This window comes from Rhinopithecus roxellana, chromosome 5, assembly GCF_007565055.1.
Source record: "Rhinopithecus roxellana isolate Shanxi Qingling chromosome 5, ASM756505v1, whole genome shotgun sequence".
NCBI lineage: Eukaryota > Metazoa > Chordata > Mammalia > Primates > Cercopithecidae > Rhinopithecus > Rhinopithecus roxellana.
The window spans coordinates 122,460,780-122,999,765 of record NC_044553.1 but is presented as its reverse complement, the minus strand read 5'-3'; the positions used below and the strand labels follow the sequence as shown (position 1 = coordinate 122,999,765).

At 43.7% G+C, this 538,986-nt stretch overlaps 1 protein-coding gene, 1 non-coding gene and 1 pseudogene across 2 annotated transcripts; 2 read left to right on the top strand and 1 right to left on the bottom strand.

The window, feature by feature from the left end:
- Positions 1 to 36,279: 36,279 nt before the first annotated feature.
- Positions 36,280 to 38,528, top strand: LOC104668892 (annotated as a pseudogene).
- A 51,204-nt stretch (positions 38,529 to 89,732) lies between these two features.
- Positions 89,733 to 463,405, bottom strand: OTUD7A (OTU deubiquitinase 7A). Its single transcript, XM_030931684.1, has 14 exons — positions 463,239 to 463,405; positions 285,851 to 285,973; positions 251,835 to 251,929; positions 249,979 to 250,133; positions 181,441 to 181,620; positions 169,943 to 170,161; positions 136,478 to 136,579; positions 133,591 to 133,718; positions 132,716 to 132,807; positions 111,993 to 112,120; positions 110,006 to 110,155; positions 95,494 to 95,608; positions 95,236 to 95,320; positions 89,733 to 92,774 (listed from the first exon to the last, which is right to left on the bottom strand). Exons 4-14 carry the CDS (start codon positions 250,127 to 250,129, stop codon positions 91,353 to 91,355), a joined length of 2,772 nt encoding a protein of 923 aa, XP_030787544.1. The 5' UTR covers positions 250,130 to 250,133; positions 251,835 to 251,929; positions 285,851 to 285,973; positions 463,239 to 463,405; the 3' UTR covers positions 89,733 to 91,352.
- Positions 463,406 to 521,084: 57,679 nt separating this feature from the next.
- LOC115898015 lies at positions 521,085 to 521,215 on the top strand. Its single transcript, XR_004057779.1, has one exon. It is a non-coding gene; the product is annotated as a small nucleolar RNA SNORA18 (small nucleolar RNA).
- The last annotated feature ends 17,771 nt before the right edge of the window (positions 521,216 to 538,986 follow it).

Genomic DNA, 538,986 nt, shown 5'->3' with positions numbered 1-538,986 from the left:
CTGGGACCATTAAAAATATGCTAAATCTACTCTGCCGATGCTCTAGAAATGGAAGAACAAAGCCTGGAGGACAGCACACCTATTTACAGCATGGCTTACTGAACATTTTGAAGCCCACTTTGAGACCTACTGCTCAGGAAAAAAGACTCCTTTCTGATGAAACTTGAATGAATGAGGAGTTGCTTCTTATGGATGAGAAAAAACAGTGGTTTCTTGAGATGGAATCTACTCCTTGTGAAGACGCTGTGAACATTGTTGAAATGACAACAAAGGATTTAGAATATTCCATAAACTTAGTTGATAAAGCAGTGTCAGGGTTTGAGAGGACTGACTGCAGTTTCAGAGGAAGTTTTACCATGGGTAAAATGCTATCTGCATTGCACACTATGGAGAAGTCCATCACTAAAAGACTAGTCAATTGGTGTGGCAAACTTCATTGTTGTCTTATTTGAAGAAATTGCCACAGCCACCCCCCCAACCCTCAGCAACCACCACCCTGATCAGTCTGCAACCATCAACATTGAATCAAGACCTTCCAGCAGGAAAAAGACCAAAACTTGCCAAAGGCTTAGATGATTGTTAGCATTTGTTAGCAAAAAAGTATTTTTAAATTAAGGTATGTACATTGCTTTTATAGACAGAATGCTGTTGCACACTTAATAGGCTACAGTATAGTTTAAACATAACTTTTATATGCACTGGGAAACCAGAAAATGTGTTTGACTCTCTTTATTGTGATATTAGCTTATTGCAGTGGTCTGGAACCAAACCCACAATATCTTGAGGTCTGCCTGTACTAGAACTGGGTGGTGGGAAAAGTGGGGCTTGTTTTTCCTTTCTCTGTATTCACTTTAGGTGTGAAATGTTTGACAATTTGACAATCTGTGACATGGTTCACAGATGTGGTTCCTGCCTGTTATCGGGGCTTGGCCAGGTTCAGGCAGGCCTGCAGGCTCTCCCCACAATGGGCAGATTGAAGTGTGCACAGATGTCTGTGACAGGGCTGTGACTAGCCTGTGATCAGGCTGTGGCCAGGCTGCTGTCTGGACCAGGCAGAGCTTTGTCCCATAATAGGGGTGCTGCCAGGGAGTCTGGCACCTGGAGCACAGCCACTGGCTTGGACACGAGCCATCCAACAGCGTGGAATAAAAATAGAACTGCTTCAGCTGGAGAGGAGACAGGCTGAGCTCCCTGCTGAGAGGCCTTTAAAACAAGAGCAGGTTTCACTGATCTGAGACTAGGTAAGGATGCTGCCTCAAGTCAGGAAGGAGTCGAAATCATCTGCCCTGGTACCTGGAAGTGTCTGAACATGATGGGGCTGGGTGGTTATTTTTCTTCTTAGCAGCTGGCACTGTCCTTTAGGAAAGCATTAGAAACTGTTTTGGGTTGTTTTCCCTTCATGTCTAGGTAAAGAATGCACGCTCTGTATACAGTTGCTGACAGTTGTAAAACTGAGAAAGAGCCAGTGAAAATGATTTAAAAAACGAAACAGTAAGGCTGGGCATGGTGGCTCATACCTGTAATCCCAGCACTTTGGGAGGCCGAGGCGGGCAGATCACCTGAGGTCAGGAGTTCGAGACCACCCTGACCAACGTGGAGAAACCCCCATCTCTACTGAAAATACAAAATTAGCCAGGTGTGGTAGTGCATGGCTGTAATCCCTCCCAGCTACTCAGGAGGCTGAGGCAGGAGAATCACTTGAACCCGGGAGGGGGAGGTTGTGGTGAGCCAACATTTCAGGCTGGGCGACAAGAGCAAAACTCTGTCTCAAAAAAAAAAAAGAAAAAAGAAAAAGGAACAGTAAAATATGTTTATTTTATGGAGTATTGAGTCATGATGTTCAAGGACTTTGGAAGTAATTTGACTGTTGGTTTTATTTTTAAAATTCAGGAATTCTAATCACACATATGAACAAGGTTAAAAAATACCAAAAAAAAAAAAAAAAAAAAAAACCCCACAAATGATAGAATGTCTCTTTACCCATCCCCCCCCCCCACACACCAGTTCTACCACCTTGGGACTAAACTTTATCGCTTCTGTTTTTAATTTGTTTTTGTCATTATTCCCTTCAGCTTCAATAAAATACTTGTCCTCCTACTTTGTGATTTATGAGTATTTGACAAAATATACTGGCTTCCTAATATGAAAGATGAATACCGTTGACCCTTCAACAACACGAGTTTGAACTGCGTGGGTCCACTTCCATGTAAATTTTCTCCTGCCTCTGCCACCCCTGAGACAGCAAGACCATCTTCTCCTCTTCCTCCTCCTCCTCAACCTACTCAGCATGAAGACAGTGAGAATGAACACCTTTATAATGATCCACTTCCATTTAATAAATACTAAATATATTTTCTCTTTCATATATGTTCTTAATAACATTTTCTTTTCTCTAGCTTACTGTATTGTAAGAATGCAGAATATAATATATCTCATATACAAAAGATGTGTTAATTAACTGTTTATGTGATCGGCAAGGCTTCTTCTGGTCAACAGGCTATCAGTAGTTAAATGTTTGATGAGTCAAAAGTTTTATGTGGATTATTGACTTCATGGGGGAGGGGATCAACGGTCCCAACCCCTGTGTTGTTCAAGCATCAACTATAATTACCTCCAGTCCCCTCTCCCCTCTGTACCTTCTCCCTCCTCCCCCTGTGTTTACATTAGAGGAGTGTTTTAACCTTCTGCAGGTTATCTCTGAAACTTTACATTAGCTCTTACTCCCCTGTGTTTACTACCATACCTTTGGTCTGTGTCTTGACTCCCCTTCATGGAAGGTGATAGTAGGATGGCCTGTGCTATCCACTCTCTCTAGGTCCCACAACACCATCCTCCTCAGCCTTTACTTCTGCAGCTTTGTCTGTAATAAAAGTTGAGCCCAGTGGATTCAAACTGCAACAGTGGGAGCCTCTGCACTCATGGGCAGGTGGGCATATCACTGTTACACGTTACTCACTGCACAGCTACCTGCTGGGCCAGGGGCACATTTCTTTCTCTATGGGCCTAAAGTCATCACCACCATCACCACCCTGTCCAACCACACAAGGAAGGTATTCTTAGCATCCAGAGCAAATGGGGCAAACTCATTTTGCCTTCCCTCAGGAACTGAAAATCCTATCCTATGTTAGTTTGCTTTATAGTTGAAGCTGAATTTTGTTATATACATTTTCCCTAGAGCTTTAAATTGCCTTTCTTCCTTATTAACACATAATATTAATAACAGAATAATAATGTGCCTCTGACATGGCCTCAGTTTTGCCACCTTTTTGTTCTCAAGACCTCCCCTTTCCTCTCCTACCCCATGGATCCCCACCCCAACTCCTTGTCCCTGGGTAGGAGCACAGTCCCGGACTCCCTTTACCACCCGCTGGTGGATCACTCAAGAGTCAATCCCAGGTCTTTCTCTTAGCTTTCCTTCTCACTTTGCTGGAATACATCCTCAAGTAACTATCCAAGAAAGGATGCATGGGAGGATGGGTTTCTGTTTTTTAGAGTCCTTGGAGGTCTAACAGTATCTTTTTTTCTACCCCATGCTTGATTCATAATTTGGCCTAGTGTAGAAAACAAGGTTCAAAATTACTTCCCAATCATCTTCTTACAACTATTGCTACTGATGGGGATCTGATGCACTGCAGTTCTCAGCCCTTGCAGTGAACATTTTATTTTTACCATCTTTGAAATCTATCAGCCAATCTTACTCCCTGTCGCTCGGCACTTTTGTTCAGATATTTCTAGAGGCAGGTTATTTTTTCCTTGATCCTGCATTCCATGGAGCACTCCATCTGCAGACCCATGTCTCCTTAGGTCTGTTCCTTAGGTCTGCAATGCTTTCCTCCAATCTTGTATTGTTAATTGCCCTCCCTCTACATTCTTTTCTTTTGGAATTCCTATTAGTTGAAGGTGGATTTACTGAATCAGGCTTCTGTGTCCCTTATCTCTGTGTTCAGTATTAGCTCTGTGTTTATTTTCCTTCTTTTCTTCTGGTCTGCTCCCTGAGCTGAAACAGGCTTGCTTATTCAAATCTCACTCATCCCCTAAGACCCAGACCACAGGTCATGTCCTGTGGGAGCCTTTCTGGCCATCCTGTCCCCAGGCATTGTTCATGGCATTCTTGGCCATGGCATTTTGTCCTGACCCTTACTAGGCTGTTGAGTCAGGAAAGGATGTACATTCTCAACTGCATGGGCCTTCTCTATGGGTTGGAGGGCTGTAGGGACTACGGGGCAGAGGGGAGGGATAATGTGGGGGACTATGGGTGAGTGTGGGAGGCTGTGTGGGGCTGAGGGGGCTGTGAGGGGCTCTGGGGGACTCTATAGGGCTGAGGGGGCTGTGTGGGCCTCTGGTGGGGGCTGTGTGGTGCTGTGGAGGGGCTGGGAATAGGACTGAGGAGGCTGTGGGGGTGGTGCTGGGTGTTGGGCTATGGGGGGCTGACTTTGGGGGCCTGGGTGTGGGGTCTGTGGGGGACTGTGGGGTCTGTGTGGGGCTGCAGGTCTGTGAGGGGACTCTGTGGGGGGGCTGTGTGGGCTGTGAGGGGGCTGGCAATAGGACTGAGGAGGCTGTGGGGGTGGGTGCAGGGTGTTGGGTTGTGGGGGGCTGAGGGGGGATGTGTGGGGCTGGGTGTGGAGCTCTGTAGGGCTGTGGGTGTAGGAGGTGTGGGGCTGTGGGGGGCTGAGTGTGGGGGCCTGGGTGTGGGGTCTGTGGGGGTCTGTGGGGTCTGTGTGGGGCTGCAGGCCTGTGAGGGGACTCTGTGAGGGGGCTGTATGGGGCTGTGTGGGCTGTGGGGGGCTGGGTGGGCTGTGGGGGGCTGGGTGTTACTGCGCTCCTCAGGCAGTCAGGAGTCCTAGCGGAGTCGGCGGAGTTGGGCTAGCGGAGGCGGACCTCGGCGGGAGGCGCTTCCCGGGCTTCCCAGGCTGTAGTAAGTTCCCGGAATTCGGGAACTGCCGGCCTGGGGGAGGATCTATGAGGGCCCCGGGGAGGCCGAGGATCCCTGCGCGGACTGCCGCGCCCGGAGGGCAGCCGGGACGGCTGGGCCGGGGGCGGGGGAGCCCTTGGCCGGGCGGGCGCTGAGCCGGGCCGGGCCATTCACTGCCTCCGAAGCGAGTGGCCAGACCCGGCAGCTGCCCCCTCGCCCCCGACGCCCGCCGCGCCGTCTCCACCCCGGCTCGGACCCCGGCCAGCCCCAGGCCCTCGCGGCCACCGCAGGACGTCGTCTCCACTTCGCAGCGCCCTCTGTCCACTGCGATGCCCCCGGCCCACCGCGAGCTCAGATGACACAAGGAGGAGGCTGTGGTCCGGGAGAGAACGACAAGAATCGTCACTGTGCTTTGCACTCTGTCATTCTAAGTTTCTTCTCCTCACGTGAGCACATGTAACGCGGACAGCGACCCTCAGTGAGACCCGGGGAGACGCCCCCTCCTTGGCCGCGGGCTCAGGCGCCGAGTCACAGGTCACGGGGACCGGGCGGGCTGAGCCTGGAGCCGCCCAGGCCATGCCACTCCTGACGTGGTCCCGCCCCGCTGTCCCCGCTGCACACCCGCGTCCTTTTCCCCGGGTACCCTGGGCTCCTCAGGTCCCTGACCGCGCATCCTGGGTCCTCCACGCGCGCGACTGTCCCGCCCCTGAAGGGCCTTCAGGGTGCTTCCTCCCTGACCCCTCAGGCCTGTCCTGGCGTCCGCCCTGTAAATAGCCCCGAGGAAGGAGCCCCAGTGACTTGGGTGACGTTTTGGAAATTCAGTGGAGTCTGCTGGCGGTGTTTTAACAATGGGGGCCCTGCACCGGCCCAAGACTCGGGTCAGCTCCAGGCTGGGCCAGGAGCCCCATCTGGGGTCCCAGACCCATTTCTGGTTGACCCCCACCCCGCCCCCGCCGCACACCCCCCGCCCCCGACGCTTCCGGGAGGTCTAGCGGGCTACAGTGGGCGGGTCGGGAACGGCTCTAGGTGCGCGGTCCGGCTCCGGCCAGGTCCGCTACGCCTGGAGAGCATGGAGGCAAGTTCGCCGGCTCCACCTGCAAAGCAGATCCCCTTCCCACGACTGCGCAGCACCGCTCGCTCCAGCCCCACCATACCCGCCTGGACGGAGACTGACCGCAGCCTGGGAGAGCCTGCAAGCCTGGAGGCGGGCGCGCGAGCCCTTTCCAAGGAGAACCCACAGCGGCTTCCCTTCTTGCTCCAGCGGCCTCTAGATCCTACCCCACCTGGCACCTAGGTCTCTCCCAGAACTCCGCTTGCCCCTACCTTCCCGCCAGCCCCCACCCTGCTGGGGCTACCGGGGCCTCCCAGCAGCGTGCAGCGTTCAGTAAGCAGCCACCGGGCCCGGCCTTCGGCCTTTGCACTTCCTGGTCCAGATACAGAGGTGAGGGAGGTGTGCTGCGCACTCCCTGTACGCCTCTGCTGCAGTGCTCCCCCTGAGAGGCCTTCCCTAAACCTGGTACTCTTTAGCAGCTAAAGAGTACCCTCCCCGTCACCCCCCGGCCCGTCGCCCCGTTCCCCGCAGACCTAGGATGCACCCACCCGCCAGGGGGTCTCAGAGCCAGGGCAGGGTGCCGGCCATCCAGCCCCCATCCCAGCACCCTGTCCCTGGGTCCTCCCACTACTCCTCTAGTACCCCCTACACGCCGCGCCGCGGGGCTCAACCCCGCTGTGCTCTGGGGTCGCAGCTGCTGCCGCTTCTGTGCTCCAAGACCAGAGAGCAAGCAAAGGCAGAGCTTTCCCAGCCAGGCATCGCTGCTTTGGCCTTGAAGGTGAGGGGAGTGGTGATGAGAGTTCCCACTGAGCTCATATTCATTATGACCCAGGCACCGTTCTGGGTGCTGGACCTGTATCCACTCGTCTCATTACTACCACAGCCCGGTTCACAGAGCAAACGGAGGCCTCTGTGGAGAGTCAAGGGCATGCTGCGTGGCTGGAGGGCACCGGGTCGGGCTCCCGTCTGCGAGGGTCGTGGGTGGGGGGACAGGCAGCCGCACCTGCCAAGTCTGGACTGCCTTTGCCTTTGCATCTCAGGGGCCTCCCACAGGGATCACCTGGACGGACAGGAAGCAACCTGCAGGCAAGGTTGTTCCTGGCGGCACAGACCAGGAGGCTAAGGTCTCCACGGAGAAGCGCTGTGCACCAAAGAGAGATGCTGACAGCGCTGGGGTACACTGCCAAGTTAAAGAAAATAAAAGGAAGGTGCCAAGCAGCACATGAAAGACAATACTACCCGAGTAAGAAAGGAGGGAGTATTTTGGCCGGGCGCGGTGGCTCATGCCTGTAATCCCAGCGCTTTGGGAGGCCGAGGCGGGCGGATCACAAGGTCAGGAGATGGAGACCATCCTGACTAACACGGTGAAACCCCGTCTCTACTAAAACAATGCAAAAACAAAAAATTAGCCAGGCGCGGTGGCGGGCGCCTGTAGTCCCAGCTACTCGGGAGGTTGAGGCAGGAGAATGGCTCCAGGGAGGCGGAGCTTGCAGTGAGCCAAGATCGCAAGCCAGTGCCCTCCAGCCTGGGCGATAGAGTGAGACTCCCTGTTGAGAAAAAAGAAAAAAGAAAGAAGAAAGGAAAAGAGGAGGGGAGGGGAGGGGAGGGGAGGGGAGGGGAGTATTTTAAAGAGTGTGGGTGTGTATTTTACATAGACTTTGCTTATTTTTTCAAAAACAAGTCCTGTGGATATGGGCAGAGAGGATGGAGGTGGAAGTGAGTCTTCTCTAGGCCATTTTTTCTATAACATTTTCGAGATATAATTCACATATAATATAATTCACCCTTTTACTGTATATAATCCATTGACTTTTAGTATATTCACAGAGATGTGCAACCATTACCACAGTCAATCATAGAATACTATCTCAAAACAAAACCCTGTGCCCTTTAGCTATCGCCCCGATATTCCCCCACTTTCTCTGGCCCTAGGAGCCACTCATCTACTTGCTGTCTCTGGATTTGCCTTTTCTGAATATCTCATATAAATGTAATCAAACCATATGTGGCTTTTTGTGTCTGTTTCGTTTCACTTAGCATAAATGTTTAAGTTTCATCCATGTTGTAGCATGTGTTAGTACTCTACTCCCTTTGCTTTGCTTTGCTTTGTTTTGCTTTGTTTTTTTTTTTGTTTTGTTTTGTTTTGTTTTTTCAGACGGAGTCTCTCTCTCTGTTGCCCAGGCTGGAGTGCAGCGGGGCAATCTCGGCTCACTGCAGCCTCCACCTACTGGATTCAAGAGATTCTCCTGTCTCAGCCTCCAGAGTAGCTGGGATTGCAGATGCCCACCACCACACCCGATTACTTTTTGTATTTTTAATAGAGACGGGGTTTCACCACATTGACCAGGCTGGTCTCAAACTCCTGACCTCAAGTGATTTGCACGCTTCTGCCTCCCAAAGTGCTGGGATTACAGGCGTGAGCCACTGTGCCCGGCCCCCACTCCCTATTATGGCTTAATAATACTCTGTTGTATGGGCATACTATTTTTTAAAGTCCATTCATCCACTGATGGATGTTTGGGTTATTTCTACTCCTTAGCTGCTATGAATGCTGCTGCTATGAACATGTGTGTACAAGTTTCTGTGTAGACATAAGTTTTCTTTTCTTTTTTCCTTATTTATTTATTTTTGGATATAAGTTTTCATTTCTCTCGGGTATACACCTAGGAGTGGGATTACCGGGTCATGTGGCAACATTATGTTTAGTTTTGAGGAACTGCCAGACTGTTTCCATCTGCACTGTTTTACATTCCCACTGGCAATCCATGAGAGGCCCAGCTTCTCCACATCCCCTGACACTTGTTACTGTCCACCTTTTTGTTCATAGCCATCCTCATGGATGTGAAGTGGTACCTGATTATGGTTTTGATTTGCATTTCCTGGATGGCAAGGGGGCACATTTCATCTACAGTTTTGACATTTAATTTCATTTAATAATATCACCTAAAAATTAATTTGTTAAAATAAAAATCGGGGAGGGGAACCCCCAAAGTATAAGGAATTGAGTTTCCCAAGTCATGCTGCTGCTTGGTGGTGGAGCTGAGGTTCTGGCCCAAGAAGTCTGCCTCACAGTCCCCGACCCTCCATCCTCTGCCTACTGGACATTCACCAGCTTTTCTGGTTGTTGTTCCCTCAGGGCCTGTGATACACATGCCCTGGGAGGGTTGGGTTTTGTTTTTTTTTCTTTCTTTCTTTTTTTTTGAGACGGAATTTCGCTCTTGTTTCCCAGGCTGGAGTGCAATGGCGTGATCTTGGCTTACTGCAACCTCTGCCTCCCAGGTTCAAGGGATTCTCCTGCCTCAGCCTCTCGAGTAGCTGGGATTATAGGCATGCGCCATCACGCCTGGCTAATTTTGTATTTTTAATAGAGATGGGGTTTCTCCGTGTTGGTCAGGCTGCTCTCAAACTCCTGACTGCAGGTGATCCGCCCACTTCGGCCTCCCAAAGTGCTGGGATTATAGGAGTGAGCCATCATGCCCAGCAGGGAGGGTTGGTTTAATCAAGACAGAGGATGGTGGGTCGGCCACCAGCTCTCCCAGGCCTCCTCCTTTTGTTGCCAGCCCACTTCTCCAGCCGAGGAGGACATCTGCTCTTTGTCACCATGGGCAGTGTCTAACACATTGGGGCTGGGCGCTTCCCACGCCTCTTTGCCTGGGCATGGATGGTCAGGCTGAGAATCCCTTCCCCCACAGTTCCCCAACACCCCTGAGAGGCCGGTGCCTGAGGAGATCCCCTTTTCGGGTCCGTAGTTCAACATCTGGAGTGACTGGAGGGAGGGATGCAGGGATGTCTGAACACACCGGGGGAGCAGGGCTTTTGTGGGGAGGCTGGCTTTGGAAGATGCCTGTGGCTGGTGGATGGGGCTTGTTCCTCACACAGATTCGTTTTGGGGATGTAGGGCGGGGCTGAGACACCCTGTCACCCTGTCCATGCTGCTGGACATCTAGCTGGAGCCACCAGACAGCACAATCTACTGGAGGCTGGTACAGCTTTGTCGGGGACAGATGACCAGGGCACGGGGGCCTACCATTACCAAGCAGCCACGGTCATGGTCAAGTGTCACCAGGTTACAGAGAGTCAGACAGGTGTCACTTAAATACCTGTTGGCTCTGCTAACAGACAGGAAGGCCTGGAAAAAAAAAATACACACACACACACACACACACACACACACACACACCAGAAGTAAAGGAAGCAGTAAATAGCCCAGTGGGACACAGAAGTGTGCAGCCACCAGAGTGGAGCTAGAAAATGTCAGTGAAAAGAGGTAGGAATTAGGTGATGTGTGACCAGTGTTCAGGGAACTTGTGTAGGAGGGCTCTTTCTCTCCTGCCATGTGAAAAAAATGGCAAAGCAGCCGTGACATAGGCTCAGCCTCTTGCCTGGCTGTGAGCAGGGCCACTCCAGATGTTAAACGCTCCACCAGCCAGGAACCTAACCCAACATTCCTTGGAAAGGTAACTCTGATAGCATCTTGATGACAACATTGTAGAATTGTTCATCCAGATGTTAAGGAGAATCAAACCCACAATTTTAACATTGTAAAACATGTGCACCTGGTCTTTTTCAGCATTTGTTATGTTTTGGATAATGTGGCCCGTTAGAGTCATAGGCCAACCTTGTAATAAGAATTTAAAGTTAAAATTGAGGAATTAATTTAGACTTGAGATTTTAACTTCTAAGTTCTTTTTTTTTCTTTTCTTTTCTTTTTGAGACAAGGTCTCACACTGTCATCCAATCCGGAGTGCAGTGGCATGATCATGGCTCACTGCATCCTTGACCTCCCAGGCTCAGGTGATCTTCCCACCTCAGCCTCCCATGCAGCTGGGACCATAGGTGCATGCTACCAGGCCTGGCTAATTTTTTGTAGAGACAGGGCTTTGCCATGTTGCCCAGGCTGGTCTCAGACTCCTGGCTTCAAGCAATCCACCTGCGTTGGCTTTTCAAAGTGCTAGGATTACAGGCATGAACACCATGCCTGGGCCCAAATCTGAGTTCATGTATAATACCACAACACTTCGAAAACGGGAATTATCATATTTTAATATACTTAATTGATTACATACTTGGGAAAGTTTTTTTTTCAATGTTATTGAGACTATTGAAAAAAGAAAATTAAAACTTAAATGTTCAAATGCAGTTTACTATATTTAAAGAGTCTCAAGTCAGACGTGGTGGCTCACCCCTATAATCCCAGCACTTTGGGAGGTTGAGACGGGCAAATCACCTGAGGTGGGGAGTTCGAGACCAGCCTGGGCAACATGGAGGAACCCCATCTCTACTGAAAATACAAAATTAGCTGGGCGTGGTGGTGCATGCCTGTAATCCCAGCTACTCGGGAGGCTGAGGCAGGAGAATTGCTTGAACCCGGAAGGCAGAGGTTGCAGTGAGCCAAGATCACTCCATTGCACTCCAGCCTGGGCAACAAGACTCTGTCTCAGAAAAAAAAGAGTCTTTTCTGACTCATGCGATCCCATGTGCCTGGACTTGTGGCCTGTGCTAGGAGGGTGGCAGAGGGAGAACACATTCAGGTGAGTGAGGGATCTGCCCTCAAGGGATGAAGGTCTCCTTTGTCAGGGAGACCACAGGGACTTGAGGTACTACCCCAAAGGAAAAGACACCACGCAAGAGATGCACAGAGCTGGCACTGGGTTGTAGAGAAAGGACCGCGGGCTTCAGGGGCAGGGGCACACCTGGGGTGGGGGACTGACACTGTCTGATGGCTGGCTTGGCTGGGCATGGGGACACAGGGAGGGCTGGCAAAGCAGTGGACCCAGTGAAGGACTCAGGGGCTCTGCTTGGGTCTTGCGGAGTAGGGCGGGGCAGCTCCTGCAGCTTTTTGCATACTGTGTAACTAGGCTTACATTTTCAGCCTGGTTGGTTGGATGGGGGACCAGTGGGGCCCTGAAAGGGCATCCCATCAGCACTGACATGTGAACTGAGATAGTGGAGGGAGGGTCAGGGTGCCCAAGCAGTGTATGGTGGCTTGTTGGAGTGCTGGTCTGGGCACCTTACTGTGCAAGTCACCCCCATGTCTGCGTGGCCTTCTCTGTTCCTAATGTCTCCAGCAGACAGGGGCTGCAGAGCGCCCTATTCTGTCCCTGCTCAGATACTTGGCTGTGCCTTTGAAGAAAGAAGACCAGACACTGAGATCGATCTGTAACCCCCAGCCTGGTTAAAAGGCAAAAGGCAAGTGTCCATAGGACCGGGACTTCCAGCCCGTGAGCTGAGTAGGGGGTCTGACCCGAAGCTGCCCACGCACCTGGGTGTGATCTTTGGTGAGGGCAACGTTCAGGCAGGTCAGGAGTTCCAGGAGTCAGCCTGGGTGTGCTTCAGAGATGAGGGGAACAGATGGGAGGCCCTGGAGGGAAGCCCTGGAGTGATTCCTAGTGGGAGATGCCCTCGGGACCCCAGAACTCCTGAGCTCCTGGTCTGAAGGCAGCAATGGTGGGGTCATGTGTGAGGGTGAGAGAGAGAGGCTGCAGGCCAGGAGCTTGTGCACTGCAGCCAGCATCAGGCTTCTCTGGAGGGCTCATTAAACAGTATCTGATTCAGTGAGTTTGTGGTGGGCCTGGGTACTCCAGCCGGTTCCCAGGTACTGCTGCCACTGCTGGGCCCCACGACACCCTGAGAATCACTGCTACAAAACCAAAGCTCATCTCTTCATTCTTTTTATTTCATGAAAAAGAGAAGGAACAAAAGGAGATGGGCAGGTCTAGTTAAGCCGGTTGGATCCAGTTTGGAAGTTGATGTGGCCCTTCCTTTCCTTAGTACCCCAGGTCTGGGATGGTGGTACCAGAGCTGCAGGGATGGGACCTTGGGAACAGAGTTTCTGAGTGACTCGGGGGGTAGCCCCCTAGGCAGAGGCCCCTTGTCTTTTCCTGCCTTTGGCCTGGCAGGACTTTCCTGGGGATGCAGTTAAGTCCCCATCCCTGCCCGCCAGGGTTCCCAGCCCATGAGGAACACACAAGCTCCAAGTGAGGTGCTGGGCCTTAGAGCCTGGGGGCTGTGAGGGTGACGTGGGATACTAAAGAAGATGGGGACCAGGCGACAGGGCATGGCAGGACTTCTGTGCAGAGCGATCAGGCTGAGCCAGGGGCTGTAGGGCCGGAGAAGAGGCTGGCGGGGCAAGAAGGGTCTCCTGTGAAAGCCTTGGGCTATGTTTTGGGGAGACAGGGTAACCCCCTAATGGGTTCATCTTGCCCACTGCCTGAACAGAGCTGGTTTCTCAAGACGGGAACTGCAATAGAGAATGAGTAATTCTCTCAGAGCCAGCTGTGCTGGAGACTGGCGTTTCATTATTACTCAAATTAGTCTCCTTAAGCACTGGGGAATTAAGAGTTTTTGTTTGTCTGTTTTGAGACAGAGTCTTGCTCTGTTGCCCAGGCTGGAGTGCAGTGGCACAATGTCGGCTCACTGCAAGCTCCGCCTCGTGGGTTCACGCCATTCTCCTGCTTCAGCCTCCCTAGTAGCTGGGACTACAGGCGCCTGCCACCACACCCGGCTAATTTTTCACATTTTTAGTAGAGACAGGGTTTCACCGTGTTAGCCAGGATGGTCTCAATCTCCTGACCTCGTGATCCACCCACCTCAGCCTCCCAAAGTGCTGGGATTACAGGCATGAGCCACCGTGCCTGGCCTAATTTTTGTATTTTTAGTAGAGACGGGGTTTCACCAAGTTGGCCAGGATGGTCTCGATCTCTTGACCTTGTGATCCGCCTGCCCCAGCCTCCCAAAGTGCTGGGATTACAGGCTTGAGCCACCGCACCCGGCCTAGAGTTTTTAAGGATAATTTGGTGGGTGGGGGGCAGCCAGTGAGTCGGGAGTGCTGGTTGGTCAGGGATGAAATCATAGGGAGTCGAAGCTGTCTTCTTGCACTGAGTCAGTTCCTGGGTTGGGGCCACAGGATCAGATGAACCAGTTTATTGACCTGGGTGGCGCCAGCTGATCCATGGAGTGCAGGGTCTGCAAAATATCTCAAGCACTTATCTTAGGGATCTTAGACTTTACAATAGTGATGTTATCCCCAGAAGCAACTTGGAGAAAGTCAGAATCTTGTAGCCTCCAGCTGCATGACTCCTAAACCATAATTTCTAATCTTTTGGCTAATTTGTTAGTCCTGCAAAGGCAGTCTAGTCCCTAGGCAAGAAGGAGGTCTGCTTTGGCAAAGGGATGTTATCGTCTTTGTTTTAAACTATACACTATAAACCAAGTTTCTCCCAAAGTTAGTTCAGTGCACGCCCAGGAATGAACAAGGACAGCTTGGAGGTTCAAAGCAAGATGGAGGCAGTTAGGTCAGATCTTCCACTGTCCGGGCTATCATTTTGCAGTGGCGGTTTCAACAGGGGGTCAGGGGCTGGTGCCTGTCCCTACCCTGCGCCCAGAGGACACTTTCCCTCCTCCAGTCCAGGTTTTTCCTTTGACTTTGCCACAGGAACATTTGCCAGGGGTCATTTTCCAGGGGGAAATAGGCAAAGAGGGGTTGGGGACAAGTCTGAGGCCCTGAGGCCAAGAGGGTATCCAGGTTCAGGGTAGGGTGGGGCAGGGCGGGGCAGGGCAGGGCAGGGGTGCATGTGGCAGGGCAGGCAGTCTTCCCCGCTCTCAGCTCAGGTCACGCCCAGCGCCAGCATAATTACCCGGAGCATAATTACCAGCCCAGAGAGCCGCTGACCCCGCCCACTGCCAGCCATTCTCAGGCCTGGGGCGGTGGCGCCCTCTCCTCAGTGACGCGCACTTGCAAAGGCTGCAGGCCAAGAGGCACAGACGCCTCGGAGCGGGAGGGGCCGTGGTCTGCCAACGTCGTCTGTCCTCAAGGGAGGAGCGCTGGGAAGTTCCTGGGCCTGTTTCCCCTTTAGGGTCAGGGCTGCCTCTTGGTTCCAGCTCTAGCAGCTGCTAGCAAGTCCTTTAACATCCCTGAGCCTCAGTTTGCCCATCTATAAAATGAAGATGGATTTGTTGAGGACTAAATGAGCTACTCTTTGTACAGTGTGAGGCTGATTTTTGTAACAATATTATTATTATGCTATTTTCAACCATGCCCAGTGGCCAGCAGCTCCTGGCATATCATAAATGTCAGAGGGACGAAATTTACAGATGAGGACGTGGAGGGCGTCAGAGTTAGGAGCTGGATGTGGGGTCTGCAGACTTCTCTGGTTTTGGGGGGTGATCCACTCTCCCTGGGAATTCTTCCGTCTTTCTCTCCCAGGCCTCAGCCTGAGGGCCTCTGGCAAGTGCCTCTGCAGGAAAACACCACCTTCCAGCTGCTCTCCAGGTTGACCCTGAGTTTATCTTGGGTTTTACGCAGTTTCAGCAGCCCAGGAGCTGGTAATTAACCTAATAAGGAGCCTGCTAGGCCTGCATCTGTGCTCAGGCTCCGATGGTTACCCAGTAGTTTACCTGATCTCTCTGATAAGGTCTTTGCCTGGACAGGTTCCCACCACAAAGCACACGATGCTCCTGCTCGGGCGGGGCCATAATTGGTGGTATTTTCAGAGATTCCCCAACCCCTTAGTTGAAAGGAGCCCAGGCCTCAGAGGCACAACCATGGCCATCATAGCAAGGAAACAGCCCAGGCGTTAGGGGACAGGGCAGCACTAGGACACAGCAGACCAGACAGGGCAGCACTGATGATTTTAGAAGGGGTGTGGGGGTGGCGGCAGAAGCTACAAACCAAAGCAGCCACTGGCATTCTGTGTGTAGTGGAAGGGAGCAGAGCGTGGTGGGCAATGAGGCAGCCGATTTGGCCCAGGGGCCAACCCCGCAGCCTGCACCCAGGCTCTGGCCAGCGCCTGTTTCAGGGGCATGCTTGGTGCTGCTGCCTGGCCCCCAGGGTGCCCCCAGAGCAAGAGCACACAGGCTTCTGGACCCCAGTGGAGAAGGAGCAACCCCTCCCATCCCAGGGCTCAAGCTTGGGGCTCCGAGGCCTACGTGGCCACCAGGCCCCTCCAAGCCACCTTTGTCCCCAGGCACAGTACCACATCAGGAGTGTCTGACTTTGGAGCAGGCCCCCAGACCCTGGAAAGATCAAGCAGGAGGCCAAGGGTGTTGGAGCCCAGAAGCAGGAAGAGTCAACCATGCACGGTGCCCTCCTCCCTCTCCCTCAGAGCAGCTACAGGACTCTGTGGGCGGGAAGAGCCTGCAGCCAGGCCAAGCAGCCCTGGGCAAGCCCTGCAGTCGCCTAGTGCTCGCCCACATAGCTCCCTTTGATCTGCCCCACTGGGCGGGGCTGTGTCATCTACTAGGTTTTCCCTGGAGCCTGTGCCCAGGGAAGCTCAGTGTCACCCTGCCCCAAGCATCCTGAGCGTCCCTGGCAGAGTGGGAGCCCCTCATCCTGCCTCAGTGAAGAGGATGGTGCTGGCTGCCCTAGAGGATGTCAGTACCACATGGAGAAGCAGAGCAGAGACCCCACTGGGCAAAGTTGAGCTCTCTCTGAAAACAAGGGGCCCCTTAGCCCCACAAATGTGGGGGCAACCCACATGGCAGGGAATTGCATCCCGGAGTTTTCTGCCTGAGGCTGAAGTACAATGGCGCAATCTTGGCTCACTGCAACCTCCACTTCCCAGGGTCAAGCAATTCGCCTGCCTCAGCCTCCTGAGTAGCTGGGATTACAGGTGCACACCACCACGCCCAGCTAATTTTTGTATTTTTAGTAGAGACAGGGTTTCATCATGTGGGGCAGGCTGGTCTCAAACTCCTGACCACAGGTGATCCACCTGCCTCAATCTCCCAAAGTGCTGGGATTACAGGTGTGAGCCACTGCGCCCAGCCTGAGATTTTGCAGTCAGCTGTGCCAAACCACCACACGCTGCCCTTGGTTTCCCAGAGCCATCCTGCCCACACAGGGGATAAGGCCATCCCGGGGGATTCCTTGACACCCACTGCTCCAGGTCCAGGCCTAGACCTGCCCCCTCTACTCCCAGATGAGGTCCAAGGGCGCTGAAACCTGCACTAACCTCCGCCGCGTGGCTGGGTGCGGGACAAGGGGTGTGGTCGTAGAGTCAGAGCTGGCTCACCTTTGGTGGATGTGCCAGGGTGAGGTCGCTGTGGGGCAGAGGGGCACCAGCCACTGGGAGGGAGGGTCTTCTGGCTTAGGGCTTTTTTGTGCATGTGCACACCTGTCTTGCCCAATCTGCCAGGGTGGGCCACAGGGTGGGGCTGAGCGCCTGACTCTGGGCTCCACAGCTTCTGCCACGCTGGGCTCACACCTTAGTGCCTTTTTCTTTCCTTGGCCCCTTTGCGAAGTGGCTCTTCGAAGCTTCTGCTGCCCCCTTTGAATTTGACTTCTGCTCTTCACCCGGGGGCTTCCCACTAGGGAGGGTGAGTCAAGCCCCCATGCTGCCGTCAGCACTGCTTGGACCCACAGAGGCCACAGCACATGGTCTCAGGCCAAGCCAGACTAGAACCTCCCCATGGGGTTCTTGACATCCTGCCAGGAGACGAGTCCTACTCCTGCTCCACCCCCACTCTGCTCTCCCTCCACCTGGCCTTCATCAGTGAGGAAAGGGTATTCTCATTTTCTGCAGGGAATCCACGGAGCGAGAGCAGTGAAACAGATGACAGGAAAGCCCCGCCTTCATGTTCACGCTTGTGTTTTAACTGGGGAGAGGCGAGAAACCATCCTCAGCATTGTGTCAGATGGCAACCACCAAACAGAAAACAGTGAAGGGCGGAAGGAGACCCCACAGGAGGGAGTGGTGTGCGGGTTCATTAGGTTGCTCAGGGAGGTCTCCGTGAGTGGATGACATTTCAATAAAAGCCTTAAAAAGTGAGTCAGCAAGCCTTGCCAAGTGTGCCACAGGCAGGGGGAACTGAAATCCCAGGTCCAGAGCTGAAGGTGGCCGGTCCCAGAGCTGGGATGGCGGCAAGGCAGGGGGCTGGAGCAGAGCAGGGAGGCAGAGCTGGGGGTGAGGTGCCCTGCAGGGAAATGGGAAGCCCTTGGGGTTTCTAGCAGAAGGGTGGCAGGCCCCAACTTGGTTTCGGGTTTTACCCAGATCACTCTGCTGTGTGGAGGGTGGGGGAGGATGGAGGAGGGCCGAGGGAGAGGGTGGAAGCCCAGAGACCAGGCAGAGGGCAGATGCAGGAGAGAAGGGACGATGCCTTGGACCAGAGTCGATTGTGCTGGGGGTGCAGGGTGACTGCCTGTGAAGGGCTGGCTGGCTGGATGCGATGGCTGTGACATGTGGGAGAGAGGGGCAAGATGAGCTCACCCCGAGATTTGGGTTTGAGCACCTGGAAGCGTCGCATCGCTATCATCTTTGGATGTCACCAGGTGACCTTCTGAGGCAGGCGCTGCAATGTGTCCTGTGGATAGATGAAGAAACAATTGTTTTTTGTTTTTTGTTTTTTTGAGATGGAGTTTTGCTTTTGTTGCCCAGGCTGGAGTGCAATGGTACAATCTTGGCTCACTGCAACCTCCGCCTCCCGAGTTAAAGTGATTCTCCTGCCTCAGCCTCCCAAGTAGCTGGGATTATAGGCATGCGCCACCACGCCCAGCTAACTTTATATTTTTAATAGAGACGGGGTTTCACCATGTTGCCCAGGCTGGTCTCAAACTCGTGACCTCAGGTGATCCGTCCACCTCAGCCTCCCAATGTACTGGTATTGCAGGTGTGAGCCACTGCACCCAGCCAAGACAAAGTCTTCTAGACTGCAAAGTTATGCCCTTTTCACGAAGTCCTTGCCCACCAGCCCAGGGTCCCTTGGGCCTGCTTTTTGTCCCCTGGGGGGTGTAACGTCCCGGCTGGCTTGAGTCAGGGCAAGGCATGGGTAGGGGCGGAGTGGGTAGTGGGCTGCCTGCTCTGAGGGGAGCAGGGGTCAAGGGTGTGCCTAAGGCTGCATCCTGCCCTCTGGGCGCAGGGCCTGTGCTTGGGATGACAGTCTGTGCTGTGGAGCAGGAACCAGCACTGAGTGGGGGCCACCTGGTGTGTGGGGCTGGGCTGGGCCTTTTGTGTGGGAATTTGATCCTCTTAATAACACTCAGCGGGAAAGACTATATCATGCCCATTTTACAAATGGGGAAACTGAGGTTCGGAGACGTGGGACTTGCCCAAGGCCACACTGATGCAGGGACCTGAACTCAGCAGTCCAGCTGCAAGGTCTCTCACTGTCTTCTGGCTGCATGGCCCACTTAGGCTTCCTCACAGCATGAGGGCTGAGTCTCCAAGGGCAGTCCTAAGAGAACCAGCAGACACTGACTCACCATTTGTGATCCAGCCTCAGAAGCCACATAGCATCACGTACCCAGAGTGGCATGCATGCCTGCCTAGAGTCAAGAGGAAGAAAGGAAAGCCCACCTCTCAGCAGAACTGCCAGAATCTCCACGTCAGAAGAGCACGTTCGGAGGCAGATCCTGCTGCCATCCACTTCGCAGAATGCAGAGCCTGCCCTAGGAGAACTGGGGTCTGGGTGAGCAGCACCAATGTCCACCCCAGTGGGAGAGACGCCGCATGTCCAGGACACAGCCTCTGAGCGAGGCTGTCCGGGGGCCCACAGAAGGGCTGTGGGGACCAGGCCTGGGAGCTGCAGATGTGGGTTCAGCTCCAGGCTCTGCTGCTCCCTTGCCTCTTGACCCTGGGTGGGGTCCGTGGCCTTCCCGGATGGAGATCCCTCTGGGAGGAGATGTGCCCCCGCCAGCCTCTGAAAGGAGGATGAGGTTTAGATGAGGACGGGAGGTTGGCAGGAGCTCTTGGTTGGGGACCCTGCCCCACAGGGGCACCTCTAGGGGCAGGAGATGAAAGCCGTGTGCTTGGGGCACCTCAGATACCGTGGAGATGAGGCTGGGCTGAGACTCAGTCAGAGGGTTCCCAAGTGGTCCCAGTGACAAAGACCCAGAGAGACAGTCCCAATCGGGAAATGTGGGACGGCTTAATGTGAAGAAGACACTCAGGAAGTCCACAGAGCCTGAATGTCCCCGCTGTGGCTCAGGGTCTCATGCTCAGGTCCCACCTGGCTGTTAGCGACACTGGGACCCAGGGCTGCCCTGCTGTCCCACCGCCAGGAGCGGAGGAGCTGTCTCCAGCAGCAGCTGCTGCACAGAGCCCCAGGTGGAGCCTGGGGAGGCAGGCTTAGTGTTCTCAGCTTATCACCAGACACTAAGTTCTGCGGCTCATTAGTCTAGACTTGTTTCCGTCAGAGAAGGTCCTCCTTCCCCTGGGATGTGTAGGCTATTCTGGCTCAGCCAACAGCAGTATATGGGCCTTATCAGAATACGAAATGCTAAAACGTGGGGAAAAGAATACTTTTAGAAGTGTTTGCCTTGGAGGGACAGGCAATGGGACTCGTGAACTGTTTTCTTCTTTCGTAAGCAGCCTCACTAGCATCCCTTGCAGCCGCAGAACTGACGCACAGGGCCAGGTCCCTTGGGGCCCAGCAGGAGAAATGGATGCCAGGAAGGGCATGCTGGCCCAGGCCTGGGGAACGCAAGCTGCTTCCCATTCTCTCTCTACGGCTTGATTGCCAATTCCAACTGTCAGTCTATCTTGATCCCCAAAATGTTTTGAGTATAGATATGTCTGCTGATGCCCCTCATTCTTTTAGTGTCTTTTCTACTGTGAAGCAGTTTTGGGGCAAGATCTTTTGCTCTGGTCTGGATAACTCTGGGCAACATAGTCCAAGTCAAAGGCTACAGTGAAACTGGGTGCCCGGCAAATAATCGATGAATCATGACTCCAGAATTCTTGTCTCTAGCTGGGGGAATAAAATCACAAATGAGATGTGCTGTCGGCTGGGGCTCCTTTAGAGGCCCCACCATACATGTTCCCATCTTTAATAATGAAAGCCTTGATTTTTAGCTCAGCATGTGGCTATCTAGACCAATTCTGGCTGATGGGGTGCGCAGTAGCGTCATGAACAACTTCTATCCCAGGAAGTAACCTGTAAATGAGTGGATGAGCCCTTCCTCCTTCTTTCTCTTCCTGCTGGCTGAAGTGTGGACATAACGGCAGGAGCTGCAGCAGTCACATTGGACCATGGGTCATCGTGGGAATGGAAGTCACACAAAGGTATTTAAAGCCACACAAGGATAATGAGCACTGGATAGATGGAGCCTGAGTCCCCATCACAGTGTAGCCCCTCTAACAGATCTGGACTTTCTGCCTCCCACATTGAGTAAACTGCTCTCTTGCTTAAGCCACTATTATGTTAGGATTGTTTTAACCCATAGTCAGAGATAGTCCTAACTGATTCACCACCCTCAGAGAGTTTACAGCCAATTATGTTTCTCATGAAAAAGGTTAGCCAGTGGTTATAAGTGATCCTAGACTGGAGCGCCAGCTGCGCTAAGGCTCTGTCCTTGTCAGGGAGAGGACTCCTGCTATACACTGGCATGTTACCACAGGTACAATGGTAACTAAGCGTGTTGACATAGGTACCCACAGAGCAGACTGAACACCTCGTTGGCTTCCCTCTCCCATCTGAACTCCCTGGACGTGGCCAAGTAGCATAACCCAAGCAGAGCTGAGAAGGAGAGTGGGGCACAGGCAAGTTACCAGTGGGCCCGTGGCTATCATGGACTTCCAGAAAATAAAAAACAGGCATGATGATGTTGATTTATAAACCAAAGCAGAGGGCACTGGAGCTCAGTAAGCGTGCAGGAGTGAGTGTATGTGGCAGGGAGGAGGGTAGAAAGGAGGACGCTTGGGTAGAAGGGTACCTCTACCAGCTGGAAATAAGAGGCGAAGCCAGCTGGACTTCTGGAGTGGGTGGGGACTTGGAGAACTTTTCTGTCTTACAAAAGGATTGTAAAATGCACCAATCAGCACTATGTAGCTAGGATTGTAAGACGCACCAATCAGCTCTCTGTGGCAAGCTAGGGGTTTCTAAAATGGACCAATCCATGCTCTGTAAAATGGACCAATCAGCACACTGTAAAATGGACCAATCAGTGCTCTGTAAAATGGACCAATCAGCACTCTGTAAAATGGGCCAATCAGCAGGACACGGGTGGGGACAAATACGAGAATAAAAGCTGGCCACCCCGCAGCAAGCAGCGGCAGTCCTCTCCAGTCCACATCCCTACTGTGGGAACTTTATTCTTTTGCTCTTCGCAATAAATCTTGCTGCTGCTGATTCTTTGGGTCCATGCCACCTTTAAGAGGTGTAACATTCACTGCAAAGGTCCGTGACTTCATTCTTGCGGTACGGGCAAACTCACGGGAAGGAACGAACTCCGGACACAGAAAGGCTGCAAGCTCAGGGTCCACGGTTTGGGAAGAGAGGAGGCTAGAGACTTCACTCAACGGTATGGATGGAGAGATTGTGCGTGGAACAGCGGGGGGAGCTCTTTGCTCTAATCACACGCTCCAACATGCCTCAAAGAGGCTGAGTACTGTTTTGTAGTAGGATAGAACCAATAATATGCTTATGCTATAGATGGAACCATGTCCCCCCAAAACTCATACATTGAGTTTCACGCCAGTGTGATGGTATTAGGGGAAGGAACCTTTGGGTGATGACCAGGTCATGAGAGCAGAGGCCTCATGAGTGGGGTTAGTACCCTTAGAAAACAAGAGCCTGCGTGGTGCTGTGCGCTTGTAATCCCAGCTACTCGGGAGGCTGAGGCAGGAGAATGGCGTGAACCCGGGAGGCAGAGGTTGCAGTGAGCTGAGATTGTGCCACTGCACTCCAGTCTGGGCGACAGAATGAGATTCCGTCTCAAAAAAAAAAAAGAAGAAAAAGAAAACAAGGTCCTGGAGAACCCCCTCTCCCCTTCTGCCAGGTGAGGCCACAGCAAGACGACTGCAGTCTAAGAACCAGGAGGAGGCCCTCGCCAGTCACCAAATCTGCCAGCGCCTTAATTTTAGACTTTCTAGTTTCTGGAAATGCGAGAAATGAATTTCTGCTGTTTATAACCAACCCTGGCTGTGTGATTCTGTTATAACAACCTGAACTGACGAAAACATATTGCTAGGAAATTGAAGTGAACTCAGGAGAAGGGTTAGTATCTGCTGCAGTAAAGCCTGGTTAGTTTGGTCTTTTTGTAGAGATGAGGAAGCTGGGTACCCTCTGGTGAGGGCTGCCAGGTATGACTCACCCGGCTAAGCAGAAGTCAAGCCAGCCTTCCCAGGAAGGGGAGCGGCCTGCTGAGTAAACAGACCCTGGAACCACAAAAGGAACCCTTGGCAGCTGTCTGTATGCATTAGTCTTATCTGTCATCTGTGTACATAACAGGCAACCAAGGAAAACAGTCACAAGGCAGAAGGACCAAGAGGAACAAAAGTAACAGTTGTCCCTGGAAGAAATAGATACTAAAGGCAATGAATAGAATAAAATAGTCGTAATTAACATCTCAGGTATGTTTGAGGAGATACTGCATCCACAAAACAAGAATGGAAAACTAGAGAAAGGACAAATCAGGGAATCAAAAAAGTTTAGAGACATTACAAATGTAATGATAAAAATTAAAAGCAAATCAGGAGGAGGATAGGAAAGTAAAGTTAAAGAAACTTCCCAGACTGTAGGGCAAGAAGACAAAAAGATGAAGAGTCTGACAGGGCAGGTAAGAGATGCATAGCATCAATCCAGGGTGTCAAAATGTGTCTGATAGGCCTGGCATGGTGGCTCACCCCTCTAATCTCAGCACTTTGGGAGGCAAACGCAGGGGGATCACCTGAGGTCAGGCGTTCGAGACCAGCCTGGCCAATATGGCAAAACCCCATCTCTACTAAAAATACAAAAATTAGCTAGGTGAGGCAGCGGGCACCTGTAATCCCAGCTACTGGGGAGGCTGAGGCAGGAGGATTGCTTGAACCCAGGAAGCAGAGGCTGCAGTGAGTCAAGATTGTGCCACTGCACTTCAGCCTGGATGACAGAGTGAGACCTCATCTGAAAAAAAAAAAAAAAAGTCTGCTAGGAGTTCAGAAAGAACGAACAGAAAAAAATAAGAATGGAGGGAAGCGTAGTGGTCTCTATTGCTGCTGTAAGCAATGACCACACATTTAATGGCTTGCAACAACATAAATTTATTATCTTAACAGCTATAATGGCCAGAAGTCCTAAAATCAAGGTGTCAGCAGGACTGCATTCCTTCTGGAGGCTCTAAGGGACAATTTGTTTCCTTGTCTTTCCTAGCTTCTAGAGGCTGCCTGCATTCTTTGGCTTGTGGACCCATCCATTTTCAAGGCCAGCAGTGTATCCTCTTTAGATCTCTCCCTCTGACTGTGACCCCTGCCTCCATCATTGCACCACCCTCTCCTCTGCTTCTGATGTCATATCATCTTCTCTGACTTTGGCCCTCTTGCCTCCCTCTTATGAAGACTCTTGTGATTACATTGGGCTCCCTGGATAATATAGAAAAATCTCCCCATTTCAAGATTTTAAATGACATCTGCAAAGTCCCTTTTTCCATGTAAGATAACATATTCGTAGGTTCCAGGGATTAGGATGTGACACCTTTGGTGCACCATTATTTTGTCTACAACAGGGGGAAATAAGTGTTGGGGGAATAATTTCCCAGAGCTAAAAAAGGAGGAACAGTTTTTAAATTAAAACTTTCTCAAGTTATTTGATAGGATGATTGAGAAAAGATAGCTGGGTGTGGTAGCTCACACCTGTAATCCCATTATTTTGAGAGGCCAAGGTGGGAGGATCGCTTGAACCCAGGAGTTCAAGACCAGCCTGGGCAACATAGGGAGACCTCTTCTCTATAAAAAAGAAGTGAAAGGAAGAGAAGGGATCAATACCTCAGTACTTTGCCATGAACTACTAGAAAGACAAGAGGAGGGGGTAGCACAGGTCACTGGCAGAGAAACGAGCTCAGCAGCATGATGTGCTAAGGAGAAATAGAAGGCTTCCTTCAAGGCTGGAGGGAAAACTATCTTGTCTCAAAAATGATACAGTAAGCCAAACTATTAATTATGAGAGCAAAAATAATGTTTTATGTATAAGAAAATATTTTAAAAGTCCCATGAACTCATTCTGGGGAAATACATACACTTGAGAAATACTCTGGTCATGAGAAAGTGAAAATCAAGAAAAAGAAAAATAAAGACTTCCCCAAACTACAGAACTAAAACCAATATTGCAGTGAAAAGCAGTTCCATACCAGGAACCCAAAGATTATTCAATAATAATAAGTTGAAGGAGAAAAAATCATTTGACTCTCTCTACAGAGGCCAATAAAGCCTTTGGAAACGTTGAATACCCATTTGTACTTATAGTCTTGAAAAAATGAATGGATACATCCTTATGATAAACTATGTATATGCCTCATGCTAAAATCACTGATTTATGTAATGAGGAAACACTAGAAATATTCCTACTAAGGTTAGGAACAAGGCAAACATTTTCTTAGCTCTATTATTACTTAATATATTAACCAATGCAATGAGGTAAGAGAAAAGAACTGGAGGCATCTGTGTTTGCAGATGACAAAATGGTGCATCTGGAAAACCCTAGAGAACAAAGTTGTAAAATAGTTGGTAAAACTGCCTGAAAAAATAAAGGAATTCTGCAAGACAGCACGTTATAAAATTAATAGAGCAATTAATAGATTTCATATGTTGCATATAATATATAAATTGCACATATGAAGTTAAAAGATGAATTGTTTCTCGCCAGGTAATCACGGGAAAGACCAAGGAGACTCTTGAGAAAGCTTCCTTCCTACTGGTGGTACAGGTCACTTCTCCCCTATCCCTCCCTTGTCCCTCACCATCCATGGGAAAAAACTTAAAATGTGGGGATGGGGACGGAGGAGTGCCAACAGTGTCATCCTTATGAGAAAGGGAAGTTAAAATTCTAGCAAAATAGTCCCCATTCTAAACACAAGGTAACATTAGAATTTGAAGTCTGTTATATAATGAGAATGACCATTGCAACATTAAATCTCAAGTCAAACTCAACTCCTGACTAGATTAATAGAACCCCCACATTAAAGACGTAGAAGGAAAGGTGTGCTCATTTCCAAGTATGAAAATTATTTACCTCTGTTACTACTGTTAAATGTTTGTTTTTAAACAAAAACTATGAGCCATATGAAAAAGCAAGATATGTTGGAACTGACAGGGATCTTAAAATTGTAATGATTTGTGTGTTAAAGACTCTAAAGGAAAAGCTGGTAACATACAAGATCAGGTGGATGATTCAGGAGAGAGGTGGAAACTATGAAAGAATCAACTGGTGATACTAGAAATGAAAAACACAGTGAGAGAGATGAAGAATGCCTTTGACTGGCTCATAGGTAGACTAGACACAGTGAAGATAAGAATCAACATGAACTTGAAGGTAAGTCAATAGAAAAACAAAGAGCAACAAACAGTTAAAAAATAAAAATAAAAAATAAAAAACCAGCCAAGCATGGTGGCTCACGCTTGTAATCCCAGCACTTTGGGAGCCCGAGGTGGTGGATCACCTGAGGTCAGGAGTTCCAGACCAGCATGGCCAACATGGCGAAATCCTGTCTCTACTAAAAATACAGAAATTTGCCGGGCGTGGTGGTGCATGCCTGTGATCTCAGCTACTCAGGAGGCTGAGGTGGGAGAATTTCTTGAACCCAGGAGGCGGAGTTCACAGTGAGTCGAAATTGTGCCATTACACTCCAGCCTGGGCAACAGAGCAGGACTCTATCTCAAAAAAAATCTAAAACAACAACAACAACAACAACAAAAAACCAGTTCATCTAAGAGCTGTGGGACAATACCAAATGATGCAATATACACGTTATACAAATCCCAAGAGAAGAAGAGAAAGAGAGTAGGGGGAAGAAATATTTGAGAAATGTTGGCTGGGAATTTTTCCAAAAATAATGACAGACACCAAGCCATAGATTCAAGAAACTTAGATAACACCAAGCAGGAAAAGAAAGAGAGAGAGAGAAAGGAGGAAGAAAAGGGAGGAAGAAGGAAGAGAGAAACCACACTTATGTATGTCATATTCAAGTCTCCAAAAACAAAGAAAAGACCCTGAAGACAGCCGGAGAAAAAGGACACATTACATACAGAGAAACAAAGATGAGAATTGCAGTGCACTTCACCTCAGAAGCAATGCAATCCAGATTACAATAAAGTGACATGTTTAAACTACTGAAAGACAAAACTGTCATCCCAGCATTCTATATTCAGCAAAATATCTTTAGAAAATGAAGAAGACATACTTTTTTTTTTTTTTTTTTTTTTTTTGAGGCGGAGTCTCGCTCTGTCGCCCAGGCTGGAGTGCAGTGGCCGGATCTCAGCTCACTGCAAGCTCCGCCTCCCGGGTTCACGCCATTCTCCTGCCTCAGCCTCCCGAGTAGCTGGGACTACAGGCGCCCGCCACCTCGCCCGGCTAGTTTTTGTATTTTTAGTAGAGACGGGGTTTCACCGTGTTAGCCAGGGTGGTCTCAATCTCCTGACCTCGTGATCCGCCCGTCTCGGCCTCCCAAAGGGCTGGGATTACAGGCTTGAGCCACCGCGCCCAGCCCGAAGAAGACATACTTTCTCAGATAAATAAAAACTGAGAAAATTTACTACTAGCAGCCTTGCAATATAAGAAATGTTAAAGGAATTTCTTCAGGCAGAAAAAAATACGATACCAGCAGAATCTTGAATTTACAGAAAAACATAAAGTATTCTGGAAATGAAGCAAATGTACATAAAATAAAGTCTATTTAAAATTTTCTAAATTTTAATTGTTCTAAAAGACAACGGTCTCAAGCAAACTATAAGATCAACGTATCATGTGTTTATAGCATATGGAAAAGTAAAATGTGTGACAATAGCAGAAAGGATGGAGGAAATAATTGGGAATATAATAATAAGCTCCTTACACTACATGTGAAATGGAATAATATTGGGAGATAGACTCTGATTAATAAAATATGTATATTATAAAACCTAGGAAAACCACCAAAAGTATAAAAAAGTTATAAATAATAAGGCAATAATGGGGATCAAAATTGAACAATAAAAAGTCTACAGCAACCCAAATGAGTGTATTAAAAAAAGGAAAGATAAAAAAGTACAGAGGGACCAAAAAGAAAACAGGTAGCAAGATGAAAGATTTTAATCAAAATAGATCAATCAATTTAAATTGAGAGGGACTAAATACATCAATTAAAAAACAGAGACCAAGTGGCAGAATAAAAATGCAATCCAAATTGCATGTTATCAACAAGAAACCTGCTTTAAATATAAAGATATAAATGAGTTAAATTAAAAAGATGGAAAAAGATATACCATGCAGACAGTAAACACCAACCAACACACACACACACACACACACACACACACACACCCCTATAATAACATCAAAGTAGAATTCAGAATGAGAAATATCATCAGAGATAAAGGAGGACATTATGTAATAATGAGTCAGTTTTCCAAAAAGACACAACAATCCTAAACATGTATGTGCCTAACAACAGAGTTCAAAATATATAAACTAAAAGTTAATCGAACTGAAGTGAAAAATGAACAAATACACAATTAGACTGTAGATCTCTGGCCATACTGACCAGTATCAGGAATAAAAAAGTGGACATCATTACAGACCCCTATAGACATTAAAAAGATAATGTGAAAATGCTTCAAACAAGCAGAGTAAAATGGATCACTTCCTTAAAAGATACGATCAAAACTCACTGAAGAAAAAAACCAGTCTTCTATCTATAAAGAAATTGATTTTATAGTTAAAAGCTTTCTATATAGAGAATGCCATGCCCAGATGTGTTTGGTGGTTAGTCCTAAAAACATTTAAGGCAGAAATAATACCAATTTTACACAATCTCTTTCAGAAAATAGAACTCATCTTATCAGTCCAGTATTCCAATGAGATGAAGAAAACTACAAGCTGTTATCCCTCACGATTATAGACACAACAATCATCAATATAAATTAACATATTGAATCCAGCAATACATAAATCTCTTCTGTTACAGTTGATGCTGCTATAAAGTCAACAATATATTACAATCTAGTGTGTTTATCCCATGAACGCAAGCCTCAATCAACATTTGAAATTCAATCAATGTAACTTACCATACCAACAAGAAAAAAATGTTTTTTTTTTTGAGACGGAGTCTCACTCTGTCGTTCAGGCTGGAGAGCAGTGGGGCGATCTCGGCTCACTGCAAGTTCCACCTCCCGGGTTCACGCCATTCTCCTGCCTCAGCCTCCCGAGTAGCTGGGACCACAGGCGCCGGCCACCACGCCCGGCTAAACTTTTTTTTGTATTTTTAGTAGAGACAGCATTTCACCGTGTTAGCCAGTATGGTCTCGATCTCCTGACCTTGTGATCCACCCGCCTCGGCCTTCCAAAGTGCTAGGATTACAGGCGTGAGCCACCGCGCCCAGCCCAAACAAAAGTTTTTTAAGAAAGAAAACTATATGATTATCTCAATATAAATATAAATAGTATAAATGGTACTTTACAGTATTCACAATCTATTTATGATGAAAAAACAAACTCTCAATCTATTTGGAATAAATAGGACATTTCTTAATATGAAAACAGGTAGGTACAAAAAAACCAAAGCTAGCATCATACTTGGTTGTGAAAGACTCACTATGTCTACCCAAGGATCAGACACAAGTCAAGGATGTCCTCTTTTACTACTCCTATTCAACATTGTGCTGGAAATCACAGCTAGCTGTTATGGTCTAAATGTTAGTGTCTCCCAGGAAGTTATATACTGAAACTGAATTCCCCAATGTAATTATGTTAAGAGGTGGGCCTTTGGGAGGGGATTAGGTCATGAAGCTTTCCCCTCTCCTCAGTGGGATTAGTGCCCTTATAAAAAAGGCTCAAGGGAGCTTATTTGCTTCTTTCACCATGTGAGAACACAGCTAGAAGCTGCTATGTTTGAAAAAAAGGGGCTTTTGCCAGACACTAAATCTGCTAGCATCTTGATCTTAGACTTTCTAATTACCAGAACTGTGAGAAATACATTTCTGTTGTTTGTAAGTTATCCAGTCTATGGTAATTTGTTACTGCAGCCTGAATGGGCTAAAACACTAGTGTAACATGGCAAGACAAGACATAAAAGATTGTAGTTTGTAAAGGAATACTTTGCCTCTAGTTACAGATGACATGACTGTACATGCAGAAAAGTCTAAAAAAAAAACTGTGAAAAAAAAACACTTCTAGAATTAATAAAGGAGTTTAGCTAAGATACAACGATACAAGTTTAATAAATAAAAATTAATTATATTTGCTACTAGTCATGCACAATTGCAATTAAAAATCTTAAAATCACCACTTTAAAAAGCAAAGAAGAAGAGGAACTTCTACATGTTTAGGTGTCACTCAAAGAAAAACTTGTCATGTTCCACAGCTCCAGCTCCAGCTTAAAAATTTTGCCTGATTGGAGAAGAAGGCCATAAAACAGATAGTTTCCAATCTCTTCTCATTGGAATTGACTTCTTGTGCAACAGAATGTGGAGAAGTTTAAACCCAAGGGCCTCTAGAGAACAGTGCAAGTTGTAGTGAAAGGCATCTGAAAGGAGATTCATTAATTTATGAAGAGAAAGCCTAAACCAGGCTGACTAGTTTTCAGGACAGAACTGAGGAACAAGACAGCTGGGAGGAGCACTTCTGAGTTCCTGGGGCAAAATATGAAGCTTAGACCTCAGAAACGGTTCCTTCAAAGGAATCACAATTTGATTGGATGTCTTTGTAGAGGCATCAATGCCCAAAGGCACTCTTGAAAACAAGAGAACAATCATTGAGCAATTAGTGGTTTCACATCTGGATGTGGCCAGAGACAGAAAGAGAGTCCTAACAATACCACAGTCAGCTCATTATTCAAGTTGAAGAACAGAGAGAAAATGAATGGGGAGGGGGGGAAAAAAGACAGTCTCAGAGATATGTGGGACACAATTAAACACAACAACATATACATAACAATGTACCAAAAGGAGAGGAAAGGAAGCAGAAAAAAATATTCAAAGAAATAGCAGCAGAAAACTTCTCAAATTTATTGAAAACAACAACCTACTCATTCACAAAGGTCAATCAACTCCAAACAGGATAAATTAGAAAACATTTACAAACAGAAACATCATGATGAAAACCAAAGACAAGAAAAAATCTTAAAGGCAGCAAGAGAAAAATGACTCATCACTTAAAGGAGAACCCCAAATACGTTAGCAGCTCACTTATAACAAAACACACGTCAGAAGGCAGTGAAATAACATATTTGAAGTGTTCAAAGAAAAAATCAAGGAAGAATCCTATATACATCACAGCTGTATTTGAAAAATGAAGGCAAAATAAAGAAATTCCTAGATTAAAAAACAAAACAAACAAAAACCCAGAGAATTTGTTGCGATTAGGCCTGCCTTCAAGAAATACTAAAAAAAATTCTTCAGGTTTAAAGCAAGTTACCTTAAATGGTAATTTAAATCCACAAAAACAAAGACTATCAGTGAAAGTTACTGTCCTTTAAAAAGACACTATAAATGCGTATTTTCTCTTTTGTCTCATACTTATTTTAAAGGCAATTATATAAAATAATATGTATATCATGCATTGTTGAGCCTATAACATATATGTGAAATATATTTGCCAATAACATCACAAAGGAGGTAAGTGGGAGTAAACATGTAATGGGCTAAGAAAATGATTATAACAATGTATCATTGAGTTTGTAAAATTAATAGATATAATGTATATAAAAATAATACCATAGAAATGGGGGAAATGGAACAGGGCTGTATAGGAATAGGGTTCTTAATCGATCACTGGAATTAAACTCGTTTAAATCTCAAGGTGATTATGATCAGTTAATTATATATGGTAGGCCCTAGAGCAACCACTAAAAAATGTAGTACAAATATAGTGGGAAAAAATCCTAATGAAATTAAAATGCTACATTAGAAAATATTTACTTAATGCAGAAAAAGCAGTAAAGCAGCAATGGAAGAACAGAAAAAACACAGGACATATGTAAGACAAAAGTAAAATAGACATAAATCTAACTAGATTGATAATATCAAATGCGAGTGGATTAAACAATTCTCAAAAGGCAAAAATTGTCATACTGAATTACAAAAAACATGCTTCTACTTACTATATGTTGTCTGCAAGAAAGACACTTTTAATTCAAAGGTACAAATAGATTGACAGTAAAAGGATGGAAAAAGATATGTCATGAAAACAGCAACCATAGGAAAGCTGGAGTGGCTACAGTAATAGACAAAATATACTTTAAAGCAAAATATGTTGCTGGACATCAATGGGAATACTTTATAACAGTAAAAGGATTAACCCATCAGGAAAATATACCAATTATAAATATATATTCAGCTAATAATAGAGCACCAATACACGGAAAAAACTGACAGAAATGAAGAAATAAATAGACATTTCAATATCCTTTCTTAATGATAGATAGAACGATTAGACAGAAGAGCAATAAAGAGGTAGAAGAAGACTTGAATGACACTATAAACCAACTACACCTAACAGACGACTATAGAACATGCTATGGTTTGGATATTTGGCCTCTCCAAATCTCATGTTGAAATTTGATCCGCAATATTGGAGGTAGGGACTCAATGGGAGTCATTTAGGTCATGGAGGCATATCCTTCATGAATGTCTTGGTGCTATCCTCACATTAATGAGTGAGTTCTCATTCTGTTAGTTCCCATGGAAGCTAGTTGTTTAAAATAATCTGGCACTTCCCTACCTCCCCTCTCTGTTGCTTCCATTCTCTTGCCATGTGATCTGTACACATTGGCTCCCCTTTACCTTCTGCCATGAGCTCATGAGTGAAAGCAGCCTATAGGCCTCACCAGAAGTAGATGTTGGTGCCATGCTTCTTGTAAAGTCTGCAGAACCATGAGCTAAATAAAACTCTTTTCTTTATAAATCATCCAGCCTCAAGTATATCTTTATAGCAACACAAATGAACTAAGACAGAACATTCCACTGAATTATGACAATATACATACTCTTCTCAAGTGTACATAGAACATTCTCCAGGGTAGACCATATGCTAAACCATAAAGCATACCTCAATAAATTTAAAAGAATTGAAATAATACAAAATATGTTCTCTGACCACAATGGAATGAAATTAGAAATTTATAGCAATTACCAAATAATTTGGTAAGCTCAGAGATATGTGGAAATTTTACAAAACATTCCTGAATAACCAATAGGACAAAGAAAAAATAAAAAGGGAAGTCAGAAAATAGATTTATGTGAGTCAAAATGAAGATACAATATCCCCAAAGTAATGGAATGCAAGTAAAACAGTACTTAGAGGGAAATTTATAGCTGTAAATACCTATGTTAAGAAAGAAAAAAGATCTTAAATCAATACTCTAACCTTTCACCCTAGGAAACTGGAAACTAAACCCAAAGCAAGCCAGAGGAAGAAAATAATAAAGATTAGAATAGATATCAATGAAATAGAGAATAAAAAACAAAAGATGGACAATAAAAATAATAGGAAAAATTGATAAAACCAAAGCTGGTTCTCTAAAAACATCTACAAAATTGATAAATATTTAATTTTCAGGTTGAAATGTTCAGTTTCTAGGTTGCACAAGAAAAAAAAGATGGCTCAAATTAGTAGCATCGAAGTGAAAGAGGAGACATTACTACTGACCTCACAGAAGTAAAAGGGATTTAAAAGAAAAACTATGAACAACTGTATGTATGCCCACAAATTAGGTAATGACAAATTAGATAAAACTGACAAATTTCTAGAAAGATACAAACCACAAACACTGATTACACAAGAAATAGACAATCTGAATATACCTATAAGAAGCAAAGTAATCAAAAACTACCCACTAAGAAAATCTTAGGCCCAGAATACTTCGTCACTGAATTCTACCAAGCATTTAAAGGAGAATTAATGCTAATATCTCACATTCAAAAAAAGGGGTGGGAACACTCTGCAACTCATTATGAAGCCATTATTATCCTTATACGAATACCAGAGAAGACATTTACAAGAAACCGACAGAGCAATACCTATTACGAATACAGATATTGAAAATTTTAAACAAAATAATAGCAAACCAAATTCAGCAATATACAAAAAGAATTATACACCATGACCAAGTGATCTTTACAGCAGAGATATAAGGTTGACTTAACATTTTAAAAATAATTAATGTAATACATCACATCAATAGATTAAAAACCAAAAATCACATCAACATCTCAAAAATCATTTGAAAAACTCCAACACCTTTTCTTGACAAAAACACTTACCAAACTAAAAACAAGGAAACTTCTTCAATTGGATAAAGGCATTTATACAACACCCATATCAAATGTCATACTTAATAGTGAAAGGAAATATGGACCAAAATACTCTCAAAGAATCAAGAAAAGAGAGAAAAATTAACATAGAACAAATGAGACAAATAGCACCTTTAAGATGGTAGCTTTAAATTGAAATATATGAGAAATTTCATTAACTTGTCTGTTGCATGTTTGCTTTGTTATTAACTGTTAATATGTTTCCTAAAGTTCGAATGTGTCCCTCAAAGTTCATATGTTGGAAACTTACTCCCCAATGTAAAGCATTGAGAGGTGGAACCTTTAAGAGGTGAGTAGGTCATGGAATACTCTGCCCTAATACATGGATTAATGGCAAGGTTGTGAGTAATTATCACGATTAGTTATCATGAAAGTGGGTTCCTTAAAAAAGGATGAGTTTGGTTTGCCCCCTTCTACCTCTCTCATCCATGTGATGCCTTCTACCCCATTATGAAGCGGCAAAAAGTCAATCACAAGTTGCTGGCCCTTTGATCTTGGACTTCTGAGCCTCCAGAACTGTGAGACATAAATTTCTTTTTAAGATAAATTATCTAGGCCGGGCACAGTGGCTCATGGCTGCAATCCCCAGCACTTTGGGAGGCCGAGGTGGGTGGATCACTTGAGGTCAGGAGTTCAAGAACAGCCTGGCCAACATGGTGAAACCCCATCTCTACTAAAAATACAAAAATTAGCCAAGTGTGGTGGTGCACACCTGTGATCCCAGCTTACTCAGGAGGCTGAGGCAGGAGAATTGCCTGAACCCGGGAGGCAGAGGCTGCAGTGAGCTGAGATCGTGCCACTGCACTTCAGCCTGGGTGACAGAGTGAGACTCTGTCTCAAATAAAATAAAACAAAACAAAATAAAATAAAATAAATAAATTACCTAGTCTCTGGCATTCTGTTTTTGTTGTTGTTGTTTGTTTGTTTGTTTGTTTTTTCTTTCTTTTTTTTAAGACAGAGTTTCACTCTCGTTGCCCAGGCTGGAGTGCAATGGCATGATCTCAGCTCACTGCAACCTCCATCTCCCAGGTTCAAGCAATTCTCCTACCTCAGCCTCCTGAGTAGCTGGGATTACAGGTGCACGCCACCACACTCTGCTAATTTTTGTATTTTTAGTAGAGACAGGGTTTCATCATATTGGTCAGGCTAGTCTCGAACTCCTGACCTCAGGTGATCTGCCTGCCTCAGCCTCCCAAAATGTTGGGATTACAGGATAAGTCACTGCGTCTGGCCTTCTGGTATTCTGTTATAGCGGCACAAAATCAACTAAGACAACGTTAAATGATCTGATTAAAATAAAAAGGTTGCTAAAGTGTATTAAAAACCTAACAAACTTTACCTTTTTTTAAAATGACAAAGTGCACATTCAACACACAAGCATACAGGGAGCTTGTGAATAAGAGAACTAAAAAAGATTTACTGTGCAAACACTAACCAAAACCCACCTCTCTATATAAAAAGGCAAAATAGAGCTTATGACAGAGCTTTGCTTCTAAGTAACTCAAGGTTTAAAGAAGAATTGCAATTAAAAATTTGCGCTTAATTACATCAAAGCTCTCCATATACTGTATATCAAATCTTGTTGGAAGCAGCTAAAGTTGTACTTTAGAGGATTTTTCCAGCCTTCAAACACATAAAGAAAGAACAAAGGCTGAAAGAACGATTATCTATTTGAAGAAATTAGGAAAACAAAATATCCATTTGAAGAAATCAGAGAAAAAGTATATTAAATTTAAAGAAAGTAGAATGAAAGACACAAGGATGACAAGAACAGAAATTAATGACATAGAAAACAAACATAAATAAAAGGAATCGACCAAAGCAAAAGTTGCGTCTTTGCAAAAATTAATGAGATGATATACCTTTGGTACCAGTGTTCAAGGACAAAAACAAAGAGTACACAAATAACACTATCAAAAATGAAAGAGGACCATCACTATCAATCCCACAAATAATAATATGAAAAGTAGAGGACATACTGAACAACTCAACACCCCAAAACTGTGAAAGATAGTTAACTGAAAAAATACTAATTACAGAAACATACATAGTAGAAATAGTACTAAATAAATTTAATCAATAAGCAAAATTTTTTTCTACAAAAAATTTTGTACAAAGCTACCATGGCTTTCCTAGCAGGATCTATGTATTAGTCCATTTTTGTGTTGCAATAAAGAAGTACTCGAGAATGAGTAATTTATAATGAAAAAATATTTTGGTTTGGTGTGGTGGCTCACATCTGTGATCCTAGCACTTTGGAAGGCCAAGGCTAGAAGATCCCTTGTGCCCAGGAGTCTGAGACCAGCCTGGGCAACATAGGGAGACCCTGTCTCTAAAAATACATACATATATATAAACATAAATAAGAAAAGAGATTTAATTGACTCACAGTTCTGCAGCTGTACGTGAAGCTTGGTGCTGGCATCTGCTTCTAGTGACGGCCTCAAGATGCATACAACCATGGTAGAAGGCAAATGGGGACCTGGTGTATTACATGGTACATCTCCCCAGAAAAGGCTTGAGAGGCCCCCAGAATCCCTAGCTGAGTGACTAGTGAAGATCTTTCCTTGTATGAAGCCAGGCCATAAAGACTGAAGCGGTGCCTATTTTTCAAAAGCACAAATCTCAGTAAAAAATAATAAGGCATATGAAGAAATAGGGAAAAATGGCCCAATCAAAGGAACAAAATAAATATCCAGGAACTGACCTTAAACAAAGAGATCAATTAACAACCTGAAAAATAATTCAAAATAATTGTCTTAAAGAACTTCAGTGTGATACAAGAGTACACAGACAGACAACTAAAAACAAATCCAGAAAACAATGCATTAACAAAGTGACAATATGATCAAAGAGACAAAAACTAAGGAAAAAAAAAATATCCAGAGCCGAAGACTGCAATAACCGAATTATAAAATTCACTAGAAGAATTCAATAGACAACTTGATCAAGCAGAACAAAGCATCAGTGAAGTTGAAGACAGATAATTTGAAATGATCAAGTCACAGGGACAGAAAGAATAAAGGATTAATAAAAGTGACGAAAGCATAAGGGACCTATGAAAAATCATCAAGCCTATCAACGTACATGTTATAGGAGTTAAAAAGAAGAATGAGAGCAAAGGGCAGAGAGCTTATTTGAAGAAATAATGGCCCAAACTTCCAAATCTAAGGAAGAAAATGGACATCCAAATTCTGGAAGCTCAAAGGATGCTGACTAAGAAGAACCCAGAGATGCTCACACTGAGACATATTGTAATCAAACTATCAAGGATATTTTGATGTATCAGAAGTCAAGGATAAAGCGTGAGTCTTGAAAACAGCAAGAGAAAAGCCACTTGTCATGTACAAGGGAGCTACTATAAGATTATCAGCTGAGGCCGGACGCGGTGGCTCAAGCCTGTAATCCCAGCACTTTGGGAGGCCGAGGCGGGTGGATCATGAGGTCAGGAGATCGAGACCATCCTGGCTAACACGGTGAAACCCCGTCTCTACTAAAAAAATACAAAAAACTAGCCGGGTGAGGTGGCGGGCGCCTGTAGTCCCAGCTACTCAGGAGGCTGAGGCAGGAGAATGGCGTAAACCCGGGAGGCGGAGTTGGCAGTGAGCTGAGATCTGGCCACTGCACTCCAGCCTGGGTGACAGAGCGAGACTCCTTCTCAAAAAAAAAAAAAAAAAAAAAAAAAAAGGATTATCAGCTGATTTCTCAGCAGAAACATAGGCTAGAAAGGAGTGAGATGTTATATTCAAAGTACTGGAAGAAAAAAACTTTTGTCAACCAAGAATATTATCACCAACAAAACTGTTTTTCAGAAATGAAGGAGAAGGCAGCCAAGTGGTCTCCCAAAACCACAACCCAGCTGCCACTAGCATTGTCACCACTCATAAAAGAACTGAGCTGAGTGGGGGTGCTGCCCAGAGTCCTGTGGGCAGAAGACTATAGCAGGAGCTGATGACCCTCATGATGTACTGGTGACAAAGGGATTTCTGCCTTCCTTGAATCAGACAAACTTTTCAAATGGGTAGGGACCATCCATGGAGCAGCTGGCACAGTATATGAAGACCTGAGGTATAAGCTCTTGCTAGAGTTCCCCAGTGGCTACCCTTATAATGAGCCCACATTGGAGTTCCTCACACCTTGCTACCACCCCAACATAGACACCCAGGGTAACATATGCCTGGATATTCAGAAGGACAAATGGTCTGTACTGTAGGGCATCAGGACCATTCTGGTCTCCATCCAGAGTCTGCTAGGAGAACCCAACATTGATAGCCCTTTGAACATGCATGCTGTTGAGTTCTGGAAAAAAGCTTCCCACATCTTTTACCTGCAAGAAACCTACTCAAAGTAGGTTACCAGCCAGGACCCCTGAGGCAGGCTGCCCAGACTGTCCTTTTTTTTTTTTTTTATGAAGTGGAGTCTTGCTCTGTTGCCCAGGCTGGAGTGCAGTGGTGAGATCTCAGCTCACTGCAACCTCCACCTCCCAAGTTCAAACGATTCTCATGCCTCAGCCTCCTGAGTAGCTGGGATTATAGGCGCCCGCCACCACACCCAGTTAATTTTGGTATTTTTAGTAGGGATGAGGTTTCACTATGTTGGTCAGGCTGGTCACAAACCCCTGACCTCAGGTGATCTGTCCGCCTTGGCCTCCCAAAGTGCTAGGATTACAGGCATGAGCCACCGCGCCTGGTCTCCCTGCCTCTCTTTGTGTCGTCTAAGTTTTCCTTCGATGGTCTGTCCTGTCTGTGATTTCTGTATAGGACTCTGTATCTTGAGCTGTGGTATTATTTTTGTTTTGTTTTTGTCTTTTAAATTAAGCCTTGGTTGAGCCATTGTGATGTATATTAAATAAATACATTTTGGTCATTAAAAAAAGAAGGTGAAATAAAGACCTTCCCAGAAAAATAAAAGCTGACGGTGTTTATCCACACTAAACCCACCTTACAAAAAGATGCTAAGTTCTTCAAGTTGAAACAAAAGGACACTTGACAGTAACACAAGGGCATAAAAAATATAAAGCGCTCAGTAAAGGGAGGCATATGGAAAAGTACAGAATCCTATAATATTCTAATGGTTGTACATAAATCACATTTAATCCTGGTATAAAACTTGAAAGATAAAAGTATAAATAGAACTATAACTATCAAACTATGTTAATGAACATAAAATACAAAAATAGGCACTTTGTGAAATAAATAACATAAAGTAGGGGGGTATAAAATTTTGTATGTAACTCATATTAAGTTTCTGTCAGTTTAAAATAAAAGGCTATAATGATAAGGTATTATACTTAATCCCCACGGTAGTCACAAAGGAAATATCTGTAGAAGATATACAGAAGAAAATGAGAAAGGAATCAAACACGTCACACAAAAAAATGAACAAAACCTAATGAAAGGCAGCAAGAAAGGAAAAGGGACAAAATAACTGCAAGGTATACAAAAAACAATCAAGAAAATGGCAAAGTAAGTCCTTTCCTGTCAGTAATTATTATATATGTAAATCAAAAGAAATAGAGGGCTGGGCATGGTGGCTCACACCTGTATTCCCAGCACTTTGGGAGGCCAAGGTGGGCGGATCACCTGAGGTCAGGGGTTCAAGACCAGCCTGGCCAACATGATGAAACGCCATCTCTACCAAAAATACAAAAAATTAGCAGGGCACGGTGGCGTGCATCTGTAATCCCAACTACTTGGGAGGCTGAGGCAGGAGGATCGCTTAAAGCTGGAAGGCAGAGGTTGCAGTGAGCTGAGACCACACCACTGCACTCCAGTCTGGGTGACAGAGCAAGACTCCATCTCAAAAACAAAAAAAAAAAAAAAAAAAAAAAAAAAAGAAAGAAAAAAGAAATAGAGAGTGGTTCAATAGATTTTTCAGAACCTCAAGACCCACTCACCTTAGATACAAAGACACATACAGGCTGCGTATTAGTCCATTCTCACACTGTTATGAAGAAATACCCAAGACTGGGTAATTTATAAAGGAAAGAGGTTTAATTGACTCATAATTCTTCATTACTGGAGAGACCTCAGGAAACTTACCATCACGGTGAAAGGTGAAAGAGAAGCAGGCACCTTCTTTCCAGGGTAGCGGGACGGAGTAAATGCAAGCAGGGGAAATGGTAGATACTTACAAAACCATCAGATCTCGTAAGACTCACTCACTACCATGAGAATATGGGGAAAACCGTCCCCATGATCCAGTTAATCTCCACCTGATCCTGCCCTTGACACGTGGGGATTATTAATATTCAAGGTGAGATCTGGAGAATCCTAAGGAATGGCCCAAATAATTTTGTAAAAGAAAAACAAAACTGAAAGTCTCACACTTCCCAATTTCAAAATATATCACTACTCTGACACTAATCAAAATAGTATGATACTGGCATAAAGACATATAGACTAATAGAACATAAGAGAGATCCCAGAAATAAATCCTCACATATGTGGTCAAATGATATTTGATGAGGGCAAGACCGTAACCAAAGCCTACTTTCTAGAATAGTACCAATGCTGGTGTGGAAGATCTGTGGGCCTTATCGATGAATATAAAGATTTCAGTGGCCGGGTGTGGTGGTTCACACCTGTAATCCTAGCACTTTGGGAGGCCGAGGTGGGCGGATCACCTGAGGTCAGGAGTTTGAGAGCAGCCTGGTCAGCGTGGTAAAACCCCATCTCTACTAAAAATACAAAAATTAGCCAGGCGTGTTAGTGCACGCCTGTAATCCCAGCTTACTCGGGAGGCTGAGGCAGGAGAATCGCTTGAATCCAGGAGGTGGAGGTTGCAGTGAGTTGAGATCGTGCCACTGCACTCCAGCCTGGCCAACAAGAGTGAAACTCCATCTCAAAAACAAAAAAAAACCCTAAATGCCTTTAACAGCACCCAAGTCACCTCTTGAATGCTTTCCTGCTTAGAAATTTCTTTCACAAGATACCCTAAATTATTTTTCTCAAGTTCAAAGTTCCACAAATCTCTAGGGCAGGAGCAAAATGCCTCCAGTCTCTTTGCTAAAACGTGACAAGAGTCACCTTTACTCTAGTTCCTAACAAGTTTCTCATCTTCATCTGAGACCACCTCAGCCTGGACTTTATTGTCCATATCATTATCAGAATTTTGGGCAAAGCCATTCAACAAGTCTCTGGGAAGTTCCACACTCTCCCACATTTTTCTCTCTTCTTCTGAGCCCTCCAAACTGTTCCAACCACTGCCTGTTACCCAGCTCCAAAGGAAAAGTGTAAAATTTTACAATTTGATTCTTAACCTATATCATCTACAAAAATTAACTTAAAAAAGATAATAGACCTGAATATAAGACCTGAAACTTTAAAACTCCTAGAAGAAAATACAGAGGGAAAGCCTCCTGACATTGGACTTTGCAATACTTTCCTGGATATGATACAAAAAACACAGGTCATAAAAGCAAAAATAGACAAATGGGACTATATCAAGCTTACAACCCTGTGCATCAAATAAAACAATCAAGAAAGTAAAACGCAACCTACAGAATGGAAGAAATATTTGCAAACCATTTGATTGGTAAGGACTTAATATCTAGAATATGTAAAGAACACTTATGGCTCAACAACAATAAAAACATATAACCTGATTTAAAAATGGACAAAGGACTTGAGCAGACACCTTGACTAGAGGTGACACATAAAATTGCCTCCCAGGTTCAAGCAATTCTCCTGCCTCAGCTTCCTGAGTAGCTGGAATTACAGGCACGTGCCACTATGCCTGGCTAACTTTTTTTATTTTTAGTAGAGATAGGTTTTTACCGTGTTAGCCAGGATGGTCTCTATCTCCTGACCTTGTGGTCTGCTGGCCTCGGCCTTCCAAAGTGCTGGGATTACAGGCGTGAGCCACCATGCCCGGCCTGGCCAAATCTTAAAAGCATAATCTTGAGAGAAAGAAGCCAGGTCTCGAACCATGCATACACTGCACGATTCAATTTCTATACCCTGCGAAGGCTTGTGGATGCGCCCTTACCATTTAGGGACACTTGCTTATGTGGTCAACTATAAGGCAACTGAAGGAAGGAAGTGCTGACTGGGAATGCCAGGTGGTGGAGATCTGGGGAAGGCCACTGGGATGGAGGAGGTGTGATCCAGATGGATGCAAGTGGTGGTTACACAGGTGTTTGCTTTACAATAACTTGCTAAGTTGAACGTTTGCATTTTAAACATTTTTCTGGATGTATGTTATATCTCACAGTAAGGAGGAAGACTAGAGAGAAAGGAGGAGAGAAATCAGAGCACTTATAAAAACCTTTCATGTCGTTTTGCTGAAAAAGGAAGGTTGCTGGAAGGGGAAGTGAAGTTGAGATTTTTTTTCCTGGTTTTTTTTTTTTTTTCTATTTAATGCCATCTTCCCCTGCCCCTCACGTCCTTGTCACCAAGCTCTTATCAGGAGCTCTTGCACTGGAAAGGGGGCTTCTTCCTGACCACCCCTCTCTGCTCCCTGTTTTCCTATCTAGACATGGCCTCTGCCCTCCACGGAAGGCTCCATACCAGCCAACTGGACCACACCTTCTCCTATACCTGGTCATTTTCTTTCTCTGTCTTTCTCCCTCCCTCTCTTCCTCCCTCCCTCTCTTCCTCCCTCCCTCTCTTCCTCCCTCCCTCTCTTCCTCCCTCCCTTCCTCTCTCCCTCCCTCCCTTCTTCCCTTCCTCCCTTCCTTCCTCCCTTCCTTTTCTTGCTTCCTCCCTTTTCTTACTTTCTTTCTTGTTCTCTTTCTCTTTCTTCCCCCCGCCCCTTTTTTTAATTGAAATAAGGTCTTACTCTGTTGCTCAGGCTGGAGTGCAGTGGTGTGATCACTGCTCATTGGAGCCTCAATCTCCTGGGCTCAAGATATCCTCCTGCCTCAGCTTCCTGAGTAGCTGGGACTATAGGCATGCACCACCACACCCAGCTAACTTTTAATTTTTTTCGTAGAGATGGGGTCTTGCTTTGTTGCCCAGGCTAGTCTTGAACTACTGGGCTCAAGTGATCCTCTCGCCTCAGCCTCCCAAAGTGCTGGTATTACAGGCATGAGCCACTGCACCTGACCTGGTCATTTCCATGGAAAGTTGGATATTGTGAATTTTGCCATGTTGGATGCTGGATATTTTTGTATTCTTATAAATAATCTTAGGCTGGGTGCAGTGGCTCATGCCTGTAATCCCAACACTTTGGGAGGCCAAGGCAAGCAGATCACTTGAGGCCAGGAGTTCAAGACCAGCCTGGTCAACATGGTGAAACCTCGTCTCTACTAAAATACAAAAATTAGCCGGCATGGTGCCACGTGCCTGTGATTCCAGCACCCACTGCACTCCAGCCTGGGTGACAGAGTGAGACTCCGCCTGAGAACAAAGCAGAAAAATAAACACTTAAATAACCTTAAGCTTTTTTTCTGAGATGTAGTGAAGCTACTGAGAAACCGTTTGATCTTGCTGGGTCTCGTTTTTATGATGTGTTAGGTGGGTGTGGAGCAGTGCTTAGTCCAGGGCTAAGTTTAGGCTACCCACTGAGTACTGAACCCAGTGGCCAGTGAATCAGGAATTGTGCGTTCTGGCTGGTGGGAGCCTCCTGGGAGCCCCAGCTGCTGTTCTTTACTTCCATATGGTGGCTTTTCCCTGGCCCCAGGCAGCTTCTTCACACACATGAGGTGAATAATGGAGGAGACTCTTTGAAGATGTCCAGGGGTCTGTTTTGCCAGCTCTCTCCTTTTAGGTCCTCTGTCCTGAAAACTTTAGCCACCTTGATCTCCCTGGACTGTCAGCGCCCTTTGCCTAGGGAGTCCACTCTCTTCCACCAGGGTCCCCCCTTCCCCAGGCCCTGTCTGCTCTGCAGCCTGTACATGCAATCAGGGCAGTGAGCCAGGGCCACCAAAGGACCCACCTGTTTCCCACCTCCCGTTCTACGGAAGGCTATGGGCTAGGATGCCCGTCCAGCCCGTGGGCTCAGACTAGAGCACCTTTGTGGGCCCCAGGGAATGTTGTCTCAAAGATACCCCCGCCCTGAGAGCCCAGCGCTGTGAGGTCTCCCTGATGCCTTGGTCTGGAAGCAGTGGTGCCCCTGTGTGGGCTGACGCTGACTGGCCACTCAGGCTCCGTGCAAGGGATGTCAGTCCCATGCCAGTCCCTGGCAGCTGAGGCCACAGCTGCCCCACAGCCGCTCTTGCCCCTCCTGCAAAAGGAGTAGTTTGTCCAGCTCAGGGTCTTAGCTGCCCTCACCATGTGAAGAATCTTCTGGCCCCAGACCACCAGGAGACACCACCGCTCACATTTCTTTTTTGAGCACCTGCCAGATGTAGGAAATCTTTTCTAGAACTAAGAGAAGATGGAGAGAGAACAGCCAAGTCCTACCCCAGAGAGATTCCCAGCTGGTGGAGGGTAAGAGGCCTGCCATTGTTGTCACTGGCGGTGTAATCTGGCCTGTAATCATTCACACAGCACAACACTGGTGCCAGGCTCATTGCTTTGCCTGCACACAGCTGGACATACAGCTGCCCACACAGTAAAATGCAGGGTCAGTGACAGCAGGGGACAGAGACTTGCCAGGAGAGCCAGGAAGGTGCACAGAGGAGGTGGCACTGAGCTGGCTCTGGGGATGGACAGCCCTTGTATGGAGGACGGGGAAGAAGGGCCGCGAACCAACAGCACCCCCCAACGGAGGTTCACATTGGGTACTTGCCCCCAGTTGAGCCAGAGATGGGATGTGGAAAGGCTTGGAAAGCAGGAGAGGCTGTGGATGGAGGTGGGAGAGGCTTGGAACTGGGTCTTTGCTATCTCAGGGGCGTGGAAGGGACTTTTGAGTTTGAGAATGACGTGTCTGGAGCTCCCTGGTTCCACAGGGCTGGACCTGCTGGGGCCTGAAGCGGGTTAAGATCAGAAATCAAAAACAGGTTTTGTTTGTGAGTCAGTAGCTGGAAACACACCGGGAAGCAGGCTTCTTGAGCTCCCCTCCTTCCTCAGCCCGATGGACTGGGCAGCGGCCCACACCCCCCTGCCCCGGCCGCAGCCCCCCACCAACGCTGGCCCACGGCAGCTTTGGCTTAACCGGCCTGACTCCAACCCCAAGGCCATGGAGCAGCCCGCTGGGCGCCTTCCTGCACGGGCGTCCACCCTTACTGCTGTGTCTAGACTGCAGACACAAGTGCTGGTGGGGGCCGGGGACCGGCCAAAACTGGGGCTGAAATCATGCTCAAAACCACAGTCAGGGCGGACTTGTCGGAAACTATTCCTTCCCTTGAGCCGTCGCAGCTCAGCCTCCTTGAATGACCCCAGCCGCTTCCTTCCTGTGTGTATCTTGCGCGCGCTAAGGGACGGGGCGGGCGCCACGCGTGTGTTTTTACTTCTTTGTCCATGTTTTGTCCTTTCAACGTGTTGTGGCCTGTGGGGGTGGGGCTGCTTCCGAGGGGCCTTTGTCACTGTAAGGGGCACTGGGGACAGCTCGGGCTTTCTCTGTAAGCTGAAAACCTTTGCTTGTGAGAATGACTAGGAGCAGCGTCTCTCTAGGGTCATGCTTAGGACCCTTCGCAGGTGGTGTGTTTAATCTCAAAATTAAAGCTCTCGATCTTTTACAAGTAAGAGACAAGGAAGGTGATCAGGGAGGCTGGAGAGCTTGTCAAGGTCATGGACCCATGGCTTTCTGCCCCCCAGGTCCAAGCTCTTTCCTGGACATCTGCAGGCAATGTCGACACGCCCTCCAGTGTCTGTGGCGGGCAAAGGATGTGTCTCCACCCCCAGACCTTCCGATCCCGCGCTAAAAGTGTCCCTCAGCCTGTTTCCTGAGAAGCCCGGGGACTTTTGGCTCGCTACTTTTTCTTTCTCTTGAAGTAAACAGAATAAAAGAGAGTTGCTCAGACGTCTTTGGCTGCGACCCACAGGAGATGATGCAAGCTCCACGACACCCCCACATGCATGTGTGTGCACAGGCGTGTACAGATATCTAAAACCGGCACCAGTTTCACAAAAACACTCACCCTTGTGCGAGACACATTCACCCTACACTCATCCGCCATCTCTACGGAAAATTAAAGTATACATTCATAGTTGCTGTATGCATGTGTGTACAGATGTATGTACATTTATTCATGTATGTGTGTAACTGATACCGTGTTCATGAAACACTCACCCTACATGTGATACACTCCTATTTTCTAGGAATCGGCGTCCACTGAGCTTATGTCCAAACCTTAGTGGATCATAGTCTAAGTTCGGCACACACTGAGCAGGGACGAGTCATGCCTGCGGGCCCCGGGAGTTCCTGGATTTAGGTCCTGATCACTCTGCTCCACCCAGTGAAGCAGGCACATGCACGCCGCCCATAAGGAAAAAGGGAAGGAAGGAAAGGAGGGCGGGAAAAAAGGAGGGAGGGAGGAGGAGGAGAAGGAGGGAGGGAGGAGGAGGAGAAGGAGGGAGAGAGGGAGGAGGAGAAGGGGGGGGAGGGAGGAGGAGAAGGGGGGAGGGAGGGAGGAGGAGAAGGGGGGAGGGAGGGAGTACCTCCACCATCATAGGCAGGACCTGTGACAGCTGAACAGGGCCAGGCAGCTAAGCACCACTCTGGGACTCTGGGGTTTCTTAGGGGATGACGTGTTTCTGGGGTCCAGGTAAAAGGAGCTCAGGGTGACGCCTCCAAGGACGCCTCCCCTCTGTGTCCTCGTATCCTCTAAATGCAGATGATGGTGAGAACCCACGCCCAGCCTACAGCTCGGCCCATCTCTGGGAGAGTGTGTTTACCACAGCACTTGGTGTGGCGGGAGGTGCGCAGCGTGGAAGTGCTTTGCATTCACGTGGGACTTCTGGCTCTCGGTTCCTCCCATCCCCAGGGCCCGGCATGAGTGGGGCGAGGGTGGGTGGGAGGGCGCAGGAGGTGGGAATGCCATGTACCTGCTCACTTCACCCCTCGCTCGCCCTGGTTGGGGTCCCAGACCAGGAAGCTCCCTTCACAGAGGTGTGGCCTGGGGCTACTGCACTGCCCAGCAGGTTGTGGGGCCCCTTTACTCCACGCTGTGTGACAATGTTACCTTCCTGGAAAGAACTCGACCAGCCCCCCTTTGCTAGACATTACCGCAGACAGTAGAGAGAACTAAATATCCAGCCAGCCCTCCTCCTGGAGCTCAGGCCACCAGGCTTCAGGGACTCGCTGCCATCCTCACAGGCTCAGAGTCAGCTAAGTAACCCCTGGGGGTGGGGTGTTCGAAGTGCAGGCTGCCCCCTAGATGTGTGGAACACCAGCCCTGACTGCCAGGATGATCTGAGGTGGACTGACCTTCCCCTGGGCACTTTCATGAAGTGTGGGCATGGGCATGACAAGTGGCCATTTATCATCCTTCCCTGCGAAGACTGGGCCAGGCTAGAGATGGACCTCAGCAGTTTCATACCCACCAAGGCCACTGGGAGCTTCCACGTAGTCACGGCCAGGAGCGGCTGCTGGCTGGGGAGAGGATCCTGGAATGCTAGTCATCGGAGGCCCGCACAGGTGACTGGGAACGTGGAGCAGCAGCAGGGTGGGGTGCCTCTTCTCTGCCATGTCTCATGGTGGGGTTTGCTCTGGTTCCCCTCACAGCCACTTATAGCTCCCCCAGTGACGATGCGGGACTGCCGTCCCAAGGTCTGCCTCAAGGCCTAAATATCTGTGGGGTGGCGTGCAGGGAGGGGTGCACCCCAGAAAGCAGTCCTCGGATCTCCCTTTCTACCTTAGCCTTTCTTCCCATTGGGGGGCTTCCTCCCATGAGTGTTGTCAGGTCTTAGCAAATAAAAACATAGGATACCCAGTTGCATCTGAATTTCAAATAAAGATTTGAATAAGAGTTTAGTACAAGCACATCCCAAATGTTGCATGGGTGTTCCGCATTTTTTCTGGCAACCGTACCTGCTAGACCTTGGGTTATGTGGTTGGGTCTTTGGACATGACATCTGCATGGGCTGGGGGCTGAGGCTGCTGGCCAGGGTGAGCCAGGGCAGGCCACCAGGCTGCAGAGCCTGCATGCAGAGAATGGATGTGAGGACAAGGGGCCGGAGGAACCAGGCCCTGCAGGTGCAGAAGAGAGAAGCTGCACAAGCTCCCAAAGACCTGAGAGGGCTCACGTGGGTGGGCCGTGGTCTCCTGTGGCCTGCTAGGAAATCCCCCTCCATCTGAGCTCACTTGAGAAGGTCTCTGTTTCCCAAACCCTGTCCCCCACTGCACCCAACCCTGCAGTGAGTCACGAGGAGCTCTCCCATCAGGGGCAGAGGAGGCTCACTCAGTGACCTCTGTGTCACCCCACATCAGAGGAGATGGGGTTCTCTAGTGGTCCTAGGAGCACCTCATATATGTCACATCCCCATCCCTGGGCTCAGAGGACATGAGCTTGAAGGGAAATGGGAAGACTGGGCATGAGAGGAAAGGGCCAGGATAGACACACCCCCAGTAGAAGGGCCTGTGTCTTCCTGCTCCCACACAGAGGCCGGGTAACTTGCTTTTTTTTACTAACATGTTGACCTTAGGGGAAACGGGGGCCTCACCAAAGGAGGGCTACTAGTGGGTCAACCTAGCTTAGGAGAATTCTGTGTTGGGCTTTGCAGCCAGAGAACGATTAGTAATTGAAATTTTTAATGTATAACTGAGGATATGGCTCAAGCTAGGTTAAACAGAAAGAGGACATGTATTGGCTGTGTAATGGGTTACAACTGTGCTTCAGGCACAGTTGGTTCTAGGAGCTCAAGTTGGATCTGTGTTCTCTCTCTCTTTCTGTCTCCACAATTCTATTCTGTTTCCCTGCTTTTTAGGCTTCATCCTCAGACCAGCTCTCCCAGCAGCAAGCTGATCATCAACTCCAAGGTCAGAGAAGCTAGAGCTTCCAGAGCAGAGAGCTCTAGAAAGTCCCCATGGTCTTTCTGACTCCTCCCCCTTGGGTCATGTGCCCAGCCCTTTGGCTGGAGAGGCACAGCTGGGGCCAACCCTGCGTCACATCTTCGCTCTTGTACAGGTAGGAGGTCCATGTACCCATGGGGAATGGGAGTGACCTCTGCAGTGACTCCCATGCTGAATTCTCTGCCTGCCTCCCGACTGTGTGTCTTCCTAAGTGGGGCCTCACTGGGCGCAGGGGTGGTTTGTCTGAGTGCGGCTTCAGCTAATCTTAAGTACTTCACAAGAGACCTCTTCTCCATAGCACTCTGCGAGCACCCATTGTTGTGACTTCTAACAGGCCAATCAGAAGGCCATGTAATTACAGATGGTTTCCAACTTATGATGGTTCCACTTATAATGTTTCTGATTTTATAATGGTGAGAAAGCAACATGTATTCAGTAGGAAGCGGTAACATACTCTGTCTCCATGCTGGACACCAGTCACGTGATCACGATGGTAAACAACCCTACAGGGGACGGTGCTGCCAGATCATTTGCCCAGCTGTAGGCTAAATGAGTGTTCTAAGCACGTGTAAGGTAGGCTGGGCTATGATGCTCAGTAGATTAGGTGTATTACACGCATTTTCGCCTTATGAGATCTTCAACCTACAATGGGTTTATTGGGATGTGACCTCATAGTAAGTCCAGGAGAACTTCTATACAGCCGACAGGTGACAGAGTGTAGCCCCAGGCAGCAAGCCAGCCTCCTGTCAAAGCAGGGTGTAGGTAGAACCAGTCCACAGGCTCCTGCCCCCTTTGCTGATGGAGACTTTCAGCACCGACCCCTGGCTCTCCTCTCCTTCCAGACCCCTGGGAGATGACACTCCTGAATCCCTCACAGGGAGTGGGATCATGTCTTGGGTGAAGGCTATGTCACCTCCATGGGGAGGCATTTACCTGCTAATCTGACTCTCCAGGTCCTCTCATTCTTCCCACCCACAGTGACCGTGGAGGAGGTCGTGGGTGGAGACTGAGCCACTGCCTGTCACCAGGGAGACTGCTCCCCTGAGAGTTGCCCAGATCTGAAGTGCACTTTATGTGAGGGGAACGTACCTTTGCTGTGCTCAGTCTTGAGGTTTGGTGCCGTTTGGCGCTGCAGCACATGTTGGCCTCTCCTGACACCTCAGCAGTCGCTGGGTAATCTGAGGCCCCACCAGCCCCAGGATATCTTGCCTGCTCCTTCTCTCAGTCTCTTGGGATCTGCAGCCTTCCTCCCTTCTCTATCAAATATTTCTGGGCTGGCTTATTGAAATACTAATATGAGCTAGTATCATTTTTTAAAATTTAAATTGACAAAATTATATATATGTATGGTATACAACATGATGTGTGATATACAGTACGTATACATTGTGGGTGTCTAAATCAAGCTAACATATCCATTACCTCACCTACATTTTTGGTGGTAAGAATACTTAAAATGTACTCTCGGCAATTTTCAAGTCTATAATACGTTGTTAGTAACTATAGTCACCATACTGTACAATAGACTTCCTGAATTTATTCCTCTTCTTTAACTTAAATTTTGTATTTTTTCTTTTTTTTTTCTTTTTTTTTTGAGACAGAGTCTCGCTCTGTCGCCCAGGCTGGAGTGCAATGGTGTGATCTCGGCTCATGGCAACCTCCACCTTCCAGGTTCAAGCGATTCTCCTGCCTCAGCCTCCCGAGTAGCTGGGATTACAGGCATGCGCCACCACGCCTGGCTAATTTTGTAGTTTTAGTAGAGACGGGGTTTCTCCATGTTGGTCAGGCTGGTCTCCAACTCCCGACCTCAGGTGATCTGCCTGCCTCGGCCTTCCAAAATATTGGGATTACAGGCATGAGTCACCACACCTGGCCGAAATTTCGTATCCTTTGACCAACATGTGGAACCCCTTCACCCTCTCCCCCTACCAGCTTAGTTCTTCATGGCTGATGTGGGTTAATCGTGTTATGCCATTGGTTAGCCTTATTTCCCACCAAACCTTCTTTTAGGCTTAACCTAACCCTTGAGCTTCCTCCGGGGTCCTCCCCTGGGCCTGCGCTGTCCTGCTCCCTGCGTGGGCCTTGCTCTTGGGTGCACAGGTGCACTACGGCCATCCTTCAAGGCAGGATCAAATTCCTGCTCGTGGACTTTCCCAGCGTCCAGACCCCGAGCCTGGGGCTCTGGCAGCAGGCTCCTCTCTTGCAGGTCTCTTGGGATCGTTTCACGCTTGCCGGCCTGGCTATGGACTCGGGGTTTCTGGAGGGCAGGTCCGGGATCCAGCCCTACCCCCACGCTTGTGGATTCTTATCCACACGCAGGTCCCGCGTTGGCGGAACTGTGGAAGCTTCGGGCCACCCACCCGAGTCACGCGGACTAAGATGCCCCGCCCCAATCTTTGGCTGGGGGTGGCAGGGTAGGGGGAAAGGCCCGAGTGCCGGGGGCCGCTGCGCAGTCGCCGCTCCTGCCGCCGATGTGGCCGCCGGGCGGGCAGCGGGAGAGGGTGGCCCGCGCTGACCCGCGGGCCCTTCGCTGTCCGGGCACTGCCCCAGCCGAGCCAGCGGAAAGCGCGAGTCAGAGTCGCGCGGCTTCGAGGTCAGAGTGACCCACGAGTGCGGGCGGCGCCTGCAGACCCACCCCGGAGACGCCTGGTGCCCGCGCCCAGGACCCTGTCCACGCGGCCTCCGCGCTGCGCCGCCTCCTGCAACACACCCGTCCTCAGCTGCTCCGGAACCTAGATTTAAATCGGGAAAGTGGCTGGATACCAGGTTGCAAAGAAAGTCTAATTAAAAAGGAGGCACACGAATGAAAGGAAAAGCAAGGGACATTAGTGTGGGAGAGTTGGCCCCAGAAAGCCCTTGATGTCTTTTTTTTTTTTTAAGACGGAGTCTTGCTCTGTCTCCCAGGCTGGAAGTGCAGTGGTGCGATCTCGGCTCACTGCAATCTCCACCTCCCGGGTTCAAGCAATTCTCCGCCTCAACCTCCCGCCACCATGCCCGGCTAATTTTTGTATTTTTAGTAGAGACAGAGTTTCACCATCTTGGCCAGGTCACTCCTGACCTCGTGTAACAGCCGCCTCCGCCTCCCAAAGTGTTGGGATTACAGGCTGAGCCACCGCGCCCCGTCCTTTATTTTTATTATTCTTTTGAGACAGGGTGTTGCTCTGGAGGAGTGAAGTGTCCTGATCTTGGCTCCCTGCAGCCTGGGAACTCCTGGGCTCAAGCGAGCCTCCTTCCTCAGTCTCCTGAGTAGTTGGGACCACAGGCGCGCACCACCACAACAGGTTTTTTGTTTGTTTGTTTTTGTAGAGAGGGGTCTCACTATGTTGTCCAGGCTGGCCTTGAACTCCTGGGCTCAAGCTATCCTCCTGCCTCACCTCCCAAAGTGCTGGGATTACAGGCGTGAGCCACGGCGCCCGGCCCCTCTTGATGATATGTTGACATGGCTACGGGGACTGGATAGCTAATTCACATGAATACCACCGGCTGAATATGTCCTTGCCAGTACTGGGAGACGGCCTGCTGCTGGCAGTGGTGAGGGTGATGATGGTAGCCACTGTTTCTATCTTGAGCAGCTAGTGTGTCCAGGGACTTTGCTGAGCGGTTTGCATACAGGGTCTCTATCCTGACCACGGCCCGGCGAGGATATATCCATTCTCACCCCAACAACCACCTTTTACATTGATGTATAACACGTATCAGTCTAAGGCACGATCTCTCGGCCTCTGACTTCACACTTGCTTTTCCTTAATTTCTTCCTTGATGTACTTTCCCAGTCAGTCACTACGGCTGTGTGCCAAACCACCTGGAAACTTAGTGGCTTGACAATGACAACATTTATTTTACTCCTGAATCTGCAGATTGGGTGGGGTTGGCTGGCGGAACGGTTTTGAAGACCCTGCTCTGAGGAGGTGTCTCTCTGTGACAAAAACCAATCTCTGCCCGGGCCGTGAGGCTTGGCCCTGGGGCATGGAGGAAGCTGACTGCCAGGACACAGAGAGCAACATCGTGTTTGATAATTCTGCACCCTAATGCTGGAGGGGGGCGCGGTTCAGGAGTCTGAGCGCGGTTCAGAAGCATCTATTCCTGAAAAGAATAAATGACCCCACCCCTCATGCAAAATTACAAAGCAGTTACATTAGGTAGGAAGAGGGCAGACTTGGGTACCAATTGATACCATAGGCTTCTTCTCTATGACGGTCTGATTTACTCTCATCCAGCAGATGGAGGGAGACAGGGAGTTCAGAGAGGCCCAGCTGAAGTCAGCAGCTGGGCTGGGATCCTAGTCTCCCCACCCGGTGCCTGCAGGGGGACCAGTCTCTTCTCAGAACAGCCCTTAGTGTTATTTATCAAGACTAGATATTTTTTTCTCATGTAATTCAGTTACAACTTTTGTTTTTGTCCTGACGTGTGTGTCTTTTAAAGCACATTCCTCGCATCTTACTTCTGTTTTTCTGACTTTATCTGTTTACTACTCATCACATGTCTCTTCATTTCTTCTTGCTTAGTAATAAAAACAGGCCGTGGCCACATCCCGTAAGTTTTGCTGGGCAATTTTCTCATCATTCCCGTCTTATGTAAATGCAGTTTTGTTTTTCTCGGTGAGCTGATGTTTCTTTAGGACAGTGATTTTATTTTTAAGTTTCAAGGGGTTAGATTTTAAAAATTGGGGTTTGATTTACATACAGGGCATTTAAAAAATTAAACTTAGTTATTGACTTGAAGATTTATTGCATTGAGGTTTTTAACCTCATTACATTTTCTGCTTTTTGGTATTTATTGAGGTTTCTCTGTGGCCCAATATTTCATCAATGTTTATAAATATTGCTTGAATTCTGGAAAGGAAAGTTTTCTGTTTTTGGTGGGTTTTTTGTTTGTTTGTTTTTTCTTTTGTTTTGTTTTGAGACAGAGTCTCGCTCTTTTGCCCAGGATGGAGTGCAGTGGCACAATCTTGGCTCACTGCAACCTCTGCCTCCCAGATTGAAGCAATTCTCGTCCCTTAGCCTCCCCAGTAGCTGGGATTACAGGCACCTGCCACCATGCCTGGCTAATTTTTGTATTTTTAGTAGAGACGGGGTTTTACCATGTTGGCAAGGCTGCTCTTGACCACCTGACCTCAAGTGATCTGCCCCCACTTGGCCTCCCAAAGTGCTGGGATTATGGGCCTGAGCCACCATGCCTGGCCAGTTCTCTGTTTTTATATAAAATTTAACATAGACATGACTCACATGTCATACCCTATAACCTCAAAGTCATATGCACACTTATGTTACACCAAGATTATGAAGGCCTGTTGAGTCTTCCACCCTCCATCCCATTGCCAAGGGCACGGTCCTCCACCGAGTATGGCCTATGTCCCTACAGCAGTGGAAAGATCAGAGTACAAACCCAGCTCGAAGCCAGACTTTCTCACCTAGACTAAGTAAGGCTTCCTTTGTTTCCTAATCTGGCCTCTAAGACTTCCCCCTCAACAGTTAGATGACCTCAGACTATGACCTCATGGTCTAGAAATTTACCAGATTGCTCAAGAAAATCTTAGTTTTGGGCCCTCAAACCGATCTCAATCCCAGGAGCTCAAATCGAGCCCAAAGGCCCCAAGAGAGAACCTTTGCCATGATGTTTCTTTAACCTCACCCACCCACCAGCCTGCCTCTGGGCCTCAAGACTGCTCCTCTTAAAAAAAGAAAGAGTTCACGTGACAACTGATGACTCTGAACAAACATTTGTGTGTGTGTGTGTGTGTGTGTGTAGGTGTGTGTCAGAGGGGGTCAGGGGGTGGGGGTTGACTTCATTAGCAGTGTCTACTCAATCAGTAATATTGATTACATTATTTAAGGCTTCATAAGCCTGTGGATTTTTAATATACTGCCTCCATCAAAAAGTGTGAGCGAGGCCAGGCGCAGTGGCTCACGCCTGTAATCCCAGCACTTTGGGAGGCCGAGGAGGGTGGATCACGAGGTCAGGAGATCAAGACCATCCTGGCTAAAACAGTGAAACGCCATCTCTACAAAATGCAAAAAATTAGCTGGGCGTGGTGGCGGGCACATGTAGTCCCAGCTACTTGGGAGGCTGAGGCAGGAGAATGGCCTGAACCTGGGAGGCGGAGCTTGCAGTGAGCCAAGATCGTGCCACTGCACTCCAGCCTGGGTGACAGAGTGACACTGTCTCAAAAAAAAAAAAAAAAAAGTGTGAGCTATACAGTAAAACGACCCTGTGCAATTGCATTTTTGTCAATTTCTCCTTGTATTTTTAAAGTTTTCATTTAATACATTTTAGTGGAATAATATTTCCCATGTAAGAAGGATTGTGGAAGTTGTCATTTCATGATTTAGAAAAATAAAATGACTTCCTTTGCCTTATTTTCATAGTTATTGTTTTAGATTCTATTTTCTGTGAATTTTTTCTTTAAAAATGTGACATCTGTTCTTTTCACTTACTTGTTTGCAATTGACCTAGCATATTTTCGTTCATTCCTTTGCTTTCATTAGCAAATCCATAGTGAGCATCTCCTATATGTATGCCACGTGGTGTCTCAGAACTGGGCTTTGCAGAGCGCCGTAGAGACGTGGCTCCTAACTTCGTGAATCACATTCCACGCTTCACTCTATTTTCATTGTGTCTCTTACAACCAGCATAGAGTTGGATATTGTTTTTGGAGTTTAGTTAACTGATTGTCTTCTTATAGAGGTATTTGAACTACCCACATTTGTCACTGTAACTAATACTTTTGGTATTGTTTTTGTTATGCTGTTTCATGTTTTCTGATTTTTTTTTTTTTTTGACAGGGTTTCACTCTGTCACCCAGGCTAGAGTGCAGTGGCACAATCTCAGTTCACTGCAACCTCCACCTCCCAGGGTCAAGTGATCCATCCACCTCAGACTCCCAAGTAGCTGGGACTACAGGCCTGCACAACCACACCCGACTAATTTTTGTATTTTTAGTAGCGACAGGGTTTCGCCATGTTGGCCAGGCTGGTCTCCAACCCCTGACATCAGGGGATCCACCCGCCTCGGCCTCCCAAAGTGCTGGAATTACAGGCCTGAGCCACCATGCCCAGTCGCTTTCTAATATTTATGCTTACTTGCTCTTTCCTTTGTTTTCTGTCTTTCATTGTCTGGATTTTGTCATCTTTGGTTGTTATATTATCCTGTGTTTTATAAGGCGTCTTCTCTGCTTCTTTTCTATTAGTAGAGTTCTTTTAGATTATTGCCTATATTAAAGATAATAAGTTTAGAAAAGGTTCCTCTTCACCTGGTCTGTTATCCACTCACTTCTTGGTTCTTAACAAAATAAACTGGCATTGACATCGAGACCACTGGCATGGGACTAGTGCTATGCTGTTATGTACTTTTGGCCTTCAGAATAATTCTAAGCATTTACATTCAGTTATGTGACCGGATTCACAGCACCCGTATAGATTGGTCTCTTCTTTCAAGTGATTTATCTGCTCACCATCCATCTTTGACATCATATCACTCTCATTTTTTGAACCCTTAAATAATTTCATATGTTATTCAGTTGGGGTTATGTTTTCAAGAATTGTTGGTGATATAATTTCTGAGCAAGCTTTTGCATATAGTCTTTTAGTTGTCTGTTTCACATGAGACACAATTTAGTTAACTATATAATTCTTGGGTCACAGGTACTCCTTTTTATAAATTTCTTAGAAAGAACTTGACCGCCTTCTGATATTTAGCATTGTGGAGAAGTCTGATTCCCACCTTAATTTTTTTTCTTTATAAAGAAACTGTTTTATTTTTGCTTTCTGCTTAGATGTTGGAAGGATGGAGAAGTGAGGATGTAAAACATTACAGCCACTCTGGAAAGCAGGATGGCAGGTTTTTTTTAAAAAAACAAAAGTAAGCGTGCTAGAGGTTTATCAATTCTATTGTTTTGATTAACCAGCATTTTACTTCATTGATTTTAATTTCACTGGTTTTTCAATATAACAACTGTTTTGATGTATAATTTGTATGCTGTATAGTTCACCCATTTAAAGTGTGCAGTTCAATAGTTTTAATAGATCCACTTAAACCATCACCATAATTTTAGAATATGTTCATCACCCCATAAAGGAACACCATATCAGGCTGGGCGAGGTGGCTCATGCCTATATTCCTAGTACTTTCGGAGGCAGAGGCAGGGGGATCCCTTGAGCCGAGGAGTTCGAGACCAACCTGGGCAACACAGGGAGACCCCAGCATTGCACCACTGCACTCCAGGTTGGGGGACAAAGCCAGACCTTGCCTCAAAAACAACCAAACAAAAATCTTACTTGAGTTCGAAATGCGTGTCAATCAGCAGTCATGCCCATTCTTCCCATCCCCCACAGCCCTGAGACAACGACCTATCTCTTTAGATTTGTCTATTCTCGAGTCCAAAGGCAGTCTGGAGACATTTCTTTCTTGTGTGTGCTCTCAATCTTTTCTCTTAAGGCCTTCAACTGATTGGATGAGGCCCACCTGCATCATGAAGGGTAATCTGCTTTACTCAAATGCCATCGATTTTAATGTTAAAAATACCTTCACAGCACATCTCCACTGATGTTGTGGCCAAGCAACTCGGCACTATAGCCTAGCCACATTGACACATAAAATCAGTCGTCATAGTTCACCCCTTGTCATCTTGGCATTCAGACACATTTCCTTTAAACTGTACTTCATCTCCAAACAGAGGCATTAAATAACAAGGTCATCCTTCCACCTCGCATGATACAACTATTCTGCCTACAACCAAAAATGCACTAACACTTACCCCAGAAAAAGAAAGTCCTTGAATGACATCTACTTTTCTTTGATATCCTATAACTTAAATACTAAGATTAATACATCTTATATGATAAGGCAATAAGAGAGGGAAGAAAACAAATACTTTTTCAAATACATGCACACAAACATATTTGTAACAAAATAAGGAAGAAGCACTTATAACAGTTACAGTTCTTGTTTCTGTCAGGTGGTCTTAGGTGGTATTTCCAGTTACCCTTGTCTTCTGTGCATTCTGTATTCCCTCTGCCTTCAGCGAGCCCTGATGAGGTGACCTGAACTTCATTACTGAAAGGTTTGGGCCATTAGTAGTTCTGACTGCATTTTGTTCTGTTTTTTTTTGTTTTTGTTTTTGTTTTTGTTTTTTTTTTTTTTTATGGACTTAATCACAGGGCATGGTAGTACTAAGAGATGCTCTAAAAGAGCTCTTCTATTCCACACGTGTTCTTCCTTATCTCATGTGTGCAGTAGCGGTCTGGTTTCCTGTGTATTCCAGATCAGTTTCCCCAGCCAGTACAGTAACTCTCTTCTTTGCCTGTTAGTTCATTTGCACAAGGAGCTCAAAGTGGCCGGGTAGCAGTCTTAACTTCCAGTTCAGTGGAATCAGTATTGTGTCTCTTGGTGGAAGCATTCCTTGCTTTGGAACTAAAACCTCTAGATGAGCAGAGCACAGCACAAAGTTGCAGAGATAGGAAGCAAACAATGTCCTAGTGGTCACTACAGGTAATAGTGAGTGGTGCCACTCCCATTTCCACCCTAGATTCCTACACTATTGAAGAAATCCTGACTATCAGAGAAACAGTACCCTATATTGGACACAGATTCAGAGAATACACAGCCTGCTGGAGAACCTTGCCGTAGCCCCACAAAGAGTTGCCACGTAGTTGGTGCTGTAACTGCATTTTCAAAAGGCCATTCCACCATTCTATGAAGCCAGCTGCTTCAGGATAGTCAAAAACATAGTAAGATCAGTAGATTCCATGAGGATGAGCCAGTGCCACACTTCATGTGCTGTGAAGGAAATTCCTTGATCAGTAATACTGTGTGGAATATCATGATGGTGGATAAGGCATTCTGGAAGTCCACAGATGGTAGTTTTGGAAGAAGCATTGTGTGCAGGGAAAGGAAATCAATATCTAGCAGGTCTGTTCCAGTAAGAACAAAACACTGTCCCTTTGGTGATGGAAACTGTCCAGTGTAATCAACCTACCACCATGTATTTGGCTGAACACTCTGGAAAATGGCACCATGTTGAGGGCTCAGTGTTGTTTCTGCTGAGGGTAGATTGGGCACATAGTAGATTGGGTATATTGTCTCTGTTGAGGGTAGATTGGACACATAGTGGGAGCAATTGCTGGGTCAACCTTGGTGAGTGGCAGTCTGTGTTGCTGAGCCCATGCACAGCTTCCATCCCTGTCACCATGGCCAGTTTTTGTTCAGGAGCCTATGGATGCCGAGACCAGCTCAGTCAGGGAGACTCTAACCCAGTGGCGCTAGAGGAATTAAAGACACACACACACAGAAACATAGAGGTGTGAAGTGGGAAATCAGGGGTCTCACAGCCTTCAGAGCTGACAGCCCTGAACAGAGATTTACCCACATATTTATTAACAGCAAACCAGTCATTAGCATTGTTTCTATAGGTATTAAATTAACTAAAAGTATCCCTTATGGGAAACAAAGGGATGGGCCTAATTAAATGAATAGGTTGAACTAGTCAACTGCAGCAGGAACATGCCCTTAAGACACAGATCGCTCCTGCTGTTGTTTGTGGCTTAAGAATGCCTTTAAGCAGTTTTCCACCCTGGGAGGGCCAGGTGTTCCTTGCCCTCATTCCCGTAAACCCACAACCTTTCAGTGTGGGTGTCATGGCCATCATGAACATGTCACAGTGCTGCAGAGATTTGGTTTTTGGCCAGTTTTGGGGCCAGTATATGGCCAGATTTTGGGGGGCTTGCTCCCAACATATGGATGATGACAAGCATGACTGGACAAAGAGGCTGACTGGTATCCACAAAATGGGTCATCCTATCCACTTCATTATTATTATTATTTTTGAGATAGAGTCTCACACTGTCGCCAAGGCTGGAGTGCAGTGGCACGATCTCCAGTCACTGCAACCTCTGCCTCCCAGGTTCAAGTGAGTCTCCTGCCTCAGCCTCCCGAGTAGCTGGGATTATAGACTCCCACCACCATGCCCGGGTAATTTTTTGTATTTTTAGTAGAGACAGGGTTTCACTATGTTGGCCAGGGTGGTCTTGAACTCCTGACCTCGTGATCCGCCTGCCTCGGCCTCCCAAAGTGCTGGGATTACAGGTGTGAGCCACTGTGCCTGGCTTCCACTTGATTATTAAGCTTCTCCTTTTCTGAGGTCATTCTTTAGTGAGCTGTCATACGAGACACAAATATCTTCACTTTTTGTGCCCATTCAGAGAGATCTATACACATACCTACCTTGACACATAATATCAGAGATCTACACACATGACCTCCTTATCACCAATTTTCCAGTTATATTCCCTCCAAGTCCTTGACCATCCATTCAGACCATTGGTCACAGTCCATAATTGGTATATAATCACATGTCTGGCCATTTCTACTTCTAAACAAAAAGAATGAGAGAGAGAAAGGCTTAAGGGGGAAGGGAAAGGAGAGGGGGAAGGGGAGGGAGAGGGGGAAGGGGAAGGAGAGGGGGAAGGGGAAGGAGAGGGGGAAGGGGAAGGAGAGGGGGAAGGGGAGAGGAAGAAGGAGCAGGAGGGTAGGAAGAAGGGAGAGAGAGATTTTAAGAAATTGGCTTGCATTATTTTGGGGACTGACAAGCTCGAAGTATGTAGGGCTGGCTGGCAGTCTGGAAATCTTAGCACGAGTCAGTGTTGTAGTCTTGAGTCCAAAAGCAATCTGGAGGCAGAATATATTTTTCTGGAGACCTCAGTCTTTTCCCTTAAGGCCTTCAACTGATTGGATGAGGTCCACCCACATGATGGCAGGTAATTTGATTTTACTCAAAGTCTGTTGATTACATTATTAATTTGAATTTAAAAAATAACTTCACAGCCACATCTGGACTGATGTTTGACCAAGCAACTGGACACTGTAGTCAAGTTAACCATCACAGTCATGGTGTCTAATCATTTTTGTAGTTGCTGGATTAGTTTTGCTAGTATTTTGTTGAAGATTTTTGCATTTATATTCATGGGAGATATTCGTCTGTAGTCAATTTAATGGATTTATACTCTTCTACTTCTTATTTCCTTCTTTCTTGCTTTTGGTTTAATTTTGCCCCTCCCCCAGTTTCTTGAGGTAGAAACTTAGATTACTTATTGGGAACCTTTTCTCTATTATTGAAAATGTGGTATTGAAATCTATAACTCTCATTGCTGAATTGTCTGTTTCTCCCTTCCTTTATCTCAGTTTATGCTTCCTCCATGTTGGTGTACCATTATTGGGTGCATAATTTTTAAATAATTGCTTTATCTTCCTGATAGATTAATCCCTTTATCACTTTTAAATGTCTCTCTTTATCTTGACAAACTTTTTTTGGTTTGAAAGTTTAGCTTGTCTGATGTCTGATGTTAGTATAGCCACTCCAACTTTCTTGTGATTGCTTTATGCATGGTACATCCTTTTTCTATCCACTTACTTTTATCCCACTATGTCTTTGGGTCTAGTGCATCTCCTGTAGAGAGTACATAGTTAGACCATGTTTTTTAAAATCCAGCCTGATAATCTTTGCCTTTTGATTGGATTATTTAATCCATCCACATTTAATGTTATAGTTTGATTTACAGCTGCTATTTTACTTTTTGTGTGTTATATGCTTTATGTCTTTTCAGTCCTTCATTCCCCTTTACATTAAATATTTTCTAATGTACCATTTTAATTTCATTAACGATTTTTTTTCACAATTCTTTTAGTTATTTCCTTAGTGGCTGTTCAAAGTCTTACTGCATACATCCTAAATTATTAGTATCAGTTTTATATTTATACTAGCTTAGTTCTCGCTTATATAGCTCTGTTCCTTTTATCCCACTTTTGGTGATATTACTATTATACATATTACATTATTGTTACAAACCCAAAGACTCTTTAATAATTATTATATTATATAATTTTATGTCTTTTAAAGAAGTTTAGAGAAGAAAGAAGAGTGGGTATATATTAATAGAATTATTAATAGAATTATTATTTTAGAATTATTAATAATTCTATTATATTAACCTTCTTCCTTATTTCTGGTTCTTCTCTTTTGTTCCTGTGGATTCAAGTTACCATCTGTAGTCATTTCTTTAGCCCAATACAGCTTCATTGCCACCTACTTCCTTTTTATTGTTATTGGCAAATACATTGCAATTCTATATGTTCTATGTCCAACTATACATTCTATATATATAACTTTATATAATTGCTTTTAAAATCAGTTGAGAGAAGAATGAAAAAAACATGCATTTTATATTGTCTTTTGCAATTATACAACGTGATGACATAATTACCTATACCAGCACTTTTTGGATTTTTTTAGGGTAGATTCTAATTAACCTCTGGGGTCACTTTGTTTTAGCCTGAGAAACTTCTTTCAGTATTTCTTGTAAGTGGGGAAGTGAGTCAGCTAGCAACAATATCTCAGTTTTTGTTTATTTGGGAGCTTATTTTACCTTTATTTATTTTTTATTTTATTTTTTGTAGAGATGGGGTCTTGCTAAGTTGTGCAGGCTGGTCTCAAACTCCTGGCCTCAAGCCATACTTCCACCTCTGCCTCCCAAGTGCTGGGATTACAGGCATGAGTCACCATGCTCAGCTCATCTTCATGTTTGAAAGATAGTTTTGCTGGATATAGGCTTTTTTTCTTTTTGAGCATTTTACTTTATTTTATTTTTTATTTTTTTGAGACACAGCCTCACTCTGTTACCCAGGCTGGAGTACAATGGCATGATCTCAGCTCACTGCAACCTCCGCCTCCTGGGTTCAAGCAATTCTCCTACCTCAGCCACCTGAGTAAACTGGGATTACAGGTGTGCACTACCACACTTGGCTAATTTTTGTATTTTTAGTAGAGATGGGGTTTTACCATGTTGGCCAGGCTGGTCTTGAACTCCTGACCTCAGGTGATCCACCTGCCTCGGCCTCCCAAAGTTCTGGGATTACAGGTGTGAGCCACCATGTCTGGCCTGTTTGAGCATTTTAAATATGTGATTCCAATGCTTTTTGGCCATCTTTTTTTTTTTTTTTTTTTCTGATGAGAATTCAGCTGTGAATCTTATGGGATTCTTTTGTAAGGGACAAGTTTTGTTTTGTTTTGTTTTTGTTTGGAGGTTTTAAAAATTGTCTACTTGTTTTTGGCTTTCAGCTTTTTTCTCCCCCCCCAGCACTTTTACTATTTGAGATATAGTACATTTTACTCTTTGTGGATCTCTGTGGTTATCCTACTGGGAGTTTGTTGAGCTTCCTGGATGTATATAGTTTTTCAATCAACTTAGAAATTTTACAGTCATTATTTATTTGAATATTTTTCCTTCTCTTCTCTCTCCTCTCCTGGTATTCTCATGATGTGTATGCTAGTGTGCTTGATGGTGTCTCGTATATCGCTGAAGCTCTGTTCATTTTTCATTTATTTTTCTCTCTGTTCTTTGGGTTGCATACTCTCTGTTGATCTATTTTCAAGTTAATGAATTCTTTCTTCTGCCAGTTTTAATCTTCTGCCAGTTTAATCCACTAAAGACGCTAGTGAATTTTATTTCCATTAGTGTACTTTCCAATTCCAGTATCTTCATTTTAAAAAAAATTTATCTCTCTTTGTTGCTATTTACTATTTGATGTGATATTGTCATCATACTTCTTGAGTCATGGTTTTCTTTAGTTCTTTGAACATATTATAATGGCCACTTTAAAGTCTTTGTTAAATCTGACACCTATTTAGCTGCTTTTGTCACAAAAAAGTAGCTATGGGAGATGATAGCTATGTTCATCTGCTTCACTATTGTAACCATTTTTCTGTGTATACATATATCATAATACTATGTTGTAAACCTCAAATATAGACAAATACAATTTATTCGTAAAAATCTGACATCAAGTTACTCTCACAGGAAGTTTTCTTGCTGTTTTTTCCTGAGGTACAGATGATGCTTTCCTATTTCTTAGCATGTTTCAATATTTTTTGCTGGAATATTTTAGATAATTGACGATATATTGTAGCAACTCTGGGTGCTCACCCCCATTTTCTCCAAAGGGCTTGCCATTGTTTATTTTTTAGTGAAGGGCTGGATTGTTTAAGTGAAACCTACTCCCCCTAGTGTTGGACATTTGATATTGCTGCTTCAGGCAGCCTTGGCTCCGCAGTCACAGTGATGGCAGTGGTTTTGGCAGTCCCTCTTTGACTGTCTCTTTCCCTGGCCACACCTAGCTGTAAACTCCAGTAATTGCTGGCTGATTGTGATGTTGTTGTCAACAATGCCCTTGAGATTCAATTGCTGTACAGATGGAGTCAATCAAATACAGGATCCTTTGAAGGAGTGGTTCTGGAGGTTGGTACCGTTGGCCCTCCATGTCATTGAGTTCCACAGCCATGCGTTTAACCAACCGCAGATAGAAAATACTGTTTTTTTTTTTTTTAGAAGAAGATGGTTGTGTCCATATTGAACTGTCTTTTTTCTTTGTCTTTATTCCCTATGCAATACAGTATAACAAATATTTACCTAGCATTTACATCGCATAAGTAATTTAATGATTCGAAGTATATGGGAGGATATGTGTATTTTATATGCAAATACTAGGCCATTTTATACAAGAGACTGGAGCACTCATGGATTTTGGTATCTTTGGGGAGTCCTGGAACCAATGCTTGTGGATATGAACTGAATTTGATATATGTTCTGACTCCAGATGAACTCAGGTTCTCTGGGAAAAATCTCCAAGCAATGGTTATTGAGCTGGGGGTGGGGACGAGGGTGCACTTCTCTCCAGGTGATATTCCCACCTTTAGAGCTAGGCACTTGATGGATGGCGGTGGGCAGTAGCTTTGGGTTTTTCCAGCTTGCCTCTTCTGGTGGGGCCTCACTATTCTCAGCAGCACGGTGCCCAAGGCAGAGCCTTCATGTCATGGGTGGTGGCTGGACATCAAGGAGCCCCCACCTCTTGTTGCCCTCACCTAGAACTTAATCTCAGGCAGCTGCAGGTAGGATAAGAAATGCTGACCTGCCTCTCCTGGGAAGATACTGTGGACCTCCAGCTGGGACTCCAGGTACAGGGGAATGTGGCTGCTTCTCCTACATGCAGAGAAATGCAGCTGCTTCCCACTCCTAATTCTGGAACAGTTTTTCCCCACCCACTGCACCTGTCTCCTCAGGCTAGAGGGTCTACAGGGCAATTGGACTCAGCACCACTTCTGGTCCTCTCAGCTGGTCCTGGAAGGGCAAAGCCTGATGGGAATCTCAGTCTTATTCAGATGCCTGAGTCTCCCCAGCCCTCCTCTGCTCCTCCTCCCTGTGGTGGTGCTGACTGTGGGTGGCCACTCGTCCTGTCTTCAGGGCATGCTGGCGCTGCTCCTCTGGTGTCCCCAGGGGAGTGTGGCCGAGGTCAGAGGCCCTGTGGCTGGTGTCTGGCCAGTTTTGGTGTGAACCCCTTGCTGGGCTCTGCCCACCTCGACTCCCCACGGCACAGCAACATCACTCAAACGGTGTTTGCACACATGTGACTCAGTGATTTCTTCTGTAGGATTTTATTTTGCAAATGTGCTCACGATTGAGTAAAGACAATGACAAATGTGTTCACTGAAGCAGTGTTTGTGACAAAAGTCAGGAAACACCTAATGCCCACCAAACAGGATGACGTAAGTAAAGTCTCATCCATTCACACAATGGCATGTGTCTTTCCAGAAAGCAGGATTCTGTGATCAAGATATTTAGACACGTGCCCAGCATGCTCCCACATGTACAAAGCCCTCACACGAATATCCTCACACATGCGCATATGCGCTTGGGTGTCTGGAGGGACACGTGGCACACTGCAGGCTGCGGCTCCTTGGGAATGGGTGTCCAGACCCCAGTTCTCTGCATCACTCTCTTTTAACTAAATCAGGATTTCATCCCTTTTAAGCCCGCTTTCACCATCCTTCTATTATATGTGTTTAAAACCCGTTCATGACTTTATAAAAACATCTCTTTGGGGAAAAGTGAGCCTGGGAAGGAAGTGTGGATTAGGAGTTCTGTTTTTTCCTTGAGATGATCTATTTTCTCCCAGCTATTTGCAAGTCATTTTCATGAGCCATTTGGGAATGTCCTTTTCATTTACTGTGGATTCCAGACAAAGCCAGAGTCTTGTACTGCACAGCACAGCCCGCAGCAGCCTTGGCCCAAGAAGCCGTCTGGGCTGGAGCTAAGAGTATGACTCAGCTGGGACCTAGTTTTCCCAACCTGCCCTGCCTGCCGCAGGGCACAGGCAGCTGTAGGTAGAGGCTGGGGTGCTCCAAGACAAAAGAGAGACCCCGATAGGGGGCCTTCTGGTTACACAGGGGGTCCGCCAGGATCTCTGCCTGCAGCTGTGAGACACCTAGACTGGCCATTTTCTGCCCCTTAGCTTTTGTGGGCAGAGATTCCAGGTACAACCATGGAGGAAGAAAACCAATGGTCACTTCATGCAAAGCTGTGTCCCACGAGGTGGCCTGGTGAACCATCTAGAGCAGTCCTAGCTTGCTTTAGGACCCTGCAGGCTGGGGTGAATGGGGTGGGGGATTTTCTAGGTTAGCGGGCCTCACGGCAGGTCTAGTCCCATTTTGTCAAATTCCCTCTGATGGCAGCACAGATGAGTGGTGTCACTGACTTTTAAGGGATGGACCTGAGTTGAAACATGACAAAACAAGCTCCAGCTAGACCCGGGGGAGCCCTGGGGGTCTCCCCCCACTGAGGCTGAAGGGAAGCAGAGATATGCTGCAGCCTCTGCCTTTCTTTCCTGGATTTCTCCTTTCTCCAGGGATCCTGTTTCCTTTGATTGGAAAATGCTATAGAGCCCAAGATCTGGGCGTTGGGTGTTCTCCTGGCCACTGGGGAGTTGCTGCTCTAGCCTCTCTTAGTGGACAGAGCTGGGCACATATGTATGTGTACTCACCCATTTGTATATCATGTTAGCCTATTTGCATTGCCATAAAGGAATACCTGAGGTTGGTAATTTATAAAGAAAAAAGGTTTATTTGGCTCACTGTTCTGCAGGCTGTGCATGAAGCATGGAGCCAGCATCTGTTTCTGGTGAGGACGTCAACAAGCTTTCAGTCATGGAAGGAAAAGTGGGAGCTGCTGTGTCACATGCCATAGAGGGAGCAAGAGAGAAGAGAGGGGTGTCGGGCTCTTTTCAACAACCACCTCTTGTGTGGACTAACAGCACGAACTCACTCGTCACCGTGAGGAGTCACCAAGCCATTCATGGGAGATCTGCCAACATCGGGGATCACAATTGGATCACATCCAAACCATATCATATCCTGTGCCTTTAGTGAATTTTTTCTGTCCCTCTGTTTGTCCACTGAACTAAGCCTGGATTCACGCTGATGTCTCAGACTCAACGCCAGCCCTACAGGACTCATTCTCGCCCCCACTGTTGATCCATAACCCCCCTTCCACGCTCCCCACAGTGAGACACTGGCTCTTACCACCCAGCATGCCTTCACCTGTTTGTTCAAGCCCAGTGTGCCTGTGTGGAAGCTTCGGAATCATTAGCCTGCTCTCACTTGAAAGGCACGTGCGAAGGAGAGTATCGTGCCCTTTGTCTGCAGGTGTTTCCAGTAAGAACACTGCTTTCGCAACTTACTTAGGCCAGCTCCTCCTCCCACCCCTCACGGAGGTCATGTTTGTACTTCAATGAGTGTCTTGTCACAGTCTGTGTTCCATCCTGGAATTCCCCAACCTACTGGTTGAGGTTTTGTAATTTGCATGCATTAAAAGTGAACTTTTTGTAGTGTGTACAGTTCTATGGGTTTTGACAAATACAGAGATACTTGTAGCTAGTACTCCAGATACTTGTAGCTAGTACTCCAGTAGCAGACAGAGTAGCTCCATCGCCCTCAAAATTGTCCTGTGCATCCCCTTTATAATAGTCAGCCACTTCCTCATCCTCCAAATCTCATAACCCCTGATGTGTTTTCTGTCCTTATAGTTCTGTCTTTTGCAGAATGTCATGTGAATGGAATCATATGACATATAGCCTTTGGGGTCTGGCTTCTTTCATTTATGCTATTTCATTTAAAAAAAAAAAGTTTCAATTTCACCAGAATTTTTAATCATGTGCTTTATCTTTTTGAAAGTAGTAGGTATAGCTAGTTAAAAATCTCCATATGATATCCTCACTACTTGGGGCTTGTGTGGGTCAATTTCTATTGCCTATTGTTTCTACTGGTTTTCATTTGCGTTGACTTGCTTTCTTGAATGCCTGGTTCTCTTTCATTTTGAGTTGGATATTATATATGCAAAACTGTTTATAAAAATACTTTGAAGCATAGGATAATGTTATTATTACTATTATTATTTTTACAGAGACTTGCTTCTGGCAGATTTCATAGCATAAACATTCTCTTTAATCCAGCTCAGGAACTGCGGTCTCCTGAGCCACACTGATGACTGAAGCCAGGCTGTAGCCCTCATGAGGGCTAATTTTCTTGTTTTCTCAGAGAAGGCAATCTTCTGGTATCCCCACGCAAAGGGTGACCCCCCACCCCAACTAGTGTTTCTTTATTGTTTTAAGATGGAGTCATGCTCTGTCGCCCAGGCTGGAGTGCAGTGGTGCGATCTCAGCTCACTGCAACCTCTGCCTCCTGGGTTCAAGTGATTCTCCTGTCTCAGCCTCCCGAATAGCTGGCACTACAGGCACCTGCCACCATGCCTGGCTAATTTTTGTATTTTTAGTAGAGATGGAGTTTCACCATGTTGGCCAGGCTGGTCTCGAACTCTTGACCTCAACTGATCTGCCTGTGTCGGCCTCCCAAAGTGCTGGAATTACAGGCATGAGCCACTGAGCCCGGCCCCAACTAGTGTTTTTATTCTTGGTGGGCCCTGAATTCTGCTTTTTGTCCCCTTAACCCTACAAAAGATCTTCATGTTTCTTTGTCACTCTTCCAGGATCAGCAGTCACCTCTAGACTTTAAATAGTCCTAAAGAAGGTCATTCTTTCTAACCTCATTCATCTCATATCTTTAGCAGATGTTTCTCAGATTTTGAGCAATTTTTTAAGTTGTTGGCTTGATTGATGGGTGGACAGATGAGGTAGATTGATTCAGGTGAGTTTATTCATCCCTCCTGGCAGTGGAGATCCCTGTTTCTCTCTCGGGCAAGCCCTTCCACCAGATCATTGACCCCTGAGCTCACTCTCCACTGTAGGCTTGGGATGTGGACTTGTTCTTCACTCTGGGGCACTGAGACCCATTTCTGAGAGAGATCCTTGAACTGAATCTGAGGAATGTTCTTGCAGTGTTGTGCCAGATCCTTATTGACTCCAGTAGGGATGGCACCATGTCCAAGAGCAGGAGCCAGCGAACCAGACCTAGGGTTTATTGGGGGACTTCTAGCAGGTGGCAGACTGGACAGGAAGATTGCTACCATTTGTAAAAAGCAGACAGTTTGTGTAGCATTTTCACTTAGCACCCTCCACCTAGCAACCTCTATTTAACCCAGAACAAAGGGCTCCTATCCCCTGTACAGTCTGTGTTCCAAGGGATGGGCCAGGCATTCGGATGTTCTTCGTGGATAAGGAGTGAATCTCCAAATTGGTTACTCCTGGATTCCTTAACTCAGAACTCTGCCAACACTCTTCTTAGACCATAGGACCATTCTCAGGGTAAGTGCCAGTGATGGCTGTCAGATGCCTCCTCCGTCATACACAGAGGTGACCCAGATACCCTGGTGCTCTGGGACTGTGCTGCTGGTGTTTGTGGTCAGCAGCCCAGAGCAGCTCCAAGGTGGGTCCTGGCATACCTGCTAACTCACCTCCTTCCTGACCTGCATGTGACCCCACTCAGGGCTTGTTTCTCTTTTTCCAGAAAGTTTATGAATTAATATATGAATGTCCAAATGGAAAAAAATAAATATTTCCACCATTTTATCATGTACATTTTGGAATGACATTATAGAATGCTGTTACAGAATGCCATCTCTGGAGTTCAAAGTCAGGGTGGTAATGATAGTCATTTCCTAAAGGCTTGGGAGGGAAGCACAGAAGAGGATTAGAAATCTTACCTTAGGCCAGGCGTGGTGGCTCAAGCCTGTAATCCCAGCACTTTGGGCGGCCGAGATGGGCGGATCACCAGGTCAGGAGATCAAGACCATCCTGGCTAACCCGATGAAACCCCGTCTCCACTAAAAAATACAAAAAACTAGCCGGGTGAGGTGGCGGGCGCCTGTAGTCCCAGCTACTCGGGAGGCTGAGGCAGGAGAATGGCGTGAACCCGGGAAGCGGCGCTTGCAGTGAGCTGAGATCCGGCCACTGCACTCTAGCCTGGGCGACAGAGCGAGACTCCATCTCAAAAAAAAAAAAAAAAAAAAGAAATCTTACCTTAAAGCCTTTGGATAGCGACATGAGCATAGCATTCCAGATCACAGCCAGGTTCTGCCCAGGGCCCTCTGTCCCCTCCTCCATCACTGACCTTTGCTGTTTGCCCTTCAGCCTGATGGTCCTTGCTTGGCACCCCTAAAGCAGTGGGTGCCTTGGCCACAAAGCACCTGCTGCACGGCGGACCAGAATAGTAACATACGTGGCAGGAATAACCACGAGCGTGGACAGAACAGGAAAGGGCCCTGGGTTTATTTCAGGAGCTTGGGGGAGGAATCATAAAACAGACTCAAATGAGCCCTCACCCCCCAGACCATCAAAACCACTTTTAAAGCATTTTCCTTCAGGGGACAGGGTTGGTTACTCTTATTCCATCTCTCTTGGGTAGAAATTCTCTTCATGGTGGCAGTGCTGAGACTCTTAGAAAAGGATTTTTAAAAACATGGTACAAAAAGGAATCTAACTAATGGATTATTATTATTATTATTATTATTTTGCCCAGGCTGGAGTGCGATGGCATGATGTTGGCTCACTGCAACCTCCGCCTCCCGGGTTCAAGTAATTCTCCTGCCTCAGCCCCCTGAGTCGCTGGGATTACAGGCATGTGCCACCATGCCCGGCTAATTCTGTAGTTTTAGTAGAGACTGGGTTTCTCCATGTTGGTCGGGCTGGTCTTGAACTCCTGGCCTCAGGTGATCCACCCGTCTTGGCCTTTCAAAGTGCTGGGATTACAGACATGAGCCACCGCGCCCGGCCTATGAAGTTGATTATTCTTAAAGAAGTTGGTTTTGAATATGATGTGTTTAGTAGCTGTGGTGTTATTTTATATATATATATATATATATATATGTTTTTGTCCACGGTTCCTGGCTTATAACTCCCATAGCTTGTGTTAGGGTCTTTTGTATAACGGTGGGTGTTTTAGGTCTCAGGAAACAGAATCTCACTGGTCTTCTCCCGATCTCCTTTTACCTGCCCCAAGACAGGACTCTACTCCTCCTGCACCTTTCTGATTGCGGGTCACCAGACCCTCCCCAGAGGGAGTCCTGCCCCCCTGGGGGATGGAATGCTGATGTCACGGAGTTGCCATCAAACCCCGAAAGGACTGGGTTTGGGAGCTTCCCGAGAGCTGAACACGTGGAGGTTCCTGGAGGGTGGCGCCCACGGAGGGCATGGAAGTTCCGTGCCCCTTCCCCCAATTTCATCCTACGCATCTCTTCATGTGTAGTCTTTGTAATATCCCTTATAATAAACTAGCAAACGTGTTCCTTACTGAGTTCTGTGAGCTGCTCCAATAAATTGACAGAACCCAAAGAGAGGGTTGTGGGAACTCTAACTTGAAGCGGGTCGGTCACAAGTTCCAGAGGTCTGGACTTGCGCCTGGCATCTGGGAGCTGGGCAGTCCTAAGTGCGGATCTGCCCGGGACGTGTGGGAATGCAGCTGGAGGACACTCAGCTGGTGTCTGCTGCCTGGTGTGTAGAAGAAACCTCCACGCCTTTGGTCACAGAAGCCTTCTTCTGTGATGATGGTTGTGGTGTGAGAGCAGAGGAAAAATACGATTGAGAGAGCTTTTCCAAAACAGTAGCATTGCTCATTTCTATTTTCCAGTAGGAAATGTGTGGGTTGGGCGTGTTCCTCCAACTGCTTGCTGGTGACAAAGGAGAATAAACTGCTGGGCTTTATTTGATAATAAACAAAGCATGAAGCCCAACCTTCCAATTTTATTACTGTTGGGTGTAGCACAAGTAGGTTATGGATTTCAGATTATGAATTACTGATCAAAAACTGCAGTAAAATCTAGAACTACAGAATTAACTCACTGGTTAAGATACTAGATTTGAAAGGAGAAATAAATCATTGGTTGACTACAGCCAGCTTACTTTTTTTCTCCTGGGTGAGAAGAATAAAACATGTAAAACCCTCATGTGGACATAGCACGTGACCAACCAGGAGTCTCTTCTTCCGTGGTGCTCACCATGCAGGTGTCTAGCTCTCACCTCACAGCTTAGGGCAAAGCATTTTCTGCAAACGTGGGAACTCTGATAGCAGCTGTTCCTTGGACTCGCAGGAAATATTATATGCCTCGCTGGTTCCTACCCCTGAACCAGCCTCTGAGGTGCTCCTGCTGGTCCTGGGAGGCCAACAGCAGACAGGCCTGGGCTCCCGCCTCTCCTCCTCCAGAACTCCTCCTTCTGTTCTGCTGCCGATGTGCTCAGGCAAGGGCTGCTGAGCTCATCAGAGCAGGGGACACTGTGGCTCAAACACCCTGATCTACCCCCAGAGAACTCCAATTCCAGTGACTGGGATGAGTTACGGAAACCTGGAAAGTCAAAAACAGAGCACAAATCTGGAACTGATGAGTGTTGGGACTTTGTCAAGACAGAGTCCGTGGGGGAAGGCGAGCTAGCACAGTGGGAGCCATCAGCGGTCTCATGCTGCTCAGCTCTAAGTGCAGGGAGGCAGGGACAGACTTGAGCGCAGGAGGGCCATGCTATCTCCTGCAGTGAAGCCTGGTGGGGACGAGGACTGCTCTGGTCACATTTCCTTCCCTTCACGGCCCCTGCACTGTTTGTGACAATAGGGTGGACACAAAGGGGCCAGGGAGGATGGTGCCTGCCTAGCTCTGATGACCTGAGGGCTGGCCAGCACCACCAGCTACTATGCATGGCCCCTCATCACTTCTGGCTTTCTGTCCCTCTGCAGGCTTGTCAAGGACAAGTGCAGATTTAGGGACTTGGCCAAGCTACCCTGCAGCCTGGCTCGGCTCCTTCCTCCCTGTGTGACCCTGGGCAGGTGATCTTATCCCCTCTGAGCCTTTGTCCACAAAGCTGCATTGGTGATCCTTCCCATCAAGGCTGTGAGAGTGGTCAGGCTGTGTCAGGACAGCCCTGGACTCACTGCAGGAGCTCCCAGACCCAGGGGAAAGTGGCCACTGCCCTGGCTCTTATTGTCCCTGTTCCTTCTTGTCACAGCAGCGCCTATGCTAACTTTCCTGCCTTCTGAACCATTAAGGGAGGACACTAGGCTGTGTTTTTCCTGGGCAAATCCACAACACTTAGTGAGCCCAGCACAAAGCAGTCCCCAAGCAGTTTGTGGAAGGAGTGCATGTCCTATCTGCTGGGCTGCTCTTTTGTCCCCTTCTCTGTCTGAGTAGATCAGGGCTGTGCAGCCCTCACCTCCCCTGAGAAGTCTTCCTTCCTGAGCAGTCCCGGCCTGGGGCAAAGCTGAGCCCTTGTGCTTTGTGGAGTTCCTCCCAGGGCACTCCCAGACACTCCCTGGGAATTGCATGGCAGGGAGTCACCTCTATTCCCTGGGCAAGGGGCATGCCCAGGCTCAGGCTGCTTGCCCAGCTCACCTGGGCACAGAGGAAGGTTTCTCTTCTGCAACGAAGGAAAGGGCGCTAATCACATCGACTGAGCCTTCAAGGGCACAGGGGCAAATCAAGATCCTGGCACCCAGGAACCAAACACCTGAGGGAAGAGAGGAGGCACAGGTGATGCTGACCAGGACAGAGGGCAGAATATGAGCTCAGCCTCCAAGAGGAAGGGAGCAGCGGGGAGGCATGAGATAGGGGAGGCTCCCGGGAGGAGGGACACATGGCGCAGGCCTGTGCAAACACGCCATGGGGCATGGCGGGATTCTGTGTTCCGTGCATGTACCTAACTCAGATGTGGAAAACCTCGTGTGCAAGGACCAGACAGCCACTTGGGCTGCTGTATGTATGGTTGTGGGGGCTACTGTATGGGCACCAGAAAAACGGACATGGTATGCTCCTGTCTCAGGTAACTGAATCCATTTGCTGGTGGAATGGAAAATGATGCAACCTGTTTGGATCACTGTTTGGCCATTTCTAATAAAGTTAAGTACAAACTTCTCATCCTGTGACCCAGCAATTTTACTCTATGTATTTTTTTTTCTTTTTTTTTTGAGACAGAGTCTCGCTGTGTAGCCCAAGCTGGACCTTTGCCTCTGGGGCTCAAGTAATTCTCGTGCCTCAGCTTTCCCCATAGCTGGGATTACAGGCATGGGCCACCATTGCTGGCTAATTTTTTTTTTTTGAGATGGAGTCTTGCTTTGTCACCCAGGCTGGAGTGCAGTGGCGCGATCTCGGCTCACTGCAAACTCCGCCTCCCGGGTTCAAGCAATTCTCTGCCTCAGACTCCTGAGTAGCTGGGATTACAGACGCCCACTGCTACACCCAGCTAATTTTTGTATTTTTAGTAGAGACAGGGTTTCACCATCTTGGCCAGGCTGGTCTTGAACTCCTGACCTCGTGATCCACCTGCCTTGGCCTCCCAAAGTGCTGGGATTACAGTTGTGAGCCACCATGCCTAACCCCGGCTATTTTTTTTGTATTTTAGTGGAGACGGGTTTCACCATGTTGTCCAGGGTGGTCTGGAACTCCTGAGCTCAGGCGATCCACCCGCCTCAGCCTCCCAAAAGTGTTGGGATTACAGGCATGAGCCACCGCACCTGACCCACTCTATGTATTTATCCAAAAGAACTGAAAGCCTGTGTCTAGCAAATGCTCACAAATGTTCATAGCAGCTTTATTCCCAAACTGGAAACAACCCAAATATCCATTAACAAGAAAACAAACGCACAAATGGTGGTGTGGCCATGCAATAGGAGACTATTCATCAATAAAGACATTACAAACTGCTAAAACCCACAACAATCGCAATGAATCTCAGAAACCTCAGGTTGAGCAAATGAAAACTGACTAGAAACAGCACATGCTGCAATTCCATTTGCATGAGGTTTAAGGACAGAATAAATCTAAAGTGAGCACACCTGTGCAATATCCGCTTCTGCGGGCAGGGGGCAGTGGGAAGGGCAGGAGGGTCTCACGGGTGGTGGGAATGTTCTGTATCTTTGCTGTAAGGATGACCTGGGGGTGTGTCTTTGCCAACATCAATCAGGCTAGACTTCGATATTTGTGTATTTTACTGTATATAAAATATACCTCAATAAAATTAATTTTACTGCAAAACACTGCAGATGTGAAGGTGAAATTTCTTACTTCAGTAACCATATTGTAGACTCACAGCAATGCATCAGGTTTTCAAGAAGAATTCCAGAGCCACCTGACAGGTATGGAACTCCCTGACTAAATGTGAGCCAGGTACCCAGGAGAAAAGACCCGGTCCCTGGAGAAGAGACCTGGCCATGTTACCCCAGATGCCTATTACCCATGAGCCTGTGGCTTTTCTCTAGGGTGATTGTGCCCTGGAGCAAAAAGTTGTTCTGACAAATGTCTCCTCCTGAATTACGGCAGGGGAAGGGAATGCCTTGATAATCTCATGATTACTTGGCACTGGCTCTGAGATGTCACCGATATTGGGGACTTCAAGAGACTACAATGGCCCAGCAGTCAAAGTGGGGACTTGTGGAGGTCAGATGATAAAAAGAGTTTGGTCCCAAGTGTGAATTTCCATTGGACAGTGTCTGTAGGCTCTCCGGGGGTTATGTCTCCCATTTCTGAATGTACAGTTGAAATAGTTTCACTTGGCAACCGGCAGAACCCCCACAGAGCCCCCACGTTGGCTCTTCTGCCATGGAGCCAATGCCATTTTGGTAGAAAGTGGAAAGAAAGGAAAAGTCTTGGAATTTTCCCTCCCTACCTCAATAGTAAATCAAAAGTAATGAACCCCATATCCTAGGGGAGTCGCAGAGATTAGCGCCGCTATCAAATACTCGAAAGATTTCAGGGTGGAAGTTCCTATTATGTCTCTGCTTCCCTGGCCTGCTTAACCTCTCCTGAAGACAGACGCATCTTGGGGAAAAACAGTGCGTCAGAGTGAAGGTAACCAGCTGGTGACTCCAATTGCAGCTGCTGTTCTGGATGAAGTTCCTTTTTTTTGAGACTGGGTCTCACTCTGTTGCCCAGGCTGGAGTGCAGTGGTGCAACCTGGGCTCAGTGCAACCTCTGCCTCCTGGGTTCAAGCGATTCTCCTGCCTCAGCCTTCGGAGTAGCTGGGATTACAGGCACATGCCACCATGCCCACCTAATTTTTGTATTTTTAGTAGAGATGGGGTTTCATCATGTTGGCCAGACTGGTCTCAAACTCCTGACCTCAGGTAACCCACCCACCTTGGCCTCCCAAAATGCTGGGATTACAGGTGTGAGTCACTGTGCCTTGCCTGAAGCTTCTTTATTGGGAGCCACAGTTGCAGCCCCGTGGCACTGAGAGTTGGCTCTTAATCTCTATGTCAATTTCCAGGAACACCAGAAACAGTCTGCTGGCATTTAGGGCGCCCACAGCACCCCTTCCCAGTCTGCCTCAGGGTTATGCCAGTTTTCCTGCCCTCTCTGCCATGATAGCATCCGCAGAGATGCCACAGAAAACCATAGTGGACCACACCACTGACACTATGCTGACTGGTCCTGATGGGACACAAGTGGCAAGTACATTAGGGTCCTTTGTTTTGGGATCTTCGTGGGTGTTCACGCCCGGAAACCTCCATGGCATCTTTGTCCGAGTTCTCGTCCTGCATCTGGGAAGAATGAGGTATGCAGACAAGTGAAGGGGGAAGAAGACGAAGACGAACTGTATTTAGTATTACAATAGCTCAGAGAAGACCCAGAGTGGGTAGCTCCTCTCTGCAGTTGGCCATCCCATCATCTCTCTGTCCTCTCCCCGTCCTCTGGCTGACTGTCCCCTGGCTGACTGTCCTCTGCCCTGTTCTGGCTGAGCCCAGGGCTGTTATGGACCTCAGAGGGGAGGAAGTGCATGTTGACTGGTCCACTGGTGGCCGTGGGTGGGCCGGAGGAGGCACCACGAGTCCCCACTCTGGTCCGTGGGACTGGCAGCCTGGCCCCAGCCTTCAGGCCCTCTTTGGTCTGAAAGTGGGGTCTTACAGGGACCCCACCTTCCGCCCAGGCCTTCCGTTGCCATTCATGGCCCCAGGGCTTGGCCCCAACCGGGCTTTGAGATTGGAGCAGGTGCCAGAGAGGAGAGCCAGTGGAAGCCAGGCAGTGGAAGCAGGCACCCCTGAGCCTGCAGGGACGGAAGATGGCGGTTGAGGGTACAGGCTGCAGAGATGCCCCCGTCCTGCACCTGGGAGGGCAGCAACCGCATCTGGAGAGCTCCCGCCCCACCAGCTTGGAAGGGGCGGGATTCCTGCCTGTCCCTAGCTCCTTCCTAATCTGTGGAGCGGGAGGCCCAGGTCTGCATCTGCCTGTCGGGCAGCTGCATCCAGGAAGGCAGCTCCTACCTGCTCCTGGCCCCCTCCAAGAGCACGGGGAGGCTTGGATCCACAGTTGCTGTTTGGATGGCTGTAGCCCCGCCCAGGAGGGCGGGGCCCCTGCCTTCTTCGCAGCACAGGAGGCCTGGGTCTGCAGCTGTGGGTTGGGCGGCTGCAGCGGCTTTCAGGGAGCTTCTGCCCCAACTCAGAAGCGCGGGGCTCCCACCAGCTCCATGGAGTGTGCAGCCCCAGCCGCCTCCCTTCTGCAGCCAGCGTGATGGCAGCAGTCACTGCCATCACCTTGGTAAGACACAGAAGTAGGAGATGAACCCCATAAATGCTCGGGGGCTCACCCACTTGGTGAAGTGGCTAAGGATCCTGTGGAGCATTTCAGGACACCCCAAGAAAGTGGAAGATAAGTGATCATACCCCAAAATGAGGCATGATGCTTGCTGAGACTTTTTGCATTTTGAAGGCATCCTATACATGATTTGGGGTGCTATCCCAATGCATTGTCCAGGGTGCCCTTAAGACTACCAGTTGCAGGTGGGGTCCCCTAGGCCTCGTCACCCAACAGATTCAGTGGTGCTCAAGTGTTTGTGGCCAATAGCAACATAGCAGAGAGCCCCAGGAGGTGAACTGTAGTATCGAACCCCATCTCCTGGAGCAAACCCACACCGCCTTCTGTATATAGATTTCGCTTTCTAAAAAGCAGCTCCTGGTGTACCACTGGGTCCTGGTAAGGACCGAACAGATGACCGAGGGCATCAGCTGACTCTGCAATACTAAGCTGGCCATCAAAGACTGGGTGTTACTCGACCCGCTCATCCATAAAGTTGGGCACATGCAGCTGTAATCTGTCATCAAGTGAAGATGGGGCATGAGAGGATGGGTTGGAGAAAATCCAGAAGGCACGGGTCAGTGCGTGAGCAGGTGGCTGAGACCCCCGTGACATGCACTCCTGCTTGTGTTGACTCCTCTCTCAATCTACGTCTGTGGCCCACATCAACTTCTGTGACTAGATGGCTGAGCCCTGCCTTCAGATGATTCTCTGGGATATGTGGGTACCAGCTGAGAGTGGGCCGTGGGGGCTCTGGAGTGTTTCTGGTAGATGGTGGGGAAGGGAAATTGTCCCAGTGGATGGAGCTTGAATAGAACAAATGGTTCTCGCTTTTCTGGACCGAAAGACAGTCAGAGGAATTAACCTACGCTAGCGATTTTCAGCAGTGGGTGCTCTCCAGCTCCAGGGATATTTGGCAATGTCTGGAGACATTTTCGATTGCCATAACTAGGTGGGGGTGCTACTGGCATCTAGTGAGTGGAGGTCAGTGTATTACTCATGGTTCTCCAGAGAAGCATAACCAATGGGATAGAGATATACTATGATGGGTTGGATTACGTGATTGTGGAGATCTCATGATCTGCACCTGCAAGCTGGAGGCCCAGGAAAGCCCCTGATGTAGCGCCAGTCTGAACCCAAAGCTCTGAGAACCAAGGAGGCCAATGGTGTAAGTCTGGTCTGAGTCTGAGGGCTAGAGAGCCAGCACAAGGGCAGGAGAAGATGGATGTTTCATTTCAAGCAGAGAGTGTGAACTCAACCTTCCTCTGCCTTTTTGTTCTATGTGGGCCCTTCACGATTTGGATGAGGCCCACCCACATTGCTGAGAGTCATTTTTACTCAGTCTATGGATTCAAATGCTAATCTCTTCTGTAAACACCCTCACACACACCCAGCAATAATGGCTTACCAGCTAGCTGGGCATCCCTTCACCCAGCCAAGCTGACACATAAAACTAACCATCACAGTCAGCCAGGGCTGCTGCTGCTGAACATCTAACAATGCACACAGGGCTGTCCCCTACAGAAAAGAATGATCTGGCCCCGAATTTCAATAGTGCTACTATTGAGAAACCATGATTTACACTGATTCATGGGCAGGTGAAAACAATTTGCTAGATGGTCAGGAACTTGGAAAGAACAGGATTCCAAGATTGGTGACAAGGAAGCATGGTAACAGATGGGAAGGTGGGGGAGGGTGTATGTGGCTGGATTGCTCAGAAGGTGTAAAGAGACTGGAGATATTTGGGTGGCATGTTTATGCTCACCAGGAGCTCCCTGTGCAGAGGAGGCTCTTCAGATTCAGGTGGATAAGAAAGCATGCTCTGTGATGCTAGCTGACCTTCCCACCAGCCATCCTGATGTTTATTGACCCTCTCACCAGCCATCCTGATGTTTACTCAATGCGCCCAGGACCATGAGTGCAGGGATGGAGGCTGTGAATGAGCACAATGACATGAATTTCCTCTTGCCAAGGCCAGCCTGGAGGCCACCACTGCTTTGCTGGAGTGATCTTCTGATAGCCTCCCCTATGGTGCATTCCTGGGAAGGGCCAGTCAGATTCCTGTTGGCCAGCTGGACCCCTTCATAAGGGAAAATAATTTTCCCTCACTAGAATAGGTGTGCCCTGGATTCGGATTTGCTTTCCCTGTCTGCAATGCTGCTGCCAAAAGCCACTATCATGGATGTAAAGAGTGCCTGATTCATTGCTGTGGTATTCTACACAGTGTTACTTCTGATGAAGAATTGCAATTTTACAGCAATGAGATCACGCAAAAGGACTTCACTTACTGCACATCCCACTGACCCAGAAGCAGCTGACTTGATAGCATCGTGGTCCTGCCTACTGAAAACTCAGTTAGGATGCCAGCAGGGAGACAGCTCCCTGAAAGGTCGGAGTTCTACCTTGCAGATGGAGTTTGGGATTTGAATCAGCAACTGCCATATGGTCTGCCATATGGTGGTCCCACGGCCGGAATACACGGTCGGGGAAACAAGAGGCGGGCGTATGAGGAGCTCTTGTCACTACGAAGCCTTGTAAGCAAGAATCTGTACCTGCCCCTGCCTCACACCTCGTAACCAAGAATCTAAACCTCCCCTGCTCCAGACCTTAGCGCTTTTCTGTTTTGTAGTTCTTACTTCCCCAGGGAGCTTCCCAACAGGTGGCACAGTGATTTTGCTGAACCCGGAGCTGAGACCTGGCCATTTTGGGCTTCTGAGCTAGCTGAATCAATGCAAAGAAGATCGTTACTCTACTGGCTGGGTGACTGAATGAGTTGTTACTACGTAATGGGGGCCAAGAAATGATGTCTGAAATTTAGGGGACTCTTTGAGGTGCCTTTAATTTTGTCCACATCAAAAAAATAAGTTAATGGTAAACAATGGCATTGAACAAAAGGACCTGTGAGGACTCAGAATCTATGGGAATGAAAGTTTGGATTGTGCATCAGGTAAAGAATCCCAACAAGCTGAGGTCTGCCTGACAGCAAAGCCAACATGGAATGGTTATGGAAGAAGGGAGTTTCAAATATCAACCATGATCTGTGGCCAGCTTCAGTTCCAGGGGGCCTGCAGCAGGGAGGCATATTTGCCTATCTTTCTTCTTGCTCAGTGTGCATGTATACACATATACATGTACGTGCATATGTGCATATATATGCATGTATGTAGGGGGGTCAAGACACACAGGGACTTGCTCGTTCCTTTTGCTCCAGTTTCTCTCAATGTTGTCTTAGCAACAGCTCTTCACTTGCTAGCTGCAGTTTGTTTCAATTTCATTTTCCCCCCCACATGAAAGAAGCCGCCAAATCACACCCCCTCCTGAGACACCAGCAACTCCTCCCTGGAGATCTGAGACTAGCACCGTGAGCCTCCTCCTCTGGCCTCCTGAGGCACAGGAACCAGCTGGGAAGAGCTCCCTTTTCAAAGGTCTGACCTCAATGCTGTGGAGCCCTGCCCTCTCTGCCTGTGGATTTTAACAATGCGCGCTCTTTGCTTTGCCCCTGACCCTGTGAGGGAGCTGCTTCTTGTACGTTCTCTCCGTGGGACCTGTATATCTCCTTTTTGTGTTTTTTAGGCTTCCAATACCTGCTTGACTAGTTTCCTATATTAAATTCTCTGTTAAAACAACTGAGGTGACTTCTGTTTTCCTAAATACACAGATTCTTTGATTTGGTGAGAAAACTTCAAGAGCCTTTTCTTGAGTCGCTCATTTTACTGAACAGAAACCTGGGGCTGGAGGGGTGAGATGCCTTCGTCAAGGTCAATTCTGGGGCCAGACTGTCTCCCAATCCAGGGCTCCTACCACCATCCTATATAGTCTTCTAAGCACTTTTCAAAGCTTCAAATGCAGGATTTTGCCTTTCATATGGGATTCTCTGCCTGTCCTGAACAAACTCAGAACAGTTTCCTATTTCCTCGTGTAGAAAAACATTAGAGCCAGAAACGGATGGTCCCATTGGCCTTTACAGGATTCCATGGGTATGTCGTGGCCATTGCACCAGCGAATCCCACAGCCCCACCAGGCATCTTTCCTGTCCTTCTCCCATCTGTGCTAACTCACCCCCAACCTGGAGCCAGATGGACTTGTGTGTCACCTTTCCCCAGACTGTGAGGTCCTCCTGGGCAGGCGCCTTGCCCATTCCTTAGGATGACAATGTACTCTGATGCTGGGAGCACAGACCCTCGTGTCAGACACACTTGAGCTGCAATCCTGGCTTTACGTCTTACCTCGCCAAACCTTACTTTTCTTGTCTACAACACAGAGATTTTGCTATCTCATAGGGTTGTTGCACGCATTGAATTCCACTATGCAGAGAATGTGCCACCCCCAACGATGCCTATTCAGTGCGTGAGGCCCTGTCATCACCACCTCTGTCACTGTCCCAGTGCATGGCACACAGTGGGTTGGGACTGAGTCCTGGGTGCATCACACCTGCTTTAGACAGGCCTGTGGCCTGGACCCCACCCACAGCCTCCTGAGGGGGCTTCTTTCTTTTACAGAGGCAGTGCCTCTCCTCCGTAGAAGAGCACTCACAGATAAAAATTCACACCAAAATCCTTCTCCTCCTCTATGCTCCCAGCTGCCATTCTCTTGCTTATGGTTGCAACCTCTGGTGAAGACATGTTAAGGACAACCCTATTCAGCTTCTGATATGGTTTGGCTGTGCCCCCATCCAAATCTCATCTTGAATTGTAGCTTCCATAATTCCCAGGCGCTGTGGGAGGGACATGGTGGGAGGGAACTGAATCATGGGGGTGGTTTTCCCCATACTGTTCTCGTGGTAGAAAGTCTCATAAGATCTGATGGTTTTATAAGGGGTTTCCCCTTTCACTTGGCTCTCATTCTCTCTCGCCTGCTGCCATGTAAGACATGCCTTTTGCCTTCTGCCATGATTGTGAGGCCTCCCCAAACACGTGGAACTGTGAGTCCATTAAACCTCTTTTTCTTTATAAATTACCCAGTCTCAGGTATGTCTTCATCAGGAGTGTGAAAACAGACTAAATACAGCTTTTATCCAGACAAAATGTGTCATGGTCATTTTAAAAGGGAGAGAAACTATTTTCCTCTTACATGAATGAAACTTGGCTGGGCGTGCTGGCTCGTGCCTGTAATCCCAGCATTCTGGGAGGCTGAGGCAGGTGGATCACTTGAGGTCAGGAGTTTGAGACCAGCCTGGCCAACATGGCAAAAACCTGTCTCCACTAAAAATACACACACACAAAAAAAGATTAGCTGGGGATGATGGTGCACACTTGTAATCCCAGCTACTAGGAGGCTGAGGCAGGAGAATCACTTGAACCTGGGAGGCAGAGGTTGCAGTGAGCCAAGATCATGCCACTGCCTGGGTGACGGAGAGCTAGACTCCATCTCAAAAATAAAATAAAATAAAATAAAATAAAATAAAATAAAATAAAATAAAATAAAATAAAAGAATGAAACTGTGACAACTGGGTTTACATCTCATCTGGGTGGGAAAACACTTAAACAAAACAATACTGGTATGGATGGATGCCTGATATAGTCCTCTTCCTCTTGGCAATAAAGCTTTTCTTAGATGGCATTTTACAAGAACACAGGAGTTAGTGGGCAAATAATTGGACCAAGCAATACTTTACAAACATGTTAATTTTATTGAGTAGGCATCAAAGCTTCTCTCTGTGTCAGGTAATGGAGAAGCCATGTCACACAGATTACAGAGCTATTTTTACTTGAAATAATCTTTCATAAAAGAAAGAAATTAAATACAATTCTTCTATAAAAAGTGCAGTAGTCATTACTGGAAGTTTTCCAAAATGAAAGCAAGATTTACTACATATTGCAAAAATTGGTTTAGTGCTTTAATACTTTACAAAGTAATATCCCAACCACAGAAGACAGCTCTTACAATGGGTTTCTTCTCCAAGAATGGACCGGATTGAAAAGGATATTTGCATTGAATTGGAATTAACACCTGCAGGTAAAAAGGGGTTCTGCACAACTGGGTCAAAGTAACGTGACTGATGACCTGTTTTTGCCTCAATATTTTCCTTTGTCCACAGTAATCAAAAAAAAAAAAAAAAAAAAAAGGGAGAAATAAAGCAACATATGTCATCCAAATATCAAAGAAACCAAAAAACAAAAAAGAAAGAGGAACATTCACTGACTTCATTAGGCCAAACGCATGTTTAATGGAACAAAGCAAACACAGGATGAGGATGGTCCCTTGTTATAATTTACTTCAACAATCCTTAGTTAAAACAAGGCCAAATTCTCAAAGGTGATGGTGAATGGAGTTCAAACTCCGTAGATGAGGCAGTAACGGGTCACTAAGGAGTTTAGTTCCTCTGTGGACCCAGCTGAACCTGCTTCTTGCTCCTAATAGCGCCTTTACTTGTAGGACTAAGAGCCCAGCCTTTCCCACCTGTGGGCCCGGAGAAGACAAGCTCCTACTGAATGGTGACTGGCTCTGTCAGAGGTGGGGCTTGCCTCTGCGTGTACGGGGGCTCGAGGCCACGGCTGATCTCCAAAGCATGCTCATGGTGAGTTTCCTAGTTTTGGTCCTAAATTAGTGGAGACAAGCTGCACCACTCCCCACTGCCAAGTCGTCATTCCATATCAGGTGTTTGGTTTCCATTCCTGCAAGTGGGAAGAATGTGTGCAAAGAGCTGGATAGCCCATAGGGCCTGGGAGACCTCCATGGACACCTGCCATGGAGAAAGTTTGCGTGGGCCAAGGGGGCAGGCTCTTGGGAAGCACACACTCCCTCCCTGAGTGCTGGCAGGAGCAGGCCTCCAGTCTGTTTGGGCAGCAATGAAAGGGACACTGTTTATTTGGCAATTCAAGCACAGGAACGCACATGGGCGGGCCCAGTCACTGCTGGCTGGCCAGCTGCAGAGGGGGCGTTACGATGGAGACCTTATGCCCCCTCCCATGAAGGACCTGAAAATATGGCATCAAGAGAAATGACAGCAAAACCACAGAAGCGGATTAAAGAGAAGGACAAAGCCTTTAACCAGGTCACAGTAGGACAAAAGTCCCATAAGAAGCTTGTAACAGTATTTTGCCAACAACTCTTAGAAGAAAATGCATTTGGCCAAAGGACCTAGAAGTAAACACCAAGGTTAGGTAGTTGTCAAAATCATCTGGCAGGGGCAGGAAGGTCACTGGAGGACCCGCACCTCCCCTGCTGTGGGTGAGGTCACCTGCGAGCACTGGGTCCTGGGCCCAAGGAGGTGTGTGTTGCTTGGCTCTGTGGTGTCAAGGCTCTGACCTTTCAGTGCACATCCACCAGTGGCCAATGGGAATACCCAGGGGCCTTGGCTCTCTGGTCCTGCTGCTTCCAAATTTGTCAGTGCAGCTGCCCAGCCCTTGCTGGTTAATGTTTGTGACAAGTTCCTCTTCCTCTGCAACCTGCTTTGGTCGCTGGAGGATGAGTCCTTCTAATGGTCAGATGGACTTTCCCTGGGCTGGGCCATGTGCTGCCACCCGTGTGGAACTGGGAAGGACTGGGAGACACCTGAAGACTGATGAACAAAGGATTCTCTGGAATGGTCCAGGTCTACAGTGACCTCATGGAGTGACGGGAACCCGCTACTGTGCATCTGACTACAAGAGCTACCCGTATAAAACTGTCTTCATCCCAGCTGGTTCCAAAATGCTCCCCTGCGAAAAGCGAGCCTCACATCTGTGAGGGTTAGCAGCAGGGCAGGTGTTCACAGACAGAAGCCACCACTGCTGCCCAGCGTTGCTCAATGCCATATCTAGTCATCTTGTACCCACAGGAGCCAGGTCACTGGGTCAACTAAAGTTCTCACAATAATAGAACCTGGATTTGATGAAAGCTGAAATTGACATTTTCTGGCCTCTTAATAGGTTTCGATTTACTGATTTCATTTCCTTTTTTCAACAAATCCTTATCTAGTGCCTAATATGTATCAGGCACCAGGCACCTAATATGTTGTAGGCACCAGGATACAGTGATGAGCAAGACACATGAAAGTTCCTGCCCACATGGAGCTTACAGTCTATGGGAGACGGGGAGGCGAGAATCAAATAAATGGATGGATGATTAACATCTGCAGCACTCAGATGGTAAGAAATGCACAAGAAGAAGATGCAGAGAGGTGGGTAGGGAGGGAGAGTGGGGTGTGTTGTTCTTTTAAATAAAGAAGTCAGGGAAGGCCTCGTTGAAAGGTGACATTGGAGCAAAGACTGGCAGGTAGTGAGGGGTGAACCATGTGGCTCTCTGGGGAAGAATGTTCCACGTAGAAGGAATGACATGTGCAAAGGCCCTGAGGCAGGAGGGTGCCTGTGACTAGAAATGGCAGGAAGGCCTACGTCCCAGGGCAGAGCAGCGGGTAGAAGTAGTACTGGGGTGGGAGAGGCCTTTGTAAGGACCTGGCTTTTCCTCTGCCATGGGAGGCTGTTTCTTCATTTAAAGTAGCACTCCAGTGTCTGTAGATAAATTCTAAAACAGCTGGTTTCAGTAATTTGTCCTCATTAAATTACTAAGTTGCTTTGGTCTTGAATAGATTTGGCCTATATTTACTCTTAAAACCAAATGGCACTCTTCACCTTACATTAAACTAACAAATGTGTATGTGTATACATATATATCCTTGAGATGCTCTTTGGGAGGAATAAAAAGATATAAGCGATGTGCATCATTCTGTATGTACGTAATTAGGATTAGTGAGGCCCCCTTTTTTGGCAAGATTAAAATAGCAAAAATGCAAATTTCAACAAACTATTTGGCAAAATAAATAGAAACAGTAGTATTACTAGCATGGTTGGAGATGGTGGCTTCAGTGCTGTTCTGCAATGACGTGTGTCTTCGGCTCAGCCTGGTGGGGCCAAGTTCTTCATACTGTGCAGACTGCACACACCTGTTGTTCCCAGGGGTCCCTGCAGGGCATCTCCCTAGCTCTTTTCTGCTGGGGGTGCAGTGGGAAGAAGAATAGATCTTTTGGAAAAGAAGGGACCTGCATAACTGCTAACAGGCGAATCTGCACAGTGCCCATAGCTGTCTTTCACGACAGAAGCTTGCAGAGTGGTCCAGCCTGGATGTGCAGCAGGGCCTCCTGGGTAAGCGTGGGGGGCTCTCCCCATGGCATGTGCTGGCCTCTCTATCATGAACTATCCAGGACCCACTCCTGAGTCAGTGAGGCAGCACTGGCAGAAATACACTCTGGGCCAATAGACCCAGAGCTGTGGAGAGGACACGGGCAGCAGGGTGGACTTGAATTACACAAGAACAAAGCTGAGCGCTGGTCACTGCCCCGGCCAGCCACACTAAAACTGGCCAGCTAGAGTTTCAAGTCAGGAGCAAATGTGAAGGTGGTGCCTCAGGTCTCCAAAGAGTCATCACTTTAAGGCGTTTTGGAAGGGGATACCTGCCCCTGACATGCCAGCTACCTCTGGGCCTTTCATATGGTGTGTCTGTCCTCAGCTGGCAGCAGAACCAGACTCAGCTAGAGCAGGGGCCGCCTCTGCAGCCCAATGAGGATGAAGCCAGAGCTGGTAAGGTCTGCTTGACCCCGCAGGGCTCGCTCAGCCATGGAAACACATTTCTTCTTGTTTATTAGAAGCACTGGAGAAAGACAAAGGACAGAACACTGGGGAAACTTAATTTGTCAAGTCCACACCAAGATGAGGAGAAAAAGAATCATGTCATAAAGAAAGGAGCCCCAAACATACAGCAGATGCCTTCAGCTTTTACTCCAAGTCTCTTAGTAAATAAAAGACTCACATGGAATGGAACTTACACACACGGATTTGGAAAAGTCTTTGTTTCTTTCTTGCACAAATTTCCCACCATTGATAAGTACAGCCCTTTTATCTTAACTAATGTGAAGTATATTTTGCTAGATTAAGTTTATTTTTGCAAAGTAGAATAGTCTGCAAAATAAGTTTGTGGATACTAAGTGGGGGGAGGTGGGGGTAGGCGATGGACCCATGACCCCTCCTCAGAGACAGGGCGGGTGCTGCATGGAGGATGTCCACACCCTGAGGTGTGCACCTGGGGGGCATGGAGAGTCCTGTTATCTTCAGCCACCCAATTCTTGACAGTAAGCTACGAGAATGAGGAAATTAAATCATTTGGAAAAACATTCAATTTGTAAAGAAATAGATTCAAATGCCACTGGGTGGTAATAGGTAAGAAAAGGTCCACAATAATTTAGTGAATACAAAGTACTCATTTAAGAGGAAAGGTGCAGTACCAAAATCCATGAACAGAAAAAAGGAAATCAAGCTTTCAATAAAAACAGACATTTATACATTCCTACTTTCAGAAGGTATTCGAACAAGCAGCAAAAAGCATTTACCCCCGGACCCCACACTGGAGCTCCTTCCCACCTCCAGTTACCCTTCCAAGGGACAACCCTGTGACAATAAAGGGTGCAAAATATTGCTCTGTGGCATGTTCTGAAAATAATATAAAAATAATTTTTATAGTATAGTTTAAACTTGGCTTGTAAAATTCCAACGTAACACAGCATAAAATCTACAAACAGAATACACTGAAAAACACCTTCCCTTAACAATATATTAAAAAAATCATTTACCCAGGTAACAAATGTGCAGGAAATGTGAATTTCTGAAATAACCTTCACAGGGGTTTAGAAGTACCTGGGATCCTCTGGAAACCTGCAGTCCCTTGGAGACACCTGTCCTTCCTGGAAAGGGAAGTGTGGCCAGATCAGGTGGGGAAGGCTGCTCTCAGGCAGGGTCAGCTATGGCAGCAGGGCCGTACACCCCAGGGGGACTCACCTTCTTCCCTTTCTCCCTGCTCCACAAAGGGCCCTCATGCCATGGAATGTGAGGGAAGCCCTTGGCCCACATGCAGTCAACACAGTTTTTAATAGTTCCTGGCCAGCCTGATGAAGTTGGTCTCTGGCCAGGGACTAGGTCTAAACGGCTCTTCTCAAGGAACATGCTGTCGGTGCATGGGGCCTGCACATTTAATATGACTATCGGGTCTCTCCCCCCCTTTTTTTTAAATACTGTTTAGAGGAAGGATGGATTCAGATCTCTCACAAAAGGAAATGGCTATTCCTAAGTCATGTGGACTGAGTGGTAATGTATCAGCCTGGAGCAGGTGTCTACAGACGTCTGGCGTCTCTTTACCATACTGAGAAGCTGGGGCGCAGGATGCAGCCAGTGGTTTTACCTCAGGCTCTTATTTAGGGCACATCTGTCATCAGATGGTGATGGGTGGAGGTAACTTTGAAATGCAAGGGTAGAATAGGTCCTGGTGTTTTGATAATTACGTACCCTGCCTGGTTTGGAAGGTTTTCCTGTATTACAATGGACTGTTTTTATTCTTTTTTTTTTTTTTTTAATTAAACAAACCAGGCAGATAGCATGAGAAAGAAGAGATCTGAATTTGCATAGCCAGTTTTAGAAACTTCTGGTTGGCTGTTTTTACATTAAGAAATGAGAAAAATAAAAAAGAATTGACTTTATGCCTCCTTGACATCTTGTGCACACGAGTTTGGTTTCTGAATGGACTATTGAGGCATTTTTAAGGTTGGGTGTCTCAATCTTTTAGGAGTGAGGGGCATGAGGAGTGGCTGGCATCCACACCTGAAGCAACACTTTCTGTGACCCCACAGCTTTGGATGCCAAAGCAGCCGCTCAGCGTGACACGAAGAATCAGTCCAGAAAGCTGCCACAGACCTTCTCCATGAGATTTTTAAAAAACCACTTTTGTTTTCTGAGTAATAAAAGAAACCCCAGTAATATCAGGGACATGGATGTTAGTACAGTAATTACGACACATTGAAAATATTGTTCAGCAGGAAAAGTAAAACTTTCAAAAAATTTCTTAAAGATCCTATTTAATAAATAATTTTTGATTTAAGGAACCACTTATGTAAAACTTGAACAAATTACTGAAAACTCCACCTGCTGTGGAATAATTAAAAACAAAAAGGCATTACTCACAGGAGATAATTGTTTTATTATAATTTTCCAAACAAGTAAAAAAAATCCCCTCCCACTTTTTTTTGTTTGTTTGTTTTTGCTGCTCTTTAGTTAGGGAAAAAAGCATCGTTTCTAGAGGAGAAGCTGGCTCCAGTGAAGAGATGGTCGACCTCCTGCTTTTTCTGAGGATACACTCACAGCAAAGCCAGGCGCTTTCTCCTTTCCTAGGATTATTAGAAGCTATTCTAAGGCTCTCACAGGTTTTATAGTATTCTTCTGTTAGTGAGGATTTTACCCATCTTATCCTCATTTCTTGGAAACAAGCTCGTTCCTTAGTGAGGCAGGTTTAGCTCCTCAGTGTCCCTGGCCAAGAATGGCGTTCTCCGGAGGTAATCTTGGAAGGAAGAGGCTGCATATTGCTGCTCAAAACAGGGTAGCTAAGGACACATTTTTTTTTTTTCCTCAAGAAATGTAGGAGGCACCAAAAAAGAGACCGCTCAGGGATCGGGCTGCTCCCTCATTGTGTCACGAGACGGAGGCAGGGTCGTCCTGCCCCATGGAGGGGCCACGATCACAGTGAGTTCCTTTACCTGGCTGAACCCAGACAGATGCAGGTGTTGGGGTGGGGTTCCTTCCCGGTTCCCCCAGCTCCTTCCCTTTGGAAAGAGCAGCAACCTAGTGGGGGCTTACACAGAGACCGAAGGGTCAATTCCTCGCTGTCTCCTGGGGCACCGATGGTCACTGCCCAGGGGCCCTCCAGCGACAGTCCACTGTGGAAGTGCCTTCAAAAGAGAAATGTGAGCAGGCTGTCCTATCTTCTCCTCTATGGGCAAATCCAAATTGTGAGATGGGAACCCTGCTTTTTGGACCCTAGGTGTCTTTGGAAAGCTCCTGTCACCTGAGCTGCCCGGCACTGGGAGCCATCGCTGTACCTAACCGCGCCCGTGAGACGGGTGGTCCAGTGCCTTCCCACGGCCGCCCGCGGCTTGGATGGCAGTGTGAATGGTGCTTGAGCCGGGGCTGGGGGAGGAGGTTTGGCTTATGAAATGGAGCTGTGTGTTTCTAAAGGGCCACAGTGACCACCAGGGCGTCAGCTGGCGGCCAGGTACCCGCCTTCTCCTAGGTCCCGGGATGAGAGGCAAGTGGAGCCCGCAGAGGAGCCTCCACCGCAGCCCCGGGTGCGCGTTCACTCTATGCCCTGGGTACTACCAACCGCGCACAGGGGACCGCTACCTGGAAGAGGTCATCGCTAGGTTAGGAGAAAAAAAAAAAAAAAGCAAAAAAAGCATGTAAAACACTCCCTTCTAAAAACAAAGGGCTGCGAATTTCTTTATTTCTTACTGAGGAACAAAAATACTCTTGCAATGGCTATTGAGTTTCCACAGGTACGAGGCAGATGCTAGGCTAGCACACCCACTTCCAACAGTATGACTTGTTTCCTATCCGTCTACTACCTGAGTGGCGTCAGTGTAGGTTCAGGCACCATTAGGAACGTTTGACCAAACACGTACACGGCACTGACAGAGGAGGCGCCGGCCTTCCGGTGGACCAGAGCATGTAAAAAAGACACCGACACAATGGAAAAGAAATCCTCGAAGGTAGAACCTCGCCGCCTGCGCTGCGCCGCGCCGCGCCGCTCAGGGCCGGGCCCCACGCGCCTCGCGCCGCCGCCGCAGCTCCTCGCGGTAGCAGTAGGAGCAGTAGTGCTCGGTCTCGGCGCGGCCGTAGAACGCGCAGTTCTCGCGCTGGCAGCGCCGCTGCGCCGGCCCCGGGCCGCCACGGCCGCACTCACCGTTCGAGCGCGCGGCTGGCGCGTCGGCGTCGGCGAACTCCAGGCCGTCGCGCGCGGCGCCGAAGCCGTTGGTGTAGGTCTGCGACTTGTGCTCTGCCGCCCCAGCCGCCCCCGCCGCGCCCGGTAAGGCCCCGGGCACCGCGCGCGCCAGCGACTCGACCGTGTTCACGGTGCGCAGGGCGGCGGCGCGCGCCGGGCTGTAGCTCTGCGACGACAGCGAGCGGTTCTGCTGCGGGTACGTGGCACACGGCCGCAGCGCCCCCACGGCCGGCGCGCACGCCTCGTCCCGCGCGCCCGACGCCTGGACGTGGATGACGCTCTGGCGCGCTGGCGCCGGGGGGCTGCGGCCGGGGATTGGTCCGCTGGCGACCGCACGCCGCGTGCCTCCCCCCGGGGAGGCCGTGCCGCCCGCCGCCGCCCGCGCCGCCCGCCCCGCCGCGGGCCCGGGGCTCGGCCTCTCCTTGAGCTTGAGCACCAGCTGCGTGGGCGGGCCCGGAGAGGCGCGCTCGGGGACCGGCGCGCCCTCTGTCTCGGGTCTGCGCGGTGGCCGCTTGGCGGTGGAGGCGGCGGCGGCGGCGGCGGCAGTGGCTGCGTCGCGGCGCCGCTGCTCCTGCTCGGCGCTGAAGCGCTCCTGCGCGCTGGTCAGGTAGTAGCCGATCATCTCCTCGTGGAACTGGTGCCGGTGGCTGGTGAGCAGGAGGCCGGCGAAGATGAACTTGCGCTCGCCCTGCATGGCGGCGCGCAGGATGTTGAGGCTCAGCTTCACGTCCGTGCTGTACTTCCAGGCGTCGCCCCGCGGCCCGCCGCCCTTCTCCGCCGGCGACGCGCCCGCCGCCTTGTCCGTGGGCGATGGCGTGGTTTTCTCCGAGGGCGACGTGCTTGCCGACGCACCCGACTCCTCCTTGCTGCCCTTGCGCGACTTGGCCTTCTTCTCCTTGCCCCGCTCTGCCGAGTCCCCGTTCTTGCCGTTGGCGGAGTTGGCGCGGCCCATCTTGCCGTGCACCAGGCCGCCGAGGCCTCCCATGTTTTTCTTCAGCTTGATGCCCAGCGTCTTGCTGAAGCTGCCCAGCTTGTTGGCCACGGAGTCGGCGCGCGTCTTGTCCTTCTCTTTGCGCTGCTTCTCCTTCTCCTTGTCCTTGCCGTTCTTGCCGTTATTGCTGTTGGAATTGCTGCACACCGAGTCGCGGTCCGAGTCCAGCGAGTCGGCCAGGGACTGCACGTCCTCCCCTGCCGAGGCCGTGGGAGACTCCGGTTGTGCCAGGGGCGCCTGTGTGGAGAGGGAGGGCCGGAGTGAAGGTGGTTAGAGAAGAGGGGTCCACAGCCTGGCCGAGGAAGACACACCTTGCCCCTGTCTTGCCAAGGCTGGGGCCCTCAAGCTTCACTGTCCCAGTCCCCACCGTCTCTCTGGTGACTGTGATACCCGGATGGGCGGTGCTGAAGGAAAGGAGCGGATAGGAGTGGGCTCTGATTCACTGCAGTAGTAAAAGGATGTAGGGACTTATCTGCGTGTGTCTTCTGGCCAGGGAAGCTGGGGTGTACTCATTCTTTCTGTCTGGGGAACTTCAGGTACTTGGTAACCTGGAACCCTGAGTGGGGGATTGGGGCATGGTGCAAATACCCCACTGGGCCTTGGTCCCCAGAGCCTCGTCACAGTTCAGAGAATGATCAGGTTTACTCTCTGGCCTTCCCCCACTAACAAGGCCCCCTGCTTGACCAGACACAGGTCCCAGGCCAGCCTCTGTGAAGATGGAGGCCTTCAGGTGGGGAGGACACTGGGCCTGCACAAAACTGTCTCCCCTCAAAAGATGTCTCACTTCCTGACGCCGGGCAGGGGACAGAAACCTTGCACTCAATCTCATTCATCGGATCTTGAATCAAACACCCCCTTGATTCAGGGATGCCAAATCGCTTCAGGGGTTCCTTTCTCACTCTGTTTGGCAAGGTGGAGTGCTAAATTGAGGAGGATTCTCAAATAGGCCTGTGCTCAGCAAAAAAGATGTTCCCATTCCCAGAAAATGACCCCTGGGTGGTTTGGGGTGGGGTGACGCTGGGAAGCACGGCTTGGATGAGACCCACTGAGGTGGTCAACCAGTCTGAGGAGGGCACGACCATATCTGGGGCGGGGGGAACCTGAGAAAAGAGGTGGGAGGGCAGAGAGACAGGAAGCACCTACTGCCTCTGCAGAGGGACCTCCCTGGGTGAGGAGAGAATTCTGACTGATTGTCACTGGACGAGAGGCAGGGCCCCGCATGCTGGCGGCTGGGTGCTGCAGGAACTGGTGCCCATACCTGAACAGGCTTCCTTGGCCTCCAGGGGATGAGCCTGGGAGAAGGCTCCTATTGCTCCCCTACTTAATTTTTGTCTCCCCAACCCCCAGGCCCCTCAAGCAAGTCCAAGAGTCGGTGACTGACCTGTGACCAGGTCACCCTGAAGCAAACATGGGCAGAACTGACCCACACCACCTCCCACTCTGAAATTCCTTTCCCTTTCCCACCTGGGATAGGAAGGTGTGAAGTGTCTCAGACCGGTGTGTGAGACACTAAAGGGTGGACACGGGCTGGGCCAGGAACGGAGGTGCGCCTGGTGCTAGCAGGAGCGCACTGAGACCGGGCTCAGGAGTCCCTGGCTGGAAGAACCCTTCCCACAGTTGTCAGCTGAGAGCCTTGCATCTGACATGAAGGCACCAAGGCCTAGCAATTGCAGGCAAAGCTATGCTCAGCCCGAGAGCCTCCTGATTCTAGATCCTGAGCCGCTGCCATCACTCCCCATGTGGGTGCTGAAGAACAGCCACAGCACCACCAGAGTGCTCCAGGCCTTTGAGGGGCAGCACTCAGACTGCCACTGACTGGCTGTCACTTATGCCATCAGTAAAATGGGGTATCAGTCCCCACCTCGTGGAGCCCTGGGAGATGAAGTACAGGCAAAGGCCGGAGTCTGAGAGCACTGATCAGTGCTGACCACCACCCGACTCCTTGACTTACACCTCTCCTTTACTAATTCTTTATGAGCCCCACTTCAAGCCTAAGTAATTGGCTGGAGAGGACCAATTATTTGCAGGCTGTTTTTTTTACAAATCCTTTTCCGTGGCAGCTCACTACTGAGATGTCAAAAAACATCAGTCAGATGCTTACAATGAATCCCTCAGCGTCTGCAAGCAGGGGCAGCCCCGACCCTCTGGAGGCAGGCAGCCTCACGGGGCACAGGCCCCTCTCCTCACCTTCCTGCCAACTCCACCCACCAGTGTGCTGCCTCCGGGAGGGGAGGAAGGGGGCGCTGAGGAATCGCGCTCTCAGTTCCCTGGCTTTCTTGAGGACCCACACAGTTTATAATTAATTCCGCTCTGCGGCAGCACATTGTGTTCTGATCTCAGTAGAGATAGTTTTGTGTTGTGACTTGCCTGTCGCTTGTTTTCTGAGTGGGCGTGTTTATTCCTTCTGCAGAAAATAGGGGGACAAAAATCCTTTTACAAGAGTGCATGCTTGCATGCACACATGCCTACACGTGGTGTACACACCCACTGGGTCCAACCCGAGCCACTTCAAACCCCAGCCAGGGTGGCTAGGTCACAGGGATGGGGGAGCTACTGGGCTGTGGGTATGGCTGGCGTGGGCGGCCAGGCAGGGGCAGGCAAGACTGTGGGAGCATTTGGGAGGATGCACCCTGGCCAGGCTGGAGCTGAGCAGCCTGGACCCTGCCGCCAGATCTGGTCCCGGCACAGCCAGGCTCACCCGTGTCTCGGAGGGGATCCGGATCCATGTCACATTCATGTAGCTGTGCAGAAGGTTCAGCTTGGCTTCTAGCGACAGGATAAGGCTGGCAAGAGAAGAATACCCTATTGAAATGGTCTGAGCTGGCCCTTGTAGCACCCAGCCCACCTGCATGCCAGCTGTCCCAGGAGGAGCAGGGGTGGTACAGCCCCTCCCCAGGATGCCCCAGCCATAGCCCTCCCTGTGGGCGCTGGGGGAAGGGACAGAGTAGGGTCTTACTGGGCCAGCCGGGCGTTATCGTTGTCATCTTTGCCCCACTCCCAGTCCTTGCCAGGGTCCACTGCAAAGTGCAGAGGCAGCAGCTTGTGCTCAGAATCCGTCAGGGGGATCACGGCTGGAACAGAAGAGACAGAGCCGTGCTGGGAGCCCCGGCAGTCCCCAGGGAGGATGGGAAGGAAATTCCCAAGCCAGGTGTTCAGGTGACAAGTGCACCGAGTGGAGATCTACACAGATCTGTACCAGCAGGAGCGTGAAGACCAAAACCACTATTGCTAATTTTTAAAATCCCATATTTATTGCAGACAGTGGAGAGCAGTTGGAAGCGTCACCTGGACCCTGGGTCTCTCTGGGTCTGTCCAATGGCAGATACTCCGTTGGGCATCAGAATGGTGGAAAAAAGCTATTGCTGCTTCTGCTATTTCTAGGAAGGATCTAGGCAGGTTAGGCACACTTTGGGAGGCTACCTTGCAGGTGGGTCTGGGGCCCAGCTCTCCTGTCTCATCCCAGAGAAAGGCTGAATGTACGAGCAAGGGTGTTGCTGACCTCTAGTGGTTTGTGATTTTGTGCCACAAGTCTGTGTCAGTGCCTGGGACCCGTGGACCCACCCGCCCCTGCCCGTAGGAAGCTCACCTGTGCTGGGGACAGATAAGCAGGTTAACAAACACCTCATAATGTCAGGTGGTGATGAGCCCTGGAAGGGTAAACAGCAGGCAGAAGGCAGTGATGGTGAAGCCTTTCTCGGGTGGGGTCAGGGGGTCCTTTTGAGGAGGTCACATGTCGGTGGAGACTGCAGTGACGAGCAACTGGCTGGTCATTTCTCAGAGGGACTGACTCATCACAAAAGCTCTGTGGTGAAACTCGCCCCCCGTGGGAAATCCTGGCTCACTCCAGATGGGCTAGGGTGGAGGGGGTGTCTACAGGTTTGGGATCTTCTAGGAGCTTCTGAGCTGCTGGGGGACCTGATGAGAGGAGTTCCTCATGACATGGCTGACTCCTCCCAAGGGCATTGTCAGGGACAAGGGCAGGAGGAAGCGGGAGATGATCTCCCCAAGTCTTTCCTTGGAGCAAGCAGCAGCCTCCTGTGGGCTCCAGTTAGCTCCCCTGCAGGCCCCACTCCTAGAAGTCACACCACAGCAGAGAAGCACAGCCCAAGGCCTTGGGTCAGCTGCTTTGCCTCTTTGCTGGGGCCCATGATTCACAGCAAGGCTGCCATGGCAAGAACAAAAAGGCAAGGAAACAGATCAAATCGAAGACTGAATACCAATAGTTGATTTGGTAAGAAATTGGAAAAACTAACTCAATGCTGCCCTCCAGTGTTGCTTAAGAGGAAAAGTGGGTACAAGTAATTCCCCTCTCCACCCCTGCACCTTTTCTTCCCCAGCCTCCCCAAGCTGTGAATAAGGGAAATGCAGCTTTGCTGACCAACGACCAGCTCCAGGCTTTCCTTTCTTTTCTTTTTTCTTATTTTTTGAGAGGGAGTCTTGCTCTGTCGCCCAGGCTGGAGTGCAGTGGCGCCATCTTGGGTCACTGCAAGCTCCGCCTCCTGAGTTCACACCATTCTCCTGCCTCAGCCTCACGAATAGCTGGGACTACAGGTGCCCGCCACCATGCCTGGCTAATTTTTTGTATTTTTAGTAGAGACGGGGTTTCACCGTGTTAGCCAGGATGGTCTCGATCTCCTGACCTTGTGATCCGCCCGCCTCGGTCTCCCAAAGTGTTGGGATTACAGCGTGAGCCACCGTGCCTGGCCCGGGCTTTTCATTAATCTGGCTTGGGATTGGAAAGTGCAGTGCTCTGATTTGAGAGGTCAAGGGCAGCCTGGCCTGGCTTTGCTGCAGCCTGCTGGGTTCTGCCTTGACATGGCCACCCTTCCCAGGTCTGAGCTGCAGAGTAGACACACCCAGGGAGGGCTGCAGGGCTGCCTCAGGGACAGGTCTCCCTTGGGTGGTGCCCAGCAGCCTGTCCTATAGTTCTATGAGTCACTGCACAAACAGAGAAGGGGTTAGCCTCGCTTCTTACTCATGGGGCAGGGGGTGTCACAGGCTCTCCCCATCCACAATGTTTCCCTGAATAGAGCAGTGCAGCTCCTGGGAGTTCCAAGCCCCCATGAACAGATGGGCCAAACCAAGTGTCCAGGAAAAGGACTCAGAAAGTGACATTTTAAATAAGCATCTCCTGTGGCTTTTAAAATCAAGCAAATTCAGGAAATACTGTTCTAGAACAAGAATAATCTGTTAGAAGCAGTTCCTGTGGGTGCAACTTGGACATTTTGGGTCTGGCTGTCCACCCGCTTCCCAGGGTAGAATTGCCATTGGAGAGCATCAGCCCAGCCACCACTCCATGTCTTAGCCACCCCGCCCCCAGGATTTAGGGGGAACAGGCACCTAGCGGCACCCGTGGTCTGTGGGCAGAAGCAATGTGGGAAGTGTTGGGTGATGTGCTCAGGCATAGGGGGGCCTCTCCCCACTTCCCTTCCATGGTGCCTGCAGAAGACAGCAGATCCCCACTCAAGAGCTGCCTGACAATTGAGAACACTCCTTTCAGACTTCCACTGTGTTAAGCCACTCTGATTTTGGTTTGTTTGTTTCAGATAAACCACCTGAGCTAAGACGGCACCCCAGTCACCCTCACCTCTCTATCATGGGGTTCCTGGGGACTCCTCCCCTCAGCAGCAGGGCTGGAATGGACTCCCTTCCATTCCAGCCACCCAGGGCTCCAGTGCACGGTGGGAATACCCCGGAAGGGGCTACTGCCTGTCCACCTAGAAGGGCCCTGCAGCCTTGCGGCCTAGATCTGGCTGGGGTGAAGGACCAGCTACTGAGACAGGCTCCAGGGACATGCCTGCTCACAACTGAAGACGCCGAGGGGCTTAAAGGCAGGCTTCTCTGCAGAGGGTCAACTGCGGCCTGTGGTGAGGGCTAGGGCTGCAGAGCCCAGGGACAGCTCAGGCCCGGAGGCCATGAAAACAGGTCCTCCTTGTGAGCAGCGGCTGCTCGGGATGCTTCTGCCTCTCACTGTACACCCTGACATTTCCCTATTGGAAACCTGGCTTTACCAGTGAGTAGCAGACGCACAGCGGCTTGCCCTCTGCTGGTAAATGTCTAGAACAGCAACTGCTTTTCAACATGAGCCTAGAAAGGCCAGAAAGCTGTTTTGCTTTTGTTTTTGAAAGGCCTCTTGAATGTCTTTTAGCCTGGAAACACATAGGCATCATCTCATACTAGCCTGAATATATTCTGAGTACGTATTTTCTAAAAAATCAAGATTTCTGGTTTTTGTCTCCGACGTGAGAAGCTGGAAGAGCATTGTTCCACCATGACAACGTGCCAGTCAAACTGCAAATTCACAACTTATCTTTAACCCAGCAGACAGCTGAAGTCACAGGGAAGCCGACTTATCCAATATCTAAGGAAAGACAGGTGCCTCCAAGGAGAGACAGACATGAGCTTAAGAAGGGCCAATTCAGCTGGACCGCAGTAAGAATAATTCAGCTAAAATGGTTAAATTGGTAAAGGAAGAGTATCAGCTAGTGAAATAATATGGAACTCTGGGGTTGAAGATATAAAGGGAATTCACATGCACTTGCAGGCTCCTCTCCACAGGACCTACCTGGTTCTCCCACAAAAGACTGGCAGGAATTCTAAGAGAGTGTCTCCATAGATATTTCTATTCCACCTCTACCAAGGAACAAAAGCTTAAACTGCAGAGTATAGGGCAACAAACACTGGGTGCACTAAGGGTCATGTTCTGTTACTCTAATTAAGCATCTGTCTTAGGCAGGCACTGTATCCCTGGATCTGGGGATGGGGGTGACTGACCCTCCTGGGCTATCATGACTAGACTGGTCCAAACCTAGACTCTAAAAACCTAGCAAAAGGAAAGGCATGCTTCTTTCCAGGAATAAAAGTGATTTACTGCAGTCTTTACTGTCCCACTCAAGATGCCTGGCTTTCAGCAACAACAACAAAAAAACCTATAGGGCGAAAGGAAAGATTAAAAAAACCCAACACATTGATAAAAGACAAATCAGTTGATAGAACAAGACTCAGATATGACACAGGTGTTGAAACTATCAGACAAGGAATTAAAAGTAACTGATTAATAAGTTAAGGACTAATAGAAAAGCTGGACACCAGGCAAGAGTTGATGGTTAATTTCAGCATAGAGAACAAATCTATAAGAAAGAATTAAATGAAAATTCTAGAAATGAAAACACAATAATAGAGTGAAGAATGATTTTGAGGGGCTGGTCAGTTGATTTGATATAGTTGAGCAGAGAGTCTGTAAACCTCAAGATAGGTTATAAGAAATTACACAAACTGAAACAGAAAAAAAGGAGGTGGGAAAGTGAACACAGCATCTAAGAGCTGTGTTCCAGTATCAGGCACCTTCGGTTCTGTGTAAATGAAATCCCAGAAGAGAGAAAGAACAAGGCAAAATAACGTTTTAAAGAAATAATGGCTGAGAATTTTTCAAAATTAATGAAAACCATCGACACAGATCTAAGAAACTAAGCGAATACCAAGCAGGAAAAATAACAACAACACAAATATGCCTATAATAGCATCTTAACACTTCTGAAACCCAAAGACAAAAAGAAAGTCTTGAAGGCAGCCTGAGAAAAAAGAGGATACATTATATAGAGAGAAACAAAGATAAAAATTACAGCAGACTTTTCATGGTAAAACAGGTAAGCCAGAAGATAATGGAGTGACATTTTTAAAGTACTGAAAGAAAAAAAAAAACAAAAAACTGTTAATATAGAATTCTATACCCAGCCAAAATATCTCTGAAACATGAAGAAGACAAAGAGTTTTTCAAACAAAAGTGAGCAAATTCATTGCATGCAGACCTGAACTACAGGAGATGTTAACGTGCAAGAAATATGGTACCACTAGAAACTTGTATTTACACAATTAAGAGTGATGGAAATGGAATAAATGGTTGTGAAAATTCATTTTTTCTTCTTTTTTATTGCTCTAAAGCAAAGAGCAGCAGTGCATTATGAATTTATAACAGATGTAAAAATAAAATGTCTGATAATAACAGAAAGAATGGGAGGGAGGGATAGGTAATACGCTGTTGTAATATCCTTACACAACATGTGAAGTAGAATAATATTACTTAAAATAGAATCTCATTAATTAGGCCAGGTGTGGTGGCTCACACCTGTAATCCCAGCACTTTGGGAGGCCAAGGTGGGTGGATCACTTGAGGTCAGGAGTTCGAGGCCAGCCTGGCCAACATGGTGAAACCCCATCTCTACTAAAAATACAAAAATTAGCTGGGCATGGTGCTGTGTGCCTGTAATCCAGCTACTCTAGAGGCAGAGGCAGGATAATTGCTTGAACCCAGGAGTTCGAGGCTGCAGTGAGGGGCTGCAAGATTGTGCCACTGCACTCTAGCCTGAGTGACAGAGTGAGACTCTGTCTCAAAAATAAAAATAAAAATAAAAATCTCATTAATTAAAGATGTTTATTGTAAACCTAGGGAAATCACTAACAATTAAAAATAGGGGTATAATAACAAGTCCATGGTGGAAATAAAATGGAACCATTAAAAAGCTCAATTAACCCAAGATAAGACAGAAAAGAGACAAAAGGAACAAAGAACCCACACGATACATAGAAAACAGGTAGCAAGATGGTGGATTTTAATCCAAACATACCATTAATACTATTAAATGAAAATGGTCAAAACATATCTTTTAAAAGATAAAATTGTCACACTGGATAAAAAAGCAAAACCCACGTATATGCTGTCTACAAGAATCTCATTGTAGGGGCCAGGCACTGTGGCTCATGCCCAGCACTTTGGGAGGCTGAGATGGGTGGATCACTTGATGTCAGGAGTTCGAGACCAGCCTGGCCAACATGATGAAACCCTGTCTCTACTAAAAATACGAAAATAGCTGGGCATGATAGTGTATGCCTGTAATCCTAGCTACTTGGGAGGCTGAGGCAGGAGAATTGCTTGAACCTGGGAGGTTGAGGTTGTAGAAAAAAGAAAAAAAAGAAAAATAATCCCATTGTAAATATAAAGACATATGTAGGTTAAAAGATATTCACTAATGGAAAGAGAGCTAGAGTAGCCATATTTATGTCAAAGTAGGCTCCAGAACATGTACTGTTACCAAAGACAAAGAAGAACATCACATAATGATAAAGGGGTCAATTTTCCAAGAAGACATAATCATCCTATGTGTATGAATGCTCCTAATAACATAGCTTCAAAGTACATGATGCAAATACTAACAAAAATGAGAGAAATATATTACAGCTGCAGACTTCACTACTTTTTGTTCAGTAACTGACAGAGCAAATAGGCAGAAACCAGTAAGGATATAGAAGAACTGAGCCGCACTCTCAGAGAATTTGAGGTAATTGACATTTCTAGAACACAATAAGAGCAGAGTATATATTATTTTCAAATACATATGGAATATTCACCAACACAGAACATATTCGTAGTCAGTCTGAGTGCATTGAAAAGAACAGAAATCATATTTGTGCTCATGTCATAACTGAAACTATAAGCCAGTAACAAATATTTGAACAATCCCCCAAAACTTGAAACTCAAACAACCTGTTTCTAAATAATCCATGAGCCAGAGGAAGTCTCATGGGAAATTAACAAATAGTTTGAACAGAATGAAAATGCAAATATAGCACATCAAAATTTGTATGATGTGGTTACAGCAGTACTTAGGGGAAAACTTACAGCATTAAAATGCTTATATTAGATGAGAAGACAAATCTCAAATTAGTAATCAAAATTTCTGCCTTAAGAAACTAGAAAAGGGGTAGCAAATTAAACTCAAAGCAAAGAGGGAGGGAGGAGGGAAATAATGATGGCCTGTACATGAGGCCAAGGCCAGTCCCTGAGGATGGGGCCCCTAGGCTGGGCATCAGGGCCAATGGTGGCAGACATACATTCTCTGGCCTAAAGTTTCTATGTAGATAAGATCTTTGGATTGGTCATTGGTCTATGGAATAAGCTTGCTATTGACTTAATATTTGTGTTCCTCCAAAATTCACTGTTAAAGCTTAGTCTCCGTGTAACAGTATTAGGAGTGTGATCTTTGGGAGCTGATTAAGGCACAAGGGTGGAGTCCTTGAGAATGGGATTAGTGCCCTTATAACAACAGGCATGAGAGCGCTCTTCTCTTTCTCTTGGCCATGTGAGGACACAGTAAAAAGCTGCTGTGTGTAGACCAGGAAGAGGACACCCTTACCAGACACTAAATCTGCTGGCTCCTGGATCTTGTATTCCAGCTTCCAGAACTATCAGAAATAAATTTCTATTGTTTATGAGCCAACCAGGCTGTGGTATTCTGTGGCAGCAGCCTGAATTGACTAAGACAAAACTGAAAAAAGTGCTGCTGAAAAAACTCTCAGACTGAGAGAGCGTTCAGCACCTAAGACAATTTCTGGGCTCCTGAGCTCATGCCAAAAGTGGGTGGGGAAGCTTTCAGCCCCAGAGGGTGCATTCTGTGCACACATCATATGTGGCCCTGTGGGACAATGACAACTGGGGTCTTCTCGGAGAGCAGAACCAGGGTGTCACCCTGGCCCACCAAAGCCTCACTCCCCACATTCAGGACAGTGAGTGCTGGCTGCTCCTGTCCTGTAGGGACAGGTGGCTGGTGCTGCTGCCTCCCAGCCCCTCAGAAGGGGTTTTGTTGGAGCGCATGTTCTCACTCCAGTACCATGCATGGAAGTGTGGAGGCCCTCAGGAGCCTGGAGTGGCCAGATGGAGAAACCTGCACATTAAACAGAGATGGCTGGGACCCTCATTTAGGAATCGGGTGGTGGTGGCTGGTATGCGCTTCCTGTGGGCATGGATGTCTTGGGGAGGTCTGGTGGGGGATCCAAGTGTCTGTTCCTACTTTGTAGCTCAGGAGGGGACAGGCAGGGCTCCTGGGGGGAGGCTGGCATCTGGGTGCACTCCTGCTTTCTCTTCTCTCCAGGCCTTCAGGCATGAGTGAAAAACTCTTGGCCAGTTCTTTCCGCGGAGTTAACTGTGGCTGGCATCCCTTTGGAACAGTGCTTTGGGCCCCTGAGCTAATGGTCATTGGGGTAGGGCATGAACCAATCAGCAGATGTATTGTGGATAAATACACCTAGTGCTTTTAATCAGTGTGACTCAGCTCTCTCGGCACGTGCCCCCTTTATAAGCTGAGGACAGAGCTCCATAGCCATGAAGTCCCTTCCACAGCTCCTGGCCACTTCATGGTGCTTTGTGATCCATAGGTCAACAATGTCAAAGATGACAGACTTGAGGAACAGAGGTCTCAGCTAAAAGTCTGGATGCCCCCAACCCCAGCTCCTCGACCTCTCACCCCTTAGCCAGGGGCCTTTTCAGAGAAGGGTTCTTCAGAGGTCTGTGCTCTGGGGCTGCTGAGAGGAGTGGCAAAGGAATATGGCCCAGTGAGACTTGTCATACACCACAAGGGTAGGCGTAGCTGTGCTTTTTACTCCCACTCTGACCCTGTCTTTCAGTGGCAACTGGCAAACTTAGAAAGTAGCCAAGAGAAGGGAGGTTAATAACAAAGGTAATTCAGTTTGGGGACACCTCTGGTTTCTAAAACGTTCTTGCTGGCCAGGCGCAGTGGCTCATGCCTGTAATCCCAGCACTTTGGGAGGCTGAGGTAGACAGATCACTTGAGCTCAGGAGTTTGAGACCAGCCTGGACAACATGGAGAAACACCATCTGTACCAAAAGTACAAAAAGTTAGCTGGGCTGGTGGCATACGCCTGTAGTTCCCACCTACTCGGGAGGCTGAGATGGGAGGATCTCTTGAGCCTGGGAGGTGGAGGCTGCAGTGAGCTGAGATCATGGCACTGTACTCTAGCCTGGGTATGAGATCCCATCTCAAAAAAAAAAAAAAAGAAGAAGTTTGAAAAAAAAGAAAAAACTTTCTTGCCACCATGAAGTATCTGATTCTTACTGTAATGTCTCGTAATAAGCATTACATATTTCCTCCATTATTTTATTCAGATAGGTACACAAATAGACCAATTTGATTGGTATTTGATAAATGATTCTTTTTTTTTTTTTGACATGGAGTCTTGCTTTGTCACCCAGGCTGGAGTGCAGTGGCACAATCTCTGCTCACTGCCAGCTCCGCCGCCCAGGTTCCTGCCATTCTCCTGCCTCAGCCTCCTGAGTAGCTGGGACTACAGGCGCCCGCCACCATGCCCAGCCAATTTTTTTGTATTTTTTAGTAAAGACGGGGTTTCACCATGTTAACCAGGATGGTCTTGATCTCCTGACCTTGTGATCCACCTGCTTCAGCCTCCCAAAGTGCTGGGATTACCGGCATGAGCCACCTCACCTGGCCAATAAATAATTCTTTAACACAATTATAAAATCAAGTTGAGCAGAATATGTAATAATATTTGTAACATGTAAAGATACATTTCTATTGAAAAAGAGATTAGATTTGTCTATTGTAAGAAAAAGCATGGTTCGTTGTCAAACATGTTGAAAACTGGAATGTTACATTCCACATGGCTTGGGGAACAGTAGAGCATAGGTGAGCGTTTGATTTAACCAGGAGCCACGCATCAGATACAGATGGAAGGCTGCTTCCATGGCCCGGTGGGTAGACGCACTCTGTTTGGCTCCCAAGATCCCTAGCAGGCACTTATAAACTTGCTGTGTTGTTTCTAAGCAGCAAGAGACAAATTGGTAAGCTGCTCTTTGGAAAAACATTTTTTTCTTTTTAAGTATCACATTTTGAATGTGTTGAGTCTCTGCTCCCAATAAAGGAATGGCCAACCTTGGTGTGATCATCTGTAAGCCTCGTTTCAGAGCTCTCTGCTCACACCAGCATCTCCCCCTCCATCTGTCACCAGTGGACTCCCTCAGGGCTGCCTGTGTGCTGCTCTCTAGGTTCCTTAAGTGGGACCCTGGGGGAAGGCACTGAGGACACACTGAGGGCTCCCTGACCTCTGTGTGGCCCCGGATATGCCTCAGAGGCTCATAGGCTGTTTGTATATATGAGGGAAAAACTATTTAAACAATTGACTTATATATTATTTTTTGGGGGGGGGGGATGAAGTCTCTGTCACCCAGGCTGGAGTGCAATGGTGCAATCTTGGCTCACTGCAACCTCCACCTCCCGGGTTCAAGAGATTCTCCTGTCGCAGCCTCCCGAGTAGGTGAGATTACAGGCGCGTGCTGCCACACCCAGATAATTTTTTATATTTTAGTAGAGATGGGGTTTCACTGTGTTGCCCGGGCTGGTCTTGAACTCCTGAGCTCAGGCAATCCACCCACCTCGCCTCCCAAAGTGCTGAGATTACAGGCATGAGTCACCGCACCTGGCCAATAAATTTTAAAGAAAAGAATAGCCACAGATGGCACTGACAGCTTCCATAAAACAAAGCACCCCCTCCCTACTCTCTTCGACGCTGAAGGTTCCCGAGTCACCAGGTCTGAGACACTGTCTCATCCCAAGCAGGCTTTGACTTGGGGTGCCACTTCCTGAGCCTCTTCTCTGGGAGATGCATGCTCTCTCAATGCCACTCTCTTGGGCCAAGTCTTTGTGGAAGCCTCGCCATCCACCCTCCCAATCCTTCACTGGCTACAACCATTCCCTGGGGATGGTTCCTCCTTTCTCAACTTCCCCCTCTGTAAAGTGGGGAATAGGAAATGGGAAGGGTTAAATAGTTATTCCTGGAAAGGACCTTAGAACGGCACTTGAGCACAGGAAGCAACTGCAAATATATGAGCCTGAAGGTGGGGTGCAGACCTAGGCAGCACCCGTATGCACCCAGCCCTTCCCAGTGCAACCTGCTGGCCAGGCCAAGAGCTAACGTGTACACGAGGGTATGCTCTGCATGGCTCTATATCCACGCAAAGGGAAGAGGAGCTGTGGAGATGGGCAAGGCTGCGCTTGGCTTGTTTGGGACTTTACCAAGAGTTAGCTGTCATTTTGGACGACAGAGCCTCCTGGGGTATTTGAAGGTATGCTCAGCACACCTATGTCCCCTGCCTGTGTAACTAGGCATCCCACATATGGGTGCCAGGATCTGATTGCTTCATTGAGTCTTGCGGTATGGCTGTGTGAGAGCATTTACAGAAATGCAGACTATTTGATTACATTGGTTTCCTTTGATTTCTCCCGATGTAGGGGTTATTAAATGGACTTTATTCCAACATAGGTAACATTATCCATGAATTTCATTTCAGGATAATGAAGAGTACACTGGACAACGTTTGCTATAAAAGGAGGGGGAGTTGGGATTATTGCACTGGATGATTTCCAAAGTTCTTTCCTAGGTTCTATGTTTCCAGGAACTATGCGGCACCTCTCCTGTTAATTGATTTGATTTTTCATAATGTACACATTTGCTCAGTGGCCAGTATGAACTGTCCTGAGCTGGGTGCTGACAGAATGCCCAGATCTGGGTTTCACAGAGCTCCCCTGGAGGCCATTTTAAGATGTGGCTGCAAGGAGGCTGCTTCCTGCAAAAAGCTGAAGGCCCAGGGCTCAGGGTGTCAGGCAGCAAAGGACTAATGTCCTCCCCTGGAGAAAGCAGGTGGCCATCAGGTGTGGAACCTACCAAGAAAGAATGCATACATTTTATCTAAAAAGTCTTAAGGTAGATTTGCAAAGCCTGAGCCACTCAGGTTGCCCATACCTGACGAGTCCCACCAGCTCCTGACCTTCCACCTCAAGCCCTTCCCTCTCCCCAAGTCCTTGCCTAGCCTGGGAAACAGGGGAGGATTCCTGAACTTGAATACGGCCAGTGGCGGCATCAGCAGTAGCTGGGCCACTGCAGTAGCACCTGTAAGAGGGGGCTTCCCTTAGAGGGAGAGGCACTCGAGATGAGAAGTTTAAATAATGCCTCGTGGAATTTTAAGCCTCCAGGAGCTGGACACATGCAGATGAGACATGATGGGCCATGTAAACAGTGGAGGAGGAAGGGGGTGATGGGAAGAAGGGAGCCTTGTCTCAGCCTGAAATACATTTTTAATCTCATTTCCAGGCTCTCAAAGCATCGTTCCTCAGGCACAAGGACACGGTGTCTGCTCTTCCTGGGGCCTATGATTACCGTATCTATTAGCCTCTGTCACAGGGTGCTGTCTACAGGACGGGCAGGGCACCATGGCACAGGGTGACACCTGTGCGTCACAGTGGGGGCTGGTGGTGTCCTGGGGCTCAGTGTTCTGGAGTCTTCCATCTCCTGCCTCCCACCAGGCCCTGCGACTTAGCCGTCCGGCCAGCTTGCCCCAGCAGGCCTGAGCCTGCTACTGTGGTATGGCTGTTCCTGTTTTGCGCTCAGAGGATGCGGGGTCCCATCCTGGAAGCTGCAGCCTCACTGTGATTTCCACGTCCCTCTCTGCTGAGGAGTCTTGTGACCTGAGAGCACAGCTGCGACTCTGTCCCGTCCCCCCAGTGTCCTTTGAGGCACAGAGGGAGGGCTGCAGAGGTGAAGGTCTAAGGGGGCACACGGGTGCATGACAAAGAGCGTGGCCACGGCACCTGCCCTGCAGGGGGTCGTGGGGACCTTATGGGTGAATGTGCAGCCCGGCCACAGGATGCTTGGACGCGCGGACCCGCACCAGCCCAGGAGGACCCCAGTGGGCTGCTTCGACTGTGAGGGAGCCACAGGCCCACACCACAGTGGCTCTGAGGGGTGCATTGGGACCAGATCCCAGTTTTTAGAAACCAGGTCATCAGAAGTGAAACCACCCACAACTCTGCAAGGCTCTCCTGAAAGGCACCGAGCCACAGCGGCCTCCATGGGCATCCTTCGAAGGAAGGATGCTTTCGTATGTGCCTTGAAAACACCAAGAAGCAGTATCTGGAAGGCCTGGAAGAATACTCGGTGCCTTTTGCCAGGAGGGGGCCGGGAATCTGAACCCTGTGCTTGGCACTGGGAAATGCTGGCCTTGGGACCATCATCTTCCTGTGACCACAGAGTCTCCCTGGGGACTGGACAGAGGGAGCCCCTGGCCTGGATCCCAGATCCTGAAAAGGTCCTTCTGGTCTCCCAAGAGGCTGGCTGGGTCAGCCCTACAAAGAGCTAAACCCCCGGGAAGGCGGTGCAGGCACTCTGGACTGAAAGCAGGGAGACAATGGAAAGACCTCCTAGGCCTTACTGATTAAATCTTTCCTTCTGTGGCCAGTGCCACATCTGCAAATAATAAAGAACCATGATGTGACATTCCTGTCATGGCTGGCTGCAGCCTCCCGTCCTCTCTCTTCTGCAACTTGGGTTCTGCCGCTGCGCTGCATGTGGTGGCTCCTGGGAGCTCTGTATCTGTTCTTGGGAAGGGGTCTTCAACGCCCTGTGCGTTTCTCACCTTCAGTTTCTGCTCCACAGCCCCAGCCTCGTTCCCAACTCAACCGCCAGGCCAGGAAGTGACACGCTGGTGCCACCTCTGGCGGAGGGCTGGGGGAGGCTGGGTTCTGTTCATTTGCCTGCATCCTTTCCTTGCCAGCTGTCTAAAGGAAGGAGTAGCATTTGGGAGTCCTAGGGGGGTAATCTTGTTGCTGTATTTACTTCCTGAGCTGCACACTCAGTGGAAAAGGTCAGAAGCAGACACCCCTGAGCTTCCTGCCCCTGTTGGGCCTGGACAGATCACTTCCGTTCCCTGGAACCATACCTAATGGCAGGGACTCTGAAATAGTTGGTCTTGCCTGTCCGTCTGTCTCGTGGGGGAGTGAGTCTCTGCCTATACCACAAACAAGAGTGACAACAGGAAGGAGTTTCCTCTCCACTTGCTGGTCACACATCCATCAGTAGCTAACATGAGAAAACAACAATTGTTCCAAGCAAAATCCCCCTATTTCCCGAGCAAAGACATTGACTGGTGCCCTGGAATTGTGCAGTGCACAGCCTGTGGGGCCGGCCCAACATCGGCAGCACTGAAATGGCTGTTTAGAGGAAACTCATCTGCAATGCTTTGAAAGGAAATGTTGACCTTTTGAGTTAAAAGCTTACCCTGGAGCAGGGGTGAGCAAACTCTTCTCATAAGGAGCTAGTCAGTAAGTAAATATTTTAGGTGCTGCAGGCCTCGGTGTCAGTGGCTGCTCCTCTCTCTACCACTGTAGTGCAAAAATGGCCACAGAGGATGCATCCGTGAATGAATGTGGCTCTGTTCCAATAAAACTTTATTTATAAAAATGGGTGGTGGGCCATAATTCATTAATACTTGCTCTTGAAGTTTTTTTCCCTTTAATTTACCTCTAAGACTAATTACATTCCTATAAAATATGTATACAAGTGAAAGGGAGAACAGTAAAAGCTATTTAAGGGTAGGTTGCCTTTGTTCAGTATTTTAAAGAGAATGTTGTCTTTCACATTGTTATTTTCAATCAAAACGTTCACACATGCATAAGGTAGTTTTATGCAAAACCTGTCACTGCTGAGTGTGCACAGGTGTGCTTCTAGGAGAGGTCTCCACAATCCCCCTCCCTGTGCAACGGGGTCCCTTCTGATGGCTCTGCCCCCACCCCAGGCCCCTGCACGCACTCTCTTGGGAACAGGCATACCTTGTTCTCTCTGCTGGTCTCTCTGTTCCATGGACACGAGGGCAGAGAAATGTGCTTGATCATAGGCCAGAACCAGAGGCGAGCAGTGGCATCTGTTGGGAGGGACCTCCAAGGGCAGGTAGATCCCTCCGAATGGGATGGGTGCGAACGCTGTGGACACAAACCAGGATGAGGGTGTGAGGAGCAGCAGCCCGAGCTGGGAGGGGAGGCCCCTGCGTCCCTGTCCCTCACTATCCTGGGGGGCTCCATGGAGAAGCGGAGGGACAGGAGGGGCGGATGGAGGTGGTGCTGAGGGATGGGGCTGAGAGTTTCCATAGTCATCTATCTGCCCCAGGACTCCTGCGGCCCTGAGACCTGCACAGGTGTTCAGGAGCCCCAGGGCTGGGATGACACTGTCACCCAAGATTGGTCAGAGCAGTTGCAGCCTGGAAGCCCACATTTTTCTGGATGTACTTCTTCCTCTCCTAGTGTTTGGTAAAGCATTTGTATACAACGCAGTATCTATGCTTCTCGAGGGTGTATATTTGTTCTATATTTTGAACACCTCTTCTATTGAATCTGAAGGAAACAGCCAGAGAGCTCCAGGACCAAGATGTAAGTCAGATGGGAACTGAGAATCAAAGGGATCGAGGCCTTCAGTGACGGGAACACAATCTCATTTTCTTACTCGTAAAAAAGAGGGCAGAAAAGCCTAACACCTTCACCAAAATAGAATAACTTCGGAAATATCTGTCCCAAAGCATCATCTGCTTTTAGCTCATGAAATGTCTTGCCTTTTGGCCCCAGAGTCAGTGTATTGCTGCACTCCTTGGGCAGAATTCAGGGACGGTAATTTCAGGGACGTCTTTGATGAACTCTTAGAGTTCCTCCCCCATCCTCGCTTTGTCTAAATTGATCATTGTGCTTGTGCTCACAGGAGAGTCCCACTGAGAGGCGGCAGGGTGGGGGTACCTGCAAGAGGGCTGTGAGTACAATGGTAGAAAGGGTGGACCTTCCCTCGCCCCACAACTCAGATATCTGATGGTGCTGGGAGCTCAGTCCTGGGCTTACACAGCAGGGCCCTGATGCGAGTCCTGGTGCTGCACGGAGAGCTGCAGACCTCAGCAGGCCCGCATCCCTGAGCCACATAGGGAAGGGGGTGGGCCAGGCAGGACCTGTGTCCTCCCAGTTCCCTGGCTACATAACCATTGTGGCCACATCAGAATTTTTACGGCAGCTGTTTAGCATGAAGAGCCACGTCCTGATTTGTAGAACTCCCTGGAAGACCTGTGACTTTTGTAAGGTGCAGGTATAAATTCAAACTGGGCTGGAGGGATGCTCTGGTCAGCTGCACGCTGGAGGGAGGACAGGCTTTGGAGCACTCCCTGCCCTGGGCTGATCCCCCTGGGGACATTGCCTAGCCTCTCTGGGCTTCAGTTTCATCTCTGTAATGTGGGGAGGGTGGTGTCCACCCTGGGAGGCTGCGGCAAGGGCTGAATGGAGGAACATTCGAGAAGGGGCTATGCACAGAGTGTGGCTGTCGGTGGTGGGCAGGCCATAAACTGCCCCTGCCTCTTTCTCTGCCAGTTCTGATTCTATCATAGCCTTGCTATGCATTCTGTCTTGCTTTCTTTTTAGTCTTTAACACACACGTAGCCTGCGGAGGGGCAGGAAGGCACCTGAGTGACTGACATGGCCCAGGGCTGTTGGAGGGGCATGGACTGTCTGCTGTGCCCTAGGCACACAACAGGAGATAGGAGGCCCTCTGGGCTCAGTCCTGGTCCTCACAGATTTCTCCTGGCCACCTGCCGTTGACAGGCAGGGCAGCTGGTGAAGAGCAACCCTTGCCGCCATCAGGGAGGAGAAAGAAACACGCTGAGTAGATCTTTGCACTGAGTAGATGCTCTGTGGCCTCTGGGAGCTCGACCTTGCTCTGTGCTATCTGCTTTCTAGCTGGGATGCTACGCTTTCTGTGTCAGGAGTACAGCACATCTCTTGAGGAGCTTACCTTCTCCACCTGAGTCTCTTAACATTGTATCTGCCACAACAACGATGGGTCTTCTTAATATATGGGCTAGGACAAAAACGTGGAACTCTTCCAGGCTCTCATACACGGGGTCCTCAGAGTTGTCCACACTGTGAAACAAAACACAGCCAGCTGGTCACTGACTAAAACAGCATGGAGGATGGAGAAAGTGGGGACTGCTTCATGCAGGGGCTGAGCCCTCCCCACTCTGGATATTATCTTCATGGACCCCGGCAGCGGCGCCATCCTGGGCCACTTCTCATGCCATCCGCTGATGGCAAACGCACAGGTCCCGGCTCCTCTACCCCACCGTGGCAGCGGTCTCGGAAGACGAGTTGGAAAGAGCCCACAGGTGAAGGGCGCTGGCCGCTGTGAAGGCGAGTCTCTGCAGGGGGAGGCAGCCCACCAGAGTCTGTGGCAGCAGGACTGCTGGCTCTCTGGAGGTGTTTCACAAGGAAGCAGTGGGGGCTGGAGGGATGGAGGGGTTCCTCTCTTGTTTATTTCCCTCAGGGACCCAGGGGTTCCCTGAGCACATCTGATGGGCTGGTGGGGTCATTACCACCAAGATCTGAGGAGCCTTCTAGAAGACACTCACCCCAATGGAAGAGAACAGTGAGGAGGCTGTCTGGATTTCAATCCAGAGCTGGAGGGGATGCGACGTGAATGTGCAGCCCAGGTGGCCCAGACCCTCCCTGACCATGTCCCCGGCTCATGTCTGAGGATCAGGGAAACGGCAGGCTCAAGAATGCTTCCACTCAAACTCTAAGATGTTCAGGCAGAAGGTGGCAGCCTTGATGTCCCCCCATAGCAGGGCCACCCAAAAGGGAGGTGCACATTGAGAGGACAGCCAGAGCTCACAGCGTTATGGAGCCTTGGCTGCACCTGCAGTGCCTGCCAGCTGAGATGGCCGCGCCAGCCAAGACTCCCCAGAGGTGGCTCTCAGACTCGTTCCTGAGTGTCTGAGGAATGCTCAGAATTAGCGGAGGGAGTCCGTGAGGATGGCAGCAGGTGGGGCCAGGGCCGGCAAATGTGGCCCCTGGCATGGCCCAGGGAAAGAGCTTCATAGCTTCATGGGCAAAGTTCCCAGTCCCCTGGGACTTCCAGAATGCAGGCTGTGAATCCTGGGGAATGCATTAGCATCACCTGGGGAATTCTGGTTACATACTGCCCATGTTTTGTTCTTTTTCTTGTGCTTCAATTTACCTTGTTTTTTTGAGACAGAGTCTCACTCTGTCGCCCAGGCTGGAGTGCAGTGGCGTGATTTCAGCTCACTGCAAGCTCCGCCTCCTGGGTTCCTGCCATTCTCCTGCCTCCGCCTCCCCAGTAGCTGGGACTACAGGCACCCACCACCATGCCTGGCTAATTTCTTCGTGTATTTTTAGTAGAGACGGGGTTTCACTGTGTTAGCTAGGATGGTCTCAATCTCCTGACCTCGTGATCTGCCCACCTCGGCCTCCCAAAGTGCCAGGATTACAGGTGTGAACCACCACGCCTGGCCAAATTTTTTTTTTTACTTATTGAATTGATGTTTTATTATTTTAGAAAAAGGGTTATTTTAGATTTTTTGGCACGTTTATTGGATAGTGCTGTTAATTTTTGTAGTGCTTTTGTTACAGTTTTGTTAGGGGCAGTATTAGGAATAAAGGTACAATATTGAGTTTTAATTATGACAAATTTTTTTTGCTAATATTATATTTAAAGCTTTTTTTAGGCAATTTGTCTGGTAGGTCCTAATTGCTTAGCTATTTTTTTTGATGGAGTTTTCAGTGTAATTTATAAATTGTTGCTGATTGTAACAGATGTAGTTTATTTAGTTTACATTTTTTTATTCATAGTTACTTACCAGAATAACATGGATTTAAAATTTGCAGGTATTTGATTTTGTGTTTTAAGTTTATTTGGAATTTTTTTTACAGGATTTTAATAGCATTTATGTAAACTTGAGGATTAAACGACTTACAAGGAATTTTTTTTGGCCTGCGGTGTTTTGTTTTTAGTTTTTTACGTTGATGAAATGCTAGAGTGAAGGACCACTAACTGGATTAGTGCTGTTTCAATTATTTGGCACAGTGTTTAGTAAGGGTCCTTTACAGTACTACCATATATTTGTTTGGGGATGGCTAAGCATGGATTGATGGGCAAGCTTTTGGAAAAGCTTGAGCTTCTTGCATTATTTTTTAAATGTTTTAAGGAATGTTAAATTTTTTTCTTGCCGTGAGAGGCACAAAGTAAATTTGGCATTTAGAAAAGGTGGAAGCTGGATTGCCCTCAGGGGCTGACACGCAGGGTGTTGAATTTTAGGAAACAGCAGAGAGAGCTTGGCATGATGGATTGTTTTAAGCAGTGGGATTTTGAAGAAGAACTACTACATAGTTTATATTTGGTTGTTGAGGAGACCATTTAAGTGGAAAGGGGATAATTTGGGCCTCTGGAGTACCATGTGTACAAGTGTAATAGCATAATAATTGTTTTTAAAGTGTGAACAGAATATTTATTTTAGCTAGGCATTTGTATTTTGATATATTGTTTTGATGGCTAAGGTCTGTCTTCAATTTTTTATTTTTATAATAGACATTCTACTTTTATTAGATGTAGGAGTAACTGGTGTGGGATTTAGAACTTAGGCTACTAAAGAAGGGGAAGATGGAATAATGTGTATTTTAAAAATATTTAGGGTTTTTAAAAATTTATGTCAATTTCTATATTACAGAAGTGATTAAGGGCAGGTTTAGAGTTAGTTAAGGTGGAGGTGGTGATAGAAGGACAGGGTTATATTGATAAAGGTTGACAGTTAGAAGGGATAGGTTTTTTAATGAAATAGATGAAGGGTTTTAGATTTATATAATTTTTTTTGTGTGTGTGGAAGTTTAACTTTGCTTTTGAGTAGTTTAAAGGACGTAGTTCCATTTATTGCAAGGTTGTTAGGCTGTAGTGTGTCCGGAGTTGGTTCCTTCCAGTGGGTGTGTGGTCTCGCTGACTTCAAGAATGAAGTTGCGGACCTTCACGGTGAGTGTTACACCTCTTAAGGGTGGCATGGACTCAAAGAGTGAGCAGCAGCAAGATTTATTGTGAAGAGCGAAAGAACAAAGTTTCCACAGCGTGGAAGGGGACCTGAGCAGGTTGCTGCTACTGCTGGCTGGGGTGGCAAGCTTTTATTCCCTTATTGGCCCCTCCCATGTTCCATTTCTGTCCTATCAGATGTCCTTTTTTCAGTCCTCCCTGTGATTGACTACTTTTAGGATTCTGCTGATTGGTGCGTTTTATAATCCTAGCTACAGAGTGCTGATTGGTGCATTTTACAATCCTCTTGTAAGACAGAAAAGTTCTCCAAGTCCCCACTCAACCCAGGAAGTCCAGTTGGCTTCACCTCTCAGTGGGAGCAGAAAATTTGCAGGTGATTATAACGACAAGTGTTAGGGGTAATTGTGTTAATTAGAGGGCCAGGACATAAATATTTGTGTGAAAAGGCTAGCTGTCATTGATTTTTTATATTTTTACAAGGTGTGATAGAGCAAGCATTAAAGGCAATGGTTTGAGGTGAGTTAGATTTAGTTACATTAATAATATGGGAGCTAGTAACAGAATAAGGAAAGGAAAGAAATAGAGAAGGTATATGAATATTAAGCTTTTTAAAATTTTAACTTAGTAGGGCTTGATTTTACTATAGTAACCTAAGATGTTTTCTTGATTTGAGTATAGTGGGTCCATTTTTTCTTGGCTGTGCGGAGGGCAGTCTTAGTGGTTAACAGCATAAAATAGGGTCCCTCCCAGGCTGGCTTGAGTTTTTTATTTTTTGATAAGGATGTAGTTTTTAGGCTGGTGCTGGTGTACTGGAAATTTTAGGGTTGGTACCTGTGTTAAAAGATTTTTAGTTTTGAGGGAAGGGAAAGTGGAAGATAAATTAAGTTTATAATTTTCGTTGCATATTGTAGGGCTTGAGGCCCCATGGCAACGTCTTCTGCTCCATTTCTGCTTAGTCTTGCCTAGGGGATGTTGCAGCCCTGCCCCACTTAAGGTCTTGGCTTTTTTGTGGCCTTCACTGCCCCTGCGTGTTGTGGCCTTGGGGATGTGGGACCTTGTGACTTATCTGGCCACCCTTGGGCTTTAAGAAAGTTAAACACTATTTTATATTTGATAATGCTTTTTGTATGAATTTTTTTACATTAATGTGCTATAAATGTTAAACTTTAATAAAAATTTATAGACTTATTTACTTTTAATGGCTGACTATAAGGTAAGGTTTTTATAGGCTTTTTAAAACTTTATAATTTTTGTTAAAGAGCAGGTTAGGGCTTTAAGAAAAATTTATTGTGCTTTTATTTTAGTTAACAGAAAAACTGGATACTTCTTTACCTAATATGTTTACATACAGAATTTTCTTTATAATTAATAGTTAAAATTTGCTTAAACTTTTCTTTTGCTTGTTTTTTGAGATGGAGTCCTGCTCTGTCACCCAGGCTGGAGTGTAGTGGTGTGATCTCGGCTCACTGCAAGCTCCGCCTCCCGGGTTCACGCCATTCTCCTGCCTCAACCTCCCGAGTAGCTGGGACTACAGGCGCCCGCCACCACACCTGGCTAATTTGTTTGTATTTTTAGTGGAGACGGGGTTTCATCATGTTAGCCAGGATGGTCTCGATCTCTTGACCTTGTGATCCGCCAGCCTTGGCCTCCCAAAGTGCTAAAATTACAGGCATGAGTTACCAAGCCCGGACTTGTTTAAACTTTTAAAACAGAATTTTTTTAACCTTTTAATGTAGGTAAAAATTCATATTTTTATGTCTTTTTGTAATTATATTAAAAGTATATTTTAAAACATAATTTGTACATAAACTGTTTTTTAAATAGTTTTACATTTAGGAGGCCTAATTGCTTTTAAATTATATAATATTTTTGCATAAACTTTTTTATAACTTTTATGACTTTTACAGACAATTTTTAACATGTTTTAACTTTCTGCCTTTCTTTTACATTATTTCTTTTCCTAGTTTTACCCTTTCTTTGATTTTTGTCTTTTCTAGTTTTTTTTTACTTTTTTCTCCTATTTTTGTTATTTGCACTTTATTTTCCTTTTCTTTAATTTGCACTTTTATTTTTCTTGCTCTCTCTGTCCTTTTTTGTTTCCTTTTTTTCCCCCGAGTTTTCCCGCTCTGCGGCTCCTGCAGCTCAGGCTAGGCCCGGGCACAGGCCCGCCCCCGCGTATGCGCTGCCGTCTGCTTCTCCTGTTTTATTTTTTTCCCGATTTATTTATTTATTTATTTTTTATACACTTAGTTTTTTGGGCTGGGTGGGCTTTGCGTGGCTGTAGTCTCGGCCCCGGGCCGGCTGCAGTCCTGGCCCAGGGCCGTCACTGGCCCAGAGGCTTGGCAGACAACTGTCCTTAGTCCTAAGAATTAGGTCCTTTCACCTTGTGGGCTTTTCTTCCTGCGCCAGTCCCCGCCCTCTTTTTCACATAGAGCTGGGCTGGGGAGAGGGACTTCATTTTTGGTGTGTCTGGCTGTCTGGCGTCATGCTTGGTGTTTTTGCTTTTTTTTTTCCCCTTCCCCTAGAGGAGCAACTGGCAGGAGTGGAGCTTAGTCTTTTTTTTTTTTTTTTTTTTTCCCCGAGAAGAGGGAAAAGGGGAGTTTTCAATGTATATCTATATCTGTATCTCTCTGTGTGTGTATATATATGTATACATAGATATATATTTTACTATCAGAGGTTTGTGTGAGGTTCAGTCCCCCCCATGGGGATTTCTCACCTCTTTTTGAGGTTTAACCCCCGTCAATGGGTTTTTTTTTTTTTTTTTTTTTTACCTTTTTTTAACCTTTAAGACATCCGGACTAAAGAATATTTTACCACCTCCCACGGTTTTTTTTGTCTAGTCCTGACTAAGGAACGTTTTACCACACCTGCAGTTTCTCTCTCCTTGGTGTGTTTTAACTAAGGAATGCTTGGCTGCCCCGCAGCTTTTTCCTTAGTCTTGATTACTAAGGAAATACTTCACCGGCTCGCCCGGTGTTTTTTCCTTGGTCTGTGCACAGAGTTTTCTGGTTCACGTGATATGTGAGGATTTTTTTTTTTTTCCCCGTTGCTGAGAGTCCGGGTTTTGACATACCGGGTGGGTTTTGAGCTCTTATCCTTGAGGCCACTGCAGTGAGGCCGAGGAGCACGCTCTCTTATGAGAGAGGACTGGAGACCACCCCTGGAGAATGTATCCCCCCGATATGGGCCACCAAAATTGTTTGAACTGTTTGTTTCCTGGTGTCGTAAATAAATATTACTTGAATATAAATTTAATTTTTTTTAGAAGGCCATTTTTGTATTTTCTGTAGAAAGGGTGTGCTTGCCAGCAGTTTTGTCATGAGAATGTATTGAATAAAGGAGACAGGGTCATTTATAACCTGACACGTCCACCTTACTGCTATGTCCGGTTTTTATTGGCTGGAACGGGATTTTACATTTGTATTTGTTTTGATTGGTTAGTAACTTAGAATTTTTTAAAAGAGGCAAAGGCAGAGGAGAATAAAGGAAGGAGGAAGTAATTTGTGGAATGTTGAGAAAGGTAAAAATGCTTTTAAATAAGGAAGAGGAACAGGCTATGACTTAATGCTTGCTTGGACTAGTATAAGTATGCCAGGGCAAATAAATAAATGTCAGGGCAAAAAATATTGTGGGAGCTAAGAATATAAAGTATATTGATTATTTTTTATTATGGCTATCAGATATTTAAGAATGATTAGCACAGGTCTTTGGATAAATTTTGCTTCTAAGAGAAGTTACTATTTATTTTTAACTAGATGGGGAGGAAAGTCTTTGAAGAAGAACCTCTATTTTACTTTTTACAAACCTCTGCCTCCCAGGTTCAAGCAATTCTCCTGCCTCAGCCTCCCAAGTAGCTGGGATTACCAGCATTTGCCACCACGCCCAGCTAAATTTTTTTTATTTTTAGTAGAGATGGGGTCTCACCATGTTGGCCAGGCTGGTCTCAAACTCCTGGCCTCAAGTGATCCACCAGCCTTGGCCTCCCAACGTGCTGGGATTACAGGCGTGAGCCACCACATCCAACCCAATTTATCTCAACAGTTCAAAAAATTGGCAGCAATCGAAACCTCACAAAATAGTTGCACACGTATAGTAAAAAGAGCTTTTGTTTCCCTGAACCATTTGAAAATAAACAGCCAACCTGGTGCCCCATCAGCCTGGAAAGTTCTTGCTCATTTTCTATGAACAGAACATCCTCCTAAACAACCACCACACAGCCACTGACATCAAGAATTCACCCGGTTACATGCAATCACCAGACCCCACATAGCTATGCCAGCTGTCCCAATAATGCCTTTTAGAACAAAGGTTCCTGCTCAGGATCAGATGCAGCATTCAGCGGTGGCGTCTCCTTAGTCTCCTTCACCTGGAACATTTCTCAGGATAGCCTTGACTTCCATGGCCTGACACTTTTGAAGATTGCAGGCTGGGTATTTTGTAGAATGTCCTTCATAAGGGTTTCTCTAGTACATCATGGTTAGATTGGATTGGGTCAAGCTGAGTCCTTCTTGTGACATCTTGTCAGGTTGTGTGAACTGCCAATTGTCCCATCACCGGTGAGGTTGACCTGGACCACTCCTTAAGGTCATCTCCCAGGCCTTGCCCCTGCAGAGCTACTAATTTTTCCTTTGAAATTAGCAAGCATTTTGTGGGGAGGACTTGAACCTGTGCAAACACTCCATTCCTCACCAGACCTTTAGAGGTTTATTGGTATCACTATGGATTTCTGGTTTTCCATTTTAGTCAATGGGTTATAATCCATTAGTGTGATTATGTGGATGCTCAGATACTCCTTGATGTGGTCAGTGTGGCTTTTCTAAAGCTGGATCTGTGTCCTATGACATCGTCATCATTTCTTTTTTCTTTTTTTTTTTTTTTTTTTTTGAGACAGGGTCTCACTCTGTTGCCCGGGCTGGAGTGCAGTGGTGAGATCATAGCTCACTGCAAGTCTCGAATTCCTGGGGTCAAGTGAGCTTCCCATTCTGACTTCCCAAGTAGCTGGGACCACAGGACACTATGCCCAGAAAACGCTTTTCATTTTTGTAGAGACGGGTTCTCACTATGTTGCCAAGGTTGGTCTTGAACTTCTGTGCACAAGTCGTCCTTCGGTCACAGCCTCCCAAAGTGTTGGGATTACAGGTGTGAGCCACCATGCCCAGCTTTCTTCATTTCTTAGAGTGTTTTCTTGCTTCCTGGTGCAAAAAGGTGGTTCAAGTTCACACTCACACGTGGATACAGATTTGCATGTTTATTTTCATCTTTCTCTCCCTCTCAATATTTATAGAAAACCTTGAGTTCACTGATACCCCAATTCTAATCCAACCCTACAAAGTGAATTCTACTTGCAACTTTCTTCACTTACTGTAAGAAACTTGTTTGTATTCATTCTAAAGCATTTCCTTATGTCAGCCATCTTCCCATATGTCAGCCATCTCCCGCCTCTGCTCCCCCTCCCCAAGGTGGCCCTCTTCACCTGTTTGGCTGACATCTGGCTCTGGCCCCTGGTGTCCTCCCATTCCCCCACCCACTCCAGATGCCACCTTGCTTTGCCCCACCTAATGGCTTTCGAACTTACTTTTTCAGCGAGGAAGGAAAGGAAAGTAGAAAAGAAATGTTTTAAATATGTATTGACATGAATACATATTCAAACAGACACACACATATATTTTATGCCAGGTCTAAACGCAGTGCTCCTGGGTGTACATTTTGAAACATCGCAGGTGATTCGCCTGCCCAGCCACCCCTGAAAGCCAAGCTGCGGTGCCTGGGGGTCAAGTGTTTTTGGAAGTTGCTTGTTTGTCCCTGTCGCCCAGTATGCGCCGAGTGCCGGCAAGTGAAATGGTTGAACAAGATAATGAACAGCACAGGAGGAGAGAACATGGAGTTACAATCTGCATACTTGGAGAGAGAAATACCCCAACTAGAAATGTGCAGCACTGTTCCTTCCCTAATTCAAGGAATGGAGGGGGCAGTGCTGGAAAGAGAGGAGCTGCTCGTGAGTCAGATACCAATGCTGAGAAGCGGGCAAAGCAAGATGGAAGGTAGCCCTCTCAGCCCTGGACTCTGAGTCCCATCTTCACTTACTGGCAGAACACTCTGGGATCTGAGCAGCTACACAGAAGGACCTCCATGGTAACAACAGTGTGAAGGCTCAGTATTAGGCACCTTTGTACTGGCACAGCATTCTTCTCATGCAAAACTTAAAGCAGGGTCATCGTATTTCCAACCAAAAAACCAATAAATATTCATTGAACACTTACTATATGCTGGTGCTGTGAAAGGCACTGCAGAGGCCCTCAGGGAACTCTGCCTTCATGTAACATCTACCCATCTATCCATCCTTCTGCCTACCTATCCATCCATTCATCCTTCCATCCACCCACCTACCCACCCACCCATCTCTCTTCCTTCCCTCCCTCTCTTCATCCATCCATATATTTATCCACCCATCCAATTGTCCATCCATCTATCCATCCAACCATCCATCCATTCATATGCTGTCTGTGCATCCATCCATCCATCCATCCATCCATCCATCCATCCATCCACCCGTCCGTCCGTCCGTCCATCCATGCCATCCACCCACCCATACACCTGTCCACCCACCCACCCACCTGTCCATCCACCCACATCACATGTCCATCTAGCCATCTATCCATCAATCCATCCATCCATCCATCCATCCATCCATCCATCCATCCATCCATTTATCCACATACTCATCCTTCCATTCTTCTGTTCAACCATCTGTCTACCCAAGCACCTACTTGTCTGTCCATTCATCTACCCATCCTTCAAGTTCTGTGCTAGGGCCAAGGCATGGAGTTGGGCCATGCCCAGCATGGAGCCTCCTGGCAGAACACCTGGTATTTGAGTAGCTATGCAGGAGGGCCTCCATGGTAACAACAGTGCAAAGGCTAAGTATTAGGCACCACTGTACTGGCATGGCATTCTTTTCATGGCTAACTTAAGGCAGGGCCATTTTATCTCAGCAGCAGTGACAGGATGGTGGGCCCAGTTGGGAGATGATGGAGGACAGCTGCAGCAGAGCATCCTTTCTCCATTCCAGTTTTAGTGTTGAGCATGGGAGCCATGTGAGCAACTGAAACCTGCTCAGTGACCCAGGGGGTAGCAGAGAGGATCCCAGCTCCAGCTGGGGCAGCTTGAAAATCATAATGCCCTTTCCTACTTGCTTCTGGCTCCTTGTCCAAGACTTAGAAAGGGTTCTGGTTCTATACCAGGAGCCTCAGTGTTGAAGGCAACCAGAGAGCATTGGCTTGGCTCCTCAGGCTCCTGAGGGTGTAGAGGGTAGAACAGAAACGAAACAGCAGAGGTTGCTGCCTGGGCCTTGGAAGTAGAACACCACACCCAAATGACCCAAGCTGGTGGCCAGAGATAAGAACTTAGAGGTATCTCCCTGCCTAGGAGACTGGGCTTTCCGCTTTCCCACCACTTCCTTTAAATGGACCATTAAGGCATTTGCCCAGGAACTTAAAGTGACCCACATCCTATTCCCCTATATATATTTCTAGTTGGATCTCTCTGCCTGACGCTTAATCCCTACCTCATGTGACCCTGGGATGGAGCACTGCCCTCCCAACTCATGATGGCCTCCATGCCCAGGATCTATAAGTAAAAATCTTTGAACTCCTTTCTCATTGTGGCAGTAGATTGAATTTGCACCTTCCATTGGAAGAAGCAGAGGTTACCCCAGGCCATGTTTTCACCAGACGCCAAGGAGAACACAAGGTTGGTCCCAGCCACAGAGCGATGATCAGGTAAGAAAAAAATAGACACAGGCCAGACAGGAGCCACAAAGCCATCTGCCAGTACAAACAAGCTTCCCATATGAGGGACCCCCTGCTCATGGGTTGGGCAACCAGGTGTTAGGACACCTGCCAGGTAAGAGAAGTATCCCGTGAAAGGCACACTGTAAACGCCCATGTCCAGGTCCCTTTTCATTTCTCCTTATTGCAGGTTTGCTAGCTGCTCTGGTACTGGAACTCCAGTTTAGCTGGGGGCTCTAAAATGGAGGGGCAAACAAGATCTTATCTGGAACGAGAGTTTGGAACTGTGACCTGCACTCTGTGACCAGAGCCCATTGGTAGAAATCAGCTCAGAAAAGCCAATTCTGAAAATTCACTCCCACTTTTAGCCCTGCGACTTCATGTCTTCTTGTGAGTTTGCTGAGCAAATGCGAGATCTGGGATTGTGGGGAGAATCTGGTCACTGGGCAAAGACATAACAATTCCTAAAATGCTTAATAATCAGTGCTTACTGCAAAGAAGACTGGCATGCAATATAATGACTTCATCCTCCAAGATGTGCATGCCCTGAGAACTTCCTAACGTGCTTTGGGCACCACACACTGGGTTCTCCAGGGCACCCACATCCACTTCTCCAGTGGGTACTTGAGAAGGGAGAATTTCCAGGGTTAGGGATATACCATCTATCCAATGAAAACACCCTGAGAAAGATGGGGGTGGGCAGAGGCCAGGCTGAGGAGTCCCTCCTGGCAGGACCAAGAAGCAAAGGTCATGGAGCAAGGTCCAGATGGTATCTCAGGCCCCAGGGAACAGTTTAGGGGCACTCTGGCTTAAACTGTAGGCACCATCCTTGGAGACCATCCTCAGCAAGAGCCCATGTCATGGACAAGGAAGCCAGTCTGGGGCTTGTTAATGAGCAGTCACCCAGCCACCCAGACGGAGAGCCTGAATGAAGCCTCCCAGGTCCCTCCCCACATCCCCTCCTCCAGATGGGGCGTCCACACCTCCTGTTTTGCTTGGGAAAGTCCTGTGCACACATCCCAAGTGGTTAGTGCCCACTTTCCTTTCCCCAAATGAACCAGTTTGGATGATAAATTGCAGTCACCTCACCTATGGGGACACAGGTGTTGCTTTTTGGTGTACCCTTCCATAAAAAAAGGTAAGTGTAAGGCTGGGTGCTGTGGCTCATGCCTGTAATCCCAGCACTTTGGGAGGCTGAGGCGTGCAGATCACGAGGTCAGGAGATCGAGACCATCCTGGCCAACATGGTGAAATCCCATCTCTACTAAAAATACAAAAATTAGCCGGGCGCGGTAGTGGCTCACACTTGTAATCCCAGCACTTTGGGAGGCTGAGGCGGGCAGATCATGAGGTCAGGAGACTGAGACCATCCTAGCCAACATGGTGAAACTCCGTCTCTACTAAAAATACAAAAATTAGCCAGGCATGGTGGTATGCGCCTGTAGTCCCAGCTACTCAGGAGGCTGAGGCAGGAGAATCCCTTGAACCTGGGAGGTGGAGGTTGCAGTGAGCCGAGATCGCGCCACCGCACTCTAGCTTGGGTGACAGAGCAAGACTCCATCTAAAAAAAAAATGTAAGTGCACATGTGTGCACACGTATGAATGTGAGTAAATGCGCATAAACTGTATGCACACATCCTCCCACCTCTAGGTAGGAGTTTATACTCGCTATTCCAACCATTGCCTTTTCCTCCTCCTGATGCATCCTGAGACACCCACAGCACAATATGTGAGGACGGTCCTCATTCCTTTTCACAGGTGCAAGGTTCTCTTCATGCACAGATCTCATGCACAGCATTTCTGAGTGGTGTGCCTCAACTCCTCTCTCAGGTAGGGCCCTGCAGAGCAGAGCCAGTCTGAGGAGGCTCAAGGGGCTGAACCCAGCCTATGTCCTTCTATGGGCCTTTGCCCTTGGTCAAGGACTGTGCCTGCCCAGACAGGCACCTTTTACAAAAGACTCTCCAACGACACAGTACAGTCTAGCAGGGGCTCTGCTAAGAGCTATGGCCTGGGAAGCTGAGATGGAAGGATGGGGGCCTCCCAGTGCTCTGAAGGGACTGAATGGATCTTAGGCTCTGAAAGATACTTCTAGCAGTGGCCAGTGTGGCTTGAGGAACAAGGCTTATCTTATTGCTTAGAATCAATAAGCTGAGGTCAATCATGTGACAAATAGTTATTGATCATCCACTACAGGTCTAGCACTGTGCTGAGCATGCTCATGCTTGCCCATGTGTGCCCATGAATGCAGGTTTAGGTAGGGAGAGATACTAACAGATGATCAAATAAGAAGTTATCAGTTATTTTTCTGCATCTATCGAGATGATCATATGGTTTTTGTTCTTAATTCTGTTTATGTGATATATCACATTCATTGATTTGTGTATGTTGAATCATCCTTGCATCCCTGGGATAAATCCCAACTGATATGGTGTATTATCTTTTTGATGTCCTGTTGGATTTAATTTGCTAGTATTTTGTCAAGGATTTTTGCATTCAATACAATTCAGCATCACTTCATGATGAAAATCCTCAACAAACTAGGCATAGAAGGAACACATCTCAACATAATAAAGGCCATATACGACAAACCCACAGCTAACAGCACACTTAATGGGGAAAAGTTGAAAGCTTTTCCTCTAAGGACTGGAACAAGATGAGGATGCCCACTTTCACCATTATTCAACATAGTGCTGCAAGTCCCCACAGAGCAGTCAGGCAAGAGAAAAACAAACAAAAGGCATCCAAATTGGAAAAGAAGAAGTCAAATCATCCCTGTTTGCTGATGATATGATTATATAATTAGAAAACCATAAAGACTCTACCAAAAACTTCTTATATTTGATACATGAGTTTAGTAAAGTTTCAGGATACAACATTAACATACTGGAAGCAGTAGCATTTCTATATACCAGTAACAATCTAGCTGAGGACTAAATCAAGAAGGCAATCCCGGCCGGGCGCGGTGGCTCAAGCCTGTAATCCCACCCAGCACTTTGGGAGGCCGAGACGGGTGGATCACGAGGTCAGGAGATCGAGACCATCCTGGCTAATACGGTGAAACCCCATCTCTACTTAAAAATACAAAAAACTAGCCGGGCGACGAGGCAGGCGCCTGTAGTCCCAGCTACTCCGGAGGCTGAGGCAGGAGAATGGCGTGAACCCGGGAGGCGGAGCTTGCAGTGAGCTGAGATCCGGCCACTGCACTCCAGCCTGGGTGGCAGAGCAAGACTCCGTCTCAAAAAAAAAAAAAAAAAAAAAGAAGGCAATCCCATTTATTAGCTACAAAAATATCGAGGAATATATTTAACCAGGGAGGTGAAAGATCTCTATAAGGAGGACTACAAAACACTGAAGAAAAAAATTATAGATGACACAAATGAATGGAAAAATATCCCATGCTCATGGATTAGAAGAATTAACATCATTAAAATGATTATATTGTTACAATAATCTATAGATTCAATACAATCCCTATCAACTTACCAATGTCATTTTTCACAGGATTAGAAAAAACAATAAATTTCGTGTGGAACTAAAAAGGAGCCTGACTAGCCAAAGGAATCCTAAGAAAAAAGAACAAAGCTGAAGGTATAACATTATCTAATTTCAAATTGTACTACAAGGTTATGGTAAACAAAACAGTATGGTATTGGCACACAAACAGACACATAGATCAACGGAACAGAATATATAACCTATAAATGAAGCCACATACTTACAACCAACTGATCTTCAACAACACCAACAAAAATATACACTGGGGAAATAACACTATTCATTTAGTGCTGGGAAAATTGCATAGCCATATGCAGAAGAGTGAGATTGGACCCACACTTCTCACCATATACAAAAATTAACTCAAGATTGATTAAAGACCTAAATGTAAGACCTGAAACTATAAACATTCTACAAGGAAATCTGTGTAAAACTCTTTTGGACATTGGCCTAGGCAAATAATTTATGACCAAGTCCTCAAAAGCAAATGTAACAAAAACAAAAATAGATGTTGGTGAGGATATGATGAAAAGGGAACACATACTGTTGGTAGGAATGTACATTCATACAACCTTTATGGGAAACAGGGTGGAGATTTCTTGAAGAACTAAAAACAGAATTACTACTCAATCCAGCAATCCCACTACTAGGTATATACCCAAAGGGAAATGACTGATTATATCAAAAAGATACCTGCATGTTTACTGTAACACTATTCACAATGGCAAAGAGATAGAAACCACCGAAGTGTCCATCAATGTAGGATTAGATAAAGAAAATGTGGTGTGTGTGTATATATATATATATATATACACACACACCATGGAATATGACTCAGCCATAAAAAAGAATGGAATCCTGTCTTTTGCAGCAACATGGATGGATATGGAGGCCATTATCCTCAGTGATATAACTCAGAAACAGAAAGTCAAATACTGCCTGTTCTCACTTATAGCTGGGGGCTAAACAATGTGTACATATGGACAGGCAGAGTAGAATAACAGACACTGGGGACTATGACAGGCCGGAGGGTTCGAGGGGGTGAGGACTGACAAATTATCTATTGAGTACAATGCTTACTACTTGGGTAATGGGTATGCTAAAAGCCCAGACTTTACCACAATGCGATATTTGCATGTAAGAAACCTGCACTTGTATCCCCTAAACATATTTAAATAAATAATAAAATAATAAAAAAGAAACTATCAGTACAGTGATAAAAGGTGGATTCTTTAGACAGGAAGATCAGGGAAGGCTCCTACTTGAGGAACATCCCTAGACAGAGAGTCAACTTTGGTCTTATTTTCAATGAGAAATGTCTTTAAAACTTTGAGCCGGGTCCCACATCTACAGAGTGAGGACACCTTACGTCCGTTAGCAGATGCTCTTTCTGCTTGGTCTGCTGGTGGAAGTCATGGCACCTTCAGGAATACACATAAGAATGCCTCCTTTCCTGTACAAGGCCAACCCATGGCCTGGGAGCACCAGGCTGTGGTGTGGGCATCTCCCAGGAAAAAAATGCCTCTTGCTTTTCCTCAGAAGATTGACCGAAATTGACAACTCTCAGACTGTGTGCTAGGAAATCACTTGGGATTCTAACTACTTCTGAAAAATGCTAATAAAAAGAAATGCAGCAAACACATTGTCAGTGAAATTTCAGAAACTCAACTACAAAGAGAAAGCAGGGAGGTTAGCATGTGAGAAAAGTTAAGGACCTAGACAGAAGATGCCCGGGGGCTGCCAGAGGGTCCCCCAAAGGCCCCCCTTGCTCTGCTCTCTTTTCCTCTCTGTCCATCCAACTGGCCTCTCAGCTTCCACTTAACCCTTCTCATCAAACAGAAAACAAATAAGTAGTTCTTTATAAAGTTTAAAGAACAAAAATGATGATTTTCACCATAGTCAAGATAAGTTGTTGATTCCTACTCCTCATGCCTGGTCTCCATTTGTCAAGAGTGTGGGCTTAGGTGTTTTGGTCAGTTCTAAGTTCAGGTGCTGGCTTTGTATCTTTCAGCCTGTGAGACGTTGGAAGCTAACCTGTGATGGTTAGACAGCTGGTTAAACGTTATTGGACGTTGGAAGCTAACCTGTGATGGTTAGACAGCTGGTTAAACGTTATTGGACGTTGGAAGCTAACCTGTGATGGTTAGACAGCTGGTTAAACGTTATTTCTGCGTGTGTCTGCGAGGGCATTTTGGATGAAATTAGCATTTGAATTGCTGGAGAGCAGAAAGCAGATGGCTTTCACCAATGTGGGTGGGGCTCATCTGATCTATTCACGGATGGGAAGAAAACAGTGGAGGACGACAGAATAACCAGACCTGTTTGAGCTGGGACATGGACTTTCTGCCCTCGGCACTCCTGGTTCTCAGGTCTTCAGATTCATACTGGACCCACACCATCAGTTCTCCAGTTCTTGGGTCTTTGCACTACACCACTGGCTTTCCTGGGTCTCCAGCTGGCACATGCCAGGTTGTGGGAATTCTTAGACACCATAATCACGTGAGCCAATACCTACATTAGATCTCTTTATATATACGTCTTTTATTGGTTCTGTTTCTCTGGAGAACCCTGACTAATACATTATCTAATTCTCTGAATCTCAGCCTCCTTATCTGTGATTGGTGATGATAATGACAGCTCATGGGACTGCCTGATGCATAACATGGACTCAGTAGATGACACTGTTCAAATTCCCATCTGATCTCACTAACCCTTCCCCAAGCCCTAGGGAAGGCCTGGTTCTCCCACGTGGCCAGGGCCTGGCCACTGAGTCCTGGGAGGCACAGTGAGAGGAAATGGGTCTAGCTCACGCCCATACCTGGTCTCTGGTCCCTTCTGACCTCTTCAGATAAGTGACATAGACGCTTTCTGGGAAAGTAACAGGTTTAAAAATGACTCCAGGCCATCATCTGTGTCAAGGACCAATAGAACAGAGGCTGCCCCATCTGCCTCCATACCAGGGGCTCTCCGAGCAGGACGCAGGGCCCTGCACTGTACCCCTTTACCCTCATCCGTGGGGAACAGGTTCTGGGGAACCCAGGCTGGGATGAAGGAGGCCACTTTAGTTCTTCTCGCCATCACGCCTGCAAGCTCTCCCTTAACTTACTCTTTCCTATTCCCGGGTGGCACCCTGGACATTTTGTGCGGTTCTTCTGGTCACTTTTCTGTGCAGGGGGCTATCAGCCCCAAGTCTGAGCCTCCTGAAAGATTGGGTTAGCTGCCAGCTGGCTTCCCTGTTTCACCCTTTGCCTCCTCCCCTTCTCTGGCTGCCGTCTGTGTCCCCTGTGGGGCTAGCACAGGCAGAGAGGAGGGGCAGGAGGTTGGCAAAGTCTTTCTTGCTGTCTCCCTTCAGGGCCCGCTGGGCTCGCTGGAGGTCCCAGTTCTGGCCTGCTGTCTGAGGAAGTGCTTTTGTGGGTCTTCAGAGCTCTCTGCCAGTTGAGGGGCTGTGTCCTCAGGTCCCTGGGCTGCGGTGGTGACTCCTCTCACTGACTGCTCGTGTCCACCCTCAGCCCTGGCCTCAGGGACTGGCCTTCTGTGTGGTCCCCACCATAGGTGAGTCCTGAAGCCAGCCTGCTTGGGGCCTCCTCCTTGAATCCATGCCTGGCCCTCGGACAGCTCGCAGCATCCTGGCCTTACATCCCCTACGGCCACGTGTCCTGGCCTGCACAGCCTGCTGTAGCCCCATGAACCCTGAGCTCGCCAGTTTCTGCCTTCAGGCCCTTCAGTCAGGCGTCAGAAACTCGTCTCTGCAGCTCTCAAGCCCCACAGATGACGCCCTACACCTCTCAGCTCAACACGGGGAGAGAAGACACAGGCAAAAGGCAGAGCACACTGTGCTTGGACACAAAGGCCTCTCTGTGGACTCTGAACCCCAAGTGAATTCTTGGAGCAGTTGGCTGCTCTAGAGCACCCTGTTGGCGAGTCCTGCACAGCTGCACGGGTGCCTTGCTGAGGCTGCTCTCTGCCCATTACCCCAGTCCATGGGACTCAGCCAAAACTCCCTATTCCCAGGAAAATGTGCGTTTTATGCCGGGTCCCATAGGCCTCCCTCCTTGCCTGGCCATGCAAAGGTTCCAGGTAACGCAAGGAGGTATCTGGCTACAGAAGCAACACTGTTAGATAGATTCCTATTGCATGTGCTCTGTCCTCTTCTGAGGTTTTTTTTTTTTTTGCCTTTTTCTTTCTCCACTGGAAACATCTGTTGCTGAAACCCTAGAAGTGCCTCCTGCATCATTGGCACAGGATTCCGACCTGAGCATCAGTGGCTTTTGTGGGGACCAGGTGGCTGTGTCCTCACTCCCGTCACCATCTGAAGCCCAGAGTGGTGGTTTCACTTGCAGGCTGATCTGTCACCTGAGGTTCTACAAACTCTGCTGTATTTGAGGGATTTCGTTAGGGCTGTGGAGCCTGGTCAAGAGGCTCTACAATGATCAGACCACATTTTGACTTTTTGGCTCCTCCATTTATCATTTTTGTGGTCTTGGAACAGTGATCTAATCCCATTAAGGCTCGGTTTTCCAATCTGTGGAAGGCGTACTGGAGGCCTGTGAGGTAGGGTTTGAAATGAGGGGATAGAGGACCCAGCACGGGTCCCTCTTATGGTCTCCCCGACCCCACCCCACCCTACCCGACCCGTGCTCACCTCCTTCCTTCTGTTCCCCCAACACCATCCAACCTTCCCACCTCACCTCTCCATTCTTTTCTGATGGGGTCACTCCCATCCAGCCTTGGTTTAGTTTCCCCTCTCTGGCCATTCCCCGAGTTCTTCCTTCTCTTTTGTGATGTGGCAACCAGAACTGTGGCTTCCAGGGGGAGGGGACCAGACTATCCTACTACATGGGACAATGTCTGGGCCATTTTGGATATTCCTAAAGGGACCTAATCCTTTTGTTAGATTACAGTTGATCACTCAGACTCTGTGGGAGATAGGGACAGACACCAAGTGGCCCCTATGTCCCCATTAGCATCTGAATCCCTTGGGCCCCAGGGAGCAGGCAGCAGGGGACCAGGCTGTGGCCTTAGGAGTCAGATGGGCTGACCAGCCATGGGGCCTTGGGGGAAGGTCCTCCTGGATGGGGTACTCAGGAGACGTGTATGTGATGATCACCTGTGATACTGTCATCATTGCTGCTGTCTTTCCCCACTCCTCCCTGTCCCTGGCAGAGACACCTGGACTGGATCCAGTCTGCCAGCATGTATCAGGCGTCTGCCCTGTGGCAGGAGGGAGAGAGGCAACCGTGAAAACGACGTGGAGGAACACTTAAGACCCATCACAGGCAGGACTTGGGAGGCGTGCAGAGTAAGAGAGCAGTTTTCCAGTCGACCGAGTCTTCAGAATGCTTGTCCTCAAATGTCCTACCAAGACAGACTGTTGGTACAGACATACCATAGCCTTAAAACATGGAGGAAGGGTGTGCCAGCGTACGTGGGTTTCTAACGATCTCATCTGTAAACATGGTCTCAGATGCCACTGCTGCTGCTGCAGCTCTGTGGGAGCCTCTTTTCCAGCCAGGGCCTCCAGGGAGAGCTGACCCATGAGGCACTAGGCCCTGCCTTGGTGGGTGGATGAGGACCCAGGTGCCCGCTGCAGGGCCCATGAGCCTGAGGGCAGCCTGGAGCTGCATGCAATCCTCCTTCTGTGGGTCTCCCTGGGTTACTGCTCACACTTTCTCATGTTTGGCTGAGACCTTTTCTAGGAGCAACACCTTTGCTTTCAGTTTCCAGAGAATACGAACTGAAGAATAAGCCATGGTCAAGGCTCTATGGCTGCCCCGTTGGTCTGGCCACACTCTTCATTCCACGCTAGAACATCCAAGGTGTTTCTGTAGGAACAAGCTAGTCCTAAACATGCACAGACGTGGAGCCTTTTTGCTGGGAACACATAAAATATCCACGGAGCTCATCTGGGAAACACCAGGCTAGCTTAATGAGCTTCTGCTTTCAGGGTGACTCCTTGAAGCCACAAATTAATTAGTTGGGGAGAAAATCCAAACTTCAGAGCCAGGTCCACTCTATGGCAATGTGTGGGAACGCTCACCATCACGTGTGACCTCCAGAGGCCAGCTGTGCCCTGAGGGCACACACCTCACCTGGTCTGCATAACAATGTTCAAGGAAAGTGGCCTGGAGGCAGCTCATGTGAGCTCACCTCTGCCTGCATAGTGCATATGGGGGCTGCGTACCCTTCCACCAGCACCTGGCAGGGGCCAGTCATCACCCACAGTCCTTCTGTGCATCCTTGTCTTGAAGCTAATGCTGGAAAGATGGAATCTTTCTGTCTTCCACAGCATGAGGGTCCCACATTTCCCCCGTGCCCCGTGCCATCCACCCATGCTGTGTATAGCCCTGGGTGGCCTGGAGCTGGATGGTGAGTTCTGGGGAGAGCAGGGGCAGAACTTACCCCCCGCCTGTGCCACCGTTCTTGCTGAAGTGTGTGCGCGGCTCACTGGAGGCCAGCTTCAGCAGCTCCGTCCACTCCCGCTCCCACTCCTCCTCCGTGTACACCAGCCCTGACTGGCAGAGGGGAACTGGCTCAGAGGCGGGTGGGCCACAGCTGTGCTGCCCTCCTCTCCTCACCCTCCCAACCCAGACCAGCCTCACTGGGACCCAGGCCAGGCACATCTCTAGGTAGCTACCAACTACACTAACTGCACCCTGTTGGCCACCTTTGCTATGCACACTATATTTTCAAAAGCTCCAAGCTCTAATTCCAGAGCTGTTGGGAATCTGCCCACCAACAAGGGTCATTCTCAGGGGCTGGGGATGACTGAGCATTAACCTGTGCATGCACCTAACTGTGTCTGGCCAGTACAAAGTTTAAAGGGATAATGGATCAACCGCAGTCAGAAAGCAGGCAGATTCTTCTAGGAGAGCAAGGTCCTCATGTTTACCATGCTTGGGGACAATTGGGAATCCCTTTGGACTGAGCTCACACACAGGGGCTAGAGCCATGGGCTGCACCTGACAGCAGGCGGCCATATATAGAACTCATCATCCAAGCCAGGATGCTTTTGGGAATGAAGGTAGACAGCTTTCATAATCATGCCTTAAGAAAGCACAAGTGGACGCATAGTTGCTGTCTGCCAGGACTCTGCTATTTCAACAGGCTCCTCCTCCATGGGCTTAAAAGCAGGAGACTTTCCTGATCCCAGGGGCTGTTTCTGCCTCCCCTCATAAGACAGTCTGGGAACTAGGGATCATGCTCTGGACTTGACCATGGCCCGAGGCGGCACCTGACCTGGGTCCCGGCCTCCGGCCATGCCAGTGGATACCAACCTCCTTATTCTGCTGCGTCTGTTGCCACCTCCACCTCCGCTTCAGGGCTTCCCTCTCGGCTCCCGTCCTCATCATGGTATAGAGAGCTTTCCGTAACACCAGGTCCCGGTCGTGAAACCCCCACATTCCTGGAGCCAGGAGGCCATGGAGAACACAGGAAAGAAAGGACGTGAGGAAAAGACAAGCCAGAGGTGATGCAAACTACCACGACCCACTGGGAGGGCCTCCTGTCTGCACGCAGAGCAGCCTCCTTACTCAGCGGTTCTGTTAATTCCCTTCTAGCTTCTTCCTGAGGCTTCCCATTAAGGCAAGGAGGTGAATGAAGCAGCACATCCTGTTCTTAGCAAAATAATAGTAGGTGAAAATCAAGTGCTTTTCCTCTCTGGCGCCCTTGGCAACCTACTCTCAATGTTGCTGGTTTGCTTTGAGGACCTAATGGTCATTATCCAAGTCTTACATTTGGGTGGGGGACTGACTAGGGGACAGGGACAGGCTGTCCAGTGTCCTCATGGAGGGCTCCAGGCAAGGGAGGCCATTAGCATCCTGGCTTCTCCAGGGCCTGCCATTTCCCTCATCTCCAGCCCTGAGGCATCTCAGCTTCCTGAGAAACAGAGTGTCAGTGACACCACTGCACACCCCAGGCCCACAAGAGAGCGCCTGCTTACCAGCGGGAGGGTCTCACCCTGTGTCAAGTGCTGGGAGGATATAGAGGGAAACGAACCATCTCTGAAAATGTGCTCTTGGCAGCTCAGATGTGGTCAAGAACCCCAACTCGTGGGAGAAGTGCTCAAAAGAAGGGCAGCCCTGACTGCAAGGGAAAGCACAGGGGAATCCATCCATCCATCCATCCACCCACCCACCCACTCATTCTAGGTGCTAGCAATATGTGTGGCAGTGACTGGGACACATGAAGTTCCTAAAATCTCATGGAGTGCATGTTGTGGGGAAGTGGGAAGTGAGGCAGCCATGAGGTTGGCACAGAGTGTACGATGTTGAGGGTGGCAGTTCCACGAGGAGAGGTGAGGCAGGCAGATTTGCTGTGGCATGAATGGAGACATAGGAGCAAAGGCTCAAATGGGTGGAGGAAGGAGTCAAGTTGCTGTCCCAGCACAGAGAAAGGCCAGGGACATACCCAGAGGTGGCAGTACTTGAGAAACGGCAAGAGGGAAAGATGGCTAGAGTGGGATTGAGCGGAGAGGGAGAGTGAAAAGGGGGCTCTCAAGGGAGCTGTGAGCCTCTGGAGAGTTTTCAGAAGGAGAGTTAACATGAACTGATGTTTTCAAAGGCTCAACTGGCTGGGCATCCTTAGATATGCAAGGGACAAAAGCATTTCCACGATCCAGACTTCATAATGAGGCTGCTGTTTGAGACAGATGAGAGCTTTATTCTTCAGATTCTTTCCCCAGGTTTTACAAAGACCAAGGCAAAATATGCTCAATAATATGGGAATAGTTAATATTAACCACTATGATGAAATATGACCCAACTACTGACAATCATGTGTCTGAAAGATAACAGCAGGGAAAATTCTCAAGTCATAAGGGAAAATGTTGGATTCAAGACTGTGAACACAGCAAGATCATCATTTCACCTAAAGAATAGACAGAAGATTGGAAGACAATGACACCACCAGACTGTTAAGAGTGGCCGCTGCTGGGTGGGGGTCACTGATTTTCATTTTCTCACCATGGTGAATGTGGAGTACTTTCGCAATGCCAACAAGCAGAGTGTGCTCCAATGACATGGAGATGAAGCAGGTAAGTGGGTGCCTTGCCTTTCCTCACTGCCGGTCAAGTCTGGGGAATGTTTCCCTTGTTCTTGGTCTCCATCCTCCTCTGGGACCCTTCCAAAACCCTGATGTATTTCCCTTGAAGCCCGTTGCAGTCTTATCTCACCTACCTCTTGCTGATTAGGCCTCACTCAGGTCCAAAGAGAGAGAGGTCTGGGGGCTGGCCCTTGAGGTAGGTCACAGCACCCAGTTAAAGCCACGTCTGTTGGGGATGCGAGTTTGACCAAGGACCGCATTCCTGTGTGAGGGTCATGTGTTTTGGAGAGGCACTATCCTCCAGAGTGGGTAGTGAGCAACCAGCCCTGGTGGTCCCTGGTGCAAACCCAGACTCACCTATCAAAATGGATTCGGCCTTGTGCATCTAATGCTGGGCCTAAAGGGATAACTGAGGTTCCAGAAAGTCGATGATGATCCTCAATTATCCACATATTTCTGTGTTGTGTGGCTTTGTGTGATTGGGAAGCTCATGTGCCTGTTGGACAAGCTGCTGATCTCTCTGCGGTCTATTCTGAGTATGCTGACTCCCCTGTGATTTATCTGAGCAGTACCTACGTCTGTTTCCATTAGTCCAGGCCAATTGTTGACTGCTGTCAATATAGTGGATCCTCATTTACTCAGCCTCATGCACTGCTCCCAAAACTTCCTGCTCCAGCCTTACCTTGTTCGCCCTCCAAACACCCTGTCCATTCCTGCCTTTACGCTTTATCTGCGGGGCCTCCCTGCCTGCAATGTCCTCTTCTAGTCTCTGAAGTTCTTCAAGTTTCAGTAAAGATCCCACCTCCTCCAGGAAGTCCTTTTTATTTGTACCAGGCAATAGTCTCTAAGTCCCATCCCTGTGGCTATGCTTAAGGCCTCCTTCTCTCACGCCAGGTCTTTTCTTATGTGTATTCTGTCTCTTTACCAACTGCAAGCTACTTGACAAGAAGGGCCAGGATTGTTAGCTCTATCTCCTGGGGACTTTCCCAGATGACAGTGACATGGGTGACTCTGTTTAGCATATATCTTTCCTTCAATAACATGTCTTTCCTTCAATAGCATATGTCTTTCCTTGCGCAGGCCTGGAGCCTGGCTACCCTCTGTCTGTGCTGCAGAGCTTACCCAGTGAGGCGGCATGTAAAAGGCAGTTCCCATCCCCTGTCGTGGCCAGAGGAAGAAGCCGTTTACAGCTTGTGCACACAGTGGACCACCAGTTCAGGCGACCTGGAACAGAAGCTCACTTTAGAACAGGATCCCAGAAAAGGCAGGGGCCATTGGGGGTGTTTGCTAAGGAGGCACAAACATCAGGGATAGATTTTCTACAGGTTTCAGTAGAAAGGGGGAACAGTATGGTACTTCTCTCCTCAAATAAAATACAGATTTCTTTTCCCTTTGAAGACAAGAAGTGGCCAAATCCTCCCATCAATTAGCATGAGCATTAAGAAACTCAAGGCCAGTACCTTCTCTCCTTAAATCTGAAAATGTATTTTACACAAGATAAAAAATTTCTCTGTCATTTCCTTGAATACAGCTTTCCCTCCTGAAAGCTATTTTTTCTTTTCGCCATCTAGGTTTTTTGATGCACTCATACCTTTGAAAGTAGAGTTCATATTTCATTTGATTCATCAAAACCATGATAGCTCTGTAGGTGCAGTCATGTTAAATTCCATGGACATTTACATTTAGAGACTTCTACTTCAGGGAAGATAGAGCAGATGTACTTTTTCCTATTCCTCTTACTAAGTACAATGAAAAGCCCTGAAAAAATTATGTATAAAATCATATTAGAAGACTCTGAAAATTGGAGACAAAGTGGCAGACTAGCTAGGATCCTGAGACTTGAGGAATGACATAATGGTGGGTTCCCTGGAGTTTCTTTTTGCCTAACATATCCCAGACTAGATACTGTAGAAACTGGAACCTAGAAACACCAATGAGAGCAGGCCACAAAAAACAAACAAACAAACAAACAAACCAAAAAAAACAAAAAAAAAAAAAACAAAAAAAACCCCCAAACAAACAAACAAAAAAACAGAAAGAAGACAGAAAAGAAAAAGCATGCTCTCTCTAGACAGAACACCAGGAAAGGGGCAGCTTAGCAAGACAGTAGCTGCTTAGACATTTCCTCTTCTATTCCAGCCAAATACCGCAGAAAAAATTATAGACCGACTACCACCCCTGCCAGCAAAGGTCTAGTGGGAAGCCTAGACTTCCACCCTCACCAGGCTGTAACAAAGTGCTCATCACTGCCTGCTCCATTGCCTGGGGAGTGTCAGAGAAGGCTGAGTTCAATGCCAAGACCTCAACCCTACTGGGTGGTAGTAAGCACCTTGCCCTCTATCTTCAGAGGACAGATAGGGAGCCTGGATTTTCACACTCATCTGGCTGTAATGAGAATCTCCGCCTCCTCTCAGCTAGGGAGTACCCCTGCCAAGAAGTACCAAGCCCATTTCCCAGGTATCAACAGGGGCAGAGGGGGAACCTATACTTCAATTACCCTCTGGCAGTTGTCAGGCAATGGCCCCCTGAACCTACCAGAGTGGCGTCAGGAGGTCTGCTAAAACACAAGATTTAAGTAAGACCCAGAGTCCTATAACTTAATACCCAATATATACCCTCTTAAATAAAAAAAAAAAAAATCACTTATACCAAGAACCAGGAAGATTTCAAACAGAACAAGAAAAAATATGAAAACTGAGATGACAGATGTTAGAATTATCTGACTGGGATTTAAAAGTAGTCATCCTAAGAATACTTCAACAAGCAATTACAAACATACCTAAGACAAATGGAAAAACAGAAAATGTAGTAAAGACATAGAAAGTCTTACCAAAACAACAGAAGATATAAAACAGAGAATATAGATAAAGAATAAAATAAAGAATAAATATAGAATAAAATAAAGAATAAAAATATGGGCAGATATAATAGGGACTGAAAAATACAAATCTGATTTTAAAAACTCAATGGATGTGCTGAAAAGCAGAATGGAGAGAAGAGAACAAGAATCAGTGTAATATAAAGGTAGAACATAGAAATTACCCAATTTGAACAATAGAGAAAAATTAGACTAAAAAAAAAACACACATATACAGAACACAACTCAGGAACGTGGGACTGTGACAAAAGTCTGGAGTCCTGTAGAAGAGTAGAAATAGGATACAGCTTAAAAAGTACTCAAAGAAACAATCACTAAAAAGTTCCCAATTTTTGCAAATGAACAAACAAACATACAGATTCAAGAAGCTCAGCAAACCCTGAATGGAAAAATACCCATAGAAACTCATGCCAAAATATCATAGTCAAACTTCTAAAAACTAAAGACAAAGAAAGAAACCTTAAAAACTGCCAAGGAGAAACAACGCCTTACTTATATGGGAAAAACAATTTTAAAGACAGTGGATTTCTCATTAGCTACCATGTAGGCCAGAAGGAAACAGGATAACATTTTTATTTTTTGAGACAGAGTCTTGCTCCGTCACCCAGGCTAGAGTGCAGTGGTGCAATCTCAGCTCACTGCAACCTCTGCCTCTTGGGTTCAACCCAAGTGATTTTCCTGCCTCAGCCTCCCAAGTAGCTGGGACACAGAGATGCACCACCGAACTTGGCTAATTTTTGGTATTTTTAGTAGAGATGGGGTTTTACCATGTTGGCCAGGCTAGTCTCGAACTCCTGACCTCAAGTGATCTGCCTGCCTTGGCCTCCCAAAGTGCTGGAATTATAAGCGTGAGCCACCATGCCCACCCAGGATAACATTTTAAGTGCTGAAGGAAAATAACTGTCAGCCCAGAATTCTAAAGCTAGCAAAAATATTCCTCAGTAATAAGCAAGAGACAGATATATTCTCAGATGAAGTAAAGCTAGGAGATTTTGTTCCTAGCAAACCTACCTTAAATAAACGGCTAAAGGAAGTTCTCTAGGCAGAAAGGAAATGATAAAAGAAGGCATTTTGGCACATAAAGAAGGAAGAACATGGAAAGAACAAAAATATGGGCAAATACAATAGACTTTCCTTCTCCTCTTGAGATTTCTAAATTATGTCTGATGGTTAAAGCAAAAATTATGACATTGCCTATCTGTTTATATGTTTCAATGTATGTTGAATAAATATTGAAAACAATTTTATTATAAATGGTAGAGAACAAAGAAGCAAAAAAGCAGGTAAGGTTTATATGCTTCGCCAATAGTAGTAAAATGTCAATACCAATAGACTTTCATAAAGTATGTGTATATAATGTAACAACTAGAACAATTCCCAGAAAGGTTATACCAAGAAGTATACTTAACAACAACCAACATTATACAAGCTCCTCCAGAAAATAGCCAACATTACCCTGATACCAAAATCAAACAAAGTACAAAAAGAGAAAAGTGCAGAGTAACATCTCTCATGAATATGATGCAAAATTCATAAGAAAATATAAACAAGTAGAACACAGTGACATATACAAAGAACTATATACCATGTCCAAGGGATGCAAGGATGGTTTAATATTTGAAAATCAATCAATATAATTCACCATATTCATGGGCTACAGAATAAAAATCACATAATCATATCATGAATGCAGAAAAAGCATTTGACAAAATTCAATACTCACTCATAATTAAAAATTCCCATAAAACTGGGAATAGGGGGGATCTCCATAACTTGATTTAAAAAATCTACACAAGCATATAGCTAACATCATACCTAGTGGTGAAAGACTGAATGCTTTACGTCTAAGACTGGGAAAAAGACAAGGATGCCCCCTCTCTCCACTGCTATTCAACATAGTATGAGAAGTCCTAGCCAGTGAAATAAGTCAAGAGAAAGAAATAAAATCTGTATTCGCAAATCCGAAAGGAAAAAATAACACTATTTTTCTTAGCAGAGAACATGATAGTTCACACAGAAAATCATAAGAAAGCTACAAAAAAACATAGCAAATAAGCAATTTTTAAGGTCACAGGATACAAGATCAATATACACAAATCAATGGTACAGTCATCCCCTAGTATCTGCAGAGGATTGGTTCTGGGACCCTTCCCCTTCTGACACATACCAAAATCTGTGTATACTGAAGTTGACTCAGTGGAACTTGTATATATTAGAAGTTGGCCCTCCATATACATGGATTTTGCATCCTGTGAATACTGTAATTTTGATCCTCACTTGGTTGAAAAAAATCCACATATAAGTGGAAGTGGACCTCTGCAGTTCAAACCTGTGCTGTTCAAGGGTCAGTTGTATTTTACATACTAGCACAGATGTCCAAGGGGCCATGGAGCAACTGGAGTTTTCATACTTGGCTGTTGGGATTGTAAAATGGCACAATTATTTTAGAAAAACTGTTGGCAATTTCTAATACCATTCAACATACTCTGATATGGTGTGGCTCTGCGTCCTCACCCAAATCTCATCCTGAATTATAATGCCCATGTGTTAAGGGAAGGTGGTAGGTGATTAAATCATGGAGGCGGTTTCCCCCATGCTGTTCTCATGATAGTGAGTGAGTTCACATCAGATCTGATGGTTTTAACAGTGGCAGTTTCCCCTGTGCTCTCTCTCTCCTGCTGCCTTGTGAAGAAGGTGCCTACTTCCCCTTCCCCTTCCACCACGATTGTAAGTTTTCTGAGGCCTCCCCAGCCATGCTGAACTGTGAATCAATTAAACCCCTTTTGTTTGTAAATTACCCAGTCTGAGGTAATATCTTTATGGCAGTGTGAAACAGACTACTACCTACCTTTACCATATGACCCAGCAATTCCACTCATGAATATTTACCCAAGAGAAGTGAAAACATAAGACTAATACAAGAAATTCACAGCAGCCTTATTTCTCAATAAAACTAGTTGCTAACACATCTGGGATTGTGTCTCTGAAATAGCCACTGGGAGTTACCTTGGGTTTTGTTTTCTAGTGAACCCATGTCAAGACATCTTCATTCACTCTTTCTCAGGAAGCTTCAGGAGAATGTACTCCACAAAATGATGGTGGAAACCAAAACCAGAGAAATACAGGAAACAGGAGGGAAATGGGTGAACAGCACAGAAGAGAGGCAAAGGTAATCTCCAGGCTGATGGCCACAGGAGACTCTATCCAACCTGATGACAGGTGCACCTGCACTCATGGCTGCTTTTCGAAAGACTGTGGCTATGGAAAGGATAAATAGCCTGGCTCATCTAATGATGGTGTCTTACGTGTTAGGCAGGTGACACAAATGTCATCTGACATGTTACTTCTTGGATAATATTAAAATTGTTTTAAAATTGCTTCAAGTTTATGAATGGTTGTATCAAGTTTCTAATGTTATGTGAAACTTATAGTGACATATATATGTATGTTTTTATTTGGAGGATGAAATATAACATGTACCTCCCTAGGGCCTTCAACAATTTGGGAACTTCAATCAAATGAGAATGTTTATAACAGATATTTCCAATAAGTTGTAACAGTATTTTAATAAAAAATTCTTTAAAAAAGAGAGAACTATTAATAGGATTTGAACAATTGAAGAAGCAGAACATGTTCTACATTTCTACATTCCATCTGTCAATGGCTAAAGAAAACGTGGTGTAAATACACAGGAGAATACCATTCAGCTATTAACAAGAATGATGTCATTCATTGCAGCAACATGGATGAAACTGGAGGTCATTACCCTAAGTGAAATAAATCAGGCACAAAAAGACAAATACTGCATGTTTTGAATTGTATGTGGGAGATAGAAATTTGATCACATAGAGGTAGAGAGTGCAAAGACAGATACCAGAGACTAGGAAAGGTGAGTGGTGGGGGAGGATGACGAGAAGTGGGTTAAAGGGTACAAACCTACAGTAAAATAGAGGGAATACATTGAATGTTTGATAGCAGAATAGGGTGATTCTGCTTAACAAAAATGCATTGTACTCGGGTGATGAACACCCTGACTCAATCACTACACATTATATATGTGTAACAAAATTTCAAATGTACCCCATAAATTTGTACAAATAAAAAAATCTAATTTTAATAAAAGGTGTTGTTGCTATCAGAATAGAAATAATGAAATATGAAGGATAAAGACTGCAAGTAATGCTTGAAAATTAAGGCTCTCAGAAGTATATTTATTTTAGAGTCAGAGAGTTATTGCCTAATGTATTGTGATATTAATAAAGTTTAATATAATAAAACTTATTGGTTATTTGTTTAAACTGAATCCCTATCGACTCTTCAGTGCTTTTTGGTTAAGATTCAGTGATTCCATTGTAAGAAGTGGCATTACTGATAAAAAATAACTGTGCCCTTAATTCTAAACAAAAGCATGTATTAAAATTAACACTACAAAGTTAAGTAGACATTTATTTATTATATGAAGATGTTAATGCTTATGCTAACTAATTGGCATATTCTTATCAACTACAAGTCACCTTATTAAAGCTAACTGAGAGATGCAAGTAAGGGCCTTAACTGACAGTACCACTGGATGGACTGTTGTGGACATCATTGGAAAAAACATGTAGTTACTTAGGCACTTCTTTTTCTCTAGGCTGTGAAATAGCAACCTGTCTCACTTGACTTTTAAAAAGTGTGTATAACAACCAGGCTGGGATATAGTAAAACTGGGTTGCCACAAAGTAAAATAAAATGGCAAGATCTTTGCTTACAAAGGCATAAAACTAAACAGAATGGCTGTAACACCTGGAAACCCGACACATTTGACACTAAAGTGGGCAGCCTCGTTTATCCTCTGCATTGATCTCAGCTGCTAGTGCTCTGGGCAGCCGTCAGGGAGTACAGGGAACAGGAGTAGATAATCAGGGAGAGGAGGGAAAGGGAATATGCTAATGAGGCAGGTGGTCTGCATTTCTGTGGCAGACCCTGTTGTTTTGCCCACCCCGTAGCTTTTCCCTCTCATCCTCGCTGACAGAGCCCTGCTTGTGTCTGGGGCTTTTCAGGCAAGCCTCCTTGCCTGCCCCATGGGGCAACGTGCAAGTGTTCATACGTCTAAGACGATCTGTGCAATACCATCCCCCTTGCCAGGGACTGCTGTCGCCTGGCCCACAAGATGTAACAGGAAGCCTGCTGGGGCTTGCTCCTCCTTCACAAGGGCCATAATCAGGGGCTCTCTCTTGCTGCCCTGAATGATGTAGTGTGAGGATGTGTGACCTGATGTGGCCACAGCTATACTGCATCCCCAGATGGAGCCAGCACTGACCCGCTGGGGAGAGAAGAGCAGGGTGCTATGTGTGCCTGGGTCCTCCATAACACTGTGCAGCCACCAGCCCTGCCATGAACGTCCCTGTTTTCAGACTCTGAGTTGTGTGGGATAACGATGACCTCACAGTTTCAGCTCCTGCTGGCTGGGTTAGTGTGTTCTCCTGCTCACTGCAGGACCTTAATCAACTAGCTCTGTGTCAGGGGCTGTTATTCCCATTTTACAGAGAAGGAAACTGAGGCTCACAGGGAGTAAGTAAACTTGCCCACGATCCACTGAACCCTCACAGGAGCCCTCACACATCCAGGACAAAATCAGATCACAAAGAAGGCCAGTCTAATTTTGTTTGTTATGGTTGAGTTTGTGACAAGCCAATTTTAACTTCTCTGACCTATGTGATTTCAAAAGCTGTATTATTGAATAATGAGCAGCAGTGGAGCTCAAATTTTCTACAATGCCAAGAGCAACACACTCATCCCTCAAAACCAAATGAATGTCACTCCTCTGCCATATTTCTCCAGCAAGTTCCTTTCAACGTAAAAGAAAAGAAAAACAAGTAAAGAACAAACTGAAGTTCCCTCTATTTGCCTCCCCCATTTCATTCTCATTCCCTCCTCCCTCGCTGTAACACCAACATGAATTTGGCAATTTTTTCATTATATCACAGGAAGACAGTATTTAAAAATACATTATATATTCAAATCTTCAGATAAATCATACTATTAAATGTTGACGAATAGGTGCTGTACACAATGCTTATTCCTCTGCCACTGGTTCTGGGAGGCACTCGCTTGGCCTCTCCCCTGCAGTAGAGACTGAGGATTCTTCTTTAAGACTCCCGACTTGTTTTTCCTAGGTGGGGAGGGGCTATCAAATGGGTCCATATAACGAGCAAGTGCTTCAAATCCACGTTATCCCATTCCTCCCATATTCCTTCCTCCCCACACCCCAATTCCTTTCCCTTGGACTGTCCCTCTCTGCAACCTGGTTCATTGCCAGTGTCTAGGCATAGCAGGGCCTTCCCCTTCCCATCCCTACAGAGTGTGCAGATCAGCAGGGCCTCTGCTTGTTCCAGCCTTTATTACAGATACAAGGAGAGTAAGCCAGGGTCATATGGCCCAGAGGTCTACACTTGGGAGAAGGGTGAGGAATTAACCCCACTGGGGCATTCAACAATGAGATGTGAGCATTCTACATGAACTGGCTGGGAATCTTAACATATCAATTTTCATGAAAAACAAAAGAAGAGAGAACGTTTTTTAAAAAGTGAATAAAGAGCCATAACAACCAAATGTAATGCATAAAATTGGGTTTTGGCAAACAACCACATCAAAAAGTGGGTGCAGGATATGAACAGACACTTCTCAAAAGAAGACATTCATGCAGCCAACAGACACATGAAAAAATACGCATCATCACTCGCCATCAGAGAAATGCAAATCAAAACCACAATGAGATACCATCTCACACCAGTTAGAATGGCAATCATTAAAAAGTCAGGAAACAACAGGTGCTGGAGATGATGTGGAGAAATAGAAACACTTTTACACTGTTGGTGGGACTGTAAACTAGTTCAACCATTGTGGAAGACAGTGTGGCGGTTCCTCAAGGATCTAGAACTAGAAGTACCATATGACCCAGCCATCCCATTGCTGGGGATATACCCAAAGGATTATAAATCATGCTACTGTAAAGACACATGCACACATATGTTTATTGTGGCACTATTCACAATAGCAAAGACTTGGAACCAACCCAAATGTCCATCAATGACAGACTGGATTAAGAAAATGTAGCACATTGAAAGTGAGGGGGAAAATGGAACCCAGTTGGAAAACACTCTTCAGGATATCATCCAGGAGAATTTCCCCAACCTAGTAAGGCAGGCCAACTTTCAAATTCAGGAAATACAGAGAATGCCACAAAGATACTCCTCGAGAAGAGCAACTCCAAGACACATAATTGTCAGATTCACTAAAGTTGAAATGAAGGAAAAACTGTTAAGGGCAGCCAGAGAGAAAGGTCTGGTTACCCACAAAGGGAAGCCCATCAGACTAACAGCAGATCTCTCGGCAGAAACTCTCCAAGCCAGAAGAGAGTGGGGGCCAATATTCAACATTCTTAAAGAAAAGAATTTCCAACCCAGAATTTCATATCCAGCCAAACTAAGTTTCATAAGTGAAGGAGAAATAAAATCCTTTACAGACAAGCAAATGCTGAGAGATTTTGTCACCACCAGGCCTGCCCTACAAGAGACCCTGAAGGAAGCACTAAACATGGAAAGGAACAACCGGTACCAGCCATTGCAAAAACATGCCAAAATGTAAAGACCATCGAGGCTAGGAAGAAACTGCATCAACTAACGAGCAAAATAACCAGTTAATATCATAATGACAGGATCAAGTTCACACATTACAATATTAACCTTAAATGTTAATGGACTAAATGCTCCAATTAAAAGACACAGACTGGCAAATTGGTTAAAGAGTCAAGACCCATCAGTTTGCTGTATTCAGGAGACCCATCTCACATGCAGAGACATACATAGGCTCAAAATAAAGGGATGGAGGAAGATCTACCAAGCAAATGGAGAACAAAAAAAAGCAGGGGTTGCAATCCTAGTCTCTGATAAAACAGACTTTAAACCATCAAAGATCAAAAGAGACAAAGAAGGCCATTACATAATGGTAAAGGGATCAATTCAACAGGAAGAGCTAACTCTCCTAAACATATACGCACCCAATACAGGAGCACCCAGATTCATAAAGCAAGTCCTTAGAGACTTACAAAGAGACTTAGACTCCCATACAATAATAATGGCAGACTTTAACACCCCACTGTCAACATTAGACAGATCAATGAGACAGAAAGTTAACAAGGATATCCAGAAATTGAACTCATCTCTGCACCAAGCAGACCTAATAGACATCTATAGAACTCTCCACCCCAAATCAACAGAATATACATTCTTCTCAGCACCACATCGCACTTATTCCAAAATTGACCACATAATTGGAAGTAAAGTACTCCTCAGCAAATGTAAAAGAACAGAAATTATAACAAACTGTCTCTCAGACCACAGTGCAATCAAACTAGAACTCAGGACTAAGAAACTCAATCAAAACCGCTCAACTACATGGAAACTGAACAACCTGCTCCTGAATGACTACTGGGTACATAATGAAATGAAGGCAGAAATAAAGATGTTCTTTGAAACCAATGAGAACAAAGATACAACATACCAGAATCTCTGGGACACATTTAAAGCAGTGTGTAGAGGGAAATTTATAGCACTAAATGCCCACAAGAGAAAGCTGGAAAGATCAAAAATTGACATCACAATTAAAAGAACTAGAGACGCAAGAGCAAACACATTCAAAAGCTAGCAGAAGGCAAGAAATAACTAAGATCAGAGTAGAACTGAAGGAGATAGAGACACAAAAAACCCTCCAAAAAATCAATGAATCCAGGAGCTGGTTTTTTGAAAAGATCAACAAAATTGATAGACTGCTAGTAAGACTAATAAAGAAGAAAAGAGAGAAGAATCAAATAGACACAATAAAAAATGATAAAGGGGATGTCACTACCGACCCCACAGAAATACAAACTACCATCAGAGAATACTATAAACACCTCTACACAAATAAACTAGAAAATCTAGAAGAAATGGATAATTTCCTGGACACTTACACTCTCCCAAGACTAAACCAGGAAGAAGTTGAATCCCTGAATAGACCAATAGCAGGCTCTGAAATTGAGGCAATAATTAATAGCCTACCAACCAAAAAAAGTTCAGGACCAGATGGATTCACAGCCGAATTCTACCAAAGGTACAAAGAGGAGCTGGTACCATTCCTTCGGAAACTATTCCAAACAACAGAAAAAGAGGGAATCCTCCCTAACTCATTTTATGAGGCCAACATCATCCTGATACCAAAGCCTGGCAGAGACACAACAAAAAAAGAGAATTTTAGACCAATATCCCTGATGAACATCAATGCAAAAATCCTCAATAAAATACTGGCAAACCGAATCCAGCAGCACATCAAAAAGCTTATCCACCATGATCAAGTGGGCTTCATCCCTGGGATGCAAGGCTGGTTCAACATATGCAGATGAATAAATGTAATCCAGCATCTGAACAGAACCAAAGACAAAAACCACATGATTATCTCAATAGATGCAGAAAAGGCCTTTGACAAAATTCAACAGCCCTTTGTGCTAAAAACTCTCAATAAATTCGGTATTGATGGAACGTATCTCAAAATAATAAGAGCTATTTATGACAAACCCACAGCCAATATCATACTGAATGGGCAAAAACTGGAAGCATTCCCTTTGAAAACTAGCACAACACAGGGATGCCCTCTCTCACCACTCCTATTCAACATAATGTTGGAAGTTCTGGCTAGGGCAATCAGGCAAGAGAAAGAAATCAAGGGTATTCAGTTAGGAAAAGAGTAAGTCAAATTGTCCCTGTTTGCAGATGACATGATTGTATATTTAGAAAACCCCATCATCTCAGCCCAAAATCTCCTTAAGCTGATAAGCAACTTCAGCAAAGTCTCAGGATACAAAATTAATGTGCAAAAATCACAAGCATTCTTATATACCAGTAACAGACAAACAGAGAGCCAAATCATGAATGAACTTCCATTCACAATTGCTTCAAAGAGAATAAAATACCTAGGAATCCAATTTACAAAGGATGTAAAGGACCTCTTCAAGGAGAACTGCAAACCACTGCTCAGTGAAATAAAAGAGGACACAAACAAATGGAAGAACATACCATGCTCATGGATAGGAAGAATCAATATCGTGAAAATGGCCGTACTGCCCAAGGTTATTTATAGATTCAATGCCATCCCCATCAAGCTACCAATGAGTTTCTTCACAGAATTGGAAAAAACTGCTTTAAAGTTCATATGGAACCAAAAAAGAGCCCACATTGCCAAGACTATCCTAAGTCAAAAGAACAAAGCTGGAGGCATCACGCTACCTGACTTCAAACTATACTACCAGGCTACAGTAACCAAAAGAGCATGGTACTAGTACCAAAACAGAGATATAGACCAATGGAACAGAACAAAGCCCTCAGAAATAATACCACACATCTACAGCCATCTGATCTTTGACAAACCTGAGAAAAACAAGAAATGGGGGAAGGATTCCCTATTTAATAAATGGTGCTGGGAAAATTGGCTAGCCATAAGTAGAAAGCTGAAACTGGATCCTTTCCTTACTCCTTATACGAAAATTAATTCAAGATGGATTAGAGACTTAAATGTTAGACCTAATACCATAAAAACCCTAGAAGAAAACCTAGGCAATACCATTCAGGACATAGGCATGGGCAAGGACTTCATGTCTAAAACACAAAAAGCAACAGCAACAAAAGCCAAAATTGACAAATGGGATCTAATTAAACTAAAGAGCTTCTGCACAGCAAAAGAAACTACCATCAGAGTGAACAGGCAACCTACAGAATGGGAGAAAATTTTTGCAATCTACTCATCTGACAAACGGCTAATATCCAGAACCTACAAATAACTCAAACAAATTTACGAGAAAAAAACAACAAATAACTCAAACAAATTTACGAGAAAAAAACAAGCAACCCCATCAAAAAGTGGGCAAAGCATATGAACAGATATTTCTCAAAAGAAGACATGCATACAGCCAACAGACACATGAAAAAATGCTCATCATCACTGGCCATCAGAGATGCAAATCAAAACCACAATGAGATACCATCTCACACCAGTTAGAATGGCAATCATTAAAAAGTCAGGAAACAACAGGTGCTGGAGAGGATGTGGAGAAATAGGAACACTTTTACACTGTTGGTGGGATTGTAAACTAGTTCAACCATTACGGAAAACAGTATGGTGATTCCTCAAGGATCTAGAACTAGAAGTACCATATGACCCAGCCATCCCATTACTGGGTGTATACCCAAAGGATTATAAATCAACACATGCACACGTATGTTCATTGCAGCACTATTCACAATAGCAAAGACTTGGAATCAACCCAAATATCCATCAGTGACAGACTGGATTAAAAAAATGTGGCACATATACACCATGGAATATTATGCAGCCATAAAAAAGGATGAGTTTGTGTCCTGTGTAGGGACATGGATGCAGCTGGAAACCATCATTCTCAGCAAACTATCGCAAGAACAGAAAACCAAACACCGCATGTTCTCACTCATAGGTGGGAACTGAACAATGAGATCACTTAGACTCAGGAAGGGGAACATCACATACCAGGGCCTATTATGGGCAGGGGGGATGGGGGAGGGATTGCATTGGGAGTTATACCTGATGTAAATGACGAGTTGATGGGTGCTGATGAGTTGATGGGTGCAGCACACCAACATGGCACAAGTATACATATGTAACAAACCTGCACATTGTGCACATGTACCCTAGAACTTAAAGTATAATAATAAAAAAAAAGAAAAAAAAAAAACCACAGAAACAAAAAAAAAAAAAAAAAAGAAAGAAAATGTGGCACATATACACCATGGAATACAATGCAGCCATAAAAAAGGATGAGTTCATGTCCTTTGTAGGGACATGGATGAAGCTGGAAATCATCATTTTCAGCAAACTATCACAAGAACAGAAAACCAAACACCACATGTTCTCACTCATAGGTGGGAATTGAACAATAAGAACACTTGGACACAGGAAGGGGAACATCACACACCGGGGCCTGTTGTGGGGTAGAGGGAGGGGGGAGGGATAGCATTAGGAGATATACGTAATGTAAATAACCAGTTAATGGGTGCAGCACACCAACATGGCACACGTACACATATGTAACAAACCTGCACACTGTGTACATGTACCCTAGAACTTAAAGTATAATAAAAAAAAATTGGGTTTTGGAATGAAAATAAATTACAAAAATGATTTTGGGGCCAATTGGGAAAATCTGAGTATGGACTCTACTAGTTGACATTACTAAGTTAGTGCTAATTTTCTAATGTTGTTTAGTCATACAGGAAAATGTCTTTATTTTCAGAAGTGAAGTATTCGTGATACACATTCAAATGATTCAGAAAAAGTCTATGTACTTCCATACATATAAAGAGAGATAAAGCAAATGTGACAAAGCCCTGAAAATTGGTGATTTTTTGTGCAAGATATATAAATACTCATCTTTCAACTTTCCTGTAGATTTGAAGATGTTCAAGATGAAAGAAATGGCATGTGGATTTACTCCATAGTCTTACAATGGAGACATTCTGTTCTGGTGCCAAAGACAATTTCTATGTAAATTAACTCATTTGTCTAGATTAAGTTTTAAAAATGGGTTGAATTCAGTCAAAAATATTTTGGGGGAATCTAACTAATGCAAGCTAATACTAGTTTGACTAAATTTTTCTGCTTTTTCAATAGATTGAGTTGAAATTTTTACAGTTTGGTTATAATTTTCAATTTTTTTGACGGCACAGAGCCCTGAAGCTAATAGGTGACTTCTCTGAAGTATCTTCTATCAATCCCCTCTACACCATAGCAAGCAGCATTGAAAAATCACCACACTTTCCATGGCAGGCACACTAACCAATCACCATTCTTCCCACAAAGGAGGTGGAAGGCCTGATTTCCCTTTTCAATTCAGAGGTCTGTGCAACAATGACCAACTGATTCAAGTCGAAAATGAGGATGAAATAAAGTGGGCTCTGGAACACCTACCCTTGCAGAATCTGGATTAGAGTGTCTAAGGTAGTCATTAAAGAGGCAGTCAGTGGACTGGTTAGGCACAGAACCTGGAGGTAGACTTCCTGGGTTCAAATCTCAGTTCCACTACTTCTTAGCAGTGTGGTGTTGAGCAAGTTACTTAATCACTCTATGTTTCAGTCCTCAGTTCTTAAAAATGGAGATAATAACAGTCCTTATCTAACAGAGTTTTTATGAATATTATATTATTTAATATTGAGAAAGTACTTCAGATAGGGCGTGGCATATAGAAAGCACCATATATGTGCTATGCATATACAGGTTCAAAATCCTGAGTTAACTAAAGGAGTATATTTATGCATATGCTAATGAATGAATGAATGAATGAGTGAACCAAAATGCTTTGGCTTAAAAGGTACCTTTATACACCAAAGTCCTTTTTAGAGTAAGCACAATTGCTCTGACATTCATGCAAGAAAGACTATGAACTGCAAATAAAGGGAAGCTTTTGCACACAGAGTGCCTGGTGCTGCTTAAAGGGAGGTCAGCTGGTGCACCATGAGGCAAGTACAGAAAGTGGGAGGAAGTGTTTAGGAGCTTTTATAGCAATGGGCTTTGCTGTAATATTTTTATTAAATTTTATAGAAGCATGGGGAGACAGTGAATTGGAAATCTAAAGAAAAGAGTTATCCTTCAACACAGATTGCTGAGAAGCACTGTCCAGAGGTTCTCAGAAATGCAAATTACACTCTTGAATTGGGCAGACATCTAAATACAGCATGTTAATTTTTTTTGCCTACATTCATTGGTTAGATTGTAGTATTAGGATAAAGAAGATTTAAAGAAAAAAGTTGAGTAGACCTCAGGGAAAAGGAACCATGTGAGGAATGTGAGGAAAGACCTGGCCTTTAGGTGTTAAGCCTAATGAACCAAAGAAAGCAACTTTTTAAAACCGACAAAAACATTTCTTATATCCCTACAAACCCTCACTGATTTTTACTTTTGTTAGTTACGCCATACTTATTATTCTTGATTTCTCTGTAATATTTAGCAAAAAATAATTTAAAATAAGATCTTGTATGGATGTGCGTAGCACTGCAGATAAAGTAGGGGCTGAAAGCTTTGTCTCTGGTCATTTGAAAAGAGAAATCCCCTTCCCTAAGATGAGCAGGAGGGCACAGATTTAAAGAGGAAAAGAGGTCAGAAAATAAAAATACTTATTTTCAATAATCCTTTCAAATGCATATCCAAGCTTGAAAGAAAGTGTAGTAAATCTCCAACAACTAAAAATAAATATGGAATGGAAATTAGTATGCACCAAACCAGCAACTGCCGAGTGAAGACATTTAACTGTTTAATCACTTCACAAGAACTGTATAAAAGGCTGGAGACCCTGAAATGTGGAGAATTGGGACTGGGGACGGCCTTTTCCTTCCACATAGAGTTAGGACCCTCAAAAACTACATCCTGAATGCAAAGATTAGAAATAATTTTGCTCTGGCAAAGGCAGCTGGGAAGAAAATTTGTCTTCTAGCCTAGGCTTAGCAGAGGAAAACAAAAACTTCTCCCGGAAATGTTGACTCTCATGAAGATTTGAGCTAAAATTGATTGTGGCTTGGAACCACTAAGCCAAGAAATTAACATAAAATTGGTTCTAAGTACCAAAGGTAATTTCTCTTGGGAAACTGGTACAAACAAACAAACAAACAAAAACAAAAACAATCTCTCTAAGAGAAGTACACTCTCAACACAGGCCACATGAGATTCCCACAGATAACATCCTGCTCACGATCCAAAATTACAAACACAACAGGAAACAAGCCATTGTGAGTAACGGTCATACACACAATATCAACAGTTTATAGATTCCCATAAACTTGAGGTTAAAATGATTAGCTAGAAACTGTAAGCAAGTATGTTAAAAATGTTTAAAATACACAAAAGAATTAAACAAAATAGGACCAAAGAATAAGAGGCAGATTTGGAAAACACATACAGAACTTAAAATGAAAGATACAAAAATTAAAGTAAAAAAGTAAGAATCACTTTAATATCAGGTTAGACATTGTTGAAGAAAAAAGTTAATACACTTGAAGATAAGTAAGAAGCAACTAAGGGAAAGAGAAAAGATGCAAGAGAGTTTATGAGACATAAGAATAGACTGAAAAGATCTAACATTGTCCAATCAAAATTCAGAAAGGAATGAATCAGGCAAGATTGAATACTGACTGAAGATCTTCCAAAAGAAGTATGTAAAAATAAACTCACAGATTTAAAAAGTCTAAGACGTTCTAAGTAAGAACGATAAAATTAATGTCTTCCTTAACATATCCTAGTGAAACTGCACAACATAAAAGACAGAGAGAAAAGATCTTAAAGCAGCTAGAGAAGGAAAAAAACAAATTATCTTCAAAGGAGTGATAGACTGACAGCCTACCTCTTAAAAGAAACAATGGAAAGCAGAAGCCCCCCACAAAAAAAATCTTCAATGTGCTGAATGAAAATAACTAGTAATCTATAATACTATACCCATGAAAAATGTTTTCAAAAAATGAGGGCAAAACAAAGGCATTTTAAGACTAACAAAAACTGAGAGAGTAAAATTAGCACTCACCTAAAGAAACTGTAAAGGATGAACTTCAAACAGAAGGAAGATCTGACATGCAAGAAGAAACGAGGAGAAACAAAAAAGGTAAGCATATGGGTAAATCGAAATGAATGTTGACTATATAAAACATGAATGTCTGATGAGATTAAAAGTATAGAATTAAAATAAATGATAACTTACAAAACAGGAGAGAATAGGGATGAATAAAACTAAACTACTCCAAGGTCCCTGTGTTGCCTGGGTTTAATGTAGGTTAAGATGTTAATTGATTTGAGATGTGATTCATATGCATGTTTTAGGGGTAACCTCTCAATAATGGAAAGAGAGGGTATAACTTCAAAATTGTAGAATTTTTAAAAAGACATGATTAAACAATATTTAATTGATTTAAAAGAAGATTTGTAAGGAGAGAATAAACACCACATTGAATGGGGGAAAATGGTAGTTGCATTAAAAATAAATGTACCTGTTAAAAAACAAAGGCTGTGAAACTGATTTGATGAATAAATTAACTACATGCAGCTTGCAAGAGAGAAATCTAAAACACAGGAATACAAAAGTGTTATAGGTAAAGGTATGAAAGGTGGCAAATGGTACGTCAGGAATGTTTTAACTTACAGAAAGCTAACATAGCTGAATCAATAGCAGATAAAATAAATCAAAAGGCAAAAAGCAATAGTAGAATTAAATAAACACCCTCTACACTGTTCAACTGCTCCATGACATGAGGAAGAAATCAGTTTAATTGCTGCATTCAATAACATGGCATTATATTTATACAGGATTAAAAATCCATAGGAATAAAAGGAGATATAGACAAGTACCCAATCGTGATGAGAGATTTTAACACATCTGTATCAGTAATTGAGAGAAAAAGTAAAAAATAGACCAATAAATGTACGGATGTGAAAAACATAATAAATGACCAAATGGACAAATGCAATACAATGCTGCCAACACAAGAGACTAAACATTATTTTCAAGCACACATGGAATGATTTAAAAAAACTGATCATATTCTGAATCATGAAGCAAAGTTCTCAACAGATTTCAAATCATACAGACAATGCTCTTTGTCCACAATGGAATTAAGAAATCAATAATAAAAATAACTAAAAATATTTAATAGCTTCTACATACTTGCAAACAAAGAAGCACTTACAATAATTCATGGGTAAAATAATAAACTAAAATGAAAATCAGAAAATATTTTGTAACTATGTAATAACAAGAACATTACATTCCAAAATTTTGGGGATATAGCTAAAATAGTATGGAGAAAGAAATTAATAACCTTAAATACTTGCATGAGAAAAAAAGAAAAGCTAGAAATTAACGAATTAAGCATCCATGTTACAAAGTTATAGAAGAACAGTGATTAAATCCAAAGTAGAGGGAGAAAATAATATAGATCAGGAGTCAGTAAACTTTGGTCTATAAGAGGCATAGAGGGAAGGGAAAGAGAAAGAGAAAATGAATATGTGATAGAGAACTTACATGGTCTGTAAAGCCTACAACTAGCTGTTAATTATGAAGGTAAAATAATGCCATTTTCATACAAATGAAAACCTGTGACTTCACTGCCATCAGGCCTGCATCTAACAACAAAACTAAAGTAGTAATGTACCAGGATGGTATAATAATTCTAAATGTCTATGCACCCACTAACACAGCTTCGAAATATATAAAGCAAAAGATAACTAAGGAAGAAACAGAGAAACACAATCATAGGAGGAGACCTTAACATACCCTGTTCAACAGCTGGTAGAATAAGTGGACAAAAACTTAGTGAAGAATAGAAAAGATCTGAGGAACAAAATTAACAAACTTGATATAATTAACATATATAAAAAGTACTATACCTAAGAAGGACAGAATTCAAATTTTTTTCAAGTGCACATAGACTATTTATTAAGCTTAATTATATGCTGGGTCATGAAGCAAGTCTCAACAAATTTAAAATGTCTGAAATCATTCATTGTACATTATTTGACCACAGAAGAATTAAGCTAGAAAAAAAACCCTAGAAATATCCCCATGGTGATTCAGCTACATATTTCTAAGTAACTTATGACTCAGGAAAAATTATAATAAGTATTTAAAATGACTTAAACTGAATGATAAAGAAGAATAACATCAAAATTGTTGATGCAACAGAGCAGACTCAGAATTAGACCCACACCTACACAGTTACCTCACCTGTTGTATCTCAAGGTTACACTGCAGCATAATAAAGAAAGGATGATTTCAATAAATGGTACCATGTCAGGCTGATGAATATACAGGAAAATGGACTCTCATTACATAGCACATCATTTATGAAAATCACTTTTAGGTAGATCATAGATTTAAGTAGGAAAGGCAGGATAATATTTTCAGGATGTTGGGGTAGGCAAAGGTTTCTTAAGCTGAAATAGAGGCTCTCAAGTAAAGGGAAAAAAAGGTAAATTGAACTATTTTAGTTATGATCTTCTGTTCATTAAAGTATATCAGTCAGAGAGTGAAAAGGCAACCAGTAGGGTGGGTAAAGATATTGGCAATACACATCTGACAAAGGTCCCATTTCTAGAATGTATAAATAATTCCCACAAGTCAATCAAAAAGGCAATCTCAAAAATGGGTAACAAACAAACCTGAAAAGGCACCCAACAAAAGAGGATATGCAAATGGCCAATAACATGAAAAGTACCCAATTTTACTAGTCCTCAGAAGATAAAAATTGAAACCACTGTGTGGATACTCCTACACTTCCAACACAGTAACTAAAACAAAGAGACAAAAAACATGGAGCAACCGGAACTCTCAACAGAGGAAGAGCAAACTGGTACATCCACTCTGGAAAACTAATTGGACAACTGTTACAATGCTGAACATGTGTAAATCCTATGACCCAGCAACATCACTCCTAGGTACAATTGACCCTCTGTATCTGTGGGTTCCGAATCTATGAATTCAACCAATTGCTGATAGAAATAATCCAGAAAAAAAAAAAATACGAAGTTCCAAAGAGCAAATCTTGAATTTGCTGTGTGCCAAATAATATGTCAAATCCACATGGATGAAATGATGTAGGCATTGTGTTAGGTGTTACAGGTAATCTAGAGATGATTTAAAATACATGGGAAAATGTGAGTAGGTTATATGCAAATAGCACACCAACAAGGAACTTGAACATCTGAGAATTTCAGTGTCTAGAGGGTCCTGGAACCAATTCCCTAAGGATACTGAGGGATGACTGTATATATCTTTAGAAATGTGTTCATGGCTTACCAGAAACCTGTACCAGAATGTTCACAGCACCACTGTTTATTATAATAATGACAAAAGTTGCAACAGCTCGTTATGGACTGAATGTGTCCCCTCCAAATTCACATATTGAAATCTTAATCACCAGTGTGGCTATCTTTGAAGACGAGGACTTCAAGGAAGTAATTTAAATTCATTAAACGAGGTCATAAGGGTGGAGCCCTGATCTCCCAGAATTAGTGTTTGTATAAAAGACTCCAGAGAGCTTCAACTCTCAAACTGTCCCCCACCCCGAGGCAGGCACTGAAGACAGACCATGTGAGAATACAGTGAGAAGGCAGCCATTTACAAGGTAGAGTCCTCACCAGGAACTGAATTGGCCAGCACCTCGATCTGGGACTTCTAGCCTCTAGAACTGTGAGAAAATAAATTTCTCTCATTTAAATCACTTGGTCTATGGTATTTTGTTATGTTAGCCTGAGCTAAGACACCAAAAAATCCATCAATAACAGAATGGAAAGGTTATGTGTAATACATGCATGCATTGCAATGCAATATACCAATGAGAATAAATAAGCTGTATGGTAATCACACAACTCTATGAATGAACTGCATAAGCTTAATGTTAAGTGGAAGAATCCAGAACTTAACCCATGCATGATTCCATTTATATAAAGCTCAAAAAGAGGCAAAATAAATCCATGCTGTAAGAAGTCAGTTTCCTTGATGTGAGTTTCTTGTCTGAGTCCTTGTTAAAGGATGTGATCTGTTCTACACTTACGATTTGCACACTTTCCCACATGAACGTTTCAATAGGGAATTAAAACAATGAAAGGGTGATGGGTCTAGCTCCAGAGATGACTATAAGGGAAAAGAGAGCTGGAAGCTGCTTGCACCTGAGACGACATTTTGAAGGCAAAAGAAAGGATTCAGGTGGTGAATTTGCTGGATGGAATGTCTTCAGAAAACCCCAATTTGCAAATATTTCCACCTCATCTTATTTTTCCCATAAAATGCAAAGGAGTATGTCTGAAATATTTAAGGGGTACCTTAGATGCTGACTGAGTCTATAAACAAGGCTACAACATAAAACTGTGAATATATATTGTCATTAATACATGCTTTAACATCACGTTTTTCTTATTTTTACCCAGAATTGTTGAACAGGCTGGCTTCTCATGGATCTGACACACTGTCAGTTTTATTTTACCACTTCTTAAGACATCTAAAGGTTCCATTTTCTAACCCTTCCTTAACTCCCACCTGAACACTTGCTTTTCATTTCCAATACCTAGATTAACAAACAACTCTTCTGATGCTATTTCTTCCCCACAAAAATACAAGTGAGAACAGAATGACAATGCAATAGTGACTTCATGAATATTTTTTGATCTTATGAGCTCTGTTACAGCAGATTCATCACATGACTTGCTTCCAAACTTCAGTCTTGGTGGGTAATAGCACATCGGCAACATTAGGTATCCCTGCATTTTACAGGACTGTTAGAGAAAAACAAAAATAGAGGCCTCAGTTCAGATATACCCCAAGGCCAACCACCTATAACCACGTAGCCAAAACTTAAATCATCCTGATTTCCCTGAAATATTAGTTCTAATCATAAACAAAACATAAAACGTAGGCTAGTCCGCATGATTCAGCGAACCAACTGTACACAAATCAGCTTAAACAACTAACTCTATTTGCCCTAAAAAGATGGTTAATATGTAACAGTCAGTCACAAAAATGGTCAAAATGCTTCCTCCTTTACGCTTTCTCAGCTGTGCAGGAACAGCAAGGTGAGCTTCTCACGACGCTTGGTGTGAAGTCGCCTGGGCTTGTGAACTGTTATTCTGTATGTACCATATACTCCTAAAAATCTGATAACCTGATTTGATTTTCTTCCTGACAGGACTTTGGGATCAGTCACTCTGTGTGAGGAGTGTTAAATGTAAATCTCGGGGACTGTTGTGATTTGTGGGACCCCTGGGCCACCTCCCTGCACTCTGCCTCTGTCAGATGTTCCTGCGCGGTGCCCTCAGCAACGTGTCCCTCTAGAATTGTGTAACTTGGCTGCTGGCTTTCTATTTGGCCTCTGAAAGAGTGTTCCTTGGGAGATTTTTCTCTGGTATTGGTGATTTATTCTTTTAAGAAAATCCCATAAATCATGCAATTCATATTTGGAATGGGTCATGCGGCAGAAAATATCCTGAGGTTTGAAAGGGTGACAGTTCCCAAGGCTCTGAGCTGAACTGAGGAGGTCCCGTGGCATGGGCAGGATGAGGACATTTCACAGCCAGGCAGTCATGGGCAAACCCTTCCGCTTCCCCAAGTCTCTTCTTCCTGATCTGTAAAATGAAGAGCATCTTGGCAATTGCATGCAGCCGACGTGAGATCTGGACATAATTAATGGCGTATAATACACCTAGCACACAGGAGATCCCCAATATGTGAAGGCTGCTATTATCAAAAGCACAGTTGTCATAGTGCCTACCCCCATCCCATCCCAGATGACCAGATCCATGGTTCTGACTGTCAAAAGAGCCCAGTCAAAGGGTATGATGTCTTTGGAGGGCTCAGAGACACATTGTTTGAAATTTGAAACCATCAAGAGTAGAATTCTGGCCGGATGCAGTGGCTCACACCTATAATCCCAGCACTTTGGGAGGCCGAGGTAGGTGGATCACTTGAGGCCAGGGGTTCAAGACCAAACTGGCCAACATGGCAAAACCCCGTCTCTATCAAACATATAAAAATTAGTCGGGCATGGTGGTGTACGCCTGTAATCCCAGCTATTTGGGAGGCTAAGGCAGGAGAATTGCTTGAACCTGGGAGACAGAGGCTGGAGTGAGCTGACATCGTACCACTGTACTTCAGCCTGGGAGACAGAGGCCCTGTCTCAAAAAAAAAAAAAAAAAAAAAAAAAGAAAGAATTCAGTCCAAATGCATGCGCCTCTAGGCAAGCATACCAATCCAAGTGAAATGGTTCAAAGTGGCACAACAGTAAATCAAGAAAATTCCCCTGACCACAACATATTCAGTATGACTTAATCTCTCATTCTGGATCTTTTCGCATAGAAGAATTATCATATTGCAAGTAATGACACTGCATCTGTGGCAGGCAGACTTCTAAAGTGGTTCCCATATTCCCACCTCCTGGGGTGGACTCCTGTGTCATCCCTTCCCCTAGGGTGTAGGTGGAACCTGTGACTCCGATGGGATGTCACTCCTGTGATTAGGTTATGATATGGGGTAAAGTGAGGGGATTTTGCAGCTGTAATTACTTTATTATTCCCTGACTCTGAGTTGACCAAAAGGGAGATTATTCTGGGTTGGTCTGACCCACTCTGCAGACCTCTTTAGAAGAGGGTTTAGTGGTTAGAGAAAAGGAAATCAGAGAGATTTACAGAGAAAGGGTGGCTGGTAGAATGTAGAGGGAAGAGGGAAGAGGGAAAGGGGGAGAGGGGAGAGAGGAGAGATTCTCTGGCTGGTCTTGAAGCAGTAAACAACCGCCATGCCAAACAGTAAACAACCTGAAGCAGTAAACAACTTCACTGCTATGCCATGTGGAGAGAGCCAGACGGCAAGGACCTGGTGTGGGGTCCTGGATGGCTTTGGACTGAACCTGTTCTTTCCTCTTTCTTGCCTGTAGTTCTCAAGAATTACTGTAGGCAACAAAATACTCTACTAAAATACAAAAATTAGTTGGGCATGGTGGTGGGCGCCTGTAGTCCCAGCTACTCGGGAGGCTGAGGCAGGAGAATCACTTGAACCCAGAAGGTAGAGGTTGCACTGAGCCGAGATCGCGCCAGTGCACCCCAGCCTGTGCGACAAGAGGGAGACCCTGTCTCCAGAAAAAAAAGAGAATGTGCTGGGAATGTAGTATCCTGAGATCATGGAAAACTGGCTAGAACAATCTGGACTCTGTTCTGGTTCCTCTGAGAACAGGATGTATTTCAATGTTTTAGCCCAATAATGACTGTATCCCCCAGGTATAAAACCTACAGCAGGCCGCTTTCTCGGGTCCCTCAGATGCAGCACAAGAGAGCATGCACCCTGGGCAGCTGTCCTAAGCCTTGTGTGACTGTCTTGCCCTGAACCCTAGGCTGCTATTGTCCCTCACTGCGTGTCTGTAAGACACCTGCTTTGTGTAACCTGTACACATGCATGAGACTTGGCAAGGAACCAGCGCACAGTGAACCTGTATTACTTCTGAGTCTCTTGGGTACTCTCTAGGAGCCAACAGTTAGCAAGAAAATGGGACCTCAGTCATTCAGTGGCAAGTAACTAAATTCTGCCAACAGCAGGGAACTCAGAAATGGATCCACCCCTAGATGAGCACAGAGCCAGGAGACACCTTAATTTCAGCCTTGAAAGACTCTGAGCAGAGTCTGAGACCAAGCTAAAACACAGCAGACGGCTGGCCCCCGGAAGCTGTGGGATGATACACTTGTGCTGTTTTAAACTGCCAAATGTGTGGTAATTTGTTAGGCAGCAATAGAAACACACGCAGCGTCCTTTAGCCCAAGGATATTTAAATAGGAATTCTGTCCATTCATTTTGCATGCGTATCCCAGGAGGCGTATCCCGGGAGTGTTCAGCAGGTGTCTGGGAGGTTTACTCGTGTCCCTGAAGTGCATGCTGCTAAGGGGAGCTATGCACAAAGAAACACCTGAATGTTCAAGGGCAAGCAGACAGGTCCTGTAACCTGTGCAGATAACAGTGTAGCCCAGGCTGTTGAGACCATGCATACTCAGGAGAGGGCACGTAGGCAGGGTGCAGCCTGCTAGAGCAGCTGGGTGAATGGAGGGCAAGGCTTAGTAGTTTGATGTAAGCTGGCTTCCAGAAGTTAAGACTCTTACCCAGTTGAGAGCACTCCTTGGGCTGTAAATCAGGCGTGACCACCCTGAAAAGATGGCCGAACCATGGTAAATGCCAGCACTTTCCAGCCTTTGGAGACCCCTTCATGGCCCAGTGCTATTCTAACATCCAGCAGAACCCAGAATGGGGTGCCCAAGATAAAGGTGTGCTCCATACAAGGAGTGCAATTGGTAACATGTGAAAAGTTCATGGTTCCATGTTTCTATTCCTGGCTTTGATAGAGTGGTCATTCCCATCTCCCCATGACATAACCACAGAACAGGAACAAGACACGGGCACTGGCATTGTGAATAGCTTGAGAACTTGAGCTTCTGCAAATAAGAAAATCACAGGTGAACACACCACAGAGGGAGGCGGTGTTTCACATGTGGGGAGCTATTAGTCACTTCTTCTGACTTTTCTGAGCAACAGTCTCTGATTCATCCGTGATAATGGGACCAATTAACTTCAGCTTTGGAGCAGATGGTTACCACACACTTTAAAATCAGATGTCTTTTTGCTCATCACCCCACGACATTTCAATGAAAGAAAACAAAACGTGACAATTCTCCAACAGAAAGATGAGGGGATTCTTGCCCTAAATGTGACCCTGTGACTCCTTTTCATATCACTGGAGTGCACCCTCCCCACCTGGGCCCTCGGATGTCCCCTCTCTGGGCATCGCTGTGCCTTGCACGTGCTTCTGTGAGAGCTCCTGCCATGGGACTGCGGTATTGCCTTTATGTCCTTTGCTCTGGGGCAGGGCCTTGTGTTCCTCATCTTGGTTGTCCCTGATAATACTGGTGGTTGACATAGTTTGAGATGATTTTCACTTGCAAATCTATGTTGAAATGTGATCCCCAGTGTTGGAGGGGGACCTGGCGGGAGGTGTTTGGGTCATGGGGTTGGATTCGTCATGAATGGTGGGGTGCCATCCTCGCAGTAACGAGTTCTCGTTCTATTGCTTCCCATGAGATGACGGTTAAAGAGTCCGGCACCTCCTCCTCTCTTGCTCCCCTTCTCATCATATGACACATCTGCTTCCTCTTCCCCTTCTGCCAGGACTGGAAGCTTCCTGAAGCCCTCACCAGAAGCAGATGCTGGCCCCATGCTTCTTGCACAGCCTGCAGAACTGTGAGCCAAATAAACCTGTTTTCTTTAAAAATTACCTGGTCTCAGGTATCCCTTTAGAGCAATGCAAATGGGCTATGACAATAGGGTTTGAGACACCATAGATGCTCAATCAACGCTTACTAAATGAATGAATAATTGTAATGCTTGACAAGATAACTTACTATTTGGTCACAATTTAAATTATTTATAGCAAAAAGTTTAAGGAAGAAAAATAAGAAATACCACTCTATGAAAATAAAAAATGAGTAGAGGAGGCCATTTACTTGATGTTGAGTATGCAACCAGCCCCGTGCACACATGACCTCAGTTCATCTTCACGGCAGCCCCTCAAGGTGGGCTGCTTCATCACTGCGTCACAGAGGAGAGGCTGACGCCCCCTCAGGGGGCTGCACAGGAACCACGCCGTGACCACCACCCTGCGATGTGAACCCTGGCCTCTGTCCCTCCCACACTCTGGCCCAGGCCCTGTGCTCAGGGCTGCCCAACGCTGCACCCCGCCCACAAAGGAACATGATATTTCCAGGCTTGCCTACGGGGATTTCAGAGCTGCGACTCTGCCTGACTGACGGGTGGAGGAAGCTCAGCAAGCTCCAAGCACAGCAAGGATCGGAAGGCAAATTTGGTAACTAGCAATGGGAGGAGCTGCCTTTGCAAGCAAGGAATGGTCCCAGGTAGCTAGGAGACCAATGGAAGCCTCACGAGATGGAGGGCAAGAGTGTAAAAGCTGGAGGAAAGAGATGACTCACAGCAGCCGATGGTGAGATCTATAAGGAGAAGGGGAAGGAAAGCCACTTCCTGACCTTTCTCTGCATCAAGCACAGTGAAGCATGGCTTCCCTGAGAACCTTGGCCTCGCAGTCAAACCCAGTGGTCGGTTTCCAGTGCACACTGACTTACTGGCATATTTGGCACCACCAATCGCTCCCTTCTTGAAACACCTTCCACCCTGGGTGTCAGGGTCACTATCCACTGCTGGTTCGCCCTGTTTCCCAGGCTCACACATTCCCAGTCTCCTCTGCTGGCTCCTGTTCCTGAGCCCTCAATACTGCAGTGCCACAGCCTGATTCTTTGGACGGCTTCTGTTTTCTGTCCATGCTCCAGACAAGTGTGTCCAACTCATGCTCACCACTGCATGGAGCCAGGCTGGGGGCATGGTGCACCGCAGGGTCCTACGAGGAGCTCACTCCATCCACAGGTCTCACCTTAGGGCACTAACTCCACATCCACATTCACAGCTCAGAGCTCTCTGTGACTCCAGACCCTCACGTTCATCTGGACAGCAACTTTACAAGTCTCACTACAGTCTCAGGCTTTGCCTGACGGTACTGGCTTCTACTTCGCCCCCACCTCGATCTTGCCCTTCCTCCAGGGGTCTCCATCTCCTCAGGCACCATTATCTACCCACATGTTCAGGGCAACATTCTTAGGGCCATGCTGGACTCCTCCCTGCCTGCCATAGCCCCAGCCCTCCATCGTCATGGCCTGCAGTTCTACCTTCAAAACGTACCCCACAGCCGTGTCTCTCTACTGCCCCTCACCTGCACTACCACCCCCACGACTCTGCCAGCCGCCTCTCCCTGCCCTGGTCTGCAGCAGCCGCCTCTTCCTCCTCTTCTAGCTTCTTTTCTTACCACCCCATAGTCCATGCTCGAGCAGCCAGAATCCGTCAGATGTGAATTAAGACGCACCAGCTCCCTGCTCAAAACCCTCCAGGGGCTGTGTGTCTACCTACAGTGAAGCCCAAAGGACTTATGAGGCTCCCCAGGGCCCCACTCCCATTCTCCTGCCCTCCTTTTCAAATCCTCTCGCCCTTGCTCCACCAGTTCAGGTGATACTGGCTTCCTTAAATATGCCAAGACTTTGACGCTAGACTCCCTCTGTCAGGAAAGCTGGGCACGCACATGTCTGTTGCTGCCTCCCTCCCTGTCCTCCAGCGGCATCCTGGGACTCCCTCAACTTCCTTCCTAACCTCCTCAGAGCAGCTGCTGAGGCCCCACCTCATTTTCATGCTCCCCTTGCTCACTGGCTTTCTTCCACTGGAATTTCACATCCCTAAGGGCAGGGGTTTCATCTGCCTGGAGTGTGGAGGTAACCCCAGACCTGGATGGGGCATTTTGTGGGCATTCAACACAGGCTGACACTGGGTCAATCTGTCTCCATTTCGCCGCCGTTACACATCTCCGACTTTCAGAGGGAAGAAAGTGAGGCTCAAGCTGGTCCAGTGACGTGGCCAAGCTCCCCGTGGTGATCCGGGCCCCCAGCCAGGGTTGGGCTGACTCGGAAGCCTGCCAGCCTCCTCTGTAGCTTACAATTCCCTGGCAGGTTCCCCAGCAGATTCCCCTCAATCCAATTATCCTCCCCTGGAGCACAACTCAAAGATGTGTCTAGAGATTTCTCAACATCTGTGTTTCCACTTCCCATGTATGCAGTGACTCCTGCATTATACACAAAATGCCTCTGCCCTCTGCCCCCAGACACACTGAAGAACCATCTCACCCACATGGTGCTTAGCTGCTGCCAGAGGCAGCAGATGAAACTTCCCAAGCCCGGAGACCCGGGTCTCTGAGCCATCTCCTGTATAAATGCAGCAGGATCAGCTGATGGCAAAAGCAGTGGTTGGTTCCTTGCCTTCTTAATGGCCGGCTTACTCATTAGAAAACAAAAGGTGTTTCCCTTCCTCTCTCAGGAGGTCAGCTGGTTTTAGGTCCAGAAGATCTCGCCCTTCTGTTGCCCTGAGACTGTCATGGGGTGGGAGTGGGTTGAGCTCTCCAGGGTTTGAAGGCTTGGGAAGACCAGTCTCCCAGATCTGTGGGTTTTATGGGAGTTCAGACTGGCACTCCACTTGACACGGAGGCCTCAGAAATATATGGGGCTGCTTATGTGGCTTGGGAGGCCAGGCAGATACCACGCAGGGCTCCAGGAGAGTAGAATCAGGCCCCAGGATGGACAGCTGGACCGTGGGCAATGTTAACTGAGTGAAGGCCATTGTATGCCAATTTTCAGAACCACCTGAGCCCTGGGTTCATGTTCTGTCCCAAGGGAAAAGGAAGTCCTCCATCCAAAGTCTTATGACAGAGATAATGTTTCCTGCCAAGCACAGCTAGAACTGTCCCTTAAACAAATGGATTGTTTTTTTACTCAATAATTTTTTGACATCTGTATTTCAATCTCTCATATATTCAGTAAAATAATATTGCATATAAACAGTTTATTCATAAAGATTCTAAGCACTAAGCTATTAGAAAGAGACATTTACCCTTTGTACCCAGCAACACTGAGCAGCTTTCTTGGATGGCCATTTCATGATGGAAACATGGACAGTGACATGGTGGAAACATGGCCATGGGAGCAGAACCTGGCTGTGGGGTGGAAGGTGCAGGAGCTGCCAGTGCTTTCCAGTGACCAAACTCCTCACCCAGATGGGGTGGGGGCTGTGGGAGACCCATTTAGCACCAGCCAGCTGAGGGTCTTCACGTGAGTCTGAGCATAGCAGGGTACTGAGAAATGACCTAGTCTAAGACCTTATTTGAGAGCAGAGGAAAGGAGCTCGGAGGGGACAGATGGATGGCAGGTGGGGTCAGGTTCACGCCATCACCCAGCCCAGAGACTGCTTCACGCCACGGAGGGAGCACACACACAGTTGTCTGTGTACCTCTGTTATTTTAATTTTTTTTTCTATTTTTTTTTTGGGGGGGGTCAGGGTCTTGCTTTGTTACCCAGGTTGGAGTGCAGTGGTGTGATCATGGCTCACTGCAGCCCTGACTGCCAGGACTCAAGAGATTCTCCCACCTCAGCCTCCTGAGTAGCTGGGACCACAGGCGTGCACCACCATGCTTGGCTAATCTGTTTTATTATTTGTAGAGATGGGGTCTTACTATGTTGCTCAAGCTGGTCTTAGACTTCTGGGCTCAAGTGATTCTCCTGCCTTGGCCTCCCAAAGTGCTAGGATTACAGGCGTGAGCCACCACACCTAGCCACTTTCGTTATTTTTCTGCACGAGGGACGAGGAAGACATGTTGGCTACTAGGACTCCTGTCCCAGGCAGACCCCTGATCTTCAGGTGCTAATTGCACCACAAGCACCTTTGACCACTCCCTGAAGCATGAGACCCACTTCCTCAAGGCCTCCTGTGAGTGTAGGCTGTGAGCGGAGGCTTCTCCACTGCTGGATGGGAGCCTGAGCCTCCTGCCTTCACTGACCTCTGCTTCCAGTTGGTTCTCTTCGTGGTGCCCAACATAAACAGTGGGCTGTTCATAATTTAACATCTTAACTCACTAAGTTTGGGGTTTTAAAAGGTTTTCTCAAGACCGGATGAAGTCAGAGTCTCATCTTAAAATGTTAGTCTGGAAGGTAAAATATAAGTGATAAAAATTAATACACAAAATATGGAAAAAAAGAACAGAAAAGACGTTTAAAATAAGCGAAGGCTTTTGCTAAGCATGGTAGGGCTCAAGGAGAAGGTAACATGGTGGGCTCTACCTACGACCTTGCACAAGACTGCGCTTCCCGCGAAGCACAGCACTCAGCTGCTACAATCACCCGAGCTGTTAGCCATCGTCAGTGCTGAGCTGTGTCAAGGCCTGCGCCGCCGTAGCATTCAACAGACAGTAACCCATGAAACTTGTTTCTTTCTTAACAAATACTAATTTCTGCTTCTCTATGAATAGTGAGCCTTTTCCATGGAAAATATCTTATCTGAATTAGTCATATAGAAGCGTCTTTAAGATAGCCGGCCTCCACAGTGAGTGGTTTACGTTATTGCTCATCTAGCTGAATTGTTTTATGTTTGTTGAATCTTGCTGAGGTAAGACAGAGCAAGGCTGTGGGTGCCAGTCCCTGGGTTGCTTGTGATGGCTGTGAAGAAGCTGAGATAACAATTTCTCCACAGTCACAACATGAGATCCAGCTATTGGGAATGCAGAGCCTGTTCTAATGCCAAGCCTGCCATTGGTGAGGCTTCTGTGAGTCCTGTGGCTGCAACCTGACCGCAAGCCTGCCCAACACAAATAAGCCCCACTAAGCACCATCGCGTCCTTTGTCTAAATGCATCTTGTGCCTTCCCTCTTGAAAGTGGTAGATGACGACAGCCCTGGGCAAACAATGACAAGCAATGGCATGAACGCAGGTGTACACGTGTACACAGAAGCCAGGTCTGGTAAAACGTCCCGGCACATTGACTTTCTAGATGTTTCCCATTGGCCCCACAGATCTACTGTCTATCCTTCTCCATGCTGCTGTGTATGCAGAGGGTGACCTGCGGGGACCACATCAGTGAGCTCCCTGCAGTCTGCCCTTCTGCCATTAAGAAGCACTGGTCAGAACCTGGATGGTGGAGGAAGAGTGTGGTCAGAGTATTTATTTCCCCAGCATCTTCTCTCTCCCGGACGCCACACCTCCTGCCAGTGGCTATCTCCATCAGCCACTCTCATCCCTTGTCTTTTCGCCAGGTCCTATGGTAGTCCCAGGAATAGTAGTATCTTTCACTGGTGTCCTTAAATCCTGCCCACTCCTTGGAAAGCAGTCCCTTTATGGAGTCCTTTTATCTCACAGTTTTGTGCTGCCTTTTCTTTCCTACCAGGGTCCTGATTGGTCCATCCACCAATATCAGAATCATACCAACCTACAGGTACTTCTCTTCTGTCTTCTTCTGAAACTCTAGAAAGTGCTTAGTAATTGTATTGGGTCTTGGCTGAGGGCCAAGAGAAGCTCTACTCCCTAACAGCACATTGCTGGCTGCAGCCCTAAACTCCTGGATGACACATCTGGGGATGTCTCCATGGACCAAGCCTTGGAAGTGGAGGCTGCACTCCACAGTGGACATGAAGAGCTGGCTGGAGGCTGGGTCAGCACTGGAAGGAGATGCTTCCCCACCCCAGCAGGAGCAGGGCTTCCCACTGACAGGACATGCTCCATGTGCACCATCAGCCCGTGCAGGCAGGTGGGGCCCCCACTGGAAGGAGCGTGGTGGGCCTGAGGAGACAGCCGTAACATCTTCCACATGCGTGCCTCAGAAACCCCCAGATACGTGATTTTGCAATGTTTATGATGTGAATGATCATGAGTGAAACTGGCATTGCTTTGTCTCAGGAAGAACCTAAATCTGTTTTAGACTTTTGTTTTGGACTCATTATTTTCTCCTTAAACATTCCAAAGAAGAGAGCTTGTCTTGCTTCTTGAATGCTTTCTTCATTGGGATGTTAGGGTGGTGAGGAAACACTAAGGAGAAGGAAGGAGACTGAGGTCAGCTTTCATTGCTTCCTTCCTTAACCTGGAAGCTGGAGGGAGAAGGAAGGAGACTGAGGTCAGCTTTCATTGCTTCCTTCCTTAACCTGGAAGCTGGAGGAGGCTGTGCAGGCAGGGCACCGACAGCTAAGGAAGGAACACGTCAGTCAGTACCCCGAAGTGCTGCCGGGTCAGCAGTCTCCTCATCTTTGCAGATCGGGAAACTGAGGCTCAGAGAGATCACCTGACCTGCCCAAGTCCACAGGAAGTGGCGGGTCTCCTGTTTTCTCTAAAGCCCACGGTCTTTCCTATCTTTCGTTCAACACCCATGGAGGAGTTGTCTGGGGAGAGAGAGAAGCAAGGCAAAGAAGCATAGGTTCTCCTTAGAGGAGGACTGGGATTTAGGAGCAAGGGGAAAAACTCAAGAGGTTTCAGCACCACCTGGTTATCGGCCCCTCTATCCAGCCCATGCTGGCGAGAACACCGTCGGCCCGTAGAGCAGGAGGTGCGGTGCAGCACTAGAATCCTAACTGAAAACTGCCCAGCGTCTGAGAACATGTGCCCTTCTCTTGCTCATAGAGTAGGTTAGGCCGGCTCACCATTCACCAAACCTAAAGGGCGCGGGCCTGTCGGCAGGGGCAACTCACCTGCCTGCTCCAGAGCCACCATCGTTGCCTGCTCGATCAAGTCCCGCTCGATGAAGCTCCTGAAATCCTCACTGTACACGCTCAGGTCTGGCAACTGGAATGTGTAGATTGGCATCTCCAGGGGGAACTGCTCGTTGCTGCATTCACTTGCCACGTGGGACCGGGCCAGGGAGACGATGGCTGAGCTGGCGTGGGAAATCCCCCGGGAAAGTCGCTTTTCTGCAGGGGGAGAAGGAAAGATAGCCGCGAGGGCTGAATGGGTGTAGGTGTGGTTCTGTGTGTGTACATAAACACATACTGTGCACACACAATACACACACACAGGTACACATTCATGGACACATGCCACACACAGTCACAAACCACACAACACACATCAATACACATGTGCACACATATGAACACACCATACATGTTCACACATATATACTACATGTGCACACACTTATAAGCAGAGATATACATGTGCATACACATACTGCACACATACACACACACATGCACACACATAAATGCACACACATGAATACAAAAGTATACACAGGAACATATGCATGCCTACACTAGACACATATACACGGCACATCCACTTGCATACATACATGCACATATACTACATAGCATATGCATACATGCATGCACACACACATACATACAGATACTAGGCACATATACTACACACATACACACATGCCCATGTACATACACTACAGACTGTATAAATACTATATACATGTACACATATAGATGTATTTGCACATACTACATACACACAGTACAAATACACAGGACACACAGTGCACATACATGTACAACATGCACAAACTGCATACACACATGTACACATACATGTGTGCACACACATACACATGCACACCCATATTCTCTCTGTACCAGCCCTTCTATCCTACAAGCCTGTTCTATCCTGCAGGCCTTCCTGCTGCTGCATTAATCACCATCACCCGGTATGTGGCACGTATTCACAAGAGTCAGGAAAGCACTTAGTAAGTGGGGAGCTGCAAGCCCACGGTACAGCTGCACATCAGCACTGTCAAAGAGCACCAGGCTTGTTCTTGGGTCTGCAGTTATATCTAACTCGAGTCCACTGAGCTGTCCTCTCCCAGGACTAAATGGTACAAGGGAGACCTCTCTTTGTCTCGATGCATTTATGCACTTAATGCAAGAAACAGTCATTCAGGCATCCACAGCGGCTCAGGTTTTAAGACAGGCTGCTTTACTAAAGTTACGCTGATAAATGCCTCCTACGTGGCCCTCCAAGGACACACAATATGAAGTCAGTCCATGTGTTTCTCTTCCGTCTGGCTATTCTTTTGCCACAGCACTCTAAAAAGTAATGCTCTCCTCTGGCTTTATTCTTCTTGGGCTTTTCAGCCAGGGAATGAGAAATGCAGTGTGGGATTTCTCTAAGGTACAATATGATACCATGTTAGGAAGTCGATTACCTAGAAAGTAGATGTATCCTCTTGGTGCTGCAAAAGCACACTTGTTTTTCTAAGCTCTCTGTTCTAATGACTAACAATGAACATAAAACAAGAATGTTTGAATATATGTTAGGAATAGGTTATCTTTTTTCATAGTCAGTGTTCAGTGAGGAGAAGTCTTTCTAGCAAGGCGGCAGATCTTTCATTTTTCTCAGGAAAGCACGGTCTCTGGTGTTTCATTCAAAAACCTGCTGCTGTGCTGCCTAAGTTAAGTCTAAATAAGGATTGTCTAAGCCCTGTGGCAAGTTCCTGAGGCTATTCCCTGAGGTCCCAAGGACTCCCACTGTCCTCCAGTTCAGCCTGCCCACTGGTGAGGTCTGTGCTCCTGCAATGCCCCTCTGAGGTCCACGCTGACCAGCACACCACGGTCACACGGAAAACCCAGCCCCAGCCTTCACCCGGAACAGCAGCGTCCTCCTTCCCCACTTGCAAGAGCACTGGACAGAAATGGCATTCACGGAGTTTTGTTAAAACAGACCAAAAAGCATAGGCTTTTCAATCCTGTGGCAAGTTAGTTTTAAACCCAAAGTGAGCTCCCAGAAGGTTCACGTATTTTCCCATTAAAATGAATACAGAGTCACAGAAACAGACTATATTTCACAATGGGTGGTTTAGATTCACCTTCAGTTTCACTCTGAGACCAACAGGATTAAGTTCTTTGTATTTTGAGGAAAGGTAAAGACAGAAGTTAAGCCACACAGGCAGACAGAAAGAAGAGGGAGGGAGCGTGGGGTGTGCAGGCCCAGCTTGAGGGGTGGGGGACGGCTCATTGCTTCCCACACTGCTTCAGGTACTTGAGTGCAGGAGCAGCGGATGCTTGTGTCTTTCTACCTCATGCGAGCCATGTTGAGGTCGCTCATCTTGCCACATACTACCTTTTTTGCATCCGGGAAAGAAGGAACTGCCCCATTTTTGGGGACCTGATGGAGAGGGACATCAGGCATTAGAGAATTGAGGTGCTATATGCATTGCAGTCGGTGGGACAGACAATCTCGAGGTTGTTCTCAACAGTGGGCACCTGCTGGTCAGGGGCACCCATGCTCCTCCTGGCCCATCAATCAGCACCGACATGAGACACTTCAAGGGCCTTGGAAACATGGTGATTCCTAGGACAACAGGATGCTGTTCTGTAGTTCTAAACATGAAATATTTGGAGTCTAAACGAAAAAAGTATTTTTGAACTAAAAATATTAATAGATTGTGTTGACGATCATATAATGAGAAATATATGCTCCTAATTCTAACATTTCCTGTGACACCCCAGGAATGCACATGTATCATCTCTCTCTCACACACACACAGAGTCACAAACACACACACTCACATACTGATTCTTTAAATGTGAACTCAGTGATTCTGCTTTTGGATGTATAAATAAAATGTTTTACAGGAATTACCATGATCAAAGTTATGTCTCAGAAAAACACAGAAAGATTAAAAAACAAAACAGAACATAGTATAAGAATGTGCAGAATTTCCCTGCCACTGACAAAGGGGAGATGTATTGACTATAAATTCTTTTTTCATTTATTTTCCTTTTATTTTTAATTTTTACAGAGATGGGGTCTTGCTGTGTTGCCCAGCCTGGTCTCGAACACTTGGGCTCAGCGAGGATTACAGGAATGAGCCACTGCACCTGGCCCTGCGTTTCCTTATTTTCTTAGTTTTTGTTGCTCTGGCACCTGGGACCTCCCTGACTGGGGAGAGGCTGCCCCTCCCAGGTGAACCGATGTTAGAGATGGCAAAGGCCTTGCCCGGCAGCATGCCTCTCCTATGCAGAGCCGCCAATCCAGAATCTACACTCCCAACCACCCTCTCCAGCTGGCTCTTACTCTCCAGGAGGCAACATTCCTTTGCCCTAAGCACTTCAGGCCAGGTATCAGGCAGCCGGAGACAGGCCCTTTGCCCCTGAGCTGGCTGCAGTTATGCACACTAGCTGGGGTAGGGGCTGCTCCCCCTGCTCTGCCTTCCCATAGAAACCATCACAAAGGCTTTGGTCCGTGCTTCCCCTCACTCCTACCACCGCACGACCCGTGCCTCCCAATGTGGCCCTGCATGCTGTCCTTGGCCTCCTGTTTCCATCTTCATGACAGTAATTTCTGTGCTTGCGTGTCTTATGATACCTGATTAAAACGGATCCTGGGTACATTTTAAAACAAGTGGACAAAACTTTTCCTAAAGGGTGAGATAGAAATATTTCAGGCTTTGTGAGCCATGCAGTCTCAACTACTCACCTCTGTCTTTGCAGCACTAAAGCTGCCGAAGACTGCACATACATGAGTGAGCGTGGGGGAGTTCCAATAAAACTTTACTTAAAAAACAGGCCAGATTGGGCTGACAGGTCATTTTCTGGCCCCTGATTTAGAATATGAAATGTTCCATTTTGCGTTTTAGCACACTATGGTTTCAGGAAGAACTCAACTAAAGGAGACATAAATTCAATTCGGAAACTCTGTAATTCAATAGGAATCGATATGATTGCTCGCAAGCTTCAATTAATAGGATTATGCTGGGATAGAGTCCTATTTTTTTTTTCTTAAATGGTATCTAAGAAAAGTCAGATCACAGTATGTAACAGCTACACTTACTAGGCCCTGATTCTGCCAACCTCTCTGGTAGCAGACAGGAGGGTCCTTCTAGCCCCTGTACCAGGAGGATAAGATAATGGGTTGGCTTGTTTGCTGCCAGCTCAAAAGACCAGGAACGGCCATGTGGTCATCTGTCTGGACTACTGCTGCATGAAAGATACCAGGAGCCTTAACCGTGTGCTACAGTCAGGAAGGCCCTGAGAACAAGACCGAGCCAATGACTGGAAGAGGTGGTTCCTCTGGAGTCAGGTCTAATGGCAGAAATGAAACCGAATTTAAGAATAATCAACAAGAGGGGCGAGACAGTGCACAGCCTCAGTGTCCTGTCCTTACACCCACCTGGAGATCCCCAGGGGCAGGAGGTGGGAATGGGTGAGGCCGACGGAGTAGGGGTAGGGCGTCTGGTCCTGCTTTTCCTCTCTCCAGCATGGCTCCAGCATGGCCTGCCTTCCCTATTATCCCCCAGCCCCAACCCTGTGCCAGCTGGAGAACGTCAGGTGGTGCTGGAGCACAGCTGGGTGGGGCACCAGTCACCACGAGCACCACTTCCCTCCTCCCCTAACATACCAGGGAGTTTGGCAGTTACAACAGAGCGGGGCAGTCCCTACAGGAAACAAGGACTTTCTAGATGAGAGGAGCTGGGAGCAGCCCTCAGGAGATAATCCAGCTGTGCGGAGGGGAACAGGCGGGAAACTTCTAGAAGCCAAATGACAACATCCAAGGCTCTCCAGCTTGAGGACCCTTCCCCACCTCTCATCCAGAGGAGCACCCACCAGAGCCTGTGCTCCAGCACAAGTGAAGATGGATGATAACCGCACGCCCCAGGAGCTTCCAGGGAAACTGTTAAAGAAAGGCAACAAAGTACTGGCCAGGAGGACTAGATTAAAAAATGAGCCCAGTAAATATGTGCAAAGAGATAAAGAGAATATCAGAATGCAAATAATAATAATAATAATAACAAAGAATTAACTTGGTATGAAAAAAATGTTCATGAAACTAATAATGCATTCATGTGCAGAATAAATGGGGATGTGAAAACATCAGGTCAAGTGAATCTCTTAGAAGACATGAGGAACAAGCCGCAAGAACACGATGGAGGAAGGAGTGGAAAGTGTTCAAAGAAAATAATTTCAATCTAGAGTTTTTAATCTACTAAATGAAAATATAAGTATACTATGTAAACCTTTTTAGGCACTCAAGGCCTTAGAAGATTCACCATGCAAAAATTCTTTTTGGAAGTAGTCTTTGAGGAAGTTTTTTGTTTTTTGTTATTGCAAAAGAGAAATGAATACATGTGAATAAAGGAGTTAACTGTTATCTAAATAAGCAAAGGCAACAAAAAGTATCTAAATATGATTGAGAGCAAGTAGAGGCAGGACAGAACAACATAAAATCATATTAAAGGATGTATTTTGCAGGGGAAAATATAGTTAAGTTTTTAAAAATAATAGGAAGAAAACCAAAATATTGATTTTAGTAGAATAGCAGTAATTGCAATGTGAGTAAAAGTAGAATGTGTAACTTGCAAACCAGTAGAAAAATTCAATTAGATAGAGAAGATAGGACAGAAGGATGGACTGAATTAACTACTCAAAAGACAGAGATTCTTGGATTGGATAATAAAATAAAACCTAATAATAAGTTGTCTACAAGAATCACATTTAACAGAAAGGATAAGGAAAAGTTGAAATTATATCAGCAGAAAAAATGATATTTCTGGCAAATATGAACCAATAGAAAGCCAGGGTAGCTGTTTAATATCAACAAAAGCAGATTTCAAGATAAAAACTATTATATCAAATGGCTTGACAAAGAGACAGCCTATATATTGGTTAAAAAACATACTAGAGCAAGATAATCTAAAAAATTATGAATATACATATACCTAACAAGATAGCATCAAAACAAATACAGCAGAAAGGATGAAACTCAGAGAAGACATAGATAATATGTATTAAAATTTCTAACTCAATTATGGCTTTTCTAAACAACAGAATAAACAGTCAAGAATAATCCAAGATATAGATTCAAATATAGCTTGAATGATGGGCTGAGCTAATAGAAGCAAAGACAGCATTCATTCTCAACAGTTCAGGAGAGTCTACCTAATGCAATAAAATAAAAAACTGAATTAATTGTATAAATATGAAGAAGAACACACAATTATTTCAGATGATACTACTGTATACTTAGATATCTAAGTGATTCTCTTAGGACAAACTATTAGAACTAATAAGAGAATTTATGTAGCTCACTGGATAAAAGACAATTAAGTAAAAAATGAGTTTCTTTTTTCCATGCCTAAAATCTGAACAGAATCTGAATATGTGGAGAGGCATACATAATGTTCTTGGATAGAAGAACAATATTACAAATGCAAATTATTTTTAAAATGAAATAAAAATCTATTCCAATTCCACTCAAAATTATAATTTTAAGGTTTAGATGACAAAATAAATATTCAAAAACGGCAAAAAAAAAAAAAAAAAAAAAAAAAAGGAAAGCATAGCAATAGAAGGGTTTGCTTAGCGGAGAGTGATACCCTGTGAAACCACTGAGTCAAGTGTAACAGGGTGGCAGCCGTGGGGTGGGCAGAACAAAGTATGGATATAGGTCCAGGTATGTTGAGAATTTAATATAAGGCAAGGCTGGCATTTTAGTTCAGTTCAGTGGGGAAATGTACTTGAATAACTCACTCTCAATCCAGAAGAAAGCAAAACCAGATTATTTGCTATTATAAAAATTTCAAATTGATGAAAAGACTCAAAGAACAAAATTTAAATTAAATATAAGAATATATTTCAGGCTGGGCGTGGTAGCTCATGACTGTAATCCCAGCACTTTGGGAGGCTGAGGCAGGCGGATCACAAGGTCAGGAGATCAAGACCATCCTGGCTAACACAGTAAAACCCCATCTCTACTAAAAATACAAAAAAATTAGCTGGGCGTGGTGGCAGGCACCGGTAGTCCCAACTACTTGGGAGGCTGAGGCAGAAGAATGGTGTGAACCTGCGAGGCAGAGCTTGCAGTGAGCCGAGATTGTGCCACTGCACTCCAGCCTGGGTGACAGAGCAAGACTCCATCTCAAAAAAAAAAAAAAAGAATATATTTCAGTAACTCTATAGTCCTATAGTCCAAGAAACCTTCCAAAGTGAGAGAGAAAGCTCATCAGCCATGAGAGCAAGATACTGTAAACATTGTGTATGGGAAAACATTCTGAAAAGAAAGTCCTAAGGCAAGTGATACAGTGGGAAACACACACACACACACACACACACACACACACACACATGAAATATATGTTTTAGTCTTTATTACAAAGAGAGCAACAAATTGATAAGAAAAGGCAAACTAATCAATAGAAAATGGACAACGTACATGAACAGCCAAGTTACAAAAGGGAAATCCAATGGCCTAACAAGCAAATGGCAAGATGAGAGTGTAAACAAGACACCATTTTCCACTCTTCAGAGTAGAAAAACAACATAAACACATTTGATGTAGTTTGGATATTTGTCTCCAAATCTTAAGTTGAAATGTGATCCCCAGTCTTGGCGGGGCGGCCTGGTAGGAGGTGTTTGGATTAGAAGCAGACCCCTCATGAATGACTTGGACCATCCCCTTGGTGATAAGTGAGCTCTTGCTCAGTTCACACGCAATCTGGTTGTTTAAAGGTGTGTGGCACCTCCCATCCACCACTCTCTCTCTCTTGCTCCAGCTCTGGCCATGTAAAGTGCCTGTTCCCTCTTTGGCCTCTGCCATGATTTTAAGCTTCCTGAGGTCTCCCCAGAAGCTGAGCAGATGCCAGCACCATGCTTCCTTTAAGCCTGCAGAACCATGAGCCAAGTAAACCTCTTCTCTTTATAAATCACCCAGCCTCAGATATTTCTTTATAGCAATGCAAGAATGGACTAACATAGAAAATCAGTACCAAGGGGTACCTGAAAATGTGAAAGCAACTTAGGAAATGGGTAATGGGCAGAGGCTGGAAGTCTGGAGGGTTCAGAAGAAGACAGCAAGTGAGGGAAAGTTTGGAACTTCTTAGGGGTTGGTTAAATGGTTATGACCAAAATATGGATAATGAAATGGACAACAGAGTCAAGGCTGAGGAGGTCTCAGATGGATATGAATAAATTATTGGGGACTGGAGCAAATGTCACATGTTTTGCCTTAGCATAAGGGAGGAGACCACCCCTCATGTTGTCTTATGCCCAATTTCTGCCTCCAAAGAAAGAAAAAGTAAAAACTAAAAGGCAGAAATGAAATTCACAGGCAGACAGCCTGGTGCCACACCCTGGGCCTGGTAGTTAGAGACTGATCCCTGAACTAATTGGTTATGTTATCTATAGATTACAGACATTGTATAGAAAAGCACTGTGAAAATCCCTGTCCTGTTTTGTTCCAATCTAATTACCAGTGCATGCAGCCCCCAGTCACGTATCCTATGCTTGCTCAGTTGATCACAACCCTCTCATGCACACCCTGTTAGAGTTGTGAGCCCTTAAAAGGGATAGAAATTGCTCACTCAGGGAGCTCGGCTCTTGAGACAGGAGTCTTGCCGAAGCCCCCAGCCAAATAAACCCCTTCCTTCTTTAACTTGGTGTCTGAGGAGTTTTGTCTGCGGCTCGTCCTGCTCGTCCTGCTACAAGCAAAGAGCTCAGCTACATTCTGTTCATACCCTAGGGATCTGTGGAAGGTTGAACTTGATGATTTAGGGTATGGGGTAGAAGAAATTGATAAGCAGCAAAGTATTCAAGAAGTGGCATGGCTGCTTCTAACAGTCTGCATTCAGATGCTGGAGCAGAGAAATGAGTTGGAACTTATATTTAAGGGAAGCAGAATGTAAAAGGGAAGCAGAATGTAAATGTTTGAAAAATTTGCAGCCTAGCCATGTGGCAAAGAAAGAAAAAGCTTTTTCAGAAGAATTGGAGCAGGCTGAGGAGCAACTACTTGCTAGAGATATTCGTATAATAAAAAGGGAGTTAGGTGAGTGCTAATACCCAAGACAATGGAGAAAAGGCCCTAAGGCATTTCAGAGACCTTCACAGCAGCCCCTCTCATCAAAGGCCTAGAGGCCTAGTTGGAAAGAATGGTTTCAGGGGCCAGGCCCAGGGCCCTGCTACCTTGTGCAGCTTTGGGACACTGCTCCCTACATCCTGGCTGCTCCAGCTCCAGCCTTGGCTCAAAAGGTCCCAGATACAGTTGGGGCTGCTGCTTCAGAGGCTGCAAGCCATAAGCCTTGGTGACTTTCACATGGTGTTAAAAACCTGTAGACATGTAGAATGCAAGAGTGAATGAGGTTTGGCAACCTCTGCCTAGATTTCAGAGGATGTATGGAAAAGCCTGGGTGTCCAGGTAGAAGTCTGCAGCAGGGGCACAGGCCCCACAGACAACTTCACTAGGGCAGTGCCAAGGGGAAACGTGAGGCGGAAGACCCTACACAGAGTCCTCATGGGGGCACTGCCTAGTAGAGCCGTGAGAAGGGGGCCACCACCTTCCAGACTCCAGAATGGTAGATCTACCGGTGGCTTGCACCCTGCACCTGGAAAAGCTGCAAGCAGAGAGCAGCAGTGGGGGCTGAACTCTGGAAAGCCACAGGGGCAGAGCTGCCCAAGGTCTTGGGAGTCCACTTCTTGCACTGGTGTGCCCTGGATGTGAGATACGGAGTCAAAGGAGATTATTTTGGAGCTTTAAGGTTTAATGATTGTTCTGCTGGGTTTTGAACCTGTGTGGGGCCTGGAGCCCCTTTCTTTTGGCCAATGTCTCCCTTTTGGAATGTGAATGTTTACCCAATGTCTAGACCCCATTGTATCTTGGGAGTGAATAACTTGTTTTTGATTTTACAGGCTCACAGGTGGAACGGACTTGCCTTGACTCAGACGAGAGTTTGGACTTTTGAGTTAATGCTGGAACAAGTCAAGACTTTGGGGGACTGCTGGGAAGGCATGCTTGTATTTTGCAATGAGAAGGACATGAGATTTGTGAGGGCCCAGGAGTGGAATGATATAGTCTGGATATCTGTCACCACCCAAATCTCATATTGAAATGTAATCCGCCATCTTGGAGGTGAGGCCTAGTGTGAGGTGTTTGGATCATGGGTGGGGGGAGATCCTTCATGAATTGCTTGGGCCATCCTCTTGGTGATAAGTGAGCTCTCACTCTGAGTTCACATGAGATCTGATCATTTAAAAGTATGCAGCACCTCTGCCTTCCCACTCACTCTCTCTTGCTCCTACTCTGGCCATGTGAAGTGTCTGTTCCCTTTGCCTTCTGCATGATTGTAAGCTTCCTGAGGCCTCCCCAGAAGCTGAGCAGATGCCAGTACCATACTTCCTGTAAAGCCTGAAGAACCGTGAGCCAATAAATCCTCTTTTTAAAATAAATCACCCAACTTTAGGTATTTCTTTATAGCAGTGCAAGAATGGCCAAACACGCCATACATTGCAATATCCAGTGCTGGCAAGAATGAAGGGAAACACTCGCTTTCACACGTGGGGAGCAGAAGTATGTGAGGAAAGAAGCCCTAAAATTATTCAGCTAGAAACACACATGTGTTGGCACAGCAAATCCATTCTGGGAATGCAAACCTATAGAAACAAAAGCACCAGTATGTAAGATTACAGGTATAAAGATGTTTCTTTCAGCATTGCTTGCAGTGGCAATTAACAAATAATAACAACGACAAAAACCCAAGCAAAAACAGAATCACCAGGAATACAGCAGCGATCTAAAAATTAACACATTATAGAGTAAAATGTAGCTATTAAGAGATTATGTTCATCATCTCCTGCTCAGTGAAACAAGCACTTTGCAGTGTGCGGTGCATTTGACTCTGATGTGTCTGATTTTGAACAAGATAGCAAGAGGAGCAGGAGGAGACCACCAGGATGTTATCAGTCGTCATTATACTGATGAGATCTGGGAGGTGTGCAGGAGAATGTTCTTAAGTGTTCCTCATATATCTCAGTATTGTTTCCTTTATTATAATAAGCATGTCTTACTTTCATAATGAAGAAAAAGGATAGAGAAGATGGAGCGCATGGGGCAAGAAATGTGGCGCTGAACAGACGTGGAGACTGTTACTTTGGAAATAAGTAAAAGAACTAGAGATGTTTGGTCTGAAAAAACCAGGACTCCAGGAGGAATGCTGGCTTTTACTCACTTATTGGGCTTTTGGGGTCCTAGAAAATCAGACTCATTTTTCTGCTTTTCTGAGGTAGAGGCTGGAGCCATGGATAGAAGCAACAAAGGACATTTCGGCATAGTGTGAGGAAGAAGGCACTGAGAGTCCAATTTGTCTGCACCTGGGAGGTGATGACCCCACCATTCTTTGTACCACCCAACCCACCTGCGAGCTGCGGTGCACTGGCCTGGGCAGCTGTGCCCAGGCTCAGTCCCTCAGCGGTACCTTGGGCAATGTCGTCCTGCCTCTGCAGGCAGGGCCGCTCCACCTTGTGCCCGGGCTGTGGCTCTCGCTCTGGCTGCTTGGGACCCCTCCCTTCGTTGAACACATGCGGCAGATTGGCTGTGTGCACCTGGCGGAGCTGCTCATAGTCGCTCAGAGCGGCTGTCAGGTCCCAGTTTTTGCCTGTGGACAAGAAGTGACAAGAGGTGACAATACGAATGCATGAATAATGGTCTCATCATAGAGAAGAACCGTGACAAGAAGGGTTTCCCATGAGGACATAAACTAATGAATTTTCTACCAGTAGTTCTCATTTTTCAAAGGGGAAAATGGCCCTCTGCATGACTCTAAAAGTAGAATTTCATACCCATAAGTGACGTCCATCTAAAATATGTGACTATACACAGTCTCAGAGCCTTTAGGTTTAAACACACACACACACACACCCCCCTAAACATTGCACCCCTGATTATCACATCCGCCTGTGAAAATCAAGTTGTAGAGCTTACTCTCTGAGGGGAACAAAGCGTCAATTAAAGAAACATGAATTGAAATAATTCTCAATGTTTCTTTGGGCTTTTGCTCAGAGTTTTACTTTTTAAGCTTACTATGAGAGAAGCAGAAGCTTGGGAGGGATTCTCTTGTTAGTGAGTGTTGGTAGGAGATAGGCTTCCAAGCTCAAGCCCTGCACCGGGTGCGATGCCAGGCTGCACAGGTGTGCCCTGCGTGGGTACACACCAGGGCTCCCACCCCGACACGGGGTGCCGGACTAGCACTTCATAGCACTAGGCGCAGCTACACTGGGGAGTTGGAGGCAGCATGGGCACTCTGATTCCCGACTCTGAGAGTCGGTGGACTTGTAACAGCAGGAAGGAGTGTCACACACTGCATCCGATTCAGTTAGGCATCGTCCTATAGCACGACTGGGCAACTATAGTCAACAATATTGTATATTTCAACATAACCAGAAGCGTAGATTTGGAATGTTCCCAACACAAAGAAATGATGCATGTTTGAGTTGATGGATATCCTGATTAGCCAGATTTGATCACTACACACTATATGCTTATATCAAAATATCACATCTGCCCCGTCAATAGGTACAACTATTATGTATCCATAAAAATTAAAAATTAAAAAAATTTTAAAAAGAAATTAAAGAATTAAAAAGTTAGCCTTAATTTTAAGGAGCAAAAATAAAATAAAATAAAATAAGCTCCCCTCTCATCTTTTCCATTTTAAGTTACTGGGAACCCCAACAGATGTCACATCAAGTAAGGATGAGAAGGAAAGGAGCAGAGGCCCATGGTGAAGCCTGAGGCTGGAAGAGTGGGGCAGCCACAGGATACATGTCCCTGATGCCGGGATATTCACTTCTGGGAAGGAATGCAACCCAGAAGAATAGTCAAGAACACAGGTTCTAGAACCTGGTTTTGAGCCCTGGTTCCACCTTCTAACTAATTCTCTGGTGGTGAATATATCATTTCATCACCTAAGGCCTTGCATTCCTTCCTGTACAACTAGGATAACACAATCCATCTAATGAGAACTCTTATGAGGGTTAAATGAGAAAAGGAGATAGTGTTTGTAAAGTTCTTCCTTTATGGAAAGTGCTTAATAGATGGTAGTTACCATTATTCTCATTAATTATAGGTTTTTGTTTTATGTTTAACTTCTAGCACTCAGAGTTAAAAGCCAGTAAGTAAGTGATGGAGCTGAGATTCAAATACAGATCTGCCTTGATTCAAACCTTAGCTTTTGACGTTATCGTTCCCTTGAACCTGACCCAGCTTTGGGCATCACGGCTCCTGGTTGCTGACACACCTCCTTCTCTACGTTGCCCACCTACCATGACCCTTCATAACCAGAGTTTACCCTTTTCACCAGGATCCCCACTTTCCATCCCCACCTTGCTAATGCATTCAACTGCTGGGTTCTACTCTCTTCTGCACAGATTTACCTATACTCTGTGAGGTTCTCATTCGACTGTTACTAACGCCATGTCCCAAATACACCGCGGCCGTAAAATCCATGGAGGGCACTAGAGGCCTAATTCTAACATGGATATTTTCATACTTCCTCTTCTCCTGCACCCTGGGATGCTCTACGATCCCTTCACTGGTTCCTTTGCCTCTTCCTGCCCTTAAAACACATGGATTCCCCTAATTTTTCTTCTTGCTCTTCTTTACTCTTAATTTATATTCTCCTTTGAAGATTAAGTCCATCTCTATGAGAATAAGCTTAATTCTAGTTACAACTTACATCCTAAGTTTTAAAGCCAAATATCTTGACTATGGCAGATATTAGCTGACTATCCAGTTTCTATTCTCCTCATCTAATTCTATATGCTCAGAATTCTAATTTATTTTGGATAGCAATACACGCAGCTCAAAATATTCCTTTTCTCCTGCAGATCTTCAAAATATGTTCCTGATGTCCTATCTTTCTGTATTTGCTTACTCTGTTCCTTCTTCCTGGAATAGTTCCTCCAAGCAGCAAGACAGTATAACTGTATGGAAGAAGACCTTAACCAAAAGAATTCAAAGACTGAGGAAGTTGCCTGTGAAGTTTTTCTTTCAGAATGCCTCAATTTCTGATTATCACCAAACAGCAAGTTATTGGATTACTAGCAGGCACAGGTTTCATGGTAAGAACTACAACCTCTAGTACAGTTTACTGCTGAAAATGTTTATGCCTTAAACTTCTAAATCATTTGATTTTTTTTTCATTGTCTTAAGAGGCAGTGGATTTCAAGTTAAATTTAACATATGTATTTTGGCACTCAGAGAGGGATGAGCTGCTTTAACTTAGTACAAAACTATCATAGCTCTGAAGAAAAACTATAAATCAGATATACATGAACTCACAAGAGGAGGTGAAACAGAAACTGACTAAACTCAGGGGGAAAAGGAGTCAAATTGTTTTAGGAATGAAGTTAAACTATAAGGGAGAAAAGAGAAAACAGACTACAGATTGCATAGCAAGAATGAATGATAAATATGAAAAATAAGTAGACAAAACAGAAATAAAGAAACACAGGGTTAAAGAAAAATGTTAGATATAAAGTACGTAAAAAAAAATCCAACATACTCATAATTGGAGCCCCAAATAAGAAATCTAAAATAATGGAAAAGGAAAAAAAAGAATTTAAAGATTTTAATTAAAAAAACAAACTTTTTGAAATATTTGTTTTTACATATTTAAAGGTCATACTGTATAAGGAAACTGTTCTAGTATAGTCAATGCCAACATATATCCTTTAAAAATTATCCTCTTTTAAAGATAAAGATAATTTTTTAAATATGTAAGCAAAAAAGAAAGAAAATCAGGTTGGCAATATACTTCTTGGCAGGAACATTCAATGACAAAAGACAATAGGGCCATATCTACAAGATACTTAAGGAAAGAAAGCAATATGAGCTAAGAAGGTTTTATGTACATCCAGTCTACTCTTTTCTGTATAAAGGCTGTAGACAAACCATTTAAAACATGAATAGTTCAGAAAACATTTCTCAAATGGACATTTTTTGAGAAAACTACTAGAGGATTAACTCCAGCCAATCAAGAGATGAATAAGAGTTTGGCAAAGGAGCAGTCAGGCAGCAGTAAGTTTTCTTAACTGCACATCTAAGGAAAAGCAAAGGTAGAGATACAAGTGATGAAGAATATCAATATTGTATCAAAATGAAAATGACATAATCAACAAAAATGGTCGAATTTAGAAAGCAGAATAAATTTGCAATGCCTCAGCTGTTATACATGAGACTGCAAAGATAATGTTTACAGTTGACGGGTCAGGCCAGGTGCAGTATTGCATACTTTTGGGAGGCCAAAGTGGGCAGATCACTTGAGGCCAGGAGTTTGAGACTAGCCTGGCCAACATGGCGAAACCCTGTCTCTACTAAAAATACGAAAATTACCTGGGCATGGTGGGACACGCCTGTAGTCCCAGCTGCTCAGAAGGCTGACGCACAAGACTTGCTTGAACCTGGGAGGTTGAGGTTGCAGTGAGCTAAGATTGCACCACTGCACTCCAGCCTGGGCGACAGAGTGAAACTGCCTCAAAAATAACAACAACAACAAAAACACAAAAAAAACTACAGTTGACAGGTCAAATATGTACATGTAAGCATATTTAATAGTAGAAGGGCAAATAATAAGAACAGACAAAAGATATACTGCTGGTTAAATTAGATGGTAGAAGAGAGAGGGGAGAATGAAGGAAGAAGATAGAAGCTTGTTTCATTGAGGCATATAGGGAATAAACTGATATTGTCTAAAGAAAAAGGGGTAGAGGATATTACATAAAGGCAAACTTACGTAACCACTAGTTATAAACATAATTATAAGTAGTTATAGTTGTTATACCAGTGGTTAAAAAAGTAACCATTAACGTAATTTTGTAAATATCAGGCAAGATATTCTAAAATAAAAAGCTAAGATAGCGTAGTGAAAGACATTTAAAATATTTATACAGAAAAAGAGAAACTATGACAGAACTAAAACCAACCATATCTGTCATAGCAATACATTTAAGTAGGCTTCACACAACTATTTAAAGAAAAGGATTTTTACATTATCTCTAAAAAGAAAGATGAATCATTTGCTGTACATAAGAGACACACCTAGAGCAAAGTGATTTAGAAAGGTCACAACTAGAACAGATAGAGAGTAGTTTATCAGGTATACAAGACAAAGACACAACAACAGTAACAACAAAACTGAGGTTATGATCTTGTATCAAACAAGGTAGAATTCAGGCCAAAAGGCATTAAGTAAGATGAGGAAAACCGCCTTACAAGGCAAAAGAGTTCAATTGGCAATGAAGTGTATTAATCGTGTTTTTTATTCTTTGTATTTTACGACGCTTTGACATCGTGGGGCCTTTGTGACCTGGGAGAGGCTGCATCTCCTTGGGCTAGCAAATTCCTAGAGATAACAAACTACTCTTCTGCAAGCCTGCCTTTCATATACAAACCCATTAATCCAAAGCCCAGACTCCTCAACCACAGCCTTTCCTACACTTCCAGGCCGATATTCCCCTCCTCTAATCAGCCCAGGGCCAGGTACCAGATAACTCAGAACGGCCCCTCCACCTTGGGCCTGCTGGAATTATTCAGACGAGCCAACCCTCAACCAGCTTAGCCTGCTTGCCGTGCCCTGCCCAATCCTTCCCATGGAAACTGCAATAAAGGCTCTTGCTCTGGTTTTTCTCCTGCTCCCTCTGCCTCCTGACTATGAAACAGAAACAGATTAAACTCAGGGGCAAAAAGGAGTCAAATTGTTTTAGAAATGAAGTTAAAGTATAAGGGAGAAAAGAGAAAACACACTACAGGTAGCACAGTAAGAATGATAAAAACGAAAAATAAGTCAAGTAGCCAACATAGAACAGAAATAAAGAAACAGGGCTTCCCCATGTGGCTCTGTGTGTTGTGTCATGCACCCTGCTTCCAGGGAATTGTGAGGAACAAGCTTCTTCCTTTATAATAATAATTTCCATATCTGCACACCTGATTAAAACAAATCCAAAGTACATAAGGAAACAGAAGATATAAGAGGTATGAATATCTGCATAGTAAATTAGAAGGCAGAAACTTTATACGGCGGAAACTACCATGAAGCACTAAGATCAGCACACTGACATACACAATGACCTAGAGCGCACCATAAATAGCAGGAGTGACTACAACATGGTAACAAACAGCCTCCAAATCCTAGAGGTTATTACAACACAGGTTTACTTTTTACTTGTTCCATACATCCACCATGGGTTGACTGAGCTCTGTGACATACCTTGTCATTCCAGGATTCAGGCTCATAGAGCAGCCACTCTATGCCTATGACTGTGGAATAAGGATAAAAAGCCAGGAGCATCTCCCATCAACAATCAAACATTCTAGTCCAGAGGTGATATCTCACCTGCTACAATCCATGGCAAGAACTAGCCACAGGCTCCCATCCAAACATTGGGCCCAGGAACTACATCCTCCCATGTGCCCACAAGCGGGAGTCAGAGAGCTGGATATAGTCTGTGAAGAGCATTAGTGCTTAATACACTGGATGTAAAATTAACACACATAAATAAATAGCCTTTAACTGTGAAGAAAAAGATGTTAGAAGACATAATGGAAGAATATTCCATACACAATTGCAACTAAAATGATAAAGTAGTGAGGGATATATTTAAAAGAAATATACACAACATGAAAGGAAAATAAAACTCAAGACCCCAAAATCACTAAGCCAAAGGGTGTCAGGCAAACCTGCCTCCCATTTTATTTCTAAATAAGAGAGCTACAAAGATAAAAAACACTACATACCTCCCTCACAATTTGCTCACAAGGAAATTCCTTATGGGCTTCAAGATCTTCCTTTAGGGCCTCAGAGCCCTAAAACAGTTCTGTTGCATTTTACCCTGCCAATATAAATTGATAGCTTATCTCCACTGGTATGGGACAAAGGACAGGCAGAACTCTTAAGTTCTGTCTTAGAGTTCTAAGTCATCTTAGAGATACTTAAGTCATCTCTCTGCTCACCTAAGACAAATGCGTATCTGGTTGCTTCCTCTGCCCTATTGTTTATGTAAAAATTCAGATTTACTGAGTCAGACCAAAGCATAAGTGACTATTCCTCTACCTGCCTCTCTCATGTAAATTGTGTATTTAGTGAAAGGCTGATCAAAGACCCAAAATAAAGCAAACTTTTGATTCTTATCTACCTATGACCTGGAAGCCCCCACTTCAAGTTGTCCCACCTTCCCAGACCAAACAAATGTACCTCTTACACATATTGATTGATGTCTCATGTCTCCCTAAAGTGTATAAAACCACACTGTGCCCTGACCACCTTGGGCACATGTGCTCAGGATCTCCTGAGGGCTATGTCATGAATCATTGGTCACTCATATTTGGCTCAGAATAAATCTCTTCAAATGTCTTACAGAGCTTGAATCTTTTTGTCAACAACAACATAAATGTGGAAAACTTGTAATATTCCTCAAGAGCATACAAGTTAAACTGTGCATACCATACACTGAAAATCCTAATCCCCACCAACTAACCAAATGAACCCGCTCTGGGCCCAGGGGACCCCAGAGACACCTGAAAAACTGAATTCCTGGACACAACTGACCAGCATTAATGTTAAAGTACAGATCCTAAGACTGACCAAACAGACTGTGTGGCAATGAGATACCAAATTCCAACCTGACTCTGGGACAGCATCACATGACAGATAATAGACCCTGAATGAAATCAAATATATTTTACTCCAAAATATATTTCTTTGACATATTTTAAAATGGCTCTGCAAAGCTATCTTTGTGGGGGAAATTTGCATCTGTAGAGAATCTCCATTAACGCAGTTAGCACTTTCCTGGTTGCAGGAAAGATTAACTAAGAGTCTGACACATTGCAAGGTCTGAAAAGAGACATTTACGATGTATTCTCTCTGAAGGCTGCTAGCTGGAGGCTGCCTCTACATAACAAGAATGTTGGCTTCCACAATCCCTTTATCTTAACTCAAGCATTTCTTTCCACTGACTTCAAATCTTTAGGCAAAGCTTAACTCTTTCAACCAACTGCCAATTGGAAAATCTCTCTGAATCCACCTATGACCTGTGACCATCCCCACTCCTTGCCTTTCTAAGCATCTTTGAGATGTTCCACCTTTTAAAGCCGAACCAATGTATACCTTACATGTATGGACCCATGTCTTTGCTTGTAACTTCTGTCTCCCTAAAATGTATAAAACAAAACTGTAACCTCATCACCTTGGGCACTTGTTCTCAGGACCTCTTCAGACTATTCCCCACGTCATGGTCATTCATACTGGCTCAGAATAAACCTTTTAAAATATTTTACAGAATTTGTTTTTTCCATCAACAATACTATGTTCCTAGTTTAGGAGACTTAATGTTGTAATTTATTCCTCTAACTTATACATATGATTTGATTCCTGTAAAAACAAAACAAAACAAAAAACAGAAGCAGCTTTTGTTTTCCTTCTTTGGAATCAGACAAGCTGATTTTAAATTCACATAAAAAAATAAGCAAGAATAACCAGAGAAACTCTGAAAAGTAAGTACAAAGAGGAGGAAGGAGCACTCTGAGACACTGGCAGGAAGTCTACCGCCTCAATGACTGGTTTGTGATCAGACTCAACAATGGAACATAATGGTGTAAACCAAAAATAAAAAATTCGAAGGCCCCCCGACAACCATCTAAATAGGCTCCCTCCTGGGCCAGGGCACCCTAAAATTTAACCGGAAAGACTGGTGAAGGCCAGGGTGGGAAGTAGGGGTCAGACAGGCCTCATTATGCCCTCCTCCTTTTTGGAATGCAGGAAAAGCCAACCAGCATTTAACATCCAGCATTTAACATTTAAACATCCACGTTTAACATCTAGCATTTAACAGCTGACCAGCATTTAACACCCAGCATTTAACATCTAATTGGACTTAAGTCTGATAAGAAACATTTAAAATCTATTCTCTCTGAAGCCTGCCACCTGAAGGCTTCATCTGCATAATAAAACTTTGGTCTCAACAACCTCTTTATCACAACCCAGACATTCCTTTCTGTCCATAACTCTTTCAACCAACTGCCAATTAGAAAAATTTTAAATCTACCTATAATCTGGAAGCCCCCACTTTGCACTGTTTCACCTTTCCAGACCAAACAATGTCCTTTTTCTTTCTTTCTTTTTTTCTTTTTTTTTTTTTTTTGAGACAAAGTCTCACTTTGTCACCCAGGCTGGAGTGCAGTGGTGCAATTTCGGCTTACTGCAACCTCTGCCTCCCAGGTTCAAGCAATTCAGCCACCCAAGTAGCTGGGACTACAGGCTCCTGCCACCATGCCCAGCTAATTTTTGTATTTTTAGTAGAGGCAGGGTTTCCCCATGTTGGCCAGGCTGGTCTCAAACTCCTCACCTCAGGTGATCCGCTGCCTTGGCCTCCCAAAGCACTGGGATTACAGCCATGAGCTACTATGCCTGGCCCCAATGTACATCTTAAATGTATTTGACTGATGTCTCCTGTCTCCCTAAGATGTATAAAACCAAGCTGTGCCCCAACCACCTTGGGCACATGTTATTAGGATCTCCTGAGGCCTGTGTCATTGGCCGTGGTCACTCATATTTGGCTCCAAATGTCTCTCCAAATATTTTACAGAGTTTGACTCTTTTCGTTGACAATGAAAAGCCCCAAAGAGAATCAAATACACACAAAATGTTAAAAGACAGTTGTCAACTTGGGAAAATGTTTGCAAGTGTCTGCAGCTTTTCCAGGTGCACAGTGCAAGCTGTTGGTGGATCTATCATTCTGGGGTCTGGAGGATGGTGGCCCTCTTTTCACAGCTCCACTGGGCAGGGCCCCAGTAGGGACTCTGTGTGGGGGCTCCCATCCCACATTTCCCTTCCGCACTGCACTAGCAGAGGTTCTCCACGAGGGCTCTGCTCCTGCAGTAAACTTTTGCCTGGACACCCATGCATTTCCATACATCCTCTGAATTCTAGGTGGAGGTTCCCAAACCTCACTTCTTGACTTCTATGCACCTGCAGGCTTAACACCATGTGGAAGTTGCCACGGCTTGGGACTTGCACCCTCTGAAGCAGTGGCCTGAGCTCTACATTGGCCCTTTTTAGCCATGGCTTGGATTTGAGACTGCACAGAGCAGCAAGACCCTGGGCCTGTCCCTTAAAACCATTTTTTTCTCTTAGGCCTCCAGGCCTGCTGTGATGGGAGGGGCTACTGTGAAGACCTCTGACATGCCTGGAGACATTTTCCCCCTCGTCTTGGCGATTAAAATTTGACTCCTCGTTACTTATAGAAATTTCTGCAGCTGGCTTGAATTTCTCCCCAGATAATGGGTTTTTCTTTTCTACTGCATTATCAGACTGCAAATTTTCCAAATTTTTATGCTCTGCTTCCCTTTTCAACATAAGCTCCTACTCCAAACCATATCTTTGTCACAGTGGAAAACGGTCACAGACAAGTCGGCCAGAGTCTGCAAGGTGCAGTGTTCAAGATCATGATGGTCTGCCTATTTCTCTCTGGTTTGGTGATTTATCTATTGGAGTACAGAAATCCTGTGCGCCCTCTCCCTTCCTTGTCATACGCCATAAGACCTATCGATGAGGAGAAATGAAGTTCTCAATTCAGTCTCTAAGCTATAGTTTATCAGAAACGGGTTGTGAGTGATCTAGATGGCGAATGAACAAAACTCAAGATGGGTTTGGTGACTTATCGGACGTTGTGCCTCCCCTCGTTGGTGAGAAGCGTGCACATTTCCAGTGGTGTCAAGAAGAGGAGAATCAGCAGGGCGCGATGTTACCGCTGTTGCTTGCTGGTTAGATACGGGCCAAAGGATACGGATGGATGAGGATTTGACAAAAGGGGTGGATGGTGCCAGAGAGCCTGTGCTCAACCTCTCCCCTCCCTTCATTCTCCTCTGCATAATTTGGGAACACCCTGTAATGGCACTTCCCAGAACTGCTTTCCAGACAAGCTCCAGGTTCTCAAACGAGAAACATTCATGTGAGGCTTGGAAGGCACCAGGGGAAGTCTTCGAACACCAAGGTTAGCTGTGAGCAGAAACAGACTACTTCTGGCCCAGCTCCGGGGAATCCCATCCTCAGCAGCCCAGATGGTGACAGTGGCTCTGCCTGTGAGTCATGCTGCGCCCAGGAGAGCCTGTGTGGGTGAGCTGCTTCGGTGCTCTGGGGCAGTAGGCTGTGACAGCACAGAGCGTCCCCACCGGCATCCCCGGGATTGAGCTTGACCTTTCAGTCACGTGTTTCTATCTGTGGCTTCCCTGCCCTTCACTCCCACCCTTCCAGCTGGGGCGCAAGCCTCTAAGTGGTGGTCTGAAAATCCTTCTCACTTGCAACCTCCAGATTCTTTTTTTTTTTTTTTTTTTTTTTTTTTGAGGCGGAGTCTCACTCTGTCGCCCGGACTGGAGTGCAGTGGCCCGATCTCAGCTCACTGCAAGCTCCGCCTCCCGGGTTTGCGCCATTCTCCCGCCTCAGCCTCCCGAGTAGCTGGGACTACAGGCGCCCGCCACCTCGCCTGGCTAGTTTTTGTATTTTTAGTAGAGATGGGGTTTCACTGCTTTAGCCAGGATGGTCTCGATCTCCTGACCTCGTGATCCGCCCGTCTCGGCCTCCCAAAGTGCTGGGATTACAGGCTTGAGCCACCGCGCCCGGCCAACCTCCAGATTCTTATGTGCCCCTGAAAGAGCCCTGGCTATATTCATATGTGTATACATATATGTGTATACATAAAGATGTGTATGTACACAGGTGTCTACAGACCACTATTTGAACTTGGAGAAAAATATGGGAGAACACACACTAGCTTGCTCACATGGGTTTCCAGGAGTTGTAATGACATGAATAGAGAGAGGAAGGAGGGATTGGGATGAGCCAAGCAACAAAGAAGACTTTTTCTAGAAACAAATGATATATATGTTATGACGCCATTCATGCAAAATTACATATGCATGTGAATATAAATGTATACATTAAAACAGTAGAAAGGCAGGTGGGGTCAGGATGGGCCCTCAGCAGGAATTCTGAAGGTGAGGCTACGCTGGCTCACCCTGTGGAGAAAGGCTCCCGCCAGTTACGATTACTATTAAACCTTCCTGTTATTCTAGGAGTGAATCCATTTATCCGGTTTCCTTCCTCCAGGATAGAATGACCAAAGAAGGGAAATGCAGGCAGAACATAAAGACTGCAGACAGCGCAGATGTGATGGGTGGGAGGCTTAGCCTCAGCTTTTACAGTCAATTTCTTTAAATGAATTAACCCTGAACTTAAATGAAAGTCTAAATTCCATACATACAGTGTGACTAGCTCACGTATGTATCAATTTACAGCATGGCTTTGGTGTATTAGATAGCAAGGACTGAGGGCAGGGTTTTCTGCACAGCAGCCTGCCAGGGCTGTGGGTACCACATGCATTCACTCGGGGGTGGGAGTCAGAACAGCAGGGAGTGTTAGGGGCCAGGGTCTGGCCGCAGCCCTGCTGTGAGCTTGCCTTGTAACCTTGGGCAACTTCTGCCTCCTCTTTGAGTCCCAGTTTTGGCAATGTTAAGGAGAGATGGTTGAGATTCATCTCTAAGGGGCCGTGTAAGTCTGAAGAGTCTGAAAGTTTAAAAACAACACAGGATAGAGGCTTCTGCTGTTATTCAGATGTCCGGCTGGAAACCCCAAGAAGCGTGCATGTGGTCATCACCAGGGAAAACCCTAGGCTCCTCTGCCATTGCTCCTACGATTGGCCCCCTCATCTCATTTTCCCCTCATTCCCTGACTCCCACCACTCCCCTTACACCACCCATGTCCCTAGCACTGCACTTTGCCAACCCCAGGAACACTCAGCGCTAGCCACTCCCTCAGCCATGCTCTTCTTGGCATCTGGGATGCCACATTCCCTTGACTTGCCCCCTCTCCACTGCTGCTCAGCTGGGTCTCCCCTCCTGGGTCCTCCTCCTCTTCCTCCTGGCCTCTGCTTGCTGAAGGGCTCCAGCCCCAGGACCACCGCTCTTCTCCCCCTGCACTGCCTGCCAGGGCTGCTCGCTGTGAATGCCATCTAAATACTGATGACTCCTGGAGTTTTGTCCTCAGGCCAACTCTTGATTTGCACATCCACCTCCTGACTCAACACCTCCATTTGGCTATCTAAAAGCATCCCAAGCCTAACACAGCCTAAGCCAAAGATCCATGCATCATGCTTGACTCTGTTGCTACCCTCACATCAGCAAGTCCTTGCAGCTTCACCTTAAAATATGCATTCTTGATCTAATCATAATCAAAATCTCTACCACTGTTACCGTAGCTTGGCTGCATTTCTTGCTTGGATGATTGCCAGAGGCTCCTGGTTCTTCTCCTCACTTCCACCCTGGTGTGCCCTGTCACCTGTTTTCCACAGGACAGCCAGAGTGGCCCTTTGAAAATGTAAATCTTGGCCGGGCGCGGTGGCTCACACCTATAATCCCAGCACTTTGGGGGGCTGAGGCAGGTGGATCACAAGGTCAGGAGTTCAAGACCAGCCTGGCCAAGATGGTGAAACCCCATCTCCACCGAAAAAGAAAATACAAAAATTAGCCAAGTGCGGTGGCAGGTGCCTGTAATCCCAGCTACTCGGGAGGCTGAGGCAGGAGAATCGCTTGAACCCAGGGGGCAGACGTTGCAGGGAGCTGAGATCATGCCACTGCACTCCAGCCTGGGCAACAGAGACTGAGACTCTGTCTCAAAAAAAAAGAAAAAGGAAAAAGAAAATGTAAATCTTGTCATGTTCCTCTCCTTTGAAACCCCAGGGACTTCCAATCACTTTCCAAATAACTTCAGAGTCTTCCCCATGGCCTCCAGGCCTTTGGCAATCCGGTCCCAGGCACCAAGTGACTTCGCCTTTTGTCCCTCTTTGGGCTCCAGCCACTCTGACCTTGGCCAGGGCTTTCCGCCATAGGGCCCTAACACTCGCTGTTTCTTCAGCTTGGATTATGCATTCTTAGAATATCTGCACTCTTTCTCCTTCACTTCATTGTGGTCTCTCCTGAGCTATCACCTCATCAGAAAGGCTCTTCCTGACCTTTTAATCTAAAATGCCCTGTGTCCTGGCATCCAGCAATCCCACTTGTAGGTATAATCCCTACAGAAATGCCCGTACATCTGCCATATGCGCATACAGCCACTAAAGATGCATACAGCAGCCCTGTTCATAACAGCAGAAAAGGGAAACAAGTCAAATGTTCATCAAAAGTAGAATGAACAAATACATTTGGTTTATCCAAGCAATGGAATGCTATGTGGCAGTGGAAAAGCAATTTAATTCCATACAACACCACAGAGGAGTCTCAGGAATATCTTGTCGTAGGAAAGGAGAAAGTTCCTAAAGATTCATGCAGTCTGGCTCCATTTATACGAAGGCCAAAGCATGCAGTACTAAACAACATATTGACTACAGGTGCAGACACGCATGGCAACACGCTAAGAGAAAGCAAGGGAAAGGTAAACACAAACTTCAGGTGAGTGGTCGTTTCCAAGGGGGAGGCAACATGATAGGTTAGCAAGAAACACAAAGGGATGTCAAAGTTAATGACAAATTCCATGGCCCCCACACTTTCTAAGCTGGGAATTTTCATAATTAATTCTGATAAATTAATTTTGTACTATCTCAATATTTAACAGAAATAATGAATCAGAATAGGTTAAACTGTGGCAATCAGTAGAGCCTCCTGCCTCCCATCAGGAGCTTAAAGACAAAAGGCCTATTCCTTCCTGCACGTAGCAGTCCAGGGTGGAGTCCAGGCCTCCGATGGTTCCGCTCCACACACTCATCCAGGGATCCAGGTACCATCTTCCACACGTGGCTTCCAAGGCTGCCTGGGCGGCAGCAGCCCACTCAGCCAGCAGGGGTAGGGGAAGTCCCTCGCAGCGGAGACTGCTTTTCCAGGGACTATGGCAGCCTGGAGGGCAGGGATTGCTACTCAGAGGGGAGGAGGGCCTCTTCCTCCTGGCTTCACTGCAGACTCTCCTCAAACTTCACCTCCTCAGGCAGGCTATGACGGGCCAGCCTAGAAGGGCACATGTCACTCTTTCTCTTGTTCCATGGTGGGGTGCGTGACACGGCCACATTGAAGTGCAAGGGAGCCTGGGACATGAGGCCTCTTAGCCTGCTTAGGCAGAGAGAGAGGAAGGACAGGTTTTGGAAACAGCTAGTTGCTTCTACCTCAAACATTTGAAAAAGATGTATACTACAAATCCTGTGTATGTATACATATACATACATACATATTGCATCTACACACACGTGTGTGTATATGGATATCTGTATGGAGAACTGAAAGAAGAGACATCAAAATATCCTTGGGATTCTCTTTAAAGAGTAGGATCCGGAGTGACTTGTATTTTCTCAGTTTGTTTTTCTGGGGCCTTTTTTTTTGAGACAGGGTCTCGCTCTATCACACAGGCTGGAGTACAGTGACATGATCTTGGCTCACTGCAACCTCCACCTCCCAGGTTCAAGTGATCCTCCAACCTCAGCCTCCTCAGTAGCTGGGACTACAGGTGCGCCACTGCACTGGGCTTTTCTTTTCTTTTCTTTTTTTAAGTAGAGATGGGATTTTGACATGTTGCCCAGGCTAGTCTCCAACTCCTGGGCTCAAGGGATCTGCCCACCTCAGTCTTCCAAAGTGCTGGGATTACAGGTGTGCGTTACCATGCCCACCTGTATTTTCTCATTCTGTTGGCATTTTTTCAATGAATTTATACTAATAACCTCAGGGCCTCAGTTTACCTAAATGCCTGGTGGATGTGATTGTTTGGGTAACTAACTGGCTCCTTTTGGTTGTTTTTAATGAATATGCAGACATCCAAAAGCTAAAATAAATTGTGTACTCAACTATTTCAAACAACTGGCTAAATGATGTAGAAAAGTAAATCATTCACAGTTTTAGTATTGAATGATAACTATTTTGTGTTACTCTGCAAGATTGGTATCGAAACTATCAATCTCATAGTAATATAAAATATAATTAGTATATTTTTATGATAAAGGGATAATAATTTTGGGAAAAAACCTTTCAGTTTGGTTATATATATATATATCAGCTGAGTAAAAGAGCAAGTTATAATTATACACACACATATGTACACACACAATCGTGCTGTATGACAATTCAGTCAATGACAGATCACATATACAATGGTATTCTCATAAGAGTACAGTGGAGCTGAAAAATTCCTATTACCTAGTGACATCATAGCTTTTGTAACTTCAGAGTGCAACACCTTACCTTTTCTATGTTTAGATATACAAATACCACTATGTTACAATTGCCTAAAGTTTTGTAGCTTAGGAGCAGTAGGTTACAGCCTAGAGCCTAGGTGTGTAGTAGGCTATGCCATCTACTGTGTGTAAGTGAACTCTAATGTTTGCGCAATGATGAAATCACCAATCACATGTCTCATAAGGTATTTCTGTCATTCAGTGATGAATGACTATATACATGTGTGTGTTTATTATTGTATATGTGTGTATGTATATAGTATGTGTATAGTGTAATTTGGTGTATGTGTATACATACATATACAATAAATTAAACACACATATATCGTCATTCATCACTTAATGATGTAAATACCTTACACACACATACATGCATACATACACAGTAGGCATTAACTCATGGTTGACTTATTCCACAGACGAAATTGTCTTATTGTTGTATGGATAGATAAAAAAATACGTGCTTACAGCCTGAGAAATTCTACTTTTGGGTGTCACACACTCCAGATCTTATAAACAAAGTGTATTCTTAAGTATTTCCAGATGCTTGGGTTCTCTGTACTCAGAATACAATTAATCTAAACAATGATGCAAATATATGGTATAAGCGTTTTCATGGCAGCTGAAGAAATAGCTAAACTGAACAGCCAATAGCTACAGACAAGGAAGTGCTCCATGCTGTGCCTTAGGGAAGGCTGGCTGGCTCATGGCCATGGATTCACTGAGCAATACCCCCACGAGGCTCCCAGGACATGCAGCCATCCCTGGGTGCTGATGGCATGGATATGAATAAAGATGCGTATGTGCTTCTTAAGAGGCTGACGGAGTAAGTGGTAAGACAGACATGGGAACAACTGTCATGGACTGGGATGACTGAGAGGTACTGCAGAGGAGCCAGGGGGTCTGCACAGGGGCTGACACGCCCTGCTATTTGTGAGCAAGTCGTGGAAGCTTCCCGGAAAAGGAAGAGGGAGGGCAGTATGGGACACAGAACATAGAAAGGCTCAGAGGCTTGCAAAACCACCACCTGCACAGAGGTGTTGGGGGTTTGAGAGATTTGGTGGCTGAACAAGGAAAAGAGATGAGACCACAGGCAGGCAGCAGCATGCACAAGCTGTACTGGGTGAGCTTGGAGTGGTCTGCAGCGGATACGTGGGGAAGGGGCACATCCTCACAGCAGGAGCTTATCTAGACAAGACATTTGCTCAGACATTACTCAGGGTGTGTCTGGGAGGGTGTTTCTGGATGAGATGAACATTTAATTTTGATTTGTAAACTGGGCAACACACATTGCCCTCCCCAACATGGATGGGCCTCATCTAATCCACTGAAGGGCTGAGTAGAACAAAAGGCTAAAGAAGAGGAAACTCACTCTCTCTGCCTGACTGTCATCAAGGTGGCCTTGGACTCAGCTGGAACTTACACCCTCAGCTCTCCCGGTTCTCCAGCATGCTGACTGCAGATCATGAGACTTCTCAGCCTCCATAACCTCATGGGTCAATTCCTTATAATAGGTGTGTCTCTCTCCCCCACTCTCTCTGTAATATACATGTACATGCACACTCACACACAGATACAAACATGTATGGGTATGTGTGCATATTGCACAGTCATGTGCCACTTAACAATGGAAATACCCACCGAGAAATGCATCACTAGGCGATTTCATCATTGTGCGAATATCACCAAGTGAACTTACACAACCTAGAGGGCACAGCCTACTACACACCTGGGCTCTGTGATGTAGCCTACTGCTCTTAGGCTACAAACCTGCACAGCATGTAACTGTACTGAATACTGTAGGCAACTGTAACACAAGGGTAACTATTTGTGCATCTAAACATGTCTAAAAATTTAAAAAGTACAGTAAAAATATGGTACAAAAAATAAAAAATGGTACACCTGCATAGGGCACTTACCGTAAACGGAGCCTGCAGGACTGGGAGTTACTCTGGATGAGTCAGCTGAGTGAGTGGTGAGTGACTGTGAAGGCCAGGACATTACCGTACACTACTGTAGATTGTAGAAACACTGCACACTTAGGCTATACTAATTTAATTCTTTCTTTCTCAACAATAAATTAAACTGAGCTTACTATAACTTTATTTTATACATTTTTAAAACTTTTTGACTCTTGTATTACAGAGTGTTACTAACACTTAGACTAAAATACAAACACATTGTACCACAGCACAAAAATCTTTTCTTTCTTTATATCCTTATTCTATAATCTTTTTTTAAAAAAAATTAACATTTTTTCTTAGCCTAGGCCCACAGAGGGTCAGGATCATCCATATCACTGTCTCCACCTCCACAGCCTGTCCTACTGGTAGGTCTTCAGGGGCAGTGACATGCATGGAGCTGTCATCTCTTATGATAACAACGTCTTCTTCTGGAACACTTCCCGAAGGACCTGCCTGAGGCCATTTTACGTTAACTTTAAAAAATATATAAGCAGAAGGCACACACTCTAAAATGATGATAAAAAGTATAGCATAGTAAATACATAAACCCATTACATATGTGCTTCTTAAAAGGCGGACGAGTAAGAGGTAAGACAGACATGCGAACAACCGTGTCATGGACTGGATGACTGAGAGGTACTGCAGAGGAGTCGGGGGTCTGCACATAGTCATTTGTTAGCAAGTATTATGTACCGTACATAGTTGTATGTGCTAGACTTGTATACAAATGGCAGCACAGATTTATTTGCAGCATCCTCGCAAATATGTGACAGCTACAATGTCATTTGGGGATAGGAAATTTTCAGCTCCACTGTAATCTAATGGGACCACCATGGAATATGCAGTCCATCACTGACTGAAAAGTCATTATGTAGCACATGACTGCACACAGGACCTACATCCCCTATTGGTTCTGTTTCGCCAGAGAGCCTAGACTGAGACACATGTCCAGGTGCTGTCACTCAGAAGCGGGGTCTCAGGGTCAGAGCTCTGAGGGCAGCAGCAGCTTGGGGCTTTATAGGCATAAGGCTCTATCCTCCCAGTGGGCAGTGGATGCTGGGGAGGTTTCATGCAGGATGCAAAGCTGGCAGGCTCTTCGTGGAGAAAACTGCTCATAATTGGTCAATGTTTAAAACTGGATATGTAAAAACTTGAGCTTGGGGCTGGCAGACTTTCGGCAAATGGTCTGCAGTAAAGAAACCACCAGCCTAGGGGCCAGAACATGGAGGCCACCTCTGGCTCATGTATACAACAGGAGGTCAGCGGGGCTGGGCTCTAGGGCGGGACCAGAGAGAACCAAAATGATAGTCCCGCGGGGGGACTTTTAGAAAACATATAAATTCATTTCAAAGTGTCAGATGAATTTTTAAAAAACAAATAATTTGATTTTAAAGAAGAAATAAATGGATTCAGTGGCTGTATTCATTTCTACTCAGCCCCACTCTCTGCCATTCCCCCCATGTGTAAGCAACACTATTTCTACTATTCCCTCAGTGCAGGTGGGAACCTGTTGGAATAAAGCATCATGCTGCAGAAAGCCAGAGTTAACTTGCAAGTCAATCTTGCAAGTAAATCTCACTGAGTCCAATCATCATCTTTCTAGACAGCCTAAAAAGCTGCGTACTGAAATCAGCAACACTGTTAACTTCATTCACCAACGTAAGGTCTCCTGGCCTTTAATCTTAAAATGGTTCTTAAAAAGGAATCGAAATACTGATTTTCATAAAAATATCAAAGACAGTGAAGCCAACTGTCAAAATGAATTCAGTCCTGAAAATTAAAGTATGCTCTGCTGAGACTGACAGCAGCCTTCTCATGTGGGATTTGCCAGGCACTCTGCACCCTGGTTCTGAGATCTGCACGGTACTTAAGCAAGAAATCCATTCCTTTCAGTTAAATCGTTTCAGTTAAAAATTCCCGAGGCACCTTTTTAAAACTGAAATAAAACTAAATCCTGCAGATATGAGAAATAAATCACTTCATGTCTCTTGGGTGTTTTCCAATCTGGCTTCCAGGAGGAGCTTAACTTGTCACTTCTAAAGAAACTCTTCTAGCTCTTTCCATCTTATTTTACCAGGAAGTCCACTTGCTTCCTTCCCACAGTGTCTGTGTACCCCAGGGTTAGCAGTGGAGCCTGCTGCAAGCCACCAGGGTCCAGGCCTCACACCCTGGCCAGGTCATCAAGCCCAGAGCACAGTTAGAGAGCTAGCATGGGTGGCCAACCAGCCCACACAAATGACAGAAAAAGGCTGCCTGTCCTAGGAAATTTCCTGTTTGTTCAGATTCAGTGAAATCCTGGTGGATCTCTATGTCTACAAAATAATGAGCTCCCACTAATGGCGGGGTCAGAATTTGGGTAAGCAGTGCCTGCCCCCCTCTTCCCAGGTTGCCTGGTGGAGAAGGCAGGATACCCAGGAGAAGCAGGTGAGGGTGGTGACAGGGATGGGTGCAGGTGCAGAACCCACTGCGCTGTGTGAGCCTGAGGACTGGGAGGCCCTGTCCACCCAGGAACCATGTTCAAGCATTCATCAGAGATTCAGGGGGCACTTACTCTGTGCTGTTTTCATACTCAGGCACCACATAGTTCCCTAATAAGATGACTTCAGGACAGACATCTGAAGAAATGAGGAAGGGAGTGACGTGGCTATCTGGAGGGCAGCATTCTTGGTCATTAGAACAGTAAGGTCGAACTGTGCCCTGGGCCTGTGCGGTTGTAGAGTCTATCGATGAGTGGGACAGGGAAGCCTATGCCTGGAGTGTGCAGAGTGGGGCCACGGTAAGGACGCAAGATTTTACCTTGGGAGAGACCAGACCACTGGCAGATTCTCAGCTGCAGAAATGTTCTCACAGTCTTTCATTTAATTAAAAGTTTTAAAATTTGTCTTTCAGTGCTTGGCTTGTTTCACTCAACACAATTACCTCCAGTTCCATACACATTGTTACAGATGACAGGGTTTTATTCTTTTATGGTTGGATAATTTGTACATGGTAGAATGAACGCCCAGAGCTGCGCCCAGCTGGGTGAACTTCTTCAAGTGTGCACATCCGTGTAACCACTAGCATGATCAAGGAGATCATGGCTACGTCAAGCTCATCATATCAGATGGCCCCATGCCCCTCCCAGCCAATCCCTCTGGCATCATTTCCTACAGAGTATCACACACATAGTAGCTTAAAACAGTAGGCCGGATGTCCAGTAGGCTCAGCTGGTTTCTCTGCTTTGAGTCTTACAAGGCTGAAGAGGTGTCAGCAGGGCTGCAGTCCCTCCTCGTGGCTTGAAAGAGAACTGGCTTCCAGCCTCACTCAGGTGTGGCAGGACCCCATTCCAGGTGGCTGACTGTAGCACTGAGTCCCTGTTTCCTTGCAGGCTGTCAGCTGGAGGTCACTGTCAGTGTCCAGATGCCACCTATGTTCCTTGGCTCGTGGCCCCTTTCTCCATCCTCAAGCCAGCAATGACTGATGGAGTCCCCTTCATACATCAAGTCTTGGTGACCTCTTCTTCCTCTTCTCTCGGGGCCCTCTGTCTTCCTCTTTTGCTTCTAAAAGCCCTTAATATTACCTTGGGCCCACCCAGATAATCCAGGATAATTTATTTTAAAGTCCCTTCACAGTGGTACCCAGAGCAGTGTTTGGCTGAATGTCAGGGAACAGGAATCCTGAGGGACATCTTCAGAATCTTGTCTTCTACATGGCCCTTGAGCTCCATATAAATGGAATCATGCAATAAGTGTCTTCCGTGTCTCTCCTCGTTTGCTCAGAATAAGGTCTCTGGTTTTATCCGTGTTGCAGCGTGCATCAATAGTTCGCTTCTTTTAACTATTGAGTACTATCTACTGTGTAGCTGCACTGCAGTGAATTCATCTATTCACTCGCTGAGGGATACTTGCATTGCTTCTAGGTTTGTGTGATTATAAGCAAAGCTGCTATGAACATTCCAGTAAATGTCTTTTTGTGGACATATGCTTTCATTTTTCTTTAGTTAATACCTAAGAGTAGAATTGCTGGGTTAAGGGCTTAAATGTATTTTTAATTTTGTAAGAAACCACCAAACTGTTTCCCAAAATGGTTTTGTTACTTTGCCTTTTAACATTGGAAAATTCTATTTTTCCACATCATTCTAATGCTTGGTATTGTCAGCATTCTTAATTTTTTTTGTTTTGGTGGGTGTGCAGTAGTATCTCATTGTGGTTCTAATTTCTATTTGCCTGATGACTAATATGAACATTTTCTCATGTGCTTACTGGTAATTCATACATCTTCTTTTTTTCTGTTTTTAAGTCTTTTGCTCACTTTTCTATTGTTTGTGTTTTTATAATTAACTTGGGGTTGTAATTTATTCATTCTAGATACAAGTGCTCTAACAGATACATGTTTTATGAATATTATTTCCCAGCTTGTGGCTTACCTATTTATTTTTTATTTATCTATTTTTAAGACATGGTTTTGCTCTGTTGCCCAGGCTGGAGTGCAGTAGCATGATCTTAGCTCACTGACACTTCTGCTTCCCCGGCTCAAGTAATCCTCCTGCCTCAGCCTCCCAAGTAGCTGGGACCACAGGTGCATGCTATCATACCTGGCTAGTGTTTGTCTTCTTTTTTTTTTTTTGTAGAGAAATACTTTTGCCATGATGCCCAGGCTGGTCTTGAATTCCTGAGCTCAAGTAATCTGCTAGCCTTGGCCTCCCAAAGTGCTGGGATTACAGGTGTGAGCCACCGTGTCCAGCCTGTTTATTTTAAGTGTCTTTTGATGAACCGAAATTTTTTGTTTTGGTGAAATTCAGTTCATAATCCTTTTCATTTGAAATTCAATTCATGTTTTCCTTTTTCATAGTCCTTTTTTGGCCTCTCTAAAACATGTTTGCCAACTCCAAGTTCATGAAGATTTTCCCTCCATGCCTTCTTCTAGAAACTTCTTAGGTTTTGTTTATACATTTAGGCCTAACCTGCCTTGACGTAATTCATATGCATGGCAGGAGGCAGAGTGTCAAGGTTCTGCTTTTTTTTTTTTTAACATACCATTTTACAATTGTTTCAGCACCTTTGTTGAAAAGACTTTCCTTTCTTTCCCTTGCCCTTGGTGCAGGCCTCTCTCTGGATTCCATCCTGTTCTGGGATACACGGTCTCTGTGTATGCGATTGTATGCTCACATCACCCAATCACTGTGGCTGGAAGTCAGGCCCTGCAAGCCCTCCAGCTCTCTTCTGGAGGACTGTCCTCCCCTGTGTCCTCAGAGATTCAGTGCAACCCCAATCAGCTTCTAGCAGTAACCCACCAAACCCAGCCCTTCTTGTTTTTGGAGAAACTGAGTGACTTCTATTTTACATTTGGCTCTGGCTGCTGTCTGAAAAGCAGAAGCAGTGGGCAAGGCAAGAGGCATGGAGCCTGGGCCGTGGACCCCCACACAGGGGCTGCTGGGCTTCTGAGGCGAGCCAGCAGGATTTCTGATGACTGGCTGTGGGTGTGAGTAAAAGCAGTGGAAACTTTCGAGCTTTCAGACAGGAAGAGCAGCGTGTTTCCAGTCCCCTGTGGCTAGGGCTGAGATGGGCTGAGTGACCCCGGAGGTTTATGTGATGGCCAAGGGAGCCTGGTCTGGGAGAGCCTGGGAGTTCTGTGGTGGTGATGCTGCCCCTAGGTTAGGGGAGGCTCAGGTTTTCCGCTTGGAGTCAGCTAGGGCAGTTCCACCTATTTGACATGTGGGCATACCCTAAGATTTCAGTTGAAAACTATATTCAGATTGCTGACAAGACGGCTGAATAAGAACAACTCCAGTGTGCAGTTCCCAGTGAGATCAACGCAAAAGGCAGGTGATTTCTGCATTTCCAACTGAGGTACAGGTTCATCTCATCGGGACTGGTTGGACAGTGGGTGCAGCCCACAGAGGGCGAGCTGAAGCAGGGCAGGGTGCCGCCTTACCCGGGAAGTACAAGGGGTCAGGGCATTATCTCCCCTATGCAAGGGAAGCCGTGAGGGACTGAGCCTGAGGAACTGTGCACACTCTGGCCCAGATACTGCACTTTTCCCATGGTCTTTGCAACCCGTAGACCAGGAGATTCCTTCCAGTGCCTATGTCACCAGAGCCCTGGGTTTCAAGCACAAAACTGGGTGGCTGTTCAGGCTGACAGAAAACTAGCTGCAGGAGTTTTTTTTTTTTTTTTTTTTTTTTTCCCATACCCCAGTGGTGCCTGGAACACCAGAGACAGAACGGTTCACTCTCCTGGAAAGGGGGCTGAAGCCAGCAAGTCAAGTGGTCTGGCTCGGTGGGTCCCACCCCCATGGAGCCCAGCAAACTAAGATGCACTGGCTTGAAATTCTCACTGCTAGCACAGCAGTCTGAGGTCGACCTGGGACACCTGAGCTTGGTGGGGGAAGGGGCGTCCGCCATTGTTGAGGCTTGAGTAGGCAGTTTTACCCTCACAGCGTAAACAAAGCCACTGGGAAGTTCGAACTGCATGGGGCCCATCACAGCTCAGCAAGGCCGCAGTGGCCGGACTGCCTCTCTAGATTCCTCCTCTATGGGCAGGGCACCTCTGAAAAACAGGCAGCAGCCCTAGTCAGGGAGTTACAGAAAAAACTCCCATCTCCCTGGTACAGAGCACCTGGGGGAAGGGGTGGCTGTGGGTACAGCTTCAGTAGACTTAAATGTCCCTGCCTGATGGCTCTGAAGAGAGCGGTGGACCTCCCAGCACAGTGTTTGAGTTCTGCTAAGGGTCAGACTGCCTCCTCAAGTGGGTCCCTGACCCCTGTGTATCCTGACTGGGAGACACCTCCCAGGAGGGGCCAACAGACACCTCATACAGGAGAGCTCTGGCTGGCATCTGGCGGATGCCCCTCTGGGAGGAAGCTTCCAAAGGAAAGAACAGGCAGCAATCTTTGCTATTCTGCAGCCTCCGCTGGTAATGCCCAGGCAAACAGGGTCTGGAGTGGACCTCCAGCAAACTCCAGAAGGCCTGCAGCAGAGGGGCCTGACTGTCAGAAGGAAAACTAACAGAAAGGAATAGCACATCCACTCAAAGACCCCATCTGAAGGTCACCAACATCAAAGACCTAAGGTAGTAAATCCACAAAGATGGGGAGAAACCAGGGCAAAAAGGCTGAAAATTCCAAAAACCAAAACACCTCTTCTCCAAAGGATCACAACTCCACTCCAGCAAGGGAACAAAACTGGATGGAGAATGAGTGTGACAAATTGACAGTGGTAGGCTTCAGAAGGTGGGTAATAACAAACTCCTCCGAGCTAAAGGAGCATGTTCTAACCCAATGCAAGGAAGCTAAGAACCTTGAAAAAAGGTTAGACAAATTACTAACTAGAGCAACCAGTTTAGAGAAGAACATAAATGACCTGATGGAGCTGAAAACACAGCACAAGAACTTCGTGAAGCATACACAAGTATCAATAGGCGAATCGATCAAGCAAAGAAACGATACCAGAGATTAAAGATCAACTTAATGAAATAAAGCAAGTAGATAAGATTAGAGAAAAAAGAATGAAAAGGAATGAACAAAGCCTCCAAGAAATACGGTACTATGTGAAAAGACCAAATCTACCTTTGATTGATGTACCTGAAAGTGACGGGGAGAATGGAACCAAGTTGGAAAACACTCTTCGAGATATTATCTAGGAGAACTTCCCCAACCTAGCAAGACAGGCCAACATTCAAATGCAGGAAATACAGAGAACACCACAAAGATACTCCTCAAGAAGAGCAACCCCAAGACACATAATCGTCAGATTCACTAAGGTTGAAATGAAGGAAAAAACGTTAGGGGTGGCCAAAGAGAAAGGTCAGGTTACTCACAAAAGGAAGCCCATCAGACTAACAGCGGATCTCTCAGTAGAAACCCTACAAGCCAGAAGAGAATGGGGGCCAATATTCAACATTCTTGAAGAAAAGAGTTTTCAACCCAGAATTTCATATCCAGTCAAACTAAACTTCATAAATGAAGGAGAAATAAAATCCTTTACAGTTTACAAGCAAATGCTGAGAGATTTTGTCACCACCAAGCCTGCCTTACAAGAGCTCCTGAAGGAAGCACTAAACATGGAAAGGAACAACCGGTACCAGCCACTGCAAAAACATGCCAAATTGTAAAGACCATCAACACTATGAAGAAACTGCATCAACAAACAGGCAAAATAACCAGGTGGCACCATAATGACAGGATCAAATTCACACATAACAATATTAACTTTAAATGTAAATGGGCTAAATGCCCCAATTAAAAGACACAGACTGGCAAATTGGATAAAGTGTCAAGACCCATTGGTGTGCTGTATTCAGGAGACCCATCTCATGTGCAAAAAGACACACATAGGCTCAAAATAAAGGGATGGAGAAATATTTACCAAGGAAATGGAAAGTAAAGAAAAAGCAGGGGTTGCAATCCTAGTCTCTGATAAAACAGACTTTAAACCAACACAGATCTAAAGAGACAAAGACAGGCATTACATAATGGTAAAGGGATCAATGGAACAAGAAGAGCTAACTATCCTAAATATATATGTACCTAATACAGGAGCACCCAGTTTCATAAAGCAAGTTCTTAGAGACCTACAAAAGGACTTAGACTCCCACACAATAATAGTGGGAGACCTTAACACTCCACTGTTAATATTAAACAGATCACCGAGACAGAAAATTAACAAGGATATTCAGGATTTGAACTCAGCTCTGGACCGAGGACCTAATAGACATATACAGAACTCTCCACTTCAAATCAACAGAATATATATTCTTCTCAGCACCACATCACACTTTTTCTAAAATTAACAACATAATTGGAAGTAAAACACTCCTCAGCAAATGCAAAACAACAGAAATCATAACAGTCTCTCATACCACAGTGCAATCAAATTAGAACTCAGGCTTGAGAAACTCACTCAAAACCACACAACATGGAAACTGAACAACCTGCTCCTGAATGACTACCGGGTAAATAACAAAATGAAGACAGAAATAAAGATGCTCTTTGAAGTCAATGAGAACAATGACACAATGTACCAGAATCTCTGGCACATATTTAAAGCAGTGTGTAGAGGGAGATTTATAGCACTAAATGCCCACAAGAGAAAGCAGGAAAGACCTAAAATTGACACCCTAACATCACAATTAAAAGAACTAGAGAAGCAAGAGCAAACAAATTCAAAAGCTAGCAGAAGACAAGAAATAACTAAGATCAGAGCAGAACTGAAGGAGATAGAGACACAAAAAACCCTTCAAAAAAAGAAAAAAAAAACATCAATGAATCCAGGAGCTGGTTTTTTGAAAAGATCAACAAAATAGACAACTAGCCAGACTAACAAAGAAGAAAAAGAGAAGAATCAAATAAACACAAAGAAAAATGATAAAGGGGATATCACTACTGATCTGACAGAAATAGAAGCTACCATCAGAAAATACTATAAACACTTCTATGCAAATAAACTAGAAAATCTAGAAAATCTAGAAGAAATGGATAAATTCCTGGACACATACACCCTCTCAAGTCTAAGCCAGGAAGAAGTTGAATCCCTGAATAGACCAATAACAAGTTCTGAAATTGAGGCAGTAATTGTCTACCAACCAGAAAAAGTCCAGGATGAGATGGATTCACAGCCGAATTCTACCAAAGGTACAAAGAGGAACTGGTACTATTCCTTCTGAAACTATTCCAAATGAGAGAAAAAGAGGGAATCCTCCCTAACTCAGTTTATGAGGCCAGCATCATCCTGAGGCCAAAACCTGGCAGAGGCACAACAAAAAAAGAAAATTTCAGGCCAATATCTCTGATGAACATCGATGGAAAAAAATCCTCAATAAAATACTGGCAAACCGAATCCAGCAGCACATCAAAAAGCTTGTCCACCATGATCAAGTTGGCTTCATACCTGGGATTCAAGGCTGGATCAACATATGCAAATCAACAAATGCAATCCAACACATAAACAGAACCAATGACAAAAATCACATGATTATCTCAATAGATACAGAAAAGGCCTTCGACAAAATTCAGCACCCCTTCATGGTAAAAACTCTTAATAAACTAGGTATCAATGGAATGTGTCTCAAAATATTAGAGCTATTTATGACAAACCCACAGCCAATATCATACTAAATGGGCAAAAACTGGAAGCATTACCTTTGAAAACCAGCACAAGACAAGGATACCCTCTTTCACCACTCCTATTCAACATAGTATTGGAAGTTCTAGCCCGGGTAATCAGGCAAGAGAAAGAAATAAAGGGTTTTCAAATAGGAAAAGAGGAAGTCAAACTGTCTCTGTTTGCAGATAACATGATTGTATATTTAGAAAACCCCACCATCTCAGCCCTAAATCTCCTTAAGCTGATAAGCAACTTCAGCAAAGTCTCAGGATAAAAAATCAATGTGCAAAAATTACAAGCATTCCTGTACACCAATAACAGACAGAGAGCCAAATCATGAGTGAATGCCCATTCACAATTGCTACTAAGAGAATAAAATATCTAGGAATACATCTTATAAGGGATGTGAAAGACCTCTTCAAGGAGAAGTACAAACCACTGTTCAAGGAAATAAGACAGGACACAAACAAATGGAAACACATTCCAGGCTCATGGACAGGAAGAATTAATATCACAAAAATGGCCACACTGCCCAAAGTAATTTATAGATTCAATGCTATCCCCATCAAGCTACCATTGACTTTCTTCACAGAATTGGAAAAAACTACTTTAAATTTCATATGGAACCAAAAAAGAGCCTGCATAGTCAAGACAATTCTAAGCAAAAAGAACAAAGCTGGAGGCATCACACTACCTGACTTCAAACTACACTACAAGGCTACAGTAACCAAAACAGCATGGCACTGGTACCAAGACAGATATATAGACCAATGGAACCGAATAGACGCCTCAGAAATAACATCACACATCTACAACCATCTGATCTTTGACAAACCTGACACAAACAAGCAATGGGGAAAGGATTCCCTATTTAATAAATGGTGTTGGGAAAACTGGCTAGCCATATGCAGAAAACTGAAACTGGACCCCTTCCTTACACCTTACACAAAAATTAATTCAAGATGTATTAAAGACTTAAACATAAGACCTATAACCATAAAAATCCTAGAATAAAACCTAGGGAATACCATTCGGGACATAGGCATGGGCAAAGACTTCATGTCTAAAACACTAAAAGCAATGGCAACAAAAGCCAAAATTGACAAATGCGATCTAGTTAAACTAAAGAGCTTCTGCACAGCAAAAGAAACTATCATCAGTGTGAACAGGCAACCTACAGAATGGGAGAAAAGTTTTGTAATCTATCTATCTTACAATGGGCTAATATCCAGAATCTACAAAGAACTTAAACAAATTTACAAGAAAAAAACAAACAACTCCATCAAAAAGTGGGTGAATTATATGAATAGACACTTCTCAAAAGAAGATATTTATGTGGTCAACAAACATATGAAAAAAAGCTCATCATTGCTCATTAAAGAAATGCAAATCAAAACCACAATGAGATACCATCTCACACCAGTTAGAATGGCAATCATTAAAAAGTCAGGAAACAACAGATGCTAGAGAGAATGTGGAGAAATAGGAACGCTTTTACACTGTTGGTGGGAATGTAAACTAGTTCAACCATTGTGGAAGACAGTATGGCGATTCCTCAAGGATCTAGAACTAGACATACCATTCGACCCAGCAATCCATTACTGGGCATATATCCAAAGGATTACAGATCATTCTACTATAAAGACACATGCACACATATGTTTATTGTGGCACTGTTCACAATAGCAAAGACTTGGAACCCACCCAAATGTCCATCAATGATAGACTGGATAAAGAAAATGTGGCACATACACACCATGGAATACTATGCAGTCATATAAAAGGATGAGTTCATGTCTTTTGCAGGGACATGGATGAAGCTGGAAACCACTATTATCAGCAAATTAACACAAGAACAAAAAACCAAACACTGCATGTTCTCACTCATAAGTGGGAGTTGAATAATGAGAACATATGGACACAGGGCAGGGAACATCACACATCGGGGCCTGTTGGGAGTGGGGGGCCTTGGAGAGGGATAGCATTAGGAGAAATACCTAATGTAGGTGACAGGTTGATGGGTGCAGCAAACCACCATGGCACGTGTATACCTATGTAACAAAACTGCACATTCTGCACATGTATCCCAGAGCTTAAAGTATAACAAAAAAAAAAAAAAAAGAAAGAAAGAAAACTATTCAGTTGCTTCACAAAACTACTTGCAAATAGCTGCTAGAGCAGTGCCTTTACATAAAGTGCGTTAGGTTAGTAAACCGGCTCATGCATGTGGCCAGAGAAGTGGGTCAGAGGACAACCTGTGGCTCCCACTCAGAAGCCCAGGGGAGGACTTCCAGGGCAGGGTGGGCTGAGAAGCTCAACAAGATGGGCAAGTGTGCTCAGGCTGTGTGGCAAAGCTGTGCCCCTCACCTCTGTGCCGTGGAGTCCAGACTGGCTACTGGACTGGAAAGGAGGTCCTGCATGAGACTCTGGGTCTCACTGAGCCATCAGGGAGCCAGAAGCTTCTACAAGCAACAGGTGTGATGAGCAGAGCAGCCTGGGAGGCACAGGGCGGAATACAGGCTCTGCTCTGGGTGCAGTGTGGCTAGGACGCATGGTCAGGCCAGGAGAAAGGAGGGCCGTCCACAACTGTTTGTTTCTTTGCTTTTATATTTGATTTTAGTTTGCTTTTGATGAGAGAATTTGCATTTTGGGTGGGAGTTAGAACTTACTCTCTATGTGCTGTGTAGAATGGGTGCGTGTGGGTGTGCAGGGGGAATGGGTGGTAAATATGTTGTGTGGCGTGTGTGGCAGGTGTGTGTTGGGTTGTGTGTGCACAGCGTGAGGCCATCCATCATTCTGGCTCCCTCTATCGCAGCCACAGACATCAAGGACCCTGCATCAAAGGAATGTAAGGGCCACTCTGGACACATAGGGGTGCACTGGGGACAGTGGCCACGCATCCGGTCCCATGGGACCACTGGCGTTTGGCACCTGAGTTGCTCTCCTCTGAAACATCACCCTGGGTCCTCTGGGGTGGGTGGACGGCTGATTCTCCTTGGTGGCCTCTGGGCCTGCACCCTAACTGGGTAGGTCAGGGAGTGGCTCCAACTAACAGCATGGAAACTGCCCTGGCTGTGAGGGGCTTCCTATTGGGCAAAGCCGTTAGGGGGCGCCTCCGTGCTCACTCTCCATTGTAGCCTGCAATCATGGAACAAATTGATTAAAGCAGAGAACAATCAGTTATTTTTTCAGACTCATTTTCTTAAATGGCTTAATCTATGCCTCAGGCCACACAGACTGTTGGTTACGTAAGCAACTCCAGTGACTGCATTCCTGTAACCTCGCTACAGGGCTGCATGCAAGAGCCGGCCTCTCTGCTCCTGAGCAGGCCCTGCTCTTTCCATGCCCTGTCTCCAGCCACCGGGGAGACTGTGCCACTGTGCCCGTGGACAGGGAGTGACAAAGGACAGAGCTCCCATTCTAACCGGTGAACCACTTCTGCTGGAGCCTGGGGGGAACCACAAATGCCAACATCAACAGGCCTTTCTATATACTCTTCGAGTCCAGGGTCCATTTGAGAAGAACATTATGAAAAGCAAACCTAATTTACCACAACCAAAATCAAACAGCTAGATGACCTCCAACCAGTATCTTTGGTTTGGATCCAGCGATCTGCATGTGGCCTCACACCCCCGTCACAGTTGCTCTTTGCTTGTAATTTTTGGCTCAGCGTAAATGCAGAATAACCTATATTTCCCATAAACAACTCTTGCTAGATACGCAGGGCTGTTGTGAAACTTTGTGTAACTATTTTACCATCTTCATGTGCAAAGTTCTGGCAGGTGTGCTTTAGCCTCAGGGGAGGGAGAGACAAGTGGTGCAGAACTGAGGCAGGTTCAGAGGCCTCCGTTATGAACACACACGTGACCGTGCACAGAAGTAGTAGCTTGAAAAATGTTACATTCCCAACATGGGAGTCACTTCTTAATATTGGTGGCTTTTGGAGTTGTTTCAAATAAATTAGTCAGAAATGGATGAATAACAAAGTTAACTGGGTTTTCTAGTATAACTAGTAAAATGTAAACAATAGCAGATAATCTGTTCCCTACACTGCAAATATGTACTAAGTCAGACAGTAATGGAAATACACATCCTGCACCAAATTCATCTGTGTAAACGGTAACACTACAAAGCTGATGTCAACATCTGTCACATTAACTGTCTAATGCACGACTTCTGTTTCGGCAGTCAGCAGCCCTTTATTCAACTGATAAAACCAGATACGCTCTAGGCATTAAATCGGTAATATATACAAACACTTTTTTTCATGTGTAAGTAATAATATTTTATTTCAAGATTAGTTATATAATGCTGACATTATATATCATCTAAATCAGTTTAGAATTCTTTAATAAAAATTTTCTTTCACTAAACTGTTACTGTCCGCTTATTCCAGCATTGAAGTAAGTGTTTATCAGTGATAGCACAGTAAATACGTTCAAACGGCCCCAGGGAGTTTTGCTTCTGGAAATGCTGGAGTAGGTTGTTTTACAACAATACTGACATTGGAATAACTAGGAAACATGGCAAAATGTAAGAAAGATATCTGTTTGATGACATCAGAGAGTACAAAGGTAGTGAGGAATGTTAAGGCTAAGAACTAGGAGAGGATTAGAGACAAGAGACACAAACTAGCATTTGGAGTTACTTTCCCCATTGGGAATATTGCCAGTGATAAAAGCAGTGAGAGGCTGGGGAGCTGAACAGAGCTTTCAACAAGTCTTATGGATATGGGCAGATAGAAACTAGAATTCAGGGCCCTCAATGAAGAACAAAGCTTGGCCAACACCCCAGGCTTTTGGCTCGGAACTTGAAGGGCTATACCCCAAGAGTCAGAGTAAACTAAAAATAAAGCAGCCATAGTAGGGAATTAAGTTCAGCTTCAAATAACTTAAATACCTGATTGGCTTAAAGTGGTCTTGGATTACTAAAGTCCCTATCTTGGTTGCCTAAAATAAGCAAACTTCACTTTCTCAGGAAAAAAAATAAAATCGCTCATAGCCTAAAATTATACCTCAAAATCTTAATATATAATATCCAAGACCCAATTAAAATTACCAGTGGTCCCATAAGTTTAAAACGGAGCTGAAAAATTCCTATTGCCTAGTGATGTTGAAGGTGCCATCATGTTCTAGTGCAATGTATTACCTTTTCTATATTTATATAGGATACACACACAAATACTTAGTATTGTCTTACAGTTACCTACAGTATTGAGTGCAGTAACATGCTGTACAGGTTTGTAACTTACGAACAGTGGCTATACCATATAGCCTAGGTGTGTAGTAGGTTTGTATAAATCTACTCTGTGATGTCTGCACAGTAGGGAAGTTGCCTAACAATGCATTTCTTAGAATGTGTCTCCATCATTAAGTGATGCATGATTATAGTTTAAAATAATTGTATTTAGTATGTAGATGTTAAAGAATTTTGGGCTGGTTACACGGGCTCACGCCTGTAATCCCAGCACCTTGGGAGGCTGAGGCAGGCAGATCACGAGGTCAGGAGATCGAGACCATCCTGGCCAACATGGTGAAACCCCATCTCTACTAAAAATACAAAAATTAGCTGGGCGTGGTGGCGCGTGCCTGTAGTCCCAGCTACTTGGGAGGCTGAGGCAGGAGAATCGCTTGAACCAAGGAGAGGTTGCAGTGAGCTGAGACTGAGCCACTGCACTCCAGCCTGGAGACAGAGCGAGACTCCATCTCAAAGAGAGAGAGAGAAAAAAAGAATTTTGGCAGAGAATTGAACTGAGAAACATAAAAATAAGTCCAGTCTAGAACTGAAAAATAGATGAACTAAAAATAAGAACTCGGTGCATATGGTTAAGAGCTGACTGGGCAATCAAGAGAAGAGAATAAATAAAGTGAAAGATAAATTCAGAAGAAAATATTCAGTTTGAAGCAGACTTACAGACATGCAGATACACAGACACACAGTGGGAAGTGGAGGCGTGGAATGAGAGATTAAAGTACAAGGCCATAGGCATAAGCATGGGAAAGCGGCTTTTCGACACACGTGCACAGAAGCTCCTCAACTTACCATGGAGTTACGTCCCAACAAACCCATCCTAAGTCAAAAATACTGTGAGTTGAAAATTCATGTAATACCCCAATAAGCCTATTATAAAGCTGAAAAATCATAAGTCGAACTATCATAAGTCAGTGACCAGCTATAGCTGAGTTCCAGAAGGAAGAATATACAGGATGTGACAGAAGCAATATTTTAAAAGATGATGGTGGACGTGAGGCACAACTAGATTGTAGCTACAACTGGGAAGAACAGAGCAGTGTGCGGAAGCTTGCATCATGAATTTTAGCTCCAGAATGACTGCAGGAACAAACCAGGAACCCCGAGAGGACCCACAGACACTCTGAAAGAAGCAGATTGCTCCTGCAGGACCGGGGAGACACCCCAAATACTGTGAGTGCCCAAACTGCAGAAGCAGGAAAGGGAGATCCTCTGCCCCCAGACACACACTCCCACTGGGGAAACTGAAGGTCTAGTTTGTGGGAGACAATCCCGACCTTACCTAGAGCTGAGTAGTCAATTCACAGAGCTGAGAGAAATACAGGGGTAGAGGAAGCAGTGGGAAAGGCCCTGGGAGCTCGCTGGGTCCCAAGCAGGCCATCCTGCCTGGCACCACAGGGATCCGGGGGCAGTCAGAGGCCAAGGAAAAGGAAGTCTCAAGCTGAACTTTGTAACAATTTGAACTGGGCAAGAGCCTCCCGGCCAGACCTCGGGGGAGGGCGCAAATCTGACCTGCAAGCTCCACAGGATGGCGAGGAACTAAAGCCCTTGTCTTTTGCAGCTGGGAGGTGGGTAGCCTTGGGTAAGTCCTCAGCTCTGCTTGCCCACTGCCTGGAAACAAACTCGGTGCCGTTAGCAGAGACATGGTGGAAGTGAGATCAGCCCTTCAGATTGTGTGGGAGCTGGGTGAGGCCTGTGACTGCCGAATTGCCCCCACTGTGCTGACAGCCTGCATGACTCAACAGAGGCAGCCATAATCCTCCCAGGAACACAACTCCATTGACCTGGGAACCTCACCCCCAGTCCCCACAGCAGCCTCAGCACAGCAAGACCCAACGGAGAGTCTGAGCTCAGACACGCCTAGCCCTGCCCCCAAATGATGGTCCTTCCCTACCTACTCTGGTAGCTGAGGACAAAGGGCATATACTCGTGGGAGTTCTAGGGTCCCACCCACTGCTGGTCCCTCTCCGTAACAGCACAGCTGACGCTCTCTCGAAAGCGCTACCTCCTGGCAGGAGGCCAACCGGCACAAAAACAGAACATTAAACCACCGAAGCTAAGAGCGTTCACAGAGTCCATTTCACCCCCCTGCCACCTCCACTGGAACAGGTGCTGGGATTCATGGCTGAGAGACCCATAGATGGTTCACATCACAGGACTTTGTGCAGACAGCCCCCAGTGCCAGCCTGGAGCCAGGCAGACTTGCTGGATGGCTAGACCCAGAAGAGAGATAACAATCACTGGAGCTCAGCTCACAGGAAAGGGGGAGAGTACTACATCAAGGGAACACCCTGTGGGACAAAAGAATCTGAACAGCCTTCAGCTCTAGACCTTCCCTCTGACACAGCCTACCAAATGAGAAGGAACCAGAAAATCAGCTCTGGTAATATTACAAAACAAAAGCAGAAGTAGCTATTCTTATATCAGACAAAACAAACTTTAAAGCAACAGCAGTTAAAAGAGACATGGAGGAGGGACATTATATAATGCTTTTTTAAAAAGCCTTGTTCAACAGGAAAATATCACAATCCTAAACATATATGCATCTAACACTGGAGCTCTCAAATGTATACAACAGTTACTAATAGACCTAAGAAATGAGATAGACAGCAACACAATAATAGTGGGGAACTTCAACACTCCATTGACAACACTATTCAGGTCATCAAGACAGAAAGTCAACAAAGAAACAATGGATTTAAACTATACCTTAGAACAAATGGACTTAACATATATACACAGAACATTTCATCCAAGAACTGTAGGATACACATTCTATTCAACAGCGCAAGGAACTTTCTCCAAAATAGACCATATGATAGGCCACAAAACAAGCCTCAATAAATTTAAGAAAAATGAAATTTTATTTATACACACACACACACACACACACACACACACACACACACATATATATATATATATATATATAATATATATATATAATTTTTTTTTTTTTTTGAGACAGAGTCTCGCTCTGTTGCCCAGGCTGGAGTGCAGTGGTGCGATCTCGGCTCACTGCAAGCTCCGCCTCCCAGGTTCACAACATTCTCCTGCCTCAGCCTCCCGAGTAGCTGGGACTACAGGCGCCCACCACCATGCCCGGCTAATTTTTTGTATTTTTAGTAGAGACAGGGTTTCACCGTGTTAGCCAGGATGGTCTCGATCTCTTGACCTCATGATCTGCCCGCCTCGGCCTCCCAAAGTGCTGGGATTACAGGCATGAGCCACCACGCCCGACCAGAAAAATGAAATTATATTAAGCACTCTATCAGACTACAGTGGAATCAAACTGGAAATCAACTCCAAAAGGAACCTTCAAAACCATGCAAATACATGGAAATTAAGTAACCTACTCCTAAATGATCATTGGGTCAAAAATGAAATCAAGATGGAAATTTAAAAATTCTTCAAGCTGAATGACAATAATGAGACAACCAATCAAAACTTCTGGGATACAGCAAAGGAGGTGCTAAGAGGAAAGTTCATAGCCCTATAAGCCTGCATCAAAAAGACTGAAAGAGCACAAACTGACATTCTCAGGTCACATCTCAAGGAACTAGAGAAACAAGAACAAACCAAACCCAAACCCAGGAGGAGAAAGGAAATAACCAAGATCAGAGCGGAACTAAATGAAATTGAACCAAAAAAAAAAAAAAAATACAAAAGATAAATGAAACAAAAAGCTAGTTCTTTGAAAAGATAAATAAAATTGACAAACCATTAGTAAGATTAACCAAGAAGAGAGAAAATCCAAATAACCTGATTAAGAAACGAAACGGGAGATATTACAACTGACACCACCGAAATACAAATGATCATTCAAGGCTACTCACTACTCCTCTTCAACATAGTACTGGAAGTCTTAGCCAGGGCAATCAGATAAGAGAAAGAAATAAAAGGCATTCAAATCGGGGATGAGGAAGTCCAACTGTCACTGTTGGCTGACAATATGGTTGTTTACCTTGAAAACCCTGAAGACTCCTCCAAAAAGCTCCTAGAACTGCTAAAAGAACACACCAGTTTCTAGATACAAGATTAATGTAAACAAATTGGTAACTCTTCTATATAGCAAGAGCGACCAAGCAGATAATCAAATTAAGAACTCAACCCTTTTACAATAGCTGCAAACAAATAAAATACCCAGGAATATACCTAACCGAGGAGGAGAAAGACCTCCACAAGGAAAACTACAAAACCCTGGTGAAATAAATCATAGATGACACAAACAAATGGAAACATGTCCCATGCTCATGGATAGGTAGAATCAATATTGAAAAAATGGCCACACTGCCAAAAGCAATCTACAAATTCAACACAATCCCCATCAAAATACCATTGTCATTCTTCAGAGAATTAGAAAAAACAATTCTAAAATTCATATGGAACCAAAAAAGAGCCCACGTAGCCAAAGCAAGACTAAGCAAAAAGAACAAATTTGGAGGCATCACACTACCTGATTTCAAACTACACTATAAGGCCATAGTCACCAAAACAGCATGGTACTGGTATAAAAATAGGCACACAGACCAATGGAACAGAATAGAGTACCAAGTAATAAGCTCAAATACTTACAGCCAACTGATCTTCGACAAAGCAAACAAAAACAAAAAGTGGGGAAAGGACACCCTTTTCAACAAATGGTGCTGGGATAACTGGCTAGCCACATGTAAGAGAATGAAATGCAATACTCATCTCTCACCTTTTACAAAAATCAACTCAAGAAGGATTAACGAATTATATCTAAGACCTGAAACTATGAAAATTCCAGAAGATAACACTGGAAAACCCCTTCTAGACATTGGCTTAGGTAAGGATTTATGAGCAAGAACCCAAAAGCAAATGCAATAAAAACAAAGATAAATACCTGGGACTTAATTAAACTAACGAGCTTTTGCATGGCAAAAGGAACAGCCAGAAGAGTAAACAGACAACCCGCAGAGAGGGAGAAAATCTTCACAATCTATACATTTGACAAAGGACTAATATCCAGAATCTAGAACCCAAACTCAAACAAATCAGCAAGAAAAAAACAAACAATCCCATCAAAAAGTGGGCTAAGGATGAACAGACAATTCTCAAAAGAAGATACACTAATGGCCAACAAACATATGAAAAAATGCTCCACATCATTAATGATCAGGAAATGCACATCAAAACCACGATGTGATACCAGCTCACTCCTGCAAGAACGGCCGTAATGAAAAAAATCAGCAAACAGGTGTTGGCGTGGATGCAGTGATCGGGGAACACTTCAACGCTGCTGGTGGGAATGCAAACTAGTGCAGCCACTATGGGAAACAGTATGGAGATTCCTTAAAGAACTAGAAGTAGAACTACCATTTGATCCAGCAATCCTAGTACTGGGTGTCTACCTAGAGAGGAAAATAAGTCATTATACGAAAAAGACACTTGTACATGCACGTTTGTGGCAGCACAATTCACAACTGCAAAATCATGGAACCAACCCAAATGTCCATCAATCAATGAGTAGGTAAAGAAACTGTGGTATATATATATGTATACACGATGGAATACTACTCAGCCATAAAAAGGAATGAATTAAAGGCATTCGCAGCAACCTGGACGAGACTGGAGACTATTATTCTAACTGAATTAACTCAGGAATGGAAAACCAAACATCGTATGTTCTCACTGATATGTAGGAGCTAAGCTCTGAGGACACAAAGGCATAGGAATTATACAATGGACTTGTGGACTTGGGGGAAGAACGGGAGGACGGCAAGGGATAAAAGACTACAAATAGGGTGCAGTGTGTTACTGCTCAGGTGACGGATGCACCGAAATCTCACGAATCTCCACTAAAGAACTTACTCATGTAACCAAACACCACCTGTATCCCAATAACCTATGGAAAAATAGAAAAAAATAAAAGATAATGACTGAGAATTTTCTAAAATTAATGAGAGATATCAAGCCACAGATTGAGAATTCGTATGAACCCCAAGGAGCATAAATATAAGAAAAATACAAGTCTGCATATTATAATAAAACTGCTGAAAACCTATGATAAAGAAAAATATTTTAGAAACAGCACAAGAAAAAAGACTGTTACCTTGACTTTTAAATGGAAATAATAAAGGCCAGAAGAAAATGGAATATCTTCAGAGGGCAAAAATAAGTAAATACTTACATAAATGCCAGCCTACCATCCTATATCTTGTAAAATTATTCTTTAAAAGCAGATGCAAAATGTAAAAAAATTGCAGACACATCACCAGGGGACCACACTACAGAAAATACTAAAGGGTGTTCTTTTTTTTTTTTTTTTTGTTGAGACGGAGTCTTGCTCTGTCACCCACGCTGGAGTGCAGTGGCCGGATCTCAGCTCACTGTAAGCTCCGCCTCCCAGGTTTATGCCATTCTCCTGCCTCAGCCTCCCAAGTAGCTGGGACTACAGGCGCCCGCCACCTCGCCCGGCTAGTTTTTGTGTATTTTTTTAGTACAGACGGGGTTGCACCGTGTTAGCCAGGATGGTCTCGATCTCCTGACCTCGTGATCCACCCATCTCGGCCTCCCAAAGTGCTGGGATTACAGGCGTGAGCCACCGCACCCGGCCAAGGGTGTTCTTTAGGTAGAAAGAAATAATCTCAGATTGAAGCTCAGAGCTGCAGGAAAAAATAAAGAACAATGGAAAATCGTTATAGCCTAAGTAGGTATTGACCCTATAGAAAATAAAGTTGCCCTATGGAATTTGAAAGAGAATCAAATTATAGGACAACGTTAATATACAAGGCAGGAGGGGCTAAATGGAGTTCGGAAGTACTAAGTTCCTTGAATTGTCCAAAGTATGGTACAAGTACTATTTTACCAGAAACTCTATATATTGTCAAGGATATAGATTGTAACCCCTATCGTAACTACCAAAAGAATAGTAAAAGAATGTACCGGGAAGAAGCTAAGAGAATAGAAAATTAATAAATACTTTGATTTATACAAAATTAGGCAAGAAAGATGAAAAAGGAAATGACAGGGCAAACAAAAGCAAAGAATGAGATGTTAGAGCTATAACCAACTAGATCAGTCATCACATCCAATGCAGGTAAACTAAAATGCTTCAAGTGAAAAACAGACGATCAGACTGGATTTTAAAAACCTTAAGTTTACATTGCTTACATCTGAATTACAAACTGTCACAAAGATTGAAAGTAGAATGATTTTAAAAATATATCATGCAAACACTAATCAAAAGAGCTAATGTAGAAACACCAATGTCAGACAAGTTGACATTAATGAAAATAAAACTTTAATAACTATAGAACAAAGTTTATAATGATAAAATATCAGTCCAACAGGAAGCTACCTCAAGACTATTCTTAACTTCAAATTATATAAAGGAAAAATCAACAGAAAATAAAGACAAATATACAAGTCCACAATCATAGTTAACAAAGTGCTTTCAGGAGCTGATAGAATAAGCAGACAAAAATAATCAGTATGGATTTAAACGCAGGAAAAATATGATCCAATTAACATATACAGATCACTGCACCAAGAATCACAAAATCCACTTTTTGTTTCTTTGTGAACATGGACGTTTACCAAAACTGATCATATGCTAGGCCGTAAAGCAAGTACCAAATTTCAAAAGGCTGAAATTGTTCAGACCCTCTTCTCTGACCAACTGGAAGAGCACAGGGAATTGTAGGGGACTGGCTGTGCCACCGTGCCCAGGTGACCTTCCAGGTACCAACAGAGACCCCACAGGCATAGGCTTGAACCGTGATCTGAGTCTTGGCAGAACGCCTTGGGATCCTCCCGGCACAGGAGCAGACGGGAGCTCTGTCAGGCACTGCTCTGAGGACATCTCTCCCTCACCTTGCTCTCTCCCCTGCAAGGCAGTCATGAGACAGCTCCACTTGGCCTCACTGTTCTGATGAGGTATGGGCCTTTCTTCTCCCACCCCCTCAGGATAGTAGACATGAATGAAAATAAAACTGTAATAAACAGGTCAAACTTCTTAGCTGCAGCACAGAACAGGTTCCTCAGCATTGGGGTCTTGCACAACTCATACAGCAGTCCGTCTCTTTTGTTTCACTGTCTTGCTTTCTGGCATGTGGAACAAGGACCTGGGAGCTGGCACCTTGGCTACTCTCTCCTTCACTGTCTATGTAATTAATAAACTGTCTGCATCTGAAACTGGCCTGTCGCATCCTTACTGGTTGAATCAGGCAGACCTTGCCCTTGCCTTGTCTGGTGTGTGTGCTTGACAGAAATCAATAACAGAAAGAGAAGTGAAAAATCCTCATATGCTGAGGAATTAACTGGAAATGTATAACCATTTATATGTATGTGAAAAGAGGCTGGGCAGCAATAATCTAAGTTGGGGGTTTGCAAATTATGACCCATGGGCCAGTTCCACTCTGCTCCTGTTTTTGTATAATGCATAAAATAAGAATAGCTTTTACATTTTATTTTTATCCATTTATTTGAGACAGAGTCTCACTCTGTTGCCCATGCTGGAGTGCAGTGGCGCGATCTTGGCTCACTGAAACCTCCACCTCCCGGACTCAAGCGATTCTCCTGCCTCAGCCTCCCGAGTAGCTGTGATTACAGACACCCACCACTGTGCCCGGCTAATTTTTATATTTTTAGTAGAGACAGGGTTTCACCTTGTTGGCCAGGCTGGTCTTGAACTCCTGACCTCAGGTGATCTGCCCACCTCAGCCTCCCAAAGTGCTGGGATTATAGATGTGAGCTACCGTGCCCGGCCAGCTTTTACATTTTAAATTTAAAAGAGAGAATATGTGACAGGAAGCATGTGCAGCTTACAAAGCCCAAAGTACTTACTATCTGTCCTGTTACGGAAAAAAGTTTGCCAATCCCTGATCTGAGTACCGATCTCAAAGAGTTTTAAGAAATAGCAAATTAAACCAACAAATAAAGAAGGAAAAAAGGAAACAACAAGACCAAGAAAAGAACTCACAAATGCTGAGAGGGTAGATCTACAACCAAATATATCAAACATTTATGAAGATAACGTCAGATTTTAATGGAACAGATGACAAATGACAAAGAGAATCAACGAAGCCAAAAGATAGTTCTTTGGAAAGACTTAGAATAATCGATAACTCGGCCGGGTGCAGTGGCTCACGCCTGTAATCCCAGCACTTTGGGAGGCTGAGGTGGGCGGATCACGAGGTCAAGAGATCGAGACCATCCTGACCAAGATGGGTGAAGCTCCATCTCTACTAAAAATAGAAAAACTAGCTGGGCGTGGTGGCAGGCGCCTGTAGTCCCAGCTACTTGGGAGGCTGAGGCAGAAGAATCGCTTGAACCCAGGAGGCGGAAGTTGCAGTGAGCCCAGATCATGCCACTGCATTGCAGCCTGGTGACAGATTGAGACTCTGTCTCAAAAAAAGAAAAAAGAAAAAAAGAAAAAAAGAATAATCAATAACTCTGGCAAGACTTATATGCATTTATATCTATGTGTCTATGTGCAAAAGAAGGCAGACACACAGGAATATATACTGCATGATTCCATGTATACAAAGCTTAAGCACAGGAAAGCCTAACCCAAGGTGTTAGCAGCCATGACTGTAGCTGTGGTTACCTTTGGGGAGAAAGAAGGTGTTGGGATAGGAAGAAGGAAGAAAAGAGATTTCTGGCTGCTGATAGTCATAGTTTGATTTGATTTCAATGATATCTGCACTGATGCTACACTTTCTAAGAATTCATTAAGTTACACAGTGATGTTGTAATTTCTAGAGGTATGCAATACTTCAATAAGAAACAAATATTTTGACTTTGTCTTGTTGGCTCTGCTTTGTAATAGGTTTTGCAGTGTCAGTGTAAGGTGGCTACTTGGAATATATTTGATGTTAAAAAGCTGTTACTTTATAACAAAACATAAACAAGCAGGAACTGAGCACATGGACATGTAGTTTTATACATTTGCACCATTCAGATTGGTCTAACCATTATGATTCAGTCTTAGTACAAATTTAACATTAAGTTAAAATCAGTGGTGCTTCTTCTTAGAGGCCTGATAACAAACAGAAAAATAATTCCTGCTGAAAGCTGCAAGTCTGCAATGTAAGCATTAATATTTCACAACAAAGCATGGAGAATACTATCCAAGGAGTCACCATGACTATTAGGTAGAGGACACTTAGAAACAGAAGGAAGAAAACTTTCCAAATATCAGGGAATAAAAACAAAATGATGATAAAGCTGGCTTTTTCCAAGGGCTTCTCAGTGGTGTACTGGGTTGGCCCCAGAGGGACTGTGGCAAATCTAGTCCTCAAAAGTAAAACGAGAGAAAATGGCCATCGATGAAGGGAATAAAACTGCATTTTGTATGGAAATATTCATCAGTGTCCTCTGTTCAGGCCCTATTATGTTCCATTTCAGTGTTGTGGATACCTTGTTTCAGTCATTTATACCACCATGTTATAACTGCGTGACCCCAGCAGGCCAGAGAAGGGTGATAAGTCAGGCTCAGGATGTTCTGACTGGCTTCAGCAAACTTCACAGAAACACATGGGCTCCCTGCTGCTCCTATGGATCCTGACTACGATCTGCCTCCCTGAGGCGGCTGCTTCCACCTTCTCCCCACAGGGTGGCCAGCCTCCAATATAGCCCCCAAGGATCCCCTCCGTGTGGCCCCCTCCACTTTCTACTAGGGTTAGTCTGTATGACCGATGGATGATAGCCTATGTGATGGGATGTCACTTCTGAGATTACTCCATGACAGGCTGTGGCTTCCACCGTAAGCTCTTTATCTCTCTCTGATCACTCACTCTGAGGGAGGTCAACTGATGACTTATGAGGTTGCCCAGGTAGCCAAGGAAGAGGCTGTGGTGAGGCTCTGAGGTCTCCTGCTGACCGTCAGTGAAGAACTGAGGCCACCAGCAGCCCCGTGAGTGGGGCTGGAAGAAGGTCCTGCAGTCCCAGCTGGACTGTAACCTTGAGAAGGACCCTGAGCCAGTTACGCCACACTTGGACTTATGATCCTCAGAAATGGTGTAAGAAATATGTGATGGTTGTCTTAAGCTGCTAAATTTTGGGATGATTTTGTATGCGGCAATAACAGGCTTTGACTAAACATTCCTGATTAAAAAAAAAAAAAAAAAAAAAAGAGCTGCAATGGAATGACATACAAATGCACCAGAATGGCAAAAGTTAAAAAGGCTGACAACACTAAACGTCAAAGATGATGGAGCAACCAGGACTCTCGTATGTTGTTACAGTGGGAGTATAAAACAATATAAACACAATTGAAAAGGTCTAGCAGTTTCTGTGAAACTCAACATTCACCTGCTTATGACCCGGCTACATCTACCTGGGATCCAGAGTTCACTCATAGGTGTTTACCCAAGAAAAACAAAGCCACATGTCCATAAAAAGACTTTTACAGAAATGTTTGTAGTAGCTTTACTGATAGTAGCTCAACCTAGAAACCACCCAGATGCCCATCAAATATTGATGGATAAAAACAAACAAACAAACAAACAAAAACAAAACACTGTGGTATAGTCACACAATGAAACACTACTTAGCACACTTCATTCTTTCTTCAAAAGAAATGAACTGCTAATATACTCCACATAGATGAATTTCAGAAACGTGCTTGGTGGAAAAACCAGACATAAACAGTGCACACTGTACACTTTCATTCACACGAGGTTATGGCACAAGCAAAACCCATCTAGGAATGCAAAAAAAAAAAAAAAAAAAAAAAAAAAGAGAACAATGGTTGCTTAGGGGTGGCCTGAGGTGGAGAGGGATTTTGACTAAGAAAGTAAGTGAGGAAACTTTTTGAAAGAAAGGTAGTGTTTAATTTTTTTATTCCAGTTTCAGACACAAGGTGTGTCTATTTGTCAAAACCTATTAATGGCATACCTAAGGCTGGTGTATTTCATTGCACATAGATTTTATCATAAAGAAGAACCAAAAACACATATTACACTCCAGTTAATAACAGCCAGGCAGAAACGTCTAAGGTGAAACGTAAGCTACACATCTGCAACTTATTTTGAAATATATAAAATATTAGATGAATTGATGGATTCATGGAAGAATGGATAGATGGATAGGTACATATACGTGATAAAGAAAGGGTAAAATGTTAATTGTAGAATCTAGGTGGTGGGTACATGGTGCTCACTGAGCAATTATTTCATCTTTTCTGCATGTTTGAAACATTTAATAGTATACTAGTGGGGAAAATATTTGCGAGCGGTGAGTTCTGCGTGCATGGAACTATCTGTAACTTGGAGGAGCTAGAAAAATGCATTTGGACAATGTGCTAATGGACTCAGAAAATCAGAATATAATTTTGTTTGAGGCAGGGTCTCACTGTGTTGCCCAAGCTGGATTGCAGTGGTGCAATCATAGCTCACTGCAGCCTTGACCTCCTGGGTTCAAATGATTCTCCTGCCTCAGCTTCCTCAGTAGCCAGGACTACAGGTGTGTACCACCACACCTGGCTAATTTTTGTATTTTTAGTAAAGACAGGGTCTTACTATATTGCCTAGGCTGGGCTCCAACTCCTCGCCTCACGTGATTCTCTGCCTTGGCCTCCCAAAGTGCTGGAATTACAGGCGTGAGCCCTGCACCTGGCCTCTATTTGTTTGAAAGCAATTTTGATTTCTATCTTGGAGGGAGATCCAGTTCATTAGAGATAATTCCTGTGGAAGCCTCTTCAACTTCTACACTAGCTATTCATTTCTCGCCTTAGACCCTTCAGATGATCCTCTGCAGTGAATTCTTATAATGATATGCTTTCTTGGTATCTATTTTGAATATAAGTTGGACTTTCTCATACCAGAAGCAGGGCTTAATCACCCTTGAAAGTTTCCAGGTCTCCACCTCTTCCCAGGCCCTCAAAATGGTCGATCCAGAGATGTGCCTTATATAGCTGCCTCTCGGTGACCATGTCCCTAAGGGACAGCTAGATGCAACCTACTTGACCCACCCTGCAGACCCTCACACCCTACATGGACTGCCCAGATACGCTGCAATGATCACCCCTCGCTCACAGCATGGCCTCCTGTAACTTGTGCCTACCTGCTCTAACCCGACAAATTACAACTCCTTGTGGGGAACCTGCTGGGGTGATGGCCTGGACCCCATAAAGTCTTCAGCCCTCAGGGCCCGCACTCCCTCTCTCTTGCTCCCCACCCACTGGTGAGCACACAGGTCCTGACAGCTCCCCCAGATGAGCGTGCTGCCCTCTTCTCCCGAGGAACTCACTGCTTCTGGTATTTCATACATTTTGTTGAGTGGCCTCCTCTGTGTCTCACTCGACCGACACACCTGAACCTAACTTCTTTCCAAATTCAGAACTGTCCCAGAGAGTGGCTATCTTGGTAGGCTAAATAAATAAATACACCGGACGCAGACCAGAGACTCAAGGGTATCTGACAGGGTAAACAAGTCTCCCGTGAGAGACCGAGGCCCAGGTCAGACACAGGGATTCTGCCATCTGCCAGGATAAAGAAGTAGCCCGTGAAGGCACATCGTGAACATGCATAACACCTCCCCTGGGGCCCCGTCAGGGCAGGGCTGGAGTTCACAGCCACTCTCCAGAGACAGGCAAACCTCAAAAGCAAACTGAAAAGAGAAAAACGCAACCTCCTCTCTCTGCCACTGCTGACAAAAGCCAGTCTATGGCAGTTTCCCCACGGCACGCAAACCAGCCATGACCTCGCGTCGGGTCTTCCTCGGCGTCTCCTCTTCCATAACGTTTCCCTACACGCACTCTTCCCAGGCCACCTGGACCTACTCCCTGCCTTTCCACAGCATACATGTTCCTGCCATCATGCCACAGCACGTGCTTTGTGTTCTGTTCTGCCGGGATGTTCTCCACCCGTCTCCACCCGCCATGCCTCTGTCTGTCAAGGTCCTCCTTCACGGAGCTCCGTGCATGCTCATGGCCGGAGTTTCCTCCTCATCCCTCCAGGCCTCCCTTCCTGAAGGCTTCTCCTGGCACAGTGCCCATGTGCCCTGTATACAGCAGGCGATGCTCCTGCATGTCTGCACCAGGGAATGAGTGCCCTGAGGACAGCGATGGAGTCCTGTTCCCCTGTGTTTCCCAGAGCAGGGCCGCCCCACACAGAAACCACCCGAGGATTCCCCAATGTCCCGGCCTCTGTCTGGGGCCCTTTTTTCCTGAAGGTTTCCATCGGGCTCTGAGTGAAACCTTTAACCAAAGGGAGTGTGAGGCAGGACAAAGGGACAGCAAGCTTTCCTCAAGGTCGGGACCCCGGAGATACAGACAGGACTCTTCCCACGTTCTGGGACCTGCCTCTGGCACCCAGCCATTCCCAGCCTTACTGGATGTGACAGGAAGGAAATCACCTCTCACTTCAGTTCCACCTTAAACTCCAGAGACACTGTCAGCAAGTCCTAGGTCCCTAGTGGTTCTTGGTTTCTGCCTTCTAAAGCGAGGGGTTTGAGCCCCTCCAAGTCTGTGACCAAAGTTTTTAAGCCCCAGGCAGAGCTCCATTCATAGTCCTTCTTGGCAAGTTTTGACCCACCGCTAGTCTTTCCCTATCTAGAAAGACGATCCTTTGTTTTGACCCCAAGTAGCCCCCATTGCCTTTTAGAAAAACCTGGTACTAAATACAGCACTACCTTGGTGCTCCTGGGACCTACAGGTCACCTTGTTTACTGCCCTCAATTTTACAGATGAGAAAACAGAGAGCAAGAAGACCAAGAAACTTGTTGAAGACTACACAGTAAATTAGTAAGGCTCGGGCTAGCAGAGCAAATAATATTTCCTGCCTGAAAACACAAAGACCTCCCATCCAAACATCCTTCCCAGCAGCCAGTGGAGGCAGGCGGGGAGAGACTTGGGGGCAGAGAGCCCTGACACTGCCTTGACGCTGCACTGAGGATGGCGCCTGGTGCTTCCAGGGAGGCTATGTGAAGGTGCTAACTCCAACCTGGATGTTTTAGAAAGCAGACAGTGGGGCATGTACTGTAACTCTCTGATTCAACATAAAAGAATGTAAATGATAAAATTCCAAGATGCCTAAGTGGGGTTTGAAAAAGTCGATGTAACTGGAGGTTAAATGTGACATGTGAGACCCGGAAGTAAGTGAAGATCTGAAAACTGTCTCGTTAATTCACTTCAGGCTGCCCAGTTTCTGCAGGGACAGCTGTGGCTACAAACAGGGGCCATGTGGGAAAGGTACTTCCTGCACTGCCACCTGCATGCCCAGGACTGGCACGGAGAGCCAATGCCACCCCACCTGCCGGCTGGTCTCCAACAGCATGAAAACAGGGGGCATGGCCGTTCCTGCCATAAAGAGGAAAATGATACACCTTATCCCAGACACCAGGTGCTGTCTGCATCTGTCCTTTTAAAAATTTAATCGCTTTATACAATGGATGCTGAATACAATGCACATATTTAAGTTTACAATTTGAGAAGCTGACACGTGTACATGCAGACACACCTCATTTTACTGTGCTTTACTCTATTGCCTTTTGCAAACACTGCATTTTCTTTTTACAAACTAAAGGTCTGTGGCAACCCCGTGCTGAGCAAGTTTATTGGCATCCTTTTTCCAACAGCGCGCACCCACTGTGCATCTCTGTGTCACATTTTGGTAATTCTCGTAATATTTCAAACTTTTCCATTAGGATTATATCTGTTATAGTGATCTGTGCTCAGTGATCTTTGGTGTTACTGTTGTAATTGTTCTGGGGGCACCACGAACCACACTCACACACATCGATGAACTGAATCAACGTTGGGTGTATTCTGACTGCTCCACTGACGGGTGATTCTCCTGTCTCCCTCTCCTCAGGCCTCCCTATTCCCTGAGACACAACAATATTAAAGTTAGGCTATTAACAACTCTACAACGTCAAGTTGTTCAAACGAAAAAAAAAATTTCATGTCTCACTTTAAATCAAAAGCTAGGAATGGTTAGTGAGGAAGCCTTAGTGAGGAAGGCATTTTAAAAGCTGAGATGGGCTAAAAGCTAGGCCTCTTATACTAAACAGTTAACTAACTTTTGAATGCAAAGGAATAATTATTGAAAGAAATTAATAGTGCTACTCCAGTGAATACACAAATGATAAGGAAGTGAAACAGTCTCATTGCCGATATGGAGAACGTTTCAGTGGTCTGTGGTCTGGATAGATCAAACCAGTTACAATACTCCCTTAAGCCAAAGCCTGATCGAGAGCAAGGCCCTAATTCTCTTCAATTCTACGGAGACTAAGAGAGGTGAGGAAGGTACAGAAGAAAAGTTAGAAGCTATCAGAGGTTGGTTCATGAGGTTTAAGGAAAAAAGCCATCTCCAATAACATAAAATTTTTATGTTATTGCACTGGGAAAGTGGCAAGTGCTGATGGAGAAGCTGCAGCAAGCTTAGAAGATCTAGCTAACATCACTGATTAAGGTGGCTACACTACACAACAGATGTTCAGTGTAGACAACACAGCCCTCTATTGGAAGAAGATGTTATCTAGGCTAGATGAGAATAAGTGGATGCCTGGCTTCAAAGCTTCTACAGACAGGGACAATTGTAGTTGGTGACTTTTAAGTTGAAACCAATGCTCATTTATCATTCTGAAAATTCTAGTGCCCTTAAGAATGACACTAAATCTACTCTTCCTGTGCTCTACAGGACCAAAGAAGCCTGGGTGCAGCACATCTGTTGATACCTTGGTTTACTGAAAATTTTAAGCTCATTGCTGAGACATGCTGCTCAGAAAGATTTCTTTCAAAATATTACTGCTCATTGACAATGCACCTAGTTACCCAAGAGCTCTGATGGAGATGTACAAGATCAGTGTTTTCATGCCTGCTAATACAACATCCATTCTGTACCCCACGGATCAAGGAGTAATTTTGACTTTCAACTCTTATTATTTAAGAAATACATTTTCTAAGGCTATAACTGCCATAGATAGTGATTCCTCTGATAGATCTGGGCAAAGTACATTGAAAACCTTCTGGAAAGGATTCACAACTCTAGATGTCATTAAGAACATCTGTGATTCATAGGAGGTCACATTATCAACATTAACAGGAGTTTGTAAGAAGTGGATTCCAACCCTCATGAATGACTTTGTGGGGTCCAAGACTTCAGTGGAAGAATTAACTGCAGATGTGGTGGAAGAGAACTGGAATTAGAAGCGGAGTCTGAAGATGTGACTAAATTGCTGCAATCTCATGATCAGAGTTGGGGAGTTGCTTTTTATGGATGAGCAAAGAAAGTGGTTTCTTGAGATGGAATCTGCTCCTGGTAAAGATGCTGTGAACATTGCTGAAATGACAACAAAGGATTTAGAAATTATAAAATTTATTTGATAAAGCAACAGCAGGGTTTCAGAGGACTGACTTCAATTTTGAAAGAAGTTCCACTGTGGGTAAAATGCTATCAAACAGCATCACACATGCTACAGAGAAATCTTTCATGAGAGGAAGAGTCAATCAAATGCATCCAACTTCATGATTGTCTTATTTTAAGAAACTGTCACAGCCATTCCAACCTTCAGCCACCACCACCTTGATCAGTTAGCAGCCATCAACATCGAGGCAAGACCCTCCACCAGCAAAAGGATTATGACTCACTGAAGGCTCAGACGAGTGTCAGCATTTTTTGGCAATAAAGTATTTTTTTTAAATTAAGGTATGTACATTTTTTAGATATAATGCTAGTGAACATTTAGTAGACTACAGAATCATGTAAACATAACTTTTTTTTTTTTTTTTTGAGACAAGGTCTTGCTCTGTTACCCACACTGGAGTACATTGGCACGATTTCCACTCACTGCAATCTCTGCCTCTTGGACTCAAGCAATCCTCCCACCTCAGCCTCCCCAGTAGCTGGGACTACAGGCATGCACCACCAAACCTGGCTGATTTTTGTAGTTTTTTTTTTTTTTTTTTTTTTGAGACAAGGTCTCACCATGCTGCCCAGGCTGGTCTGGAACTTTGGGTTCAAGCTATCCATCCTCCTTGGCTCTCAAAGTGCTGGGACTACAGGTGTGAGCCACTGGGCCTAGCCAACATAATTTCTACATGCACTAGGAAACCAAAAAATTCATGTGACTTGCCTTATTGCTATATTTATTGCAGTGGTCTGGAACTGAATCTGCAATACCTCTGAGGTCTGCCATCACCACAAGATACCACACATGTCTACCACTCTCAAAAGATTCCTCAGCTGCTTTGTAATCCCTGCTGCTCACTGCTGCCCTCAGCCCTATCTGAGGTAATCACTGACCTGCATTCTGTCACTATAGATCAGTATGCATTTCCTAGACTTTACATAAGTGGAATTGTACAATATGTCGTTTTTTTATCTCACTGATTTCACTTCACGTAATTATCTTGAGAGTCATCTCTGTTGTTGCATCATTGATGATAAGGAGTGCATCATCAATAATTCACTCCTTTGGACTGAGAGCCAAGCAGCATTCCGGTGTATGTATCTACTACCATTTGTTTATCCGTTTACCTGTGATGGGCATTTAGGTTGTTTCCAGTTTTTAGCTCTTACTAAGAATGCTAAAAACATTGGTGTACAAGCTTTGCTATGGGCAAATGCTTTCAGTTCTCTTAAATACGAGTACAATTTGCTGGATTGTACATAGGTAGGTACATGTCTAATTTTGAAGAACTTGCCGAATTGTTTTCTAAAGTGGCTGCACCACTTTCCATTCAAAACCAGCAGCGTACAAGTTTACCAGTTTTTCCACATCCTTGCTGAGATCAGGTATGCTCAGTATTGTTGGTTTTCGTCGTTCTCATAGGTCTGTAGTGCTGTCTCATTCTGGCTTTAAGTTGCATTTCCCTAAGGATTAATGATGTTGAGTGTCTTTTCACCTGCTTATTTGCTATCCATGTATCTTCTTTGGTGAAGTCTGTTCAAACCTTTTGCTTATTTTTAATTGGATAGTTTTTACAAAAATAATTGAGTCTTGAGAGTTCTTTTTTTTTTGTAGTCTTTTTTTTTTTTTAATTATACTTTAAGTTCTAGGGTACATGTGCATAACGTGCAGGTTTGTTACATATGTATACTTGTGCCATGTTGGTGTGCTGCACCCATCAACTAGTCAGCACCCATCAATTCATCATTTATATCATGTATAACTCCCAATGCAATCCCTCCCCCCTACCCTCTCCCCATGATAGGCCCCAGTGTGTGATGTTCCCCTTCCCGAGTCCAAGTGATCTCATTGTTCAGTTCCCACCTATGAGTGAGAACATGCGGTGTTTGGTTTTCTGTTCTTGTGATAGTTTGCTAAGAATGATGGTTTCCAGCTGCATCCATGTCCCTACAAAGGACGCAAACTCATCCTTTTTTATGGCTGCATAGTATTCCATGGTGTGTATGTGCCACATTTTCTTAATCCAGTCTGTCACAGATGGACATTTGGGTCGATTCCAAGTCTTTGCTATTGTGAATAGTGCCACAATAAACATACGTGTGCATGTGTCTTTGTAGTAGAATAATTTATAATCCTTTGGGTATATACCCAGTAGTGGGATTGCTGGGTCATATGGTACATCTAGTTCTAGATCCTTGAGGAATTGCCATACTGTTTTCCATAATGGTTGAACTAGTTTACAATCCCACCGACAGTGTAAAAGTGTTCCTATTTCTCCACATCCTCTCCAACATCTGTTGTTTCCTGACTTTTTAATGATTGCCGTTCTAACTGGTGTGAGATGGTATCTCATTGTGGTTTTGATTTGCATTTCTCTGATGGCGAGTGATGGAGAGTTCTTTACATATTCTAGAAACAAGTACTTTACCAGACATATGATTTGCAGTACTTTCTTCCAACTTGTAGTTTATCTTTTCATTCTCTTAACACTATCCTCAAAAAGCAGTTTTTTAATGAAGTCCAATTTATTAATTTTTTCTTTTATGGATTGTTTATGGGGTATTGTGTCTAGAAAATGTTTTCCTAACCCAAGGTTAAAAAGGTTTTCTCATGAATTAATGGCATTTGAGCGACCTGGTTGAGATTGGAGACTATAATGCTAAGTGAAGTAACTCAGGAATGGAAAACCAAACATCGTATGTTCTGACTCATAAGTGGCAGCTAAGCTCTCAGGACACAAAGGCAAAAGAATGACACAATGGACTTTGCCGACTCAGGAATAAAAGACTACAAATAGGGTTCAGTGTATATTGCTCGGGTGATGGGCGCACAAAATCTCACAAATCCCCACTAAAGAACTTACTCATGTAACTAAACACCACCTGTTCTTCAATAACCTATGGAAATAAAAAAAATAAAAATTAAATAAAAATATTTTCCCCTGTGTTTTTTTCTAGAAGACTTTTTTAGCTTTAGGTTTTATATTTAGCAATACCATCCATTTTAAGGTAATTTTTGCATATGAGTGAGACATAAACCAAAGTTCATTTGTTTTGCATATGAAAATCCAATTATTCCACCATTTGTTGAAAAGATTATTTTTTGCACTGAATTACTTTTGTATCCTTATTGAAGATCAGTTGTCCATATATGTGAACTGTTTCTTAACTTTCCAATTTGTTTCATTGATCTAATTCTCTACATTAAAAAAAACTACTTTATTGTATATATTAAGGTATATGACATGACGTTCTGATACACTTATACATAGTGAAATGGTTATTACAGTTAAGCACATTAACTTATTCATCATTTCATGGTTACCCCTTTGTGTATATGTGTGTGTATGTGTGTGTGTGTTAAAAGCAAATTTTCCAGTGTACAATGCAATATTATTAGGATAGTCCTCATGTTGAACATTTGATCAATATCACAATTTTGATTACTGTACTCTTATGAGTTTTAGTATCAGGTATTGCTAGACTTCTGATATGGTTTGGCTCTATGTCCCCACCCAAATCTCACTTTGAATTGTAATCCCCATAATCTCCATGTGTCAAGGGCAGGACCAGGTGGAGGTCATTGGATCATGGGGGCAGTTTCCCCCGTGCTGTTCTTGTGAATAATGAGTGAGTCTCACGAGATTTGATGGTTTCATAAGTGTCTGGCATCTCCCCTGCTTGCACTAACTCTGTCCTGCCACTCTGTAAAGAAGGTGCCTGCTTCTCCTTTATCTTCCACCATGACTGTGAGTTTCCTGAGGCCTCCCCAGTAATGTGGAACTGTGAGTCAATTAAGCCTCTTTCCTTTATAAATTATCCAGTCTTGGGTATTTCTTCATAGCAATGTGAGAGTTGACTAATACACCTTCTAACTTTATTCCAATTTTTCAAAGTTTGTTTTGTTTGTGTTCTGTCCTTGGATTTATGTGTGAATTTTAAAGTCAACTTGCTAATTTCTACATAAAAAGCTGGCTTGGATATTTATTGAGATTGTACTGAATTTAAGGTGATCTGGGAGAACCAACATCTTAACAATATTGAGTCTTTTGACCCATGGATATGGTACATTTAAACCTTTATTTAGGTTTTTCATCTCTTTAAGTAATGTTTTGAAGTTTCAGTTGTAAATTTATTCATATTTTGTATTTTTGATGCTATTGAATAAAATACTTTTAAAATGTATTTTAAAAAATAATGCAGTTATTCATTGCAATTGTAAAAATGCAATTGTCTTCTTTATATTGATTTTGTATCTTACAACACTGCTAACTTCACTTACTAGTTCCAAAAAATGCTTTTAAATACCATTGGATATTCTACGTATGTCATCATGCCACCTGCGAATAAAGATAGTTTGCTTCTTCTTTTCCAATCTGGATGCTTTTAAATTATAATCTATTGTTTGACTGCACTGGCTAGAATATCCAGGAAAATGCTGGATAGAAGTGGTGAAAGGGGCATCCTTAACCTTCCTCTTGATCTTTGGGGAAAAGCTTTCTTTCATCAGTAGGTGTCAGGTTAGCTGTAGGCTTTTTTTGTAAATACTTTATATAAGATTGAGGAAGTTTTCCTCTATTTCTAGTTTGCTGAGTGTTTTCTAAAAATCAGGAATGAATGTGTATTTTACCAAAGGCTCTTTCTGCGTTTATTGAGATGATCATATACCTTCTGTTTCTCAGTTTGTTAATATGGAAAATTATGTTGATTGATTTTTGAATGTTAAATTAGTTTTGCATTCTTGGGATAAAACCCACTTGGTCATGATGTAGTATCTTTTTTATATGCTGCCAAATTCGATTTGCTAAAATTTTTTTCAGTGTTTTCACATTTTTCTTCATGAGGAATATTTATCTGCAGTCTTTCTTGGTTTTGTATTAGGGTAATGCTGGTGCAAAGAATGAATGAGTTGGTAAGTATAACCCCTTTTCAATTTCCTGGAAGAGCTGGTATAATTTTTTCTTTATATGTGTGGTAGAATTTACCAATGAAGCTATAGATGCTTGCAGTTCTCTTTGTGAGAAAGTTTTAAACTACAACTTGGATTTCTTTAATAAATATAGAGCTATCCAAATCATTTATTTATTTTTTCTTGCATAGGCTTTGGTATTTTGTACGTTTCAAATAGTTTGTGAATTTCATTTAAGTTGCTGCATTTATTGGCATACAATTGCTTATAATATTCCTTTATAATCCTTTTAATATCTTGAGGATCTGTACTGAGGTCATCTCTTTCATTCTTGATATTGTTAATTTGTATCTTCTTTTTCCTCTGATTATCTGGCTACGGGTTTATCAACTTTTGGTTTCACTGAATTTCTCTGCTATTTTTCTGTTTACTGTTTCATTGTTTTTTGTTCTGGTCTTTATTCTTTCATTTATTCTGTCTGGGTTTAATTTGCTCTTTTTTTCTAGTTTTCAAGATAAAAATTAAGGTAATTGATTTGAGGCCTTGCTTCTTTTCTAATAAGAGGTGTTTAACATAAATTTTCTTATAGGTACTGTTTCCTTGAATAATTTTTTCCTGTTTTTCATGCTTCTCCTTCAAGGATTCCAAATACACTAATTTCAGGCTGCTTACATTTTTCCACAGCTCACGGATGCTTTAATTTTTTAACGGATGCTTTAATTTTTAATTATTTTATTTTTTTTAGAGATGAGGGTCTCATTATGTAGCCCAGGCTAGCCTCAAACTCCTGGGCTCAAGCAATCATCCTGCTTCAACCTCCCAAGTAGCTGGGATTACAGGCATGCACCACTGCAGCTGGCTTTCACTGATGCCTTTAATATTTCTTTACTTCTATTTTCTTTCTGTGTTTCATTTTGGATATTTTCCATTGCTATGTCTTCACGTTCACTAATCTCTTTTTTGTAATAAGCAATCTGCTGTTAATTCCATTGAGTTACTTTTTCATCTCAGATGTAGTCTTCATCTCAGGAAGTTCAACTCAGGCTTTAAAAAGTATCTTCCATATCTTTACTTAAACATTTGAACACCATGTCCGTATGTAGCTTATTCTATTCTATAGATTACAGTTATAATAACTTTTAGTGCCCTTGTCTGATAATTTTAACATCTCTAGCAGTTCTGGTTTGACTTTGATTGAATAGTTTCTCCTCATTATGGGTCTTATGTTCCTGCTACTTTGCATTCCTGATAACTTCTGATTGGGTGCCAGACAGCAAGACTTTTACATTATTTGGTGCTGGACAAGTTTATATTTCTATAAATATTATTGAGCTTTGTTGTAGAATGAAGTTACATTTCTTGGAAATACTCTTGAGAGAGGAGGTAAAAAGAGACCAGCTAGGCAGATGGTTAGGGCAGAGAGCCCTTGGCAGAACTTCCCTTCTACCAAAAAGCAGCCCAGGAAATCACTTCTTTTCCAACAAAGAGCAGCCTCGAAGATCGGGCTGGAAACATAGATAAGGAAGCTGGAATTTGCATGGGGGGATGCCTGCAGCTGCACAGACAGAAAGGGGTACCTGGGGCCAGGTGTGTCCACCATGGGGGCTATACCTCCCCTTGCAGCTGCACAGACAGAAAGGGGTACCTGGGGCCAGGTGTGTCCACCACGGGGGCTATACCTCCCCTTTTTAAGCACATACACAGTAGGAAAGCAACGTGTAGTAGCTCAGGCAAAAGAATTGCCTGCATAATAAAAGGTTGGGGTGGAGGATGCCAGAGATTCACGCTCTATGCAGATGGCACACCTGGTCCTAACTGGTTTTTCACACCCTGTGTAGATAATATACTGCCTCCCCACTAGCTAGCTTAAAAAAACCTTTGCATTTCACTGCTGAATGGGAATGCTTTTTGGGACCCCTCTCTGCTGCAGAGAGCTGTTATCTTTCTTTCACCTAATACATTTCTGCTTCTGCTGTAACCTCACCCTTGGTGTGGCCATGTCCTTGACTTCCTTGGCTGTGAGACCAAGAACTTTGGGTCAGGCAATGAGGCCATTTCACTTTGATCCTTTTGGATCTTGCTTCTTGCTTTTAAGGTTCATTAGGTATGATCAGAGTGATTTACCTACTTTTACTTTTTTAGAGTCAGGGTCTTAGTGTTGCTTAGGCTGGAGTGCAGTGGTGCGCTCATAGCTCACCATAACCTCGAACTCTCGGGCGCAAGTGATCTCCTCAACTCAGCCTCCTGAATAGCTAGGACAACAGGCACATGCCACCATGCCCAGCTAATTTTTAGAAGATTTTTGTGGAGACAGAGGTCTCACTATGTTGTTCAGGCTGGTCTTGAACTCTTGTCCTCAAGTGATCCTCCTCGCTTGGCCTCCCAAAGTGTTGGGATTACAAGTATGAGCCACTGTGTCTAGCCCTAGAAAAGTTTTTATTACAGGGCTAATTACTCCCAGTTACTGAGGCAAGATCCTTCTAGGTATTATATTCAGTGCTTGTACGGCCTGGCTGGCGAGCACAGGCACTTTCCATGGCTCTGTATCAGCCCCAGGCACTGCTTCCTCTAATCCTCTTAGGTGGTTCTCTCCCCAGCTCCACATAGCTTCCTCACACACAGGCACTGACTGACACTTGGCTGAGTGGCAGAGGCAAACCCTCCGTGAATCACTGCAGTTCTCTCTGTGTAGCTGTCTCCTCGCTCAGGCTCTGTCCTGTGGACTCCAGCCTCCTGGACTCCTGGGACTCTAAGCTCTGTCTCCTTCCATTGTGGAGTCGGGCAAGCTTCCTCTGGGCTCCTCCTCCCTGTACCACATATTAGAAACTTTCTCAAGGCAGTGAGCTGGGCAATTATAGGACTAACCTTGTTTGTTTCCAATCTCTTGGGGACTACTGTCCTTCACTATCTAATGTTCAGTGTCTTGTTTATCATGTTTATCATTTTCTTCTTTAGGCAGGAGGGCACACCCACATTCTGATACTTCATCTTGGCTGGAAGCGGAGGTTTCCTGGTGCTGTCTGTTTTAAAACTTTTTATTATGGAAACATTCGTACATCGCTTATAATAAACCTGTTTGCATCCACTGTTCAGGTTTAATAAAAAGCATCTCATGGATAATACTGTTTCATCTCCTCTCCCACCCATTCGCCTGTCCCCAGAAAAGCCCTGCATGATATTACTTCATCCATCCACGTCAGTATGTATCTTATTTTTCTTAGCACTATCACAATAAAAATATCATATCTAAAAGTAGTTCTTCTTTAATATCATCAAATATCCATTAAATGTTAAGTGCTCACATTTCCCAGATTGTCTTATAATTTTTCTTTTTTAGTTTGTTGGAATCAGTATTCAAATAATGTGCATACATTATCACTGTTTGACAGATCTCAAGCCTTTTTTAATCTACAGCACAGGTTGGCAAACTACTGCCCATAGGCTGGCTGGCTGCCTGTTTTAGAAATAAAAGTTTTGTTAGAACACAGCTGCCTATAGATTGCTTTAGGCAGGAAGGACCCTGAAGGCAGGGCCTACTCTTCTTTCTTCCTGGATCTCCCACACGCAGCCCAGAGGCCCTCAATGCCTGCTTGGAGATTGAAAACATGAAGGTTTGGCTTAAGTGGGAGTTCTTAATATGTAGCAGCCTCCTCTTTCCTGCCTAATCAAAGAAACTAGTTTAAATTGATTTCAGTTTGCACAGCTAATTTTTTTATCTTAAAAAGTGTTTAACAACATGGCTGTGAATCTGAGCCGCACTATCAGAGGGCTTGTGGTTGCTTCTTGCTCCTTCCCTCTTCAGCTTGACTCAGTTTCGCCCACATTACTGAGCGCCCACTCAGGACAGCTAATTCACAGGGCTGGGGCGCTCAGCCATGTGAAAGGGAATGGCATGGAATTCCTGGACCTCAAGGAACCCTGGAGTGGTGGGCACATAAGTGAAGCAAAGTGGAAGGACACAAAGTGGTGGGGGACATGGGGGAACGGGGAGGCTTTGTCCATGTACAGACACCAAGAAAGATGCTGGGACGAATGTGGCTGGCTTTCCAGAGAGGAAGTGTTTCTTTCTCTCTTTCTTTTTTTCTTTTGAGACAGAGTCTCACTTGTTGCCCCAGCTGTAGTACAATGGCACGATCTCAGCTCACTGCAACCTCTGCCTCAGCCTCTTGAGTAGCTGGGTTTACAGGTGTGCACCACCATGCCCAGCAATTTTTGTGCTTTTAGTAGAGACGGGGTTTCACTGTGTTGGTCAGGATGGTTTTGAACTCCTGATCTCGTGATCCGCCTGCCTCAGCCTCCCAAAGTGCTGGGATTACAGGCGTGAGCCACCGCGCCTGGCCAAAGTGTTTAATTTCAAGCAGCTACAATGGCACAGACTTTTGAGTAAAACCAGCAAAATAGGCCAGTGATGGTACCTAGGGGTTACAAGCTTCCCCGGTAGGAAGGAAATGAGGGAAATCAGATCTACTTAATTGATCAACATGACACAAGGTAACTCACCGCAAATGGTCTTAACTGGTCTGTTTAAGAGTATTTAAATACTCTTATCTCTAAAGGAAGAATGTGTCTTCCTGAATGGGGCCAGGCTAGAGGACGTATCTTAGAATTCTGATTGGAAATGTTTTTTTTTTTTTCTGTTTTTGCCATTTTTTCCCCCCAAATATGTCTGGTCTAACGGCAGAGCTCTCCCTAGTAAGAACAGGACAGTTGGAAGGGCAGCCAACGGTTTCCTTTCAGTATTTCTAGACCCACTGACAAGACAGTCCCAGCCCCGGCCAAGGGCCCTCACACCTTGTGGTCAAGCATTAACTCCTGCTTAGGATTCATGGTCCCTAGATCACCTTTTTGTTCCCATTCAAGGGTGTGGGATTTGTCCATGGCAGTCCTCTAATTGCACACACTTGGAAATGTCAGAGCTGTGAATTCTGCTAAATCAGTGGCATGTGCTCAAGACTGGGCAAATCCAGCCTGACAAGCATGTGATGAATTATAAAATAAGGCACAACCAAGCACATGCTGCAGCAGAAGTCCACAAAGTTCCACAGGAGGGCAAGGAATGATCAGTGAATCCTTACTCTTCATAGAAAGTTCTTCCTCCAGACATCCACGTGGCTCGCTTTCTCACCTCCTCAAATCTTTGCTCAGATCCCTTTTTTTTTTAAGTGAAGCCTTAAGCCTTCCCTGACAACCCTAATTTAAAACTGTACACACTCATACCCACTTCCTTCCCCCTGACTTAGTTATCTTCCCAGCATTAATGGCTAACGTACTATATAACTTATTTCCACCTGTCTCCATGGGGGCGATTTCTGTCTGGCTGCTCATCACTGTACCCCAGCAGCTATTAATAGATCACTCTACTGAGGGACTCATACGTGCTGAGTGTTGGGCGAACAGTGAACAAAACCTTGCATGGTCCTTGCTGTCTGGGAGTTCATGATCCATCTTGGAGGAAGAGCTGAATTTCAACAGGGAGGCAGTGTGTGCAGGGGGAGGGGCAGCAGGAGCAATGGGTGAAGACAGAAGCACAGAGGTGGGTGTCAAGTCAGGGAAAGGGATGGTGAAGAGACGCCTCAGGTAATGAGGGAAGGGATGGAATAGGACTAGATGCTAAAGGGCTGGAGTACCAGGTGGAGAAGTTTATTCTGCAGGTAATTAATGGGGGCGGGGTATGAACAATTTGAGGAAACGGAGTTACCTGACTTGAATTTGTTTTGGAGAACCACTTCAGGGACATGCAAGAGGCTGATATGAAGATGAGATGGAGCAGAGACCCCTCTTAGGGGCCTGCTGGGCACCTGCCCCCAAGCATGAAAATAAAAGGAAATCTTGAGTTCCTTCAAAGGCATTTCCAGGCACCTAGCCAGCACTGGGAAGTAAATGAGCAACTGAAGCAAGAAAGGAAGAATAACTTAAAACAATAGCCAGGGAAGTTAAAGTCACAGAATAAACCCAAGTTCCCTACAGAGAATAAAGGTAACATTTTAACACAAGTCCTTGAGTTGATTTTCAGAAACCAGGACCCTCACCAAATGAAAAGTGCTATCTGCTGGCATGCAGACCTCAGACAGGGGAAACTGAGGACTGAGCTTGGACCATCATTCTTTGTTCTAAAATTCTTCCTGACGGGCCTAGAGGAGGTCATGCCCACAGACCAGAGCTAACATTCTTTTCTGCTGATCACAAATTTGCAGACAAAGCTTCATCTCCTTAACCCATTGTAAATCAGAAAATCTTCGAATCCCCCTATGACCTGTGCCCTTCGCCCCATATCTGGTTCAAGATGGCCTGTCTTTCTAGGTCAAACCAATGTACAGCCTCCATGTATTGATTTATGTCTTTGCCTGTAACTTCTGCCCCCGACTTTATTTTATTATTATTATTACTTTTTTTTTTTTTTTTTTTGAGATGGAGTCTTGCTCTGTTGCCAGGCTGGAGTGCAATGGCACAATCTCAGCTCACTGCAACCTCTGCCTCCTGGGTTTAAGCGATTTTCGTGCCTCAGCCTCCTGAGTAGCTGGGATTACAGGCGCCCACCACCACACCCAGCTAATTTTTGTATTTGTAGTAGAGACGGGGTTTCATCAGGTTAGCCGGGCTGGTCTCGAACTCCCGACCTTAGGTGATCTGCCCGCCTAGGCCTCCCAAAGTGCTGGGATTACAGGCATGAGCCACCACGCCCAGACTTTTCCTGCCTGTGAAAACGCTTACCTATATGGCACTGGGGGATTCAGGGCTTCAGCACGAGCTGCCCAATTCTCCTGGCTTGCTACCCTGCAATAAATGTCTCACTTTCTCTTACTGCAAGCTTGACGTCAGTTTCTGGCTTTGCTGCGCCAGAGGGTCAGACCCAAGTTTGATCTGGTAACACAGGAAGCAGGCGAACAGGCAAGGCCACCCTCTTCTGTATGGAGGCAGGTCGGTGTTCACTTGCCTCAGTTTACCAAGGTTGTGATCAGCCTCTGCTCCTCCTCTCTCTTATTGGTCTCCCTCTGCTGTGCTGTGATTCCCATCATTGTGGTGGTTTTTAACTTTTCATTTTGAAATAAATAAAAATACAAGAAGTTACAAATGAGGACCATGTACCTTCCACTCAGCTTCTGCCACCATGAGGATTTATTTCCCTTCAGACATCTCCCCTCTAAATTCCCACATTACTGACATCCTCCCAATACAGATCATTCTGAGGACTTACAACAAAAATACTTCATTCTTTGAAATACTGACTTTAGAGAAATCTTCACCCAAATAACTTTGACACCTTAATCCATCATACACAATGGAACCACAGTCCTCTTACCTGTGAAAGCCGAGGGCAGGACCCAGCAGTGGGTGAGGTGAGTGAGCGCTCAGCACTGCCACCCTCTCTCCCACTGGGGTGCAGGCGGGACCCCTGGACAGTGTGCAGGCAGCAGCGACTGGGCTCAGGAAGGTAGGTCACAGTTGGAAGTGCCAGTGCAGAAAGGAGACCGCGGTTGGAAGTGCCACAGAGCTGGAGGTGAGCGAGACACTTCCCCACCTCGTCTCCCCAGTGTGGACTCAATGCACCTCCTAATCCAGAGTGGGCACGAATTCCAGGAAAAGCCCACCAACTCTGTACAGAAGCAGGAAAGGGGTCTCTACTGTTCTGAGAAAGTCTGGAAATCTCTAATTTATCTTCTTTTTTTTTCTAAAAGTTTTTCTTCTCTGTGCCCCAGACCTCAAGAAATTTTGTGGCCTTAGTGAGAAATGGCAGATAATTAAAGTCATCAGGCCAGGCAAACTTCCTTTCCAACCAGAGGGTCTGCGGTCCCCAGAAGGTGGGGAAAACCTTCACGCTTTTTCTCTTTGGCTTCCGGCTGCTTAGCTCTGACGTGTTTCAGTCAAGTGCACCAGAGAGTAGGGGAAATCAAGCCTCAACCACCCAAGCTGGCTGGAGGGCTGAAAAGGTAGAGCCCAGGGACCCAGACACTACTGAGCAGCTTACAGTGAGGAAGGACTTCGGGAGAGCAACCCCTGACAGTTGCTCATGAACTCTTGGGCTTACCCTTGAGCTCTACATGTATGGATCTGACCCTACACAGATGACACAGACTTTGAGTGCTGAAATACGGGATAGACTACCACCGGAGTCCCAGGCTGGCCACTAGGTGGCACTTGTGTGAGATGGATCCACATCTCAAAGACTTTCATAGCAACCACAATCCACATGAGTCTTGCGGGGAACTAGGAATTTGTGGTCTGAACCCATTTGGAGTGATTATCTTCTAAAATAAAGTTAATGACATTCACTGTAAGATTTTAACAATAACCAGAATCTCAAAACATAGTATTTAAAATGTCTAGGATACAATTCAGCATACTGAAAGCATACTCAGCATACAGAAAGCCAACAGCTACTCTGAGATGAAACAGATACTGGAATTATTTGACAAAGATTTTCAAGCAGTTGTTAAAAATATTGTACAAGTAAAGAAGGGTACTCTTAAAAAATACAGAAAGTTTTACAAATAGAAGATATGAAGAAGAACTAAGTGGAAATCTTAGAAATGAAAAAATTCAACTACTAAAATAGAAAACCCACCGGATGGGCTCACTAACAGAAGATGATGGAGGAAGTAGTTAGTAAATTTATAAATAAAATTAATAGAAACGATTGAATCTGAACAACAGACAAAATTTGAAAAACCTGAACAGAACCACAGAGACGTTAGGTAACAACAAAAGGTCTGAGTGTCCTATCATCTGAGTCCCAGAAGCAAAGAAAAAAATGGCAGAACATAGAAACATGGAAAGAAATAGCTGAAAGTCTGGTTTACCACTGGAAGACAATCAGTTTAATCTAGTATAGCAACAGTTTAAAGCAAAAAACCAATTTGATCTTCATTTTTAAAATTCAGTATCTATTTATTAGAAAACTCTCAGCAAACTTGGAATAGAAAGAAATTTTCTTCACCTGATAAAGACCATCTACTAAAAGCTATAGCCAACATTCTACTTCATGGTGAAATACTGCTTTTTCTCAGAGATTAAGAACAACACAAGGATCTTCTTTTTTAACACCGCTGTTTAACCTTTTGAATAGTCCTTGTCAGTGAAACAAGACAAGAAAACCAGAAAGGCCTAGAGACTGGAAAGGAAGAAAGAAAACTGTCTTTACTCAGAGACAATATGATCACCTATGTAGAAAATCCCAAGGAGAACACACATACACACACACACACACACACACACACACACACACACACACACACACAGCCTTCCTAGAACAAACTGAGTTTAGCTATAGCAAGATTGCAGGATATAAGATCAGCACACAAAAATCAATTATATTTTTGTACATTACCAATGAACAAGTAGAAACTGAAATAAAAAATACCATGTACAATAGCTTACAACCCCACCCCCCGATATACATATAACAAAACATGTACAGGATCTATATGCCAAAAGCCATAAAATGTGGATGAAAGAACTTAACGGAGGCCCAAGTACATGGAAATTACGGCATTCCTTCATGGACTGAAAGACACAACACAGGATTGAGTTGTAGATTTACTAAAATTGTAGTCAAAATCTCAGCAAAACAGTCTATAGATAGAGTAGATGGAGGTAAGTGGATCCTAAAGTTCACATGGAAAGGCAAAAAAAAAATAGCTGAAACACTTTTGAAAAAGAAGAATAAATTTAGAAAAATCACACTGTCTGATTTTAAGACTCATTACAGAGCTATAGAAATCAATATGGCACAGTGTTGATAAAAGAACAGACATAATGATTAATGGGACAGAACCACTGTTCAGAAATATATTTCTTACAAATACCCTCAGCTGGCTTTTTGTGAAATCTGTAAAGGCAATTCAATTTCAATGAAAGAAGGAGGATATTTTCAATAAATGATGTTGAAACAATTGGATATTCGTATGCATAAAACTGAATCTGGACCTAAATCTCACATATTATACAAAAAGCAACTCAAATGGGATATTCGTATGCATAAAACTGAATCTGGACCCTAATCTCACATATTATACAAAAAGCAACTCAAATGGATCGTAGATCTAAATGTAAAACATGAAAGTATAAAACTTTTAAAAGACCAACTATGAGAAAATCTTCATGATCTGGAGTTATGTAAAATTTCTCAGATATGTCACGCAATGCAAGATCTATACCAGAAAAACGTCAGTTGGACTGCATCAGAAATTAAAACTGTGCTCTGTAAAAGGCCCTGTTAAGAGACTGAAAAGTCAAGCACAGACTGGGAGAAGATATTTGCAAATCACCTATCTGAACAAAGGATTTATACTCAGAATATGTAAAGAACTCTTAAAACTCAAGTAAACAACTCAATTTAGACATAGGCAAAAAGCTTGAACGGACATTTCATGAAAGAAAATAAAAAGATGGATGATAAATAGTATGAAAATTTTCAATGTCATTAGTTATTAGGAAAATGAAATTTAAAACCATGAAGAAATACCACTACACAGCTATCAAATGGTTAAAACGCAAAAACAAAAAAGGAAGAAATCAAGTGTTGACAAGGATGTGGGGCAGCTGCAGCTCTCAGACATTGCTGGTGGGAATGCAAAATGGTGCAGCACTCTGGAAAACAGGTTGGCAGTTTCTTACAAGGTTAATATGTATTTAGCCTAGAAAAATTAAAACTAGGCCGGGCACGGTGGTTCACACCTACAATCCCAGCACTTTGGGAGGCTGAGACAGGCGGATCACGAGGTTAGGAATTCAAGACCAGCCTGGCCAATATGGTGAAACCCCGGCTCTACTAAAAATACAAACATTAGCTGGGCATGGTGGTCCACGGCTGTAATCCCAGCTACTCAGGAGGCTGAGGCAGGAGAATTGCTTGAACTGGGACCTGGGAGGCGGAGGTTGCAATGAGCGGAGACGGCGCCATTGCACTCCAGCCTGGGCTACAGAGTGAGACTGCGTGTCACAAAAAAAAAAAAAAAAAAAAAAAGAAAGAAAAATTAAAACCATATTCACAAAATCCTGTTCTTAAATGTTTCTAGAAGCTCTAGTCATAACTGCCAAAAATGGATAACAACTGAAATGCTTCTGGACAGATGAGTGGATAAATATATTGTGGTGTACCTACAGAATGGAATACTACTCAGGAACAAAAAGGAACCGGCTACTGACACATGACTTGATGAGTCTCAAAATAATCCCACTGCATGAAAAGGAGCCAGTTTCAAAGATTAGGCTCTGTAGGACATTTATCTGACGTTCTTGCAAAGAGACAAAACGAGTGATAGAAAAGAGAGCACAGGTTGCCAATGGTTGGGGTAGGGGAGGGTCTGATTAAAAAAGATAACAGGACAGAGAATCTGGAGGCGATGAAGTGCTTCTGTGTCCTGAAAGTGGTAGTAATAACACAAATCCATACATGTGCTAAAGTTCATGGAACTAGACACAAAAAACTTAATTTTTCTGTATCTTAACGTGAAGAACATAAGTAAAAAAATAAAGAAAAGAGATGACATCTCTTGCTTCCTATTTAAGACTGTCTAGACATTAATACTGATTTTAGTACTAATTACAATAATGGCCACCACAAGCATGTTCTTATGAAAATACTTTTTTGAGCATCTGTTACATGCTGCTTCTTTACCACACATTTTATATCACAACTTTTTTTTTTTTTTTTTTTTTTTGAGACGGAGTCTTGCTCTGTTGCCCAGGCTGGAGTGCAGTGGCCAGATCTCAGCTCACTGCAAGCTCTGCCTCCTGGGTTTACGCCATTCTCCTGCCTCAGCCTCCCGAGTAGCTGGGACTACAGGCGCCTGCCACCTCGCCCGGCTAGTTTTTTGTATTTTTTAGTAGAGACGGGGTTTCACCGTGTTAGCCAGGATGGTCTCGATCTCCTGACCTCGTGATCCGCCCGTCTCGGCCTCCCAAAGTGCTGGGATTACAGGCTTGAGCCACCGCACCCGGCCCACAACTTCTAATATTCACAGTCACCTCGTAAGGTGGGTTAAGTTCAACGTAGAAAAAATCTGAGGGTAAGGGAAGTAAAATAATTTGTCCTATATCTCATAGTTGATAAGTGGCTGAATCTAAACTCGAACTCAGATTTCACTGCCGACCTTATTCCAAGCCTGCTTCTCCACTCTGCTGCCCACTTAACAAAAATAATGGAAACTGACAGGGAGACATTATATCATATAAATAGCAGGAAGGGAGAATCATATTATGATTTCCATAGATTGCAAAAACTCTAAGCATATTTTATTCTAAACTTGGAGTTGGTTTGAAATTCTAAGAGGTTGGGGAAAATTTAAAAACTATGTTTTTGCCATTGCCATTTTCTGATAATCCTCCAGTAGGTGGTTCTTAATTTTCAATAGGATGGAATAATTCTCTCCACTTCTGCAAATGTACAGTAACTCTTATTTTCCCTAAGTGACTTAAAGAATCATTGTGACTTACAATTCTTGACCAAGTATTTACTAACTCCACAAATTGCAGTTTATACATTTGAAGTAAAGAGTAAACATTACAAAGTTCTGTCTTCTCACACAGCTGACTGTCCTGAAAAGTTGTGACTGGTCCTTCCTACCTTCACATACCACTGCCACTATCAAAAAAAAAAAAAAAAAAAAAAAAAAAAAAAGGTAAATCCATTTTAGTGACACAGAAACTAAGCTTTCATTTTAGTTCATTATGGTTATAGCTGAGTAAGTATCTGAAAACATCACACATATGGAGGGTGCACATTTCTCACACAGCAAATGATATCTATGTGAAAAGCTGGGGGATGAAGGCTGTCTTCTTGTTTGTGAATTACTCCCAGTGACTTTACTGGCTAGTAGGTGCTTTTTCCACCAAAAACCCTGGCCTAGAGTATTTTCGTCTCAGCTAACACAGAGATATGAAACTAAGGCCTCCCATAAAAGTATTTTCTTGAATGTTTTTTATTTCTGCTCCATTGAATATATTTTCTTAAATATAATAATCATTGATAAATTTTGACTCAACATCAGTAAGATGTGACACAAAGCAAAGCCCAATTAGTGCTTCATGGCAACTTGACTGTCAAGAGTTGGGTGATCTATTTCATAAGCCAAATAAAAATAACAAAAATAATTTTATCACCAACACTTTCACTTTTGAGAGTCCAAATACTGTCCAAGTACCACTGCTACCAGGTATTGGAAATCTTCTTATTTGGAAGGTAGTTATGCCCAGAATGGTGGTGTGGGGGGACAAGGAGGTGGGCTTACCTTCCAGCAGGTCTCTGGCCAGACCAGGTTCTGCCCCTGTGGACCGAACAAAGTCTGACAGGACTGCGTCCATATCAAGAGTCATAGGATCATGTAGGAGTGCTGCCCAACACTCAGCCGAGGTGGGGTTTGGAAGCACACTAGAAACCATCCATCTGCAGGAAAGAAGAGAAAAGGCATTTTACCACGTGACAGAAATGGAGCTGCCAAGTGACAACTACATGCAGAGACCTGAGGGAGAGAACAGGAGCCATTTCCACCTGCTGTCATATTTTTCTGAACTGGTTTGGTCCAACTGCCTGATTCTTCATGCAAGACATTATATTATAGAATTTGAACTAAAATGTCATCCCTCTGTACATGCCATGTGAGAGAAGGGGTATGCTTGTGTTTCCTCCTAAAATTCATATGCTGATATCTCATCTCCAAGGTGATGGAGACAGTGCCATCTATGAAGCAGGAAATGGGCCCTCACTAGACACCAAATCCGCTGGTTCCCTGATCTTAGACTCCCCAGCCTTTAGCATTGTGTGGAATATGTTTCTATGGTTCATAAGCCTCCCAAGCTATTGTATTTTGACACAGCAGCCTAGATAGACTAAGGCAAGGGGTCACCACTATTTCCAGTGCTCCTGACCTTACATTTTATTATTTCCAATAACTGATGGGAAAAAAAGACTAGATTATTTTAAAATTTCAAATACCTAAGTATACCTAGAAAAATTCAATTGGAGTTGCTAGACTTCTAATCCTCTTCCAAACTGTATAGACTTGTAATACTTTCACAATGTGAGGAATGTTACCCACTCTATTCCAATTATGCCTTTACCAGTGTGCCATCCTGCCCCCTCAGCCCTCACCACTTACTTGGCTATTAGGAAAGACTCCAGGTTAATCCACAGTTGACTGAAATACTACACTTGCTGAAGATGGCTACTAAACTATCTGCCATCTCTCTAAGAGCTGCCATCAATCCAACAACATTCTGAAGAATGTCAGATTTCCCAGGCAGTATGATCCCAGCCAGAGAAAGAGAACGGATGTGCAGCAGCTTGACCCAGGCTGACTGTAGCAGCCGATTGCTGGGGAAAAGCAACTGTCACGTTGCAAGTGAGAGAGACTTATACTAGTCAGAAGTGCTGGGGTCCCCAGTGGGTGCTCAGTCTTTGCTGATGGAGTGCAAATGCATCCTTGTGTTTGTGTAGATAAAAGGTCCGCAAGTTATGGACTACGGGTCACCTGTGGTATGCCACCCGTTTTTGTAAATGAAGTTTTACGGGAATACAGCCATACCCACTCATTTGCATATTGCCTGTGGCTGCTTTTGCACCCAGCTGAGTTGAGGAGTTAAAACAGAGACCCTAAGGCCCACAAAACTGAAAATATTTACTTCCTGGAACTTTACGGAAAAAGTTTGCAGACTCCATTACAGGCAATGGAGAATTTTATGCTAGTAAGCATGTAATTAATTTTACAGATTGTGGGGGTGAGTTTGAATCCCATGCTATTGATGACTGTCCTCTGTTCTTTCTTTCACAGTAACCCACTGGGATGGGTGCTGCTTGGTGGGGTAGGTCCTGTGTCAGTGGCCCATGCTTTAGAGCCAGGCACATAGCCTGATGTGACCCTGGCCCTGCCCTTGTCCAGCTGTGACATGGGCTCCACCTCTCTGAGCACTCCTGTTTTTCTGTAGGAATGCAGGAAATGAGCTCACTTAACGTGCAAGACCCTGAGGACTGAGGGTCTCAGGCAGGGAGGTCGGTACCCTCAGGGACATTCATTGTGACCACCCCATCTTGCACACAGCTCCTATAACTTTTAGTTGATACAGCTAGAAAATAAGAAAATTATTTGACCTGATGTATATGGTACCAATTAGGAAATTGATTTCTTCCTTCTCTCCATGCACCGGGGCTTCGGCCGGGAGAGTCTCTTCTTTTGTCACTGCCACCTAGGGGACAGATCAGAGAACAAGAGCATGTGATCTCTTTACCCTCAGACTGAGGCCGAAGCCTTGGCTTTTTGTCACAGGAGGCTGGATCTTGGCCTTGGCCAATTGCCTGAGGCATGTACTCTGTCTTCCTGGGCCCTACAGGTCCCCGCTCGCCAGCTTACCACCATCTCCCATGCCTGGGCCTGGCCGGGGGCTGTCTCAGCTTCCCTCGTTTCAGCAAGCACTTCTATTTCAGTGAGGATCACTTGCACAGCACAGGGCTGTTTTTTTCTTTTTTGAGACGGAGTCTTGCTCTGTTGCAGGGGCTGGAGTGCAGTGGCGCGATCTGGGCTCACTGCAAGCTCCGCCTCCCGGGTTCATGCCATTCTCCGGCCTCAGCCTCCCGAGTAGCTGGGACTAAAGGCGCCTGTCACCACACCCGGCTAGTTTTTAGTATCTTTAGTAGAGACGGGGTTTCACCATGTTAGCCAGGATGGTCTTGATCCCCCGACCTTGTGATCTACCCGCTCGGCCTCCTAAAGTGCTGGGACTACAGACGTGAGCCACCACGCCCAGCCTACAGAGCTGTTTCAAACTTTATTAGCACATACCACACCAGTACATTCAATCTCAGTTATGTGGTGAAATATACATAATATGAATTACCATTTTAACCATTTTTAAGTGTAAGATTCAGTGGCATTAAGTACCTTTACACTGTTGAGCAACCATCACCTCCAACCAACTCCAGAACTTTCTCATCTTCCCAAACTGAAACTCTGTACACACAAAATACTAACTCTGCATTCCTCTCTCCCCACAGGCCCCGGCCACCACCATTCTACTTTCTGTCTCTGTGAATCTGACTACTCTGGGTACCTTATGTGAATGGGATCATATAGGATTTGTCCTTTGTGGCTCGTTTATTCTTCTTAGCATACTGTCCTCAAGGTTGCTGCATGCTGTCAGCATGTGTCAGAATCTTCTTCCTTTTTAAGGTAGACTAATATTCCACTGTATGTATAGATCACATTTTACGTATCGGTTGATTCATCTATGGACACTTGGGTTGCCCCACCTTTCGGCGGCAGTGAATGGTATAATCTCAGCCCATTTATACTTATGCCAGGTTGCTGTACTGTGAACTTCATGAGCTTTCACCAGCATGGCAGTTAAAATTACGTCCATATCTCCTCCTCTGTATCATGTCCTTAATGCAAACATAGATTTAAGTGTGGACTTAAAATGAATGTTTTGTGTGGTAAGAAGCTACCGTGTTTATCTTGCTTCCAGATTTATTTCTTCTCCTTCTCCTTCTCCTTCTCCTTCTCCTTCTTCTTTTTTTTGAGATGGAGTCTCACTCTGTTGCCCAGGCTGGAGTGCAGTGGCATGATCTCGGCTCACTGCAAGCTCTGCCTCCCAGGTTCATGCCATTCTCCAGTCTCAGCCTCCCGAGTAGCTGGGACTACAGGCATGTACCATCGTGCCTGGCTAATTTTTTTTTTTTTTTTTGTATCTTTCATAGAGACAGGGTTTCACCATGTTAGCCAGAATGGTTTTGATCTCTTGACCTCGTGATCTGCCCACCTTGGCCTCCCAGGGTGCTGGGATTACAGGTGGGAACCACCGTGCCTGGCCTTCCAGATGTATTTGTTAAACCTCACACTGCCACCATCACCACATCCTCACATTCATGTCCCATGATGATATGGGAGGGGCTGGGCTGGTGGGGACACTGGCCCCCAGTTACCTGGGTCATCCTCCCAAGCATGCACAGTACCTCTCAACCTACCCTGTGTGGTCTAAAGCACTCACTCAGCCGCTTCGAATAGCCTGAGGCTCTGGGTGGCCGTGCCCTGGCCCTGCATTTCTGCTCTCCTCCATGCATCCTAGCCCTTAGACAGAACGTCTCTGAAGGTCTCATCAGCCACCCTGGGGAAAGTAATGTGTCCCGTCAATGCCTGGTGACTTTGCCTTAGGAGGGGCAGTGCCATGTGGGGAAGAGGGTTGGCCCTGGAATCAGTCCCTGGGGCCAAAATGGTTCCACCACTTTGTGTGACCTTAGGCATGTTATATCACCTCTCCGTGCCTCAGTTTCCTCATCAATACAATTAGAATAATAAGAGTATCTCACAGTTATTATGAAATTTTAAGGAATTCATGCACAAATGTACTGGCCCATAGTACATGCTCAATAAACATTAATTATGAGCCAGTGAATGAACTCTCAACAGGGACCGAGACTACCCTTGCCTTCCCAAGTCTCCACTGAGCAAGAAAACTGCTGCCACCAGCTTGCTGAAGGCAGGAATAAGGGGCCTACCTCTAGTGCCTTGGCTTGGAATCACAGAGGGTTAAACTGGCGGGGGCTCCTGCCTTCAATTCCATCTTCCTTCCTGTATCTGAGGTTGCAGTGTTCATTTCTCACTTAAGCAACCTTCATGGAGCTGCTAATCTGTTCCGGCCATGACTGCAGGGACTGTGTGGGAACTATGAGCCCCCTGAGCCTCCCCAGGAGCTCCCCAGTAAGCAGAAAGAGACAGACACACACACACAGGTCTCAAAGACCAACTGCTGGATTTGGAAGACACTTAGTGGAGGAACTGGTCCAACCAGAGAGAGCAAAATTGCAAGACAGAGGTGTAGCAGGATAAAGACCCAAACTGCCTCAGGATCCATTTTTCATTAACTTCTGTTTTGGCCAGGTATGGTGGCTTACACCTGTAATCCCAGCACTTTGGGAGGCCGAGGCTGGTGGATCACCTGAGGTCTGGAGTTTGAGGGCAGCCTGGCCAACATGGTAAAACCCTGTCTCTACTAATAATACAAAAAAAAAAAAAAAAAAGCCAGGTGTGGTGGCAGGTGCCTGTAATCTCAGCTACTTGGGAGGCTGAGGTAGGAGAATCGCTTGAACCCGAGAGGCAGAGGTTACAGTGAGCCGAGATCGTGCCACTGTACTCCAGCCTGGACAACAAGAGTGAAATTCCATCTCCAATAAATAAATAAATAAACAAACTTCTGTTTCAATGAAGCTCAAATAAAACATTGCTGTATTATATTTGTCTGTAGATGTGATAATCGGACACTGGAAGGCAATAAAATGGGTAGATGGAGAATGAACACTGGGAGATGGTGGCAGAGGCTTGTGGTCTGAACCCTGGGGACAGGTACAGGAAGACTATGGGTGAATGAATGCCTGGAGGTTACTCTTCACTCCCAGGGCAGCGAACAGGGTAGTGAATGCCTTTAAAATCTCTCTCAACAGAGGGCCAGCTGCCTGAGAGCTGGGATCTACTTCATCCTCCTTTCTATCCTCCTGGTCACAGTGCCTGGCACACACCAGGGCCAAAACTAAGGTGAGGCGAGGCGGCACCTGCCACTGCTGCAGAATCTAAGGGGATGCAAAAACACTCAGGAATCAACATAAACAACATTTTAGTGCTATATTTGTAAAAATAAAAATTAGTGCAAAAATATCCTTGATGAACAAAATATCAGCCTTTTAAATGAAGGCAAGGTCAGCATGACTATTCCTCCTTTGCCCCTGGCTCCACAGGGTTGCCGGGCCTTGGCATGAGCTCAGAGCTGCTGCCTGGGAGGCAGGTGGTTCGGAGGCAGCCGAGTGAACACCCATCACAGCCAGAGAGATTGACTTCAGAGAGGGCCAGCGAGGGCCACGGGCAGGGGCATGCAAATGAGTGGGGAGCAGGAGCTTGCTTTCATCAGGTCTGTTTGATGATACAGCACACTGAACACAGGGATAAGGGAACAGAGGGGTGGATGAACAGATCTGGGGTCGAGCGCAGGCTTGGGAGCTGATGGCCTGGCTGGGTGCAAAGCCCCTGCAACCCTGGAAAGGCCACTTCACTTATTGAAGCCTTGGTTGTCACATCTGAGCAATGAGGGGGAGAACAACTCTGCCTCTTTAGAATTGCAGTAAGGATACAGTGAGATGAGATGATACTGAAAGAACACGCACTATTACTATTATTACCATTGACATAGATTAAAACAATAGGCAAATGTACTGTTCTGGTACTGAGAATCCGCCCTTGACTACCCATACATTTATACATCCCTGTTAAGCGGGTGAATGGTTAAACATGAAAAAAGGTCAGGCATGCATTCATCCTGTCTGGCCTGGCGAGGAAGCCCACCCTGGTGAGGAGATCAGATGCCTGGGCTTCCCTGGTGAAATGAATTGGCCGTCTCAACTCAGATGTCAACACTCTAGGAGCCTGCATGTGTGGCTCATCCTTTGCCAGATGCCATTGTGACCTTGGGCAAGTGTGGCGCACTAGGGGACAAAGGCTTCAGTGGATGCCACATTAGGGAAACACATCTTCCAGAGCATTTTCATGGTTCAGATGAAAGGTAAGAAAGCCCAGTGTCTTTCAGTGCGGGGGCATGAGTTCTGGGAAGTTTGGCTCTGCCAAACATTCCAATGCATAGAGCACATCATCATTTAAGCTTGGCCACGTATATTACTTACATAACCTCCACAATGCAAGCTAGAGATAAAGATGAGTCTAAGAGCAATTTGGACTGTGATGAAGCAATTTCTCCAGGAAATTCAACGTAAAAAGCCCTGGGTGAGGAGACGGGAGGTGCTTCTTACTGAGGAGTAAGAAGAGAGGTTTGGCCAGACAGTGACAGATCGGGCTGTGTGAAAATCAAACAGAAGAGGCTCTGGGAAAGTCTGTGGGGCACACTGAAGTTCTTCGCATTGTTGCAGGATCATTTCACTCTTTAGTTTTCCCCTTGGTGAAGCTGATACTCTCAAACGCATTGTCTAGTGGGAACCGAGGAAGGTCCCAGCAGCAACAGTGGGCAGTGCTGGGGCCCACCACTTGCACCTGGGGCTCGGAGAAGGCACACGTGTGGGCACTGAGCCCATTTCACTTGTCCAGCGGGTGCCCTGGGCTGGACACCCAATGGGCTCAATGGGAGGGAGACATGCCTTCTGTTCAGGGGCCATGACTGGGCCTTGTGCCGGCTCTCAGAGCATCTGGTGCCTTTAAAATAAAATACGTGCATAGATGCATGACTGGAAGCAAAACATTTCCTTAGTTGACACTCACTCAATTGTACTTTTTCATAATTTTCTCCTAGCATGGAAAGATGGAAGTAAAGTCTCTACTAAAATGTATACCTTTGGGATTAGCAGTAAGTGTAGGATCTACTGGATTTTTGTCCTACAGGCATTGAAATGATATACTCATCAATGACATATCAAATTCTTCAATGGTTCTTAATACGAGTTAAACAGTAGTTTAAATGACAGGAGAAAGTGGGGCACTAGAAATTGTGAATGGCACCTCAACATCCCAGTCTGTCTACTCTTGAGCTTAGATTTTTAGGCTAACAAGGAGAACACAGAATTAAGTAATGGTATATATTTTAAAAATATTTTTCCAATAAATATTTAAATATGCATAAAAGTAGACAGAAAAGTATATTAAAGCCAATGCACCCATCCCTCAGGCACGACAATGATCAACTCTTAGCCAACCATGCTCCTTCTCTATCTCCAACCCTTCCCCTGCTCACATCATTTGGAAGCAAATTCCAGGTAACACATTATTTCATCCACAACTACTTCCATCTCTCTCTCTCAAAGACCCTTTACAACATAACCCCAGTACCATAATCCCACCTCAAAATTAACAATAATTCTTCATTTAAGAATGAAAAATATCCATTGTGCAAATTTCCAGTGTGCAAATTTCCAATGATATCAAACGTTGTAAGTTCACATATTTAGTTTTTCAGTTTGTTGTTCATCTTACTTGAATCAGAATTCAAGTAAGATCTCTTACTGTAATTGGTTGATACGTCTTTTTTAATCTACAGATTTTGCCTCCGTCTTTTTTCCTCTGTTTGTTGAAAAATCTGATGTATATATTTTTCTCTAGAGTTTGCTATCATCTGGCTTTTACTGATTGCTCCTCTGGTGCCATGTCACGTGCTCCTCTGTCCTCTCTATTTCATGTAAATCAGCACTGGGATATAAGGCTCAATCAGATTCAGGTTCCATTTGGGGCACATTTTGGTGCTGTCTTCTTCCATCAGTAGGCGCTGAGTATCTGTCTCTGCCTGTGATGGTAGCAGCCACTGATGATCATTGCCTAGACCCAGCAATTCAAGAGGGGTTGCATATACTGGCAGTACAATTCTTTCATTCATTCTTTATTAGCTGGAATTCTTAAAGGGAAACTTCTACTAATCTACTATTTGGTCACCCAGTGGTAGACATCTAATAGAAAAGGCAAGATGGATGCTTTATTTATGACCTTTTAATTCATCATTTTACTTGGACAAGTTGGTTCACTAGCTTCCTTCAATGGGATCAATTTGTTACTTCTTTTTTTAAAATATTTTGCATTCCTCGATTTAAACATATTTTATGCATTTTGATCTGTCCAATATAGAGCAGTTGTTGTCTTTATTGATGCTTAAGTTCTGAATAAGTTCCCTTGACACTAGCATAGCTGACAGAGTCTTTTCTATGTATCTTCGGTGACAAAATGTTTCAGGTCCCTTTTCTACATTTACTGTTCCGGATCTAGAATTCAACATTTCTCCAAAGAACTATGAGTCTTCTTTATTGAGAATGGTTTTTCAAGACCACAATCTGGGTGCTTGGTGTACCCATAACTAGTGGTTTAGTCATCGTTTACAGGACTTCTTGGAGAGCTAAGAAATATGTTTGTTTTAATAAAGACTAAATTTTGAGTTCATTCTAATATTTCCAATTCAAATAGAAGACTTCAGAGTTTTTACTTAACCTAATCTCTCTGACAGATGAACCTCCTTCCCTCGCCAAATCCTAGTTCTTAATAAAATCAGGAATGACAGCATATTACAGTTACTCTTTCCATTTCTCCTGCTTGAATCAAAGCTATTGATTTCTCTGTGCTAAATTTATATCTTGCTATTTTACTAAATTCTTACAATTTATAGCAATTTTCTATAATTTTTTTTAGTATTCCAGATACACAATCATATCAAATGCAAATATAGTTTGTGTTAACTTTTTTTTTTTTGAGATGGAGTACCTCTCTATCTTCCAATCCTGTCTGATTTCCTTGATTAATGCATTCAATATAATATTACATATTATGACAAGTTATGGGCATCTTTGCTTTGCTCCTAACTTTAGTGGGAACAACTTTGGTGTTTCCACACTGAAAAAGATGCTGAGTGTTGGGTCTTGGGCTAAACACACACACACACATACACACACACACACACACACACACACAAGTTTTTAAAAATTTAAAGTTCCAGGATACATGTGCAGGATGTGCAGGTTTGTTACATAGGTAAAGGTGTGCCATGGTGGTTTGTTGCACCTATCAACCCATCACCTAGGTATTAAGCCCTGCATGCATTATTTATCCTGATGCTCACCATCCCCCCATCCCCCCAACAGGCCCCAGTGTGTGTTGTTCCCCTCCCTGTGTCCACGTGTTCTCATTGTTCAGCTCTCACTTATAAGTGAGAACATGTGGTGTTTGGTTTTCTGTTCCTGTGTTAGTTTGCTGAGGATAATGGCTTTCAGTTCCAACTATGTCCCTGCAAAGGACATGATCTCATTCCTTTTTATGGCTGCATAGTATTCCATGGTGTATATGCACATTTTCTTTAAACTTAAAAAAAAATTTTCCATAAGTTATTGGGGTACAGGTGGTGTTTGGTTACACGAGTAAGTTCTTCAGTGGCAATCTGTGAGATTTTGGTGCACCCATCACCTGAGCAGTATACACAGAACCCTGTTTGTAGTCTTTTATCCTTTGCCCCCATCCCATCCTTCTCCCCAAATCCCCAAAGTCCATTGTATCATTCTTACGCCTTTGCATCCTCATAGCTTAGCTCCCACATATCAGTGAGAACATATGATGTTTGGTTTTCCATTCCTGAGTTACTTCACTTAGAAAAATAGTCTCCAATATCATCCAGGTCACTGCAAATGATGTTAATTCATTTCTTTTTATGGCTGACTAGTATTCCATTGTATAAATATACTACAGTTTCTTTATCCACTCATTGATTGATGGCATTTGGGTTGGTTCCATGATTCTGCAATTGTGAATTGTGCTGCTACAAACACACATGTGCAAGTATCTTTTTCGTATAATGATTTCTTTTCCTCTGGGTAGATTATCAAGTAGTGGGATTGCTGGATCAAATGGTAGTTCTATTTTTAGTTCTTTAAGGAATCCCCACAATGTTTTTCATAGTAGCTGCACTAGTTTACATTCCCACCAGCGGTGTAGAAGTGTTCCCTGTTGACCACATCCATGCCAGCATCTACTGTTTGTTGATTTTTTTTATTACGGCCATTCTTGCAGAAGTAAGCTGGTATCACATTGTGGTTTTGATTTGCATTTCCCTGATCATTAGAGATGTTGAGCATTTTTTCCCATGTTTGTTGGCCATTTGTACCTCTTCGTTTGAGAACTGTCTATTCATATCCTTAGCCCACTTTTTGATGGGATTTTTTTTTCTTACTGATTTGAGTTTGTTGCAGATTCTGGATATTAGTCCTTTGTCAAATGTATAGATTGTGAAGATTTTCTCCCTCTCTGCGGGTTGTCTGTTTACTCTGCTGGCTGTTCCTTTTGCCACACAAAAACTCTTTAGTTTAATTAAGTCCCAGGTATTTATCTTTGTTTTTATTGCATTTGCTTTTGGGTCCTTGCTCATGAAATCCTTGCCTAAGCCAATGTCTACAAGTGGTTTTCCAATGTTATCTTCCAGAACTTTTATAGTTTCAGGTCTTAGATATAAGTCATTAATCCCTCTTGAGTTGATTTTTGTATAAGATGAGAGATGAGGATCCCATTTCATTCTCCTACATGTGGCTAGCCAATTATCCCAGCATCGTTTGTTCAAAAGGGTGTCTTTTCCCCACTTTATGCTTTTGTTTGCTTTGTTGAAGATCAGTTGGCTGTTAAGTATTTGGGTGTATTTCTGGGTTGTCTATTGTTTTCCATTACTCTATGTGCCCATTTTTATACCAGTACCAAGCTGTTTTGGTGACTATGGCCTTATAGTATAGTTTGAAATCAGGTAGCATGATGCTCTAGATTTGTTCTTTTTGCTTAGTCTTGCTTTGGCTATGCAGGCTCTTTTTTGGTTCCATATAAATTTTATAATTGTTGTTTCTATTTCTGTGAAGAATGATGGTAGTATTTTGATGGGGATTGTATTGAATATGTAGATTGCTTTTGGCAGTATGATCATTTTCACAACACTGATTTTACACATCCATGAGCATGGGATGTGTTTCCACTTGTTTGTGTCATCTATGATTTCTTTCACCAGTGTTCTGTAGTTTTCCTTGTAGAGGTCTTTCGTCTCCTTGGTTAGGTATATTCCCAAGTGTTTTATTTTATTTTTGCAGCTGTTATAAAAAAGGTTGCGTTATTGATTTGATTCTCTGCTTCGTCTTTCCTGGTGTATAGAAGAGTTACCAATTTGTGTACATTAATCGTGTATCCAGAAACTTCGCTGAATTCTTCCATCAGTTCTAGGAGCTTTCTGGAGGAGTCTTTAGGGTTTTCAAGGTAAACAATCAGTCATACTGTCAGCAAACAGTGACAGTTAGACTTCCTCTTCACCAATTTGGATGCCCTTTATTTCTCTTTTCTTATTGTTCTGGCTAGGACTTAAAGTACTATGTTGAAGAGGAGTGTTGAGAGTGGGCATCCTTGTCTTGTTCCAGTTCTCAGAGGGAATGCTTTCAACTTTTCCCATTCAGTATTACGTTGGCTGTGGGTTTGTCACAGATGGCTTTCATTACATTGAGGTATGTCCCTTGTATGCCGATTTTGCTGAGAGTTTTAGTCACAAAGCGATGCTGGATTTTGTTGAATGCTTTTTATGCATCTATTGAGATGATCACGTTATTTTTGTTCTAAATTCTGTTTATGTGGTATGCTCCATTTATTGACTTGCATATGTTAAATCATCCCTTCATCCCTGGTACGAAACCCACTTGATCATGGTGGATTATCTTTGTGATATGTTGCTGGATTCTGTTAGCCAGTATTTTGTTAAGGATTTGAGCATCTATGTTCAGCAAGGGTATCAGTCCGTAGTTTTCTTTTTTGTCCTTTCCCGGTTTTGGTATTAGGGTGAGGCTGGCTTCATAGAATGCATTAGAGAGGCTTTCCTCTTTCTCTGTCTTGTGGAATAGTGTCGAATTCTGCTGTGAATCCATCTGGTCCTGGACTTCTTTTGCTGGTAATTTTTAAATTAAGATTTCAATCACACTGCTTGTTATTAGTCTGTTCAGGGTATCTAATTCCTCCTGATTTAAGCTAGGAGGATTGTATTTTTCCAGGAATTTATCCATGTCTTCTAGGTTTTCTAGTTTATGTGTGTAAAGGTGTTCACAGTAGCCTTGAATAATCCTTTGCATTTCTGTGGTGTCACATTGTTTGTATTTCTGTCGTGTAATATCTCCTGTTTGTTTCTTAATGAGGTTATTTAGATTTTCTCTCTTCTTTTCTTGGTTAATCTTGCTAGTGGTCTATCAATTTTATTTATCTTTTCAAAGAACCAGCTTTTGTTTCATTTATCTTTTCTATTTTTATTTTTGTTGTTTCAATTTCACTTAGTTCCGCTCTGATCTTGGTTGTTTCCTTTCTTCTGCTGGGTTTGGGTTTGGTTTGTTCTTGTTTCTCTAGTTCCTTGAGGTGTGACTTTAGAATGTCAGTTTGTGCCCTTTCACTCTTTTTGATAGGTGTTTAGGGCTATGAACTTTCCTATTAGTATCCCCTTTGCTGTGTCCCAGAGGTTAGATTGGTTGTGCCACTATTGTCATTGAGTTTGAATGATTTTTAAATTTCCATCGTGATTCCATTTTTGACCCAATGATCATTCAGGAGCAGGTTATTTAATTTCCATGTATTTGCATGGTTTTCAAGGTTCCTTTCGGAATTGATTTCCAGTTTGATTCCACTGTGGTCTGAGAGAGTGCCTGATATACTTTAATTTTCTTAAATTTATTGAGACTTGTTTTGTGGCCTATCATATGGACTATCTTGGAGAAACTTCCATGTGCTGTTGTATAGAATGTGTATTCCGTGGTTGTTGGATGAAATGTTCTGTATATATCTGTTAAGTCCATTTGTTCCAAGGTACAATTTAAATCCATTGTTTCTCTGACTTTCTGTCTTGATGAGCTGTCTAGTGCTGTCAGTGAAATATTGAAGTCCCCCACTATTATTGCGTTGCCATCTATCTCATTTCTTATGTCTGTTAGTAATTGTTACATAAATTTGGGAGCTCCAGTGTTAGGTGCATATATGTTTAGGATTGTGATATTTTCCTGTTGGATAAGGCCTTTTACCATTATATAACGGTCCCTCTGTGTCTCTTTTAACTGCTGTTGCTTTAAAGTTTGTTTTGTCTAAGAATAGCTACTGCTGCTTGCTTTTGGTGTCCATTTGCATGAAATGCCTTTTTCAACACCTTTACTTTATGTGAGTCCTTATGTGTTAGGTAAGTCTCCTGAAGACAGCAGATAGTTCATTGGTGAGTTCTTATTTATTTTGCAGTTCTGCATATTTTAAGTGGAGCACTTAGGCCATTTACATTCAATGTTATTATTGAGATGTGAGGTACCATTGCATTCATTGTTCTATTTGTTGCCTGTGTGTACCTTGGTTTTTTGTTTTTGCTTTTTAACTTGTATTTTTGTTTTATACATCCTGTGTGATTTATGCTTTACAGAGGTTTTGTTTTGATATGTTTCTAGGATTTGTTTCAAGATTTAGAGCTCCTTTTAGCAGTTCTTCTAGTGGTGGCTTGATAGTGGCAAATTGTCTCTGCATTTTCTGAAAAACTGTATCTTTCTATCATTTATGACGCCTAGTTTTGCTGCATACAAAATTCTTAGCTGAAAACGGTTTCGTTTGAGGATACTGAAGATAGGGCCCCAATCCCTTCTAGCTTGTAGGGTTTCTGCTGAGAAATCTGCTGTTAGTCTGACAGGTTTTCTTTATAGGTTACCTGGTGCTTCTGTCTCACAGCTCTTGAGATTCTTTCCTTCGTCTGAACTTTAGATAATCTGATGACAATATGCCTAGGTGATGATCTTTTTGAGATGAATTTCTCAGGTGTTCTTTGTGCTTCTTGTATTTGAATGTTTAGGTCTCTAGCAAGGCCAGGGAAGTTTTCCTCGATTATTCCCCACAAATATGTTTTTCCAAGCTTTTAGAAATCTCTTATTCCTCAGGAACACCGATTATTCTTAAGTTTGGTTGTTGAGCATAGTCCAAGCCTTCTTGGAGGCTTTGTTCATATTTTCTTATTCTTTTTTCTTTGTCTTTGTTGGATTGGGTTAATTCAAAGACCTTGTCTTCGAGCTCTCAATTTCTTTCTTCTACTTGTTCAATTCTACTGCTGAGACTTTCCAGAGCATTTTGCATTTCTATAAGCGTGTCCAATGTTTCCTGAAGTTTTGATAGTTTTTTCTTTATGCTGTCTATTTCCTTGAATATTTCTCCCTTCACTTCTTGTATCGTTTTTTGGATTTCCTTGCATTGGGCTTTGCCTTTCTCTGGTGCCTCCCTGATTAGCTTAATAACTAACCTCCTGAATTATTTTTTAGGTAAATCAGGGATTTCTTCTTGGTTTGGATCCATTGATGGTGAACTAGTGTGATTTTTGGGGGAGTACTAAAGAGCGTTGTTTTGTCATATTACCAGGGTTGGTTTTTTGGTTTCTTCTCATTTGGTTAAGCTCTGCCAGAGGGAAGATCTAGGGCTGAAGGCTGGTGTTCAGATTCTTTTCTCTCATGGTGTGTTCCCTTGATGTAGCACTCTCCTGCTTTTCCTATGGTTGTGGTTTCCTGTGAGCTGAACTGCAGTGATTGTGGTCTCTTTTCTGGGTCTAGCCATCCAGCAAGTCTACCCGGCTCCAGACTGGTACTGGCTATTGTCTGCACAGGACAATGCACAGGATGTAAACCATCTATGGGTCTCTCAGCTGTGATGCAAACTGTCTATGGGTCTCTCAGCTGTGGATACTAGCACCCGTTCTCCTGGAGCTGGTGGTGGGGTCAAATGGACTCTGCAAGGGTTCTTAGCTTTGGTGGTTTAATATTCTATTTTTTGTGCTGGTTGGCCACCTGCCAGGAGGTGGCACTTTCCAGGGAGCATCAGCTGTGGTAGTATGGACAAGAACCAGTGGTGGGTGGGGCCCTAGAACTCCCAATATTATATGCTATTTGTCTTCAGCTACCAGGGTAGATAGGGAAGGCCCATCAGGTGGGGGTAGGGTTGGGTGTGTCTTAGTTCAGACTGTCCTTGGGTGCGTCATGCTGCGGCTGCAGTGGGGGATGAGGGTGAGGTTCCCAGGTCAGTGGAGTTGTGAACCTATGAGGATTAGGACTGTCTCTGCTGAGTCATGCAGGCTGTCAGGGAAGTGAGGGAAAGCCTGCAGTCACAGGCCTCACCCAGCCCCCATGCAATCCGAAGGGCTGGTCTCACTCCAACTGTGCCTCCCCTAACAGTCCCAAGTCTGTTTCCAGGCAGTGGGCAAGCAGAGCTGAGAACCTGCCCCAGGTTACCTGCTTCCCAGCTGGAAAAGAAAAGGGCTTGGTTCTACTTCCCGCCTGTGGAGATTTTGCACCCTCCCCTGACTTCTGGCAAAGGGGCTTCTCGCCCGGTTCAAATTGTTACAAAGTTCAGCTGGAGACTCCCTTTTCCCTGTGGTGTTTTCCCCCCCCATCCTCTGGCTTCCCTCCGGAAGGATCCCTGTAGTGCCAGGTAGGAATGGCCTGCTTGGGGACCCAGGGAGCTCCTAGGGCCTTTCCCACTGCTTCATCTACCCCTATATTTCACTCAGTTCTCTAAACCGACTCAGCTCCAGTTAAGGCTGGATACTTCTCCTGCAAACAGACCTTCAGTTTCTCCATTGGGGGTGTGTGTTTGGGAGAGCAGGATCTCCCTTTTCCACTTCCATAGGTGGGGCACTCACAGTATTTGGGGTGTCTCCTGGGTCCTGCAGGAGTAGTCTGCTTCCTTCAGAGGGTCTGTGGGTCCTCTCAGGATTGCTGGCTTGTTCTTGTAGTAGATCTGGAGCTAGAAATACGATGCAAGCTTTGGAATGCTGCTATGTCCATCTGAGTCAGAGCTGCAATCTAGTCCTGCTTCCCGTCTGCCACGAAGATCCCATATTTTCTTTATCCAGTCTATCATTGATGGGCATGTGGGTTGATTCCATGTCTTTGCTATTGTGAATACTGCTGAAATGAACACACACATGCATGTATCTTTATAACAGAATGATTTATATTCCTTTGGGTGTATATAGTAATGGGATTGCTGGGTCAAATGGTATTTCTGGTTCTAGGTCTTTGAGGAATTGCCATACTGTTTTCCACAACGGCTGATCTAATTTACATTCCTACCAACAGTGTAAATGCATTCCTATTTCTCCACAGCCTCGCCAGCATCTGTTGTTTCTTGACTTTTTAATAATTGTCATTCTGACTAGCATGAGATGGTATCTCATTGTGGTTTTGCTTTGCATTTCTGTAATGATCAGCGATGTTGAGCTCTATTTCATATGTTTTTGGCCACCTAAATGTCTTCCTTTGAGAAGTGTCTGTTCACGTCCTTTGCCCACTTTTTAATGGGGTTGTTTGTTTCCTTCTTGTAAATTTGTTCCTTGTAGATTCTGGATATTACACCTTCGTCAGATGCATGGATTATAAAAATCTTCTCCCATTTTGTAGGTTGTCTGTTCACTCTGATAATAGTTTCTTTTGCTTTACAGAAGCTCTTTAATTTAATTAGATCCCAATCTTTGCTTTTATTGCAATTGCTTTTGATGTTTTTGTCATGAAATCTTTGCCCATGCCTCCGTCCTAAATGGCATTGCCTAGATTTTCTTCTAGGGTTTTTATAGTTTTGGGTTTTACATTTAAATCTTTAATCCATCTTGAGTTAATTTTTGTATTAGGTGTAAGGAAGGGATCCAGTTTCAATTTTCTGCATATGGCTAGCCAGTTTTCCCATCATTGTTTATTTATTTATTTATTTATTTATTTTTTTTGAGACGGAGTCTCGCTCTGTCACCCAGGCTGGAGTGCAGTGGCGCGATCTCAGCTCACTGCAAGCTCCGCCTCCCAGGTTTACGCCATTCTTCTGCCTCAGCCTCCCGAGTAGCTGGGACTACAGGCGCCCGCCATCTCGCCCGGCTAATTTTTTGTATTTTTTAGTAGAGACAGGGTTTCACCGTGTTAGCCAGGATGGTCTCGGCCTCCCAAAGTGCTGGGACTACAGGCTTGAGCCACCGCGCCCGGCCAGCATCATTTATTAAATAGGGAATCCTTTCCCCACTGCTTGTTTTTGTCAAAAATCAGATGGTTGCAGATGTGTGGTCTTATTTCTGAGATCTCTATTCTGTTCTATTGGTCTGTGTGTCTGTTTTTGTAGCAGTATCATGCTGTTTTGGCTACTGTAGACTTGTAGTATAGTTTGAAGTTGGGTAGTGACACACACATGTTTAAAAGGTATCCATGAACCTCTTCTACTGAGTGGTTTTATCATGGATAGATGTTGACTTTCATACTATTTTTTTTCATAAAATCTACTAATATGACGAGTTATATTAATGTGCTTCCTAATACTGAACCTAACTAAGTTAGTGGAATAAATCTCCTTTAATCATTCATTGATGTTTCTTTTTATGTGTTTTTTGATTTGGTTTTGCTAATTTTTATTTAAAACTCTTTTTTAAATGATTCCCATAATACTTGTTTATTTTTTTCTAACTTTTACTTTCGGTTCGGGGGACATGTGCAGGTTTGTTATACAGGTAAACTGCATGTCATGGGGGTTTGGTGTACAGATTATTTTGCCACCCAAGTAATAAGCATAGTACCTACTAGGGAGTATTTTTATCCTCATCCTCTTCCCATCCTCCATCCTCAGGTAGGTCCCTGTGTCTGTTGTTCCTTTCTTTGAGTCCATGTGTACTCATTGTTTAGCTCCCACTTTTAAGTAAGAACATGTGGCATTTGGTTTTCTGTAAAATTCTTAAATTAATATAAATAAACTAGATTGAGCTATGGTTTTTACTTTTATGTGTAATCTTTGTCAGGTTTTATAGTTAATATTATATACATAAAACAAAATGGAAAGTTTCACATTCTTTTCAATGCTCTGGATTAACCTAAGTAGCACCAGGGCCATTTGATATCTGAAGGTTGGTAGATTTGGCCCACAAATCAATCTGTTCCTGGTCCTTCTTTTTCCGGGAGCTCTTTTACAACTTCCTTGAATTTTTTCCTATGGAAATTGCTCTGCCCAGACTTTCTATCTCTATATGGTTTAATTTTATTGTGTCATATTTTTCTAGAGATTTATCCATCTTAACCTGGTTTTCAAATGTATTTGAATGGAGTTAAAAAGATTCTTCCCATGGGCCTAAATCCCCTATATATTTCACTGAGGAAAATAAATGCTACTTGCTGAGTGCCCACAATTACATTGATCGTGCTTAGTGCTTTAAGGGTAAGTTAACTCTCATACAGGCAACAATTCCACAGGGACAGTGGTTTTGTTCCATTTTACTAAAGCCCAGAGTGTCCAGTGGCAGAGTAAGGATTCCCACATAGACTCACTTTGATCCAAAAGTCACCATTATTCCGTCACACAATACCATCCCTTTACAATGGAACAGGGTGTCTTCAAAAGGTGTCAAGTCAAAACATCTGGTGCCTTTGACATATATTATGTGCATAGATGCATGACTGGAAGCAAAACATTTCCTTAGGTGACACTCACTCTGTTGTACCTTTTCATAGTTTTCTCCCAGTATGGAAAGATGGAAGAAAAGTCTCTACTAAAATTTACATCTTTGGGAACAGCAGTAAGTGTAGGACCTACTGAAGTTTTCTCCTGTGTGCACTGAAATGATATACTCATCAATCGCATATAGAATTCTTCCAGGGTTCTTCCTATGACAGTAAGTGTACAGCTGTCATTACAGTCATGGGCTTACGATCCCAAAAGGGTTACAGACTGTTCATAAAAACTACAAATGCTCTTCAATTTATGATGGGGTTATATACCAATAAACTTATCTTAAGCTGAAAATATAGTAAGTTGAAAATGAATGTAATATTCCAATAAATCCACCTTAAAGTTGAAATAGGTTGAAGCATCATAAGTCCAGATGCTCCTTGACTTATGATGGGGTAACCCTCCCAAGAAACTTATCCTAAAGTTAGAAAATCCTAAGTCCAACCATTCTAAATTTGGGATAGTTTGTAGACAATTCCTAAAGAATCCACAAGGAATAATAATCAATAGTTTTGAAGAAAAGACTTAAACACAAAAGTGAACTTTGTAAGGCCACGAAACATGGTGACACTTGTTCTGACTTGTAGACAACTACAATCTTGCAACAGTGTAATGTGCCCACACCCTGAAAAGATCACCTTACAAGAGAACCTCAATGTCACAGAGATTATCTCATCCCTGAAAATGCGCAGCAGAGCTTGCCTGACAATTCTAAACCTTCAGCATTGGAATACTTGCAAGGCCGCTTTGCTTTGAAAGATTTATGTTTTTATTCTTCAGGCTCACAAATCTAGCTGTTACACTGGCATAAAATACGTGCCTGAATCAGACCAATGTGCCATTGACAAGGGTTTAAAAAAAAATCCAAACAACTTACAAATCAGGTTGCTACTTTTACTATTGATTCCAATCATTAAACCAGTTCTTCTGGGTAAAGGCACCTTCTTTTCAAGGAAAAGACAGGCTAATGGGTCAGCCTCTCTTCCTGGCCTGCCATTGTCATTGTGACAAATGGTGGGGCACACCTTGTGCATTGAGCTGTCACCCCAACCTACTTGCCTCCTTCTCCTCTCTGTGAAGGCTGCCCTGGAGGACAGAGTTCACATTTTATTTGTCTTAACATCACCACAAGCTGGAATATACCAGATAATAAGTATGCTGAATAAATGAACAAAAGGAAACTAAAAACACTAAACCTACCTTCATACTCCATTCTGATGGGCAGACATGAAAATAACCAAAATTCCATCTAGATTGGAATCAATCCTCTAATATTGCTTACAAGAAACCCATTGGAATATGAGAAAGGAACAGTTCTCTGTGCCTGGCAGATGAAGACAGCTGAAGGTAAGTTAAATTTTTGAGGAGGATTAAGGAAAAGTGCAAAGAGGGCATTCCGGACTGGATGAGCAACAGGGGTGGTGGCCAGGCACAGATATCCTGGTGTGCCCAGGAGAGCCAGTGGCCAAGAGGCTGGGGGTGAAGGTGAGGGCCAGACCTGGCAGCTGCCAGGGTGAGTAGCTCACCTATGTTATGAGGCCAATGGGAGGCCGAGAGTTTCAGAGGAGAGAACTGACAGGAATGACATATGCTTTAGGAAAATAAATGAAGATAGAAAAAATTGGCATCCAGAGCCTAGAAGGCAGTGGGCAGGTGCTAGCCCAACTTCTTAGATGTTATCCACTGCATACCCTTGTACCTACTGCAGACTGAATCTTGGTTTATCAGGGAGCAGTTGAGACCCTGGATTTCAGAAAAGACAGACAAAATTGCTAGTACCCAGGAATGAATTGCAATTGGTAACAGCCGGCTATTCCCCAACCTGTGATTCACCAATTTGCATGTGCCATGCTGGGCGATGATTCAGTCTACTTGATGGAAATGGTTGGGTTTCCAACTGGTTGGGTTTAGAGGAAAGCACTTGCTTACCTGAAAGAGACAGGCTTAAATGGAATAGTCCTTTCTCATTTTGCCTTTCCCCTTCTTTCTGCCTTGAGTGAGGAAATAACATCTACAAGTCCACCCACCATTCTGGGAGTATAAAACATGATGCAAAAGGACAAAATCCAACAAAAGTTGGGTGGAGTAGGAAGCTATTTCCGATGGTATCATGGAACACTTGCACCAGCCGTAGACAGTCCACCCCTGGACTTCTTATTTTACTTCTCATCTAAGTATCTATTTTTTCAAGCCAGCTAAGTCAAATGTCTGGTTACTTGTAGCTGAATGGATTCCTAATTGACAGATAAAGGTAAAATGACTCAGATGTCTAAACTAGAAAAGAGGCAATAGGAAAAAAAAAAACCCAAGGCAAATACCATTTATAAACATAGATGTACAACTTAAAATTAAAGATTAGCTAATGAGTCCAAAAGATAGAAAAAGACATAAAGAGACAAATTAGAGCCTTGGAGCTGCTGCAGCCATCTTGGGTGCTTGGTAGTGGGGGTTATTAGGGTGGAAGGAGATAAGTGTGTGGGGTTCTGGAGATGCCATTACCAACCCTGGAATGCCTCATTCTCACATATGTGAGAGAAGTGAATTCCCCTCTTGTTAAATCTGCCATGTTTTCTCTCTGTTACTAATGGCCAAACATGATTCTCATGCCAATACACTATCTTAACAAATTTGAGGAGAAAAACCATATGGTCATCTTAAAAGATGCCAAAAAGCCCACAATTATTCATTATACCAAGTTGAAATAAACCAGGAATAGAAGGAAGCTTTTTCTACTTATTAAATGATACTGATTCTAATTTTTTAGGACTTATCACACCTAATAATGAACACTTTAGAAGCATTTCCATCAAGGTTTAGAACAAACTCATGACTAAGTATTACATCAAATGAGAACATTTTAAATGGCTGGAACAAGATCAACATCCAAAAATCAACACTTTTCCTACATGTCAACATTAGCCAAGTTAGAATTTTAAAAACAACACAAAAAGATCTATTTCATAATAGCCAACCAACCCTCCTCACCAAATATCCTGTAAGTTAATTAGGAAAAACACACAAAAAGAAGGAAACCTTTATTTTTTTTTCCTCTGCAGAAAACAATAAATCTTTAATGAGGTATAGAAAGAGAACTTACATAAATGGATGGGAAGACTATATTGTTAAGATGCCAGTTCCTCTCTAATATGTATAATAAATGGAATGCAATCAATACAGAATTTTTCGTGGAAGCTGACAAACAGTTTCTAAAACTTAGAAGAATAAGCCAGTAATTCCAAGACAATTTTGATGAACAATAAGCTGGATGTTCGTTCTCCTACACTTCACACATAAAGATATTGTGACTAAAGTGATGGGTACACAGGGCAGACAGAGACACATGGACTTGTGAAGGAGAACAGAAAATGCAGAGATGTGTGAGGGTAGCAGGGAAAGAGAGAGAATTTGGTATATGATAATGGCAGATGCCCTTAACTTCCCATCTAATACCCATTCCCCTTCCTTATCACTAACAGCCTTTGCTTTTGCTCATGGCTACAACGTGCTTGGCCCCACGTAGGCAGTCCGTGTGCTCACGGCTACAACGTGCTCCGCCCCATGTAGGAAGTCCACGGGCTTAATATATGGGCTGATGATTGGGCTAAGTGAATCAAGACAATTCTGATATCTGCTTTCCCAGTTTTTCCTGCAGCTAAAAGTATCCATGTGGCCAGTTCTTTCTCCTCCATGAGCTGCCAAAATGCAATAGGAAATCTTCTAGGCTACTTTTGGCAAGTTTTGCTTTCCTAAGAAAAGGGGCATGCATAGAACACTCCCACTTTGAAGAGATGTGATATGAGAAGCTGTGCTGGCCTGTGACCATGAGGGATGGGCCAAGAGAACCTGGAAGATGCTGCCATGACATCACTGAGCAGCCAACCCAATCGTGCACTGGCTCCCAACTCTGTCTTGTGAAATTAAACATCTCCGACGAAGCTGAAAGCATCGCTAACTGACAGAATGACACACATAAGGAATCCCAAATTTCTGAGAATCCTGTGGGAAAAGGACCACATTATAAAATTTATAAAATAAGTTGGAAATCCATTCGGAAAAAATAAAGCAAGATTCCCTACATTCTATCACTGACCAACAAATTCCACAGGAATTAAATACACATAGAGAAGAAGTAAAACTGTAAGTGTGCCAGAGAAAAGTATAGGTGAATACATTTATGACCTTGTGGTAGAAAAGTATGCTGGAGACCCTGCCTGATGTTGACCAAGGCCCTTGCCTTTGTGTTTCTAGATCACATTTCTTGGCCTCTCAAGGCCAACCAAGGTGTGGCCATGTGACTTAAGTCCCATGAAAATAGAATATGGCATGGAAGGAATGAGCCATTTCCAGGCCTGGCCCCAATCTCCCACGGCATCCCCACTTCTCCTTTATCTCTTATTTGCCACGTCAGCTCATTAGAGAGGATTCAGCAGAAAGTCAGTGACCCCAGGGGATAGTAGAACTGCTAGATGGGAGAAATGTGAGTCCCTACATGATGGTATGGTCCCTATCAGGCTGGCACATGGCAAGAAATAAACCTGCCTTGTGTTAAAGTGCTGAGATTTGTGGGGATGTTTGTTTTAGCATTTAGCCAGCCCTAACAGATAAAGCTTTTGTAAGAGCTAAAAAGTGAAGGTCTGTCTAATATGGTTTGGCTGTGTCCCCACCCAAAACATCATCTTGAATTGTAATCCCCATAATCCCCACGTGTCAAGGGTGGGATCAGGTGGAGGAAATTGGCTCATGGGGGTGGTTTCCCCCATGCTGTTCTCATGATAATGAGTGAGTTTTCATGAGATCTGATGGTTTTTACAAGTGCCTGGCATTTCCCCTGCTTGTATTTCTCCTTCCTGCTGTCCTGTAAAGAAGGTGCCTTGCTTCCCCTTCACTTTCCACCATGATTGTAAGTTTCCTAAGGACTCCCCAACCATGCTGAACTGTGAGCCAATTAAACTTATTTCCTTTGTAAATTACCCAGTCTCAGGCAGTTCTTTACAGCAGCATCAAAACAGACTAATAGAGTAAATTGGTACCACAGAGAGTTGGGTGCTGCTATAAACATACCCAAGAATGTGGAAGCCACTTTAGAACTGGGTAACAGGCAGAGGTTGGAACAGTTTGGAGGGGGCTCAGAAGACAGGAAGATGTGGGGAAGTTTGGAACTTCCTAGAGACTTGCTGATGGCTTTGACCAAAACGTTGACAGTAAGATGGACAATCAAGTCCAGGCTGAGGGGATCCCAGATGGAGATGAGGGGATCCCAGATGGAGCAAAGGTGACCCTTTTTATGCTTTAGCAAGGAGACTGGTGGCATTTTGCCCCTGCCCCAGGCATCTGTGGAACTTTAAACTTGAGAGAGATGATTCAGGGTATCTGGTGGAAGAAATTTTTAAGCAGCAAAGCATTCAAGAGATGACTTGGTGCTCTTAAAAGCATTTAGTTTTATCCATTCACAAAGATTTGGTTTGGAACTGGAACTTATATTTAAAAGGAAGCAGAGCATAAAAGTTCAGAAAATTTGCAGCCTGAATATGTGATAGAAAAAAAAAACATGTTTTTTTTTTTTTGAGGAGTAACTCAAGCTGGCTGTAGAAATGTACATAAGTAGTGAGGAGCCAAATGTTAATCACCAAGACAATGGGGAAAATGTCTCCAGGGCATGTCAGAGGTCTTCACAGCAGCCCCTTGCATCACAAGCCAGGAGACCTAGGAGGAAAAAAATGATTTTGTGGGTCAGCCCCAGGGCCTTGCTGCTTTGTGCAGTCTCAGGACTTGGTGCCCTGCGTCCCAGCTGTGGCTAAAAGGGGCCAATGTACAGCTCAGGTTGTTGCTTCAGAGGGTGCAAGCACCAAGCCTTGGCAGCTCTCATGTGGTGTTGGGCCTGCAGGTGCACAGAAGTCAAGAATTGAGGTTTGGGAACCTCTGCCTAGATTTCAGAGGATGTACAGAAATGCTGGGATGTCCAGGCAAAAGTTTGCTGCAGGTGCAGAGCCCTCATGAAGAACTTCTGCTAGGGCAGTGCAGAGGGGAAATGTGGGGTCACAGCCCCCACACAGAGTCCCCACAGAGGCACTGCTTAGTGGAGCTGTGAGAAGAGGGCCACCATCCTCCAGATCCCAGAATGGTAGATCCACCAACAGTTCGCACTGTGCACCTAGAAAAGTCGCAGACACTCAACACAAGCCTGTGAAAGCAGCCAGGAGGGGGTCTACACCCTGCAAAATCACAGGGATGGAGCTGCCCAAGGCCATAGGAGCCCACCTGTTGCATCAGCATGACCTGGATGTGACACATGGAGTCAGAGGAGATCATTTTGGAACTTTAAGGTTTAAGAATGCCCTACTGGATTTTGAACTTGCATGGGGTCTGCAGCCCCTTTGTTTTGGCTAATTTCTCCAATTTGGAATGGCTGTATTTACCCAACGCTTGCACTCCCATTGCATCTAGGAAGTAACTAACTTGCTTTTGACTTTACAGGCTCATAGGGAGAAGGGACTTGCCTTGTCTCAGATGAGACTTTGGACTTAGACTTCTGGGTTAATGCTGGAATAAGTTAAGACTTTAGGGGATTGTTGGAAAGGCATCATTGTGTCTTGAAATGTGAGAATGCAAGATTTGATTTGGAAGGGGCCAGGTGTGGAATTATATGGTTTGGCTATGTCCCCACCCAAAATCTTATCTGAATTGTAATCCCCATGTGTCAAGGGTGGGACCAGGTGAAGGTCACTGGATCATGGAGGAGGTTTCTCCCATGCTGTTCTCATGACAGTGAGTGAGTTCTCATGATAGTGAGTGAATTCTAATGAGATGTGATGGCTCTGTAAGTGTCTCACATTTCCCCTGCTTGCATTTCTCCTTCCTATTGCCCTGTAAAGAATGTGCCTCGCTTCCCCTTCACCTTCCGCCATGATTGTAAGTTTCCTGACGACTCCTCAGCCATGCTGAACTATGAGCTAATTAAACCTCTTTCCTTTATAAATTACCCAGTCTTGGGCAGCTCTTTATTTCAGTGTAAAAACAGACTAATACACCATCAAAACAAATTTGATAAAACCGATAATAGCAAAAACCAAAGACAATTAACAAAGTTCTATATGATAAAAAAAATAGGTATTTTAAAGTTATATAACAGAACAAGAAATTTTGGAAAAAACACAAAAACAAGGGATTGGTATTCAATGGACCAATTAAAAAATCAACATATTACATGAATGTGCAATTTACAGGAAACTCAAATGACTAGAATCAACCTTAGTCATAATGACAAAAATACAAATTAGACAAGATACCCACTAACCACCCTCACCCACGCCCTCATGTATCAAATTGACAAGGGAACAAAAGCCTGAAAACATCAAGTCCTGGTGAAGTGAAATTGGTAGTTTTTAACACTGGTAGTAGGGGAATATTGGGCTAGTGGTGAGGTCAAGAGCGGCCATTTTTTTTAGTATCTAAAATTGTTTTTAATATAGAATACATATTTTAATATAGAATACATATATAGAATTGTAACTATACAATTCTGCCTCTCAGTATCTTCCTGAGAGAACACTCTGCTTAGGTGTACAAAGAAGCACGTCTAAGGATGCTCCCTGCAGCATAGCTGGAAATATAAAAAAAGTCTGTCAATAGGAGACTGGCTGAATCAAGCCTATTACATCAGTACCTGAACTACATTACAGGTGTCAACAAGGAATTGTCTCTAGGACACCTGAGATTATTAATGTGTTATAGCATGATGAAACAATACTAACAGGGAAAAGGTCTCATGGGTAGAAAACTTTCCAGAAGGAAAACTAGCTATGGTCATGAGGGCTCTCAGGAGCTCAGGACCCGGGAGGGAGGGAGCAGGACACTCATCTCTACTTTAAGGCCTCCCAAACTCTTTGCCCCCTGCTCACATAATAAACCATACTTCAAGCATCATTTTCTACTGAAGCTATTAAATAAGATACAAGAAATGACAGGGGCCTGGGCTCCAGCATGGAAGCAAATGCAAGCAAGAGAAGAGTATAAAGGTGCACCTTGTCTGGCAGGTTATGTGATGCGGGTTGGAGAATCCACGGAGGCTGTGCCAGCACAAACCCTAGGGAAAGGTAGGGCTAGTTTTGAGTTGAAGCTTTGCCATTCTCTTCAAGTGTGGTCTTTAGGAAATCACTAAATCCCTGTGAATCCACTTCCCCAACTATATATGCAGAAGATACCATATCTTTCTTGGAACTTTGTTAAGTTTAAATAAACCTAAATAAAAACATTATACATATCGGCCTGCCTGCCTGCCTGTCCACCTGTCATTTACCTTCAATCTATATTCTATCTCTCCTTTTCTTGTTCCACCCACCTACCTACGTATCTTTTGATGTATATTTGTTCCTGTCTGTATGTATCTATCTTTCTAATTATTTTTTCTCCTTGTCTGTCTGCCTTCCTCTTTCCTGATTTTCTGTCTCTCCTTCCGTTGGTCATGTGTCTGTCTTACTATTATCTATGTAGATGTCTAACTACCCATCTTCCTTCCTTCCTTCCTTCCTTCCTTCCTTCCTTCCTTCCTTCCTTCCTTCCTTCCTTCCTTCCTCCCTCCCTCCCTCCCTCCCTTTCTTTCTTTCTCTCTTTCTTTCTGCTATCCTGTCTATTTCTACCTATCTTCATCCATCCATCCATCCATCCATCCATCCATCCATCCATCCATCTATCCATCCATCCATGCACCGACCCACCCACCCACCTATGCATGTTTCTGGGTGTCTATTTGTCAGTATGTCTGTATGTCTTTGTGCTATATATCTGTCTATCTGACTACCTGTCTGTCTCTCTATGCTAGAAACTCTCTGTTTTTCTGTCTATCCATCTGGGGGTCTCAATGTTTTTCCCATCTGCCTTGTCTGTATGTCTTTCAACCTATCTTGTTTGTCTACATATCTATCCATATGCCTATGAATGTATCTATCTGATTATCCACAACCTGCCTGAATGTCTGTCTATATATCCCCCTCCCTTTCCTTTCTCCCTCTATACCTTTCTGTCTGACTGTGTTTCACTGTCTAATAATGATTGTCTAATTTCTCCCTGACAGTCTAATTTCTATTGACCACTGTTGACCTACCTTCTTGGTGCTTGACACAGAGCAGAGCCTCACTCAAGGCTAGTTTACTTCTCCCTTTTCAGTTCCTTTTACTCCATTGCTCCATGCCTACACTCAGCTGCCATTAACTGGGCCATTGCTCTGTGTTACATGCTAGGAATACAACCTAAAATCAGGCAGGGTCTCTGCCTTCTAAGAGTGTTTGGGCTGCTGGCCTAAAAAACAAATTAATGAGGCAGTTATATCACATGATGCTTAGAGCTATGAGAGACAAGATGGTGTTAGGCACAAGGGAAGGGCACCCATGCTAGACTGGAGTGGAGGAGAGAGTAAGAGAGGCTCTGAAGAAGTGACATCGCATTTGAAAACCACAGGGGCTGGGGATTTTGCAAAGAAGTAGAGGGCTGAGCTCCATGTAATTGGGGAAGAGGTATGGACAGTGGGTGCAAAGCCAGGAAAAGAGGGAATAGGGTACATGTAGACCTAGAGAACATCAGAGCCAGGACACAGTCAAAAATTCTAACCTAGGAATTGACAAAATTCAGGCAAGAGAGACCAAAATTGACCTAAATAAATAGAGAGATGTACTGTTTTTATGAATTGTAAGATATACCACAGTTAAGATGTCAGGTATAGGCCGGGTGCAGTGGCTCAAGCCTGTAATCCCAGCACTTTGGGAGGCCGAGACGGGCAGATCACGAGGTCAGGAGATCGAGACCATCCGTGGCTAACACGGTGAAACCCCATCTCTACTAAATAATACAAAAAACTAGCCGGGCGAGGTGGCGGGCACCTGTAGTCCCAGCTACTTGGGAGGCTGAGGCAGGAGAACGGCGTAAACCGGAAAGGCGGAGCTTGCAGTGAGCTGAGATCCGGCCACTGCACTCCAGCCTGGGCGACAGAGCGAGACTCTGTCTCAAAAAAAAAAAAAAGATGTCAGGTATAGTCACACTGATCTATAAATTCAATGCAATCCCAGTCAACATTCCAACAGGTTTCTTTGTAGGCACAGACAAGCAGATTCTAATTTTATATAGAAAGATAAAGAAACTAGATTAGTCAAAATAACATTGAAAAAGAAAAAAGTTAGAGGACTCACATACTTGATTTTAAGATGCATTATAAACCTTCCATGGCCAAGACAGTATAGTATTGGGATAGTAAAGGATAGACACATTTATTACTAAAACGAAAGACAACTGATTTTTGACAAAGGCACAAAGACAATCCAATGGAGAAAAGGTAAGACTTTTCTAAAAAATGCTGCTGGAGCAAATGGACTTCTATAAAGGAAACTCAATCTATGTCTTACACCATATATAAAATTAACTCTGAATAGACTAGGTGTGCATGTATGTTTACGTGTCCCTGTGTGAGCATGTGTATGCATGTGCTGTGTGTGCATGTACATGTGAGTGTGCATGTGTTTAACAGTGTGTATGTGTGTCTGTGGCTTCTGTGTGCATGTTTATGCTGAACGTGTGTGAATATATGTGAATGTTTGCATGCGCATGTGTGTGTGAATGTACGTGCACATTCACATAACTGCGTGTGACAGTCTGTGCATGTTAAAAATGGAGAGAGGGAAGGGTATCTAAGGGACATTTGGATAGAAATTCCAGTGGGCTGGTTGTTAATACTTGGAAGTTTCCAGGCCACTTAGAGTAAGTGGAACCAAGAGAGTCGACGTAGTGGCTCTTTCCATTAAGAAAAAAAAATTAGATTTCACAAAAACTGGAGAATTTCAGCTTTTGGGCTTTCTTATTGGCCCATATTAGTTGATTATTTACACATATCAGTGACTGGTAAAATTCAGTGTTTTATTTTAGTGTTTATCTTTTCAAATATAATAAACAACTTTGCCCAAATAAAAAGATACACATAAAGGAAATAAATATTTGTCATCATGTATGGATTTGAACTTTTAAAATAGGTAACACTGAGATAGGTGGATTCTGAAGAACCCACCCAGCATTCTATACAACCCTGTCAACTTTATGACCTAACAGATTAATCTACTAATTGTTTTCTTCTTTAGTTTCTTGGGTTTTCATTTTTAGTCACTAGAAACACTTATACAAATACAAATCCAGGCAGGCATTCCAAAAATTCTTGGGGATAATTTATGTCTAGTCCCTGGTTCTCACTGCCTCAGTCTGGAAACGAGGATTGCAGCTCCTATTTTAATATGGTTGTGGTGGTGATTACATAGCATAGTGCCTGGCACACAGCAAGTACCAAAAAAAGGATAGGTACCCCATAAATATATACACCTACTATATACCCACTGAAATAAAAAAAAATCAAAAACATAGGTATGATTATGATTATGTATATATTTATTTGCAATATATTCTTAAATTAATAACCTGGGAAACCTCATAAAACCATCTGGAGTTCTATTCCTTCAGAAGATTTGCTTTTGGTACTTTTTATATCAAAATAACATATAATTTTTAAAAGGTTGGTTCTGAATTGAAACTGATGACTATGAAGTCCAAGTTGATAGGATCAGCTGTTTGAGTCAGAAAGAAACTGCATTCTTAAGCAGAAAATTTGTTTGTCTACACTCCCCTGAGGAAAGAATGGTAAAGCCAATTGCATTCAAACACTAAGCATTGGCTCAAGACCAAATAAGAAGCATTGCAGCCCTGGATGATGTAGCCAATGTAAGTTCGAAGCAATTGATTTCAACAAAGAAAACTATTTTGCTACTGGCCAAGGATGGGATATCTTTCTGAACTGCACATTGTCCCCACAAATAAGGTACCTCTAGTTTTAAGCCTCCCTAATCAATGGCCAAGGATGCAATTACAGTTGTAGAGAAGGGGAACTCAAATGGAGTGGGAATAAAGAAAGGAAGAGTAATAAAGAATAGGAAAGGGAGAGTAGAGAAGCAGGAGAAAGGAGATGGGAGAAGCCAGGAGAGATGAAAGATAGCTCTGCTGAGAAGCACATATCCAAGAACAATCAACCCTAAACATTTCATGGATGCTGCATCAGTTACCTATTGCTGTGAAACAACGACTTCCAAATTTAGGGACTTAAAACAACACATATACATAATCTCACCACTTCTGTGGGGCAGGAGTCAGAGTGCACCTTAGCTCAGGGTCTCTCACAAGGCTGCAATCAAAATGTGAGTTGAGGCTGCAGTCTCATCTGAAGGCTCAAATGAGGAACCTTTCTCTTCCAAGCTTACTCATGTGATCATTCACACAATTGTTTCTGAGGGTTGTTGAACTAAGAAGCTCAGTTCTTTGCCACGTGGGCCTTTCCAAGGTGAGATCACAAAATCAGAGTTGTTTCATCAGAACAACCACGTGAGAAGAGTCAGAGAGAGCCTGAGCAAGACAGAAGTCACTGTGTTTGCATCCTGGTCTTGGAAGTGGCACCTGTCACTTCTGCTGTATTTTGTTTATTAACAGCGAGTTACTATGTCCAGCCCACACCCAAGGGCAGGGGACAACACTGAAGATGCGATGTCAGGAGGCAGGAATGGTTGGGAGCTGTGTCAGAAGCTGTCTCCCACACATGGCCTTGCAGTGTCTACACCAGAGCTCAAGTGCATTGTGCAGGCCAAAAGGTGGTACTTTCACATGGTGCTACGTGATCACTCACAACTTGTCAACCACCATATTTTAGCTGATTGTTATGGAAACATTGATTCCAAACCTGAAAAGGGGAAAAATGATGATTTCTGGGATCTGTGATATTCTGTTAGAATGCAAAAAAGTCTGATTGATCCCATTCTGAAGCTCTTGAGCAGTGTGACAAATATTTATCTAATCATTCACAATTGGTTAAAATAAACAGGTTTATAGCCCTGTGAGATTAGCCTGCAGGATTGACAGCTTATGACTTTTACTGCCTAGTAAACAAGTCAACTCCAAATTTGGCATTTGTATTGGTTTGTAGAGGTTTGCCTTAACTTAGTATCTCATTTCTGCATTTCTTTCCCAACTGACCTTAAAAATCCCAGTTACCAGCCAGGCGCGGTGGCTCACGCCTGTAATCCCAGCACTTTGGGAGGCTGAGGCGGATGTGTCACGAGGTCAGGAGATCGAGACCATCCTGGCTAACACGGTGAAACCCCGTCTCTACTAAAAATACAAAAAATTAGCCAGGCATGGTGGCGGGTGCCTGTAGTCCCAGCTACTCAGGAGAATGGTGTGAACCCGGGAGGCGGAGATCGCACCACTGCACTTCAACCTGGGCGACAGAGTGAGACTCCCTCTCAAAATAAATAAATGAAAAATAAATAATTAAATAAATCAATCAATAAATCAATAAATCAATAAATCCCAGTTACCAAATGCTTGTGGAGCCAGTAAATCCCAGTTACCAAATGCTTGTGGAGCCAGATCATTTGTCTTTTTGCTGGTTCCCTTATTAACGAGTTAAATGGAGCTTTGGAACATGGTAACAGATGATTTTGCCTGAGAATTGAGCTTTTGCATGCTCTAGGAGTAACCAAGAGGTACACAGGGAATTCAGCAAAGTGCTGAATACACACTGGGCTTCTGGCCTTATCTTGACTGGCTGACCCACCTTCACACATGTATGGGGCACAATGTCTGTGTGGATAGCAAGCCCCCAGGGGATTTAAGAACCGCCCTAAGGGTGTGTCTTCAAGCCTTTTGTGAATTTATACTTATGCCATCTCACGGGGCACTGCCTCTCTTTCCATGGCTCAGCAACAGGGCTTTGAAGAATAAGCCCCAAAGCCAAGTTCTGGGTATGAGGGTTTCCTGGCTGGTGATGCTGATGAACCCACACTGGGGAACACATACTGCCAGGCTGCTGTTGTACAGGAGAAAGGAACAGGAAGAGGGAGATGCAGGGAAGGGCCTGGCCCAGGGCTGTGGAGGAGGAGGGGTCCTTTTCCCCCGAGTGTGGCCAAGCACCTGCAAGCCTCCTGGGAGTGGGCCTCTCTGCACGGGCTTTGCCTTGGCTTCCAGCCACCTCCATTTGGTTCTCTAGCACACAGGCCTGGAGCATGGAGCTCACTCAAGACCAGAGAGCTCAGGTTTCCAAGTGGACAGACATTCCACAGCATGTGCTTTGGGAAACTGAGAAAAGGCAGTCCTGATATTTCCATCCACACACTCAAGTGAAACTCAGTGATTTCCTTGGTGTTGATGCAGAACCAGAGGTTTGATTTTCACCTGCACTTCACTCATCCTATAACCTTTGGGTTTGCTCCTGGGAAAACAGAAAAGGCACAGTCCCATCCCCAAGGAGCGCATACAGAGGACGAGGAGACAAGCAAGGATTCCTGGCATGTGAACAGCTGGTAAGAAGGAAAAAGGAGATGTGGCAAGGCTTCAGGGAAGCCTGGGGCTGGAGCCCACAAGAAGTGTGCCCTGGTCCTGGCACACTCCAGGCTGGTTGGGTTGATATCGCCCCAGAAAGCAGGGGAACCCCACAGGGCCATCCCTTCAAGCTCAGCCGACAAGAAGCCGACAGAAAGCATGTCATCTGGACGCAGGATGCAGAGCGGTCTTCTCTGTGAGCACTAGCTCTCATCTGCTTTTAAGAGTTGTGGGGAAGACAATGAGGCAAGTAACCTTTTCAGAGGAAGTATTTTTAAGATATTAACATGTTTTCCAACAGCAATTTTTTTGAAGACTCAGTCTAATTCATATTCGTGTGTAGCTTCTAAAATAACTTATATTTGCACAAACTGTTTTCTTGGTAAAATTTTCAAAACATTCTCAAGGAAGATGCATTCTGTGGCAATGGGATGCCAATAGAACTAAAAGGACTTGATTTAAATGGAAAAAAACACCCACACACAATCTTCAGATTAAAAAAAAAAAAACCCCAATTGGTTAGTGGTGACTGAAAGGCAAACCTGACAACAGACCTGGGAGGTTCAGACCCAGTGAGGGGAGGCAGTTAAGGGTGACCAAGAGCAGGAGGAGGAAGCCGACCGGGGAGGGCACATCAGGACAGTGTTCACTGATGAATACTTCCTGGCGTGGTGGTTTCATTCCCTATGCAACCTTTTAACTGCAGGGACACAGAGCATGGGGCATCTACTCTGTCATTCAGATTTATTAGCATTTTTGCTAAAGGTCTTATAAAAGATCTCAGGAATAAAAGCAGCATCTAGTTGCTCTCGCCCATGTTTCCTGTGTCTGACAATAATTAACAGCTACTGCTTAGCAAGGCCAGCCACAGGCTCTACCCTGCGCCATATGCCTCCTGCGATGGTCACTCCCAGTCTCCTAATTGTAATTATAAGGACACTAAAGGTTTGTGAGGAGAAATGTTTGCTCACCGTCACCTGCTTGTCGTATGACAGACACAAGATGCATACGTAGATGCCTATCTGAAGTGGTCTAACTTCAGAGTCCTCCTCCTGACCACCTCACCATATGCTCCCTTGTGTGATGACCTCACAACCACAGAAAATGTGAAACATGAAGGACTATGTGACAAAGAAAGTCTGAGGTCCCAATAAACTAATGGCTTAAAAATCATAATACAACCATCAAGGGACGCTAAGATCACTGGATGAAAATCAACCAGGGAAGAGAATGTTCATGGGGCTTCAAAGTCTGCCCCATTGCTTACTAGTAAAAGACAAGAATGTAAAAAGTGACTTTATAGGCCAGACGTGGTGGCTCACACCTGTAATCTCAGCACTTTGGAAGGCCAAGGTGGGTGGATTACCTGAAGTCAAGAGATGGAGACCATCCTGGCCAACATGGTGAAACCCCATCTCTACTAAAAATACAAAAATTAGCTGGGCATGGTGGTGGGCACCTGCAGTCCCAGCTATTTGGGAGGCTGAGACAGGAGAATTCCTTGAATCCGGTAGGTGGAGGTTGCAGTGAGCCGAGATCTTGCCACTGCACTCCAGCTGGCGACAGAGCGAGACTCCATCTCAGAAAAAAAAAAGTAACTTTATAAAGAGAGCTCATGAGAAATGACCTTAGCCCGGTGAACAAACTTATCACCATGAGCCACGGGCGCCCACTGATGTGCTGGAAAGAGAGATGGAGGAAATGTCTATCTCAATCTAAGTATGAGGAAATAATCAGACAAGTCCAGATTAGGTAGCGCTCCATAAAACAAGTGGCTCAGATTCTTCAAAGACATCACCATCATGAAAGAGAAAAATGAAAGGAGGGCTTTAGTTCAGATAAAAAGAGACATAACTGAATTCAGTGAGTGATACTTAATTGAACACTAGACAGTGGAAAACAGCTATGATGAATATTTGGGAGACAATCAGGGGCATCTGGATAGGGACAACATATTTGGATAATATCACTTTATCAATATTATATTTCACAGTGGTAATGGTACTATACTTTTGTAGAAGGCAGCTGTGTACTTAGGAGATGATGTCAAAGTGTCATGATGTCAACAATCTACTTTCAAATGATTCAGACAAAAAGAATCAAACACACACAAACACATATTTACCATCTGCGTGTGTCTGTTTGTGTATAAACAACTGGTAAATCTGGGTGAAGAATTACGGGTGTTCACTTTTCTATTCCTTCACGTTTTCTGTAGAATTAAAGCTTATAAAATAAAAAGTAGGCAAGAAGGTATATAAAAATATTTGTTCCAAGAGTGATAAAGCAAAAGAATGGCTATGCTATCGGTCAGATTAAAATTGTATTTTTGGATAAGAAGAGGAAACAGTAAAAGTAAAAATAATTAGTGTGTTAAGATAACGGGACTATTTTTCTTTTGCTTATAATATTTTAAAAATCAATAATGGTTGCAACAGATGACAAATTTTGCACTGGTATAAATCAAGTCACTTTGTCAATCACTACAGTTGTTTTTTTTTCCTTTTAAAGAATAATGCCTATTATTCCAATCTCAAATTCTAATGCCGTATGAAGTACATTTCATGACTCTTTCTCAATGAACCTTACACTTTATCCGGGCTTTAGGTTTGATTTCCAGGGAGTCCACAGAACCACTACCAGCTCTATTGTCAGAGGCAGTGACTGCACTTGCCCCTCTGGCCTGCCACTAAGACCCCAACAACACAGGACTTACTTTTCAGACACCTGATTCTGGAGGTGTGTGGCAGTCAGGCATGCAGGCCAACGCCGCACCGTCCCTGCTGGAAATGGCCCATTGTTGCCCCAGTGGAAGGTGAGATCACAGCGCCTGAGAACTCTGGAAAAGACAATGAGAATCAAAGAGAATGTTCACACTTCATGGAAAGTGAGAACTAACCATTTCAATTTTAGGATTTTTTATATTTAAAAAATTAAATATTAATATTTCAACTTTTAAAATGATTTTAAATATTTAACATGCATCTGAAATTGGCTGGTGAATCCCACACCCCTGTCTCCCACTCCCAACACACGACCCCACCCTTTAATTTTTAAATGAATGTCCCATCAGGAGACAGATGAGGATCAATGGGAAAAGTCTCATCTGTGTAGACTTAACAGACGTGAGGGTGGGCTTAGAGCTCCTAGAAGCTGATGTGCCAGGGGAGGGGACTGTGCTTCTCAGCGGGGCTTGAACACTGAACTCTGACTTCTGAGATTCTGGGAGAGAGGTTCTGGGGGTGTGATCTGCGGGGAACCTCAAAGTGAGGGGGCTGTTCATATTCCACACAGTGGAACCAGGTGCACCCCATCTGGACTGGGCATCCCCTAGGTCAGCAGATGTCTGTATATTTTTACCTTTTTAGGCCATTTATCTAATAACTTATAGACAAAATTTAATTTTTACTCAGTAAAATAACATATATAACCTCTAATTTCCACATAGGATAAGGCCCCTAGTTCAATCTAATTCCCATCTCTTCCTCTGCTACCTGCTATATTTTGTTGAAATCATTTAGAATGTTAATTTGAAATTCCTTTTGATTTCTGTATTCTACTTTCTCAGGAATCATAATTCTTAACAACTGCTTTAAGCTTCAGTTCTATATTATTACTTGTAACATGACTGTGTTTTGGTGTTTGCTGATTGATCATAAATAATTTGCATATCTCTCATTGCTCCTTTGTTTTTCAATTTTACTAGAAGGTTTGAGTAGTACTTTCAAAATGATTTTGTAGGCAATAAATTTTCTGACTTCTAATGCAGAAGGATAGAATCAATAGCTAAGACAATCTTGAAAAAGAAGGACAAAGTTGGAAGTCTCACACATCTTGATTTCAAAACATACTATGAACCTATGTTAATCACAGCATGTGGTGTGGGCATGAAGACAGATTAGAGTCCACACAAGGTAGACCAGAAATAAATCCTCAAATATATGGTTAAATCATTTTTCCACAAGGGTGCCATGCATGGCTTCACGTAAATGGCCAGACGTTTTCCACAAGACCATTCCATGTGGAAAGGACAATCTTTTCAATAAACGGTGCTGGGAAAACTGTACATCCACATGCAAAATAATGAAGTTAGACTCTCACCTAACATGGCATGCAAACATTAACTAAAAATGGACTGAAGACCTACATGTAAGAGCTAAACCTATAAAACTCATACAGGAAAGACTGGGGAAAAGCTTTATGACACTGGATCTGACAATTATTTCTTGGGTACGATGCCACCAAAAAAACAGGGAAAACAGGAACCAAAGGAAAAACAGATAAATTGGATTTCATCAAAATCACAAACTTTTGTGTACCAAAGTGAAAAGGCGACCAATAGAATGACAGAAAATGTTTAAAAATCGTATCTCTGATAAGGGATTAATATCTATCACATATGCAGAATCCCTGTAACTCAACAGGAAGAACCTGAAAAAATGGAAAGATATCCCATGCTCACGGATTAGAAGAATTAATATTGCTAAAATGTCTATATTAACCAAAGTGATTTATAGATTCAATGCAATTCCTGTCAAAATACCAATGACATTCTTCACAGAAATAGAAAAAAGGCTGAAATTCATATGAAACCACAGAAGACCTTGGATCTAAAGTGATCCTGAGCAAAAAGAACAAAGCTAAAGGCATCACACTGGTTGTGTTTTCAAATGATAGTACCAACCTATAGTAACCAAAAGAGCATGGCACTCACATAAAAACAGACACATCCACCAGTGGAACAGGACAGAGAACCCGCAAATACATCCACACACTTATAGCCAACTCGGTTTCGACAAAGGTGGCAAGAACACACACCGGGGAAAACACAGTCTCTTTAATAAATGGTGCTGAGAAAATCAAATATCCATATGCAGAAGGATGAAACTAGATCCTCATCTCATCATATACAGAAATCAACTCAAAATGGATTAAAGGCTTAAATGTAAGACCTAAAATTATGGAACTACCAGAAGAAAACATTGGGGAGACACTTCAGGAAATCAGTTTGGGTAAGGATTTTTGCAGTAAGACTCAAAAAGGCAACAATAGGACAATGGGTTTATATTAAGCGAACAAGCTTCGGCACAGGAAGGGAAACAACTAAGTGAAGAGACCACCTAGAGAAAGGGAGAAAATATCTGCAAACTTCCACCTGACAAGGGATTAATAACCAGATTATATAAGGAGCTCGAACAACTCCATAGCAAAAAACAAATCATCTGATTAGAAAATCGGTAAATGACCTGAATAGATGTTTCTCAAAAGAAGACATACAAACAGCCAACAAGGCATATGAAAAAATGCTCAATATCACGAATCACCAGGGAAATGCAAATTAAAACCACAATGAGATATCATCTCACTCTAGTTAGAACTGGCTATTATAAAAAAGACAAAAACAACAGATGCTGGTAAGGATGTGGAGAAAGGGGAACGCAAATTAGTACTACCATTACAGAAAACAGTACGGATGTTCCTCAAGAAACTAAAAATAGAACGACTACATATCCATTAATCCTACTGCTGAGTATATATTAAAAGGAAAGGAAATCAGTATATTGAAGAAATATCTGCACTCCCATGTTTACTGCAGCACTGTCTGCAATAGCTGAAATGTGGACTCAACCTAAGTGTCCATCAATGGATGAATGAATGAATAAAGTGTGGAATACACACAGAACGGAATATTACTCAACCAGAAAAAGAACGGAATCCTGTCATTTCACCTGCATAAGGTGCAGGTGAAAGCAGCATCATGGATGGAACTGGATGTCATGATGTTAAGTGAAATAAGCCAGGCACAGAAAGACAAATATCACATGTTCTTACTCAAATGTGCGAGCAAAAAAAGTGGGTCTCACAGATGTAGAGAGTAGAATAGTGTTTACCAGAGGCTGGGAAGGGAAGGGGGGAGGAAGAGAAGTTGGCTGATAGGTACCAACATGCAGTTAGATAGAAGAAATACATTCTTGTATTTGATAACATAGTAGGAAAATTATAGTTAACAATAAACTACTTGCTGCGTCCCTTTCTTCGTTCACATTTTTTCCCTCAGGAATTTTCAAAATTCCTGTTCTCTCCTGGCTCCACTCAAGACCCAGCTCAAATGCCATGTTTGTCACGAAGCTTACCTAAGAACAGCCTTCGACCCAGGGCTCCGTGTCTCCCATGCTGGACTTGGTCCCCTGCCCACCTCTGGGGTGTTCACTCCATGGACGTGCAGTCCCCTGGCGGAAAATGAAGGACACCCCCGACTAACAACCCTCACACACACGCACTGGGACAGACACTTTTCCTGCCTTTATCTCTCAGTCTTCCTAAAAGCTTCAAGAGATGAGTGAGTTTCTAGGAAATGAGCTTTAATTCACAGAGTGATCACTCGGTCTGTCTCTCAGGAAGGTGCAGGAGAGATGCTCAGGCCAGGTGTTCATCTCTGCCTCAGGCCTGCTGGTAAGCGGTTTTGTTTATAGTTCCCTAATGGAATAAAAACTTACAGCATGTCCTGGCCAAAGTTTCAGGAAATTTAAATTCAGGAGAAGTCTGTAACAACTTCTGGAAATAAAGAGGAAAGCTCTCTCTCTTTTTTTTTCTTTTGTACTATAAGATACTGTAAGTCCAAAATATGTCCGTAATGAATTATGTAAAGATCTGGAAGGCTGAAGTGTTTCTGGAAACACCAATACCTCTAGAGGGAAATGCAGGAAAACAGCCATTGGGTAAAAGAAGTTCAGATCTGCAACAAAACAAAAGGGAGGGGTAAGGCTATCAGCTAAACTAAGGGTGGGATAAATGCTTCCTGCACATTTTAATCCTGGGGAGAACGGTAGTTTCCAAAATAAAACAGGCATTTTAGACCTGTATTCTGGCTCTGAAATGCAGAATGCGGCGGGATTGGATGTGGCAATGCCAGGCAGACACACCCTTCTAAAAGCCCCCAGTGCTGACAGTGGGCCCAGGGAGCGTGCTAACGCTGTGGACACACTGCGTGTCTGGGGGACTCCAGGTGAGAGCAGAGACCCAGGTCTGTAAGGTGCAGGTGAAAGCCCAAAGAGGCTGTTCTAGCTGAATCCTCCTCTCCACCCGGCCCCTTGGTGTCACTGAAGGCCAGCACATGGGAAACCCATCAGCCGGGCTTCCTCAGGTCTGGAATCACTACCAGCCATGTCCCCTACTTGCCTGTGGTCTAAAAAGCCACCACGGCTGCTTTGTCCTGCATCACCATGAGATTTGGGCCGTTCCAAAGGTCCTGGTGAAGATGAAAAGGGACCTCTGAAGATGCTCCAGAGACCGAAGGACTCACTGCTCTAAGCTGAAACTACTGTAAAAATACAAGGCACTGAGAGGGGCTCAAGATGAAGGCAGGACTACAGGACCAGAGATGCTTCCAGGACTGACTGCTGGGAAACAGCAGGTACAAAATGAGCAGCGGCTACCCAGTAGGGTGCCAAGTGACCTTAGTGACCCTGGAGTGGAGCTCAGAGGCCAGGACACTGCCCTCACAGAGCCAGTGGAGGGGGCCCACGCAGCGCAGGTGTGTGAAGGGTCAGCAGGCACTGACATGCCCTCTGGCCTCCCATGGCTGGGGGCCTCCTCCCTCAGGCTACCTGGATCCTGGGCTCTTGCCGCTCTCCTTGCTCCCTACTCCTACCCAGGTTTTCCTGACTTCTTTCATTCAGCTCTCCCTCTCCCTGTCATAACACCCCTCCGCCCTTCACAAGCCCAGATCCCCTCTACCCCCTTCCCCCAGGAAACGCTGCTCAGCATTCAACCAGAAAACTTGTTTTGTAACACCAGTTTACTTTATTATTATCTACTATCAGGCAAGTCTCAAGAATTTTTAAGGATACAATACATTGTTACAATAGTTACCATGTTCTAATAGTCCCCATGTATCCCTCAAACTTATTTATCCTGCCTCAATGAACTTTGTATCCTTTGACCAACATCTCAACTCACCCCACCTCCCCTAGCACCTGACCAACACCATTCTGCTCTCTGCTTCTGTGAGTTCACCTTTTTCGGATTCCACACATAAGTGAGATCATCCAGGATTTGTCTTTCCGTGCCTGGCTTATTTCACTGAACATGATGCCCTCCAGGTTCATTCTTGCTGTGCATGACAGGATTTCATTCTTTTTATGACTGAATATTACCCATCGTGCATTTATACTACGTTTTACATTTTCTTTCTTTTTTTTTTTTTTTTGAGACAGAGTCTCGCCCTGTTGCCCAGGCTGGAGTGCAGTGGTGCGATCTCGGCTCACTGTAAGCTCCGCCTCCCATTCTCCTGCCTCAGTCTCCCTGAGTAGCTGGGACTACAGGTGCCTGCCACTACACCTGGCTAGTTTTGTTTGTATTTTTAGTAGAGACGGGGTTTCACCATGTTAGCCAGGATGGTCTCGATCTCCTGACCTCGTGATCCATTTGCCTTGGTCTCCCAAAGTGCTAGGGTTACAGGCGTGAGCCACCGCCCGGGCCATGTTTTACATTTTCTTTATCTATTCATCTTTGGATGAGCACAGGGTGGTTCCATGTCTTGGCTATTGTGGATAGTGCTGCAGTGAACATAGGAGTGCAAGTAACTCTTTGACATACTGATTTCATTTCCTTTGACTATACACCAGTAGTGGGACTGCTGGATCACATGGTAGTTCTAGTTTTGTTTTACTGAGGAACTGCCACACTTTTTCCATAATGGCTGCACTAATTTACATCCCCACCAACAATGTACCAGTGTTCTCTTTTCTCCACACCTTCACCAATACATACTTCTTCTCTTGTGGCTAATAGTCATCCAAACAGATATGAAGTGATTGATATTTCACTGTAGTCAGCTAGCAAAACTTTTTAATTATTTATTTGCATAAAATCCAGGTCCTGCACAAACCAGCAACATTTTAATGAGCGTTTACTATGCTAGGAGTTGCAGGCCACGAGGCAGAAATAAACTTGAGTGGTTTTGCCATCAAGAGCCCTGTAATCTGAAACAGGAGACAGACCTGGAGACCGACACCCGCAGCACAGCCTGCTCCCTGGTGAACACCTGTGGTGCAGAGCAGCCCCAGTCCAAGGGAAGTCAGGGCTTGTCTTGTCATCTGCCTCCGGGGACAGGGAACTCTTCAGAGAGAAGGAGACACTTGGCTTGGACCTTAAACTCTAAGTCAGAGTTCCCAGAAGGGTGAGGAGGGCAGGGGCCCCTGGTGTTTGCTGAGGGCCTACTCTATGTGGGGCCTTCACTGGGCAGTCGTGGCTAACTTCTCCCAGGTAAATTCTCCCACACACACCTGAGGCGGGGGGGCTCAGGCACACACAGGCCTGTACTACTGCCCCACAGAGGAGAATTCTCCACAGAGAACCCCCAGTGCAGACACAGGTTGGGGGTGGGTGGCCCGCACATGAAGGAGTCCCCTGTGCAGGGGGTTGGGGAAGGATTTGGTGTAGCTGTAGGTGTGAGTGACAGGGCACGGGGTTGGGGGGGGGGACAAGGGGCTAGGGGTGGAGAGGCAGAATGGGCCGTCCATGCAGCACCGTTACAGACAACTCCTCTTCACCGAGGGGCAGCCACTGGCATGCGGAGGCCAGCAAGGGCTCAGGCCAGAAGTGCATTTTGAGCGTGCCTGCTGGCAGCATGCTGGGGACTGCCAGTCTGGCAAGTTGCAGGCAGCACCTAAATCTGCTGAAGGCAGAGGGTCTCTGCGGTTCTCTTGCAGTTCCCTCCGGTCTAAAATCTTGGCACCTTCCCTGCACTAGGGCAGAATCTGGGCCCATCGCCTTTTCGCCATCTGGATGATGCCTGTGTGCCTCTGCACCCGTGCCCCCTGTCCTCCATGGACTGTGCCTGCTCTACTTCCTCCCACACCTGCCTGCATCCCTCCCCAATATATTACACATATTCCTCTCCATCCCAGTGTGGGAGCCAGCCCTTCAGCTCCAGACAGACCTCAAAGGGCCTGTGTCCCAGTGTTCAGAGGCATGTGTCCTGGTGAGTGGTCAGACCCAACAGCTGCTGGTCCAGGGACACCCACCGCCCAGATGACTCAGAGGGACTCAGAGGGATTAAGGGGAGTTCCCATGAGCAGCAGCCTCTGTCGCCCAGATGGAGGTGGGTGCCCACTTGGAGGGCCTGGGGCCAGCTGTCTGTAGCCTTTCAGAGCAGATGCAGCCAGGAGAGGAAAACAGAGGAGTGGGAAGTCCAAGCATTTTGTTACTCAGCAAAAGCTACCTTTGTGCCCAGGCATCAAGGTCAGGGAGAGAAGACTGCTGCTCTGTCACCTGTCCTGGGTGTGGGGTGGCCTCTGCTAACTTCTTTCCTAGGGGAACTGTAACTCTAAAATGTGTGCAAGTTTCCCAAGAGAAAGAGGGTGCTGGCTGCTCACCTCTGCTTCCTGACCTCACTGCTAACCCAACTTCCCAGAACCAAGATAAATCATCCCTTTTTCAGCTTCTACTTGCTTTCAATTGCCTAAGCACAACCAACATTGCATTTGACCTGCATGCCAATCCTGGGGCCCAGTGACATGTCCAGGTGACCTGGGATTTCCCAAGTAGACTCCTCCCCTCCACCTGCCTCCTTCTCCAGGCAGCCCCTCCTCACCCTCAGGTTTAATGCTGCTACCTCCTTAGAAAGGCCATGCTTGGCTGCCCTTTATGAATGACGTTCCTCAACCTTCACTGTCATTCACTCACCCACATTACTTTCTGTGGCATTAGCAATCACCCTGTTAATCTGTTTACTCGCATGCTGTCTGCTGAATCTTGCTCGGCTGCTACCCTATTTGGGTTGTGATCAGGGTCTTCCTGAAGCTGGGCCTCCAGGGGGCCACAGAGACCCAGCATCTGTGGGTTTAGGGCTCAGGAGCCACAGAACACAAGGGTTTCAGAAGAACAAGACTTAGAGCTACTTGGGGTTCAGGAGGTGAAATTGAAAAGATTCTTCTACCTGACCTTGAAGCAGAAGAGGACATTTCTGAGTGTCTCCTTGCACCAGACATGCTCCATATTCTCTATCATTACATTTTCACAACAACCCCGCACTGCAGGGGCTAGCTAGCATGCATGTCTGCTTAAAGACCACCTCTCCTGAGCCCAGAGGAGTCAGACAACCTGCCCAGGGTCACACAACCAGTCACCTGCAACCTGAACAGCAAAGCCAATGCGCTGTGTTAGCATTAGGCCACTTCTCAAAATGTGCTGAGATGTGAACAATGCTTTATCCCAGCTTGGTGAAGACACTGGTCACCTTATCTCCACAGCTCCTGAAGCCCCAGAGGCATCTCCGCCATCTAAAAAGTCATTTCCTGATAATCGAGCCCATGGTCCTGCTACTGTCCTCATCAGGCAGCTTCACTGACTCCCACCACGACAGCAGCCAAGCATTGTTCCTTCCTCCAACTACACACATTCTTTCCTAATCCTTCCCTCCCTACCAAGGATATTTTCTATTTCAAAATGGTTAAAATTATGCTGGTGACAATTCCATCTTTTATTAAAGTTTTTTTTTTTCAAACTAGGAATGGAAACAGTCCCTTATTCGCTGGTTATTTGTTCAAATTTTCACATCAAAGCTAAGCAGCTGAAACACATTTTCCTCTAATACTCTGGCATTTATCCAACTTGGTCCCTTTCATTTATGTTGCTTATCATACCCTAGTATCATGACCTGTTGATACTTCTGCATAGAGACCAGAAAGACGGGTCCCAGAGAGTCATCCATCCACCCCAGCTCTTCTGCTTCCAGTTGACCCAACCCAAGTGGCACTGACAAGCCTGAACAGTGGTTCTCAAAGTGGGGCCCCTGGCCCACAACATCAGCATTGTTGGAGACTTGTTAAAAATGCAAGTTCTCAGGCTCCACCTAGACCCGGCTGAATTGCAAGTGGGGGCACTACCCAGCAAGCTGTGTTGGCACCAGCCCTCTGGGGTGGAGAAACACTGATCTAAAGGCTACCAAGGCCTGGGCCCCAGTCTCTGCTAATAGCTTCATCCTCTCTCTTTCTTCTTAGGCAGTCTCAGGAGCACATTTGTTCCCATTTTTCAGGAGACCTGCCTTTCACAGTGATCCCTTTGCTGCCTCATACCCGCAAGCTCCTCCTCTCCACTCCTTTCTGCTCCCAGCTTGTTTCAATCACACCCGGGGGCCTTGTTCCGAAGGCATCTGCCCTCCTGCCCCCACACATTCAGCTCCCGCCTCCCTTCTCCTAATGGTGTTGTCTTGGCAGTGTACTTACTGGTTTTGAGCATCACGTCGCCCTTTTTAAAAATAAGAGTAATGGTACCTACTTAACAGGATGGTGATAAGGACTTACTGAGATAACATCAGTAGAGGGATGTGCTGGGAGGGTTAATTCCAGCAGGTCTGAAATTGGCCTGAGCTGCTTTGCGGAAGTAAGAGACATTCTGCATCAAATGATGAAAGGCAGTGATTAATACTGTTTTTTTTTTTGTTTTGTTTTTTCTTTTTTGAGACAGGTCTCGCTCTGTCGCCCAGGCTGGAGTGCAGTGGCGCGATCTCGGCTCACTGCAAGCTCCGCCTCCCGGGTTCACACCATTTTCCTGCCTCAGCCTCCCCAGTGGCTGGGACTACAGGCGCCCGCCACCTCGCCCGGCTAATTTTTTGTATTTTTAGTAGAGACGGGGTTTCACCGTGTTAGCCAGGATGGTCTCGATCTCCTGACCTCGTGATCTGCCCGCCTGAGCCTCCCAAAGTGCTGGGATTACAGGCGTCAGCCACCACACCTGGCCAATACTGTTGTTTTACCCATGGGTCCGAGGCAAGCTTCAGGGTGGGCTCTGCCTGTTTGTGCTCATTGTTTATGAACGACTGTGAGACTGATGTTTTGCACATGTTTGGGGAGGGGGCTCTGATGTTAGAGCCGCTCATGTAGCAATAATGTGCGTATGTGACCAGAAGGCTACAAAAAGCCCCACGGAGACTCCACTGGGCTGCCTGGATCTTAGGTGTTCCTTCCTTGCATGGGTATGCGGTTCCGAGAGAGAAAAGACATCTGGCTCAGGCCTGCAGAGGGAAGACCACTGGAGGCAGCCCGTGTCGGCCTCAGTGTGTCCACACTGCTTGCTGTGAGGCAGCCTTTGGATGCAGGGCAGGTCCTTGCCTTCATGCTTGTCGCTCTGTCACATCCTTTCTTGTCAACAAATCACAGACTTGTGAGCACTGTCCTTCTGGGTGGGCCCTGTGAGTCTTCTTTAGCAATCAAATCTGTCTGACTGCACTGTTAGTGGAGGTGATGGTACAGGCATGTTTCCCTCTGCATCATTAACAAAGAAAATTCCCTGTTGAACTGCTCACAATAATTACTATCCGCTTCTTTCTTCATCACTTACTGCATTCTCTGCATTCTCCTATCCCCTGCCTACATCTGGATTCCATCCCTACCACTTGACTGAAACCACAGCCACAGAAGTCACCCCCTGCTAATGATGGAATCACTGACCTTCTAGCTCTTAGTTAACACAGTCGTCATGGCTGCCATTGTGAACTGTTCCTTACACAGGGCACCATCGTCCTTCATCTCCCCACGACTTCAGTTTGTCTCACTGATTCCTTTTCCAACAAACTGTGGGTATTCTCCCAACTTTGTGCTTGGCTTGGCTCTTTCTGTTGGATAACTGATTTATACTCATTAAATATTCATAACACCTGTGTTCAGGTGACTCCCAAGTGGCCCTCTCTAGTCTTGTTCTCTTTTCCACCCTTTGCCCTGCTCTCTGACAGGATGTCCACTTACACATCTCACAGGTATAGACTTCTTAGAACCAAACCTGCCTTCCTTGCAAAACTTACCTGTTCTTCAAGTCAGTCAAGACTGAAAAACTGAATTCTCCATTGATTTTGCCCTCTCCATCTCAATGAGTTCTTCAGCTCTCTCTCTTTCTCTGTGAATCAGTCTTCCTCTTTTCCTCTATCTCTTTCTCTGTATCTCTCACTACTCACCTCTTCTCCCCAAGTCAGGCAGTCATAAAATCATGATATTCATAGAGAATGGCCTTTTTCTGCTTTCCTTGTCCCTTCTATAGATGCCACCATCACAGGCCACCTGATGTCACTCAGCAGTGTAAGATTATGTCTTGAGGATTTTCCTCTGAGCTCTCAAACCTTTCCCACTCAAAGCTGTGATGAGAAAAAGACACCTGCATCATAGTCTCAAAGTATCTCCTGCAAGATATTTACTAATGACAAATGGAGAAATGGTAACTTTGCACTAGAGAAACCTGACAGATAGCACCTTAGTCAAGGGAGCAAGGTCAACATGCCAGTAATAAGACATATCAATAGCATGCGCATCAACACAGAAACGAGCAGAGCACATCAGCGATCTCCTTTCCCGTAGTGCACAGCCTCACCTCGATCTGGTTGTGAGAAAAGAAAGAAAGAAAGAAGGAAGGAAGGAAGGAAGGGAGGGAGGGAGGGAGGAAGGAGACTTGACCTAAGTATCACTCTTTGTATACAGTAAAAATTAACTTAAAATGGATCACAGACTTGAATGTAAAATATAAGACCACAAAACTTTTGAAAATAAACATATGAGAAAATCTTAGGGATTTAGGGTTAGGAAAGAAGTTGTTACTAGACTTGATACCAGAAGCATGATCCCTAAAAGTAAAAGTAAAAACTGATAAATCCGAACTTTTTGTTCTGTGAAAGAGAGTAAAAAGACCAGCTACTGACTGGGAGAAAATATTTGCAAACCACGTATCTGACAAAGGACTACTATTTAGAATGTATAAAGAATTCTCAAAACTCAATGGTTAAACCAGTTAGAAAACTGGCAAAAAACAGGGAGAGACATGTCACTGAAGAGAAGGTAAATATGACAAATAAGCATCCCTAGTCATCAAGGAAATGGAAATTAAAACACGATGAGTTATCACTGCACATCTATCAGAACAGCAAAAATAAAAAACAGTGACAACACCAACAGCTGACAAGGACGCAGAGAAATGGATCACTCACATGCTATTTGTGGGAACGAAAATGACACAGCCACTCTGGAAAGCAGTTTCTCCTAAAACTAAACATAAAACTACCATGCAACCCAGCAAACGGACTCCTGGGCACTTATCCTAGAGAAATGGAGTCTTATGTTCACCCAAACACCTGTATAGGGATGTTCATAGCAGCTTTCTTCATAAGAGCCCGGAACTAGACACGATCCAGAACCCTGAAGGGGTGAATGGCTAACAAACTGTGGAATGCCCATACCGTGAACCACTACTCAGTAAGGAAAAGGAAAGAACTCTTGATAACCGCAACAACTTGGATGAATATCCAGGGAATTATTCCAAGTAAAAAAAAAAATCCCCAAATTACATATTATATGATTCCATTGATATAACATTTTTAAAATACAAAATTGTAGAAATGGAGACAGATGAATGGTTGCCAGAGGTTAAGAATGAGGTTGGGTAAGTGATTGTGGATATAAAGAGCAGCACTGGGGATCCTTGAGGGATGGAAATGTTCTACATATTGACTACATCAATATTAATGTCCTGGTTGTGATATTGCACCATAGTTTTGCACGATGCTACCACTGGGAGAAAACAGGTAAAGGGGACACTAGAACTCTGTATTTCTTACAACTGCATATCAATATACACTCGTCTCAAAATAAAGTGTTTAATTAAAAACATACTTTGCCCACTCCTGGAGACCCTTTACAGCTCTTCCTGAAATACTGATTTTTCCGTAAGTATTGCCTGTATCAGGGCACTACCGTCACTGAACATTTTGAGGCACTTATTTTATCTTACCAAGTCTCTGCCTAGCTTTATTGGGCTTTCACATCTTGACCTGTGCCGACCTATTTCTCACTATTTTTCAAATATACCTATTTGAGTTACGTAAGTTCTGAATTTCCATTACAGCAACTCATAGCAGTTTAATCTGGGACAAATCACGGACTCTGCCAATTTTTGTTTCCTCATCCACCTCCTTGCTGTTCACAGTGCTACCTCTTTAATTAAAGGTACTATGAAAATTCAGACATAGAATGTCCCCGGTGTTCCACCTCAAAAACATTGTCCAGAAAGAAAATGAAGTCAGAACCTATGCTGGCTTCTAACTAAGGTCACTACAAGCTGACGGTTCACAAGATGCACTCTTTTCTTCTGGAAATCTGTCCCAGAATATTCGGCCACATTGACATGACTGCCATAATTTGCAGAAGCAAAGTTCTATTCCTCCTTTTAAAATTCCCAAACAGTGTTTATTTTATGAAAATTCTCAGGGTGTGATCAAAGAAAAGCCCCCTGGATACACTGTGGATTTCATACAGTACTTTTGCCCAGCTGTGTTGGCATCTGCTGGTGCTCATCGGAAATTAATGTTCTCAATGAGATCACTTGGACACAGGAAGGGGAACATCACACACCGGGGCCTACTGTGGGGAGGGGGGAGGCGGGAGGGATAGCATTAGGAGATATACCTAATGTAAATGACAAGTTAATGGGTGCGGCACACCAACATGGTACATGTATACATATGTAACAAACCTGCACGTTGTGCACGTGTACCCTAGAACATAAAGTATAATAACAATAATAATAATAAGAAGAAGAAGAAGAAGAGGAGGAGGAGGAGGAGGAGGAGGAGGAGGAAATTAATGTTCTCAGGCCCCACTGAGACCTACTGAACCAGAATCCACATTTCAACTGTATCTCCAGAGATTCTTACACACACCAAAATTTGAGAAGTGCTGCTCTATAATGGATATAATGTAATCCCTGGCTCACAGGGTTGATGTGAGAATTAACAGAACACCCAGTACTTACTCTTTCCTTTTCCATCACAGCCAACCTAGTGTTAGGCAATTATTTCCCTCTAGACCTTCCTTGCACCGGCCAAGAAATGAAGACAATCTTTCAGACACGATCGGCCCACAGGATGGAGAAGCTCAAGGCCCTGATGAGTTGGGACCCATTTATCTCATTCTAGTTACTCGCAGCTGCAGAAACTCACATGAAGTTGCTGGTTAAGTGACAGCTTTTGCTTCCCACTTGAACAGCTGTCTTTTGTTTGCTTTTTTGCTTTTATCTTGAAGTCTAAACTCACTGTCCCATTTCCATCAGTACTGAATTTCATCTTGTTAGATTCAGTGCACCACAACTCCTGCCTAGGACAAGCCATCTGGACTCCTTTCGGCTCCAGTTGCCCAGCCTAACCTCCAGGCAGAATCTGGCACTCACAGCTATGTGTACGCACAGGACCAGATCCACACCCCAGGCACCTCCCTATCTTAAGGAGCACCCCATCTCATTCACCTGCTATCTCCTCACTGGAAGTTCCTGGAGATCAGGAACTGACACATGCGTATTTGCAAGCCTAGGACTTAGTGCTAAATAAAACTTAACCAAATAAATGACAATTTGATCTGCGGGCCATGAATGTTCTCACTGTGCAACAGTAGGTGTCAGGGAACCTCAGCCTGCCCATCAACTGCCTGTTTTTAACAAATAAAGTTTTATTGGAACACAAGCACACCCATTCATTTATATAAAATCTACTGGGTGAGTTGTCTGGTTGTAAACAGAGACCATAGAGCCTGCAAAACTTGCAATATTTACTATTGATCCTTTATGAAAAACTTTGCTAACCCTTGTTCTAGAGCATTTAGAAAATGCCTAATGGGAAGGAAGACACAACCCCACAGCAGTCTGCCAGAGACTCCTTTCTAGGCTTAACGATAGGACTAACAGAAAAATGTGTTCTCTGTGTATGGTCATTGACAACGGTGACTCCTATCTCATTAAAATGACATTCAGGCTACATTTTTCCATCTTTACCATAGGACTGTCACGAGGAATTACAAGAGCAGAGTGTTATAGCTTGAAGGGACTTTTGAAGTCACTTAGATCCCAAACTTTCATTTTACAAATGGAAAATCTGGACTTGAGAGTGAAGTGACTTCTCTAAAGAGAGTAACAGGTAAGTGAGGGTTTAGACACTTGAATTCAACTCTTCTAATTCCAAATAAACTTTTTTTTTTTTTTTTTTTTTTTTTACAATTACACTATGCTACCTCTTTAATCAAATGCACTCCAAAAATTCAGATGTATAATGTTCCCAGTGTTCCCTCTCAAAAACATTATCCAGAAAGAAAATGAAGTCAGAACCTATGCTGACTTCTAACTAAGGCCACTGCAAGCTGACGATTCACAAGATGTACTCTTTTCTTTTGGAAATCTGTTCCAGAATATTCGGTCACATTGACATGACTGCCATAATTTGCAGAAGCAAAGTTCTATTCCTCCTCTTAAAACTCCCAAACAGTATTTATTTTATGAAAATTCTCAGGGATTTGATCAAAGAAAAGCCCCCTGGATACACTGTGGATTTCATACAGTATTTTTGCCCCACATTTGCAACCAGCGCCTGGTGCCTGAGGTATCTCTGTTGCCTCTATCTTCTACTGGTCCGTATACATGGGATGAGGAAAGGACCCAATAAATTTCTTCCCAATTTATACAAAATGATGCTAATAACTTATTAAACATTGTTTGCCACTGGATTCTATGCATGAGCACCAGGTCTAGTTTACCATGTAGTGCCCACTTGTCTCATCCTGAGAGTTGCTACCACGGTGTGTCATGCGTCTTGCATGTCAGACTCTATTCAATATATTATGGAATGTGTTTCCTACTTTTGAAATATAATTTCAAAGAATTGTAGACTGTGTTTAATAATGGTAAGTTCTAACTAAATGATAGCACAGGTATAAACTGGAACATACAGAGATACTGAAATTACATTTTTGAAGTTTTATATTCCTTGGGGAAACACTTGGGAAGTGAAAAAAATCAAGAGAAAACCATATATATGAAAAAACCTCAAGAATGTAAAACTGCACATATAAAAGACTAAAGGAAAAGACGCTAAACTGTTATCATAAAGCCATATCTGCCACTCTATTTCTTTATCATTCTGGGATTCCTGCCTTATTTAAGAAGACCTCTCTCAACTGAGATTATATGGATCACATTCTACTCTTTTTCCTCCTATTTATATAATTAGATTTTTTGCTGTACATTTAGGTTTAAAACCCATCTGGAATTTATTCATGTGCATGCCTCAGTGTTGGCATCCAATTTTATTCCCTTCCAACATCACTGATTACAGCAAGATATTTATTAAATATGCTGTCTTTTCCAAGTGAGTTAAAATATATCCATACTTTGATCTGTTTGCAAAATCTCTTCTCTCTTTCAGTGATTTTAATTTTTTTTCATTTTTGGTACCAATACTATATTCTTTTGACGAGTGTAGCTATGTGATACTTTTATAGACGACACAAGACCCCTCTTCCTACTCTTCTTGGAGAATTTCTTGCTGACATTGCTGGACAGCTTGGGCTCAGTTAAAACAAAAACCTAGAATACTGACCAAAATTGCATTACAAATACATGTTAATGTCAAAATAACTGATGGCTTCAAATTCAGCTTCCCCATCCAGGAGTACAGTATAATTCTCCATTTATCTAGATTTTTAAGTCCTTTCATAAAAAGTTGTACTTGTCATACTTCTTGCTTTTGGTATGAATTCCTATGGTAAAATATAAATAAAATATATACAAAGTAAAAAAGAGATTGGGAGAAATTTCCAACCCACCTGACCAAAAGTTAGAGTTCCTAATATATAAAGAGCTTGCACCATTGAGAATTAAAAGGAGGAACAGCCTTAGGAGACTGTGGGCAGGAGCCACTCCTGTAAAACAGGGGCTGGAGACAGCTGATAGGCTGTGAAAGCGCACACCACCTGCCCCTCACAAGCAGTCAAGCAAATGCGAGATGAAACAAGACACTTTTGCTTTTTAATCTAATGAGACTGTAAAACTTAAAAAGAGTTACTAACATCCGGTGGTGGTAAAGATGTGGGGAGACAGCACTTCATACATTAACAGTGAGAGCATGAATTGAAAAAAGATGAATCAGCAGATTTTAAAAGTTAAATTGCACATGTCCTTTGAATCACACTGTTAGGATTTTATTCCACAGAAATTAAGAGTTTTAATAAAGAAAAAGACATGTGTAAGAGGTTTTCCCCCCTCAGCATTATTTAGGATGACAAAAGCGTGACCACCATCCATAGGGGTGAGGTGGGAGGAATTTGGATGCAACCGCACTATATTGTAATGAGCATACACTTTTGCACTGTCATATCTTTCTTCCTTAAGTCATGTTTCCTTTGCAGCCCTTCTCTTTAAGGCTGATTTATATTCAGAATCAAAGAGGCCACTGATCAGCCCTGGCCCTTAGTGCTGACTTTTCTTAACCTCCTTAGCAAGAATATCCTCTAGAAATCCAGGTTTACTGGAGGAAGAGGAAGCAATTAAACAATTTTCTAAATTCCAGTAGCTTCATTAGCATTTCAAGGGTCTTTTGAGGGGGACCCAGACAATTTTACTATCTGTCAGGGACAAGGGGACTTCAAGACTTGATGACTAAGAAATGGAAAACCTCACTTCAAGGGACTGTGGCGGGGAGGAAGCTGGGGAAGGAGGCAGTGAGAGATACAGGTTTGGCCTGGGCTGTTTCTGGGTCCAAGGCCCCAGTGGAGAGGAATTTCAGAGAAGATGTGAAAGTGACAGCAGTCGAGGAGTACATTACACTCTGCTCCTCTCTGGGATTGTGGGAAGAGATGACACAGAATCTGAGCTGAATGTCACAGCATACAAGGTAATGCAAGAGACTTGCAGGAGAGAGGAAGAGAGAACACAGGTCACTCCCAGGTCATGCCCAGGAAGAGCTGGGTGTGCTCCTGCAGAGGGCTGAACAGGCCAGACCTCCCAGCTATGCCTGCTAGAGCAAGGATGCTATGGCCTAGGGCCACAGGATGAATCCCCAAGACTCAGGGCTGGAAAAGCAGGACTGGCAGACTCAGAAGCAGAGAGAGCTGAGGGACCCAGGGACATGAGCACTCACAGGAAAGGGCAGGAGCTCTGTGAGATGCAGACAGCCACAAAGGTGCCAGCAGAGCACCACAAGTGTGGACAAACCTGGCATCATTCTCTGGACACTGGCCTGCACACAGGTGGGGCACCTGGGAACCTGCATAGGGACAGCTATAAGATCCCTGGATATACTTGTGGCTCCAGCGTCCTTATTAAAGTGCCCCTCACTCCCAAGAGTTTCACAGTTGCACAACAGATGATGTGGCCAGGACACCAGGAGGAGACAGGGGATCCTGAAGAACCGGGCATTCACCAAAGAGGATTTACAGCCGCAGAGCATGGGATGACACTGACGAAAGGCTGAGGGCTAGAAGAGACAGACAGAACCCAGAGCACAGGAGGACACGTCAGTTAGAGGAAAATAAAGCTCCATTTGCTTTGCATATCTGTGTGTGGTGGTTCTATATGCAGGCCTGCTGCCCATGAAAGAGGACTGTGCAGCTGCCTTAAAAATGTTTTTGTATGTGTGTATATGCAAATATATGTGTTTGTATATATATATACACACACACATACATTATACACACACATAACTGTATGTGTGTATCTGGGAATGCTTCCATAGTTTATTGTTAACTAACGAAAACAAGTTGCAGAGGAATATATGGTCTAAGTCCTTTTGTTAAGACAAAACAAAACAAAATAAAACCCTATAAATAGTCATGTTTGCATAAGTATAGAAAAAGTTATGGAAGTATAAACTGCATCCTGGGAGACTGAACGGAACAGGGAAAAGAATATGACAAATACAGAGTCACTGGTCACCACGAGGGTGTGCTGATTTTGTAACAGAAGTAAGGAATAAAAATGTTATCAGTCACAGCCACGAGTCCTCGGATTCTAATAATTGTCATTTTCATCTTTGTTTCTTTTGTGTTTTCTGCACTTTCCCTAAGAGACATCTGCCATTTTTGTAATCAGAAAAACATAGATATTAAACAAACACAAAGGAAGTGAAGCCTTCAACTCCATTTGCTATTTATCATAGAAACGGCTTTTCCTAGTCAGGCCACAATCAATTCAGCTGAATGAACATGAACTGAAACGCGCACCTGCACGTGCTCCTCAGGTGAGTGTTCTGAAGGACAGGCACCCACCACTGGGCCACCAGCACTGGAATTTCACCCAGTCGCACTGCCATGGGAATGAATACATGCCGGAAAAGTTCTCAGACAGCCAGAGTGGCCTCCAGCCCTGCATGGAGGTGCAGAGGGGGACAGCAAGACCTTGGGCCAGGAGGCACCGGAGGGAGACCTGGGAGGACAAGATAAACAGCTGGGCAGTAAGAAAGAAAGAGAAGAACGTGTGTTCTGCTGCTGCCGGCTGGAATGATCTGTGAATGTCTGTTAGGTCCACTTGGCGTACAGTGCTGTTCACACCTACGTTTCCTTTCTGATTTTCTGTCTGGAAGAGCTATCCATTATTGAAAGTGGAATACTGAAATCTACTATTATTGTATTGCTGTTTCTCCCTTTGCCGTCAATAGAAGCAGTCCCAGTGAATTTCTACAGCGTTACCTCCTGCAACAGCCAAGCATCCGGGGCCCCCAGGTCACAAACTTGGGGTGGGGGAGTCTTTCTTTCTAACTGCCCAGCTACTGGTCTTGTCCTCCCAGGTATTCCCATGACAGTGTGGCTGGATGAAATTTCAGTCCTGGTGGCCCAGTGCTGGGTGCCTGTCCTTCAGAACACTCACCTTAGGAGCATGTGCAGGTGCGCGTTTCGGTTCACGTTCATTCAGCTGAACTGATTGTGGCCTGACTAGGAAACCAACAAACAAACAAGCAAACAAAAAAACCCTTTCTATGATGAATAGCAAACAGACTTGAAGGCTTCAATGCCTTTATGTTTGTTTAATATCTATGTTTTTCTGGTTACAAAAATGACAGATGTCTATCAGGGAAAGTTCAGAAAACACATAAGGAACAAAGATGGAAATAACAATGACCTAGAATCCTATCACTTAAAGGCTGTGACTGATAACATTTTTATTCCTTATTTCTATTACAAAATCAGCGCACACTCATGGTGATCAATGACTGTCATATTCTTTTCCCAGTTCTGTTCTGTCTACCAGAATGCAGTTTACACTTCCATAACTGGAAACCCACCTAAAACATGTTTTCCTTCCTTTCTTTCTCCCTTTCTCTTGCCTTACCTTACTTTATATCGCCACTCTCCATAATTCTGCAAGTTTCACTTGCTATAAATCACCTTTATGATACCTGACTCTCCAGAAGGATTAAATTCTAAATTATACAATGATATCTGTAATACCTACAGAGTTTTGGAAAATGGAAAAATCCAAACCCAGGAACGACAAAGGCATCACCTCCCTAATATCACTTAGAGCAAGCTACTTTGCAAAACTCCACTGCCTTTAAGTTAGAGTTGATTCCATGTTTTATACTGAGGTTCAAAGAACATATGAAAATAATGCATATTGAAATTATTGGAAATAAAGGAGAAGGAATGCCTTTGATGTTTGTGGCATCTCAGATTAAGATGCATCAAATTGCATTACTTAAAGTGGCTCTCCCTGTGTATAAATGCTGAGTGGCTGGGAGGCCATGGCCACTTAGCAGGACAATGGCCTGAAAGGTGATTTTTTTCCTGCTTCCTTGGCAGACGGTTATTGTGTTTTTGTGTTTCTGTCTCACTTGAGCATCTACATGGTGCAGCAATATGAAAGCTCAACTATGGCCCAGAGCACTTCTGGGCTAGCGGGAGGCTTACCCTCACACAAGAGTGACCCTCCTGAGTGATCAGCTACCTCTGCCTAGGGTGGTGCAGAGGGTCAGTGGTTAACTGCTCAAAGGGAAACTGAAAGAGCAGGACTTTGGGGATGTAATCAAAATGCAACTTATTATTATTATTTAAAAATCTCTTTCTAGCCCCTTTAAAATGCATTTAGTTGAGAGAATTCCAAAGGGTCCTTCCTGGGGAAGGTGCCGTGCCTGGCATCTTGTCTTCTGCTAACTGTGCTGGGGGTGGCGGTGTGGAGGTGGGAGGAGGGGCAGTTTGGACTGAAGGGACTGCTTCGTGCCCTGTCTCGTGCTTGGGGTGTGGCCGCTGGAGGAGGCTCAGCTGTCCTCCTGGGCGTTTCCATGCCTCTTTGGAGATTTCCATGCTGGGGTCACTCATGTGCAGCATTCCTACCCCAGACGGCTGCATGCCTCCTCTTAACAGTCACTTTCTGCAGTTTCAGTGTCCCAGGCACCTGAAGTCCTCCTCTAGCTTCTTGCTACTCGGGTCCCTCTCTCCTTCCACACGGCCCCAGTGACAGGGCCCAACACCACCGCCTGCCAGCTCCTACATGCACGGCCCATCCTGGGGCCATAATGGTCCTCACACACTCTGCTCTGACAATCATAAGGAATGCATCCTGGTCCCTTTTCTCACTCATGAGATGCCCAGATCCAAGCACTGGCACCTTTATCTTCAACACCCTGTTGATCCTCAGCCTAAAGGCTCCAGGTGAGCGGTAGGTCACCTTCCCCAAGCCCCTGAAACAGAAGGACATTGAGCTGACAGTGGCTTTCTAACAGCTTTTTCAAAAAATTATCTTCACAGCATCCTTTCTCCTCCCTACATCTGGTTCCTTCTTTATATCCTTGATCAGCTCAAGGTGTTCAAAAATAAGGGAAATGATCCTAGCTCATTCCTTCCTAACTGGGCCTTCTGACCTGGCATCTCATTTTAGATGCTTCACCTATTACACTTCCATATTGCTGTCAAACCTCAATACTGACAGTCTGCTGCATGTGAGTTTATAAAGGAGGTCATATTTGACAAAAAATGACACTTGCAGAGTATTTGAGAGAGTATTTATGTCCATAGTAAATGTGTTGAGTCCATGGGAGAGCCATATAAGAAAATCTATCTTCTTCATAGTATACATGAAAATCAACTCCAAGTTGATGATGTTTCTGAATGTAGAAGGTAAAACAATAAATCCTCTAGAAGGCAACATGAAGGAGCATCTGCATGAACTTGGGATGGGCAAAGAGTTCTGAAACAGGATGCCAAAACTACTATTGAAATGGTAAAGTACGCTGGGCACTGTGGCTCACACCTGTGATCCCAGCACTTTGGGAGGCTGGGGTGAGCAGATCGCTTAAGGTGGTAAGCTGGGCAACATGGTGAAACCCTGTCTCCACTAAAAATACAAAAATTAGCCGAGTATGGTGGCGCACGCCTGTAGTCCCAACTAGTTGGGAGGCTGAGGCAGGAGAATCGCTTGAACCCAGGAGGCAGAGGTTGCAGTGAGCTGAGATCATGCCACTACACTCCAGCCTGGGCGACAGAGCAAGACTCTGTCTCAGTAACGATAACAACAAAAAACCCTAACAGATAAAGTAGATACATTAAGAACTTCTCTGCACTAGAAAACAACCTAGAGAAGGTGGAAAGCAACCTACACAGAGAGAAAACATCATTGCAATCTGTAGACTCAGTAAAGGACTGGTATCCTGAATAAACACAGAAGTTAATAAGAAATAAACAGTCAATCCAATAGCAAAATGGAAATATATTTGTACATGCACTTCACAAGATGACATCTGAATGGCCAAAAATCAATGAAAAGTTGCTCAACCTTATTAGTCATCAGTGAAATTAAATTAAAATTAAAATTAAAATTAGATACCCACCAGAATGTCTAAAATTACAAAAACTGAAAATACCGAGTGTTGGCAAAGATGTGAAGCAACCAGGGCCCTCCCACAGAGCTGGTGCGAGTGTAGTTGGTAAGGTAACTTTGAAAAACTGCTTGGCAGAATCTACCAAAGCTCATCCTACACATCCCCTGTGAGCCAGTACTTTCAGCACTCGGTACCTACACAACCAAAACGTGTACACCTGTGCACCAAAAAACATGGGAAGTATCGCCATAGCAGCATTGCACATATAGCTAAGAACTGGAAGCTGCCCAAATGATAACCAGTGAATCAACTGGACAATTGGAATATATGGATAAACCACAGTATACTCACACGGATAAATACACATGAATAGCATAGTATGAGCAAATGAACTGGTGGTACACACAGCAAACACATTATTTCATTCCATTTATCACAATGAGTTTAAAAATAGGCAAAACTAGCCGGGCGCGGTGGCTCACGCCTGTAATCCCAGCACTTTCGGAGGCCAGGGTGGGCAGATCACGAGGTCAGGAGATCGAGACCATCCTGGTTAACACGGTGAAATCCCATCTCTACTAAAAAACACAAAAAATTAGCCGGGAGTGGTGGCGGGCGCCTGTAGTCCCAGTTACTCGGGAGGCTGAGGCAGGAGAATGGCGGGAACCTGGGAGGAAGAGCTTGCAGTGAGCCGAGATTGCGCCACTGCACTCCAGCCTGGGTGACAGAGCGAGACTCCGTCTCAATAAAAAAAACAGGCAAAACTGCAGGCGAAAGGTCAGGAGAATGGAAAGACTGAATAGAGGAGAAAGACTAGGGAGAAAGCTCAAGGGGGCAGATGCCTGCATCTAATGTTCTAGTTTTTGAGCAGGGCAGTGATTATTTAATACAAAGGCATATTTTTTTTTTTTTTATAATTCATGAAGTTGTACATTTGACGTGCATTTTTCTGTAGGTATGTTATTCTTCAATAAAAACAATGAGCAGCAAAAATCTATGGGCCATAAAACAGCCCTTAGGCAAAGTCAATAAATAAGCTTGTGAAGGACTTCTCCAACTTCTGTCAGCACACATTTTTGAAAAACAGCGTTACTGGCATTCAGCTGGACATTTGCTGGTGTGCTATTGATCAGCTCATTTAGTTCAAGTATTTTTACTAACATCAGCAAACCACAGTCTGTCCCTTTCTCCAATTCTTTCTCAACACAGCCACAAGAATCTTTAAAAGATGTAAATTGGCTGGGCGTGGTGGCTTGCACCTGTAATCCCAGCACTTTGGGAGGCCAACGCGGGCAGATGACCTGAGGTCAGGAGTTTCAGACCAATCTGGCCAACATGGTGAAACCCCGTCTCTACTAAAAATACAAAAATTAGCTGGGCGTGGTTTGGTGGTGGGTGCCTGTAGTCCCAGCTACCCACGGGGCTGAGGGAGAAGAATCGCTTGAACCTGGGAAGCTGAGCTTGCAGTGAGCCGAGTACACCACTGCACTCCAGCCTGGGCAACAGAGTGAGACTCTGTCTCAAACAAAACAAAACAAAACAAACAAAGATGTAAATTATATCACGTCCTACCTTGCTTGAAACCGAACAATAGCTTCCCACTGCACTGTAGTGAGACCAAACTTCTTTCCAAGACTTCATCTGTCCTGCCTCACCTCGCTGTTCCACCTCTCCAGCTTCACACTGGCGCCTGGCTGTCCAGGACCAGCACTGCGGGCTGAGCCTTCCGTGTGCCCACACACAGCCCACTGCTTCCTTGGCCTCTGTTCCCTGGGACTGACTTCACCTGGAAGAGCTTATACAGTGCTTCCCTTGCCCCTCCTTTCAGTTCAGGTGTCTGCTTCAATGTCACCACTGCTAAGAAGGCTTCTCTGACTTCCTTGCTGAACTACATTCCTCATTATTTTACTGCAGTACCAATGACTTCTTTTGTCGCACTACCATTGTCTGCAATAACACTACGTACCTCGTCTGTCCATTCACTGATCTATCCAGCCAGCCATATATGCCATTCTGTTCCCTGGAGAATTTAAGTTCTGGGAACTTGCTTGTTTTGTCTTTTCTATCCCTGGGACCTTAGTACACAGTTCAGGGGACGTTGCAGCCACTCAGTGAAAACATGCTGAAGAAATAAATGAAAATTATAAAGTCAACTGGCCATTCAGCACATTCCTCTGCTTTATATCTGAGCATTTCATCCTTTTCCTAACTCCAAAGTGACCCTTTCTTGAACGGTACATTGCTATTTCCATTCAACAAAATTGTATCGAGTCCTTCCTCCAGGTGCTAGACTGTGTACTGTTCTGAGGGTACAATAAGAATGGGTGTTGCCCACAGTGCAGTGGTGCAGTGAGATGCAAATATAGAGGCTGTGGCTCATGCTGGTTTGTAAGGAAGTTAGACAGTTACAAAAAATATAAAAACGAATATATACATATTAAAATGTTTATAATTTATAATATAAATATAAAAATGATTTTTTGGCAGAAACCTAAAGAAACAATCAGATAATAGCATCAGAAACACGTATGTTTTATATATATAAAATAATTTGCAATTATGTATATTATGTTCACAATGTTTTATATAAAATAGCATGTAAAATTATATAACAATACATATGTATTATATGTAATATGCAAATATATTTTTACATATTTATATATATTATATAATACATATTATGTATTACCTGTAATGTTAATATATTAACATATTAATTATATATTATCTATTACAATATATGTAAATTATTTCAATAGTAGAATTTGTATTAACACCTTTACTCTGTGTTCTAAAAGGAGATCATCTTGTTGAGATGCATTAGCATTCAAAGACGGAGGAGCAAATGACGTGTGAGTGGGCACAGCCTCCACAGACAGCAACAGGGCAGCAGGGAGCACGGGCATCAGACCGTGGGCACACATGGACCAGCGATGGCCCCTGTGAGAACATGCCGCGGGGAGAGATGACACATGTTCTGATACCTTTGTTACCGCATCTCAAAGGCACGCTGGAGGCAATCTGATGAGAATCCAACAGTGGGGAATGCTGCATGGAACCTGGCCTATCACTTTCAGTGAGATACTTTTCGGATTAAAAGCTATCGAAAGGATGAAGACTTCCCAGGGCTAGGTACCTGGACTACACTATGCAGAATCTGTGCACATGGACAAAGAGAGGAGGCTGCGTGGGGAACTCCCTGGCTGAAACTGCCCAGAGGCCTTCACCATGGCTGTGAGCCACAAAGCCTGTGGGGCAGTCACACATCCCCCTCGGCAACGTGGCATAAAAGGCCTTCTTTAACTCTGCCTACTTTATTTAAAATTTTATTTTGAAATGATTTCAGATATGTAGAAAAGTTGCAGAAACAGTATACAGAATTCCTACATACCTCACAATTATATGCCCTCGAAGGTTCAAGTTTTACATTTACCACTCTCTCCACATAGGAGTCTGTTCTACAGATACTAATCAAGTTTCATCCATTGTCTCAACAATGTCCTTTGTAACAAAATGGTCGTTTCTGTCCAGGATCCCACATTGCATTTCGTTTTCATGTTTCTAATCTAGTTTTTGAAAATTTGAAACAGTTTCTCAGTCTATCATTTTTTTTTTCTTTTAAAACATTTTCAGTATACTCTAAGTTCTGGGGTACATGTGCAGAACGTGCAGGTTTGTTACATATATGTGTGCCATGGTGGTTTGTAGGACCTATCAACCTGTCACCTACATTAGGTATTTCTCCTAATGTTCTCCCTCCCCTCGCCCTCCACCCCCCGACAGGCCCCAGTGTGTGATGTTGCCCTCCCTGTGTCCATGTGTTCTCATTGTTCAACTCCCACTTACGAGTGAGAACACGCAATATTTGATTTTCTGTTCCTGTGTTAAGTTTGCTGAAAATGAAAGTTTCCAGCTTCATCCATGTCCCTGCAAAGGACATGAACTCATTCTTATTCATGGCTGCATAGTATTTCATGGTATGTATGTGCCACATTTTCTTTATCCAATCTATCATTGATAGGCATTTGAGTTGGTTCCGTCTTTGCTATTGTGAACAGTGCTGCAATAAACATACATGTACATGTGTCTTTACAGTGGAATGATTTATAATCCTTTGAGTATATACCCAGTAATGGGATGGCTGGGTCAAATGCTATTTCTAGTTCTAGATCCTTGAGGAATCACCACACTGTCTTCCACAATGGTTGAACTAATTTACACTCCCACCAACAGTGTAAAAGCGTTTCTATTTCTCCAAATCCTCTCCAGCATCTGTTGTTTCCTGACTTTTTAACGATCACCGTTCTAACTGGTGTGAGATGGTATCCTTGGGCAGGGCTCAGACTATCATTTTGCGATCCTGATACCCTACTTAGGGTAGAATGTCCCTCAGTTTGGGTCTGCCCTGCGAGGCCTCATGATTAGACCCTATTGTGTATTTCTGGCAGGAACGCCGTGGAAGTGATGCTCTGTCCGCAGTGAACCACACCAGGGGCAAATCATGTTTACTTGGCCCATGTTGATGATGCTTATGTTGATCTTCTGGCTAAGGTGACGTGCATCAGGTCCCACCCCTACACAGTTACTATTTTTCTGTTTGCATCTTGCAGAGATATACTCTTTGTATTCTATTTCTATTCTATCTCTTTGTATTCTATATTCTATTTCTCGTTGAATTTCTCCTCCATTGGTTTTAGCATGCAATGATATTTCTGTTTGCAACAATTAGCACTTGGTGGTCATCAAATGGTGACTTTCTATTTCCTTCCTTTCTCCTACATTTATTAGCTGACACTCCACTATAAGAAAGCACTTTCCCTTCTCCCCCATTTATTTCTCTGTTCATCCATTTCTTTCTTTTAATACAAACATATGCATTTTTTCTTAAGAATCATCACCTATTTAATAAATAATCACCTGTTACTATAATTAGTAGTTTGAGGCCCAAATTGTTCCAGTGCTCATCAAACAGGCCCCTTCACTCTTTGGCCACTTGTTCTTTCCTGAAGTGCTTGTTCTGTGAACACACCAGGCTTTTCTGCAGCCCTTCTGATGGCACTGCCCACCTCTTGGCTGGATAATTCCTAGCACTTGTTAAACAGCCCACTTAGAAAGTTCCCCAACTTCTCACGCTCCCATCCCAAATCTTGCTGCTACCACATGACTCCATTGCTATCATGGACTGCGCACTGTGCTTGTTTGTTTAGGCTTATAAGCAGTTGGTTTGTGACTTACATTTCTTTATTATCCTTGTAAGGCACCTCCCTGGTCCACATGAGGAACTCAATACATGTACGCTGAATAAGTGAATAGGAAAAAAATACTGTGTAAACCCTCTGACTTTATATAACCTGCTATTCTACAGGCTTCTATAAGATAGAGTCTCATCACTTTGTTGTTGGGATCTATATCTTTGGTAATTTTTTCCCGTTGTTTTACATTACTGAGAAATGCATTATTAGTTCACATTCGTGAAGGTTCTGGCATTATGTTTTATTTTTATTTAAGAGACAGAGTCTGATTCTGTTGCCCAGGCTGGAGAACGGTGGCGGAACCGTAATTCACAGCAGCCTTAAACTCCGGCACTCAAGCGACCCTCCGTCTCCCAAAGTGCTGGGGTCACAGGTGTGCACCACCATTGCTCGCCCACGCTTTATGCTGGAAATCCCTCCTTCATTGTTGGCTCCAACATACTCCCTTATTTTCTCAAGAACTCGGACACGTAATGCACATCTGAAAGTAAACATGCCAAAACTCAGCTGCAGAGAGGCTGGTATTTCCTTGCAGATCAAACTCTCCTATAATCTTCTACATCTCTGATCAGGGTAACCTCAAGCTTCCATTTGTTCAGACCATTTGTTCAGACCAAAGATGCAGGACCAGACATTTTTGACACCTGCATCTGGCCGATCAGCAAGTCCTGTTGGGTTCTAAATATAATCTGAAGAGAGAGCCTTCCTCCTGTCACTGTTCCTCTGCCACCATCCTTGCCCAAGCACCGTCATTCCTCCTTTGCAATGCTGCAGCTCTCTCCTTGTCAGCGTCCCTGCCCTGCCAGGCTGACTTCTGGTTTTCAAACACCAGCCACGGTGATCTTGTTAAACTGAACTGGATTAGGTCCCTCTGCCAAGGCCTCTCCAATGACGTCACATCTTACTCAGAGGAAAAGCCAAGTCTTACCACATCTTACAATGCTCTGAATGATGTGATACCCTGTTCCTCTCTGATACCAACTACTTCCTCCCCGCTTTCTCCCCACCAGTCACACTCCCTCGGGCTGTTCCCTGAAAGTGTCCCCTCACCCCCTCTGACCATACACACACCAGCCTCAGGCCTTGACCATCCTCCCCATCTGGGGATAGCCCATGTCCCCTTCCTCAAGCTTCCTGGTGCTTCAATATATGTGACACATATATACTATATATTTTTTTCCTTTTAAGCTTAAATGCTAATATAACTTGTATTGACAGATTAATTAAGAAATTCAGCTGCTCTCTGTAAAGGCTTAATAAAAATGTAAATTGTAATATAATGGTGAATTAATTGAAACAGTCCAAAGTAGAGAAAGAATTGTGGAAGAGTTTAAAATTGCTCACAAGACTAACAGGGAGCCCAGTGACTTGGCCATATTGTATAGACTGTTTATGTAGCTTCCATCTGTGCCACAGTCCAATAAAGTTGTTATTTACAGTCATGTGCAGATAGATCATGATGCTGCAGTCAATGGTCTCCATATACAACGGTGGTCCTATCAGATTATAACGAAAAATTCTCATCACCTAGTGACATCATAGCTGTTGATAACATCATGGCACATGAACTTAATTTTTAAAAATAAATTTAGTGTAGCCTAAGTGCACAGTGTTTCTAAAGTCTACAGTAGTGTAAGGTCCTGGCCTTCACATTCACTCACCGCTCGCTCACTGACTCACCCACAGCAACTCCCAGTCCTGCAAGCTCCATTCATGGTAAGTGCCCTAGACAGGTGTACCATTTTTATCTTTTATGCCGTACTTTCATTATACCTTTTCTATGTTTAGATACACACATACTTACCATTGTGTTACAGTTGCCTGTAGTATTCAGTACAGCAACCTTCTGCACAGGTTTGTAGCTTAGGAGCAACAGGCTATACCATATAGCCTAGGCATGTAGTAGGCTATGCCATCTACGTTTGTATAAGTACACTCTATGATGTTCACACAATGGCAAAAATCACCTCAATGTATTTCTCAGATTGTATCCCTGTGGTTAAGCAACACGTGACTGTACCTCTATGTAATCAGTGTGTACGTTGCATGCACACATGTACGTATCTGTATGTCTGTATGTACAGTGTGTGTGTACGTGAACGCTTGTTGCTTTTGAGCTCACCAGGGTGCAGTATTTCAGTATGAGGCAGCAGATGGTTTACAACCAGGGAGAAGGCATTACAACAGTATCACGAGCTTTGTGTGAAGGCCAAGATGCTGCTGCTGCTTCAAATGTCCACATTGTAAACACACAGAGCCTTTGGGCTACCAGTTGTATCCTGTGCAGTCATAGTAGGTGGCTTAGGTGATTAATTTCCACCAGGGAGATGCTGCCTTTCCTTCGTCAATGCAGGTTTTGTTTTCTCCTCCCTTACAGCAGTCTTCAGTCACAGTTAGCCTTTTAAAGCATTTTTAAAGAATGAGTTGAAAATCAAGTAAAAAAGACAAAGCCCTGTCACTCATTTCCTCCTCCATCTTTTGAGAAAGACATTAAGAACTTTGTCTAATAGAAAATAATGTAATGATTTCTAAATCAATGGGATCAATAGTTGGTTTCTTTTTTTTTTGAGACAGAGTCTCACTCTGTCGCCCAGGCTGGAGTGCAGTGGTGCAATCTCGGCTCACTGCAAGCTCCGCCTCCCGGGTTCATGCCATTCTCCCACCTCAGCCTCCCTAGTAGCTGGGACTACAGGCACCTGCCACCACGCCCAGCTAATTTTTTATATTTTTAGTAGAGACGGGGTTTCACTGTGTTAGCCAGTATGGTCTCGATCTCCTGACCTTGTGATCTGCCCGCCTCAGCCTCCCAACGTGCTGGGATTACAGGCGTGAGCCACCACAACCGGCCAGTTTCCTTTTTCTGCCCATAACATTAAAATTTTACCTTAAATGAATGAAGACCATTGAAAAACCATGAGCATGTATCCCACAGAGAAGACCAGGGATGCCTGCGCCTCACAGTCTGGCTGTGTCATGGGACTGAAGGCAAACACGCTGCACAGCAGCTTCTGCATCCGACCCAGGCTCCTGGGCCAGGGACTGCATCTTTTTCATTGAATTCCCCACACCCAGTACAGCATCTGGCTCAAAGTCGGTGCTCAATAAAATTCTGTTGACTGCCTGCCTGAGTAAATGGATAAATAACTGAAGGGGAATAGGCGGGGTCTGCCTGTGTGAACTGGAGACTAAAGGAGGATATGCCGGGACTGTGCCATGAAGGCACAGTGGCACACAGCCTGTGGCACAGCCTCATTAGCCCTTGCAGGTTCTGGTTATTGAGCCGGACATACCATAGGGAGTGAAGGGCCCCTGATCCCTCTGAGGTCAAGGGAATCTCTGGCAGGAACTGGGAGAGGGTGTAGGATGAGCTCTGATTGGTGTGGACACAGTCAGTCCCTCCTCACCTCAGCCATGCAGGAATGGCCCTGAAGTTGCCAAGGCTGTCACAGCTCCCATCTAGAGAAAACCAAGCTGTCTGGGTCCACACAGGTATATGTCCTATGGCTATTACACAAGGCTTCTTGGTAGATATTCATGGATCTCTCAGAAAATGGGCAGCTTCTCACAGAACAGACATGGGTGCCCGCTGACTGACTCCAAATGTTCTCACTAGCTGGAAATTGCAGGTTTGCAAACACACTCCTGAATGCACTGCCAGTTTCAATGCACAGACAGTTTGCATGGAACAGGAGACAAGGTTCATCACAGAAAGAGGCCTGGGGATGCTGGTTTGAAGATGGATGGAATGCAGGCAGGACTACTGCGGCCCAGGGAGTGACCAGAGCCAGCGGAGTTGCCACCACCCAGGGCCCGGGAGGAACTGCTAAGGAGCCAGGCTGGGTTGCAGGATGTTTGGGTTGAAAGGTCCCCAGCACAGTGGTCCTTGTTCACTTCGTGGTATTCCGGTTGGCAAAACGGAGGCCTAGATGATATAACATTACATCCCAGAGACAGCAATACACAACGAGGCCACAGGACTTCCAACTGACTGTCAAAAAGGAAAGTTCTGAGTCCCTGACCTGTCTGATTGCCTGGGCAGCTGTAACCCAAATCCCCTGAGCCCCCTGATAGCAGTTGGGATAGGAAGAGAGCAGGGAAGATGTTGCTGGCTGGAGCCCTCGGGAGTGCCTCGGCATTGCTGGAAAGATGACCAGCAGTCCTTTCTACTAGCTAGGACAGTGATTCCACCATGAGGACCATGGGGCAGAAGTCAGCGGAGTGGAAGACAGGATGCAGGAGGGCAAGGAGGTGAAGGAGGCAAGGACTTGGAGCCCAGCCAGAGAGGAGGGGAGTCCCTGCAGAGCCTCAGAACTGAGGAAGGCAGCGTGGCAAGGGACTGAAGCTGTTGGAGGAGGCCCAGAGGCCTGCCAGTCAACTGCTCAGCTGATGGCACAGCTCTGGAGGTGCTGCCCCACGTCACCACACAATCTGCCCTTGCTTGTGGTGCCAGTGCTACAGGGGGCACAATCACCCTGCCGCCTTCTGAAAATATATGCCCACTCCCCACCCCACCCGCACCCCTGCCTTTGCCCATGAAATTGGCCACTTCAGCTAAGAGGCCAGCCGTGTCGAGAGAAAGAAATGCAAGTCATACATCCTTCTGGACTTTCCTTTACACTCAAGCCCTCAACTTTCTCAGTTCAATATGAGATGTTCTCGGGTGATTTATTTTTCCTATACCATAGATACTTCTCTGTCAGCAGAGAGACCTAATTCACTTCCCCCGACTTGCTGCATCGCTTTCCCTTGTGTAGATGTACTGTGATTCCTTTCACCATTTTTGTTTCATGGGCTTTGTCTTCCTGTTACAAAACAAAAGTAAAATTGGGACCCTTGTCTGACTCTTGGCCTGCAGAGGCAGAAGTTGCTGGAGAAAAAAAAAAAAATCCTGCAAGTGGAGGTGCTGGGTCAAAATGGAATTGCATGTTACATTTAGCTAGAGACTGCCATATTGTCCTTCAAGGACCATATACCAAGTAACGCACCATCAGACACTAGCCACGTGAGTGCCGTCTCCCCACCCCCTCGCCGAGACTGGACATCTGTGTTATTTTGTTTGCCAACATAGTAAGCAAAACGTGGTACCTCAGAGTTTTGTTGTTGTTGTTTTCATTGGCTCTCCTCTGATTGCTCATGGAGCTGGTTAACTTTTCACATATTTACAGGCTATTTATATTTCTTCTTTGGTGAACTGCCTATGTATATATTTCCTGATTAATTTTACTTGCTCATTTTTCTTATTGGTCTGAGGCGTATTATTATGGACATTACATTATCATCGGTGGCTTGTCTTTTCATTTTAAAACATGACTTTTCCCTACAGGAGCTGAAATTTTAATGAAATAAAATCTCTGCTGTTTATCTTCTATGGCTTGTGGGGTTTTGGGTTTGCTTAGAAAATTCTTCCCCTAAAATAAATACTATTCTCCGATATTTCCTTGTAATAGTTCTTGGGGTTTTCTCCTAAACATTCACACTTTAATACATCTGGAAGTAACATTTGTAAATGGTAAAAGGTTTCCCCAGTGAATTGCTTTCACATGGATGACCAAGTGTTACTACACAGTTACACGGTCCGTCCTTCTTCACTGATTTGAAATACCACATTTATCATACACAACATGCCATTGATGCAATCCTAAGGAGATAGGAATGGGCGACAGAAGCTGGAGTCGGGCTTCAAGGAACTGGGATTGTTTCTGCTACTCACAGAATGGGAGCATACATAGAAGCTGAGCCATGCAGTTGCTCTCACACACCTGAGATCGCATCTTTCACAGTCTGAACACAAGGGCAGGAGTGCTGGGGTCCTAAAACCAGTGTGAAAGGACCACCCAGCCTTTACCTGAAGGAATGTTCCCTGGATTATGGTTGTTCGAAGGCTGACTCACACACAGTGGAAAAACTAGACACGATGTTTCAGGGAAAAGAGCTTAAGGGTAGGTCCTCCAGTTGAAGCCAGCTACAATTAAGTCAAGAGAGGGGCAGGGGTAGGGGGCACAAAAGCAAAGAAATGCCACTTATCTGAAATCTCCAAGAGGAACGTGGATGGCCACTGGCACCTGCAGTTGATAGGGACCCACCAGATTCCAAGCCTCTGGGCTGTGAGCGATTGCAGGGCAGAGGGATCGGGAGCCTCATGTAGCAGAGACCTGAGATGGCTCCAGACACAAAATGAGCCCAGAGCCCCCCCATGACTACAGGTAGGAAGCAGACTGAGAAAGCTGCCAGCTTGCAAGGATGCCATGGTCTCTTTAGTGCTCTATTCTCCAAAGAAGAGCCAAGGCCAGGAGAGTGGGAGACGGTGAAGCCCCTGCCCTGCTGGGAAACCGAACGACCAAGGGTGGTGGGACCTCACAGCCTCTGCCCCCAGGAATTTCAGGGTTTCTGTGGCCATTGACAGTCACCTGTCTCCCAGTTATTCCATTCCTGTTCTACCAGTGCATGTTGTTGTGTGGGTGTGACTGTATGGTTGTGTGGTATCAGCTAACTTGTTCTTTTATTTAGTCCATGGGTCTCCAGACCCAAAGAAGCTGTATCTGCATCTTACAAAGAGACCACTAGGCATCATGCAGCAGCCCGTGGCTTTGAGGCTGATGAGACTTTAGGATGTCTCCCACAGGGAGCAATTACCCTTGATACTTGTGCAGCAAAAAGACTGAATCAAATATTTGGTGACCAGAAGGGTACACTGTGGTGGGCATTAAAACTGTTCACTAATCTCCACTTTTCTTCTGCTTCTGGGCACTCAGAAGAATTGCACCTCCTGGCCTCCCCAAAGCTACCTGTGGATATGTAACTTGCTTTGACCAATGAAATATGATAAGTGGCAGGTGTCATTTTAAGTGGATGCATTTAATTGCCAGTGCTCACCTCTCCAGTCCTTCTCTTCCTCCTGCCCCTAAGCCTGGTGACCTCCTGATGGCAGCACTCCACCAGCCTGGAGGAGAACGGCATGTAGCAAGCCCTGACTTCCCTGTGCACCAGGAGGAGAAAATAAACTATGGTTTGAGCTGCCGAGATTTGGGGGTATGTGGTACTGTATCTAACTTAAACTAACTGAAAGTATCTTCATTCATTCCCATGGACACAAATATCTCTATATTGATGACTCTCAGATTTATAATTCTAACGCAGTCCCCAGCCCTGAGCTAGACAGAGTTTGTTTTTGGTTCTGCTTTTCTTAACCTATGAATATTCAAGTGCCCAAGACTCTGCGTTGAGCTCCTTTTTCTTCTCTGTCTACACTTTCCTCCCCTGTAATCTTACTCCACATCAGACTTTAAATATTTAAGCACCAGTGTCTTCTAAATTTAAATCTCTAGCCCTGACTAGTACCTCTCTAGTACACATCAGTTAATTCCTGGATAGTTCCTACATGACTCTGGACTCTTGAAACTGAATTTAAGCATTTTCTCTGTCTCCTGAATTTCACGATTGAGTCAACCACTATTACCTAATATTAAAAAGCTCCTTGAAGACATCAATATACACACACACACTTTGTGAAATAGTGTTTGCATTTTTTCCCACTTAAGTAGTAAGACAGGAGCAAATTTCGTAATTTAAAAAAATCCCTTGAACAGTGTAGCTAAGAAGAAAGGCAGGAAGGAAAAAAGGAAAGGGAGATCTAAGCTTGATCATATCAAACAGAAAATATAAACACTACGAACAGAATGTTATTGTACCACATCAGCAACCTGTCTTTAATAAATCACTTTGCGAAGCAAGAATCAGAACTGAAACTAACCCCTTTCCCAAGATGTATATTCCTTAAGAAATATGCCCTTGAGAACACTGTTCTCACAGGACACTTAAGTCATCAGTAACTTCATGTGGGCTCCAATGGCTGCAATGATCCACTGCACCTACCAGCCAAGAACACATTCTAGAGGAGCTCTCAATGTTAGAAGTGACGATGGCATTGTCATGGTTTTTTGTCAACAGTGTTCAATGGGAAGATTGTTCCTGCATGAGTCAATTTCTAGGAAAATCCACCTGAATTAGAGATGGAAAACAGCAAAAACAGTAACAGAAAAACACACGTGGCCTGCCTCACTATGCCATATTACGATACATGGAAAAGTCTGAAGTCTTCACTTACATCTCCCTATTTTGACTCCTCATCAGAGAGACGTAAGGCTGACTGAGACGGAGACAGGAGGCTGTGGGCCAGGGCCATGGGCCATGCAGGAGCAGGTGCTAGGTCCAAGTGCTCATTCTCCCCTGAGAGACTCTCTCCCCTACCAGGTCTCAAATCTATCACCCCATCATGTCCAGCACAAGAACCTGGCCATGCATCCATTCTCAGCCTGGCATCCCATACTCTGAGTGGCTCATCTCTCAACCTCACCTCATATCCCCACCTTTCCCAACCTTCCCACAGCCACAGTTTGTGCTGATTTGTAAGGTTGCCTCTATTTTGTACAAGTTCCTATATAGTCCAAGGCCTGTTCTGGGCTTTCCAGTTTCTTCCACAGTACCAGCCCAGGCAGGAATACCATATATTGTAGCTACCATTCATTTAAAACGTTGATCTCTCCATCCACCCTCCTTTTTTTCCCTCACTGTTATCTCAGCTACTTAGACCTTTAGTATTCAATAGGTATTTTAGAATTATTTTGTTAAATTCCACAAAAATCCATGTTGAAATGTTGAGCATTTGGACTGTATTCATAGACCAATTCGTGAGGAACTGTCATCTCACCACCCCGAGTCTTTTGATCTAGAATGAAATTCCAATGAATATCCCTCATTCATTCTTCAATCTGGTACCAGCTGGCCTCAGCTGCGGCCTTTCCTCCAAGACTGTTCTTGCTAAGATCCACAGGACGGCCCTGTTACCTATACTGTGGGCGTTTCATTCCCTGTTTTATTTGCCTCCCTGTGTTTGTTGCCTTTGATGACTTCTTCCTTGAACATTCTCCTCTGTTGCTGCAATAACACCTGGCTCTCCTATTTCATCCAACTACTTCTCAGCTGCCCCTTCTGACTCTTCTTGGCTGGCCCTTCTGTGGCTATCTGACATGTAAATGACTCCCCAGGGCTCCACTCTGAGTCCTTTATGCTCACTTACGCTTTCTCCATAGATGAAGCTGTTAGTAGCCACGTCTTTAAATATCACCCAAACGCCAACACTTTCCAGGTTTATATTTCAAGCCCCCAACTCTCTTCTGAACTTTACCTTGGTCTTGTACATCTGACCACTTAGTCTCCACCTGGATCCCTCACAGTTATTGCAAACATAATGAGGCAAAAACCACATCTGGCTGTCCTCTTTGAATTGGCTTCTCCTCCAATTTTCCTGAGTTTAGTAAAAGGTTCTTCCATCTACTCAGTTGATCAAGCCAGTATCCCTGGAGCCATTCTTAGTCTGCCTTCTCCTTTCATGGTGCATCAGTCATTTCATGGTGGCATTTCCACCTTTAAGATAGCATTGAGGCTACTGGATTCTCCCCATCTTCACTTCCACCATCTGCCCCAAGTACCCAGCAGAGAGCAGCTGAGATGGCCCCTCATTCCTGCTCTCTGACCCCACCTCAATCCATTTTACGTTGAGCAATCTGAATGACCTTTTCAATGGGTTCATACTTTTCCTTCACCTTAATTCTATGGTTACAGAGAATTACAGAGGGAATGAAACAGAAGACCCTTTCTGTGACCTGGGCAGCCCCTGCCTAACTTTCCACCTCTCTACGCGTGACCTCTCTTTATTCCTCATTCTCCTGCTGTGTGAGCTTTCTTCCCTCAACACTCTCAGGATCGTTCCTCCTTGGCCCAGAATCTTTCCTATAAGGACTCACACATACCCATTAGGTCTCAGGTGCTATGTCACCTGCTCAAATGCTTTCCTTGGTTAAATTATCTCAGTGAAGTCCCACCTTTATTTTCTCATGAACCCACTTTTTCCTTTACTATGCTTCACATTCATTGCAATTATGTGCATGTGTGTTACTAGTTTATCTTTTATTATACTGTGAGGTCCACGTAGGGATGGACTATGTCTGTCATTCTCCCCTGGAGATCCAGCAGTTGGCCTGATGCCCAGTGCAGAGATACCTAGAGAGCACCAGCTAAAAACAGATGTGTGTACAGTAGTCCTGCCTCATCTGTGGTTTTTCTTACGCATGGTCAACCATGGTCTGAAAATACGTGAGTACAGTATAATAAAATATTTTGAGAGGGTGATAGAAGCCATATTCACATAAATTTTATTGTATGTTGTGATAATTATTTTAAGTTATTGTTATTCTCTTACTGTATCTAATTTATAAATTAAACTTTATCATAGGTAGGTATGTAGGAAAAAAGTTAGTATATATAGGGTTTGGTACTAGCCACAGTTTCAGGTATCCACTGGGGTTTCGGAATGTGTTCTCCATGTATGGGGGTGTTAAGGGGTTACTGTATCTGCTTACTGAAGAAATCAATAACTAAAGTTTATCACCATGATACCCTGTAGATGAGCAAAACAAGCATGGGCTGTTAGTCCTGGTTTGTGTAATAACCCTGACACTGACTGTCATAAGAAAGAAGAAATAACAGCATGGTGACTTCAATGCCTAGCATATGGCAGGCAATGGGTTATGGCCACAAACAGTCACATTAATATGAAGCTTGCATGTGAAGTAGTAAAGAACGTGGCTACTGAGTGTGGCCCTTTTTTTTTTTTTTTTTTTGGTTTTCCTTTTAAAGTTAAAACTGGTACTTAGATCTGATATCTAGTTTACCTTCATGGGCATTCCATGTGGTACCTGGGAAATAATGTAGTTAAAATTGGGTATTATTTCATTTTGACTTTTAGATTTAACCCTCTGCTCTCTGTGTGCTTAATCCCACCTCACTCACAGGCATGCCCTGAGGTCAATGTACCTTTCCATAAGCACACCTCACACTCTCCTTGGAGGGCAAGGCTCCTCCAAACTATGACTGCAGCTGTAGCCTCCAGATCGTGGTCAGATTTCTCAACCCTCCTATCCACATCTGCTCTGTCAGTTCCTTCTCTCTGCATGCTCCCCAGCCCCTGCCCTTTGTCCTCCACTCTTATTCCTCCCACTCCTATCCACATCCGCTCTATCAGTTCCTTCTCTCTGCATGCTCCCCAGCCCCTGCCCTTTGTCCTCCACTCTTATTCTTCCCACTGGGTCTCATGTGTGCTTTATTTTTCCTTCTCTCTCCTATGATACTAATGATTCCTGTTATGCACTGAATGTCTTTGTCCCCACCAAATTCATATATTGAAACTCTAGCCCCCCCAGGGTAACGGTATTAGGAGGTGACGCCTTTGGCAGGTGATTAGGTCATGAGGGTGCAGCCTCATGAATGGAATTCGTGCCCTTTTAAGAAGAGACATCTTGCTTCCTCTCTCTCTGCCACGTGAGGACACAGCAAGAAGGTGGTTGTCAGCAACCAGGAAGAGAGCCCCACCAGAATCAACCATGTTGGCACTCTCTTCTTGGACTTCCCAGCCTCCAGAACTGTGAAAATAAATGTCTGTTGTTTAAGCCACCCAGGCTACAGTATTCTGTGATAGCAGCCCACGGTGCCTGAGAGACAATCCTCTGCAGTTAAAGCTCTTACCTTCCATTATGTTATTTTACTTTTTTCCCATTCTTCATAACTACCTTTAATGCTAGCTCTCTCCCTTCTCTAACTGCCTTGTTCTGAACATGTCTTGCTTGAGAGAGTTCATCCATCCCTGTCAAAGGCATCAAATTTCCCCTATGTGTTTGGCTCTGAAATGTCAACCTTGTGGCTAGCCTCTCAATTCAAACTCAGTTCATTCTCCAGTTTCTGCTGCAGAATTTTATTTCCTGGAGCGTACACTGAAGTGACCACACCAGATGATATGAGGTCAGATTCAGCTGCTGCCAAGGTGTAATAAGAATGGAGTTGGGTGGAGATGACCTGGGTTAAATCCCAATGTTACTATTTCTCAACTCTGTGACCTTGGGCAGGATACTCAGGCTTTCTACAACTTCTTGTTCTCATCTCCAACATGGGGGCAGTCGCAGGATTGCTATCATCCCCCAGCACCGAGCCCATGGTCAATACAAAGTGAGCCCCACATGGTCTACAGGAGGTCAGTGATGGACATGATGGAGGGATGGAGGACCACTGGTAGTTCAAGCTCAGGTACTGCATGCTTTCTCCCTGGAGAAGAGTTTAGTAGCACGTTGGTCAAGTTGCTGAACTGTCAAAGGAAAAACTATAAAATATATGTACAAAATATCCTTAGGACTAAATCCAAGGTCCTCTATTCTCCCTAATAGTTAAAATGATCTCTTGGGTCTCAGGGGATGTGCAGTACCAGACTCCTGGGATAATGCATTTGTGGCATAATCTGTTTTGTTATAACTGTTTGATGTTTCAGTCAAATGCTGGCGAATCATGCGCATTTTCTCCTTCTCTAAAGGGAGACCTCTTTTTACATCCCTATGGAGTTTTCCACATTCAGGAATTGGGAGTATTTTCTGATTTTGCATTCTAAAAGAGTAAGGTAAGAACACAGATGTTTATAGCAGATTTATTCATAATTGCCAAAACTCAGAAGCAACCGAGATGTCCTTCAGTAGGTGAATGGATAAACTGTGGTACATACAGATAATATAATATTGTCAGCACTAAAAAAAAAAAAGGGGCTATAAGGCCATGGAGAAAACTTAAGTGCATGTTACTAAGTGAAAGAAGCCCATCTGAAAAGTCTGCATACTATATGACTGACAAGCTGGAAGAGGCAAAACCACAGGGACAGTAAGATCAGTGGTTGGCCAGATGCGGTGGCTCATGCCTGTAATCCCAGCACTGTGGGAGGCTGAGGCGGGTGGATCATGAGGTCAGGAGATCAAGACCAGCCTGGCTAACACGGTGAAATCCCATCTCTACTGAAAATATATATAAAAAATTAGCCGGGTGTGGTGGCAGGTGCCTGCAGTCCCAGCTACTTGGGAGGCTGAGGCAGGAGAATGGTGTGAACCCAGGAGGCAGAGGTTGCAGTGGGCCAAGATCGCGCCACTACACTCCAGCCTGGGCAACAGAGCGAGACTCCATCTCAGGAAAAAAAAAATCAGTGGTTACCAGGGGCTAGAGGGAGGAAAGGATGAACAGGTGGAGCACAGAGGATTTTAGAGCAGTGAAGCCACTCTGTATAATACCAGAATGGTAGATGCATGTCATTATACATTTGTCTAAACCCGTGGAGTATACAACAGCAAGAGTGAACCCAGATGTAAACCACAGACTCTGGGCAATAATGATGTCTCAGTGTAGGTTCATCAGTTGTAACAACTGGACCCCTCTGGTGGGGGAGGCTGAGACAATGGAGAAGTCTATGCATGTGTGGGGTTGGAGGTGAATGGGGACTCTTTTCGCCTTCCTCTCAATTTTGTTGTGAACCTAAAACTGCACTAAAAATAAAGCATATTAAAAAAGGGTAAGATAGGAAATTATCCTCAATGAAAAAATATATAATCACACAAACAGACATTTCCCTTTCAGTTACGCTTTTTGAACCTGCTCTAGTCCTTTGGGGAGAAGAACGCCAACCAGGAGGAGGGAGATACAGGATCCTGAGAGCTAAAGGTGGACCAAGCTCTCTCCTCTCTCTTCCCTGGAATTTCTACTTTGATATTAAAATCATGTCTAAAAACAGACTAATCATCCCCTCAGTCACTCCTACACTCCATGGCCTTTTCCTCCAACTATTTTTCTTTACTTAGTCATGCAAACAGAACACCTGGAGTCAGTGGAACTCATTAAACAGCAGAAAGCATATAGATGCATTCTACTGTCATAAGAGAACTTACTCCTGACTAGTACACATGCACAGAGCTGGTGTCTCCTCTGTCCCTGGCTCTGCTGTGGATAACTGTGAGGAAAATGAGGCTCTGAGAGATGCCTGATCTCACCCAAGGGCAAGCTGGGGTTAAAAGGGTACATATGGTCTCCTAGTTGTGATTTGATTGTGCCATGCTTCACATTTATTTCAAGGAGAGGATACTTGTAGTTGCACGACTACAGCTTAACCAGCTATTGAAACATACAATGCATGTTAGAAAGCTCTTCACAACATATGGCTAAAACAACTAAAAATTTGGTTCTTGGAGAAGTCTACTCTAGTCCCTTGGAAACGCCACAGTGTGGATTTCAACTGGGGCATATGTAACAAGCATGCGCTTCCCAAGTTTCCCATGTACAGGTGGTTCTATCAATTGCATTGCACTCCAGAAAATATGGTATTGGTGAAGCCAGATTCATACTGTGGAAAGAATTCATTCTAAGTGGAAAGAGTGACAAAGAAGACAAAGAGCAGCAAAGAATTCTTCCCACCTCCAAGTCCTTCTTCCAGTGCTTCTTCACACAGAATACTTGCTTACTTGCTTGGTTTCTGTGTTACTCCCCACTTTCCTAGTTGTGCATTCCTTTGGATATCAGTCTCCATGTTTTGCTAGGGTTGCAATAAATCTTACCCAAACCACAATCTTGAGGTCCTCCCTTCAACCACTGGTTCAATCTCTAATTGCTCCTCCACACAACAGACAAAACACAAGAATTAAAACTCAGCCAGTCTCCTGAAAAGAAGGTCTTTAACAGCATCTTAGTTTGCCACAGTGGGCTCTAGAGCCCGAGTTTCAGAACTGATTCATGATCCTGGGGCTGTGCAAATCTGGCCAAGTTGGTAATGTATCTGCACTCTAATTTCCTTACATCTTAACTGAGTGGATTGCTGTGAGGGTGAACTGAGACAAACACAAAGGGCTGAGAACAGAGCCCAGCTCAGAGCAAATCTAACCAGATGACACTGACATCTGTCACCGTTACCTCCCATGAGTTTGGTCAGCTCTGGCTCTTTCTGACCCTCCACCAACACCCCCTCCTCTACCAGACTCACCGTAGGCCCCACTCACTCTCTGGGCAACTGTAGGATTTGTGAACAAGCTGTTTCTTCTGCCTGGGTGTTCTTTCCACTCTCTGCCTCCTCTACCCCAACATTCACATCCTGCTGCTCAGCCTGGCTAATTCCTATTGGTCCTTCGGAGTTCAACTTAAACACTTTTTCCTCCAGGAAGCCCTCCCTGGCTGCCTGGACCAGGTCAGCCCTCTGGTTCTCTATCCTGAGCATGCCTGTGGCTCCATTAGGGAACAGAGATTACATCCATCTTGCTCACCACTGTCTCTTCAGTGCCTAGCATGGCACAGGGCCATAATACCCCACAAATATCTGCTGAATAAACGAAGTCATGGCTGGAACTGTCACGATGGGGTCAGCTATAGACAGGATGCTGTCTGAGTGCTCTCGAATGGCAAGTTTGTCAGAAAAAGAATTCAAGACTCAAGCCTCAGTCATATAATGGGGAAATACAATCAGAAGTCAAGAGAAAGAGGAGACCCAGCCAATTATCCAAAATAAGAGTGTTCAGAGGATGCCTGAAAGCTACAGGTATGGAGACAGGACAAGCTAGAGAAGCTGATCATGTTTCAGCAGGGGAAGGTGAAACACATTAATATAAAAAATGTCAATTTTTCAAAATTAACCCAAAGCTAGAACACACTGTCAATCAGAGTTCTAATATTGCATTTCGGGGAACTGGATACAATTATTTTGAAGTATGAACAAAAGAACTGATAAGAATAGTAGTGATACACCAACAACAGTCAAGCCAAGAGCTAGATCAGGAACGTGCTCCCATTCACAATTGTCAGGAAAAGAATAAAATACCGAGGAATACAGCTAACCAGGGAGGTTAAAAATCTCTATAAGGAATAATACAAAACACTGCTCAAAGAAAACAGAGGTGACACAAACAAATGGAAAAACATTTCATGCTCCTGGATAGGAAGAATCAATATGATTAAAATGGCCATACTGCCCAAAGCAAGTTTAGATTCAATGCTATTCCTATTAAACTACCATTGAGATTCTTCATAGAACTAGAAAAAAAAGTATCTTAAATTTCACATGGAACCAAAAAAGAGCCTGAATAGCCAAGGTAATCATAAGCAAAAAGAACAAAGCTGGAGGCATCATGCTACCAAACTTCCAACTATATTAGAGGGCTATGGTAGCCAACACAGCATGGTACTGGTAAAAAACCAGATACATAGACATCAATGGTACACAATAGAGAACCCAGAAATAAGACAGCACACCTTCAACCATCTAATCTTTGACAAACCTGACAAAAACAAGGAACGTGTAGAAGACTCTCTATTCAATAAGTGGTGCTGGGATAACTGGCTAGCCAGGTACAGAAGACTGAAACTGAACCCCTTCCTTTCACCATATACAGAAATCAACTCAAGATGGATTAAAGACTTAAATGTAAAACCCAAAACTGTAAAAGCTCTAGAAGGCAACCTAGGCAATACCATCCTGGACATAGTTACAGGCAGAGATTTCATGATGAAGATGCCAAAAGCAATTGCAACGAAAGCAAAAACTGAGAAATGGGATCTAATTAAAGAGCTTCTGCACAGCAAAAGAAACTACCAACAGAGTAAACAGAGAACCTATAGGAAGGGAGAAAATTTCAGCAAACTGTGCATCTAACAAAGGTGTAGTAATGTCCAGTGTCTAAAAGGAACTTAAATAAATTTACAAGAAAAAAAACCATTAAAAAGTGGGCAAAGGACATGAACAGACTTCTCAAAAGAAGACATACATGTAGCCAACAATCATATGAATAAAAGTTCAGTATCACTGATCATTAAAGAAATACAAATCAAACCCACAATGAGATACCATCTCACGCTAATCAGAAGGGCTTTTATTAAAAAGTCAAAAAATGGCTGGGCATGGTGGCTCATGCCTGTAATCCCAGCACTTGGGGAGGCCAATCCCAGCACTCAGGGTGGATCACCTGAGGTCAGGAGTTCAAGACCAGCCTGGCCAACATGGGGAAACCCCATCTCTACTAAAAATACAAAAAAATTAGTTGGGTGTGGTGGCACACACCCGTAATCCCAGCTATTCAGGAGGCTGATGCAGGAGAATTGCTAGAACCTGGGAGGCAGAGGTTGCAGTGGGCCAAGATTGAGGTCGTGCCACTGCACTACAGCCTGGGCAACAGAGTGAAACTCTGTCTCAAAAAAAAAAAAAAAAAAAAAAAGTCAAAAGTCAAAAAATAACAGATGCTGGCAAGGTTGTGGAGAAAAAGGAACATTTATACATCATTTATACACTGTTGGTAGGAGTGTGAATTAGTTCAACCATTGTGGAAGACAGTGTGGTGATTTCTCAAAGTCCTAAAGACAGAAATATCAATCAACCCAGTAATCCCACTACCGGGTATATACCCAAAGCACTATAAATCATTCTACTGTAAAGGCACATGTACCTGTATGTTCATTACAGCACAATTTACAACAGCAAAGACATGGAATCAACCTAAATGCCCATCAATAATAGGCTGGATAAACAAAATGTGGTACATACACATCATGGAATACTATGCAGCCATAAAAAAGAATGAGATCATGTCTTTTGCAGGGACATGGATGGAGCTGGAGGCCATTATCCTTAACAAACTAACGCACGAAAAGAAAACCAAACACCGCATGTTTTCACTTACAAGTGGGAGCTAAATGATGAGAACACATGGACACATAGAGGGGAACAACACACTCTGGGGCCTACTGGAGGGCAGAGGGTGGGAGGAGGGAGAGGATCAGGAAAAATAACTAATGGGTACTAGGCTTAATAACTGGGAGACGAAATGATCTGTACAGCACACTCCCATGACACAATTTTACCTTTGTAACAAACCTGCACATGTGCCCCTGAACTTAAAAGTTATAAAAATAAGATAAATAGTAATAATGATAAAAGCAGTGAACATGTTTACACTTGTAGTTGCACTAGCAATGGGTGAGGGTGACTCCACCCCCCAAAAAAAAGATTAGCCACAGCTTGATCATTACAGAAGCTGGGTGATGGGTGCATGGCACTCAGTATATTACTCTGTACATATTTATAGATGTTTAGTATTTTCCATAGTTGAATGTTTAAAGATGTAAGTAAAATAAAATAAATTTAGCAGAAAACAAAAAAGAGGTGCTGTCTTAAGCTCTTTGTATACATTAACACATATCCAAACTCAAACAAGAAAACTGTAGAAAAGAATGACAGGGAGTGTACACCTCACACTGAAGCTGTGCTGACCAATGCACTGTGAGACCAACGTATGTTCCAGGTGCCATTGCCGTCCCCAGGGAAGAGTAGTTTATTTAACAGACAGAGCCGGCAGAAAACAAATTTATATCCCCCCACCCCCAACACAAATAAGTTTTGGATAAATTTAAAATATAAATGTAAAATAAAATAACTAAAAATATTCAAATAAAATATATTCAAATATTTGTATGACTTTGCATTTGTATGACTTTGGCTTGAAGACTTTTTTTTTTTGGTGGGGGGGACGGAGTTTCGCTCTGTCACCAGGCTGGAGTATAGTGGCACGATCTTGGCTCACTGCAACCTCCACCTCCCAGGTTCAAGTGATTCTCCTGCCTCAGCCTCCCAAGTAGCTAGGACTACAGGCGCACACCATCACACCCAGCTAATTTTTGTATTTTTAGTAGAGACAGGTTTTCACCGTGTTGCCAAGGCTGGTCTTGAACTCCTGGGCTCAGGCAATACGCCCTCCTCGGCCTCCCAAAGTGCTGGAATTACAGGTGGCATGAAGACCTTCTTAAGCAATGTTGGATAGGTAGAAATCATAAATAAAAATAATAGAAATATTTAACCAGATAATGTTTCTTAATATGGCAAAATAAACAATATGAAAAGACATTAATGTACTTGGAAAAATCGTTGAAGCCACATACACAGGCAAAGGACTAATAGCCCTCTAAACAAAGAACCGCTACCCACTACTGCAATAAAGACAACCCCACAGAAACTCCAGCAAAAGACACGAACAAGTAGTTTACAGAAAATGGAATCAAGAGGCATCAAAAAGGTAGTCATGAAAAAACGATGCAAACTGCCAATGCCGTCTCATTTCCACACAAACTGGCAAAACCCCGGGGATGACATCCGCGGTCAGAGGAGTTTAGTGAGCACTGCACGCACTTGCATTTTGGGGGAAGATGTGAACTTCTATGCCCTTTTTGGAAAGTAATCTGGAAACAGCGATTCAAGTTCAATATCTAAGAACTTGTTGACTCAGTGGTCCCATTTTTGGAAATATATCTTACAGAAATAAGAGCAGGAGTATATTAGAAAGTGTTCAATGATACAAAGAATTTTGGAAGTGGCAGAAACTGGAGAAAGTCAGCATGCTTCTCAGTAGGAAATAATTGGATAGACTGAATGTGTTCATACGGGACTAGCACACAGCATTTTGAGAAAGAAATTAGATTCGATTTGCTGATCTGGAAGGACATGCATGCTGTACACTTTCCTGAGGAAGGGAAGCTTCAGAATCATATGTATTGTAGGGAATCATGGACAGTCGGTTGCAAAAAAGTATCTATTTATAAAAGTACATATTTATGTTCATAAATGTATAGGTGTAGCTGGTCGTTTGTACATAATATCTGTAAGCTCAAGGAAGTATAAATTGGGTGATATTAACATTTTTTAGCTTCTTTTCATTGTTTCACTGGCTGTAAAAATGTCATTATTTTTGCAATAAAATTAATTGAGGACATTTTTATAAAAGGTTAACAGTCTGCCAGAGAAAACAAGGGAGAGAATTTCCAGGAGGGAATAATTAGTTAAATAGGAGCCAGCAAAGACTGAGAAGAACTTGGGCATGAGGGGATGAGGAGAGAGGGAGGAGGGAGAATGGTCGGGGGCCTGGAGCTAATGATGAGGATTTCATGGGGCCAGATGAGGACCTCTGTGGAGCCCTTATCTACTAGCTCTGTAACTGGCATCCTAAGTGTAAAGAGGAGAGGTGAAGAATTTGTCTGAGGATGGAGACCTGAGCATGCACGAAGTCAGAATGGAAGAGAAGAAGGAACTCCAGGCACCACTATCAGCACTGAATCTACAAAAGAGGTCCAGGGAGGGACAGCAGCTGCCTGCATCCTCCTTGGAGCAATCCCATACAGTTTCCAAGGGTCCCAGAGGCATTCTGATAGAGCATGACAGTGATCCCTAATTTGATAACCCAGGAGGATTATCTGCTGTGACAGCTTTCCGTGGAGGAAGGCACCAGCACCTACGCTGCTTCCACTGACCAGGACTGTTACCACCTGTACACGCACTCGCCGCTCCTCTGCAGCTCTCTCCACAAGTGCAGTCTGTTGACTCCTGAAATCCAGCCTTACAATCATGGTGGCCCCAAAATGATTATGTTTCTCGGGATAGTACACAAAGGCGCACTGCTGATCTGACAGCCTGGATGCTGGAAAGCTTAGAGGCAGCCTTCCTGATTTTAGGACAACTCAAATTACTCTTCAGAGGACATTTTAAACTTTCATTTACACCTACCAAGTATCTTTAAAGCAAGGTATTCCCACACCATGTCAGGATTCCTGTAAATGCCACATGGCATCAGATCAGATACCAAGTACAGAGGTCTCTGAGGACACTGGACCTGCTGGGGAAGGCGCTCACTGGGGGCTTCAGAAAAGGAAACGGTCTTATGAAAGTACACATTTCTGGGGAGCAGCCCAGACTTGTCACAGAGAAATTTCTGGATGTGGGTCTGGGACTGATTTACAAAAACCCCAGGTATTTTTATGCCACTCATCTTGGATCAAATGGCTTTGGAAACCACTCAAAACTCTCATAGTACTGAGTGCTTGCAGCCAGTGTAGGGACCCAACAAACACCTGTGGACTGGCTTTCTATAATGAACGCAATTTGAGGTTCTGTGTCTACTAGTCGTGTGATGTCATCCAGTCCAATGCTAAAAGTATTGGATTCAGTATATCAAAAACAACTGGATATTCACTTTTGGCTGTACCCTTTCTCAAAAAATTAATGAAATAAAATAAAATGAAGTAATATCTTAAAAGTAGTTGCAGGTCATTGCAAAACCCAGGAGGAAACTAACAGTTTGGCTAGCTTTAGACTTAATTAGATAAATACGCACATTGCCATTTGTATGGTAATGTTAACACAATAGACCTAAGAGACATATAACTTTCAAATAACTACTAAGGTTAAAATGCAATGCCCACATTTGCTCACCATGTCTTTTTTTTTTTTTTTTCTTGAGACAGAGTCTCGTTCTGTTGCCCAGGCTGGAGTGCAGTGGCACCATCTCAGCTCACTGCAACCTCCACCACCCAGAATCAAGTGATTCTTGTGCCTCAGTCACCAGAGTAGCTGGGATTATAGGCATGCACCACCATGTAGTAGAGATGGGGATTTGCCATGTTGGCCAGGCTGGTCTTGAACTCCTGGCCACAAGTGACCCACCCGCCTCAGCCTCCCAAAGTGATGGGATTATAGGCTGAGCCACTGTGCCTGGCCTCACCCTGTCTTTTGAACGTCTACTCTGGGCCAGGCCCTTCTGAGGCACTGCAATGTATCAGTGAACAGAAGAGGCAGAAATCCCTCATGAGGCTTCTTTTCTAACATGGGCAGACCTGTCTTTGAATGATGCCACACTTGGTGTACCGCACAGGATTTTACAGGTGACAGACTACTACCACGGTGAAACAATAACAGAAAAGGGCAGGGGAGAGGAAGGCCGAGCGGAGTGTGAGGACATGAGTGGGGTGGCCGGAGCAGGCCTAACTGAGAAGGTGATTCTGGAACAAGGATGTGGAGGTGAGCTGGTGAGTTGGGTGCCTGGCAGGGGAACAGCCCCCAGAGGCTGGAGCAGTTGCAGGTGGGCAGGTGTGTCTAAGTGCCCAGAGCAGAGGTGGGGTTGCAGCTGAGGCCTCTTGGGTTGCCAGAAGCCCCATGAAACTCACCGCTTTCCCTCTGTGTGAAACCAGGAGTCGCTGCAGGCTTTGGAGCCCAGCCGCCTCATGCTAGAGCTCACATGTGATGGGGCTCACTCTGGCTGCTGCTCAGTGAGCAGATGGTGGGGGGAGAGTGGGAGGTGGGAGGAAGGAGAGAAGCAAGGAGGAGATGAGTCAGGAGGCCACTGCCTTCCCAGAGGAAGGAGGATAATGGTCTGGCGAGGATGGCTGCCGTGGGGGTGAGACAAAGTGGTGAATTCTCAATGTATTTTGAAAAATTGGTTTAAAAAAGAATCCAGAAGAAGGCAATAAATGAGAGGGGGAAAAAAAACAGAAGATGTGAAACAAATAGAAAGTACAAGAGGAGCTCGGCAGAGGTGATCCCAAATGTGCCACTAATTAAATTAAATGTAAAGAGACCAGATGCTCCAGTTAAAAGCAATAAATTGGCAGACTGAACACAAGATTCAACTATATGCTGTTTATAGAAGACATCTAAAGCATACACAGAAAGGATAAAATTAAAAGGGTGGGTAAGAAATACATCACGTGAATTGTAACCAACAGAAAACTGGTGTAGTTACATTAATAACAGACAGAATAGACTTTTAGGTAAAAAATATTTGCTACTGATAAAAAGAATTACTTCAGAATGACAAAATAAAAGTAGGACATATATGTGAATGTACTATTGACAAACTTTACTTAAGGATCATATAGAATTATACTCTCTCAAGGGCTGCAGACTACAAAATGCTCTTAGTACAAATGGAACATTTACAAAATATTTATCATACTCTGAGCCATAAAATGCACCATAAAAAATTTAAAAAGAAGAGATCATACAGACCACGTTTTCTGACCATACTACAATTAACTTAAAAAGACAACTAGCAAATCCCCATATGGTTAGGAGATTTAACACATACTTCCAAATAACCCATAGGATTTGCTTCAAAATAATACGGGAGGTTGTGGTGGGAACAAGGATATAGAAAAAGTAAGATTGGCCACAACTTCATACTTAAAAAAAATTTTTTTTAATTATACTTTAAGTTCTAAGGTACATGCGCACAATGTGCAGGTTTGGTACATAGGCATACATGTGCCATGGTGGTTTGCTCTACCCCACAACTTCATAATTGTAAAAGTTGGGAGATGAATACATGGATATTCACTTTATTGTTCCATACACACATAGATATTTAATATTTTCAAGAGTGAAATGTTAGAAATGTAAGCAAAATGAATAAAACCTGAAGGAAAAATCACAAAAATAAAATAACCCAACAATGAAAGAAGAATCACAACTGAAATAATAAAATATTGTGAACTAAATCATAAAATATTTCACAAAAACTTAGTAAGAGACAATAAAAGCAATAAAGTTTTATTGCTTTAGATGTATATACAAGAAAATAAAAAATACCAAAAATTTAGGAGCCAAATGCCCATTTCAATAAGTTAGGAAAAAATAGCAAAATAAACACAAAAAAATTAGAAGAAAAACAATGATGAAGATCAGAAATTTTTTAAAAACCCCAGAAAACAAATACATGGTAGACAGGACCAAGAAAATCAACCATTAGGCTTATGAAAAGAATAATACTATTGAGAACCTCTAAAAAATAATTCTATGCAAATAAATTGGCAAATATGAACATAATGGACACAGTCTTAGAAAAACAAAACTTACCAAAGCTGATTAAAATATCAGAAAACTTGGATAGCCCTATAACCATTAAACGAGTTAAATCAACAGATATATACATTTGTTTTTCTATAAAAGGATCTCTAGATGCAGATGGTTTTCTTGACAAATAAAGAAATAATTCAGTCTTACAATCTAATCCACAATAAAGAACAAGAGGGTACAATCCTAAACTCATGTTATGAGACTAGCACATAATCTTGGCATAGAAATGTGACAAGAGTAGTAAGAAAAAAAGAAAAAAAATACAGGACAATCTCATCCACAACGATTGGTTATATACATTTATTACAACCATGGCAAACTTCCGTTTATCACAGGAATGCAAGGATGGTTTAACACTACAATATTTGCCATATCAATAGATTAAGGGAAAAAAATAATCGTGTTTCAACACATACATGTAGGTAAAGCTTTTTAAAAACTGAACCACTGAGATTTTATAAATCTAAGCTAGAAATGGAAGGAAATTTCTTCTATCTGATATATGGCTCCTTAGAAAAAAATCTGGCACTAACATTATTCATATTTGTAACATGTCAAAAGCTTTTCCTACCACAGAAAAACAGAACTAAACCTAAACATATACATAATTGAATTAAATGCTAATGGACAAACTGCAGAATATTATTTCCAAGTTTCATACAGAGCATTTATTTCAATTAAGTCAGCTATAGAAAAGCAAAATCCAAATAGACTTTATTTACAGATACTCACTTTAAATATAAAGACATAGGTAGCTTGAATGAAAAGGGGTTAAAAATATACATGCCATGCAAATTGTGAGCATAAGAAAGTTGGAATGGATGTATTACAATCAAACAAAAGAGACTTCAAGAAAAAAGTATTACCAGAGATAAACATCTCATTATAATGAAAACACTAATTCACCAGGAAGACAATGAGAAATGTATATAAATATACGACTTCAAAATATATAAAGCAAAATATGACAAGACTAAAAGGAAATATAGGCGAATTCACAACCATAGTGGATGATTTTGAGGTCTATTTCTAAAGGAACTGCTAGAACAAGCAGACAAAAAAGGCAAGGGTTTGGAAGACCTGAACACCATCAACAAATATTACCCTAACTGTCATTTACAGAATACTCTTAACTCAAAACTATACAATATAATTTTTTTTCAAGTGCAAAAAGAGCCTTCATATCTTGGTGAAAAAGACATATGCTGATCCACCAAACACGTCTCAATAAAATTCAAAATGCTGAGATAACACAGAATATGTCCTATGACAAAAAATGAATTAATCTGGCAATCATGAAAAATGAGATGTGTAAAAAAGTCCCAAATATTTGGATACTAAATAACATGCATATAAATAACATGCATGTAAACAACTCATGAGTGAAAGGAAAAACACAAGGGAGGTTAGAAAATAATTTTAAATTTGAAGATAATAAAAACATATAATTTTGGTAATACAGCTAAAACTGCTTCGAGTGAGTTATAGTATTAAACACACAAATGAGGAATGGCTTAAAACTAGTGATCTAAGTTTTCACCTTAAGTATGTATGAAAGATAAGCAAACCAAGACCAAAGGAAGTAGAAGGAAGGAATAAAGAAAGGTGAAATCAGTGAAACAAAAATAAAGAAAATCAACAGCTGGGGATGGTAGCTCATGCCTGTAATCCCAGCATTTTGGGAGACCAAGGCAGGCACATCATTTGACGCCAGGATTTTGAGACCAGCCTGGCCAACATGTTGAAACCCCATCTTAAAAACAAAAAAAGAAAAGAAAGAAAGAAAATCATAAGAGAGAAAATTAACCTAAAATTTGATTCATTGAAGGAGTCATAAGACTGGTAAACAAACACCTAGCAAGACTGATGAAAGAGAGAAACAAGGAGGAAGTGAGGGAGGGAGAGAAAGAGGGAAAGCAGGAGCTCGCTTAAACTATCAGCATCACAGATGAAGGAGGGAGCAGAACCTCAGATTCTACACACATAAAAAGAATAAGAAAACGCTGTGAAGAAATATGATCATAAATTAGACATTTAGATGAATTAGACAAATTTCTTTTAAAACACAACTTACTAAATGTGACATAAAAGGAAACAGAAAATCTGAGCTGCATATTTTATTCTGAATCTATATTTGCTAAGAAAATTCTATTTTATACAACTCTAAGAAGATAGGAGAAAGAAAAACTAATTTCTCAAGTTTGGCATGAGGCTAGCATACCTCTGACACTAAAAGAAGAAGGTGAAAAGAAAAGAACAGATCAACAACCAACATGAACATTGCCACAATCATTCATACTGTATTAGCTGAATCCTGTAATATATGAAAAATAACCAAGACCAAGTAGAGTGTATCCCAAGAATGTAAGATTGGGCAAACATTCAAAAACCAATAAAAATTATTTACTATATTAACTAAAAAACAGTAAAACATTTGACCAAATTTAATACCTATTCATTTAAAAAAATCCTGCAACCTTGAAATAAGAAAGAATTCCTCCTGCAATACAGGGCATTTTAAAAAATTCTACCCTTAAATCTTACTTTATGAAGAAATGTTGAATTATTTTCCCTTATGATTAAAAACAAGTTAAGCATATTTAGTCTTAATACTTGTATCAAAGATTGTAGCTAGTGCAATAAAGTAGAAAAGAGGGATAAAGGTTAAAAAGGAAAAAGGAAAACTTTTGCTATTTGTAGATGATATGTCAGTGTAGCAAATTCTAAAAGCTCTATAATTAATACATGCATTTAGTAAGGCTGCAAGTTACAAAGTCAATATGCCAAAAACATCAATTGTATTTTTATATACTAGTAGCAAAAAGTTGGAAAATGAAATTAAAATAAATCAATTTATAATGGCTTTGAAAAACATAAAATAATCCAGAATAAATTTAGCAAAAGCTGCCACGGCTTTCTACACTAAGACAAAAACCTCTGCTGAGAGACATTAAAGAAGACCTTACAAAATAGAAAAATATATTACATTCATAGATTCAAAACATCAATATTAGGGTCAGTTCTCTCAAAATTAATCTATAGATTCAAGACAATTCTATTTCTAAAAATCCCAGTAGGCCTTTTTGTAGAAACTGACAAAACTATTCAAAATTTTAAATAAAAATACAATTGATCTAGAATAGCCAAAATTATCTAAAAACATATAAAGCTGGAAGTCTTACAGAACTTAAAGAGTTACTATAAAGCTACAGTAATCAAGACAATATGATATGGGCATGAAGGCAAATATATAAATCAATGGGACAAAGATGAAGATATAGCTCAATGGTACAAAACAGAGGAGAGCTAGAAAGAAACCCACAACCATGACAAGGTAATTCAGAGGTGAAAGGAAGGCTTCAGCAGAGGGTTCTGGGAATAGCTGCATTTTCATGTGGAAAAATAATGTACTTCAATTCCTACCTAATGCCACAAACAAAGATTAATTCAAGATGGGTCACAAAACTAAATATTAAACCTACAACTATAACCTTTTTTCAGAAGTAAACACAGTCTTCTATCTTCGCAACTGGGGGTAGTTATAGATTTCTTAGAACACAGAAAGCAGTGATCATAAGAGAAAAAAATGAACATGTTAGACTTTATCAAAACATTAAAAACTTCAACTCACTGAAAAGCACCATTTAGAAAATAAACAGACAAATCCCCAAATGAGAAAAAAATATTCAGAAGACATAGACTTGACAAATGACTTAATTCTAACCTCTATAATAAAAGTCCTAGGGCAACAATGAAAAGGCAGATTATCCTTTTAAAAAAAAAAAATTGCCAAAAGTTTGGAAGAGGAACTTAAAAGGAAGATATAGAAATGGTCAACAGTACATGAAAAAGTGCTCGACATCATTAGTTATCAGGAAAATGAAAATTTAGACTTCAAACAGATACCACTTGACACCTACTAGAATGGCTAAAATTAACATCTTACAACATCAAGTGCTGACAAGGATGGGGAACATCTGGAACTTGCTTACATTACTGGAGGGAAAATAGAAATGATGCCACTCATTTGGAAAAAGATATGATAGCTTTCTATAAAACTAGGCAAACATCAACCCTATTACCCTCAGGTTTTCCCACCAGGTATTTATGTTAGAGAAATGAAAACATGTGTCTACACACACAAAGACTTGTACAAGAATGATTAAAACAGCTTTATTAATAGTGACACAACACTGAAAACAACCCAAATGTCTATCAACAAGAGAATGGGTAACAACTGTGGTGTGTATATCTGTACATACACATACCACACCACACACACATATATGTATACATATGTTCTTTACAATAGAATACTTACTATTCAATGATTAAAAAAAAAGAGAATGACATATGGATATATTTGGCCATATGGGTAAATCTCATAGAAGCTGGAAACAAGAGAAATCAAACTGCACAGTAGTTTTTACATATTTTTTTTTTTTTTTTTTTTTGAGACAGAGTTTCACTATCGTCCAGGCTGGAGTGCGATCTTGGCTCACCGCAACCTCCGTCTCCTGGGTTCAAGTGATTCTCCTGCATCAGCCTCCCAAGTAGCTGGGATTATAAGCATGCACCACCACGCCAGGCGAATTTTGTATTTTTAGTAGAGACAGGGTTTCTCCATGTTAGTCAGGCTCCTCTTGAACTCCTGACCTCAGGTGATTCACCCGCTTCTGCCTCTCAAAATGCTGGGATTACAGGCATGAGCCACCAGACCCGGCCTACCTGAAGTTTTAAAATTGGCAAAACAAATATATTCTAAATAATTTTCAGAAAACTTGTTGTTTCTGGAGGGTATTAACTGGAACAGGGCACAGTGAAACTTTCTGGGGTGAGAGAAAATTTCTGTATCTTGGTGGGGTGTCATTTATATTGGTAGATGCATTTGCCAGAATCTGTTCAATTGCACACTTAAAATGTGTATTTTACTGATGTAAATTATACCTAAAAATACTACCACACAAATGTTGAGCTATACTTGGTTGACTTTTTTTCTTTAGTATTTGATGGCAATTCTGACACCACTTTCTGTGTATTCTAGATTTGAACAAATGAGTAAATATATTAAGATTATTGAAAGCAAAGTGTCTTACCACTGGTAAAAGGAGTTACCAAGATGGGAAGGGTTGTGCAGACTGGGGCTGAAAGTATCGATGTACGTTCTCATTTTTGAAAAATACCTACATTTCTTAGTTATGACAAGGCCTAGAAGCAATGAGCACATCCGGCACCCAAACTTTTTATTTCTAAATAACATTCCTTAAAATAAAAGAAAACAGAACTTCCTAGAAAAAGGCTGATTTCAGTGCTGGAGCAAAGATTGTAAAAGGAAATCCTAGACTACCTCCTTGCACCAGAAAGGAAAGAGGTGTTAAGAGAACAGTGGGCACAAATCCAAAGGACAGAGAGTTAGTTTGAAGGGATTCCCCACCCACCAAATCTGGGGCAAGCTGAGCATCACAATAAATAATGGTAGTAACAGAATATAATCCACTGGGCAAAATAAGATCTATAAGTCCATATACATAGATGATTAAGGAAATAGAGAAGATAAACCTCTTACACAGAGAAGAATGCCAATGTAGGAGGAGTAACAGTTAGAAATTCATCAATGAGTGCTAAAACTAGTAGATAGATAAAAGTTTAATGAGCAAAATCCTATTAACTACAAAGGGAAATAATTTTACAGGTGAGAAACCTACACTACCTCAACCAAGTGACCAAAATTAACATAACCAGCAATGCGACAAATCAACACCATATGCCTTTTTGATACAATGCACTAGGAAGGACATAACATCACTTTTGTGGCATTACTGGCAAAAATGCTAACAGAACTTTAAGAAACCTTAGAAAAATCAAATTGGAAGACATCCTACAAATTAACTTGTCCATGCTCTTGGAAAATACCAAATCAAGAAAAACAGAGAAAGGCTAAGGACCTGTTCCAGATTAAAACAGACTAAGAAGACATGACAATTAAGTGCAACCTAAGATCCTGGATTGAACTCTGGACTGGGAAAATAACAGCTATAAAAGACATTATTGAGAGAATTGATAAAATTTAATATGGAGTATAGATTAGATGCTAGAAGTGTATGTGTCAAATTTCCTGATTTTAATAATTGTACTATAGTTATGAAAGAGAGTGTCTTTTTTATAAAAGAAAATATGCACTGACATTTTTTGTGGTAAAGGGGCATGATGTCTCTACCATCTCAAATGGCTCAGAAAAAAAACCCACGATGATACACACACACACACACACACACACACACACACACACACACGGCACACATATGTATTCATATGCATGCACATATGCCTATATATAAACAAACACACATAACTATTATATATATTTTATATATATAACATACCATATATATTTAAAAATATATATGGATAGAGCAAATGAGTTAAAAGGTATACAGTTGCAATTGGTTGATCTGGGTAAAACATATATGGGGGTCCTTTGTGTCATTTTTGCAACTTTTCTACACATGTGGAAGTAGATCAAAAGAAAAATCATGAGAAAAGGTTTACCATAATGATGGGACTGTAAATTGGGACAACTACCCATTGAAAACTATTAGGCAGTATCTACCAAAGCTAAATGTACAAATACCCTATGAACCACCAATTTCATTCCTAGGTATTACTCAGCAGAAATACATAGATATGGTCATTAAAAACATGCACAAGAATATTCATAGCAATGTTATAATAGTATAGCATTCCTTTGTGTCAATGTATCACAATTTATTTTTGCATTATACCCTTAATAAACATTTGGGTTGCTTCCAGTGTAGGGTTCTTAAAAACAGCATGGAAAGGTGCTGAACTTTATTAGTTACCAGTGAAAAAAAGATACTCAAATATCCACCATGTGCGCACAGATTTTAAAGTTTGGTTCAAACCAAGTTTTGGTGAGCATGTAAAGTGAGCTCTCGTACACTGCTGGTGGAAGTATACATGGGCACATCCACTTTGGAAAACAGTTTGGTATTCAGTGTGTGAACTTGAGACAGATACCCCCATGAGCCAACGATGCCACATCATTACCCCTAGACAAACTTATGCACATACACACCAGAGTGCAAGTCTGAGAAGGCTAATGGCAGTGTTATAAAAGTTCCAAACTGCAAAGAATCCAAATGCTTACCCAGTAGAGTGCATTTTAAAAGTGGCATATTCAAACATCACATTGAATGGGCAAAAGCTGGAAGCATTCCCCTTAAAAACTGGAACAACAAGAGGATGCCCACTTTCACCACTCCTATTCAACATAGTACTGGAAGTTCTAGCCAGAACAATCAGACAAGAGGCAGAAATGAAAGGCGTACAAATTACAAAAAAAAGAAAAGAAAAGGAAGTTGAACTATCTCTCTTCATGAATGACAGAATTCCATATCTTGGAAAACCCTAAAGACTCCATGAAAAGGGCACTGGATCTGATAAACATAATAAGTAAAGTTTCAGGATACAAAATCAACGTGCAAAAATCAGTAGCATTTCTATACACCAATAACATTCAAGCTGGGAGTCAAATCAAGAACACAATGCCATTTACAATGGCCACACACAAAAAATAAAATACCTAGGAATAGTTAACCAAGGAGGTGAAAGATATCTAAAGGAGAACTCTAAAACACTGATAAAAGAAATCACAGATGACACGAATGAAAATGCATTCCATGCTCATGAATTGGACGAATCAATATTGTTAAAATGTTCGACCGGGCGTGGTGGCTCACAGGTGTAATCCTAGCACTTTGGGAGGCCGAGGTGGGTAGATCACTTCAGGTCAGGAGTTCGAGACCAGCCTGACCAATACAGTGAAAGCCCGTCTCTACAAAAAATACAAAAATTAGTTGGGTGTGGTGGCAGGCACCTGTAATCCCAGCTACTCAGAAGACTGAGGCTTGAGAATCACCTGAACCTGGGAGGCAGAGGTTGCAGTGAGCCAAGATCATGCCACTGTACTCTAGCCTGGGCAACAGAGATTCTGACTCAAAAAAACAAAAAATGATCATAGTGCCCAAAGCAATTTACAGATTTAACACTATTGCTATAAAATCATTAATGTCATTATTTTTTTTACAGAATTAGAAAAAAATATCCAAAATTTATATGACATCAAAAAGAGCCTGAATAGCCAAAGAAATCCTAAGCAAAAAAAACAAAGCTGGAGGCATCACATTACCCAACTTCAAACTACACTACAAGACCACAATAACCAAAACAGCATGGTACTGATACAAAAATGGACACATAGATCAATGGAACAAAATAGAGAACCCAAAAGTAAAGCCACGCATCTAAAACCGACTAATCTTTCCATCCTTTAATACTATGTTAATTATTATTTGTTTCAGGATAAGTTGCACTAGTCATGGTTGAATAGAAACAAAGTCCACAAAAATAGGCAATGGGGAAAGGACTCCCTATTCAACAAATGGTGCTGGGAAAACTGGTTAGCCATACGCAGAAGAATGAAATTGGACCCCTCCTTATTGCCATATAAAAACTTAAGATCGATTAAAATCTTAAATTTAAGACTTCAAACTATAAAAATCCTACAAGAAAACCTAGAAAATACCCTTCTGGACATCAGACTAGGCAAATAACTTATGACTAAGTCCTCAAAAGTAATTGCAACAAAAACTAAAATTGACAAGCGGGACATAATTAAACTAAAGAGCTTCTGCACAGCAAAATAAACTAACGGAGTAAATATACCACCTACAGAAATGGCAGAAAATATTCGCAAACTATGCCTCTGACAAAGGACTAATATCCATAATCTATAAGGAATGCAAACAAATCAACAAGCAAGAAACAACCTCGCTAAACAGTCGGTAAAAGACATGAAGAGACACTTCTCAAAAAGAGACACATGAGTGACCAACAAACATGAAAAACTGCTCAACATCACTAATCATCAGAGAAATGCATGCTGAAACCACAAAGAGATACCATCTCATACCAGTCAGAATGGTCATTATTAAAAATGCAAACGATAACAGACAGTGAGGCTACAGAGAAAAGGGAACGCTTATACTCTGCATGTGGGAAAGTAAATTAGTTCAGCCACAGTAGAAAGTAGTTTGGAGATGTCTCAAAGAACTAAAAAGAGAACTACCATTCAATCCAGCAATCCCGTTACTGGGTATCTACCCAAAATAAAATAAACTGTACTACCCAAAAGACAACATGCACATGTATATTCATTGTAGCACTATTCACAATAACAAAGACATGGAATCAACCTAGATGCCCATCAGTGATGGACTGAATAAAGAAAATGTGTTTCATATACAACATGGAATACTCTGCAGCCATAAAAAAGAATGAAATAATGTCCTTTTCAAGCAACATTGGTGGAACTGGAGGCCATTATCCTAGTGCAATTAACAAAAACCAAATATTGTATGTGAGAGCTAAATCTTGGATATGCACAGACATAAAGACAGGAATAACAGATGCTAGAAACTCCAAAGGAAGAGAGGGAGAGAGGAGGCAAGGGCTGAAAAGCTACCTGTTGGGTACTATGTTTACTATGTACGTGACGGGATCAATAGAAGCCCAAACTCCAGCATCACACAATATACCCTTGTAACAAACCTGCACACATACCCACTGAATCTAAAATTAAAATTTTAAAATAAATACTTTATAAAAAACGTGGCAGGCTGGGTGCGGTGGCTCAAGCCTGTAATCCCAGCACTTTGGGAGGCCGAGACGGGTGGATCACGAGGTCAGGAGATCGAGACCATGCTGGCTAGCACGGTGAAACCCCGTCTCTACTAAAAAAATACAAAAAATAAAAATAAAAAAATAAAAAAATAAAAAACGTGGCATATTCATATACAAATAAAACACTGAATATGAAAGAACTCCAGGTACCTACAGTGATGCAGATGAATTTCAAAGTATATGTTGAATAAAAGAAGAAAGAAAAACACAAAATGTATACAGTATGATTTCATTTATGTAAAACTGAAAACATGTAATGCTAAAGTATGATGTGTATGGATACATACAAATACGGTACAACTACAAAGCAAAACTATGTTGTTTTGGGTGACGTATGTGAGGAAAATCTATCCTCATGGAGAAATGTAGTTGGAAAAGTGAGGAGTATTTTAGTAGGTTTTTCAAATAATTGTAGGATATTCTTTGATATCATTCTGAAACTTGACAAGTGATAGTTGCTTAAAAGCCAGTGGCACTGTGGAATTGAACATGACATCAATGAATGTTTTGTACTCTGTTATTCTAAAATTCACTGGTCTAGCTTATACTTCAAAGGAATCTTTTATTCATGCATAATTTTGCTACATCATGCATTAGTCATTTGGAAAACATTAGCTTGCTGAGTTATGAAACTTTTTCAAATGTTGAAACACTATATTTCATTATGCAATATCAAAAATCACATTCACTAATATTGCCACCAATATCAATATAGAATTTAAGTGGTGGTAAGCTATTTAGGTCATGCTTTAAAGAATATGCATGTTGACAGGAAAGCAACAAATAGTATTATTTGTTTAAATAACAAATAATATTAAATGTTAACAAATAGTATTAAATGTTTTAGCTGAGAGACTTACCCTCGTCATTTTTGAAAAAAAAAAAATCTTTGCCATATAACAAAGTCTGAGTAAACATAGTTCGTCACTCATTCTTTCAGGTACAAGTGGTGTTTCATGGAAAAGGGGGCTAGTTCAGCTTGCAACTGAAACAACTGCACAGATGGTGATTTCGTTTTAAGACCACCATCATATGCAGCAGAAGTGCTCAGAATATTAAAACGACTTGTATTCAAGGGTCAATATTTAATAAAATGAATCATTTTTACCGTTTCATCAGGGACATTACTAAGGGAAATTAGCATTTACCTTTACATTGTGCAGAACAGTGAGGAATACAATGACTAAAGGTGCAGTTTGATGCCACAAGCTTGATTCAAGCTAAGGTGCCGGTAGTTTCACCACCATTACTTCTTGTACCATGACCCAAATGTCCACTTAGTGAAAAACACAAATGACTCTTCTTTTTTTAACAAACTCCCAAAAAAGAAATCTCCAGGTCCAGGCGGTGTCACTGGAGAATTCTACCAAATATTTATTTACATTTCCATAGGTTATTGGGGGACAGGTGGTGTTTGGTTACATGAGTAAGTTCCTTAGTGGAGATGTGTGAGATTTTGGTACACCCATCACCCAGGCAGTAGACACTGCACCCTATTTCTAGTCTTTTATCCCTCACCCCCTTCCCATCCTTTCCCCAAGTCCCCAAAGTCCATTGTGTCATTCGACGCCTTTGCATGCTCATAGCTTAGCTCCCACTTATGCATGAGAACACATGATGTTTGGTTTTCCATTCCTGAGTTACTTCACTTAGAATAATGGTCTCCAATCTCATCCAGGTTGCTGCAAATGCCATTAATTCATTCCTTTTTATGACTGAGTAGTATTCCATCATATATATATGAGATACATAATGTGAGATATATATACACACATATATGTATGTATATACACATATGTCAAAATATAAATATATATACATATATAGTATATACAAAAATAAATATATACATATGTGTATATATAAATATATACATATATTTATATGTGTATGTGTATATATATATCACAGTTTCTTTATCCATTCATTGATTGATGGGCATTTGGATTGGTTCCACATTTTTGCAATTGAGAATTGTGCTGCTATAAACATGCATGTGCAAGTATCTTTTTTATATAATGACTTTTCTCTGGGTAGATACCAAGTACTGGGATTGCTGGATCAAGTGGTAGTTCTACTTTTAGTTCTTTAAGGAATCTCCACACTGTTTTCCATAGGGGTTGTACTAGTTTACATTCCCACCAGCGGTGTAGAAGTGCTCCCTGATCACTGCATCCATGCCAACATCTATTTTTTGACTTTTTTTATTATGGCCATTCTTGCAGGAGTAAGGTAGTATTGCATCATGGTTTTGATTTGCATTTTTCTGCTCATTAGTGATGTTGAGCATTTTTTCATATGATTATTGGCCATGTGTGTATCTTCTTTTGAGAACTGTCTATGCATGTCCTTAGCCCACTTTTTAATGGGATTTTTTTTTCTTGTTGATTGTTTGAGTTCATTGTAGATTTTGGGTATTAGTCCTTTGTCAGACATACAGATTGTGAAGATTTTCTCCCACTCTGTGGGTTGTCTGTTTACTCTGCTGGCTGTTCCTTTTGCCATGCAAAAGCTCTTTGGTCCAATTAAGTCCCAGCAATTTATCTTTGTTTTTATTGCATTTGCTTTTGGGCTCTTGGTCAAGAAATCCTTGCCTAAGCCAAGGTCTAGAAGGGTTTTTCCAATGTTATCTTCTAGAATTTTTATAGTTTCACGTCTTAGATTTAAGTCGTTAATCCATCTTGAGTTGATTTTTGTATAAGGTGACAGACAAGCATCCATTTTCATTCTCCTACATGTGGCCAGCCAATTATCCCAGCACCACTGTTGAAAAGGGTGTACTTTCCTCACTTTGTTTTTGTTTGCTTTGTTGAAGACCAGTTGGCTATAAGTATTTGGGTTTATTTCTGGGTTCTCTATTATGTTCCATTGGTCTATGCGCCTGTTTTTATAACAGTACCATGCTGTTTTGGTGACTATGGGCTTATAGTATAGTTTGAAATCAGGTAATATGATGCTTCCAGGTTTGTTCTTTGAATACTATTATGAAAATTATTTTGACATTGTGAATCTCCTGAAAGCTTCTCAGGGAACCCAGGGGTCCACAGACCACAGTTTGAGAACTGCTGGAGTAGAGGTATGAAGGAGGTTCTCCTGGAATAACTGGTTGGTCTCCTTACTAGTTGGCTGGCACAGAAGAAAGAGGGAGAAAGTGAGAGACACAGAGAGAGAGAGATGGTGTGTGTGTGATGTGTGTGTGTTCTTCTGTGTGTGTGTTCACGCGTTTGTGTGTGTGTGTGAAAGAGAGAAGAGAGAGAATTCTATTTAAGGAGGAGAGAGATGAAGGGAAGGTGGGAAGAAGGGAAGTGAAGGTGGGAGAGAGAATAAGGGAAGATAGGAGAGAGGGAAGGAGGAGGAATGGAAGGAGGGGAAAAGCAAGGAAGTATTAATAATATGTGGCATACGTGGTTTTTCAGCCTGATGGTGCCAGAAGCATTTGAAAACACAAGAGAGCTTCTTGATATATCTGAGGATGATCTAGAATGCTACAGGGTGAGAACTCTCAATGGGGCCTTTCCTGTCCATTAGTATCAGATAGGAGGCATCATATGAGGAAAACCTAAACTGTGTAGTCCTTAAACAAAAGTGCTGGTCTTTGGCTGGGCGCGGTGGCTCACACCTGTAATCCCAGCACTTTGGGAGGCCGAGGTGGGTGGATCACAAGGTCAGGAGATCGAGACCATCCTGGCTAACACGGTGAAACCCCGTCTCTACTAAAAATACAAAAAAAGAAAAAAAAAATTAGCCAGGCATGGTGGCGGGCACCTGTAGTCTCAGCTACTAGGGAGGCTGAGGCAGGAGAATGGCGTGAACTCAGGAGGTGGAGCTTGCAGGGAGCGGAGATCGCGCCACTGCACTCCAGTCTGGGCAACAGAGCAAGACTCTATCTCAAAAAAAAAAAAAAAAAAAAAAGTGTTCTTCTTCAACGCCAAAGAAATTTTCAAGTAAGAATGGTGTTTTCACCGAAATGCTTCTCAATCGATCTTCAAGCTTTGTCTTTGACTGTTTGCTTGTTTTCCACCCAATGGGGGCCTCGGTCTGTAACAGACTGGCATCCAGGCAGGCAGCAAGGCAAACAGGGGTGTGCAGGGGCTGGTGTTGTCTACCTGGTGCCCACTAGAAAGGGTTTACGGGCTTAAGCCCTTCCGCAGAGGCATGTCACAGAGCAAGGGAGCAGAGCTGAGGACTCCAGCCTCACCTCCAGTGGGGACTCCGCTGATGATGAGGAGCCCAGCTGCTGCCCCTTGCCTTGTCTTGCCCCACTGGCCATGGAGTTAGCTGTGCCCAGGAACACTCCAGCACCTGTGGACACCTGCTTTCAACTTCCACACCTCTGACTAATGGCCTGTGGGTCCTCTGTTGCTTTTTCTTTCTAAACACAGAATAACTCTTTTACAGTTTATCTTTCTTTTTTATTTTGTAGTTTGAGTTTTACATTATTACCATTCATCATTATTTTAACGTTCTCTTTACTTATTAAATTGGAACAGGGATTTCCACTGCAAACAATAACTGTGAGAATCATCCAGACATTAAAGAAAACCTTTTTGTTTCTCCTCTCAAGGTTCTTTTCAGGGCTCTGGAAATGTCTGTAAGACAGTCTTGCCTCTGTGCTCCCAGAGAAGGCGGTAAAGTGAGCGCTGACACACAAAGTTACTGTCCTCGTGATGTAATCGACTACGGCCTCAATGTTCCATTTCCCAAAGCGAACATGGCCAGGGTGACAGAGACAGGACTGCCCCTTATCCATTCACTGGGTCCTTTCTGAGGACAGGAATGCATAAAAACCCAGTGTACCCAACACACACACACACACACACACACACACACACACACACACACACACACACACACAGTTTTTATTAACCCTGAACCAGCTCAAGTTAAATAAGAATATGGGGACATCCTATGCAAGATAAATAAATCAGATGAGATCAGCTTACAATTTACCATTATTTGGGATTCTGACAAAACTTCTAGCCTAACACAGCAGCTACTGCAGACCTAACAACTACTCAGCATCCCTCTTGCTTCTAAGGAACAGTACGCACAAGAAAGCAGTAAAGATTGTCTACTGGGTATGTGGGGGCCACTGAAGTTGCTCCATGACATAGAAATGATGGCAGGAAACCATCCTCTTCCTCAAAGCAGGAGATCGCTCCTGTCTCCTCGGAGCCACTGGAATGCCACTGGACTGAGCAGGGGTAGATGGCACAGGCACACATCACATGGAGGCTCTTTAACCTCTGTGCCTGTCCAGATGAACCCAACTTCACTGTGCTGTCATATCCATTTCCATACCCCACCTCCTGCTTTTCTCTAGGGCAGAAGCAGATCTCTTTAATCCTGTACCTCCTGGTGCTCAATCTCCAGGGATCTTAAGTCGAAGCCCAGACAGGCAGGGATCTAATTCTAACCCCAACGTTTGGGAAAGTTATTTCATCTCTTCTTTTATACAGTGTGGATGGAAATGGCACCTTCCTCATAGGGTTACTGTAGGGATGAAATGAAATAATATACATAGACACATAAAGGGTTCTTGGCACAGAGAAAGGACTTGCTAGAGGTTAGATCTCACTATATCACTCCTAGTACCACTGCTACTGCTACCACTTAATTAAACACAATGGTCAAGAGGACAACTACAATATTATTTCCAATAACTCCAGAAATACATAAATACAAACGTGAGATACAGACTAATCAACAACGCAACAAGGAGATTTGGGAGCCACTCCCTGGACATTACCAGCCAGTTGCAACATTTTCCCCCGGAACTGTACCATGGGCAACCCTGGCCCTAAGGAGACAAAATCTCTCTTCCAAGCCACAAACCCACAGGCACTAATCAAATGTCAATTACATTTCAAAGTATACTTATGGGTCGCTTTCATCTGGACAAAGCATTTTATATGGTAAATTAGAATTTAATAAGGATTTAAATAATAATTCTATAGAATTCTTTGAGCATTGTCAGTACCTTGAGTAAACAAATATTCCACAAAAACAAATGCGAAGATGCGAAGAGGCTTTCACAAATGAGGTTGACCCACTGATGATCCTCAGAACAGATGTGGCAAGAACTGTGTCACTCCCCAACAATGGCCAGATTCTCACTTGAACAACCACAGCAATATTCAATGCTAAGTAGTTGGACATATTTTAAGGGAACTTGCAAAAATAAAGGTCTTCGATTTTTATTTCATATGAATCCTAAAACGTAGGCTTTCATTTACTTTTAATGTTGACAAATTATCAAAATGGACTGAGGGACCTTAAAGGTCATGTAGTCAAAGTTCAAAAACAACCTCAAGAGATCTACTTCCTCTTAAACAGATACAAAACTGTAGACATGGATAGTATCATTTAGATAAAGGGAAATACCAAGACGTCTGTCACACACACACAAATCAAACACGCAAACAAGCAAAACAGCAAACAACAGTGCCTTCCTGCTAAGCCTGTGGTCATCGCCCTCTGGGCACACAGCCAAGAACGGCCCTGCTGTGTAAGTCAGGAGCCTTAGCTGGTCTCACTCTACTAAATCTTTCTCCAATCTGGGCCTTTGACTCTAAAATTAGCAGGTACGATCACACAAACTCTGCAGAAACCTCCCTTCCCCGATGCTCTTCTAATTGCGTTTGATAAGCATCCCACATCAGTGCCAGAACTGTGTTCTCCTCTCTAGCTATGGGAATACTGCTCAAACCAGAGAGCAGATGTGGTCATTCCAATGCAAGACTATGACTTGCACTGGAACATCACAAAACTAGTATGTTCTAAAAATATATAGCAATCAACAACTCACCCATAGTGGGGAGGATTATTTTGCTGCAACTCCAGACTTTGCCAAGCTCCAGACCTGGAGCTAATGGCTTCTTTGACATCTCTAACTGGATGAAGCACAGCTTCCTCAAACTCAACAAGACTCCATCAGAAATCATCCAATCTCTACCCAACCCTGTACCCCATCCAGTATTTCCCATACAAAAAAAAATTGGGGAGTTTTTTAATGTCCTGATTTAGCCTGGGCTTCAACCACCGTGATTTTGATGTAATTTTGATTTTGATGTCTGGGATGCTATCTAGGCATTGAAATGTTTTTCTGACCTGCCCCTCCCCAGGGTTGAGAATCACTGCTTTAGATATTTTAAATCCCTAATACGTTAATGAGTCTATACCTCCTCCCAGGGGTTGTCAATCTTAAAATGCTCTAAAATTGCTATAGCCCTCCACCCAAGGACACTGCAGTCCCTATCAATGTGCCATTGCGAGCTGTGCAAGGCAGCAGCTCTGTGCCTCCAGGCCTCAAAGTCTCCAGCACTCCATGCTCTCTGGTAGCAGCTATCAGCTCTGTCTGTGTATTAGAATCACTTGTGCATCCTTTAAAAGACACGAATGCTCAGAGATCCTGAACCAATGGGCTTGAATCCCACTGATACATTTTTTAAAGGTCCCCAGGTGACTAGAATGTGTGACCAGAGTCAAGTACCACTTATTTGGCACCTACCCCAAAGAGAATTACTGATTTCTGCAAGGTATCCAATGGCCATGTGTGCATGAGTCTGCCCTTCTCAGGGCCTACACTCTGCTGATCCTGTCACTTCTCATACTTTCCTCCTTCTGAGTCCTGCTTCTCTGACTGCCTCGCCTAATAGACCATGGCTTACCACACTGGCATGCTTTTTTGCTTTTTTGTTTTTGAGATGGAGTCTCACTCTGTTGCCCAGGATGGAGTGCAGTGGTACAATCTCAGCTCACTGCAAACTCTGCCTCCCGGGTTCAAGCAATTCTCCTGCCTCAGCCTGCTGAGTAGCTGGGATTACAGGCATGCACCACCATGCCTGGCTAATTTTTGTATAGTAGAGACAGGGTTTTGCCGTCTTAGCCAGGCTGGTCTTGAACTCCTGACCTCAAGTGACCCTCTCACCTCGGCTTCCCAAACTGCTGGATTACAGGTGTGAGCCACCACACCTGGCCAGAGCCATGCTTTTACATGTAATATTCATGCCTCGCCCATGCTTCCCTCTATCCATATCACTTATTCTGCACTTGTACCAAGCCATCTGAACATCACTGGAAAAAAATCTTAGAACTCTGATGCCTAGGCTGTCTTAAAACTTATATCATATAGGCACTAAAAACTGCTAAATTGTTTTATTTTCATGGAAATTTCACTTTGCTATTTTCCAAGATGACAGTTTCATACTTTTCTGTTCTTCTCAAATTTCCAACAAACTCTTTCCCTTCAGTCTCCCTTAAAACTTTGCTACCTACTCCACACAGTGGTCTATGGACAACTCTTGATCTTCCCATCATTATTCTTCAGCTTCTGCACCCTCATCCTTCACCCTTCTCTCACCTTACCTCCCTTTGGATGCTACCCTCCTCACCTGCTAAAAGTTACTAAGGGACATCATCCTTCCAATTAGCCCTGATATCCACTGTTTCATCACTTCCTTCTCTATATGAGATGTTTTTAAATTGCTCATCTTAAAAATCAACTTCATATCTCCCTCCAGCTACCACTCCTTTTAATGCTCTCCTTTATAGCAACAATCTTTGAAAATTTATCTATACTCTCTGTCACCAAATGTTCACTTCTTCTTCCTTCATTTTATAAAGAAGCTTTCATTGGAATTAGAATTTTAGTTTTGCAGGGTTTTGTATTGAACACGTCGAAGTTATCTTCCATTGTCTTCCAGTTTCCAGTGTTGCTGTTAAAAGCTATCCCATATTCACGGACCAGAAAATGCAGTGTTGCTAAGACGGCAATACTCCTTAGATTAATGTACAGATTCAACTCAATCCCTTTTTTTTTCAGAAATTGACAAGCTGATCCTAAAATTCATATGGAAATTAAAGGGATTGAGAAGAGCCAGGATAATCTTGAAAAACAAAGGAGGACCCACATTTTCTGACTTTAAAAGTTACAATAAATCTACAGTAATTAAGATAGTATGGTATTGGCATAAACCCTTGCACTTATGTCTGATTGATTCTTTACGAGAACAGCAAGATAATTTTGTGGGGAAAGAACAGTGTTTTTTTTTTTTAAACAAATAGTGGTCAGGGCAACTTAGTATCCACATGTGAAAGAATAAAGTTCTATCCTGACTTCACACTGTACACAAAAATTAAGACAAGATTGATCATGGGCCTCCTAAACATAAGAGATGATACCATAACAGCACTTAGAAGAAAACATAGCAGTAAATCTTTGTAATCTTGAGTTAGGCAATAATTTTGTAGGTAAAATAACAAAAGTACAATCAACAAAAGAACAGATAAATTGAACTTCATCAAAATTACAAAAATTTATAGTTTTTTCTCAGAGAACACTATCAAGAATGTGAAAAGGCAAACTACAGAATGGGAGAAAATATTTGCACAGGGAGAAAATATTTGCACAAAGTACATCTGATAAGGGACTTGTATACAGGATATATACAACTCAATAATAAAAACACAAATAACCAATAAAAATGGACAAAGGATTTGAATAGATATTTCTCTAAAGAATACATAAAACCAGTTAATAATCACATGAAAAGATAGTCAACATCGCTAGTCACTAAGGAAATGCAAAACAAAATCACAATGAAATATAACTTCACACTCACTAAGACGGGTATAATAAGAAAGACAGACAATAATAAGTGTTGGCAAAGATGTGGAGAAACTGGAAATCTTATACTCTGTTGGTAGGAATGTAAAATGATATAGCTACTTCAAAAAATAGTTCAGCAGTTCCCCAAAAAATTAAGCATAGAATTCCCATACGACCCAGACATTCTACTCCTAGGTATATACCAAAGAGAAATGAAAACATATCTGTACATGAATTGTCACAATAGCATTATTCATATTAGCCAAAAATAGAAAAACCCGAATATCCATCAACTGATGAATAGATACATGCAATGTGATATATCCATACAATTGAGTATCATTCGGCAATGAAAAGGAAAAAAGCACTGGTACTTACTACAACATGAATGAACCTTGAAAACATTAAGTAAAAGAAGCCAAACACAAAAGATAATATATTGTATGATGCCATTTGTATAAAATGCCCTGGTAAATCTGTAAAGACAGAAAATAGATTAATGCTTGTCTAAACTGGGGGGCATGTGTGTAAGTCACTGGTAATGGGTAAGGAATTTCTTTTTGGGGTAATGAAGTGTTCCAAAATTAAATTGTGCGAACAGTTGCATGTATCTGTGAATATACTAAAAATCAATAAACTATACTTTTAATGGGTGAATTTTATGGTATGTGAATTATATCTCAAACAAATTGGTTTTTCAAAACTAACAGTAAAACCAATGATGGGCAATGATTCTGCAGTGGCAGGAGTGGTGGCCACAGCTTCCAGGCATGTTCCTAAAACTCTGAGGGAGGGGAATTCTCCTCTCTGCCCACAGGAGCTGTGGTCTCAAGGGCTTGGAGCAAATCCTCATTGCTTTTTTTCCCTCTGTTCTCCCACCACTTCACCTCCATACAGATAAAGTCATGAAGTACAAGACAAAGCAGGGACACTAAAGCCCTGGCTATCTGATCAAAGGACACTGAAAGGAGCACAAAGAAACAGAAAGACTGTGAAGAGGAGGAGCTCAAGAAAGTAACCCCGTAAAGCGAAGTGTGATCTTCTGGCTCACCTCTGAGCTGTGCATGCACGGATCTAACCCTAAACACTACACCAAAGGCTTTGATTATAGAACTATAGGACTAGCTACCATCCAGGTCCCAGGCTTGCCACTGAGTGGTGCATAAGCTATAGAAGGTTCCAAATAGCATTGCGAAGGCTCTGAAAACAGGCTCGACTTTGGAACCACATCCCAAAAAGGTTCAGAACTTGAAGCCTGAACCTAACTAAATAGTTGTTGCCTGATAAAACAAACAAACAAAATCAATATTCTCCTTATGATAAGACATAGAGTCTGATAACATAATATTCCAAATGTCCAGGATTCAATCCAAATTAATCGGTACACAAATGACCAGGAAAGCCTTTACTATGAGAAAAGAGAAAAACAACATATGCTACTCCAAAACGACAAAAATACCGGCAGAAGCAGACAAAAGTAGCTATAATAACCATGCTTCAAGACATAAGAATAAACAAATGTAAAGACAGAAGTCGGCCAGGTGTGGTGGCTCAAGCCTGTAACCCCAACACTTTGGGAGGCTGAGGCGAGCAGATCACCTGAGGTCAGGAGTTCAAGACCAGGTTGGCCAACATGGTGAAACCCTGTCTCTATTAAAAGTACAAAAATTAGCCGGGCCTGGTAGTATGTACCTGTAATCCCAGCTACTGGGGAGGCTGAGGTAGGAGAATCACTTAAACCTGGGAGACGGAGGTTTCAGTAAGCCCAGATCGTGCCACTGCACTCCAGCCTGGGTGACAGAGCGAGACTCCATCTCAACAACAACAACAACAACAAAGACAGAAGTCTCAGTAAAGAAACAAAAGATAGAAAGAAGAATCAAGTGGAAATTTTAGAGATTAAAAATACAATAGCTGAAATGTAAAAAAATGTTCTTTAGATGGATTAAATGGCAGAATGGAGATAGCATAAGAAAGTCATCGGACTTGAAGAGAAATCAATAGAAATTATCTAATTTGAACATCAGAGAGAAAAAACTGAAAAAAAATTAAGAGACTCAGGAAACTGAGGGAAAGAATTCAAATGGTTGGACATTTGTGTTATCAAAGTCCCAAGAGAGGAGCAAGAGTCTGGTATGGAAAAGAAAATTTGACAAATGGTGGCTGAAATCTTCCCAAGTTTAGCGAAAGACAAATTTAGAGATTTAAGACACTCAGGGAACCCCAAGCAAAAGAAAATAAAAGAAATCCAGGCCCAGACAAATCATAATCATGTGGCTGAAAACCAAAGACAAGATTTTTGACAAAAAGCCTGAATGCATCAAGGAAAAAATCATCGCATTATAAATAGGAGAACAACCCTTTGAATGACTGCAGATTTCTCATCAGAAACCACAGAGGCCCAACATTTTTAAAGGAATGAAAGACAAGAACTGTTAACCCAGAATTCTATACTAAGTACAAATAATCTTCAAGAATGGAGAGGAAACAAAGATATTCTCAGATGAAAGAAAATGAAGAGAATTAGTCACTGGAGCTACTCTGAAAGATACGTTAACGGAAGTTCCTCAGACAAGAATGACATGGGAGGGAAACTTGAAACTTCAGAAATAAAAAGCAACAGAAATGGTACATATATGGGTAATGTAATAGATTCTTCTCATAATTTCTATACAATAGCTATAAAGTAAAAGTGATGCCGGGCACGGTGGCTTATACCTGTAATCCTAGCACTTTGTGAGGCCAAGCCGGGTGGATCGCTTGAGCTCAGGAGTTTGAGACCAGCCTGGGCAACTTGGCGAAACCCTGTCTGTACCAAAAATACAAAAATTAGCTGGGCATGGTGGCGCATGCCTGTGGTCCTAGCTACTCGGGAGGCTGAGGTGGGAGGATCACTTGAGTCTGGGAGGCAGAGGTTGCAGTGAGCCGAGATCATGCCACTGCACTCCAGCCTAGGTGACAGAAACCCCCTCTCAAAAAAAAAAAAAAAGGAAAAGTGATAACACTGATGGCATTTTCAGTGTCTGCAGATGTAATACATAAGACACCTACAACATAAAAGGGGTGAAGTAAAGGGACCTATATGGTGGTAAGGCTTCTACATTCCACATTAAGTAGTTAAATGTTGTTCTACACAGACTGTGAAAAAATAAGGATGAATATTGTAATCTCTAGAGCAATCACCAAAAATTATACAAAGAGAATATAAAAATAGAAAAGTTAAAATAGAATACTGAAAAAATTCAAGTATCCCAAAGACAGACAGGAAAAGGGAAACAGGTACAAAAAAGAAAGAACAAACAGTAAACAAATAATAAAAAACTGTCCATCTAAGTACAAACAAATCAATAATTAAATACAAAGGGCTGAAATATACCAAATAATAGTCATCGATTATTGGAATGAATTAAAAAATAAGACTCAACAATATGCTTTCTCTATGAAATCCACTTTAAGTTCAACAAAATAAGTAGGTCAAAAGTAAATGATGGCCAAAGATATGTCATGAAAACATTAATGGAAAGAAAGGTATAGTAGTTCTATTAACATCAGATATATTGTCATCAGATACAGTAGACTAGAGCAAGGGAAATTCCAAGGATTAAGAGAGATAATACGTAATGATAAAAGGTTCAATTCACCAAAAAGAAAAAACAATCCCAAATGTGTATGCACCTAACAAAAGAGCTTCAGATTACATGCAGCAAAATACATTTGGAATATAGTTTGGTAGCTCTTAAATAAAATTAAACATATACTTTTATGCATGACAGAGCAATCTCATTCCTATATACTTATTCTAGGGAAATGAAAACTTAGTTTTCCCAAACGCCTGTTCACGAATATTCGTAGCCACTTTATTTGTGATAATCCCAAACTGTAACCTCCCAAATATCCTTCACAGTGTCAATGAATAAACAAACCATGGTGCCTCCATACAATGACATACTTTTCAGCAATAAAAAGGAATGAACTATTGATTTCACACAACAAGGATAAATCTCAAATCTGCTATGCTGAGTGAAGGAAGCCAGTCCAAACATAATACATGGCATATGATTCCATTTTTATGACATCCTAAAAATACCAAAACTATAGGGACAGAGAACAGATTAGTGGTTGCCAGGGGTTAATTAGGAGTAAAGGAAGGGCTGACTACAAATGGGCAGCTTGGGGGAGTTTTGCCAGGTGATGAAATTGTTCTGCACACTGATTGTGATAGTGGCTAAACAAATCTATATGTATGTTAAACTCAGAACTATATAACAGAAAATCAACTGTGCGGTATGCCAATTCAAAAAATAAAATTAAAAATGTAACTACATTAGAAAAGACAGGTATGAGATGAATAAGCTAAGCAGCCATCTTAAGAAACTAGAAAGAAAAGCAAGCTAAACACAAAAGCAGAACAATGAAAACAATGAAGACCAAAAGAGAAAACAGAAAAATAAAGTATCAAATGCCGGCTCTTTGGAAATATTTACAAAACTGACAAACCCTTAGTTTACCAATAATTCAAGAGAGTACAGAAATCACAAAAATCAGGAATGAAAGAAGGGATACTGTTATCAAAACTACAGATACCAAAAGGATTAATTACCTGGGAATATGAACTACTTTATGTAAAAAAGTCAGATAACTCATATTAAATGGACAAATTCTGAGAAATACACAAACTACCAAAGATTATACAATAAGAAAGTAGAAAATCTGAGTAGATCAATAACAAGCAAAGAAATTGAACTGGTAATAATACTCTTCCCACAAAATAAAGTCCACTCTGAAATGGTGTCACTGGTGTATGCTACTGAGGATTTAAGGAAAGCATGGTGTCAATCCTTCACAAATGCTTTCATAAAACACTGGAGGAGGGAACACTGCTCAACTTATTCTATGAAGTTAGCATTAGTCTGATATCAAAACCAGACTAAGAAAAGAAACTACAGGCCAACATCCTTCATGAATACAGACATAAATGGTCTTAACAAAATACAAGCAAACCAAATTCAGGAACACATTTAAAAAGATACACCATGACCAATTTGGATTTATTCCAGTAATGGAAGGTTGGTTTAACGTTGGAAAACAATGATATTATGTTAACAGAATAAATGAAAACACCAAATAATAATCTCATTAGACATGGAACATAAAGCAAAGCCTTTGACAAAAATCTATCTATTCACGATAAAAAACTCTCAACAGATTAAGAAAATACAAGGACTCCCTCAACCTGACAAAGAGTACCTTTGAAAACCCCACAGCCTACATCAGACTTGACGATGGAAACGTGCGTGCTCTGCGTCTATGATCAAGAGCAAGGCAAGGATCCCCTGCACCTGCCCCTCATGGTCCACATTGTACCAGAGGCTCTGGCCAATGAAATAAGAACAACGAATTGAAGGCATACATATTGGAAAGAAACAAATCTCAAATGACTTTGTCCACAGATGGGTTTTTTAGAAAATTATAAAAAATCTACAGAAAAATTACTAGAACTAACAAATGAGTTGAACAAGGTCACAGAAGGGTAGATACTGAAAGAGGAAGAAGAACATTTCTGTTCACCTGCTTATGTTCTGTTTCTTGGTGTGGGTACTGGTTTACTGGACTACCTATTTGTCAGCTCCATTTAGATGTCTATCAGGTATCTCAAGCTTAATATGCCAGATAGAATTCTGACTTTACTTCCAAATCCACATCCACTGGCAACAGCCCATGAACCATCTCCCTTCCCACCAAATGACATCAACATTTACATGATTGCTTAGGTCAAACGCTTGGAATTGTCCTTGATTCCTTTCTCTTCCTTGCATCACATATGCAATTCACCAGCGACACCAGTGGGTTCCTCCGAATACATCATGAATCCACTTCTACTACACCACTCTTTTCCAGGCTACTATCACCCCTTACTTGAATGAATGCAACAGCCACCACAAAGAACTTTTAAAATGGTTAACTAGAACCTTATCTCCAGCTCCACCCTGACCCCAGCCCCCTGGCCTAAAATAACCAACAGCATCACAATGTTTGAAGTCTAAGTCCAAAGTCACTAGCATGGCTTCAAAGCCCCTGCACCAGACACCCCTCTCCAACCTCTTCAGCCTCTCACATGGGACACTTCAGCCTTCTGTTTGGCCTTAGAGCCTGCCAAACTCCTTCCTGATTTGTAGTGTTCATTCATGCTGTCTTGCCGCCTGGACCTACATGTATTCTCCCTAACAGACTCCTGTTCCTGACCTCCTTCTCACTTTCTACAATCTCTAAAAAAATATTTTAGAGTGTTGATTTATTTACCTGTAAACTGTTTATACCCCTCTGATAGACTAAAATTGCAGAAGAGCAATGCTATGCCTTTTTCATTCACCTCTATGTGCCTAGTATTTGCATAGTCCCCGACAGCTAATGGGCAAGTGTACAGCGAGTAAAGGACTGACAAATCAATGAGGAGTTGTGGGGCATACACAGATACTAAATCTGATGATTCTTCATGCACTGCATATGCCAGGGACTCCTAAAGTTTGCTGCACATTAGAATTACTTAGGTAGCTTGGTAAAATCCCAACACAAAGATTAAACCTTATTCAATCAGAATGGCTGGATTGAGAGCCATGTACTAGGACATCTGAAAGCCCCCCAGCTCATTTCAATGTGCCACAAAGTTGGGGAACTGCCGACATTTACTTTTTGAGATAAAAGCATATAAAAACAAACTCTTAAAAAGAAAAATATATTCCTTTTATGTATATTAAATATATATGAAGGTCAAATAGCACCTACAATATACTTTATAAGCCCAAATACATCTACATGTGTTATTTTAAATTCTAACTGTGGCTAATATGCACAATCATTTTTACCTGTTAATTTGCAATGTAGTAAAGAAGTTTGTATATAATGTCAAGTAATGCTACAGAAACACTTTGTTTCAATATTAACAATGTTGAAAGTGGTGCTTCTCTGTATTATTTTCAATTTTTAGCTGATTTTACTGGTTACTCGATATTACCTGGCTAATATAATTACAGATATGTGTATTTTAATATGTAGATATAAGCCTATCTATATATCTGTATATTATGAATATAAATTCTATAAACATTTAATGAACAACTATTACTTAGCATGTACTCCATTTAAATGACAAAATGCAGGAAACTGAAAATGGAGTTTTGTTTATATAAAGCATTTACATATTGACATTTGCTAAGATGAATGATATGTCCTTTGACAGAATTCGTTATCTGGCAAAGCAACATCTTCCACACTCAGTCTAGTTAGTTCAGGCTATTGTAACAAAAATGCCATTGAATATGTGGCTTACCGACAATTTTGCACAGTTCTGGAGGGTAGAAGCCCAACATCAAGGTGCCTGCAGATTCCATGTCTGCTAAGGGCCTGCTACCCATTTATAGATGGTGCCTCCTCCCCACCCTCACATGGTAGAAGGGGCAATGGAATGTCTGGGTCCCTGTTATGAGGGCACTAATCTCATTCATGAGGGATACACCCTCGTGACCGAATCACTTCCCGAAGGCACCACCTCCTAACATCATCACCTTGGGAGTTAGGATTTCAACATATGAATTTGGGAGGGGGGGATACAAACATGTAATCTGTAATACCAGTTTAATCCCAGCTTCCACTATTAAACATCTATATAAATTTAGGGGACTTTGTTAATCTTTGTGTTTTAGTTTTTCATCTGAAATGTGAGAACAGCAAGCTGGATGCTGGAGTTTTTGATGGGTTTAAATAATACGAAATACACATACACATTTGCGGTCAATCAACAGACGCTTATGTAAATGCTCCACTCCTCAAAACATTTTAACACATCATAAAAACAGTGAATGAGATGGTGGGAGGCTGGGAGAGGCAATTTATAATCAGCTCACAATCTGTCGACCAGCACCTTTAAAACTGACAACAAAACGAAATAATTATCAGCAAATGCACTGTTTGTCAAGAAGAACACTTTATCAGTCATTGAAATGAAGTTAATGGCACAGCGGGTAAAAAGTAAAAACCAGGCTATCTGAAGACACGCCCAGAGCAGCCACACAGCGCCATGCACTATGAGAGAAGAGTCTGAGAGGCTTCTGTTCCTCCCCAAATAGAGTCCTCTCAGTGGAGCTCCATGGAAATATATTCCAGAATCGAGGTGGTTTCCTGGGCCATACAAAAAACCACGGGACAGCGGCAAATTCCGATGAGCAAGGTGCTCTCTGCAGCCCAGGAACAGGCTGGGGCAGGCTGCCCACTGCCAGCCGAGTCAGAGTCAGCCCAGGGACATCTCCGTAACCAGCCCTGCAATCACCCCTCGCCTTGCACCTAGGGGCCTCCTGCTGGCTCTTCATGACCGCTTTAGACAGCTTTAAAATGTTTTACCACCAAAACATTCGAACGCCTTGGAAAATACTGTCCTCTGTGGAGGAGAAAAAGGGAACTTTGAAAGACCAGCCCAAAAGGAAAGTGAATGACTATCTGCCTGCCATGAAACATTCTGGCTTGAACGTGCCACTCTGAAACAAAGCTCCAGCTCCACCACACTCTGTTAATGAGGACGTGTTAGTACCTGGCACGTAAATGCAGTCAGGTGCATCTCCAGAGGGGAGATCTCAGATACTCACTGCTAGTTGCTGATTACAGCAACATCAGTTTCCATGCCACATCCAGAGATTTTTCTGCACACTTTTTATCAAGGCTTCAAACATTATCTCAGTTGTCTGGGAAACACTACCCGCCACTTACGTTTCCCTTAATTTAGGAAAGGAAGATATATTTTCACCGAAACAGCAAAAGCTTATAACACTTGTCTTTTAAAATTAAGAGTCAATGACCCCGGGGAATCCACAGACCACCCAAGCAGATTGTGACGCTGTCGTGGCCTTCTCGTGGGGGTTGGGCCATCTCGTCAGGCAAGAACGACCCAGTGCCTTCTCGGTGGAAAAGTTTGGATTGAAAAGATAGTTTAAAAAAGGTGATACTACTGTAAAAAGAGACACAACATCACATCCAAACACGTTATCCTCTCCTCTGACCTATGCATGCACGTGTGTACACTCACATGTCCACGCATTTACACACACACACACACACTCCTCCCCTCTCTTCAACACTTACCCATTCCAAAGTTTTACAGAGTTTCACTTCTACACTAATCATCTTTATCTGCTTCCTGAAAGACTCAGCTGCCTAAGAAAATAAAATGCCAAAATATACAGACCCAAGGCAGTTTTAAGACCAACACTGTAGATTCATTTAAAAATAACAAAAGCCACATATTCATTCATTCAACAAATAATCATGTAATGAGGATTATTTTAGGTGCTCAGCACATGCCAGTGGATGAAAACCTCTGCCTTTGTGGAGTTTATATTCCAGGAAGAACAGAGAAAAAAAATAAGTAAATTAAATAATAGGTTATGAGTCTGCAAGTGCTGTGACTACAACAGAAGACCTGGCTTGCTGGGCAGGACGGGGTGTCTGGAGACTGGGTTGTAAAACTGAAGAGACTCATTGAGATGACATTTGTGCAAAAGCTTGAAGATCAACTGTGCAGATATCTAGGAGGAAAATACTCTTAGAAGACGATTTTTTTAAGCAACAAAACGTGATCTGTTTTCCCACAGAGGATACTACTCTCCTAACCCAGTCCTACTGAATGGGCCTGTAGTTTAAGGGGAAAAGATTTGCTCCTGGACGCCTGAAGGAATGACTGTAGACATGGGCAAGGTAGCAGGGGCAGGAGGTGAGAAAGGGAAGAATGTGAGTGTATCCCTCAGGACAGGCTCTGAATCAGCTGAACCTGGGGCTGGAAAAGCCAAGCCACACCCAGGGGAGAGCCTTGATTTCTCAAATTCATTGTTTGATTTCTAGTAGCAGTGCATTCAAAGCTCAATTTCAGTCCAGAAGTCACCAAATTAATATCTGAGGTTAACACACACACACACACACACACACACACAACTGATGAACATTTCCAGGGAAAGACACACAGGGGAGAGTACAAGGACAGAGTGCCACTGCCACGCAGCCACCTGCACCTGTCTGCACACTGCAGAAGCGCTTGGTCACCGTGCAGTGAGAGGGGAGGTGCATTCTGGGCCTATGCTCCGGGCTGCCCCTGACAGCTGCCCCAGGCCAGGTCCCCTGAGCACCTGGTGCCGCTCCCAGTAGGGCCTGGCACATGGCCTGGCTGTGTCTTCAGCTTATTCTACATAATACTTCCAGTGTGGGGTTTCCAGATAGCGACACATGTACTTCCCAACCACTCGGGCTTTGTGGGAATGCTCCAAAGGGCCAAGCCCTTGGAGCGGCTTTCTGGTTGGGTCTTCTTTCTCAGTGTTATCCCCTGGATGGTGGCTGCCAGAATCTGTGGGGAGAGTGGGAGCAAGGGACAGGGGCTGCTTGCAATCTGCGGTGTGACTGGAGATCTGACAGCATGTGGCCCCTCCCCATTCTCTCCTTCCTTGGTAAGAAGTGAGGCTGCCCTGTCCTAATGAGGTTGGCTTTTCCTTGCATTCAGCCTCAGGTATGTGGGGACAGGGACATCCCAATTCAGTGGAGACCTACCTTCCTCTACTAAAGCTACAACCCGATTAAAGGCAAAGACCCCAAGACTTAGGAATACTGAGGAAAACAATGCATGCCTGTGTGTCAACAGCTTTGCAGTGTACTGTGACTGCCAGGGTCTGAAGGAACCGGGGTCCTCACAACACTCCTCAGGGGTGTGGGCTGAACTGCTCATGTTAGTTTGTCCCTGAAAGTGGGCATTTGCTAGTAAGTGAAATTGGGCTTTAAATGCATACTACGGAGGCTTGCTATTTAATAGGCTCCTATCATTAAATCCTTTTATAAAATGGAGCATTTTGTTACAAGGCCACCTGCCCCCTAGCTCAGTGCATTTGGACAGCTGTAACCTGATACCATAAACTGGGCGGCTCATAAACAACAAGCATTCATTTCTCACAGTTCTGGAGGCTGGGGAGTCCAAGATCAGGTGCTGGCTGAGTGAGTCTGACCAGGGCCCTGCTCCTGGTTCGTACACAGTGACTTCTCCCTGCATCCTCACATGACAGCCTTTTGGCAAGGGGTCTCTCTCAGGCCTCTCTTATAAGGGCACTAATCCCATTCCTTATGACCTAATCACCTCCCTAAGGGCTCACTTCCCAATCCCATCACCTTGGGGGTTAGGTTGAGAGGGACACAAACATTCAGTCTATTGTACCCCAATGGCTGGTACTCCCTGGTTCAAGATTATCCAAATGGTCAATGCTGACCCCTAATGAAATGTGCTCCTCACCCGTGGGCATGAGGACCTGCGTGTGGACCTGGATGACCTGCGGGTTGCCAGGATCTTGAGTCAGATCTGGCACTCAGGATGGACAGAAAATGGAGGGAGGTCCTCCTTCTTCACCCCGTGAAGGTGGCTGGGCTGCGGACACCAGCACAGAGCAGGCAGTGTGCGGGGAGGGCAGTGCAGAGGCTGGGGTGCTCCTGCAGGCCCCCTGCCCCCCACCCTCAGCCCAGGCCCCCAGGCAGCCAGGCAGGGGCTTCCACGTCGGATGCACATGGAAGAGATCCCATGGCAGCCCCTGGAGTAGGTGGGTGCGTGGGTTCTGCCTAAAGGGGGCTAAGTGAGGGAGTGCTGGGGGCAGCCCACAAACACTGAGAGCTGTGCGCAAAGAGGCTGAAGGCAGAGCCTGGCGAGGGGGCGGCTGCAGAATTAACAGCAAAGAACACAAGCGGCTGCAGCGTTTGCAAGCACCCAAGACAGCAGCAGAGGGCAGTGAGGGAGAGGATGGGCACAGCGGGCGACACAGGTGGAAATGATGGGCTGATGGGAGGAAATGGAGCGGCTCTTAGACACAGTTCTGGTGGCTGGCCATGTGTGGGACAGCGGGATCTAGGGGTATCAGTCTCCAGAAGAGGCCTGGGCTAGCGGATTGATCTGCCCAGTCATCAGCACCACGGGAATGGCCGAATGTGCAGTGAGTAATTCTGAGGACAAGAGCCAATATGCATAGAGAGAGGGGCACAAATACCACACCCATACCTTGTCTCAACAGCCCATACCTTGTCTACAAGGCTGTCCTGCAGGAATTCCGGGGGTCGGCAGGGATGGCTCTGACTGGTCACTTTGTAGCAATAATCTTCACAGATAAAACCACAGAGAAAGATAAGAGGTGAGGAGAAATATACCATGGGGTGCAGCTGCGAGATTCCATCTGGATCCCTCGGTGGTGGGAAGGACCAGGAACAGCAAACTCACTCACTCACTGCAAATTATATATCCAAAGGAAAGAGAGATGGAAACACATTTCCATTTACCTAACGAAATAGCACATGCTCTAGTGGACCAATGCCCTGAACTACATACAATGCACACAGTGGCATGGAGGGGGGCTCTGTCCCTCAGGAGGCAGCCCTGGTGCTTGGAGGCAGCCCTGGTGTTTAGGACGCCCACTCCAATGCCGCAGGTGCTGGTCTGCAGGCTGCCAAGTGTTTGAGTGTTTGTGTGGATTTGTGGAGTGTCTGCCTAGGCAGAAAAGCCTCTCTTTAGCCAAGGGACATTAGGAAAAGGTGAAATTAATTCTCTGAAAAAGTCAACAAGATGTATCTCTCTCTCTGTCACACACACACACACACGCACACACACACACCCATGGGTGGGGGATTCATTTATTTCTCTGCTCTTCTTTTCCCTGCTCCCAGCCACACCATCACGTATAATGTCTTCACTATTCCGTTTAATGATTCAAACATGATCAACAGAATGCAGATCAATGCAGACATGAATTCTTGGGGTAAAAATGCAATATTTCAGCACCGTGGAAGGAAAACTAAACAGAAATGGAAGCTCGGGGAACAGCTACATCTTGAATGGATAAAGTCTACTTGATGAACAGGAAACATTATTTTAGGAATTTTTAATAGATCTAAACACTCCATTTCCACAGCAGAGCTTGGGTCACATTTTAGAAGACTGTCTTCTCTCTGTAACTCTCTTCCAGAATTCTTCTCCAGAGTTAGGACTGTCCATTCCTCACCCAGGTGCCCTATTTAACCAAAAGGCTGAGGGCACCTCCTGGAGTCCCTGAGTTCCATTTCCTTTATGGCATTATCACCCAAAACAAAAACTGGGCTCAGAACTCTGAAAAACAGCTCTCCTGAGAAATCATCATGCTGGTACTAATGCAATCTGAAGAGTATGCTTCACTGATTTAAACTTTCACTGGAAGGCAGCCAGGCAACATGTGCTTTTTATCCACATTCTTAGAGGCTACTGGAGAAACCTCTGTTTCTCACACTGCCAACCTGTTACATTAGAACTACCCTGTTGGTGTAATAGAGCAAATTATTTCATATAAGTAGCACTTACTTTACAAGAAAAAACAATGCACCGTTCCTGTGTACAAGGTAATTTACGGCAAAAAAAGCAAGTAGAAGAAGAAATCTCCTTTCCGTGGCCTTTGTGTGTTGAAAAAAGTCTGGGTCTGAGAGCCTGGGAAAGGATCTCAATGTACCGTTTTCCTTGCACAACACAGCTTCTGGCTCCCAGGGCAAATTCCTGAACATCAGCTCAGGTTGTCACTGTTAGGCTCTGGACACCAGAGTCTTCTTCCTGGGCCACTCTGGGGGCCTGGGAGTGGGTGAGAGGGAAATGGAGGAGGAGGTGGGTACAGAGGGTACCATGCACCAAGGAAGGCCTTGGTCCTCCTGGATCTGTTGTCAGTAAGATGCGGATTTGGAACTCACTCTCTCCAAGGTTCTTGTCGACCTCAACCTGTGATTTGGAATCCCACACCCTGACTGCTTCTGGTAAGGTCTTTTGCAGTCTTCTCAGTGCACCCCAGAAGCCTTCACAACCCAGTCCAGGATGAAGTGCTGGGATCTGCTCCCTCTGAGGAGGGTGCGTGTCATCCTCAAACCAAGAAGAGAGTGCCTGGGGTGATTAACCAGCAAGGATGGCAGAAGCAGACAGGCCGGCCATGTCAGCTGTCAGGAAACGACTCTTTCTGTAGCATCTGCCCCTCTGGTTTATAAAATCACTTAAAAATAAAGCAGCCATGCACCAATTTCACTCACCTCAAGAGATTTCCCGCTGTTTTCTTCACTTCTAGTAACACACACAATGAACGCTTAACATTCAAACTAGCTCGTATTTTATTCACATGTATATATGCATTTTTAAAATGGGGCTTCTACAAGGTTAAGAAATGGCTGCCTTTTGGAAATTAAGAGGAGAAAATCAACTTTACTACAGATTAAATTTTTGATTTAAAATTTAAAAAGTACAAAAAAACCTAAATCAAGCCTCACTGGCAGGCAGGCAGGCACTCTATTCAGTACTTAGAGGTGCTGGCAGGAGCCGGTGGGAGCTGTGGGAAGGTGGCTACCTAACTCCGGATCTGTGGGTGCTGCAGCCCCAAAACTCAGTGGTTCTTGAAGACACCACCACCTGAGAAAGACACTAATGAGGGATTTCTCACAGAAAGTCAACTACTGAAGTACAGCATATGGGGAGAAAAGATGAGCTAAAATGAGTTATTGAAAGAGATCTTCTTTAACGAGATCAAGAAGCAAGAAAGAGCTTCTCAAACTGCCTTCTGTATTGGAGAAAGGGCAAAGAGAGCCTCGGAATATTCCATTAAGTTTGCTTGCCAAGTACATCTCTACAGAAAAGAGGGCTGTCATTGGATCTGACGGTTGGAGACGCTAGCCACCGCCATTCAATGTCTTGCATGCTCATGTTCTAAAAAGTCAATGGCTTCTGTCAATTTTCCACAGGGGAAGGAATACTGTGACTGTAGGTTCAAATATTCTTGATGTACTGAGCAGTTATATTTTGAATGGCAAATTTAAAAACTGAATTTATACATCGGCCTCTTGTTTTTAGTTAGTTAAATAATGGCCCTTGTGGCAAGCTGTGTTTTCTAAAGATGGTCACAGCAACGGGTCTCTTCCACAATGTGACCTTGTCAGCCCTAGCAGTGAGAGGAGGGGGTCTGTGACCTACACCCTTGCTTCTCAGTGGGCTCAGGACTGCTAGGATCAATAGAATACAGGAGATCGGACACAGTGTGACTGCTAAGGATGGGTGATGCAGCCTCATCCACCAGAACATGTATACTTGGAGTCCTGAAGCTCTATGTAAGAATGACCCTGAGGTCAGCATGCTGTGAGGAAGCCAAGCCACATGTAGAGGCCACATGTGAGCACTCCAGTCAGCAGTCCCCATCTTTGAGTCATCCAGACCCAGCTCCAGAATAAGCCTCTGCATGAGTCCAGCCCCAGTCTTCAAGGCTTCTCAGCTGGGGTCCCAGACATCACAGACCACACAGGAGCCATCCCCACTACACCCTATCAGAATCCAAGGTTGTATTAACCATTAAGTTTTGCAATCTCATTCATGCAAACATATTTTGAAACCTGACTGCACCAGTGCATACATCTTCAAAGGTAATGCACATCCCAGGCTCAGCTAGCACCTCTCCTTAAATTCCGACAGTCACACCTGTTCTGACTGCTCACCTGGCATCCAATGCCCCCTATGGCTGGACCTGACATAGTGATTGCAGCCTCAGGGACACCATCTCTGCTCGAGCCACGCAAAGCCACTCATTTCACCCATCACTAACTGATTTCACCATCATCCTATTCAGAGACATTTTCACTGCTTCCAATGAAAATGGCTGATTTTACATATTATCAGAAAAATATCCTCGCATATAAATGTGTATCCTATCTTTAGCCATTTCCATCAGAAAGATTCTTAAACGTGGAATCATGGGAGACTGAGTATTAGATTTCAGGATCTTGGTGATACTGCCAAGTGGTTTTCCTGAAATCAATTGCTAGTGAGAACTGAACACAGTTATAAAGCTTGTTGCTCACTTTTGTTTTTCTTTTATGAACTGTTTATCCCAGTCCTTCGGTCATGTAAGGGAATGGGTTTTTCTAACAGACTGGTAGGTGCTCTGCAGGGGTGCCCTCGGACATGACGTGCAGTGACACAACCCCTCCATGCTGCTGTGAATAGGCAGGGGCTGCTGGCATGGGCTCACACTGCAGGGGAACCTGGCAGGGTAGCTGATAATGCAAAGGGTCTGTGGTACTGAGGGAGGTGCCCAGGGTAATATGAGACAGCCATCAACAGGGGGTGTGGAGGAGCAGCTGGGAGGAGGGAATCCTGGTCTCTAAACTGGACCTAAAGGAACATTGCAGGAAGAGCATAACCAGTCCTGGAAAGCCCAGAGGTGGCAAAAGACCAGGTCTGTTCCCTGAATGCAGCAGAGGTCAATGTGCTTGGATCTGAGACACAAACTGAGGTCAGAAAGCCAAGGACAAGCCAAACTAGGCAGGGCCTATAGCCACAGGCAGATGCTGGGATTCACAGGAACGAAAGTGGGAGGCCCTGAGGGGTGGTGAGCAGGGACAGCCCCACCCAGGGGCACAGGAGATGGTGTAGGTGACCCTGCAGGCCTGGTGAAGGGTGGCGGCAGCAGTACTGGCCAGAGGCCCTGGGACCCAGGAGAGGAAGCAGCAGATCGGTAATGATGATGGAAAGAAAGTAATTTGGTGAATAACTTCTCATGACTTCATGGCTGATTGGCTTGTGGGGAGAGAGAGTAAGGTATCAAACAAGACTTCAAATTTTCTGATCATCTCAGTATTAAAGATGCCACTTCTAAAAAGAGGAGGCCTGGAGGAAGAGTTTGGCTCAGAGCAGGATCAGAGGTCCCTGTGGAAACCATGGAGACATCAACTGGGCAACTAGTACACTGAACTGGAGCTCAGTAGAAAGTCCTGAGCTGGAGGTGCAGCTTGGGGAACCTGCACAAAACTGGTATTTAAAGCCATGGAACTTGAGACCACCCAAAAAGAGATGAGTTAAAGGAGAACACAACTCAGGGCTGAGCCTTTGTGACGTCCCACATTCAAGGGTCAGACAGAAAAGGAAATACCACAAACCAGCAATGAGAAGGGAAGGAAACAGCCACTGAGCTGGGAAGAAACCAAAAAGCGGTGGCATTCTGGAGGTCAAGGGAAAAGAAGAGGTCAATGCTTAAAGAAGACTGGCAACAAAGGAAAGAATTTCTCAGCTGTTAGAAACCAGAAGAAATGGAAAATCAGAGCTTAACATCAACACTTGCAGCTGAAGGAGTGTGGAGTGGGCAATCTCTCCTCCATCTAGGGGCGTACCTTTTAATGTCATGCAGGAATCCCAAAGCAGAGGTTCCAAAAGGTCAAGACTATTTTCACAACCATTCAATGATCATTCTAAAGAGAGATCTGCCTTTCGTTGTGTTGACACTTGTGGTATCGAAGCAATGGAAAAAGTTGCACAAATTAAGGCAATAGCATCCACTGGGCCAGCAGTCTTCATATTCTTCACCATCAAACACTCAAACTTACAAAAGCCAAAGAACAAAACCCAAACAGAAACAAAAAAGAGTTTAAGAACATCGATGAAGCAGTGAAAAGTATTAATTGTATTAACTAGCAACCCTTGTGTGTAAGTGTTCCTGATATTCTAAGTATCTCTGCTCTATGCCAAAGAGTGATGGAGGTCCTGAGACACAGCACCTGTATGATTGCCTGAGTTGCACCATGAACTAGCTGCATTTCCATGAAACATCATTTTCCTCACCTTCTCTTCATCAAAACATACTTGCAGGGTTTGAAAGAATAACTGAAAACTATCATTTTTCAGACACTGGCATCTGGCAAGCATCCTCTTGAAAATGAAAGTAGTGAGCCTGTCACTTCAAAGAGAATCCCAATAGTATTTTATTGTTGATGATAAAATTTGAGCTTCCCCATGAAACTTCTTGTATCTACTACTGTGAATCTAACTTTTCCCAATACTCAGAGACTTTTCTGATGAGACTGGTGGTGATATTAATGAATGTGATTTTCTGAGAGTGTGTAATGAAATGTGACAATGCTTAGAAGACACCTAACTCAAGTGACCACTGTTTTCCAAGCGATCAGTGTATCATGTTATAGATCATCTGTAGCTAAGTGCAAGACATGGCAAAGGACTGTAATGTAATGGGGTATGAAAAGTTTATCGATGTGGTTTCAGATTCCATGTGACAACTAATTTTAATAAACTACCTGTTGTTGAATTCAGATGTAGTGTCAGAGATATCCACAATTACCTGAAAAGTCAACTGAAATACTCCTCCCTTTTCCAACTACCTGTATGAACTTAGACTTGCTTCTCTCACTACAACTAAAACAACACGCCCCAATACATGGATTGTGGGGCAGATATGAAATTCCAACTGTCTTCTATTAAGTCATAAAACAATGCCACCCTTTTCATGATTTTTTTGGAAAAAATTTTCATAAAAGCTTATCTACATTTACATGTAATAGGTTTATAATCGTAATTTTAAAAATGATATTTTATAAATTCTCAGTATTAATTGCCCATGCAGTAAATATTAACAGATATACCTCACAAAGTAAAGTTCTTTTGGTACTACAATAATTTTTAGGAATGTAAGGAAACCTGACCTCAAAAATTTTGAGAACCAGCATCCAAAAGCGTTTGCTTCAGGAAGAAGGAAGTTAAACCAAAGAGGAGGGCATTCCAGAAGCAGTGGGCTCTGTATTGTCTGAGTGCTTGAAGTGTTTCACAATTAAAATTTATTACTTTTTCAAAAAGGATGAATAGAAGGTAAGAAATGGACACAATGAAGGTAGATGATTCTCCTGAGTGTTTTACTGAGAAAGAGTAGGGGAAGCTGTGGAGGCAGAATGGGGAGGCTGGAGTTAAAGTAGGGTCAGTTCAGAAGGGAGCAGCAATGTCCAGCTGTGCTTATCTCTTAAGCGTGGGCATACAGATAACATGAACACATGATCTCAACCCTGCAAGTACAGCACTGATGCATGTAAACCCTGCAAGGACATACTGATGCATCTAAACCCTGCAAGTACACTTTGATGGATCTAGACCCTGCAAGTACACACTGATGCAAGTAAACCATGCAAGTACACACTGATGCATCTAAACCCTGCAAGTATGCTTTGATGTATTTAAACCCTACAAGTACACTTTGATGCATCTAAACCCTGCAACTACACTTTGATGCGTCTAAATCCTGCAAGTACACTTTGATGCATGTAGACCATGCAAGTACATTTTCATGCATCTAAACCCTGTAACTACACACTGATGCATGTAAACCCTGTAAGTATGCATTGATACATTTTCTCAGCTGGTCCTTTTAGAATTTTGGGTAAGCTTTCGGTACATGTGAATTTTTAAAAATAAATTCTTATCTGTAGATATTTTTATTTGAAACATGTTTCATATTTTTCTGTTTAGAAACTGCCTTTCTCACTCCAAGATTATGCTAGCTTTTCTTTCTTTCTTAAATGAAAGAGGAACAGCAAAAAGGTGTGTGCCGTTTCCAGACCTGGCCTCTGGAGCTCCCCACACCTTCTTCCACTGACCTTCTCTCACTACTGTAGTACAAGGGCAACACCTATTATCCTGACCAACTTGGAAGTTACTGGGGAAGATGGCAGTGCCCCCAAAACTTGATGCCTTCCATGATTCTGACCCTGGCCCCCAATCATCCACTCCAGACTGTAACGTTCCTGCTGTACCCCAACAAGTGCAGCAGACATGTGACTTGGGTCTGTTTGCAAAGCAGTAAGAGCCTGACCTATTTAAGCCATAGATTAGCTGTGTGGCTTTGGACAAATGAGACGAACATACTGTGCCTCAGTTCCCTCATTCACAAAGTAAGGAGAGCAGCACCTTCCTTGGTCAGAGAATTAAATAGTACACATAAACACACAAAGCAGGTATGGTCCTGTGGTTTGAACATCCCCTCCAAAACTCACATTGAAACCTAATTCTCAATGTGGCACTATTGAAAAGTGGGGCCTTTAAGAGGCAGAGACCTCAGGAATGGATTAATCCATTCATGGATTAATGGGCTATCATGGGAGGGGAAATCGCAGCTTTATAAGAAGAGGAAGAGAGACCTGAACCAGCGCGCTCAGCCCCCTCGCCATATGATGCCCTGCGCCACCTCGGGACTCTGTGCAGAGTCCCCACCAGCAACAAGGGCCTCACCAGATGCAGCTCTTCAACCTTGGACTTCTCAGCCTCCATAATTATAAAAAATAAATTCCTTTCTTTATAAACTACCTACTTTCAGGTATCCTAAGCAACAGAAAACAAACTAATACAGCTGGGCATATAATAAGCACTAAAAGTGAGCTACCATTATTATTTATAATAAATGGTATTATCTAGCAGAACAAATTCTCTATCCTCCAACAATTCTTATTGCCAAATCTGCCTAGGTACTTAAGGCAGAGGTCAGGAATGTGGACAGAGTGTCTCATTACTGGAATCTCCTTTTGTATGTGTGGCATGTTCATGTGTGAGACCAGGTATGTGCCTGGACAGGATGTGGATGTGGAAGCTGTGGGTGGGGCTTTGTGGGTATGTGGTGCTGTGGGATGTGTCACTGGGCTCTGTGGCCCTCATGCCCTGCTGCCCCTCCACCATCTCACTTCATTGCTACATGAGATGCCTGCAGAGAGGTGTCCCTAAGAAGGAAGCCAGGTAGCGAGTCCTAGAATGGAGGCTTCCAGCAAGCAGGTATAGCTGACTTGATCTGGGAAAGGGAGGTGTAAGCAGGTCTCCCCTCAGGAGCTCTGAGAAGGCAGCAACGTGGCTCAGAGTCAAAGAATCGCCAGAGTTCTGACCCAGGACCCTGCAATGATATCACAGACAGACCGTAGCCTCTCCTCTTCATTCCATCTCATTATGAAATGTGTGTGAGGCCTGTTGTTCTATGAAACAAAGAACCTAAGGAGAAGGGAAAAATGTTGCTTTACATATAAAAGTCAATGTTTAGCTCTGGATATGTTTCAGGCTTTCTTAGTGGAGACACCGAAAGGGGGCCGGTCAGCTCTTTCTCATCAAACAACATGGCATACATGGCCAGAGATGTGGCCACAGATGAGGCTGTTTGAACCTGCTCCAGAAATGTTGTACCAGGATGTGATGATGGAGAACTGGCAATTTGATCTCAATGCTAGACATTGTTTTTCTGAGCCAGATGTGATGGCCTTATTGGAGCAAGGAAAAGGGTGCTCGATGGCTATAAGAAGCATGAAGACAGTATACAGTTATTGGTTGCCTCACTGAGTAGAGATAATTGGTTACCTTGGAATTTAATTCTTAAATGAGACAGCAAGAAAGCATTTGGTTTTCTAATACGAATTATAAATTTTCCAAATTTGGAGCAAAGATAGGAGCTAATCAGCTATGAAAAATGTTCACTTACAAAAATATACATCTCCTACTCTCCATCAAAGATTTGAAGATGGAGGGAAATTCAGTGACCTCAAGGGATGCTGAGCCTGGGTGGCAGCCTTATAATACATTTGAGAGTTCATACCCTATGAACATGATTAATGTGGGAAGACCTTCAGTGCACATCAACAACTTTCTCAACATCAAAGTACTTAGGCTACTGAGAAAGACTTTGAATGTGATAAATGTGGAAAGTTCTTTTGACTTAAGCCTCAAAGTACATGATACAATTCATAATGGTGAGAAATCCTTTGAATAAAAACAATACAGGAGGCATTGGAAATGGCAGGCAATATATATATTATAGAATTCATAGCAGTGCAAGCTCCTTTCAATGAATAGAACACAGGAAGTTCTTTAGGCAACAGTTCAGTCTTTTAGAGAAATCAGGGAGGGAGCTCACACTGGCATAAGACCCTAGGAATATATCTAACACAGGAAATCCTCCAGCAATGGTCCAGGCCTTGTTTAACATCAACAAATTTGTAACAAGCTTTATCTAACATGGAAAGCTTACTGCTATACAAGTATCTTGTAGTTGGCCACTTTTCTGTACACTCTGATAATTCTACGTCATTCCACAATGCCAGACCCCACATGGCACTCAATAATTAATTTTTGAGTAATTGGATTAATAGATGGGTTCTCTTGCATTTCTAGGTAAATCATATTGATTCTAAGAATAACAGTTGTGTTTTTGTCTTTCCAATATTTATACCTTTTTTCCCTTCTGTTTACGAATGCCTTAAATCAGTCTTATAGACACTGACAAATATACATAAGACTTTGCACTAATGTGCCTGATACGGTGTCATCATGCCAAAGGACTCTTTGGGCTACAAACCACAGGAATCCACAAGTTAGCATAAGCAAACAAGGGAAGACCAGACACTCCAAGGACCAGAATAGATCTGGGCTTCATGACTGGGCAGGAACCATGGCCACGTTTGCCACGTCTTCAGATGGTCCTTTCCTCATTCCCATCTCTTTTCTTGTTTTCATTCCAAATGGCTATTGATGGGCAAAGAGAACAGCCTAGTTTCGATGATATAGGTTAACCTACTCAAGGATAAAGGACTCTTCTGGGAAGTATTTTCACATTCCCATGAAAGAATGCACTACCCGTCTCAAGTATCCCTCCTTGGCCAATTATCTACAGTGGCAGGTGGGGATTGCGTTGGCCCCAGTGTGGGTAGGGTACCCACCATTGGGTGGTAGCTGCAGGAGGTGGAGGGGCCAGGCCCCTTTGTATAAACATTGCAGCAATGTGAATGGAGGAGGAAAAGGGCACCCTTAGAACAGAGACATTGAGAAAGGTACCCCAAAGCTATCCACAGCATACAGTAGATACTTCAGAGCTCTTTGTAGTTTAGAAAGAGCTTACTCACATAATCTTAATTGCTCCATCCTTCATGGGAAGGGTTTATTTTTAATGTTCATTTTGCATATGAATAGGCTGAGGCTCAAGGAGGTGCAGTGACTTTTCCAAGGCCAGAGGATTACTAAAGGCCAGGACCCAAACTCTAGATCCCATTCTATCTTGAATTTCTCTGGATTGTTGTCCTACAGCCATTACCATAATCTTACACCCAGTTAGATCTCTGGCATCATTGAAGTCTTGAAGAAGCTGGAAATAAATTTCAATTTTTTTAATACTCTGAGGGAAGACATACCATTGTAAGTACTCTGTAATAGACACAGAATATCTTCTAGCAGCCATTCTAAGCAACACTGACTGAGCATCTCCTCCAAGCCCACACCTTTCTCATGCAGGGTAGAAACCAGGAGAAACTACTGGGCTGGTCACATCCAGCCTCTGTTCAATCAGATGGGAATATTTCTGGTTCCTCTCCCACTGTGGTGCTCCCCAAGAAATACAATCATCTGAAAGTAATCCAAGATGTCTGAAAGTAATCCCCCAAATTTTAACGTTGTAAATGCTTCTAATACCAAAGGTTAATTTTAGAAACAAAAACTGAAGCCAGATAATTTTCACATGAATGTTCTGACATGAAAAGGGCAACGCATTTCACTCCTCCATAATTACGTTTCCCAAAACTGAAATTCTTCCCGTCCAGTTCAGTGCTCTTGAGGCTCAACATCGCGCCACTCATACAGTCTGGGCTTCTTCGCTCATGGCTTAATTCTGATCTCAGCAGCATGGCACATTCAAAAGAAACATATCTATCTCTGCAAGAAAAATTGCAGTTCCTGGGAGGGCAGAGGTAGAACTGTGGAAATCCAATGCTGCCTTTTTTTTTTTTTTTTTTTTTTTTGAGACCGAGTTTCGCTCTTGTTGCCCGGGCTAGAGTGCAATGTCACGATCTCCGCTCACTGCAACCTCCGCCTCCCGGGTTCAAGCGATTCTCCTGCTGAGGTCAGGAGTTCAAGACCAGCCTGGCCAACATGGAGAAACCCTATCTCTACTAAAAATACGAAATGAGCCAATGCTGCATTTTAACCCATCAGCCTGGCCCTGCCCGCCAGCTCCCTTCACTGCCACTGTTTACACAGTTAGAGGTACAGGGTGCCAGAGCGGGGAGACTGGCTGACTAGCGCCTAGCAAGCCTCAGGATCCTCAACAGCTGGGAGAAGGAAGAGGATACAATTTAAACTCCACAAGGCCAAGTCCATCTCCAGATTCTACCAAGTGCAGCCACCACCACCCTATAAAGTCACATTGACGGGAGTACATCACACTTCCTAGATGTGTCAGGAACAACAGCAACCAGAGACCTTTTACGTCAGGGCTCCCACGTGGCGTCAGGATCCCTGTAGCGCTTGTAAACTCTAGGCAGCAGGGCCACCCCCAGAGACTCTGATTCAGTGGGGCTGGGGAGCCCCAAGAGTCAACAACATGCACTTCCAACAAGTTCGCAGCTGATGCTGATGCTGCAGGCCTAGGGGCCACACTTGGAGAACGTCTGCCCTGATGTAGCTCAAAGTCTTCATGTTACGAGAACAGTGAGGCCCTCAAAGGAGAGGCCACATCTGGAACCCAGGTGTTTTGATTCAAAGACTAGAATTGCTTTATCAAGAGACAGGATAAATAAAAAAGAAGAGGAAGGAAGGAGAAAAAGAGGAAGAGATTAAATAGATGCCCTTAACAGAGAAAACAAAACAGCTCCCCGAAGACTGTGGTGTGTGGGGAGGGCACAAGTCCAACCTGGGATGGAATTTCTGGGTGTGAACCTGGCCTGTGACCTTGTTCTGCACCCACTAATGAGCCGCCCCCCTACAGCCAATATCATGGAAACAACTCAGAAAATGTAGCCACCTCTTGTGCCCTGAAGACCCCCTCTGGGGCCTCTGGCCCTCAATCCATGAATGACAGCCCTGGTGGCTATAGATGCTGCCTCATCATGGGCCCCAGAACATGCAGGAGAGGGTGACCCCTTTATGGAACTGCCTGAGAGACACAGAGTCACAGGCTGATGTCCCCTTTTAAGGTTAGGATGAGAACTTGACAATGGAGATACCTAGGGAAGTGACATTTTTCCAGACATTTTTCATGGTAGAAAATAATGGACTGGGAGGTGCAAGTCTTGAGTTTTAGTCCTGACCTACACCTAACAGTTTAGTTTAATTTTATTCTATTTTTTTATTTTATTTTATTTTGATGGCGTCTTGCTCTGCCACCAGGCTGGAGTCCAGTGGCTCGATCTCGGCTCACTACAACCTCCGCCTCCCGGGTTCAAGCAATTCTCCTGCCTCAGCCTCCCCAGTAGCTGGGACTACAGGTATGCGCCACCACCCCTAGCTAATTTTTGTATTTTTAGTAGAGATGGGGTTTCACCATGTTGGCCAGGATGGTCTCGATCTCTTGACCTCATGATCTGTCTGCCTCAGCCTCCCAAAGTGCTGGGATTACAGGCATGAGCCACCACACCCAGCACAACTAATAGTCATCTTAAGGGAGTTGCTTGGTCCCTAGGAATTTTTTTTTGTTAAATATAAGAAGTGGGTTGATGATTCCTCTGGGATTCTCCAAATTTTGTATTCTATCATCCCACCTTCTATTTTGGTTCTCTTGCTGTGTCCCTCTTTTGAGTAGGAGGGTCAATGAAATGCCCACATCTCTGCTTCTAGTTGTAGAATAGGGAAACTCAACTGAAGGGATGCATGTGACACAGGCACACAATGAATGAGTACGGTATAACACGTCCCGGACCAACCCCAGCATCTAAGAGGCTTTCTATGCAGCTTTGTGCTGGCGGGCCTTTGTGTGGATGTGGGTTTCTAGGATCATTCATGAAGTGTATTTTATATTAATTAGCCTTCAAGAGAATTCCATCCAGCTGGCCCCCTCCCTCCTTCTGAAACATGGCCTTCCCTTGGCTGTCCTGACACCCCAACCTCTCCTGGTCCTCCTCCTTCATCACTGGCTGCTCCTCAGACTCTGTTGACAAATGTCATGGAATGCAAGGCTCAGCCTGGATTGCACCTCATCTCCATTTATGCCCTCCCCAAATGCACTCCCATCAAGGCTCTAAATAGCACCTGGATGATACAGAGAAGACACTCAGTCCTATCCGAGCCCTCCACTTCACATGCCTACTCACTGCAAACCAAGTACTACCCAACCAGGAACTCTTGAATTCCGACCACCACTCCCTCTCCAACTTCCTTCTTCTCAGCACCCACCCAGTTTCTTAAGCCAAAAATCAAAGCCCTCCTCATTTCTCGTCCTCTCCTCAGCAACCATGTGCAATCAACAGGCAAATCCGGAACATGTCTCAGATCCCTCCACCTCTTCTCATCTCCCTGCTACCACCTTATCTGCTTCATAACACCTCTTGCCTGGCTGCCTGCATATGTCACCTGACTGATACCCCTGACTACATTCGATTCTCCATACAGCAGGAAGGGTCATTTTTTAACACGGAAACCAGATTCCATCACCTCCAGTTTAAAACCTCCCAATGGCTTCCCATCACATTTGGGCCAAAACCCAAACTCCACGGCCAGGTTCACAGGACCTCCACCTACTCCAGTCCTGCTGCTCTCTCCATGGCATCCCTTGCCCTCCCCTCTCCCCACACTCCCTGACTTGGGCCAGCTTGTTCATCCTGCACTGAGCCACACTCAGTCCTAACCTGGAGCTTCTTTTGTCCACTATTCCCTCTGTCTGGCCCCTACCTTTCTTCAGGTTGCACCTTGACTTTCTTCTCCTCTGGGACCCTTGCTGACTCCACAGTCTGAGGCAGCCCTCAGTCTCTCTCACAGCATTCTCTGCACAACAGTGACCACCACCAGATAAAATTCTTCTTTAGGCATACGTGTGTTCTACCATTCCCCACTGGCTTCTGAGCACAGTCCTCCACTGTGTGTTCACCTCTACACCTCAGGGAACAGTGACTGGCCTCAGTGGGACCCAAGGGCTGGGTGGAGGGGCTGTCCTCAGGGAGCTCTTCTGTGCAGCCCCCAGGCTGGGAGGGACACAGGCTAGTGGCAGGTTGCCCCCATGCCTAGCATGCCTGGGGATTCTAAGCAGTCCTGCCACACTGCCATGCAGATGCTCATCCTCCTCACTGCCAGCCCCGGGAGACACCACGTGCCTCACACCAAACACCAATCGACAGATGGCACGTGGGCACAGGAAATGACCCCCAAAACTGATTCGCCCCATGCCACCACCGCACACACAGCACTCAGGAGACTGTGCGCCATGCTTCTCCCTCCAGCTTCCCAACCCCCTGTGCACCTCCCCTGGAAGCAGCAGGAATGTCCTTTCTGATAATGGGGCAGAACCTGCTCTCCCTGCCCCTGCCTGCATCAGCATCAGGAGTCTCTGGCCTCTTTGGTTCCTACCCTCTGGGCTGATTCTGGCCTGGTAGTAACTGATGCTCCTGGGTTATCTGACCCCAGTGAAAGAGAACCCCATGGCTTCCCATCAGGCCAAAGGGGCACTTCCTGCCTCAACCTGGTCTCCCTGTGTCCTCTCTCCTCACAGAGTCCTCCATCCCTCCTCTATGGTCCATTGGTACCTTCTTCTTAGAAAGCATTTCTTCTGGCCGGGCGCAGTGGCTCACGCCTGTAATCCCAGCACTTTGGGAGGCCGAGGCAGGCAGATCACAAGGTCAGGAGATCAAGACCACAGTGAAACCCCGTCCCTACTAAAAATACAAAAAATTAGCCGGGCGCGGTGGCGGGTGCCTGTAGTCCCAGCTGCCCGGGAGGCTGAGGCAGGAGAATGGCATGAAACCGGGAGGCGGAGCTTGCAGTGAGCCGAGATTGTGCCACTGCACTCCAGCCTGGGCGACAGAGCGAGATTCCGTCTCAAAAAAAAAAAAAAAAAAGCAAGCATTTCTTCTACTTATTTTGTATGTCTCCTTCTACAAACCAAAAATATATGTTTCCTTCTCATTCTCCGTCATCCTTAAATTACAATACTGGAAGGGGTACGAAGGTGCCATTTTCTTAAGTCCTTCTGGGTTTGTAGCGAGAGCCACCAGTGGAAGGCTTAATGGAAGGAGATGTCCCATTGTCCTGTCATTCATAAAAGACCGTTTGATTGCTTTCCAGGCCACACTTCTCTGATTAAAAATGACTTGGAGCGTCTTTTCTTTTGCTTTTTAGCCCTGTGACTTTCCTGTTCTGTAAAATGCCTGATTATAACCTTTGGTCATTTTTCCATGTAGGTTCTTCTTGGTTGCTGTTGATTTGAAGAGTTCCTTGTACATCGTGCCTTGGTATTCCAGAGATGCTCTCCCAAGCTGTCATCTGTCTGTTGATGCTACCAAGGAAGCCTATGTTGATCAGAAATTCTTAATTTGATCAAATTAATTATTTTTGCCTTATAGTTTGTGCTTTTGAAGTTTAATTTTAAAAACCCTTCTACATCTAAGCCTTCTTTGATTAACATTATAGTTTTATCTTTCACATTTAAACCTCTATTTTTAACCTTCATGTGGTGTTTGGTATGGATCTAGATTCATTTTTCTACATGGAAACTTTTCCCTAATAGAAGCTTACCCTGTGGATATGTGGTTCTACCTTAACATGTATTAAACCTCAGTTACACAAATATCTGTCTCTAAGCTCCCTGTTCTGTGCTATGGGCCCATTTGTCTGTATTTACATCAGGACCACAATTTCCAATCACTATAGATTTGCAGTATGCCTTAATATCTGGCAAAGTTTTCCTCTTTACATTGACAGTTATTTCTCAAAAGAGATGATTTAATGTTCCTATCACACGAAGCAGAAAGCAGTGTGACAATCTCAATGATACATTCAAATATTCAAATATAAATCTGTCACTTCCTCTTTTTGTTAAGTACCAAGCATCAGTGGTATAATATCGGGGGGCGGAAGGGTGGGAGAAAGTCACAAATTAGTAAATGTCTAATTGATTCATTCATTCAACTAATATTAATTAAGCACCTACAAGTGCTGGCTGGCCTTGTTCTAAAGGCCAGGAATAGAGTAATGAAAAAAAAAATCCTAACTTCATGGAAGTTACATTTGAGTGACAGAAATCAGAGAATCAGTTCATCCACCTCACCTCCCCAGCCCGCCGTCTGAGGCATGCTCCCTCCTGACTGGGCCCGCTTGGGCTTCTCCAGCGAGCGCTTCATAAGATAAGAGCCGAACTTAAGTTGCAAATAAATACAAAGTTATTGTTTCTCCTGCGGTTTACAATCAACCCGGATATATGAATTAATTTACTCAAGATTTAATTTAAAAATAAAAGTCAATGTATTTATCTTAAGTAAAATAACAGGTCATTTCCTTTATTCTCCAGAGTTTAGTCATTGGTCTGATTTTGAATAGAGATCTATAAAAATGAAAATAAGATTATTGCCGCTATAAATCTTTTAAATAATAAAACCTAGTTATTCTCATTATGCTTTTAATATTACAAACGAGACTATCCTTTGAAGAAAGTAACTTGGGCTTTAAAGAAATGCAGACAATTCAGATCTGCCTGCTCATTCAAATCCTAGGATAAAAGGTTAGTGGGTTACAGACTCGGTTCATTTGGGGTCCACAGGTGAAACACAGACTTTTAGGCAGGAAATTTCTCTGCAGCTGGCCTCTCTCCGTCAGTGGGAATCACAGGATGATTGAGGCTTTCCTCTACTAGGCCCTTGTCTTCGGGAAGGCTGAACAGGGTTGCTAGCACTATCAGGGGCTGCACTTTCGTTGTGCGGTCCCTAAAAACCTGGTTCAGACCTCGTCACGGGTCTCAGCCACTGTGGATACTGGAGTGCTGACCTGGAGGAGTGGGTTGATGAAACTCCAAAGAGGTCTGAGTTGAGAGAGAATTGGAGTTGGGGGATGAGAAAATCGGAGAGGTGTAACTAGCAGTATGATTGGCTGATCTCTTCTATCTTTCTGGGAGGTGAAAACAGTGGGTTGGAGTGCCAGGGCAGGTGCCATGGATAAGCACACCTCCCCATGGAGAGTGGGGCATGGGAGTATGAGGCACAGTGCAGCTACACACCCAGCCACTCTCCCAGGCCTGCAGGTTCCTGAAATGCAAATTTCAGGAGCACAGCACCTGAGACAGGCAGGCTGCCACTCCACAGCTGGGTGACTGGAAGCATGCTTGGACATTTGTGGGCCTCAGTCTCCTCTTTGTAAAGTGAGGAACAGGCCCATATGTATCCCTGTAGGGCGCAGAAAGACAGCACAGGAATGTAGTCACACATGCCACATGCCCTCCCGGAAGCATGGTGTCCAAGCTTCTTCTCCGAACCTGGCCCCTAGATGAACACTCTGCTTCATCTCCTGAAAAGCTCATACGGATCCTTCAAGGATGGTGCATCATCCTCGTTTCACAGAAGGCTCAGTTAAGGCTTGGAGAGATGCACTAGATGCAGAAAGTCACAGCAGGGATCACTGCCACAAGCAGTGAACTTGAGTCTCTATAACATTAGGGGTTCTCCAGAGAAGCAGAACCAGTAAGGGGTGTGTGTGTGTGTGTGTGTGTGTGTGTGTGTGTGTGTCTATGTATGTATCTATGCATTACCTATCTATCTTCTATCTCTCTATCTTTCTAGAGAGATTTAAGGAATTGGCTCACATGATTGCGGGGATTAGCACATCCAAAATCTGCAGGGCAGATGGACAGGCTGGAACCCCAGGGAAGAACTGATATCGCAGTTGGAGTCTGAAGGTTATCTGAAGACTGATTTCCTTCTTCTTTGGGGAAGCTCAGTCTTTTTTTGTTGGGCGTTCAAATAATTGCAAGAGGTTCACCCACATTAAGGAGGGCAATCAGTTTTATTAATAGTCTTCTAATTCAAATATTAATCTCATCTAAAAATTACCTTCACAGCAACATGCCACATTTCTGGATATTATGACCCAGCCAGATTGAAACAAAATTTAATCACCATGATTGTTACACAATTAATGTAAAAGAGCATTAAGGAAAAAAGTAGCCACCAAGTCAATGATGACCCAGTGCTCCTCTATTGCTTCCAGTCTTTATTTCATACTTATATTTAGACAGAGCTTTCAAATATTCCTCTTTTTCTTTTTTTTTTTTTTTTTTTTTTTTTGAGACAGAGTCTCGCTCTGTTGCCCAGTCTGGAGCACAGTGGTGCAATCTCAGCTCACTGCAACCTCTGCCTCCCGGGTTCAAGTGATTTTCCTGCCTCAGACTCCTGAGTAGCTGGGATTACAGGCACGTACCACCACACCCAGCTGATTTTTCTATTTTAGTAGAGACGGGGTTTCACCATGTTGGTCAGGCTGGTTTCAAACTCCTGACCTCAGGTGATTCACCTGCCTCGGCCTCCCAAATTGCTGGGATGACAGGTGCGAGCCACTGCACCCGGCCTCAAACATTACTCTTGCACTTGCGCAAGCATGAAAAGAAAAAAAAAAAAAGGGAAAATAAATCGGTTAAGATGTTCCAGAAGCTCCTCATTCTGAGCTGCTCTAGTGGATGATGGCACCTCCCTGGTGTCATGCCCCTCGACCTCAGGAGCATGGGGGCCTGTGCTGCCTCTGAGACGTGATTCTAAACTGCCAACCCTCCCCGAAAAGCTGGGCAGGTGGAGGTGTTTTCTCGCTTAGGATGGCTGAGTGATCTTTTTGTATGTATCTTGGTCACAAAACAGAACACAAACCCCTCTACTCATAAGGACCTTCCTTCTTTAGGTTCCATAAAGCAGCAGATTTTGATTGGCAGTGAAGGGAATGCAGACTGCCAGTCGCTTCTCAACAACAAGTACCTGTTCCATTAATACTGAGTCTAAGCAAGGCTGCTCTGTTTCTGGCTTTGCTCTCAGTACCCTCTCCCTGTGGCCTCTCTGTCTTTTCCCCCAGAGGACAAGCTCCAGGAGGCCAGGACCTTGCCCTGTCCTTCTTCACAGAGGGCCCAGGCCCCACCATGCAGGCTGCCTGAAAGAACGACCCCCATTCCTTGGGTGACACCTGCAAATCGCATGCTTGGTACTCCAAAGTGAGTCGCCCACTTTCACTCCCAAACCCTATCCTAAGCCTGGATGCATGCTTACAGAATTGTAAGTGCCCTTCCAAAACGCAAGGACGTGTTCCTATTGCCACTACCCTAACGAGTGGTCCCTGTGTGTGCTGATTCTCCGGTGCTGCGACACTTCCTCCCAGCACATCAGTTATGGAATGTTGTATTAGTGTCCTAGTGCTGCCACAAAAATGCCCAAGAACAGTTGGGTTTAAGCAGCAGGCATTCACTTCACACTGTTCTGCAGGTTTGAAGTTTAAGATCAGGGTGTTGGCCGGGCGCGGTGGCTCAAGCCTGTAATCCCAGCACTTTGGGAGGCCGAGGCGGGCGGATCACGAGGTCAGGTGATCGAGACCATCCTGGCTAACACTGTGAAACCCTGTCTCTACTAAAAATACAAAAAAACTAGCCGGGCGAGGTGGCGGGCGCCTGTAGTCCCAGCTACTCAGGAGGCTGAGGCAGGAGAATGGCGTAAACCCGGGAGGCGGAGCTTGCAGTGAGCTGAGATCCGGCCACTGCACTCCAGTCCGGTCGACAGAGTGAGACTCCGCCTCAAAAAAAAAAAAAAAAAGATCAGGGTGTCGGCAGGGTTGGTTTCTCCTGAGGCCTCTCTTCTTGGCTGGGAGACACCCGCCTTTTCGCTGCGTCTTCACATGGGCATTGCTCTGTGTGTGACATCCCTGGTGACTGATACCTTCTTATAAAGACATGAGTTATACAGGATCAGAGCTCACCCACAGGGCCTCACTTAAACATAATTACCTCTTTAAAGATCATATCTCCAAATAAAGTCACATTCTAAGGTATTGGGGGTTAGGACCTCAACACAGGCATTTTGGGTGGGTCCCAATTTAGTCCATAACAAATGTGATCTTCCCCAAAATTCTGAGAGAGGGTGGCCCCACTTGAAGCCAAGGTCACTGAGATAAACGCAGTGCCCGTGAGCTGCCTGCTGTCCTGCACACGGTTCACTGTTTCACTCAAGTGTTTGTGGCGTGTTCCTGATGCCCCCTCATGCTTGCTGTCCAGGCATCCAGGTGTGGCCATGGACAAGTCAGAGCAGATGCCCATGCTCATGGATAAGGGCATGAAGGCAAAAACACACAAAATGAACAAGGCAGCTCTAGCACTGACTGACAAGTATTCTGAAGACGACCAGGCAGCATCAAGAATGGAAGTGGAGTGCATGGGCCTGACAGTGAATTTCCGCTGCATGCTGCACCAACCTGCCAGGGAAGAACTGAAACCTCACTGAGGATAACCAGGAGTCAACTTGCTCCACCACCTTAAGAGCCAAAAGTAGACAGCGAGGCTCATTGGACCCCAGCAGGACAGCTGACCATTTATAGCACAGCAAACAGCAGGGCATCAGCTCCGTTGTTCTGGTTCCCAGCCCCCATGGCCCCAGAGGCCAGAAGGAAGCCAGGGGGAGGCTCTGCCTTGGGGGGCTTCTGTCATGGCTGAGGAGCTCTGTGCCTAAGGAACTCACTACTTTGCTAGTGGGCAGAAAGCAGACCTCTCCTTTTCTGCAGGGAGCTACGATCTCACCTCTCAAGATCACCACTTGTAGAAAGAACTCTGAGACACAGCCTACTAGAAGAGGGGGCACAGGCCTTCAAGGAGGGACCAGGGTGGAGAGGACCCCATGACCAGGAAGCAGCCACACAATCGTCTGGAGACAGAGCTTTCTGAGCATAGCAAACAGCAAGTGTACAAGTTCTAAGCCAGGAGTGAGTCTGGGGTGGCTCCTAGAACAGAGAGAAGGCTGGAGTGGCTGGGCTGAATCCCGCAAAGACACAGGGGAGAGCGGGGTACCTGGACGGGAACACGAGGCTGTGCGGGCCTGCAGGCCATGGAGAGGGCTGCGTCTCCTTGATCCAGACAGTAGCCCCAGAACGATACAGTTCCATTCTCAGTTTGCAGATGAGAAAACACTCTTAGAGAGGGAAGCAAGTCTCTCCATTACACGGTTCCTAAGTGGTAGGTCTGGGGCTATGCTGGGGGCTGAAAGTTTGGGCCCACCCCATATCCCTGTGTTGAAGACATAACCTCCACATGCCTGCATGCTTAGGAGGAAGGCCATGTGAGGACACAGTGAGAAGGCATCTACCTGCAGGTCAAGAAGAGGGACTTCACCAGACACGGAATCCACCAGCACCTTGACCTTGGACATCCCAGCTTCCAGAACTGACTGTGAGAAATAAACAACTCTTGCATATACCACTCACTCTGCAGTACTTTGTCATGGCAGTCTGAGCTTACTAAGGTAGGCTGGAATCCAGATCTTTCTGGCTCACACCTAGTCGCTCTCAATGCCTGGCTGCTGCTTGATCCAGGACATGGGGCTTCCCTTCAGTCAGGGGTCACAGGCTGGGGTGGGGCAGAAGGCTGAAGACACAGGGGAAGCACCACTGAGTTAAAGATCTCTTCATATGCAACCCAAACTTTCTTTAGGTGAATGGGGGTAGCCACACATTACACTGTAATCACTGAAACCACACTTCGGGTGCAAAAACAAGAAGAGTGTTTATTACACCAGAAAGCGCAGGGAGTGAGAAGGCTGGTATGAGGTTGTGACTCAGGCAGAAATCTGGCAGTGATATTAGGAGCACACTTCCCATTTGTGGCCAGATGATTATTAATAACACAAGGTACTCAGTGTGCACTGAAAACTCACCCTAGAATATGAACACAGAAGTCCTCCCATGAACATCAGCTCACCAAGTAGGAGCTTCCGGGCCTGGAAACTAGCCCAGGCTGGGCTCACCTAGACCTCAGAATGTCTCTGCTCCCAGGCAAAAAGCCCCGGGGGCCTGCACTCTTGGATCTGAGGCTCAGCCAGATATGTGCACCTCGGTCCAGCCAAGCAGAGGCCAAGCACCTGTGCCCAGGGTCCTGGTGGCCCACAGTCTCACCACCCCCACGCACTCTGCCAGCAGCCAATCAGGGACACTGGGCTTCAAGCTCATTGTGTGTTCCTGAAGGTCGGGACTCCCCAGGATGCTATGGGGCCATCAGGATGCAGCCAGGAGGGACAGGGCAGCCAGCCTACCCAATGACCTCTGTGGCTGGTTACTGTGGTGGGTGTCCCCTGGTCACTCCTGGAGGCTACAAGTTCCCATGCTCTGCTGGACAGAGCCAGGTCTGGGTCTCATCCAGCCTCACATTCTTAGGCCCCTCTGGGTTACAGAGCTTCTCACTACCAGAATGAGCAGAAGGAGAGGCAGGGAAGGCGATACTTCCTCCTACAGAGGAGAATTAGCCCCAGTGTTTTTTTTCTTTTTTTTTTCTTATTTATTCTAAGACCCCTGACAGGTGGATGGCCATGCGCTTTGCTGATTCTTGCCGACAGCAGCCATGGCAGCGTCTACAAACAGGTGCCCCTTTGCTGCGGATTCCCTGCAGTCCCTGCTGTGCACATGGGCATCCCTCCATGGGTCTCAGAGGCATGCTCTCATGGTCTCTGCATGCTAGTCCAGAAACAAACAAAGCAGGAAACAACAACCTACAGAAAACACACATGCAGCTTAATGTATAGTATTATCCAGCAGCCTCAAAAAAAAAGCAGAATCAGGTTTCCATAGATCGTTCTAGAAAGTAGATATCCCCAGAAACTCCACACTGCAACTAGTCTTCCTAATGAACAATCACTAGCGCATTCAACACTCAACACAGGCAGGCCAGTGCCCGTGCCAGCGTGCAGAGTTGAGCCGGCCTCATACCCCAGGCAGCTGGGAGGCCAGGTGCAAGGGTAGGGATAGGTGTATTACTCTCACAGGAGCTGGCTTGGCCTGGGGTCTAGCAGAACACCAGGAACCACACTAACTCAACTCTCCCAGCCTGATGGCAGGTGGCCAGGGCTCTGACTGCCTTAGAAAACAGTTTCCCAGAATCCAGCCCTTCTGGTCTGCAGAGGCTCTGGGCAAACCCTGGGCTGGTTCTGAGCTGCCACTATCTAGGCCAGCAGTTGGCACATCACCTCAGATACAGAAGCCTTTTCTCAAAATGCATAAAATTGCATTTTTGGTGCAACAGTAACATTTTAAAGTATCGATGAACAAAATAAAAAAATTAAAAGAAACATCATCTACTTTGCGGGTGCTAAAGCAGCTTATTTCTGCTACATTTCTACATTGTGCTGTGTGTATATGTGTATGCAAGAAATATGAAATTTACTACTATTTTATAATATTTACAATTATTTATATTATAATAACATTTAAATTATAATAATATTTACAATTATTTTCAATCCACGACTAAAAGCCAAGAGAAATCAGGATGGCTTTAAATCCTAAACCTATGATACGTGCCTGATTTTTTACATAAATAAACAAAAATAAAATACTGTCATGATAAACAAATGTAAAATTATGTTTTTTATTTATATATTTTTATATAGACTGATCCAAAGAACCATCATTCACACAGCATAATTCATACACGTGGTGTATGCATCTACACATTACACTCAAGTGACACTGCTTTAGTATCCTGTAAGCTCCATGTATCAGGAGTGCAGTTACCTCCCATTTTGTTATGGGTTTTATATGAAATCACAAAAAATAATGTGTATTGGTCAGGGTTCTCTAGAGGGACAGAACTAATGGAATATATATATGTATGTGTGTGTGTGTATGTGTGTATATATATATATATATGTAAAGGGGAGTTTATTAAGTATTAACTCACATGATCACAAGGTCCCACAGTAGGCTATCTGCAGCCTGAGGAGCAAGGAGAGCCATTCTGAGTCCCAAAACTGAAGAACTTGGAGTCCAGTGGTCGAGGGAAGGAAGCATCCAGCATGGGAGAAAGATGTAGGCTGGGAGGCTAGGCCAGTCTCTCCTTTTCACATTTTTCTGCCTGCTTATATTCTAGCCTCACTGGCAGCTGATTAGATGGTGCCCACCCAGATTAAAGATAGGTCTGCCTTTCCCAACCCACTGACTCAAATGTTAATCTCCTTTGGCAATACCCTCACAGACACACCGAGGATCAGGACTTTGCATCCTTCAATCCAATCAAGTTGACACTCAGTATTAACCATCACATAAGGTATAATAATATTCACTATCACATTATACTTCATTATGCTGATATCTAGATTATAAGTAACTACTCATGGAGTCAATTTGATGTTATTGAAATTCAGTCCTGCAATAGCACATTTGAGATGTGGGATTAAGAATGCTTTGAGGTACATTTAACATCTCACATCTTTTTTAACAGACTGGCTTATTTTATAGAAAAAAATTAAGAAATAAAGTCATAGTCATTTCCTTTTTTACTCAGTCTTTGAAAAGCAATTACCATCTCTTTGTTATAAAAATACTACAAGGACTACTTCAGGTCAAATTCTTCAGGCCTGAACTGAACCCCAATTGAGAGTTGGTGCAAACGCTGCTGAGGTTTTTCAGGCTCCACAGTCATGCGGAAGGAGAGGGATCCCTGAATTCACCCAGTCAGGAGGTCCTCCCAGCCCTCTAGGCACCTCTAAGTGACCTTTTGGCTGAGGAAGAGAAGGATCAAGGGGCAGGTCTGTCGACTTTTGTGGGTAAGACTTCACTTGAGCAGAGCATTCCCAGACAAATGAAAATAACACAGTTGAAAACCACCAATCCACAGAACCAATAATCATGCCCCAGAGAAAGGGACAGAAGCTCAGAGAGGCCCAGGACGCCAGGTCATTCAGCAGCAAACTCCAGACCAGGAACAGCATCTTCACATTTCCAGGACACACTGCCTGCTGCTCAAGGCCCTGGAATAAAAACATCTTGCCGCATCAATCCATATCACCTCAACGTCCTTAAAAACAGAGTTATTTGCTAAAATATCATCTTCCCTTCATTTCTTACCCACTCACAAAACATGACTTAAAAATTGTATATTTTAAGCTTGCTTCTTATTGTCCCCAAGACCCTGACGGCTCTGATTCTCGAGCATATACACCACCAACACACCACTCTGTGCACAGTGACCAAGCTCTCTGGGAAGACTCAGGGGTGCCTCCACCCTTGTCTTGCTGAGAACACTGGGGGAAGCATCCTTTACAAGGCCTCAGCTGGCGGGAGCTCCACAGGAGGCACAGACTCCGCTTCTTTTCCGTAAGTGCTGCTGAGCCCCACAGCTAAAGTCAGTCTTTTCACTACGACTCGGAAGACTGGCTGGCTGAGGTGTGTCACCCTGTTCTCAGAAAGTTTCCATCGCTGTGGTGAATCACATAAGTGCCTTCCACTGTGACCATCTGAGAGTAATGCTTTAATGCAGTGACCTCCAGAGCAAACAGCCCTGGGGGGGTAGGTGACAAGGTGAAAAGCCAGTGGAGGCACCACCCACAAGTACATCTTTCAGGATGCAAGATGGAATTCACATTAAGTTCTCATCCCAGCTGAGCACATCTGCTACAAAGCCCAAAGCTTCCTTCCCCATGGTTTCAGATCAAGGTGATGATACCAGATGACAAGCTTAATCCCCTTACTGGCGGGTAAGTCAGATGCCTCCCTAACTCCAGGGGAGCAGAGGGTGGCAGGGAGGGATGAGACAAAACACATTTGATCTTGCTTGAAGTTAATCAATTTAATCATGATGCAGTCCTCAGCCTTTACCTACTATTCACCACTAACTGCAAGATGGCTTCCAAACCTTCAGGGAACAGGCCCTTTCTTCAATTGAAATTGCATAAACATAATTTCAAGATATAAAATAGCTTGAAGAGAAAATGTGTGGGACAATGGAAAGAGGCAGCTCCCTCTGGCGTTGTTACCAACGTATGTCCAGTAAAGCTTCTTGGACGCAACCTAAAACCACAGCTCTGATGGAGTGCCTAGTTTTATGGTTCATTGGAAACACCTGGGCCCCCCGACTCCCTGAATTAAAACATCCTCAGAGGGACCCAGGAAACTCTCCCTGAAGTTCAGGGCTGGCTCCCTCCTCCTTTCTGGCCCAACCTCTCCCCAGGGACTAAGCCCCTTCCTCCCCTTTCTCCTCCATGGAGACGTCAGGATGTAGCGCTATGAGGGGTCTGAGAATTTCTGCCCCATTCTCCCACTGCCCCTTGACTTCACCAGTCTGAAGGCTGATGCGGTGAATGACGACAGATTTCAGAAACTGACACCTCTCTTGTGCTGGGGAGTGGTCGGGGAGGGATGCCCAATCCCAGCCATGGCAGATGGAACCGAAGAAACTCTCCTTCCCCAGAGGAGCTGTCATCATGGGGGTTCCACAAACACCGCCTGACCTGGGCTGGACATCACCTACTGACGCGCCCATGACCAGTGGTAAGTGTCAAACCAACCCACCTGGGGCAAAGCTAAACCCTGGGTCTGTACAGACCACTTTGGTTTAAGTGCCACTGAGCTATTTCTGTTGAGCTCTAGGAGAACTGCTCACAACATGTGCAGAAGCAATGGCTAAAGAAATAATGGGCACAGCACATAATAACATCATAATTGTCCCAGGCACTGTGTTGAGAGGCAAGGGAAGAAGACAGGCATCAGAAAGCAGCTGTGTGCAGAGGCTCCTCGGCCGGCCAGGCGTCTTGAACAAAGAACTGCCAGGAGCCATCCTTGGCCTTTTCTTGCCTGACCTCCACATACACACAGCCCCTGCAGAGGCAGCAGGTGGGGTGAGTTAGTTTCCCAGTGGGATCCAGGATCTGCTGGAAGGTTGGAGGACAGCACTAAAGAGGCCTATCAGCCTGGTGGCTGCCAAGTGCTGAGGGAGGAGTAGTGAGCCTGATTTGTAATGAAATAGAAAGAAAAGGCAGGTGTAAGCAACCTGGTAACCTAGAGAGCTGGACAACTTGGCAATGGCCTGCACTGGTAGGCTCCTGTAGATGCACCTTGGCAAAGGACAGGCTTGGGCTCCTCCTGACCCTCACTGGGCCCACGGAATGCCTGGGATGCCAGCCCACCTCACAGGGCCCTGTATGCAGGAAGGGCCTGATGCATGAACCTTCTCTTCTACCCATCCCAAAAGATAACTTCCCCGTCTGCACAGTCACAGGGCACAGAGGTGATATAACCATATCACCTCTAAAGGGAGGCCTGTGATTTATCAAACTGTGTCTGTCTTTAGAGAGAGGCATATGTAGGAACTGACAGATTTGTAGTTGGCAAAATCTAAGACCCACTGACATCATATTCAGTGCCTTTACTTCAATCCAGACGAATGTGAAGAGAGTTACAGGGCAGGAGGAGAAGGTGTACTTCTCTGCACAGGGAGCTGCCTGAGGTCCCTGACTCCCGCTTCAAGGCGGACAGCTGAGATAGCTTGAGGTCTCTGGAGATCTTCCTCCTCCAAAACCCAACAACAAGAGCTACAAATATCTACATTTAATCAATTAACACAAACCAATTAAAATGCACTCTCAGCAACCAAGCAAGGGAGGAGACAAGAGTAATATGAATGTCTTTAGGGCACTGTGGTTTTGCAAAATATCCACAATGCCATATAATGTAAAACACATTTTAAGGAGGTTTCTATATGGAACTATATCAAAATACATTTTAAAGATTTGTACTTTTTTTTCTACAAGTTTAGGAATTACATTCCAACTAATCTATCATAATCTTAGCAATAAAATTCAAGAGTTTTATGCAAAACTCTTGTTAGCTTCCAATCCTGAAACCTCTGGAGATTTATTCAGTCCAGAAAACGAAGATCATTTTCTACTGTTAAGCATCAGGGTAAGATTTTTGCTTGGGTTGATACTATATTCTGGGTCTCATTCAATGCAAAAAGCACATGGCTCATCTTGCAGTAATTGGTGCATCTCTGGACAGGACTTTTCCCTGGAGTCTCATTTATGTGCCTTTCAGAAGTACATTTGCACTAATGAGAGATTCCTCATGAATCAGTAGGGCTACCAATGTTATTGGCAACACATTTAAGAAGAGATCATCCAAGCCAACCTCTTATAATCACTGGAAAATGAGTCAAAGCAGAATGTAGTCTGTTTAATATATTCAACCAGACATTCAAGACTTCTGTCATTAAAAAGTCCTATTAAAATTTTTACTTAAACCCCATCCTTCCATGCAGACCCCTCGTGGAGGGTCTAGTGGGTTGCCACACATCCAACATGGACCCCCAGTGAGCACTGCTGGTCCTGGGGGTCAAAGGCTGATCATCCCATCCTTCAGCCACTGTCCCTCCATCAAGTAGCAGAGCCAAAGTCTCTTGTCCCAGGATCATGTATAGAAAACAGTTCCCTCTAGCTAAAAAGAGAGAATTTATCAAAATACATTATCAACAAAAGTGACCACAGGGCATTTCACAATCCAATATAAATGGTAAGCAGGAGAACTGAGTTTCTCACAGGAAAGGTATTCTGCCGTCCGTGCCCTGCCTCTGGGGCATCCACTATGGACATGCGGTCTGCAACCCTGGAGATGAAGGCAGCAGAGACATAGTGCCCTGACACTGTCCCCATCCTAACCCATTGCCCGACGTCCCAGGGATGTGTACTCAATCACTTTTCCAAGAAGTGGGGTGGCATTGGCCACATGTGCCACCCAACCCCCGTTCCCTCTCCCATCTGGAGATGCTGTAAGCCTCTGGGCTATTTCTTTTTTTTTTTTTTTTTTTGACGGAGTCTCGCTCTGTCACCCAAGCTGGAGTGCACTGGCCAGATCTCAGCTCACTGCAAGCTCCGCCTCCCGGGTTCACGCCATTCTCCTGCCTCGGCCTCCCGAGTAGCTGGGACTACAGGCGCCCGCCACCTCGCCCGGCTAGTTTTTTGTATTTTTTAGTAGAGACGGGGTTTCACCGTGTTAGCCAGGATGGTCTCGATCTCCTGACCTTGTGATCCGCCCGCCTCGGCCTCCCAAAGTGCTGGGATTACAGGCTTGAGCCACCGCGCCCGGCTGCCTCTGGGCTATTTCAATTCAATCTGTTCAATTCTCCTTTATTTGTCAGTTCCTATGTGCATGGCAATGTACTAGTCTTTTTATAAACATGGCCTCATTGAATACCCTTATAAGCTCAATAGAGTCAATACCATTCCCATTTTGCAGGTGAAATTGAGCCTCAGAGAGGCTAAGTAACTTGCCCACACTGGCTATGGTTCACACTAGATCTCCCTATTGCTGAGCCCCGAGCTCTTCTTCACTGCCATCTCCCAAGAGACAGAGTCTCACAGGGACATGTATGTGTTTCACACCTGTGAAAAGGGCTCACACAGGTGAGTACATGAGTCACTACACATCATTAAAGTTGATGAATGTGCTTAATGACATTGTTAATTCTAAGTTCCTTTTATTAAACTCTTACATGTTATTTTCTTTGACTGCCCCCAAATTGCACACAAGAGATGCCACAGGAAAGGCAGAAAAATTCCCAGTCTCCTATCTGGGGACCTGGCAGTTAAGACCCCCAGCTCCAGTTTTGGCAGGATTACAGAGGGAGAGTTTGGGAAGTGTCTGTGGTGGACTTGGTGGGCTAAGGGTCCCTGCCAACACTACCTATGCTCAATAACACCTGTCTGCCTGAGATGGTATAAAACCATCAGCAGAGCTCCCTGGAGCTGGTCCTCCAGGAATGAGTGTGCTATATTTGATTAAGATGCTTTCATTCCTAAAGAGGTAAAATGGAAATCATATACCAACCACCACCCCACCCCGCCCCCCCCAAAAAAAACCACAAATGCACTGAAGCCTCACAGACTATTGACCTGAACCCTTCCCAAGAATTTAGGGGAAATCATCCAACTGAGAGAGCCGCTGTACCAATATGCTGTTTCTTGTATTTAATAACCTCGAGGAAGCCTCCCTGCTGCTGATAGGTGCCAGTTTCATGTGTCTGTTGAAGCTGGCGACACTGAGAGCACATAGTACTTTTACACAGAGGAGGGACCAGAAGAGAGAAAACCCCAAACATAATATTTTGTTATACAATTGAACTAACAAATGTCACGCACACACGCACACAAACACACAAATCCTCACCAGGTTTTTCCTTCACAAGGTTTCAACTAAAACAACTCAAGAGTTGACACTTCATCAGCAAGTGCCAGGATGAACTGTCAACGCAAAGAAATAAAACAGCAAAGCCATCTTCCTACTTGAGCAGCACTGCCTGCCTTTCCGTTACAGGAGCCCCTGTGTGGAGCGCTGGGCTTCCTGAAACACAATCAAACCTCAAAACTGATACCCACTGCATTTTCCCAGCACAGACCTCATTCACATGAGCACTTTCAGAGCATGAGCCACAAGAAGCTTCTCAGAAAACAGGCTCTGGAAAGCGGAGAAGGTGCCTGACTCAAGAGATCGAGCATGAGCTTGAGTTGTACCATTGTTCTTGACACCACCTCCTTTTGGGTCAGTCCTAGCCTCGGGGTCACTCTCCCCATTTACCTAGGACCTTGGTTTACATATTGAGAAGTCTGAGTGTAAGAGACCCTGATGCACTGCCCTTTTAAGGATGCCAGAGCATGACATCAGTTCTGCTTCATATTCTTGACTGCTCCAGACAGCATGATCCAAGGCCTCACCAGGCTCCTTCTACAGCAGCACTCACACCAGTGTGAGAATGGACAAAAGAATGAAACAAGATGCACATTCCCTCCCCTGAGCCTCACATCCGCAGAGCCAAGGTGTGGACTTCATTTAGCAGACAAGCCTGGAGTAGAGAGCCACAGAGCTGGACTGAAGCAGTCCAACTTCAGGCTGCCCAGGCCCCACGCAGGCTAGGTGAGGCTGGGCCTTGCTTCCTTTTACGTTGTCTAATTGTATGTGGCTCCTGCCTTTCCTTTTTAAACTTGCTGGGCAATTGTTCAAAGTGGAGACTGAAAAGCAAAATCATTGAGAAGCCAAGGGACCAATAAGTGCCTGGGGGACAGTGAGACAGACTCTGACGGCAGAGGAAGCGGGAATAAGCACATTGCAGACTGCAGGGTCAGCTTCCAATACCTCCATTCCGACTAGAGAGATTCACACTGACTTCAAAGCAGCCGAAACTCTGCTCTCTATTAGTAATCCCTGGTGCTACAATTTTTAAGGAACACTGAGGAACGTTCCCGTAATAGAACCTAGTATCCTTTCACCACTGGCAATTCTGAATTCCAGCTCTTAGGAAGTAAAGTGTATCCTGGGAGAGACATGACCATCCTTTGCTGTCTACCCAATGCTAATCCCTTTCTTCTGCCTTCCCATCAGAATCTGGCCTGAGCAGCAGTGGTGGGTTACTGTATCTAGCATTGGGCAATGGATATAGACTACTATAAGACAATGGTGACAATACCGTTTCCTGCTTTCCCTGCCTCTCTTGCAGTTAGTGCTAGTGCAGTAAAACCTAAGCAGAAACCCAGTTCCAGCCAATAAAACCTAAGCATAAACCTGCCCAGCAGATTTCCAGGAAGTATTTGCAATCCTAATAAAACAGAATCAGAAGCAGCTGGTACTGACCAGCTTTCCTTCCCTTGAACTAGGACACAATGGCTAGTGCTTCAGCAGCCACTTTGTGGCCATGTGGTCCAGAGAATGAGAGGTCAGCCTAGATGGGTCAAGCCTTCATACCAAAGCCAGTAACCTTGAGACTCCTCCTTGCGAATGAAAAGCAAGCCACTCATTGGTCAGTTTTCTGTTACTCAAACCTGAACAGATTCCTAAATAATCCACACACACAAGCACTTTATTTATGCACATCAGTGATTCAGTGATACCAGCTACAATTCACTTCCTGTGTATAACTATTTCTTAGTCCATTAAAGACTTCCAGAAACTTTATCTAATTGGACCCACTAACATCTTGTTACCAGGTGAGTGTGTTTTCCCCACTTTAGAGATAAGAAAACACGCCTGGAGAGGTGAAGGGGTAAGTGCAAGGCACTCACAGTCAGATCTTCTCCAGGGCTTCTATGGAACCACCTGCAGCCTGCAAGGTGGTGCAGATGGTGCAGTTCTTCCAGCAGCTGTAGAAGGGCGGCTTTGGGAGGCCAGAGGGGTCCCTCGGCACGGCAGCCTGGCACACTCATAGTTCTACGGAGCTGGGTTTACTTATACAGAGGGTGCAGGTGGGGCAACAGGGGTGCTAAGGTGGGCAAGGGCCTACCTGAAGAAGCAGTGGAGCCTCACTGAAAATTTCACTACTGTCATGAACAGAACTGTGTCCCTGAAAATTCCTATGTTGATGTCCTAGCCACCAACATGACTGCATTTGGAGACAGAGCATTTAGGCCAAGTTTAAATGAGGTCATAATGGTGGGGCCCTAAACAAATAGGGTTTGTGTCCATATAAGAAGAAAAACAGACCCCAGAGATCACTGGCTCTAGCTCCATGCATGCACAGAAAAGAGGCCATGTGTGGGTGCAGCAATAAGGCAGGCTGTCTGCAAGCTGAGGAGAGAGCCCTCACCAGAAACTAGCCCTGCCAGCACCTTCATATAGGATTTTCAGGCTCCAGAATTGTGAGGAAATCAATGACTGCTGTTTAAGCCACCCAGTCTGTGACATTTTGCATGGCAGTCCAAGCAGACTAAGGTAACCACCTCAACTAATGCCAGTGGCCTCTATGTCTGCTGCTCCAAAGAGCCATTTTAATAATGGTTCTCAACTAACTGTTGGAGGTTAGGCACTACAAGGACTAGGTTGGCCCCTTCTGGAATTCTGTCCAAAAGTCAGTCTCTCCCAGCTCTGTGGTATCAGCCGGCTCAGGCCTCCATGCCCAGGAGGCTCTGAGCCCTAAAGGACACCCAGCAGGGCCACACAGACTGCTCTCTGATGAGAAAGTCCCCAGTTCATGAGATGCAAAGCCAAGCCACTGCAGCCTGTACTGTGTGCCTGTGAAGGAGTGTGCCTTGCATCGAAAGTCTCAAAGGAGAGTGAAGCATCTCCTATGGAGCAGGAGGAGCCACAGTGAGTAGAACAAACATTATCCACAGATAAGGCACTGCAGAGAAGGTGCATGGATTCAACCTCTGTCTCAATTTCCACTTTCAAGGGCAATTTAAATTACATTTGGTGGAAAATATAATAATATTTCTAGCTAGGGAGAGACAGTGATGGCAGGATCTAGTACAGTAGGAATGGAAAGAGGCAGACAGAGGGAGAGATGAAATGAATTACTGAGACCTTTTGATTGATTTGATTGATTTGATGTGTGTGTGTGGCTTGGAGTATATGTGCATGGTACATGTGTAAGTGCATGTGTGTGTGGTGTGTGTGTATGATATCTATGTGTACTTGCATGTGTGTGTGTGGGTATGATGTGGGCTGTGTCTACGTGTGTGGTATGTGTGAGTGTGTCCTGTGTCTGTATGTATGGTGTAGTGTCTGTAGGTGTGTGTAGTGTGGTGTGCATGTAAGTGCATGGGTATCTGTGGGGTGTGTGTGCGTATGTGCATGTGGGTGTGTGTTTATGGGTGTTTGACATGTGTGGCTGGAAAAGGAGACAGTGAGAAGTTGCAGGAGTGAGCAGGATCTCCACTGCACTCCCAGGGCTCTGGGTGCTAGTTAAAGGGCAGTAGAGAGGTGCCTTCCTCTCACCCTCACAACTGCCTCACCATCCTCACTTTGTAGGGATACAGAGCACAATGAGGGCTGCCACTCGCCCAGTGCTGCCAGCTGGCCAGGCCCTGCTGCGGGCAGTCTGCCTGGCCAGAACACCATGTTCCCTGGACTAGGGCAACCTGCTTTTTCCTATCAGCCTTTCAGAGCTGTACACAGAGCAACAGTGAGCATCCACTCACTCACTCACTCATTCCACACAGCAGGAGGGGTCAGCTTCACTCTTGCTGGAGCCCACCCCTGAGGACACCTGAGAGAGGCCGGAGGCTGCAGAAGGACGCTGGTCACTGCTGCCTTACTTCCCCCAGCCTTCCCAGGGACAGGGCAGGTGGTGACCAGAGCGAAGCCTTCTGCATTGGTGGAAGCAGCAGGGATTGAGGGAGCATTAACAAGGAAGGGGGCTCTGCAAGTGGACCCCAGCTTCTGCCAGTATCAGAGCATCAACCCACGCATCACATGGGCCTCGTCTCCCAAACATGTCCCGGACCCACTGCCATCCTAATCAGAACACCCCAGCTGACCCTGTTCAGGGAGCCCAAGCAGGGTTTCCACACTCCTCTGCAGGTCCCCAGCTCACCACACAGACCCGCAGGAATCGGGCAGTTATGGCATCAATTGCCCTTCAGCAACGCCTTCCAAGGGTGGTCACATCAGCTACCCTGAGGTAATCTGAATGTGAAAGGGACAGAATTTAAATGACTCTGCCTCATTTACAATTGTCCTTGCTGGAGGAGAGAAGAAACAGCGTTGGGAGAAATTGCAGGTGATGGTTAATAGCAGCTTCCAAGAAAACGCATGCCCTGAAGCTATTTCATGGGCCAGTAAAAAGAGCCAAATCTCCCCTTTTGGTGCCTGAACAAATTCCGGAAGACCTGCCTCATGGAGTGCCTATTTCTGGACCTCAAGAACCCACCTACCGATGGCTGCAATGAAAAGCATTCAAGAGACGGAACACTCCAACCATACCATAAAGTGTCCCCATCCCCTGCTCCCACTCCTTGCTGTCTCAAATAGTGTGGTCCTTCAGAATGTCCCGAGTAGACGGTACAACTGCAAGTGTGAAGGTTCGATCCATCCACCGTGTGAGGAGCTTTGCTAATCTAAGCCACATGCCCCAGGCTGAGTCTCCCCTTGGTCCTCAGCACCCTTGGTCTTAACACGCAAGTGATAAACGTCTTCTAAAATACAAGGGTTGAGCTGTCATTTCTAAGGGCACTAAGCTCCACACACACACACACACAGAGGCATGAGGTCATGCCACATCATCTATTTTCCCTCAGGATGGATTCTCAAGGCCAGGTCCTTCCCTGGACACTTTCGGAACCCAACCCAAAACACAGAGAAGGCAGAAGCAAGACATCTGATGCGGCACCTGTCAGACACCGGGGAGCCCGGGAATCACTGGTAGTACAGGCTCAATAGAGATCCTCCGGCCTCATGTTAATAGAGCTCCATTCAGCAGGTAATGGCCCAGGCCAAGCATGTGCAGGTATACGCATGCCTTCCCCATGCCAATGCTGTTGCTGATGCGGATGCTGATACCTGGGTCCATGGATCAGGCACAGAGTGTTCCACTCACTACCATCCAGCATTGTTAGGCTTCTGTACAGTAGAAACTCAATAAACTTTGCTCAAAAGACTAGAAAAGAGAATAATTAGGTAAAGTGTCTTAGGTCATGATGATTTACTGCATGACACACCATACAGCTTTCTGACATGAAGAACTATTCTACCGCTCCAAGATTCAGCAAATGCCACATTCGTGTCTTGCCCTCCCCATAAACACTGGGTCTGATAAATGTGTGGGGGAGGTCAGGTAAGGGAGGACATTCTTTGTTCAAATAAGTTTGGAGAATACTGAATTCCACTGAAAGAAACAATTTCTGTGTTGCAGGCCTTCTCAGAGCCTTTGACATGCTAATGAACATTATGCATCTTTAAGAAAAAAATAGTACATAACATTTCCCAAGCTTATTGAGTCAAAGAACCTTTATTTTGTAATGGAAGATATTTTAACATCATGAAACATAACTTGGGAAACTTCCAGTTTCACCATTTCACAAAGCTTTCTAGTTTTCAAAATGTTTCTGTAAATATCAATCTCCTAGAATATCCAAGCCCAATTCCTGCCTCTGCAGTGACACCTGGACAACAGTCAGGAGGCTCTACTTACGTTTACCTGAGAATGCTTGAAAAGATTCCTTAACTGGGAGTTATGGAAAACCACCAGAGGAATTGATTCTAAGACACATGATCAGCCTGATAAGAAATTGTAGATAAAAAGTAAAAAAAGAAATGGCGAGAGCATCAATCCCTGTAGGCTAGGTCACCGTGGGGTAGCAAACAGACCAGCTGATACCCTAGCAGCTCATACCCACAACAGCTTATCTCTCACTCGTGCTAATTATGCATTATAATCAGCCCGGGGCTGTGCTCCACAAATCCTCTTTCTGGGTTTCAGACTGATGGAGCAGACCACCCCAACCACTGGCATCGGCCACGCAAGGGTGCTCTAAAGGATCATGTGTCAACTTACTCCAGCTGGAAGTGACACACAGCACTCCCATTCACAATTCACCAGGCAGAATCATCCCCCAGACCTGCCCTGCTGCAAGAGGCCCAGGAGTCAGCCCAATCGAGTGCCCTGAAGAACTGAGAATCCCACCAACAGCACTGATGATGACCATGGCATGGGGGGGCCGCGCCTGCTGCAACCCTGTTCATGTGACACATCCTAATTCAGGGATCCTAAGACAAAAAGAAGAGCCTTAACATTTAAGAAAATGGAATTTAAAAACTATGCATAAGTTGTTTTTTTTTTTTCTTTTTGAGACAGAGTCTCGTTTTGTTGCCCAGGCTGGAGTGTAGCAGTGCAATCTTGGCTCACTGCAACCTCCACCTCCTGGGTTCAAGCGATTCTCCTACCTCAGTCTCCCAAGTAGCTGGGACTACAGGCAGGCACCACCACATCCAGCTAACTTTTGTACTGTTAATAGAGATGAGGTTTCACCATGTTGGCCAGTAGTTGACCTCTAGTGATCCATCCGCCTCAGCTTCCCAAAGTGTTGGGATTATAGGTGTGAGCCACTGGACCCGGCCTAAAAATCATGCGTAAGTTCTATTCATGTTTACTGGGCAGTTATTTTTTGCATAGACATGAATCTATGTAATATGGGCCAAGTATCTATTCATTATACAACAGCTGTGAGTAAATACCCTGCCTTGCCATGGCTGGAATGAACTCCTAGGGCAGAGTCCTGAAGCTCCCGCATTGTTCCTGCCACCTTCCCTGACTCTCAAATCCTTTGCTGCACAGGAAACAACTGAGTTTCTTCAACATTGGTTCCCTGTCCCTGAACAGAGGCACACAGAACTCCCCAGCCCTTCTGCTGCTTCCAGGGCCTTCTAGGGTGCTGTATCTAAATTTACAATTGCACAAATCCATGCAATGTGGAAACTCCCCTCCAAACGCCCGCTGCTGTAGCCATAGGAGCAATTACATACCGACCTCTGATTTTAACAGGGAAAGCAACGTGCCCAAGTGGACACTGTGAATCAGAGGGCTCTTAGCAGAATGACACTGCTGCAGAAACCAGAGCCACTGTCAGCTCCTCAGTCCCAAAGGTGAGTGACCGTTCGCATCTGTTCTCCCATCTGTTCATCACAGCCATCCCGCGAGGGTGGCTGGGGTGATGTACGATCTTTCTATCTTACAGATGAGCAAACATCTACCCAGCAAGGAACGAGCTCAAGGTCACTTAGCTCATTTGTGTCTGAGTTCATTGAACGTCCAGTGCTTCTGACCTCTCTGCCATTGGCCTTCTGCCAAAGCCCATGAGGGGCTGGAACTGTGTGAGTTCACTTTGCAAAGATCCTCTGGTCTATGGTTGGGTCCATTCTGGAAACAGAGCACTGGGCTATGAGGCGGTGGGAGCAGGATGGAGCCAGGCTGGGGGGCCTCTCCCACTACAGGCCATCATCCTACCCAAAGCACAGCAACGGGATCCCATGGGGGTTGTTTTGTAAGTTGTGACGTGACACATAAATGTATGCACTCTGTAACAATAATGAACAGAAAGCTTCTCCAAAGATGGGGCACATTCTCTCACATGGACATTTATTGGCAGCTCTCTCTCTTTGCCCATAGCACAGATGTTCTGGGAGAAAGGTCCCCACCATGTTCCCAGCCGGCACAGCAGGTGGTGACTTATACCATTCGCAATGCTTCTCCCTCAGCCAACAGTGACCGACCAGAGGAGGCACACACCCCAGTTTGGGCCACTGATACGTGAGGAGCTTCTGCTGGCCTCCAGGAAAAAAGCCACCGAACGAGTGAGGCATTGCCTGCTCTAGGCACAGGTGAGGACGCTGCTTTGAGGGCTCTGGCCCCTTTCCAGCCCATATCAAAAGATGAAAAGTAGCATGCCCTGGAATGCTTTTCATCCAATCACTCTGCGGTAACATCAAACCTTGGGTAGAGGGCCCACAGGTACACATGCAATTCTAGCATGTCCTTCCTGGAATAAACAAAAGAGATACTTGATTCCTTCCTCACAAAAGCAGAAAAGGGAGGAAAAAGCTGTCTAAAATATTAGTCAGTTTCTTCTCCTTAACAACTGATCCCATTATATTAAGAAAAATCACTTTAAAAATTGGAATCACGGCCAGGCGCAGTGGCTCAAGCCTGTAATCCCAACACTTTGGGAGGCCGAGACGGGTGGATCATGAGGTCAGGAGATCGAGACCATCCTGGCTAACATGATGAAACCCCGTCTCCACTGAAAAGTACAAAAAATTAGCCAGGGCGAGGTGGCGGGCGCCTGTAGTCCCAGCTACTCGGGAGGCTGAGGCAGGAGAATGGCATGAACCCGGGAGGCGGAGCTTGCAGTGAGCTGAGATCCAGCCACTGCACTCCAGCCTGGGCGACACAGCGAGACTCCATCTCAAAAAAAAAAAAAAAAATTAGAATCACATGGCCAGGCGTGGTGGCTCATGCCTATAATCCCAGCACTTTGGGTGGCCAAGGCGGGCAGATCACCAGGTCAGGAGATTGAGACCATCCTGGCTAACACGGTGAAACCCCGTCTCTACTAAAAATACAAAAAAATAGCTGGGCACAGTGGCAGGCGCCTGTAGTCCCAGCAACTTGGGAGGCTGAGGCAGGAGAATGGCGTGAACCCGGGAGGCAGAGCTTGCAGTCAGCTGAGATCGCGCCACTGCACTCCAGCCTGGGCAACAGAGTGAGACTCTGTCTCAAAAAAAAAAAAAAAAAATTAGAATCACATGCTAAACATACATTGAGACCTTTACTACTTAAACGAATCCTAGGGTAAATCCTTTGGCAAACAAATTATTAATGCCAGAATTTAATTTATGTGTATTAGATTTATAACTGTGTTATGTTTTTCACATGCACTCATGCCTGCGCATCCCATGGGAAGGCCGTTCTGAGGAAGGACACTTGAGAGGGGATATGAAGGTGTCTGTCATGTGACAGTACATTAAGAAAGGCAAACTAATAAAGAAACCAAATAACCCCAAAACTTGCCTCAATCCACTTAATTCACACAACAAAATTTCGGAATTACATTTTCAGAACCCAAATCAGAAGAAAATGATGAAGTGATGCAGCTCTGGGCACGCCATCGTGCTGAGGCCGTGAACTAGTTTCCGTCTATGAGCACCGTTTCCCTGGCTCCTCTGCTTGGTAGGTTTTAAAGGTCCAAATATTTCAACTGGGTGCCTCCCATTGCTGTCCAGGCTTTTCATCCAATTTAAGTCAGTTATTCACATCCAGTTTCTCCTGTTTGTATTACACCACCCTAGATCATTTCCCCGTCACTCACGGCTTATCAGTGAGATTTTGCTGAAAGTCTAGAGAAGCAGCCTGTGGTCAGGACTGACTAAAAAAAAAAAAAAAACCTCCATTCTAAGGAAGGAGATGCCCTTCTGCAATCGAGAAATCAGACACCAGGAGATGAGGTGCATTTTAGTCACATTTTTCTGTTTCGTTGTACTCTATCCAGAAATTCAATATAATTTACGGACTAGAATGAATTCTACAGAATAAATATCTCTCCTTTGGGCCTTTCCTTTTCTGATCTTTGAAAAACCCAAGGCTTTTGTTCTCCTGTGGGCTCTAAAAGTCAGGACATGTTGGCAATTTCTGAAAGCATGGATTGACTTTAGATGGGAACCTAAGCTTCCTGGGTTTTTGGTAAGTCCTGCGCACAACTAGGGTGATGTCCTGTGTCACCTAACAGGCCGAGGACCAGCAGAGCCTGAAATCCAGCCGCCACCCATGCCCTTGGCCTGGGCTGCAAAGGGGCAGAACCTTATTCATACCAACCTGCTGTCCACCTGCCTTTCTCCAAGTTGTACACAGAGGCACTGCTGTGGCTTAATGTATGTGTCCTACCAACATTCGTAGACAGAACTTAAGCCTCAAGGTGGTGGTATTAAGAATTGAGGCCTCTGTGGGTGATTAAGTCATGAGGGCCTCCCCCTCCTGAATGGGATTCATGCCCTTACAAGAGAGCCATCAGAGAGTTGCCCCCTCTTCCATCTCTTCTGCCACATGAGGATGCCACATTCATCCCGTTTGCCCTTCCATCTCCCCCCAGCTGAGGGAACAGCAACAAGGCAGCATGGATGGAGCAGAGAGCAAGGCTGCATCAGACAATGAATATGGCAGTGCCTCGAAAGTGGACTTCTCAGACTCCCAAACTGTGAGAAATACATTTCTATTATTTATAATTACCCAGTCTAAGTGATTTTGTTATAGCAGTGAGGATGGACTAGGTAGGTACCACACATGCTAGCAACAGCCTTGGTGCCAAACGTTTTAACACAGTCCTTCCAAGTCTGTAACTGTATCTTTAAAAAATAAAAGGACAGGAACAAAGAGGTACAGAGAAAAGATGATATTCATTGCATCTCTCTTTATAGGGAGAAAAAAATAGAAACCACTAACATTTTCAACAAAAGGGTATAATGGTAGTCACAGGTGCTCCTAACAAAGTGTGTCTGGCTTCCCTGCTTCCAGGTGAAGGGAGACAGCGGCCTCCCTGTCTTTGAGGGGTGAGGCCGTGGGCCTGGCTTTGACTGATAAAGAGTGGGCAGAGAGGTGATGTGCCTCTTTCAGGTGGAAGCCTGAGAGCTACGGCCTGACCTCCCGCACTCCTATCTCCACCAGCCACTATGCAGTGGCTGCTCTTTGGGTCTGCAGTGTGATAGCCCCTGCTGACTGGGGATGGACAAGGGATGGTAGTAAGAAATAAGCTTTTCTAAACCACAGAGATTCTGAAGCTGTTTATTACTGAAGCATAACAGAACTCATGGTGATTGATACAGAAATGAGCATCTGCTAGTGGTCTGCTGCTGCTGTAAAAAAAATTTAAAATAATTTATGTAGTCCTGGTATCATGGGATGGGTGGAGAGTTTGGTAAAACTACTTCCTGTGGGCATCCTCAGGGCAGGTCCTCTACTTGAGAATAAGTGGAGGACAAAAGATCAGTCCTGTGAGACAGAGGGACACTGATGGCTGGGTTTGGCAAGGTGATACAAGAAAGAAATGAGCTCAGAAAAGCGATGAGGTCAGAAAAGAACTGGCCAATTTGTAAGCAGAAATGAATGGAGTGGTCCATGCATGTAGAGATTTATCAGGCTGGAAGAGAACTAGCTTCTCTTCTCCAAATAATAAGAGATTAAACGAAGGATGGACTTTGAGCTAGAAAACCGCATTTTAAAAGCAAGGATCTAATAAAGGGCAGAACCCTTGAATTGCTGCTATAAATTACGAATGGAATAAAAGCCCAGTAATTTCTTTTTGTTGGATAAATGGCTTAGGGGGAAAAGTATAACCTAAAAACTAAGAATGTGACACTTCTGGGGAAGCCTGATGAGCTCAAGAAGGGCTGCAAGTAAGTTGGGTGCTAGAGAGAGGAAAGCAAGCTGCCTTCTGCAGCTCTTCTGTAAGTCTAAGATTATCTTAAAACCAAAAAGTAAAAAAAATGTAGATCTGCATTTATTCATGCACATGGATGTTTAGTAAATATCCAGAGAGAAAAGAATATGACTAGTGTGATCTACATGTATTTGCAGAGCTAAATAAATAAAATCTGGAAGGACAGATACCAGTATTGGTCGTTTGGGAATATGGAATTTTGAAATTCCAATGTATTTTATTTTGTCTATCTGTGTAGTCTATTTTTTTCTAACATAATCATATGTGTATAATTCAAAAACACTTCATTTTTATACAAACATATATGCTTATATACTTACATATAAGTACTTATATATTATACAGGTAACATAAACTAAATATACTACATTATATATAACATATAAGTAACATACAACCAGTGGTTATATGTTATATGTCATATATAATGTATAAGTATACATTATATTATTTTTATATGTAATATCAAACATATTCAATATATGTAATTATCAAAATTATAATCACAGTACTTATGGTTTTGTGATTATGGCCTAGGTATACAGGTGTTTTAAATATCCAGTCCCTCACCTCCACACTGTGAAGTGGTATCATTCACATGGCAACTAAGAAGTTGAATACAACTCACGTACTAAGTGTCAGATGCAAAGGTTGATGAAAGCAAGCCCACTCCTGCCCCACTCCATCCTTAAACATTCTTATTATTGGCTTCTGCTGGCAATCACTTAGCACTTCATATCACAGGAAGCAACAATGGAAAGCTAATAACAGCAAAACACAGAAATCAGTAAATTATCTTGCAAGCAGGCAATGGAGTATATAAATTACTACTGAAAAGTAATTGAGACTGTCTATAAGACGACTTCGTCTATATATTTAAAAATATAATGTATAGATGTATCCCACTTAAGCAATCAACCACACACCATTTGCCTTCAAAGTTTCAAGTAATAAAGTCAGAGTTAAATCCCGTTTTATCCTGACACTTCTCTTCAGGTTCCTTTAGGTTGAGATCATCACTTGGCTATTTTTTGAGCTATATTTTCTATGAGATATCTCACAATTCTTCCCCATGTAAACTGACATTGATGCAATCATTATAGTCAACATGTACAGTGTGTCAGGCACAGTACTAAATGCTTCCCATGCATTTATTTATTTTAATCCTAGTAACAAGACACCATTGCTATCCTCACACATGGACACCTATTTCTCTCTCTGCCTGCCTACTTTACAGAAAACTGGCCCCACCACTTTCTGGTAGCTGTGCTCTTATAACAGGTCCCAACACTGGATCCAATGGTTGGCTCCCCACAAGCTAGACCAGAGTCCTCCAGGAATTTGAAATCAGGGCTGGACAGTTCTTTTTATTTTTTTTAATTTGTAAATTTTTATTTTTTAACCAGCTTTATTAAGATCTAATTCACTTATCATAGAATTCACCCATTTAATATGTACAGTTCATTGGTTTTTAGTATATTCACAGAGTTGTGCAACCATCAGCACAATATAATTCTAGAGCATTTTCATCACCCTGAAAGAAACCCTGCGCCCACCAGCAGTCACTTACCATTCCCTCCGAGGTCCCCAGCCCTAGGCAACCATGAGACTACTTTCTGTCTCTATTGGTTTGCCTATTCTGGGCATTAATATAAATGCAATCACATAATATGCGGTCTTTTGTGACTGGCTCCTTTTGCTTAGCATATTTTCCAGGGTCAATCATGTTGTGGCATAAATCAGTTTTTCATTTCTTTTTTTTGAGACGGACTCTCGCTCTGTCACCAGACTGGAGTGCAGTGGCGTGATCTCAGCTCACTGCAAGCTCCACCTCCTGGGTTCAAGCAATTCTCCTGCTTTAGCCTCCCAACTAGCTGGGACCACAGGTGCCGCCACCACACCCAACTAGCTTTTTTGTTTCGTTTTGTTTTGTTTTTTGTATTTTTAGTAGAGATGGGGTTTCACCATGTTGGCCAGGATGGTCTTGATCTCTTGACCTCATGATCTGCCCACCACAGCCTCCCAAAGTGCTGGGATTACAGGCGTGAGCCACCGAGCCCAGCCCAGTTTTTCATTTCTTTATGTTGCTGAATAATAACACAATATACAATATGCCATTGTATATTACATTTTATTTAACCATTCATCAGTTGATGGGCCTTGGGTTGGTCCTAGTTTTTGGTTATTATAAATAATGATAATAAACATTCATGTATAAGTTTTTGTGTGAACATGTTTGCATTTCTTTTCCCTAGAAGTGGAATTAGTGGGTCATATGGAAATTCTATGTTTAATTTTTTGAGTAACTACCAAACTGTTTCTCAAAGAGCTGTACCATTTTATATTCCCGCCAGAAACATAGATATGATAGTTCCAATTTCTCTACCTCCTTGTCAACACTTGTCTGTGTTTTTGATTCTACACATCTGAGTGGATGTAAAGTGCTGTCTCATTTTGCTTTTGGTTTTTGTGTCCTAATGACTGATGATGTTGACTATCTTTTCATGTGTTTACTGGCCATTTGTATATCAACTTTGGAGAAATGTCAAGTGTCTTTTCTATTTGTTATTGGGCTGCCTTTTTATTACTGGGTTATAAGGGTTCTTTATATATTATAGATATGAGTTCCTTATCAGATACGATTTACAAATATTTTCTCCCATTCTGTGGGCTTTTTGCTTCCTTAAAGGTAGTATTTGCAGCACAGAAGTTTTTAATTTTGATGTGGTCTAATGTATTTATTTTTTCTCTTGTTCCTGGTCTTTTGGTATTGTACAGTGGTAGCTCTCTGAAGTGAGGAAGCTACTGACGGTCAACTGCTCCCATGTATATAAGGAACTCAGTAGGGAGAGAGAAAATGGCATAGTCAAACAGTGGGAAACAGAGCCATGTAGGCAGACACAGCCATGGGCTTCCCAAAGTGCTGCTTTCTGGGGGCAGACACACCCTTGACCCAGCTGCACCTGACTGGGAATCCTTGTGCATCATGGACCCCGCTTCCCAGCTCCCTCCAGTTTCTGTTATTTATTAGGAAACAGACAAAGAAGCAACAAAGAAAACAAGAAATTTGGCGAGCGTACCTAGTTTACAGATGAGAACACAGGTTCCAAGAAGGTCCAGTCACAAAGCGGGTGCTGTGGAGGGGCTATGATTCAAACGCAGGCCTGCACCCCCAGCCTGGCCACCCTGCCTCTTCGTGGGCAGAGAAGAAACATCACAAATAACCAGACAAGCTTCTCTTCACTTGCAAAGAGATTCACAGAAAACTTTCTTTAAATAGCACACTGCAAGTGTCAGTTGCCGGGACTTTCTTACATAAGACAGATCAGCAATTGTAGAGCCTGAAGAGACTTCATCCCTAATCCAGGCAGACCCCTCAGGACCAAGGGGGCAAATCGCTTGGGAAATGCACGGTAACACATGTTTCCGAGAATATCTTTGTACAGATTGACCTCAAAGTGGAGGGGAAGGCTGCGTACCCTCATGGAGTACTCTAAGATCTCCATAGACAATAACTAGTTAAAAAGACACTCTCAGTTTTCTAAATTCTCTGAATAAAACTCTACAAGATGTATGGTTCCATGTGAAAACTACAGAGAGTAAAATGGGGCAAAAACAATGTGGCCTGCGGGGCATGCATTTCAAGGGGTTGGAGAACAATGTTCAAAGGATGCTCCAGCTACATGCTGAAAACTTTGTCAGCCTCTCTGCAGCCTGGGTCTCAAAGACAAAAAATACCATACACATAAAGCTCTGCTCCTCGATGTCACCCCAGGACACCTCATTCGAACACAAAGCGGGTGCTGTGATTCAAACGCAGGCCTGCATCCCCAGCAGAAATCGAGAAATTCGCCAGGTAGGTAGGAGCATCAGCGACCTCCCACCAATCTTACTAAGCTGGGCTTCCAGGGAGGAGGATGAGTGTCTTTGCTCCATCCCCAGGGGTGTGGCCTCTTAAGAGTGAGCATTCCACATGTTAGCCAGTAAATCACAGCTGCTTCAACAAAATAGTGAACCTATATATTTGATTGTCAAAATGCAGACTCCCACACCAAGCAATCTTTGCCAAAAAAGAGGATACATTTATTTTAAAAGAGCTAAAATTACTCATTACCCTGTTTTTGAGAGTTGCCATATCTGTTACATAAATATCCTTACAGCAAAGAATAGGTAAGCGTAAAGTTAGCAAAAGCATTACACTCAAGGTTTTCAAAGGGCACTGCCTCCTAAACCTACCTGATGTAAAATATCTCAACTTACTTTCTTCTCAAACAAATATAGACAAGGATCTTGGCCGTGAACTTCATTTTTCTGTTTGCACGTGTACCTTAGAACCTAAAACTCAGAAGACAAATTCATGTGGTTCACAGGAGGATGCCAGAATATCAAACTAGAACTGCCTGGTCACGAGCCCTCAGCAGCAGCCTAAATCCCATGCTGGAAAATGTGGATTTCATCGTCTTTCCAAAAGGAGGTCTACTTTGACAATGTCAAACTTAAAAATAAGAAACAGCTCATGGCATAGATCGTCATATGTCATTAACCTGACACCCTCAAAGAATCTATTCATTCATTCATGGGTTATTTCATTCATACGTGCATCTTTATACATTCATTGAACATCTTCCAGACAATCTTACAGGCCAGTTAGGTAGGCAAAAAGATGAAGACACAGTCCAAGCATGAAGAGCATAGTAGGGGCAGCACTAGCCACTAGGCAGATCGATCGCCTGTCAGAGCACCAGGGACACTGAACCAAGGCCTTTGTTCAGCTTCTGGAACAGACTCCTTTATGCTCAGGACACTGAAGCCTGCTCCTTCTGCCAGGCTGGCTCCGGCTCAGCATCTGAGTTTTATCCAAGCACTCCTCAGAGAGGCTTTCCTGAGCCGCATCTCACCCCCGACCCTTCATTACTTCACCTGTTTTATTTCCATAGCAACACCTGCTGCTTTGCAAGGATGCTCCGTGCATGAATGCCAGCTCACCAGTATTCTCCGTGCCCACAACACACTGAGCATTCGACAAGTCATGTTTTTCACTATAAAGATAATGAAAGGAAAGGAAAGACAAGACAGCCAAACAGAAAGAACTGCTAAATTTCAGATAAATGCTACTCTACTATAAGAGATGACTTCCTAAACGATCGTTCTAAAGACAACAAAAACATATGAAAAGCCTTGAAGTTATCACCCTCATTTTTTAAGATAGCCTCTTCAACGTAGTGACTGTCAATTCTTTTGCTAAGAAAGATGAGGCCATTAGATACTCACACATCCACTCCCTTCACCCAGCCAAAGACTTTCCTAAGTTATAATATTATTTGCAAGGTTTACATCATTTATATCACATACTTTCACTGTAATTCATGCAGATGGCCTATCTTACTTCTATGTTTATACATATCCAAGGTTCGCCACCCATTTATACTAAGCTCTGTACTTCTATTCACTTTTATTTTGGCTGGATTTTGATACTTAATAGTTTCATTCAAAACCCTTATTCAAAAGAGCTCATAGCAGCTAAGCTCTCTGATTTACGGCATACTTGAAAAAAATCTATCTATTATCTTTGTCTTTACACTTGGGATAATTTGGCTAAATAGGAAATCATTGAGGGCCCCATTGTTCCACTCAGAATTTCTCAGAAACCAGTATCTTTCAGAAAGTGTTACCTGGCAGACGCTGACCCAGTGTGATTCTACCTACCTATGTTCCTAATCTTTTCTGCTTTTTTTTTTTTTTTTTTTTTGAGACGCAGTCTCGCTCTGCCACCCAGGCTGGAGTGCGGTGGCGCGATCTCCGCTCACTGCAAGCTCTGCCTCCCGGGTTCCCGCCATTCTCCTGCCTCAGCCTCCGAGTAGCTGAGACTACAGGCACCTGCCACCACGCCCGGCTAATTTTTTTGTTTGTTTTTTTTTTTTTTTAGTAGAGACGGGGTTTCATCATGTTAGCCAGGATGGTCTTGATCTCCTGACCTCGTGATCCGCCCGCCTCGGCCTCCCAAAGTGCTGGGATTACAGGCGTGAGCCACAGCGCCGGTCCCTTTTCTGCTTTTGTGCCAAGAAAGAATCACCATGGAAATCGAGAAATTCACCAGGATGACAGTCAGTCTTGTTCAGTCTTTTTAATGCTTACTTTATTAGTCCATTTTCACATTGCTGATAAAGACATACCTGAGACTGGGCAATTTACAAAAGAAAGAGGTTTAATTGGACTTACAGTTCCACGTGGCTGGGGAAGCCCCACTATCATGGTGGAAGGCAAAGAGGAGCAAGTCATATCTTACATGACGGAAGCAGGCAAAGAGAGAACAAGGAAGATGCCAAAGTGGAAACCCCTGATAAAACCATCAGATCTTGTGCGACTTATTCACTGCCATGAGAACAGTATGGGGAAAACCGCCCCCATGATTCAATTATCTCCCACTGGATCCCTCCCACAACTTGTGGGAATTCTGGGAGTACAATTCAAGACGAGATTTGGGTGAGGACACTGAGCCAAACCATAGCATTCCAACCCTGAGCCCTGCCAAATCTCATGTCCTCATATTTCAAAACCAATCATGCCTTCCCAACAGTCACTCAAAGTCTTAACTCATTTCAGCGTTAACTCGAAAGTCCACAATCCAAAGTCTCATCTGAAACAAGGCAAGTCCCCTCCACCTAAGAGCCTGTAAAATCGAAAGCAAGCTACTTATTTCCTAGATACAATGCAGGTGCAGACATTGGGTAAATACCACTGTTCCAAATGTGAGACACTGGCCAAAGCAAACAGGCTATAGGCCCCATGCAAGTCCAAAATCCAGCGGGGCAGTCAAATCTTCAAGCTCCAAAATGATCTCCTTTGACTCCATGTCACACCTCTACATCATGGTGATGCTAGAGGTGGGTTCCCATGGTCTTGGGCAGCTCCACCCCTGTGGCTTTGCAGGGTACAGCCTCCCTCCCAGCTGCTTTTGTAGGCTGGCATTTGGTGTCTGTGGCTTCTCCAGGCACACAATACAAGCTGTCAGTGGTTCTACCATTCTGGGGCCTGGAGGACGGCAGCTCTCTTTTCACAGCTCCACTAGGCGGTGCCCCAGTAAGGACTCTGTGTGGGGCTTTGACCCCACATTTCCCTCTGCACTGACCTAGCAGAGGTTCTCCATGAGAGCCCTGCCCCTGCAGCAAACCTCTGCCTGGGCATCCAGGCATTTCCATACACCTTCTGAAATCTAGGTGGAGGTTTCCAAACCTCAATTAATAATTTCTGTGTACCCACAGACTCAGCACCATGTGGATGCTGCCAAAGCTTGGGGCTTACATCACCTGAAGCCACAGCTGAAGCTTTGCGTTGGCCCCTTTCAACCATGGCTGGAGCAGCTGGGACACAGGGCACCAACTCCCTAGGCTCGACACAGCTTGGGGACCCTGGGCCTGGCCCACAAAACCACGTTTTTTTCCATTGGCCTCCAGGCCTGTGATAGGAGGGACTGCTGTGAAGACCTCTGACATGCCCTGGAAACATTTTCCCCATTGTCTTGGGGATTAACATTTGGTTCCTCCTTACTTACGCAAATTTCTGCAGCTGGCTTGACTTTCTCCTCAGAAAATGGGATTTTCTTTTCTATCACACTGTCGGGCTGCAAATTTTTCAAACTTTTAAGCTGTTTCCCTTTTAAAACTGAATGCTCTTAACAGCACCCAAGTCACCTCTTGCATGCTTTACTGCTTAGAAACTTCTTCCACCAAGTACCCTGAATCATCTCTCTCCAGTTCAAAGTTCCACAGATCTCTAGGGCTGGGGCAAAACGCTGCTGGTCTCTTCGCTAAAACATGAAAAGTCATCTTTGCTTTAGTTCCCAACAAGTTCCTTATCTCCATCTGAGACCACCTCAGCCTGGACCTTATTGTCCATATCACTATCAGCATTTTGAGCAAAGCCATTCAACAAGTCTCTAGGAGGTTCCAAACTTCCCCACATTTCCTGTCTTCTTCTGAGCCCTCCAAACTGTTCCAATCCCTGCCTGTTACCCAGTTCCAAAGTTGCTTTCACATTTTGTGTATCTTTTCAGCAACACCCCACTCTACTGGTACCAATTTACTGTATTAGTCCGTTTTCGTGCTGCTGATAAAGACACACCTGAGACTGGGCAGTTTACGAAAGAAAGAAGTGTAATGTGACTTACAGTTCCATGTAGCTGGGGAAGCCTCACAATCATGGCAGAAGGTAGGGAGGAGCAAGTCAGGTCTTACATGGATGGCAGGAGGCAAAGAGAGAATGAGGAAGATGCAAAAGCAGCAACCCTGGACAAATCCATCAGATTTTGTGAGATGTATTCACTACGATGTGAACAGTATGAGGGAAACCACCCCATGATTCGATTATCTCCCACCAGGTCCCTAACACAACACGTGGGAATCACGGGAGTATGATTCAAGATGAGATTTGAATGGGGACACAGAGCTAAACTGTATCATTTACCAAAATGCAATTGTTCCTTTTGAATGACAGAGCCAAGTCTGGCCTGTATATTTACACAGTTTTCTTTTATTGTATACTTTAATGTTCTCCTTCTTTCCTAAAACTCTTTGTTAGAAAATCAGGCTGGGCATGGTAGCTCATGCCTGTAATCCCAGCACTTTGGGAGGCTGAGAAAGGTGGATCACTTGAGGCCAGGAGTTTGAGACCAGCCCGGCCAACATGGTGAAACCCTGTCTCTAATAAAAATACAAAAATTGAATGGGCATGTTGGTGTGCACCTATAATCCAGCTACTCAGGAGACTGAGGCAGGAGAATTGCTTGAACCTGCGGGGGTAGAGGTTGCAGCGAGCCGAGGTCACACCACTGCACTCCAGCCTGGGTGACAGAACAAGATTCCATCTCAAAAAAAAAAAAAAAAAAAAAAAAAAGACATAAAATCTAATTATGGTGAGGCTTTGTTCCTTTTGTGTGGTTTCTCCTATCCTGTCCATAGTGTCTGCATTTTCAAGGAGGCTTCCTCTTTTGTGGCTTCCTGGTTAATCTCTGTGTTGGCATCATTTTGTTTTTTTTCTTTTCCACGTTCCACCCTGAATTCTGCCAGCTTGGGCCCTATTTTCCTCCGTCTCACTCGCTCCTCTGAATCTTTCTGCTATGCTTAAATTCTGCTTTAGAGATCGGCAGTTTCTTTTTGAGTACAGAAATTTACTTTTTTGAATTCTTGAGCTGGTCACTGAATCATTCAATTCTTACTCAGACATTTGCTTATGTCTTTCTTTTACATTTTTGTTACTATTTTCTTTTTAAATTTTTAAAAACTTTTAATGGACACATAACTATGTTTATTTCTGCAGTGCAATGTAATGTTTCAATAGATGTTTACATTATGTAATGTTTAAATTGGGTAATTAGCATGTGCATCAAACATTTACAATTTCTTTGTGGTGGGAACACACAAGATCCTCTCTTCTCACAGTATATTATATTGCACAGTAGAATGACTATAGTCAATGACAAGTAATTATATAACCTCTTTCTTTTTTATGTTCAGGTTTTTCTGCAAGCTTGTTCTTTTGTAGGCCTTAGTCATCTTTGAGATCAGCTACTCATGGAAGAACAGTATGGAGAAAACGGTGGAAGTAAGGTGAGAGAGTGTATGGTCCTGATTCAAATTTGCCTGGAATATTTTCTCACCAATCTGTACTTTTTTCTCTCCTGGGAACCCACCTCCCTGAGCTTTTGGCCTTCAAGGGTTGTACTGGCTAACACAAAGCATTTATTGTCCCCATCCTCTGGGCGGGGATTTGTCACAGCTGCTTCCCGCATCTCCCTCTCCCGCTTTATCCTGGGCAGGTCCCTAAGCCAGGGGCCAGAAGATGTACACGATGACTGGAGGAGGGCATGGTCCCTTCTTCATCGCTGTGCCTCTGAGTGTCTGTGCATTGAACTGGCTCTATCCAAGCAGGGAAAAGTGCTCATGCTCATTTCCTTTTGCATTTGATGTCCCTGGTCCCTGGTACATCCTCCATAAATATCTGTTAAATGAGTGAATGATCGTGCCAACTAATGAAGCAGATAAAACCAAAAAGACCAACAGAAAGGGGAGCACAGACATCAGGGAAAGGCGGGAGTGCCCACAGGTCAAATCTAGAGACATGAAAACACCCTCCCTCTCCTCAGAGGACGGGGGTGGCACTGGACCTGGGACAGGGTCTCTGAGGCGCACTGGACCTGGGACGGGGTCTGCTGAGGCACTGTATTATTTTCTGTGGCTCCAACAAATTCTCTGACTCAAGCATGGCCTGGCACCATCAACATGGTAATGAACAGGTTCCAGACAGGGAGGCCTCCCACATTTGATCTTTCATCCATGCTGGTTTTGTTCTGGAAGTCACAACCTGAGCGGATGAAAGAAGGCTTCTGCCATCTTCCTTCCTGGTTCCATGGGCTTCTGCCCACTGCTGGGTGAAAGTTCCAGGAAGTGGAGACCATCTTGGCATGATATGAGGACACCAGACATTGGGTTGTTCCAATCAAGATGTCAAATGCTCCCAACCTTCACCATGTGCAGATAGATGTAACATGAGGCAGGCAGACGCATGGACCCTGCAGAGCCTGTCCGTGTGGACCAATGCCCATCAGCCTGGGGGTGGCCATTCCTTCTTGGGGACCTCCCCCTTTCAGTTCTGAAGAAAGATCCTACCTCCAACACAACCCAGGGAGAAAGAAAACACCCAAAATGATTCCGGCACAGGCTGTGTGGAATGGGAGCTCAGAATCTAAGCAGACTCAGAGAGAAGGAAAAGGGCTGTTCCTTACATCTGAGTCGGTTACCTGAGATCCAGACACACTTAACCAAAGAGTTGGAAACGCTTCCAAATAAGCCTCAAAGCCACTGCTCGGGGCTCAAAGTGAACGCGGCGATCTCTGCTGCTGTGGTAGCCTCTTCCTGCTCTTCTCTTCATCTTTCTCATGCCCACCTGCTCCTTGTCTGGGGCACTCACCCTTCCTCTGGGTTAAGGGACTTTGGGACATTCCAAACATATCTCAAGAGGCATGAAGCTGGTGGCTGTACAGTCTCATCACCACCATCAGCTGTTTGTTGGAGTCCAAGCGTCTGTGTCCTACAGTTGTCGCAAGTGTCCCACACTTGTTCAAACTTGCCGGGGTTTATGCCTTAAATCAAAACCTTTAAGAAGGCAACAGCTGGCTCTTTAAGTCTGTAAATACTCTTAGTCAATGATTTTAAATGTTCTGTTCATCAATGCCAAATCAATACCAAATCAATGAAGTGAGACCTCATATCTGAGTCAGACACAAAAAATGGAAATGAAAAATCTGTCCTTCCCTCTGAGTATCTGCAATCCCAATGGAGAGAGAAAGGTCAAGACAGCATTTCAGGATGTTATGTTTTAGGTCCTACAAAGTGCTTTCACATGCCTGAATGGATCTGTGTCTGACAATGATCTTGAGGGGTACTGTCTTCATTTTACATATGACAAAAGTGAGGCTTGGACTGGTCAATTTTGAAAGATTAGAGAATGCTGCAAAATAAAATGGCCAAGATCAACACTGGAACTAAGTAATTGGAGTTACATCTTTTTCCTCTGCCACAGAATGAAAGATCTGAATTAAAATTATTTCACCCTGTTGTTCCTGCACTGACCTCCTACCTATACGACAATGATGTGGTGATAGTACACAAAGACGTGAGCTCCCTTTCCAGAATCCAATATGAAGGGACACATTTACTAAAGATGTCCTATGTGTATGCTGTGCCTGATGTCATTGTCAGAATTTTCTTAGTCATCACCATCACTCAGTGACATCACTGCCATGTTATGCACAAGGAAAGTGAGTGTGAGCCAACAGGTTAATATTACATACTCAATCACACTGCAGCACAGCCAAGAACATGGGATGACCAGAAGTTTGGGATGTTAGTGTAAGGGCATGGTAATCAAGGCAGTGTGGTAATGGCATGACCAACAATGAAACAGAATAAAGGGCCCAAAAATAGACACTCACTTACATGACCATTTGATTTTTGCAAAGGCACCACTATAATTCATTATGGATATGATGATCTTTTCAACAAATGATGCTGAAAAAATTGGGTATCCACATAGAAAAAAGAAACCTCAATCCCTACCTCACACTATACACAAAAATTAGAGATGAATCACAATGCTCAATGTAAAAGCTAAACTATAAAGCTTTAATAAAGAAAACAAAATATCTTCATGGCTTAGGGTAAGCAAAAGCTTCTTAGGACACAGAAACAACAACCACAAATAAAAAAATGATAAATTAGACTTCGTAAAAATTTCAAAATTTTACTTCCCAAAAAAACTAGCTGCAAGTCAACAATTAAAATACAACAAACCTAGTAAAAATCAGTAAAAGAGATGGATAGGTAGTTCACAAATGAAGAGTATGCGAATGATCAATAAACGTCTTCAGCATCATCAGATAAGGGAAATGCAAATGAGAATTGCGATGAAACCCACTACTCACTCACGGCAATGCCCTAAGCAAGCAGGCTGTCAGTGCCAAATGCTGGTGAGGATGCCCAGCGACCAGAACCCTCGGACCTTGTGGGCAGGAGAAGAAAACAGTTTTGTAAACTTCTCTGTGACCTGATACCATTCCTAGGCATTAACCCAAGAGAAACCAAAGAATCAGTTCACAGAAAGCCTTGTACAAGAATGTTCACAGCAGCCTTATTCCAACAAACCCCAAACTGGGAAGAGCCCAGGAGTCAAGCCACAGGAAAGTAGCCAAGCAACCCCTGGCATGGTGACGCAATGGAATGCAGACAGTGACAAAAAGGAGCAGGTCACTGATAAAGCAGCGGCACAGATGGATCACAGGGGCATTCTGCCGAGCAATGACTGCCACTGTGGATCCCTTTCACGTGAAGTTCTAGAATAGACAAAATTAATCCATGATGGAGAAATCAGACAGGTTGCCTGGCAGAAGGGCTGGGGCAGGGCACGAGGGAGATTTCTGGTATGATGTGAATGTGAATGTTCTGTATTTTGATATGGACTTGGATTACACAGGTGCATGGATTTGTCAAGGCTCATCTCATTTGTGCATTTCATTTTACCTCAAAAGAAAAAGAAAAAGTTGGGCTGGTAGGTTGAGAACCTGGGCCAGTGTCACGGGGAGCCCTTCCTCCAAGCTTGACCCAGAGGTATCTCAGGCATCATGCTTCCTCCCCTGGGGCTCTCTTGGCCAAACCTATATCAGGTGATGGGGAGCCAGAGAAAACCTACAGGGGTTCTTGGTATGGTAACCTGAAAGGGAACCTCATGTGCTCGAGGGTGTCATGTGACAGAGAGAGCACAGGTCCATCACAACACTACACCACAATACAGAAACATCTACATGGGCACAGGAAGGAATGAGTGGTCTTTCCATCTTCAGACAGACACAAATCATTGATACTTAAAAAAAAATGTAGTATACGATACATAACATAAAATTTATCATTTTCAACATTTTTAAGTGTACATTTCTAAGACATTAAGTATATTCACATTGTCGTACAACCATCAACAGGAGTGTTTTCACCTTGTAAAACTGAAACTCTGTTCCCGTTAAACAACAACTCCATATTACCCCCCAGCATCCCTCATCGTCCACCATTGTACCTTCTGTCTCAACGAATTTGACTACTCTGGGTACCTCGTATAAGTGGAATCGTTGAGTATTTGTTTCTTGTCACTGGCTTATTTCCCTTAGCATAATGTCCTTGAAGTTCATGCATGTTGTAGCACAAGTCAGAATTTCCTTTCTTTCAAAGGCTGAATAATATTCCCTTGTATGAATATGCCAGATTTTGCTTATCCTTTCATAGACTGAAGGACACTTGGGTTGCTCCCACCTTTTTGCTACTGCTGTATAAAAATGGATGTACAGATTTCTGTCCAAGTCTTCATGTTCAATTCTTCTGGATATATACCCAGAAGTGGGACTGCTGGAACCTATGGTAGTTTTATATGTTTTATATTTTGGGGAACCAGCATTCCTATCAACAGTGAGCAAGGTCTCCAACTTCCCCAATTCCTTACCAGCACTTATTTTCTGTTTTATTTTTGATAGTGGCTATCCTAATGGGTGTGCAGTGATGTTCTTGATCCTTTTTAAAGGAGGATACAAGCCCATGCTCCTTTCCCAGAGGAAAAATGAAGAGGCCTTTATTTCCAAGACGATTTCCCAGCAGAGGGCTGCGCTTCACAGCTAAGAATTGAGGCAGAGAAGGCCCAGGGATGGCAGTGGAGGCTCTTTCTCCTCAAAATGCCCAACTCAAGTGATTTCCCTACACATTTGCCCATGAGGTTTGGCCAATACACATTTGATGCAAGCATGTATATAATTTCTGGTTGTCAGAAACTAAACAGATTTCTTTATGCTTGAATATAGAAGGTAAGAAGCAGAGAATATTTACCAAATAAACCATTTCCATTTAGAAAAATCTGTATCCAGGCTTGACGGCTGCAGAAACATTCTCACAAATGGCAATAGACTTGCAGCAAGTGGTATTTCTTTGCTTCCTATAACATCAAAATTGTAGGAAAATATCCATTCTGATCACTGAAAGACCAATGCTTAGCAAATATGTATTTATGCAGTGTAACCAATAAAACATATTTAAGTCAATATAAAAGTGTTGTAGTTACAATTTATTGACACTCTTTTAGAATCAGACTAGATGTAAATATCTTAGAATTCCAGATATTAGCAGTTATCAAATGTCTCATTTCAGTATTTTGAGTGAATAGATCATTACAAACAAGATTTTAAACTTCATTATAAGTGAATTTAGCTGAAAATTGTAGAAATCTGAGAACTCATCATAAACTTGAGAATACTGGACTCAGTTTTCACAAGCCATAGAGAAGATGGCCCTAGAGGCCCCTCTCTGCTTTTTGGGGGGGGTCCTCCCCTACTCATCTCTGTGCAGAGCCCACATTCTTCAGAGCCTTTCAAATGAAACAGGGAGGCCGTGGAGGGCCTTCAGTTCAGCTGCTGTGACGCTTCCTATGATGTTTTTTCTAACTTTACATTAAGGACATCTGTCCTGAAAAGAGTAATATTCTTTAGCTTTTGCTTTGGGCAGAGTTGTAATCTGAATGGCCTCAGGTGCCCTAAAACCAGCCAAAAGTGCAAACAAGAGTCACAGACATTTCCTTCCTCTGGGCTGAAACAAATCAAACAGATAAAAGAATGCATTCATAGCAACAAGGCTGGAGTTCACAGCGCAATTCTGCCAACTGCCTGGAACAGAACAAAGCAGAAAGGAACAGAACGGGAAGCTCCAGGGATCATTGTTGTTGTAAAGAGAGATGGCAGGATGACCGCCAACAGTGCTTTCCTCAGTCAGTCTTCCTCTTGCTGGTATATGGTTGTTTTTTTTTTAATTGATCAATCATGTTTATTTAAAGTTTTATTAACATTAGACATTTTTAATGGGAGTAAAAATATTAGTAAACAACCATTTTGTTTCTTCTCCTATTCTAGCCACATAAGCCAGTTTAATGGATGGTACAGATTTCAGATGTAATTTGTAAAATACTCCAAGAGCTGCCTCCTGCTGGATCTGGTTTCTCAAGGTGTTGACAGAGAACTTCTATTATGTATGTATTCTTTCGGCCAATTGTTGAATCCAAGCACTACACATAATTCAAGACAATGCTTGTGATGGTTGACAACTTAAGTGAAGCATGCAATAGATAAATGCTGTGTCTGCTTCTATATCTGACCCAGGAAGTATGTAAAAGTGGTTATCCGCAGTGCATGAACACTAATTCAGGCAGCATCCTAAAAGGGTAATTGCAAATAGGACTGAGGTGCAGATGTGTAGATGAGTAAGAATCTTTCTGAATAATGAGATGCTGGCAAGACAAATGAAGTGAGATCACTGTGAAGAGTAAGTGTGAGTTAGCAATGATGGTGCAGGACACAAACTATTATGGGAAGGGGTGTGACACCCCACCCCCCAGCCCAGGGCTAACCATCTCGTCACAAGCACCAATGGAAAAAATTAAACACGTATTACACAAGGTCTGCCAGCCTGTTCATCTACCAGGAAAAGATGACTGTCTCAGCCTATTGCTACAGAGTTTCAACACGCACCTTGTAACTTATTTTGGTTTTACCTTGGATGAACGTGAACAAGGTTCAAACACAGAAAAAATATAGAGAAAGGCTAGGTTTACCAGATAAAACAGGATGTCCAATTCATCTTCAACTTCAAATGAACAACGAATATTTTAGTATAACCATGTCCCACGTAATATTTGAGACAAGCATATGTTAAACCATTATTCATTATTCATCTGAAATTCAAATTTAACTAGACATCCTGTATTATTATCATCTTACAGCTGGCAACTGAAAGCAGCACAAACTTGTGTGACCTTCCAAAAGCCATCTTTCAGCTGGGCACCACAGAGAATGGTGAGGCCATGTGCAGCAATTCTCCACTGATTTTTCACCACTAATAATAAGTGCAAGGCAGTCAGGGTTGGTCTTCATTGACAAGAAATGCAAGTATGCTGTTTTACTCCCTTTTAAAATTGTATATTCCACTTTGTTCTCCAAACTGCCCTATTTTTTGGACCTAAATATAGATATTTCACATACGCACACACACATACACACACACATACATACACACCCACATACAAATACATGTGTATTCACATGTACACACATATGTATACATACACACATACATATATCTGTATATACATACACATGTATGCATACACACATACACTTATGTAAACACACACAGACACACACACGGGTTGAGAATCCCTTATCCAAAATGGCAAAATGCTTGGGACGAGAGGTGTCTGGGATTTGGGAATATTTGCAGTATACTTACCAGACAAGGATCCCTAATCTGAAAATCTGAAATCCAAAATACTCCAAAGAGCATTTCCTTTGAGTATCACATCAGCACTCAAAAAGTTTTGGATTTTCGAACGTTTCGGATTTCAGATCTTTGGATTGGGGTGCTCAACCTGTATATATACAAGTTGAGGAGACTAACTCAATATTAAAAGCATATCCCCTGTGATAACACCACTGAGAAACCAAAACCTTTTTTCTGAAACACAGCACTGCTTTATAATTTGCCTCTGATTCAAGACACATTTTCAAGCAAACTCCAAAAGTAATGTTTGGTGGTAACGTTTTAAAATGCTCTCTCTACTGCAGAATTGTGGCGCAGAAGTAGTCTTTCACAATTATCCCCAGGGCCGGCCATTTTAGAATCTAAAAAAAGGGTACTTGTATAACTTAATCACTTTTCAGTTCTTCTGAAGTACTCTCCTTTTTTACTCTCTTTGTGCTTTTCATGAACTTACATCACTTTAGATTCAGAAGATCTAAACAAAACTTACAGTATGGAATTTAACTCATAATTCCTTTCTTGGAAATCTTTGCTAAGGAGAATATTTTCCCAACTAATTTTATGAGGCTCGTTTTACCATGCCAAAGAGAGTACAGAAAGAGTACCAAGATGCCTCATGAACACAGACACAACAAACCTCCACAAAATCTTAGCCACTAGAATCCAGCAATATGTAAAAAGAATTATGTACCATAACCAAGTAGGCTTGATTCCAGGGATGCAAGGCTAGTTTGATATTTTTAAAAATCAAGCCATATAATCCACCATATTAACAGGCTAAATCTAAAAACCACCAGATCATATCAACTGTCTCAGAAAAAGCATTTGACAAGATCCAACATACATGCATGATATAAAAACACTCAGCAAACTAGAAAAGAACTTTCTCAAACTGATCAAGGCCATCTATAAAAAACAGATAGCTACTACCATAAGGAATGCACAAAGACTGGATGCTTTTTCCTTAACATCAGAAACCAGAAAAGAATGTCCATTCTCACCATTGCTATTGCACATAGTACTAAAAGTTCTAGCCTGTGTAATAAGGCCTGAGAAGGAAATAAAACACATAATGATTCATAAAGAAGAAATAAAGCTATTGCTATTTACAAATAACATAGTCTACATAGAAAATCATAAGGAATCTATAGAAAATCTTCTAGTACTAGACAAATTCAGCAAGGTCACAAGATACAACATAAACATACAAAATCAATTGTGTTTCTATATACTAGCAATGCACATATGAAACAAATTAAAACAATATGATTCATGATCATTGAAAATAAAATGCTGGACCAGATGCAGTGGCTCACACCTGTAATCTCATCACTTTGGGAGGCTAAGGCAGGCAAATCATGAGGTCAGGAGTTTGAGACCAGCCTGACCAACGTGGTGAAACCCCATCTCTACCAAAAATACAGAAAAAAAAAAAAAATTAGCTGGGCGTGTGGTGTGCACCTGTAATCCCAGCTACTCAGGGGGCTGAGGCAGAAGAATCGTTTGAACCCAGGAGGCAGAGGTTGCAGTGAGGCAAGATTGTGCCACTGCACTCCAGCCTGAGTGATGGAGCAAGATTCCGTCCAAAATAAATAAAATAAAATAAAATAAAATAAAATAAAATGTTTAGGTATAAACTGAACAAAACATGTATTGGACTTGTCTACTGAAAATCACAAAGCAATGATGAAAGATACGGAAGAATAAATGAATGGAGAAATGTACCATATTCATAGATTAGATGACTCAACATAATAAAGATGTCAATTATTTTCAAATTCTCATCGAAATCCCAGCAAGGTGTTTTTGTAAATATGGACAAGTTTAATCTAAAATATTTATGGCAAGGCAAAGAAGTTGGAATAGCTAAAATAACTTTGAAAAAGAGGAATGAAATGAGACAAATCACTATACCTGATTTTAAGGCTTATTCAGTAACTATAATAATCAAGACAGTGTGGTATTATTGGTAGAGGATCAGACACATAGATCAATGGAACAGAATTAAACAACAGAAATAGATCCATACAAGTACAGCCAACTGATATTTAACAAAGTAGAAAAAGCAATTCAATGGAAGAATCGCCTTTTCAAAAACAGTGCTGGAGCAATTGGATATCCATAACCAAAAGAGTGAACTTTGACCTAAATATCACGGCTTATACAAAATAATCAAAAATGGATTACAGCTTTACATAAAATGCAAAACTACAAAAGTTTAGAACAAATTGTAGGAGAATATCTTTTGTACCTAGCACTACACAAAAAGTTCTTAGATGTGACGCCAGTCACCTTTTTAAAAGTACATTAAAAATAATAAATTGGACTTCAGCAACATTTAAAAACAAACAATAACAACTTTTGGTCTGCAAAAATTTATTTAGCAGAGGCTAAAGGTTAGTCATCTCTACCTCAACCACCAGCACTGCCATTCCCCAGGGACCAAGCCAGAGACCATGGTCCCATCCTCCACATCACCCTCTACCTCTCCACATTCAATCCACCCAAACCCACATAGACCAGGTCTCCAAGCCAGGCCTCTCTTCCCATCTGCACCCACTGCTCTAAGCTGCCACATCTCTCTCCAGGAAGCCTGCAGAACCACCACTCCCAATTGATCTCAGCCTACCCCCCACTAATAATCTTGAGGACACCCACCACTGCTCACTGATTCTGAGGATCCTACTCTATTCCTAACTGATCTCAAGGACCCCCCACTACTCCTAAGTGATCTTGAGGGACCCCCACTTACTTCTAAGTGATCTTGAGGGGCCCCTACTACTCGTAACTGATTTTGAGGGCCCTCCACTATTCCTAACTCATTTTGAGGGCCCTCCACTACTCCTAACTGATCTTGAACCCCACCTCCCTTATAATCCACTCAACAGTCAGAGAGACCTTTCCCAGATGCATGTTGGGTCATGACTGAGCCCTTTTCCTTCGAGATCCACCAATAGTAGAACAGATCCAATGGACTGGGGGACCCAGCCAGATAGCTGGGTTGGGGTGGGGAGTTCATGACACTGGTGTGCTGCTCTCCCAGCCCCTGCTCCATGGCACTCCAGGGGGACAGCTGGTGGGAGAACCAGCAGAGTGGCTGGCAAGGTGAGCTCTAGCCTCAGGGCCAGGTTCCTCTGGCTTAGAGCACCGTTTGAAACACCACGCTGGGGAAAGGGGCACCCTAGTCCTGGCCAGCAGTAGCCCCAGGCCCCTGAGACTGGATTGCTTCCCACAGTGGGCAGGTGCTGGCCTCAATACTGGATGTCACCACTATGCAGTGACAAAGCCACAAGGCAGTGACTGCTTTGGGGAACAGGACACATGTTCACATTCCCATTTCTTCTTCTGTTTGCTTATCAGCAGGACGGTATCCATGGGGCCAGGTAAGCATCTTGAGGGCCTTTGGACCAAATAAAAGAGTGGACTGGCTGTGACCAACAGGATGAGGGTTCACAACAACCTTATTTTAAACTCTAAAGGGAATGTAACCTAATTGAGGTGGTAAAATAGTAGAGCCAGGCACATCCTGCCAAAGATACACCACTTGCTGCAGCCTGTCCTGGCGTCCACTCAACACCTGCACAGGAGCACGTGTGAGAGCCCTGCTCTCCTCTTCTATAAACTTCTACGGCTCCATATTCCAGGGACATCCCAGCTCCACTGAACCAAAACGTGGGTTGAGAAACTAACGTGTGTGTGTGAGGGGATATTCGGACAAGCTCTAAGGAGTGTGTCACTGCAGCATGCTCAGGTATAAATAACGGCATCGGTCATCATGTGCAAAGCCTCTTGGGACTAAGTTGGGATACAAACTCTTACATCGAGGCTGGGATTCTTAAAACAACATTAAACATCTTGTAATAACTTTCCTGGGAGATACTGTAGGCACTCACTTACATAGATACAAAACATAAATGATATTTTGGAAGTTGCATTATTTGCTTTAAAAAAAAAAACCTTTTTTTTTTTGGTTTCTGTTATTTTGTCTTGCTAGCTCTTTAACTTGACCAGACTCTAACACAAAGTAAAATCTCTTTGTAAAATAAAAATGACCTACGATGACTGGTAATCCCCATTACAATTTCAAGACACAGGCAGCAGTTTCTGAAATAATTGTATAGACTATTATAAAATCGAAGCTTAGGCCAGGCGTGGTGGCTCATGCCTGTAATCCCAGCACCTTGGGAGGCCAAGGTGGGTGGATCACCTGAGGTCAGGAGTTCATGACCAGCCTGGGAAACATGGTGAAACCCCATCTCTATTAAAAATACAAAAAAAAAAAAAAAAATTAACTGGGTATAGTGGCACGCAGCTGTAATCCCAGCTACTTGGGAGGCTGAGGCATGAGAATCATTTGAACCCGGGAGGTGGAGGTTGCACTGAGCAGAGATCGTGCCGTTGCACTCCAGCCTGGGCAACAGAGTGAGACTCCGTCTCAAAAATAAAAAGAAAAATAATAATAAAAATAAAAAATAAAATTGAAGCTTAAATTTCATTCTCTAAATAACAGTAGTCTATTCTTAGAATGAGGAAAGGTAACATTACACTCTAGAGGTTATCAAGCGTCCTTTAATGTTAGATATAGCATGAAGTTAACTGGACTGTTTTTCAGTCTTTTTTTTCCCCTCTAAGAGACATTGGTAGTTGTGGAAAATATGCTTTTAAGGAAACTGCTCAGGTTTCAGAAAATACCACAATACCACACATGAACAGGAAATATTAAAATGGACAGTAATGCTAAAATATTCCTCTTGAGGATTTAGATTTCACATTACTCGATCTAGTACGTCCCATTACGAGAGTTTCCTAAAATAACTTTATAGAATTTGCTATCTACCACGGAAAACGAATAGAATCTATTCTCTACCATTATCCATCCACTACTGAGGATAGAATGTACTATCTGCCATGGCAAAGGAATACCCGAAGTCACAGGCTTGTCTCAGTATCATGCTGGGAGGGCTTCTGACAGGCCACGACACCCTGCTGCTGAGGAATGTCGCCACCTGTGCAATATGGAGAACGGAAAGCTGAACCTCCGCCAAGCAACAGAAGAGCCTGTGGTTTAGTGGACCTATTAATCATCACTATAAACTAAAGCACCACCTCCAATGTATGTGCTTGGTACACAGAGGAGGGGGCTGTGGTGTGGCAGAATCGCCTGGGGTGTGTGGTCAGAAGACCCAGGCTAAGCTCCAGCCCCTTTTTCTTAGTCACAGAGTTCCTGGGCAAGGCACTCAACTTGGACTTCAACCTGGGACCAGAAGATACTGTTGGCCTCAGAGAGAGTGAGAGGTGATGCTGACAGAAGACAGAGCCTGGGTCAAACCATGAACTGCCTCAGAAATCAGGCTGCTGACTGGTGGGCGTCTTCAGTGTCCAAGGCATGCTCTGAAACACGGCCCTGAGGATGCAGGACACAAGGAAGCCTGGAGGACACATGCAACAGGTGCACAGTGACAATGTGGTGGCTCCACTCTGCCTCTGCCCGTCTACACAGTCACTTCCCTTATTACTCACTGAGTCAGTTTATCAGGGACAGGATGTGCTCTGTTGGTGGATGACACTGGCTGAGCACAGCAAGCAAAATTTAACTGAGTTGCACAAATGAACATTGAACTAAAACGTCCTCATTGAAATGCAGAATCTGCCTCTGTCAAGACCAGTCCTCCTCTCTCAGATTTCTAAGAATAATTGCTTACTAAAATGCCACTGTATTCCTGCTTGACCCAAAATCAATCCAAAATATACTCCATGGCCATCATAAAACTTCATGTACTCTACCTGGAAACCGTATTCTGGCTTCTACCTGCAGGAAAGAGTGTATTTTTGGAGAGATGGAATATGTCCTCTGCTGAAGACCGGCATACCTGCCACCCAGCAATTCCACTCCTAGGTCCACTCAACAGAAGTGCATCCAGATGTTTGGCAAAACATGCTCTAGAATGTCTCTCTTCCCATCTCCACCCATGTTCTAGAATGTCCAAAGCCATACTGTTCATAATAGCCCAAACTGGCAACCATCTGCATGCCCATCAACAGTGAATGCTGTATATTTGCACTGCACTGAAAATTAACCAGCTACAACTACACATAAGGTCCTGTATGAATCTCACACACGTAATATTGAGTGACAGGAGCCAAATGGAAAAGCATGCATCCTGCATAGTCCCATGTACCTAAAGTACAAAACAGGCAAATATACGCTGTTAGAAGTGAGGGTAGTGCTGACCCCAGAGGGGTATGAGGGGCTCCTGCAGTGTGGGTGTATTCTGTGTCCTGATCTAGGTGTGGATTGCGAGGTGTGTTCAGTTATTTGGCTGCATTTATTTACCTGCAAACTTCTGACGTGCCCTTTGTGCATGAGGTTCTATTGCCATAAAAAGTGGTGCAGCCAAGGGCTAAGGGAGAGAGAGGCTAGCAAGAGGGGGCGACTCTCATGCCTTGCACCCAGGATTTGTTTCTTCCCACCAGTTAAGCCAGCAAGAGATCAGATTTTCACAGCCAGGAGTGAGGCTGAATCCCTCTGATGGCTGGTTTCAATGGAGACTGTACTATCTACTCCGGGGAATGGGGGCTGGGGGGGACAGAGAGAACACTGCACAGGCCAGTAATTAAGGTATGCTATTTAACGATATCACAAACGCACTCTGAATTCTGACAAGATTCGTGACTCTCCAAATTTACTGTGACTCACCTGTGATCTCCTCAAAACTGTGACAAAACCCTGACCTACTTAGGGCTGGGAAAGTGCCTGTAAATGACATCGCTGCCTCCCTATTTAAAGCATGTCTCTCATGACTTAAGCCATAGTAGAAGAGAAGAAAATCCCAAATTCACTGCTGGGCCCAGCATTCCAAAAGATGGGCTTACATTTGCTATCTGCTCTGAAAACCCCAAATGCCAGTGCGACATGCATCCGAATTAATGCTCTCGGTTCCAGGAAGCCAAGGGCTGAGGGAATGGGTGAGAAACTGCTGTGCACAAGCCTCCCAGAAGCACTGCTCCCTTCCTGCACACATCCAGGCTCACACCACTGCTATGCAGACCCTAGTCCCCATCCCACAGTGGAAATGAGGAGGAGAGCCAGGCCTGGCTGCCCTTGTGCTCTGGCCTCACAGCACATGTGAGGAGTCAGGAAGTCTATCCCACTGGATTGCTTTCCTGAGGTCCAAGGGGCAAAATGCCCTAGAAAGGTGGCCTGGACGCTGGGAACAGTTACATCCCCAACTTCTGGGGAATTTCTCTTAGAAGGTTTAGTCTTCCCAGTGACAATAATTTTTTTTTTTTTTTTTTTTTTTTTTTTCTGATCATGGCATTGTAACTCAAGACAATTTTTAAAACATTTTTTCTCAGAAAAAAAAAAAAAAAACCCTACCATCAAGCCTTAATACAGTCAGTCTCTTGAAAACATGTTCTGGCAGTGATCCTTATTTCTTTTGACAGTGATTTTTCCACACCTATGCTATTTTTCCAGCGCTTCCTTTAAAAATGTACCATTTTGAAATGACAATCTGTACAATTTCCATTTAACACAATTACAGCATGCCTTCTAGGCCCAGGCACAGAAGCAAGGCAATGTCCACAGCTTCTGCAAACATCTGTAACAACATCACTGATGAGCCCTTGCTTGGCAGAACCCTGGCTGAGCTGGGTGACAATAAACAAACACTGGCTGTGTCACAGTCATTGTTTTTGGCCTGTTTTGTTTTTTGTTTCATTTTTTCTGCTATGCCTAACTCAAACTTAACAGGTTAAGGACTAGCAGGGCCGCCTGCATCACATAATGGTATGAAGTCCAGGAGCACATTTCTGTTCCCTGTGGGCAGGTTCCAAGCTCTGCACCAAAGCACTCTTTGATGGTCCCCGATGCACTGGAGTCACGTTCACTCCCTGCTAAACCACACGGTTTACACTGTGAGGTTCACGGTTTACATGGTTCACACTGTGAGGACCACCCAGCCAGGCAGGAGGGCCATGACCTCAGGGGAGCAGGGCCATGCCTTGAAGTTTTCCAATCAATCAGACCTCATTAATCTTCTCCGCAAAGCCCATTCAAAGTTCTAAGGACAGATTAACTTTGACAGAAAAATTGAAAATTGGGGGGAAAGAGTGAACTTTAATCATCTTATCATTTAAAGACACTTTCCACCTTTGCTCTGTGCCTTTTGACCTCTAGCAGCCCAGGCACCCACATTGAGGCGGCACAGGATATGACAGAAAAGAGAATCAAGAATCGCACACTGCGCTGGGCGTGGTGGCTCATGCCTGTAATCCCAGCACTTTGGGAGGCTGAGGCGAGTGGATCATGAGGTCAGGGGTTTGAGACCAGCCTGATCAGCACGGTGGAACCCCGTCTCTACTAAAAATACACAAATTAGCCAGGCACATGTCTGTAATTCCAGCTACTCAGGAGACTGAGGCAGGAGAATCACTTGAACCCAGGAGGCGGAGGCTGCAGTAAGCTGAGATCGCACTACTGCACTCCAGCCTGGGCGACAGAGTGGGACTCCACCTCATAAAATAAAATAAAATAAAATAAATTAAAATAAAATAAGAATCGCACACTGGTTCCATGAGACCCCTTCTCGATGACACTGGAGATGCCTTCTTGTCCCTGGCCTCCTAACAGCCTGCTGCAAAGGTACCTGCCTGTGTCTCCTGGTTCCTCATAGACAACTCCCAGAACTCCTGATTCCACAGCCAGTAACGTGCCCCTCAAAAGGTGGAGGTTCCTACAGAGAGTTTACCTTACTAAGCAGAAAACATCAATTACAAAAGCAAAGCCAACACTCCCAACCTTCCATAAAGGAAAACACCTGCTGCCACACAGGTAGATGGGTCCCACGGGAGGCCAGGAGAGGCAATGCCCTGCCAGGAACAGTGCAAACCCTTTCTTCCTATCACTCAGGGCCTGCTCACTGACTCAGGGACCATTCTGAGGACTTGGTGTTCCCACCTGGGAGCTGGAGACACAGCTACCACCGGCAGAGCTCCTGTAAGAATTAATGTGGGACACACGGAAGACCCTGCTATCCCCCAGCAAATAGAGAGCCTCCTGTATGAGCTCTTCTCTCCTTCACGGTCTATGGAAGGCACCCTCCATGTTGGGCTCCTGAGAGAGCCCGGAAATAGGCTGCCTTCTTGCCATTCAAATCCCTTCCGGTTCCCATGCTACAGCTGGTTCAAAATAATAATTAAAAAGCAGGATTCTTCAGCATGCCAGCCATCCCCGCTCCCCAGGCACTGGGCATCCTCTCACCTGCACTAAGCGATGTAAACCTGTTTCCCTGATGGTTCTGAACACATCTTGTTCCATGTCCTGTACCTCTCCATCTGAAGAGGAGGAGAACTGAAAAGGCCACAGAGCCACACTTGGTGTAGATTCCGGCCCCTACTCCTGTCCTGGTTCTGCCCAGGTTTCAAATAGGTGGGGCGTACACTCGTGCACATCAGAAATTATGCAGGTAAGCCACAGGAGTAGTCAGTATTCACATGCACCCACCATCTCTCTCATCCTCTGTGAAGCTGGCACTCATGCTGGCTCCAACCACATGGTGCACCCAGGGCCACAGGGGATCCAGCTCTGGGCAGGGGAATCATGGTCAGCATTTGGCCATGCTTTACAGATCCCCAGCCCCCAGGCAGGGCTGGCCTGGGGACTCTGCGACCTCCCAGTGCTCTTTGTACTAGGCCCCTCCTAGCACCTCTGCAACACCCCCTTCCACCCTGCACCCTCTATCCCCCCTCTGGCAGACGTGCCAGGACCCAGTGGTATTCTAACTCGGCCTAAGCACCCGCCAGGGAGGGCCTGAGTGAGCATGGAGCACAAAGTGCTTGGAGTGCAACCACAGACAATCTGCAGACCCATGGCGGGTTGGTGACTCTGCCATGCAGGAGGAGGTCTGGGGACTCTACAGGATGCCATGCGTAAGAGAGCCCACTGGCCTGGGGTCTGAAGGGAGGCAGCTCTCAGGACAGTGGCCCCAGAGTGTGGGACGCCAGGGACTCAGCTGTTCCAGGGGCTGCTTCCACCTGCTCCCTCCCCTCCCTTGGCAGGCTCTGCCCCTCTGCTGGACAGGCTCTCAGGCCTCAAGTCACTGCAACTCCACAGCCCTGCTCTGTTCACCTTTGTCCTTCAGACTCTCTCTACCTCCTACCTTCTGGGCCTCTGCTCTTATTTCTAGTTGTCTGATTTCTTCCATATTTCCCAATTCAGATCCCCAAGGAATCCCACGTTCAGGATATGATCAACATGACTTTTTCCTGGTGGGCTGAGCGCTTTCCACCAGATGGGTAAGTTGGCCCACTGGCCAGTCTAGAGCCTCTGGCCCAAACTGTCTTTTTCTTTTTTGGGTAGAGGTTTGTGGAGGAAGGGTATGGGATTACATATAAACTCTTTGGGTATGTTGCCAAGGACTAAGTTAGAAAGCTGGAAGGAGCCCACATTGCAGAGATCAGAGTAAAATTGTGAAGGGAGCCCACTGAGAAGCCTAAAGAACAGGAAAAAGGGGAGAACTCTGACAACAGAACAAGAGTGGACAGGAACTGGTGAGGCTCACTCATCTCCAATGACCTGCCAGGCTGCACTGACAAGACTCATCTACTCAACCTGGAACACATCCTCAGCAAAGCCATGGCACCCAGCCCCTGGTGAGCCCCCATCAATACCCAGTTCAACAACCACCGCACATTCAACACAGTGCCACATGGCCACTGAAACACTGGTTTAAGAAGAATATTTATAACATGGAAAAGGCTCAAGAAATGATGTCTATGACAAGAAAAACCAAACCAGATAAATCATTTTTTTTGCATATATGATTATTTACTTCTTCTCCAACAAGTAGGTATTTTTCCAAAGAGTACTTGCTACTTTCATGAGTTTAGACAAAAAGTCTGTAGAAAGAGAGAGCACAAAGCCAAGGGCAGCAAGATTTAGCATAGACTAAATATAGAGATAGAGACAACGAAAAGCCAAGGGTCGCCTTGTTGTTCCCTGCTAGGCAGGGCAGGGAAGGACCGTCCTCCTCCTCTCCCAGGCTATGCCAAGAGGGCAGGGTACCCTGCAGGCCTGCCGTAGCCTGGTCATCCTTGTGAGTGAATGGGCCTGCAAGGGACTAGCACACTACGTCAGGGCACACAGAGCGTGTGATGGGGCTGCAGAGAACACGTTCCATAAACATGTGTCCCAGGTGTAAATACAGTTCATACATGCTGCATGTTCCTGAAACAATTCCACCCATTCCCAACACATAGGACAGCAGTGCCTAGAGCCAGGCCACTGTGCACACAGGCCTGATGCTGAGTTGGTGCCGAGTACATGATGGAAATGAAAAAAAGGTGTGATCATGGTCAAAGAGCAAGGCAGCCGCTGCCCTCCACCAAGGGCTAGTGATGTTCCTTCCCTTTACCACCATGAGAAGGAGGCTATTTGTAAAGATCCCAGGTCACAGTGACTTGGTAATGTATACCTTACTCCAGAGAAGCAGTAAAATGACCTCTGACTCCCAGATCTACTGGGGTTGGTTATCGCAGGGTTCCGTGGGGGCACTGAACGCACAGGGTTTCAACACAGGGAAGACCCTGCTTTGGAGATCTGAACAGCTCTGATAATGTCACGACCATGAAAATCACTATTACCACGGGTAAGATTCACAAAGGCATGTGGACCTGTGTCTTAATCCATTCTCACACTGGTCTAAAGAGACTGGGTAACTTATGAAGAAAAGAGATTTAACGGACTCACAGTTCCACAGGCTTAAAAGGAAGCATGGCTGAGAGGACTCAGGAAACTTACAATCATGCCAAAAGACCAAGGATAAGCAAGTATGTCTTACCACACTGAAGCAGGAGAGAAAGCGAAGGGGGAAGGAAGTGTCACACATTTTTAAATGATCAGGTCTGGTGAGAACCCACTCACTATCATGAGAACAGGAAGAAGGAAGTCTGCCCGCATGATCCAATCACCTCCGACCAGCCCACACCTTCAATATGTGGAGATTACAGTTCCCACATGAGATTTGGGAGGGGACACAGAGCCAAACCATATCAACCTGCAACTTGCCCTTTAGGAGTGAGGTCCCTAACCGCAGAGTCCCTTGAAGAACCATGACCCTCAGTGAGGCAGGGTCATGGCTTACAGGAGTGGCCTCTCTGCCTACAGGTGCTTAGCAAGGGATGGCAGGGAAAGGCTTTGGGAAGGGAAACCAAAGGTGTCATACAAGAGGCAGGGGCTAGGGTCTTGAAGGGAAGGCCCTGCTGGGCATCCAGGGAGGAACAATAGCAAAAACGGGGGTACAGCAGCCATGACTGCTGTGGGATTGAGATGAGGGGGATGTGCAGACCAGTCTGCCTGGGGAAGCGTCAAACCCTGAACTTTAATGGTTCCCCAGTTTTAGGCAATACTCTAAAAACCTGTGCTTTTTATTTTTTTTAATAGTTTTCTCTCATTGAGCTTGCACAATTTAAGAAATTTCAATCAGAAGTCCACAAATAGGCTCCAGAACATCCCAGCCATCAACCTCTGAGCTGCCTCTCCCCTTTCTCTGCCCTCTGGCCTTCCCAAAGCCTTTCCCTGCCTTCCCTTGGTCTGACTCAGCAGTCATCTCTGGAGATCATGTGCTCTTCCATATCCAATGCTTTGCATTTTTTAATCTCATTGATAACAAACAAATAGACTTCTGAAAAATATGGTATGCTCAGTTGCGAAAGGCTAGTAAGTTCTTTGCCTCTGCTCAGCTGAGAGTTCCTGAAGGGGCCCATGTTGCTCCAATCAGTAGTTGAGCACTCAAAGTCAGAAAGTACACACTGGGCACTCTGAGGCCTTGGCACACAAACATACCAATTGCTGCCCTGTCCTTTTACAGATCCACTTCCCAAGCTATTTCCAACTTCAAAGTGTCCCATGAAACAGGCTTGCAGTTGCTTGTCTGTAAAGGATTTTATTTCTCCTTCACTTATGAAGCTTAGTTTGGCTGGATGAAATTCTGGGTTGACATTTCTCTTCCTTAACAATGTTGAATATTGGCCCCCACTCTCTTCTGGCTTGTAGAGCCTCTGCCGAGAGATCCACTGTTAGTCAAATGGGCTTCCCTTTGTGGGTAACCCTACCTTTCTCTCTGGCTGCTACCTGACTTCAAACTATACTACAAGGCTACAGTAACCAAAACAGCATGGTACTGGTACCAAAATAGAGATATAGACCAATGGAACAGAACACAGCCCTCAGAAATAATACCACACATCTACAACCATCTGATCTCTGACAAACCTGACAAAAACGAGAAATGGGGAAAGGATTCCCTACCTAAAAAATGGTGTTGGGAAAACTGGCTAGCCATATGTAGAAAGCCAAAACTGGATCCCTTCCTTACACCTTGTACAAAAATTAATTCAAGATGGATTAAAGACTTAAATGTTAGACTTAAAACCATAAAAACCCTAGAAGAAAACCTAGGCAATACTATTCACGATATAGGCATGGGCAAGGACTTCATGACTAAAACACCAAAAGGAAGGGCAACAAAAGCCAAAATAGACAAATGGGATCTAATTAAACCAAAGAGCTTCTTCACAGCAAAAGAAACTACCCTCAGAGTGAACAGGCAACCCACAGAATGGGAGAAAATGTTTGCAATCTATCCATCTGACAAAGGGCTAATATTCAGAATCTACAAAGAACTTACACAAATTTACAAGAAAAAAATCAAACAACCCCATCAAAAAGTGGGTGAAGGATATGAACAGACACTTCTCAAAAGAAGACATTTATGCAGCCAACAGACACATGAAAAAATGCTCATCATCACTGGCCATCAGAGAAATGCAAATCAAAACCACAATGAGATACCATCTCACACCAGTTAGAATGGCAATCATTAAAAACTCAGGAAACAACAGGTGCTGGAGAGGATGTGGAGAAACAGGAACACTTTTACACTGTTGGTGGGAGTGTAAACTAGTTCAACCATTGTGGAAGACAGTGTGGCGATTCCTCAAGGATCTAGAACTAGAAATACCATTTGACCCAGCCATCCCATTACTGGGTATATACCCAAAGGATTATAAATCATGCTATTATAAAGACACATGCACACGTATGTTTACTCCATCACTAATCACAATAGCAAAGACTTGGAACCAACCCAAATGTCCATCAACTGATAGACTGGATTAAGAAAATGTGGCACGGCCGGGCGTGGTGGCTCAAGCCTGTAATCCCAGCACTTTGGGAGGACGAGACGGGCGGATCACAAGGTCAGGAGATCGAGACCATCCTGGCTAACACGATGAAACCCCGTCTCTACTAAAAAATACAAAAAACTAGCCGGGCGAGGTGGCGGGCGCCTGTAGTCCCAGCTACTCAGAAGGCTGAGGCAGGAGAATGGCATAAACCCGGGAGACGGAGCTTGCAGTGAGCTGAGATCCGGCCACTGCACTCCAGCCTGGGTGACAGCACGAGACTCCATCTCAAAAAAAAAAAAAAAGAAAATGTGGCACATACACACCTTGGAATACTATTCAGCCATAAAAACGGATGAGTTCATGTCCTTTGTAGGGACATGGATGAAGCTGGAAACCATCATTCTGAGCACACTATTGCAAGGACAGAAAACCAAACACCTCATGTTCTCACTCATAGGTGGGAACTGAACAATGAGAACACTTGGACACAGGGTGGGGAACATCACACACCAGGGCCTGTTGTGGGTGGGGGGAGGGTGGAGGGATAGCATTAGGAGAAATACCTAATGTAAATGACAAGTTAATGGGTACAACACACCAACATGGCACATGTATACATATTTAACAAACCTGCACGTTGTGCACATGTACCCTAGAACTTAGAGTATAATAATAATAATAATAATAATAAAGAAAGAGAAACAGGCCTGTAGGCTCCCTGGTTTGTGGCTGGCCCCATCCTTCTGCTCACACCCATCACATCCCTGACACATACAAAGCACTTTCACAACCTTGCTGCAGAGGCAGGACAATGCACCAATAAAGGGCACAGCTTCAGAAGGTCCTCAGCTCAGAGAGCCACTTAAGTGTCCAAAACCAACAACCCAAGGAGTTAACATGCAAAGCAGCCCATGGTACCCTTGGAGGCCTGACAGAAGCAAATACAGCCTCATTGGCCAGGCATATCCTGAAGTCAAGCCAAAAATGAGGCTGCAATCCAGTGACCAAACAAAAGCAGCCAACAGACCCAGAAACAAGAGAACCAGACAACAACTCCCACCCCACCATCACCACCACCACCAAGCTCACGTAATAAATGATTACTTGGAGACCAAAATAATGCTTTAAGGGTTGATTCAAGCATTTTTAAACATGATTAAAACACTAAGTAAACAGTATGACAATATTAAAAAGACCAGGGTGATGAGAAATGAAGAGAATTTGTGTAAATGAGTACTATAATCACAAAATCAAAGACCAAGAGGCTGGTTTTTAAAGTGGATTTGACATGGATTAGGTAGAAGGTAGATTCATGAAGTGGAAGGAAGCATTGAGGGAATTATCCAGAATGTATCACAGAGAGCTGGAAGAAGGGGTAATGTGAGAGAATGGATAAAAAATTAGAGGATGTAATGAAAAGAATCAATAAAGGACTAATTGGAGATGGAAAGAAAAGAGAGAAGAGGTAGCAGGCAGCCTATGAAGAGTTAGTGGCTGGTAATGTCATAGAATCAATGTCATACATGAATTCTCTACTTAGGAAAGGTCAGAGAAGCTGATGGATGGATGGTTCATTCTCTAATCTTCCCAGGTAACCCAAAAAGATCAAGAGGCCTAATTTTCCAAGATATCACACATTCTGGTTGTACAGGTGACCCTAGGATGTAGTGTTTTCCAAACACCCGGTTTATTTTATCTTTTCTCCACATTTGCAACAGTACCATGATGGAGTTGATCATCTGAACTAATCCTTTGGGTCCTGCTGACCTCCTGTTTACAGGGATGCTAGGGCTTGGCCCTTCTAGCTTCTCTGAAGCCACAGTTCACCAGTTACACATCCCCATGACTGACAATCCCATGTGAACTCTACAAACTTGGAGGCAGGCAGAGAAAGAAAAGTATTTAGATACTTCAGCTGATTGCCATTTTGTTTTGTTTTGTTTTGTTTTCTTTTGTTTTGCTTTGTTTCATTTCATTTCATTTGCAACAGGGTGTTATGCTGCCCAGATTGGAGTGCAGTGGCACAATCTCAGCTCACTGCAACCTTCGCCTCCTGGGTTCAAGTGATTCTCCTGCCTCAGCCTCCCTAGTAGCTGAGATTACAGGCACGTGCCACCACGCCCAGCTAATTTTTGTATTTTTAGTAGAGACGGGATTTCACCATGTTGATCAGGCTGGTCTTGAACTCCTGACCTCATGATCTGCCCTCCTTGGTCTCCCAAAGTGCTGGGATTACAGGCGTGAGCCACCGCACCCAGCCCTGATTGCCTTTTAACGCAAGGTAGACTTTTTGCCAGCAATTGAAGACAGTAAGTGTGGGTGCCCTCTCCCTTTCACACCAGTTGCTGGCAGGAGCCCCAGGGGCAACAGACTGAAGGAGCTGCCAACAGGACAGTCTACAGCAGGCCAGGCCGAGGGGAAATCTTCATCAACTCTTGTTCCTTGGAATTTAGGATTTCTCACTTTTAAGTTGCCATGGCCTTTGAAACTAAGTTTTGCAGATGAGAAACTCTAAAAAACTAAGTGTTGTTAACATATAACTATTTTAAAATGAGAATTTAAAACAAACAAATCTCAAATTATTGCAATAAACTATTCTATAACAGTTTGGGTCCACAGATTTGTAACTACAAATAGCTTCTAAGAGAATACACAAAGTTCATAACCTTCAACTCAATCTGATAAAGTACCTACATGTCTCCTCCATACAAAGGACTAAGTCAGATGTTTATGAAGACAGCTTGTGCCACTGTGAGCAGCCAACTGGCCAATTCTGTGCTCCTCGATGGGCTCATCTGTGAAGTGGGCTTGAACACTGATATCTGCCTGGCAGGGTAGCTGTGAAATCTAAGGATAATATAGGCAAAGCACTAGACAATCAATGATTGCTACTCTTACCACGTAGAAATGACAACATTAATTTAAAATTCATTACATTAATGATTTAATTAAATTACTAAAGCAGTAAGAATTCCTTCAAGGTTATACTGATTAATACCCAAAAGGTCACAGACTTCCAAGAGACAGGTGGTCACTCCAAGGCCACCAGGACCAGGCAGTATACAGGGACAAGCTGCGGAGGTGGGGAAAAGTGGGACAGATGTCCAGGATGGTACCTGCCTGCCTCCCTTCCCACCAGGCTGCTCTGCAAGGAAGGGCCTGGGTGGCCCTCGCTGGGATGCCAAATCTCTAACACAATAGCTTGTCTAATCCAACAAAAGGGCCTTTGTGACGAATTGTTCTGGAGTCAAACAAAAACTCTTCTTGGAAAAGGAGCCCTAAAGTTACTACACAATGCCCAGCATCTGTGCAAAACAGTGACCTATTTCTTAAAGCACAAGAAGTCCCCAAAGACTACAAGCAAAACCCCTCAGTATCCACACAATCAGCCAGCAGACAGCAGCTTCTCAGCTTCCAGCAAACAATCTACTCCTCCACACTTTCTTTGAAATCCCCAGAAACAATGAAAAAGGAAAGGGAGAGAGAAAACTAGAAAGAGAAATATATTCCACCCCCAACAAATCAAGGAGACAGACACAACCACAAACCACAAACCACTGAGTGTACCAGAACCAATGCAATCAGGAACGTAGAGAGAGCCAGCACCCACCTCCTGAACCTGGGGAGGCACATGGGCCCCACTGGGAGAAATGGCCTAGCCCCGATGTGGTTGGTCATGAATGGGCTCTGTGGATACAGGAGCATGGCCACTGAGTGGGCCTCAGCCCGTGGACTTGGCCTTGTAGAGAGAGAAAGGCAGCAAATGTAGGACAGAAACACAAGAGGTCTGCTATGAACAACATCCAACTTAAGCCCTGAAATCCAGGGAACATAGCCGGCCTTAGACAAAGGGAATTCATGTGGAGTAAATGTATTTCAGACCACAAACTTGAATCCAGTGTGCACCCCTCCCTAGCTTCACCCTCATCCCCATTCTTCAACAAAGACCTGACCCCATTCAAAAGTGACTAAAATCACAAAGCAACCAGCATGGGAATCAGGCACAGAAGACAGGGTGGGGAAGGAGAAGAGCAAATGCAGATGCCTGAGAAAATATCCATAGAGACACAGACAAAGTGACTTTATAAAAAATATTTCCAATTTCCTGTTAGTTTTTTATTACTACCGTAACGAATTATCACAAACTGAGTGGCTTCAAGCAATAGCAATTTATTTTCTTATAGTTTTGAAAGTCATAAATCTAAAATTGGGTTAAAATCTAGGCGTTGGCAGGGCTGCATTCCTTCTGGATGCTCCAGGGAGGATCTGCTCCTTGTCTTTTATGCTTTTTAGAGGCTTCCCTCATTCTTTGGCTCGTGGACCCCTTCCAGGAAACACATCACTCTGACCTCTGCTCTCACTGCCACATCTCCTTCTCTCACGCTGACCCCAGTGTCTCCCTTGTGATGACCTGGGGCCCACCTGGGTCAACCAGGATCATCTCCCTGTCTCAAGGACCTTCACTTAATCACACCTGCAAATTTCCTCTTGCCACATAAGGTGACATGTGCAGAGGCTGCGAGAATTAGGAGAGGAATACCTCTGGGGGTCATTATTCTGCCCACCATAAAGAGAAACGTTTCCCTCTTCTTTTCCAACTCCTGAAGACTCCCATATGCTTCGGCTCTTGGTTCCCCACCTCCAGTGATGTCAGGCAAAGTACTGAAGCTGCCATCACTCTGGTTCTCTCTGTCTCCCTCCTTCCACTTTTAAGAAAGACCCTACTGATTATACGGTGCCCATGCAGACAATCCAGAATAGGCAATGATGTCAGGCAAAGTCCTGAAGCTGCCATCACTCTGGTTCTCTCTGCCTCCCTCCTTCCACTTTTAAGAAAGACCCTACTGATTATATTGTGCCTATGCAGACAATCCAGAATAGTCTCCCTATTTTAAAGTCAGCTGACTAGCCACCTTAATTCCATGCTCAACTTTATTTCATTTTTCAGTGCCAATTTGCCAGGCATGGTAACATATTCACAGGTTTTCGGGATTAGGATACTGACATCCTTGAGGGGTTGTTATCCTGCCTACCACACTCTCCTAAAAAGGAAAAAAAAAAAAAAAAAAAAAAAAAAGAAGAACAAAGAAGAGATCATAAACCAACAAAAAGAGAATCAGGGCATGGAAAAGAAATGAAGAAATAAAAATTAAAATAAATGGAATAGGGATGAAAACCACATTAGATGCAAATTAATAATAGAATAAGGGCAATCAACCCAAGAGACAAACAAATGAAATGGAGGAGAATATGAAACATCAACTTTATCAAAGAGATGACAAACATAAGACAAAAGAAACAATGTGCATATAATTAACATTATTGAATTGTTAACAGAAAAAAGGTCAGAGATATAATACAAGAAAACTTCTGAAATAAACTGACTCATCTCTATCAATTACAAGGGTTTACTGTGCTTAGTTTAGAATACAGTGATACAACAATATCAGCATCCAGAAACATTCAAGTAAATTAACTGAATTAAAAGAATCACGTGAACCTCTAGGCAAAAACAGGCTGATTTCAAATTTCTCCATAACTGTGCTAAAAGACAGGAGAAATATCTCTATATAGTTTTAAAGGAAATTATGCAACTCAAGACCTTTATAATCAGGCAAGAGATATTTTCAAGCTTGCAAGAATTCTTCAAGTGTGCGGGTGCCATGAGCCATGTGAGAAGAGAACAAGAAAGGAGGAAAACAGAGCCAGGGATTAAACAAACTATACAATGAACTCCAGACAATCAAAAAAACAAATAGAAAAAAAAGAATCCTTACCTAAGAGATGACCAATGTTATACTGCCTTGCTAATGTAAAAAGTTATAGCGTAAGTAACAAAATAGGGAAATGGGTGGAGCAAAAGGAAGCACTGATATGCAAATTTAGTAATCTTTCAACCCGAGTGAGCAGATGCCAACCCTAAATACACAGTAAATGCAACGTTAATAAACAGCAATAATAAGCAAACAGGTATTTCACAGTTTTCCCCTAATTTTACAGGGATTGAATGGAGGCTATAGCTGCTCCTCAAATCCATCTCTTGTTCCTGGGCACTCAGCTAACCCACATGGCTATAAGCTGAGTGGTCGGGGGACATTACTTCCTGCACACCAGTCGGCTCTGCTATAGGAGCTATGCCTGGGAGGGGCTGCTACGTAAAGGGTAACTCCAGGCTGGCCTACCCAAACCAAGAAAGGGAACTTTTAGAAACTTTTATGCTCCAACAAATAAGACATGTAAATTCAGCAAGTCTTTAATCACTAAATAAAAATATAATTTAACTGAATACTTTTTTAGTTAAAATAGCATGTATTATAGACTAAAAATGGAATAATCTCCAACAAGTATTCTACGTATGTTCTTATGTGTTTAATAGTCTTGGATATCCACAGACTATTTCTAGAAAGATGCACAAGGAGCAATTAGTAGTAATGCCCCTTGGGAAAGGCATGGGGATTGAGGGAAGAAAATGACCCCCATTTTACCGTATGCTCTTGTTTTGTTTTGTTGAACTTATTATTTTAACCTGTGCAAATATTAGATTTTTTTCATGAAAAATAAATAACTAAGCAAAGGAAAGAGTAAAAACTAGTATGACTCAATTTTTACAGAGCAATGTACACCCTCTGCCTTGCTATACACACAGAGAGGAGCAAGGTGCTGAGAGTTTGGGGTTTGAGAAGCTCTGTATTAGTTTGATCTTTGTAGATGTCAGTATGTTTTATGGAACATGTTTCACAAAGTTTCCCCCAAACAGATGGTTATACTCAAAACGCCATGGGCGGCCGGGCGCGGTGGCTCAAGCCTGTAATCCCAGCACTTTGGGAGGCCGAGACGGGCGGATCACGAGGTCAGGAGATCGAGACCATCCTGGCTAACACGGTGAAACCCTGTCTCTACTAAAAAAATACAAAAAAAATTAGCCGGGCGAGATGGCAGGCGCCTGTAGTCCCAGCTACTCGGGAGGCTGAGGCGAGAGAATGGCGTAAACCCGGGAGGCGGAGCTTGCAGTGAGCTGAGATCCGGCCACTACACTGCAGCCTGGGCGACAGAGCGAGACTCTGTCTCAAAAAAAAAATAAAAAATAAAAAATAAAAATAAATAAAAACGCCATGGGCAAAGTGGAGCTCACTCAGGACCGGCTTCTTCTCAACCTCTCCTCACCACACATGTTAATTAAACTCATCTACAACCTATGTAAAAATTAAAGTGATGACGCACAGCGGACAAAGGTTTGAACAATCCTTTGGTATGCTCCCTAAAAAGGAAAGAACGCAAGGAAATTCTGACGTCTGCCCAAAGGGTCCAGATTGTCATTTCTGGCTCTGAGCTCTTTCGCAGCTGGGAGCATCACAGAAGCCAGTGGAGAAGGGGCTTGCCGGACAGAGCGCTGTCACTGGGCCAGCCCCTGACCACTGAGCCCCTCTCTTTTTCCAGGTGACCTTTCTCTAATAGTTGACAGCCGGCAAACGCCAACCATCCTTCTGTTGTCCTCATAACAATAATACTACAAGAACAATCCTGCAAGGTACCTAGTCTTACCCTCATTCCACAACATGGAAATAGAGGCTCAAAGCAGTGAGACCCTTCCTCAAGGCCCCTCAGCTCCCAGGCAATGGATAGAACAGATCTTAGATCCACTTCCTGGGCCCAAACTTGACCCAGCCCTGAAGAAAAAAATTAATGCACCCAGACAGTTTGTGCTCTGTCTTGAAGGAAGAAGGGCTAGAAAAATAGCCAACCAGAGCCCACAGTAGCACCTGGGACCTGCTGTCACCTGTAAGGCAGATGTCACATACAGGGACACTAGAGCTGGTAGCTGAACTGCCTTAGCCATGGGCCTCCCAGTAGAAGGCAGCACGAATGAAAAGCAAACCCAGTGGGGGCCTGGGGCTGGGAGTGTCTCATTCTCACCCAGGCCTGGCCTGGGCACTCGCAGTCCCCTCTGCCGGCACGTGGGTTCCTACGCCCTCCCCCTTACACACTCAGGAAAGGAAATCACATAGGGATGGCAAACTGTCCTGGGAGAAGCCTGGGACCCAGGGGGAGTGTACAGACAGAGCAAATGCAAGCCACTGGGCAGTCAGCGTGGGCTGTGCAGGGCCCCTCAGTGTTAGGAAGAGTGTGACATACACAGCACATGCTCCAGGGCGGGGACTACATGTGACTCCAGACTGCCCCCACGTACTTCAACACTTGGCTTTCCCTCGCTCTGCTGTGCTGGGCATATCCTGGACCATGAAAGGTATTGCCACTTGATAGCTCACTTTTTCTTAGCAATGTCTACTTTGGACTTTCAATTCTGAAAAAGGGTTTTTCTGCTGAGACTGCAGCACTGAACCATGCGCCCTCTCCTTATTATAATACGTGCAGTAGTTTAGTTCCTTCTTGGGCAACTTTTGCAAGAGAAAGAACACTGAAAGGGAAAAAGAAAATCGACAAGGTAAGGTTAATTACTTAAAATAAAAAATTCCCAGTAGTACTTTATGCAGAAAGCATGGTTTCTCACTCAACATCTTGGGGACAAAAGTATGTACATCACTGTGTTGTGGCACTGTTGTCTTCCCGGAAAGGGCAGACCTTATTCTCCCTCCAAGATAAAATAACAAGGGCGCAGGTGATAAGGAGTATTGCTCAGGGGCAGAAAGGTGAGGTCAAAAGTCCCCAGCAGCCCACTGAAGACCTCTTGGAGCAAGGAGAGAGCCCATAAGACAGGTGTGGCAGGTAGCCAGAGGGCAAGGGTGGCAAGGAGACTGAGGTGGACCACAGCCACTGACCAGAGTAGTCATAGTCAAGATGTTGAGGGAGGCCTGAGTGCCTTCGCCCCGAGGTCCAACGCCTCTTGCTGTGCAGCGTGGCTAGCGTGAAGGCTTCGTTCAAAGACCCATCTACAAAGGGGAAATCCTAGACAGAGAAAATAGAGACCAGAGGAAGAGGCAGCAGCTCAGCCACTGTGCATTTGCCAAATGTCCAGGTACAGAGGGATGGGACCCAACTTTGCTGGACAGGGCAGCGGGAATAGTTAAGGGCACAAAGACTAGTTCAAGGAAAACACTATTAAGGAGGGAAAGCAGGTATTTGCTCGCACAGATGGATAATGCTATACAGATGCTGCTGCCACAGAAGACGGCAAGGCTAGAAACGCAGGAGAATGAGGCAAACATAACAAGAACAATGGCCAGGTTCCCTGTCTTGGCTCACATCCCCATCCCAGTGCACACCACCAACCCAGCCAGCCCCACCATTCACTGGGCTGGCCGCTGTGCTAGCCTCGGGCAGAGTCAGCCTCACATGAATGTCTTTGTTTCAGCCTCCCACAGACGTCACTAAAATGTCAGGGAGGCAGTGGTGGAGTCCACCAGACCAACCATCACCAGGTGAGGGGGCAGTCACATGGGACCTGAAGACAGGGCCATCCCAAGTGTGCTGGCCACACTGACCACTGTGGAAGACCACAGACTGCCATCCTCAGTCTCCTCACCAGTAGAATGGGAACAAATTCCCTCCTGACAACAGAGTTATTGGGAAGATCAAATAAGATAATCTACACAAAAGTATTCTGCAAACTGCAAAGCACTATAAAACGGTAAAGACTTGATGATATACTGTACGCAAGTTAACAAACCTGGCAAACTGTTCGATTTCCCTCTGCATGGCTGTACATGTTACCATTGTTTGTTTTCATAACAAAACTATTTTTTTGTTGTTGTTTATTTTTTAACTTGACAAAACTGTGTGTTTTTGTTGTTTATATTTTGGTGTACAACACATCATGTTGTACGTGGAAGGGCTAAATAGAGCTAATTAATGTATGCATTACCTCACATGCTTATTACTTTTTATGGTAAAAACACTTAAACTCTACTCTTAGCAATTGTCAAGTCTATAATACATTGTTATTAATTTAGCCACCATGTTATACAACAGATCTTGTGAACATAAACATTTGTAAGCCAGCTATATATTCAGTTAAGTGATATAAAACCATCATTTGATCAAATAGTAAACATTCTACCAGTTCATCTTGCAGATGTCTTTCAATTTTCTGCTTTAAGGAAACCAACTTTCTTTCCCCCTTGTGGGATAATATAGAAGAAGAGAAGAACTCATGGTCCTTCCTGTTTGTCCTGGACCTGTCTCCCTGCATTTCTAAAGTTACAAGAACTTCCTTGAAGCTAGTGGTTCTCAAATCCAGAATCAATAGGGGCTTTTATAAAAGTCCCAGAGGGTTCCAAGGCTGTGGCTCAGTTGCTGATATCAGAACCTCTTGGGGAAGTGCCCAGACATTAAGATTTTTAAAGTACCCACGTCATTTCAGTGGGAAGTGGAGGATCCCTGGCCTGGGCCCTTCAGAGAGCCAGGACAGCCACAGCTCTGAGCATGTACCCAGCAGTGACACAGGCCTGGCAGTGGTATCTTCCTTTCTGGGGGAGATATTAAGAGAATTTGAAGTTTAGGATTTGCCACCATTTTTTAATATACAAAGTTAATGTAATCAATCATCTTAATTGATCATGTCTTTTCTTCCATTATGAATTTTCTTTTTTCCTTAAGGATTGTTTCAAACATGACATATTCATGTGACCTTCCATTTTCTCTTTTCTATCACTAACATTTTCAAGGTAGTACATCTAATTTATTTCATTCTTAAAAATCTATGGAACGGAAAATCTGAAACCATAATTCTTCTTTGAACTCTCACTCTGCTGTACGACAAGCAAGTCCCATTACAACTAACCAGTAAATTATCTGGTTTTTGTTTATTTGCAACCCAAGTAAACACAATTTTGCATGCCACTGAACTGCAAGCTTAAGTATGAAATGTTTCAAATTTTATATAAGCAACTTTCCCAACTGCAACGCTTCTGAACTCATGGGAGCTAAGCAATTCGAGGAAGAGTAATTAAATTTCTAATTTTAATTCCCATAGGGCTACTATATGCATTTAACAAACATGAATGCAGAGACTGTTCTGAACAAGGTGCCTCAGAGATGTAACGAGAAATAATGCATGAACTTCTCCTCAAGGGCTTAAGAGTCAGAGGGAGGAACAATGTCCACACAACTCATTTCTAATCATAAATACTTATTCAAATGCTCAGTATTCTCCTCCACCCCAGAAGTGGAGATACATATATATATATATATGTTTTTCTTTTTTTTTTTTGAGACGGACTCTCACTCTGTCACCCAGGCTGGAGTGCAGTGGCGCCATCTAGGCTCACTGCAAGCTCCGCCTCCTGGGTTCACGCCATTCTCTTGCCTCAGCCTCCCAAGTAGCTGGGACTACAGGCACCCACCACCGCGCCCGGCTACTTTTTCTTTTAATTTTTAATAGAGATGGGGTTTCACCATGTTAGGCAGGATGGTCTCGATCTCCTGACCTCATGATCTGCCTGCCTCGGCCTCCCAAAGTGCTGGGATTACAGGCGTGAGCCACCGCACCTGGCCAGAGATAAATATTTTTAAAAGACACCTAATTTTTCCTATCTGTTCCCTCTACCTGTTCCCTCACAGCATTGAGCAGGGCTTCCCTTCCCCTTGATCAGTCAGCACTTTGGGAGAACCAGGGAATTAATTTTGTACAGAATCATGGAGTTGAAAGGGATATCAGAGTAGGCAGCTATGGTTCTTCATTTCACATGTTCGGTTAGGACCTAGAGAATATCCCCAGAGTGAGGATCCAAGCAAGAAGGAGTCCTCCTCTAGGCTGTGGGCACTCTCTTTCCCCAGCCTGGACCAGGTTCTCTAGTCACTAGTCAATGGGCATGGAAGGAGTCTAATGTGAATGCAACCACACACCGATCTTCTAATAAACCATACATGCTAAGCAGTGGGCTGGCTCACCTGTATCCACTCCTCATCTAGGAGGAAGCACCTTTTCTGATGATGCATTTCTGAACATACTGCTTGCCAGACTGTAAATGGAATAAGTCAGTTTTGGTAGGAGAAACCTTGTCTACCTCTTCCAGTACAGGCAGAGGACCCCGGAGGGATGTCACAACTGGCTGCATGCTGCCACATCTGAGAACCCAGAGTCAGTGGGCACTTATAACCACGTGGACCCAAGGGCTGAGTTCACATTCAACACCTCAGACAAGGTAGAGAGAATAATCAAGAGATTTGGGGGTGAACTGCAACCCATCCTTGCAATTCTAGGACATGTTTCCAAGGGGTTAAGTGCAGCCTTTCAATGTGCCTACTCAATAGCTGCAGACCCACTATGCCGAGTTAAACAGACAACCAGAGAGTTTTCACTCAATCTAATAATCTAATGCTGCACTTGCAAAGGACCCACATCCTTCCTTGGGGGCCCATGTCATCCCACAGATGGCAGAGACCCCTGTGTCCTTCACCATGGCAGTCAACACCAATGGCAAAAAAAGGCCGGTGGTCTCACAGCCAAGGACATGCTCTGGCAGCAGCTCTAGGCTCTGCAAGGGAATGTACTTAGGGTGGGGGTGACACTGCAGACCCTAGCCTGGGGTCATGCCTCCCCCAGGGGAAAATGCCAAGACCACCCTCTCTGGCAGGACCTCAGGTCACAGTCACTGCCCACAATCCTCCCTGAAATCTACTCACGGGACTCTACCTTTGGAATGTTATTCTTTTTCCTCTCCCCCCATCCCCTAGTTTTTCATGTAAAGGACTAATCTTTCATCATCCCCAAGGATAAGGAAGTATGTTCTGCAACGATCCTGCCCAATTAGCCCTTGCATGCCTGCTATTGTCATACGCAGCAGCACCTGAGGTACAAGAGACGTAACCAGCTTCCCGGGAGCTCGCTATCTACTCTGATTGAGAGGAACTTCACTTAGCATTGCTTAACAGAGCTGGCTTGTATTAGCTCATTTTCACACGACTGATAAAGACACTACCTGAAACTGGGACGAAAAAGAGGTTTAATTGCACTTACAGTTCCACATGGCTGGGTAGGCCTCAGAATCATGGTGGGAGGTGAAGGGCACTTCTTACATGGCGGTGGCAAGAGAAAAATAAAGAACAAGCAAAAGCGAAAACCCCTGATAAACCCATCAGATCTCATGAGACTTACTCATTATAACGAGACTAGCACAGGAAAGACCAGCCCCCATGATTCAATTACCTCCCCCTAGGTCCCTCCCACAACATGTGAGAATTCTGGGAGACACAATTCAAGTTGAGATTTGGGTGAGAACACAGACAAACCATATCAATATGCCCCTGGCCCCCTCCAAATTTCATGTCTTCACATTTCAAAACCAACTGTGCCTTCCCAACAGTCCCCGAAAGTTTTAACTCATTTCAGAATTAACTTAAAAATCCACAGTCCAAAGTCTCATCTGAGACAAAGAAAATTCCCTTCTGCCTATGAGCCTGTAAAATCAAAAGCGAGCTAGTTACTTTCTAGATACAATGGGGGGTACAGGTATTGGGTAATACAGCCATTCCAAACTGGGAGAAATTGGCCAAAGCAAAGGGGTTACAGGGCCCAGGCAAGTACAAAATCCAGCAGGGCAGTCAAATCTTAAAGCTCCAAAATGATCTCCTTTGACTCCAGGTCTCATATCCAGGTCAGGCTGATGATAGAGATGGATGCCCATGGTCTTGGGCAGCTCCACCCCTGTGGCTTTGCAGGGTACAGCCTCCCTCCTGGCTGCTTTTAGGGGTTGGTGTTGAGTGTCTGTGGCTTTTCCAGGTGCACGGTGCAAACTGTTGGTGGATCTACCATTCTGGGGTCTGGAAGACGGTGGCCCTCTTCTCATAGCTCCACCAGGCAGTACCCCAGCAGGGACTCTGTGTGGGGGCTCTGACCCCATATTTCCCTTCTGCACTGCCATAACAGAGGTTCTCCATGAAGGCCCCACCCCTGCAGCAAACTTTTACCTGGGCATCCAGGCATTTCCATACATCTTCTGAAATCCAGGTGGTGGTTCCCAAAACTTAATTCTTGACTTCTGTGTACCCACAGGCTCAACAGCACCTGGAAGCTGCCAAGGCTTGGGACTTCCACCCTCTGAAGCCACAGCCTGAGCTCTATGTTGGTCCCTTTTGGCCACACATGGAGCAGCTGGGACACAGGGTAGGCTGTGCAGCTCAGACACCCTGAGCCCAGTCTGTGAAACCACTTTTTCCTCCTGGGCCTCCAGACCTGTTCTCCAGAGGGGCTGTTATGAAGGTCTCCGATGTAGACTGGAGACATTTTCCCCATGGTATTGGTGTTTAACATTAGGATTCTTGCAACTTATGCAAATTTCTGAGGCTGGATTAAATTTCTCATCAAAAAATGGAGTTCTCTTTTCTACTGCATTGTTAGGCTACAAATTTTCCACACTTTTATGCTCTCTTTCCCTTTTAAAATGAAATGCTTTTAACAGCATCTAAGTCACCCTTTGAATGTTTTGGTGCTTAGAAGTTTCTTCTGCCAGATACCCTAAATCATCTCTCTCAAGTTCAAAGTTCCAAAAATCTCTAGGGCAGAGGCAAAACACCACCAGTCTCTTTGCTAAAACATAACGAGAGTCACCTTTGCTCCAGTTCCCAACAAGTTCTTCATCTCTATCTGAGACCACCTCAGCCTGGACCTTACTGTCCACATTGCTATCAGCATTTTTGTCAAAGCCATTCAACAAGTCTCTAGGAGATTCCAAACTTTCCCACATTTTCCTGTCTTCTTCTGACCCCTCCAAACCGTTCCAACCTCTGGCTGTTACCCAGTTCCAAAGTCACTCCCACATTTTTTGGGGTATCTTTTCAGCAACACCCCACTCTACTGGTACCAATTTACTGTATTAGTTTGTTTTCACCCTGCTGATAAAGACATACCTGAAACTGGGAACAAAAAGAGGTTTACTTGGACTTACAGTTCCACATGGCCAGGAAGACCTCAGAATTATGGCGGGGAGCAAAAGGCACTTCTTGCACGGTGGCGGCAAGAGGAAAATGAAGAGGAAGCAAAAGCAGAAACCCCTGATAAATGCATCAGATCTTGTGAGACTTATTCACTATCATGAGACTAGCACGAGAAAGACCAGCCCCATGATTCAATTACCTCCCTCTGGGTCCCTCCCACAACACATGGGAATTCTGGGAGATACAATTCAAGTTGAGATTTGGGTGGGGATACAGCCAAATCATATCATGGCTAATGACTTTTAACTACAAGAATCCCCAAGCCATAGAAGCCCCTCCATTCTTGTTACCCACGCCTCCTTCTTCCTACACACACACACACACACACACACACACACACACACAAGTCAAAGCAAGTTCATGTAAGCAATGCCTTGGTTACAAGTGCAAACTATAACTACATCAACCGTCAAAGGATAGAAACTGGGCTAATGGGAAGTGAGACAAATACTGTCTCCAATTCCTTTTATTGAACAACTTATCAATCTAGAACTTAAGAACCCATGGTATACACTCACTCATCCGTTCTACCCTAAAGCCTACAGGATGGCCCGAGAGATATTCTGCCCTTGTGGCCCCACCTGGGGCTGTGCCCAAGGTCACATAACTGGTCATCAAATTCAAGTGAACTGGAAGCATGTCTCATTTATTTTTACTGTTCAGTGATGATTCTCTCAAGAGATGGTATATTATTTAAAAGACAGTCAAAACAAATACTCCAATTCATACATTTCAAAAAGAAAAAGTTAACTATGTACCTCTTAGATGTCAAGCAATTTTTGTAAAAGGCATGAAAAATTATACATGCAAATGTGTTGCCCACACTACAATAGCACAGGTTTTCTTGAAACCTCAAATCATCATTAGAGGAATTTTGAGAAAATGGGCTGTAACCATGGTATGGGTTTTAGACCCCCAAGATAAAAGGGTATTGCATGGACTTCAGGGATGATGTAAGGTGATCTGGGGGAGGAGGACGTGCTGAGTCCCAGGACACTGTGCATTTTGTGATCTCTTCTGCAACAAAGACATGACAGGCTAGCCCTGAGCTTACTGTAAAAACTCAGAGAACTTAATTCACAGAAAGTTCCTAAAATGTGAGTACAGAGATTATTTGGGTAAATTATTTGAAGGGTGTGTTAGCCCTGCGGGCAGGAAAACTGGGGTCTTCTCAGAGGTAGCAAAGTTCAACCCGTCTGCACCACAGACAGATGTCTGCTCTCACTCCAGGCAGCCACCTCCTCTTGAGTGAGCTCCTAAACCTTTGTCTCAGTAACTGAGAAACTTAATCTAATCTCACAGAGGGATGGGTGTATGGTCTGTTCACACCAATCCCCAGCACCATGTGAAACTTAACAGTAATCTAATAAAACAAATGAAATGCTGAACAGACAAGGAAATGAATTTCAAAGGTCTAATTTTATGTTTCATAAAAGTCAATAGTGCATCCTACTCATGTATATTCATTCAGACATCAAATTTCCATTATATTTATAAGGAAAACTAGGTTAAGAATAAACTATGCTCAAATAGAAAATATTTCCTTGGAAGGAGAAACTCAAAATCCTTCAATCCTACAAAATGAATTTACTTTAGACTTACCTACTTAACTAAGACAGATGTATTTAAAACCTGTATTAGCATTAATGTGTACTTGACTTCTCAGAATGTGAAATGCTGTAGAGCAGAAATCGGTAATAGCAAGGACTGGGGTTTTGTGGAATCACACAGTTTTACCAAGTAAGGCTTTAGATGCATGGGAGGCTAACTCTTTCCCTTTGCCACGAGGAGCCTAGAGCATGACGGGCCAGGCCTTGGCCAGCTGCAGCTGCTGCATGGCCCACTCCCTCCCAATCCTAGTCTATACTCCCCCACTTCCTGGTCCAGAAATGCTGTGTGCAAACCAGCCAGCTAAACACGCCTCCACAACACAGGCAAGTAATAAGGCAGCGTCCAGCCCTTCTCTCCATTTCAGCTTTTTAAACACTTATTTTTAAACCACTTCTCCCGTCTGTTACTATGAATGATGAAGAACTGCCATTCCAAAAGTGTGACGAAGGCGGTTCCCCCCTTGTGGCATCTGTGTTAAGGCCATCTTATTCTTGGTCTCACACACAAACTTTTTGGGAGACATGGCAGTCTACCAATGGGCAAATAAAATTCTTTTTCCAAGGTTCAAGGGTAAAATATTTTCACATTAAATACGTTACAGAAAAGAACCAGCATATTTTATTCCCATTTTGTCCTCAAGAATGAACAGCTTCTAAAGGGATTTGGCATCACCTATTTTACATCTAGTGGCACTTCCCCTTTAACCATTTACAGTGTTTAATCAAGGTGAAAAGCCTGGTTCACTAAAGCTGAAAAACATGTCATTCCCATTTGCCCTCTTGAAATCAATAGTTCAGTTTTCCACGCAATTTCAATGGAATGAGAAGCATAAAGAAATGCCCAGTCATAGCGCTGGACTCGTTCTCTAGCAGGGCATCTATGAAACGTATTTCCTTTTAAAATGTGATGTTCCCTTTTGCATGGGGGCTCCATGAGAACCTCAGGAGAAGAGAGGAGTCTTTGGTCTTCAGTAACACACGCAGATGCTGCAATGACCATCTAAGCATGGGGAACACCAATCCCAACTCACCAAGATGGCCCTGGAGCACAAGCTGGCCTCTCTGAGCTCAATCGCTGTGAGGAAAAGCCTCCCAGGGAACATGTGGTTGAATAACCTGGCACACACTTAAAATCAGAGTAAGCACATTTTAAGTGAAAAAGCATAGTTGCCTTTTTTTTTCTTGTTTTCATTTTCTAGGGAAAAATAAAAGCACAGTAATGAAATGTTTTTCATCAGAGAAATTTTAAGGCCAAAAGCCCTTCTCATCTCATTTAGGCACATCATGGAAATAAATACGGCACCACTAGGAGGTCAGAGGCCATGACTTGCACACAGCTTGCTCAGAGCAAGGTGCCCCTTCCCTCCTCCACCAGGCTTGGGGGCCACAGGAGTTACTTCCTAAGTGGACACCTGCCACCTATAATCCAGGGCAAGGGGTCAAATAGGCCCCTCTAGGAAGTACCACCACACAAAGTCCCAGGGCTTAAGTCAATCGGGAGTCAAAGCCAGGAGCAAACATCAAGGGTGTGCAGGAGAGGATTTCCACGCGTTGCCCTGGCTGGCACATTCACGCCCTGACCAGGACACCAGCCTGTAGTTCACTGAAGTCAACTTTCTCCTCTCCAAACTAACACTCTCACGTCCGCAGTCTGACAAAGCACTCAGTCGGTGAGACTCAAAGTGTGCTAAGAGCCACCTTCCAAAGACACGGAGCCACTGAAGCAATTTCTCTGCTAGGGAGGCCTACATTCCAGACTCCACAACCTGTGGTCATTCAAGTATGTGCCCCCAATCCTTTCTTAAGTTTCCATCTCTTGGGAGACAGGCATACGGGAGCGGAGCGGGAGGGGTGGGGGGAACCGGGGGCGGACCACACCAGCGCACACACACGCACCCACCTCAACTTGGCGACCCACTCCCAAGGTGGCTCTGACACACGCCTGCCAAGCCGCGTTTTAGCACGCCCCCTGCTGGCCCACAAGAGCTGATTCAACCTTTCTTCTGTGGGCCTAAGGCATGAATAAATGACCTTAAGATCCCAGAGGGAACAGAAAGAAAATCAGGGCAATTTTGACTTCTTAGAAACGGAAGATGTGACGGTGATCTCTTTTGGGAGATCACTGACAGCTCCCAAGTTTAAGTACTCTAAAGATACAAGGGGGGATGAAGAGGCTTTAAAGCGGATGTTTTAAAATGTTTTAGGGAAATAAGTGACCCATACCTAAACGTTTAGTGGAAACACTTGCATTTGAAGTTTTACAAGTGCTACAGTGAGTTACACCATAAACGTGGTGAATATTTTCACGAGTCTACAGGTGAAAAACAAAAAGATGGATACGGGGCCAGATTGGTTTCACAGACTCCATTTTCACAGTTTGCAATCCAGACCCTTAAAAACCAATCTTCATACTACTGAGGACATTGTAAAGAAGAATCTCTGCCACAACTCAAGAGTTGAGCTCTAAAGCAACTACAGACAGCGGGAACAGCATCATCCAAAAGCAGCTCATTTGGAGCCAGTTTCTCATCTCACTGAGGCACACCATTGGGAATAAATGCGGCACCATCAGGAGGTCAGAGGCCAAGAATTACACACACTTGCTCAGAGAAAGGCGTCCCCTCTCCTTCTCCACCAAGCCAGGGGGCCTCAGGAGTTACTTTCTAAGGGAACACCTGCCACCTATGATACAGGCCCAGGTGAGACCTGCATGTGGCAATACTTTGTAAAGCGGTGACTTCCACCCATTATCACCCTAAACACTAAAGGCCTAAGTAACCACTGTTCTCCCATTCTTTTCACACCAATACAGGGTTCAAAAGATCGAAGTTCTAACCAGGTTCCAACTTTTGCGTGGCATATGCTATTAAATTCCTTACAGACCCAATACAATCACAGTAATAATTTAAGGCATACTTATTTTAACCAATTGGGAGTTGTCATTAATTATTAAATATGAAAATGTCAATACATTTGTCCCTTATTGGATATCCTTTCGATATGACAGGCTTAAGTAGATACTCAGATTTTCTTGGGAACTTGCTTAGTTTTGTTCCCATAAGAATGGGTACTAATGGCATACGCACAATAAAATAACGAAGTGTTGATCCCATTTAGCGGGGCATGTTTATCTAGACCTGAGAGTGCCCTTCAGATCTACCTCTGTTCTCCTGAACCCTCTTTGGCTCTTGAAGAGGCCTTTGAAGGTGGTGGGACACACAGCTGCTGAGAGGACCCTAGTGAACCTGCCTCTCCGCCTTTGCCCAGGGCAGGCTTCTCCCGGGCACACCCTGGAGGAGGACGATGGTGAAGGAGGACACCTGCAGATTTTCCTGAAGCAATTAAGACCTGTAAAGATTTAGGTCCCGCTGTCAACCTTTTCCTGGACACATTATCCGCCCCATAATATTTTTAAAAATTGTTCCTCTTACAGCTCACTTTCATTTACCAAGCTCTCACCCGGCGGTAACCATGTGCATGTCATACATGACTTTCCCCTGGATCCTTGTGCTGTGGATGAAGGGATTCCCTGATCGGGGTCTCACAAGTTTCCCTTCAGCTACTCTTAAATCTATTCATTCTCCATTCAATAGACAGAAATAAAAGTCATTTGCACTTGTGTGAGGTAGCTGAGTTTACAGAGCAGAGGCAAATCCATTTTATTACAGAGATTCTGAAAGGGCTGCAATAGCTTCACCGGGCGGGAGGAGGGTACACTTGAGCGGTTGTGTCCAATGAAGGAAAGTTTTAGTTAATGATGACATCACTGACATCTCCCAAATTTAAAGGAGCACTTAAAGCACCGCAGATGCAATTTTTTCCCCTCCAGTGAGGAGATATTAGGGAAGGCCTCTGGGTTCACAGCCAAATTGCATTAATGGTTTGCCTACTGTCCAGCGAGACCCAGCAGAGCGAGCGGGACGGCGGTGCGCGGGGCCGCGGGGGCCCACGCAGCCACAGCTCCGCTGCCCGGCGAGCGGCCTCGCGCGCTGCTCTGGGCCGGGCCCTGCCCGGCCGTCTGCCAGAGCCGCGGGACCCCCGACGCGCGCGCACGGACCGAGGGGCCGGTCGCCCCACGCCTGGCATCACGTTCCAGTGCGGACAGCCAAAGGGCTGAGCGGAGACAGCAGCCCCGACCCAGCCGGAGCGCCGCGCCCTGCCCCAGAGAGGCGCGCCACGCCGGGCCGGAGCCCGTGGCCCCGGAACCCGCGGGGTCCAGAGCGGAGCCCGCAATGCAGACGCGCCGGCGAGCCCAGCCGGGGCCCGCGACCCCCGCGTCCCCGCGCCCCGGCCCCGCGGTGGCCCGGCCTCAACGCCCACCTGCCTCGCCACAGAGCTCGGGAAGGAGCCGGTGCCGGCCCCGCGCCGGGACAGCGCACCTGCCCGGTCCGCGGGCCCGGCCCCGGCGCCCGCCGGCAGCACCGCGGCCAGCGCCGTCTTACCTGCAGCGCCGAGCCGCTCCGCTCCACCAGCCCGCAGCGCCGCAGTCGCTGCTACCCGACTTCCATTTTCTCTCGCTTTAAAGGAAAACCAGATCAGCTGTTTTGCTCGCGCTCGGGCTCCGCAGCCCCCTCCCCAGCTGCCGCTCGCGGTCCCTGTGGCCTCTCCTCCTCCGCCTCCTCCCGCGCTCCGCTCCGCCCCTCGCGCCCCTCCGCTCCGCCCGCGGCCGCGCGCAGCGCCCGCCTCCCGGCTCCGCCTGCAGCCTCCCGGCGCGCGCCCTCCCCCGACGTCACCGGTCGCGTTCACGCCCCGCCCCAGCCCCGCGCGAACGTGCGCGCGCCGCGCCCTGTGCCCCGCCCCCGCACCGCCGGGGCCGGGCACGGAGAGCGCGTGCTCGCGGCCGCGAGCCCCGGGAGGACGCACAGCGCCCTCGCGCCCGCGCCCGCGCGCCCGTTCTGGCTCTCCCACGCTTGCCCCTCGGGGTGCCCCCTTCTGCGCTCTCTGCCTGGACTGCAGGAAACGCTGCTTAAACAGCCTGCCTTTTCCTGCTGCCTGACTCGAGCCGTCTGCGGCCACCTATCTCGTTTCTTCCCCCTGGCTGGCGCACCATTCCTTCCTAAACATCCCAAACTTTCTCCCACCCAGACTGTCCAGGCTGCAGTTTCCACGCCCTGCCCTGGGGCCTGTGCATCACGCCTAATCCAAAGCTGGTCCTTTTACCTCCCAAAGAGGTTCTCTGACCTTTTCCCATTTTTTGCCTTCCTCTAAAGACTTTTTCACGCCACCCCTTCAGATGGTTCCCCTCCCTGATGCCAAGACCTGCTCGCTGCTCTGGGCCCTTCTCACGTCACGCTCTAGATGTAGCCGCGCCTCCTTATCCCAAACAGGACGTTATATCGCAGATGACCCATACCATCCTGGTGTACTTCTAAACAATAATTATTTTACTTTTAGTTTAGGACTTCTTGCTTCACTTTAAACATTGCATATGTTTAATAGTGTTTGATAATTTATTTCACTTTAAAAATTAATATTCAGTAAATTGGTTTTTTGATATGTAATCCTGTAATCTTGAAACCTTGTTTGGATTCATGTAACCACTAGCACAATAAAGAACTCCATAGTTTTGCCCTTTTATAACCACGCCCCCATCCCTAACTTTTAGGTAACCACTGATAGGTTCTCCAGTTGCTAAGGTTTTGTCTTTGTGAATGTGTCGTATACATGGAATTATGCAATATGTAACATTTTGAAACTGACTTTATTCCCTCATCATTATGCCTTGGAGATTCATCCATGTTACTGTGTATAGTAATAGTCCTTTTTATTGTTGAGGAGAGTCTCATTATTTGTACCACATTTTGTTTATCTAGTCACCCACTGGAGAATATTTGGGTGGTTTCCAGTTTTTGGCGACTGTGAATAAACATTCTATAAACATTTGCATGCAGTATTTTGTTTGGACAAAAGTTTTTAAATTAGTTGGCTAAATATCTAGGAGTGAAATTGCTAGATCTTATGGTAAATTTGTTTAACTTTATAAGAATCAAACAGTTTTCTAGAGTGGCTATAGTATTTTTATAACCATCAGCAAATATGAATCCTTTTCCTTCATCATCACCAGCACTTGATATTGGCTATCTCTATCTATCTATCTATCTATCTATCTATCTATCTATCTATCTATCTCTATCATCTATATTTTAGACATTCTACTAGGCATATAGTGCTATATCATTGTTAATTTTCAATTTTCTAATGAAAAATTATGTGGAGCAACTTTTCGTATGCATGTGTATATCTTCGTTGGTGAGATGTTTGTTCACGTCTTTTGCCCATTAAAAAAAATAGGTTGTTTTCTTATGGAAATATGGTTGTTTTCTCTTTCTTAAGAGTCCTTTGTGTATTTTGGATAGAAGTACTTGATCTGATACGTGTTTTGCAAATATTTTCTGCCAGTGGAAGCGTGTCTTTTCATTCTCTTAAGAGTCCTGTCCTGAATTTAGGGGAAGTACCCAGTTTCTTACCACTAAATACCATGTTAGCAGTAGGATGTTTTTAGTTCTTTATCAAGATTAGGCAGTTCTCCCTATTCCTAGTTTGCAGAGTTTTTATCATGAATGGATGTTGGATTTTGCCAAACTCTTTTTCTGCATCTATTGATAGAGTCATGTGATTTTATTTTCTTTCGCTTGTTGATATGATGGGTTACACTGATTGATTTTCAATTGATTTTCAAGGAACCAGCCTTGCGTTCTTGGGCCACATTCTACTTGGGCATGGTGTATAATTGTTTGTATACACCGTTGTATTCAATATGCTAATATTTTGTTGATGACTTTTGCATCAATGTTCATGAGAAATATTTGGTTATAGTTTTCTTTTTTGTAATGTCTTTATTTTATTTTGGTATGCAGGTAATGTTGGTCTCATAAAATGAGTTAAGAAGTAATATTTACTTGTATTTTCTGTAAGAAATTGTAAAGAACCTATATCATTTCTTCCATAAATGTTTGGTAAAATTCCCTGGTGAAACCATCTGAATCTGGTGTTTTTTTTTGAAACTTTATTAATTATTGATTCTTTGTCTTCGTAGATACAGAGCTAGTAGGTGATCTATTTGCTTTTGTGTAAAATGTAGTTGTATCGTTCAAGGAATTGGTCCTTTTTATCTATTCAAAAAATATTTATCTAAATATTTTATCTAAATATTGTGGGTGTAGAGTTGCTCATCATAAACCTTTATTATTCTTTTAATATCTATGAAATTAGTAGAGATGATGCTCTTATTTTTTGATATTGGCAAACTATGTCCAATGTCTTTTTTTCTTAGTTAACTTGCATCAGTTTATTAATTTTAATCATCTTTTCAGTGTTTGCTTTATTGATTTTTTCCATTGTTTTCTATTTTCAATTTCATTATCTAATTTTTATTATTCCTTTTTGTTCTTCTTGTTTTAGGCTAAAATTGCACTTCTTTCTCTGTTATCCAAGGTGACAAGTTAGGTTGTTGATTTTAGATTTTTCTTCTTTTCAAATGTATGCAATTACTGCTATAAATGTCCCTGCTTTTACTGCATCCCACAAATTTAGAAAAGTTGTATTTTAATTTTTATTTAGATCAATGTTTTTAGTTATTCTTGAGATTCTTCTTTGACCCAAATGTTATTTAAAATATGTTGTTTAGTTTCCAATAATTTGGGACTTTCCAGCTATCATTCTGTTCTTGATTTCTAGGTTACTTCCATTGTGGTATGAAGACATGCTTTGTATAATTTCTATTTTCTTTAATTTGATTAGAGCAGAATGTGGCCAATGTTGGTGATTATTCCATGCCAACTTGAGAAGAATGTGTATTGTGCTCTTGCTAGATCTACAAATATCAATTAAATAAAGTTGATCATGCTGTTTAGGTCAATTACATTCTTCCTGATTTTTTGCCTATGTGATCTTATCAATCATGGATAGAGAAATGTTGAAGTATCATGTGACAGTGGATTGGACCATTTTTTCTTTCAGGTTTATCATTTTTTCCTCACATATTTTGACATTTTATTGTTAGGCACATGCATATTTAGGGTTATTATGTATCCTTGGATAATTAGCCCCTTTATGATTATGAGTTTCTTACCTACCCCTCCCCCTACATCTCTGATAATTTTCCTTTTACTCAAGTCCCATTTATCTGAAATTAATGTAGCTACTCGAGTTTTCTTTTGATCAGGGTTAGCATGGTATGTCTTTCTCCATCCCTTTACTTTTAACCAAGCAGATACTTTGTATTTAATATCAACAAGATATAGTGGGGTCTTGTTTTGTTATGGACTCTAGCAATCTCTGTCTTTTAATTGGTATGTTTAGACCATTCACATTTAACATAATTGTTGATCTGTTTGCATTAATATCAATCGTATTTGTAACTGTTTCCTATTAGTTGCCCGTGGCGGCTTTTTCTGTGTTCTCTGATTTTAATTGGGCATTTTGTATGGTTCCATTTTATCTTCTCTTAAAAAGTATAAATTATACTTTTAAAATAATTTTTTAGTGGCCATTCTAGGGTTTCTTTTTTCTTTGCTTTGTTGTTGTTGTTGTTGTTGTTGTTGTTGTTGTTGTTGTTGTTGTTTTTAAACACAAAGTCTGGCTGTATTGCCTAGGCTGGAGTGCAGTGGTGCCATCTTGGCTCACTGCAACCTCTGCCTTCTGGGCTCAAGCCATCCGCCCAGCTCAGCTCCCTGAGCAGCTGGCACTACAGGTGCTTACCATGTCCAGCTAATTTTTGCAATTTTTGTAGAAACAGGATTTCACCATGTTGCCCAGGCTGGTCTCAAACTCGTTACCTCAAGCAATCTGCCTGTCTTGGCCTCCCAAAGTGCTGGGATTACAGGTCTGAGCCATTGTGCCCAGCCTAGAGTTTCTAATATAGATTTTCTTGTTTTACTAATGTGTGTCTACCTTCAAATCATGGTATTGTTTCACATGTATTGTAGGTATCTTATAAGAGTGTGTTCCCAATCCTCTGTCCCATTCCTCGTAGCATTGCTGTTAGTCTTTTCTCTTATCCATATGCTACAATGACCTGTTACTATTGTTGTTTTAAATAAGAAGTTATCTTTTAAATTGTTAATGAAAATAAAAGTAAAAGATTTAATTTTACCTCCATTTATTACTTCTCCAACACTTCCTTTCTTAATGTAGATCCAAGTTTCTGACCTACATCATCTTCCTTCTGTCTGGAGAAACTCTTTTAACATTTCTTGAAGGACAGGTCTGATGGTGAATTAACTCAGCAAGTCTTTATTTCTCCTTCAGTTTTTAAGAATAATTTTTCTAGATACAAATTCTTAGTTGGTTATTTTTTGTCTTTCAAACCTTTAAATATCTCACTCCACTCTTTTCTTGCTTGTGTGGTTTCTGATGAGAAATTCCCTGTGCTTCTTGTCCTATTTTCTCTATAGGCAAGCCACTGCACCCACACCCCAGTTCAGCTTTTTTCAAGATTTTCACTTTTTCTGTCTTTTTTTTTTTTTTTTTTGCTTTGGTATTCTGCAGTTTGAAAATTATATGCCTAGTTTCATTTTTTGTTTCTTTAATCCTGTTTGTTTCTGTCTGACCTACACACGTTTATACCTTGGTGTCTGTCATTCCTATTGGAATGTTCTCAGCTATTATTACTTCAAACATTTATTCTACTATGTTCTCTCTTCTATTTTGGTCAAAGAATTACACATATGTTAAAACTGTTGAAGTTGTCCACAGATCTTGGATGTCTGTACTTCTTTTTCCATTTATTATTATTTTCCCAATTTCAGTTTGGGAAGTTTCTGTGGACCTATATTCAAGCTTAACTGATTCTTTTCCTCAGCCATGTCAAGTTGTGCAATGAGCCCATCAAAGGCATCCCTTATTATCTGTCGCAGTGCTTTTGAATTTTAGCATTTTTTGCTTAGAGTTTACATCTTTCTTCTTACATTACCCATGTATTCTTGCAGGTTGTCTACTTTTTTAAAAAAAATATTTATTTATCTATTTATTTATTTATTTATTGTTTTAGATGAATTCTTGCTCTGTCGTGCAGGCCGCAGTGCAATGGCTTGGTCTCGGCTCACTGCAACCTCTGCCTCCTGGGTTCAAGCCATTCTCCTGTCAGCCTCCCGAGTAGCTAGAATTACAGGCGCACACCACTAAGCCCAGCTAATTTTTGTATTTTTAGTAGAGATGGGATTTCACCATGTTGACCAGGCTGGTCTCAAACTCCTGACCTCAGGTGATCTGCCCACCTCGGCCTCCTAAAGTGATGAGATTACAGGCGTGAGCCACTGCGCCTGGCTGCAGGTTGTCTACTTTTTTCCATTACAGCCTGTATCAGCCAGTGTTCACCAAAGAGGTATATATAATGCACACATACACACATAAATATACACACATATATTCATATTTAAACATAGGTATGTATGTGTAAGGTCTGTTGTGGCTGTAGGCATCAGAGGTTTCACATTGCTCTAGCGTCCTTGTTTCTGTCTCCTCTTTTGAATTTGGGCCTCCCTGTGTACTCCTGCTTAGAGACAGTCTGTGTTGTATCGTTCTTTATTTGTAAGTCACTCTGATTACAATGGGGCCTTGTTGGTATGGTGGTAAGCTATGGGCAAGGGGAAGTGTTGTATCATCTTCCAGGGAAATCTCAATCTGTTAGTGAGCCTGCGTCCCTGTCTCAGCCTGTTAGTGGGCCTGTGACTCTCATAAGTGTTTCTTCTGGCCCAGTATTCCTCCTCCCCACTGCCCCTTAGGTGAGACAGAGACATTCAGGCTGTGGGGCGGGGTTGAGAGGAATTTCCTTTTCCACAGCTCTGGGAAAAGACTCCGTTAAAGGTTTATTCCCATTGAGAGTAACCCTGTCACATTGAGAATGCTCTGGATACACTTCACAAGGATTGCTTTTTCCTCTTTCTTCCAGAGCCAGGAGGGACTCTTCTTTAGTTTGCCACCGTGAAACCTGGTGAGGTTGCTGGAAGTCATGTTCCTGAAGGTATGAGGGCCCTCCCAAGACTAAGCCACCAGGCATTTCTGACTCTCAAGCTATTCCATGCCCAGACTCCAATAATTTGTCATAATTACCATTTAAGTATTCCTATCAGTTTACAGCCCTAGCAGCTTCTTCAGGTGAGCATATCTCAGCTGTGACTCTCTGATTTCACCTGTCTCTTCAGATTTCTGGATGACAATTTGTCCTACAACTCAATTCTCTGATGGGCTCAAGAAAAATCATTGTTCTCCCATTTTTCCAGTTTCTCTGATTGTAAAGACAGCTGCAACAACATCCAAGCTCTTTACAGTCAGAGCCCAAACCGTAACTCTCACTTTTATTGTGTTTTTAATACGTGGTTTCCTAATAGCTTATGATGTGGACCCTCTTTTTATGGGTGGATTCACCATTCCTGTATTCTTTTTCATGAACCTTCTGTTCAAGTATTTTTTTTTTCCATTTTGATGGGATTTTAAAATATTCTTACTGTTGAGTTCTTTACCCACATCCTGGATATAAGCCAGTTATCAGATATGTGATTTACAAACGTTTTCTTCAGCTCTTTAGCTTATCTTTTCATCACATTAAGAGAAGTTTTCCTTCACAGCAAACATTTTGCATTTTTATGAAGTCCAATTTAGAATTTAAAAAAATTACGTGGCTTGTACTTTCGGTGACACATCTCTTAATTAAGTACTCTTTGCTTAATTCCAGGCAACAAACATCTTCTGTGTTTTCTTTGAAAAACTGTATAGTTTTACAATTGACATTTATATCTCTAACCCATTTTGAGTTAATTTTTATATTAGTTGTGAGGATTGGGTCCAGGCACATTTTTGGGGTCATGTAGATACCTAGATTTCTAGCCCCATTTGTTGAAAAGGCTATCCTTTGTACGTTTAGTAACATTTGCCTTTGTTCAGTTGTCAAAAATCAATCATGTGGGTCTGTTGGGTCTGTTGCTGGATTTTGTTTTGTGTTCTATTGATGTATGTGTCTATCCCTTTACCAACTGCATGCTGTCTTGACTACTGTGGTTTTTATTGATTTTTTAAAATCAGATATTATGAGTACTCTAGTTTGTTCCTTTTCAAAAAACCATGGCTGGGCTAGTTCCTTTGCCTTTCTGAATAACTTAGAATCAAGCCTATGTGTACCTATAAAAACTCCAGGGTTTTGATGAAAATAGATTTAGATCTGTGGCTCACTTTGGGGAGAATGAAGTTTTTTTTTGTTTTGTTTTGTTTTTTGAAAGGGAGGCTCACTCTGTCTTCCAAGCTGGAGTGCAGTGGTGTGATCTTGGCTCACGGAAACCTCTGCTTCTGGGTTCAAGCGATTTTCCTGCCTCAGCCTCCCGAGTAGCTGAGATTACAGGCGTGTGCCACCACACCTGGCTAGTTTTTGTATTTTTAGTAGAGATGCATTTTCACTATGTTGGCCAGGCTGGTCTCGAATTCCTGACCTCATGATCCGCCTGCCTCTGCCTCCTGAAGTGCTGGGATTACAGGCGTAAGCCACTGTGCCCAGCCATTAATATCTTAATTATATAGGGTCTCCCAACAAGTATACATGGTATAGGTCTCTCCATTTATTTAGGTTTTCTTTGATTTTTCTCATTAATATTTTGTAATTAAACATTCAGATTCTGCACATGGTTAGGTAGATTTATTTATATTTCCTCTGTAGATGTAGTCAACTAAATTTTTTTTCCATTTCTACCACTCATTACTAGTCTATATAAATATGATTGATTATTGTGTGTTGACCTTATATTCTGCAACCTTATTAGTTCTAGGAGCTTTTTCGTACATGCCATTGGATTTTTCTGTGTAGATAACCTTGTGTTCAGTGAATGAAAGCTATTTTCTTCTTTTTACACATGCATATGCCATTTATTTATTTTTCTTGCTTAATAACACTGGCTAAAACTTCTAATGAAAGAATGAATAGAAGAGATGAATGTAGACATTCTTGCCTTTTTTCTGGCCTTACGGGGCACAAATTCAACCTTTCATCATTAAGTATGTGGTTAGCTGAAGGCCTTTGTAGACACCATTTGAGGTTGGAGATCCCTATTAGTTCTAGGAGGCTGAGGCAGTAAGATTGCTTAACCCAGGTGTTCAAGGCTACGGTGAGCTGTGATTGCACCATTGCATTCCAGCTTGGGTGACAGAGCAAGACTCTGACTCTAAAAAATGTAAAAAGAAAAACAAAATGAAAAACAACAAAACATTTGTTGAAGGCTGAATGTACTTATTTGTGAAAATATTTTTACATGTCCCTTCCTCTTTTGAAATACAATTTTCTATCTACTAGCAAGCCATGGGATATAGTGATGATGAAATCTGTGTAGTGGTAGAAAGTATAGTTAAGGAACATTATTTTGTGTACTACATAAAATGTATTTATGTATCACATGTACTACATCATAAAATGAATACAGTGAAATGGGGACTGTGACTTTAAAAAATTATAACTTTTCCAAGTATATGCAAAATTATGATCATTTTCAATGAAATTCATTAATTATGGCAAGCATATTGCAATAAACTGTGAACAACGTATTAGCTTTCTAAGATTGCCATAATAAAGTACTAAATATTAAGTGGCTTAAAACAACAGATATTTATTTTGTCAGTTCTGGAGGCCAGAAGTCCAGAATCAAGAAGGTTGACCTTTTCTGGAGATTCTAAGAGAGCATCCGTTCCATGCCTCTCTCCTAGGTTTTTGTGGCTGCTGGCAATCTTGGGCATTCTTTGGTGTTATGGATAGAATGTTTGTTTTCCCAAAAAAGTTCATATGTTGAACCCTAGCCCCAAATGTGATGGTATTTGGAGATGAGACCTTAGGAATTAGGTCATGAGAGTGAGACCTTGGTCTAATGGGATTAATGCTGTTAATAGAAGAACCTCCAAAACTCTTAATCTCTCTCTCTCTCTCTCTCTCTCTCTCTCTCTCTCTCTCTCTCTCTCTCTCTCTTCTCTCTCCCTCTCTCTCTCTCTCTGCACACACCAAGGAAAGGCCATGTGAGCACACAGTGAGAAGGCAGCTGTGTAGAAGCCAGAAAGAGCCCTCAGCAGAACCTGACTATGTTGATATCCTGATCTAGGACTTCCAGCCTCCAGAACTCTGAGAAAATAAACTTCAGTTGTTTAAGCCACCCATTCTGTGATATGCTGTTATGACAGCCAGAGAGGACTAAATATGCTTAGCATCTAGATGCAACATTCTAATTTCTGTGCCCACTCTTTCATCCTTTCTCTGTGTTCTTTCCTTTTCTTTCTCTTACAAGGACACTGGCCATTGGATTAGGGGCCTGTCTCAGGTCATCCAGATGATTTTATCTCAAAAACTGTAACATAATTTTATGGGCAAAGACCCTACTTCCAAAAAGGTGATATTCACAGGTACTGAAGGGTAGGACTTGGACATGCCTCTTGGCAGGAGAGGAGGACAGTTTAACCCACTACAAATGGAATGGAAATAAATAGTTTCATGTGGGTGAAATCTATGGGTGAGAGGACAAGACACATTTTCTCATCATCTTCAATGTGTTGGGAGGGCTGGAGATGTGACTGCATTTCAGTTGTCTTTGTAGCAGAAGAGGTCATGCATGGATGACACTGACAGGTTTGTCTTTAACTCCTTGATAAAAAGAAAGCATGATTAAGGAGCATTATTTTAATGAAGGCATCAGTGATGAACTACATTAAATAACACTGATACTGTGCCCTCAATAAAAACCACCAGCTGAATAGAGGAGTCTGAGAAGGAGCCAGCAGTATCCATTTGGAACCTCCCTAAATCTCCAGGTAAAGAGACAGTAACTAATAAACCAAATATACTTATCGTATCCCAAATACCAATGTCAGAAAGGATGGAGACAAGCCATCAAGAAATAATAGCCCAGCGCAGTTTCAGAAACTATGTGAAGAAGTGAAAGGAAGAAACGGAAAAACAAAGATGTTTTCAGTTTCATGTAAATCCCTTCCATTTCTTTCTTACTAAGAGTATCATGCATGCACGTTGACCTTTAAAAAGTTTTACTGGCTGGGCGCAGTGGCTCACACCTGTAATCCCAGCATTTTGGGAGGCTGAGGTGGGTAGATCATTTGGGGTCAAGAGTTTGAGACCAGCCTGGCTAACATGGTGAATCCCCGCCTCTACTAAAAATACAAAAAATTAACCAGAGATGGTGGCAGGCGCCTGCCGTCCCAACTATTCGGGAGGCTGAGGCAGGAGAATCGCTTGATCCTGGGAGGTGGAGGTTGCAGTGAGCCAAGATTACGCCACTGCACTCCAGCCTGGGCGACAGATAAAGACTCTGTCTCAACAAAACAAAACAAAAAAACAGTTTTACTGTATAATTGACATGCAATAAACCAAACATACTTAAAATATACAGTTTGAGGGATTTTGACATATTTGTACACTCAACAAACCATCACCACAATCCAGACAATGAACATTTCCATCACCCCCTAAGTTTCCCTGTGCCCCTAAGTCATTCCTTCCTCCAGCTTCTCCCTACTCTTCCACCATCCTGTCCCCAGAACACTACTGATCTGTTTTCTGGTGTTGACAATGTTAAAAATACTTTTTCTGCATTCATTGAGATAGTTTTTCTCCTTTAATATTTACTAATTTTTATAATGTTATTGCATACTATTTTCTAATGTTAATGCATACTATTTTAGACCTCCTTTACAAATGTTCTGCTTAGGATAATAGCATTTATACTTGTAAATAAGATTGGCCTATGGTTCTTTCTCATGATCTTCTTCTCTGCTTTTGGTATCAAAGTCATACTAGATGCATAAAATGAGTTGGGGAAGATATCAGTCAGGATAGGTTAGATTATAAGGCATAACAGAAGAGGCCGAAAACCTCAGGTAGTTAAAAACAAAACAAAACAAATGTATATTTCTGGCTCTTGTTACATATCCATCACTGATCACTAGGAGCAACTATGCTCCTCATAGGCACTCAGGACTCTCATGAGCTCCATTCTACATGTGTCCACCATTGCTACAGAAGGCAGAAGAGAGCATCATGAACCTCGCAATAGCTCAAGGCCATTTCCACTCACATTCTATTGGCCAAAGCAAGTCAGACAGCTGTGACTTCTTACCAGGCGAACTTCCCTGATGACTATCACCGTCTGCCCTTCTGTCACCAAATACTCAGTTCTGTCTTCTTTCTATGCACAGAAAAGCACACTCACCTCCGTCCCCAGAAGAAGCACTGCAAGAGTCCCATCCAATCATTAAATCCAGCTCCAAGTTCAAGGGCTCTAAGTGTGACCTGGGGCCTTTTCATCAGATCCAGGTGTGGCTCTCCTTTGACTAGAGACTGGTGGCCTGAAGTGACAAATTGCCTCTTGCCACTTTACTCTGTGTCTCTACCTTTCTCCATCCTGCTCTGGGCTCTGGGAGGACAATCTGCATCAAAAGGCTCCCTTCTCTGGCTTCCAGTTGGGTTTGGCAAGAGATGAGAAAGAGGAAACTGAATGAGGTCGGGTTGCATATTGCTTTTGCTCCCCATCTGTGAGATGGCCACTGGCTGGCAAGCTAGCTGAATTTGGCCTAATTTCCAAGGGAATTGAACCTGCAGTCCACCTGTGCCTGAAAGGAGATACTAGCATTACATCTATGTCTATTCCAGGAAGCATGACCTCTGTTTCTCTGGTATTTGGAGATGAGGCCTTGCTCATATTACATTGGGGGGTAATATGAACAAAATGGAAATTAATACTTATTGAACATTTTATATAATGTGCTTATTAAACTATCTGAGGACTTCTTTTTTGTTATTTCTTTTTGTGGTGCCATTTGTTCACAGTACAAATACAGATCATAAATTTATGATTCCATGAGTTTTGTCAAATGTACACATACATATAACCCACACCCCTATCAGGATGTAAAACATTTTCAACACCATGGAACATTCCTTTTTCTTATTCAAGATATATTTTTACTCATCCTCAATCTTTGTATTTCTGTACATTTTAGAATCAGCTTGTTCATTTCTACTAAAATATCTGCTGGGATTTTTATTGGCACCATCTTTGATTCTATAGATCACTTTGAACATACTAAATATATTGTAATCCTAAACATATTGAATCCTCCAACCCATTAACATGATATATACATAATATATGTATTGAGGTCTTCTTTAATTTCCCTAAAAGTGTTATATAGTTTTCAGTCTACAGGTCTTACACATATTTTATTAAATTTATCCCTAAGTATTTAACTATCCCTAACTATTGTAAGAGGTATATAAATGCTAATTTTTCAAATTATTTTTGCTAAGATGAAAAAATACACTAGATTTCATATATTGACTTTGCATATTGCCACCTTGCTAAATTGACTCATTAATTGATTTTTTTTCTTGTGTGGATCTTTTAGGATTTTCTATAAATACGTAGGTGATCATGTCATCTGTGAGTCAAGGCATGTTTACTTATTTCCAGTATTTATGCTGTTATTTCTTTTTCATGTCTTAATGTGCTGGCTAGGACATCTAGTACAATATGAAAATGAAGTGGTAAGCATATATTTTGCCTGGTTTCAGGTTTTATGAAGACAGCATTTGTTTTCTTACCATTGCATATGTTAGCTGTAGGGTTTTTCTAGAGATCCTTTATTAAGTTGAGGAATTTTCTTCTATTTTTACTTTGCTGATAATATTATACTATGAATAGGTGCAAATTACTGTCAAATGCTTTCTCTATATCTATTACGATGATTTATGATGTCTTCTTCCTTTAGTCTGTTAATGTGGTGAAATACATTGATTTTTTAATGGATAAACCAACAATGCATTCCTGGGCACATTCCACATGTTCATGATGTATTTTTATATTTGATAGGGTTGATTTCTTAATGTTTTATTAAGGATTTTTTTGTCATTCTTCATTGTATTTGGTATCTAATTTTCATTTCTTGCAATGTCCCTGCTTGGTTTTATATCAGGGTTATACTAGCCTCATCTATCCTCTTAATGATTTTGTGAATACTTAATCACCTTTATTTAAGTATCCCATTTGTTTAACAGATGCATGCAGACTTTGTATATTAATATAATGCTGTGTCCATTTTGTTCAGCTGTACTTTACAAAGAATTTCACCTTTGTTTTTTAAATTATTTGCAAAAACAGTTTATTATGTTTTCTTATTATCTTATGTCCATAGGACCTGTAGTGATGTTGCATTTTGTCTGTTAGTGATACTAGCATTAGTAATTTTTATTTATTTATTTATTTTTAGACAGAATCTCATTCTGTCACACAGGCTGGAGTGCAGTGGTACGATCTTGGTTCACTGCAACCTCGACCTCCTGGACTCAAGCAATTCTCCAACGTCAGCCTTCCAAGTAGCTGGGACTACAGGGACATACCAGCATGTCTGGCTAATTTTTTAAATCTTTTGTAGAGACAGAGCTTCACCATGTTGCCTAGGCTGTAAATTTTTGTTTTGTTTTGTTTTATTATTGATCTGTCTTGCTGGAGTTCATCAATATTATAATTTTGTTCGGAGAACCAACATTTTCTATTCGGTGTCCATTTTTTATTTTATTAATTTCTGTTCTTCCCATTATTATTTCCTTTCTTCTATCGAATTTAGATCTTACTCTTTTTTGTAGTTTCTTATATAATATAGGTATATAAACATATACATGTTCTTCTAAGTACAGCCATAGCTGAAAGCCACATATTTTGATACATTGTTCTTTCATTATCATTCTTTCTAACTTCCTTCATCATTTCATTTTGGCAATATGGGTTCCTGCAGAGAGTTCTCATACATTCTTCATCCAGTTTCTCTTGTTATTAACATCTTAAATTAATAAGGTCCATTTGTTATAATTAGTGAACTGATACTGATACGTTTTTCCTTTTTTTTTTTTTTTTTTTTTTTTTTGCATAAAGCCCTGAGCTTACTTCTCTAGGATACATCATTTTTAAAAGAAGCCCACAGTTTATATAGATGTCTTTAGTTTTTACCCAATACACTTCTCCTTTTTCAGTTTGAAGAGCCCATCTAACCACAGGATACCATTTTATAGTTAGCTGTCATGTCTCCTTCAGTTTCTCTTGGCTAAGGGAGTTTCTCAGACTTTCCTTGTTTTTGATGATCTTGACCATTTTAAGTGTTGGTCAAGTATTTTGTAGGATGCCCCTCTACTGAAAGTTGTCTGATTTTTTCCTCATGAGTAGACTGGAGTCGGAGTTTTTGGAGCGAGGATCATACAGGTGAAGTGCCGAAGCGTCTTCCTCTCAAATCACATCCAGGGTACATTCAACACGATTGATCACTGTTGACGTTGACCATAATCACTTGGAGATAATGTTTGTTAGGTTTCTCCATGGTAAATTTACTTTTTTTTTTTTGAGACAGAGTCTCAGTCTGCCACCCAGGCTGGAGTGCAGTGGCGTGATCTCGGCTCACTGCAAGCTCTGCCTCCCAGGTTCACGCCATTCTCCTGCCTCAGCATCCCGAGTAGCTGGGACTACAGGTGCCCGCCACCACGCCGGGCTAATTTGTTTTGTGTTTTTAGTAGAGACAGGGTGTCACCGTGTTAGCCAGGATGGTCTCGATCTCCTGACCTCGTGATCCGCCCATCTTAGCCTCCCAAAGTGCTGGGATTACAGGCGTGAGCCACCATGCCCGGCCTATCCATTGTAAATTTACTTTTTCTTAACCTCTCCATACTTTATTCTTTGGAAGAAATTTACTCTACACAGCCCACACTTAGGGAGTAAGGCATTATACTCCACTTCCTTATGGATAAAGTATCTACCTAAGTTATTTGAAATTCTTCTGCACAAAATGTATTTCTCTTCTTTCCCATTAACTTATTTAATCATTTATCTGTGTCTATATGGATATATGGATGTTGATGTTAAACTTAGGGTTATAATCTAAAACTACTTTGTTTATTTTGTTTCTCAAGTTGTTCTAGCCTTGACCATTGGGGGCTTTTTGTGTTGCTTTTATTAGTAGGATGTTTTATTGGAGAATAATTGAAGTACACTAAAGTGAACATATCTAAAGGGATCTGTTTGATCAGTTTTGACTTGCATAAACGCCTATAAAGCCATTATCACAAACAAGGTAACAAACATGTCCATTTTACCCAAAACTCTCTCCACCACTATCCTAAAGCAACCACGATCTCATTAATCACTACATGTTTATTTGCATTTTCCAGAAGTTACATAAATGTAATCATACAATATGCATTTTTACCTTTCTTTTTCACTCCGTATAATTGTTTTGAGAGTCATTCATGTTGTTGTGTGAGTTGCTGAGTAGTATTCCATTGTATAGATATACCACAATTTATAAATCAATTCACTTGTTGATAGTCATTTGACTTGATTCCAGTGGTTGGCCATTATAAATAAAGCTGCTATGTACATGTCTACAAGTCTTTGTGTGACCATATGTTTTCATTTCTTTTGGATAAATAACCGGAGCATGACTCATATGGTAAGTGTATATTTACATTTTTAGGAAACTATCAGATTGTTTTCCAATGAGCATGCCAATTTATTTATATTCTTGGTAACTCTTGGTAATGTCAATGATTTTTTAATGTTTTGGTGATTACAATGGGAATGGATGGTATCTTAGTGTTATTTTAATTTGATTTCCCTTTAAACTAATACTGTTGAGCATATTTTCATGTATTTGTTAGCTATTATATTTCTTTTATGTGAATACTTGCTCAGATATTTTCTTCTTAATATTAGCTTGTCTTTAGTTTTTGTTTTGTAAGAACTCTGTTCTGAATACAAGTCATTTGTCTGATACATTTGTTGCAAATATTTTCTTTCAGGTTGTAGCTTGCTTTTTTCTGTAGCTAAGTTTCTAAATGGTTACCTTTGTATGGCAATGTTTTTATTTTGATAAAATCCAATTTTTAAAAATAATTTAGCATTGTTGTATTCTGTCTAAGAAATCATTTCAAATTCCCAAGGTCACATAGTTTTTCTACTGTTTTCTTTTACAAATTTTATAGTTTTAGGTTTCAGCTTAGGTTTTTTTTTTTCATTTGCAGTTAATTGTGTTTATGTTTTGAAGTAACGGTTGATGTTTGTTTTATTGCAAATGGCTCTCCTATTGTTTCAGCACTCTTTAATGAAACTGACTTGAAACTGTTGTCAAAATGAAATCTAGGCTCTCTGTTCTGTACATTTATCTATTAGTCTGTCTCCATGCCAATACTGTACTGTGTTGATTACTGTTGCATTATATGAAGTCTTGACATCAGGTGGAGTAAGGCTTTCATTTTTTTTTTCATTTTGGTTATTTTTCTTGTTTATTTTTATAAAAAGCCATTGTATTTTTATATAAATTGTAATATCTAGTCAATTTCTTTTAAAAGATTTCCAGAATCATTAATCTATATAACAATTTAGGGATATTTGACACACTAACAATACTAAGCCTTAACAATATTGTGTCTCCTGTTTCTTAAAAAGGGCTTGCCAATATCCAGATTTTCATTTATTTAAGTTTCTTTGCATTCTTAGCTCTCCATGATTTTGTAGGGTGTTTGGTTTCTTGCCTTGTACTTTTTACATCTGTGCTGACTTTCTATATCCTAAGTAGAAGCAGAAGCCATTTTTCTATAGTATATTTTTAGCTTCTGATTCAAATGCTTTATTTCTTCTTTTTAAAATTTGTTTTCATTATTTTCTTTGTAAAACAGCTTTATCGCGATCTAGTTGAAGTGCAATAGTGTGCACATTTAATATGTACAGTTTGGTAAGTTTTAACATAGTGAAATGGGAGTTTTCCCTTATCCCCCTCGCAGGGCAGCTCAGACCCCTAGGGGGAGCGTGCAGACAGGCAGGTCGTAGGGGGCGCGGGGCTCTGACCATGGCAGCCTCTGGGGTTGAGTGTTCACAGCTCCCGAAGCCCCAGCTGATGTATGTTACAGTGTGCTCTTTCAGCTTAGCCGTCAGCAGGCAGCTTGTGTTAATCAGCTCAATTAGACCCTCTGCCTTATTGCAAGGATAGAGAACTTTCTGTACCCCGGGTTCTTGCCCTAGGGTACCAGAAAAATCGGATCCCATGTGGGCTTGAAAAATGAGTGCCAGGTTTTATCGTGTAGAGTAGGTAACTCTCAGCAGCTGGATGAGTAGCCAGAAGGGGGATGGAGTAGGAAGGTGGTTTTTCCCCGGAGTCCGGCCGCTCCATGGCCGGGCTTTCCTCTGACCACCCTCGGCTGAATTTCCCTCCGTGATCATGTCGCTGTGCTGTTAACGGCCTGCCGGCATCTGTCGGTGTGTTCTGACAGTGTGTTCCTCTCAAGGTCCAGCTGCTTGTGTCTGTGCCGGCTAGGGTCTCGGGGATTTTACAGACACAGGATTGGGGGTGTGGCGGCCAGAGTGGTCTTGGAAAATGCAACATTTGGGCGCGAAAACAGGAGTGCCTGTCCTCACTTAGGTCCGTGGGGACAGGCCTGAGCGTGGTGCCCTCACCAGGGACCGCCCCCTTCTCTACCCAGAACTTCCCTGCCCTGCTCCTGTATCAATAGTATACACCTATTAAGCTATCATCACAATCAAGATAATGAATATATATGATATTCTCCAATATTTCTTTGTGCCCTCTTTGAATCACTTCCTTTAATACCACTGCCCCTATATTCAGGCAGCCACTGATCTGCTATAACTATGTATTGGTTGCATTTTGTAGAATTTAAATAACATTCTGCTTCCTTCACCTGTCATAATTATTTGAGATTCATCTGTGCTGTTGCATGGATCGTTTGTTCATTGCTTCTGTGGCTGAGTAGTATTGCATTGTATGAATATAGCACAGATTGCTTATCTATTCATCTATTGGGAATCTGGGATGTTTCTGAGTTTGAGGTATTAAAAATATAGCTTATATAAACATATCTGCTCATGTCTTATGTGGATGTATGCTTTTATTTAACTTGGGTAATAAATTCATAGGAATGAAAAGACTGAAATACATGGTATATTAATTAAGTGATTTTCAGATGTTAAATCATCTTTGCATTGCTAGGATATATCCAAATTGGCCAGGGATATAATCTCTATTATATAGTGCTAAGTTTGGCTCGCTCACATTTTCTCAAAGATTTTTCTGTGTTTATGAAATAGCTTGATCTGTAGTTTTCTTTTCTTGTAATGTCTTCACCTGGTTTTGGCATCAGAGTGTTTCTAGCCTCATAGAATCATTTGGGAAATATTCCCTCTTCTTCAATTTTCTGTAAGAGTTTGTGTAGAATTGTTTAACATCCTCTGTGAAGGCATTTAAGCTTGGAACCTGTTTTCTGTTTGTTTATTTTGTTTGTTTTAAGGATGTCCAGTATAATATTAGTTTCTTTAGTAGATAATTCATATTATCAATTTCCTCTTGAGTAACACTCTAGTTTGTATACTTTAAAATATTGTCCATTTCATCTAACTTGTCAAATTTATTAATATAAAATTATTCTAATAATTCATAATTATTTTGCAATGTCTATAGATCTGTAGTGACATTCTATGTCTCATTCCTGATACTGTAATTTATGTCTTCTCCCTCTTTTTCTGATTCATCTGGCCAGTGGTTTACAGTTTTATTAAGCTTCTCAAAGAACAAACTTTTTATTTTATTGACTTATTTCTATTGCTTTGGTTTTCTGACACCTTTATCTTTTGATAATTTCAATTCTTCCATGTACTTTCCATTTCATTTGCTTTTTTCCCCTGGTTTCCTAAAACATGCTCTAAGGTCATTGATTTGAAACAATTTCCTTTTCCAATTTAGCTGTAATGGAAACCCACAAATCTGACCTGCTGTATTTTCATTTTTCATTCAATTTATAGTTTCTCATTTCCCTTTGAGTTTGTCCTTGATTTGTGTTCTTTAGCAGTGTGTTACTTAATTTGTAAATGTTTGGAAATTGATTTTTCCAGAGCTCTTTCTATTATTGATTTTTAGTTTAATTGCTTTCTGGTTAGAGAACATATTTGTATGACTTAAATTCTTTTAATTAATAAAATTTGTTTTGGGGCCCAGAATATTATTGACCTTTGTAAATGTCCTGTTGCATGTGGAAAAAAATATATATTCTGTTGTTGGAGGTTGGAGTGTTGGAGTGTTCCGTAAATGTCAACTAGGTCAAGTGGGTTGACATTGTTGTCAATGTCTTCTCTATCTTTGCTGACTTCCTGTCTACTTGTTTTATTAATTATTGAGAGAGGGTTACTGAAATATTTGCCTATAATTAAGAATTTGTTTATTTCTCCTTACAGTTATATCAGTATTTGCTTCAAATATTTTGAAACACTGTTAGTGGATGTATACATTTTTAGAATTTTTATATTCTCTTGATAAATTGAACCCTTTATCATTGTGAACTAACCTTATTTTTGGTCAAAATATTGTGCAGTCTGAAATTGACTTATTCTGTTATTAATCTAGCAACTGTAGCTTTCTTTAATTTTAATACATCATATAATTTTCTGTTTCTTTCTTTTACATGTTTTGTTGATTATATTTAAAATTATCCTTTTTGAAGACAACATATAGTTGGGGCTTGGATTACTATCCAATCTGACAATACTGACTTTTAATTAAAGTTATTAAACTCTTCAAAATTACTGTAATTATTGACATGTTAGCTTTAAATATTGCTATTCATTTTGTATTTGTCTTTTCTGTATATTGTTTCCCTTTTCACCTATATTCTGCCTGCTTTGGGGTAAAATGAGTATCATTTATAATTTGATTGTAATACCTGCTGGTTTATTTGCTATAACTCCTCATTTTGTTGTTTAGTGGTTGTTTTAAGGTTTATAGAATACACGTCTAATTTATCACAGTCCTCAAATGATGTTATTTCACTTCAAATATAGCATAAGCACCTTACAACGGTGTATTTTTAGGTGTCCCAGCTTTTGTGCTATCCTTATCATACATGTGATTTTACATATTTTATAAACCCAACATTACATTGTTATTATTGTGTAAAAAGTCAATATATATTTTTTAAAAATCAGTCATCTTTTAAAGAGATTTAAATACTAGGCAATAACCTTGTACATTTACCCAAGATGGTTACCATTTTTGGTTCCCTTCACTCCTTTGTGTGGATACATACTAACATCTTCCTTCTGCCTGATGGACTTTCTTGTTATGTGGGCCTCATGGTGATGAATTATTTTGGCTTTGCATGTCTAAAAATGTCTTTATTTTTTCTCATTTTGAAATGTATTTTTTTTTCTGGGTATAAGATTCTAAGGTTTTCTTTCATTGCTTTAAATATATTGTTCCACTGTCTTCCTGCTGGTCTTGGTTTTTGTTTTATGAGAAACTTGCTGTCATCCCTATTTTTGTTTCTGTGTATATAATAAATCCTTCCCCCCAACCCCGGATGTTTTTAAGAGTTTCTCTTTATCAGGAATTTTGAGCAATTTGATTATGGTGATTATGGTGCCTTCATGTCATTTTTATCATGTGTCTTGCGCATAAACTTTGTTAAGTATCTTCAATAATTGGGTTTATAATTTTCATCAAATTTGGAAAGTTATTATTTCTTCAGATATTTATCTGCCCTGTCCCTTTTGTTAACACCGATTACACACATGTTAGGGCTCTGAATGTTTTGTTATACAGATTACCTATGCTCTTTTCATGCATGTATTGAGTCTTTTTTTGTTCTCTCTGTGTTCCTTCTTGGATAGTTTCTACAGCTATGTCTTCAAATTGGCAAGTCTGTTTCTCTGCAATGTCTATTGTGCCCTTAATGCTATTCAGTACATTATATTTTTCATCTCATTCTTGTAGTTTTCATTTCTCAAGTCTGATTTGGGTCACATTTCTATTTAATCTTTTGAACATCGGGAATAGAGTTGCAATAACAATTTTAATATTCTTGTATGCTAATTCTAATGTTTGTATCAGTTCTGTGTTGGCGTGATTGGTTGCTTTTTCTTCTCCTGTTACCTCATATTTTCTGCTTCTTCGTATGCTTGATAATTTTTCATTGGTTGCCCAACAATGTTAATTTATCTTGCTGAGTGATGGATTTTTTTGTATTGCTGCAAATATTCTTGAGCTTTGTTTGCCATTAAGTTACACTGAAGCAGTTTGATCCTTTTGCATCTGCTTTTAAGATTTTTGTACAGGACCTCATGTTCAGTCTATGGCTAATTATTCTCTGCTACTGAGGCAAGACCCTTCCGAGTATTCTAGTGTCTCAGTCCATTTGTGCAGCCGTAACAATGTACGTGAGTAATTTATAGAGAACAGAAATTTATTTTTCACACGAAAATTCACACAAAATTTATTTTCTGAAGTCTAGGAACCTCAAAATCAAGGCACTGGCCAACTTAGTGTTTGGTGAAGGTATCTTCTCACAGTGTCTTCACGTGGTACAAAAGGCAGAAGGGATGGAAGGGGCAAAGGCACTAGGGTGCTCCCTTCAACCTTGTTTATAAGAGCACTGATCCATTCATGCAGGTGACACTGTCATGACTGAACACCTTAAGGCCCCACCTCTTAATATCATCACCTTGGGGTTTAAGTTCCAACACGTGAATTTTGGAGGGACACATACTTTCAAGTCATAGCATTTACACAAGGTCTCATAAATTATCTGCCAGTTTGGACACAAATTTTGGCCTGGTGTGAGTGCCAGGCACTGTTTAATTTTGGGAGGAAGTTCTTTTCTTAGAGTATTAGGGTTCACCAGAGAAACAACCAAAACAGATACATATACACAGGATATATTCTCTCTATATATTATAATTAATATATTATATTAATATAGTAACATGAATATATTATATAATTATAATATATAATTATTATATTATATATTATAAAATATGATTTATAATATATAATTTTAATATTATATATTATATATTATATAATATGTATATTATATATGATATATTGTATATTATATATAATAATATATGTTTATAATATATAATTATATATGCTTATATATTATTATGTATAATATATATTATATAATACATATTATATATATATATATTTTTTTTTGAGACCGAGTCTGGCTCTGTCACCCAGGCTGGAGTGCAGTGGCGCGATCTCCACTCACTGCAAGCTCTACCTCCCAGGTTCACGCCATTCTCCTGCCTCAGCCTCCTGAGTAGCCGGGACTACAGGCGCCCACCACCGCGCTCGGCTAATTTTTGTATTTTCAGTAGAGCGGGGTTTCACCGTGTTAGCCAGGGTGGTCTCGATCTCCGGACCTTGTGATCCACCCAGTCTCGGCCTCCCAAAGTGCTGGGATTACAGGCGTGAGCCACCGCGCCCGGCCATATATATATTATAATATATAATTTGTTCTCTCTGTGTTCCTTCTTGGATAGTTTCTACAGCTATGTCTTCAAATTCGCAAGATATATATTATAATATATAATCACAATAATATATAATATAATGTTAACATAACATATTGTGTGTTATATATACCATCATAATAGATAAACATATATATATTTATTTGCTAATTATGAGGAAATAGGACTCACGTGACTATGGAGGTGGAGGAGTTTCAGGATCTGCATTCTGCAAGCCGGAGCCCTATAGGAAAGCAGATGGTGCAATTCAGTCTAAGTCCAAAGGCCTGAGAACTGGGGAGAGTCGGTGGTGTAAGCCCGTGGGAGGGCAGGAGAAGTCAGAATGATACCTCTCAGCTCAAGCAGTAAGGCAAGAAAAATGGGACAAATTATTTCCTCTGCCTTTTATCCTTTTGGACCCTCAGTGGATTAGATGATGCCCCCCCCACCTTGAGAAGGGCAACCTACTTCACTGAGTCTACCAATCCAAATGCTAATCTCACCCAAAAACACCCTCACAGACACGCCCACGACAATGTTCCATCTGGGCACCCATGGCCCATTTAAGTTGACACATAAAATGAAACATCACACCCAACCTCCGGTAGTTTATGCACATGCGTGCCTTGGTCAGTCCTGCTGAACACTCAGCGAGGACTCTGTGCTGATCTCCGGCGTTTTCTCCCTGTGCAGCTCTGTTCTGTGCATGCTGTCTGCCTTGATGTCCTGGAATCTCAGCTGTCTCTTCAACTCAGGGACTCTTTAAGGTTCTGCCTGAATTCCGCTTTTCTATGCCATGGCGGGGAGACAGTGTCAAAGCAACTGTGGAGTTGACTGTTTTCTCTATCTCAGGAATCACTGTCTTTTGTAGCCTAATGTCCAGGGACTTAAAAACTGTTATTTTGTATTTTTTTTTCTTTTTTTTTTTTGTTCTTCTTGGCTGTCTCAGGCATGAGAGTAAATGTAATTCCTGTTACTCCATTTTATCTGGAAGGTGAAGTTCGCGTTTCTCTTCTGTGGAGATTACCACCTGCCTGGCCCGTTGCGAGGCCTCCTTTGCAGTCACGATCCATCACCCTTGTGACCACAGTATCTCCTTTTTTGTTTGTTGATTCAGTGGGATGAACAGCCTCAACTTTAGGTCCCAGATTCAAAATATTGATCCATTTCAAATCCATATAAATCAAATTATTGTAAAGTGCTAACTGTGCTGCATATCTTTTTCAAGCCCAAAGACAGAGAATGACTCACTGAGGAGAGAAGAAGCAATGACAAGGATGATGTCACACATTTGCTAGCTCAGAACTTGTGCTTGACATCTATGATCTAATTTGGTTCTCAATCCCCCAGAGTGGTGGGCACTATTAGCATGTCCATCCGATGTATGAGGAAACTGGGGACACCGTGTGTGGAAGGATGACAGAAGATTGGTCAAGACTAAACTCTCAGCTTTGCCGAAAGTAAGACAGCCCATCAGGAAGGTGAAGAGCCTTGGACAACTGTGCCTCCATCAGGGCCTTGTGGTAAGGTTGGCTTTTCTGGTGGGAGACAACCCATTGCTTTCTCATCCCTTCCTGTTCTTACCTTAGAGTCCTAAGTCTACCCAAGTAGACCTCATTTCCAGGGAGTCTCTTCAATAAAGGGTGGCCCCCCCATCCCAGTTCTTTAATGACCTCCTGTAAGTGGTGTCATTTTAGTTCCACCTCTGGAGAACATTGCATCAAAACCTTGGCTTCTCAAAACAAGGCTCAGGAGAGAATAGCTGAGAGTAAAGGACATGAACACTTCTCTTCATAGTCCCAGGACCCTTCCAGTGAACATGTGTTGTTTCCATCTGCCCATCACCATTTCCTTCCTTCTTCTAAGGTTAAGACCACTCTTTTCTGGGAGTAGACCACTTATAAGGATTTAGTGGGTTTCCCAAGCAGATATCGCATGTTCTGGGTGTGCTTGGCCAGCCAGAGTGCCCATCCCAACTGACGAGCATGGTTCAGGAATATGCATGTAATACATAACAGGATGATCAGAATCCACTCCAAACTAATTTTTTTAACAAAACTATTCAAAAGCCCTCCTATCGTAGGGTTGGGAAGCTAGATATGGAGCTACAGCTTCTACAGCATGGAAAGAACCTGTGAGCAGTGCAGGAGTCAGAGCCCAGGGATGTTACTGGGTGTCTTGGCCCAGCTATGCTCCTGGACATCCAAGTTTTGGAAACCAATACTTCTAACTTTTGTTCATGTTCATTTGAGCTTAATCTCTCTAGCTTACTCATTTTTAGCTTTCTACTGAGAAGCCGTATCTTCTCCACTAACTGTTCCAGGAGTGACTAATCGCCTTGTCAGGGAAAACCTTGCCTAACACCAATTTTCAGATGATATCCCAACATTCATGAGAGGTGGAGGGGAGTGTTCCTTCAACCGGACCCAGCAATCATCCCAGAGCCCCGATGTCATCACAGCAGCCTGGGCCTGCTCACCCACATCGTTGTGAGCCTCAGCGGTGATGGTGTTGGGTCTGCAGAGTTCTGGCTGCACGATGGAATCAGAATACTGTACTCAGTGGAACTGAGCTTGGGGTGACCAAAGGCCACTCTTCTTCCCTGGGGATTAGGCATTCATCTGTGCCAACTGTCTTAAATATTTACAGATGTGGATTTATGTGACGATGAAATTTGTAGAGGTTATATTTAGAAAGAAAACGGGGATGCATCTGGTAAACCCCCGCTGTGTGCCATGTCCTGTGCTGAATGTTTTCTCAAGGTACTGCATCTCATTTTCACAAGCTTCCTGGGGGCTATTTTGGATGCTCCATTTTATTGATGAGAACACTGAGGCCAAAAGAGATTATATGACTTGCCCAAGGCCATGCAGGTCAAACATCTAAATGATAGAGCCAGGACTCAACCCTAGGTTTTCTACTCTAAGTCAGGTTTGCTACGAATTGTGAAGTGGGTTCAAATGCATGTAACAGAATACCAACAAAATAGGGTTGGTCAGGAGATAGGCAGCCTAGACTCTAGAAGGAACCAAGGTACCTTCTGACTTTCTGCTCTTCCATCCTCATCCTCATCCTCACGCACACAAGATAGAGGCCACATCTTGTCCATACTCCAAACAGAAAGAAAGGGAAGGGGAAAGTCCAAAAATGGATGTTCCAGTAAAGTCTGTCCCAGTATGAGATTACTGCTGTTGCCACAACAGCTTACCAAACATGTTGTCACTTTGTACAATGCAAAGTTATTATTTGAGAGTTCTTAACGTCAGAAGTCTGACACCGATCTCACGGAGCTCAATCCATAGAACAAAGAGGCTGCCTTTCTTTCTAGAGGGCCTGGGGGAAAATCTGTTTCCTTGCCATTTCTAGCTTCTAGAGTCACCTGCATTCCTTGACTCATGGCTCCCTTCTCTCACTGTCATACCCAGCAGCAGGGCGAGTCCTCACACTACATTTTTTCTGAGTGCTTCCATCATCACATCTCTCTCATTGAACACAGCCAGGAAAGGTTCTCCACTTTTAAAAACACATGTGACTAGTGGGGGCCACCTTCATCATCCAAGAAAACCTCCCCATCTCAAGGTCTTTCCCCTTAATTACATTTGCAAAGTCATTTTTACCATGTGAAGTAACACATTCTCAGCTTCTAGGGATTAGGATGTGGATGGTTTTGGGGTGGCCGTTATTCCAATAGCCACAGTTCCCTTCTAATAAAGTTTCCCTACAAGCTGCATGTAAAATGTCTTGGCCATATTAGAGTCGCCCAGTTATTTCTGCAAGGGAAGTGGGAAAAGTAAATTGTTTTCTCAACTGGACATTGGCTTCACCAGCAGGGAAGACTGAATATTACATAATCTACTTGCTATTTCTACTACACAGGCCTAGAGTTACACAAAACATACTTGGGAGTTAACTTTCTTTTCTAACTCTCTGAAAAGGTTTGTCCTTGGCAACACATCCCCTTCCCTTTGGCCCCCAAGTGATACCTCATGATAGATATATCTATATACTCACCTATAAGTATATCTATCTATCTATCCATCTATCTATATTTGCATTAAGTAGACACAGAGAAAATATTTGTTGAATAAATGGAGATTTGATCTCCTATATCTCATGTATTTAGCCAGAAAAAAATGCTAAAATTCTCTTAATTTCATAGAACTGTGGTATAGATCTGTGATAGAGCAGAAGTAACCCTGGAGTGTAAAGAGAAGATCTGAATTCAGTTCTACATTTGCTGTATGCTAGCTTGGATGACAAAAGGCAAAATGTTTCACTGTCCTTAACTGTAACATATAAACAATGCTTATCGCAGAAGACGGTTTTAAAATTAAATATACTAAATGGTACAGAAAAGATTCCTGATTCCAGTAATATTTTGCTCTACACAATTTGAAAACTCTTACAAAACTGTAAATACTGTATAAAATAGAACAGACATATTTTAAATGCATAGGTGAGCTTTCAACAAGGAAGAAGAAGAAATCCATGTGTGATAGAATCAACGAGGGAGCTTAAAAACCAAAAAGGAAGCATAAAATGCTGTAGATGGGTTTCACATTTTTTCTTCTAATGTTAAGACCACTCTTTTCTGGGAATAGACCGCTTACAAGGATTTACGTGGGTTTCCCACAGCACAGATCTCATGTTCTGGGTCTGCTTGGCCAACCAGAATGCCCCACCCCAGCTGTCAAGCATGGGGAATTACAGAAAATTCTAGGCCCATAGGAGGCAGGTTTGAGCACTAGAACTGAGAATTCTGTACGAATAGTAGACCATAAAAGAATTGTACCTCTAGAAAAGAGTGACTTAGTAAAGAAATATAGTCATTAACTTAGAAAAGCGACCAGAAAACTTACCTATCTCTACTTGGACTCTGGGTAAGAGAAAAAGTCCAGCACACATATTCAAAGTCAGAACTTGCATTACATGGATGTGTGGAGATCAAATTTACAATATCTCTGTCTTTCCAAAACTTGTAATCTAAAAAAACTAATGTAAAAATAGGTTCCATGACAGTTATAGCCAAAATCTTTAAGCAGGAGAAAACTATAGAGCAGTTATGTAGTAGATCTTATGGGAGAAACATTTACATGTCAAAGTTATACCACATGTGAGGAAATAATCCACTGTGAATGAGAAACAACAGAAACAATATATAGCATTAGAGTTCCCTAGCAATATTAGAACTGACAAAGACATGACTAATTTGAATAGATGGGTGAAACAGGATGAATTGGACCATAAAAAAGAAAATTCAGACAGATATGAAATATAATTTAATGTAAAACTCAAATTAGTATTTAAAAAGCAGATTTGACACAATTGAAGAGAGAAATAATGAACTGGAGGATAGGGAACAGGAAATTACTCAAATGCAGTATAAGAAGATAAAGAAATGAACAAAAGATTAAGAAGCACCAAGGACAGAATGATTAAATCTAACATGTCTACTTGAAGAAAAAGGGAACAGCAAAAATGAAAGAGAAACAGTATTCAAAGAGATACTTGTAAAAATAACAAAAATTATGAATCTATAGATTCAATATTCATTAAAGATCTTGGGACAAATAATTTAAAATATATTCATATCTGGACATGTAATTGGATCAAAATTTATATATTATTTACTGTATTTAGTTTTATTTAATGTAATTCTCAAACGTTTTCTCATATGATAAAAAATAATTGTTCCACAATTTTAGTGTCTGTTCAATATTCTAATGTTTCATGATTTATTTACTCACTCCCTGATATATAAATATTTATGGATTTATCCCTCAAACTAATATTTGTATAGGTAACATGATGTTGCTCATCACTACATAGAAATCTTCATACATTCAAAATTTACTTAGAATTCTAAAAGCAGAACTATTAAATGATATAACCTTTTTATGGCTCTTAAAAATTTTTTTTTCAAACTTCTGGATTAATCTGACAAACACTACCTCAGTTAGGTGATATACATCAATATCAACAGTGATAAGTCATATTGACAGTATGTGATGAGTTGATATGATATGGTGTGATGAGAATGACTCATTACCTATGTGGTTTTCCTCCCAAGTTCATGTAACTACAATATAACCATGAGGAAAATACCATACACATTTCAGTTGAGGCACATTATTTATACTAAATACTTGACTTTTACTCCTCAAAATGATCAAGGTCATCAAAACTAAGAAAATTCTTTTTTTTTTTTTTTTTTTAGATGCAGTCTCATTCTGTCACCCAGGCTGGAGTGCAGTGTGCCATCTCTGCTCACTGTAACCTCTACCTCCCAGTTTCAAGCAATTCTCCTGCCTCAGCCTCCCACGTAGCTGGGATTACAGGCGCCTGCCACCACACTCTGCTAATTCTAAAACTAAGAAAATTCGGATCAACAATCACAACCAAGAAAAGTCTAAGAAAACATGACAGCTACACATAATGTGGTATCCTGAATGGGATCTTGGGATAGAAAGAGAACATTATGTGAAAACTAAGGATATCTGAACAAAGTATGGGATAGCTACTATAAAGACACATGCACACGTATGTTTATTGCAGTACTATTTACAATAGCAAAGACTTGGAACCAACCCAAATGCCCATCAGTGATAGACTGGATAAAGAAAATGTGGCACATATACACCATGGAATACTACGCAGCCATAAAAAAAGAATGAGTGCATGTCCTTTGCAGGGACATGGATGAAGTTGGAAACCATCATTCTCAGCAAACTAACACAGGAACAGAAAACCAAACACTGCATGTTCTCACTCATAAGTGGGAATTGAACAATGAGAACACATTAACACAGGGAGGAGAACATCACACACTGGGGCCTGTCGGTGGGTGGGGAGCAAGGGGAGATGATAGCATTAGGACAAATACTTAATGTAGATAACAGGTTGATAGGTGCAGCAAACCACCATGGCACATGTATACCTATTTAACAAACCTGCGTGTTCTGCACATGTATCCAAGAACTTAAAGTATAATTTAAAAAAATAATAATGTATAGCTCAATGTAAAGCCATCTGGGCCTGGGCTTTCTTTGTGGGAAGGTTTTTAATTACTAATTTAATATTTTCCCTTGTTATAGGTCTACTAAAATTGTCAACTTCTTCTTGAGTCAGTTTTTGCAGTTTGTGTCTTTCAGGAAATTCACTAAATTCAGGAAATTCTAAATTCAGGAAATCAGATAACATTCACTAATGTTATCATTAGTGAATGTTATCTAATTTGTTTGCATACAATTGTTTCATGATATTCTTTTATAATTCATTTTTATTTCTATAAGGTCAGTAGTAATGTCATCTTTTTGGTTTCTGATTCTATCAATTTAAGTCTTGTCTTTTTAAAAATTCTGATCAATCTAGCTAAAGTTTTGTCAATTTTGTTGATCCTTTCAAAGAATTAGGGTTTGGTTTCATTTGTTTTCTCTATTGATTTTCTTTTCTATATTTTATTAATTTCCATTCTAATTCCTATTATTTCCTACTGATATGGCTTGGATATTTGTCCCCTCCAAATTACATGTTGAAATGTGACCCCAGTGTTGGAGGTGGGACCTAGTGGGAGGTGTTTGGGCCATGGGGTCAGATCCCTCATGAATGGACTGATGCCCTCCCTGTGGTAATGAGTTACCAGGAGATCTGATGGTTAAAAGAGTGTGGGACCTCCCTCCTCTCTCTCTTGCTCTCTCTCACCATGGGACGTGCCTGTTCCCTCTTTGCGTCCTCCATAATTGTAAGTTTCCTGAGGTGCTCACCAGAAGGCATGCTTGTGTCATGGAGTCAAATAAAATCTTTTCTTAAAAAATTGCCCATCCTCAAGTATTCTGTAGAGCATTGCAAAATGGACTAACGTGCTTTAGGTTTAGCTTGCTCTTCTTTTTTCAGCATCTTAAAATGTTAGTTTAGGTTATTGATTTGATAACTTTTTTCTTAATATAGACATTTGCAGCTGTATGTTTCCCTGTGTTATATGACACCGCTTTTACTGTGTCATATAACTTTTGATATGCTTTGCCTTCTTTTTCATTCATATCAAAGTGTTTCCTAATTTTTCTTTTGATTAACTTTTTGACCCATTGACTATTATAATAGCAGTACTCCCCAAACTGATCTGCAGATTCAATTCATTCCCAATCAAAATCCCAACAGCCTACTTTGCAGAAATAATAAGCTAATTCTTAAATTCATTTGGAACTGCAAGGGACCAGAACAGTCAAAATAATCTTGAAAAAGGAGAATAAAGTAGGAGAAGTCACACTTCCTGATTTCCAAACTTACTACAAATCAAGAGTAACTAAGACAATGTGATACTGGCACAATGATATGCATATTTATCAATGCAATAGAATTGAGAGTAGAAATAAACTCATATACCTATGGTCAACTAACTTTCAACGAAGGTCTTAAGATTATCCCATAGGGGAAGAATAGTCTTTCCAACAAATGTTGTTGGGACAACTGAATATTCATATGCAAAATACAATTTTTAAGAATCTATGATTAACTTTAAAGGTGGAAAAAATGTTGGGCTAGAGGTCAGAATATTTAAAATTTAGCCTTGGCACTGCCAGTAAATAAGAGTGTAACTTTGGAACAATTATTGTACCTCTTTAGGCCTCTATGAGGGTTTTGGAGCAGGTCACATGGCTGCTCAGGTCCTATCCACATCCAACCTCTTCTTAGCCTGTGATGACTGTATCTCATGAGCTGTGATGATGCAGTGACAGAACAGGTGGCCCACCTTGGTCCAAAGCCAAGAATACCATTTTCACATATTCAGCACTTTGCCACACCATCTGATGCCACTTGGCCTCCTTTCCCTGACCCCAGATCCTAGAGCATTCCTCCAGGGATAGGCATTTGATATGGTCAGACTTCGTGTCCCCACCCAAACCACATCTTGAATTGTAACCCCCAGGTATTTAGAGAGAGACCTGGTGGGAAGTGATTGGATTATGGGGATGTTTCCCCCATGCTGTTCTCATGATAGTGAGTGAATTCTCAGGAGATATGATGGTTTTAGAAATGCTAGTCTTTCCTGTGCTGACTCATTCCCTCTCTTGCCACCCTGTGAAGAGGCACCTTCCGCCATGATTGTAAGTTTCCTGAGGCCTCCCCAGCCATGTGGAACTGTGAGTCAATTAAACCACTTTCTTTATAAATTACCCAGTCTTGGGTATTTCTTCATTGGAGCATGAGAATGGGCTAATACAGCATTTCAAAGTATCTCCACAGTAACTACATTCTAGTTTACAACTTTGAGCAATTCCCTCATGTAGCCCTGTTATGTGATAGAAGGCTTTTATTTACTTATGTATTTATTTTTCCAGGCTGTAAGGCACAGAATGAGCCTTGTTCAAGTGACTGGAAGGTGAAAAGTTTTATGTGAGAATATTGGTACATATGGAGAAACACAGGGTGTGTGATCAGCAGGGGATCTGGTCTTCAGGGGAAGTCACATATCTATTCAGGAGCCCATGGAAAGTCCTCACAGACAGTGGTAGGCCCTGAATCAGACCCCTGCATCTGGCTGGTGGTTCAGGTGTCAAGCCTAGTGTTGTGTCCAGCATTGCACAGTTCCACAGCACAATGTGCAGCAACTCATCAGAAAAATGCATCTCAGAAGGGGGCCAAGGGCTTCACTAGACCTTGGGATCCCATGGAATATCAGAATGATGGTGACTCATAAGAATAGCCACTCTGTTTTGAGTAGTCACTTTCCAAACACTAGTTCCAACACTCCCATCCATGCAGGATATATGTTACTCTCCCTGTTTTCCAAATGAAGAGAGACTCAGAGAAGTCAAGCAAGTGACTTGCTTGGTCAGAGCCAGTGGGTTTCACAGTCAGGCCTCTATCCTGATGTGCCTGACTTCAATCCTGGATATTTTCCCCTGTGCTGTCTAATCTATTCTACTCAGACCTTGATTATTTTGGACCCAGCAGATGGTGTAATAATGTCTTGTTCTAAGTTGTGACACAGTGGAGTGAGTTGTTACGGCCTGAGTTGTATCCCCTTCCCCACATTCTTATGTTGAAGTATTAACCTGCAGTGTGACTGTATTTGGAGACAGGGTCTTTAAAGAGGTTAATTAAGGTTATATAAGGTCATAAGGTAGGGCTCTAACACAATAGGACTGATGTCCTTGTTAAAAAAGGGAAAGACAACAGGGATGCAAATGCATAGGGAAAAGGCCACAAGAGGACACAGTGAGGACGCGGTCATCACAAGCCAAGGAGAGGCCTCAGGAGAAAACAGCCCTAGTGACCCCTTGATCTTGGACTTTCAGCCTCCAGGCTGAGCACCTGGATTTCTGTGCTGTTTGCTTGTTTTGTTGCTGTTGTTGTTGAGATAGAGTTTCGCTCTTGTCGCCCAGGCTGGAGTGCAATGGCACAATCTTGGCTTACTGCAACCTCCACCTCCTGGGCTCAAGTGATTCTCCTGCCTTAGCCTCCTGAGTACTTGGATTACGGGTGCCTGCCACCACGTCCAGCTAATTTTTGTATTTTCATTAGAGATGGGGTTTTACCATGTTGGCCAGGCTGGTCTCGAACTCCTGACCTCAGGTGATCCACCCGCTTCAGTCTCCCAAAGTGCTGCGATTACAGGTGTGCCACCGTGCCCGGCCTGGATTTCTGTTTTCTAAGACTCCTACTCTATGATATTTTGTTATGGCAGCCAGTTCTCAACACTAAGAGAGAGTCAGAGTCAAAGATCTCTGCAGTCCCTTCCAAAATCTAGTGTTGTGTCAGTTGAGAATGTTTGAACTTTTCATCTGCTTAGATTTCTGGACTACATAAAACTCCTAATTCCAATGTCTTGTTTAAAACCTAGCGGTTCACCTAGCCCTTGAGACTGCAGGAAAAGTGTCCAGCACTCATTCTGGGCACTGTATTTGGGGACTTGCATTTGTCTCTCCCTCCCCAGAGGTCCTTGCTGTGCAGAACCGCCCTGGGTTCTCTGGGTAGGTGGTGCACAGCAGGTCTTCTGAAAGTGGCATTTCCTACCACAGGAACGAACATGGGGACTGTCCATAAGGATATCCTTGGGTCGATGTCAAAAGATCTGGGGCCCAAGTAACTAAAGGAAATCCCTCAGGACTGAATTGGGGGTGGAGTGCTGTATAACAGCCAGATTAAGGCCGGGCGCGGTGGCTCACGCCTGTAATCCCAGCACTTTGGGAGGCCGAGACGGGCGGATCACGAGGTCAGGAGATCGAGACCATCCTGGCTAACACGGTGAAACCCCGTCTCTACTAAAAAATACAAAAAACTAGCCGGGCGAGGTGGCGGGCGCCTGTAGTCCCAGCTACTCGGGAGGCTGAGGCAGGAGAATGGCGTAAACCCAGGAGGCGGAGCTTGCAGTGAGCTGAGATCTGGTCACTGCACTCCAGCCTGGGCGACAGAGCAAGACTCCGCCTCAAAAAAAAAAAAAAAAAAAAAAAAAAAAAAAAAAAAAAAAAAAAAAAGCAGCCAGATTGGGGAGTGAGGCTGCCTCATTAGAAAGACAGGTAGGTACAGTGCACCACAGAGGTACTGATGTTCTGCCCAGAAAATCCACATGATGGACCCAGGTATGTGTTATGTTTTTAATATTATAAATGCTTGAGATACACTTTAAGTTTCACCACTTCACCAACATGTTTCTTCTTCCTGTATGTTCCCTCCAAATATTGATGAGCCCAGGTGCCTTCCAGCCCAGCACATCAGTACCCACTGTGAGTACTTCTTCCCTTACCATAGGGAGAAGCTCGGTGATTTTCACCATTAAGAGCCAGCCTGAGAACCCAGAACAGCTCTGCTGTGTGGCTTGAGGGCAGAGCCCACAACATCCCCCACCCTCGCCTGCCACAGAAATTCATCCCATAGGTGAAGCCAGGCAGCTCCACGCGCTCCACGATTAAGATGCAACTGCAGTGCAGAGCAGTAGGAGGCAGTGTGGAAATGCTTCGGGTTGAACTATTGTATCAGCTTATCTCTTGAGGAATAGAAGAAAGACATAAATCTTGATGTCCAAATTTGAAGGGAGTTGGAGGGCTGAGGGGCCGTACGTGGGCAGAGTGAGGAAGTTAGGAGGAACTGGGTCCAGGTGAACCCACTGTCTTCCCCCAGTGTCCACAATAGTCTCTGGGAGCCCTGCGTGGAGGGTACCCAGAGAAAGGGGGACCCAGGCAAAGCCCTTTGCCCTCCACTGTGCCTCTCTGCAGGAGAAGAACAGAGACCATGCAAAGAGAACACTCATGCTAAACTTCTTCAGGTCCTTCCACTTCCCTCCAACCGGCCTATCCAGCCTCATGCTTCTAAAAAAGTCCCCCTGAAGCCACCGACATGACTGTGCAGTCAGGACTGGCCACTCCGGGGAGCTGCACCAAAACTTCAGGATGAAACCTGGTCTCTTAAAGTAACTCAGCCTGTGATTTTCAGCAATTCAAAACTCTATTTGTCATTAGTGCTACCAATAAAGCTAATAAAGACAAAAAGCCCCTTCCAAATGGCACTTCAATATATACCTCTGCAGTGGGTAGTATGTTGATTGATACCCAGAAACAACAGATTTCTTTTCCACAGTGTGTCCAAAGTGTCCCGCCTTGCCCCGCTGAGGCATCAGTCAGCACCTCCTGCAAATAACATGCACAGTAGAGCGTAGAGAGAGACTTGGCATTTCAGCGTCTAGTTCTAATTTTATCAGCATTAGACTTTTGAGATTCAAGTTTGAAGCAATAGTCTGAAAGGAAAGCATTTTGAATTTCAAAAGCTGGGCCCTGAGAAACAATATGCCTTCATACTGAGTTCGTTTTCCTCACCCTGAAAAACAGATGATGTTTTCCTGGGTTGGGGAAGGGATGAAAGAATGTCAGAGAAAAAAGCAAGAAGTGGAGTCAAGAGACCGAGCAAAATGTGCAGAGCTCTCCCCAACACCTGAACCCTAGCAGGGAACACAAGATGGAGACAGTGGAGAGGCGTGGCGGAAAGGTGGAGCTAACCTCACTTCCTCTGAGTGCCCTCCCTTCTCCCAGTGCGGAGAAGGCTCTGGCTATCCTGCCACTTGGACTACTGGACACACACAGTATCGCTGAGTTCCTTCCCACTCCAGAGTCACCTGGGAAGCAGTAAAATACTTCCACTTTGTCAGGAGTCAGACACCAGAGTCCTCCCATGTCCCCTGTGGCTGCAGAGTGCCACAGGCTGCAGAGGGCTCCTTCCAGACCCCTAGGAGTGGCCTGAAATAGCTGGGAGGATGCTGTACTGGAGGGGCTCTGCACCCAGGAACAAGGGGTGACTGAGCCTCGCCCTGCACACACCAACGTTCACCCTGACGATGCAGCCTCAGAGATGACAGACAGGAGATGATGGGACAGACATCCCAACCCCAGCCACCCCTAGGTCATGGCACCAGGGAGCCATCCAAAATAGCCACACTTGGTGGCAGATGGGACAAGACACGCGCATACGTGCCTGTGTGCATGTGTGTGCAAGGCAGACCTACGTTCCTTGGAATTTCCTTTGTGCCATTGCTGGAAGGGGCTTAAAAAGTCACTTGTGTTGTATACACATAGAGCTGCATTTCTTGGAAACTTTGGGATTCATGTCCTAATACTTTATTTCATTTATTCTTTAGAGCTAGTGTTAAGCACATTAAAAAAAGAGATATTATTGAGAGTAAACTTTATTGTCAGCCTTTTACAGTACAAATAGATATAATCTGTTTCTACCTGCAGTTGAAAACTTTAAAAAAAATTCACTATGGAGTGAATATTTTACTGCTATGGAAACTGTAAAACAAAACAAAACAAAAACTGTAAAAAACTGTAACAACAAAACTACTGTTTAAAAAAAAAAAAAACAAAGACACATAAAATTACCATACTTTAAAATCCCTGTGGCAAAACCATCAACAAGAATAAATAAAGCCATTAGACTTTCAAATCACAATAACAATGCCCACAACGATTTTCTTCTGCTGTACCTATACATCCCCAATAAGAAACGATCTCGTCTATAGATCCAAGGCGATAACAATTCCCTCCACCCAGCGTGAAGCCTGCAGTGAATGTGGAAGCTCAAAGAGACATTTTGGTGCCCACTGGCAGAAGGGCTATCAGGGGACGTGACATTTGCTCGTGGATGTCAATATGGAGAGAAAGCAAATCTTCAGTTTAGAAGAACTGGGTTAGATCAAAGCCACTCACCCTTATGCATGAGAAGGGATCTCTTTTGAGAAGCCCACAAGTCACTAGCAGACAATGAAACCATGAGAATGGCCGGGCGCGGTGGCTCACGCCTGTAATCCCAGCACTTTGGGGGGCCGAGGCAGGTGGCTCACGAAGTCAGGATGTCGAGACCATCCTGGCTAACATGGTGAAACCCCGTCTCTGCTAAAAACGCAAAAAATTAACTGAGTGTGATGGCGGGCGCCTTGTAGTCCCAGCTACTCCGGAGGCTGAGGCAGGAGAATGGCCTGAACCCGGGAGGCGGAGCTTGCAGTGAGCCGAGATCGCGCCACTGCACTCCAGCTTGGGCGACAGAGGGAAACTCTGTCTCAAAAAACCAAAACCAAAACCAAAACAACAACAACAAAAAAAAAAACAAAGAAACATGAGGATGGACATGCATTGAATGAGGACTGCTACCAGGAATACTTTACATGTCCTATCAGTGTAATTCCTGCAACGCCCGTGTGAGTGGACTTGGTCTGCGTTTATTACCTGATCCCCAGGCATCATCACTCTAGCAGGGGGGCCAGGATGATGCTTCAGGTCCCCAGGCATCAGTGTCACCTCAGCACTGCTCCTGCACATTAATGTTCTCTGCAGACTCACATCTCATGGACCTTGCCCTGGCTTCTGTGCCTAAATGCAGGAATGTCTGAATCCTCTTGCGATAGAAAGCAAACCCCTGCCTCTCTGAGACTAGAATTTCTGCAGAGTCTCTGTCTTAGTCTGCGCAAACTACCATAACAGAACACCATGGACTAGGGGGCTTAAAGAACAGACATGTATTTCTCACAGTTCTGGAGGCTAGGGGTTGGGAACGGGGCAGAGCAGGGTCCGGTTCTGGTGCGGGCCGCCTTCTGGGGTGCAGACCTCTGCCTTCTCACTGAATGTCACATGGCAGAGAGAGAGCAAGAGCAGTCTCTTCCTACAAAGGCACGAATCCTCTCCTGACAGCCCCACTCTCAGGACTTCAGTGATTCACCCAATCACTTCCCAAAGGTCCTCCCTCCTGATAACATTGGGGAGTAGAGCTCCAACGAGTGAACTTTGAGGGGACACAAACATTTAGTCCACAACAGCTCCAAATACAGAAAATGGTGTCAGTTGCGCAGCAGCCACAAACAGTGAAGACCCTGATTCTCCCTCACGCCAGCAGGGGCGGGCTCCTGGGTTAATTTACTCGTGGCCAGGATCTCATGTGGTAGAAGACGCTGCTTCCTGGGATGGTTGGGAGTGTTAGGGATGCTTTAAATGCTGGGAGGTTGGGAGCCTCAAAAGCGCAGACTCTAATCCTCACGCAGGGTCCAGCTTGCCTGCTAGTGGCGGTTCTTCTGCTACCAGGAAATACCTCCAAAGCGAACGAGGTATTGGCTGCAAGCTTTTCATGTGTTCCTGGCTCCTGTGTGATTGAGGCCCCAGGTACAGGCAGACATTTCCTGTTTCCTGACATATTGTGAGTGCTCACACTTGCGTGCCTTGGTATGTGTGGCTCTTTTGTCCTCGCACATCTTCCCCATTTGCCTTCCCAGCAATTTTTTTTTTTTTTTTTTTTTTTTTTTTTTTTTTTTTTGAGACAGAGTTTAGTTCTTGTAGCACAGGCTGGAGTGCAATGGTATGATCTTGGCTCACCACAACCTCCACCTCCCGGGTTCAAGTGATTCTCCTGCCTCAGCCTCCCAAGTAACTGGGGTTACAGGTGCCCACCACCATGCCCAGCTGTTTTTTTGTATTTTTAGTAGAGATGGGTTTCACCATGTTGGCCAGGCTGGTCTCGAACTCCTGACTTCAGGTGATCCACCGGCCTCAGCCTCCCAAAGCGCTGGGATTACAGGCGTGAGTCACCGGGCCAGGCCACCAGCAAATTTTTGCTCACTCCACAGCATCATTTCAAATGTAACTTCCTGTGACAACTTCCACAGTCCACTAGGCAGCGACCACATTCACATGTATAGAAACATACTTTGGCTCTTTCTCTTTTACATTTTATTATAATTATAATTCCTTTGTATTCTAAGCTCTGGTTTTACATTTCATGCCACAGCAGATGCTGCCGGTGCCCTGCCTGTCCAAAGGCCGCTTCCCGCACATACCTGAGGTTGTTTGCCTGAATGCTGTGTGCTGGTGTTGGGTATATACTTGAACCACACACAAGGCAAGCCAGAATGTCAGGGTCCAGAAGCAGCCCTCAGCCAGAGAAGCTGGTGGGGAGTGGGTAGGTGAGCACTCACCCTCCGCACCCTTGGGTAGGATGACTATGAGCATGCTCAGAGTCTCATCCCAGAATGGGCCCCTGGCGGTCCCCAACTCAGACATGTCCCTAGCGCCTAGGTCAATGCTTGACTTCAATTAGGTTCTGAATAAATGTTTAATTAATAAAATCAGCCCTGAAGTTGATCATAAATTCATTCAGTTATTCATGTATGCAATGAACATTTCTGGAAGATCTATCAGATTTCAGCCACTGTACTAGATGCAATGTCATATATTTGAGTCATCATTTTAAAGTGACTAAACCATAATATAGGAGATAATACATGCAAAACATATTAGTATAGTTATCTATTTTGGTGTAACAAATTACCCCAAAATTTAGCAGCTTAAAACAACCATTTGTCATCTTACATACTTCCTCTGGGTCAGGATCCACATGTGGCTTGGTTGGAACCCTCTAGCTCAGGGTCTCCCATGGGGTTGTATTTTGGCTGTCGACTGGCACTGCATCATCTGAAGGCTGGGCTGGGGCAGGGGGTCCAATTTCAAGGCAGCCACTCACATCGCTGGCAAGCTGGTGCTGGCTGCTAAGAGGAGGCTCAGTTCTTCCTTGGGCCTCTCCATAGTCTGCACACATTTGCTAATATGGATTCTAAGTAACTTGGGAAAAATGTGTCCTCTCGGCTCTCAGCTTTGCTCCGTCACCCTCTTGGTATCTTGACTTGATTGAGGAAGAAGTCAATAAGCAGTATCCCACAACTTTCCCTTGTTGATCACTCACTGGGAAGTAAAAATCCCTTAGGCACAAAGACAAGAATGTTAGAGGTATGGAACCACTCAGCTCCACACTCCTGGGTAAGTTGGGATTTCCTGCAGAGCCAGGGAGAAGCCCTCCTATTTCCTCATTCTTGCCATACCAGCAGCCAATCACCTGGGCAGTGAACCACTGGAAGTGGCTGAGCACATGGGTGCTAGCTTGGCCAGCTGCCAGCTATTTGACTTTGGGGAGGTTTTTTAGCTCTCTGCCTCAGTTTCCCCATGTGCAAACTGGGGATGATAATAGCACCTTGGGAAGCATCCCTACTGCTCAGCAGTGTTCTGGTGTTCAGGTCTTTTTTGAGGCTATGGAGATACTAAAATCAAAAGTGTTCTTAGAATGAGATGTTCAGTTCCACTTGAATGAGGACTGGGGATAGATGAACAGCGAGACTGATATGAGCTGAGTGGCAGCAGAGCTGAGGAAGTCTGGATACCCAGAAGGCAGAGGAGGGAAGGCAATGGAAAGGAGAGTGGCAAGCTAGCAGGGCGAGAGTGGCAGCTACCGAGGCATACTCCTGAGAGCAGACCACTTGCCTGGGCTGCTCAGTGGGTGGAGTGGTAGGCATGCTGGCCTGTGGGGATCCTGGCAGGGGGTGGGTTCTGGGTGCAGCCACATAGACTTTTTGGGACAAGTGTGAAGGGGCTTGAGAATGCAGAACTCATTCAGGTTTTGGGGTGGCTTTGGAGAAGCCTGAGGGAGTGTTGGTGTTCTTGCTCCAACATCCATCCAGGCACATCCATCATTGTGCCTGGAAGATGCTGGGGCTAGCATGGGCCTGTGGGCAGAAGATGATAGAGGGAGAGAGTCAGGAGCAGCATTCAGAGGAGGGATCACGGGGCACGCTCTTCTAAGCTGTCCCTTCTTCCCAGCAGTGTGAAGTCCCAGATGTGCCAATTGTTTAAGAGGTGCCCATATGTTAATTAATTATATTAGTATTGTTAGCTACTTTATAGCCGAGATCTGCACTGGGAAAGCACTGATGAGGCCTGTTTCATGCACTGCTTCTAGTCCTAACATTGCAATGCCCAGATAGGAACAAGACACTTGAGCCTATATAGTTACAGAGCTTACGGGATGCCCCTGGCTCACCTGCAGCCACCTCAGGTGACTAGCTTGAGGAAAAGACCAGACAATGCCTTGGGTCTAAATGAGAAGAAACCAGAAAGTCAGCAGCAAAGGACCCACTTGGCAGAGGTGATAAATTCAGGTCCCAAAGCTGGAGCTCCTTGCTTTGTCCTACGAGTAAGTCATGCTGGGCCCATGGATTGATTGACACAAACATCCACAGGGCACCTTTTGTGTACCAGGCTCTGCACCTGTATCAGACTTCTGGTGGTAGAGACAGATGAGTGACTACGTATTCAAAATGCGTTGTGCTCAGTGGAGTAGATGTTTGTGGGACATGAGGTGGAGCGGGGAGCAGCCCTGAAGGAGACTTGTTGGAGCATCAAGTTGCGAGAAACTGACCCCCAAACAGGTCCTTGTAAGGAGAATGGCAATTTGACACTAGGCAAGGAGGAAAAGGTCTTATCAGTAAGAGGATCAGTAACATGAAAGTTGCTGGATAAGCTTGGGAATTACAAAGTGTTGAGAATTCACATGATGTTGAGGTGGAGGTGAAGCGATGATTCAATGTAGAAGGCTGAGGATGCTGCTGGCCAGATCACAGGGACTTCTTCTTGCCAAGGACAGAGAATTATTGTGCAAATCAGTTGTCTAAACAAAACAAAAATATTGGCAGGAGGAGCAGAAAGCCAGATACCACATGTTCTCACTTATAAGTGGGAGCCCAACATTGGGTACTCATGGACATAAAGATTGGAAGGATAGACACTGCAGACTCCTAGAGGCAGGAAGGAAGGGAGGGAGCAAGGATTGAAAAACCACGCACCGGGGACTATACTCAGTACCTAGGGGAGGGCATCATACCCCAAACCTCAGCATCACACAATATACCCAGTAACAAACCTGCGCATGTACCACCTGAATGTAAAATAAACATTGAGCGTATTAAAAAGAAATTCGGAGGTACTGCCCTTAACCACTTTCACTTGTGTTAGTTATTTAACTGAATGTTAAACTATTTTGTGTTTAAATAAATATGTAATAACTACAGTTGAGCCTTGAACAACATGACCCATGAAGAAAATTTCTTTTACACGGATTTTCAGTAGAGTGCCACTTTTACATGGATTTTCTTCTGCCTCTGCCACCCCTGAGACAGCAAGACCAATCCCTCCTCTTCCTGCTCCCCCTCAGCCTACTCAACGGGAAGACAATGAAGATGAAGACCTTTATGATGATCCGCTTCCTTGTAACGAACAGTAAATATAGTTTTTCTTCCTTAAGATTATCTTAGTAACATGTTTTCTAACTTACTTCATTGTAAAAATATTGTATATAATACATATGACACAAAATGTGGGGTAATTGATTATTTACATTATCAGTAAGGTTATAGTCAACAGTAGGCTATTAGCAAAGTTTTTGGAGAGTTAGAAGTTATACGTGGATTTTCAACTAAGCAGAGGGTCAGAGCTCCAACCCCCATGTTGCTCAAGGATCAATTGCAATTTAAATAATACTATTAAATATATATTTAATAGCATATATTGTGTATACATATATTTATATATCTGAAATATATATACACATTTGTAAGCATTCAAAAATAGATATCTTATATTTTGTTAATATTTTACAACATAGTCATAAAATAAAAGGTGAAAAATATAGTATTCACCAGTTACACCTACACCTTGACCCTATTCCCCTGCTGTGTTCCCTCCTCATTGGTGCATTTGATTGCAAAGCCAATTATTTGCCATGTTTTGCGGAGAGGAGAGAATGAAGATAAGACCCTCCCATAGCACCTCCTGTGGCCAAAACATGGTCACCAACATTTGGGAAATATTTTTGCTAGATCAAATTACACTTTAAGTAAGTGCTAAATTTACTACTTTTCCATCACGTTCCTCTCTCAGAGTTTCCTCATGCATTGTGGAACCTGGGTGCAAGGAGGCCAGAGTCAGAGTCTATGGGCTGGATGTGGGGAATGTTTCCAGAGCGGTGCACAGGTGGGGAGCAGCCCTGCTGAAGCCTCACTGACCGCCAAAGGCAGTGCTTGTCATGCCCCTGTTGGGAAAGACTTAAATCCTGTCTCCTCAAAACACTAACAACCAAGGCTAAGCATGAGTGTGGTTTCTATTTCCATTAAAATGTACTTTTGTGCACCTGGCTACGTTAAGGCTCTGCCGTGTGGAATGTGATAGGCCCAGCTGAGCATGCTGTTCACCCATGCCTGATAGCCTGGACAAGGAGACCAGTCACCTGGGGGTGACACATGGTGCATGGCTCTCCAAGCTGCTCATTCCCAGGCCATCCATCTGGAGCAAATAAGCAATAATGATGTTAGGGAAGGAAGTCTTTCAGTAAGTGCCTCAGGAATTCTCAACAGTCCTCCACGAAGATAAGATTACAAACATGTATATCCATAAACACACATCACTGCTTAAAATTTTTCTCCCAGTAGAGAGCCTCAACAGTAGATGTATTGAGACAAATCTTTTCTGTGGGAATACACTACTTCTGCTCTGGAGAAATAAATATCAAATGCAGTCTAATGAAACTGCATTAGGGAAACAAAGCAGCAGGGAAAAGGAAAAACCAGGAAAGAGAATAGATTAGGGGTTTGGGCTTCTCAGATGCAAAAGAGAGAGCCAGTCCCCTTTGACTGGTATCCGTCTGGCATCTGCTTTATTTCATCCTGTTAGTGAGATTTGAAGGAATAGAAAAGTGATTTCATGTTAATAGGATTGGACAAGACAGCATTATCTAGGATGGCATTTTCCTTAGGTGAGGTTATGGGCACTTCTTATTGCAGTCAGTTCATTTATATTTTAAACACCTGCAAGATTACAGTGAAATGAACTCCTTCTTAATCATCATTATGGGGAAATGAATAAATACATGCATTTATCTTGCACCAGGTAATTGGCTGTGAAGCATTCTGTGATCCTTTCATTAGGGTGATGAGATCCAAAAATAGATGGCAAGTATGTTTATTAGAAACTATCAGGCCCACCTGAGGTATAAAAAAGCCTGTAAATGCAGTGGTTTGCAGCAATTGTGTGCGTGTGTGTGTGCATGCATGTGCATGCATGTGGGTTTTGGAGGGAGCAGCAAGGAGGAAAAAAGCAGGAACTACCTCATTTTTCTACCTGCCTTAGATCCCCTTCTGTGAAATGAAAGATGTATTTCAGTATTTTAAATACTGTTCCAGCCATGCTTACATATGCTAGTCTCATATCTGTCCTATATAAGCACTCTGCGAATTTTAGAACACTATATAATTTCATAGGCTCTATAATGCTTTGATTAATTAACAATTAATACTTTAATTAGCACATTGTAGTCTGTAATATAAAATGTGATTATCCATAACAGTCAATCTTGGATCATTAAATTGGCCTAACCAGAACAACAAAAAATGCAATTAAACAGTGTAATTCACCCTCTTCGGAAAATCCTTGAAGGGGTTTCTCCACTCTTTCCTCTAGTGTTCCAGTTTGTGAACCTGTTGAGTACATCTAGTCTTGTTTCCATGAGCTCCTCTTTGGCCGGCATTACCTGCCATATTGAAATGCTGCATCACTTTAGTTGCGGATTAGGCTTTGGCTAATTATAATGGTATATTCAGAGCTCTGACTTGGATCCTAGTAAGAGTGACAGTATGGAAGGCAGAATGTTGGTTCCCCATGATTCTAACCCCTCCAACCTGGTGATACATCTATGAATATGTCAAGATGGCAACATAAAAACATGAATACAGTCTGGGCGCAGTGACTCATACCTGTATTCCCAGTACTTTTGGAGGCTGAGGCAGGAGGATCGCTTGAGCCCAGGAGTTCGAGACTATCCTGAGCAAAATGGCGATACCTTGTTGCTACAAAAAATACAAAAATTAGCAGGGCCTGGTGGCATGCGCCCCGGCTGCTCAAGGGGCTTGAGATGGGAGATGGCCTGAGCCCAGGAGGTGGAGGCTGTTGTGAAACAAGACTGCACCACTGCACTCCAGCCTGGGTGACAGAGGGAGACTCTGTCTCCAAAAAGAAAAAAATAAAAAAGAAGAATATAGAATTCAGTACCTGGAAGTGGTGTCCTGTTACAATAAATTCCTAAAAATGTGAACATGAATTTGGAATTGGGCAGTGAGCAGAGGCTGAAACCATTTTGAGAAGCATAATAGAAAAGGCCTATATTGCCTTCCACAGACAGTAAAGATACATATTTTAAGGGTTCTGGTAGTGAGAACTCAGAAGGAAGTGAAAGACATGGTAGAGAAACTGTAAATTCTCTTAGAGAGTGGCCACGTCACCACAAGCATACTGTAGAAATGTGGAGAGATTTCAGACTGGACTTTGAGAATGCTGCCTGTGAGGACTTAGCAGAAAATAAAGAAATGTTATTGAAGGGCCAGGTGCAGTGTCTCACGCCTGTAATCCCAGCACTTTGGGAGGCCGAAATGGGCAGATCACGAGGTCAGGAGAGATTGAGACCATCCTGGCTAACATGGTGAAACCCCGTCTCTACTATAAATACAAAAAATTAGCCAGGCATGGTGGCGGACGCCTGTAGTCCCAGCTACTTGGGAGGCTGAGGCAGGAGAATGGCGTGAACCTGGGAGGCAGAGCTTGCAGTGAGCCGAGATGGCACCCCTGCACTCCAGCCTGGGCGACAGAAGGAGACTCCATCTCAAAACAACAACAACAACAACAAAAACAAAAAACAAAACAAAAAAAACGAAATGCTACTGAAAACTGAAGAGAGGGGATCCATGTTATGTATTGGCAGAGAGCTTAGTAAAATTGTGCCCTGCAGTTACATGAAATGAATAACATATATAACAATCTTTGTCATTTAGCTGAAGAGATTTCCAAACCAAGTGTTGAAGGCACAACCCAAACTCATCTTGTTGCTTATGATAAAACATGAGAGGAGAGAGATACATTCAGAAAACAACTATTAAGCAAAAAGGAACCATGAGTGAATGACTTGGGAAATGTCAGCCTATCCAGAGAGCAAACACTGCTAAAATGGAGAAAATCACTGTCAGGAATGCACACTCTTGAGAAAAACTGAGAGTATGGTTTAACAAACTTTTGCTAGTGTCTCAAAAGCATTAAAAAATTGACTTTATTTTTGATCATTCAGTGACACAAAAAGCTTTTGGAAATCAGTAATTTGAACAAATCAAGGAGGAAAAAGTTTAAAAAGTTAACATAATTTTGTCTATGAAAGTGAGGTGAATGAAGATCACAAAGCGCAACATTTGCCAAATAGAAAATGGTCTATTTAAGTCCAAGATCCAACCCTTTAGCTGCCCTGGAATTGGTACCTTCCTTGTGTGTATAACATTATAATACTTTTAAAAACTATGTGAAAATGATGGAAACTAAAATTGAAGTAGAACCTTCGTGATTTCCGTTTGTCTTTGATTTTCAGTTCTTTGAATATGGTATGACTCTTTTTTGGGGTATTTATTCTGCTTGATATTTTCTGAGCTTCATGGGTCAGTGGTTTGGGGTCTGTCACTATTTCTGAAAAATCATAATTGCCCAATTGTTACGTCTTCAAATGTGTCTTCTTTCCTGCTCCATGTTTTCAGCTCTTCTGGGATTCCAATCATTTGTATATGAGAGTGATACTGTTGCACAGCTCTTGAAACACCTGTTTTGTTTGATTGTCTTTAGTAATTTTTACTCTTTGCCTTTCAGTTACCGCAATATCTACATCCCTAGCTTCAGTTTCAGGCACACGAACCTAGGTCTTGGGAGTATGCCTTGCACAGTTATTACAGCCTCACCTCCACTTGGAATGTGATGTCTGCTCCTCTTTTTAGGGTGGAGCTTTATTTATTTTCTTGTTCCCTCTCCCACCTAAGGTGGATTTTTACGAGAGCCCCAAGCTACAGTTTTTCTTGTTGTTTTCCTTGCTGACTGGCTTTTGTATCATAGGGGAGATAGAGGAGATATTTCGAGGTAGAATTTTATCAGTTGCAGCCCTCTCATTCCTCAGTCAGTATTATGAGGATGAGGAAAACTTTCCCAGGAACCTCCCCAGTCATCCCTATGAGTACTTGGTGGGCTTCCTTGTCAGGTGCTGGGGGGACCTGACAGAGAGTAGCAACTGCCCTCCGTCCACAGCCCCCAGGTACTTCACATCGCTACAGTAGTCCCCTAATGGCTCTTATGGTATCTGTTATTGTCTACCCCTGAAAAATAAATGTGGGGGTCCTGTTTCTCCCCGTGGTAGCCTGTGTACATTTTAGTTTAGTGGGCTGGCCTCAGTTATCAGTTCTCTGATGGGTTAAGAAAATCATTCCTTGGTCATTTGTTCAGCATTTTGGTTTTTGTTGTAAAGGTTGAGTGTGAGATTCCAGCTGCTATATCTTGGGGGTGAAACTGGAAGCAAGCTTATTGCCTTTCCAGGCCTTATCGTGATGCAGAAAATGTGTGCCCATCCAAAGAGTCAAGATAGGGTATTAAGAGAAACCACCATCTGTTTATATTATACTTGTTATGTAGCATAAGCATATCCCATTGAATATGGAGAAACATTAATAAATATAGTTTATCAAAAAATTAAAGGCACTCCAGTTTTGTTTTTACTGTACATTGCTTTCAGAAATTGCATTTTTAAAATTGGATGGTAAATCGTGTTTTACTCCTAGAAAGAATGCTACAATTGAGGCTGAGTACCCAAGTAATCATTTAGGATCAAATAAATCACAATCATAATGATACACTAACCACTCAACCTTAAATTTCTCTGACCATTTGAAATGGCTAAAGTAGGCTCCAATCCCCCATCCCAAGTAGCCATAAATATATTACCCACTCAGTTTATTCTAGATTATGAAGGATATAAAATGATCTATGATGTACCATAGAGTTAACAGCAGAAATCTGAACTGTAGCACAATTAAATCTGAATTTAATAAGATATATTAACTAATATATTAATGAACTATGATTTCTCTCAAAATTTAGAAAGACTTCTAATAAATAATTTGTAAAACTTATATCTTTTAGTGGTCTCATGAAGTTCAAACTGAGGTTTTCTTTTTCATTTCTTCTTCTTCTTTTTTTTTTTAAAGAGACAGAGTCTCACTCTGTCACCCAGGCTGGAGGGCCAACGTGTGTCTCGGCTCTCCACCCACTGGGTTCAAGTGATTCTTATGCCTCAGCCTCCCAAGTAGCCAAGTAGCTGGGATTGCAGGCACGTGCCACCATGCACCACCGTGCACCACCATGTCTGGCTAATTTTTGTATTTTTAGTAGACATGGGGTTTCACCATGTTAACTAGACAGGTCTCAAACTCCTGGCCTCAAGTGAGTGATTCACTTGCCTTGACCTCCCAAAGTGCTGGGATTACAGGTGTGAGCCACTCCACCTGGCTGAGCTTTTCTTTATGTTGCTAAAAATACCCTTAAAGTAACATGGCATACTCAATAACTTTTTATTTATTTATTTATTTATTTATTTATTTATTTATTTTTTAGAGACAGTGTCTCCTTCTGTCACCCAGGCTGGACTGTAGTGGCACAATCATAGGTCACAGGAACCTACAATCCCTGGGCTCCAATGAGCCTTCTGCCTCAGCGACCTGAGTAGCTAGAACTACAGACACATACCACCATGCCCAGCTAATTTAACTTTTTGTAGAGACGAGATTTTGCTATGTTGCCCAGGCTGCTCTTGAAATCCTGGCCTCAAGTGATGCTCCTGCTTTGGCCTCCTAAAGTGCTGGGATTATAGGTGTGAGCCACCACACCTGGCCGTCAATACTATTGTTCAAAGAGTAGACTGCATTTTCCTGCAGCACCTTCTCACATCATTAAAGTGAAGAAAGACTGTGGATATTTATATACTAGGTTTCACAAAAATGGTAAATGAAGCACAGATTTCAAGCCCAGGGAAGGCTGTATAGCTCATCTACAGAAGCTCCTGCAATTCTCATTAGGGCCAAACCATTTATTATTACTGCCTTGGGAGCTGGACTTTTATAGGCTGCTTGGGTCCTTTTGGTTCTCAGACTGCTCTAGTGAATGTGCCTGTTGGAATGCAGGTCGGGGGCTGCTGAGTTCTCCCATTCGTCTGCATCAGCTGCCCTGGAGCAAGTCACGGTGTTGGCTGTGCACCCAAACCTGGACCAGAGTCTTACAGAATGGCAGAGTGAGGGGGAAGGCAAATTCTCTCCCAAAAAGCAGTAATACAACTGAACAAAACTTTTGTCAAAACCATCCATTTCAGGACTCAGAAACTGGCCAGAGAGGTACAACAAATTTATATGAGTTTATTCAAGAAAGACTGCTTTCAAGTAATAACAGTGGAAATTTGTGATGTGTTAGCCTGGGATTTCTCTCACTTTATGTTAAACTTGACAGGCAAAGACCCCAAAGAAACTGCCATATATATATATATCTCATATATGTATAGCATATATATCATATATATCTCATAATATGTATAGCATATATATATATGTTCAAAGAACTCAAGGAAAGGAAATAGGAACGTATGAAGATCATGCTTTCTTACCAACTTTGTTCAGCAATATTTTGTGGTTTTCTATTAAGCCATATGACACAACTTTCCTATCTGATATTAACATAAAAACACTGGGTTTCTCGTGGTTAGTGTTTGTAAGATGTATTTTTTCATCTTTTTTCTTTCAACATTTCTGTGTCCTTGAATTTAAATCAGGTCTCTTGAGAACACGATATTGTTGGGTCAACTTACCCTGTTTCATGACATATTTTTAAAGAAGTGCTTAATCTATTTACTTTTAGTGAAATTTTTGATGCAAATGAGTGTATATCAACCGTCTTGCTATTTGGTCACTATTTGTATCATCTGACATTTTGTCCTTCGTTCGTTTTCTGACTTTTCTGGATGGATGATGTATTTTTATTATGTCTTTTCTATTGAGTTTTTAGTTATATCTGTATTTTTAAATATTTCTCTTGAAATTACAACATTCCTTAAGACATAGAACGTATTTTTTTAGACCAGTTTTAGATTCAAAACAAAACTGAGCAGGAAATACAGAGTACCTATCTACCCCTCCTCCCTTATCCTCACCACAGGCACAGTTCCCCCCGTTATCATCCTCCTGCACCTTAGTGGTATAGTTGTTATAACTGATGGTCCTACCTTAGCGCCTCATCATGACTCCAAGTCATAGTTCACACTAGGGTTCACTCTTGGTGCTGTACATTCTATAGGTTGTGGAAAATACATAACGACGTGTGCCCACCATTGTAGTATCCTACAGAATGATTTCACTCCCCTAAAAGTGCTCTGTATTCTGCCAATTACAACATATATTCTTATTAAACATTTTGTCTTGAGATAATTCCCACGCAGCTCAATACTGAGATAGGTTCGTGTGTATTTGTAGGAGATAATAGAGAAAGATCCTGTGTACTCTTCACCTACGTTCTCTCAAATATAATCATCTTGCAAAACTATACCATGGCAGCCAGAAAATTGACATTGATACGATCCACTGATCTTACTCTGATTTCTTCAGTTTTATAGTACTCACTTAGGTGAGTTCCGGGGTGTGTATTCAGCTCTATGCAGTTCTATTACATGTGTGGGTTTATGTATCCACCACTTCAGCCAAGATACAGAAGAGTGCCACCACAGGGATCCCTCACTTTGCCCTTTTATTACAATACTCCCTCCCTCCCACATTGATCCCATTCCTAATCCTGGCAATCACTAATCTGTTCTCTGCCTCAGTTATTTTTTTTAAATCTCAATAATGTTATATAAATGGAATCATAGAGTATGCAACTGAATTGGCTTTTTTTCTTCACTCATTGTAACTCTCTGGAGATTTATCTAAATTGTCACATGTATCAATAGTTTCTTTTTTTTTTTTTTTTTTTTTTTTTTTTTGAGACGGAGTCTTGCTCTGCCACCCAGGCTGGAGTGCAGTGGCCAGATCTCAGCTCACTGCAAGCTCCGCCTCCCGGGTTTACGCCATTCTCCTGCCTCAGCCTCCCGAGTAGCTGGGACTACAGGTGCCCGCCTCGTCGCCCGGCTAGTTTTTTGTATTTTTAAGTAGAGACGGGGTTTCACCATGTTAGCCAGGATGGTCTCGATCTCCTGACCTCGTGATCCGCCCGTCTCGGCCTCCCAAAGTGCTGGGATTACAGGCTTGAGCCACCGCGCCCGGCCCGTTTCTTCTTTTTTTATTGCTGAATATTATTCCAAGGTATGCATGTATCATATTTTTTAAAAACCACAGACCTATTGAAGGACATTGTTTCCCAGATTTTGTTTTTCTTGTTATTATGAATAAAGTTGCTAAAAACATTTGTGTACTGATTTTTATGTGAATCTCAGTTATCGTTTCTCTGGAATAAATGCCCAATAGTGCAATCGCTGGATCATAGACTAATTGTATAGTTATTGTATAAGAAGCTGCCAAACTGTTTCCTAGAATGACTGTACTAATTTATGGTCCTTCCAACAATGAGTAACTGATTCAGTTTTTCTGCATGCTTGCCAGCATTTGGTGTTGTCACATTTTTTTTGTTTTAGCCATTCTGATAGCTATACAGTGATATCTCATTGTGGTTTTAATTTGCATTCCCCTGGTAAACAATGATACTAAACAGTTTTATGTACTTATTTGCCATCTGTATATTCTTTTCAGGGAAATGTCTATTCATATATTTGGCTTTTTCCTAAATGGATTTTTGCTTTTTTTACTGTTGTGTTTTGAGAATTCTTTACACATTCCAGAGAGTAATACTTTTTTGAATATGTATTTTGCAAATATTTTCTCACAATATGTAGTCTGCATTTTCATTGTTTTTACAGGGTCTTGTGCAGAGTAAGAGTTTTTAATTTTGATAAGGTCCAGTTTTTGTTGTTTTTCTTTAAAGGATCATGCTTTTTGTGCCTAAGAATTCTTTCCTAGCCCTAGGTCCCAAACATCTCCTCCTGCTTTTTTTCCCTAAAAGTTATACAGTTATAAATTTAAGTCTGCAATCCATTTTGAGTTTTTAAATATATATTATATATGTAAACATATATTATATATTATTATATATAAATATATAATAATATATATTTATATATATATAATATATGGCGTGAGATTTTGGTTGAGATTCCAATTGCTCCAAAGGATCTACTTCTGGAGGAAGATCTACTTCTTCCATTGAGTTGCTTTTGCCTCTGTCAAAAATCATTTCAGGATATTTATGTGGGTCTATTTCTGAATTCACTAATTTGTTCCACCATTTTACATGTTTGCTTCTTTACCAACACTACAGTTTCTCCATTATTGTAGCTATGTAGTAAGTCTTAGTATTGGGTACAGTGTTTTCCGTCACTTTATTCTTATTTTCCAAGATTATTTTTTGTCTATTCTAAGGTCCCTGCTTGTCCATATAATCTTTAGACTAAACTTGCTAACATCTACAAAAACCTGCTTAGATTTTGGAGGGAATTATATTAAACCTATAGATCAGTTTGGAGAGAAAGTACACTCACCGCGTTGAGTCTTTAAATGAGCGTAGTACGTCTCTCCACTTATTTAGGTCTCTGATTTCTTTCATTAGTATTTTGTCATGTTCAGCATTCAGATACTGCACACTTCTTGTTGCATTTATATCTAAGTACTTCATTTTCTTTGGAGTAATTGTAAATGGTATTGTGTTTTTAATTTTGGTTTCTGCTCATTAATTAACATTCATTTTTAGTATATAGAAATAATGAGAGGTGAAGTCAGCTGGACTTCCTGGGTCGAGTGGGGACTTGGAGACTTTTTGTGTCTAGCTAGAGGATTGTAAATGCACCAATCAGCACTCTGTGTCTAGCTAAAAGATTGTAAACGCATCAATTAGCACTTTGTAAAAACGCACCAATCAGTGCTCTGTGTCTAGCTAAAGGATTGCAAACGCACCAATTAGCACTCTGTTAAATGGACCAATCAGCACTCTGTAAAATGGACCAATTAGTGCTCTGTAAAATGGACCAATCAGCAGGACGTGGGTGGGGACAAATAAGGGAATAAAAGCTAGCCACCCCCCAGCCAACAGCAGCAATCTGGTGGGATACCTTTCCACCTTTTGCAACCTTTGTTCTTTCACGCTTCACAGGAAATCTTGCTGCTGCTCACGCTTTGGGTTCACACCACCTTTAAGAGCTGTAACACTCGCTGCAGAGGTCCCCGACTTCATTCTTGAAGTCAGTGAGACCACGAACCCACCGGAAGGCAGAAATTCCAGACACATCAGAAGGAACAAACTTCGGACACACCATCTTTAAGAGCTGTAACACTCACCGCCAAGGTAGGCGCAGCTTCATTCTTGAAGTCAGCGAGACCAAGAACCCTCCAGAAGGAACCAACTCTGGACGCAATGTGATTAATATTTTTTGTGTTGATATTGTATTCTGTTAACTTTGCTGAACTGACTTTCAGTTCTAGACGTTTATTTTTGTATATTCCTTGGAATATTCTACGAAGATGATCATGTCATCTGCAATTGGAGGTAGCCTTACCTTCTCCTTTCTCTTCTGCATGCCTTTGCTTTTCTCTTCTTGCATTATTGTGGCAGATAAAACTTCCAAGACTATGTTAAATACAAGTGTTGAGAGGCGATATTCTTGTCTTGCTCCTGATCTTAGAAAAAAAACATTGTTTGTCACCATTAAGTGCAATGTCAGCTGTAGGATTTTGTAGGTGTTCTTTATCAAGGTCACTTAGTTCTTCTGTATTCCTAATTCAGGGGGTCTCTAGCATGTGTCAGTACTAAATTTTGTCAAATTCATTTTTGTTTCATTCCGTTCTTTAGCTTGTTAGCGTGGCGGATTAATTGATTGCAAATATCAAACTCACCTTACATTCCTGGAATGAATCACACTTGATCACTATTTTAAAACGTTTTTGTACATTTTTGTATTTGCTAATATTTTGTTGATGGCTTTTGTGTCAAAGTTTATGAAAAATGTTTGTCTATATTTTTCTTGATACTGTTTCTGTCTTGTTTTGGTGTCAGACTCCTAAAATGAATTATGAAGTGTTCCTTTCTCTTCTATTTTCTAGAAGAAATTGTGTAAAATTTCTGTCAGTTCTTTAAATATTTGGTAGAATTCTCCAGGGAGATGAAGTGGAGCTGCAAGTTGTTTTTTTAGGAGCTTTTAAATTATGAATCCCATTTTTAAATAGTTTTCTTTACTAGAACCACTTAGATTATCTATTTCCTGTTGGTTGCATTTTGGTAATTTTTGGTTTTTGAGCAATTGATCCATTTTTTCTACATTGTCAAATTTATGAGCATAAAATTGATGATAATATTCCCTTTCTGTCATTTTAATGGTTATGGGCTTTGTGGTTAGTTTCATTACTGATATTGTTGATTTGTGTCTCTTCTGTCTTAATTTTGCCAGTCTTGCTAGAGTGACACTGATATTTTTGAAGAAGCAGCTTTGTGTTTTATTAAATGTTTTCTATTTTCATGTTTTCAGTTTAGTTGATTTCTGTTCTCACCTTTATAATTTCCTTCTGCTTGCTTTGGGCTTCTTTGGCTAATATTTTTCTAGTTTTTTGAGGGGAAAAACTTACTGTTTTGAGTGCTTTCCTCTTTTCTAACATAAGCATTTAAGGCTATAAGATTCCCCTCAGTTCTGCATTAGCTACTTCCCACATATTTTGATCTACTGTCTTTTTATTCTTATTCAACTGTATGTGTACTTCTTGAAATTTCCTTGGATCTCCTTCTTGACCATAGACTATTTAAAGGTGTATTATTTAATTTCAAAGTATCTGGAGATTTTTTTCTGTTGTCTCTCGAGGTCATGGACTTTTAACTTATTATAATCCATTTGTGAATAGTATTGTGAAACTTCATAAAAAATGTATAAGAAATTTACAGCAGTATAATTCTATTTTCCCGTCAGTCTGGAGATGAGCTGGTTCTGGTCTGGGTTGTAGATTTAATTAATTATTTCAGTTTGCCACAGGTTTCATATATTTCAAAGGTAGCAGCCAGGGCCCTCCTTTCATTAGGAATAGGGAGCTAAGACTCTGAGGTCTCCCTAAGCTTTCTCGCTCATTTCCAGCTTCCCGTGCCTTGGAAGAAATCCATGTTGCAGCCTCCCCCGGCTTCCGACTCCACAGGACCTCTCCTTCTCTCTGCCATCTTACCCTGTCCCAGGTGCCCAGCCATGGCTCTGTATTTGAGATGAAATGTCTGAACGAAAGGATTTATGGGGCATGTAGATGAGTGTACTTTGGGGGTGCTTCTGGGTTTGAATCCATCATACCTGGTCTACAGGGGGTCCTTCAAGATTTCTTTGGTTTCTTCTTATCTCAGCCAAGAGCCAAGTCCTCCCTGCTTATGGCTGGCTTGTTCTTCCCACCACATCCCAGAGATAAAAGCAGTTGCAGGTTTTTATTGCCTTGGACGGGCTCGTCCCTCCCTAGAATGTTGTGCGTTTAGACTTCTTTGCATTTTCAGGTCTCTAATGGTTGTCATGTGTGATGATTGGAATAAATCAAGATTTCCTCATTGTTATATTGCGAGCAACAGCTTTTTACAACCTTTTATACCCTAACAAGAAGCAGAGCTCCCACTATTCTGTTAAACCAGCAAAACCTCTCAGCAACCTCATCTGTCACCCATGGCCTTGGAGTTTGAGAGCTAATGGCTTGGTTTTCAACATGTTTGAAAAAAATGTCATAATGTCTCCCCCATGATTTTGTCACAAATCCTATCCATCTTCTCCAAAGTGCTACTCTCAGAAAAAGATACCTGTATCTCACAGATACAAAAATTCTGGGAAATCTTAGTTATTCCAACAGGTTGAGTAATTCTACCTTTCTCATTCAAGGTTGGAATTGGACACCTATTAATATTAGACCCTCATGTTAGTGTTACCTAAATTCTCACCTCTCCATACATAAATAAGGTCACAACTTTAACTGCTGTGTCTTGCTTCAGAAGTTGGGCTAAGTAGGACTTCCTCTAAGTTAAGCACTATTCTGAGCACTTGGATAGACTAAGTCTTTTCTTATAAGACTTACCTATCAACAACTTTATAAGGCAAATATCATTGTAATCCCCATTTCAAAGCATAGATACCTTGAGTGATGTGCCTAACGACCCATGGTTAGAAACTGAAGACAGGAAGTGTAGATTCAAAGACAATGATCTGAGCAGGCACAGTGGCTCATGCCTGTAATCCCAGCACTTTGGGAGGCCAAGGTAGGCGGATCACCTGAGGTCAGGAGTTCGAGACCAGCCTGTCCAACATAGTGAAACCCCGTCTCTACTAAAAGTACAAAAATTAGCCGAGTGTGGTGGTGCGCGCCTGTAGTCCCAGCTACTCGGGATGCCGAGGTAGGAGAATTGCTTGAACCTGGGAGGCAGAGGTTGCAGTGAGGCGAGATCGCGCCATTGCACTCCAGTCTAGGCGACAGAGTGATACTCCGTCTGAGAAATAAAATAAAACAATCAAAAAGACAATGATCTTTTATTTTCCTCTAAGCTATATTGCCATGCATAATCTCTGCCTCATTACCATTGGGTCATAATGTCTATGGCTGAGCCAATGATGCTTAATTTAAAATCATTTGGAGGACTATGGTCAAGTCAATTGCAGTCACAAAGAGAACACCTCTGGTTTGTACCATTTTTTATTTGTTTGCTTTGGTTCAGAATTCTATTTTTTATAAAGATTTCTTTTACTCTTACTATTATTTTATTACTGTTACTTAAAAAATTGTCATTACCCCATCCTACCTCCTTATCTACCCAAAGCTAACCTTGACATTGGTGTGGGGAAGACAACTTTTTGTGTAAAGTATTTGCTGCCCTTCCTTGGGGGAGGAGTAGTTTCTCCACCTTGCTGCCATTAGGATTGGCTGTGTGAATTGCTTTGGCCAGGGAAATATGGGCATAAATGATCCTTGCCCCTTTCAGCAGAAGTGGCTTCACTTTTTCTTTTCCATGTGCCATGAGCTTGGCAAACTCTGAGAGTGTGTGCTTTATCTACCTGATTCCAGAGTAAAGAGGATTTGGTGCCATGCTGTGGCCGATGGATATGTGACATAGTAGCATGGGAAAAGAAGGGGGGCGTTATTTGTTATTGCAGCATAACTTAGCCTTTGCTTATAAAGGATGCCCTGCCAAGACATGTTTTTATGATTTTACTAAATGTATTAAATAAAATATATCTCTAAACTATATGTGAATTGGTTCTCAAAGTGTGATCCCTGGATCACAAAAGGGTGAAAGCAAGATAAAATGGTTTCACTCTTTTGGGGGGAAATAAGATAAAATATATTTACTTAATAATACTAAGACATTATTTGAAAGTGTTTTACTCTCATTCTTTCATGAGGATACAGTGGAGCTACCTAAAGGAGTAACTGCTCTGCTGCCTAAGGAAATGAATACTTGCATTCTCGTGTTTCAAAACTTTTTCAACTTTAATTTCTTATTTAGAAAAAATTAATAAATGCCACCCAAATGAAATAAACCTCTTTGGATCTTCAATAATTTTAGGAGAATAAGAGATTCCTAAAACCAAAAAAGAGAAACATTGATGTAGTTTATTGTTTAGTATATTTATAAATTTTACGTAAGTGATATTTGGTGACTTGCTTTTTAAACTCAACATTCCGTTGAGGTCTAATCCCAATCGGGCTTTTCCTGTAGCCTGCATGTTGTTGGAAATGCCTCACAGAGTTACTCTGGTTTTACTTTACTCACAGGACTTTTGTTAGGCCTGTGGGAAGGGACGACAAGGCAGTTGCTAAAGTATGAAAAAGACAGTTACTAAACTGTCTTTAGTTTATTAACTGTCTTAGTCAAGACCTGTTAATTTACTTTTTTACCTTAGGTATTGGCATATTCCACACATCTGTACTATTCTTGAATTTGATCACTTAGGAATGAATACGATTTGAACTCATTCATATTTAGAGAAGGTGTCAAATTGAGAACCAGGCAGATCCACCTACACTGAAAATGACCCTAAAGTAAATTGGTGGAAGAAACCAGATCCCAAAGATTATTGGTGAGCTTTGAAGTCTTCGTCAGTATATCCATATTAAGAGGAGATGACAGAAGCCAAAGTAAAAGAATTATGGGCTGACGGAACAACTGGATTAAAATAAATGTCAGTTGCATTTAAAAGGGCTGACTTGAAGGTCATTTTTGAAAATGGTTAATTTTGACTCCAGCTCTTTAGAGGATTTAAAGTGACCTTGATGGGCAGTGGAAGAAATCACAACATGAAATTCCTTGAATAAAAATTAATTGACTTTAATAAATGAACTCAACCTTCTCTCGCTAAGGTGTATGAAAATGGGTGCACATAGACTGAGCTCATTCCTTTCAGCTGTTTATGCTGTTATAAAATAGTTTCAAAAAGAGGAAAATATCTGCTCTTCAAAGTTTTCTGAGCATGTGACTTTATAAAGCATATGCATTTGGTCACCTTCCCAAATGCCTTTCCTGTACCAATGAATAATACATTTGCCTCACAACTGAAGTCATATACCCTCCTGCTCTGCTTCCTGTCCTATTGCCAAATTCAGTGACTGAATGGGCATTTTCATATTCACTCCCCTAACTATGACCTCTCGATTTCACAGAGAAGCTTAATCCCGGTTAGTCTCATTGTCTCACTGGGGATTCTCTGTTTCCTTGAGGGGCTTCTGAGAGGCAAACAGCTTTGCAAGGACTGGGAACCTGTGACGAGCACAGTGTTGGAAACACTTGAGGCCTTTGTTCTTCCAGAGTAGACATCTCCAACGCCTGGGGGCTCCTGCTTTCCCTCTGTCCCTGGATGCTGATTATGGGTCATGAGATTATGTAACAGACAGTTCATAGCCTCTGCATGCAATTTTTTTTCCTATATATTTTGTTAGGGAAAAAATAAAATATACACAGTAGAAAGACTAGTATAGCAAACTTGTGTGTACTAATAACCTAGCTTCGAAATTGCCAGCACACAGTCCATCTTGTTTTTCATTTCTTCACCCACTCCACACTCTCCCCACTGAGTTATTTTTAGTCAATTATTAGACACCATACATAAATCCCACACTACTTGTCTCCAAAACACATTGATTCTTTTTTAGAAAACATAACCGCTGGGCATGGTGGCTCATGCCTGTAATCCTAGCACTTTGGGAGGCCGAGGCAGGAGGATCACGTGAGGTCAGGAGTTTGAGACCAGCCTGACCAACATGGTGAAACTCTGTCTCTACCAAGAATACAAAAATTAGCTAGGCATGGTGGCTAACTCCTTAATCCCAGCTACTGGTGAGGCTAAGGCAGGAGAATCGGTTGAACCTGAGAGGCAGAGGTTTCTGTGAGCCTAGATCCTGCCATTGCACTCCAGCCTGGGCAACAAGAGCGAAACTCCATCTCAAAAAATAAAATTAAATTAAAAAAATAAAAATTTAAAAAACATAACCATAATACTGTTACTCATACCTGAAAATCAATAATTCTTTAATATTGCCGAGTTATCCAGTCAGCATTCAAACCTCTCATTTCACATCAGAAAAGTTTTTACAGCGAGTTTGTTGGAATTAGGATTCACAAAAGGTCCAGACATAGATTGGTTATGTCTCAAATCTATCTGTAGGTTTACTCTTCCCTATTTTTGTATCTTGCAAGGTGTCTGTTAATAAAACTGGATTCTTTGCCCTGTGGAACATCCCACAGTCTAGATATTGCTGATTGCAGCCCTGGAGTGTTTAACACGTTCCTCTGTCCCTTGTAGTTCCTATAAACTGGTAGTAAAGCATGGTCTTGATTAGGTTCAGGCTCAATATTTCTGGCAGGAATGCTGTATGTGTAGTGCGTTTGCTTGCTATTATATTGCGTCAGGAGGTGCCTATTGTCTGTCTCCTTTTGTTGATACTAATATTGATCTGTGGGTTCAGATGTTATCAGGATGATCTATCCGTTATAAAATTTTCTACCAAATAATAGTTCCAGCTACCAATGATGACCATTGCCTGCATCCATTATTTCATTAGGGGTTTGAGAAAGCAAATATTCTAATTCGATCATTTCTTCCGAATTCATTAGCTGTAAAGGAATGCATGCTCATCAGCTATTGGGTTACCATGAGTTATAAGTCAAAAGGCAAATGAGGTGAATTGTGCATGTGGCATTCCCCCACCCAGTCTCCATGTGCTCAGCCTTGTCTGTGCTCTCATGGGCTGCATCAAAGGCTCTGTTGCCCACTGGATTCTGCTTGGGTATAGCTCATGGGAGTCCTGGAATGAGATCAAAGGGAGGGAGGAGAATGAGGATGGAGTTTATTCCCCTGTTTCCTTCCCTGTGCTGTGCCCCAGCTGGCTGCATCCATTACCGCTGTCCCTGCACAGACCTCTCTTACCTGGGTTTTGATAACCACTCCTTCTTTTGCTCCTCCAATCTGCATGAGGTCATGTCCCCCTAAATGCCAAGGTGATCACGGCATTGCCACCCTGTGGTGCTGCCCTCTTCCTTGTGGTCTCCCTACAAACACTGCCCATAGCTTTTATACAACCATTTTACTAAGTCTCAAATTACAAAATTTGTAATGCCTGTTTCACATTGGGAGGTATATTATCCTTCTCTTCTTCCTTGTTTTTTTATTTTTAAATTTTATGGACATATAACAGCTGTACATATTATGAAGTTGATGTGATATTTTGGTACAGGCCAAGAAGAGAGTTATGGTGTTGGCTGGGGTGATTGATTGGGACTACTAAAGTGAAATGGGACTACTACTCCACAATGAAGGTAAAGATGAAAGAATTACTACAGAAGATCCCTTAGGTCATCTTTCACCTGTAATTACCATGCCCTGTAATTATGGTTAATGAAGAATTACTACAACGCAGTCTAGTCAGGACTACAAATAACCTAGACCCTTCAGGAATGAAAGTTTGGGCCACCCTGCCAGGTAAAGAACAGGACCAGATGAGGCACTTGCTGAAGGAAAAAGGATTATACAGAAAGGGTAGTAGAAGAAAGTAGTTATAGACACCGGCCATGACGATGTGACCAGTTACAGAAATGAGAATTGTAATTGTTATTCTTTTTCTCTATATTTTTAAAGAATATGCTTGTCTATATACATGTATTAAGCAAGTATCTCTGTTTTCTTTCCACTCTTATTCCTTTGTCATGTAACATGACATATACTGACTGTATTATTAAGTATTGTAAATTTTATTTTATTTATTTATTTGAGACAGAGTCTGGCTCTGTCGCCCAAGCTGGAGTGCAGTGGTGCGATCTCGGCTCACTGCAACCTCCACCCCCTTAGTTGAAGTGATTTTCCTGCCTCAGCCTCCTGAGTAGTTGGGATTACAGATATGTGCCAGCATGCCCGGCTAATTTTTGTATTTTTAGTAGAGACAGGATTTCACCATGTTGGTCAGGTTGGTCTCAACCTCCTGACCTCAAGTGATCGACCCTCCTTGGCCTCCCAAAGTCCTGGGATTACAGGTGTGAGCCACCACGCCCAGCCATGTAAATTTTAATATTTAAGTTATGGGATATAAGGAGAAGAATAAACATCAATCAAGGACTTTATCTTCTCTTTTGGGAAAGAAGTTAGTGTGTTTTTGGTTGTACATAGGATAGTTGTATCATGTACAACTTGCTAGGGGGAGCTATAATCTCCTTATTGTTATTTGGAGATTAAGTATGGTATAAGGAGATGTGTAGGGATGTCAAGTTGACAAGGGGTGGACTTGTGATGGTTAATGTAGGTATCAAGTTAATGGGATTAAGGGATACCCAAGTAGCTACTAGATACTCAAGTAGCTGGTGAAGCATTGTTTCTGGGTGTGGCTCTGAGGGTATTTCCAGAAGAGGCTGGCATTTGAATCAGTGGACTGAGGAAGGGAAATGTGGTCTCATGCAATGTGAGTCAACATTGGACAATTGGCTACAGGCTGAGGTACAACAAAAAGGCAGAAGAAAAGCAAATTTGCTCTTTTCTGTAGCTGGGGCACCCTTCTTCTTCTGCCCTTGGACATCAGGACTCCAGCCTCTCCTGCCTTTGGAGTCTGTGACTTATACCACTGGCCCCAAGTTCTCAGGCCTTTGGCCATGGACTGTGAGGTGAACCTTTAGCTTCCCTGGTTCTGAGGGTTTTGGACTAGACTGAACCACATATTGATCTCCCTGGTACTCCAGCCTGCAGGAGGTTTGTTATGGGATGGGACTTCTTAGCCTCTATAATCATGTGGGCCAATTCCCCTAATAAATTTCTTTCTATCTATCTAGCTAGCTAATCACCTATCTATACATACTACTGGTCCTATCTCCACAGAATCCTGACTAATATACCATCTGTATTAGGGTTCTCTCGAGGGACAGAACTAATAATTATATATGTATAATTATATATAATATATAATTATGTATATATGTGTATATATGTGTGTATATATATATATATAAAGAGAAGTTTATTAAGTATTAATTCACATGATCACAAGTCTCACAATAGGTCATCTGTGAGCTGAGGAGCAAGGAGAGCCAGTTCGTGTCACAAAACTGAAGAACTTGGAGTCTGATATTCAAGCGCAGGAAGCATCCAGCACGGGAGAAAGAGGGAGGCTGGGAGGATGTCTCTCCTTTTCACATTTTTCTGCCTGCTTTATATTCGCTGGCAGCTGATTAGATTGTGCCCACCAGATTAAGGGTGGGTCTGCCTTCCCCAGCCCACTGACTTAAATGCTAATCTCCTTTGGCAGCACCCTCACAGACACACCCAGGATCAACACTTTGTATCCTTCAATCCCATCAAGTTGACACTCAGTGTTAACCATCACACCATTGTTGTTATATATTAAATTTGCATTTGCATTTAGGTGTACTTCAGGATTTTTATGGTGTTCCGTTGTTTATTCATGTACCAATAGCTTGCCATTTTAATAATAGAAGATTTATAGTATATTTTTATATCAAATAGGACTAATTTCTCTTTTGCTACTTTTTCAAGAAAAACTCAGCTCTTCTTGCTTGTGTATTCTTACATGTGACCTTTATAATCAACTTGTTGAACTCTGCTACACACACACACACACACACACACACACACACACACACGATCTTCAAAAAGTTCATTGAGAGTGTGTATTATGAAAAAAATGTGCATGGCCAGGTGCGGTGGCTCATGCCTGTAATCCCAGAACTTTGGGAGGCTGAGGCAGCTGGATCACAAGGTCAGGAGATCAAGATCATCCTGGCTAACACAGTGAAACCCCGTCTCCACTAAAAATACAAAAAATTAGCCAGGCGTGGTGGCAGGCGCCAGTAGTCCCAGCTACTAGGGAGGCTGAGGCGGGAGAATGGCATGAACCTGGGAGGCGGAGCTTGCAGTGAGCTGAGATCACGCCACTGCACTACAGCCTAGGTTACAGAGTGAGACTCCATCTCAAAAATAAAATAAAATAAAAGCTGTGCATAAATTTCAACCTTTTTGCACCAAAATAAACTCATACTAACTTATTATAACATGTCTGAACAGAACATGGCTTGAGGTATGTGATGGTTGAGTGTCAACTTGAATTGAAGAATGCAAAGTATTGTTTCTGGGTGTTTCTGGGTGTTGCCAGAAGAGATTAACATTTGAGTCAGTGGACTGGGAGAGGCAGACCCACCCTCAATCTGGGTGGGCACCATCTAGTCAGCTCCTAGCATGGCTAGAATAAAGCAGACAGAACGTGGAGGGACTTGACTTGCTGAGTTTTCTGGTCTTCATCTTCCTCCCATGCAGGATACTTCATGCCTTCAAACATCAGACTCCAAGTTCTTTGACTTTTGGACTCCTGAACTTAAACACCAGTGCTTTTCGAGTGGCTCTCCGGCCTTCAGCCACAGACGGAAGGCTGCACGGTCGGCTTCTCCGCCTTTGAGGCTTTGAGACTCAGACTGAGTCACTACTGGCTTCCTTGTTCCTCATGTTGCAGGACTTCACCTTGTGATGCTATGAGTCAATTCTCCTTAATAAACTCCCTTTCATATATGCCCATATCCGATTAGTTCTGTCCCTCTAGAGAACCCTAATACAAAGCACTAATACAAACAAGACATCAGTTTGAAAAAAAGACCCTATCAGAACAAAATGAATTCTGCTAAACTCAAAGCAAGACCAAACATCAAATTTATGGTGAAGAATGGTGAAATCATTGATGCCTTACAAAAAGTTTATGGGGACAGTACTCTCAAAAAATCAGTTTACAAATGAATACATCGTGTTAAAAAGGAACAAGATGATGTTGAAGATCAAGCCTGCAGTGGTAGGAAATCTACATCAATTTGTGAGGGAAAAAAAAATCATCTTGTTCATGTCCTAATTGAAGAAGACTGGCAATCAACAGCAGAAATAGCCAACACCATAGGCATCTCAATTGTTTCATCTTATGTAATTGTGACTGAAAAACTAAAGTTGAGCAAATTTTCCCCTTGGTGGGTCCCAAAACTATTGTGCGCAGATCAGATGCAGACAAGAGCAGAGCTTTCAATGGACAGTTTCAACAAGTGGAATCAAGATCGTGAAGCATTTCTTAAAAGAATTGCAGGAGGAGATGGAACATGGCTTTATTAGTATGACCCGAATACAAAGCCACAATCAAAGCAATGGCTTCCAAGAGGTTTTTGCTTGTTGACTTTCTGGAGGGCCAAATACTGATCACATCTGCTTATAATGAGAGTGTTTTAAGAAAGCTAACCAAAGCTACAGCAGAAAAATGCCCAGGAAACTTCACCACCACCACAATACTGCTGCTCATTCCTCTCATCAAACAGGAGAAATTACGTGAGTTTCAATGGAAGATCATTAGGCATCCGGCTTACAGTCCTGATGTGGCTTTTTCTGACTTCTTTTTGTACCCTATCTTGAAAAATCATTAAAGGGAACCAAGTTTTCTTCACTTAATGTAAAAAACACTTCATTGACATGGTTAAATTCTCAGAACCCTCACTTGTTTAAGGATGGATTCAATGGCATCACCACTTAACAAAAGTGTCTTAAACTTGATATAGCTTATGTTGAGAAATAAAGTTTATACTTTTTATTTTTATCTTTTAATTCCGTTTTGCTGCAAACTTTTTAAAGTCCCCTCATATACATATCACATTTAATTTTAGAAATTTCCTTAGTGTTGATATCTTTATGATTCTGTGTTTTCTTATTTAAGAACCTAATATGCATTTATATATTTGTTCAAGTTAACCTTTGTGTCTGTTAGGAGATCGCTTTTGTAAAAATAGGTTTCCTCATTTAGGTTTTGCTGTTTTTTAGAAAGATACTCCCTACTGTTTTACCTTATTATTATATAGCAAAAAATGTATTGTCTTCTATTATATCTTCTAACTGATTATTTGTATATATAAAGTCCAGTATAAGCTCCATTTTCGAACTCTTCATGGCTGACAAATAGAAATATAATGTTTGTATTTTTGTATGTAGAAATGTATTTGTTCTAATAATTTTTTTAGCTTATTATGGATTTTCTATATGCACAATTCTATCATTTGCAGGTGATGGCAGTTTCAGTTGCTCCTTTTCAATTCCTCTTTATTATTTTTTTGCCTGGACATAATGTGCTGGTTGAGACCATCAGTGTGAACAAGAATCTTTACCTCATTCCAGATACCAGAGTGAGAACTTCCAACGTTTCTTCATGGAATATGTTTGCTGATGCTTTCTTTGTATCTACTAAAACAATCAATGGTGATAAAATGCATTGATTGGTTTTCCGATGTAAGGCCATCTTTGCAATCCTGATAAAACCTATTTGTTCATTATTTGTAAAAATACTTTTTACATATTGGTGAATTTATGTTTCTAATATTTTAAATAATATTTTAATTGTATACATAAGTGAATTGGCCTTTCATAATTTTTCTTAATCCAACTTTGGTATCTAGATTTTGCTGGCCTGATAAAATTCTTTGGAGAGTATCATTTCTTTTATACTCTTAAATAGTTTCTATATGATTGATATTTTTAAAAAATAACTACTTGGTAACACTCTGGGTGAAACCATTCAGGTCTGCACTGTTTTCACTGGAAGGTTAATAAATCTACATGTAAGTTTTTGCTGTGTTTCACGTGTTTCTCTTGTTTCAAGTATGGTAGGTTGTATTTTTTTAGAAAGTTATCCATTTTATTTAATTTGCCTTTTTTAGGGTACAGCAAATTCTTACTTTCTTTTTTTTTTAGTTCTTTTTCTAGTCTTTCTTTTTTTGAAATCAGTTTTATCAAGGACTTATTAATTTTGTGAGTTTTCTTAAAGTACAGGACAATTGTGTATTATATGTTTAGTTTCTATTTGGTTAATTTGTTCTTTTGCTTGTAATTTCCCTTTTCTCCATTGTATATGAAAAAAAAAATGGAAATGCTTATAGATTGGAGACAATACTGCAATGCCATCCCAATCAAAACTCCAGCAGATTTCTTTATTTTGTGAAATTTGATGAGCTGATTATATACTTTATGTGATGTGTATTAACAAAGCAAGAGAAATGACCACACTGGGAAAAAATATTTGCCTTTATGTAGCAGACAAGTAGTTTGTTTTCTTAATCATTTCAAATCAATAAGAAAAACACCAACAAACCAATATTAAAACATGCAAAGGGCCGGGCGCGGTGGCTCAAGCCTGTAATCCCAGCACTTTGGGAGGCCGAGACGGGCGGATCACGAGGTCAGGAGATCCAGACCATCCTGGCTAACACTGTGAAACCCCGTCTCTACTAAAAAAAAATACAAAAAAAAAAAAAAAAAAAAAACATGCAAAGGACTTGAATAGTCAGATCACAGATGAGAAGAATTAAATGAGTCTTAAACATAGGAATGATGTTCAAAATCATTTAAAATATTTAAACTGAAAATTAATGAAGTAAACGTACAGAATTACAACAAAAATTGACATACCCATAACCATGAAGAAAATTTCAGTATTAAAGAAGCCAATCAGGCCAAAAGTTAGTAAAGATAAAGAACATTTGAATAGCATAATTAGCAAGCTTGAATTAATGAATATATGTTGTAGGAGTTTGTACCCAATTAGGTAGTATATAAACTTTTTTTTTTAGCATATAAAGTGAATCTTTATTATTAAATCATTTTACATTTGCAGAGACCACGACAATACACTATTTTTTTTCACTTTTTTTGAGATAAAATACACATATAAAATTTACCATCTTTACCATTTTTAAGTGTACAGTTTAGTGGTAATAAATACATTTATATTCCTTTTTTCACCCTTTATCCTTCCCTCTGCTCTATCATTTTTTTTTTATTATTATACTTTAAGTTCTAGGGTACATGTGCATAACGTGCAGGTTTGTTACATATGTATACTTGTGCCATGTTGGTGTGCTGCACCCATCAACTCATCAGCACCCATCAATTCATCATTTATATCAGGTATAACTCCCAATGCAATCCCTCCCCCCTCCCCCCTCCCTATGATAGGCCCCGATGTGTGATGTTCCCCTTCCCGAGTCCAAGTGATCTCATTGTTCAGTTCCCACCTATGAGTCAGAACATGCGGTGTTTGGTTTTCTGTTCTTGTGATAGTTTGCTAAGAATGATGGTTTCCAGCTGCATCCATGTCCCTACAAAGGACGCAAACACATCCTTTTTATGGCTGCATAATATTCCATGGTGTATATGTGCCACATTTTCTTAATCCAGTCTGTCACAGATGGACATTTGGGTTGATTCCAAGTCTTTGCTATTGTGAATAGTGCTGCAATGAACATACGTGTGCATGTGTCTTTATAGCAGCATGATTTATAATCCTTTGGGTATATACCCAGTAGTGGGATGGCTGGGTCATATGGTACATCTAGTTCTAGATCCTTGAGGAATCGCCATACTGTTTTCCATAATGGTTGAACTAGTTTACAATCCCACCAACAGTGTAAAAGTGTTCCTATTTCTCCACATCCTCTCCAGCACCTGTTGTTTCCTGACTTTTTAATGATTGCCGTTCTAACTGGTGTGAGATGGTATCTCATTGTGGTTTTGATTTGCATTTCTCTGATGGCGAGTGATGATGAGCATTTTTTCATGTGTCTGTTGGCTGTATGAATGTCTTCTTTTGAGAAATGTCTGCTCATATCCTTTGCCCACTTTTTGATGGGGTTGTTTTTTTCTTGTAAATTTGTTTGAGTTCTTTGTAGATTCCGGATATTAGCCCTTTGTCAGATGAGTAGATTGCAAAAATTTTCTCCCGTGTAGGTTGCCTGTTCACTCTGATGGTAGTTTCTTTTGCTGTGCAGAAACTCTTTAGTTTAATCATATCCCATTTGTCAATTTTGGCTTTTGTTGCCGTTGCTTTTGGTGTTTTAGACATGAAGTCCTTGCCCATGCCTATGTCCTGAATGGTACTACCTAGATTTTCTTCTAGGGTTTTTATGGTATTAGGTCTAACATTTAAGTCTCTAATCCATCTTGAATTAATTTTCATATAAGGAGTAAGGAAAGGATCCAGTTTCAGCTTTCTACTTATGGCTAGCCAATTTTCCCAGCACCATTTATTAAATAGGGAGTCCTTTCCCCATTTCTTGTTTCTCTCAGGTTTGTCAAAGATCAGATGGCTGTAGATGTGTGGTATTATTTCTGAGGACTCTGTTCTGTTCCATTGGTCTATATCTCTGTTTTGGTACCAGTACCATGCTGTTTTGGTTACTGTAGCCTTGTAGTATAGTTTGAAGTCAGGTAGTGTGATGCCTCCAGCTTTGTTCTTTTGACTTAGGATTGTCTTGGCAATGCGGGCTCTTTTTTGGTTCCATATGAACTTTAAAGCCGTTTTTTCCAGTTCTGTGAAGAAACTCATTGGTAGCTTGATGGGGATGGCATTGAATCTATAAATAACCTTGGGCAGTATGGCCATTTTCACCATATTGATTCTTCCTATCCATGAGCATGGTATGTTCTTCCATTTGTTTGTGTCCTCTTTTATTTCACTGAGCAGTGGTTTGTAGTTCTCCTTGAAGAGGTCCTTTACATCCCTTGTAAGCTGGATTCCTAGGTATTTTATTGTCTTTGAAGCAATTGTGAATGGAAGTTCATTCATGATTTGGCTCTCTGTTTGTCTGTTACTGGTGTATAAGAATGGTTGTGATTTTTGCACATTGATTTTGTATCCTGAGACTTTGTTGAAGTTGCTTATCAGCTTAAGGAGATTTTGGGCTGAGACAATGGGGTTTTCTAAATATACAATCATGTCATCTGCAAACAGGGACAATTTGACTTCTTCTTTTCCTAACTGGATACCCTTGATTTCTTTCTCTTGCCTGATTGCCCTAGCCAGAACTTCCAACACTATGTTGAATAGGATTGGTGAGAGAGGGCATCCCTGTCTTGTGCCAGTTTTCAAAGGGAATTTTTCCAGTTTTTGCCCATTCAGTATGATATTGGCTGTGGGTTTGTCATAAATAGCTCTTATTATTTTGAGGTACGTTCCATCAATACCGAATTTATTGAGCGTTTTTAGCATGAAGGGCTGTTGAATTTTGTCAAGAGCCTTTTCTGCATCTATTGAGATAATCATGTGGTTCTTTTCTTTGGTTCTGTTTATATGCTGGATTATGTTTATTGATTTGCGAATGTTGAACCAGCCTTGCATCCCAGGGATGAAGCCCACTTGATCATGGTGGATAAGCTTTTTGATGTGCTGCTGAATCTGGTTTGCCAGTATTTTATTGAGGATTTTTGCATCAATGTTCATCAGGGATATTGGTCTAAAATTTTCTTTTTTGTGTGTGTCTCTGCCAGGCTTTGGTATCAGGATGATGTTGGCCTCATAAAAAGAGTTAGGGAGGATTCCCTCTTTTTCTATTGTTTGGAATAGTTTCAGAAGGAATGGTACCAGCTCCTCCTTGTACCTCTGGTAGAATTCAGCTGTGAATCCATCTGGTCCTGGGCTTTTTTTGGTTGGTAGGCTCTTAATTATTGCCTCAATTTCAGAGCCTGCTACTGGTCTATTCAGGGATTCAACTTCTTCCTGGTTTAGTCTTGGAAGAGTGTAAATGTCCAGGAAATTATCCATTTCTTCCAGATTTTCTAGTTTATTCGCGTAGAGGTGTTTATAGTATTCTCTGATGGTAGTTTGTATTTCTGTGGGGTCCGTGGTGATATCCCCTTTACCATTTTTTATTGCGTCTATTTGACTCTTCTCTCTTTTCTTCTTTATTAGTGTTGCTAGCAGTCTGTCAATTTTGTTGATTTTTTCAAAAAACCAACTCCTGGATTCATTGATTTTTTTGGAGGGTTTTTTTGTGTCTCTATCTCCTTCAGTTCTGCTCTGATCTTAGTTATTTCTTGCCTTCTGCTAGCTTTTGAATGTGTTTGCTCTTGCGTCTCTAGTTCTTTTAATTGTGATGTTAGAGTGTCAATTTTAGATCTTTCCAGCTTTCTCTTGTGGGCATTTAGTGCTATAAATTTCCCTCTACACACTGCTTTAAATGTGTCCCAGAGATTCTGGTAAGTTGTATCTTTGTTCTCATTGGTTTCAAAGAACATCTTTATTTCTGCCTTCATTTCGTTATGTACCCAGTAGTCATTCAGGAGCAGGTTGTTCAGTTTCCATGTAGTTGAGCAGTTTTGATTGAGTTTCTTAGTCCTGAGTTCTAGTTTGATTGCACTGTGGTCTGAGAGACAGTTTGTTATAATTTCTGTTCTTTTACATTTGCTAAGGAGTGCTTTCCTTCCAATTATGTGGTCAATTTTGGAATAAGTGCGATGTGGTGCTGAGAAGAATGTATATTCTGTTGATTTGGGGTGGAGAGTTCTATAGATGTCTATTAGGTCCGCTTGGTGCAGAGATGAGTTCAATTCCTGGATATCCTTGTTAACTTTCTGTCTCATTGATCTGTCTAATGTTGACAGTGGAGTGTTGAAGTCTCCCGTTATTATTGTATGGGAGTCTAAGTCTCTTTGTAAGTCTCTAAGGACTTGCTTTATGAATCTGGGTGCTCCTGTATTGGGTGCATATATATTTAGGATAGTTAGCTCTTCCTGTTGAATTGATCCCTTTACCATTATGTAATGGCCTTCTTTGTCTCTTTTGATCTTTGATGGTTTAAAGTCTATTTTATCAGAGACTAGGATTGCAATCCCTGCTTTTTTTTGTTCTCCATTTGCTTGGTAGATCTTCCTCCATCCCTTTATTTTGAGCCTATGTATGTCTCTGCATGTGAGATGGGTCTCCTGAATACAGCAGACTGATGGGTCTTGACTCTTTATCCAGTTTGCCAGTCTGTGTCTTTTAATTGGAGCATTTAGTCCATTAACATTTAAGGTTAATATTGTTATGTGTGAACTTGATCCTGCCATTATGATATTAACTGGTTATTTTGCTCAGTTAGTTGATGCAGTTTCTTCCTAGCCTCGATGGTCTTTACATTTTGTCATGTTTTTGCAATGGCTGGTACCGGTTGTTCCTTTCCATGTTTAGGGCTTCCTTCAGGGTCTCTTGTAAGGCAGGCCTGGTGGTGACAAAATCTCTAAGCATTTGCTTATCTGTAAAGGATTTTATTTCTCCTTCACTGATGAAACTTACTTTGGCTGGATATGAAATTCTGGGTTTAAAATTCTTTTCTTTAGGAATGTTGAATATTGGCCCCCACTCTCTTCTGGCTTGGAGAGTTTCTGCCGAGAGATCTGCTGTTAGTCTGATGGGCTTCCCTTTGTGGGTAACCCGACCTTTCTCTCTGGCTGCCCTTAAGATTTTTTCCTTCATTTCAACTTTGGTGAATCTGGCAATTATGTGTCTTGGAGTTGCTCTTCTCGAGGAGTATCTTTGTGGTGTTCTCTGTATTTCCTGAATTTGAATGTTGGCCTGCCCTACTAGGTTGGGGAAGTTCTCCTGGATGATATCCTGAAGAGTGTTTTCCAACTTGGTTCCATTTTCCCCCTCACTTTCAGGCACCCCAATCAGACGTAGATTTGGTCTTTTTACATAATCCCATACTTCTTGCAGGCTTTGTTCATTTCTTTTTCTTCTTTTTTCTTTTGGTTTCTCTTCTCGCTTCATTTCATTCATTTGATCCTCAATCGCTGATACTCTTTCTTCCAGTTGATCGAGTCGGTTACTGAAGCTTGTGCATTTGTCACGTATTTCTCGTGTCATGGTTTTCATCTCCGTCATTTCATTTATGACCTTCTCTGCATTAATTATTCTAGCTATCAATTCTTCCACTCTTTTTTCAAGATTTTTAGTTTCTTTGCGCTGGGTACGTAATTCCTCCTTTAGCTCTGAGAAGTTTGATGGACTGAAGCCTTCTTCTCTCATCTCATCAAAGTCATTCTCTGACCAGCTTTGATCCGTTGCTGGCGATGAGCTGCGCTCCTTTGCAGGGGGAGATGCGCTCTTATTTTTTGAATTTCCAGCTTTTCTGCCCTGCTTCTTCCCCATCTTTGTGGTTTTATCTGCCTCTGGTCTTTGATGATGGTGATGTACTGATGGGGTTTTGGTATAGGTGTTCTTCCTGTTTGATAGTTTTCCTTCTAATAGTCAGGATCCTCAGCTGTAGGTCTGTTGGAGATTGGTTGAGGTCCACTCCAGACCCTATTTGCCTGGGTATCAGCAGCAGAGGTTGCAGAAGATGGAATATTGCTGAACAGTGAGTGTACCTGTCTGATTCTTACTTTGGAAGCTTCCTCTCAGGGGTGTACTCCACCCTGTGAGGTGTGGGGTGTCAGACTGCCCCTAGTGGGGGATGTCTCCCAGTTAGGCTACTCAGGGGTCAGAGACCCACTTGAGCAGGCAGTCTGTCCCTTCTCAGATCTCAGCCTCCGTGTTGGGAGATCCACTGCTCTCTTCAAAGCTGTCAGACAGAGTCGTTCGGGTCTGCACAGGCCTCTGCTGCTTCCCCTGTTGTTTTTTAGCTGTGCCCTGTCCCCAGAGGTGGAGTCTACAGAGACAGGCAGATTTCCTTGAGCTGCTGTGAGCTCCACCCAGTTCGAGCTTCCCAGCGGCTTTGTTTACCTACTTAAGCCTCAGCAATGGCGGGTGCCCCGCTGCCATTTGGGTTAGATTGCAGACTGCTGTGCTAGCAATGCGGGAGGCTCCGTGGCCATGGGACCCTCCCGGCCAGGTGTGGGTATAATCTCCTGGTGTGCCCGTTTCCTTAAAGTGCAGTATTGGGGTGGGAATTACCCGATTTTCCAGGTGTTGCGTGTCTCAGTTCGCCTGGCTAGGAAAAGGGATTCCCTTCCCCCTTGCGCTTCCCAGGTGAGGCAATGCCTCGCCCTGCTTCAGCTCTCGCTGGTCGGGCTGCAGCAGCTGACCAGCACCGATTGTCCAGCACTCCCCAGTGAGATGACCCCAGTACCTCAGTTGAAACTGCAGAAATCACCGGTCTTATGTGTCGCTCGCGCCGGGAGTTGGAGACTGGAGCTGTTCCTATTCGGCCATCTTGCTCCGCCCCCGCTATATAAACTTTTTACCAACATTGGAAAGTACTAGGCCACAAAGCCAACCCCAATGAATACCAAATAATCAATTTCATATACATAAGATGATAGTCTCTACTAACTATTCAAAGATGAAAATCAATGCCAAAATATAGCCAAAAAGCCATATTCCTTTGGAAATTAAAAATACTCTGCTAAATAATTCAAGGGGTATAGAAATAACAATTGAAATCATGAAGTATTTATAAGTGAACGATAAAGAGTGACCACATATAAATACATGAGTGATGCTGCTAAAATGGTAATTAGAGGAAAATTTTGAACTTCAAGGGCATCCATTAGAAAAGAAAAAAGATTGGGCTTTATTGAACTAAGTTTGCAAATCAAAATACTATAAAAAGAAGTAATCCCAATGAAAGCAGAGCAAAGTAAATAAAGCAGAAACAAACATGTATCAAAGAAAGATGAAGTAAAGAAACCATGATGATAGTCAACCCAGGAGCTATTTCCTCAAAAAGGGCCAGATGTAAAGTATACATCTGTCAAGACCAAACAAGTGAAAGAAAGTACCAGTAAATAATAGTAGAAGGAGTATATCATCAGATACAGTCATAATTTTAAAATTATAAAAGAAAACCTTGACAGAACAGCTTGTCATTACATTAGAAAAATTAAATGAAATATATAATTTTCTAGAGTATATGTAAGTACCAAACTTGCCACCGAGAAGAAAAAAAGAAGACATCTGAGTAGTCCCATTAGCATTACAGAAATTACAATTCAAAACCTCTCTCATATTCTCCTTCAAACTGTACCAGGCTTATGGTGTTTCAAGTGGGCTTTAGAAAACTTTCAAATAACAAATACTAATGACTTCAATTTCATTGCTACATAGAATACATAGAGAAGGAAAAATAATCAGCTTAAATCATGAGGCTAACATAAGCTTCATGCCCAAACCTGAGAAAGATAGAATACTAATTTTAATTAAATACAGTAATGCGGGAGAAAAAAATTACAAATATGTTAATACAGGATACACTTCAGAAATGGTTGAACCTGAGAAGATTTTTCAGTGGAACTTATAACACTAAAATATGACAAGAAAATATGTGATTATTTCAAGTTCTTGAAAATGTACAATAAAAAGCCATTTATGATCAAATATTTATAATAGTAGAGATTTTCATCATGATTATATTATGTATTGAAATCAATATATAGTAAAAATTACAACAAATATACTTAATGGTTAAATTTCAGAAGCATTTTCTTTATATTCAGGACAAAACAAGAATATCTGCTATGTTCATTTTCTTTCAACAATATCCTAGAGATCTTACCAAATGCAATAAGAAAAGAAAAAGTTAAGTAGATTTAAAAATAAACAAAACATTTGCTATTTATAGACAAGTTTTTTTTTTTAATGTAAAAACCCAAAAGAATCCGAAGACAACACATTTAGAACTATTAACTGAGTTTGGGTTATCAGTTGCTGGATTCAAGCTCAACATATAAAATTCAATAGTGTTTCAACACATCACCAGCAATTAGTAATTTAATCTTTATTCATTCATTTTCTAATGACCTTCTCTTCTTTATGTGATCAGAGTTCTCACCTATGTCATTTTTCTTCTTGCTGAAAAATGTATTTTAACATTTCTTGCAAGGCAGGTCCACTGGTGACAAATTCCCTCAATTTTTGTTTGTCTGAGAAAGTCTTTATTTCGCCTTCATTTATATATAATAAGTTCACTGGGGAAAAATTCTAGGTTGGTGGGGTTTTTTTTCTTTAAACATTTTAAGTATTTTACTTCAGTCTCTTCTCACTTGCATGTTTTCTGAGGTGACGTCTGATGTAATTCTTACCCTTGTTGATTCATAGGTGTTTGTTGTTGTGTTTTGTCCTCTGACTTCTTTTCAAGACTTCCTCTTTCTCTTTAGTTTTCTGCCATTTGAAAATGATATGCCTAATATCAGTTTTTTGGTATTTATCCTGCTTGGTGTTCTCTGAACTTTTTGGATCTATGGTTTAGTGTCTATTTTTAGTTTGGGAATATTCTCAGTCATTACTACTTCAAATATTCTCTTTCTTCTCTGGTGATGTTTCTCCTTT

What these genes read in the sequence shown, in the direction of transcription:
- OTUD7A (XM_030931684.1), bottom strand. Translation starts at nt 250,129, where the DNA reads ATGGTTTCTAGTGTGCTTCCAAACCCCACCTCGGCTGAGTGTTGGGCA. An exon ending in AGACCAGCAGAGAGAACAAG is followed by an intron (nt 95,609 to 110,005) that starts GTATGCCTGTTC and finishes CTTCTGTTCCAG; the next exon opens with CCGTGATCCCCCTGACGGAT. An exon ending in GGATCCCCTCCGAGACACGG is followed by an intron (nt 92,775 to 95,235) that starts GTGAGCCTGGCT and finishes CTCTCCACACAG; the next exon opens with GCGCCCCTGGCACAACCGGA.